The sequence below is a fragment of the Pelodiscus sinensis genome, chromosome 10 (assembly GCF_049634645.1).
Source record: "Pelodiscus sinensis isolate JC-2024 chromosome 10, ASM4963464v1, whole genome shotgun sequence".
In the NCBI taxonomy this organism is placed as follows: domain Eukaryota; kingdom Metazoa; phylum Chordata; order Testudines; family Trionychidae; genus Pelodiscus; species Pelodiscus sinensis.
This window is the reverse complement of record NC_134720.1, coordinates 44389976-44953627: the sequence shown is the minus strand read 5'-3', so window position 1 is coordinate 44953627 and position 563652 is coordinate 44389976. Positions and strand designations below refer to the sequence as shown.

The 563652-nt window shown below is 43.7% G+C and overlaps 10 protein-coding genes, 1 long non-coding RNA gene and 1 pseudogene across 28 annotated transcripts; 5 read left to right on the top strand and 7 right to left on the bottom strand.

The window, feature by feature from the left end:
* Positions 1-10310: 10310 nt before the first annotated feature.
* USP13 (ubiquitin specific peptidase 13) lies at positions 10311-109505 on the bottom strand. Its single transcript, XM_075938035.1, has 21 exons — positions 109183-109505; positions 89614-89739; positions 83739-83799; positions 68516-68637; positions 62123-62265; positions 61684-61868; positions 53363-53457; positions 50378-50565; positions 46900-46971; positions 46535-46628; positions 41100-41225; positions 39595-39748; positions 35781-35955; positions 33905-33993; positions 33418-33540; positions 29916-29942; positions 28602-28745; positions 27308-27474; positions 24617-24779; positions 18868-18952; positions 10311-17875 (listed from the first exon to the last, which is right to left on the bottom strand). The coding sequence occupies exons 1-21, from the start codon at positions 109336-109338 to the stop codon at positions 17782-17784; spliced, it is 2589 nt and encodes an 862-aa protein (XP_075794150.1). The 5' UTR covers positions 109339-109505; the 3' UTR covers positions 10311-17781.
* Positions 109506-119152: 9647 nt separating this feature from the next.
* Positions 119153-129911, bottom strand: NDUFB5 (NADH:ubiquinone oxidoreductase subunit B5). Its single transcript, XM_075938034.1, has 6 exons — positions 129752-129911; positions 125477-125562; positions 123831-123897; positions 122895-122956; positions 121245-121351; positions 119153-119379 (listed from the first exon to the last, which is right to left on the bottom strand). The coding sequence occupies exons 1-6, from the start codon at positions 129876-129878 to the stop codon at positions 119259-119261; spliced, it is 570 nt and encodes a 189-aa protein (XP_075794149.1). The 5' UTR covers positions 129879-129911; the 3' UTR covers positions 119153-119258.
* Positions 129912-130001: 90 nt separating this feature from the next.
* MRPL47 (mitochondrial ribosomal protein L47) lies at positions 130002-141798 on the top strand. Of its 3 annotated transcripts, none has more exons than XM_075938033.1 (7): positions 130002-130157; positions 133353-133498; positions 134518-134578; positions 135276-135372; positions 136402-136532; positions 139601-139696; positions 141437-141798. In XM_075938033.1, the coding sequence occupies exons 1-7, from the start codon at positions 130072-130074 to the stop codon at positions 141549-141551; spliced, it is 732 nt and encodes a 243-aa protein (XP_075794148.1). In that variant the 5' UTR covers positions 130002-130071; the 3' UTR covers positions 141552-141798. The 3 variants fall into 3 exon arrangements, with proteins under 3 accessions (XP_075794148.1, XP_006138559.1, XP_025034944.1); XM_006138497.4 differs by lacking the exon at positions 130002-130157 and adding an exon at positions 130433-130630; XM_025179159.2 differs by lacking the exon at positions 130002-130157 and adding an exon at positions 131780-131803.
* A 6234-nt stretch (positions 141799-148032) lies between these two features.
* On the bottom strand, positions 148033-162431 carry ACTL6A (actin like 6A). Its single transcript, XM_075938031.1, has 14 exons — positions 162273-162431; positions 160351-160427; positions 159997-160171; positions 159461-159561; positions 156772-156869; positions 154999-155093; positions 154668-154774; positions 154496-154585; positions 153803-153864; positions 153336-153450; positions 152667-152747; positions 151539-151634; positions 149554-149640; positions 148033-148556 (listed from the first exon to the last, which is right to left on the bottom strand). The coding sequence occupies exons 1-14, from the start codon at positions 162295-162297 to the stop codon at positions 148476-148478; spliced, it is 1290 nt and encodes a 429-aa protein (XP_075794146.1). The 5' UTR covers positions 162298-162431; the 3' UTR covers positions 148033-148475.
* LOC142830801 (uncharacterized) lies at positions 161854-165095 on the top strand. The gene is made up of 3 exons (XR_012906311.1): positions 161854-161949; positions 162438-162560; positions 163448-165095. It is a non-coding gene; the product is annotated as an uncharacterized LOC142830801 (long non-coding RNA).
* Positions 165096-252197: 87102 nt separating this feature from the next.
* On the top strand, positions 252198-328964 carry GNB4 (G protein subunit beta 4). The gene is made up of 10 exons (XM_075938030.1): positions 252198-252416; positions 305645-305750; positions 316076-316114; positions 316986-317092; positions 320582-320645; positions 321625-321787; positions 322215-322281; positions 322436-322637; positions 327503-327719; positions 328262-328964. Exons 2-10 carry the CDS (start codon positions 305694-305696, stop codon positions 328366-328368), a joined length of 1023 nt encoding a protein of 340 aa, XP_075794145.1. The 5' UTR covers positions 252198-252416; positions 305645-305693; the 3' UTR covers positions 328369-328964.
* A 6403-nt stretch (positions 328965-335367) lies between these two features.
* On the bottom strand, positions 335368-396513 carry MFN1 (mitofusin 1). Of its 4 annotated transcripts, none has more exons than XM_075938022.1 (18): positions 396399-396513; positions 394939-395060; positions 392536-392671; positions 384026-384188; positions 376679-376803; positions 373451-373559; positions 371999-372106; positions 371210-371363; positions 371027-371094; positions 364255-364376; positions 361091-361217; positions 348050-348154; positions 344787-344889; positions 343293-343522; positions 342132-342287; positions 340451-340647; positions 337160-337294; positions 335368-335710 (listed from the first exon to the last, which is right to left on the bottom strand). In XM_075938022.1, the coding sequence occupies exons 2-18, from the start codon at positions 395051-395053 to the stop codon at positions 335641-335643; spliced, it is 2223 nt and encodes a 740-aa protein (XP_075794137.1). In that variant the 5' UTR covers positions 395054-395060; positions 396399-396513; the 3' UTR covers positions 335368-335640. The 4 variants fall into 4 exon arrangements, with proteins under 4 accessions (XP_075794137.1, XP_075794134.1, XP_006138563.1 ...); XM_075938019.1 differs by having other exon boundaries at positions 396364-396477; XM_006138501.4 differs by lacking the exon at positions 396399-396513 and adding an exon at positions 395360-395977.
* Positions 396514-408988: 12475 nt separating this feature from the next.
* On the bottom strand, positions 408989-418280 carry ZNF639 (zinc finger protein 639). 10 transcript variants are annotated; one of them, XM_075938029.1, is made up of 6 exons: positions 418154-418275; positions 414696-414777; positions 413081-413149; positions 412383-412490; positions 410557-410688; positions 408989-410225 (listed from the first exon to the last, which is right to left on the bottom strand). In XM_075938029.1, exons 3-6 carry the CDS (start codon positions 413136-413138, stop codon positions 409078-409080), a joined length of 1446 nt encoding a protein of 481 aa, XP_075794144.1. In that variant the 5' UTR covers positions 413139-413149; positions 414696-414777; positions 418154-418275; the 3' UTR covers positions 408989-409077. The 10 variants fall into 10 exon arrangements, with proteins under 10 accessions (XP_075794144.1, XP_075794143.1, XP_075794140.1 ...); XM_075938028.1 differs by lacking the exon at positions 414696-414777 and having other exon boundaries at positions 418154-418280; XM_075938025.1 differs by having other exon boundaries at positions 413081-414777.
* LOC112543932 (U1 spliceosomal RNA) lies at positions 417387-417538 on the bottom strand (annotated as a pseudogene).
* Positions 418281-422187: 3907 nt separating the features above from the next.
* Positions 422188-433098, top strand: LOC112543928 (uncharacterized). 3 transcript variants are annotated; one of them, XR_003087223.2, is made up of 3 exons: positions 422188-423678; positions 430237-430316; positions 433041-433098. XR_003087223.2 is itself a non-coding variant. In XM_025179189.2 (2 exons), exon 1 carries the CDS (start codon positions 422298-422300, stop codon positions 423639-423641), a length of 1344 nt encoding a protein of 447 aa, XP_025034974.1. In that variant the 5' UTR covers positions 422188-422297; the 3' UTR covers positions 423642-423678; positions 433041-433098. The 3 variants fall into 3 exon arrangements, 1 of the variants encoding a protein (XP_025034974.1); XR_012906310.1 differs by lacking the exon at positions 430237-430316 and adding an exon at positions 425821-425910; XM_025179189.2 differs by lacking the exon at positions 430237-430316.
* Positions 433099-438139: 5041 nt separating this feature from the next.
* On the bottom strand, positions 438140-504939 carry PIK3CA (phosphatidylinositol-4,5-bisphosphate 3-kinase catalytic subunit alpha). 2 transcript variants are annotated; one of them, XM_075938017.1, is made up of 22 exons: positions 504554-504939; positions 479601-479650; positions 478704-479120; positions 474068-474277; positions 473098-473348; positions 471946-472191; positions 470513-470598; positions 467432-467537; positions 465947-466099; positions 465691-465825; positions 458117-458241; positions 457676-457757; positions 455032-455196; positions 454321-454424; positions 452463-452634; positions 452035-452141; positions 451450-451571; positions 449992-450070; positions 447855-448025; positions 446709-446826; positions 446348-446499; positions 438140-444987 (listed from the first exon to the last, which is right to left on the bottom strand). In XM_075938017.1, the coding sequence occupies exons 3-22, from the start codon at positions 479053-479055 to the stop codon at positions 444717-444719; spliced, it is 3207 nt and encodes a 1068-aa protein (XP_075794132.1). In that variant the 5' UTR covers positions 479056-479120; positions 479601-479650; positions 504554-504939; the 3' UTR covers positions 438140-444716. The 2 variants fall into 2 exon arrangements, with proteins under 2 accessions (XP_075794132.1, XP_075794133.1); XM_075938018.1 differs by lacking the exons at positions 478704-479120; positions 479601-479650; positions 504554-504939 and having other exon boundaries at positions 473098-473432; positions 474068-474206.
* Positions 504940-525410: 20471 nt separating this feature from the next.
* Positions 525411-555380, top strand: ZMAT3 (zinc finger matrin-type 3). The gene is made up of 6 exons (XM_006138508.4): positions 525411-525636; positions 538556-538887; positions 542738-542857; positions 544380-544546; positions 544670-544770; positions 549707-555380. Exons 2-6 carry the CDS (start codon positions 538612-538614, stop codon positions 549916-549918), a joined length of 876 nt encoding a protein of 291 aa, XP_006138570.2. The 5' UTR covers positions 525411-525636; positions 538556-538611; the 3' UTR covers positions 549919-555380.
* Positions 555381-563652: the final 8272 nt, after the last annotated feature.

Here is a 563652-nt window from a genome sequence, read left to right as displayed (position 1 = left end):
ATGAACAACAGCTAATCTGACAAAGATTTGAACTAGATGAAGCAGTCATACCTGAAGAACCTTCATCTCATGCAAGATATTCCTATATATATTCACACATAGAGAGAAAATATATTTAAGACAAAACATAATAATCATTGTTGCACATGAGAGTGGGAAACAGCACCTCCAAGGAACCTTATTGCTCATTGCACTAAATTGACACTGCATGCCCCTACAATGTGGAATCCCTATACCTTTTTTTAAGCCACTTCCTTTAAGGTCCTACTTCCACATGGCTTTGATAGGCAGTACATGTACAATAGACATATTTTGTGGTGATATATTAGCTGACAATCAATAATAGCTTTGTTTGTAAAGCTACCTTGATTCAGTTTTACTTTTGGACTCAATACATAGGCCCTCGGCAATGGAATTCAAATAGGGTTGCCAGGTGTCCGGTATTCACCCAGACAGTCCAGTATTCATGTCCCCCATCCGGTTAATTTTCTCCTGCCGCATCTGGCAAGGGAAGGGGAGTGAGGAGGTGAGAAGTGTGGGGCTATTTAAAGGCACAGCGCTTTGCTTTTGCTTTTTTTTTTTTCTTAACTTTGGTCTCCCTTTTTTTCCTCAACAGAATTTTTTCCCCGGTGATTTTTTTTTTTTTTTGTGGGGGAGGGGGCGTGTTCGGTTTTTGGTTAAACCATCTGGCAACCCTAAATTCAAGAGGAATTCTGCATATGGAGGGTTTACAATTCAGGGCTTTTGGTTTACTAGAGAGATGAGCTTTGTCAGCAGACGCAGTAATTTGCACTAGAATTTTTGTGGTTTGTACCAATTATGGCCCCAAACCTGTAAAGAGCAGGACTCTGCCTAGGTGAAAGGTCCTGGTAGGTTTAGGGCCTCTGCATGTGCATAAGCACTTTAATCTCTTTGTAAATGCACGCTGTGCTTTTATTTATTTATAAAGTAGGAATGTCAGATTTAAGGATCGATATATATAGCCATGTTGGCATAAAGGACCAAATATAACTTCTTGACACTAGAGAGCGAGCTTTCCACATCCTAGTGTTTAAAAATGCAAATAGGGGATCAGTCATAGCCTCAAGTGAATAAAATATTTATTACATGTATAGTGGTAGATTCACACACACACACATACACACACACACACACAAAATACAGATTAATTGGAAGCAAGTGTCATCTTAAAAAAAATAGTCTCTTCCTTCAGCTTTCCGTAGGAAGTAAAGAAGAATCTATTTAGGAGCAGATGTCTACAGACCATACTTACAGGAAAACTTCCACTGAAGTGAAAAGATTTGCCAGATTAAGGACTGTTAGGCAGAGGCTATAGAGATTGATCCTGCTCTGAAATCAATGGCAAAACTCTGATTGACCTCAACGGTTGCTGAATTGAGCCCTTAGTTTTCATTAGTGTTTAAAGCTCCTGAGATACAGCCTGAGTTGTCAAGATGAGCACCTTCAACTGAGTTCAGAATGAGTTAGGGCTTGGTGCAATGCACATATATAGCACAAAGGGGATTTGTCCATTAAAGAGTTGCACAGAGTTTATTTTTGAGATTTGGGGTTTGGCTTGGATGTTATGTTTAGTGCTGTCTCTGAATAGTGAAAAACATTTTTAACTTTAAAAATATATTGTGTTGATTTGTGTTCAAGAATGGCGAGAACAGGGTCACTGCTGTACAAAGGCAAACCCTAAGAACAGGCAAAAGCGGGGAAAATAGCACATTCCTTATAAATGACATTTTAACCACCCCCCAACTCAAAGAGCTGTATTAAAAAAACTGCCTAGATTGTAGGGAAAGGGGTCTTTGGGAGTTAAGTTCTTGCAGGTGTCTGTTATTCTGAGCAAACACTTAAAGGAAAACGCCTTGTCCAGCTATTCCAGAAAGAAGACAGGAGACACTGGATGTGGTTTAATTATGCCACAGTTTTATTCTTAAATGTCTGGGAATGCCTGGTAGATAAAAGTGTACAGTGCCGGTGATTCCACAGGAACTCCTACATATATCCTGGCAGCAGGGAGAGGTTCCCATCAGCCCTGCCCCTTATCCATCCTGGTGTCCAACCAACCTGCTACTCAGACTACACCATCCTTATGCCCCTCATATGAGGGTTAGAGGAGCTATGAAGGAGGGGTAGGTTAGTTCTTTGCAATACCAGGAATAGGAGCCCTGACCTTCCCCTCTCCCCCCATTTCAGCTCCTTTAAGAATTACGCCTTTTTAATTCCTGATCGATCCATTTTATCCAATCACTGTATCCCTTCCTTAAGGAGTATGAGCACTGAACATCTGCCCCACATTTACATAATGAGTTGCGACACCATTCTCCTTTCATGATTGCCCAACTAAAGCCCCTGAACCTGCAATGACAGGGGTCCCCAAATGTCCCCTTAGAAGGGCATGGAGGAACATCTGGGAGCTATGGGGGGCAAAGGGTGCCACTCAGCCATGCGGAGTTCCCAGTTCCACTTTGGCCCTGCCCCTGGCCTCAGCTCCGGCCATGGCGCTGCTCCTTGCTGGGAGAGCAGACACATCCCATTACTGGTAAGAGGGGGAGCAAGAGAAAAAGTTTGGGTACCACTGTGCTAAGGAAGCATGAAAATAAAAACAATTCACTTTGGCCAATCAGGCAGCGAGGGACAAATTCCTTCCCAGCTCCAATCCCTGTGGAAGCAGCAACTGGGACAGGGATGGGCAATAAGTGGCTCATGGGCCAGATGCAATTCCCCAGGGGTGAGCCCCTGGCTGGTCGCCAGATGCTTTATTTACCTGAGCATCCACAGGTAGTGCGGCTTGCAGCTCTCATGGACTGCAGTTCACTGTTCCCAGCCCATGGGAGCTGTGGGAAGTGGCGGCTACTTATTGTCCACGAGTAGCACAATGTCCACAACGGATCCTGACAAAACCGAGTATTTCACCACTTCTGTGGATGGGGGAGGCTAGGTGCTACTTTGCTTAGTTGGGCTTTTATTGTACCTCCATAAACTTATACACTCCCCCACCTCTTTGAGCACTAGGGGGAACAATAATAGATCAGCGTCCCCACATTGGCCTGATCTGCGGCAGCAGTCAAAAATAACTTGCTGACTTTCTAGCCCTTAAAGGGGCACACACCTTTTCCAACAAGCCAGACAACAGCCCCCACCGCTTCATGTGCGGTGAGGTCATTATACCATTTGTAATGACAAAGAATAAGTCGTTCACTGAAAAGCCTTAGTTAAGAAGATATCATTAAAATAACAGCCCCACACAGAGAGGCATCCCAAAAGAGAGAAATGCTGAAACAGTGGCAGGTATTTGTAAATAAATAAGGGTATAATAACTGACAACTGCAGTTGTCCTTTCAGCAGTGAATACCAAATGCTGGCTAGGAAATTTCATTTTAGCTGAAGCAAGCTCACTATATGCATATCAGCTGACAACAGATTGCTCTTTTGCTTTGACAGTGATGTATGATGACAATTCCCAGCTATCAATGAGGCAGAGCAGCAGGTGCCCTACAAGTGAAATCTGGAAAGTGTGTTTTTGGGTGGTAATAAAGGAAGAAGGCAGCTCTTGACGGAGGCAATAAAGGTGGCAATAAAGACATTCAGCTCTAGCTATTTTCCATCACACAAGTTATTTCAGAACATCTCTGTGCAGAAAGTTATTTTACTACACAACCAGCAAATCTAGCCATTCCAAATTTATTTTTATACCATCCAAATCAACAATTTAACTGCCTGCATTTTTGCAGACATAAAACGACAAGGATAATTTTCAAGACAGACAGTAGTTCACAAATACCTCTAGTTTTGGAACATCTATTGGAATGGCTACTTTGTTTTTATTGCAGGGTCCTGTTACACCCCGTGATCACTACCTCCAAAAAAGGAGGTGTGGGAAGCAGATGTCTAGTGATTCAACAGGAGAGACATAGCTCAAACCTGTATTCGCCTGGTCATATACCCACATATATAAGTGACACTGAAGAGACTTGCATGCACAAATTTAGAAAAAGCAAATCTACCTTCCATAGCCATGTAAGGCTCCAAATCTGAGGAAGCACTGTAGTTCTGTGGTACATGGGGGATATAGGCTACAGAGGGTATGTCTACACTACTGGACAAAGTCGAATTAAGATATGCAACTTCAGCTACATTATGAATGCACAGCTGAAATCGAAGTAGCTTAACTTGCCTTTGGTACAGTCTATACTGCAGGAAGTCGAAGGAAGAACATTTTTCCTATGACTTCCCTTACTCCTCGTGAAAGCAGGGTTACCGGCATGGACCAGAGTGCCCTTCTCACTTCAAATTTGCTGTCTTAACTAGACTGCTAATTTGAACCCTGGAAAATCAACAGCTGCAACTTTGATCTTCCTCTGTAGTATAGACGAACCCAGAGTGACCAGCATAGCTTACTGAGCTGCTCCTAAGCGGCTTAACCCCACGCATGCCCTCTGGTTGTGTATGGTCAGTGGCAGATTTCCCTGCAAGCTGAGCTCTTGGACAACTGTCCAGGAGAGATTTAAATACTGCCCAGCTGACTAGGAGGGCACCCATAGTCTCCCAAAACTGGCAGCATGTGTTTCTATCGGTGGTGTACATCTGCATATGCCTTGATGCACATAACAAAATTTATTCTGCACATGGGTGGAAAAAATTAGAAGACACATTGGTCAATGGAGGCCCAGCTACATAGATTCAAAACTCTGTATAGGTGTTACTGTTTACTCCTGCTTCAACCTGCCCCTATCACAGCACATGAATTGTAGAAGTAGCCACAGAACAGCAAAATTAGCACTCCATGCCCATGCAAGAGGGTTTTTGGGGAAGGGACAAATGACTATTCAGGCTGTATACTCGGGTTTTGCATTTGGGCTTTAATAGCACAGTACATGGTGAGTGGGAAAATGGAGAGGGTGAAATTGGAACAAGTGGAGAATAAATGGAAGATCCACAGAAAACGTAAGAGAACAAAGGAGTAAGAAAGGGAATAAGAAAAAAGATACACAGAAAGGGAGAGAGGGTGGAAGGAGGAGGGAACAGGCAGAAAGAAGGAGAAATTAGGATGATTATGGACAGAAAGCAGCAGCAGCAGATGTGGTGCAAAAGAATGGGGTTAGAGCGAAGGCCCCATCGGCTAACCTATCCTGCCCTAAGAGGCTTCCCACAAAACTCTGGTTTACATGGTATCGTGCTCTGCACCTGAGTGCATAATTCAGATCTCAAAGGAGAATCCTACAGGGTACATCTAACCTGCAGAGCTATTTTGGGATACCGGAAGTATCCCAGAATAGCTATTCCACATCTATTGAATCAGCCCATTATTTCGAAATAAATATCAAAATAACAGGTGGCTTATTCCAATGTCCCAGTAACCCTTGTTCCACAAGGGTTAAGGGGAATTTCGGAATAGCAAGTTATTTTGAAGTTTGGCACTGAGTAGTTAGCACCAAATTACAAAAAAAGCTATTTCAAAATACACTCAAAATAAGCTCTGCAATGTACGCAGCGCAAATAGTGTAGTTTATTTCGAACCAAGGGTTGCACCCACAGAGGCTTGTTCAACTGTAATAACCATGACAGGTATTTCTGTAGATGTCACTGTAAACTTCTTATTGCATGTCCAGTAACAGGCATGACTATTTGCCTTTAAAAGCATGGAAGGAACATGTGGGGAGGTTGCAGCAGCTTACAACTCAAAATAGGAGAATGCACTTCTAATAGGCTGTAAGGCAGGCTGAACTGGAGGGACGCTTAAAATGTAATCGATAGAACACTGGGCTGAGACAGGAGACCTGGCTGTATTCCAAGTGCTCTGTGTGAGTTTAGGCAAATTATAGTCTCCTTGGGTCCCTCATTTCCCCTTCCCCCACCCCACGTGTGAAGGGGGGGGGAATAATTCTCATCCACCTTTGTGATAACTCTAGATAAAAAGCACTAGAAGTGGTGCAAAGTATCCTGTTCTTATGCTGCCGATTTGTTCTGTTGTGGGGCAGGTCAACAGTCGAGAGAATTCTGAGGCCACGTCTACACTAAAAGGGAGGTCAAATTAAGATACGCAACTCCAGCTACATTAATTACCTAGCTGGAGTTGACATAGCTTAATTTGAGTTTCCACACCATTCCCACAGCAGGAAGTCGACGCAAGCAAATGCTCTCATTGGATTCCCTTACTTGTCACAGGAGCAGGAGTACTGGACACTGACAGGGCACCCTCTGAGTTCGATTTACTGGGACTTGACTAGACCTGCTCAATTGAACTCCGGAATAACAATCTGGAACCCACCAATCTTCTCTCTAGTGAAGACATGGCCTAAGAAAGTGAAAAATGTTGAGAGTGCAGTAAGCTCAGCTACAAGAGAAAACAGCAAGATGAAGAAGATAACCTGAGACACCGAGGGAGAAAGTCAAGAAACTGGTATCTGATCCAAAATGTCAGTGCTGCTTTAGTTTTTCCAAATTCCATCTTCCTGCTTTCCATTCTCATTATTCTCTTCTTTCTCCAGAAAAAAATTATCATCTAACTATGCAATTAATGTATTCCAAGGTTCAGAATCTTTCTTATGTAGTGTATATTTCCTGGCATTTAAACCACATGAATAGCCACTCTCCTGACTTGTATTTGTCCCTTTAGTTACAGAGTCTTTGAAGCTGGTTCTCAATCTTTCCAGACAATTCTACCTCCTTTCAGGAGGCTGGTTTGTCTTGTGTATCCCAAGTGTTACCTCCACTTAAAAACTACTTCCTTACAAAATTGGACATACAAATGTGCCACAGCACACTATTACTGAAAAATTGCCGACTCTCTCATTCTGTCTGTATATTTTAATTTGTATTTACTTTGTTAGTGCTTTTTAACTAGCATGTTATAAAACTAGGCAAATATCCAGATGAGCTGATGTATCCCTTAGAAGACCCTTGTGCACCCCAAAACATATGCATACCCCTCATTGAGAATCACTATTTTAGGTTACTTCACCAGAAATCTGCTCTGACAAGGCACTAAAGACCCTCAAATCCTATGGTCTACAATGGAAGTCAAGAGTGCTTAGCAATTCTTTAGGATCATGTCTGGGTACCAATCCAGAGCTGGATTGCAAAACCCACATTCATGCTGAATAGCATGTTATGCCATAAGTAGTTACTCTGGAGTCAAAAGGAATATTTGCAGAGTACAATTACATAGTGAAAGTAAAGGATTCCTTTTGCCTTTAAATTGCAGCAACTCCAAAACACTTTTTTATCCTCTTCCCCCAGTTAAGAGTCTATTTATGTCCAGTTACCCTCTTCCCCCAGTTAAGAGACTATTTATGTCCAGTTACAATTAAATTGAGGTTTCAAACTAGTATCTCTCTCTCCTTCACCTTCTCGCTCTCGCTCAATCAACGGTGTTTTCTTAATATGGGCTAAGATATAAGGTTTGTGAAAATGTGAATTTCTTTTCTTTTAAAGAAACATGTAGTCTCAGGTACAAAAATATTGCATGGAACAGTATTCACATATGAACATACTAAAATATTAACCCAAAGCATGCAAAATACACAATTGAATGTAAATTTACAGACTGCATGGGTGGTTTTTAACTGCTGATTTCTGCAATGGGCTATGTTGAATGGGATTTTTTCAAAAGTACTGATCCAGCTCTAAAATGGGAGATTTACATCAGTGGGAGCAGAATTAGACCAATGCTGACCATTTTTTAAAAATGCTATCCTTAAAGTTTACTTTGTACTGTATATTTCACATTTGCTTATAATTATATTAATTGCAGTAATCTTTGGTCCATGGTTTTTGCAGTCATGTTTTCAGGATCATTCTCAGCATGAATGCACAGCTTTCAGACTGAGGGATAACCAACCTCTCTCAAAAATGGGCTGTTTGGATTTTCAGCTTTTCTTGACAGACGCCACCAAACCAGAACATATTATTCCCAGAACCATATCAAAGAGGACAGTAGTCATCATCATGGCTTACTCCTATTGTGGCCACTTAGATCCATGGAAATTAATTTTCAGGAACCCAATTTGAGAGATATGGGCCCTGAATTTCAGAGATGCAGAGTCTCCCATTAACTTCAGCTAGAGTTGTGAGCACTCGGTATTACTGAAATCTCAGACCTAAGACTGGGCACTATGAAATAATGGCCTCTTTGGGAAAAAATGGCCTATATGTCACACAGATAGCGATTGACAACACTGACTCATTAGACAGGTGATTTCACTACCAATCATAGTACACAAAGATCTATAGCACAACACTACTGGCACTGACAGCCAGACTGGCAGCCCCAAAAGAGATGTCAATAAGTAAGGACCCAGTCCACTCTTCATTATAGCCAATAAAAACTCAATTGGACCATAAAGTAGCCCTGGAGCAGTGGTGGGCAACCTGTGGCCTGAGGGCCACATGCAATCCATTAGGGTTCTTATCTGTGGCCCACGAGACGTTTTGTTTACCGTTGCCCACGTGCAGGGTTGCCAGATTCCGTGTAGGTTTTTCCTACTGATTTTATTAAAATGACACACACATAAAGCAAGAGCACGTGACATTGGTGTGCATGCTCATTGCACACAACATTGATTATGAGAGCTGTGCACTCCCTCTGCATTCAATCAAAGTGCTGCTACAGTTCATTGGGCATAGCCCGCAAATTCTGGGTACACAAGCACAGTGGGCAAAATAACCCTAACCCAGGAGATTGTCTTGGTTAGGATGATCTTGTGGTCCACTGAGATGAAGGGAGCCACTCAAATGGCTCACCCCATAGCCTACGTCACCCATCCCTACCTTGGAGCAATCTCATTTCAGGTCCAATTTAAAAAATGATCATAAGATACAAATGAGTCACACATGATCATAAGACACAAATGAGATACAAATGATCATAAGATACAAATGTGATACTCAGTACAATAGTCACTATTGTTCCAGTAAATATAGGCTGGAAATAAAATACCTTATTATTGCCATCTTCTACTCTCATTGGAAAGGAAAAAAAATACAGGGGGCAGGGAATTACACACACTCAGAGAAAACATTCTGAAGAATTGCAAGTTAGTTACACTCTCAGTTAGCTGTACAACTATGGACAATATGAAAAAAGAACATACAACATTAACACGGAGGAAGGTTTCAGGGTCTGAACACAGAATAGCAATAACTGCTGGGGAAAAGGGGAATGGAAGAAGAATCAGAAGGAATCTGAAGGTAGGCCGATCCTGCAAAAAAAAAAAAAAAAAAAAAAAAACAACTCATGTGTAAGCTCGTCCCATTAAGCAAGCTTCCCAGGTGAGAACCTTTGTTTGCTTTGATCTCCCCTGTTCCCCACCTCTTTTGCAGAATTTGTAATTTACATTGGCAGAAAAATGTGCTTAAATTGGCAGCCTTTTTAATATCGGTACTCTATTGTAAATTTAGAAAAATGTTTATATACATATACATATATATTTTATATATCTAAGTATAACATATCTAGACTAAACTAAAAATATATTGTTTTGAAAGGCGTTCTGTGCTGTTTCTTCCATATTTTGCAAACTGTTTTAAAAAGTCCTTACATCTTGCACCAGTTTTTGGCTTTATTTTTAAGCCAATATACAGCAGACAGGAAAGAAGAGATTACAGGGTCTGTTCATAGCTACACCTGGACAACTACAGTGACTTCACAAATGCTCTGATTCAGCAAAGACTTGGGTGCATACTCAACTTTATACATTGTAGACTCAAAGTTAAGTGCACATATAAGCCTTACATGGATCGGGGGGCCTAAGGATGCAAAGGTGTGAACTAAGGATGAATTTAACCCTATTTTTGAATATTTACATTCTGTTTCAAATTGACCCAGACTGAGCAATCTGTGTCTATATATAATGATGGAGTGACAGCTTAGTCTCTCACAATAAGTAACTTTGCCTCTGTATACTCAGTGCGTTACTAGCCGTGAATAAATAAAACAGAGCTGCAGTTTACTGATGCTTCAGTTTGATGTTCTCTTGCACTGCTCTTTAAACTACTTCCTAAAAAATGAACTGTATATAGTTATTGGTGTGTTTAATTTATTAAGCTTATATATTTCAAGTCGCAGAGCACCAGTTAATGTAGTATTTTTGTACTGTATTGGAAGCATGCCTTCCTGTGATTCTTTTCCACATATTAAATTGTGCAATTTTTAAATATGTTTTAAAATAAATTTTGTCTGTGGCTTCAAATACTCACCAGATTTCTTGGACAGTTGAAAACGGGCTTTGGTTGTTACTGCTTAAAAATTAAATAGGGAATTTAATTCTCAGAGCAAATTCATAAATGTGGGGGGGGGGTTGTTTTTTTTAAAGATCTGAGGTTTTCATTCCTAGCTATTTGAAAGCAGAGTTGTGTTGTGTTTCTGGACTTAAAGTTCAGGCAAAAAAACCTGGTTTTGTTCATCACAGATCTGATTCCAAGTCCATTGAAATCAACGAGAATTTTTCCAACTGATTCAGTAGCCTTTTGATCAGCTCCCATATGGTTAGAAAAACAAAACACAAATGAACAGGTTAATGTAACTTATAACTAAGGGATATAAAAATATTCATAATTGTATAGTTTGGGGAATAAATCACCCAATAAGAGCTAGACTTTCAAGACTTCAGCAACCTGCAATTGAGGCCAGATTTTCAAAAATGCTCAGCTGGCAACATGCTGAGCTCTTGTAAAAATCTGGCCCTAAGTGATAGGGTTTTAAAAAGGAACTATCCTTAAGGAAAGGTTATTTCACAAATGCCTGCTATGAGTTCTTTGCATCTTGGTCTTAGGCATCTTATACCAGACATGGTCAAAAAAAGGACTTCAGTTCAGATGGAATTCTAATGTTGGACAACTTGGTGTTAGAATCCTAGAATACTAGGACTGGAAGGGACCTCGAGAGGTCATCGAGTCCAGTCCCCTGCCCTCACGTTCCTTCTTGTAACTCAGCTCTCTGGCTTTAAAGCCTCACCTCTTCCAGGGTAACAAGTCCATACAAAAACTCAGTAACCATGTACCAGACCTTCAGCCCCCCAGTCTGGGTTTATTTAGGGTTGCCAACTTTCTAATCACACAAAAGACACTTACCTCGGGTGGCTCCTGGAAGTGTCTGGCATATCTAGCTCTCAGTTGGAGGAGCCTTGTGTATACTGCCCATGCCTACAGGCACCGCCTCCGCAGCTCCCAATGGTTGTAATTCACAGCCAATGGAAGCTGCAGAGCTGGTGCTCAGGGGCGGGATGGGGGAGGAGGATACAGAGCTTCCTTAGCTTCCCTTGAGCCTAACTCCACTTCGGAGAGCCGCACAGAGCCAAGGCAGGCAGGGAGCCTTCATTAGCCCCACTGCACCGCTGACATGGGTCTAGACGTTCTGGTTGAAAACCGGATGCCTAGCAATCCTAGGTTCAATAGGCCTGGCCCCTTTGCTCTCAGGGCCTATACCTCCCCTCAAGCCTCCCACTCGTCAGTTTAGGGGCATTCTGATAAACTGCTAGGGCCTGTTTCTTATGATCCTTCACTCATTCCCTGGACTTCTTTCTACCTTTACCTGTTTGCAGGAGTCTGTCATGGAGCTGTGTCTCCACATCTTTCTCTCTGAAGTTTCATCTCTTCAGTCTCATGCTGAGCAGCTCTCTCAGGGTAGCTCCTAGCTGCAGCGGATAAGCTGCCTGAAACTCTCTTCACTCAGTTCCTATTGGCCCCACAGTTCTTTTTTTTCCTCTGCCTCCCCTTCAACCTGTCACTGCCAGGCTGGAGTATACACATCCCATCACAGGCCCAAATTTCAATTCTCACTAGGGCTCAGCATGGACCACTGCTGTTTATGTCAAACCTTTTCCTCTTTGTTAGCCAAGCTGCCAAAAAACCAAACTAAACCACAAGGCCTCTGTGTAGCAACTGTCTCCTCTTGACACCAAAACCCCACCAAAACAAAGGAATCAGTGCTTTATTTCTAGAGACTAACGTATCCTTGTGCCACCACCGCAGCAACTGCTGTATCATTTTTATGAAATGCTCAGGATGTATCCTTATCCCCTCAAATATTTTAACAGCATGGATCAAGATGGTCCTGTTTCAGCCTCTCTCACCTACTCAGATTTCTGATCCTAATCATTTCAGGATGTAGAATTTTTTCCTCTTAACTTAAATTGTCTTGACTAACAGAAAGTTTGTTTAAAATGAAGCAAAAGCTGATTTTTTAAAAAACTTTTTGAAGAGCCAAATTGTAAATCCCAGATTGGGTTTCACAACAGAAATTACTAGCAGTGAGCACTGAAGTAATGTCAACTTAATCCCCGGCATAGACACAGCTCAATTGACAAAAGAATTCTGAACCATCCTTCCTTTCATACCAGTATGGGGCATGCAGGCTGGTAGCTAGATTTGAAGGGCTATGGCTAGAGCCCTGCACAGATACAAAAACATGGATCCACAGATGATCCACATCCACCAGGCTCAACTCATTGTTCAATCCACAATCCAGATTTTACTTGCATCTGCACAGCAAACCGTCTGGAGGGGAGGGAGCACAGATGAGCGAGGAGGGGGCAGGATCATCCAGGGAAGAGGCAGGAAGCACAAAAGCAGGGACTGGGGATGAGGGACAGCAGGGACGCGGGCGGGGGCTCTGCTTGTCAGTGCTCACGAGGTGGAGGGAGTGGGAGGCCAGGCAGGACCAGAACTCATCTCCTCCTGCAGGGAGATTTAGGACAGAGCTTGTTGCATTCTTTCTCTGCCAGCAGTGCAGGGTTCTGCTCTGGCACTCTCCCCCCGGCCTGGCGCTGAGCAGAGGATGGGGCAGGAGTATCCACTCTAGTATCTGCTTCACTCTCCACAGATATCCGCATCCACGGAAGCGGATATCCGCAGATATACAGAGCTGTAGTTATGGTCGGTATGTCCACAAAATTATGGGCCCAACTTATCCCAAATTATGAATCCAACCTCAGTACTTCTGTGGAGAAAGCCACATCAAAGCCATGTTTGGAAGGTTACCTCCTCCAGGATCATCTCTCTTTTGCTGCACACTGAGCGGCAAAATCCCCAAACAAAGTCTTTGTACTTCCATGAAAAGCAGGCCAACAGACAAATATTTAGAAAGGCCTAACCTATAACACAGTAGAAACCTAGGTATGAATGCACAGAGCTTGCACAGATCAGTGTGCCAGTCCCAAGCATTCAGAAATTTGATTAGGACTTTAAAAATCATAAGAGCATCTTAAAAATCATGTGGTATTTTAAAACCTGTTATCCAGCATGCTCGGGGATTATAGCATTACAGTTATCTAAAAATTTTGGTTATCTGAGGGTTCCATCAACCTAGAAAAAAAACAATGGACAATAATAGTAAAACTCAAATTTTGGTTATCTAATAATGTAAACTGTATTGTAATCAACATAAACACAATGCTAAGGATGTATGGGACAACTGAACAAGTAAAATTTAGTCTTATGTTATTAAAAAGAAACAGTACTGTAATTATTATTACCTAATAGGAAATGTGCTGGTTTCTAAAGTTTTCCGTATAGTTAAGTGCCAGATAGCACAGGTTTTACTGTAATACATTTTAGGTTCTACTTGTTTGCTTTTTCATTCTTTAGGGAGTCCTGTGTTTTCAAGCTTCTTTCTGCAACTATCAAAGCTAGAAATTACTTTTTTTCTTTCTTTTAGTTGAGTGTGCAAAGTCTCATGTACCTCCTCTGCCCCTGTTGTTGGGGCTTCAAGGAAAACACTAGATCTTGCAAGATTCAGAACTGTGAGAACTGGCATCGTCAAAAGCAACTCAGTTAACTTGAGGTTTCAAAGACAAGAATGAGGCAAAAAGACAACATGATCCCCAAGATGTGAGAATATTTTTTAATTTAAAACAATTGCAGCAATATATCATTAATATCCCTTCTCATCTCAAACAAATACTCCCCGAAATGTTACCAGTGCTTCAAGCAAACAATGCTGTATGGTGCAAAATAAATGATTACAAACATTTCCAGGACACAATAGAAAACCTCAAAAGATGTGGCAGGAATCAGAAATTGATCTGATCCACAAATGGGAGACAAGGTAGGGAAATAAAAAGGCATTTCCAGTTACAGCATGTTTTGCACAGTCTTTCAGTGTATCTGAAGACAGCAGAGAAAATAGAGATGGCTGCCATTGGGATGGAAAACAAAAGATACGAGTTGGAGGTCTGTTTCTAAAAGCTACAATGAAGATCTAATACATCCATGTCACAAATTTGTACTGTACCCCCATGAGGTTGAAAGTTCTTAAGAAACAGGGCCTGAATTTGATTTCATTTACACCAGTGTAAATCAGGTCTAACTCAGCAGAGTTACTCCAGTGTGTAACTGGTAAAAAGGAAAGGAGAATCAGGTCCAAAGACTCCCAGACTGGCTGAAGGCTTTATTATTTTTCTTAATTAAGATTATACCCTAATTACATTTTAACCAGAAAGATAAAAGGATTTTATAAATCACATCCTACTTTTGCTTTGGAGAGAGGACCTGCACAGGGGATTCTATAGACTCCATTAGAAATAAAGCAATATTTAAAAGGATGGGGTGAGGAGGTTGTCAAACATTCTCCTTTTTTCTCCTTTTCTCCCTAAAGTTTCATAATTCAGAAATGTATGACCAACTCTAACAATAAAACAGCAGTTTGCTCTGTACCTCTTGATTCATGGTATTCAGCTGATTAAATAACTCGTCTTTTCAAGTTCATAGACCAACTGATATTGGTGAGAGTTGTGACCCCAAATGCCTTTGAGGATCTGGGCCAAAGTGATGACTCTTCTCAACCTTTACTCCAAAGAAGCTCACAAAACATTTTAAAGAAAAATAATTTGAAAAAGTTACTGGAATCCGTCTAATGTGCAGGTCCTCCTATTACCCATTGCTCAAGTCACCCTCTAGTGCCCTGATCCAGCAAGGTACTTATGCAAAAGGCATAGTGAATAGGACCACCCATATTCTTGAAACTGAGCATGCACTTAAGTGCTTTGATAGATCAGGGGTTAAATGGATGAAACAAGGGTACCTCTGACTCTATGTTCCAGAAATAGAGGATTGCATCCTAATGTACCAATGGCATTATTTGCCTTTAGTCATATATTTAAAGAAAAAGAGAGAGAGAGAGAGAGAGAGAGAGAGAGAGAGAGAGAGAGAGAGAGAAAAGAAAGGGCAGTACATTGATCGTTTGAAGGCAAAAACAGTGACAAGGGGACAAAATGCAGAAACACCTGAAGAATTTCAAAGTATTTTTCAATGCTAAATTTCCATGAAAGAAAATTCAGCCTCTCCCCTGGATTGCACCCTGCACTTTTGTCCACTGCACAAAGGCCTGAACTATACTTGCAATAAAAGAATTTCAGAAATGCAAACACTAAAAATGCACCAGCTAATTTTTTTCTTTTAAGTATCACTTCCCAGCTTCTCACCTGCTAGCTTTTGAAATGTGCCTGATATTAAATATATAATATCACACACATAGTTGTTCCAGTTAAGATAGCTCTATATACAAGTACATGGTCTGTAAGAGCTCATGCTCCATCCTTACTCCCATGTTTAGTAACAAGCATGGTAAGGACTCCAAGGTCTTTAAATAAAAAGGTTGTGCATACCAGACCTTTCCAGTTTATAAATAGCCCTTTAAGTTCATGAGGCAGAGGAGAAAGCTTTTGTTGCCCTTCTTTGAAATGTAACTGGGCACGAAAGGGATCTTTTCCTTTTTCTACTGTCAAAAGCACAAATAAAAAACCATCTTAAAGTTCAGCTCCTTCACTTTAAACATGGGATGCGCCACTGCAGACTTGGCTGATTCAATTTTCAGAACAGGCTTCTGCTAGTGAAAGACACAAACAGCCAAAATACTGTAGAAACAAGTAGATTTGCTGGCAATTTTTATTTCATCCATAATAAAACTACTTAATAATGATGAGGCAGATGGTTCTTATGAAAGCCATTTTCTATTGGGGTACAACACCACTCTAGTGTGTCTGGAAAGGTGTTCAAGAGAAGACACTTTCCCAGTGATTAGACATCACATACACTATTACAGATTTATTGCACCCTATTTGCTCTCTACATCTAGTACCACTTTTCAAATAAAAAACTGGCCAGGAAAACTAGGCTTATATTACCATGTTTAGTGAGCTATCCCAGACTTCTACATTAAGGGAACATTTTGTAGTCAGACATTAAAAAATGCCCTAGTTATAACCAGGTACCCTTTGGTTGTGTGCAGTTGCCTGCATTTTGCTACTGAACTTGCAGACATTAAATGCGGAGAAGACATAATCACAACTTCCTGCCTCTCCTGCACTCTGCATGGGTTCTTTTGACTATTTAAACTTACTTTGAGGGATCAGTAAAATGAGGAGGCAATTTTACCAACTGTCTCTCAGGAGTTGCAATATAATGTGAAGTTTTTTTGGTGGTAGTGGGGACATAAAAGATTACATTCACTGTTGTATTTTTCCCCCTAAAACAGAACTATTCAATAACAATTTAACACCCCCCCCACCCCCACCCTCAGGCCCTTCCTTGTCTAGGAATCAAATTGAAATAAAGAAACATGGAAAAAATGAGTAAAAAATGGCCAATCCCCCCCCCCCCCCCGGGAAACCCAGGAGAGGGGTGTTGTGCAGATCAGATTATCTGTGTGCTTGCAAGTTTCTAGACCATCGATACGTTATGAATTTTTAAAAAATCAATAAATCAGTAATTTTACCCACCAATTTCCTACACCCATAGAAGAGACTTAAATAATTAAACAACCTTTGGCAGAAAGCAGAATTGTGCTACAAGCACTTTGTCCTGGAGTCAGTTTTAGCTGGAGTGCTACCGGTCTGGGCACAACATTCTTTGCAACAGTTAAAGGAACATTGCTCCTCATTTCTAATGCCTTTGGAGGAAATCAGTGGTTGTTATTCCTGAGAGATGGAGTTTTATTTATCAAATCAGCATATCTATTTTCCTCAGCCACTTGCTATCGTGAATCTCTTGGGATAATTTAAAAAACAACAGGATTTCAAGAAGAGTTTTAAAAATCCACATTAAATACATAAAATAAAACTCACCATTTCTATTTGGCATAAATGTACTGTACAGGGCACTGGCAAAGGGGATTAATAGCTTCCAAATTTTGCATTAGTGTGTTTTGATTTCAAGCATCACGGAGGCAAAACAAAACATTCTGTATCTCTACATTCCAATATACGTAGTAGGTCTATTAGTCATTCCATATTGTACTGAAAATAATTTTGTGACCAAGGCATGTTCTGTGATGGAAAACAGTTTCTCCCCTTCCAACTATACATGAAGCAAAGGCAAATCTCTGACATCCATAACCAGTGTGGATTCTCCAGTTGGAAGAAGTGGGCAGCTACTACCATAAAAATGTACATTCCCCAAAAGTCTTCTAAGAACATAGCTGAACCACAAGGCAATAATTGGATTGTAGTTTAGTTATGGAACAAAAGCATTCTCCATGTGGTAGTTGCAAACTCCATTAGTAATCTGCATGGCCTTAAGGTATCTTTTCATGTATAGCCATTTAAAATATCCTACAGTACATCACCACCTAATAGAAATTTCTCTGCTAACACTTAAGAAGGCATCAAATAACTGTGTTTTAAATAAACTATAAATATCCCATGTTTTCCTTTGCTTTTTGGCAGTCCAAAGTTTGTTGTGGGTTTTTTTTTTTTAAATGAATACTTTTTTTTTTTTTTTTTGGCAAATTAAAAAGGCTTATGGCTTCCTAAGGCCAAATAACGTATGTGAGGCCTAACTTGGTATCCTATGGTAGAAGTAAATATATCCCAGGTCTCTGGGAGGTCGCTCTGAGGCACAGACTTTAAGGTCGTTGTAGATCACCCATCTGAAATGAAAATAGGAAAGTGAGTATCAAGAGGATTCAAGTGCTGTAATTAATTCTTTTAATACAGCACCAACAAGACATTAATGCAGGGCTACATTAACACAGGGCTACTCAACACATGGCCTGTGGGCAACATGTGGCCCGCGGACCATTTGTTTGTGGCCCATGGTGCAGTATGGGTTTAATGGGGCTCAACATGTGGCCCGTAGGTGGGATTCTTTGAACAAGGCCTCAACTGGAGGGAACACGCTCCACAACTGCGAGGTGTCTCTCAGGCAGGGTGAGCACTGAAAGACGCAAGCGGACAGGCTGGTTAGAATAGACTGGGTACAGGGTATCAGTGTTACTAGCCCTCAGGGACAAAGTGCTGGAAGCGCTGTGTGAAAAAAAACTCTTTGCATATATATCTGCATGTATATGCAACCACACTTAAGTTGCAGCCCTTGGCATGTACTGTGAGTATCACTGTGGCCCCCGGGCCTTCCAAAGTTGAGTAGCCCTGCATTAAGGATTTCTTATATCTCTACCCTAAAAAGCTTAAAATCTAATCAGAAAATGTACAGACAAAAACAATAATGAAAACAAAAGTGACTGGTACGGCAGACTTATTAATTAATAAATTACATAATCGGAGGGGCATGGAGGCAAACCAGAGATGGCTTCCTGTTGCCAGAAATTAAAGAGTGCTTGATGCAAAGGAAGGGAGGAGGAGGTTGGTGCAAACACAACAAAATCCAAGTTCTGCATCAGGCCAGTCCCTGGTACAGATTGGCGCTACCTTGGCATGTGCGCAAACACACACATCAATTACAAGGAAAACCAAGTGCACTTCTATGTAACATTTGTAGCCTTCACTCCACTGAATGAGCGAGATAACAGAAATGTATTGTGTGATAAGAAACACTCGCACATTTTTGTGAGGTGACGTACTATGCTGAAGCTGCCTACCATCCAAAAACCAAAGCTTCCCTTCCTTTCCCAAAGCCACTCACCTGCCCTCCTTTTTGAGATGGCAAACATAGTGGCCGCTCATTGTGGATGTTCCCATGTGGCTGATGAACCCAAAGAGCTCATATCCTGCATAAGAAACATCAGTGAATGATGAGCGGCAGTCCTCCGTTGCTGACACCACCTCACAGAGCCAAGAGACTTTTTTTTTTCAAAAACAGCGAGGCATTTTCATGATTCAGACTTCACATGCCCAAAAACACTTTCTATTAACCCTGCATAAGTGTCCCCTTTCACAGGTGGCACTTACCTTCACCAAACATGAATGCAGCACAAATCAACACCTCTGGGCACACACAACGTTGTCCGAGTTCAGCTTATACCTATAAATAAGGCTACCCCGAGAGCCAGATGCATTAGATGCTAATGGAGAATCCCTGGAGCCAGCTACCTGCGTGGTCCATGGGAGCATCTGAGCAGCGATCTCAGGGACTTCCCCAGAGCCAGCTGCACCAGCAGTCCTGGGGCAGCTGAAGCAACAGTCCCACAGGTACCCAGAGCCATCCGGAGAGCAGTCCCTGTACAATGGGTCGAGAGGCAGTCAAGCCTCAGCACTGGAGCAGAGCCCCCCAGAATAGGGGGCCACAGAAGCAGAGATTTAGTCAGGGGTATTATTGGTTCAAGTCATGTAGTGCTCATGCCCCATCCATGACTTCATAAAAATACTGTGACTAAATCTGAACCTTACCTATGACCAGATCTATGAAAGACAAAATGGATGGGGCAAGGGTTTGGATTTCAACCATGATGCAGACAAGACAGTAGTAGGACATGCTACTTAGATACAGCCCAGTGTAGGGTTGTGAAAATTGGCTCCATACACTAATTAGTTAAATTTATGGATGTGAATGTTTGAACTCTTCTTAATCAAATGCAAAAGACAGAGACTATATCCACGAGTCACTTTTGGTCTGAGGTCACACTGGGTTTGTCTAAACTATGTCCCTTTGTCGAAAGAGAAATGTAAATTAGGTAAATCTAAAGTGCAAATGAAGCAGGGATTTAAATATCCTGCGCTTCATTTGCATAATCACATCACAGCAGTCTTTTGAAAAAGGTTATTTCGAAAGTGAAACCACAGTTTAGATGCGGTTCTTTCGAAAAAGGTTTTGGTTTTTTTTCCCCCAAAAGAACTGTGGTTTCACTATTAAAATACCCTTTTTCGAAAGACCGCTGTGACGCGAGTATGCAAATGCAACATGGGATATTTAAATCACCGCTTCATTTGCACTTTCAATTTACCTAATTTACATCCCTCTTTCGACAGAGGGATGTAGTTTACACATACCCACTGAGTCCTTCTAGCCCCATTAATCTGACAAATATATATATAATCCTTGCAATGCTGGGAAAGCCCTTGAATATTAACTTCAACAGCTTCAGCACACTATCCAGGCATGGCTTCTCAACAGAAAGAAAACTGTAATGAGTTCATTGTTAGGTCAACTGAAAAAAAGGCTTTTCTGCACAGCAGGCATGGAAATCTTACTCTGTATTTGTTTATGCTGCACAGTATAGCCAGACTTGGAATTATTAGATTTTTATTGTTAAATACGGATTTCACCACTGACACACAAACTGAGAAAATATATTTATATTGAAGATCATTTAAATTTACAAAGTAGACAAAGAGAAGGAAAATGCTTTTGAGAACTTACTAGAGCAGGGGTGGGCAAAGGGCCTCCACGGGCCAGATCCGGGTCACAAAGCGGGTGGATCCAGCCTGTGGAGGCCCTGCTGCTCCCCCACCCCCAGGCCAATTAGGTTCTGGGGGAAGGAGAGCACGCAAAGCCCCCTCCCACCCTGCCAGGAGCACATGGCACTTTGAAACACCGCGCGTTGGTCGCAGGGTGGCGGGGAAGGGCGGAGGAGGCTTTGCATTCCCCCCCATCCCGTCCCTAGGCCAATCAGGGCATGAGAGCAGGAAATCTGCGTGAAGCTTCCTTCGCTCTGCCCCGCCCCTGCAAAGAGCCTGCGGCACTTCAAAGTGCCATGCGCTCAACAAAGGGCGGGAGGAGGCTTCCCGTGCTCTCCCGCCCCCAGGCTCTGGGTGCCTAATGGGAAGAGGGTCAAAAAGCCTTCCTGACCGCCCAGACCAATCATGGTCCGGGGGGCAGGTAGCTCCGCCCCTTCCTGTTTAGGCCCCGCCCCTTCCAGGGTGGCCCGGGGCTACTTCAAAAATTTCTGAAGTGGCCCCCAGTCAAAAATTATTGCCCACCCCTGTACTAGAGTTAAAATCCAATTATCTAGACTTTTGAATAAGGCTTGTTATGAGTGAACTTGCAAATCAATAGTAAAACAAGTATGATTTGTTAATTTAAGGATATTTACTTCCTATATTTTGACATGACCCTGACAATTTGTGTTTTAACTATTTAAGTTTTTGAATGTCAGCATCTACTGTCATTAAATAATTGTTTGACTTCACCCCCACCTCTTCCTCAAAAAGTCTTCCATCACTCTGAAAATTTAAATTGACAACAATCCAAGGGTGTGTGTGGGAGCTTAAAGATAGCTATCAATATTGACTATTCATTGAAATGAAATAAACTGAATTCTGCCAAGCCTAAGTATAGTCATGAACAAAATTAAATAGATTACACTCCTTCAAACAACTGGATAATGGGAATGACTTGGATTTTAACCCAGAGAGGGACTTCTGGGACCCTTATACTGCATCAAAGCATATAATCAGAACTTCAGACAGGATCACATCCTCCAAAGTCTGAATGCACAAATCTAATTCTCATGGTCTTTATTGTAAACCTCTATTCTTTAAATGTATTCACCGTCCCCAAGACATTGGGATAATCGAGGTTGACCTTTATTTATAATAGTTAGTGAAATATTATTAAAAAGTTATTAACAATTTATTAAAAAGCTACCAGAGAAACAAAATTAAATAATTATATGATGTGGCTTTTAGACTATTTTTGTAAGACTAGTATAGTAATGATAACTTTGGAGACAGACACAGGTGGATCAAGCATACACACTGCTGTTCCAGGATGGGAGTATTAAAGTTCATTACAAAGGCTACTCACTAGCCCAAGATTACAAATGTGCTGCAGTAACCCAGTGCATTTACATTTATGATCACTCTTTGCCTACTTTATATTCATAGAATCATAGAATCATAGAATAATAGGACTGGAAGGGACCTCGAGAGGTCATCGAGTCCAGCCCCCCGCCCTCAAGGCAGGACCAAGCTCCACCTACACCATCCCTGACAGATGTCTATCTAACCTGTTCTTAAATATCTCCAGAGAGGGAGATTCCACCACCTCCCTTGGCAATTTATTCCAATATTTGACCACCCTGACAGTTAGGAATTTTTTCCTAATGTCCAATCTAAACCTCCCCTGCTGCACTTTAAGCCCATTACTCCTTGTCCTGTCCTCAGAAACCAAGAGGAACAAATTTTCGCCTTCCTCCTTGTGACACCCTTTTAGATATTTGAAAACCGCTATCATGTCCCCCCTTAATCTTCTTTTTTCCAAACTAAACAAGCCCAGTTCATGAAGCCTGGCTTCATAGGTCATGTTCTCTAGACCTTTAATCATTCTTGTCGCTCTTCTCTGTACCCTTTCCAATTTCTCCACATCTTTCTTGAAATGTGGCGCCCAGAACTGGACACAGTACTCCAGCTGAGGCCTAACTAGTGCAGAGTAGAGCGGCAGAATGACTTCACGAGTTTTGCTTACAACACACCTGTTGATACAACCTAGAATCATATTTGCTTTTTTTGCAACAGCATCACACTGTTGACTCATATTCAACTTGTGGTCCACTATGACCCCTAGATCCCTTTCCGCCATGCTCCTTCCTAGACAGTCGCTTCCCATCTTGTATGTATGGAACTGATTGTTCCTTCCTAAGTGGAGCACTTTGCATTTCTCTTTATTAAACCTCATCCTGTTTACCTCTGACCATTTCTCTAACTTGCTAAGGTCATTTTGAATTATGTCCCTATCCTCCAAAGAAGTCGCAACCCCACCCAGTTTGGTATCATCTGCAAACTTAATAAGAGTACTCTCTATCCCAATATCTACATCATTGATGAAGATATTGAATAGTACGGGTCCCAAAACAGACCCTTGAGGAACTCCACTTGTTATCCCTTTCCAGCAGGATTTAGAACCGTTAACAACAACTCTCTGACTACGGTTATCCAGCCAATTATGCACCCACCTTATCGTGGCCCTATCTAAGTTATATTTGCCTAGTTTATCAATAAGAATATCATGCGAGACCGTATCAAATGCCTTACTAAAGTCTAGGTATATGACATCCACCGCTTCTCCCTTATCCACAAGGCTCGTTATCTTATCAAAGAAAGCTATCAGATTAGTTTGGCATGACTTGTTCTTCACAAACCCATGCTGGCTATTCCCTATCACTTTATTACTTTCCAAGTGTTTGCATACGATTTCCTTAATTACCTGCTCCATTATCTTCCCTGGGACAGACGTTAAACTGACCGGTCTATAATTTCCTGGGTTGTTCTTATTCCCCTTTTTATAGATGGGCACAATATTTGCCCTTTTCCAGTCTTCTGGAATCTCCCCTGTCTGCCATGATTTTTCAAAGATCATAGCTAAAGGCTCAGATACCTCCTCTATCAGCTCCTTGAGTATTCCTTGGCTGCTGTGCAATAGCCCCATCTTGTGGTTTACTTAGATCTATTACTTCTGGCAATGAGATCCTCCGAGCAAAACCATTAGCAAAATCAATGAAGTAATGCATGGGTATGTAGGATAATGATTCCTATTAAATGGATTATCAGATTACATGGCGACCAAAAGGCCTAGAGCCCAAATGGGTTTGTAACAACAGCAGAATCCTTAGGTTGATTAACTTTTAGAGACCTCCTCCCTCCAGGCTTAGACTTTTTCATATCTTTCCTCTTATAGTGAAAGGAAATTATATTTTATTTAGAGTAAGTGAGGGGAGTATTTTAACACTGTGAGACTGAATCAAAGTAACAAGGATACCGAATGATCCTGGATATAAAAAGATTTTCATCTGGTGATACACCATTAAAGCAGATGAATCAATGCCAACACAGGAGCATGAAGTTTACTGAACTGTAACACAGAATCATAAGGTTAGAGGGACTGCAAGAGTCATCTAGTCCAATTCCCTGCCAAGATACAGGTATGAGAGTGACAGGATTCTGGGAGGTTTTATCTGCATTTGCCTGCCCCTTTTGCTGGAAAAAAAATCAAGCCCCCTAATGCAGACTGGCTGCACTAGCACAGTTTAATCTGGTAATTTACCAAAGATTTTATGTAAATTCTGTTGTGTGCTAGTGTCTTGTGCCCATGTTAGGGCCACATACTAGACAGCTTATTAAATCCATTACATTTTCATAGTGGAAACAGGGTCTAAGAGCGATTTTTAGCTTCTGTAAGTGTGGCCAGGTATTCTCACAGAAGAAAGAAGTGGCATCTTAATTTTACATATGAGGGAAGCTGAGGCCCAAATAAGTCATGTGATTTACCAAGGGGTGTGTGTGTGTGTGTGTGTGTGTGTGTGTGTGTGTGTGCGTGTGTGTCACACACACACACACACACACACACACACACACAAATAAAAACAGGTTGCCTGGACTCCACTGCAAACCCTCAGTGAAGCTAACTTTTGCAAGAAAGAGAAGAGCTGTAGATATAACGTATCAGATATGCAACATTGCAGCATGACAGCTAAAACCACGACTCGAGGGGAACTTACTTCCAGACCCGTCTTTGATCCTGGGCCCTTCTGGCCCTGCCTCTGCAAGAATGTTGGCATTGGCATTATTTTCCATATCCATCACATCTGAAGCAGCTTCGCTTGACTCCTCGGGGTCCGGGTGGCTGAAGATCCAGTCCAGTGCACGCTCCAAATTATTATTCTGGCAGACATATGAGCAAAACACTAGCCATTAGCAATGTTCACCAACAGCGTAGCTCCCACGCAAACCCTGATCTCTAAGGCTATGTCTACACTGCACTCTAAACTCAAAATAAGATATGCAATTTGCATACACAAATTGCTTACTTATTTTGAGTTTATTTCAAAATAGGCTACTTTGAAATTTGGTGCCATCTACACAGTAACAAATTTCAAAATAAAGTGCTATTTCGAGACATCCCTTAACCCTCATGGAATGAAGGTTACCAGGATGCTGAAATAGCATGTGTGTTATTTAGAAAAACATTTCAAAATAACAAATGGCTTGTGAAGATGCGGGTGAATGGCTTGGGAAGAACCAGGACTGAGTTCAACAGTTTTCAGTACATTTGAGCTATACACACTGCCTTTATGAAAATGAGCATTCAGCTAATACTCTGCAAGTCTTTTAAACCAGGACTAGTACTAAATGATTTGCTGAAGCATTTTCAGCACCTCACAAACTGAAAGGTTCTTTGCTCAGTGTTCTACATGCTGTTGCCCATCATGAAACGACTGCTGCATTACACAGGATAACAATATTAATTTAAGCACAGAGGGTTTTAAAGTTATATTTGATGCAAAAAGTGGCTGCCTCCGTCCTTTAAATAATCCCAATTAGTTAGCTGAAGCCAGCATTAGGTATTTGGTTTCCAAAGCTGTAATTTTCAATTAATTGGAAAAAATGGCTGGAATTAATATTTTGATTCTAATAAATGGCTTAAAGTGAAGCCAATTTAGACTTTTCAACCTCTGTTAAATCAAAATCGTAGTTTACAATACATACCCAATTCAGAAATGGTGACATTTGTAATTTGATGCGCTTATCTCCTTGTGCAGCTAGCACAATGTCATTCTAGTCCACCACTAGAAACCATGGCAATGCAACCAATTGGTACTGGGAGGTCATATAGGAAAGCTTAAGTGATCTGGCTATGAAAGGCCTGAATTGCACTGTTCATCCACTGCTACTGTCAGCTACCAATGCTATGGCACTGTAGGTAGCATCAACAAGCATACAGGCTACTCAGATGTTCAGGAATAAGAGTGAAAACCAATGGCCCAGTCCTATGGTTTCCCCATTCAGATCACAAAAGCGTGCAAGCCACAGAATTACACGTGAACAGGTACCCCCAATTTGTGAATGCCTATGCTGCTTGGAGCACGATCCTACACATCATACTAACTAGATGGTAGCCAAGCAACATAGCTGGAAAGAGGCACTGCAGCCCACCAGTTGCTGTCACAGGAAGTATCAATATTAGTGGATAATGGGAAGTGACACCATAGAAAAGGCGGCAGAACAGCCCAATGTTAACCCCTTCTCCCTGGCTGTCATTCTACATGAAGGTGGGCTTTGGAGAGGCACAGAACAGATATGAAGAGAAACAAAGGTAAAGACTTCCTTCTCTCCAGCACCCAGAAAGAGACTTTCTCTTTCTTGGGGTGGGTGTCTCTTGGGGACACACCATAAGATTGCTATACCTGGAAAACTGTGGATGGCAAGTCAGAACACAGTCATGTAAGATGGGATTGCAACCCTTCAACACCCCAAAATAAAGAACTGAGGAACTCCTCATCCTCAGACATACTACTCTCATGCACCCAGAAAGCTTCAGAACAGGTAGACAGGGGAATCAAGTTCTTCTTATCTTGCCCTTCATGTCACATCCAACTGAACATTCACCTGAAATCTGTATACCCTTTCTCCTCACTAGGGATGTGAACAACTAATCGACTATCTGATAAGCATTTGCTTATCAGATATTCAAGTTGACTAGTTACTTCCCCCCCGCCCACCTGCTGCCTCTATCAGAAAGAGGCAGCAAGGTGGGGGAGGAAGGGATACTTCAAAGCGGCAGCGCTGTGTGGAGCCTGGGGCCAGGTGCCAGGCTCCACACAGTGCTGCCATTTTGAAACATTACGTGAAGCCCAGGGCCAGCTGGGGTGTTCCCAGGCTGCATGTGGCGTTTCAAAGTGGCAGTGCTGTGTGGAGCCAAGGGCCAGCAGGGGAGTCCCCAGCTCATCCCGGGCTCCAGGGGGCACTGTCACTTTGAAATGCCGCAAGGAGCCTGATGCTGGGCTCCCCACGGTGTTTCAAAGCAGCAGTGCTGCACCGAGCCCAAGGGCAGCGGCAGAGTCCCCAGCTGATCCAGGGCTCCACACGGTGCTGCTGCTTTGAAACGCTGTGGGGAGCATGAGGCCATTGGGGAACTGCCCCACTGGCCCCGCGCTCTGCAGCGCTTTCGCCTTTGAAGTGCATCGACTATTTGATTAGTCAGTTTCTTGAAATGTAACATTCCTACTCCTCACGCCTCTTACAACCTTCGAGGGCCAACCTTGCCTTAGGACCCCATTCTCCTTGCTTGCCCACATCCACCAGCAAGGTTTGAGTTCCTTCATGAGCACATTTCATGACTTTCCTTGCACATGTGTCTCTTCATTCTTGAAAAAAATCCAGAATTTCTCTTGACCACCCAGGAGACTTACTGTTGCTTTGAGGGATTGAAGAGCTACATTCCTCTGGAACCCCATGGAGGTGATGAGAGCTACCATCTCTTCTGGGGGCTGGTTATCTAGCCCAATCGCCCCTAGACCAGCTGCTCTGGCAGAAGCAACTCCTCCATAGCCAGGGATAGCTAGCGGCTCTGCAAAATCTAGAAGAGACAAAACACTCCATTTACACACTCCCTACCAACACATAACCAAGCAATGTATGGAAGTTCAAGAACAGCAACAATACCTATGTAAAGTTCATTTCTATAGGCTAAATCTGGACAGCAGGGGAATAGGAGGCCCCAAAAATCAGGTACTGGGTGTGGTTCATTGTCCCACGTAGTGGTACTTAGACCACTTACAGAGAGACAGAATGAGTTTGCTCTACAGCCTTAGCTGGCTTTTAGCTTATGCTCTAGAGGCTCATGCACTATGCTTCAGAGGTCCCAGGTTCAGTTGTACCTGTCAGTGTTACAAGTGGGGGCTAGTCCAGGATTTCAACTGGGGAGTCTCTGAAGCTCAGGAAGCGCTTCCTCAGTGATGGGAAGTATGTAACCCACACACTCACTGGGTGTAGTGTACTGTCCCGTGTAGTGGCAATTAGTGGGAGAAAGAATGAGTTTGCTCTATAGCCTTAGCTGAGAGCCAGCTGGCTTTTAGCTCAAGCTGTAGAGGCTCGTGCACTGAGCTTCAGAGGTCCCACATTCAGTTCCACCTGTCCACATTACAGAGGCACATGAGAAAGGCATGGATGGAGATTCTACCCCATTATGCTGCCTGGAACAGCTCAGTGTGCTACGGAGGTGAAGCCAATGCAGCAAGGCTACATAGACACAGCCAGAGGGTAAAGAAGCCAGATTTATCAGTCCAGGGCCCAACAGGAAATCCAAGTGCCAGACATCCCATACTTGGTAGGTATATACCCAACTCTACTCCTCAGGCCAGCAGCAAGGGGCTGTCGATCCTCTTTTGTTTTCTAGTGCAAGCTACTTTGTCATTGGGGACAAGTTACCTCTTCTAGTGCAACAGAGGTGTGCTGTGCTTTCTCCGGGCAATGGGTTTCCAGGGTATGTTCAGAGGGTTGAATTCTGTGTCAGGTTTATAGCAATGAGTACCAGTCCTAGTAACACTAGGGCACATTAGGAGAATGACAGATTTGTGTTTTCTAGTTTTCAGAGGGACAGGATAGGCTTGGCTTCATTTGCCCTGCATGGTGTAACAATCGATAATGACCCAACTAAGATGCACAGCAGAGCGAGATCTCATTCACACCCTTGAAACTACTGACCCGGTTCTTCCATGTGTGCAATGATCCAGTTGAAAGCCACTTCAGCACCCATGTTTCCAGTGTAGTATACAGCCTTCCGACATGCTTCCAAGGGAAAACCCATCTCTGCTAGCTGCATCACTGAAGATTCATCAATATCTGGGGCTACAAGAGAGGATATGCTGATATATAAAGTCAACATCAGTCCATTTGGGTGGTATTTGTTATTACATACCATGCTGCTTCCTATACATTGTATCACTGGGTTTGTTTTAACACTGCAGGGAACAAACATCCATTAATAAAAAGCAGCTTTATGCAAATTGCTACAGTGGGAACTATTGATGTATATATAGATTTAGATCTTAATGATTTACACTAAGGATCTTTCAGCCTTAGTAATCCCCAAAATGCTTTACAGGCAGCATTTATAGGAAACAATTCACATCCACTGCTGTTTTTAGCTGGAGCAGAGCTAGCATGGATGTCTGTATGAACTGGGACTCACTCCTCTCAGATTAACTGTAGGTGTACCCTTAGTGCTATAGCAAAGACCCAAGGTGTTGGGTGAGTTATAGATCATTTTTCAGGTCCGATCATGGCATATCAATTACAACTGTGAGTTATCAGGATTGGATACAACGTTATAACTGGGCTTGCCAATTCCCTTCTCCATTTACAATTTAGATGACTCTTGAGTGGGCAATATCAATGTTTAAAGAATACCAAGTGGCATTTCTCTGCAAAATATACCACAACCTGCTAAACTGGGGCCTCATCCAAAGCTCACTGACGTTAGCAGAAGCCTTTCCATTAACTTCCATGAACTCTGGATCAGGCCTGACATCCACTTTAAAAATGGGGCTTTTTAATCTAAAATGATCCTAAATAGCTACTTATAAAAACAGCAACAACAACAAAATCATACTTGTAATTTCAGAGCCCCTCTTCCAATCCAGTTAACTGGGTTTTAAATTAAACAATGACAACAAAATGCACCTGTGCTCAAATCTCTTACACCAAGAGTACGTCCAAAGTGAATTAACCCCAAATTATAAAAATGAGACTTCACACCAGAAATTACCATAGATTCAATGGCTGCTCATGTGTTGGGAATCACAGTGCTATGAGGGGTCTTTCAAGTACCCGAATGTGTGCGAGCCAATGCTGGAAAAAGTACCACACTGCAGTTTTACATCAATGCACATGGTGAGAGCAAAGCACCATGCATATCTGTGTAGGCAGAGCTACCATTCTTTGAACTAGAGCACGTGGATGAGTTTGAACAGCTAAAATGTCAGCACAATGCGCTGGGGAGAAAAATGAAATACGTACGCTCCATGAAATGGTTCATCATGCGATCTGGAAATTGAGAAAGAAAAAAGGAGAAGAAGTGAGTTTGAACGACAGTCAGCTGACCTCTACATTGGAAAGAAAAGAGGGCAAATTTTGTTAGTAATAAAAATGTGTGGTGCCTTAAGGGCAGCATGTGTTGTGCCGTCAGAAGGTCACAAAGATCATTTCAAGCTTAATAAAGTAGAGAACCACTGGTACTGTAATCCAACAACAAATGGGATAATTACTGGACCAACCCCATTGAAATGAGGCAGGCCATGATGCTGTGAATATCATACCACCAAATAGAATTATTTCTTTCCCCTCAAGACATAATCTGCGCACCCAGATATAACAGCATGGGTATAGTGAGCTGATTTCTTTGGCTACGTCTAGATTGCATCCCTTTTTCATAAAAGGGATGCAAATTAGACGTATCGCAATTGCTAATGAAGCGGGGATTTAAATCTCCCCCGCTTCATTAGCATAAAAATGGCTGCCGCTTTTTTCAGCATGGAGCTTTGCCGGAAAAAAGCGCCAGTCTAGACGCGGATCTTTCGGAAAATAAAGCCTTATCTGAAAGATCCGTTATCCCTTATTTTATTAATTTTAATCAATTGCTTCATTAACAATTGCGATACGTCTAATTTGCATCCTTTTTACGAAAAAGGGATGCAATCTAGACGTAGCCTTTATGTATAGGAAAAGGCTGGGAGAGAAAAGGCACAAGACTAACAAGATGAGGTAGTGGACACGCTGAGAAGTTTTACTTGCACCTGAGAATGTTAAAACCAGAAGTGAGTGATTAACAGTTCCTATGTTAGCACTTATCCCTTTCTTGAATTTAGCCATAAGAATAGTAACCCTTATCCCTTTCCTAGTCCTCTTCCAAGCCCATTTGTTCTTTGAGGGTTATGTGGCAGCCCACCATCTTGGCCGATACACTGGTAACAGAACTTACAGTTTATATTTACAAGAAATGTGCCAAATAGTGATAATTAATGTCAGTCCGGTATAGCTGAAGTACACGTTGCATATAGAAAGCCATATACAAACTGTCTGTTTAGACTGTGAGAACAACCCCCTCTCTCAGCACTTTTTGCAAGTTGCTTGTTTCATTAGAATTCAGTGTCTCTTGTAGCTGAATCTGTATGTAAACCACCTAGCAAGAAGCCATAATGCAGGAAGGCCAAAATGGATGAAGTCAGACAGCAGAAGCCGTCAGTTTTATTTTCACTTATAAAAGGTAAAGCTCCTAATTTAGCCTTTACAATGTCCATTTCAAGGAGACCCAGATGCCCAGAAAAACAGAGTAAATCACAGGGAGCATTCTGCAGAGGAGAAATAAAATTGAAATCACTATATGTCTGCGTATTCCTGTAGCTATTTACACCAAAATACAGATTAGAGATTGGCATTCTTCCATATTTGGAAAGCTTACTGCAGTAACAGCACTACTAGGACCCAAGTAAATTAAGGAACCAATCCCATAATGCGAGTAGCATCATCCCTTCTAATATAACATTAAATATTCAAACACCAAGACACAAGTCATCATAAAGCAAATTTCAATAGTCTGTGTCTAAGGTCATATAGGATAATAAAGTGAATTTACTAGCTACAAAATATTTCATTGTCAGGAGGAAGCAACTTCCAATATTGCTTTTACTGGACAGGCGTTTTCTAGATAAGGATTATTTCAAGAAAATGTCACATTTTGTTAGACATCTGGGCTGCGTCTAGACTGGCATGATTTTCCGCAAATGCTTTTAACGGAAAAGTTTTTCCGTTAAAAGCATTGCGGAAAAGAGCATCTAGATTGGCACGGACGCTTTTGCACAAAGGCACTTTTTGCGGAAAAGAGTCCGTGCCAATCTAGACGCGGTTTTGCGCAAGAAAGCCCTGATCGCCATTTTCTCCATCGGGGCTTTTTTACGCAAGACAGTTTTTAACCTGTCTACACTGGCCCTCTTGCACAAAAGCATTTGCGCAAGAGAGCTTATCCCTAAGTGGGAGCATCATAGTATATGCGCAAGAACACTGACAATCTTACATTAGATCGTCAGTGTTCTTGAGCAAATTCAAGCAGCCAGTGTAGACAGCTGGCAAGTTTTTCCGCAAAAGCGACCGCATTTGCGGAAAAACTTGCCAGTATAGACGCAGACCTGTCGTATTGTCTAACACAGAGGAGTCTGACCCATGACTGGGGCTCCTCAGTGTACTGTAAAACAAGTAATAAAAGATTAATTCTTGCAATGAGCAAGTGTCAGACTTTCAGTCCTACTGCGTGTATTATTAAGGAAGTCAAATTAGATTTTCATAATGGTACCGTCTAGTCTTAGATTCTGTAAATCTATATAACCCTTTGTGTGCTAAATGTAGTTGTGCTGTAAATTAATTATTCTGGTTGGAAGAAGTGCACTTTTCTCCTTCGAGTAGACCACCAATAAGCAATGTTTGGTCTAATACAAGATAACAGATGGTACTGGGACTGGATAAGATTATGCTGAGAGCCCAATACAAGAACGTTATTGACTGATTTAGGGATCCTGAAGGCAAGAACCTGTCCTTGTGCACCAGTGAACAAACATTGGATGATGATGATGATTATTCAGCCATAGTCATGACAAGATTAATTGATCATTGGCTTTTATGTGGCAGTTAGCATAAAAACTATTACTGGGGGTTAAATTTCTATCCTACCTTTGGCACCCACCACTGATTCTACATTAGGCATTCAAGCCAGAAATGCATTCCCTGTGGGCCGGAATGAGTGCTCATGGTGACTGTATGAGGCTAAAAGGGAACCAGGAGCATGCACTCAAAAGGTTGAATCTGGCCCTCTGTGACTACTACTACAAACCAATGAGTTTGAGCAGAGATCATCTTTTTATTACAGGTTTGTACAATGGGACCTCATCCTTGGTTGCTTCTAAGATGCTACTACAAAACAAACACCACCAATACTAATAGTGAGGGGCATTAGGGACTAGGTGCCTTCTGAGTGACACCTCTGAAAGTTCTAGAGTCAAGCCCTACAGATTTCCCTAAATGTAATTCAGTTCTAGACACTTGTGAAGGTTTTAGAGGGAATGAGAACAAGCAGCTGGTGACAGGGATGGAGTGGATGAAAAAGGGACACCCTCTTGTAGGGAACAGTGTGAATTAGGGAACAGTGTGAATTCCCTATGCTATCAACAGGATTAAGCTAATTCAATGCTTCTTAACAGGTATGACAGCAGCATTCATGGCCTGATTTTCAACCAACAGCAGCTGTGGATGCTCAGTACCTTTGAAAACACGTCAGGGCAGCAGTGCTTTATTATTGGTCTATCCACACCCTGTATTACAGAGTCATGTTCCTGTGCTTGCACTGCTGAAGCATGGCAGCGGAAAAGAGGGGCTATTCAGATGTATCAGCAGGGAGGTGAAGAAACAGACTAACAATCTGGGTAGAGGACGGCAAGGTGCAAGGAGAGATTTTGGAAGCAGAGGGCAGTACCTTTGGGGTCATCAGGAATGACAATGGGCGGAGCAATGTCAGGAAGTTCCTCTTCTCCCGGTTGTAGTCCCGTGGCACGGAGGTGATTGATATCTAGTAGGTCTGGCATGTCTACGGAAACATCTGCAAACCCAGAGAGGAAAAGATTATTGGTGCATTCTAGAACATATACATTGTATTGCAAATATACATGTTATAATGAGAGTGACTCAATACACACACTACAAACACGGCCACGATTCTCTGCCTTTAAACTGTTAGTCAGATTCACCGGTGAAAAGTTCAGGACATTTTTAAAGGGCACTTTTACAATGAAAAGGGACTATGTAAAATTGACTTCTCACTCCCCTGATCTAGAGTTCCGGTGTGGCCCTTTATGAAAACAGGGGCCCACTGGGTTTTGTTACAAACTCAAGACTCAGCAACGTACACAAGCCTTCTAAGGGAAGCTGGACTGAATGAGGAGGAAAGCATATAAGATACATACCAAGCTTTTGAGGTATCCAGTCGAGGCCAAAGGTGAACTTCTTTATCTGCACCACCAAGTACTCAGGAAACGAAGCAAAGCGAGATGTCCTGGGACACATAATGCACTGTTTTATTGACATAACTGTCTTTACTAGCTACAAAATATTTTGCGAAGGGTAAATTTTGGTAAATAGGTGTGGGAATTCATCCAAGTAGCTCCTAATAACAATATGCATCATGTGGCTAGAAATTTAGGGCATTAGGTTGAAAATACAGGGTAGACAGATAATCTACCTGGCTGAAGTGTCCCCTGCTCACAGTGTGGTACGGCAGGCTGGGTGGCGGGCTGCTCCAGCACAGCCAGACCACTAGTTAGCCAGTAAGCATCACCCTTATCAGGTTAACCAGATAACCACTGGCATCCCTAGCTTTTTTTTATGTGTATGTACAACCTAATCCTGGCTCTGTTTAGAAGAGCAGAACATTGTTTACTGCCTTGGGACATGCTCACACTTAATGTATGAAACCACTTTGGTTTTTTCTACATTATTTTCTTCCAACTGTATCTGTCTTCCTGTTTGCTATATGGTGCAGTCAGTGAAACTATACACTAATGAGTATGAATTACTGGCATTGCTAAAAATAGAAGGCATTCTAACAAAGCAGCACAGTCGCTGGGCCCAGTTTTCACCCATTCCTTGCTATTTTTGAAGACACGTCATATGTGGCATTACAGAGTTTTTGTGATACTCCAACTGTTTAGTTCTTTTTCTTGGCATAAATTATGCCCCCTATTGCTGCACCCCTCCTCCTATTCTCCTTTGACCTCCCAATATTTTCTGCATCCAAGCCCTTTTGGTTACATCTTTGGTCTGGTTTTTGATTGTATACTCCATGGAGGCAGGTTCCTCCTCTTTATATTTACCTGTCAATCATCATGCAAAGTGACACCATATAAGTAACAATAATGAATTATTACAAATGTATCCTAACTCAGCAGCACAGAGAGCCATGCTGGGGTATTTTGGCTGAAATTCAGACATACATATCAGAAACCAAATTTTAATACTGTCCCTCTTGCACTTTGAAATCTTCATCCCATCAACCTTAAACAAGGAAGAACTTTCACCTCCATTTGCTCCACCCTATTTTGTCTAGGGACTGCATGTGGTGCTTTGGAGCATCTTCAGACAAAGCTGGACCACAAGATTTAAGAGATGGAAATCCAAACTTGGTCTCTTGTGTGGTAACATAGATCTCTTATCACTAGCTACTGCATAACACCTGGGTTAAAGCTGCGCAGAAATTCATCAAGCCACTAAGTCTTACACTCCCTGTAAGCATCCACAAAGCTACCTCCCAATCCAACTTCAAACTCCCTCCCTAAAACTCTCCCTTCTCACAGTGCCCACAGAAACTTGACAACAGTTAGGCTGCTGGCACGCTGGGATCCCTTCCTTACACCAATATTATTCCTTGTATTCCCTCACCAGTCTGTCCCGGGTTCCTCCACTGTCTATACTTAGACCGTAAGCAATTTGGGGGAAGGAGTGATTTTCGTTGTTTGTACAGCACCAAGCACAAAGGTGTCCACCTCCATGAACAGAACTCAAAGTGCCATCGTAATACAAATAAATAGCCACCACCAAGCTTTGAACAGCCAAATGAAGATCATCGCTGATGTTCAACAAAAAGTGATTTATTTAATGCTCAGGGGGTCACTACAAGCTTTCGAAAGGTGAACTACACTTTTCGCTGGAGCACAAGTGAACTAATCTTCATGAGCCTCCTCACCAATCCAGATCGATGACTGAATCTGCTTCATTATCTAAGTCTTGCTGTATCACAGTCAAGAGGTAAATCAACCCGCTTTTAGTAGGGATTCACACACTTACTTAACTCCTGCTGATTTTGCTTGGAGAGCACTGCTCCAGAAATCGTCCACGTTTTCCGGTTCAGAAAAGGCCTGTAGACACGCACTAAATGGAATCTTGGCACGTACGAGCTCTGGCGGAGGTCTCCTAGCCGCTTCTGCTTCTCTCCTTTTCAGTTCATAGGCAATTAATTCGTCTGATCAGAAACAGACATGACACTGAAGGCTATGTGAACAATGCATCTGCCACACTATTTTATATGGATCTCGATACGTCCAGGAGACATAAGACCTTATCTGCATCATATGATAGGCTCACATCAGTCTCACTTAATGGAAAGCCCCCTCCTCTGTGTTGGTTACACCCATGAAAGGAGACTCAACCCTCTATAGAGCCAAGACATGGGATATTTCTTACAAGGGGTTACCGTGACACCAGGAGTCTGTGTTATGGGTTGACATTAGGAAATCCAGATCTCAGGGGTGTACTGAGTCACAAAAGTTCAATTTTGTCTCCTATTGTTCATCAGTCTCTTTTTACAGAAAAGAATTAAAGGCATCCTAGATTTATAAATGTTAAGGCCCAAAGGGACCATTAGGCTCATCCAGTGCAGGGGTTTCAAGCTCACAGCCCATCTATAGCTGGAGCATTTTCACAATATAGCCAGGGAGTGGATTTCCATACCTGTTCCCCAAGTCTCACTCCTTCCTGCCATCACTTTGCCCCCTCATCCTCCATTGCACCCTTCCCCCAAGGGACATGGCCTCAGGGATTACCAGGGGGGCCTTGCACGGGATGGCAGCATGGTTCGGTGAATGCGGGAGGCCCCTGGCCCCTACTGTTACCCCATGGCAAGCCTCCAGTAATCACCAAGGCCGAATCCCTTGGGGGATGGGATACAATGGGGGAGGAGGAAAGAGGACAGGCAGGGGTAGGGTTTGGGGAATGGGTATGGACACAGGGACTCCTGGGCTGGATTGCGAAAATCCTCCTGCTGTAGATGGCCCATAGACTGAGAGTTTGAGACCCTTATTCTAGTCTGATCTGCATATCACAGACCACAGAATCATACACCGTAATTTCTGTATCACACTGTGGCTCAACAAGAACATATCTATTAGAAGACACCCATGTTCCATGTGACACAGAATTTATCACCTCCAGAGGTAATCTGTTCCTAGGGTTAAATACTCTCATGGTTAAAAAAAAATTGCATTTTATCTCCCTAGGTGGCAGAGTAAAGCAGGACTGCACACAGCAAACTAAGCCAGGCATACCAGAGAATATAAGAACAAAAGAGAGGACATACTAGGTCAGATCAATGTCCATTGTGCTCAGTATCCTGTCTCTGAACTATATCAGAGCCTCAAGGAGTGAACAAAGCAGGACAATTATGGAGGTAAACTTCTGTCTGCCAGATGCAGGGAGTGTAAGTCCCTCTAAGCATGGGGCTGGGTCCCTGACAGTTGTGGCTAATGGCCATTGATGAACCTCTCCTCCATTAAATTATCCAGTCCTTTTTCAAACCCAGATATATTTCTGGCCATCACAACATCCCATGGCATCAAGTTCCACAAGTTGGTTGTGCACTGTGTGAAAAAGTACTACTATTTCTTTATATTAAGCCCACTACCTATTAATTTTATCAGGTGACCTCTGGTTGGTGTTTTTTTTTTGTACTGTGTGAAAGCATAAATAGCACTTCTCTATTTCTTTTTTCCACTCATTCATGATTTTATAGACCTCTATCATCTCTCTTCTTGGCTGTCCCTCTTCTAAGCCAACCTGCCTTAATCTCTGTAGTCTCTCCTCATATGGAAGCCATTCCATACTCCTTAATAGGGATGTCATTGTGTAGTCGACTACATGATTAACTGATAAGCGTGGGCTTATTGGTTAATCTTGTCAACTACACGCACTCTCCATCTGCCCTTGCTTCCTCGTATCAGAGGCAGCAAGGCGGGGAAGTGGGAGCCGGTGCTCATGACGAGCTGGCTTTAAGCAGGCTCCCCATGAACACCAGCTCCGCCTACTCCTCCACCGCTGTCTCTGATAGAGCCAGCAGCAGAGGGTGAGGACAGCAGGCTGGAGCAGATACACATGGGGAGTTGGCTTTCAAGCAGGCTCCCCGCACATGCCAGCTCCGCAAACCCGCCTCCCCACACTGTCTCCTGCAGTGAGGTAGGGCAGGCAGGAGCCGGTGCGGGGGTGAGCCGCTGCCTCTATCAGAGGCAGCAACATGAGAGAGAGGGCAAGGAAGGCTGCCACAGAGCAGCCTCTGTCCGCAGTGGCCCAGAGTTGCCATGGACAGAGGCTGGTCCACAGCAGCAGCCCCTGTCTGAGGGGGATGGGTCCAAGCTTCCCATGGACAGAGGCTGTTCCAGCATCCCACAGATCAACCTCTGTCCACAGTAAGCCAGGGCCTGCCACAAACAGAGGCTGGGGTCCATGGCAGCAGCCGCTGTCCGCAGGAGCTCTGAGCTCCCTGCACAGACAGGGGCTGCTGCCACCCCACACTGCTGCCTCTGTATCAGAGGCAGGAGTGCAGGGTAGCAGGCAGCCAGTTTTCACAGGAAGCTGGTTTTTAAACTGGTTCCCTTGGCAGACCAGCATGGGGCAGCAGGGGGCTCCCCAGGAGTGAGGTCGGGAGCACACTGGATGCTAGCCCCATCCCTGTGGACTATTGAATAGCTGTGTAATCGCTAAGATGTCATGTGGTTATATGACTTCAATTACATGATGGCTAACATCCCTACTCCTTAAATCATCTTTGTTATCCTTCTCTGTACCTATTCCAATTCTAATAGATCTTTTTTGAGATGGGGTGGCCAGAACTGCATGCAGTATTCAAGGTCTGGGCATATCATGTGGTTCTATATAGTGGCATTATGATATATTTTGTCTTATTATCTTCTTATCCCACAGTTTTTGACTGCCAATGCACAATGTGCAGATATTTTCAGAGAACTAAGTGGTAAAAGCTAATTTAAACCCTATACATTTGTCTGTATATTTGGGATTATGTTTTCCAATGTGCATTACTTTGAAGTTATCAACACTGAACTTCATCTGCCACTTTGTTGCCCCATCACTTAGTTCTTTGAAGTCCCTTTGTAACTCTTAGCAGTCAGCTTGGATTTGGCTATCTTGAATAATGTGGTATTGTCTGCAAATTTTACCTTCTCATTCTTCAACCCTTCTCCAGCTCATTTATAAATATGTTGAACGGTACTGGTCCCAGTAAAGATTCTTGGGGGACCATGCTATTTACCCATCTCCATTGTGGAAACAGACCATTTATTGCTATTCGTTGTTTCTTATCTTTTAACCAGTCTCTGATCTATGAGAGGACCTTCCTTCTTATCCCATAGATGCCTATTTTGTTTAACAGTCTTTGGTAGGGGACTTTCTTGAAGGCTTTCTGAAAGAGGAGTCCTCTTCATTTTGCAGCAATTTCCCCATGTTTTGGAAAAAGACAGATCCGGGAGCCCTGAGTCTATACATATGCATACCTTGTAGGCATGCGAGCCAATCTGAAATGTTGTGTTCTTGATCAGCTGCAACATAGACCACCACCAACTCAGTATGGAAAGGCCACTTATGAAGGTGACTGAGAGTGCTATCACCCTAGCTCACAGAACTGGGTCTTATAGATCAAGTACTAGATTTTCATGTTCCAAGATTTCAGAGATCTGAGACGCAATCTCAGCTACTACCAACCAACACAGGGACACAGCATTACATTAACCCTAGCCCATCTCCAATCAGCCTTCATTTATTGATTTTAGACAGACAGCACCGGCAAGTCCCTCCACCAGCACCCTTCTGACTTTACCTTTATTTGTTGCTGCCTCCATGGCCACAGGTAACTGCATGAGATAGTCCACCCTCTCTGTATATCGGACTTTTCTAGACTGGCAGCACTGTGTGCGTTCTTCCACCAGGAACCGGAAAACATCACTAGGGTTTTCTGTACCAATGCGGTTTCTCTGAAGGGAAGACCAGATCTGATCACCTGAGTAGCATTACAGAGCCTAGAGTATGCAAAGTGCTTTACAGACATCCAAAGACACCATCCTTATCCCAAGGAGCTCAGCCCCTAAGGAACACACATTAGTCCATGCTGGGGGACCCCTGCACAAGACGAAATTGCCATCCATGTCTCTGAGGAGAAACAGATGTCTGCCCATACAGTCTCAGAGGGGTAGCTGTGTTAGTTTGTAACTTTAAAAAAGTGCGTAGTCCTGTAGCACCTTAGAGACTAACAAATATGTATGTATGCATGTATGTAGTACCATGAGCTTTTGTGGGAAAAAACCACTTCCTCAGATGAGCAGAGTGCCTGGACAGTGTAACTTTCGGAATGGGGGCCTTAATGTAGATATGCTACTCAGAGTAAAAGGAACAATAAGGTGCAGGAAGGAGGCGGGTTACAGTCAAAGTGTTGGGTAGCATTAGCCACAATCCTTTCAGTAACCAGATTATTACTCTTATGCTCTGAGAACTGCATTGAAACAGAGCAAGCAACTTTTTGTTAATTATCCAGCTGAAATGCCACAAATAATACACCTCGTCTTTGTTGTGCAGGTTAATGTCTGTTATCAGGCACTCACAGGAAAATATCCAGTAACCACCCCCATAATGAGTGCATGGTTTGGGACATGGAACATTAGGCACACAGATCTGAATAACTCCACACGGAGCATAACACATGAACAAGCACCCAGAATCCCAGGAGGAAGGCGTATGCTTTAAACTGTAAGTGGTTGTCTCCTTTGTAAATTTCCTTTTCAACACCTTAGAGAAAGTATTAGCATTCACAGCACTGACTGTGTTGCATTGCAGCATTAAGCTGCAGCTTAATGGAAATAACATTTCGTACCACAGACACTTTGCTTTCAGTATGGGAATCCATCTTCTCCATAATGATTCAATAACATACAGCTAAAATTTGTAAGGAAGCTAGACAGGGTAATTTGTCTGCTCCAGAAAAGGATATAAATATGTGGGTAGTAATAATACCTGCTCCATTTAACATTCACAGCCTTTGTACTTATAAATATATGGACAAATTGTATTTGTATACCAGGCTACAAGGGACAATCATACTTGCTTATAGCACTTATAGCTTGTTTAATGGTGCTCAAATGGTACCAACTGAACTACACTGGTATTCAAACTGATTTAGTTAGATCAATGTAATTCTTATATAACAGGCCTTAAAGGGTTTGTTTTTAAAAAAAAAAAAAAAAAAAAGATGAGATAACATTACTACCCCATTTCTTATCTCCTGACCCGTCACACAGAGATAAAGAGAAGAAATAGTGAACCCTTTCTCACCTCTACTAGGTTTATAAGGTGCAGGAAAAACTCCTGTGCATCTTGCTGTCTATTGGAGGAGAATTCTGGGTGCCCTTTGCTTACAAAGGCCTTAAACATACGAGGAGAAATTCCATTGTGTTGAGGCTACAAAGAAATGAAGAGAAATATTTTTGAAAAGCATTCTGCGCATGTTGGCCTGAACTGCACACTGGCTCAAACCTTAAAAGTTAGGTTTCATGATCAAAATGCCACAGGAAATGAAGCCTAGCCATGGAATGTGATCCATAATCCGCTGCCTACAAGCTCTGTAAATGCAGACTTCAGACTGACAAGCAATGATTCGTATCCTGTAAGACTGGCAAATGCTTATCGGACTTCAATACTTAAATCCCTGAAAACCAGGAAACAAAGAACTATGGTATTCATCAGCCATGTGCCACTACTGTCTCCTAGAGCTGCCAAGAGCTTCAGCCAGGGCTGGCCTATAACAAAAAAACATGACTGAATAACTAAATAAATGTGCCATTTTGTGTGTTGTGGTGGACAGAATTCTCTCCTTTATCTGCACACTCCAACTGCCCTTCACTGTGCTCAAGACAGCTACATAGATTGGTGTGGGGAGTCCTCACACTTGTACTTACCGAAGCAAGTGCAGGTGGCATTCCAGAGGGAATCCTTAGGACCGGGGTCCAGAAGTGATAACAAGTGGCAATTTAGATGGTGGTTTGTGCAGAGTAAGCCAAGTACAGGACAGATGCAGCAAACTAGTATTCATTAAGCCTGCATGAAATGTGACTTCGCCTTAGTAAGAACATGATCTGACCATTTCTCCTGCAGTCCATGCGTGCTCTGTGCCTGCACATGTAACCCACATACCTATTGGATGTGGTGTACTGTCCCATGGAGTGGCACTTAGACTTCTTACAGAGAGAAAGAATGAGTGTGCTCTACAGTCTTAGCTGAGAACCAGCTGGCTTTTAGCACAGGCTGGAGTGCAGAGGTTCACACACTAAGCTCCAGAGGACCCAGGTTTGGTTCCATCTGTCAGTTTTACACGCACGTATCCTCTGGAAGGGAAAAGTGCTAAGATGTCTGAGTGAGGCCCTCAATTCCCCTTGTCAAAAATGGCAGCCTAAAGGATGCAGGCTGAGGTTGGTGCAACCCTTAATTCTGTAATCCCTGGTTCTCAGAGGTTTAAGCACAGGTGCATTCTGGAAGGGTATGAGGCACTGCTGATCAGCCCTAGCTGTGCTGAAGTTATTGGATCGTGAGGTTCCCTTGTTTTTTGAGCACGTGGTGGTATTTTGAGGAAATGATTATAAGGAATAGCACATGAGTGGGGAGCACCTGTAGGGAATGCACAACGAGGCTTCCTCTTTACCACTTGACCATTAATACCAGATTGGGCCCTCATGAGGCACGATAATTTTCAAGACAATACCAACAAGTGTTTGTATTTTAGAGCACCTGGAAAAACTGGCTAGTAAGGATAATGGTGCTACTGCCCATTATAATACAGGAGAAACAGCATGAAATATGATGCACATAAAATACATTATTAAAAGGAAACTTTCACTCATAGGACCCAATTCTGATCTTGGTGTCACTGGTATGAACAAGGACTAACCCATTCAGATCAACAGAAATCAGAACCAGGCCCTCAGTTTTCAATGCTGGCTCAGCTGCTGGCAGTACACCAGGGATAGGATTACACTAAGATGCGCTTTAAGAGCTTCTGTAAACATCTAGAGACGTAAGAGGGATTTCTGAATACCGAGCTGTGTATCGTATTGGTGTCCTCAACTACCCTATATCAAAGGAAGAAGGGATACAAAAGGAAACTCAGACAAAGCTTCCTTCTAAGAGAGAAGGATTTAGAAGCAAGCAAACTGTTGTCCGAGATTTTTGGTGAGCTGAATTTGAAATTCACCCCCATTGCCATTTAAATGCAACTTTTATTCAACCATCTGAGTAGCAAGAAGAAAAATGTGTTAATGTGCCATTTTCTCAAGGCTAGGATCTCACACACACAACAAAACTTGGTCAATGTAAACCAAAAAAACAAGATCAATAATAGCAAAGACCTGGGTAAAAAAATCAGTTCCTGATGACACCACAAACTTGGGGCCTCTTTTTATGTTGAAGTGGGCTCCAAGTAGCCCACTGCTCTTCCTAAACTGCTCTACAATAGTGGAAAGAAGATTTCAATACCACAGAACCAGGAATATTTACAGACTATGGGGCATACTTTCCTCATCAACAGTTGCAAAACCATTTAGCTAAATATAGCACAGATGGAACCACTCAAGATCTCATACAAATGCCTTCACAGGCAACACCCACTGACATCAGGTTATGGCTGCATTCCAAAAATCCAGGCTGTTAAAGGCTACTAGTGAATAAGATGTGAACTTCATGCCACGTACACGCAAAATGGAAGTCCAGGGCACTTTTGAACATGTTTGGCCAAAAATCCCTTCACCGTTATACTCATGCATTTCAAATGCCACAGCAAACACCTTGGAGGGCAGAACGTGCACTGGGTGGACAGTAGCATTTATCTACAAAATTCCCATCATTGCAATGCCGCCAGTGCAGCTCACCAGAGGGAGCAAGAGTGGGAAATGCCTACCCCTGAAATTTTCTAATACTACTATAGTAACAAAAAATTAAATCAGTAAAAACTGTTTCGCTCCCGACAGCATGTTAAAAACTGCTAAAACAGGAATCCATTTGAACCTACTAAATTATGAACAATGCATATACTTTTGTGCCCCTGGATGGCACTCTTTACATTTAATTAACTGGCAGAGACGAGTCCCAAATGTTATTCTGCAAAAAACTCTGGATAGTTTATTACAACATCCACAGTAGCAAATGCTGTAGCTAAAGTGGAGATGCAGTTTTCATTCTAACCCCCTTTGTCCCATTGAATGTGAGGCTTAGCATATTATTCTTTGTTTTGTTAAACACACATAGGATACGTCACAAGTTAGTTGCTGTTGACACCTTAACACTGCGGCGTTGCATTTCTGGAAAACTGTGCCTGGATTTCTCAGTGTTAACGTTAGCTCTTGCCTTTTAATAAATGAAAACACAAGCAAGATTCACCAAAGCTTCTGTTACCCGAGGAATAAAAACACTGGCAAAACAATTATTCAGAAGAAACTTTTGTTGAGATATAATTTCAGATTATGCAAACCAGAGTTGCAAATCAGAGATTCCACCTTTGTCCAAAATCCGTCTACTGACTAAATTCCCTTTTAAATAAGAATGATCAGGTAGAGTGAAATTTCTGTGTCATCAAAAAGGAAGTGGGGGTGGTGAAGCAGATAATATAAGTAACTACAGCAACTGTCACTCTGTTTCTGTTGACAAAAGCATGTCCAGCTTCTGTTATATCTAAAAATACATCTTGGAATTTATCATAGATGCTTCTTCCAAGAAAGAAAGTTCCTCTCCAGACACGGTATCGTCAGTATCTATTACAAGCTGACCTTTTGTTTCCAAACATCCCACCTCGGTGTGAGGAAAAGTTGATCGCTGGTTAAATTTCATGTTGTGTGGGGCTCAAAGTAACAAAGGTTGGCAGGGACACAAATACAAACTAGGTCCAAAATTTAACTGCCAAAATAGCATCAAAGTAAACTGAGGTGATACAGCGGCACAGATATCGACCTCTACAGAATGCACCTGGCAAGATAGCACTGTATTTTCATGGTAACTAAAGGACTTGCTTCTAGGATACACCAAAATCACCCCACCAAGAGGGTTGCCAGAGGAAAATAAGGAGAGCTTAGAAGCACTTTAATTAAAAGTGAGGGGAGAGAAACGTGGGTTAATGATTCTCCCTGCAGACAGAAAAAATGAACCGTGGTCCATGGTTTCATAAGGATGAAGGCCAAAAAGAATTACTAGATCAGTGGTTTTCCAGCTGCAGGTCAGGACCCCAAAGTTTTAGTGTGGTTTTCAGGACTGGCTTTTAGCCCCAGACCCCAGCCAATCTAAGAAGAAGTCCAAATCCAAGCCGCACCTGCTGAGACTCAGACTTTGACTTCATTCCTGGGTGATGAAGCTAAGGTTACAGTGTCCCCCACCCCCACCCCGGGGTGAAGCCCTTCAGTTTTGGTTCCTACCTCCCAGCACACGCTGGTGGGGCTCAGGCTTTGGGGAGCAGCAGGCCTCAGACAGGCTCAGCCTTTAACCTCCCCTCCCCTCCTTGAGGTTATATCATAATTGTTGTCAGAAAGGGTCCCAGTGCAATGAAATATATAAATCTCTGCCTTGGATCTTCTAAACCTGACCCGCATGATAACACGGGCCATTAAAATTCACCAAGTTCCCCCTACATTGAGCCCAAGGACTAGTTAGATTAAACTGTTGTAAGCCACAGGCTGAGAACAGGAGAGATTCAAAGTGCCACCAATGCGCGAAGTCCCTGTTGTGGCAGGGAACGGATTAAGTGAGGTACACCCAGATGATCCTAGCCCCAATCTATTGTGGAGAAGGGTTTTTTTTCCCAACTCCTGGAGGGAAGAGGGAACTTCTCTGCCCAGTGGTCAATTAAGGGCCCTAAAACCAGCGCTGCTGGTGCAGAACTCAAGAGAATGTGGCAGTTAATGTGGAATGGAGATGGAGCCTAACGCCCCCCTTCCACAATTTGGATTGACATGCCACAAATTATTTATGTCATAAAACAGACATGGACCACAATTGAACCTCCTTGAAACTCCAGTAGCCGTAGGATGGAGGGTTTAATTCATATCCCAGTATCGAAACCCATCTCTACTATTGTGTTTCCAGAGGAAAGCCAGCTGACATTTTGTGATCCCACAAGTTCTCCACACCATCAGATATAAACGACATCCATCCTAAATCCAGGATCAACAAGGATTAAAATACTACCTCCCAGGGTGGCCCATCACTCATCAGAAATGGTGAATTAGGAAACAGAGGCCATAAAAATTGTATTCTTTACCATAAAGTAGTCAGTCCTACAGAGACAAAAGTCTCCTGCACCATCAAATATTCTTCTGTTCGTTATGCCTATTCTTCTGCCATTGATATCAACAGAAGTTTTGCTCTGGATTTCACTGGTGATAGGATCAGGTTCTTTGAGTCATTATCCTTCACGCTCAGCTCTACCCAGACTGAGGAGTTCAATCCCAAATATTTAGGGCTCTGTAATTAGTTTTACATATGTACACAAGAGTTCAGGGCACTGCTGGAACAGCAGAATACCCTATTAGCAAAAACCCTGGTCCCTTTAAAACTTTGTACAAACAGCTGCTGACTAAGAGATTCCTCAGTGGAAATCTCACACATTACACCTTGCTAAACATGCCATGTGGGATCAACTGCAGCCTCACGCTCTCCAATAGCCAGCACCTGTTCCCTTTTTTCAGGGCATCACTTTTACCTACTTATCAAGCTACAAATGCTCAGTCAAATACCTTGTGTTCTTCCTTCATCACCTGTTCAATAAGCTCAGATTTCATTGGTGGTTTAGAGTACTGGCCCGAAAGGAGGCCATGTCCTAATTTAGTCCTGTAGGGAAAAGGGGAAGAAAAACAAAAAGAAAGACAAAGATTTTCCTGCAGATTTGGAGAAGAGAATCTGACAGTAACTTTTACTCCTCAAAATCTCTTTGCTATTCATAATTAGTTAAGCTGGAACATATATCTACCCATCCTCCTCCCCTGTCCTCCCCAAGCCCATCAAGATGCTCTCCTGCTACTTACAGCTATTTTGCCATAGCATCCTGGCTGCCGAATTATTCTGATTCTATTTGGCTTAATAGTAGGAACCTGGCACTTACATCTGTGTGTTGAAATCTTGTGTTGGATCTAGAGGGGAGTAGTCGAATATTCTCGGAAGATTTCCCACATACCTGGGCAGCGAGAACAAAGGAGAAATGGTCAAAAATTACATGTAGCTTTGCCTGGGTCCTATGCTAAAATGCCTGGATACCCTAGGAGGTTGTTCTGCAGAGATACTAAAGCAAGCTTAATATCTAGGGACAGTTCCATATTGACAAGCACAATGCAAACAAACCACCCCCCACTGCTTGTTTCAGTAATTCACACATGAACAATATTAAAAAACAAGTAGAAATTTACATTTTGCAATAGAAGCTCCTTGCTGGGGGAAAAAGATGGATCAATGGTTCGGGGCCTGGGACTTGAGAGACATAGAGTCCATTCCCTGCTCTGCCACTGACCTCCTGTGTGACACCTTGAGAGAGTCACTTAGTCTCTTTGTAGCTCAGGTCTCTATCTGTAAAATGGGGATTGTTACATTGCACTACGTCATAAGGTGCTGTGAGGATACATACATTAAAGTTTATGAGGCATTCAGATTAGGGATGTTAAATATCGGTTAACTGAATAATCAATTAACCTCATGAATTCTTATCGGCTACTCGACTATTCCATATGGTGTCCCTCGCCTCTGTTTCTCTGGAGATGGGTGACAGGGGAGGGATTACACGAGGATTACCTGTTATGTTCCCTCCCTTTGGGGCATCTGGTATTGGCCACTGTTGGCACAGAGAACACTGGGCTAGATGGACCTTTGGTTTGATCTAGTTTGTTCTTCTTATGTCCCTGGGGGCGAGGTCAGCAGCCAGTGAGCTCCGGCCCCACTACCAAGGAGCCCACTGCCATTCCACACTGCTGCCTCTGTATCAGGGCAGCAGCGTCGAGTGGAAGGCGGGAGCTAGTCCGCGAAGGGAGTCAGTTTAAAAACTAGCTCCCCTGGCAGACCGGCTGCCTGTTGCCCCATGCTGCTGCCTCGGATACAGAGGCAGCAGCATGAGGTGGCAGCAGTCCTTGTCCAGGGATGGGCTGAGCTCCTGAACCTGGCATGATACAGAACTGAGCCAGGCTGCCTGCCCACCTGGCTCCTAATACACTTTAAATGCAGAACGGCAGCGGGGGTAGGTCCCGGATCCGGCATGAGCCAGGACTGAGCCAGACTGCTAAAAAACGTACTGACGGGGAGGAGGGGAGGGTATGTGTAGTCTATAGCATTAACTGATAAGCTTTTGCTTATCGGTTAATCAACTACACTATTACATCCCTAATTCAGATACAGAGATAGGAGCCGAATAAGCACCATGGATAGGTAGACAGCAAACTGAAGAAGAGTAGAACTTACCCTCATAAGAGCACTGCACGGACACACACTAATTAAGCCTTACAACATCTCTAGGAGATAAGTAACCTCAATGAGACGGTGAACCATGCTCTACACGAGGGCATTATTTTGAAATAATTAGCAGAGCTCCATACTACCAAGCCTGTTATTTCAAAACAGGCTGGTTATTTCGAAATCTGTACGCCTGTTTTCTTTGGGGAATAACACTATTTCAATGTTGTTATTTTGGGAGTTACTTCAAATTCAGTTATTTCGAAATAATTTCCTAATGTAGAAATGCCCTAAAAGTGATTTGCCCAAGTACACAGAGTCAGGATTAGAACTAATGAGTTCCTAGCTCCTAATTAATGGCTCTTTAACCGAATTCTGAATATAATACAAATGGTAAGGTTTGCAGTCTGAAGACAAATTTCTGATGCCCAGTTTCAAACAGAGACAGACAGACACTAATTTGTGCCTTTTCAACAAGCACTGAAGGGTATGTTAGTCTATTCAGTGCTGCTGCAGCATGCAGTTTTCATCAGAGTGCCACAAAGATCTGCCATGTAGTTAGGGCCACATTGAAGGAAAATGTCCAAGTTATGCCTGATACATCTTTACTATCTCAGTGATGCCAAATACTCCAGACAGGTTCAAATATCATGCTACTGAAAGCAGCCACATGTGGCAAAGTCCATTTGAAGCACAAGGGTCCTATAGTGAAGGAGTTAATGAATTTGCAGACAGCACTCCATATGGCTGAGTAACGTCACGAAAACAAATTTGGCATTTCCCCCGCCTTCTTTTCCAGAAGGCAAGTGTTACCTGAAAATCTAGGAAGATGTCCCAAGATCTGGGAGCATCACTTTCAAGACATACACTACTCCTTTGGGATATAAAAGGACACTCTGAGTTTTATCGTGAGCTATGCACAATTCTCCACAAACAATTATAAGCAGCTGTTCACCTGGGAGTGCTAAGTGTTCAACTGTCAAGAAAACCTCCGAGATGTAAAATAAGAAAAAAAGAACTATTAAAAAAGCTGAAAACAGCAGCTTTTGTTTCTCACTCAGCAGAGGAAAATGACTAAACAACCAACCCATTTGCAAGGCTGAAATTTTTAACGAGAAACAAATTTGGCTGGTAAGAGATGTATCTATCTTTCAAGCCAGGGCTATACACAAAAGTTATACTGGTTTAACTATGGCATAGTAACACTGGTACAATATCCCAACTGTGGACACAGTGATACTAGTGTATATGTGCTTACATGTGCTTAAATGTGTATAACTTGTTCCCATGCAGGAAAGGGAGTAATACAAATAATACACCTTTTAGACTGATGCAACTGTTTTCATACTAGGGGTTTTACTGATATAACTTTAATGGGTGACAAAAAAAATCACATGCTTAACAGTCATGCTCATGTAGCTCTACAGAAGAAGGATGGTCCTGGGGAGCGTTCCCAGTAAGCTGTGAACTTGTGCAACCCTCTAGGAGAGAGTCAGATGCCGCCCATCTGATTAGCAGAGTGCTCACAGCTAGGTTTGTGTTTCTACTGGGGGTGTACATATGCACATGCCTCAGTGCACATCAAAATGTATTCCGCACATAGATGGAAAAGTTTAGTGAACATTAGTCCTGTGGTTAACACACTAGCATAGGATTTAGGAGACCAAGATTTAATTCCCTGCTTTGCCACAAACTTCCTCTGTGATCTTGAGCAAGTCGCTTAGTTCAGGAAAATCTTGTGTCTAAGCTCCCTCTCAGTAAAATGGGGATAATAGCACTTCCTTACCTCAAAAAGGTGTTGACAACATGAACACAATAAAATGGTAAAGCACTTTGGTAGTAGGCAGATGGGGCCCATAAAAGTACCACAGACAAGCAATGCCACTACAGAAATTGTGTGCAGACCAGGCGGAAGTTTATGAGCTAGAGACCAAACCTGCATCAATAAAGTCAAATGGGATATTGACTTCAAAAGCAGGAGGTCTGGACCTCCTCCCTTGTCTGCAAACACTCTCTGTCAGGCCACTGAATTGGCTGGAAGACAGCTGTTTGCAATAAGAGTTAGAAACTGAAATACTATGTGGATTGTATAAATAATAGATGTGTGACATCGGAGTCTGCGCAAAGCACTGCAGAGAATTACTTACGCTCGCTGAAACTCTGGGATGCTGAAAACGGCCTGCATGACAGTGCTGAGGTAGCAGCTATTTCCCAGGTTCTTCATGCCAGTGTATCCTGGGCCATACATGGGCTTTAGCTTCACGCCAGACTCCTGAATCACTTCCCACTCAGAGACTCTTGGTTTTATGTCATTATCTCTTAGGCCGTTCTCTGTCTGAATGCAAAGGAGTTTGGTTTTGGTTTCTTTTTGAAATAGATCTACAATTATGATGCATTAATTATAAATGGGCATAGCTGTCCATGTTGTAAAATGGAAGAACCTAACTCAAACTGAAAGGAAAAAAGTTCCAACCCAAGGGAAGAAAGTTCAGAATGAAAACCCCAACAGCTTCTTGCTATTGCAATATACTAAGTATGTGTGATCATCTCTTCTGCTAGCTAGATGCTGGTCTCCAGGAACACAGCTGCCTGCTACTCAGTTGCCGCTAAAAGTGCTCCTTTAGCTCAAGTGAGAGAGACATCAGTTGTTGGTACACTCACAGCTCGAGTGTATCTTCATTTGTAGCCACCATTCACAACACCATTATTTATTATTATCAGCAGATCACTAGTGTGTTGGGCATTTTACTGGCAGCTCTGAAAGCAAGGAGTGAAATTTTGAACCGATTAAATGGGAGTTTTGTCACTGGGTGAAATCCAGGTCTCACTGAAGTAAAAATGTTCATGCCTCCTCAATAAAATAAGCATTTTCCATCACTAAAAGTGAATGCTGTTTAAAATAAACTAGTTTCCGCACCAATATTATCATATTTGGATAAATAAAACAAAGAATCTTTTAAAAGTTAAATTATTTGTCCATTTTCCTGTTTCCTTTCTCTCCCAACTCAGGCAATAAAAACGGATGAACAAAAATGAAGCTGACTAGTCAACCTCAGACCCATTTCATTTTCAGGTTTTCATGAACTAGTATGAGACTGCAATGTTCAGTTTGCATCATCATCATCATCATACCACTTACCTCTTATATGTCACTTTTCATTCATAGAGTTTGAAGTGTTTTAAAAATTAGTTAGGTATCATTATACCCCTTTTACAGATGGGGGAAAGTGAGACACAGAGAAGGGGACTGACTTGCCCAAGGTCACCCAGAAGGTCAATAACAAAGCCAGGAATAACAGTTCTCCCTAGTCCCTATCCAGTGCGATGTCCTTTAGGCTGCACTGCCTCCAAGGCTGAAGGGAAATATATAGATCTTATAAATAGCCAGTTTCAACTGGGATTCTTTCCATATTTCTTGGAAACATTTCTCTTGGTCTTAGGTTTTCAACTGTTATTGGTAACAAAACATAAATTTGGGCAAATTTGACCCAACTGTCCCCTTAATTATCTTTTTATTTCGTTGTGAGCTACTTGCTTCAATTATCTTTGGTAGATTTCGACTTTTTATTCTTATATGTGCATGTGCAACGGGGTTTTTTTTATTTGTGAAGTAAAAAAAAATTACTTATAATTAAAAATGCTCTGTATTCCTCTCTCTCTATTATTGGCTGCAGATCCAAGTCAGAAGTACTGTGTAGTACAGCATGGTCACATTAGCATGGCTGAGAAGCCCATGTCCAGCAATGGTGAACACATATAAAATGGGAAATTACAGTCTAGGAAGGAATATAGCAGTGAAGGATCGGGGGTCATAGTGGATCCCAGGCTAAATATGAGTCAACAGTGTAGCACTGTTGCAAAAAAAAGCAAACATCATTCTGGGACGTATTAGCAGAAGTGCTACAAGCAAGACACAAGGAGTAATTCTTCCCCTCTACTCTGGGCTGATTAGGCCTCCACTGGAGCATTGTGCCCAGTTCTAGGTGCCACATTTCAGGAAAGAATAGACAAACTAGAGAAAATCCATAGAAAAGCAACAGAAATAATTAGAGCTCTAGAAAATGTGACCTATGATAGAAGATTGAAAAAATTGGAATTGTTTCATCTGGAGGAGAGAAGACCAAGAGGGGACAGGAGAACAGTTTTCAAATACATAAACAATTGTTTAAAGGAGGTGGGAGAAAAATTGTTGTCCTTAATGTCTGAGGATGGGATGAGAAGCAATGGGCTTAAATTGCAGCAAGGGCAGTTAAAGTTAGCCATTAGTGAAAACTTCCTAATTGTCAAGGTCGTTAAACACTGAAACAAATTGCCTAGGGAGATTGTGGAAGCTCCATAACTGGAGATTTTTAATAGAAGGATAGACAAAAACCTATCAGAGATGATCTAGACAATACTTAGTCCTGCTGTGAGAGCAGGGGACCGGACTAGATGAATTCTCAAGGTCCTTTCCAGGCTAGGGATGTGAAAGGTTAACCAATTAACCAGTGGGGGCTGGAGCAGCTCCCTGCCTGCTGAGGGTGGGTGCACTGCTCCAGCCCCACAGATAGTCCATCATGGACAGGGGCTGCAGGCATCGGCTGCTCCAGCAGGTTCTGGGAGCCAGAGCTGGTGGCAGCCCCAACCCTCACACAGGGCTGGGAACCGGCAGCCAGTCCCAATACAGGGCTGGGGGCTGCTCCAGGTGGGTTGAAGCGATTCCCATCCAGGGATCCCCACTTTAGTTGGTTAACCGGTTAAACATTAGGTCAACCTAACATTTAACCGATTATTAACTGACTCACCAGGATTTTACATCCTTACTCCAGTCCTACAATTCTATGGACATGTTGGCACGGCTGAGAGACCCAGGCGCTACAACTGAAACCCTTAGTTCAAATGCAGGCTTGGGAACACTGAGTCCCCGTACCTGAATTGCACAGACCAAGGTTAACAATGAAGTGTACATATACCCATACTGATTTAGAGCCCAGAGAACCACATATACGAACTTATAGTGTTCTTCACCAACTTAAACATGGCCATTAAAAACTCAAGCAGTTAGCTTGAGTTAGCTTTATTTTCCACTGATAAATTATTTTGTCCTACCTTGAAATATGTGAGAGGCTCTAAATAAAAGATGAGTTTCCTACCACATGCATCTGGAGCATATCAATTCCAAAGTGCGCCAAGTGTTTTGCTATATGTGGATCTAAAACTGCCTCCTCTTCATCAAAAGAATAGACATCTACAAAACAGAAAGAAGCAAATGTGATGATGCACAGAACGTTACCTGTTGGCTTTATTTAGAAATGGGAACAAAACATTCTAAGAATAGTACCACCTGTGCAGACTGCATTATTGATAGTACCATCGTATGACCTGCAAAAGTATATACAGAGTTATACATTTGGAAGGTATTTTACCCTCCACAATACAATCATCTTATTAAGTGTTCTTAAATCAGAATTTATATTTTCACAGAATTTAAAGTTTCCTAATTGAAAAAAAATTACTGTCATTTCAAAATAAAAGTAATGCAAACATATGGGGATGTGGGGCTAAATGCAAAAAGCAAAAGCATACACAAATATCAGTTATGCAGCAAGTCTACATTTTCAGCATGGAGATTATCTTCAAATTGTGTGATCATTGAAACTCTGTGAAACTGAATATATGAATGTGCAGACATTAAATACAGATGAAGGCATTAGAACTCTGGACGTAAACAGAGCTGACTGACTCCTAATGATATTACATCAGTCATCAGTTGCTGCTAAAGGCACAAGGAAAAAATTTTTGCCCTCGTTCCTGTTGAGATGCAGAAATGATCGAGGCGCACAGAGAAATCCATCCAATGACAAACAAGGTTAACTGTTTTATTAATAACCTAGGAGGGTCTCGGAAAATTACCATTGATACTTGATAAAGGAAAGTAAATTCAAATCCCGGGCTTCATTTGCAACTCCGGTTGACTGCATTACCACCCTAGTTTGAACTAGGGTGGTAGTGTAGACATACCCTTACATACATCCTGGTTTAGTGAGACCTACATTTCTGAACTGTGTGCCAACAGAATTCCTATCCTTAACTGCAGAGATCACATCTGGTTCATAAAATTTGTAACACATAAATCTATACCAATCTCCTATAACAGGTCCTTCCAACCTGCATTTCTGGGGTTATTGCCATTTCCCGGGGGAGGTCAGCTTTCAGACTGAAAGGACACACCTCAGGTATGCTATGCGATTATGGAAAGTCAGATTCATATAAACCCATATGCCACACTGGTGACAGTATCATGAGCCTTATCACAAGACTATGTTCATTCTCAAAAAAAATGGCTTGCAAGACACTGGTGTGAGAATGTGTAACAGAGAAATCGCATTTAAAATGCCAAAACGTGCTTTTTACACACATGGCAAGCAATCTTCATTTTACTTGCAGGGAGAATATTGGTTTTAATGTATAAAGATCCATCATCAAACCCTCTAAAGAACTGCTCACCAATGACTAAACCTCGACTGAATAGGATAACTACTAAAAATCTAGTGTAAACACTAGACCAAGAGTCCTTGATCAGACAAAACTTGAGAGGTGAGACATAGGTTCAAATTCCTGCTCTGCCACAGACGGGCCTGTGTGAGCTTGGGCAAGAATCACAAACTCTCTAGGTCTTGGGCCTATCTACACAGGGAAGTTTTATTAGTTAACTTGATTTACTTCTGCAGATATCACTTACACCATAGACATTTATGCTGGAATAAAAGTTATTCTGATGTAACAATATTGGTTTAAATTCAGATTTTAGCACATACCGATATAACTGTCCCATGTAAACAAGTCTCATTTCCCTAACAACAATCAGGTACATTACAGACCCCATTTCCGCAGTATATAAAGATAGAGAGCCCCGGACACTTTGTCTTGCTAGAAACTGTTTGGTCTTCCTGATCTCTGAACAGGATTTCACAGGAACCTCTTTTGCTGATCCTCTGGCCCCATACAAAAACAGGTGCAGCAGGGAAATCCATGGCCTGGGCTTGCTACCCTGGGTCACATGGGCTTGAGTCTGCCCTGGAAGCGTGAGAAAACTGTGATCATTTGTTATTTCAGGGCAGAACTCAAGCTGATGGGGGAAGCACTGTTTCTGCAGTGACAATATTTTCCCAAGGAAATGTAGTTTAATAAAGCTGAGGAGAGGACAGAAAGGAAGGGGAGGGTCCATTGTTCAGTATTTACCAGGCAAGTCCCATTATACAGTTCAATCCAGTTTAGATTTTGTTTTTCTGAACAAGTAAATGGTGTTTGTGGCCCTTATGTTGTGAAGGACACACTGAGGAGAGACACTTCAGGTAGCAGCTCCCGTATCATCTCTCTCTCCTGCCCCAAGCAAGAGACCTATTTACCATCTCCTGAGCTCTCCTCAGAACCTGACAGGACCCACTATGGTTCCCTGGCCCTTCTTTACACCCAACCACCAAAATACTCCCTGCCCCCACTGACATCCCTCCTGCTGTCTGCCCACCTCCCTGCACTTCTCCATGCCAGACTACCTACAGTGACTATTCCCCCACCCCCTCTTGCCAGGTTCCTGCCTGACAGAGGGGCAGGAACCAGCAGCAAAGAGAGCGAGAGTTCCTATTAGATGCACAGTTTAGGGGGGATGCAAGGGATATGCAAACAGAAGGGAAGGAAGTTCATGAGAGGTGTGCCCCTTCCCAAGAGTCCTCAGCTTGCCCCATCTCCTAGCATCTAGAGATCTTTTTCCTTCCTCAGCAAAGAGTCACCTAGCAACTTGAATGAAACCTTAGCAACTGGTCAGTCTCCCAAGAGCATAGATACCTGGGACCTGGTTTAGTGCTGACCTCGTTGCAACTTTTTCCTTCATGCGGAGGATGAGCAAGTATCCTAAGAGTTAATGCAGTTTTTAAAAGGGGCTAGTCACATTATTGGCCTGTAAAAAATTAAGCCTCTTGGAGCCAGGGCATGGCCCTTCAGTTACGCTGACTGATTAGCCCAGCAATCCCGCTGTTGGCATTAGTCATGGGTGACCCTGCTGGTATTTGTGTGGCTATAGCATGTCCCTCAGCCGGAATTCCATTGTGAGAGTGTTTGCGTCCTAGAAGACATTATGGTTTCATCCCTATACAGAGGCTCACGACAGTCCCATATTCTTATGGTGCGTCATGATCAGTCAAACAGACTGCAAAATTCAGAATGCTTCTCGGGGTGAAATTACACACATAGAGCTAGGGTGATTGCCTTTATCAACATGGAAGCTGGGAGTTTATTTTCCCTACTTCAGACCATTTTTTGTGTTCGACAGAGAGCAAGCGTCGTTACCTGAAACCACAAATCAACAGAATAGTAGAAAGGGAATGAGGATACGTGAGCCATTAATCTTTGCTCAAGCCCAGCTCTTGTTTCATGGGTTTCAACACCTTCAACTGTTCAGCTAATATCACAGTGACTTTTAGAGAAGTCAGAAAGAAGAGGAGAGGGAAGGAATTCACTTACTTAACACTGAGAGCAGCAAATCTCAGAATGGGGAGAAGACAGCCCCTGTGGCCACGTCTGACACATACTGATATAGTAGATCACACTTGATTCAGAATATAGATAGGTCAGAAAATAAATAATGGTGGCAAGGAAAAGTGAGTCCTAGAGCAGTGGAATATGGTGGAGGGGAGCAGGAGAAAAGATACCCTGATGATGCCCAACAGAATCAGCAAATGAGAACAATTTGGGGGAGGGGGAGATAATTAAAGGGAAGCAAAAGTTGAGGTGCTTGCAGGAAGAAATGGAAATATGAACACTGTGTGGAATGCCCAATCTCCCTTTTTGTTGGAACCGTAAGTTCCGGTGCTTTACTTAGCTGCAGGTGCAACACTCTGCTCCATGGTAAAGTGTAAGAGATGCAGGGTGCTGAACTCTGACCCTAGAGAGGTGGCGGCATAAGATGACTCTAGCTGTCTGTCATGCAGCTGTCTAACGTAAAGATTCATAATCTGTGACTATTCAAAACAGGGCATGCTACTTTCAACCATTCCCACCTCTAGCCCTGCAGCCCATTAAAAAGATACGGTAGCAAAGTGGAGAAAAATGGGACACAGCTATGTTGTCATGAGAGCTGAAGGAGGTGGCAGAATCTGTCCCACAGTACCGGAGTCTGAAAGGCATAGCCAAAGAGGGATTTGGGAAGATGTTGAATGTGAGGCCCGGGCTGGGAGTCAGAAGACTTGGGTTCAGTTCCTAGCTCAGCCACTGATCTGCCATCGGGCCGTGGAGTGAGATGATGCCACCTGCTGCCATGGGTGTCTCAGGCAAACCACTGCCATTTGTACAGTGCTTTGAAATCCCCAGCAGACAGTGTGGGTGCAGCTTTGAGACCTCCACACAGCAGAAGAACAACAGGGTGCAAAGATCTCCCATACTCCCCTGCCTGCATCATTGGAGCCTATAGGAAAGAGGGAAGGAACCAACTCTGGGCTAGTTCTCTCATCCTGGGGAGGTAGGCAGGGAGTCACCTGAGCCTTAGCACCCCTGAATTGCAGAGGGGAAGCGATCAGTGCCAGTAAAAGCACGGATACAGATTACACTCTCCCTGGAACAAGACAGGGCAATGTGACTAAATACTGCCCCTCACACAGGCTGGATTCTAGGGTTACAGTCCAGTCCTACAGAAAGGATTACATTTATCATTGTCATTTGGGTATAAAATGTTTTATTTCTAAGAAAGCAAGTAGGGAAGGAGAAAATCTTTTTCTGAAGAGAAGCAGTTGACTTCAGACAAAATAGGAACAAAGACCCATGCAGAACAGCTGCTGCTTCTCGTTCCGAGAGGAAGGATGACAGCCTGCCCTTTGTTACCAGAGAGGTGACAGAGAAGCAGTGGTTGTGAAGGCAAAGGCGGAAGAAAAATAGCAACAGGAAAGTAACATTGTTGCTTAAAGAGCACCTGGCATCCAGTGAGTATTTTGCAGGCACAGCAGAATCCTGCTATGGAGATAGGTTAAGACTAACCTCTACGCTGATGTTATTAGAAACACTGAACTTCTGAGATCAGACAGGCACAAAGAAGCCAACTCCATTTGCGAATCAGGGGAGTGAATTCTTACTAGGCATTCTAATGCAACAGCAGGTTGAATCAGGCTCTCCCATGAGCTGTAGTGTCCTTTTCCTGCAGCTCAGTGGTATTCAAACTTGGGACATTCTTCTCTCCTCCGATGGAATCAAGGAAAAACTGATCATTTAAATACAGGCAGTCCCCGGGTTACGTACAAGATAGGGACTGTAGGTTTGTTCTTAAGTTGAATCTGTATGTAAGTCGGAACTGGCGTCCAGATTCAGCCGCTGCTGAAACTGATCAGTTTCAACAGCGGCTGAATCTGGACGCCAGTTCCGACTTACATACAGATTCAACTTAAGAACCCCAGGCATCCCCAAGTCAGCTGCTGCTGAAACTGATCAGCGGCTGATTCCAGGAAGCCCGGGGCAGGGGCTTCCTGTAGTCAGCCACTGGTCAGTTTCAGCAGCGGCTGACTTGGGGACGCCTGGGGCAGAGCAGCTGGGGTGCTGCTGGGTTGGTCCAGTAGCGCCGCCGCTCCTCGGCGCTACTGGACCAACCCAGCGGCACCCAAGCTGCTCTGCCCCAGGCGTCCTGATTCAGCCGCTGCTGAATCTGACCAGCAGTGGCTGAATCAGGACACCTGGGGCAGAACAGCTGGGGTGCTGCCCGGTTGGTCCAGTAGCGCCCAGAGCGGCGCTACGGGACCAACTGGCAGCGCCCCAGCTGCTGTACCACAGGTGTCCAGAGCAAAGCCACGGAGCACGGGGGCAGCGGGACAGCCCAGACGCGCCGTGGCTGTCCTGCTGCCCTCGGGCTCCGTGGCTTTGCTCTGCTTTGCTCCCCGTCCCCCTGGTCTGCAGACCAGGGGGACGGGGAGCAAAGCGGCGGAACACGCGGTCAGCGGACAGCTCAGAGGCGTCTGGGCTGTCCGCTGCCCGCATGCTTCGCGGCTTTGCTCTGCTTTGCCCCCCCGTCCCCCTGGTCTGCAGACCAAGGGGGGGGGGGGGCAAAGCAGAGCCAAGCCGCGGAGCGCGCTGACAGCTGACAGCCCAGACGCGTCTGGGCTGTCAGCTGACCACGCACTCCGCGGCTTGGCTCTGCTTGGCTCTGCTTTGCCCCCCCCCCGTCCCCCCGGTCCCCCAGGGGGAGGGGGGGGCAAAGCAGAGCCAAGCTGCGGAGCGCGCTGCCAGCTGACAGACCAGGGAGAGGAAGCAAAGCGGCGGAACACGTGGGCAGCGGACAAGGCTGTCCGCTGCCCACGCGCTCCGAGGCTTGGCTCTGCTTTGCCCCCCCCCGTCCCCCTGGGGGACGGGGGGGGGGACGGGGGCAAAGCAGAGCCAAGCCTCGGAGCGCGTGGGCAGCGGACAGCCTTGTCCGCTGCCCACGTGTTCCGCCGCTTTGCTTCCTCTCCCTGGTCTGCTGGAGACCAGGGAGAGGAACGGCCCCGTTTGTAACTGCGGATCCGACATAAGTCGGATCCGCGTAACTCGGGGACTGCCTGTATAAGGTAAAATGTCTTACAACCAAGTCCTCACTTATTTGCATCAGCAAGGGGCAAATACATAAGCTGCATCAGGAAACGGTTTTTGGAAAGTCATTTTTCATTCATATAACCATGAGCACTAAAACACAAATTCTAGTGCGTATTATTTGTTCACACTTCCTCAATAGCTGTATGAAAACAGAATCTCTTTGCTTACAAATTTTGGTTCCTCATGCTTCTATACTGCCTAATCGCCACAGTCCAGAATCCTCTCCACAGCCACACAGTGAAATGTAAAGCAGAGGCTACTTGGACACCACCACTTACATAGTTCCTTTCCTGTGAGGATCTTGATGCACTTTACAAACATCACATCAGGCCTGAGGGCTATATCAGTATTTGTTAGTAGGAATAAAAATGTATGAATTCAATAGAGGAATCACCGGACAAAGTTCTGTTTATTCAGTTAGGCACGGGTCAGACTGATGAGCATAATGGTTCCTTCTGACCTTATAATCTACAGATTGAACCTCTCTAGTCTGGCACACTCTGGTCCAGCAACATCCATAGTCTGGCATGATTTTGGTTAGCTGGATATCCACTTATCATGGGTATGGCCAAGTTTCCCACGGTCCCATAAAGTTTGTGTACCAGCCCTGGCGCTCAGTGTTCTGTGCTGTTATTTAGCTCTAATTTACCCCGAAATGTCTTCTAAAAGGCCAGTAAGCAGTGGAAGTGTCTGTAAAGGTATGTCTAGACAGCGGCACTATTTCAGGATACTTCCAGTATCCCAAAATAGCTATTCCACATCTTTTAAACAAGCCTGTTATTTCAAAATATAACAGGCTCACTATTCCAATATCCCTGTAAACCTTGTTCCACAAGGATCAAGGGATATTTTGGAATAGCAGTTTATTTCAAAATTAACTCCAAATAAGCTACACAATTTAGCTTATTATTTAGCAATTTAGCAATAATAATATTTAGCGATTATTGACCTACGTTGGTTTGGCAGATTCTCTGGTTTGGCACCAGTCAGGTCCCACAGGTGCCAGACAAGAGAGGCTCAACCTGTAGTAAAATGCTAAAGAAAGATCCTATTTTCATTGTTTCCACAGCAGTAAAAATACAGCTAAGAAATGCAAGAAGAAATGCTGCAAAACCAGAATTTTTTTCCAAAACAGAAATTTTACCAAGGTTCACAGATTCTTAGGTTTTCCTTTTCATTTCAGACAATCCAGGTTTCCAGCATACTTAAATCATATGTATTATAAATCATTCCTGCATCTTAATGAGGTGCATTTACTAAGTTATACAATTTTTAAGGAACGGTAAAAAAAATTGTTCCTTAAATCTACTGCTATCCAGTATAGAAAAATTATATAGCAATACACTGTGTTCCTTTCATTCTTCAAGAGCGTATTTTCTTCTTCCCCAATACACACATATTTGAGTCTCAATTTAGTATGGATACGATACTAGGATATTTCCTACCCACATTTAGAATATATACAGGCTCTAAAGCATAAAGAGGCAAAGCCACACACCAACATAGATATGTGGGAACACATATCTATCCCATACATCGTAGGTCTGGTCCAATTTACATAAACTAACAGCTGAGCTAACGCTTTCTGTCAAGAAACAGAGGCACAGAAAAGGAATCAGGCATGGAAATCAGCTCTACATAAGATGTGGCTATTCCAGCTTGTGTAAATTGGTGATGCACCAATAATGCTATGCAGATTTACTCCAGTTGAGGACCTACCTCATGAAATCTGCATCTCTCACAGCTGCTCCAACATGTGCCATGTGTGCAGAGGTTTGTTAATCAATACAGTTGTTCTGAGCGATAAGAGGCTGTGATGTATGTTGTATATTTTGTTTTCTTTGCAAGCCGAAATCACCTGACAACTAACCTGCACCATCGGGAGTGATGGTTCCGAGCTTCACGGCTAAGGGATAGCCCATTTCTCTGTAGTGTTCCAAGGCATGTCCGTTTCCCCCACTGCCATCAAAGAACCATTTTCCACACAGCACCGAGCCGTCCGTCAGGTTCAGCCAGAGGTTCTCCCGCAGGTCACACTTTGCGCACTTCCAGCCACTGCCAAGCAGAGGGTTGAAAGCAGTGTCAAAGAAAGAGATCAGCGCTGGAACCCCAAATGCTGATGTTTGAGTCCATGAACAAAAGCCCATGGGAGTACAAGGGAGTCTCATGGCTGGGTCATTGGGCATAGGACCAGCTCCTTGAGTTGCCCCCATGAACCTCAAGTGCCACAACCCATGGGCGGCTCCTGCAACGAGCCTTTTTCTGAAGCGCGCTGCTCATCATACAACAAATAAACCCTGGTGTCCTACCTCGGGGGAATCCTAATACCATTGTCCATCTGTACAAGTGTTTTGGCATGTTTGGATACTTGTAGCTCTTCTTCCCAGGAGTCCGGGTCCTGCTTTCGGTAGGGAGATTTTGAAGTGAGGACTGCATCACAGGCTATTGTTACCTGTAAAAAGAAGCCAAATAAAGCAGCAGAATTAACCCCTCTGACAGCTCTGATAAGGCAAAACTAAAAAACTTCTCTCAAGGGGGTGCTATGTACCATTGGATGTCATGGGGAAATGGGTTCCCAGCTGCCTTTTGTACCTTTGAAAGTCTCCCCCTTTGTAAATAAACTTCCTTCACGTTCTCAAACCAGTAAACAGACCAAGGCACAACCTCAGTTATACCTGTGCAGTAAAGGCAGGAAGGACTGAAGGCAGAATCTAGCGTGGGTAGGACTGAAGGCAGAATCCAGACTTCTACATGCTGACTCAAAAAATGTCATTTGGAAAAATAAGCAAAAGTTTCCTTTAGTTTCCAAGGGGGAAAATACTGATGGTTCTGAGTGGGCCATTGTTGGGATGGGACTAAATGCTAGCTGGCTACTGGAGTTGGAAGGAAAAAAAGCTAAAGGAATTTGAAGTCAAGATTTATGGCCAATTCAAGTACAGTAAAACTCCAGTAGTGCCGGCCCATTGGATGCCGGACCATCTGGAACCCAGAAGTGCTCCAGGCAGCCAGACAATTGGAGCTGCTCTGCCCCCGGGTTCCCCAATTCAGCCGCTGCTGAAACTGACCAGCGGCTGACACAGGGAAGCCATGGGCAGAGCAGCTGTGGTGCTGCCGGGTGGTCCCATAGTGCCGAGGGGCGCATCCCCCCCACTCGACCTCAGACCCCTTATAGTCCCCCCTCCTGATGGTCCGGCATGTTTGATAATCCAGCACCCCCCTGGGTCCTAAAGGTGCTGGATTATCGAAAGTTTACTGTATATGGAAAGAATTAAGGATTTGAATCAGCAAGATATTTTAGCACATGTATAAGATGACGTCAACATGCACACAAGTTCTTTGCTGAATGAAAGCCATAAACATCAGAACTATAGCAAGGCAGGGACCATAACAAAATATGCTGCTTTAAAAACAAATAGCATGTTTTCCTTGAATTGTCTTAAAACAGGACTTTTTTTACACTATTTAAACTAGCTTAGGTGTTTGCAAGCTATCAACTCTTACCCTGTATACACAATATACCTATGTAGTGTGGGTTTTTTAATGAGTCTACATTGCATATCTTTTACCTGTAACTCCACGTGTTTCTCTGCAAAGACACACTATGAAATAGGTTAGAGCCCAAAAGCAGATTGTGTACCCTTTTCATGTTAAACACTCTAATATCAAGAGAAATGCTTTTACATTTTGCTTTTTTATTTTCAGACCAGTTTGCTTGGATTTTAAACATTTTCATATAGAGTTTATAATCCAACTATTGCAGCAGCATTGTGATAACTTAAAGGAACCAGAAAGTGAAACTCACAAGTATGTTTTCGTCGGCCCAGCACAGAAGTATACAAACAACCAACAGCATCAACTTGGAAGTTTAACTTAAATTATTATAACTGAAAGAACACCTAATACACTAGCTAAGGAATTATTATCAATAAGTGCGTTTTTTAAATAAATATTTAATGTTTTGCCTTAGGCAACCCTGGAGCTAAACTAATGAAACAGATTGTCTTCTAATCTGTGTGTTACATTCTTAGGCTTCAATCCAATAGACCTACTCGTGTGATTAAAGTTCAGCAAGTAGGTAAGTGTCTGTGGGTTTGTGGCTTTTCTTTGGCCTCTGATTTTGGGTACCCATCTTGAGACATTTTGTTCCTGATTTTCAGAAGTGCTGAGCACCCCCATTATAAGCAGAAGTGAATGGGAACTAGGGTTTCTCATTCTCTGAATATCATGGCCTTGGGAACCTCAGATAGCAAAACCAAGATTCGCCTTTGGAAAATAGGGGCCTTCTTTTGTAGATAGATAACAACAACAACAAAATCCAGGAATGTTTGCAGGAGATAATTCTACACGTGACTCAATACTTCTGTACAAAGCACTGCCAAGATTCATATCTGCTGAAGGAGAATTCCCAAGCCTTCAATCCCCATTGCCTGTTTATAGCTCCCTTAAACTCCCCAACCCTCTTCTCAGTCTATTTGGGATGGCCAGCTTCTCTCCCTCCCTAAACATCCTCCACCTTCTCCTCATCACTGGTGCCAATTTCTGTAGCATGTTCTTATCTCTCCACCTGCCTCAGCAACTCACTGCCGCATGCCTCCACTGATCCACACACACACACTCTCTCACTCCTCTTTTAATCGCAGGCCAGGTCTCCCCCTGCCTCAGATATCAGCGTCATGACCTCTCCAACTACCACGCCAACCCCCATTTCCTCCAAGATCACTGAATGCTTATCTGCACGTGCAGACTCCGTTGCTCCTCCAGCTTCATCCTGCTGCTTCTACTTTCCACACCATGCAACCTGCATTCTCTCAGCTCTCTAGTGACCACATCCTGGCCAGACCTCAGGGCAGGTATACTATACAGGGCAATGTCAATCTAAAGTATGCAAGTCCAACTACATGAATAGCAAGTTGCTGTGGGGGCGCCACTGAAGGAAGTCAATGGGAGAAACTTTCCTATTGACTTTGCTTATGCTTTTCGTTCTGGTGAAGTACTAGAGTCGACAAAAGAGCGATTGGCAGTCAATTAAATGGGTCTTTACTAGACCTGTTAAATCGACCCCCAAGGAATTGATTGCCATAGCACTGATCTTCAAGTAAGTGTAGACCTTAGGGTCTCACCACCAGCTTGATCCTCTGTTGCTTTGGACAGTCTGAAACATGCCTTTTCAATGTTTTTCCCCTCTCCAGTCCAACAAGGCAGCCATTAAGATCCTCTTCCTTGCCCATCACCACCTAACCTGGCCCATCATCACCTAACCTTACTAACTTCCTCGTCTCCATCTCATAAAGTGCAAGCTTCCTGCTCTTGCCTGAAAGACCCTGAGTAACTCTGTCATGTGTTCTTGACTGCACCGGTCTCTTTTTGTTTCATCCCTCCTCAACACTGTCAAAGAACTAGTCTCTACATTCCATGGGTCTACGTCTTCCAGCACAGTTTTTACCCTTTCTTCCACTGCCCAGAGGTAATCTGTAAGGTCACTATCTTCTCCCCATAGACTCATAGACTCATAGACTCATAGACTTTAAGGTCAGAAGGGACCATTATGATCATCTAGTCTGACCCCCTGCACAGTGCAGGCCACAGAATCTCGCCCACCCCTCTTAGAATAATCCTCTCACCTATGTCTCAGATATTGAAGCCTTCCAATACTTTGAAGGCCCCAACATGCAGAGAGTCCTTCAGCTGTGATCTGTGCCCAATGCTACAGAGGAAGGCGAAAAACCTCCAGGGCCTCTGCCAATCTACCCTGGAGGAAAATTCCTTCCTGACCCCAAATATGGCGATCAGCTAAACCCTGAGCATGTGGGCAAGACTCACCAGCCAGACACCCAGAAAGTTCCCTATAGCAACTCCTATCATCCCTCCATTGACCTATTTCCAACTGGAAATGAATGGTCAATTAGTTACCAAGATCATGTTATTTCATCCAACCATCCCCTTATCATAGAATCAGAACTGGAAGAGACCTCAGAAGGTCGTCAAGTCCAGCCCTCTGCTCTAGGCAGGACCAATCCCATCTAAATCAACCCGGCCAGGGCTTTGTCAAGCCGAGACTTAAACACCTCTAGGGATGGAGACTCCACTACTTCCCTAGGTAACCCATTCCAATGCTTCACTACCCTCCTAGTAAAATAGTTTTTCCTAATATCCAATCTGGACCTCTCCCACCACAACTTGAGACCATTGCTCCTTGTTCTGCCATCTGTCACTACTGAGAACAGCCTCTCTCCATCCTCTTTGGAACCTCCCTTCAGGAAGTTGAAGGCTGCTATCAAGTCCCCCCTCACTCTTCGCTTCTGCAGACTAAACAGACCCAAGTCCCTCAGCCTCTCCTCGTAGGTCATATGCTCCAGACCCCTAATCATTTTGGTTGCCCTCCGCTGGACCCTCTCCAATGCGTCCGCATCCTTTTTGTAGTGGGGGGCCCAGAACTGGACACAGTACTCCAGATGTGGCCTCACCAAAGCCGAATAAAGGGGAATAATGACATCTCTGGATCTGCTGGCAATGCTCCTCTTAATGCATCCTAATATGCCATTAGCTTTCTTGGCTACAAGGGCACACTGTTGACTCATATCTAGCTTCTCATCCACTGTAACCCCCAGGTCCTTTTCTGCAGAACTACTACTTAACTGGTTGGTCCCCAGCCTGTAACTATGCTTGGGATTCTTCCGTCCCAAGTGCAGGACTCTACACTTGTCTTTGTTGAATCTCATGAGATTTCTAGTGGCCCAATCCTCCAATTTGTCCAAGTCACTCTGGACCCTATCTCTGCCCTTAAGCGTATCTACCTCTCCCCCTAGCTTAGTGTCCCCATTGAGAACCCTCTAGTAGACTAGCTTTGGGGGAGAAGAAAGGAGACACACAGAGCGTACGGGGAAGTGATAGAGAATACAATAGATGGTGGTGTGTGGGAGAGGGTGGAGCAAAAGGAGAAGGATGGTCTAGTGCAAGGGTGGGCAGTAATTTTTGATGGGGGATGGCACTCCAAGAATTTGAAAAGTGGTCGAGGGCCACACTCTTCCATGATATTAATAGAGAACGTGCAGAGTCTGGGATGGAGGTGGCATGCAGAAAGGAGCTTGGGATAAGGGATTGGGGTGCAGAAGGGAGTGTGGGGTCTGGGAGGGAGTTGGATGAAGGAGGCAGTTGTGACCTGGAGGACTGAACTGGGGTGCAGGAGTTTGGGTTGTGACCTAGAGCAGGAGGGGACTGTGACTTAGGGCATGGGATTAGGATACAGGAGGGAGGGCAGAGATGTGTGTTGTGACCTAGGACACAAGGGGATTCTGATCTGGGACACTGCATTGGGGTGCCAGATCTGGGAGAGAATCTGGATGCAGGAGGAGGTAGAGGGTTTGGGTATATGGAGTCGGGAGGCAGGGGGGGGGGGGAGGGTCAGAGTGTTGGAGAAAAGAGGGGCTGAGGTGCCAGAGGCAGGCTCTGGCCAGGAAACTTCCCCGGGTAACTCCCAGCCAGCAGCCCAGCATGTCTCTGAAGCAGCCTCCCTGCCTGCCCTACCCCTGCACAGGCTGCAGGGCCATGTGCATGTATGAATAACTGTGAGCTGGAGGGGAGGGAATATGATGCTTTGCTTCATGGATGCCTGTTATTCAAACAGGTAGTTCCCACTGGCCGGTTTCTGACCAAAAACCAATCAATGAGATTGTGCTGGGTGTGGGGGCAACACCTGAAGCCCACACCGGGCTCAATTTTAAAAGAGAAATGGCCCGGCAGCCGCTTTTTTGTGGGGCATGCAGGTGAGATGAGGCAAGCAGGGAGCCTGCCTAGGGCTCCCTGCTGCATCCACAGGCCAGATCCAGAGGCTTGATGGGCCGGGTGCAGCCTGCAGGACATGTTTTTCCCAGACCTGGTCTAGTGGTTAAGGCACTAGCCTGGGACAGAGGAAACTTGAGTTAAATTCCTTACTCTACCATAACTTCCTGTGTGACTGTGGGCAAGTTACCATTCTAGTCACTCTGTGCCTCAGGTGTTGACCTGTAAAATAGGGTACTTCCCTACCAAACAGGGGTACCATTAGAATAAATATGTTAATTGTGAGGTTCTGAGATACAACAGTGATGAGAACCATGGAAGTGCCCAAGACAGGAATGGAGGGGTTAAAACCAAAAACAGATAGTCAAGACAGAGCTCGAAGACATGATAACAGTCTTCATGTATGTAAAAGGTTGTTATGAAGAGAAGAGTGATAAATTCTTCTCCTTAAACACAGGAAAAGTGCAATGGGCTGAAACTGTAGCAAGGAAAAATTAGGTAAAATGTTAGGAAAAACTTTCTAACTGTCAATGTGGTCAAACAAGTGAGCTAGGAAAGTTTTGGAATCTTGATCATTGGACATTTTTAAGAACAGCTTAGACAAACACCTGTCAGGGATGAGGTCTACATAATATTCAGTCCTGAATTTCCACGATTCTAAGAGACAAGACATTGGTCATAGAATACAACAGAATAAATAGAAGAGGAAGAGAAAGAAGGTAAAATAAAAGCAAGAGACTGATGGAGTAAGTCACATTTTTTTTTCAAATGTATTCTCTTCCCTTAATTTCCCCTGGCAGGGAAGGAGAGAGAACCTGATAGTGAAAATAATCAATATACACATTAGCAAGCAAACCCCTGTACCCATAAAAGTGAACTTGAGTCATCTCCTACTCTGCCACCAGTAGCACACACTCACTGACCAGTGCTGGCAATTCCTCTATATTTGGTAATGGAATTTCATAATGATCTGGAAATATAACGAGTTTGGCTTCATCTTCATATTCAAAATCATCATTGTTTAAATCGCCATTTGTTTCTAGATCTGCAAAAGAGAGAGAGAGAACGTAAGGAGATGATAAAACTGATAAGGAAACTGGAAAAAAAAATCTTCAGACAGAAATCTGACAATATCTTTAGGGAGGAACAATATCTTTAGGGAGGAAAAACTGAGGAACAAAGTAGCCATCTTGAGTTAATACTCACACACAATCACAGCAGCCATTGTGTTGTTAGGGACACTGCTCTTTGGGAAATAGATAAGATCCTGGTATGCGTTTGGGTTACTCATTAAGATGCATTCTGGTAGGAACTTTCATCTGGGTCTTGACTTTACAAACACTGAGGCTTTGTCTGTACTGAATCATAGAATCACAGAATACTAGGACTGGAAGGGACCTCGAGAGGTCATCGAGTCTAGTGCCCTACCCCCATGGCAGGACCAAATACTGTCTAAACCATCCCTGATAGACATTTATCTAACCTACTCTTAAATATCTCCAGAGATGGGGATTCCACAACCTCCCTGGGCAATTTATTCCAGTGTTTGACTACCCTGACAGTTAGGAACTTTTTCCTAATGTCCAACCTAAACCTCCCTTGCTGCAGTTTAAGCCCATTGCTTCTTGTTCTATCCTCAGAGGCCAAAATGAACAAGTTTTCTCCCTCCACCTTATGACACCCTTTTAGATACCTGAAAACGGCTATCATGTCCCCCCTCAGTCTTCTCTTTTCTAAACTAAACAAACCCAATTCTTTCAGCCGTCCTTCATAGGTCATGTTCTCTAGACCTTTAATCATTCTTCTCTGGACCCTCTCCAATTTCTCTACATCTTTCTTGAAATGCGGTGCTCAGAACTGGACACAATACTCCAACTGAGGCCTAACCAGCGCAGAGTAGAGCGGAAGAATGACTTCTCGTGTCTTGCTCACAACACACCTGTTAATGCATCCCAGAATCATGTTTGCTTTTTTTGCCACAGCATCACACTGCTGACTCATATTCAGCTTGTGGTCCACTATAATCCCTAGATCCCTTTCTGCAGTACTCCTTCCTAGACAGTCGCTTCCCATTCTGTATGTGTGAAACTGATTGTTCCTACCTAAGTGGAGCACTTTACATTTGTCTTTATTAAACTTCATCCTGTTTACCTCAGACCATTTCCAATTTGTCCAGATCATTTTAAATTATGACCCTATCCTCCAGAGCAGTTGCAAGCCCTTCCAGCTTGGTATCATCTGCAAACTTAATAAGCGTACTTTCTATGCCAATATCTAAATCGTTGATGAAGATATTGAACAAAGCCGGTCCCAAAACAGACCCCTGCGGAATCCCACTTGTTATACCTTTCCAGCAGGATTGAGAACCATTAATAACTACTCTCTGGCTGTGTCTACACTAGCCACTTTTTCCGGAAAATCAGCCGCTTTTCTGGAAAAACTTGCCAGCTGTCTATACTGGCCGCTTGAATTTCCACAAAAGCACTGACTTCCTACTGTAAGAAATCAGTGCTTCTTGCGGAAATACTATTCTGCTCCCGTTCGGGCAAAAGTCCCTTTTGCGCAAAGCTTTTGCGCAAAAGGGCCAGTGTAGACAGCTCAGATTTGTTTTCCGCAAAAAAGCCCCGATCGAAAAAATGGTGATTGGGACTTTTTTGTGGAAAAGCGCGTCTAGATTGGCGCTTTTCCGCAAAAAGCATCTGTGCCAATCTAGATGCTCTGTTCCGAAAATACTTTTAATGGAAAATCATGCCAATCATGAGTACTGTTATCCAGCTATTATGCACCCACCTTATAGTAGCCCCATCTAAGTTGTATTTGCCTAGTTTATTGATAAGAATATCATGCGAGCCCGTATCAAACACCTTACTAAAGTCTAGATATACCACATCCACCGCTTCTCCCTTATCCACAAGACTCGTTATCCTATCAAAGAAAGCTATCAGATTGGTCTGACATGATTTATTCTTTTCAAATCCACGCTGGCTGTTCCCTATCACCTTGCCACCTTCCAAGTGTTTACAGATGATTTCCTTAATTATTTGTTCCATTATCTTCCCTGGCACAGAAGTTAAACTAACTGGTCTGTAGTTTCCTGGATTGTTCTTATTTCCCTTTTTATAAATGGGCACCATATTTGCCCTCTTCCAGTCTTCTGGAATCTCTCCTGTCTCCCAAGATTTTCCAAAGAGGATAGCTAGAGGCTCAGATACCTTGAGTATTCTAGAATGCATTTCATCAGGTGACTTGCAGGCATCTAACTTTTCTAGGTGATTTTTAACTTGTTCTTTTTTTATTTTATCTTCTAAACCTACCCCCTTCCCACTAGCATTCACTGTGTTAGGCATTCCTACAGACTTCTCGATGAAGACCAGAACAAAGAAGTCATTAAGCATCTCTGCCATTTCCAAGTTTCCTGTTGCTGTTTCTTCCTCCTCACTGACCAGTGGGCCTACCCTGTCCTTGGTCTTCCTCTTGCTTCTAATGTATTTATAAAAAGTCTTCTTGTTTCCCCTTATTTGGTAGCTAGTTTGAGCTAATTTTGTGCCTTTGACTTTCTAATCTTGCCCCTGCATTCCTGTGTTGTTTGCCTATATTCCTCCTTTGTAATTTGTCCTACTTTCCATTTTTTATATGACTCCTTTTTTATTTTTAGATCATGCAAGATCTCGTGGTTAAGCCAACATGGTCTTTTGCCATATTTTCTATCTTTCTGGCACAGCAGAATAGCTTGCTTTTGGGCCCTTAACAATGTCCCTTAGAAAAACTGCCAACTCCCCTCAGTTGTTTTTCCCCTCAGTCTTGATTCCCATGGGACTCTCTGAGCTTACCAAAATCTGCCTTCCCGAAATCCATTGTCTCTATTTTGCTGTTCTCCCTTCTACCCTTCCTTAGAATTGTGAACTATGATTTCATGATCACTTTCACCCAAGCTGCCTTCCACTTCCAAATTCTCAACCAGTTCCTCCCTATTTGTTAGGATAAAATCTAGAACAGCTTCCCTCTTAGTACCTTTTTCAACCTTCTGAAATAAAAAATTGTTTCCAATGCAGTCCAAGAACTTATTGGATAGTCTGTGCCCCGCTGTGTTATTTTCCCAACATACTGGAAAGTTTCTTTCTATATAGTCATACTAATGTGACCTTCCATGTGGACACACTTATTCCACTAGAGAATGGCTGTCTTTGGTTTTGCTAAAACGTCTTTCCATGCAACAGGAACCAAACCAAAAAAGGTACTTATACTATAATAAGAGCATGACCACTGGCTTTATAGCTGTTCAGCTCTAGAATTTAATTTCACATCTTAGATTTCAGCAAGAACACTTTTCCCTAAAGACAAAATAATCAAAGTCTCACATTGCTCCTCTGTATGGTATAACAAACAAATGAGGAAGATGAAATATAGAGAAGCTGAGGCCAACATTTTCAAAAGTATTTTTTCAACTTTGATGCCTCATTTGGGGAGATCCCAACTCGAGCCACCCAGATTTTCAGAGGTACTGAGTAAGGATGTTAAATTTAGACTAATCAACTAATTGAATAGTCGATGCAAATTAGCCGATAAGGGCGCCTCCGCCTTTGAAATGTAGCAAGAGCCCTGATGACTCTTGTTACGTTTCAAAGAGAGAAGCGCTATGGGGAGTATGAGGCCAGCAGGGGACTGCTTGAGTCCCCCGCTTGCTCCATGCTCCCGTGGCACTTCTGCTTTTGAAATGTAGCAAGAGCCCCACTGAATCCTTGCCTCCCTCCTCCACGGAGATGGTGCAGATAGAGGCAGCAATGGGGGAAAGGGGAAGCGACTAGTCGACTATCCAATAAGCATATGCTTGTTGACTAGTCGCTTACACCCCAAGTGCTGAGAACTTGAATCTCCTATTCACTCCCATACCTCCCATTCTCTGCCCCTGGAGTTGTCATTGCTCAGCAGCTCTGAAAATCAAGACCCACATGTCTCACATGATGCCGCACGCCCCAAAATAGAAGTGTACAAAAGCAAAGGGCCTCTCGGGGAAATCTTGGCTGTGATTTGCTCATCCATATGTGGCCAACTTACTGACACAAAGCATTTTGGGTACAGTGAATTAACTTCCCTTCCTACCCAGTAACAGATGAATATAGAATGAAAGCAGCTGATGCGTGCTGCAGAGACTGTTTGCCTGCTCCCATGGAGCCTTCTCATACATGTACGAATACAGAAAATGATACAATGAGATCCAGCTGAAGTGTCCCGTGTATTATTATTATTATCCTCATCATCATCACTACAGGTTGGACCGCCCTCGTCTGGCACCCTTGGGACCCGACTGTCCCGAACAAGGGAATTTGCCAGACCTGTAGAGGTCCCTTTCAACATGGACTGTGCTGCCCTGGACTAGGGCTCTAACCCAGCCCTGCTGCTGCCTACCTGGCCGTGGCTCCCCAGGCCAGAGCTCTGTGGCCAGGACCAGAGCTCCCTAGCTGCTGCTGGGGTTGGAGCCAGAGCTCTCTGGCTGCCACTGTCGGTCCTTGCTACCACTTGGCCACAGGGGCCAGAACTCCCTGCTGTGCTGCCTGCCCCACGGTGCTCCCCTCCTCCAATACGGGGTTCCCGGGTGAGTCACCACGCTCCCCCTCCGCCGCTACACGGATGTTGCCAGACCAGAGAGTTGTGGTTAAGGGAAGTACAACTTGTGTTATTATTTATAAAGGAAACTCAATGCCCAAGAAAAACTGGGTTAACAAGCAATAGCATTTACAGGAGATTTGAGAGCTTTTTGTATCACCTTTTATTTCCCTTCCTTTATGCAGATTTTATAAGATGAAGCCACAAAAAGGAACAGCATAAGGAGAGTGACAAGTAAAACCATGGCTATGTTGCAGTTTTCATGGACATTAATGGCCATTTTTCCATCAACATGATGAAAGCAGGATCCATCTAGACATCATGTTTCTACAGGTCAGACACTACTATCACATGAAGAAGAAAATATCTGCCTGAGACAGTGGACAGGTGACCCAGGTTGGTCCTTATAGGTTCTCAAGGCAAATACATAAATGTAATTGATCTAGCGGAATGTTAAGCAAGCATTGGCAGCAACCACTGCACATGTGAAATATATGAAACCTGGGGAAGCAACCAAGGTTAAATTACACCTCTGCTTATTCACAGAACAGTCACAGGATAAACAGCATCACTATTAACTTCTCTTAAACTTTCATGCCAATACACTTCTATCGGACCTAGAGAGTTCACCTCTAAGAACTACAATAATCCAGGCTCCCCTGAGTCCTAGCAATTTGGGCTCGATTAAAACAGATGCTCCAGAGTGGAGAGACTAACCTATTACTAACTCCCCATCCATTCAATTCTCTCAATAATCCTTTTCCTTACAAATCACTTTCACAGCTGTAATATGGATCACCCAATAACTCCAGCACTTCTTTAACATTTCCTATTTCAACCCCAGATTTTGAAGAAATTCTATGGATCCAAACATAATGCTAAAGTTTTCCCAAAAAGCACCTAACAATAACTTATCTGTTCTTAAAGAGAAATTAAACCCAACAACTTCAATTCACTGAGGTGTGGCAGCAAACCATGCTGAAGTTCAGCAATGCCCAGCCACCTTCCATAAAGTTAAACAGTTTAAACACAAATTGCCTCAAGGTAACTCCAGAATTGTTACACTCCAGTTTCCCAAAGCAGCTAAAATATCCAGCATATACCTACATAGGTGTGGAGAAGACAATTCATCCCATTTGGAGCCTGAAATAACAAATTTCAATCAGCCACCAGAGGGCACTAAAGGATGGCTTATTCCGATGGTTCTCAACCAGAGCTACAACCAGAGGTACACATAACACTGGGGGTACGCAGAGGTCTTCCAGCAGGTACATCAGCTCACCTAGATATTTGCCTACTTTTACAATAGGCTACATAAAAAGCACTAGCAAAGTCAGTACAAGGTAAAATTGCATGCAGACTGTGACTTGTTTATACTGCTCCATATACTATACACTTTAATGTAAATATATTCATAGAGGTTGAACCTCTTTAATCCGAACTTCCCTAATTCAGCAATACCCCCGGTCCAGCATCATAGGCAACCCTATGGGTGCTCTGAAGCTGGAGTATTCACTGGGAAGAACCAGTGGGCTGCAACCAGGAGCACTGCCAGACCAGGGAAAAGATGGAGCCCCAGCAGCCTGAACCACAACACCCTGAAGATGAACAGCAGAGCTGTGGCACCCCCAGGGGCTGGTGACTGGAGTAGGGCAGCTGCAGCTTCCCTGCAGCTGGAACTAGGGAGCCCTGGGAGTGTAGGGGCCAGGAGGTCAGTGCATCAAATCCACTAATTTGGGACTGGTCAGTGGGGTTGCCATATGTCCGGTTTTGAACTGGATAGTCCAGTATTTGAGCTTTCTGTTCAGAAAACAAATTGAAAAAATATAAATGAGAACATATAAATGTCCGATATTTTCTAAATAAGACGTAATGTAGATTGTGATGTAATGTCAAGTGTGTCCGGTATTTTTGTTGAAACCATCTGGCAACCCTACTGATCAGGACCAGGGAGACTCAACCTGTATTTCAGTTCTCAATTAATGTATTTAATAATGATATGGTTAAAATGAGAACGTAAGCAATTTTCAGTGAAAGTATGTTGTGACATTTCTGTACCTTTGTCTGATTTTGTAAGGAAGTAGTTTTTAAGTGAGGTGAAAAACTTGGCGTACACAAGACCAATCAGACTCTGGCAAGGGATACAGAAATCTGGAAAGGCTGAGCACCACTGGCTTACCTTGACCATTTCCAATACCTTAAACATCTGTAAAGACTTTTTTAAAAATGTCTTCATTTTATAGATAATAAGGGTGATCAGTTGCTCTAGCATTAATGATCTGCCGTATACAAAACACAATGGCATGATTCTTCTCAGTGTAAGTACCAGACTGACACACACACTTCTCCTAGCTCATTAGGACAGTGTGCCCAATAACATTGACCTGACCTGGAGTTGAACCGGTGACCGAGAGGTGATAGGCTCTTTATCCCATTAGCAATCAATCCCTTGACAATGAGGGCAATGACGCTCTTAAGAGTATCCCACCATTTTAGCTATGGTGAACAAGAAAAGGAGAAGTTTAATATGCCTTTTAAGTCTTTATGTCATGCAGATTGCTACAAGAAATTACATTCTCTCAGTAATTGCCTCAGAAGCCTGACATACTGTCTTAAAAGGCAGCATGACAATAAAAGACAGACTATTCCCTCAGTGCTAGCGAAAGAATTGATTTGTGGTTCTTTGCAAAGAGATATGCAAAACCAGCACCTTCTCACGCAACACTTTTTCTCCCTGTGACTGAGCTCTGCCAAAGTGACTAACTATTCTGGGTGTCTGACTTTGGGTGAGCAACACCTAAAGGATCCCGATTTTCAGAGGGTGAGTTCTCAGTGCTTTAAATCAGATGTTTTTAAAAGTGTCCAATCGAGCACCTCAAAGTCACTAGTCACTTCAGAAAAATCTGGCCTGTACATGTTTGGAGTTGTTTATCTCAGTGACAAAAAACAACAACCTCTCCTTCCTTTTTATTTCCAGTAACCCTGAAGAGCCAACCAAGCAGAGAGATGACAAATCTGTGTGTAATCAACAGAACTATTAACTTTGGTCTATTATGAAAGAACGGGGCCACCCTAGAGTAACTGCAAACAGAATTTGCCTTCCTTAATCAATACTAGGGATTATGAATATGCAGGGAGGAATCCACTTGAATTTAAAACTCAGGTTAGGTTTGCTGAGCCAGCAGTTAAGGGGGGGGTCTACTTTTGTTTGTAAATTGAGCAAATTTGATTTAGAAATCAATGTGGCATAAGTGGCAAGGAATGCTGGGAAGCCATTTTCCCACACAATCTCTTCCCGGTGAAGACAGCACTTCAAGATGCCCAAATACCAGGAGCACAGAAACCTCAGTAAACAATGGGTTTACTTTAGATCTGAGATCTCCCACTCACAGCCGGCTTTACGCTGATTCGGCCGATTCCCTAGAATGGGGCCCCATGCCTAAGGGGGCCCCGTTTCCGGGCGCGCGACGCATGCGCAGTGCCCCCCCCCGGGCGTGCGACGCATGCGCAGTGCCCCCCCCGGGCGTGCGACGCATGCGCAGTGCCCCCCCCCGGGCGTGCGACGCATGCGCAGCCCTGCCCCCGGAATCGGGCCCCGCGCTTGTTAAAGCCAGCCCTGCTCGCACTGACTCCATGCTGTTTTATAGCTGTTCTGCAGAGCAAATACATTGGTGCTGAACCCACACAGGGCCATGTATTTCCCTTTTAAGGGACCAAGAGCATTGTGAGACTCAGTCATATACACAATTAAATACGGTGGTCATCAAAACAGAGCACTCACAAGTCACAAAGAGCATGCTGAGGAAGAAAACGACAAGGAAGGCAAAATAACCAATCCTCTAAGTGGAGGCTGGGCTGGGGTTGTTATTTTGGGCAAACAGTCAGCAGGGTAAATTTACCTCAGCTATCATCTGGCCCAGCTCATAAGCATCATTCTAGTGACAGCCAGACATGCACTGCCCCCGGCTGACTGAAAACAGCAGCTGAGTGGGCAGTTAGCGGCAGAGAAAGCTGTAAACTAAACCACTGGAGGGAAAAGAACAGAGGAACACTTGACTGAACATGCCCAGATTAGATTTAGATGAGTTTCCAACTGAATACACTTATAATAGTGATATAATTAGATCCCAGGCAGGACCCCCAAACAGGATGCTCACCATGCATGTGGTGATGCCTGGGTAAGAGAGAGACCGCTCCCTTGTAACACAGACCACTGAGCCTGCAACCAATACTAAGGCCCTACAAAGTGGTCTTAAAAAAAATCTCATTTAAGGCGCCATCCTGATTCCATTGCTTTGAATGGCATAGAATCAAGCCCTTGAACCTCAAATCATTCCTTCCAGCAGCTCCCAAAATATAATGAATAAAACATCTGTCTATTCAGATAGTGAGCCAATTGTCTTCAGACATGTCTGTAAAGCACCAAGCTCACTAGCAAAGCTATAAAAGACACAGATAAATACGCTTTGCAGATAGGATTGCCAGCTGTCCAGTATTCACCCGCATAGTCTGGTATTTTCGGCTCCTGTCTAGTAAAAAAATTCAGAGAATACCGGACACCTAAAGGGTCCAGTATTTTCTGAATTTTTCCTCGGCCAGGAGGCAAAAATGCTGGGCACCAGGCAACCCTACAAACACTGAGCACCTGGCCTCCTCCCCCCTGACCCCTCCTCTGGCCCCCAACGCCCCCAGCCCCCATGCTTACCTGGTTCCCCAAGGCTGCCAGCACAAAATGGCTTCCCCTGGGTCTTAGTGCTCAATCTCTCCCCTGTTCCCTGCACTCACTCTTAAAGGGGACATGCGGTTTTGGGGGGGGCTTTTTGGGGGGGGGCTTACTAAGTCCCTGGAGTCCTTTTTTTTGTCTCCCCCCTCCCTTTTTTCCCCCCCTTCAACAGATTTTTTTTCCCAGTGGTTTTTTTTTGGGGGGGGAAGGGAGTTCAGTATTTGTGTTTCAACCATCTGGCAACCCTATTTGCAGACATTTCACCCTGTTTGGTGAAAGGAAAGCAAATTGCAAACCAGCTGAGACTTTACAATACTGGATCATTAACTATAAATTGGATAATATTAGCATAGTGCTTTGAAGATGTAAAACACCAAGTACTATTTGTACTATAAGGTATGGATCCCAGATTCACACCATCATGGTTAATATAATCACTACATCCACTCCTGCATGATTCGTGGTGGCTAGGTTTTCTTCACCACACAACAAAATTACACCAATAAAATTAAAATCCCTAGCTATATTCCTAACAACATTAGAATTAGTTATACTGATTTAATCTAAGTATGGCCTTTAACATGTTTTGTACTCAGTGACCCTCCTTTCCAGTGGTTTTTTTTTTTTTTTTTGTAATCAAGGGCTGGCTGGGGGCTGTGCCTGAGGAAAGCGGTGAGTGCTCCCAAAAAAAGGTGACGGTACGCCAAACTGGTGCATACCGTCACAAAAAAAGCACTGCTCCTTTCTATTAAGGATGTTAAATTGTGGTTGTCTGGTTAATTGTGTCATCAATACAATTTGTATCGACGACACAATTAGTTGATAAGGGGCCACTCTGCAGAGCCTCAGCGGGGGTAGCTCCTGGAGCTGGTACTGAGTAGTCCCAGCTCACACCGGCTCCAGGAACCACCCACACTGTAGCTCTGCATTTTAAATGTAGTAAGAGCCGCTGGGGTTCTACTACATTTAAAATGCAGAGGCGCAGCATCCTGGACCAGTGCAAGCTGAGACTACCTCAGTCCCCGCTCGCACCGAGTCCAGCAGCCCCAGTTCACCGTGGGCAAGGGCTGCTGCCGTAGCAGCCCTAGCCATGGTCAGCCCTACCTGCTGCAAAGAGAGACTGTTCTGGCAGAAGCCTCCTCTATCCTCCTCAGCTGCCTCTGATATAGACAGTGTGAGGGCAGGCAGCATTGTGGAGACGGTGTTGGGGGAAGCCAGCTTTCAAGTCAGCTCTCCCTCCCACCCCCACCGCCTCTCACTAACATGCCTACTTTCTTTGGCTCTATATAAAGCAACAAATTATTAATACTGCAATATCTGTAAGCCATTATTTTCTTTTTGCTGTCTTTCTGAATTTCACTCAAGCCTGGGTAATGAAACTGGAAAGTGACAAATGTACTCACTTCTGAGCCCGCTTTACTTTTGGTTCTCATGGGCTAATACAACTTTATTGTACATAAGTTCACAGTGCAAGAGGGTAATGTTTAAAACCTCAAATCACCACTTCTATTAATAGGATGGTGTCTGTATTTTGTACAATCACACTTACATGAACACAAAATCTAAAGGCCGAGCTGCACGCTAGAGTACTGAAACCTTTTAAGATAGTGGTAACCTTGCAAAATAAATAGACAAGTTAAAGATCTCTTTTCTGAAAGCAGGATTCAAGCACATTTTGCCTGCAAGGTGCTTCTCTGGGAGACTGGCCATGCTGGCTTCAAATGAGTTCCCTGAAACAATTAACCAGGTGACATCAGGGAAAGTGTAAGAAGTTCACAAAAGGTCTTTTTGGGGGGGGGGGGGGGGGGGGGACCAAACTCACAAAAAGATTCTTTCTTCCTCTCTCAGGCTGATTTTTGTTTCTAACTCAGATAACGGTCAGGCCTTCTAGTATTCCATGATGAAGCTTGAGCACATTCTCTACCATGGCTCTTACAGTGTTTTGGGAAAGAAAATCGCATTGGGTATGTCTACACAGCAAAGTTATTTCGAAATAACAGCGGTTATTTGAAATAACTTTACTAGTGTCTACACAGCCAAACTGCTATTTCGAAATTAATTCAAAATAGCGGAGCGCTTATTTTGAATTTGGTAAACCTCATTCCATGAGGAATAATGCCAAAATCAAAATAGCTATTTCGAAATAAGTGCTGTGTAGACACACATATCGAAATAGGGGGACTCCAGCCTTCCCAGGGTGCGCTGGTGGCCACTACAGCCTCAACCAAGAACACTCCTCTCCCTCCCTCTCCCCAGAGCCCTTAAAGGGGTTGACTCTGGCCACACTGCCTGTGCCAGCTCCAAGCCTGCCAGCCCAGAGCCAGCAGTCACTGCCCCGACCCAGTGGCCCAGAAACGTAAGTCAGCAAGCCACTGGCAGCCAGCCCTCTACTGCTCCCCAGGAGAAGTCTGCCAGCTCCCAGGAGCCTGCCAGGGCCCAGAGAAGGTGAGCACCTTCCTGGTCCAGAGAGGAGATCATGGACCTTATTCAGGTTTGGGGGGGATGCCCCCAACGTCCACGATCTCCACACTAGATGGAAGAACGCGGCTGTCTATGGCAGGATAGCTGCCAGCCTGCCCACCAAAGGCCACATGTGAACCCAGGAGCAGGTTTTCATGAAAATCAAGTTGGTCTGGCGAGACCCCCAACCCTGAGCTTCCCCTCCCCCCTCTTCCCCTTGCTTCCCCCTTCCAGCTCCCTCCTTCCAGGTTTCCCCGTCCCCTCTCCCACCTTCTCTCCTTCCCTCTCCTGCCTCTTTTCCCCAGTCTCACCAGAATTTCATTTTCCCCCACCCAGTTTTGTTAAATAAAGAGAGTTCATGTTCATGAAAATACATGTATTTTATTTGACATCAGGAAGGGGGGTTAGGGAGGGTAAGTGGAAGGACGTGAGGGAGGAATGAGGCACAAGCCCCCAGTGGGGCAGACCAGGAGGCACTTAGTGCTCTTCAGGGTGGAAGCTCTCCTGCAGGACCTCCTGGATCCTGACTGCCCCCCAATGGACCTCCCGGATGGCAGCCTACAGAAAGTGCAGCCAGGCTCATGGCAATGTGTCCACGAGAAGCAACAGAATGCCATGGGGCAGCTCTGGCTCCATGCTGCAGAGTTCTGTGGTGTCCCGAGTGAGGGCAACCAGAGCACACAGAGACAAATGCTTTGCTGTCCCTCATCAAGGTAGGCAAGCAAGCAGGAAAACCTGAGAACCGGCTGTCCGGGGGGTTCCCTTTAAGCACAGGCCTCAGATAGCCTCAGGCAGCAGCCACACAAAGTAACTCCTGACCTGATGCCCTGCCGGACCTGGTTCCGGCCAGCCTTAAATGCGATTCAGCATCCACTCAGTGTGGACGTGCTATTTCAAAATAGCTAAATGCTATTTCAAAATGCATTTTGTGTGTAAACGTGTTATTTTGAAATAACTTATTTCGAATTAACTATTTTGAAATAAGATATTTCGAAATAACGCTGTAGTGTAGATATACCAATTATGATTTGATCCTACTAATTTTTCTGATTTCTTCATTTCTGTTCTTATGACACAGCAGTTCAAGTCGCTCTATGAGGATTTTAAATAGATGTTTCTAATACACACTAGAAGGGATTTAATATATTGAATAGCCTTATATCAAAGAGGGTTATAACTAACAGAGTAACAGGTGCCCAAACTAGATTGACTATATGCAAAGCCAGGTTCACTGGAGCTCCCTTGATCACTCAGATCAAGACACACAGAATCTATTTCGGCAGGTCACTTGATCATCCATTGCAGCCCCACTAGTTGTGAGAGCCCTGATTGGCTAGGTATGTGCACTGGCTGACAAATCACTGGCAGTTCTGTAAAAAAACAACACATGGTCTGATGTATGAGCCTCTACCAGAGAATTCTGGGTCCAGCTCAGCAAGGAAAAGGTGGAAAGTCTGGCAACTCAACACCACCTATGCAGACCAGACTTGGAGTCAGGAGGTCAGCTGACTACTAACTCACTGTGTAACCTCATGCAATTAATAATTTCTCAGTGATCTGGTTCTTCCATTTGTGAATGGGGGATGATATTTATTTACTCCCCTTTGCATCTCCAGATCTCCAAGCACTTTACAAAGGGCTAGACAAGTGCTAACCACCCCTGTAAAACACCACTTCAATGATTAAAATGAGACAATATCAAGGAAGTTTCAGTTTTAGCAGCAACAGCTATACAGAGGTCTATGAAAGAGCACACAACGCAGAGGAAAGCCAACTCTCCACAGATGCCTCAGATCCATAGGATCCTAGAGTAGACCGTGACAATTCAAAGGGCCAAATTAATCACTAGAGAAACTCCCCCGCATTCAAGGATTAACTGGAACTGAGACTGCTGGAATCTCTGTGGCAGCTCTAACAGGATGGGCACAGAACAGTCAGATGCAAGGACACAATTTAAAGAGAGAGCACGAGTCCTAGACCATTCAAGCCCCTCTTCTAGCAACAAATGGCAGAGGAGCAACAGTGCATCACTGACTCATTTTAAGCCTTATTAAATGCATGCCCAGAGGCCACAATGGGGGCCTCAAACCCATTCAGTAAATTGGCAATAACAAAACCTGGCCCAGTGTTCCTATGAGCCTTTTCTGTGTGCATCTCATTCACATGGGCATTACTAACACTGCAAGGCAGCCCTGCTTGGCAGTCTGCTTTCTTTCGGAAGCTTATGCCACCAATCTGTAAATGTTTGGTGTTAATTGGAAATTATTCTGAATATGAACTGCTAGCAACTAGCATTTAAACTAGCGCCTGCCAACTAACTGCTCATTAACAACCCCTTCCTCTTACCCGGAAGGGAACTTCACTTGTTTATGCTCCTCTACTAACTTTCCCTTTCTTTTCTTCAGGTGCCTTTTTCAGAACTTGCTCCTGACACAAAAATTACGGAATCAGTTACGATCCTCTCAGCAACACACTCCACAGACCAAAAAAAATCCAGCGGGAAGCCAAGCTTTTGTTCCTCCTTCCACTATGAGAGAGCTGGCTCTTGCTATGAAAATATTTAACTCCCTTCGCCATAGGAAAAATTACTTAGCTACTTTCAGTAGTCACTGTGGTTTCTATTCCCCCTCCCCCACACACACACCAGAAAAGCCCCAGAAGTAGGTAGAATAGACCTGATACCATACAGTCCCAATGCTTGAGTTTATGGGGTTCTAATGTTTCTTGGCTGATCCATAAATCAGGTGATATCTAGGAAAATTGGGGTTTGAAGGAAAGATGAATAGAGACAAAGGAAGAAAATTCACTGGAGATTGCCCTTTTTCCCCCTCCCTTCCTAGCTTTCTGGAGAGCAGGGAGATATGTTAGGCAGAGAGAATTGTGTAAGTTTTATTAAAAGAGGTTCAGTGTACAGTTCCACTTACTTTGCACAAGAATGGGAACTCCTCACTCATGAGTAGTTACAATCAGTTCCATTAATTTCTGTGGAACTACTTCTGAGAACACCAGCTCACAAGCATGAATCTGTGGTCCCCATACTGGCCTTATATAAGCAGCTAATTCAAATTAACATTTTATAAAAGCAATATACTGTGATGATGGCACATATGTAAATAGACAGACAAGTGTCTAGCAAGCCCTAAACAGTTTAAGAATACCCAAGAGGCTGTTTGGGGATGAACATTAATAAGATTTTTTTTTTAAAGGAAAACACTTGCAAGATTGAAATCTTTCTACTTTGAACAGTTTTAAAAACAAAACAAAACGAAATAAGCAAAGGCAGACATTCTGGCAGCTGTGCCCAAATGCTCATGCACAGGGAATAGACTCAAAGATGTGAGAGCAGCTATTTACAATACCTAAAAACAGCACTGCATTCCTCCTTTTTGGTAAAACTCCACCAGATGCCCCTGGTACCTTCTGGAAAGAAAGCAAGAAAAAAGACACCATTAAAAATCTAACCTGTGACAATGAAATAAGCAAACAACAGCCTCATGCCGGAGCTTCCCCTGACAGGTAGAGGAGCCAATGTGTGTTTGATGTGTTTTGGACTGGGATATAAAGTAGTGCTGCTAAAAGGTGCCAGACTTGATAACAAAGCCCTCTATATAATCACAGACTAGGTAGAGCAAGGGACCAGAAGCATAGGCTTCCTTATCCTTCACCAATAAACTCAACTCTGATTCAGCGGGAAGTCAGGGTAATTTATTCTATATGTGTACTTCTCTCTGCCAAGAAGAGTGAGCAATTGTGATAGCATTGATAAGGAGACACACACACCTTCAGAATTGGGATGGGACCATCATGCAATTTCATATACACTCCTCAACCATCAAATGTCAACAGTGCTTAACGGCGGGAGACAGACTGGACATCACAACCCAGAGGTGAAAGACTGCCTCCCATTACCAATCCAAGTGGGCCAGCAGAGCCCTTCTGGCAGTAACAACAGACGGCTACCTAAAGTAAATCTAAAATAAATCCCTCCCCAAAGAAGGCCTAAACCTGCTCCCACTGAAGTGAATGAAAACCATCACAATGGTCTGTAAGTGCTAGGTACAATGCAGAAAACCTATGCTGGGAGATGGGTTTAGTTTTAAGATGGTAAAAATCTATGAGTAGAGCACAGCTGTGGAGCAGGTATTCTAGTGACAGAGCTAATTTCAATTTCAAGGTAGGGCTTCTGCCAATTCAAAGTGCTTTATAAAGCAATAGGAAGTATACTGGCAGTGTAAAAGCAAGTGCAACCACAACTCTTTCTAAGCTATTCAGAACTAGGTACCGTTAAACTTCTTTCATGATTTGTTTTTTCTGGCTATTGTGTCACCAGCATGTCTTTTCTAGCATGTAACATAATGTCATGCTGCTTTAAGTGGGGTTTGTTTGTTGCTTCTTTTTTAAGCAGTAAAATTAGAATATAACAGGTGGAAAGAGCCAGGCCCAGAATCTGTCAACCTAGGAAGAATTCATGTGTTTGTCTATGCTGACAGCAAGGTCAAGAGTTCACATATTTTGTGTGACTCCTTCTGCCATGTAAATAAAGCTTCGGCCAAAGAGATTAGCCAGAATCATCAATAAGCTTTCGCACCCCACAGAAAAGTTTTCCATTATCAGAAAGAACAGATGCCAACTAATGTTTCTTGGCTACACTTAACAAAACAACAAAACCTACTGTTCAGATTTACCCGAGTGATATTTGATTTCTTTTCCCTGTAGGCGGGGGGAAATGGCCACTACCATTTAAAACTTGCTAATTTTTCTCAATGAAATGTAAACGACAAACAGAATTACTTTATGTAGCATCTTCTCTCACTCTCAAAAAAATCCCTGATCTACTATAAAAAGCAGCAACAGCAACAATATATCAAATAGACAGTGGCGCTGTCACACTATACACCCCAAATTATCCTAGTGATTCAACCCTGACACTGGAAAGTTGGGACTAAACCCCCACCACTGTGTGTGACCTAGAACAGGATGTTAAGACCAAAATTTTCAAGTGCGACCACTCACTTCGGGTACTTAACTTCAAATATCTCAGCCTGATTTTCAGAAGTGCCACAAACACCTGCCACGCTCAGAATTCCCCTGAAGTTGTGGGTGCTTGGTCCTTCTGGAAAAGCAAGCAATTTATGCCTGGCTTTCCCTATCTGCAAGCCAAGGGTGATACATTTTCTCTCATGGGATATTACAACTTTAATTAATATTTGTAAAGAATTTTAAGATCTTCCCACAAAAGGCAGAGTCACTGTGAAATGGTAATGTCAGTGCTACGTCAGTCTCTCCAAGTTACTTATACTAAGTGCCAGGAACCTTATTTAGACGCTTTATGAATCACAGATCTGTGTAATGAACCACCATACTATCTGTGTTCTCACAAGAGGGCCCATCACTAGCTAGTATCTGAGCACCTGCCATGTAGCAAATCTTATCCTTCTCTATGCCGTATGTACAATGGTTTCAAAAGTCATGGGGCCGAAGTAGGGATGTAATGATGTAGTCGATTAATGGATAAGCAAAAGCTTATCAGTTAATGCTATAAACTACACGCATTTCACTCCTCCCCACTCCCCCAGGTAAATTTTTTAGCAGGCTGGACTGCAGCCCAGTTCAGTCCCAGCTTGCACCGGGTCCAGGACCTATCCCTGCTGTGGCTCTGCATTTGAAGTGTATTAGGAGCCAGGTGGGCAGGCAGCCCAGCTTAGTTCTGGATGCTCAGACCCCCTCTGGCCAGGGGCTGCTGCCACCCCATGCTGCTGCCTCTATATCAGAGGCAGCAGTGTGGGACGACAGGCAGCCAGTCCGCGAGGGGAGCTGGTTTTTACCTGGGTCCCCTAGCAGGCCAGTTCCCGCCTGGCACCCCATGCTGCTGCCTCTGATACAGCGGCAGCAGCACGGAGTGGCAGGGGGCTCCTCGAGAGTGGAGCTGGAGCGCACTGGCTGCTGGCTCCATCCCCGGGGACTATAAAATAGTTGAGTAACCAATAAGAATTCATTAGGTTAATCAACTATTCAATTAACCAATATTTAACATCCCTAGGTTGAAGGCAAAGAGAGGACTAAAACTGGACACTGCCTGTGTTATACCCCCACTGCATAGAGTACTGGCAACACAGCCACTGACGTATGCTTCCCATTGATTCTATGGAAGAGAACCTAGGAACAGAACAGTGGTATAAGCTGCCATCACTCTACTGAAATCAATGGAACTAGACAATTTATACAAGTGGGCAACTTGGCCCTTGCTCTTTTGTAAAGCTGTGGCAGAACACAATATCACACAGCTGATAGTTATCCCAGACACTTCAAAATGTGACAAAGACTTCCGCTTTTTGCAAGGATGATACCAAGGCAATGACACAAAAATAGCAGCCTGGTCACCTGTATCCAAAGTCACTGCACCCAAAGCTTTATAGCTTCTCTACCTCATTCAGCCCTAGTGCTTAGTAAGCACTCAGGAACCTGTGCTGGGTCCTCCATGAAGCTGTCAAGCAGGTGAACTTCATTACAGGCAGTCTAATGGATTCGCAACACTTGGCATTGTTTTGCTATGACATGGGGTCCCATCACTACCAACTCCACATGGAGGAGCTGGCTTCCACCACTTAGGTAGCACTATCCCAACAAGCTGTTTTAAGAGCAGAAGTACAGGTCCTCAAAAGGATCACCAGTTTCTCCTTACTGATGCTTTCAATCATTCAGTATGGGCAGCAGGCTTAGCCAACCTTGCTGATATCTTTGGCTACGTGAATGAATGAGCTGAACTACTCATTCCAGGGGCAACACAGAAATGCTTGTTCATCTGCACCAGGGTATAAGCATTTATCAGAAAACAGGGATATTGGTCTTCCTGAGCACAAAGGAAATGTGGGATCATTTCAGACTTCGAGACAACACATCGGCAAACTAGCACGGATCAGTAGAATCCATTCAACTGTATTTTTATAGTTCCAATTAGCTAACTTAATTGATGTTAGTATCCTAATGCCAAACATCTAGTAAGGTAACATGGAGACATATATGAATTTATGATAACGTCTAGCAGAAGTGAAGCAGAGAAGTAGTTTTCATTTTCACCCCACTGTATCTAAACCTTTGGAGACATATCCAAACACAGGTACATACACACACAGCTAACATAGGGGCATTGTGCTAGACAACCCTTGTTTTCTCAGAGAAACAGTAATACTATTGTACTATGAGTTTATATATTCCCTCTCATTCAAAAGGATCCTAATGTGGATTACAAATGGTAGAATTTATGGACATTCAGCCACTGAAACGCTGCAGCTTTTAACATTACACATTAGGCTCTATTGCCATTATGTCACCCTCCAGCCATATACTGCGCCAAACTTGCTGAACCTGGCATGTGAGATCTGACAATATCCCGCCCAAGATGGTACAACTGCAACTTGCAAAGAAGCTTCAAAATTCCTCAATAGGGGGAGATTGTCTTTGCAGTAATCCAGCCATTTACATTTATTCTGACACCGAGATGAACATCAGGGTACTTGCTTTTCACCGCTAAAGATCTGGGTTCAAACTCTCACCAACTCTGCAAGGAAAGAGATTTTGAAAATCCCAGTTTAACCCCAATTTGGCTTTACACTGAAACCTCCCATCTACTTTGGCATGACTCTCTCATGGACAGAATAACAAGGACATTGGGGGCTAGGGATGAATAAGCCTGAATAGAATTTCTGCCCACCCAGCTCTAGCCAGTGCAATTACCTTTCCCAAGCACTAAATCCACTCTCCAAAAGAACATTTGCTAGAACCTGCCCAATCTACCACAAGAAGTTTACAGTAAGGCTGCATCTCCATTTACTGGAGGATCGATTCGCTAACGATTGATCTTCCTGGGTTCGATTCAGAGGGTCTAGTAAAGACCTGCTAAATTGAATGCTGAGAGTGCCCCCACGGACACTGAGGGTACTCTTCGCTGGTGGGAGCATTAAGGGAAGTCAATGGGAGCACTATGGAGACGGCACCATGCTTGGTTTAAGGTACATCAATTCCAGCTATGTTATTTATATGTTGCTGCAGTTGCGTACTTTAAGCTGACCTTCCCCCCCACAGTGTAGACCTGGCCTTAGAGTGTAATGGAAATGCAAACTATTTTCCAATTGTGTAGCGACATGGAATCTTCTGCCAGAGGATTTCCCTCATTTTTAGCATGCACCCACTCACCCCAATTTCTAGACGCCACTCGTCTGATAAAGAATGGACAGGACATTTTTCCAAGTTCAAGAGAGATCTTTGATCAGCAAAGAAATCACTGCTGTCAACCAACCCCACGTAACTATTTCAGTCCCAGAAATTAGCCCAAGGATTCAGAGCTATATTGCAAAGTAAATTGAGTGGCACATCAAACCAATCCATACCCAATCCTTTCTGTTCTGGGTCAGAGTTCATTAACAACCCCTTGTACTAGAATAGACACCAAACAAACACACGCATGTTCACACACACACATTTGGCCTTAACATTTGATATCAATAGCAAACCCAGTTACAGTAGGAAAGTATAATTAATAGGAAACTTGTCTTTATTATAAGAGATTGAGCGGGGAGGCAGAGGTTTGGATCATTTAGGATCCATTTCAGTCAACATATGGAGTTTGGATTACAGCCCAAATTAAGACAAAGGTTCACGTCTGGATTCAATGGCACTGAAATGTTTGAGTCTTCTGAGTACATTTCTGCCTTTGTTCTCAGAATATTTCGGATATATCAGAACCAGAGCCAGAGTGTAAGCCTCTTGGTCCAGATTTTTAAAGCTATTTAGGTGCCAAATGATGAACACAGGTGCCCAGTAAAAACAATGGGAATTAGACACCTGGGTGCTTCAGGGAGGTGAGGGGAGAATGTTAGGTAACTAAATACCTAGATCCCTGTGTGGATACAAAATGTGCTTCCACATCCGCATCTGTATCTGCAAAAATAAGCCACGGATGTCTGGATCCACATATGCAGATACCCGCGGATACAAAATGGGTATCCACACATTTTCAAGGCTCTATAAAAACTTTTAAAAGTCTGGCCCCTGTGGTTTGAATGAAAAATGCACAGTCAAAGTTGAAACCAAGAATCTGAATCTGACCTCTACCCATTTCAAAATTCAAAGGATTCAGATTTGACATTTCCAGTTTGGCCCATCTCCCGGATATTTTATCTGAACATGCTTATGAGGCCCCACTAAAAAAGTTGGTCTAGAAGCTAAAAAGCTCACCTCTCTCACATGTCGTTTTAGATGCATATATACACACTGTCCTGTTTTTCGATAATGACTTTCAACGTGTTCCCTTCCAAATCCCAGAAACGTGTTCATGCACACATAGAGACCTCCTTCTGAATCCTGAAAGGAATCACAGAAAACAGTTATGGTACAGAAGTAACTGAATAGGACAAAAAGACACGAGGAAGTAGAGACAATTAGGAATTGCAGACCTTTTGCACCCTCCTCTTATCACATAGTTTGCATCTCAGGTTATAAAGCACACAGAATTGCCTTCCTTTAAAGAATCTTCCACATCATGTGACAATGTATACCAGCAGCTGATTGGATCATAGTAACACTAAAGGTTAATAAACCTACGGCACCACTAGAGAATTTACAGTGGTGCAACTGCACTGATGCAGCTGTGTTGTTCTAAACTCTCAAGTGGAGTTGCTCTAAGTCTAAATGGACGAACTCTCCAATCAACTTAATCAATCCACCTCTAATGAGCAGCAGCAGCTATGTAGGCAGGAGAAGCTCTCCCATTGACATAGTGCTGTCCACACCAGTGGTTAGGTTGGTGTAAGTTTTGTCGCTCAGGAGGGTGGCTTATTTGCCGCACAAGCAGTTGTGTATACATAGCGTAAATGTGTCCAGTATTCCCTGTAAACTGTGCACTTGTGTGGCCACCCAGGAGAAATTCAAATGCTGCCCAGCTGATTTGCAGACCGACCACTGCTAGGTTGTGTGTTTCTACTGGTGGTGCACCGTCATACATTCCTCGGTGAACATAAAATTTTATTCTGCCCATGGATGGAAACAATCCATACATGGATGAAAAAGATTAGAGGGAACACTGGTCAAGACCTGATGAATAGTAGCAGGCCTTGAAAAATTCACTTGCCTATTCATCCTTTGCAAGAGGAAGATATCCCTTGGCGAATGTGACCACTTTGAGGGATGAGGGATGCTGCTAAGCCATCAATTCCAGCAGAGTCTAAGCTTTCATTTTAAATAATATAACCTGTCTAGCCCTGTGGTTACAAAGATAACTTTATGAATGGGAATCGGTGTACAGCTGTCCTCCTGAGGGTACAGCCAAGCTGACCACATCAGCGCCTCTTCTCTCACTCCTTGCTATCCCAAGCTGTACAGAATTACTAACAAGATTCTGGTCCATTTCACAACTCCTGTTTAGAACCCACTGGGCCACAGTGAAATTGTCAAGAATTATCTCAATTTGCTTTGCTTCTGTTTGGGGTATCTATGAGCAGAGACCCACCCTGTCCCTAATCACAGCAGCCTAAATAAAACAAGTATGCTAGAGGAGAAACATGACTTACTTCCTTTTGAGACTGATTAGAAAGAATGAAACCCTAAGGAAGGTGCAGATAAAGCAACTCAGCAGAAGTCCCAACACCTTTTCCCTTCCCAGTAGCTGGGTGTTGAGGTCAACTTGCTGACCAGGGAATTGCCTCAAAATCCCACTGCTACCAGGTCTCTCCCAAATCATTCAAACTGTGCTGCTAATGGGTCTGGTCACCTGGTTAGTGGGTGTCAGCCATATCTTTCAAGCTCTTTCTAGTAGTATATCTTTCCATGTAGGTGGCGCAGGATCTTTTTAAAAGCACTTTGACCTTGCTTGCATTCTGGGCTGTAGGATGACAAAACACCTCATTTCTGATACTTTGGAAACACCACTAGCTGAAGTCACCGGCACTTAACTTAGATATACTAGTGTATTAAGCAGCAAAAGTCACCAATGGCTTTGTATTGTTACACAAAAGAAGCTTATGCATCATTCTTGATCAGGTATTGTTACAGGAAGAGGTGTGTTCTTGTATCTCTTATAAGCGAAAAACTAAGACGTCATGCCTCTGGACAGGAAACAGGACTAAATGTACTCTTCCAATTTTGGAGTCATTGTTTTATCCAAGGTCACCTGGCATGCTGGAAGAACACTCTGAAGGGCTGATAGGGCTAAACCTCCCTGTGTTATTTAGTGCCTGACATCAGATCTGCTGTGTGCTGCCAATTCTCCCCCAAGCACTGAGCCTATTAATTCAGTTCACCTCAAACGTGCAAACTCCTAGGCTAAAAATAAAAAAAACTCAAACCCTGTTTCCTAGGCAAGCTCTCCAAAGTTGGAGAAGAACAAACAGATACAATATAAGAACTACACTATGGGTAAGTCTAGTCTACATGCCTCTGTCGCCAGAGGCATGTAGATTAGGCTACCCGACACAGTAAAATGAAGCGGCGATTTAAATAATTGCCGCTTCATTTAAATTTACATGGCTGCCGCGCTGAGCCGACAAACAGCTGATCAGCTGTTTGTCGGCTCAGCGCGATAGTCTGGACGCTCCCCTGCCGACATCAAAGGTATTTGTCGACCACCCAGGCAAACCGCTGAGGTTTGTCGGCTCAGCGCGGCAGCCATGTAAATTTAAATGAAGTGGCGATTATTTAAATCGCCGCTTCATTTTACTGTGTTGGGTAGCCTAATCTACATGCCTCTGGCGACAGAGGCATGCAGTCTAGACATACCCTTGATGAGTGTAGGAACTCCTTCAAGAGGAAAAAAAAAACATTGTGATGTCTGGTGTGTATCACAATTTAAGAAACTAGTGTTTATCAACCAAGCTCAGTTTTGCATTAATATGGTTTTCTACACTTGTCCCCCTCTTCCCAAACATTGCGGGTGGAATCCTAGAGAATTCAGTGACAGAACTTTCATTAATTTCCATGGGGCCAGGACTTCACCTTGCTTTTGCCTTCCTATGAGTATCTCTGCATCTTACAGTAAGTTGTGAATCCCATCCCCAGGTTTTGGGGTCTGCCCCCCAATTCCTGATTTTCTAAAGGGAAATTCATCAGACTAATACTCATAAAAATAATAGTTAAAAGACAAACCCATACATGACAAGCACTATCACAGTTAAGACTCCAGAAGTAGCATTGTCCTAACAGTGTCTAGAAGCTTCAACCAAGATCCGTTTTGCTAGGCACTCAAACACGTAAGAGATCATACCTGCTCCAAAGAAACTGCTGTCAAGACAAGATGGACAGATGGTGAGAGAAGAGGTACCTGCATTTTTATGTTACAGACAGGGAATTTATGCACGTTTATCTTAAGTGACTTGCCCAAAGTCACCTAAGGAGTCTGTAGCAGAGGCAGGAATCAGATCAAGGTCTCACAAGTCTCAGTACAGCGAAGTACAAGTTCACCCTTCCTCTCCAGGGAGCAACCCCTCAGGTAACCAAGTATCATTTATACATTTACTATTGCTGGCTTTGCACTACACAGATCACATTAGGTGCTCACTAACACAAGCCCTGTATCCACTGAGACAAAGTTTCTGTTGGGAAACAGCCTTTGTCTTCTGCATGGGAGTTTGTATATACTAAAAGAAAATACAGAGTCATGCCGAAACTACAGGGCACTCCTGCTAAATTAGAGAAAGATGGTAGGCACAGATAAACAGCCTGGGTCATTTATAATTTCACGCTGTCATCTCCGTGGCTTTGAGATGAACATTCCATGGTTACTGCTGTGAATTTGATGAATGCAAGATGAAGTTGGGCTAAAACAGATTTTAGTATCACAGAGCACAATCCTCACTATTTGCTGAAAGTCAGCTACTTCATATCCTCCCCTCTACAGTAGCTATACATTGCTCCACTACTTCCACAAATCCCTCTTCACAAGCTCCCAAAGCCGTCACAGTTTGATCAAGCAGCTCTCTTTCATACAAGTAATGCCATTTTACACATTTGATCCCATTCATGTCAACAGGACTACTTATGCAGGAACTGTATGCAAGCTTGGGAAAGGGCTGCAGGATTGGGTCTTAAATTCATACTACACCAGTGACATGCTGCTGCTCCTCTGACAGAGAACAGGAGGTCGGAAAAGTGTGGAATAGGACTCTACACAGTACCAACAGCGGAGATATGCATAAGAACGGCCATACTGGGTCAGACCAAAGGTCCATCTTGCCAGAGATCCTGTCTGCCGACAGTGGCCAATACCAGATGCCCCAGAAGGAGGGAACACAACATGGAATCGTCACGTGATCCCTCTCCTGTCATCTGTTTCCAGACAAACGGGCTAGGGACACCATTCCTACCCATCCTGGCTAATAGCCATTATGGACCTAACCTCCATGAATCTATTTAGCTCTTTTTTGAACCCTGTTAAAGTCCTAGTCTTCACAACATCCTCTGAGCAAGAGGAGGGCAAGAAAAGAGAGAAACATTTTATCTCAAGACTGTTAAGCAAACACTTTCCTCTCATGGAACGTCACATGGTTTCTTTAACATGAACTAAAACAGATGCAGCTTTGGTTTTTCATATTCACCTGAAAGATCCACATATACCAATCCTTGCAGTACTGCCCAGCTGTGTTGACCCTGTGGAGATCCGGCAGGACTGTGTGGAGGGCAGAAGTATGATTGTCTAGTTCAGGGATGGGGGAACCTTGTTTGGTCGGGGGCCACTGATCCACAGAAAAATCAGTCGGGGACTGCACAAGTGAGAAAACCCTGAATGAGGCGGCCCCTGATTGAGAAGGAAAGACATTCTCCACATTTCCATTGCATACCAGAGTATTCGGGGGTCCAGGCTAGAAGATTTTTTGTGCTCTAACCCCATGGAACACAAAAAGGGGGCTGGAGCACCAGCCTGGGGGGACCCCGATCTTTGGGGGCCAGATCCAGACAAGCTGGCGGACACATCTGGCCCCCAGACTTTAGGTTTGAAAGACCTTGACCAGGGTAAGGAATCTAAGATCAGCCCAATTACCTATTCAGAACTCCAGCCCCTAGACACTAGTGGGATGGGTGCGCTATAGCCAGAAGTCATGTCTTTAAACTATTCTGCTAACTCATCTCTATTTTATTCCTGAGCCACATGATAGGAGAAAAACAAGGGATCAAGAATTTGAAGCTAGGGTTACCTCCACCACTGGGAGCCACCAAGGACACCACCAATGCATCAAGTAGTAAATAATCCTTGTTTTAAAATCATCCCCAATATTTTTTTTATATATATATATATATTTCATAGATTCATACAGTTTAAAGTCAGACGCGGTCGTTATGATAGTCTTGTTTGACGACTAGTATAACAAAGACTGTAGATCTTTAATACGTGAAACATGGAAGCCACCTGACATATGCAGTCATTCCTTGTTCTTTCACATCCTTTATTACCTCCACGGTTACAGCCTTCTCTCAAAAAGTCAAGGCTATATCCAGTTAAAGAAGCCTGTGGATGTCAATGGATAGGTGCTTTGGGAACTTTGTTTACAATTCTGTATTCTCAGACATGCTTCATTCACTTTTTCTCCGGAACAACTCCATGAGAGTGCTCAGCTTCTTTGATAAGAAGATTATAGCAACTATCCGACATTTGCTAAATATGCTAAATATGGAAGCTGCGTTAAGTTAGCCAGAGGTTACTAACAGGACCATTATTTCTCCTGGAAAAAATAGGCAGGCTGTTCTCTCCATTAACTTGGACAGAAGAAGACAACACTGTGTTCAAAAGTCTATCACCGTCATGGTAAAACAGCACTAGTGGTCAGGATTAGAGCTCTCTGATGTATGAAATTCACCCCTACGCAGAGAGCCAGGCTCTTGCTCCACTTAACATCCATTCAAGCCTAATTTTAAGAGCCTAACTGGGGCCTTGGCCTGGTGAATTTCATCTAATGAGAATACCATGTGCTGGCAGGAGGCAATAGTCATCTCAGATTTTTACATGGCTATGGTGGAAAATCTTTTTCACTGATTATTTCGAAATGTGAGTGCATTTTTGTGTTGGTGAGAAGTATCAGACACGCAGTCCTAGAGACTCAGTTATTTTATTTAAATACAAACAAGAGCAATATACTGTTCCCAGCAAGTTTTACTGATCATGCCCATGCTACCTAAGTATCCACTCAGCCTGAAATAAACAGCCCAATCCTGCCCCAATATGCAGCGGGCTCAGAGATGGAAAATACTTTCTCCAGTTTTTCCCTTTCTTTTTCAAAGTCTTAATACAATGATAAGGTGGAGCCCTAGATCCTGACCTAGAAGGACCTTCTAATAAGACAGTGCAGCCTTCTTATTCATCCAATCGAGGCACACAAGCAGGGGGGGGATTTTAACAACGTGCTTCCTTGAAGTGGGAGTAAATGTAAGTTTTGCTTGCGACACTACTTACTGTTTTTCATCCTTTACATTGCAGTGGTGACCACAGACTGCTAAGTGCTTTCCACACACAGAGGAAGGAATGGTCCCCTGCTCCGAAAAGCAAATGGTCTAGAAAGATTACGTTGTATCATAATTTAGGCTGTACTTTGTGATAAAACAAAGGTTGGAGGAGGCTTTCGAAAAGGGGACTTCGCAGTGGTATAAAGTTAAAGCATGAAGGGGTTCACCTCCCTGCAAACCTTGGAGAGGGTGGAGGGAGATGGAGAAAAAATGCTGGGGAAAGGAGGATTGGGGAACACCATCACCAATCCACAAGGAACCAGCATGAGATCACCATCTCATTTCAAGCACACGGGACCTCAACAGCCATCAGAGGCTAATGGCTTTCAGTCCCTATCAACTTCATTTGGATTTGAACCAGTGACCCTTATCCTATTACCAATTCCTGAGCCACCCAGTGCCCCAGGGAAATCTACGCTTTAACATTCTCATTTCCTGACGTGGCTATGATAATAGTGTATAAGGACATCTGGCTGTTACAGAGCAACTAACATCGCAAATAGTCACAGATTTTGACATCTGATGTGCAAGAAAGGGTGTTATTAAATAGTAGTAAAACATGCCAGTAGGTATCACAGGAAAGAGGAGAAACGATACACTAACAGTCACAATCCTCAATAATTATTTCAGAGGTTAAGGGATAATAGTTACCAAGGGATTATCCACCAGCATCTCATAAATGAGATTTCTTGCACTGAGGGACAGATCCCAAAGCCAATGGAGTTAATAGAAATTTTGCCATCATCTGCAATGGAACTAAGATTTATCCCTACAGAAATGATGACCCAGTGGAACATTTTAGGGTCCTACTGAGAGAAGTAGATCATCTGTGATCACCATTACAAGCCTAGTTGTGGCCAAACCAAAAAATCTGTGGTAAAAAGAGTACAGCAGCATACAATCTTGATTATATTTGGAAGGATTAAAAGAGCATTTCTATAATATCCGCGAAGTAAAAACCTTACAATAGTTTAATGAAGTGACAAGCTTCTTATTTCATAAATGTTTAAAAGACAGCAGAAATGTCAGCATCTAATAATCATCTAAACAATACATAATAGCTTACAATGGGGAACAAAAAGAAAGCAGGTGTCTCACATACTCCATTGCTATTGACAGTGGGATAATAAAAGTAAATCATGTCAAAGCGAATGAGTACAATGGCACGTGAAGATTGCCCCTGATACAAATAAAAAAGCATGCATCCCTGCTCCCAATATACTAGAGAGAGTGTAACTTGCATTAATTTACCAGTATTTAAGCTGTGCATTGGGTGGCTGGCATCTAGTCACAGTGCTATTGGGCAGCATTAATCAAGATGCAAATACAAACAAACGAAGTAGTAAACACACAAATGAGGAATTAAAGGGAAAAAAACCCATATGGAGATGCAGGGTGGAGAGAATACCTGGAAACTACCAGAGTGGCAGGCAGGAAAAAGATCTAAAAATAAAAAGCAGGACAAGAGGTACACAAGAAGAAACGAGAGGGAAGAGGAAAATGAAAGACAGGAGAAGAATAAAAGCAAGATTACTAGCCACTAGATTAGTAATTAAAAGTCCAAAACTGGAACTTCCCAGCTACAGTTTTTTTAAACAGAGCCACTATTTTATTTTATCATCTCTCGTGATGAGTGTACACAAAATAACAAATGGTAGAGAGAACAGAGATCTGGAACTTCTATTCATCATGTCTCACAATAGGAAAGCAAGGAGGCATTCAACTCTGTTGAAAGATGGTAAATTTAAAGCTGTTAAACGGAAATATATTCCCACTAACTATACAGTTGGCCTGGGGAACTCATTGCCACAAAAATCTTCGAGACTAATCTTAGCAGGATTTAACAAAGGATCAAACATTTCTGTTGATAATAATATTAGGTACAGTGGCACATATTACTAATATAAACAAGAGTTTTGGAACCGGTATAGACCCTCTAGCTTCCATCTTAAATCAATGTCTTGATTGTGGGTTAGGAAGAAATTTTCCCTTGGGGCAAACTATCCTATAAATGCTTGCTAAGAGTTTCTTGCACCAACTCTGAATTACCTGGCACTGGCTACCACTGGAGACATGATACTGGGCTAAATGGACTGTTGGTCAGAACCAGTGTGGAAATCCCTATGTCCCATTTGATAGAGGGCGTCTACACAGAGACACTAAAATGATACCTCACCACCATTGTAAAGATCTCTGACATCTACAAGGAAAAACAGTTTATTTCATGGAGCTAGAGAACCCACCTTTCTGAAGCAATCTATTTAGGCATGTTCATAAGCAGGAGCGTAGCCTCTTACATTATTGGATAGCTCTGATAGCAAGACAAAGGAGGGTCTTGGAGCATTCATGACTTGTAACAGGAAGAGAAATTATATTCCGCCATGAGATCCAGCAGATATTAGTCCTCCATGTAACCACTTTGAGACCTCCTAAGGTGTTACAATCCTCAGTTTGAGAACCCCTGCTGTATATAAATAATACTGGTGCTCAATCATTTCCTCCCTTACCAGTAATGCATTATGTCCACACTCCCCTACTCACAGAACTGGGGTTGGGGGCCAGGAGCAGAGCCGGAGACTGAAGCCAGAGCTGGCGGTCAGGACTGGGGCTAGGGCCATTGCTGCAGCCAGGAGCTGAGGCAGGGCTGGACCAGAGCAGGGCTTGTTTGTGCTCCCTCTCCACCCCCATGTGGGGTTGGCCCATGCCCTGTCATACTCCCTAGGGCTCCACAGTTTGGGGACCACTGTCCTAAGGACATCTGAAGGCCTTTGATGAGCAACGTAATATGGGACGCTCACTTGCAATTCAATCAATAATAATAAGGGTGTGGATAGCTTGTAATACCCAGATTTACACCATTGCCTGTGTTTATAATGTCCTTGAGTAGCTCTGTAAGGAAAACACCAGCCCTGGTGGCTATCCAAAGCAGCAGGGCAGTTTCTCTTATGGGAGCCGCTGCATGCGTCATCCCTGCAAATTCTACTCATACCTGGCTATTTTAGAGACTTGGTGTAGCAGCAACCATCTAGTTAGCTTTAGTATCTAAGTGCAGTGCCAGGGAGCAAAGAATTCATCCATCAGTCAGTTGTAAGCTATAATATCTTCCGATAGTGCAATGAAAATAAAAATGTGGTCCCTGATGTGCCTCACTACCTAATTAAAAAGACCATCAGCCATACCAAAACAAGGATGTGTGTGTGTCAGAGTGCAATATGTAACAAGCAATGCATCCTACCAGTAATTCCAGAACAGGAAAAACTTGCCACTTTCCAACTCAGTCAAAATCATCTGTCTGGAGCAATGTTCAGATTTATTAAATTCTTGTCATCTTTTGCTCTGCTTTACTGCCCGCCATTAAAAAGACACAATGATTTTCATATTTGTGTCGAGATACTTTGACCTAAAAAAGCCAATGACAAGAACACAGTTATTGCTGGAAAGTTACATGCAACAGGAATCACTGATGCCAATTACACACACTCAAAGACTTCAGTCTGCATTATGCTGTCTGATAAATAGCAAAACATTAGGGCAGTCAAGCCCTCCGGGAATTCTCTGTAATGTAACCATTACCAAGTTCTCGACTCACAAAACAAAGTCAGCAAGATCTACACTAGGCACTGTCATTAGCAGCAAGATTTGCCAGCTGCAACCAGGCTGAGCTTTATGTTGCTAAAACAAATCCTTTTCTGCAATGTGTAGAAGTGAGCTATACCAGTGGTTCTCAACCCTGAGAGATACTTGAGAGAAGTCTGGGGAGTACATCAACACAACTGAAATTTGGAGAAAACTGAATTTTTGTTTTAAGTTTTACAGTCCTTTATTATTTTTGTACTTTTTACACCCAAAAATTTAATCGCCTGCCCAGCTATGATTAAGTTGTTTAAACAAATGTGTTGCAATGGTAGAAAAAAAATTGTGTCTGTCTGAAAACTGTAGGTACTGGGGGTACTTATAATTTTTTTAAAGGGGTACTTAATAAAAAAAAGGTTGAGAAACACTGAGCTATACAACCAAACTAAGAATCTGTGTCAGACCAGAAGCTTGAACTGCAGCTATAATATTACGCGGGCAAGATCTAATGTTCAGAGTAGATAAATCTAAGATATGCACACAAGACACTGATGCTTCAAATTCCACCCCTTTTTTGGATGTCATCTCTCCTGCATTTTGGGGTAGACCAGAACTCCACATTAACTTTGTTTGGTGCTCTCTAGGAAGGTTGGCCACTGTGACATTAGATTATAATCAATCAGGGCTGTTTCAAGGATGGGAAGCTAGAGGGATGAGGGAAAGGGAGAGATCGTGATCAGATATGGAGGCACGGCACACATACTCCCAGCCACAAATATCATAGCAAGCATAGGGTGACCCACCCACCTCTATAAATAGAGGCTAAGGATGTTAGATATCATGTAATTGAATAGTCGTGTAACTGCATAAAAGATTATCAGTTACACAACTATTCAATAGTCCCTGAGGGGGCAGGGCTGGCCCCACTCCTAGGGAGCCCTTTGACCCTGCGCTGCTGCCTCTCTATCAGAGGCAGCAGCAAGGGGTGACAGGAGAGCGCAGGTTCATGAGGGGAACGAGTTTAAACAACTCCTCTCGCACAGCGGCTACCTGCCACTCTGTGCAGCTGACTCGGATACAGAGGCAGCAGCGCTGGATGGCAGCAGCCCTTGTCTGCAGGAGGACCAAGTTCCCCACAGACAGAGGTTGCTCCACAGGATGCAGAGCAGCCTCTAACCATAGGGAACTCGGACCCCCCACAAACAGGGGTTGCTGCCGTGAAGCAGCCTCTGCCCACAGCAGGCCCCGGCTCGCTACCGATAGAGGCTACTCTATGGGATGCAGAGCAGCCTCTGCCTGTGGGGAGCTTGGACCCTCCCACAGACAGAGGCTGCTTTGCAGCAGCGTCCCTTGCCGCCCTTCAACCCCTCCCCCCCGCACTCCAGGCAGGAGGTCCACAGGAGCTCCTGCCTGTTCCCCCGTCCCGCCTCTGTAGGAGACAACAAGGTAGGGGGAGGCAGGACTGCAGAAACCCATACACACAGGGAGCTGGCTTGAAAGCCAGTTCCCTGCACATATGGGCTCCCGCCTGCCCCCCTCACCCTCTGCGCTGCTGCCTCTCTATCAAAGGGGCACCACTGGGTCTTAATGTCCACCCATCTGCTCTTCCTATCCCTGGTTTGTAACTCAGCTTCCTCTGGCCAGGATCTAGTTAATTAAAAACGGAAAAAGCCTGCCAGACCTATAGCAGAACATTGAACCTGGGAAAGAGCCATTCAAGTGGCAATGAATCCATTTCACAGGCATTTGCTAACCCCAGATATGTTTGTGTTTCTGAACTTTGGCTACATTTAGACTGCACTGTTATCTCGGAATTTACTTTTGAAAGAGGCTCTTTTGAAATGTGGCGCATCTACACTGCGCCAAATTGTGAAAGAAAGTGTTCTTTCGAGCCACCCCTTATTCCTCGTAGAATGAGGTTTACAGGATAGTGAAAGAGTACACCTGTTCTTTCAAAACAAAAATTCAAAAATGTGGACACGTTCCTTGGATGTGGCATTGCTATTTCGGGATACCGGAGGTATCTCAAAAAAGCAGTGCAGTCTAGACATAGCCTTACTGTGTTAGTCCATTTAAAATTTGCTTTATAACTATTTCATTAGTGTGTTGATGAAGATTATAAGAATCACATCTCTAAAAATTCATCATGCCTGATTGGGCTGTCTTTGAGGACAGGGGCACCCGTTTAATAGCACTGTATGGGGCCCCATAAATCCTAAGGATAGCCCTTCGGGGTCACAACCTCAAATTTGAGAAAACCTGCTCTATTAAAAAAAAAACCATGTTGCCCTTTTTGACCCGAATGACTAATCAAAGTTCAGGACACCGTGGGTGATCCGGTCAGGAACAGAAATTGGTGGCATCCAAGTACTTCTTTGATGCAGTCTTGTTTGTTTGCAAGGAATGTACAAAGTCCTGTGCCCTGAACACAGAAGGAACCAAGACAAAACAAAAAAAACAAAAACAAAAACAAAAAATCAGACTTTCCTTGCTTACAGGCCCTCACAAGCCCTTTTAGCCAACATCACAACCAACGACTCTCTCTAGCTTTTTTCCAGGATCACAGTTGTGCTCACTGGAAGAGGCTACTGATTGGCTTTCTTGCTTCTCCCTCCTCCTACCCCCCCCCCCCCAAAGTGATCTCTCCCAGTTTCTTTCTGTGTATTCTCTCACACATCTACATCCAGTCCCACCTGGTCACAATACCCGGTCGTATCTTCCACCCCCTCAGGCCCTAGCATTAGTTCCTGGGAAGACTGTTAGGCTTGCTCTACCCTAGCAACTTATGTCAGTGTAACTACATCAGTCAAGGATGTGGAAAATTCACGCACCTGAGCAACACAGTTATACCAGCCTAAACTCGAGGGCTACGTCTACATTGCAAATTCTTGCGCAAGAAGATATGCAAATGAGGTGTGGTGATAAATATCATTGCCCCTCAATTGCATACCTAATAAGCCACCATTTTTGCACAAGAAGGAGTAGTCTACACTGCTCCTTCTTGCGCCAAAACCTCCTCTTGCACAAGAGCTGTTCTGCCTGAAAATAAGTGGCAGAACGGCGCCTGCGCAAGAGGGGGTTTTTGCGCAAGAAGGAGCAGTGTAGACTGCCCCTTCTTGCGCAAAAGCCCCTTGCAGAAAAATGGTGGCTCATTAGGTATGCAAATGAGGCACTGCAATATTCATCGCTGTGCCTCATTTGCATATCTTCTTGTGCAAGAATGCAGACGTAGCCCTGATATGGACAGCACCAGATCGATGGAAGGGCTTTTCCTATTGACTCGTGTGGGGAAGGTGGAGTACCTACACTGATGGAAGAAGCCTTCCCCTCACTATACATATCACCTTCACCTAAGCACTATAGTGCCACAGCTGCATGGATACAGCCGTACCATTGCAGACTTTTCAGTGTAAACAAGCCCTTAGGTTTTGTTTATGTATGGTCCCTTAAATGTTTCTTATTGCTTTCTTAAATGGAGAACTTGTCCACACATCAGTCTGAACCAGCTTTTAACATAACCTATAACAAGGCTTCTTCCAGCCCATAATAATACTTATGAACAGAGAAAAAGTGAGCGATGTCGAATGATATCTTTTTTGGACCAACTTTTGTTGGTGAAAGAAACAAGCTTCTAAGCTTACACAGAGTCCTGCTTCTGGTCTGAGAAAGGTGCTCAAGGTATCACAGCTAAAGACAAGGCAGAACAGATTGCTAAATATAAAGAGTTAACACATGTTGCAAGAGACCATTCAAGGTTACCTGGGCAGTACTTCTGCAGGCATAGGGCAAAGAAGGTTTGTTGTAATGAGCCATAAATCCAGTGTCTTTGAGTCAAAGATTTTTAGAGTCTAGCAAAATTAGTCATTTAAACTCCCAGACATGCATTTGGAAGTAGTTGTTCAGGTTTCCTTTCAGGATGAACATAGAGAAGTCGAATATGGAGTGATCAACAACTCATGCTTCCCGATACTGGGTGGGGTGGGGGGGAAACAATGTAAAGGGGAGGACCCGTGACCCTTCCACATCTCTCTTCTGGGAAGAATTTCCAGCCCCACCACCCTGTGCCAAGGAAAAAAATCCTGCCAGCTTCTGGAGGAGGGGGCAGAGAGGGCGGGGGGCTGGGACCATAGGATCAATGAGCACATGCCTCGGGACCCACCCTGGCTGTGCGGAGCAGGAACCTCCCAGCACCTTCCCCGGCAATCCCCCATTCTGCATCAAGCTCGGGGACAGCTGTGCTCTCCCCACCCCACCAGTTATCTGTGGGGAGGGACGGGACTATATTCTTCTCCTGCTCCATCTCCCTCCCGCTCTGATATGCTCAGTCCCTGTCCCACGGCAGCCAGCTCCATATGGGAAAAGGGAAAAAACGACTTCTCACACAGCTGAAAGTAGTTGCTCAGGATCACTGCTGTTCAGCGTGGCAGTTGCCGGAAAGAGCCTGGCTAGGGAGTGGTGGCTTCCACTCCCAGGTGGGCCCAGTTAGGCCCGCCAACGGGGGAGTGCAAAGGAGGTAATTGCCCTGCGCCCTTTAAATTGCTGCTGGACCATGGCAGCACTAAGACCGGGGGGCTCGCTCCAGGATGCGAAGCTCCCACTCACACCTTGTTATGGGGTCTGGAGAGGCCATTTGGCCCAGCTCGGGCTGAGTGAGCCAGAAACATACCAGCATGAGGGGGGCTACAGGCCACGTAACCCCTGACCCCAGCAGCCAGGCCCAGGTGGGGAGTGAAAGTTGCTACCTCCCCAGCTGGGTTCTTGCTGGCAGCCATCACATTACGTAAAGCAAGGACTTTGAGCAGCCAGCATGAGAAGTGACTGGTCTCACCTCTTCCGCTCCCTATCTGGCTGCTAGGACAGATACCCAACATGACAGAGCTCCTGTAATGGGAGGAAGATAGAACCCTTCCCCCTCTCCCACAGCATGTGAGTTCATTTGAGCATGTATCGATTGTCTCCTCTCACCCACAGAGTACTTACTGGGGCATGAAGTGCATGGGATGAGATACACTACATGTTGTGATAAGCATGAGGACTCATAGATCAATATTATGGGGTATATTGATCATCATAAAAGTGGAGGTATGTCTGCAGGTTTTGAATCTTTTGCTATGGCAGGGTCTGGTGCCTCGTGCTGTGGAGAATTAAAGATTATTTAAATATAGTTTTCCCTACTCCCCTAAGTAGTGCAATATCAAGTTCAGATGTCAACAAAGGAAGAAGTTGCAACCGACAAACTGATGGAAGTAGGAAACCTAGCATAAGACACTTCAGCAGCACATATACCGAGACCACAGTCGTTAGAGTAGACTCACCATCAGAGTTTTGAGAATGAAAACTACAGGTTGTGACCACTGTTTGACCTATGAAAAAAGCAGTAGACTATTATACCTGACAGGGTCAGCCACTAGAGGGAGACATGTACTCAGCAAGTAGCATTTTGTAGTCAGTCTGCCTTTCCTTCAAAATTCCAGTGAAAAGAATGAAAGGCAAAGTATCGAGATGCATTTGCCCAAACATAGCAGATAAAAATTAGTTAAAAAAATAAGACATGACAAGGGCTATTTTTTCAGTTATCTTTAAAGCAGTCAGTAATTTCTTTTGCAGCTAACACACCAATAGACGGTCACCATGACAGTCAAGAACGTGAAAATGTTTCTTCAATTCTAACCTAGGTTTTGTTGGAATGGGAAAGGAAGAAGATTGTAAATTTCAGACCACAGAGCTGCTTAACAGAACCATTGAGGCTTATTTGATCACTGCCCCCCACCCTCGCCACAAAAATATCACCCTTATAACAAATTGTTTGATTAGGGTTAATACTGCATGGGAAAATATCTCAAACATTCCCTTGGATCTTTCATAAACCCACACCTCCGAAATCACTAAAGAAATGGCACTCTGTTAAAACACACACAGAACACAACAACAACGTCAGATTTTCACCACAGAAATAGTGGAAAAGAAAAGAAGGGTCCAGATTTCTTGAGGCAGTTAGCAAAATCTACTGCTGTTTGCAATAATTAGCCTGTGTTCTATATCCACTATAACAACAAAATTTTCTGCAGCATACAGTGCTTTGCAGACTTGAACAGATAACTCCTCGGACGACCCCCCCTAGGTAAAGATAAAGATATACCTTTCTCATAGAGCTGGAAGGGACCTTGAGATGTCATTGAATCCAGTCCCTTGCCCTCATGGCAGGACCAAGTACCATTCCTGACAGATTTTTGCCCCAGATCTCTAAATGGCCTCCTCAAGGATTGAACTCACAACCCTAGGTTTAACAGGCCAATGCTCAAGCCACTGAGCTACCCCTCCCCCCAATACAGTTTCAATTGTACAGCTGGGGAAACTGAGTCAGAGAGTCCTGTGACTTGCCCACTATCACACACAGCAAGTTTGTGGCAGAGGTAGTACTTCTGGGTCCCAGTCCTGAGCTTCAATCATTGTCCCAGTGACAAAAACCATGAATAATTTGACAGCAAGATAAGATCCCAAAATACCTAGGAAATTTACTTTATTGGGAAAGAGAAAAATCCAGGGTGAATTTATAGTTTTAACGAGACTAATGCGTGAAATAAAATCTTGTTTTGAAAAAAGTGCCAGAACAAGGGAACTTACAAAAGGCACAAAGGTTCCATATAGAATCTGTGTGAACAGTTGAACAGATACACATGGCGCAAATGGAGTTAGAAAATAAACACAAAGATGATGTGAGAGTATTAACTGGGATTGAAAATTATAGGAGAAAACAGTAGTCTCCCACGTTGAATATAACCAGTAGCAAAAATGCCAGCAGGTAACAAAACTGATAGGGGTATTTTGTTAATGTTTATCTTATTAATATTACAGAGGCAACCCTAAATTATTCTTTCTAAGCTAGATATACACAACAAAAAGCTGGCGGTCTGAAATTTATATACTCCCACACATAAAAATAACCTAATCAAACCAACCCAACAAAGCACACCATTGCAAATGTCCTCCATTAACCAAGACACTGAGTTACAATTACCGCCCACACTCCAACTTGGGCCTCTACCTCTGTTTCCAATGAAGTCAATGGCACTGGAGGGCTTTTGAAAATCCTCCACACAGGCTACAATTATTATTTTTTCTGTACAACATGAGGTTGTATGTGAATTTTTCATTTAATTTATGAATAATATTTGCCAGGTTTTCCTATTTAACAGAATTGTCTTATAAACACCACTAGTTAGGTACTAGCTCAAGCAGTAAATTACAAGGGGAGTAATGTGACACGAGTTTTGTCTCTCTCTTCTCCTCGCTCCATCCTGATGACCATATAATATTTAATGTCTTTGCTGTAGGTTCTGATCTGGTTCTTTTAAACAGTACACATCCCAGCCCAGGAAAGGCTACTGGGTGACACTTGAGATCTGAAGTATGTGAGTAAAAATAACCTGCCTTCCACTAGACATGATGAACACCAGACAGCTGAGTCACCTTTTAAGCCCCTTTTGATTTTCCAAATTAAAAAAAAATATCAGAGAGAGAAGAATTAAACATCCAAAAATTAGAGCAGCACAAACTGAAACCCTGAAGTTCATATTCTGTACTTCCTTTAGATTTCTATTCCTTTCTCTCCTTTAGATTTCTCTTCCTTTCATCAGACGCAGCAACTTTGTTTCAGTATCTAATGCTCACTCCAGCTATTAAAGGGAAATAGTTGACTTGAATTTGTTTTTTATATCAGTCAATGTTAAAAAAGTTTCATTTCCTACAGAGCGTGTATGGAGAAGAATTAAGGGATTTTCTGCTCCCCCATAAGAGTCTTTTTCAACAAGGAAGAAAGGCCTGGATCCTTAATAGGTGTTTCAGCATTTATTTATCATAGAAATAAGGGAAGTTGGGCCAAAATCTGGCCAAAATGACTAAGGATCCCATCCTGCAATGGAATAATTGCATCCTTGAGGGTCCAGTGTTCTACAAGGGCTCAAGTAATCATCTGCATGGATCCAATTTCAGGATCAGGATCTGACTAACACATGGTAAAGAGTGAAAGTGACCACAGTGTTCATTTGACACCAAACAAAACCATCTGGGGCTGGAAGCAGGAGGGACACCTTACCAATTTCTTTCAATTACACTGATTTTAGACTAATTGCAACTATTGGAGGTAAACAAGTTTCAGTCCAAATTATGATTTTCAAGTTGACCAGGACCTTTTACTGTAAGAGCTACTTAAAGATGCCCTAAACAATAGAATAGGTACACAGATTCAGCAGGAAAAAAAGCCATCCATGCGCACTTGCCAACTAATATATGTGAATGAGCCCATTTGCTGCCCCTTTCATTACCTGTGTGAAAGATAAAAACTCAGGAAAGAGCACATAGACCCTAAGAAATTGCAGAGGACCACTAGATCATCTAGTGTGACTTCCTGTATATCACAGGCCATCGACATCCCCAGTACCAACACTAAACCCAAAATCAAGCCCAGAGGAGACTAGACTACTATGTGCTACAGGCTATGAATAGAAAAGACGGAGGTGGAATAGCAGGGAATTGATTAAGTGAGATGTACTCAGATAACCCCGGAAAGAGACCTGCACTGGCTGGAGCACCCAGAAAATAGAAACCCTCAAAAAAAAAACCCACAACCCTGGGTCTAATCAATTACTTCAAATTCACTTTGGGGGGAAAGGGAAGGAAATTCTAGCATCACACACAATCTGCCACTGATTTTTGCTGAAGGATCTATTCAGCTGCAACAGACCAGTCATAAATCAGGATGTGCCTGTGATCAGAAAATAAAACAAACCCCAGCCTGGGAAGCATAATCGCCCTAGCTACTGCTGCTCTGGAAATAGAGACGGTTTACAATTAATTTTCTACTTAAATGACAACAGGCATCTCAAAGCACCTTGCAACGCCTCTGAAATCATGCAACAGGGAAATCCTCATGGCACCTGCCCACCTATTCCCCATCCACCCACAGAATTCAAATGTTGTTGAGCTAAGCAACTCTCAAGACAGACAATCCCATCCCTTCCCCCAACCAGCGGATTTGGCCTTGGGGATGAGGAGGAAGTTAACCTAAGGGGATGTTTGGAAGCCAGCACTGGGGAGGCAGTGGGAGCCTGGGGGCTACTCGAAGGGGATCCTGAGGGACTTTCAATCTAGAAGGGAAAATGCAGCAGGTGGAGCGGAAGAAGGAGAGAAAATCATGCAACAGCGGGAGGTTTGCTACCTGGGATTGGAGTGAGAGGAATAACAGTGAGGGGATTGCACTGGGAAGAGAATATGTTTCCACAGCCTAGAGGAAAATGAAGTAGAGGTTGGCACAGATTAGGGGGTGGGAAGCAATAGGGAGGTTGCAGCAGAAGGGAAATAAAGCAGGGAGAGTGTAAAGGAGGAGTGTGTTTAAGAAGGGAAATGGGGTAAGTTTGCTGCCTGCCTGGGAACCTGGGGGGAGGAGGGGGAGAAAGGAGATTTGCTGCCTGCCTCGGGAGGAGTAGGGAGGTTTGCTACCTTGGAGGGGGGAGCAGAGATGAAGGTTTGCTGCCTGCCTGGGGAGGAAGATGAGCTAGAGGGTAGGTTTGCTTCTCCTTGCGGGTGGGGGAGGGGGAATGGTGGGAGAGGGAGGTTAGCTGCCTGCCTGGGGAGGAGGCGGGAGGTTTGCTGCCCGCCGGGGCGGCGAGGGAAGAGAGAGGTTTGCCGCCTGCCTAGGGGGTGCTGCAGTGGAGCGGGTTTGCAGCCGGCGGAGGCTGCTGCACTCACCGGGGACTCGTAGGAGAAGGCACATTCCGTCTTGTAGACCCGGTCCCCTGACTTGGGCACGCGGATCGTGGGCATGTAGGGGACCAGCAGCTCCCCTAGGTCCCCCGCAGCCATCTGCGCCTCCCTGCCGCTCCCGAAGAGCGCGGCCCGCTGCATGTTCCCCCGCCGGCCGACCGCGAGCCAGGGGAAGGCAGAGCGACTGCAGCCGGGCCGGGGCGGCCTGAGCCGGGCCCGGGGGAGGAGCGGGGGAAGATGCTATTTTTAATCCAAGGGCGGCAGGAGCGGTCCCAGCTGCAGCCCCGGGGTCCTGGGGAGGGGGGAAGCCCTGGGGCGGGGGCGGCGGAGAGGAGGAGCCTCGGGGAAGATGGATGGAGGGCAGCGCCCAGAGAGGATGTGTGGGGAGGGGAGGGTGGACAGCAAGGAGGGGAGGGGCCTGGGAAGCAGGCTGGGGCAGGGGATTGGGAATCCCTCAGTTCCCTTCCCCGGAGCTGTAGCACCCTCCTCCTGCCCGGAGGGGAAGTTGGGGCCATTCTAATGGACAGACAAAACAGTCTGACTCCTTCCAGGCTCGTAGAAAAAGCGTCCCAGTGTCACTTCCCAGCCCTCCCCAGCAGCCGGACTGGCGGGTCCAGGGCATCTCTGCTTGAGCCTGGCTGAGGGAAGCGCTGAGTGGAAAGCGGTGGACTCTGGGGGCGTGTGCTGCAAGCGGTCAGACTACGGGCTCATGCTTCTGGTACCTTTTGGCTTTAAAAAAAAAATCCGTGAAAGACAAGGGGCTGTGTCACCCTGTAATCCCCGCTGGGAAACATCAGCCAACCCAAGCCCACAGCTTAAAGAACACAGCTGATCATTTTTTTCCGAGTTACCCCGACCTGCCGTTTGGGCCAAGCATCCTGCTTCCCCTAGGTCTGACTGTAAGCTCGGGGATGGTCTTCAGTTTGGGTCTTGTATCAAGCCCAGCACCCTGATCGGTGCATGGAGCAGTGATGAGGGAGACAGTTGCTGGAGCTGGCTTCAAATATCCTGATTTCTGATGTTGTCTTGTCACTTAGTAAGGAGCAGTTGACAACAACAGTGAGGAAATTGTCTATGCTATACTCCCAGAGCCATTCCTACTGGTGCTGGTACCCTATGCACCCCAGCCCTGATCCCTCCTCCCCCAGAAGTGTCTGCTGTACATGAGGGGAGAAGGGGGAGACACTGAAACAGTGGGAGAAAGGGGTCATCAGCTTACCCGGCCCAGAAGCCATTTACTGCAGTGATGTCTGATCTATCCATTCTGGAATAGTAAGCACCATGGAGCATGGTTGGGAGGGAGATGTGGGCCGGAGGACTCCACAGTAGCGACAGACAGCAGCTTAGCCTCCCAAAGGTTTTGTCTACACTGCAGGGTTTTTGTGGATGAAGCTTTTTGCGGAAGAGTTTGTCCACGAAAACTTCTTGCACAAAAGCGTGTCCACACCTCAAAAGTGCATCGCAAAAGCGATGTGCTTTTGCACAAGAGAGTGTCATGGATGCTCTCACGCAAGAAAGCTCTGATTGCCATTAACAGAATGGCCATCAGAGCACCTGTGCTTTTTCTGATAGGCTCTTTTTGTGCAAGAAACCCCTGCGGAGTGTCCACACATCTTTTTGCAGAAGAGCTGTAGTGTAAAAAGGAGTTATGCCTCGTGGAGAGAGGAATTACTACCAGCAAAGGCCCTCTGTGCTGTCGATTTACTGGGGGGGGTGTACATGCACGCACAGAAACATGCTTTAGGCGTGGATGCTCCTCTAGTTTTTGTGGTGTAGACATAGCCAAAGAGAAGTGGCACTTTTAAGGAGAAAGCACTGCTTTGCTCCAGCCACCTGCTGCATGGCTGCCCCCTGCTCCATCCCAGTACTCCAACACAGGACTGCCTACTGAGCAGGGCACCATGAAATTTGGGGCAATTTGGTGCCTCATTTCATGGTGCCCTACATGGCTGCATGTTTTGCATATGGGTACGGAGAGCCTTGTATACTCAGCCTAATTGAGTGCCCACATTTCACATCTGTACAACAGAGATAACTGGGTTTCTATGGATGTACTGCTTTGTAGCAAGCTTGATGCCCCTACCTCCTCCCAGGGGCTATTAAAAGAGACAAACAGCTGTTAATAGACATGTGCACATGTTTTTTCAAGTACCCTCCAGCACTGCCTATTATCATGCCCACATAGTTTATAGTTACCATCTGCTTGATATCACATCCACAGTTTAATAACTGAGCTGGCTGTAATGCAGAGCTGGAAGCTGCTTGATACTAACGTCTTGGTTTTATATGCTGCTTCTTGCCCCACCAGACTGACCTGCAATTGCAGTGGTTCATCATACTGAGCCAGCAAGATGACATTGCCGTCATATTTGAAATCTGAAAGAAGGATGGCATTCAGCTTAACCCCACTAACTGCTGACGCCTCAAGCCTACCCATCTAGTCAATGCTTGATATTTAGCATTGAGGGTGAAAGAACATGGCCTTGCTCAACTCACATGGAGACTGGAAACTACGTTGTGTATCTGCCATTGACTCCAATGTATTATTCGATTCTAGAGCTCTTCTATCAATGACATTGTTGTCCCAGGGGATGCCAGTTCACCTCACTGGATCCCACAAACGTGATGTCCTGAATCAGAGGCCTTATAGAAGTCTGTAGAAAGTGCTGTGGGGGGGCTTCTTAAATTCATCTATCTCTGAAAAAGCTGTCAAGATAAAAAGCTGGTTAACAGTGGACTGAGCAGGTCTGAGGCTGCCCTGAGTATCTTGGCCTTTGCCACAAAAGTTCACTGTTAAGACCTTAATGTGTAAGCAAAGACTTTCCCTAGAGTGGACAACAGCATCATACTGCTACAGTCGCTACATTCACCTTATCCTTTCTGAACAGAGTAATCCCCTTCTTCCAACCTTTGGGGATGACATTATTATGCCAAATGGCCTAGAAGAGTGTATGGTATGGCAATACTCTCTCCTGTCTTCAGCAACTCAGAGGGGATGTAACAAACCTTTGGCCTCAGTTCGTGGACTGCAATATGGATCCCTTCCTGGTTGAAGGAAATAGGCTGTAGTGGAACTTCTTGACTCTCTTGAGGGGACTTCCAGAGATCGACAACTGAGGAGCATCTTGAAATGACCTTCTCACTAATGCAGCTGATTTGGCAGGCTCTGATGCTGTCATCCTGACTCTTTACTGAACAAACTGGTGCCACCTACTCTGCAAACACTGCAATGTTGAATAAAGGGTGCTGAAATCAGGACTGGATTGTACCTATATATAGTAAGAAACAGGCTTATGTCAGCAGATCTTACCACAGACAAAGGGTGGGAAAGAGGAAGTAGTGTGATCTCTCGTTGACATAGAGGGAGATGAGATACTAAGAATTTAAATGATTTGCCTGAGGTTACACACATCTCCCTGAATACCATGCCAGGTCCTGAACCACAAGACTATCCTCCTCTTTCTCTTCATTTCTGCTCTTTTCATTTTGAAAGGGATATTGATAAGATACAGAAAGGCAGCAAGGATGCTATAGAAACTGAAGAACAGGAACAGAAAAATGAGTAGCAGCAAACTGCAAAATCTATTTGAAATATTTAGTTTTTTTAAGGTACACACAATAGGCTATTAAATAAACCCCCTCAACAGCAAGAGACAAGAAACCACTGAGCCACTACAAGTGAAATCACAGGCTGTGTCTAGACTGCAGAGTTTTTTCAAAAAAACTTCACCTGCGTCTAGATTACAGCCGCGTTCTTTCAAAATTAAATCGAAAGAACGCGGCTTTTCTTTCGATGGCGGTAATCCTCATTTCACAAGGAATAACGCCTTTTTTTGAAAGCGTTCTTTCAAAAAAAGGCATTCTTGAATGCAAACAGGACTTTTTCGAAACAGAGCATCCAGACTGCCTGGGTGCTCTCTTTCGAAAAAGCGACTCACTTTTTAGAAAGAAGAGGTTGCAGTCTAGACACTCTCTTTCGATAGAGGCTTTTTTGAAAGAGGCTTGTAGTCTAGATGTACCCACAGGCTGTGTCTACATTGGCACCCCTTTCCGTAAAAGGAATGCTAATGAGACCAGTCGGAATTGCAAATATTTAAATATCCCCCGCAGCATTTGCATGAACATGGCTGCCGCTTTTTTCCGGCTCGGGGTTTTGCCGGAGAAAAGCGCCAGTCTAGACGGGATCTTGCGGAAAATAAGCCCTTTTCCGGAAGATCCCTTATTCCTACTTGAAAGTGAAGTAGGGATCTTGAAAGTAGGAATAAGGGATCTTCCGGAAAATGGCTTATTTTCCACAAGGGTCTAGACTAGCGCTTTTTTCTGGCAAAACCCCAAGCCGGAAAAAAGTGGCAGCCATGTTCATGCAAATGCTGCAGGGGATATTTAAATCCCCTGCAGCATTTGCAATTCCGACTGGTCTCATTAGCATCCCTTTTATGGAAAGGGATGCCAATGTAGACACAGCCACAGTGTTTAGATCTAGGGATAAAGAAATAGAGCTGTGACAGTGGGCTAACTGTTATAGTTTGTATGGGGTCCTTATTCTAACAAACATTGGAAACAACACTGATGGCAAAATGTTGATAGAATAATTATTCCATCGAACTGTATACACAGGGACTTAAGTCAACTTAACTACATCACTCAGAGGTGTGGATTTTTCACACCCCTGACATAGTTAAAACAATGTCATTTTCTAACAGATGATGCCAGAGATCAGAATTTGTCTCAAACAATCTTGGAGTTAGAGCAGGAGTCTTAAACTCTCAGCCCGCAGGCCATCTACTGCCAGAGCATTTTCACAATCCAGTCCATGAGTCCTGGCAGCCCAGCATGTGTGTCCATCCTTGTCCTCCAAGTCCCGCCACCTTCTACCACCACCCTGCCCTCCCTCATCCATTGTTCCCTTTCGCTCCGAGGGATATGGCCTCAGGGATTAGTGTAGGGGTCTAGTGCAGGGTAGCAGCATGTGTCAGGCCCTCCTGCACTCCTTGCAGTGGCGGGAGATAATGGGGAAGCAGAGCAAATGCACTGCATTTCAGGGATTACCCAGGGGGCCCAACTCATGCTGCAGGCCTTGCACCAGGCCCCCCCAGGCCGTTTACCTTAGGGAAAGAGGTGCAATGGGGGGAGAGGGTAGAGTGGTGGCAGGAAGGGGCATGGCTGGGGGGGATGTATGGGGTTGGAGGGGTACAGACATACCCACACCTCCCATGTCGCCAGGACTACTGGGCCAGATCGCAAAAATTCACAGGCTGTAGATGGCCTGAGGACTGTGAGTATAAGACCCCTGAATTAGAGGAACTATTAATCTCATCTACACTGTAAAACTAGATTGGCATAGCTGTATTGCTCAGGGGCAGGAAAAATTCATACCCCTGAGCAGAATAGTTAAGCTAAACTAAGTCCCAATGTAGATAGTGCTAGGTTGACAGAAGAATTATTCTATTAATCAAGCTACTGGCGTAGGTAAATGTCCACACTCAGGTAGGTGTGCCAGTGTAGCATTCTGTGTGTAGTTAAGCTGTTGGTTGTTAGATAAATTTTTTTGTATTGAATATAATACAAAAAAGAAGTTGATTGAAGTTTCATTGACATACAGCTGCCGCGGAAATTAAATTACTTTTGCACGTCCACACCATATTCTTTATGTTGGTGATGCACAAAAAAAGTAAATGAACAGCTATGTCCCTGCAATCTCAAAGCAAAATGCGTACTTACCAGAGGTTCTTTCCCCCGCATCAGGCTCTTCCCAGGAGGGACTGTATAGACTAGCTCAAATGCTTTAGAGTCAAGAACATGTCATTCTTCACTGTGCAGATGTCTTGGTTTCCGGACCTCCATAATCCTCCTCTTCATTCAACACCTACTCCTCCGTGTTCACTTCAGGAGCCTATGACTCCAACTCCATCCAATGTATCCACAGGACTCTTGGGAGTGGCCACAGAGTCTCTGCACAGCTTTTATAAATGTGACTTGTCTGTGGCTCTGCACGAGCATGACTGTTAGGCTCCCTGGCTTTCTGGTATATCTGCCACAGCACTTGACTTTCACACAGCACTTCTGCACATTCCTCTTATAGCCCTTCTCTGCCATGCCACAAGTGATATGCTCATCAATATCAATGGCTGGATGAGACCCATGCCTGGACAGCCACCTCATCTGATGAACCCAAGAGATACACCATCTCCTGTGTTCTCTAGATGGGAGTCAGTTGTGTAGTTGCTAGGCATGCTTGAGAGCTGCTAGGTGAGTTCTCCATACCAAGCAAATAGGGAATAAAAATTCAAAAATTCAGAGGACTTTAAGAGTGAAGGAATGTATACCAGCATACTTGGCCACTGGGCAATGGAATTCAAAATACTGAGCAGAATAGTCACAGTGGAGCATTGTAGGACACCTCCTGGAGACCATTAAATTCAACATAAATAATGCAGTATCTTTACTGACACTGCATCACTAATTACAGCAACTTCGGATGGATATATTTCAAACTAAAAAAGGCTTATGAGCATAGTACTTCAGGGATCGGTATTAAGACTTTTTTTACTCATAATACTATCTAAGTGACGTGAATGAGATTAAGTCTTCTAACCTTTATAAAGCACTTTGAGAGTTACTGATGACAAGCACTACATTAGAGCTAGGTATCTGAATTATTATTTATTAATCTGAAGGCAAAAAATTGGCAAAGCAAGAAATGCCCAATCCAAAGGTCGCTAAAGTCAATTGGAGCCTGTTGAATATACACCAAGGAATGAAAATGGAAAACAAGGCTGTATTTAATTGGGATGTTCTATACAGTGTGGGTCAGAGTACAAACAAAGGTGTCTGTTGTCTCAGAAAGACTGTAGCAGAGGATATCAAAGATGTTCGTAGTATATACAAAAGCTTCAGAGTAGCAGAGTTAGTCTGTAACAGGAAAAACTTAAAACACAACAAATAGACTAGTAGCACCTTAAAGACTAACAAAACACGTAGATGGTATCATGAGCTTTCATGGCGCAACCCACTTCTTCAGATGATGGTAGTATGTAGTTATAAGAAAGGGCTAAAGGAGCTGGATTTATTCTGTCTAGAAAAGCAGAGACTCGAGAGCAGCTAATGGCAGATGGCTTCAAGATGCCAAAAGGGACTGATAAGAGGAGAAATACAGGCACTTAAAAAAAAGCACTGCTGATAAAGGGAGTTAAAAACTAGGGGCATATAAACTAAATTATGCCCACCTCTAATATCATTAACTCACTGGCATTCACCTTCCTTCCCCCGCCCCCCCCCCCCATCTCCCTTCTGTTCTGTAATGTGATTTGTCCTTTTCATGTGTGTTCATTTTTTTTTAAAAATTGTATCATTTGGTATATATGGTTGTGACTATTTTCTTCCATTATTTGATCTGAGGAAGTGGGTCTGGCCCACGAAAGCTCATCATCTAATAAACCATCTTGTTAGTCTTTAAAGTGCTACATAGTCCTGTATTTTGTTTCAGCTATACCAGACTAACACAGCTACATTTCTATCACTATGTCCATTGGAGTTTGAGGAAATACATCCCTCTAGTGGCAAGTAGAATAGGCGGCAGGTTTAAAACAAACATAAGGAAGTCTCAGACAGGATAGCAGTGTTAGTCTGTAACTTTAAAAACAATAAGTAGTCCTGTAGCACTTTAGAGTCTAACAGATATATACATAGTAGCATATACTCATGATAATATATATATTTGTTAGTCTCTAAGGTGCCACATGACTACTAGTTTTTATAAGGAAGTCTTTCACACAAATCATCATCTATACTTGTCGCTATTGTAAAGGCCAAAAATATAACTGATTCTCAAAAGAGAATTAGGTAAGTTCCTGGAGGATAGGTCCATCAACTGCTATTTAGCCAAGGTAGTCAGAAGCAGCTCCATGATCTGGTTCTCCCTAAATATGGCTGCTAGAATCTGGCACTGGATGACAGAGGATGAATAATTTGAGAAGTCCCCCTGTTCTGTTTTCTTCCTGTGAAGCATCTGGCACCAGCCTTTGTTGGAAGACTTGATACTGGTTTACATTGGCCATTGGTCTGACACAATATGGTCATTCTTATAGGTTGTTAAAGAAAACTGTTGTTCCTCTTCAGCAATTCCCATTTAATGTTTAAATGTACGCCCTCAAATAGCTACATAATCACACAGTTGAAGACAGTCTGTTACTTTTATCTTGTTTCTTGTTCTTCAGACATTTAAAAAGCTTTATTCATCTACTTTTCTCTTTTACCTACCAATATTTTATATGAACAGAATGTGTTTCCCTTTTGATTGCAAAACATTAAAACTTAACTTTTTCCATTAATAAATGCTGAATTATATATCAGTTGTGGAAAAACTTAAGTTTTTAATATTTGTCTGTTCAGGTCCCTCCCAAGCATGGGAAAAAAGGGTATAGTTTCATGATAGAGCAGAAGTTTGCCATCTGCAAACTTTTGAGATTTCCAAAAGCACACATGGGCTAGGAGTACAAGCCCAAGGATCTGTGGTCCTTAATCCTATGCTTTTGAAAGCCTTCCCTATTCAGTTCTGGACTCTCGACCTTACCCACATAAAAGTTAGGATTATTGAAAGAGGAGACAGAAATGATGATGTATATGTGATTAGTAATGAAGATACAGCATTGTACACAAGTTGTCATTCTTGGAAGTTTAATTTGTACCCACTGCCAACTCCATAATATGAAAGCAATAACTGGGAAAGTAAATGGAGCCTGAGAGTGACAAGTATCTGGAAAACATGATATTCACATACAAACCAAGATAAATTAAGACGTGATACCAATACTATTATATGCCTCTGAAACTTCACAAATGCTATAAAACCACAAGAGGAAACTTTAAAGCATTTCATCAGAGATGATTTCTGATTAATAGAAATAAATCAAACATCAGGAATGGTAACACACATAAACCTGTAGGCTGGGGAACATTTTAACCTCCCTGGACACTCAGTAATGGATTTAAAAGTAGCCATTTTTCTACAAAGGAATTTTATCATCTAATTACAGAGCGAGACTGCTGAACTGGAATTCATTTACAAATTCAACACTATGAACTTGGGCTTGACAAAGTATTAACTGGTTAGACTACCAAAGGCAATTTCCCCTGCCTTTGATATCTGCATTTGCACATCAAAAGCAGTGAATGGGACACATCGGATCTGACTCAATAAGTGTCATTATTACCGGCCTTACAATTGACGGGTAACTGCTTTTGCTGTTATATATACTCTGGATTCTGTAACTTCCAATCTAACTCATCTGATGAAATAGGTATTACCCAGGAAAGCTCACAATATAATATATTTGTTAGTCTCTACGGTGCCATAGGACTACTCGTGAATAAAAATAAAGTTATGATTTATTTTCTAATATTGTTCACTTAATGTTAGGTATGGGAATATGTAGGAGACAAATTATATGGTTTGATAACAGAATATAGTCTTTCACTTCTCAGATGCTTACTCCAATCTGTTTGACAGACTGTGTGCAATAAGCTGGTGGTAGGACCCTCCCTAGGAAGGTGTGGGACCTGGGACAACCCCCCTAGTGCCCCAGGTCCAGGGTCCAGGGCAAATCCACCACTGCAGAACCCAGCCCACCAGTCTAACCCTTCTTCCCCCAAACTCCTTCCCCTGAGCAACATGAGCCAGGAGATTACTGGGGGGCCTGGAGTCACACAGGTCTGCTCCACTCTGCCCCACTGCCCTCTCCCTGTTCATTGCACTCACTTGTCTGTGGTGGCTCTGGTTTGTGTTGAAATGTGTTAGACACATTACACCACCAGCCAGATCACCTACTGACACTCTTGGAAAACACAAACTATTAGGAACAGACATACCACACTTAGCCTCCATCAGTATACATTTAACATTTGTACAATATTAACAACAAACCTTTTAAAACTTATTAGAATCAACACTGCAAAATACTCAAATAAAAACTTTTATTTAAGTCAGCAAGTAACAACAGGATATACATTACATTATTCAGTCGTTATTCGTGGGTGCCCTTTTGAAACAGTAGATTAACTGCTTAATTGTCAGGAGTTGCTTTGGAAGAATAATCAATAAGATTTTTATCAGGGGTTTCAAACTGATACCAGGGTCCATCTCCCCTCGCTCTCATTAGTCGACGCGCTTCCTTCTCTTTCATCCTACAAAAAATGGAAAATGAAAGTCAAATTCAGCATATAATAAATCATTTTCCATGGTCCACATTCAGTCCTCTTCTACAGCTATCACAGGAACTTTATTTAAATAAAGAAAATACTATAAATATGAAGAGCTAGGAGGCTGCACCCCCTGCGCGCTATGCTCTCCAACCCCTTCTCTGGGGGTAGGCAGTCCTGGCTCTTCCCCCGCCGCTGGGGAGGGCCAGGAGAGGGTGTGGCAGCCCTATCCTACTCCCTCTTTCACACACCCTGCTGTCAGGAAGGGCAGAAGTTGGGCCAGCCCCAGTTCTTCCCCTCCCTGGCTGTCAGGGAGGGGCGAGGCTAGGCCAGCTCCAGCTCTCCCCAACAGCTGCTGGGTAGGGCAGAGGCTGCACCATCCCCTGCTCTTCACCCTCAACCACTGGGTGGGTCTGAGGCCGTGCCAGCCCCAGTTCTACTTGCTTCCCCCCTCCCCGCCTGCCCCAGCTTTATTCCCTTTCCCCCCAAGCCACGCCAGCCCCAGCTTTCCCCCATCCCTCCGACCATCAGGTAGGGCCGTGGCCCAGACAGCCCCGTCTCTTCTCCACCCCTCCCCTAGTCGTCGAGCAGGGCCGAGGCCATGCCAGCCCCGTCTCTACTCCCTTCCCTCCTTCAGCTGCACTAGCCCTGGCGCTCTCCTTCTGGCCGTGGGGGGGAGCCAAGCCAAAGCCTCACCATGCCCTATGCTCTCCCCTCAAGCATTGGGGAGGAGGGAAGCCACGGCATGGCAGCCCCAGCTCCCGAGCAATGGGAAAAGGGGAGGATGGGAGGAGGCAGGCAGGACGCAGAATGACATGATGATGTCACTCTGTCATCCTGCAGGAAAAATGTTTTTAATATTATACACACACACACACACACACACACACAGAATTAGTATTTTATTTCTCAAGAAAATATAGTGAAATGCAATGATTTTTTTCAATAAATTAACTGAATAATAAAACTGTAAAAAAAACTGATAGGATTTCTAACCACAAAGTGTAGTCATCTTCAGAATAGTGAACTAAAAACTTTCCTCTGACTTTTTCAGTCAGGCTGTGTCTAGACTACGGAGTTCAGGGAAGGCCGCTGCATCCAGGGAAGGCATCTGCTCTTGCGACATTTTTTGCGGAAGAGCACACGCGCTCTTTTGGAAGCCCAGTCTTCCTCATTTTACGAGGAAGAAGGGCTCTTCCGAAAGAGGGGTTTTATCCGAAATTTGGCCCAATGTAGACAGGCCAAATTTCAGAAAAGCCTCTTCCAAGAAAACAATTAGAAAAAGGTATGCAAATTACAGAGCGCAATTTACATACTTTTTTTCCGATAAAAAGCAGCAGTGTAGACATAGCCTCAGAAATAACAAGGAAAGATGAAGGTGGGAGAGACTCTTATCAAGAAAATCTAGAGGCAACATTCCAAGAAGTTTAGAATCTCTTCTGCTGGTGCTCAGTTTACTCAGACAACAATAGTATTACACTAATATGATACTGGGCAATATCACTGGTGTCCATAGATTTCTGGACAATGGCAACAAACCAGACCAAACTTGTAAGCATTAGCAGAGGCACAAGAATTGTCTGTCTCCTGACTCTGGAAGATAAAAACTCCACTGGCTTACACTTGGTTTGTTTTTGAAAAGTTATTGTTGCAACTATTTTTAAACTGAAGTTAAATTCTGCAAAAACTGATGACTTAGAACGAATATTTGCCAGGAAAAGCTTTTCACTCACCAGTGGCCAGAGGATTTTTCAAGCCCTGATGAGATGTCCTATTCTATCATAACCAAAATGGTTTAGGATAGTACATATTGGCTTTTAAAAGCTTCAGCAAATGCATCCTCTCTTTACCTTAGGTCAGATTTATTAGTTTCAATATCAATTAACGCCAACATTTTTTCATATTCCTTTTCAGGAGAGTCAAGGAGATAACGAGAAATCCACCTAGTTATAGGATGCTGGAAGACATGAAAATAAAAATATTAGATAATTTATATAATTTCCATAAAAGAACCCCACACAAAGAATAATGATAGGGAAATCTGATCATACTTTTAAATATTCTTTTTAGTACCATTTACCATGATAATGTGCAATTAAAAATTATGTTAGGCTGCATACCCTACTCTTGCAAACACTTATATGCTTAACTTTATTATCATTCATGGCACTAATTTAAGCAGGATTAGTCACAAGTTATAAAGGCCTATGAGAAAAGTTACCCATTTTCCATTTTTGACACTATCCAAAATATTGCACCATAAAATAGGTTGTTATGGAATTTTTAAAAAGGACAGTTAAAATAGAGGGAAATCTGCATTTTATATTTTAGTAACAGACAGTTGCTGAACTAGTTAATCAAAAACTGCTACCATAATTTCCATAAAATGGACCCCAAACCTATTACTGTAAAGATTCAGTAACCTTTATACTAAGCTTACACATGGAACCTTTTATTTAATCATTTAATCCCAGTGTAAATTGAACTAGTCAGATACAAGTCTGTATAGTGGTATATACAACCATTAGCCAGGTACTTGTTGTGCAATCCCTTTATCACTTTAACTTACAAATGTAGAATTACAGATATTATTATTATTTTATGTAATAGCACTAAAAATAAAACAATGTAAATCTTTAGACCCTACAAGTCCACTCAGTCCTTGTCATGCATATGGATAGATTTTACCTCAGGATTTTATCATTCAGTAGGGGAATTAATTATAAAGGAGGTATTTTCCCCCTGAAGCTGCTGGGTTAGCTTTTATGTATACTATTTTGCATGTGTCCCCTTTAGCAGAGTCTTGGCTCATTTTGAAGGGGTAAGTTTTATCTCAGAAAGTCAGTATTCTGGCGATCGGAGGAGTGTGAGTTGTGCAGGAGAAGGGTGAATTCTTGATGCTACTCCTGTTGGGTTGGGATTTTGAACTTGCCAGGCTCACCCCTTGTCCAAAGAGGGCTTCATTCAGTGTTGGAGGAGGATGGGTGAAGGGGGAAAACAAGCAATAACTTGTGCAGTGTACGGTCTGGGAGGACAGGAGGTGACGATGGGGGCCCAGGGAAATACAAGCAATGACTTGAGCAAGAAGTGGGTGAGGAAGGTGTCTTGCTGCTGCTTCTGGAAGGGTAGTTTCTGGTATTGAGCTCACCAGGCTCACATCCTTTTACTGAGCTAGGTAGGCTCCCTTCAGCTGAGTGAATCCTTGTTTGCAAGGGAGGGGGACTTTTACCTCAGGTGTTTGGCATGCAGCAGGGGAGGGGAGGCCGAGCTTGCCAGGCCCCTATTCTCTATGGGGTGCCATCCAGATTAAGGGGCCACTGGGAGCAATGGGGCATGGTGCAGGTGGCTTGCGGGGGAGAGGGGGAATGTCAGTTGCCAAAGGGGCATCTGCCCTCATTAATATATCCAACACACTTTAAATATTTTCCTCACAAGACTGATGTATAGTGAGGAGGAGTGTAACTGGAAATGCCATATCCCTTTCATATTTTTGTACTCACTTTGTAGTACTCCCAGTGATCAGGAATATAACCTTCTGGAATCTCTGCAAGTTCAGCTTCACCTAGCAAGAGAAAATGGAGAGATGTTCAATACAATTGACATTTCAGAAACTCACTTTGCTTTCCTTATACAAATAAGGACCAACCAAAGAGTATTTCAAACACAAAGTATTTAAAAAGACACTATCGATTTGATTCTATTCAGTTTAAAAAAAAAAAAGAGAGAGAGTTGGAAGTAGTTTCAGATGCTACACCAGCTTCTGAATTCTCCTACCAATTCTGTTGTACGGTTATAAACAAACACCTATATTTTAACCCACACAATGAAAAGGGAAAATGACTGACTTCACAGAGGAGAGTGAAACTGACTGTACCCAATATACCTTTGCAAAATAAACAAGTTGTAAAACATTAGTGAAATGCATTTTCTGACCATTCAATTAATGCAATCTAAGGTTAATTACATTGTTAGGTTAAAAAAGTCAGGAAGAATTTTGCTTTTAAATTGGCAGTGTCCTGTTAAATATATATAATCTGTATACTTATATTTGGAATATGCACAAATTATGCATTTAAATGCAGACAGGAAACGCTATGCTTTTCATTGCATAGGTAGCTCTGAGGTGCACAAACATAAACGTAACTGATGCAAATATGATTAGCACAAGAATATCAAATGGTGTACAGACACATGTAACTACTAATCAATTCTCCAAAGCTTCCCAATGTTTTATAAAACAGGTAGGAAAAAGAAGAGATGTTAGGTCAGCTACAGGATTTTCCTCGAGTATATGACAAATCATCGTTACCATAGATAAAAGTGTTCCAGCAATCTTGAAGACAATCAAGACATACTATCAGACCTACTTCATTTCATGTATCCAACTTTAACAATGTTCAATATGTAGTTTAGTTAAACGTCACAGAAATGCTTACCAATGAAGATGTTGACATACGTTATAAATATTGCTATTGGTATCCCAGGCAATAATATATAGAATCTCTGTTTAGCAGGGAGATAGAAAAAGATGCCAGATCAGTTTCACAGAAAAATATATCACTTCTTCTGCAAATCTCAGTTATTTTTACAATCATCTCTTCTGTACTACAACACCAAAATCTGACCTTTCACAATATATCTTCTGTATGCAGCCAAATAAAGTTTATTATTGCAACTAAAATACTTTGTATTTATAACTAAGGATCTCAAAACATTGCAAAAAAACCCAAACTTCTAAACATTCCTCATAACCCAGGTGATACATGTATTAATCACATTTTTACAATGAAGCAAACAGAGCAACAGGAAAAATAAGTGACTTGAGAAAGTTATAAAGTTGACTCCGTTTCTGAGTTAGGGATGTATCATCCCATTCTCTTGTTCTAACTAGAGGTTGAACCTCTCTAGTCCAGCATTCTGGTTTGGCAACATCTGTGGTCCGACATGATTTTAGTTAGCTGGATGTTTACTTTTCATGGGGGTGGCCAAGTTTCCCACAGTCCCATGAAGTTTGTTTACAGCCACCCGTCCTGGCTCTCAGTTTTTGTGCTGTTATTTAGCTCTAATTTACCCTTACATATCTTCTGGGAGCCCAGTAAGCAGTGGAATTGTTAGTAATGCTGCTAAACAATATTGACCTCCCATGGTCTGGCAAATTCTCTGGTTTGACACCAGTCCTAAGGGTACCAAACTAGAGATGTTCAACCTGTACTAGGCAATACTGTTTCTATGTAAACAATATTACTGAAAGCCTGGAGCAGATTAACTGTCATGAAGCATTAAAACTACAAGCCTAAAGTTTCTGTGACTGAATCTGAGTCAAAACACAAATTTAAAAAAAATCCACTTCAAGCTGGATTTAACATGTGATCTGTTAAAAAGAACAATTATCATTAACTGAAAAGTGTATGTTTGGCGATGCAGACCCTCTGGCCTCCATCAAGGAGTCCCATCTGGCTATTTTCCTCTTCATATTGGATCTGATCCAAACCTGACCTTGTCATTGACTTGAACACGGTTTGGATCAGGCCTACAGAGTTTATATATGTCTGGTGTGGATCAGCGAGATGGAAGCAGGATACACTTATTGTGGTATAGCAATAGGGGATCCTGGACTGGGAGAAGTTTTACAAGATTTAAACAGCCAAAAGCTTAAACCTGGAGAGAAGAGGACAGTTAAAATTAAAAAAGGACAACAAGCAAGGATTTAAAATAATAACAATAAAAATGTGGCAGTTAACTAACAATATCTTAAAATTAGGCAACTGAAAGGAGTGTGTGTGTGTGTATTATGTATTTATTTATTTATGTGACACACATGATTTTTAAAAGGCCACACAAAAATTAGAACCTTGACCACTTAGTTGGTATGATGTATTCCTTTGTCCTGTCTGTCTTTGTTTTTATAAACAAAGTTCTTCATGATAGAAAGTAGGAAATCTTGTTTGTGAGGCTAGTGCCTAGTAGTACTTTGGATGCTACTGTATTGTAAACAATAGGAACGAGCATATTAATGACTTAAATAACACAATCCTTCAATAAGTTACATTAAGAGTGGAAACAATAACAAAAATTAACTCACCAGCAAACTCAGAAATCGTTTGTCATAGAACTTTGTTGCAGTGATGGGAAACATTTTCTTCCCATGGCTTCCATGTCGAACTGGAGCTGCAAAATTAAACCATGGTATTATGTTCTTTTCCCATCTTTAGTGACTATGTACAGACTCTTCAATGCATGAAAAAAGTAGTAAAACACTGACTAACAGGGGTAACTGTGGAATGGGGAGTCCCAATTATACACTTTAGAAGTGGGGGTATCCAAAATAAAATTCTCTCCATGGAGCAAATCATGGAGGCAAAACTGATGAATTGGAGGAAATTTTGTTTGCCCAAGAATCCTCCCTGTAAAATTTCTACTGGTAGGTAAGCTCACACTCTAGCACGCTACTCAGTTTTGAGTAGCGGTGGCCAAAATTTTGACCCCCAACTCTATCGTGGAATACGTGTAAAGGTGACATATCAGCTCCTACATGGACACTTGTGCACAGGACTATAAACTCTTTCAGTTTTGCAAGATTATCAACAGGAATGAAATCAACAGTTAGAAGCAATGACTGAGATATTGAAAAGGAGGTTTATATCAGGCTGTACTACATATTTAGTGTGGGAGTCTGCTGAACATTTGGGTTCCAACCTTGCAACAAGCTCTGCATGAGCAGAGCTCTGCATTCTCAAAGCAGATTCAATATGGCTTAGTGCAAGAGTCTTCTCATACGATGTGCATTAAATGATCAAGGTAATGAGAAAATTCTCCATTTTCAAGTATCTTTAGGAGCTAGCTATTCCAAGAAAAAGTTTAACAGCTTGCAGTTCTCATCTACAGATCTCAAAGACCACCTCATTCTCTCCTTTTCACAAAGGGAAACCAAAAAATGAGTATTTTGGCTAAGGTCACTGTGGCCCTTTCTCAGGGTGACCAGGATTGTGTCACTTTATTTCCCCCCTCACAGAAGCAGGGGAAACATCACTCATCTGTGCTGATCCTAGCCCTCACTGTGCATTATAGGTTAAAAAGAGGTGCATCCCAGTCCTCTTTAGGTCAGCTCTTATATAACATAGCACTGAGATATATTTCTCATAAAAGGCTAAGATTTAAGAGATAACTAATAAGGACAAAGGGTTACATATAAAACAAAATCATAACACACTTTTTATATATTAAACTTAACAGACTATCCTTGTGTCTAAAGCTGTCTATTCTTAACCAAAGCCTTCTTTCAGCATCTCCAACTCACATAACTGGTATCCCTTTTTCATACATGCCAAAAGCACTGTATTTTTGCTTTCTCGGTAAAGTATCAAGGACAGGGATGTTAGTTTATAGTCGTTTAAACAATTAACCAATAAGACTGGTTTAAACAATTAACCAATAATCCAAACAATTACACACTCCCCCAACCCTGGCTGCCTCTGTATCAGAGGCAGTAAGGAAGGGAGCATGGGAGCCAGTGCCTGTACGGAGCCAACTTTTAAGCCAGCTCACCACAAGCACCGCATCCTGCAGAGCCACTCCCACGCCATTGCCTCTGACAAAAGCAGCAGCACAGAGGGTAAGGGGGGTAGGCGGGAGGTGGTACATACAGAAAGCCAGCTTTCAAGCCAGCACGTATCGGCTCCTGTAGAACTGCTTGTCCCCCCTGCACTGCAGGAAGGAGAAAATACACACGAGGAGTTGGCTTTTAAGCCATCTCTCCATATGTGCCAGCTCTATGGAGCTGCCCATTCCCCTTGCTGCCCCCCACGAGAACTGCCTTTGCAGAGCTGCCACCGCCCTCTATTCCCTCACCCCCGCACTGCTGCCTCTATATCAGACCAAGCTCACCATGGACAGAGGCTGATCCGTGGGGCTTTTCCCAGTGCCTTTTTTGTGACGGTACTGCCCAATATTCAGTACCGGCATCTCTGGTCAGAGCTCAACAAGTTTTCCCCTGGAGTACCGGCACTTTTTTTTTTTAAACAAAAAAAAAAAGCACTGGCTGTTCCTACCCAGTGCTGCTGCCTCTATATCAGAGGCAGCAGGGTGGGGTGGCAGGGGGCTCCCCAGGAGCAGGGCCACGAGCAGGGCTGGGAGCGCACTGGCTGCCGGCTCTGCTTCCGGGGACCATCAAATAATTGTGTAACTGATAAGATTTGGTGTGGTTACACAATTATTAAAATAAACTACATCTAATATCCCTAATCAAGGAGTGTCTTTTTGCCTTCTTCTCGTAGCCCCAAAGTTCACTTACTACTGGGAGAACTGTGCACCACTGTGTGCACAATTAACTAAGTGCATGTTGGTACGGTCACACCAATTTGGCACCATCCCAACAGTGCACATATTTTAAACTTTTTGTGCAGAAAAAAAGCTTCTGTGGAAATTCGCTGCAGTTCTGCCTTTTGCTCACCAGAGGCTGCTGTGGTGATAGAACAGAACAGCAGCTCCCAGCCAGATAAGGAAGAAAAAGAGGCATCTTCATAGCACCTATTGGACCAGGTCAGAAGACAGGGGCTATGAGGAGATAGACATTGTGGAGCTGCTATGGGGAGAGGGTCAGACAGAGGCTCATAAGGCTTATTGTGGGGGGACAGACTGGGCAAGGGGCTAAATGAGAGTGGAAGTGCAGGACCACATAGTGATGGGGGAAGCTAGGGACACATATGGATGGAGGGTGGCTGAGTGGGAACACAGAAACACATGGGTATATGGGCACGTGTGCACGGCCACATAGAGACAGGTGGGGGAAAGAGGAGGTGGTGGTGTAGGGCCACATGGGAATAGGAGGAATGGATGTCTGAGTGGAGGTGGAGGGACACATGGGGACAGCGGCAGATGTGCCTGACTGAATGGAAAATGCCAGGGTCTGCACGGAGGAAGCTCCTTAATCTCTCCTCACCCCCTCAAAAAGCCTGTTTCATACTTTCCCCACCCATGCCCAACAATCCTCCAAGTTCACACCTTGGCTCCTTAGTTCCTAGCACTTATTTCCCTCTGCCTCAGATCCTCCATTATCTCTGACTTCCCCCAACCATGCGCTATGTCTGAAGGGTGCAAGAAATAGTTTTGTATTGTAGTTTAACTGAATTATTATTCAGAGTTCAGTATTAATATGCCTAGTAAGGAATCTATTTAACAAAAAAGATTCAGGACATTTTTTTGACGTCTGTATAGTTACAGACATACTTGCTGCAATTTTTTGTTGCAGAATTTTTAAGCACAGACTTCCTTCAGATGTAGTTCACTAACTTTGCGTGAGGTCAAGCGAAGCCTTATAGCTAGATTTTCTTCCCCTACGTACACCTTTCCTATTGCCTTCATATGTAAATGGAGATTTCATTGTATTGTTTTCCAGCGCTTCACCTGCATGACCAGTGGAGAGTTGTGTGACTTGAGAGCCTTTGTCTGACCAAAACCTGTTTGTCAGCACTGCCTTGGACACAGACCTTAAATTAAAGTACAAATATTTACATAATGAAAATATCAGAGGCACTGGAAATGGCGGTGCCAGGGAAGCCATAGCCTTTCCACACACCCCAATAAAGTCAGGGAGCCCCACTGGGGAGTTTGGGCAGCTGTGTGGACCTTCCACCTGCCCATGATGCGGGGCAGCACTCTCTACTAGAAAAGTAACAGTGTAACTATTTAAATGGTTAACATAAGCATACGCTTATTTGTTACCATAGCAGGTTCCTGGACCCGCTCCTGGAGAGCTGGCTAACACCCCATGCTGTGGATGTATAAACCTTATACTGTAAAGCACACAACACAGCTGGCTCTCTAGGCATGGGGCCGGCAGCCCGAGCTCCCAGTGCACAGTGGCTGCTGGCCCTGCTCCCAGTGAGCCGGCTGCACCTGGGGCTCCGCTGTACAAGTTTTATACAGCAGAGCCCGCGGTGTGTGGTCGTGTAACCGCTCAGGCTTACAGCGGTTATACGGTTATCTAATTAACCGCTTTTTAACAGCCCTAGTGTCAGGTGCTGAGTGTTTCTCAGGCCTGAGTGTAACGGTCTCCGTGACAGAGCAGGAAACCCTTTGCCGGTTGGCCCCACGGGGTGTCACAATCACACGAGGAGCGTGTGAATCCCAGGGCCCGCACGGCGGTGCTCTGACCGCTAGAAAAAAAATCCCTCCTCCTTGTTGATAGAAGCCCCACCCCAAGGAGCCCCCCCCCCCACCAGTGAAACCCTCCCCCCAGAGGAGACCCAACCACCCCGCCTCAGAGCCACCGCTGCCCAAAGCCCCCGCGCCACTGTCCAAGGTCACCCCGCTAGCGCCACCGAGCATCCTCCCCCCCCCCCCACCCGGGGCTCCCTACCGAAGATGCCGGAGGACAGGATGCTCCTGTCCAGCAAGGAAACGCGCCCCCCGCCCGCAGCATGGATCGGGACCTTGCGAGCCCCCAAAGCAGCCGCTGCCCGGAGCAGGAGGCTCATAGCCGCCATGTCTGAAACTGGCAGCAGGCGGGGGGGGGGGGGGGGGGGCCCTGGCTATTTAACCCCAACGCTGTCGAAGCCGTAGTGCCACCATCTTGGAATCGGGCAGGTTGTCCTGGAGTTCGCCCCAGAGCCCTCTCCTTCCGGTCTCCCAGCCGGAAGTGGGCGCAAGGCCTGATGGGCGGGAGGGGGAGGAGGTATCATGGCGGCTGCTCTTTGCCGCCGCTTCTCCAGCCTTTTGAGGGTCTCAGGAGCGTTACAGGCGCCGCCAGCCGCCTGCCTTTCCGGGTAGGGCGCGTTGAGCGTGGATGGGGGGCTCGTTACCGGGGGTCTGGGGAAGGAGACGGGCGTGTGGGTGAGCCCCGGCCGTGGATAGGGGCTCTGGGTTCGACCCAGCCCAGACAGCGTGTGCTTGGGGCGGCTGAGGCCCGGGACGCTGGTGGCCGTTGAACGGCTGAGGAAGAGCCGTTGAACGGCTGTTGATAGGCTGAAGGGCCTGTTGGGCCGACGCGTGTTCATTGGCAGTAGCGTCGTTTTGAGGCGCACGTGGGGTCGTTCCCGTGGAACCTGCCGACCTTGTTGGGAAGCAGAACCCGCAGGGCCTGGGATTTCTGTCCTTACAAGGGGGGAGCAGTGGCGCCCAGCGCGAGGGTGATGGTTGTGCTTTGGTCTCCCTCAAATGAATTTGCAGCTACAGTCCAGCTCCTACCGGACCTCCTCCAAAACCCACTGTCACAGTTACAACAAAATCCTGAATTTGGGTGTGTTTGCAAAGAGCTTCGCTATGTTCTGTTCCACTCCTTAAATGATGCTTATCCCCATAATATTTCAACACCTATTTTATTAGCTATGTAATGAAATAGATTCAATCAGTGCTAATGCCATCCTTTTTCATCCCGGGGACAATCAAGTATGAAACTGCTGTTGGGCAAAGTCATCCTTTTAAATAATATCCACACACAGCAAGCAAGATTATTACAGCCCTGCATGGATACAAAATATGTATCTACATTCACAAAAGTGAGCCACAAATATCTCTAGATTTCATAGACTCATAGACTTTAAGGTCAGAAGGGACCATTATGATCATCTAGTCTGACCCCCTGCACAGCGCAGGCCACAGAATCTCGCCCACCCCTCTTAGAATAATCCTCTCACCTATGTCTCAGATATTGAAGCCTTCAAATACTTTGAAGGCCCCAACATGCAGAGAGTCCTTCAGCTGTGATCTGTGCCCAATGCTACAGAGGAAGGCGAAAAACCTCCAGGGCCTCTGCCAATCTACCCTGGAGGAAAATTCCTTCCTGACCCCAAATATGGCGATCAGCTAAACCCTGAGCATGTGGGTAAGACTCACCAGCCAGACACCCAGAAAGTTCCCTATAATGAATGGTCAATTAGTTACCAACATTTTATCCACATCTGCAAAAATGAACTGCAGATATTTGCATGAACATCTGCAGATACCTGTGTGTATAAAATGGATATCTGTGTGTTCTTTCACATAATTTATATTTCTTTAAGGATTAAGCCCTGACTAAACCCAGATTGGTACTTCATAAGACTTCTCATTGATTAATATCTGAGTAACATTAATCTGTTTCTCAAAACAATGTATTGAAATTTCAGATTTAGATTTTAATACAGCTGGTTGTCATGAAATTGAAGTTGTTACAGAAAACTGTGGAATATGTCTCAGCTGTACCTTCCCAGAAGGGATCACATTAATTTTTTGACCTACTCTTATTTCTGTCCCACACAAAATAGGTGTTCTCTTTGTTGTAAATTGACATCAGAAACAATGAATCTTGAAAATGGAGATATTAAAAAAAAAAAACAAGCTAAAGAAATTAATCCATCAGTATATAGGACTTGCAGATTTGATGATGGTGTCTGTCACTTTTAGGCATTACAGGCCTTTACAGCACTTTTGGGTATGTAAATTAAAAGCTTGTATTTCAAGATAATGATGTTTTAACAAACATTTGTCCACGCTAGTAGCCAGAGATGATATTTTGTTGCCTATAAAATCAGAAAGGTCTAGTTTCTTTGCCACAGTCACTGTTGAGATTGCTTTTAGTGACCAAATTCCATTAGAGCTAGCACTTCCATCAATTGTTGGCAGGCATATTACTAATAGGGGTGTGATAGTGTACACCAGTGGTCCCCAACCTTTAGAGGCGCCCGGGGGCGGGGCCACTCACGCGCCGGGCGCCCGGGGGCGGAGCCGCGCGTCCTGGGGCACGGATGCCCTTACACCTGGCGCCGGCATATGCGCCGGGGCCACCTGAGCGCCTTGTGCCCGCGCACCCGCATGTGCCCCGGGGCTGGGGCCGCCCGCGCGCCACGCACCAGGCGCCGGCCCAGGTTGTTGGCAGGCGCACACAAATGCCCTGGCGGGCGCCATGGCGCCCACAGGCACCGCGTTGGGGACCACTGGTGTACACATTTAACCTTCATGGTTACATTCAAGCCACCTCCCCCACACACTGCTGCCTCTAGATCAGAGGTAGCAGCATGGGTGAGCATGTGGGAATCAGTGGTCACTGGGAGTCGGCTTTTGAACAGGCTCCTTGCAAGCACTGGCTCCTGGGGAGTCACCTGCTTCTCCCCCCCACCACCACACAAACACACACAGTGCTGCCACTAATATGGGGGCGAGGAGAGAGCAGGCAGCTCTACTGGAAGTGCCTTCCCCTCTCCCCTCTAGTGTGTAACTGCTGATGGTTACATGTTTACCAAAAGAATCCTGTATTTTAATATCCCTAATTACCAGCTTGTTTCGCAAAGTATATTATGAAATGTAGTCACTATGAGAAGGACAATTTGTAATCTAAATGTTAGATTTGCCATTGCTATACTCCTTTGAAAAAGAGGTTCTTGACATGAAGTAGTTACATTTATTTCCAAACAACATTAGCATTTTCCCACAGGTAATACCTTAAAAACAGATGCACCCAGTGGATGTTAATGATCTTTTAACATTTTTTTTGTGTGACAACGCGGTCCTTCTGCACACAATATTACAATTTTTTGAAATGTACTTGGTTTCTGCATGTCATTCTTGGTTTTCACAAATGCTGTTTATACCAGTTATTTATTTATTTATTTCATAGTAGTGCCTAGAAGTCTCAGCCATGATCTTTGTGTTCAGCACTATTCAAACTCATGTTAAGAGAAAATTCCTTGTTCATCAAGTTTATAAACATCAAGCTTATAAACAAATGAGAGAGACACACGCAGTCTGAGGGGGAAAATGAAAACAGATGTCTTTAATTGACAGACCCAAGAATTGAACCAATGTCTTTTGAATGTTTCTTTGGTGGACTCTGCTACTTCTAGTGTTGAGAATCTGCAGATTGTAATAAGTTTTCTATCAGAATAAGAAGGTGTCTATGAGAGTGGAAACAAAAGTAAAGTTCATATTTACTAGATCTCCTTTTTTCCTAATCAAATATATATTTTTCTTTGCCTTTGTTGCAGATTAACCTTAAACCTGCTCCATAAGAACACTACAAAAGTAGAACCCCTATATCACTGTAAGTTTCTCCATACTACTTTGTCACAGAAAGGACTGGAGGAGTTCTTTGATAACCCACAGAATTGGGGAGAAACTGTTGTTAAATCTGGTAAGTTATTTTTAACCTTTTTAACCACTCCTGGGCCCCTCGCCCATCCACTATCCCACAGTTTAGGGGCCACAGTACAAGACTCACTCGCCTTGTTTTGGCATTTGGCCTTCTGTCCTGCAGCAAAACAACAGAGTAATAGGGCCAGTACCCTGGGTCAGTCTGGGCTGAGTAGGCAGTCCTCGTCTGGCCACTTGGGAAAAGGGAGTCTTCAAATACACTCCTCCACCCCCTCCAAGCCCTGACTATTCTGTTTGGCTCCTATGGTCTCCTTATCAGTTGTTTGTCTCACTCCAGCTCCTTCTCAACTCTCCCTCTCCTGCCTCCCTACGGAAGGTTTTTAAAGAGGCCCTATGGCAGCCTGATTCAGCTCACCTAGCCCTTGTTAATTTGTAGCCACCCTGTCTCAGCTACTCTACTTAGCCAGGGCTGTTGCTGTTCCTCTTGTAAGAGCTGCCTCTTTCCCTTTCTATCAAGCCTTTTAACCTTCCCTGTCACAGTATCTTTGATATACTTCTGCAGTTGAAAATGCACAAATTAATATGCAGGATTTTAAATATAAGTGGAATATTGAGCAGAGTCAAAATGTCTAAGCCCTATAGCCCAGTGTGTTGTCTTCAGCCATATTTTCATGTGGTGAGAGATCACGAAAAGGGTTGCATCTCCAATACTGAACAAGGACCTTTATTAGAATAAGGAAAACAGTATTATCCCTAAACCTACTTGTATATCTGTCTCCCTCTGTCTCTCTGGTTCTGCCTACAACTTTCCCTTGCTCTGAACGTCTGCTATAAGTACTTGGGGACAGTACATAATTACTTTTACATTTGAGCATGGTCTTGTTTTCTTGTGTCTGGTCACTATTTAATGTCACTTACAAGGAAAACTTGCAAAAATTGGTGTTTTGCAGTTTGACGTTCTTTCCAGGGAATCAATATGGTGTGGAATTTTTTTTTTTTTTTTCCAGAAAATGGATTATTCCATTGAAGTCACTTTTTTTGTTGCTGTTATTTTTACAGGAGATGAGTGGCATGCAAAACACTTAAGAAATAAAAGTAATGAAGATTTGCATAAACTTTGGTAAGTGTTTTTGTGTAGTGTTTCCTGTCCTTTTGGGATAGTTGTGCCAGTTTTCATAGAAGAGACATGGCTCACCTAGTGAACTCAATCTCCTACTCAGTTGTGCACGCTTTAAAAAGCATTGGGGTTGGAGCAGCCCAAATGCTAATTCTGTAAGAGTATGTACAGTGTATTTCAGGTAGCACTGGTGAATTGTGCTTCAGTGCAAGATTCCAACTTGATCTATCAGTTAATGTTTGTTTTTTTAAAAGGTTTATGTAAAAATGATATGTGGTCTTATGGACAGAGGATGGGTCTAGTGGGTTCTAATTTCTGCTGTAGGGTTTTATTTCCTGTCTTTGCCACTATGTGATCTTGGGATAAATTATTTTAGTCCTTTGTCCCTCCATTTCCTGTAAAACAGTAAATAATGGTGTTTACACATCCTGAGTAATGTGTTGTGCAATGATAAAGGAAAAAAGCCTGTTAAAAGTAAATTAGATTTTTTTAAATTCCTTGCCTGTGCTACTTAAGGTGTACTTTTAAGTATCTTACAATTCTAACAAACAGATTTGACGTTGGAAATCCAAGATATCAGACGGTCATGAAATCCCTGTGATTGAGAATCCCCATTTAAGTAAATAATTTATAAGAATGTTAACACTAAAACTTAAGTCTAATTTCTGACCTTATTGAGCTATTGTATTCTTTGACCCAGGTACGTCCTACTGAAAGAGAAAAACATGCTTTTAACTCTACAACAAGAAGCAAAGAGACAACATTTACCTATGCCAAGTCCAGAACGATTAGAAAAGGTAACTTTTTCATATTAACTAAAAACATTACTGCAGGTAAACTTTTGTGTGAGAGATGCAATGTTTGTAAAGCTTTAAAAGACAGTTCTCAGAATTATAGTCTTGATTCGTTTTGCTCTCACAGCAATATAAAAGTTAACTTATTCCAAAGCCTCTCTTATCTTGTTCAGTGTTAAATCATATAGAACAGGTCACCTCTTCATTCCACTGAAACTCCTTTCACAATCATTTCTGGTATCTTTTCCTGGCCCAAGTTGCAGCCCACCCATATTCTTATCCTTGAAGTTTCTGCTGCATTCAGCTCCTTCATTCTCTATCTTCCTTGGGCTTTTGTGAACCTGAGACTTCTTGGTTCTTTTTCCATCTCTCTGACACTTTTTCAGTGCCTCCTTCTCAAACATTTGCTGTCTGTTTTTTATGCTCCTGTTTGCTTACATGTTTCTTTCCCTACCTTTAACCTTTCAGACTTCATCTACTCAAACATAAATCGTTGTAATAGGGTTTCCTTTCTATTAGAAAAATGTTGAGAAGCTTCTGGTCATATATTAGTTTGGTCATTGCAGCTTTCTGGCCATCTAATAGGAGTTAAGTCTCTAACCAAACACACTGGTGGGCAACTGGTGAACAAACCATTCTCATGAACTCTGAATCAGAACTGCAGATAGAATCTGCATATTTCCAGTTATTTTCCACAACCTACTTGCGTCAACTTGTTATCTGGATTGAGTTTTAGCCAGCTAGTCCTTAACTAATACCATTAGTGCCTAATTCACATCCTACTGACAACCAATTAATGGGGATGACTGTACGGTGAATGTTTTGGATCACTTAAAACATTCATTTCTAAGATGTGCAATAAGATATGAGAAATAGTAAACTCATTCTCCTGCTTGTGAAGTTCCTACTTATGAAAACTCTTAATGTGCCCTTTTTTCTATAACGCTTTTCCTAAAAGATCTTCAGTTTCAGCACAGATCAGTCACCAGCATTGTGGATTCAGGGTCATGTTGAAACGGTTATTGTTTTCAGGTGGAAAAGTCTATGGGAAGAATAAACTTAGTTATTCAAGAAAGAGAAGTTGCTCTGCGGCTGTTACAGACAGGTCACGAAAAACCAAGACCTGGCGAGTGGAGAAATGACTTCTTAGGACGCACATACTGGTATGGGAAAAAGGATTGTTGTTCTAAATGTGCAGAGCTGTAGGAGATATCTGTACTAGAAAAACAAACATCTTTCAAAAAGAGCAGCAGATAATGTGTGTATTGTGACACTAGCATCTTTTTAACCTTATCAGGAACAAGATACACCTGTCATTTAGAAAGGAAAAGCAGTATTTACTAAATAATATTGATGTGTTTGATCACTGACAACTCTGCTAAGCAGTTAGCTGGGTTGGCACAGCGGTAACCACTGTCTTACAATTCCTTGGATAAATCACCATGTAAACAGCAAGTATAGCTTGGTCCCATATAGATTCCCAACTTTACTGTATTGGGGGAACTGGTGACAACAAGGTAGTCCTTTGTGTTTGAAATATGATTGTCTGGCTATGCCAATGAATTCAGTGTGTTTCCAAGTTGTGCTATATGAGCTTCATTGCAAAAGGATTGTATTGAGTAGCATTGCCAAGTCTGATATATTTAAAAAACAGAATCTCCCATCGGGAGTGTCGGAAACTTCCTTGCCCTGCCCTTCATTTGCTCCTCTTGTAGATTGCTCATCTGCTCCACCCTTTCTCTCCTCTCCCTCCACCGTCTGGATCAGGAGTAGGGATATTAGTGTATAGCCATGTAACTGATTAACCGATGAACCTGGGCTTATCGGTTAATCTGATCAACTACATGCACTCCTCCCACCCCCACTGCTTCTTTATCAGAGGCAGCAAGGAGGGAGGAAGTTGGGAGCTGGTTCCCATAGAGCTGCTCTCCCACCCACCTCCGCCACTCTGGGTCTGCTGCCTCTGATAGAAACGGGGGCAGGTGGGAGCCAGTACAAGCAGGGAACTGGCTCTGAAACCACCTGTCTCCTGCCTTGCTGCCTCCCACAGAGGGGGAGGTGGGAGCAAAAGCCAGCTACTCGTGAGTGCTGGTTTTGTGGAGCTGCCTTTCTCCCAGCTCCCCACATGAGAGGGGGTGGCAACAAGCTAGATGCTGGAGCATCCTCTGTCCATGGGAAGTTCAGGCCCCCTATGGACAGAGGCTGCTGCCAACCTGCGCTGCTGCCTTTATATCAGAGGCAGCAGCTCAGGGATGCAGGGGTCTCTCCAGGAATGGGGCTAGGAACACACTGGCAGCTGGCCCTGCCCCCGGGGACTATCAAATAATCGTGTAACCGCGAAGATTTTGTGTCATTACACAATTATTGAATTAAGTGATATCTGACACCCATAGTCAGGAGGGACTTCCCTGCAGAGCCAGGGCTGGGAGCTGCAGCCACCTGACATAGATAGGAGGTGGCACTGGCCGATTAGGTACTTCCCTCGCCCTTAGTAACTGGACACAATTGGGTCCCCTTTTTAACTGGACTTTTTGATCAAAAATTGGCACCTGGCCACCTTAGTGTTGAGGGGCAACCATGGAATCTGGTCTTCCAAAAACTATAGGATTTACACTGTCTATTGAACTACATGTAGATAGATTCAGGATCTCTTAGCATTGTTGACAGATATTTTAAATTGTTGTTTCTGATCTCTGTAAGTTAAAGCTAAGTATATCAATCAAATCCAGTATATTTAGATTGAGGGTGAAATCCTGGTCCTACTAAAGTCAGTGGCAAAACTCCCAGGAACTTTAACGGGACTGTGTTTTTATCTTCGGTGTAATAGCATTTTGAGGAACAGTTTCTTTATTTTTCATGGGAGTTGTAAGAGTGGAGATGGAAAAAGAAAGGGAAACTTGAGACGATATAGCTGTGAATGCTGGATTCCTTTATCATTTTTATGGCTGCTTGGTAGAATACTGACTACAATAATCATTGCGCTTACACTGGTATTGTACTAAGTATATGGAGTAAAATTCTCTTCCAGACCTGCAAACTGTATTGTATCTGATATATCACTCTGTAGCATTAGCATTTTTTTTGAAACTATAGTTGTGGTGTTTAGCCCTTTTTCTCTTGCTAGAGCTTTTTTTTTAAAGTGCTTGGACACCATCCTCCAAATTGAGAAGTGTGTGGGGAAGGGGGTGGTTTTTTTGTTTGTTTTTTAAATAACATTTTGAAACTTGAATATTTATTTGCATTTATGTTGACTTTCCATTCAATGGGCCCACAGCATGCATAGAAGTGGATAACTGTTACCCATGTCTTAGAGAGGGGCAAACTGAATGAGGTCAAGTGACTTGTCCAAGGTCACCCAACAAGCCAGTGGCATAGCTGGGAAGAAAACCCAAATCACCAGTCCTGTGGTCCATTGACTAGATCGGGTGTTCTCAATCTTCACAACCCTCTTTTGACAACAGAAATTACTACATGATCCTGGGAGGGGAAGCAATGCCTGAGCCTGCCCAAGCCCCATGACCCTGGACAGGGGGACCAAAGCCCAAGGGCTTCAGCCTCCTGCATAGGTTACAATCCCCAAGCTGCACTCTCAAGGGCTAAAGCCCTTGGTTTTTGGCTTTGGCCCTGTGTGTTGGGGTTCTGGCTTTCCCAGCACCTAATGCCATCTTTGGTGACCAGTTCCCTCTAACCTGTGCAGCAGCACAGCTTCACAGGTGATTAATCAGCCTGGCCCAGTCAGAGGCTCTGTGCTCGGAACTGGGCAGAGCTGATTAATCACCGGTGAAGCTGTGCTGCCGCACAGATTAGAGGGAACACTGTTGGTGACCTCATTAAAATGTGGTTATGACTAGACTAGCAGTTCTCAATAAGGGGTGCAGCCCCCTGGTGAACCGCAAGCTGGTTTCAGGGAGTTCAGGAGCTCCAGTCACCCCTTAGGATAGAAGCCTCAAGCCCGTGGGCAGAGTTGGAGGAGGCCACAAGGGGTTATTTTCTGCCCATCCCCCAACTGCAGAGCCTTAACCAGAGTGAGCCAGTCCCCATCTCCCTGCATCTTGGACTTTTTCCTAACATGTTGAAGGGGGCGGGGCTACAGAAAGAAAAATGTTGAAAACCCGTGGACTAGATTACAGTACTTGCCCACTTGAACAAAAAAGAGCATTTTAGTGACAATCTGAGATGCAAGAATCTAAATGTTAGATAATACTGTAACCAATTTGTATCTCATTGGCAGGTATAATTACAAAGAGTGGCCAATACCTTGGTACCTAAACAAAAAATACAACAGGAAGAGATTCTTCTACTTGCCATACGTGAAACATTTCATCAGGTAAAGTATTTGAAATGGAAAGGAAAATTCTTTGACCCTGTTTGTGTACTAGTGTAGCTCTTCCCACTCTTAAAGACTGTCTTATTGCTTTCTGTAGCTTGTGGATTTTCTTTTCCACTTACAGGATGGGGAAGAGGTGACACTGAACAAAAACCATTTAAGCAGGCACTTAAGCATGTGCTTAACTGTAGGCTTTTTGTATGGTCCCCTTGAAACCAATAAGATTACTTATCTTTTAAAGTCCATCTGTAAAAGGCCCCAGTTCTGTGAACAGGCATTGTCATATTACTAGTATATAATTGTTTCTGGGAACAGCTGAATAACTGTTGGAGATGACATGGTGGCTATGATGTCCTTACCATCCTTAGCTGGGATACTAGTCAATTTCTCCTTTCTCTCCCCTTCCTCCCTTTGCTTCCTCTATCAGATAGAGGCAGCAAAGGGGAGGGAAGAAGGAGTACTTCAAAGTGGCAGCGCTGCTCAGCTGAAACATCGGGCTCTTGTACATTTCAAAGCGCGTGGCGCCCGGCTTGCTGGCTTGGGCTGAATTCAGAGTTACAACTGTGAAATGCACAAGAGCCCCCATTGGGGCTCTTACACATTCCTCCTTTGAAATGTACAAGTGCCTATGGACTAGTCGTTGGAAATTCCATCGACTACTCGACTGATAAATTAAACTTACTGGCCAACCTAAACTGCCCTTGCTGCAATTTAAGTCCGTTGCTGCTTGTCCTTTTATTAGAGGTCAAGGAGAATTTCTCCCTCCTCTTTGTAACATCTTTTTAAGTACTTAAACTCTTATCAGTTCCCCTCTGTCTTCTCTTTTCCAAACTAAACAGACACAATTATTTTAACTGTTTCAACTTTAACTGCTAATCTATTTGGAGTATCAAGAACTTGTTTGAAATAAGTTATGTCCATTGTTTGATTATTAAATATCAGGGAATATATTCCTGTTGATCAAATTTACTAGCTTTCTCCCTCTAATCCATGCTGGTACTTCCCTTCATTTTGCATTGAAAAGTGCATCTAGCAAGATCCCAGTGCATGATGACAGAAACCTGGTGGTTTGCATGTTTAACTCTATTTCTGCTCGAGGACAAGTCAAAGGAGCTGTAAAAAAATTATTCATGCTTCTAAAATTCAAATGTAGGAATCAGTCATGCACCTTATTGTCCCTATACAGTCTTTCACTCAAGACCTGTTTACAATGGAAAACAAAATGTTGTCAGCAATAGCCCCCTGTATTTCTCTTAAATGGCTTACGTATTCGTGAAGGTGGGACAAAACTGGCTTGAGCTCTGTAACAGTGCTCATGATTAAGAGATGAGTTCTTCACTAGTCTTAAACTGGGGCCCCTGAACTGCTAGCAGAAGTAGAACAATTACTGAAAACCATTGGCACATCTAATATGTTTCCTACTGTAGAGGGTTGATTAACTGGAGAAACATTTTTGCTGTAAACTTAAAAACAATTTTGTGCATTTTTCCCATGGAAGCCTATTTTCTCATTTTTCATTTCTGATCTCAGTTTGTTCACTTTGGACATTTATACTACCCGTGTCATGCATCTTGTAACTTGTAGTTCTGTAAAGCATTTGATAGTAAAACTTGCATGGAATATACTTCTCATTTTGAAGCCATGGAGAACTGCCTTTTGTGTGTGTGAGAGAGATGGACTGAGAGAAGCTGGGGTTGGGCTATAATGAAACTTAACAATGGTTATTTTTCTTTATTTCAGACTAAGAATAGAGAAACACTTGAAAAAACAAGCAAGGATGAAAAACTTAGAAAAAAAGAAACAGCTCCTTTTACAAAAGAAATTCCCTCACCTTGCTGCACAGTCACAGAATTAATATTAAGGTGGAAGTGTGATGTAAATAATTTTTACTGCAGTAGTCATAAGATGCTACATGTGACTAGCATGTACTGCCAACATATTTTCCGTGGGCTGCAGATAGAGCCAGGCTAGGTGTGACTTTATTTTTACTTTATCTTTTTTCACCTTTTCCCTGCCCAAGTAAAGCTTCTCAAAACTAAAAATACTTAGAGATTAAGTGTAGGAGCTCTTTCCTGCTGATTAAACTGATTTTCAAAAACTTATTCTGTGAGTTATGAGTCTTATTTACCTTTTACCATTAAAGTTTCTCCTGCCTGCTGCTTAGCTTGAGTACAAACTAGCCTGACTGCCAGAACTATCACCCCTCTCTACAAACTTTACTGTCATTACACTCAGAGGCACTTGAATTGGATCCTGCCTTATTTTGAGAGAGGGTGGTGGAAGCAGCATTCTCTGACTACCCTGAGAATCTGGAACTTGGTCATTCCTTTGCTCCAAAATAGCCCAAACTGATGATCATCAAGGTATGCTGTGAAAGTCATTTAGTTGATGAGGTGTGTAGGGTGAGGGTAAAGGGCATGTTCCTAGGAGATGGAGCCTTTCAATTTTAAGTTAGAGGCTTGCAGTGTTATTTCCTTTGACTACCATATTGGTTTACCACAACTAGATTGTAAATCTAATTGTTAGGGTATTAAGAGCTTTTATAAGGCTATTTTGAATTGTTTATAGAACAGAGGGGCACAGTGCTTTTCTAAAAATTTTAAAATACAGACCCAGAATTTTATTATGGCAGGAGTAGAGTCTAAAGGCAGAATAGAGTCAGCTAGTTTTGAGTTGTAAACCAAGGTTTGACACACATTTCTTTTGTGGCTTTAGGCAGTCATTTGTTCTCTGCCTCAGTCTCTCCAATGAAGGTGATCGCATAGTGTTCAAGCTAAGTACATTTTCTCCTAACTCTGAAGGTGGAAAGCACTGTATATGCCTGTAACAGGGTGTATCTACCCTACACAGAGGAGCAGGGAGTTGCTGTGGCCCAGCTGGCTGGAAAAGCTGCCCTCAGCGCTCTGCTGGGCATGCTCACAAGAGAGGCAGGATATAAAAGCCTCTGGAGCTGCTCACTTGTGGCTGACCACCAGAGGGGAAGGAGTCAGGCCTGAGCTCCAGAGCAGCGACAGCAGCAGTCTCAGCCACAGCCAAAGCCAACACAGCTTGGCCATCAGCCTGGAAGATACATTTATTCCCTAGTCCATAGGTTCCCAAACTGGAGGGCACGCCCCTCCTGGCCAGACACTTACCCCCAGCTTGTTCCTGTAGCCTATTTTCCACCCAGACTCTGTACCCCATCCCTATCTTGCTGACTGGCAGCCCTGTCCTGCACACAGGATCCCTCATTTTTGGCCCCACCTCAGAGTGTAGAGGGTCCCACAAATTCCACTAACCCTCAAACCCCAGAAGAATTAATCTGACCTGAAGCCTTGCATGTCAGTCCTACCTACCCTCCCCACATGGGGCTGGGGTGCCATGGAAGGGAGGTGTCTCAGTTGTGGCTACATCAGTGGGATTTGGGGGGCCTAGGAGTGTTGGGGGGTTGCATCTCACTTGTGTGTTCCCTGATTGATTTTTCTGGGGGTCAGTGACCCCTGACCCAAAACAGTTTCCCCTGCTCTTCCCATGAATAAAGACAATGCTGAAACATTTGTGCTGGAAATATATTTTAAAATAAAGCCTGGCCCCCAAGGCCCGAAGTGGGTTCAAGGCCCCATCTGGCTACCACATAACACCCCTGCATCCTCTCACACACCTCAATCCTGAGCCTCTCATACACTGGAACCCCTTGTCCTGAGCATCTCACATCCTCAGTCTTCTGCCACAACACTACTGCACAATCCACACACTGCAAATCTGTGTCCTGAGCCCATCATACTCCCAACCCCCTGCCCTGAGCCCCTCATGCACCCCAACCTGAACTCTTGTACCCTCACATCAACAAGCCTGTGGTTTGCTCAGCACCTCAACACTCCACCTAACCCCAACATGCTCCAGCCTGGAGCCCCCTTCCCTGAGCCAGAAGCCTCCTCTTCATTTCTTCCTGCACCCAAATTCCCTCCCAGAGCTTGCACCTTTCACCCCTTTCCACACCCAAATCCTCATTCCTACCCCAGAGCCCACTCATCCTGTCTCCATCCAGTGAGACTGAGTAAGGGCTGGGGACAGCAAATGATGGAGAGGCAGGAAAGAGAGAGGACAGGGCCTCTAGAAAGGGGTGGGATCTTAGGGCTTGCCCTGACATTTAAAATGTAATCTTGGGTGTAAAAAGATTGGAGACACTACCATAAAAAAATTTTAATTTTCAAATTTTATACCATGAAATGTGAATATATATGTATTGCCTTTTGACATGTAGGGGTACTGGTTTGGTTGGTGGGGAGGCCAAAGAATGATGTAGAAGGCAATGGAACTTTTTCGAACTTTCTAGCATGCTTGCAGGAGTGTTTGGGACTGTTCTGCTGTGGGAACAGGTAGCCAGTCTTGCGTGGTTACTGGTGCTGGGGTGTATATATAAGGCAGCACGTGTCCATATGTAAGAGTAGTAGTAAATAAACATTTGCAATAATTTATCAAAGTAACTTACATCCATTAAATTTATTCTAATCAGGAAAATTATTTTTATAGATTTTTTTTTTTTTAAGTTTGCTATATTATGGCTGCGCTTAAGAAAACAAAGTATGATGAGGACTACATTAAGTATGGCTTCACTGTCATGGAAAAAAAACGGGATTGATCATCCTCAATGCGTAGTATGCCGCACAGTTCTTAGCAATGACTCGAGACCTAGTTGTCTTGAGTGACACTTGACCAAGAACCACAGCGCTTTGACAGAGAAACCAAGAGTTTTTTGCTGATAAACTTCAAAATTTGAAACACATGAAGCTGGACACTACTGGAGCTTTTCATCATGCGTCGACCAAAGCAGTAGAAGCATCTTATGAACTGTCATTGCTCATCATTAAAGCCAAGAAAGCGTATACAATCGGAGAAACTCTTGTGAAGTCTTGCTTGTTGAAAGCAGCTGATATTGTGCTTGGTGCTGAAAACAAGAAAAAACAGACTGTGTTCCAGCAGTTCTTGGCTTTCGCTCTGGATTTGTGACGTTGGTGAAAGAAAAAAACCCAGCCATAACCACAACTCACTGTGGTCAAACACAGACAAGTGCGGGCTGCTAAAACCCTTCCAGATGACTTGTGACTCAGTGAATTTGGCCATAAAAGTTGTCAATTTTGTGAAGAACAGTGCTTTAAATACGAGACTTTGATGCTCTTTGCACGGATTTGGGAGCGGATCATAAAACTCTCATTTCACACAAGAGGGTACGATGGCTGTCCAAAAGTAACATGCTTTCGAGATTATTTGAACTGAAAGATTAAGTGGAAATTTTCCTCAAGCAACAGAAGAAAGAGGAGTTATAGCATTCATTTACGGATCAGACGTTTCAAATTTCACTGGCATACCTAGTGGAGATTTTTTAATCTTTCAACAACTTCAGTTTGAAGCTGCAAGGAAACAACGCTGCAAACATTATAGCACACGATGATGCCATCAAAGGATTTACCGAAAAAGTCCAGCTTTGGAAACATCGAACAGAAGCTCAGATGTCTAACTTTTTGTCTTTTCCGACATTTTCATCACTCGCTGAAAATGAAGGTTTTCAAGATGTTTGTAAAGAGGATGTGAAGAACAAAATTGTGTTTCATCTGGACTGCCTTGCTGATGAATTCATCCACTATTTTCCAGATAACTTTTCTGGCAACCCCATTCATAAATACATATACAATCCATTCAATGTTGATGTTGATTCATTGCCAGAAGTATTGCAAATACAAGCACTCAAAATAAAATGATTCAAGTGCGAAAGAATTTCAAAAACACAAGGTTGGAGAAATTTTGAATAAAATATTTCCCAATGTACTCAAAAGTTGGAGAAGAAGTGTTACGTATTATTCTTCCATTTTCATCAACATACCTCTGTGAAAAAGGCTTTTCAAGTTTAGTCACATTAAAAACAAAGAAATAGACTGGATGTCAAACAATTTGCGTTGCGCACTTTCATCTTTCAAACCTAGGATTTCCCAACTCATGAAGAAAATGCATCATCATCCTTTACATTAAATTTGATTTGTTTCTGCTATTTCTTATGTTAAATTACATTTTTTATTGAATTTTTGTGCCAAGAAAAAAAATTGTGCCTATTTATAATTTAAAATAATTGTTTATAACAAGTTTGTGTTTATTTTTAATTTTAAATTACAAATTGAATTTTTTGTTAAAAGGGGGGTTGGATGATGGTAAAGAGGAGGTTGGGGGGATGAGGGTTTCTTAAAAATCAAAAGGGGGGGGGGAAGTGATGCTGAAAAGTTTGGGAACCACTGCCCTAGTCAGTCAAGATCTCTTTCGGTATCCTGACCCAACAAAACAACTTGAGCAGCTCTGACGCTATGGTGGGAGCAGTGGTATTCCATAACAGCATGGCTTCAGGGTACCTAGTCATGTAGTCTACCACAATTAGGACATATTGGGAGCCCGAGCTCGCTTTCTCTAAGGGCCCCACCAAGTCTAGGCCAATCCATTCGAAGGGGACCCCCACTAACAGGGCCTTTAGTATTCCCTTCAGGTTCACTGGCTTTCGGAAGTCACATACCTCACGGTGGATTCCCAGCCGAAGAATCTCTGGGCCACCCATTGCAGGGTCTCCTCCTGCCCCAGGTGTCCAGCCCAAGGGTTTGCATGGCCCAGTCACAGCATGCCTTTCCTGTATTGGGTAGGGACCAGGAGCTGCCACAACTCCCCCTTGGTTTGAGGGTCTCAGATCATCCGGTAGAGGCGGTCGGCACGTACCTGGAACCACAGCCCTTGGAGCCTAGGTGGGTCTCTTTCCCCCTCGGTCTCCGATTCTCTCACTTGCTCCCAGACCCGGCTCAGTCAGGTCAGGTCTTACCTTTGGTCTCTCATGAAGTCCCTACTAGTATCCAGCCACTCTATTTTACTCTCTTCAGTAGGTGTGGCTGTGGGCTCCTGCTGGCGGGATGTCCCCGCTATCCGGGTAGGTTCCCCTGCTGGTTTGGGCCTGTTCCCTTAGGCCACTAAACCCCAACTCCTCTGGTTCTTGCCAGCTCCATACCTGGAGTAACTTGTGGAAACCCCAACAATCTTAGCCCAGTATCACCGGGGAGGCCAACCTCAGGGCCAGCCTCACATTACAACCCCTTCCTCACGGGGGGTCGAATAGCCGCATCCAAGCCATCAGGTAAGACTATATGTCTCTGCGCGCACACTGCAACCAGATGGAACCTTCTGTCGGCTGAGGGGCTTCTATCAGGTCTGCCTGAACCAATGTCTGGATACACCTGGAGTCTACTAAGGCAGTGACCAGGGTCCCCTCCATCCTCAGTTTGGCTGGTACCATAGCGGGGCCCCTCTCCCTGGACCTCTATCAACACCTGTCCTTAGCTGTAGTCAATATATGGGCAATTGTGACAGAAGTGTCCCGCCTGTCCACACACATAGCATTGGGATGGTCTAGCTTTCCCTGCTGCCCCTGACATTTCTCCTTCCTCCTCCTGTGGACAGTGCGTCAAGTCTCCTATCTCACTGGAGGCCAGAGGTTGATAGCTTCCTCAGCCCCTGTCTAGTCCGTGCTGGCTGGGTATTATCCTTGGGGACCCATAGGGGCAGAAGGGAAAAAGTCCCCCCCAAGCCTTCTGAGTTGATGAGCCCCTGCTACTCTTGCCTCTCTTCCCGGAGTCCTCAGCCACCAAGTAGTCCTCCATCAGGGGGACAGCCTCACCCACCTTTGTCCCCCGGCGGGGAGGATTTGTACAAATCATTCTATAAGCATCTTTTTGGCCACATGCACCTCAGTTCGGCTCTCAGGTTCAACCCACTGCCTACAAAGCTTCTGAGCCATGGCCCATGGACTGGCCCCCAGAGAATATCACTCCTAGCAGAACTGCTGGAGGTACGTCTCCAGACGGATGCTCACCTGGTCTCGAATAGCCATCTTTACCTGGGGATAATCTAGGGCACTGTGGGGGGGTCTAAGTTCTGATCGTCACCCTATGTTCTCCTGGCCCCCTGGTGACTGTGGCAACCCGTTTGAAACTTCGGGCTCGTCGGGGGGGGGAGGGGGAGGGGGAGGGGCGCACTACCCCTCAACAATGCCAAATATTCACTGAAATGAAATCAATTCTATTTATAATTGTTTTAGAACCAAATTCATACTCAGCCTATACTCTGGGCCCACACTACTTCATAGTACAGCATAAAAGAGGAATAGATCAGAACATTTTCACTACAGGGGTAGTTCTTTTGCAACAGCTTCACAATTTATGTTGAAGGGGGCTGCCTAAGATATAAAGTATAAAAATAGTTTTCCATCCGGATTATTTATGAATGACAGAAGAGTAATTATGAGTGCTTGCTAAAAACAGTGTTGCTCTAAATGTGAAAACAACCATTTTTATTTTTTTTAAAAGACAAATTATAATAGTTTAAGGACAGCATATCAACAGGGAAGATTAATCTGTAAAAGTAGACAAGATTTTTTTAATAAATTTAATTCAAGGGCATTTCAAAGTATTGCATATACTAGCTAACCTGTAAAGCTACCCACAGGAAAAGATTTTTAGAGAAAATAGACATTTATACAAAATTATAAAATACTTAGAGTTACTGTGTTTCAAGGGATGAAACATCTATTTACTGTGACAGTACCAGTTAGGCCTTTTAAAACAGTATCTACGGTTTGCAAAATGGATCTTGAAGTATGCAAAAAACCAAAAACAGTATAAATTTTCTACAAAAGATTCCATCCCATTCCTGAGTACACTAAAGCTATGAAACACAAAGAGTCCTGGGAAGGCAGCAGTTTCTCACAGTGAGACATCTATGGGCATTTCCTTTCTACACACTGTTTTCCTCCTTCTTCATACTCTTGTTTAGAGATCCACATCTGCTGAAAGGTACCCTGCAAAAGGGGAAGAAAGCCTCAGTTACTGCACTGAGGGCATCATTAGCTCTGACAGCATTAAAAGCACACAAGACTTAACATTTTCAAAGTGTAGCAAAGGACCCTGGCTCAAGCTACCTAAATGTATCCTTAAACTGGGATGTACATGTTAAGCAACTAGGGAAGACTGTCACATCAATGGTTGATTCCATCTCCTCTCTGGGTACCTCCCTACTATCCTTGTCTCATGTGTGCTCATCAACTTGCAGAATCAGACCCAAAAATACATCTAAAGAGCAAATTTAGTACAGTAAAAGCTTTGTTATCAGCATGTTGGGGATAACAGGGGTGTCAGTAAGTCAAAAATTCTAATTAATTAAGAGGGAGTGAGTTTGGATGCAGAAAGGGGCCGGCAGGGGGTTAGGGCATGGGAAGGGTTTTGGGGTGCTGGATTTAGGTGGCACTCACCTTTGGCACATCCCTGCACATGACAACGTCTTTGCTGCTCCTAGGTGACGGCACAAGGGGCTTTGTGCACTGCCTCTGCCCGAAGGCACTATACCTGTAGCTTAGGATGAGGACAATGCATGAAGCGCCTATGGCCATTCCTCTGCCTACGGGCAGCAGGAACATGGTGTGGCTTCCAGGGAGTCACACAAAGCCAGGTAGGGAGCATGCCAATCCCATACTAACCAGACTCTATTGAAGCTTTTACTGTACTTTGAGAATGCTCCAGATGGCATGTAATTTTCTGAAGATCCAGCAAGAGAATACCTCAGGAGCCCCACCTACATCCCCTTTGGAGGCAGGGAAAGAAACTTAATGAAGTTTCTAGATTTATGCAAAGAGCATTAATTATTTTATTATCAGGTTTCTCCCACACCATGCTAAGCAGAGCTACTACAAAAGCATCAGCTGCTATCAAACTCAATCAGTAATAAGACTTCTGTGGAATCAGGTGTTAGATAATGAGACTGCTCAGCATCCCTTCCCAAAGCTATGTAGGTTTACTAACCAGAGAAGCCAAAATTGAACCACCAATCCAGGAACTGAACCTCCGCTCCACTGTTGTATTATTCGCTATCAACTTCAGCCGCATACTCTGAATAGAAAAAAAACCCATTAGTAAGTTTAAACTGAAGGTTCACGCTTTTTCCCTCTGAAGAGGATGGGGGAGGGAAGAGGTCTTAGCACAGCATTACAGACCAATACTCAAAGGCTACAGCTACATTGTAGCCTTCTTCCAGAAAAGCTTATGCAAATGAATATGCGTGGAATATCGCTGCACTTCATTTGCATAATTAATTAGCAGCCACTTTTGCGCAAGAGGCTTTTGCGCAAAAAAGAGCTGTGTAAACGGCTCCTTTCTGCGCAAAAACCCCCTCTTGCGCAAAAGCTATTCTTCCTCATTTTTTCAGGAATAACGGCTCTTGCACAAGAGGGGGTTTTTGCGCAAAAAGGATCCATCTACACAGCTCTTTTTTGTGCAAAAGCCTCTTGCGCAAAAGTGGCTGCTAATTAATTGTGCAAATGAAGCGCGGCGATATTCCACGCCATGTTTCATTTGCATAAGCTTTTCTGGAAGAAGGCTACAGTGTAACCGTAACCAAAGTGTTTAATTCATTTGTTAATACACAAGTCAGACACTAATTCTATTACATTTTCTGTAATGGGGAGCTTGTCTGATTTGAATTTTGGAGTCTAGTGCTCAAAAAAATTACAGGTTAAATAAAGTAGCAAATTGCTGTCCCTGGTAGTCCGCCTGACTTGTGTGTGCAACCCACAGAGAACAAAGTTGTATTTTGATATGAGCTCAAACTGAGCCAGTGAAGTTGCCTTGGAAATAGGTTAGCAGCAACACAACAGGAGAGATTATATGGGGAAATTATCACTATGGCTCACAAATTGTTATACAGCCCAGAATAGTTGTCTGAAAGTAGACAGATAACTAATTACCTATCTAATAACAAAACTAATGATCTATTGAAGCCTGCTTTATGCTGTTACTTGTTTCCAAATTGCACTGGATTTTTCTTTTAAATATGATAAATTTTTTCAATAGTATACAACATGTGACCTCATTTTAGTCAATAAAGCAAAAGAGGGGCTGGAAAAAGCACAATGGAGGTGCTAACACGTTAATGGTTTGGTGAATCTCTTCTACCTTTTACCAAAAAAAAAAGCAATGCAATTAAAGCCGTCACTGCTTGAATAGGCATGTATGACTGAGTGTGCATAACCCTATCTTGTCCAGTGTAGGGTAACATCACATTATGAGTAGTGGAAGTCCTGATCCTCAGGACCATACTGGGCATGCTGCAACTGCTGCCTACGTATAAAAGAGAGCACCCCAGTTCATTCTAGGTTGACCACAGAGAGCAGATGGTGGAGCTCCAGGCCAGGAGCTGCTACAGCCAGTGACTGTGGGAATCAGAAAACCCAAGAACCAAAGGGTAAACTGCAATCTCCAACAGACCACCAGGAGTTGGGCTCCCTGAACATTACTCCCAATAGGGAACTTGGAGACCTTGCCACTGTACGGCCCTCTACCCTTGGTGATATGGTATGAAAAGGCCCAGGGAGATGATGAAAGTGGTAGCTAATAACTGAGCAAGGTCACTATGTTGCAGTAGGATTCCCAGCTGATTAGGTGACAGCCACTCCTGTTGTCAATAGGGCCCAGGGGAGAACCGAGTCACCCTATCCAACTGCCACCCACCCTTAGGTGGTGGCCCTCTTCCCTGATTCCAGCCACTAAGCCATGCAGCCCTGACACCAAGGGCAATTGGATAGATTTTGACCATTAGCCTGCGCAGCTCCATACTCGAGGGCTGTCATGCTGACTCCAGCCTCTCAGCTGAAGGACTGTCTAATAGACTGTAACTGTAGTGTGATGACCCAACCTCCTTAGGATGGGCCATGTATACCACACACTATCATGTACAAGGTAAAACAAAGATAAAAAATAACTCAAAGCAGCAATTTAATAAGATGTCTTACTGGTGGAGTTTTCTGAGACAGCTCTCTATTCAGTCTGTCTGTAAAACTCTGTATTAAAGTGTTTCCTCCTGCTACGATCACACTGCCATACAGGCCCTGGAAAGAGAAAAACGTGACCCCCAGAGTTCAGTCAATGTATTTTGGAAATGTTTTCATACACTTAACACCTAGACAGTTACACCATTAGTACAATCATTTTTCTACCACATGAAAAATAATTTTAAGATATAAGGGTGGGGGGGAGGCATTTTGATGACTGGTTCTAAATAGCTTTTATTTACCATTTTAATGTTTAGTATGTCCAGAACAGCTTGCCTTCATGCTCCCCCAACCTGTCCTTCAGAGACACAGGAACCCACAACTCAAAGTACCATCCATAAAAAACACATGAAGGATTTTTTCCTCCATTAGAAAAAAAATATATATAGATGTCAATATTATATTTAAATTTACTAATATGACACTTGCCAAAGACAGAATGCAGCCTACCCAGCCAGCTTGACTTTGCAATTAAGGAAGTGCAATGAATGGATCAATCCATGTGCAACCAATATCAGAATTGCACACAGCCAAAATCATTGCATGCTCTTCAACAGATGGTGTTGATGGGAGCAAAAAAGGAGAATTTTAATTATATGCTTTCTTTTTCCACCTACACCATACAATAAATTAATGGCAGAAACTATTTAATCTTCATATATTTGAGGACAAATAGTTACAAAAAACTATTAACCTAAAATGACAGCATGAAGGTAACCCACTGCACATTGTTCAATCATCAAACTCTGGATTACAAACCATTTTATTTATTAGTTTAGTTAGACCAGCGTGAAACCAAAGTAACTCAGGATTTCAACAGAGTCTCTGTGCTTCTATCAATGCAACAGAGATCAAAATCCGACAGCTGTTCCCATGTTTGAGAAACACTGTCTTCAATGTCCCCTAATAATCACACAACACGTAGGTTATAACGAAAAGACACATCAGAATAACCTTGAGGTCAAAATCTCCATTTCAACTGATGGCAAAATATCCATTCCTCTTCAGTAACTCTCATAGCTAAAATATATTGTAACCACACACAAAAATATCTATGCTTTAAATAATACGTATCTGACTAATACTTACTGGTCTGATGTCTATATCACACATTCCAACGCTTGTGGTGACAACGTGGCTAACACCCAGCATTGTGTTGCCAGATAAACCCTGGTACAAAATTAGAAAAACACAAATTAGCACTTCAAAACAGCAAAGCACATTAAAGCAGTGAATGAATAAGGGCCTAAAAACTTTGCAGACACAAGTCTTTTAATTTATCTATAGTTTTATTCCACACCCATCAGCATTAACTCAGCATCACATGAGTTTTATTTAAAGAAAGTATCACATATATTGAGTTGCATTTCTCCTACTCCATCCCAAACATAGTCCCAGAGAGCACACAGTGTAAATACAAACATAGCTACATAGTTAGAACATAAGAATGGCCGTACTGGGTCAAACCAAAGGTCCATCTAGCCCAGTATCCTGTCTACCGACAGTGGCCAGCACCAGGTGCCCCAGACAGGGTGGACCGAAGACAATGATCAAGCGATTTGTCTCCTGCCATCGCTCTCCAGCCTCTGACAAACAGAGGCCAAGGACACCATTTTAATCCCCTGGTTAATAGGCTTTTATGGACCTAACCTCCATGAAATTATCTAGCTTCTCTTTAAACTCTATTATAGTCCTAGCCATCAGACTGTACCCACATATAAAGGAAAGGCTGCATAGAAGTACAAGGGCTTGTCTTACCTTTACATTAGAAGGGTCAAATAATCCTTCAGGAATTTTTAGACGTTCTGCACCAAAGTCACAATTGTAACCATTTGGGAATTCATAATGAACTGTTGGCATCTGTGCCGCTACCCTGAAGATTGATATTGATCAGAACATTAGGCAGAAAGTAAAGTTGATAAATCATGTTGCACAAAATGCAGTTAATACTCTAATCAGCATCATAAACTAAATTCTAAAGAACAAATTTTAATATGACCTGTGCTTTTGGCAATCTTTCTGATCATTATTAGAATTTATGTACATTAGAGATTACACTTGCCATGCCAATCCAACCATTCAAGGTATTTTTAACACAAAAGAGAATGATTTTGCACATCATACTTTTGCAATAAGCTTAACAACAAAAATCATGGACTCTGACTCCTATATATACATATTTAACATACATACACTGTTAGTTTTACAAAGATAAAACGACATACTGTTCATCATAGGTTGAATCTGACACTTGAAGAACAGAGGCTTGGAAATCCTGAATTACACACTAAGAAGAGAAGAAAAAAAAAAGAAAAGGTGTGTTATAAAGATTTCAGTTCAGAAGTTCACATAAATGTGAAACTTAGACAAAAATCTTAAACCATAAGCGAGTATATTTGGAATTACAACACCAAGAGCACAAAATATTTGCAAAGCTTCTTTAAAAAGCTCTGAAGTCATAGAATTTAGCACTTGCTAAGGTAATTTCTTGCTTAGGTAATTAGCAAATTACCTTAGAAAATAAAGATTGTGAACAACTAGAAGAGGTATTGTTCCAAGCACCACAGGATTTAAAGAGATCAGAAGCTAAGACACCTCCCCTAAGGATATGACTATTTCCCCTCAGGAATCTTAAGGCTGGATTCAGTCAACTACAAACTTATCTGGGAAGTAATACTATAATCCCCTAAAATTTTCAGTATTTACAAATTTTAAACTGGAGATAAAAATAAGATTATCCGATGGAATTATATTCTAAAAATGAAAGAGCAGATAAACTGATTTTAAAAAGCCACTCCTCTCTAAACCCCAAAAAGAAGAAAATCCCCTCTCCTACTGTTATACTGAAAAATTTCTAATTTAGTATATTAGCAAATGGGATTTCGTTGTGGGTCAGGGGAGAAGAAATATTTACTTACATTACACATATAGTTGTGCCAAGATCTTGTGACCTGAGGTAACTTCTCTTTTCTTTTCCAGTTTGCCGGCGATCCTTCGCGAACTGCTTCCTGCAATTTTAGAAAAGTACAGTCAGTTAACAGTCTACACTCCGGAAAATGAACACTTTTTAAATCCAGTTAACCTTCCCACCTTTGATGCAATCATATATGGAGGGATTAGCTCTATGTTCATTTCCTGAAACAGTTCTCTGCACTGCATAGTAATAAAGTCTCCAGCAAGGGGTGATTTTACAATGCCTACAAAATATAAAAAACATTTTGGACTACATTCAAATCCTCACAGAATAAAATCTCGGCAATAAATTGTTCATTTGAAACAAAGAAGCCCATCCCCCCCACTTTCAACAAACATACGCTTCTTTCTATTCAAAGATACCACATTCTTTTAATATTAATAATAAAACTCATTTCTTGATGCGACAAACACAGCATATAAATTACACGTCTTTGAAATGTTTTACCTTGTTGAAGTACATATCCATCATGCACTGGAATAGCAGTGGTGTGAGTTGCTCCACTATCCAAAATCAGGCCTGTGGACCGACCATTAGCAAAGCTAATCAGAAGGGTTAGGAAGAATGGGAGAGAATTTTGACAAATAGCTAGAGCACAACTAGCAGTGAGGATCTTAAGAGTTCTATTCCAATTCTCACAAGGGACTTGCTACGTTTATCCAATTACCTTTATGTAGAGTAGGGATATCAATGGTTAACCGGTTAACCATAGGCCTGGCTGGGCTGGAGAAGCGCCCCATCTGTGGTGGGCCTTTAGTCTGGCTGGATCAGCCTCCCATTTGCCCCATTTAAGTGGTTAACCAGTTAACTGATTAAATGGGATTTTACACCCTAATGTAGAGGGGTAAAAAGTACCAACCTTGCATACATGTTAGGCTTTATTTATATTTGCAAACTGCTTTGAGCAATGCCATAAAATCAAAGTAACGCTCTGCAATCTCTAAAATTATTTTCCATTTATTTACGTTCTGAACTGCCTATCAAAATGTATACGTTAGTTTAAAATATTGACAGAATGCAGTATAAGGCTTACTCAGTGATCTCATAAGATTTCTGTTGCAAAAGACATTGTAGTAATCTGTGAAAAGTCATTTTAGCCATGCTGAGCTCTAACCTATAGCATATATGATTCTGGGATGCATTAACAGGAGTGTTGTGAGCAAGACATGAGAAGTCATTCTTCCATTCTACTCTGCACTGATTAGGCCTCAATTGGAGTAGTGTGTCCAGTTCTGTGTACCACATTTCAAAAACAGATGTGGAGAAATTGGGGATGGTCCAAAGAAGAACAACAAGAATGATTAATGGTCTAGAGAGCATAAGCTATGAGGGAAGACTGAAAGAATTGGGCTTGTTTAGTTTAGAAAAGAGAAGACTGAGAGGGGACATGATAGCAGTTTTCAAGTACCTAAAAGAGTGTTACAAGGAGGAGGGAGAAAAATTGTTATCCTTGGCCTCTGAGAATAGGACAAGAAGCAATAGGCTTTAACTGAAGCAAGGGAGGTTTAGGTTGGACATTAACCACCCTGACAGTTAGGAAGTTTTTCCTAAACACTGGAATAAATTGCCTAGGGAGGTTGTGGAATCTCCATCCCTGGAGATATTTAAGAGCAGATTAGACAGACATCTATCAGGGATGGTCTAGACAGTGCTTGGTCCTGTTGTGAGGGCAGGGGATTGGACTTGATGATCTTTTGAGGTCCCTTCCAGTTCTATGAGTCTATGTTCAGTGATTCTATATGGTCTTAATACTAGGAATGTAAAATCCTGATTAATCAGTTAACCAGTCAAACGTTAGGTTAACCAAACATTTAACTGGCTAACCGACTAAGTGGGATGCCAGGCCCTGCAGCTGGGGCTGCTGCTGCTGCTGCTGCCAGCAGACTCTCGGCCCCGGGATGGGGCCTGGATCACTGCTGGTGGCACAAAGTTCCCAGGGCTGAAGTGATGCTTACCAGGTAACTAGTTACCTATTCACATCCCTAATAAATACACATGGGAAAAAGATGCCTCATAGGACAGGACTCACACCAAGAAGTTTTCAGAGCTGAATACTAGGGAGAAAGCACAGAAGTAGAAGCTGTTCTATTTACATCAGCCATATTGAGGGCTACAGAAATATTAATTTTGGTTAGGAAAAACAAAAAAGCTTCTAATGCCATTTTAAAAAAGCTTGCTTTATGTCTTGGAAATATATATGGATCAACATTTCAAGGATACGCTGTAAGAACTGCCGTTTTACACAAGAAAAAAGCAGGGATATTGTAATGTTCAAACATCAGTTCTGTCAATTTCTCACGCTTTGCTCTGGTATTCCACTACAAAAAAGAAAAAAAATACATAAACAGCCAAAACAGAAATATTATGCTTACCTCAAAATCCATTATATTCATTCCTGTATGCTCACAGGATGCCAGCAAGAAAATTAGGATTATTGAAATAGTAGTTTAAGAGCAGTTGCTAAATTCCATAAAACAAAACGTATTATAGAATATATTTATACTTGGAATTGTATTGCCTGAGATAGTATTCATTTTTTGTGGTATAAGCATTTCATTCCAGGTTCATACACAAAACACAGGAGGACTTTCTGAAAACTAAATGGATGTTTACATGCATTTCCACTTTAAGCGATTCAAATAATAAATTATTTCTGTAACTACTGTACACTTTCAGAATCCTTTCCACATTGGAATTCTCAAAGTTCTTTACAAAAGAGCCCAAAACGCTCCTGTGAAATAAGTGTTACAGGAGGAAATGTACAAGTGATTTGGCCAAGGAAGAATTCAGATTTCCTAGCTCTCCAAGAATTTTATCAGATTTCCTAGCTCTCCAAGTATTTTATCACATCTTTACTTAAGCAAAGTTGTGCTAAGACACATCTGTGGATTGGAAGTCCCATTTTATTAGGAACTTTTTATAAATCAATTGTTTAATTACTAAATGAGGTTAGCACTCACATAAGGAGTCAGACTGAAGACCTTCATTTAGCCACTGAATAGTCCCCAGTGCAGACTATTCCATACTCCATCATTGTACCTCAATCCTTCTCACAGGGATCATGTTTAGGAGTGGAAGGGTCGCAGAGTCTCCCTATACATTTAATAGCTGCCTTCTTGACAGTTTCAGGTAGATTAACTGTGATGGTATACTCTGTTATGTGGCCATCTATACATAGAGAACTACAATGAAACCAAGAACTCATTTCACAGCCATCAAACACCAACAACTTGAATTTAGTACTAGGCTTGTGTGGATTTATTTTTGTTTATATATACTTCCATAGCATATATTTTCAATAATATCCAAGTACCTCTGCTAACTGAAAAGCGAGAGACATCCATTCTCAATTCAGTCCCTCATTCCTTTCCCTTCCTGAACCTATGTATACACTTAGGGTGTGTCTAGTCTACAGGGTTTTGTCGACAAAAGTGGACTTTTGTCGACAAAACTATACCTGCGTCCACACTGCCTTTGAGTTATGTCGACAAAACTCAGCAGTTTTGTCGACATATGTAAACCTCATTCTACGCGGAATAACGCCTTTTGTTGACAGAGTTCTGTCAATAGAAGGCATTACTGCATCTACACTGTCCTTTGTGTCCACACTGTTATGTCGACAAAGCGGCTTGCTTTGTCGACAGAACTGGATGTAGTCTAGACGCTCTTTGTCGACAGAAGCTTTGTCGACAGTATCTGTCGACAAAACTTCTGTCGACAAAACCCTGTAGTCTAGACGTACCCTTACAGTCACTGCTTTCAATACACTAATGTGGAAATTTTTTTTTACAATAATTGTATTAAAGGAGGCTCATCTTCATTATATATACCCTCCATGGTTGCTATTCAGATTCCTATATTGTGCCTTCTAATATAGAGCACAGTAAGGTGGGGAACTATAGTCTATAGTTCTATTTAAATTCTGACTTTTACATTTTCATTTGCTCTATGAGGCCATTGAGTAATCCAGGGAACAAAATTAAAGCTTTGCCATTATACATATTAATCTCCCTGACCCTGTTTTAGAATGGCTTGTTGTAATGAATGATTTTAAAAACATCTCTATTTTTAGTTAACATAATATGAGTTCACCTACAATTTTACACTTCCACCACTCTCCCCAAGAAGAGAAGCTTATTACAAAACAAAGGCTCTAAGAAGAAATCCATCTTGAAATTTGTGATCTCCATTTGAGAGGAGAGTGTGCACTTTGTGCTGTATCACAAAAGTAACCATCATTTCAAGTTACTGACAAAAAATAAAATGCAGAGAATAATCCAGCAGAGTATTTTTAAACTGTAAACTCTCAAGACTGGCAAATCTGCACATAGCCACTTTATATTTGTGCGCCATGTTTGTGGCTTAGATTCAAATGCAAATTTTTTATCTGTGCAAGGTAGGGATGTTAAAAAGGGGTTTTCAGCATTTACACATTGGGTGGGGTGGGGGGAAGGCAGTTCCGCGGGATAAGGGACGCGCCAGGAGCTGGCTTTTAAGCTGCCTGCCCCTCTCCATTTTCTCCCTTCCCCATACTGCTGCCTCTATATCAGCACAAGGAGGGGAGGCAGAAGCCAGTGCTTGCAGAGAGTTGGCTTCCTGCGAGCACCTGCTCCCATGGAGCTACCTGACCCAGATACAGAGGCAGCATCAGGGGAAGGGACAGAACCTTGCATGTAACTGTGAGGGTTAACTGATGAGCCCAGGCTCATCAGTTAAACATTTAAAGAGATATACTAACACATCCTTAGAGCAAGCCTCTAGGTATTACCTCTTACTTTTCTAAAAATTTCAGAATTCCTAACTTACAATTCTGTAAAAAATTTGTAAAAACAAGATTAAAAGAGTTCTAAAGCCCAATGACAATCTATTCATTATAAAATTTCAAAGAAGGAAATATGCTTTTACTCACTGGTGCTTCTGACATTAGGACCGGGTGCAAACTTGCTTCAGATTTAATGTGCATCTTGTATGTGTGATCCAAAATTGCCTGGAAACTGTCCCAGTCCTCAACTGTAACAATGACGTTTAGACAATATTATTCCATTTTCAAAAAGAGACATAGTTAATTGAGTCATCTAAAAACATAACTTTAAAACACATAGATCAACCATCTCCTGAACAACAGTCTTAAAAATTCACACACTTCAGCAGCTCCATAAAGTTCTATGCTGCTTACCAATTACATTCGTCCCCTTCTTTTTCCCCCACCACCGTTATCAGGTGGGACCCATTCCAGCTCATTACATGGAGGAAAGTCTCTATAGTTCTTCCTCAGATCAGACCTCATAATTAAAACCATTTTAAATACAACATTTCATTTTTGGACCAAGAGTATTAATGAAAATTGAATATATTTTTTTGCCCGTGACAGATAAAACTTTGCAGCTGAATATAAAGTTAGTGATCAGATTTTAAGAACAAGAAGAAAAAGACAGAGCACCATACTCATTCCATTTTTTAAGGGTGAAATAGCCTCCATGTTTTCCCTTGGAACTCGCAGTGCATTGGTGTCTATATAGTAAGTAGGACCTCCTTGTTTTCCTTTGTCACCATCTATTTCCATCAAGGTGCTGCCATCATCCCTTTCCAGTACCACACCAATAGCAGTGGGAAAGTCAACCTGCAATGTAAAATATGGACCAGGTATGGCAACTGCAGAGTGGGCATTTGTTTATTCACTTATAACAAAGTACTGTTTTCATTTCAGCTATACATTTAAAAAAAATGTCTACAAATTCAAAACTTGTTCAGTGGTTCGTAGAATACGTAAAAAAACCATTTAATCACAATGACTCTTACCTTTGGACAATCCTCACCAGCATAGCCAGCTCTCACTGTATAGGAACCAATATCGAAAACAAGAGCCCCAACTTCATCTGTAAGGATTAGAAGTAAATAGGCAGGCAATAAAATCTCTGTGCTTATCAGCAAAAACATACAAGCCAACACACTTTTTGTTAAACGTGAGTGCAAACCACCATCGCAACTTTTAACCAGGATTTAAAGCTGGCAAAGAACAAAATATTTTCAATTGAAAATATTAATTGCAGAAAAATTACCCCAAAAAAGCCATTGTATTTTAAGTAAATAACCAATAAAACAGTACTTTCATTCAAAATTAGGGATGCAAAATCCCTGTTAAGCAGGCAGGGGACTGCACCAGTCCACCAGTTAACCATAACTGGTAAAGTGATTTTCAGAATGTGTTATGATTTACTCACAAAGTTATACTTCCCCCTACACTTCCCTGGATTATTAGAAATTAAACAGGAAAATAATTAGAATTAGATGTGACAGTCTATAACACAGATGTTTAAGAAATACATCCATTCCCTTAAGTACTGATCTGTAAAGAGACTCCATATGGGCTCAACGGGGTCAGGACCCTAGCAAAATTATTAATAATACTAATTATTATTATTATTTTGGTAGCACTGTTTACAGGAGATGCTCTGGTGCAAGATCTTGGCTTCCAAATATATCTTTCGATGGCGTGCTAACCTGAATTTCCCACCAAAGTAACAGCACCAAATGTTGCCTTACACCATTAATCTGCCTTACAGATCTAACAAACGGAAAAGGCCACAATGAAATTTACCAAAGACAGAAACTAAGAAAATACAGGACTATGTAGTTGAAGCAAAATGCAGGACAATGTAGCACTTTAAAGACTAACAAGATGGTTTATTAGATGATGAGCTTTCATGGGCCAGACCCACTTCCTCAGATCAAATAGTGGAAGAAAGTAGTCACAACCATATATACCAAAGGATACAATTAAAAAAATGAACAAATATGAAAAGGACAAATCACATTGCAGAACAGGAGGGGGATGCGGGGGGGGGGGGGGAGGAAGGAAGGTAAGTGTCTGTGAATTGATGATATTAGAGGTAGGGAGAGCGGGATGTTTGTGGACTATGTAGCACTTTAAAGACTAACAAGATGGTTTATTAGATGATGAGCTTTCGTGGTCTAATCATCATCTAATAAACCATCTTGTTAGTCTTTAAAGTGCTACAAAGTCCTGTATTTTGTTTCAGCTACACCAGACTAACACGGCTACATTTCTATCACTATTCTAGAAACTAAGACGACCTTCAAACTAGTTAGACCTTCCACTTTAATGAAAACTTGCAAGGTATACTGAAGGGAAGCACTGTGTGTTTCCGACCGCAGCTGAGTGGAGTTGTTAGCTTTGATGGGAAGAACGATGCTGGTGGTGTTCATGGGTGGAGCATTACAGCTGTATCTTAGCAACGCTGTCACTTTATGGACCAGAAGAGCAGCAAATAACTGGGGAGGGGAAGAAGCGCAGGGAGCGGCAGCAAATCGATTGCAAGGAAGCTCAAGGCTTGGGAACGTGGCCGGATTACGCGGGGCTGCATGGGAAGCTCCTGGGTAGGGGGAAGCGGCATCAGCACACGCACAAATAATGGACAGACTAGAGCACATGCCTGTAGGGGGAGGGGGTGGGAGATGCAGCAGGCCTGTGGGGGCTCGGAGGAGGAGGGGGGGCAGCTAGGGGAAGCCTCGTGTGGAACAGCCCTGGGCGAGGCGGGGGCTGGGGGAGGCCCGTGAGGGGCAGCAGGGGCTCGGAGGTGCTGGGGGGCAGCAGGCAGGCGCTGGGGGGGGGGGGGGCAGAGAGGCCCGTGGGGAACGGTCGTGGGGGGCAGCAGGCAGGGGCTGGGGGGGGTTCACAGGCGGGGGGGGCGGGCACTCACCTCCCCCGTACACCCCGCCGCTCATGGCTGCCGCCGGGCCTGTCTCGCGCCCCGCTCCCGGCAGCCCCCGCTAACTACTTTCGCTGACAATAGCGAGCGCGAGTCTCCGGCCCGCGCTCACTCGCCCCGCCGGCTCAACCGAACTTGCTGCTGCTTTCCCCTCAGACCAACAGAGCGCGCCGGCCGGCCCCCGCAACCCCGAGAGCGGGCGGCCAATCGTGGCCAGCAGGGGGCGGGCCGAGACAGCGGGAAACCTATCCCTGTCAAGAAAAAGAGTGAAGGAAGCAAGTATGGTTGCAGTGTGCAGGGTCAGCGGAGGTTGGGGTTGGGGGACGGGGCAAGGAATTGATTGACATGGGGGTAGGTGGGGCTGAGGGTGTGGAGGCTGGGTCTAGGGAGGGATGTTTGGGGGCCGGGGAAGGGTGTTATGGGGCTGGCTGGGGGTTAGGAAGGAACTTGGGGGGCTGGTTAGGGTGCTATGGGGTTGGCTGCTGTTGGGGGTTAGGGAGAGACTTGGGGGGAGGCTGGGGCTTGTGGGCCAGCAAGGGATGCTTTGAGACTGTAGTTAGGGAGACAAAAAACAGGCCTATGCAGCACTTTAAAGACTAACAAGATGGTTTATTAGGTGATGAGCTTTCATGGGCCAGACCCACTTCCTCAGATCAAATAGTGGAAGAAAATTGTCACAACCATATATACCAAAGGATACAATTAAAAAAATGAACACATATGAAAAGGACAAATTAAACAATCTTGTTAGTCTTTAAAGTGCTACATAGTCCTGTTTTTTGTTTCAGCTACACTAGACTAACACGGCTACATTTCTATCACTAGTTAGGGAGAGGCATTTTAGGGTGGGAAGTTAGGTGGGGTATTTTGGGGCAGGATGGTGCAGGGAGCCTAGAAAAAGGTATTTTGGGATTGCCTTAAGTAAGGGGTTGAGAACTGGCCAAACCTGATCTTCATCAGGGTAACAAAAGGCCCGAGGGGAAAAATGCAAAAAAGAAAGTGTTTTTGCAGTGTTGGGATGCTCTTGGGATACCCTGAACAGTAAGCTGCTGAGTTACCTCTCTGCCTCAGCAAAAGAACGTCACTGGAGTTCAAAGGACATGAGTTAGGTCTTTGCCACACCAGGTGTCACCAGTAACACTGCTTACCTTTCCTTTATCTTGCAGGTAACCTTGAAAACCAGTTCTCAAGTTCCCCCAAGCTGTTTTTCTGTAGTGTCCATTCTCTATTCACAGAAATTACTAAATTTGCTTTCTCCAAAGAGACAGAATGCATACCAGCCTGTTAATGCAGCTGAAGATATATGCCTGTAACAGCACAGAGATGTAAGTGATAGTAACTATGAAAAAGAGAGATTAAGAAGAGATGTAAGTGATAGTAACTAGGAAAAGAGAGACTAGTATGTTACAGATACAAACAAAACAAAATAATGTGCTAGTGATTAAAGTCTAACTTTAGCAAGTTACAAACTTTGCCTAAGCAGCTCACTTGAATCAAACTTCTGAGTACCTTTCCTAGGCCTGGAAATTAGTTCTGTGTAGACTTGAAAAAAGTCTTTCATCATCTCCAGCTGGCTTAATAAAACCCACCTTGTCACTCTAATAAAACATGCATGACATTTTACAGAGTTCAGTGCTTGCTACTCTACCATCAATATCCCTTTCTCAAGTACCCCTCCCAATCCAGTTTACCTCCCTTCCTGAGTCTTCTTTCTTCTGTTGCTCCCTGTTCTCCTTTTCCAATGGAATAAAATCTGTATAAGCCCCTGTCAATTTTGTACCTTCCCACCACCCCCTATATCCTCCCAACCCAGTGATGGTCCCTTGGCATCTCAAACTTCCTGCCTCAAAATCTGGATATTGGGCTGAGCTCATCTGATTCCCTCCTTTCCCCTGCTTGTTACTAAACTGCCATCCTCACTGGATTGTTCTGGCAGAGAAAGAAGGGGTGGGAGATGTTAGTATCTGCCCTGGCATTTGGCCAGTAAAGCCATAGAACACAGCACAGAGAGCTAGAAAACAAAGTTAGGAAGGACTAAGTAGTGAGCAGGGAAGTGGAATGGGGTGGAGGAGGGAAAACAGGAAATTGATGAAAAGGAAAAGGGACTTGGAGAGTTCAGGAGCCAGAGAACTAGATAGGTAGATCTGCCTAAAATTCCAAGTGTCCAATCCCATGATTTGCATAATATTGACCATTGAGAAATCTTAAACTGGTTGATTAGGGCCTTTGTAGAATAATTAATGCCATTTTTCAAAGTTACATAGAGCACATAGCTAATTTTTGCATCCTAATACAAAGATCAGATACTGGCTAACCACAGATCATATGTAAAATACATAAGGCTGAATACTCTTTTCACATACGTGTGCACTGTTCTTATTGATTTTGGTGGAAGTTCTGATTTTGGTGGAAAAGTATGTGAGGGTGATATGTCTCATATTTAAATCTCTCCTTTAAAATCACTTCCTTGGCTATCCTTCATTGAGTGATATTTAATTCATTCATACATTTAGAAACAATAGTATGAAAGTAAGAGATCCAAGAAAACTGTAAGCTTCATTTTGTAGAGGAAACTGAGCCTCAAAGGATGCTGTTAGCTCTTCTTTTGCTAACCCCACCTTTTCAAAGTACACTGCCATTTGATTATATTTTCTGCCTGATTCTAGATTGTAAGTGCCTTGAGGCAAGGATCTTGGACCTTGTTCAGATCTCATTTATACTAGGGTAAATTCAGAGTAACTTCACTTTGTTTGTAGAGTTATTTAAAAATTACACCAGTGTAACTGAGAGCAGGACTTAGTCCATTCTCTTTATATTTCCCTGTAAAGTGCTTTTTTATATTTCTTGCACTGTATAAATAAAACATAGTTTATTTATGTAGAAATATAACTTTTTAAATGTTTTAATATGCGTCTCTTGACCTTTTGCCCTGAGGAAAACATTAGAGCTGTGGTGGGCAATATGTGGCCTGTGGGCTGTACCTGGCACATCAGAATACTCCACTAGGGGCTGCGAGACATGTTGCTGATGTAGCCCCTCCTGTCCGCTATCCCAGTATGAGGTTATTCAACATAGGGGAAGCTGTGTGACTTTTTACACAACTCTGGGAGACTAGGCCTGAGGCTCCTTTGTGCATTCTCCATCACGTGTCAGTGTGTGTGCTCTTCAGACCAGACCCACTCAGACAAACCACCAGGAACAGGCTTAATTCTGTAAAGTACGAAGAACAGGATTACAGTACAGCAGCCTCTTCTCTGCTTGCAGCTTACGTGTTGCCAGCTCAGTCAGTGCTGAGGCCCTGCTGGGAGGCAGAGGGTACATCATGGCAGGAACCAGGAAGTTCTCCAACATGTCATAGTTTATAGTCTACAGCTTTTAGTTCCAAGGGCTGCTCCTGAAGCACACTGGACCTTGGGCTACACCAGTGTTGACTATCTGCATGCACAGGCTCCCCAACCCCGTGTGGCCATGGTTTGCTGTTCCTGGCCAATGGGAGCTGCGGGATGCAGGGACATGCTGGCCACTGCTTCTTGCAGGTACCATTGGCCAGGAATGACAAACTGTGGCCATTGGGAGCTTCGAGGGACTGTGCCTGCAAAGGGTCAAATCAACAAAATGTCTCGTGTGCTGCCAGTGAATAATGCTGATTGACCATGTGTAGATCACAGGCCGCAGGTTGCCCACTACTGCATTAGAGGGTACATGTGCACAAACATAGAAGATCTATAGCACAGCTGTGGCTGGCCCAGGTCAGCTGTCTTGTGCTTGTGGGGCTCAGGTTATGAGATGAAAAATTGTTGCATGAATGTTCGAGCTGGAGCCTAATCCCTGGGAATCTGAGCCCCAACATCTACATAGTGATTTTGACCCCTACAGCCAAGGTCAGTTGACCTAGGCCAGCCACTGATGTTTTTTCCTGTACAGACTTACCCAGAGTGGCATGAAACTTAATTATCATAAACTACTTAGTACTAACGCTGTCCATCAAAATACATAAGTTATGCATTTTTTTCAAGTGGACACCTGTAAAAACTTTCCCTTAAATCCTTTAATACAATAAAAATTCCAGATAAAGGATCTGTGGCCCCGGAACTATATTTGGGATGGGGGTGCTGAGCTGCCCCTTCCCTTGCCCCTTTTGGCCTGTTGAGATTGGGTTGCCAACTAATGATGTGAATGGCAGGGAGTTGCTCTAGCTTTGCGAGGCCTGCCTTGGGCAAGAGGTGCTGAAGCATCCCCAGTCCCAGCTGGACTGAAGTGCCTTCCCACCCATTCACCCGTTTAATTGGTTAAGCGGTTAACTACTTACATAGGATTTTACATCCCTATTGCCAATTCTTCTGGACCAGATGGACTGGATTCCATTGCTGCAAATGGCATCTGGTCCATCAAGTCTGGGAAAGTTGACAATCCTCACCGTTGGAGCCACAGTTGGGAGCAGTTGCAGAGTCCTGGGCCAGTGGTGGGACCCTGTGGCTGGCGGGGCCAGCGGTCTGTGGAGACTGTGGCAGGGCCAGCAGGCAGTGGAATCCCGAGGGCTGGAGGAGCTCATGAGGCCAGTGGGTGACGGGACCCTGAGAGCCGGTGGGACCCTGGGGGGTTGGAAAAGCCTGTGGTAACAGAATCCCAAGGGACTGGCAAAGTTCATGGGGCCAGCAGGACCCCATGGGGGCTTCCCAAAGGCTGGGACCGAGAGCTGGAGGAGCTGGCAGCAGGGCTGGCCTCTAAGTGCAGGGAAGACAAATGCAAAACCCGAGGGGTGCTGTAGCATTCCCTGCACCTATGTGAAAGATGTTCTAATTCAACAAAATGTTGTTTGTAATCAGTGAAGCAAGAAAAGGAACAAAGAGAATCTAACTGTAATGTGCCAGATTCTTCTTTCACTAGAATTACTCCCAATTTATACTAGTGTAAGTCTGAAAATATGTAAGCTGTATGTTTGTGGTTTTGGACTACAATTCCCAGCCTGCTGCACACTAAGGGTGGGCTGGTGATTGATAGCTTCAATTTAAGTCTCCTCCTACACCAACGACACTGAATTGCAGAGGAAATATTAAAACCGAGCAATAGGAGACAACTCGGACGAAAAACAACAACCCCAGTGTTGCAAGGGAACCAGGAGATGGTTGGATGTGCTAGCGCTTAAGGGTAAGTTATTCCTTTGATTTCATTTAACATGTATTCTCGTTCTCTTTCTCTGTTTCTTTAGTAGGGAAAATTCTTTCAGAATTTCAGCTTATCCTGCTGTCATTGAGAAGAAATACATAGTTATATGTACCACTGTTTAGATTAACAAAAGTGTGTAAACTAGCAAATCGTACAAGATACTGAAATGAGGAAGATCAGTGTAAATCCTGTTTTGTATTAAATGCAGGATGAAAAATCAGGTTACCTGGCACCCTTTGTAGGTCTTACGAAACCTTTTGTTGATGGTGTATTATCACAATTTCCAGCATGTGGCACTAGTACACAAGAGAGGGTTGTTGGAGGAGGAAGAGATTATTGCAAGAAAGAGACTAATTCAGAAAATGTGAAATTGTAATGGCAAAGGATTTATCCTTAGATGTTTTATCTTTCAAGGTTATTACTGAAATAATGCTTTGTGGAAAGTATACCGTTCTTTGAGCAGATCCTGGACTGCACAGCAGCTGCTTGCGCTGCTAGTGCTGAGCAACTATAAAGCCAGTTTAGCGATTCCCAGATTATTGCTCCATCATAAGGGAATCCTTGGATGGTGAAGAGCCACCAAAATGGCTCCTATGTCATTCTGTCTCATACCAGCAAGCCAGAGAGGTGTGGCAGGAGGAAAAGGCATGTGTCTTTGCGGGGAGGGGGGGGAATGTCCAGCTGGTCCCTGGCTGCAGAAATGGCCACTGATAATACATATTAAACACTGCTTTTATTTGCCTGGGAGTTGAGGCTAGTCTTTGGCAGCCCTAGGATTGGGGGAACACAGATAAAAAGCCTGCAATTTTGGATCTGAATTGAGTGCTCTGCAGCCAGTTTGGATAATCCAGTTCTGTATGTGGGTATTTAGATTTTAAATTCTTTTGGCCAGAGTCATAGAGTCTAATTCTACATTGCCTAGCATTTTGTGTAGTCATTTACACTATGGAAAGAGGGTGTCTTTCTGATATGGTAGATTTTTTTCCCAGTTTTGCACTCACTTTACGTAATTGTAAATGGCTACACAAATTACAAAGCAGCTGAGAATCAGGCCATAGCATCTTATTTGGACAACTTCTGATCTTATGCTGGAGTGAACCTGGAGTAACTTCGGTAAATTCACTGGAGTTACTATATGTTTTCACCAGGATTATTAAGAATTAATCTTTCCCACTATGACCTGTAAATCGCAGAGACCTTGATCATTATCTTGAGTTTTTATTAGCCAGTTTTTTAAAACCTCCAACAAGATGCTGTTTTTCTAGATAAGTGGATTTAGCATTCTACTAAAACAAAAGAGTATAGCAAAAACTACACTTTAAATCTGAACAGCGTGAAGAGCTGTTGTTTTGTTTTGCTGTTCAGCAAACTGCTTTGCCTTCCTCACTGGGTCAGTGGTCTTCTGGTCTCCTTGCAACACTACACTAGCGCCAGTAATGTCACTCCACTTCCTCCCCTCAGCCAGCAGTGCCAGCTTCAAAAACATGGCAGCAGACCAACAGTGACAATGAGTCATTGATAATATCTCTCCTCTTCCTCCATCCCAGCTTCCTTCACCAGTTTGGCTAGATCTACACACTATAGCCTTTTTTTGGAAAAGCTATGCAAATTGCACTTCACAGTTTGCTTAGCTTTTTCCGATTGCTTTTCCGGAAGAGGCTTTTCCACCATTCGGGGCCAAATGGCAAAAAAGTCTCCTCTTTTGGAGGAGCCCTTATTCCTTGTAGAATGAGGTATACAGGGCTCCCTGAAAGAGCACATTTGCTCTTCTGCAAAAAAAAAGCGGAAGAGCAAACATGTTCCCTGGACATGGCGGAGTTTTTCTGGGATACCTCCGATATTCTGGAAATCCCCCACAGTCTAGACGTAACCTTTGTGATATTCAGAAAAGGATTTAGATGTTTGCGTGAATCAAAATAGCATCTCTGGTTACACTAGCCAATCTAAGTCCTTAGTGTATATGTAATGCTAACTCTCTATGTAAGGCATTTGTACGGACCCCATCAGCGTAGTCTGTAAGCACCTCATACTCTAAAGCAGCGGTGGGGAACCTAAGGCCCAGGAGCCGGATGCATTCCCCAGCTTGCCTGGATCCAGTTCCCCAGGCTCGGGGATCTCATTCCAGGGCCACATCAATGAAGATTTCAAATGTTATTTATTTATTTATTTATTTATTTATTTATTTATTTATTTATTTGCTTCTCACTTGTGTGTAGCCCCCAACTGATTTTTCTGTGGGTCAGCAGCCCCGCCCCTCAAAAAGGTTTCCCACCCCCACTCTAAAGCATCCTCACAGCAGCCTTGGATGATAACAGAATACTGTTATCTCCATTTTGCAAATGGGGAGCTGAGGCAGAATGGCAAGCGACTTGTCCAAGATCATAGGAAGTCTGTGGCAGAGATGGGATTTGGACACAGGTATCTTAAACCATAGGCTATTGCCCCAACCACTCGACAATCCTGCCATTCAGCTGTACGTTTTCAGTGCACTTGTACAAACATTCACCTTCACAAATGCACTATGAAATTTTGTTATGTCTATTTTACAAAGATACTAAAAATAAGTGATTTGCCCAAGGTCACACAGCAAACTATTAACAAAATAGGGATTACAGCTCAGTAGTTCTGGTACTTGGTTTTGTGCTCTCTCCTATGAACTGTTTTAGGTCTCAGGTAGAGCAAAGGTTCCCAAATTATGGGTCACGATACCCAGTCCTGGGTGGGCCACCGGTGCAGCCAGGAGTGGAGTTTGCAAATAGTATGGGGTGTGGCTGTGGCATTAGAAGTGGACAGTGATGGAGTGGTAGCTGGTGATGGGCCCAGCCCAGAGCTAGAGGAGCCTAGCACCCGTAGTGGGTGGCAGAGGGAAAAGTGGAGGCAATGGGTGAGGAGAAGGGGCTAGACCGGAAAGGCTGTGGTTCCCAGGGCGACTGGAGGGTTCACAGCCATTCTGGCTCTGAACTGCTATACCTTTAATCCATAATAGTTGGATCCTCTGGAGTATTGGCCTCACAGACCCTGGAGAGATTGGGGCTCAGTGATGCTGCTCTGTTTCTTGCTGGACAATACCCTGATTGGGACTGTTCTAGGTAATGGTCATGGCTTGCTTCTGCCTAGCACTGGCAGCCCCATAGCCCTTCCGTTGTTCCTGGGCAAAGGTTGCCTGGGAGATGTGCCAGGTGTTGGATGGGTGACTGGGGCAGAACTATCAGGTGACAAGCTCAAGGTACTCAGTTTGTTAGCAGGGATTGGCTGTGCCACCTGCCTAGGCCATTTGTGATTATACTGGCCCGTGTCTCTTCTGAGGCAGGGGACTGTGCCCTGTGGTGGCTCCTTCCAGGACAAATGTGCGGCAGCTCAGGAAGGCCAGGATACATGTTCAGCCATCCCTTGGCTGATTTCCCATTTGATCAACCTAATAGAATGACCGCTCACCTGCCTGATTGACAAGATGGGAGGAGGCACTCTCAAACTGTATATATTGACATTGGGAAGCACAATTTAAAGGCTCAGCCATTCCACCACACAGCTTGAGTCACGACCCCTTCTTGAGTAGCCTTTCCCCTTGCCTTCAGTTTCTCCCTCCAGAAAGCAGCGGGAAGTGTTAATAGGCAAGGCCAGATCTTTGGTCTCCTTTAGGGCACTTTGTACTGTGGAAAGCTGCCTTAATTGGTCTTCTAACGTTTTTCTTGGGTAGGGGAATTTCTTGCTTTTACAGAGCTAGCTATGGTCTACATTAACCTGGCAAAGACTCAGGTGAGTGAGTAAGCATGGTCCATTCTTGTGACCAACATCAATGTAAGAATTCTGTGGGATGCTAATTAGAGTAGCACCTTTTCTCTTATGTTTCAAGATAAAAAGTCTTCAACATTGGCTTCAGTGTCCAGTAACGTAAGTTTTCTTGTGCCCATGTGGGAAAAGCTATGCCCTTCTGTGACGTAGTGGGGGTGCTTGCTGGGCTGTGGTGACCTCTGCTGTCTGGAGCAAGACCCAGCAGGGAAAACCTCACTATGCAAAGGTGATGCCAAACTTGTTGAACCAGACACCCCCCATGGAGAGGAACAAAGGAAGGTGGAGGCTTCCCTGGCTGGGGGGCAGGGCTGGAAGAGGGTGAGTTTAGTTGCGGGCTGGGAGCATGGAGGAGACAGCCTAGGGAAAGGGGCTGAAGTTTAGGGGCCCAGTCTCCCCCATCTCAAGGGGGCCTGAGGCATCCTAGCCCAGCTCTGTGACCAGATTACATCTGTGCTGTGCTGTACCCTGGAGAGGCAATAAACTTCCTCTATTCCACCGGCTGGTGCAGTCTGTTTGTGCCATTTCGGGGTGCAGGAGACGGGGGACCCCCAACGCGCCGTCACACCTTCTCCACCAGAAGAGAAAACCTCCATCATTTTTCTGTCATCTCCATTTATAGAAGAGAAAGAACCAGAGAACCAGATCATCACTTCTATCTCCACCTGTTTTATGCCATAATATTGACAGAAAAGTAGCTGTAAATCTGCCAGATATGCCCAGATAAGACTTCCTCTTGCATGAGAAAAATACCTGGGTGACAAAGCGCTGATGTAGCTGTATCTTTGCCACACCTCACATCCTGGCCCCAGTGTAGAAGACATTTCTGGGAGGAAGGAGTGTAGCTGGAGTTTCCCAGCAATCCTCATCTGTTGGGAAAAATAATCTTGATACTGTGGACAGCCTATTGGCTGTTTTAAATTATGCCAGGGAATGGGCTGACCTTAAGGATATGGGTGGTTTAAAGCCAGCTTTCCCCACACATACACCTTAGCTACACCAAGCATATCCACAGCTATGTCTGAGGAGCTAGTGCACATTATAAACATAAGAACATAAGAATGGCCTTACTGGGTCAGACCAAAGGTCCATCTAGCCCAGTAGCCTGTCTGCTGACAGTGGCCAGCACCAGGTGCCGCAGAGAGGGTGGACCGAAGACAATGATCAGTGAATTGTCTCCTGCCATCCTTCTCCAGCCTCTGACAAACAGAGGCCAGGGACACCACTTCTGTCCCCTGGCTAATAGCCTTTTATGGACCTAACCTCCATGAAATTATCTAGCTTCTCTTTAAATTATCTAGCTTCTCTTCTTGGATAGATATTATCTGCATAAAGATCAATCAATGAATATCATTAAGGTATTGTCTATAAGTACATAACAATGGAAAGATTTTTACGAACTTAATAATAAAACAATGGGTTAGTCAGGTACAAAGAATGGTAAATTTGGCCATCTGTGCCTTTTATCAAAATGGTTGAGAAAAATGAGCCAAATTGTACAATCTTGGTTGATTTTTATCACATTTCAATTAAGGGTACTTTTCTAGTGACCACCATATCCTCCTCTTCACAGTACCAGTTTTCCATTGTGATTATGCAGTATTACCTCATTGGGCTGCAACAAAAACAGGACAAACTTCTCTTGTTGGATAGATATTATCTGCACCAAATAAAGATGGAGACGTTAATTTATATAGGGAAACACAGAATCAAGCTTCACTCTGAATATTGGCACTTCGAAAAATCTGTATTCTAGATCTATTCCTCTACTAGCATTCAAAAGTGCCAGCTGCTAAATTATAGTGATAGGGTAGATCAGTATGCACCCTTTTAAAAGTCTTTGGGATGTTAGATAAGATCTGCACATTATTTGATACTGCTTATTAAGATAGTTGGTACAAAGAAATTCAGGAGTTTTGTTAATGGCTATGATGAGAATCTTGATTTTCTTGCTTATTTAAATTCTTAGTCAGATGGTCAGTCTGAGTCTATGTTCAGAATCTTGATTATGTAAATTCTTAGTTTTTTCCAATGCATAGATGTGTTTAAAGAATGTCTGATTCTCTTCACACATCAGTTACATAGTTTTGAATTCAACAGAGCTATTCCTGATTTTCATCAGAATAAATGATAAGTGCACTAGGCCCACTAAGTTCTGATAATTTCCTCTGAAAGCGAAATTGACAAAAGTCAGTGCTTCCAAATACTGCCAAGGGGCTATATGGTATAAAGGAGAAGCTGAAAGGATCTGCAGATGGTTCCTTTTGAGCCACTAACATCAACTTGTGCCTATGGGGAAACTTCAGTATGTACTCAGTGCACTGAGATATAAGTTATGATGAAAATTAGATGTGACACAGGCTTGCTGGCTAAAAATAGGAAGGTGGTGTTGGATGTTATTTCTGTAAATATAAACAAAATATAAAAGGCACCAGGTCACAATAGTCCTGTTTTTCCTGTTTGTTTATTTTTAGAAACTAGCTTTTTTGTTTGTTTGTTTTAACTATAGAAGAGCAAAGAGAAACAGTTCATTGCCATCACTGATCTTTATTTTCCTCAGCCAGCCAAGAAGCTATTTAGAAATGGCAGCTGTGTCTAGTACTGGTGCTAGCACTAGTACAGGCAGAGGATCAGAACTTTTTGCCATCATGTCATCTAGATCTGCTTTGGGCAGTGTGGTAAAAATATCCACTTGTGATCTATACAGGCTTTCCCATGGTTCCTAGCACAAGTTGGGAGCTGCCCTGGTGAGAAACCAAAGGTGAAGGGAAAATTACAAGGTTAAAAATTAACTTGTCTTTTTTAGGTGCATATATGTCTGAAAGGAGAATCTGCCCCTAAAAATTCAACTAAGAATTGATTTAGGATATACTGAATAGAAATGCTAGAATTGTACAAATGATAGAACGTTTTGTCCTATTCTTTCCTTGCTTCAGCATCTTTCCCACTTGGAAGCTAAAACATGGGAAAGCAGAAGAATGCTAAAAAGCTAATAGTTTATGATTCTGAGGAATGTTATTGTTCCTCATCACCAGTGTCCTTGGCATCAGCCAATCCAGCTGTAATATTGCTAACAGAGAAGTACAAGGACACTAATGATGGGTTTAGATTCATCTGGCCAGCTGAATATCTGTCCTCAAGAAGGACAGAAAGGGAGAAGGGTTTTTTCTCACACTTATTCAACAAAATATTCCCCAGAATCACATTTATAGTTGGTGAAAGGAAAATTGGCATTTTCCCCTTTCTGTGTTTAAATGAGTGATCAGTCTAATGGCCTACATAGAAAGAGTAATATGCTCTGATAGGTTTCTAAAGTCTACTTCCTGCCATCCTCTGGCACAAAGTGCACTGGGGATGCAAAACCTCTTGATACTAGCCCTAGGATTTTCTCCTCCAAATAGAAATCACGTCAAGACAGAAAAGCAGAAGATGAAAGACTGAACGTCAAAGGCATGACAAACCCTACATGACCTTTACACCAGTGAGCACCAGCATGTGTTAAGGCTGTTTGGATTTTGCAACATGAAATACTTTTCAGATCCTGGAAGGTACTGAATACCTTTAACTGTCAGAGACTGCCACAGGAACTGATCAAGCTCATCATCTCTTGGTATCAGGCCTTTAGTTAATTTTTTCAGTGGCCAATTTTAAATTTGTTTTTCATCCCCAATGACCCAAGAAGCATCATTCACCTGCAAGAATGAACATATTCCTTTTCAGCTGGAGTTGTCTAAGACCTGGTCTACCTACATGAAAATGCCTAAGAGGAGTCATAGAGCAGTGGTTCTCAATCAGGGGGTTGCAGAGATCTTCCTGAGGATACATCAACTTATCTAGATATTTGCCTACTTTTAAAACAGGCTACATAAAAGCACTAATGAATTCAGTACAAACCTGTTTCATAAAGATAAAATGAGAAAGTAAGAGATATTTTCAGCAATAGTCTATTGTGACACTTTTTTATTTTTCTGTCTGATTTTGTAAGCAAATAGTTTTTAAAATCAGTGAAACTTGGTGTATGCAAGACAAATCAGTCCTTTTCAATGCAGTACAGGAGTGCAGCATGAAGTAGTCCAGAAAGGCTGCGAACCACCAGCATAGAGGAGAGATGGCTGGAGTCATCCACAAGGATGTAGTTCATATAAAAATGATCAGCCTTTGCTGAATGCTGCTATCCCAAAAAGAAAGCTTTTTCTATATTGAATAATACACATTCATTATAAATACACATTTATTCTTAAAAGAACCAGAGAATAACAAAATAAGAAAATGGTCAGACCAAGGTCAAACCAATGTTCCATCTAGTGCCAGGCTTGGGGAGGTTGCCCCTGGATGGGACAGCTCTGCTGGCCCCTTTCCCCTCTCTTTCCCACAGCATTTGGCTTGTGACCTTTTGTGCTTCCCCCACAAGTCGCCCTTGAAATATAATACAGAAAGAATTCCTCATTTTGCTAAACACCATATTATTGCTACAAAATACATTGCACTAGAACAATTTGGTTAGTGTATGTTGTCAATATACAAAGTACAACTAGTGATATATTATCTTTTCTTGTATATTATGTTTATTATTACTTGCTAAATTGCAAAATTCAGTAATTTGCAAAGACTCAGAGAAGTGAAAATTAGCCTCATTCAAGTGTTATTTTATTGTGTCATTGACTGGAGGGTTCATAGATCTTGTGGATGGCAATGATTATAGTAATAATAATATGTAGCCCTTTTCATCCAGAGATCTCAAAGCACTTTCTAAAGGAGATAAGTATTATTTAATCCATTTTATAGATGGGAAAGAGAGGCACTAAGAGGGGAAGAAACTTGCCTGAGAAACAAGTGACAGAACTAGTTGTTAAATGAGATCTTCTGTATCTAAGCCCAGTGCCCTATCCACTAGACCAGTTATGGGCAACCTAGGTTAGTGAGTGCTGTAGGAGTGGCCCTCCGCCTTCTCAGTGGGCCACAAGATTGTTGTAACCAAAACGGTCTCCTGAGACAAGGTAGTTTTGCTAACTGCACTTGCATACCAAGAATTTGCGGGTTATGCCAATTAAACCTTATCAGCAGTTTGATTGGATGCAGCGGAAGTGCATGAGTCTCACAGTCAATGTTGTGTGCAATCAGTGTGCACCTCATTTCACGGCCTTTGCTTTACATGCATGTCAGTTTAGTAATACTGGTAAACTATCGATGGAAACCAGCAGAAGCTAGCAACGGTAAACAAAATGTCTTGTGAGCCACACATAGAATCCCGATGAGCTACATTTGGCCCATGGGCTACAGGTTGCCCATCACTGCACTAGACCACACTGCTTCATTGTCTCTTGTTTAATCATGCTGTATTTCTTTAGGATGCATGCAATAGACTTTCTATGCTGCTGGCACTGGTTTTAGATTAGAATGATTGACTAGAGGAGAAGTAAAAGTGTTTGTATTCTATCTCTGCGTCCTTGTCCCCCATCCTTCCCCCCAATTATGCAGCGGGCCAGGTACAGTCTAGCCTACAGGCTAACATAGAGTAGCCAAACAGTTGCATTTATGCTCAGGAGCAATGGACTGTTTTTGCAGCCAAGAATAGTTGAAGGTGAAACAGTACCATGCCCCTGCCACAGCCTGACAGCAGAGCCTACAAGAAGGGTTCTGTATAGGGATGAAAGTGACTAGTTGACTACCCAATAAGCATATGCTTCTTGGGTAGTTGAGTAGTCACTCAACTAGTTGCTTCCCCTCCCCTTGCTGCCTCTATCAGAGAGAGGCAGGAAAGGATGGGGGAGCAGGAACTGGTGCTAGAGGCAGCCAGCTTAAAAGCTGGTTCTCCCCAGCACCATCTCCACAGAGAGTAGGGGAGCCAGAGGCATCTCTGCTGCTGCACCTCTCTCTTTGAAATGTACAAGAGCCGCCCACTCTTGTACATTTCAAAGGCAGTGGTGCAGCAGGATAGCATCAACTACTCAATTCCATCAACTACTCAATTAGTTGATTAATTGAAATTTAACATCCCTAGTTCTGTGTCACCCAGGAAAGCCTCCTGTGTGAGGAGCAGTCATTCTCTCTTGGCTGGCTAAGCAGGCTTGCCTCTTTCTTTGCTTCACCAAGTGGGGAAGTAATGTGTGATAGTCTAGGTAAAGGTAGCAGGTCAAATTCAGGCTTCAGATACCTCAGTTGATAATGATTTAATCATGGAATTGGATAAATGAACATGAGGTCAAGACTTAGCTTAGTATGTTTAACATGCTGATTCCTTCAGAACCAAAGCTGGACACACAGGGCATGATTTTCCTTTGCCTCCTACCCTGCATAATTTTCTCTTGTACAAAGTGGGTGTTGGAATCCTTTGCTTTGTACACCAGGGGTAATATTTAATACTTACTTTGCACTTGTGCACAATATTAAATCACTTTACAAAGTGTTGTATCTTCAGTGGAGCTATGGATCTTGGGGAGTTGCCATATTAAATCTTATGGGTTAAGTTAGTGGACCTTATGAAGAAATGCATGCCTTTCTAGCTAGTTTTTTTTTAAAACAATAAATATGGTAATGAACAAATAGCAAACTGAGATACTTTCTGCTTCGTAGGTCTGGACTAACAAACAAAAATGTTTTCAAAGACATATAGATATTGGTGCTCAAAAATATCAGAAACAATTTATTCTATTCCAGTTTGCTTCCTCTACTTATGTAAACTATTTATGTCTGAATTTCACTAATTCTGAATCATGTGAAATGTGGTCGGAAGTAAGTTTACTGTGGTAATTCTCTACCTCAGCAACAAAGTGTGTGAGTGTGTGTGTGTGTGGTCATTCTGTACCTCAGCAACAAAATGTGTGTGTGAGAGAGAGAGAGAGAGAGAGAGACACCGTGTCTAAGTATAAATAAATAAAAGCCCTAAGTTAGTGGAGCTTTTATGTTTTTCACAATTCTCTCATCAGGGTCAGAATTGGACATTTTCTAGGCACATCACACATGATTGCTAGTGGTTTTGTTTGCAAGGACATAAATACATCATCCTTTGTCCACCTGGCCCCAGATGTATTAGTGATGGGTAAAAAAAAGAATTTGGAATGAGAGTTGATATGAATAGGCATGTAGCAATAAATAATATTCAATAAAAAGGAACAATGGGAAAAATGCCAGCTCTTTTGTCTGAATTTCAGTTTGAACAATTGTAATGGTGTTCTTTGACAGAACTGAGAGAGGAAAGCACAACAGACATAGTTTCCTGAATTATTAATTGAAATCCACTAAGCCCAAATTGCTGCAATTAAACCCTCAAAGATCCTTCCCAGTATCCATTTTAAAAAGTTTCTTATTCACCTCTTCAGGCATTTTTTGTAAAATAGAAGCTCCCTTGTACTCTTTTGAAACCAGTTATTGCATACAGAAGTGTGGATTCTCAGAATGATCTATAATGCATGGTGCTTTCCGCATTAAGTGGCATTTTTCCGACTTTCTTTACGTCACTTGCCATTTGTTGAGGTTGCCAGGGTAATGACAGATCATCTTGGGAGAAGTGCCTGGTAGTGAGGACAAAATAGGTTTTTTTCTTTTCTGTATTCTGCAGTACGTATTTGAGAGTTGTTATAGAATCAGGATTGCAGATTTCTATTTAGTTAGCTGAGGTGAAACCTTACAGAATATGAAATAGCAGCCTCCAAGCACTGAAGGTAAGTTTTTATTTGTTTTGTTTTATTCAAACATTGAGCCAAATTCAGCCCTGTAGTAAGACAGTCCAATTCCAGTGAGATTTCTCCTTTCTTTGATATTTAGAACTTGATATTTACTTATTATCATACATGCATAACTGATCACAAACTAAGTAACCAACAATAAGGAGGCTGTAATATCTTGAACAAAGATGTACTCTATAAACATCAACATGTCACTCAGATGCCATTCTGTCTGTGGTTATGAATCTATATCTCTTTTCCCACCAACACACATGCACCAAGTATGGCTACTCATCCCAAACATATTTTCAGAGCAGTGGATCAAAACCAAAAACCCACAATGTGTTGAAATTCAGGTTATGCTGCACAACATCAAGATTGCCTCTCAGGTGACTGGGAATTTTTTAATAGTCTTCAATGTACTGTATGTGAACAATGGGCCATATGTGGAAAACCATAGGATGTCCAAAATTGAGCCCCATCCTGTGAGATGTTGAGCATTCTCAACTCTACGTCAGCAGGGCAGAATTTGGCCTACCTCGTACAATAAACTTTTTCAAAGGGCTAAATCTCTGCTCCATTGAGAGGATGATGTGATGGAAACACGTCTTTTTCCAAGTCTAAGGACATTTGAATTTTCTGTGCTATCCTGTAAGATACTGAGTGCCCTCAACTCTCTTGAAAACCAATGGAAGTAGAGAGTGCTCAAAGCCTCAGGGAATGGGACCCAACCTTAGACCCCTGATGGCTTTTCACATGGGAAGGCATTATCTGGCTAATGTATGCAAAAATGTAATGAAAGCTATTCAGAAGTTCCCAGTTATCTCAGAGGCCGCCATAAATTATTTCTGCATAAGCAGCATTGTGACATGGGTTGTTGGATTTTTTTTACTCCTTTGAAAATGTGTGTGTGTGTGTGTGTGTGTGTGTGTGTGTGTGTGTGTGTGTGTTGGTAGAAAAGTCTGTGTGTGTTCAGTGGGAATGGGTATATCATATGGACTCATAGCTATACACAAAATGGAATGCTGATATAGTGCAGTGGCTCTGTAAAATTACTACGGTTTCATAGTTGAAATTAGTAACTGACTCATCAACGTTGGTTATTTATTGCTTAATGTTTTTTGTGCCCACACAGTCTCCAAGTGCATTGGATTACAACCACCTTGCACAACATACAGGCTTCCAGGGTAAAGGTTTTTAAGCACATAGAGAGATATGTTACACTTCTAGTTTCAGCTGAGAATAGGTCAGAAATATAAATGGGTTTTATTCAGTTTTTTCTGAAACAAATATCTGTGGTCAGAACATTTTATTTTGTATAACAGGTTCCACTTCACAAATTTCTGGATGCTACTCTATATATTAAGTACATTTATGGTTGTTTTGCATTGTCAGAGCCACATAAAACAATTAGAGCACACTGGTGAGTCTGGTGAAATGCACATGCGCGCATCTGTACTTTAGTCTGAGGATTTGCTTTTTTTTTTAATCATGCTTCAAGGAAAATTTGTTTTACACTAAACAGATGTGTTTCTATGCTTTTAGCAGCTGATAATGACATTTTGCTTCTTTTTTCCTGATGTCACATGAATGGTTTTGTATATGCTTACTGGATCAATCATGGCATTTGGGAAAGAAAAGTAGTGATTACAAAGAACGGTTAGGCTGTGCTCAGTTTCTCTGTAGGCTTTGGCCTTCTCTGTACTGGCATGTTTTGTTAAGAAAAACTGCCTTTGGACGAAAAAAACCTCCCTTTTGTTGGTACTTCAGGAAACAGGGAAGAGAGTGGATTATTTTGAATTATTTTAGGCGTGACCCTTACGACAGAAAAAAATAATATGGTGATAACTAGGGTTGCCAGATCGTTGAAACAAAGTTGCCAATCTCCCCCCCCCCCCCCACACACACACACCAAAAAAAAAAAAAAAAAAAAAAAAACGGAAAAAATTCTGTTGAAGGGGGGAAAAAAGGGGAGGGAGACCAAAGTTGTTGAGCATTGCTTCCCCTAGGTCTTTTGGCCGTCAGCCATTTTGTGCCGTTAGCCTTGGGGAACCAGGTAAGCATGGGGGCTGGGGTCGGGGGGCTGGAGGTGTTGGGAGCTGGGGGGGGGGCTCGGGTGGGGGAGAGGCCGGGCGCTGAGTGTTTGTAGAGTTGTCAGGTGCCTGGCATTTTCGTCTCCTGGCCAAGGAGAAATTCAGAGAATACCGGACATCTCAGGTGTCCGGCAGTCTTTGAATTTTTTTTACTGGACAGGAGGCGAAAATACCAGACTGTCCGGGTGACTACCAGACACCTGGCAACCCTAGTGATAACTGGATAAGGAATATCAATTAGTATAGGGAAAGTCCAAATAATCATCTCTGAGATTCTTTCAGTCCCTCAAGTGAGAAGTCAACAGAAAATACCAGAGGTATTGGCTATATGATTGGGGTGAAGCAGAAGGCTTGGTGGATTTTGGAACATTGGGCCACACTCTAGTGGGAAAGGGTTGTGTACAAATAGCACTGATTAATGAGCAGTAGGGAGATGATTCTACCTCTCAGGACATTGGTGAGACTAGCATCAGAATACTGCATCTACTTTTGGTGTCAACATTTTGGAAATTTGAGGAGGGTGCAAAAAAGCCATACAAAAAATTCAAAGGCTGTAGAAAATGCCTTCTAGTGAGAAACTTAAACTCTGACTGTTTATTATCAAACAGAAGACTAAGAGGTGACTTAATTACAATGTATAAATAACTTCATGTGGAGGAAATACCAAGTACTAAAGGACTCTGATATAGTGAAGCTCATCTGAAGAAGTGGGTTTTGCCCATGAGAGCTCATGATGATATATAAATTAAATAAAAGTCTCTAAGGCTATGCCTACACTACCAGGTTATTTTGAAATAAGTTATTTTTTCCCCAAAATAACTATTTCAAAATAACCTAGTAGTGTAGACATAGCCAGAGTGATTAACTATTGGAACAAATTTCCAAGGAAAGTAGTAGATTTTCCATCTCTTGATGTCTCCCAACTAAGATTTGGGTGGCTTTCTGCAAGGCATGCTTTAGTTAAATTTAAATTATTAAGCTTAATACAGAGGTAACTGTGTGCAATTTAGTGGCCTGTGATATATCATATGCCATATTAGATGTTCTGGCCTTAATACTTATGTATCTAAGATACCAGCTGCAAAAATACATACTCCTGAGTGAATATAATTTTGAAATAGTCCAAAACTGAACCCTCATTTTAAAACCTATCCAAATTGACAAGGAAAATGGTGGGACCAGATTTGAAGCCCCAAATCCAAACCTGTGCCTTAACAAAAAAGTCCTTTTTCATTATCATGAATGATGGAGTTATATCATGTAAACTGCTCCTCTCACAAAATCTCCTGTAATCAAATCGACAATAAAAAGTAGGTCCCTTTTAGGCCAGGTTCTGATACAAAAAGCTGGTGTCAGGACAGGGAAGGAGGGCTTTTGGATGTGGCCCTGGCCTCCAGTAGTCCCCACCCTCCTTGCAGCTGGTCCAGGGGAGCAGGCTCTTGGGCCAGCCCCAGCCTGCAGCTGGTTCTGGGCCGGGCCTCGGTACTCAGCCCCGGTGTGTCCTCGGGAGGGCCTCTCCTTGCAGGAAGAGGGAGCCAGACTGTGGCTCCCAGCCTCTCCTCTGGGGGGGGATATCTCCTCCAGAGGAGGTGGAGGAGAGTGGGCTGCAGTTCCTGATTCTGGCCTCTCTTTGTGGGGGTATACTGCATGGTAGCTGGTTTGCACTGCCTGGCTCCTGGGGGTGGTTCTGAGGGGGGTTATGATGATGGGTCTGGCTCCCCCCGACCTACTGTTTGAGGCAGGGGGCCACTTACCTGGTCCAGTGGCCGGAAACATGGGAAGTCCTGTCCCTAGCTGGCCACTCTCCTGCTGGTGTGGCTGCCCTCAGTGATCACTCTGCAGTATAGCTGCCCTCTACGTATACTGCCCACAGTGGTGACTCTTCAGAATTAGTCTCCCTCTGATCAGCCCCCCTCTCTTTCCATGCATTTCCCATTTCCCTGCACAACCAAACCCTGACCTTGCTTTAAGTTAAGATAAGGGGAAACTGCATACCAAATTTGGTGCTCTTAGCTCTTACCATTTAGGAGGAGTTCTTAAACAAATGAACTCACAGACAGACAGCTGGATGGACTCTTAGACAGACAGATGCACTCTAAAATATATATATAGATTTAAGTTGGTACATGAGATTGGCAAGTCTCAATTCTTATCCTGATTTATCTCAAGCACAAGCCTAAATGAATTCTGATTAGAATTCTATCTCATCAGATATTATTTTGTATACTTGAAAAGTTAAGTATTCTATTTTGCTTATGATTTGAGTAAGAGTTCCATGGATTTTGTAGGTCAATTTCAGTGTGAAAAATTCTCCTCAGATGGTGCATTTTTCTATACAATCAATCTTTGATATTTTTGTGAATATACTGTTGGATTCTTCATGACACTGTGTAAAACATAGTAAGTTGGTTACAGGTTTCTATCACATTGGAGGCTGCTGAAAAAAAAGTAATTAATGAATTAGCATTAGCAGGGAGTGTTGTCTAGTGGTTAGAATAACACATGACAGTTTCAGGATTCCTGAGTTCTACTCCAGACTTTGCCATTGACTTGCTGTGTGACCTTGATATTTATAATTCACGGTTCCCAGCATCTCTTTTAGGGAGATGTTTACGATATTTAATGTTTTACTATCTCATTTTACTCATCTGTTTAAAAAATGGACATTAATAATGTCTTTCACACAGGCATTAGTGAGGATTAATTAATGTCTGTACAGATCATTGATATCATCTGATGAAAGGCTTTCTAAATTATTTTGTTACCAAATCCAGTCTTCATTATTCAGGTACATAGGCCAAGGAGGTATTTATTTTGTTTTAGAACTCAAGCTGTACTTGCATTTGATGAGCCTGATCTTTAGCTGACATACATCAAGGTAGGGCCACTGTTTTCAGAATCTGGCCCCATGACTGCAAAGTCTCTTTTGCAAAATCATGGAATTTCTGTCCTTGGGCAGTCCGTGAAGTCAGGTGATTGAGTGAGTTGAATTAAGGCAGCGCTGAAAAGTGCAGGAATGATTAAAGAAAATGTTGCTATCTGATTTTAAGGTGTCATTTTCAGGGGGCTGTGAACGTGACTGTAATTATTTGTTCTTGACTGAAATGTATCATACAAAAGCACAGTGCAGGCACATGGCTTTAAACCCTCATAGTAAAGGCATGTATAAATACTGAATGTAGCAATGGACAATATCATTCTTACCATGAAATATGAAGTTAGGAATGTGCTTAATAAGGTATATTACACTATTTTTGAAATCCCTTACAAATCAAATATTAAGATACAATTAAGGAAAGGGGGATGAATAGTGAGGTGGCACAGTTTGCAGATGACACAAAATTATTCAAAGATAGTTATGTCCAAAGCAGACTGTAAGAAAGTACAGGGACTCTCACAAAACTGGATGATTTGGCAACAAAATGGCAGGTTAAATTCATTCTTGATCAGCACAAGGGAATGCTCACTGGGAAAACTAATCTCAACTATACATACATAGTGATGGGTTCTCAATTAGCTGTTATCACTCAAGAAAGAGATTTTGGAGTTACTATCAGTAGTTCTGAAAACTTCTACTAAGGTCATAGCAGCAGTCAAAAAGGCTAACAGTATGTTAGAAACTATTAGGAAAGGGATAAAAACTAAGAAAAATACTATAATGCCATCTGTATACACCTTGAAATATATAGTGGAATTGGAAAAGGTTCAGAAAAGGGCAATAAACATATGGAATAGCTTCCATATTAGGAGAGACCAAAAAGATTCAGGTTTCAGCATAGAAAAGGGATGGCCAAGGGGAGATATGATAGAGGTCTATAAATCATGAATGGTGTGGAAAAAGTAAATGGAGAAGTGTTATTTATGCATTCACAGAATACAAAAAAACAGAGGTCACCTGCTAGAATTAATGGGCAGCAGGTTTACTATCAAGAAGAATAAATACCTTTCCTCGTAATGGACAAGTAACCAGTGGAACTCACTGCCATTTGATGTTGTAATGGCCCAAAGCATATACAACTGGGTTTTAAAAAGAACTGGGTAAGTTTATAGAGTAGAGGTTCATCAATGGCTATTAGCCAAGATGGTCAGGGATGCTGCCCAAAGCTTGGGGCGTCCCTAAACCTCTGACCAGCAGATTTCGGGAGTGGAAGAAGGCATTGATCATTCCATAATTTTCCTCTTCTATATATTTTATGAACTTCAGGTAGAGGGCATTGTCAGGCACAAGATACTGGTTAAGATGGACCATTGCCTTACCCAGCCCTAATGTATATTGTTCTAATATAAAAGTTCTAATTTATACTTGGGTGGGTAATTTAGAAAGACTATGGTCTTGTGATTTAAAATGCATGTCTTGAATTCAGGAGATATGTGCTTTGGAAAATATTGCCCCAAATCTCTTAACTGTCTGCACTAGCACTTTTGTTGATCAATTGTAGGGGGAGAAAAACAAACCAATTGGGAGAGGTTCAATTATGTGGACAGGAGAGCTCTCTCCTGTTGCCATCAAGTAGCTATGCAAGCGACCTTACAGAGGTGCAACTGTGCTGCTGTAAAGTCTGTAGTGTAGACAGTGACTTAGTAGCCTTAGTCCCATTTTCAAAAGTGACTTATAAACCTGTCAATGGGATTTAGTGTCCTAAGATACTTAGGTGCTCTGAAAACTTTACACCAGTGGTCACCAACTAGTAGATTGGGATGTATTCATAGGTCCTGGACCTTCTGACACATGATCATGACTGGCGTGGCCAGAAGGCTATCAAGTGCTGGCACTTCAGCTGCCCCTCCCTCTGTGCAGGACAGGAGAAAGAAAAGCGGGGGTGCTGATGTCTCCCACCTCTGTACCCCATCTCTACGGAGTAAGGACGGAGGCAGCTGCTCTTAAAGGGGCTATGCGCATCTCTGTCACTCACACACTCGTGTGTATGTATGTCTGTCTCTCGCACGCGCACTCTCTGTCTTTCACACTCACCTCCTGACTCAACACACGCTAGTTGTTGTTACTTCTTTTACTTTTTTCAAAGTGTCTTATTTTAAGTTTTTGATTGGTCTCTGCATTTCATAATTTGTATTGTTCTCATGGTTAAATTAGGGCTGTCAAGCGATGAAAAAATGTAATTGCAATTAATCGCATGTGCTGTCCTTTTGAAATGCCGAGGAGTGAAGCCCATTGGGCTGCCTCTTTGAAATGCTGCAGTGGCATTTCCAAAGAACAGTGCCGCACGGAGCCTGGGATCAGCTGGAGCTTCAAAGGCAGTGCAGCACAGCTGATCCAGGTGCTGCCCCTTTGAAACGCAGTAGTGGCATTTCAAAGGGGCAGCGCTGCCCGGAGCCCGGGGTCAGCAGGGGACTCCAGCTAATCCTAGGCTCCTCCTGCGCTGCCCCTATAAAAAGCCCTGGCAGCGTTTCAAAGGGGCGGCACCACAGAAACACTTGCGATTAACGTGTTAAAAATATTAACACATTAAAAGATTAATGCATTAATTGTGCTCTGTGTTAATTGCAGGTGTTAACATGCGTTAATTGACAGCCCTAGTTTGAATTGAATTCTCTGAATAGTGAGCTCTAAAATGCCTAACCTATCATGTCTGGAGTAATTATCCCTATGGTAATTTTTTTTAAATATCATATCTAGGTTTTTGGTTTCTACTGGAAGAGCACATCTGTATATTACCTCAATAACAAAATGCAGGTTGAACCTCCCAGATCTGGTACCCTCTGGTCCAGCAACATCTGTGGTCCTCTGTACCAAAAAGTCCTGGAGGCTGGTGGGAGCCCAGCCCTGGGGCACCTCAACGCAGTGAGCCCCATGCCTGGCAGTGGCCGGGGAGCACCATTCCTAGCCAGGAACTCTTGGCAGCAGTGGGGCCAGTGAGAGTGACCCAGCCTGGGAATCCCTAGTGGAAGCGGGACTAGCAGTGGTTGGGGAAGCCCTCTTCAGGAATGGAGCCAGTGGCAGGGCAGGGAACCCCAGGCTGAAGAGCCCCACAGCCTGGAGAGGAGCCCGGGAGTGGGCTGGTAACCAGCAGGGGAGCATTAACTTCCCCTGGTCCAGCAGATTCCCTGGTTCGGGTCCTGAGGGTGCCGGACCAGGAAGGTTCAACCTATACATACAAATTCATTCCACACATGGATGGAAAAAATTAGAGGGAACACTGGCAAGGAGTCTCCTGCAACTAAACTGGGGGTATGTCTACACAACAAAGTTAATTCGAACTAACAGACGTTAGTTCGAATTAACTTTGATATGCGCTACACTAGCGCTCCGCTAGTTCGAACTTAATTCGAACTAGCAGAGCGCTTAGTTCGAACTAGGTAAACCTCATTTTACGAGGACTAAGCCTAGTTCGAACTTACTAGTTCGAATTAAGGGCTGTGTAGCCCCTTAATTCGAACTAGTGGGAGGCTAGCCCTCCCCAGGTTTCCCTGGTGGCCACTCTGGCCAACACCAGGGAAACTCTATTGCCCCACTCCCGGCCCCGGACCCCTTAAAGGGGCACGGGCTGGCTACGGTGCCCATGCCAGGTGCAAGCCTGCCAGCACCCAGCCAGCAGACCCTGCACCTGGCATGGCTCGAGCCAGCCACCCGATGCCCCCCAGCCCTCCCCCTCTTCCCGGGACCAGGCTGGCGGCTCCTGGGAGCTTGCCCAGGACCGCAAGAGGGGGGCACCCGCCTGGTCCAGTGCAGACATCGTGGACCTCGTCCACGACCTCCGCACTAGGCACAGGAAAGCAGCCGTCTAGGGCAGGAGAGCTGCCAGCCTGGCCACCCAGGAGCAGGTTTCAATGAAAATCAAGGTTGTCAACTGAGACCCCCGACCCTGAGCTCTGAGCTTAGAATGGCCGTACTGGGTCAGACCAAAGGTCCATCTAGCCCAGTAGCCTGTCTGCCAACAGCGGCCAACCCTAGGGACCCTGGAGGGGATGGACCAAAGACAGTGACCAAGCCATTTGTCTCGTGCCATCCCTCTCCAGCCTTCCACAAACTTCGGGCAGGGACACCACTCCTATCCCCTGGCTAATAGCACTCCATGGACCCAACCTCCATGACTTGATCTCACTTCTCTCTAAACTCTGTTCTAGTTCTAGCCTTCACAGCCTCCTGCAGCAAAGAGTTCCACAGGTTGACTATTTGCTTTTTGAAGAACAACTTTCTGTTATTAGTTTGAAGCCTGCTACCCATTGCTTTCCTTTGGTGTCCTCAAGTCCTTCTATTATGGGAACTAATGAAGAACTTTTCTGTATGCACCCTCTCCACCCCACTCATGCTTTTATAGACCTCTATCATATCCCCCCTCCATCTCCTCTTTTCTAAGCTGAAAAGTCCCAGTCTCTTTACCTCTCTTCATATGGGACCTGTTCCAAACCCCTCATCATTGTAATTGCCCTCCCCTCTCCCACTGTCTCTCTTCCCCTCTCCCACCTCCTTTTCCCAGTCTCCCCCAGTTTTCTTCAATAAAGACAGATTCCATTTTTGACCACAATTGTCCTTTATTTTGTACATCAAGAAAAGGGGCTAGGGAAGGGTAAGTGGAAGGAGGTGAGGGAGGAATGGGGTACGAGCCCCCGATGGGGAGGACTGGGCTGGCTCTGCAGGCTTCTGGGGGTGGAACCTCTCCTGCAGCCCCCCAATTGCCCCTTCTCCCTAGATGGCAGCCTGCGGCAAGTGCAGCCGGGCTGATGGCCGAGTGCTGTGATGTGCCCAGTGTGGGTACTCCGGGCAATCCAAGCCAGGACTTCTTTGCAAGCAGGGCACCCCTGAGAACTGTCTGTCCGGGGTGAGGGTCGGGTCCCTTTAAGCACAGCCCTCGGCTAGCCTGAGACAGCAGCTCCACACTCTAAGTCCTCATCTGATGCCCTGCCGGCACTGCTTCTGGACAGCCTTAACTTCGGTTCAGGGTCCACTCTGTGTGGACATGCTAGTTCGAATTAGCAAAACGCTAATTCGAACTAGTTTTTTAGTCTGGATGCGTTAGTTTGAATTAGCTTAGTTCGAATTAACTAATTTGAACTAAGTTAGTTCGAATTAGCACTGTAGTGTAGACATACCCTGGGAGACTGGCCACACTAGCAGTTTGGCAGCACAGAGGGGCTAAGGCAGGCTCTCGCCTGCCCTGGCCCTGTGCCATTCCTGGAAGTGCATGTTGCAGCCCCTGAGAAGATTGCCCACACTCTACCTTTGCCTGCAGGCACCGCCCCTGCAGCTCCCAGTTGGCTGAAAATGGGGAATCACAACCAGTGGGAGCTGCAGGGGCGATGACTGTGGATGGAGGGTAGCGCAAGGAACCACTTTCCCCTCCAACCTCAGGAGCCACTGCTGGATATTCCAGCCACTTTTTGGGAGGGGCACAGGGCCATGGTGGGAGTGAGGCTGCCTTAGCCCTGCTGCACCACTGCCTGGGAGCCACTGGAGATGAGCAGTGCCCGGCTAGAGCCAGCATTCCAAACCCTTGCCTGCAGAGGCAACTCAGAGGGGTGCGCACGGGGTCACATGCACCCCCAAAGGTGAGAAGGGCAGGAATCTCTGCCATGTGGTGGGAGAGGTACAAACCAGGCAGCTCCAGCCCACATAGTGCCACTCCCCAGCTGTGCCATTCCAGGGAGTTCTGGGAAGAGAGAGGAGTGAAGCAAGTGAAGGGGCAGCAAGGGGACAGGGAAAGGGGGATCTGGTGTTCCCCCTCCTTCCCCTGTCACTAGTTGCTACTGCTAGCCCCAGTCCTGAACACCCTCTTTCACCTGTCAACACTCTGCCCCAGTCCTAAGCCCCTCCTGCACCCAAATCCTTCCCAGAGTCTGCACTCCCTCCTACACCCCAACCCCTTTCCCCGGCTCATCACAGAGCCCCTCCCCCACTCTGAACCCTTTGGCCCTAAGCCTGAGACCAGAACCTGCAATCCTCTGCACCCCAACCCCTGCCCTAGCCTGGTGAAAGTGAGTGAGGATGGGGAGGGAGGTTAGATTGAACAGTGGGGGGGGGGGGGGCTCTCAAAGAAGAGGTGGTCAGGGTTGGGACCTCAGAGAAGAGGCAGGGCAAGGGTGTTTGGATCTGAGGTAGATCCTGGATTGCGCTTAAATTCAAAAAGCGATCTTGTGCTTAAAAAGATCCCTTGAAGACCCCTGCTTTCCATACTGTTCCTAGCTAAAGATTTGCAGTGTGGCTTTGGACAACTCAGTTAACCTCTTTGTGTCGCAGTTCTCCCTGTGTGTGCAGGGCTGGCCTTACCATGAGGTGAACTGAGGCGGCCATCTCAGGTGCCAGACTGTGTGGGGGGGGCACCACTAGGACCCAGAGTGTAGAAAATTGTGTCTGCTGCTGGTGCAGCGAGGGGGCATGGGGCCCCATTTGAGCTCCCTGCCTCAGGTGCCAAAATGTTGTGGGCCCGCCCTGTGTGTGTGAAGTGGGAATTAGTAATATTTACCTCACAAAGGTGTTAGTAGGCTTTACTTAGTCCTTTTTGTGTGTGTTTGAGAATGTACAATGTCACTTGAATTCTGACTACTACTGATGTAATTTCAAGCAACCCACAGAGATACCCCAGTTCATCTTGTTTTCCATTATGGTAACAAGGTCATGATGAAATCTTCCATATGATTATGAAAGCTCATATAAAGAAGTTTCCTGGAGAGCAACATCTGTTATCTGGTGATAATAATGATTCAAACAAAGGGGTGTCTTCCTGAAAATAAACCATAGTCAACCTCATTGAGTGAATCACATGACCCAGCAAACTCATTTGGAAATAGAAACAATATTAAGAAGGTGCAACCAACAGTGTTGGAGACTCACAATCTACTTTATTACGTGGAGTTGTGAACAGATGAACAATTTCAGGCCTCCAGGCAACAGAGAAGATTGGCTCTCATTTCCTCTCCCATTCCCCAAATTACTGCTATCTATATCAAGCTTTTCTGCTTGGCAGTGAAACTGAGGCAGAGGTGGATGCCACAATTATAATGGTCCCCTAGGACCAGTATGCCCTGTCACAGATGCAGTTTAATTAACTACTTCTAGAGTATGGGATGTGACCCACACAGATGAACTCAATTGTCCACTAACCTCTAACAGCTAGAGTTGCTGCTCAGGCAGATCTCTCCAGAGGGATAATATTTATTGTTTTATATTAATTAGTTCGACAGCTTATGGACCATATTCATGGACCATGTCAGCTGACTTTCACCAGAGATTAATTTTGTTTTACTGTGTTTTATTGCATAAACACTTTGTGCCGCATTCAGTGTTGGTATAACATCCTTTGTGTTAGTGTATCAAGCCCGGAAGTCATCTTAGTCATACTGCTTCACCTGTAGGTGCCAACTGGCTTCCTGTTGTTCTTTATATGAGGATAGAAATAGATCTTATTAGGGGGATTCTAGCATGTTGGAAATATAACAGCTGATTTTATTAAGAATAGGAGATAAACCCAACTGAGTTTACCTAAAACTGCAAAATCAAGCTGAAGATGGAGAATTCCAACTCTGTCCATTTCCACAGACATTTATATATCAAATTACAATCATTGCTACATACATACAAATCCCTTTTTGGGTGTTATGGACACTAGAATAATACCAAGCTAAATTCTACAGTGCTTAATTTACAGCACTGCCATTTCAGTGGGAGTTTCATAGAATTAGGGACTGCAGACCTTAGCTCGTTGTCTCTGGTTTACACGGCTGCAAATGTTAATGATGGTTATGAAGCTTTCAGTGAATTTTCATGCATTTAATCCACAAATTGACTGCCATAGGAAGTCTTGCTTTGCAAAAAAGGACTTATGCCGATCTTATCTTTCCTTTATTTTTATGAATACTGCTATAGTCAAGCAGAGTGCCCCAGAGGTTGATTCTGGGGCCGGTTTTGTTCAACATATTTATTAATGACATTAATGACATGGATGAGGGGATGAATTGCACCCTCAGCAAATTTGCAGATGACACTAAGCTAAGGGAAGAGGTAGATATGTTGGAGGGTAGGGGTAAGGTCCAGAGCAGGGTTGGGCAATAATTTTTCATTGGGTGCAACTCCAAGATTTAGTAAGTGGTCAAGGATCACACTTCTGGGGGGACTGTGGGGTCTGGAATGGTGGGTGCGGTTTAGAAGGGAGCTTGGGATAGAGGACTGGAGTGCAGGAGAGAGTGTGGGATCTGAGAGGGATTTTTGGTGAAGGAGGGGGTTGTGATCTAAGACAGGAGCTTGGGGGGCAGGGTCCAGGAGGGGTTATGGGCTCAGGAGAGGATTCTGGCCTGGGGAAGGAGTACAGGAGGGGGTGCATGGTCTGGGATGGGTTACCTAGGGAGGTGGTGGAATCTCCATCCCTAGAAGTTTTTAAATCCTGGCTTGACAAAGCCCTGGCTGGGAGGATTTAGTTGGGGTTGGTCCTACTTTGGGCAAGGGGTTGGTCTCAATGACCTCCTGAGGTCTCTTTCAGCCCTATGATTTCTATGATTCTATAGCAATCGTCTGAGGGTATTTATATAATAATAATAATAATAATTAATAATATAATCAGTACAATGCATAAGAGGAAAAGATTATTTGTCTCAGCAGAGACAGACTTTAGGTTAAATGTCTGCAGATTAAAATATTTCTTCCTGCCTTTCTTTTCTAAATGAGGAAATGAATTTGATTAATTTAAGGGCTCACAAGCCTGATTAGGATGAAATTAAGAAAAGGTAACTTTATAGGGTGACCAGATGTTCCTTTTTTAAAGGGACAGTCCCATTTTTAAGCCTGCAGACCTACAGCCTACAATCTTGCAGGTGTCTGTACTTTTTCTTAAAAACAAAAATTGTCCCATATTTTCTATCTCCTCCTGCTGCTGGCCAGATCCCTGCTTGCCAGCTGTTCTCCTACCAGCAGTGAGTGGAGGAAGAGGAGTCCAGTGGCTGATGATGATTGTGGGTGTGCCAGGCTGGTGATGGGGCAAAGATGCAGCATGTGGGGCTAGCTGCTCCCCTTGCTGGTCCATCAGCACAGCCCCCACTGCATGCTAGCTCTTGGCCAACAGGGCCTTGCCCTCTGTCCCATTTCCAGTCAGGATTGTCTGCATTCTGTGGTGGCTGTTAAGCACCAGGCAGTACACAATTACATGTTGCCTCTATTGCTCATCCATCCTTTACGTGCTCTCCCTCTCACTGTCCTCTTCCTGGTTTGCCCTGAGTTCTGCTGCTCCTCCATATCCTCCCCCATGAGTGCATCCCACTCCCAGCGCTGTGTGGTGAATCAGTCGCTCGTCAGAGCACTCAGCGCATTACCAGCCTGACCACCAGGCTCCTTCCTTCCTGCCTCTGGCCAGCCAGGCATCCCGGAAAAGACCAAGCCCCTCTGGCACAAGGTGCTGTCCAGGAGGGGCTGAGACCTGCATGTGCCAAAAGCCCCCCACAGCACTGATATGATATGGGGGAGCTTCTCCACCCCTCAGCTAAGCTGTGGAATGGAGGAGGAGAGATTTCCAGCCTGTTCACATCCCAAATCTGAAGACTGCACAACAGCCCATGGGGCAATGCCTTAGCACCCTCTTCACCCTCCAGTTTCCTGCTCTGGGTCCTGCCCCCAGGAAGCGTGGGGCTGCTCCATCCCCTATGCACACTATTCTGCTGAGCCACCTCTCTGGCCAGGTTCACTGACGGCCCTGCAGACAGGTTCCATGGGCCCTGGTGCACAAGGCATCCTTAGGATGTAACCTCTTCCTGCACATGCTGTAGCCAGGGGGACAGGAGGCAGCTGGGTGATGTTGGTGGCCAGCAGCAGCTTGGAAGTGTTAGCTGCTTTTTGGCACGGTATGGACAGGAAGGAACGAGCTGCTTCCAGTCATGGGCGGGTGGTAACAGGGGTGCAGAGGAGATGGAGGTCTGCCAGATCATCCTCCCTACCCTCCACTGTGACTGGAAGCAGCTCCCATCCCTTCCCTCCTGCACAGTGCCAAAAGGCTGCTGCTAGTCATATTCTGATAGAAATCAGGGGTGTGATCCTGGGTGTCCATCCATGTGTTGCCTCAGGAAAATGCATTGCCAGGTACCAGGAGAGATGGGTCCATCCTAGGGGCCAAGCCAGGAATGAAGGACTGAGAGTGTTGAGCAGGGCGGTCAGTTGGTTGCATACCCCTTCCCCATGTAAGAGAAGTGTGCCATAGTGTGTGCGTCACTCCTTCCCACGAGTGGGTGTGGGTGTGGGTAGGTATGTATGTGTGTCCCCCCTCTCTGTGCAAACCCTAAAGCCTTCAAGATAAGAAGATAAATAAAAAGAATCCAACTATGCAATATTTCTTTTTAGCGGGGGCTCAAGTTGAACTTTGGTACTGTGTAGTTCTGATTGACCGCTGTTGAACTTGTTTGAATATAAGTAGTTTTATCAGGTGTCCCATATTCAGCATAGGGACATATGATTACCCTATAAATTTAGAATGACTATCGGGGAGGGAGGGGGGGTGAATAGTTTCCCTTCCAAAGGGTAGGAGTAGAAGCCCTATTGTTTCAGACATTCGAAGCTAGACTGGATAAAACACTAGAAAATTTACTATGGAGAATTATCCTGCATGGGCAGGAGGATAAGCTTGGTGACCTAACAGAGGGACTGTTTCTGTAACTTGCATAATATTATCATTGAGAGCACCAGCTCAAGCAAACTTCTGCATACAGCCAGCCAGTCTTTTGTTTTCCCTGGCCCCGCCCTTACACAAGAAGCAGAGATGAGAGTAAGATGCAGGTTCTGCATCACTAGAGAATCTCCTCCTCTCTCCCCTCACAATAGCACAGAGCAAAATCTAGTTCATTGTCTGTAGTTTCGATTGTCTTTTCAAAAAACACTGAATAAAATCATCCCAGAATATTTGTGTGCGAACAGGTGGAATTTCTAATTTGAAAATCAACCCACCATACGTGCTCAGAAATATAAGGAAAGAATCTTTAAAAAAACAGAGAAAAAAGAGGATGGAAGGCATAGGCTCTAGCATCTAGGAGATTTGCTAAAGTAAAGGCAGTTGTATTCTAGTTAATATGTTTTCAGACAATATAGATCATTAAACACCAGGAATATCTACAGACAGAATAAGGAAAAATACCCCCCAATGTGTAGTTCTAGCTATCAAAATGCCAGAAATGTATTCCTAAATTGGACAAGTGATGTGTGCAGTGGCTAAAACACTTATATTTATTTAATTTTGTCATCTTTAACTAGAAAAAAATTTAACTTTGAAAAAATTAGCCATTTTTCACAAAGCAGGTTGGGGTTTTTTTTCTGCAGAGTGCACAGTATATGGTATCTCTCAGAGAAAGAAACAGGCCATTTAAATTCAGGCAGTGTAGCATCTCCAGGCTGAAAAGCTATTTTTATCTTCACTTGTAGCTTAATTTAGAAACTGAGCCGTTGAGGTCCTTTTTTCCCCTGACAGACTGGATTTTTCTTTTATAATGATTTTAGATATCCATGTGTGAGCCTACTGAATAGAATAAAAGTGGTGTATCCTGAGCTTCAAGGTCATGAATGTACAGTTAAATAAAGCAGATTTATAGAGATATAGACAGACATACACACATAAATTAAATTATATTGATGTATAATGTTTTGAACACTAAGGGCTAATTTGCCACGATCTTACAGTGCTTCCAGGAGAAGGAATACTTAAGAGAAGTGCACTGATTTTCTGAATCAGCTTCTCAATATTTGACATTGTTTATGAGGTGGTAATAGACACCCAGAAGCTCAACTCTTTAGAGAGGAAGCTCAACACCAAGACATACAAATTTGAAACTGTTCGATGATTGCAATGAAAAATATCTCCCAGCTCTACTTCTGAATGCAGTAGCAATGATTCCTCTAATCTTTCCCATCCATTTGTGTATTTTTCCCTCTATGTGCAGAATAAATTTTTATGTGCACCGAGGCATGTGCAATTATAAACCATCAATAGAAACAAAAAACCTGGGTATGGTCCTCTGCTAATCAGCTGGGCCACATCTGAGTCTCACCAAGTTTACAGGAAACACTGGTGGTGAATAAAACTTTCAACATTATTTCCTCCCATTCCTTGCAGCACACACACAAAAATCTCTTTATAAACTCTTTGAAGTTTTAACTAATTATTTTTTAATCCTTTGCTCCATTCAATATAGTGCTGAGTTTCACACGTACTTCTTGAGACTGCTTGAGTATTTGCTGGAAAGTGGGGAAGGTAATTTTGCTGAAGCTGTCTATGAAAAACCTTACAATTGCAAGTGGAGGCTTCTGCTTCCCTTCACTATTTCACTATTATGACAGCTGAAAGTAAAGGCTTCCACTCCACTACTTTTAAACTTGGGATGAGGAAAGATTAAAAAAAACCAAACTGGGCATGTTTAGTCTTGAGAAAAGAAGACTAAAGACAAACCTAGTAAGTCCTCTAATATTTTAAAGGCTGTTATGCGGATGACGGTGATCAGGTCTCCACATTCACTAAAGGTAAGACAAGAAAAATCAGCTTATCTGCAGCAGAGGAGATTTAGGGTTAGATATTAGGGACAGTCTTCCTGGACACTCATTAATGGATCTCTAAGTTGCTGTTTTGTTTCAGACCAATTCCACAAACCAAATACACAGAGAAGGGTTGGAACTTAACTTCATTCACAAGTTTAATTCTTATGCAAATGGTATGAATCGAGATATTGGCTGGTTCACACATTATCTTCCACATCTTAATGACTTAACCAACCACCAAACAATAAACTTAAAAAACAACAAATGGTCTGGTAGCACTTTATAGACTAACAAAACATGTAGATGGTATCATGAGCATTTGTGGGCACAGATGACCGGAAAAGAAGTGGGCTGTGCCCCTGAAAGCTCATGATACCATCTACATGTTTTCTTAGTTTATAAAGTGCTACCAGACCTTTTGTTGTTTTTTTAAGTTTATCCTGTACAGACTAACTCGGCTACCCCCTGAAGCAACCAAGCAATGAAGGTGCTAATCGTTCTTATCAGCCTCTTGTAATTATTTAGTCTTTAAGGTGCTACTAGAGATTATTAGTTGTTTTTTAAGTTTTTCCAGTTACAGACTAACTCTGCTACCCCTCTGAAGCTTATCTACTCACTCTCTCTCTCTCTTTTTTCTTCCTCCCTACCCCTTTTTTGTCTTTTTTTCCCTTCTTGCCCCCTTCCTCCTTCCCTTATTTATTCTGGACTTCTTACACTCCTGTCAGCTAAAGAAATGGGTTGTGCCCACGAAAGCTCATGATACCATCTACATGTTTTGTTAGTCTTTAAGGTGCTACTAAACTATTTGTTGTTTTTTAAGTTTTTCCTATTAGGGCAGTGTTTCTCAAAGTGGGCCACTGACCCACCTTGGAAAAGTCACTAGAAGGTCTGTGCCACATTGTTACCACTAAGCTCTATAGTCATGGAGCCTCACAACTCCCATTGGTTCCAGTTCATTGTTTCCAGTCAAGGGGGGTCACGAGAAGTGGCATGGCCTGTTTCCCACAGTTCCTCTAGGCCAGAAACAGCTAACTGCAGCCAATGGGAGCTGTGAAGCTTCGTGGCTACAGAGTCTTTAGGTAAACAAAGTGGTGCGGGCCCACTCGTGGCTTTCCCAAAGCAGCCCATGGCCCACTTTGAAAAATATTGTATTAGGGGAAAGTTTCTAGATACAAGGAGAATTAAGTCTTGTAGTAGGTTACTGAGGGTACGTCTACACTACAGCGCTAATTCGAACTAACTTAGTTCGAATTAGTTAATTCAAACTAAGCTAATTCGAACTAACGCATCTAGAACTAAAAATTAGTTCGAATTAACGTTTTGCTAATTCGAACTAGCGCGTCCACATTAAGTGGACCCTGAAGTGGGGTTAAGGATGGCCGGAAGCAGTGCCGGCAGGGCATCAGAGGAGGACTTAGAGCGTGGAGATGCTGTCTCAGGCTAGCCGAGGGCTGTGCTTAAAGGGTCCCGACCCCCACCCCGGACAGACAGTTCTCAGGGGTGCCCCGCTTGCAAAGCAGTCCTGGCTTGGAGTGCCCTGAGTGCCCACACTGGGCACATCACAGCACTCGGCCATCAGACCGGCTGCACTTGCCACAGGCTGCCATCTGGGGAGAGGGAGCAATTGGGGGGCTGCAGGAGAGCTTCCACCCCTAGAAGCCCACAGAGCCAGCCCAGTCCTCCCCATCGGGGGCTCGTGCCCTATTCCTCCCTCACCTCCTTCCACTTACCCTTCCCTAGCCCCTCTTCTTGATGTACAAAATAAAGATAACGTGTCTTCCAAAATGGAATCTGTCTTTATTGAACAAAACTGGGGGAGACTGGGAAAAGGAGGTGGGAGAGGGGAAGAGAGAGGCTGGGAGAGGGGAGAGCAACTACAATGATCAGGGGTTGGGAACAGGTCCCATATGAAGATAGGCTAAAGAGACTGGGACTTTTCAGCTTAGAAAAGAGGAGACAGAGGGGGGACAGGATAGAGGTCTCTAAAAGCAGGAGTTGGATGGAGAGGGTGCATACAGAAAAGTTCTTCATTAGTTCCCATAAAGAAGGACTAGAGGACACCAAAGGAAATGAATGGGTAGCAGGCTTCAAACTAGTAACAGAAAGTTGTTCTTCACAAAGCAAAGAGTCAAGCTGTGGAACTCCTTGCTGCAGGAGGCTGTGAAGGCTAGAACTGGAACAGAGTTTAAAGGGAAGTGAGATCAAGTCATGGAGGTTGGGTCCATGGAGTGCTATTAGCCAGGGGATAGGAGTGGTGTCCCTGCCCAAGGTTTGTGGAAGGCTGGAGAGGGATGGCACGAGACAAATGGCTTGGTCACTGTCTTCGGTCCATCCCCTCCAGGGTTCCTAGGGTTGGCCGCTGTCAGCAGACAGGCTACTGGGATAGATGGACCTTTGGTCTGACCCAGGAAGGCCATTGTAAGCTCAGGGCTCGGGGTCGGGGGTCTCAGTGGACCCCCTTGATTCTCTTGCACACCTGCTCCTGGGTGGCCAGGCTGGCAGCTATCCTGCCCAAGCCAGCCACTTTCCTGTGCCTAGTGCGGAGATCATGGACGAGGTCCACGTTGTCTGCACTAGCCCAGGCGGGTGCCCGCCTCTTGCGGTCCCGGGCAAGCTCCCGGGAGCCGCCAGCCTAGTCCCGGGAAGAGGGGGAGGGCTGGGGGGCATCAGGTGGCTGGCTCGATCCGTGCCAGGTGCAGAGTCTGCTGGCTGGGTGCTGGCAGGCTTGCACCTGGCACAGGCACCGTAGCCAGCTCGTGCCCCTTTAACGGGTCTGGGGCCAGGAGGGGGGCAGACGAGTTTCCCTGGTGTTGGCCAGAGTGGCCACCAGGGAAACCTGGGGAGGGCTAGCCTCCCACTAGTTCGAATTAAGGGGCTACACACCCCTTAATTCGAACTAGCTAGTTCGAACTAGGCTTAATCCTCGTGGAATGAGGTTTACCTAGTTCGAACTAAGCGCTCCGTTAGTTCGAATTAAATTCGAACTAACGGATCGCTAGTGTAGCGCCTATGAAAGTTAGTTCGAACTAACATCCATTAGTTCGAACTAATTATGTCGTGTAGACATACCCTGAGGGAGGCTGTGCAGTCCCTGCCACCAGTGATTTTAAAGGACAAGTTAGACAAACATCTATCAGGTATGGTCTGTATATACTTGTTCATTCCTCAGCCCAGGGGGATAGACCTAGGGTTGCCAGATGGTTTCAACAAAAATACCGGACACATTTGACATTACATCACTATCTACATTACATCTTATTTAAAAAATACCGGACATTTATATTTTCTCATTTATATTTTCTCAATTTGTTTCCCAAACAGAAGGCTCAAATACTGGACTGTCTGGTTCTAAACCAGACACCTGGCAACCCTGGATGGACCAATTGAGAACATCATCATAATAGTGGCATTAGATACAGAGATATCAGATCTAACTCATTCAGTGTGAGAATCACTCATTAACATGCTAGTTCGCTCTCACATGCTTATCTCAATCATTTTTAATAAATGTATAGATTTAAAATATTTTTACTCGGGTACTGCAAGAGGCAACTACATATCCAGTTCCTCAGGTACAAGGCCTAGATCTTGAAAAGTGCTTTCCAAGCTTGTGTACTGTAGTAATCATGGAGACTACAGACCTACATTCTATACACACTAACGAGAAGAAAGAAGGCTGTGCGAGGGGAAGGGAAGGGTCAAAACCAACCCCATGTATTCACCCAAAAAATGAGCAGAATTTGTTTGAAAGTTTGTGAGGTCTGAAAAATACTGTTCAAAGTTTAAACCACTTATTCATGTCTTTGGGGATCTCCAAACATCCAGGTTTTTGTTCCAATCAACAAATAATAATTATTAAAATCACTAATTTGCATTGCATATATAATTCTCAGGTGCCCTAGACTTTAGTATGAATTAGGACATTTAGGCAATATTAAGCAGTGTACATTTTATAAGAAACTACTAAGTGCTGGGTAGATTAAGAACTTGGACTATTGGATGTTGTCAAGGACCAAAGGCTAAGAAATGACTCAATAAGACAACTGGGAAAGTCTCATTCTTTGGGGCTGTAAATCTCACTTTTAAGGGTGACCAACCCATGGCATCTCTGTGGGTAGGTTTAAAAAAGTGATATAAGCCTTTTTTATTTTCTTTCAGTGTGCAAGTCAACCACTACCTGACAGAGTTCAGAAAGAAACTTCCCTTGTGGCCAAGTTATGCAAAAATTGACCACTGCGGGTGGGTGGGGATTCTTGCATTTTCCTCTGAAGCAATTGACACTCTGGCTATGCTCCTTTCCTTGTTCACTCACCTCATGCTTATAGTTCAGAGGACAGGGTTCCCATAGGAGCTATTATAGCAGTCTTACACTGTCAAAGGATTTCCTTAGGTGTGGGAAATTCTCCATTGATGACTTACTTGTCAGTGTAAAATGTTCCATGCCTAAGGAAAACAGATTTAAGGCTGCTTTTTTACCCTTACTGGACCAGAGCATCCAATCCCGGAAGTTGAGATTGTGACCCAAGATTTGGATCTGGAATTTTAGTTGATGTCCTTTTCTAAAAAGAGATTTTTCTTATTTTAAACCAGATATGCTGCACCAATGCTTTGTTAAAAGAGCTGTTTCAGAGATAACATTTCTCTCATCTAAGGCTTTATCTGAAGCCAAGGGAGCTGACAGCTTCTGTGGGCCCCCGGACAAGATGGGCAGGAGCTCTGCTTCGTTCTCCTAAAAGGGGTGGGGTCTCAGGTGGAAAGGGTGGGGCTGGGGCAGAGTGCAGCATCCCCCTTCCTCAGCCCTCAAATGGAGCGCATGGTGTGGTGCTTCAACAGGGATGCATCTGTGGCCAGGAACTCTGAGCCCCTTTGAATCAGTGGGCTCTGGGGCAACTGCCCTCTTTGGTCTCCCTCCCCCCATCACCGGGCCTGTCTGAAACTGATAGTAGAAGAAATCTTCATGCTTATTATGCCTTATCATTTTAGGAATGTTGGTATGCCCTTAGGAGGCAGGATTCTATTTATTTGTCTTTTAAAAAAACAGGTTAAAAGTCATCCCAGGCGTGCTGCAAACGTGTCAAGAGAGAGGTGAAATCTTGTGGAACTGATGATGATATTTCCTTTTTTAGAGAAACACGGGAGATATTTTAAACAATTGGCTGAATAACTGTAGAGCTTTTCACCTTAAAATGGTAACTGATCCATTTGGAATTTGACAGTCACATAGAGATTGAGTTCAGGCTAGTCTTTGAGGTTTGGGTTTGGGGTTGAACCAGGAGAGAGGTTTTGATTCAACAGCACCAAAATATTTTGAGTATCAGAGGGGTAGCCGTGTTAGTCTGAATCTGCAAAAGGGGCGAGGAGTCCTGTGGCACCTTATAGACTAACTGAAGTGGGTCTGACGAAGTGGGTCTTTGCCCACGAAAGCTTATGCTCCTACACTTCAGTTAGTCTATAAGGTGCCACAGGACTCCTCGCCGCTTTTGAAAATATTTTGAATTATTCTTTTGTCATTTGAGGCCAAACTTGTCTCTTAAAGTTGGGATTACATCCAAATCTGAACCTGAACTCAGTAAGAGGCTCCTTCTGGTTTTGATCCACTCTAGAACCTAGAACGATAAAGTGAGTTTGGATTTGGGGAATTGAAATCAAAGCATAGATTTGAATTGGCATTGACTCGCATAGTGCCATTTGTAATACATATGAAGGCATTTTTAAAAATACATTGGGACCAAATCTGTTTCATTTCTCTGTTTCACAATGTTAATCTGCCCTTATTCTGTCTAAGGATTTCTGCAAAACCCCTGCACAGCCACCCACGCAGAATACTTGTCCCAGAAGCATGAGTAATCAGAGTGGGCGCTCAGGTACCACACTGATGAGCACGGTATAATACCTAAATAAGAAGATGGATGGATAGATATTCCAGAGGTTTCTAAAACAGCCTGTCAGAACCTATTTAGCACACACAGGACTTCTCTGCTCTCCTTCCTACCTCGAACAAGACTTGAGACTTGGTTATGTCTGAATGTGTGTGTGTGTGTGTGTGTGTATCTACTACGTTGGCTGTTGTGAGTAACCTGCCCTGAGTATCTTTGCCATAGGTGTTTGTGTCTTCAGGCTGATACATATGTATATGCTCAGTCTGATAGACTCCCTGCCTCTGCCGTCTCCTGCATAGGCTGTCTGCTATGGAGATGGGAATTGTTTCCACAGCTGCTTGCATCTTTTTGACCTCTCTGTCAGATACTGACATTGGTTCCATAGCAGTGGAAGCCTGGTTACTTGATGTTTGTGTCTTTTCCCCACTGGGTTGCTACCAGCTGTCATGTATAGGGTCACTCTTGTGACCTTTCTCTCCCTTTCTTCTACCCGTATATGGTTATTGTAGTGGACTGTGACTTTAAGAGACTTGGTAGCAGTCCACACAAGGAAGTGCAGGCTGGAGCCGGATAAGATTCATCCAATGTAATCTCTGAGTAACCTGCCATAAAGGTCTGTTTGTTGGGATCTCTTGGATAGTGTGTGTTTGTCTGAGTCCAGATTGGGGGATTTACGCCCATGGTGCTTTCTACTCACCTCCACCCTCTGCTGCCTGTGCCCCTTGCCAGTGTTGCCATTTCAAAAGGAAGGGCTCACACAGTGCATTCAGCCTCCCCCATGCATTTTTAGGATGGTTTTCATGCTTAAAGGTTTCAAGATTTACTGTATTTACTTCACTATGCACCGCAGATAAACCTTGAAAATCCTTTACAATAATTCTTATTCAAAATACTTTTGAGAAAGATTTTGAAGTCCATGTTGTTTCTGAACCTGTATCTCAGAAATACTTTCCCAATCTAGAAGTGGTAGGAGGACTCCCAGCTCTGGTCTACACTAGGGAGTTATTTCAAACTAACTCCACTTATTTTGAAATAGCAAGCGGAGCGTCCACACTACCAAGCCCTTTATTTTGAAATATCAGGCTGGTTATTCTGAAATAATAATGCCTGCTTTCCACAAGGAATAATGCTAATTCAGAAATAGTTATTTTGAAATAGCAGTAGTGTGGACGCACTGTTGCTGCTATTTTGAAGTAACTACTCCCCAGAGTCATTCAGACGAATTACTCCCCAGGTCTCTATGTTGAGGTAGCATGTCCACATTATCAGAGCCTGCCTCAGACTAATTTTGAGGCTTCCCCATAGTGCGGACACACTATTTCAAAATTATTATTTCGGGAGTCTATGCATGGTCCACGAGATATTTTGTTTACCGTTGCCTATGTGCAGGGTTGCCAGATTCTACTGGTTTCCATCCACGGAGGGTTTTTTTCTTCCAATATTACTAAAGTGACACACATGTAAAGCAAGGGCATGTGAAGGGTGGTGTGTGCTGATTGCACACATTGACTGAAAGAGCTATGCACTCCCTCTGCATCCTATTAAAGAACTTATAAAGCCCAATTGGCGTGCACACACAAATTGTAAGCACGCAAGTGCAATTAGCAAAACTATCCTATCTCAGGAGATTGTCTTGGTTATGATAATCTTGCAGCCCACTGAGATGAAGGGGGGCCCACTCATGCGGTCCACTCACTGACTCAGGTTGCCCATCGCTGTGCTAGAGGCACTTGGAAAACTTTAGGTTCAGATGGAGCCTTCCCAGATGAAGCACTCAAAGAGCTGTGGGATTTAAGAGAACTTATTTTGTGGAAAGGATGATGCTCTAAACCAGCAGTTTTCAAACTTTTTTTCTCATGACGCAGTTGAAGAAAAATGTTGACGCCCATGACCCAACATAATTTGAGTAGAGTGTGGGCTCTGGGCTTGGACTGAGTATGAGAGCTTTGTGGTGTAGGAGGGGTCTCTGTTTTTAGGGGGTTCAAGGCTGGGGCAGGACAGGTGTACTCTAAGACAATCCTGGTCAGAGGTGCAGCAGGGTGCTGGGGCGGGCTTCCTGCTTCTCCTGGCACCATGGACCATGCCGCGCTCCAGAGATGTCCAGCAGCAGGTTCCCAGCCAATGGGAATGCAGAGCTAGTGCTCAGGCAGGGGCAGTGCATGGAGCCCTGTGCACTTTTCCCCCCATACAGACCTAGGCTCTAGGTCTCTTGCTGTCTGCTTCTGGGGTGCAGTGTGGTCTGCATTGCTGGGCCAGGTGGGTGACCTGCCTTGGCACCCTCCACTGGTCACCTGGTCACCCTACAGCAATGAGACCCAGTGCCTGACATTCCCCAACTTGGTACTGGGTCACGACTTATAATTTGAAAACTACTACTCTAAAACAGACTGAAATGCTGTTGAAAAACCACAAAAAAACCGGGAATGGAGGGGAGGAGAGAGGTGGAAGAAGTGTGCAGAATGTGCAGTGATAAAAATGTGATACTTCTGACTTAAGCAAAACTGTGGTAAACCATAGTAATAGGGTGCAGAAACCCAAGGAAAGAGATGTTGCATGTACAGTGAATACATGCTGTGTCACTGCACAGGCAACTCCCTAGCTTGTGTTGTAAGCCTAATTTTGAAATGACTGTCTCTTTCCACCCCAGCATTCCTATAAGATATCTATTCTCCCTCAGATTTCCCATATGTTCCATCAGCTCATTTCTCTTCCACAGGCATTAGGCATTTGCTATATGTTAGGAAGTCCAGAGCTCTATGGCCGTAACACACTTTGTATTTGTGACAAAATATCAACAGTGACACAAGTTCCAGAATCTCTTCCTTCATTACATCTTCTCGGTGCTAGAAGGATAGTGCCCTGTTTTAGATTGATCTGTATTACAGATCCAGATAATAGTATAAACCCACCTTCCTTGTAGTACAACAAAATGTATTAAAACATCAGAAGAGGTTAAAATGGAAAGAAATCATATGTGCATGTATCTGTGAAAGCCTGTAAAATGTTTTAGTTGCTGAAAACCATTTCAATGAAAAATGGCATTTTATAAAAATGGATGAAATGTTATTTTTTTTCAACAAAAAACGAAGAACATTTTTGAGTAAAATGTTTAGGTTTTAGTTTAAAATGTTTTTTTTTTATTTACTGAAAACAGATTTCACAACCTGAACATTGTTCTCTTTTTTGTTTCTTCATTGACATGCCCCCAATTACAGAAAATGTTAGGAAAAACAAAAAAAATCTACATCTTTCATGAAAAATAATGACATTTTTCATCCAGTTATAATGTCTAACCTCCAGATTGGTTCGTTGAAGTGCAAAAACACGCACTGCATCTTGTATTTCCAGGCAGCTTCTCCCTGGCTCATCCTTTTGACTAGGAAGCATGTCTGAAATCCAGCCTGATTTCCAGGCACTTATCATGTCCCTATGGTATCATTGTCTTAGGTCATCCATCCTCTACTGTTATACTTATGTTTCTTTGCTGTGCCTGGTTTGTTATAGCATCAGACTCCCTATTGTCGCCCAACACAGTATCTCTAGAGAGGGATATGTTAATTTGACTCTCACATCCCTTGTATGTTTTTCAAAATAATTCACTCTTGCAACAGGGATTTGGATAAAAAATTAGATTCCGTTTTTTTCTGTACCCCTTTTATATCTTATGTCTACAACTGAGTATTTCCCCACCACCTCCTCAGGACTAGTGCTCTCTTTCCAAACAGCACTATGCTTCTGCATGGTAATTGTCCTGGAGGGAAGTGTCAATCTGAACCAAATTCCTTGTGTGACGTGCTTTCGAGCTGAAGGAGAGGAGATTTATATCGTCTTATATTTCTCTCAAAATTAATTCTGCCCTTTGTCAAATATGAATTACTAGAAGATTTACCCAGTGTTGCTTGGGTCCTTAACTCAATTAATTTTTGTGGGGTTTTTGGAAAATAAAATGAAAATGTACATGCTTCATTTAAATCATTGCTCTGGGGTGTGGCTGGGGATGAGGGGTTCAGTATGCAGGCTGATCCAGAGAGAGAGAGGACTATCCCGGCCCTCTCTCCCTACAGCAGCTTGGGGCCAGGTGAGAAGCACCTTTATGTGGCTACTGCAGCTCCAGAGGGCACATCCAAGGGAGGGGTGCATGTCCCCTGGCTGGGGCAGGTTCGAGTTTGTCAGCCCCTTACAGTCCCCAGCCAAAGTGAGGAATGCAGCAAACTGCACTTTCCCCTCACTTCCTGACAAAGGGGAACAGCCAGCCATGTCCCCGTACAAACTGGGGGTGAGCTTCAGTCCCCCACTCTCCCTAAAGGGCATCTAGGGGGTGAGAGGCTTGGCCTGGGGCAGTCCCAGATGGGTGGGAGGATGCACCCCCAGCCAGTTCCTTTCACTTGCCCTGGTGATTATCTCTCTTTTCTGTATGGTTTTCTGAGAAGCAATCCCATTTCAAGCATATCCCATTTTCCTGGCACAACCAAACCCTTACCTTGCTTTGAGTTATGATAAAAGGAAGATGTATAACAAATTTGGTGGTCCTACCTCTTAGCCTTTATGAGGAGTTCTTAGACAGACAAACAGACAAACAAACTCCCTCAAATATATTGTAGAGACACATTAATGTTGGCCTGTCTCAGATGAGATTGTATTGCTGTAAAAAATTTGAGGTAATCAGACAAGGCATTCTTGAAATATGAGATGCAAACATGCACACTCAGAACTTGATTATATGAACCGAGCACTCCTGTCTCCCTCTCCATCTCCCCCACATGCACACACACACAAATCTTTAGGTGCAATCTATTCCTGCAAAGACAAATATTCTATGCAGAGAGTTTTTGTAATACCTGTTTATCCCACGGTACGCACGGACGCCATAGCCTCCTATATAAAAGTGTAATTATAACTCATTACTATTTATCATATTTTAGTGAATTTAAACTTCAGCAAAAATCTGTTCACTAGAATTTACCTTATATGTATTTTTCACCTTCCCAGCCTTGACCCAACTTCTACTATCCATTAAAGTGACCCATGCAAAATGGGTCCCCATTTGGTGTTACTTGGTATCAATGAGAAAACTGTTCTTTGGCTGAAACGGGAAGAGAGGCAATATCATTAGTTCATTTCACAGTGAAAGGGACAGCATTACTTCCTTTGAGAGCCTTTCTGGTAATTTTAAGCTATACTCTTCCTAATTTTATCCATATTTGCAGTAGTTAAGTAAGGATATTTTTTAAAACGGTCCTTCTAGTGAGTGATTCAGCATATGTATGACTAGATTCAGCCTGTAGTATCAGTAGGCAAATAAAAATGAGCTGGTTATGTTATGTGCAAAATTTAAAATCTGGGTGATAGTTTAACTAATGTGGCTGAAGGGAAAACAGACAACTAGATCTGCAGCTGTCATAGTGCCACTCAGGTTGGTCTCATGCTAGAATTCGCACCAGAGCTGTTGCTCCATCACAGAAGTTATATTTTATCATCCAAAAATGTGATTAGGATCAATGGCATGAAATGTAAATAAGGAAAATTTAGGCAGAATATCAGGAAAAAGCCTCCTGATGCAGAGAACTGTTAGACTTATTTAATCTCTCAAGAAAGAATGTGCTTGGGACATTTTAAACTAGTTTGGACAAAGTACATAATATACTATAAGGAACAATTGGCAGGAGGATGGGCTGGATGGCATATTGGCTGTCATTTACTTCTTTGGTTCAAATTAAGCTCTGTTATAGGCCAGCTCTGTTTCACTGGCAACCTCAGTGGAAAGACTGAGCGTATAAGCTTGTCAGCAGGACAATCTCTCACTCCTATGTATTGACTAGAGCAGAGCAAATAATTTCACATTATTTTTTTTTAAATGAAGAAGCTACTAAAAATGACCCTGGAAAGATAAACGAGGAAATTTAAATCCTTAGAGTCAACAATTTAAGCCTGGCATAACTGAGTCACATTATGTACATATACCCATGGACAGGAGAAGAAACAGGAAGGCAAGACAAAAATCAGTATGGTTAAATGGAAAGAGTCAAGAGGTTATTCAAGCCAAAGAAGCATCTTTTCAGTATGAAAACAGAAAAACAGGAAAATATAAGATGAGAATCAGGAGGGCTAAGACAGATTTTGAGGAGCAATTCTCTAAGGAGATATCAACTAATAACAAAAAATTCTTTAAATGCATAAAGGAATTACTGGGTGCACTGGACCACTCAAATATTTGCAGAAAGTGATTATGAAATAATAGTAGAATGAAAATGCATGTTCAAATCCAAATAAATATTCACAGATTTCCCACACACACATGCTGTACTCTCAGGTGTATTCTTCAGGCACATTGGCAGGTCAGTTGAAGGAAGGATGGATGTCCTGGCCTGGCCAACGTGTGCCTATCCTATGGACCAAGGACTATAGTCTGTCATAAATACTTAATCTATATGTTTTTAAAAAAAGCTAAATTCTCCTTTTATGGCAAAAAAATTAAATTCTAATAAATACACTATATTTGAGCATTTACTTTGTACTTTATTCATGCCCTTCCAGCCATTTTGATTTCCTTGTGGCCTGTGAAGAGAGCATAGGCTATAATAATTCCAAACATGTTCCCTAAGCAAAAGCATTGGTAAGTACCATCCTTCCACACCCTTTCACCTACTACTGTGTTCTTCCCTTTATTTTTGGTGCCAACTATTCCTCTGTACTTGTCTGATGTGGGTGCTCCTACGTCGTGGCTTGTTAGCAAACCTTTCAGCTATGCTAGACAGACCCTTTAAAATTTGTTCTTTGACGTCAATTCAGCTTTGGGGAGTATTTGTTATTTTTCATGTGACCGATAACAGGAAGTTTCCTGATATAGCTTCTCAAAGGAGTGGGCAAGAGAAACACAGCATGATTCTCTAGGGGACATCACCTTTGATAGTTGAAAGGAATCTTTTCATCCTGAAATTGGCCTTAGAGGGATTGTGCACCATTTTAAGCCTCGAGATACTAAGTAGATACATAAAACCCCTCTGTTGCTCGTTGCCTGGGGAGTTTACTTTCTGAAAGCTTAGAATGAACAAAATACAAGATCTCATGTGAACTAAAAATGTAGATTTTATTTGAACTCAACTGATTCCCCATGAAATAGTTCAGCTCAGCCATTTGTACAAGTTTCCAGGTCTTCCTCAAGGCAATAATATTTTTTTTGAAAATATAGAGAGACTAGGTTGTCAATATATGAGTATTTGTGTCTTTTTCACATTTCTATTAATTAGGTATGGAAGATTATTTACTGTGGAATCAATATCTCCTTTTTCATACAGCATGTATGATAATGTAAACATGGATCTGCATGCTTAAATATATCTGAATCATATATACTCTATATTCAAACAAACCTGAACATACCTACAATCATATATGCTTTCTTTATTATTTAAAAAAAGACCCCAGTGCACATTAAAAGTGACAGATTGACACCCTAGAGATTGAAGTCTTCTGTTTATCTAACTGTGACGGCGCATTGGGGGTCCCCCGTCTCCTGCAGCCCGAAATGGCACAAACAGACTCCACCAGCCAGTAGAATTGAGGGTGGTTTATTGCTCCTCCAGGATACAGCATAGCACAGATGTAATCTGGTTACAGGAACTGGGGCTAAGAGGTCTCAGTGCCCCCTTGAGATGGGGGGATCCCAGCCCCCTCCCCAGTTCCTTCTTCCCTGCTTTCCAGCCAGGAACTAACTCACTCTCCTCCAGCCCCGCCCCCCAGCCAGGGCAGCATCCACCTTCCTTTGTTCCTCTCCATGGGGGTCAGCTGGCCAAACCAGTTGGGATACCCTCTTTGCATAGTGACTCATCACTTGTCTGCTTGGTGGTGCTACAGACAGCAGCCAGAGAGTAAGCAGGTTACCCCCCACTACGTCACACTAACATAGTTCAGGAACATGACAGAGAGCCAGGCCATAACCTTCCCTAAACCACTGCAGCTATTTCCAAAGACCACATGTGAAATTCAGATCTCACGGAAAAGAATGGCAAAACTCCTATTGACTTCAATGGGGCCAGGATGTCACTCCATATTTGTGGGAGGACAAGTAGCTCAGTTTCCTGTTCAATCCCTGAGCTTCTCTGAGTCTGCTAGGAAGGATGACATTGCCATTTGTGTCAACTTTTGTTTCTAAATGTGATATATACGCCTCGCAACTGGATTTGAGATCCATTAACTTATTTCAGATGCCCTCATGTGACAGTGACTTTATCACAGAATCATAGAATCTTTCAGTCACTTACCTGCTAAACTAAATTTGGACCAATGACCCAGAGTTTAAAAGCCTATATGTTCAATATCCTTCTCCTTCCTTCTTCATCTCCTATTTTTTCTCTTTTCATGGACCAAATATGATCATCATGGGTAAGGTAATATCATGGAAATAATTTTTCCTCTGAAGTTAAAATAATGATCTAAGACTATTCTTAATCCCCCAAATTCACAATTCTGAAAATATTCTCCATATTTTCTTTACAGAATTTCCTTGTATTTTCCTTTACATTTAGTCATCCTTGACATTTATCAAAAGTAGCGGAGGCAAAAGATCGCTACATGCTTGGTTTGAACATCACAGAAGACATGGGGTTGCATTGTTTCACTGAATCTATTCACAACTTTAGATTAGAGATGAGTCCAAATCAAAATCTCCAATCTGCAAACTTTCAAACATTGAAAGAGTTCAGATCTGGACCTAAACTTTGCAGCTTGAGTCAATCCCTGCAGAAGTAGCAATAGAAGGGATGGGCAATAATTTTTAATGGGGGACCATTAGAATGAGGGACCATTAAAAATTTTGGCAAGGGGACATGGACCGCATTTCTACCAAGGGGGCCTGCAACTTCAGCTACTCAATTAACGTAGCTGATGTTGTGTATCTTAATTCGACCATATCCCGTAGTGTAGACATACCCCAGTATAGCTGTAACAGCTGAACTCTCAAGGCAGCAGACAAGAATTAAAATATTTTAAAATGTGAAGTTGACTGCTACATACCAAGCCTATGATGGACAGAGATGTAATTAGATAAGCAGTGCAATAGAAGTAGCTGCTGTTGGAGAAGAGCAACAAAATGAGGGAAATAGACAGACTATCATAGAGAGGAGGAGGCTACTCTTAGGCTACATCTAAACTGCATGCCTTTTTCGACAGAGGCTTTGTTGACAGATACTGTTGACAAAGCCTCTGTCGAAAAAGAGCGTCTAGACTACGATCAGTATTGTTGACAAAGCAAGCCGCTTTTTCAAAAGAGAGTCGAGACGCTCTCTTTTGAAAAAGCACAGTTGCATGCAATAGCGCCTTTTTTCGAAAGAGTGCTTTCAAAAAAAGGCGTTATTCCTCGTAAGATGAGGTTTACCGCTGTCGACAAAACTGCTGCATTCTGTCGACTTACTGTCAACAGAATGCAGCAGTAGTGTAGAGGCAGGTATAGTTTTGTCGACAAAAAACAACTTTTGTTGACAAAACACTGTAGTCTGGACACACCCTTAGAGAAGACTACTCGAAAAAGAAGTAGGACAGAAAAGGAAATGGGGGCTGGGCTAGACTGGGTGATCGGGCAGCACAGGATGAATGGAATTCAGTGTTGATAAATGCAAAGTAATGCACCTGGAAAAATATAATCCCAACTATACACACAAAAATGATGGGTAGTTGCCTGAAAACATATGCTCAGAGTGCAGTGGCAGTCTAAAAACTAAAAAGCTAACAGAATATCGGTAATCTTTAGGAAAGGAATTGATAATTATATAGAGGCAATGTGATATTTTCTGTTTTAAGTCATTGTATGCCCACATCTTGAATACTGCATGCAGATGTGTTCACCCTTTCTAAAAAAAGATATATTGTATTTGAAAAAGGTACAGAAAGGGCAACAGAAATTATTAGAGTTAAGGAACAGCTTCCATAGGAAGAGAAATTAACAAGACTGGGACTTTTCAGTTTGGATAAGAAATTACTAAAGTGTGTGGGGATATGTTACATGTCTAGAAAACCATGAATGGTGTAGAAAAATAGAATAAGGAAATGTTATTTATTCCTTCACTAACAAAACACAGGAAGCCAACCCAATTAAATGTACAGGCAGCAGATTTAAAACAAACAAACAAATTATTTCTTCACAGTCAGCCTCTGGAACTTTTTGCCAGGAGACAAGGGTTCCAATAAGAACAAAATAAGTTTAAGGAGGATAGGTCCATCAATAGCTACTAGGCAGAATGGGGAGGGATGGTGTCCCTAGCTTCTGTTTGCCAGAAGGTGGGAATGAGCAACAGGGAATGGATCATTTGATGAATGCCTTTTCTGTTCATGCCTTCTGAAGCACCTGGTATTGGCCACTGTTGGGAGACAGGACACTGGGCTAGATGGACCTTATATAGAGCCCAAATGTATCTGCCCCTGCTGTAACCCACTAGATTCCATGCCACTTCCAGAGCTGAGATAGAGCCGAAGAGTCCACACACACACACACACACACACACACACACACACACACACACACACACACACACACACACTCTCCCTCTTTCCCCACAGAGTTAATAACAAAGTAAGAAAGTAAGAATATACATTAAAATTTTAAAGCTAACCAGTGTCCCTTAAGTGACTTGCCACAAGATGTCAGAACATGTTAATATTAGAGCTGAGTGGGTCTAATATTTATTTCATTTTCTTTCTTTTATATGGGAATTATATATATTACTCTTGTCAGAAAATCACTAAGTTGTCTGTCAAAAAACCTAGAGTTTTCCAGTGCCTTAGTATCCCTAGAAAGAGGTGATATGTGTGTGTGGTGGGGAGATGAATGGGATTGGTTCCTCCCTCCCCATTTGCTGCTTGGCTTTTACTGAGCATGCTTAGTAACACTGCTGAAACTGCTGTTCTCAGTCTACCCCCCCATGCTCTCACTCTCTTCCCGCCCTCCAACACGGCATGCACAGGTCGCCCCCCCCCCCCCCCAACCAAAATCTGAAATGGCATCTCTGCTGCAAAACCACAAAGCAAAAACTTGAGCTAAAAGCAAATATCCATTAGCTGTTAGCAATTCAGGGGTGATAATACACAGTTGAACGGTTCTGATACTGTCTATTAAAAGGAAATGACACACAAGCCCCATCATCCAGGTCACTACAGAACTGTGTGTTTGGAAGCTTTATTTATTGTAAGTTAAAAGTGAGAAGAGGCTTTCAAGGCTGAGAATGCCTGGGTGGGAAGAAAATTAAAGGTGGCAGGTGCACCAAGCTTTAAAGCGTTTTAGGAGATTGTGATTGCCAATGGAATTGAAAAGTTGTAATGCAAGCAGTAAGTGATGCTACATGTAGACAAATTACTGTCTCAGACAACATTACCTTAATGAGGGAAGATCCATAAATGTATCAGATTGTCCTGTAAGGAGAAATTTGTGTTTATATTCCAGGTTTTTGGTTTGTAAACCCCACCTAGCTGTCAAAACTAATTTGTATCCAAATTCTTGAGGAATCAACAAATTAATAATGCTAATTGGTTTAGTTTCACTTTAGCATTTCAAATTGATGGACCAGGAGGTTGTAGTCTCCTATTCACACAGCAGGTGCTGGAATAACTGCATAGGCTTTAGCAGAGCAAGTTTATAGACATTGCCTCTTGGCTATTACCCAAATGCCTGGACCAAGCCCTGAAGAAACTCTGCATCTAAAGTGTGAGGGCAGGTAGGCTTCAGGCCTTGGACTCTCTGCTGAGACCACCAAGAAAGACATCAGTAGGGGCAGGCCAGTTGTGGTGATGGGTTTATTTTGTAATGTAGTCTCTTGTCCAAGGGGAATTCAACTTTTCCCATTTCACATAGGACACTGAACAGCCAAAAGGATCATTAGGATTGTTGTTAATTTTGTACACAGATTTAGCCGCCAGAATGGCCAGTTACGATTTTGCAGAACTTGGCTGCAGATAACTTAAAATAAAAGAAATTCTTGTGATTTATTTAGTATCTTATAGATTATCCTCTAATTCAGTCTTTTGAACTCCGCGGTAGCACTGTTGCACCTTAATACTGTGATAATGAGCAGCCCCATTATGGTGACAGCTGCTTCTGTCTGGTTCTGACTTTCTAGAGCTATATAAGTATGAAGTGCAGTGACATCACGCTCCCTATGGTGTTAATTATTAGCTGCTAAAATAGTAGCAAACAGAATAGAAAAATCAAATGTCTGTTTAAATCACTGATAAAATTGGAAGGTAAAGAGACAGAGGTGAGCAGAGGGCTTTTGGTTTAAATGCAAATGCAGCAACATCAGGATGCAATTATGACAAACAGTTTTGTTGGATGCATGTGTTGGAAAAAATATTAGGGCCAAATTCATCTTTGGAGTAAGTTCTGAATGTTAATGGTATGTGAATCGTGTGTGTGTTGCCAACTGCGTAGGCTGTGGGATCAGAATAGTCTGCTTTATGGTTTTGTTTATGAAGTTCTATGGGATTTATAGAATTATAAATGTTTCAGTGTTAATGCCAATATAATAGTGATTCTATGCAAAAAGAACTAAAAATAATTCATTATCAGTGCTATGGAATCATGTATTCAAATGTGAGGAAATTAGAAATTTAAAATTAAGCAATAGAGTACAAATTGATGCTTTTTATGCAGCTGTAAATAGAAGAAGATACAGCACATATAGTCTAAGGCCATGATGCCTAAGCTTGTTCCCAGGTGCTTTGCTGAAAAAGAGCTGTAGACATATTGGCTGTGTTTAGACTGGCAAGTTTTTCCGCAAAAGAATGTGCTTTTGCGAAAAAACTAGCCAGCTGTCTACAATGGCCGCTTGAATTTCCGCAAGAACACTGACTTCCTACTGTCTGAAATCAGTGCTTCTTACGGAAATACTATACTGCTCCCATTCGGGCAAAAGTCCTTTTGCGCAAAGCTTTTGTGCAAAAGGGCCAGTGTAGACAGCTCAGATTTGTTTTGCGCAAAAAAGCCCCGATCGCGAAAATGGCAATCGGGGCTTTTTTGCGGAAAAGCAAGTCTAGATTGGCACGGACACTTTTCCGCAAAAAGTGCTTTTGTGGAAAAGCGTCGTGCCAATCTACACGCTCTTTTCTGCAAATACTTTTAATGGAAAACTTTTCCGTTAAAAGCATTTGCAGAAAATCATGCCAGTCTAGACGTAGCCATTATGATTTTTAAGTCTCATGGAGAGAGATACAAGTTTGAAGAAAATAAAATGAGTAGTGTTTACTTGAAATAGCTGAGGATTTGAAACAGTTTCAAGTGTTACCTTCTCAAGTGTTTTTGTAATGGCCCATTCTGATTTTGTAATGGCCCAAACTAAAGCAACATCAGGTTTGATATGGCCTTGTGGAAGTCAAAACTTTCTGATGGCTCAATGCTCTAAATTGTTCCAACATCAATTTATCTGATAAAATAGTATTTCAGCTTGCATAGTCTAAGGGCATGTCTACACTTACAGCAATTCAGTGGCGCAGCTGTGCCAGTGCAGCAGCATGTGTAGTGAAGACACTATGTTGGCAGGAAAAGTTCTCCCACCAACATAGTGCTGTGCACTCCAGCACTTACACTGGCACAATGTATGTTGCTCAGGAAGGAGGATATTCAGGATCAACTGACTCAGGCATTTGGGCTAAGAATAGCAGTGTAGAAGTTTGGACTCAGGCTGGAAACTGGGCTCTGAGACCCTCTCCTGAAGTTGCTGGGTTTCTCCAGCTTGAGCAGGAACATCTACTGGGTTATTTTTAGCTCTGTAGTGCAAGCCTAAATCAGTGAATCTGGGGTCTGAGTTTTCTTGCCGTGGTGGCTTCTCTTATTTTGTGATGTAGACCTGTCCTTAGTCTCCATCTGAAAAACCAAGTAATATTGTAAGTAACCCCACTGCAAATTGTGGCTCTTTGTGCTGTGGGACAGCAGTCTCTAGATGTTTGGCAGCATGTTGGGCGTACCACACAGGCAGAGGGAAAAGTAAGTGCTAGGCTTCCCTTGAGGAGAAGGAAGATGTCCTTCAATCACGCAGGGTACGGCTAAACTGTGGGAGAGTGGGAGGGGGTCAGGATATCCCCCCCAAAAAATCTGCCGCGTCCAGGGAACATGTTTGCTCTTCCACTTTTTTTTGTCGAAGAGCAAATACGCTCTTTTGGGACCCCCTGTATTCCTCCTTCTACAAGGAAGAAGGGGGTTTCTGAAAGAGGGTCTTTTTCTGACATTTGGCCCAGTCTAGATGGGTCAAATGTTGGAAAATCCTCTTCTGACAAAAGAAAGAAAGAAAGAAAGAAAGAAAGAAAGAAAGAAAGAAAGAAAGAAAGAAAGAAAGAAAGAAAGAAAGAAAGATCAAAGTTGTACTCAAGTCATTGAAGAGGGTAGGGTGCTAAGCACATATTTAATATGGGATTTCCTATTCCTCCCTTTTGTGTTTAGGGTTGGATATTTAGTTTAGATGAGGTGGCATTCTGGAAGATGTTTTTTTCCATCCCATTGGCTAGAGAGAACTATGATAATAAGAAAGGAAAGCATCAGAGAAACATTTTGCAAAATAAAACACTCTTGGAGCATGTAGCTGGTAAGCTGGTTATTTTTTTTAGAAAGCATCCATCATATGATGTTTTTTTCCAGCTGCATCTTCTAGCACACAGCACTGCAGCCAATGCTCCACGCCCTTATTCTGTACTAGGCAAAGATTTTTTTATTACTTGACAACATTACAATGACATCATTCACAAGCTGCAAAAATTCCACAGCATCTCATATATTTATCCTCCTTTCAATAAAGGAAATCCTTTTTCACAGTTTAGGATACTTTATAAGGGATTAGAGCATGTGCAGTTACGCAAACACAGGTGGGATTTGGGACTGATTTCTTTTGGTCTGCTGAACACTTTCACTGATGCTTTCTACTCCTAATGCTGATGATGGTAATACTGGTGATAATGATAGTAGAACACCAATAGAAGCATCCCTATTTCATTGGAACTCTGGTATAGTGTACTAGTGTAAACTTATAGCATCACTGGTGATGCATTTTGCCCCTGGTGCCAGGAATGTTAATGAAAAGCTGTGCAAAATGCACACAACAGGAAATAGAACTATCTGAAACTCAGGCTTTCCTTTTTTTTAACACTTGGCACTTTCCCAGCTTTTTGTGTGAGAGCGGGCCCATTTATCAGTGAAAGTGAACTCAATTCTAAGCAGAAATGATGTAGAAATGTTTAAGTTTGAAATCTAGATACGACTGCTTGTGACCTTAGTGCTTTTGCTGAAATCTGTAGAAACGCTAAACCTGAGAGGCACTAATCACCTAAACCAAATGCCCAAAAAACTTGAGTTAAATGTTTGTGGAAGAAGAACATTCAGTGGTTTCACACTGAACTAGTGAGACTATAGTGAAGTTATTAACAAAGCAACTGAGCATCTTCCTGTAGCACAAGAAGGTCTCATGGCTGGAAGTTGAAGCTACACAAACTCAATAAGTCATAAATATTTAACAATGAGGGCAATGAATCATTGGAACATCTTTCGAAGGAATGTGGAAGATTCTCCATTGCATATAATCTTTATATCTAAGATTGTATAGCTTTCTAAAAGATATTGTTTGGTTCTGCAACAAGTTATTTGGCTTGTTTCTGGAACCCCATCGTGAAAATCTTGTCATTGCTGCTTTTCATATGATTTTTCAATGTGTTGTAGATATTAGTCAAGTCTTGGCTCCTTTGCTGATACTAGCTGAAACAAAGATTTGACAGGATGAGAAATGTCACTTTAAAAAAAGCTTGATTCCTGGGCTCATAACCAGTGATTTGTGGATCAGGATTCTGAAAACCTGAAGTAGTTCTGCGGTAGTCAGTCAGTCTTTGCACGTGAGTAATGACCCTAGGGTTGTATCTACTGCCATGTGTTGTATCTAGCTTTTGTATCAGATGTAAATTGAGTACATAAAATTCCCTAGAATGCAAGGCTAAAATTTTCAAACTATGATACAAAAGCTAAAGTGAATGGGAGCAGCTGGCATTCCACATCTCTTAAGATTGGGCAGCTAGCTATGTTAGGTGCCCTAAATATAGACGTATGTGCCTAACTTCAGAGACTTATATTTGAAACGTTGGCCCAAATGTATCCATACAGATCTATATCATTCTGGTGTTAACTTTGCCAGAGTCAGCAGTTATTAATGACAGTATGCCAACACAGCAAAGAAATTGACAATTCTCATATTCTCATACATTTGCAAGAGACATTTTCATTCAGTGTTCTCTGTAAAAGTGTTGACAGCCACAACTACCAGCCTGGCAGGAAAGGATATTGCTTTTTTTTTTCTCATCAAGTTAACTTTGCAGTCTTCTGCCTTCCTTCCTCTCTAAACTTCCTTTTTTATAGATGAAACGTAAGAATGGAGTGTTTGTCTATAGTCCTCCTCTTTCCTGTAAGCCTGGAGAACCCTGTTAAACAAATAAACTTGTAAGATGCTGATCTTCCAGTTCACCACTTCAGTGGAAGTGTAAGGACCAGAGAATCAGGCTCTAAGAGATTGTGATGCACATTTGGACTATCAAAGCATTTTTTGCTTTCCAAGTTGTCATGTTTAAGAACACTGGGAAATGTGCATGAGTTTGACAGACTATAGAAGTAATAGCTCTGACTCAAACCATAATCTGGCAAAGAGCAGTCTTGATCCAAGTAAAGACTTCCTGGAAGCTGCCAGTTCTCTTGCCTGCCTAGGAGAGGACACTTCTCTCTAGAACAAATTGAGTCCTTCATTTTTCATTTATAAACATTAAATAAACTCCTGAAAAACAACCCTGTGAATGAATTCTTTCCCCTGATTTCAGAGAGGAAACTGAAACACATACATTAAGAAACTGTGAGTAATCCTGTGGCACTTTAGAGCAGGGGTGGAGAACCACATGGCCTCCTGCTTGCCTGAATCCAGCCCCTAAGGCTCAGGGCTCCCCCCTAGCATTGGGGAGCCCGCGCTGGTGTTCCAGCCTCCTGCCATTCCCCTGCAGGGCTGGAGCACACAAAAACTACTAGCCTGGGCCTTCCAAGGCTCTGGTGTGTGAGGAGAATATGGAGAATGTCTTTCTTTTTCTCAGTCAGAGGCCACCTAAGTGAGGGAGTTTTTTCTTCTTACTTGTGTGTGGCCCTGGACTGATTGTTCTATGGATCAGCATTCCTCCCCCCAACAGATTTTTCTGTGGGTCAGTGGCCCCCGACCCAAAAAAGGTTCTCTACCCCTTAGAAACTAACAAAAATATATAGGATCATGAGCTCTCATGGGTAAAACCCACTTCATCCGATGGGGTTTTACCTGTGAAAACTCATGATTCTATATATATTTTTTTAATTTCTAAGGTGCCACAAGATTACTCATTTTTTTTACATTTGCATACTAACACGGCTACCCCTCTGAGACATTAAGAAATTCATCATAGGTCACAGAGAGGTATCAGTTTCTGGTTGCCAACCTAGAGAGAGAATCAGATATGAGTTTGTGCTTCGAATAAACTGAAAGCAAGAGTATAGGGAAACTCTCTGCAGAGAATCTCTATATCTTATGAATTTACAGTAGTGGGCAGAGGAAAAAGAATGCTGTGTAGTAAGAGTGCCATGTTAAAAGACAGCTCAGAACTGCTGGCTGAAGACCTTATTGGGGTTTTTTGTTTGTTTGTTTGTATTGAGTGACATCAATGTCATCAGTCACATAATTTACTATTTATAGCATAAAGGACTTAACTGAACTTCTCAAGCACTATGGAAAAAAGTTTTTCTCCTTATACTAAGAATATTTTTATTCAGCTCATCTGACCATCTATACTATGAGATTGCTTGTAGGACTGGCTTCTCCAAAATTGTGTTGCTGTTTTCAATGCAATTTGATATTTTGCCAGTCATGTGCCATGAAGGACCATTCTCCCATAATTTAAATCAATCTGACCATGAAAGAAGACAAACAATAAGTGCACTGTATCCTGCAAGAGACAGAAACTAACTAGCAGGGATATTTTCCTTGAACAGTGCAGCAATGCCTCAGCCACCAGTTACATCACAGATAAATTATTTCATAGGCCTTGCAAGCAAAATGTAATTAGGACTGTAAAACAGCGGAACTCTACAGAAAACTTAATTGATGTTTGTTATAATTTGTTGATGTCAGACATGTAGCAGGATGTTAAGTGGGAGCATCCTGTAAAAAAATTGATACCCAGTATCAATTCAGCAATCAGTTTGGCAAATTATTAATTTGATTCTTTGTCAGATGCCTATGAACAAATTATCTTTCTGGGGCTTTTGTCGATTATGGGTTGTATTGGGAGTAATTATGTTAAGGTATAATTATTTTAAAACACAGCAACAAAAATCCACGTATTAATGGATATTTTTAGGATGCTCCATGACAGAAAATACTGTAACTTGCCATCCATTCTCCAGGGTTAAAATCTAGGGGTAATTAGTTCCAGAGGCCCAGCTGATAACATCTGTCTGCAAAGTGCACAGGGGGACAGGCAGTCTCCTGCACAGATAGGTCCCACCCAATGTTCCCTTTATTTTTTCCATTCATATGCAGAATAAATTTTGTTGTGTGCATCAAAGCATGTGCAAATGTGCATCACCAGTAGAAATACATGCTGGCAGCTGTGGGTGCTCTACTAATCAGCTGTGTAGCATTTGAATGTCTCTTGGGTGACTGCCCAAGTGCACAGTGGTTCCCCCCACCCTATGTAACTCTTTATTGAACTACCCTGATTAACAACAAGAGGTGGATGGGAAACTACTATTGCATATAGTTCAAACAATGTAAAATAATCGGTATATAATTAAGCCACAAAAAGCTATGAGAGCTATGAGGAGGAGAGCTATGGCCTACAGGTGCTAAGAAAGGGGAAAAGGAAGATGTTTGCTTCCCATCATTTCACTGAGGAAAGGGTAAAAAGAATGCTATTTTTTGTAGAATTAGGGTTGCCTATTAAGTAGGTGGAAGAGACCATCAGTGCAGCTGTCTCGGTCTGGGTGCAAGGGGGTGGGACAACACCTGGTCACCCCGATGTAACGGAAATGTAAGAGAACAACCAGCAGGAGATGCTATCCAAGGACACTGGAAAACCTCACAGCAAAACCAGCTCTTGCCAAAGACAACTCTGAAAACCCTAAGCTAGATCTGATAAGAAAATGGATGGAAAGCAAAAATGACACTTGAGAAAAGAGGGGAATGGAACTAATTGGAGAATGTAGGGAAGGGAGGAGTGGGAAAAATAAGTAATGTTGCCTGAGCTGAGATTTCTTATGTATTTCCAGTTACCACTGTTACAGTTGACGGGTCCTTTGTCCCAGGTACAGACCCAGTATTCAATTTATTCTATGGTTGGGAATCCTGATGTGCATAGATGCAACACCCACACTATAGGAACGCTTGTATATTAGCAAATATAGTTTATTAATACATTTAGCACAGTCTCAAACACCCCAGTTTCATAAGATAAATAGGGAATGTACATCCATATTTCCATACTATCAACTCACACCATTCCTTCAAGCACAACCTGAGATGTTAGCCATCTTCTTCCTCATCACCTGCACCTTCCCCATCATCACTAGTGGCAATCTTTCTTGCACTTCCCAAGGACTATATCGCCTTCTTCTACTGCCCCTAGGCTAGGATGTCACTTTTCTCTTCTGTTATGCTGACAGTGTTATGTTTGATGCATATTCAGTAGGGGTTGTTTCCTTTTCTCCTTATTTGTATTTCCTCACTGGACTAATGGTGAAGTGTCTTTTTCTAAGTTACACTTATTATCATATGTGTCAATTCGTTACCGTGGGCCTTTTGTGGTTGTCTATCACATTTATTATTTCTGTCCAACTGGTTATTTGGTTTGGTCTCAACCAGTTATTTCGGGTTTTTCTAAGTAATGATGTACCTGCTAAGCTTGACGATATTCTTGGAAGCACCTATACCATGGAAAGTCCCTCAATCTTACCACAATGTATCTAGGTGAAAGGTCCCAAACATATGTGAGCTAACTGGTCTACCTGCGTGAAAGGTCCCAGACAAAAATACTAATTTTGCTTAAGCTCAAAGTACAGCACATGACCTGTAAGTCTTTTGTGTTACAGCTAAACTGCCAATATAAACCTACTGTAACTTATTAGAATAAACATACAATCAAAACCATACGGAAAGAATACATTTATACATATATAAATAAAGTCACAAAAATCAATCTATATATATTTATAGAATCAAATAACCAGCCCTCAGCTCTGGAGCTCAGTTGCAGCAACCCTGTCCAACCCACTTTGGAAATTCCCCTTTTCCAGAAATGCCCCTTACTGGAGTCCAGGGATGGGCAGAGAGCCTCTCTGTGCTGGATCCGGCCCGCCAAGCAGGTTGATCTGGCCTGTGGATACCCTGTCTCTCCCCTGCTCCCAGGCCAATCAGGGCCTGGGGATGGGGGAGTGTGTGAAGTTCCCTCTCCTGCTAGGGGTGCACAGCGCTTAGAGTGAACCACCAGCTCTAAGTGCTGTGCACCCCTTGCAGGGAGCCGTCAGGGAGCAAGAGACTGCGTGCTCCCTGGCCCCCAGACCCTAATTGGCCTGGAGGCAGAGGGAGCATGCAAAGTCTCCTCCTGCCACCAGGGATATGGGAGCCTAGAGGGAATCACCAGCTGGTGGTTCTTTCTAGGCGGAGAGTGGGGGCAAAGGCTTCACATGCTCCCCCACCCCAGGCCAATCAGGGTCTGTGGGCAGGGGAGCATGGAAGTGTCTTAGCCCTGCCCCTTCCACTTAAAACTTAAAACATTTGTGAAGTGGCCCCCCCTTCTAAAATTATTGCCCACTCCTGCTGTAGCTTATAAGGCTAGTGAGCAGGTTCACTCTATAGGCTACAATAAAGGGCACTTCTGGAAAAGAGCAATCTCCAAAGCAGGGCAGCAACTGAACACCAGAGCTGAGAGTTGGTGACTTGATTCTTGTTTTAGGGCCTGAATCTCCTCATACCAATCTTGTACTGGAGTAAACACCACTGACTTAAATGAAACAAAAGGAAAAACTATGTAGCACTTTAAAGACTAACAAGATGCACTTTAAAGACTAACCACCTTGTTAGTCTATAAAGTGCTACATAGTTTTTCCTTTTGTTTTAGCAAGATCAGACTAACACGGCTACCTCTCTCTGACTTAAATTAAGTTACTCTAGATTAGCATTGGGGTGAGAGAAGAATCTAGTTCACAAGGCCTACCTGTGTAAGCAAAATTATTATGTCTGGTGACTGTTTTAGCATAACACGCTGTTATAATGCCACATTTACCATCCTTTATTTCATGATATTTGTATAGATTTCTAGCTCTCTGGTATATGTCGCTCACCACAATGGACTAAGAAGAATATAAAATAGGGCCATTATCTCAGATGCCAAGGGAATGACTAAGGGTGGTGTGGTGAGGAGTACATAAACCGATGCTCTTTGTCTCTGACTTTCGTCGCTCTTATTATTAATTTTTATAGCTGGAATGAGAGTTTTCTGTCTGGGCTACTGCTTAACTTCCCAGCTTCCTGCTTGGATCAGAACACACAACAAATCTGTGCAGTGGCCAAATACTCACTGTCAAAGGGCCAACCTATGGTTATAACTGGAAGGTGAGCAGGTTTCAGCCTTGGAAGTTTAAATATAATTTTTTTTCTCTAACATAATCCCAGTCCCACTGACATCAATGGCAATGCTCCTATTAGCACGGATGAGGTAGGATCAATAGCTAACCAAACCCTGCACTCGGAGGAGTTGTTTTGGATTTAAACTAATGTAACGGAGTCAAATTTTTTTTGAATTTTTTTCAGACCTAAAACAATACAGTAATCATATTAGCAGTTCCAAGAGGAAAATATGCTGTTGTATTGACCTCAGAAATGTCATGAAATATGGTAAATATTAAGTTTCCCCGCTAAATGGAAAAATTAGAAGTGCTGTCCTTTAGTGCTTCATATGGTAATCAAGTTGTCAGGAAAAAACATTTTTAACATAGCTGTCAGGCTGATGGGATTTAAAAGGAAAAGATTTTCAGCTACTCAGAATTTAAGAGATTAAGAAGCTCCAGTTTCAGTTGCTCACCATAGATGAAGACTCCATATTTCCAGTTCACCTCTCCTCTGACTCTCTGCACCCATGGCCATATATGCCTAGTCACTGCTGCTTCTGCTGCCTAATAGTTAACATCCAAGGCAGTTATGTGCCCCCCGTGACACTGAATATTGAATCTGTGTTAATTTCTGGTGTCTGTTTTCAACAGAGGGTATTGCTGCTTCTCATAGGTGCAGGAAATAGGGATGCAGTGGGTTCTGCAGTACCCCTAGGTTTTGTGCCTGGATTCCCCACACCTGGGGGCCAGGTTCTACAGTCTTGGGTCCTGGCCACCAGGTGGGCCCCACAGGGTCCTACGGGCCCCACACACTTTATATTTTATCAGCCTTGTAGCCCTCAGGGTCTTGTCATCCACTGGCCCCACAGGCTCTGCCACACCGTGGGGTCCTGCTGCCTGCTGGCCCTGCCACAGGCTTCACAGCCTGCCATCCCCCTAATCCCCAAGGTTCAGCCACCAGCCCAGGGTTCTGCAGATGTCCCCAGCTGTGGTACCAGCCTGGGACAGTGAGGGTTGCCAGCTCTCCCAGACTGGATGGCCCAGATGCCATTTGTGGCAATAGAGTTTAGTCCATCCAGTTCGGAAGAATTGGCAACTCTATCTCAATAGGTCTAAAGGAGAGGTGCAGCCCAGCACCTCAACCCCAAAAATAGTTGCAGCACCACTGCTGCTTCTGTGAATGTTTGGGTATATTAAAAATACTTCAGCTTAAAACATTCTTATGTTTATAGTACCCACTAAGTGAAGAGAGCAACTGATTCTGGCAATTTATCAATTGGAATTTTTTCAACGGGCATCAGTGAATGCTTCTGGAAACAGATTATGCATGTGCTGGCAGAATCATTAGGCTTTGCCATAAAATATGTACACAGCATGTACCTCACTTTAGACAACATTGTATAACGTCTTTGGTTTCTGATCACTCATTTTTGTCACTCACTCTCCATCAAGAAGCTTTCATTTTGAATTGGGCTTTTCTCCTTCTTGGAAATCTTGGTTTTCTTATTGCATCTGCCAAGATTATTTGGACTGCTGTGCACAGGCATCACTGCTGTGTTTAGTGAATTGGCTGCAACAAGCCAAAAAGTCAGAAAAATCAAACTTCTTTGTGCTTGTGGTTTTAAATGCCCTTGAATCAGAACCTGGATCCCTCTCAGTGATCGAGGAAATGCAGATTCAGCACAAGTAGGGTGAAGGGTGGGCAGGTGCTCCCATGGCAACTAAGAGAAATCTCAGTGAAAAATTCCTCTACTTTGTCAACATTATGGGGATTTGAATGGTGCAGGGGCATTGGTAATGATTTATAGAACCCTCCTCCTCTCTGACATGATGCTGATTCAGATCCAGCTCAGGCTGTTAATGTTTGTTATTCTAGGGATGTCAAAGTGATACCCTTCACCAGCACTGTACTCCCAAACCTTCTTTTCCACGAAACAAATTATTTTAGGGAAAGATCTGGAGATGACCACAAATGATTCCATCTATAGTTTTTTTCTCATGGACATAGGGCCTATCAAGGCACAGTTGGCAGTATTATATTTCAAATGTCTTCTCTGAAACCAGTAACCGTGTAACCAGTCACGATTCTATCAGTTATACAGTTAACTATTGGGCTTGGCTGCCTGGGCCAGATGGGGCTGCCGGCTGCTGACGCATGGTGTGGCACAGTGGGCTGGGTTGGGCTGCTTCGGGCGCCAGTTAACTGGTTACCGGTAAGCATCACCCATTTACATCCCTACCTGAAACAGTGCATTTGTGGAATTGGAAATCAGATTTGTCTCTGTGAGGTTGCTTTTCTATGGCAATAAAAATATACACCATAAGTCTGATGGTTTCCTGTTTATGACACATGCTGAACATGTGAAAGATAAGAAAGGGTGCAGTATTTTTGCTTGCATTTCACACCCTGCACTCATGCAATTCATTGACTAGAACAGCAGTCCCCAAACTTTTGAGGGTCATGCCCTTTTGTTCCTCTAGGGTCAGTATGGAACTGCAATTAGGAGTGGGGGTGGCTATAGATAAAGGTAAGGGGGCCGGCTGCAGCGGGATTGGGAGCAAGAGCAGAGCTGCAGTCTGCATTGGGGGCTTCCAGCCAGATGTGATTCCATTCCCCACCTCTCCTCTAGGCTCAGCCCCAGGCCAGGAATGGAGCCATGGTCAGTGGCTGAGGCTGGGGGCTGGTGCAGGGCCAGGAGCGGAGCCCCGCCAATCTGGGAACAGGGACAGGCATGAGGCCAGGAGCCAGGGATGCATCTGGGGGCAGGACCAGAGCAGAGCTGGACATGGAGAGAGGCTGCATGATACTTCCTCCCTGCTCCCATGGGGACTAGCTTAGGCCCACTCCCCCCCCCCAACAGTTTTCCACTAAAAGCTAGGAAGTGTTGGTCAGAAGAAAACCAAACACTAATAAAACTTCTTTTCAGATTTAGTATTGTTGCTTATTAAAATGGAAAGATTTGTTTTTTAATAAGCAATATTTTTGCATGTCATTCATTCAAAGACTGAACTAAACGGGTCATTTTCACTTTTCTCATACTCGGTTTCAAATTTATTTCTCATGTATGACTAGTGTAAAGCTGATATGTTATGTATTTAGTTTAAAGAGCAGCAGAGGTAGGTGACGTGGATTCACTGGATCACATTTGACAAGTCACTTATAGCTCTCTGTGCCTCACTTTCCCTTGTGTAAAATGTAGATAGTGGAAGGTGTTCACCATGATAAAGCAGTCTGAAATCTTTAAATAAATGGCACTGTGTATGTGCAAGTATTATTTATGTTCAAACCTATTTTACAATTAGGTTCTATAAACGATTTCATTTGTTCTTTAAATCATATATCATTTGACTAGAATACATTGCCCTTTCGTCCCTCTTGTAAAAAATCTCTAAGGGCATGTCTACACTAGGAATTATTTCAAAATAAGTAAAATCAAAATAATAACTCCCAAAATAACAAAATCAAAATAGCATCTCCCCCTCACTACGGGGGAGCAACGAAATTACTCAGAATTATATCAAAATAGCACGTCCACACTGATTGGAGCCTGCCTAAGACTTAGAGCCCTTGGAAGCACTCTGAGGAGGGCGGATAAGTCTTGTGGCTGCTTGGTCAGGCAAGCTGTGATGCGTGCTTTCAGGGGCCCCTCTCTACTAAGGATGTTAAGGACTACTTGACTAGTCGACTATTCGATAAGCAAATGCTTACCGGATAGTTGAGTCGACTAGTTGATTCCTCCCCACACACTCAGATAGAGGCAGCAAGCAGGGGGGAGGGTATTTCAAAGCGGCAGCGCCACACAGCTGATCCTGGGCCCTGTGCGGCGCTGCCCCTTTGAAATGCTGCTCGGAAGTGCCTATGTGGAAATGCCTTCAAAGGAGGAATGCGGAAATTCCATCAGCTTCTCGACGAGTAAATTACTCATTAGTTAACATCCTTACTCTCTATGGTTGCATCTTACATGCCACTCCTCCACTGCCTCCCCCCTCGCGGGACACAAAATAGACACAGTGTGCTCTGGTTGCCCTGGCGGATGCCACAGCACTCACAGCATGGAGCTAGAGCTGCTGCAAAGCAGTGACAGGCTTATGGGTGCTACACCTTTGGTGCAGTACTTCCAAACTGCCCACATGCTGGTCCAGCAGGATGAGGACCAGCCCGGACCACAGGCCCTCATCATCCAGATCCTGATGTGCCTGTACTACAAATGCCCCTCAATCCCCTGGACACTGTGGAATGCTGTTTCTGGCGCTGGAGACCCCTTCGGAATGGAGGGACTGCATCGTCCTGCAGTGATGGGAGGACCCGCAGTGGCTGCAGAACTTCTTTGAACTCTGCAAGTGGCTCACCCCTGCCCGCAGGAAACTGGACACCCGACTGAGAACCACCATCCCTGTGCAGAAGCACGTCATCATCGCCCTGTGGAAACTCACCACGCCGGACAGCTACTGCTCCATCGGGAACCAGTTTGATGTGGGGAAATCCACAGTTGGGGCCATGCTCCTGCAGGTATCCAAGGCCATCAACCAGGTGCTACTACAGAGGGTTGTCACTCTGGGGAATATGGACAGCATTGTCAATGGCTTTGCTGCCACGCGTTTCCCCAACTGTGGGAGGGCCACAGATGGCCCTTAACCACCATGTTTCAGACTACATAAACAGGGGTACTTCTCCAGGGTGCTGCAGGCCCGCGTAGATCACAAGCGATACTTCATTGACATCAACATCAGCCAGTCAGGGAAGGTGCACGACGCCCGCATCTTCTGGAACTCCTGCCTGTTCTGAAAGATGCAGGCTGGCACTTATTTCCCCTGACCACACCATCAGAGTCATGGACATGCCTATCTGCATCCTGGGTGATGCAACTTACCCCTTGTTCCCTTGAATCATGAAGCCCTACCAGACAGCCTGGGCCCTACGAAGGAGCACTTCAGTGCCAGACTGAACAAATGCAGCATGGTGGTGGAGTGCATATTCATCTGCTTAACGGGGAGGTGCAGGAATCTCTTCACTTGCCTGGACCTCAGTGAGTGCAACATCCCCTTTGTGCAAACGGTCTGCAGTGTGCTCCATGACCTGTATGAGAGCAAGGCGGGCGGGGGAGAGAGGAGGGACTTTCCTGCAAGGGTGGAAGCTGGCCAAGACATATGAGCAGCCTGACACCAGTGCAATTCGGAGAGCACATCAAGGGGCTGTGCTCATGAGAGAGGACTTGATGGAGAGTTTCGTGCAAGGACAGCTGTGAGATTCTCCCCTGTGCCTCTCCACAAGGAGACCCTGCATTCCCTCTGTGTGCCTTTCCTCCCCCACCCTTCCCTTACCCTGCCTTCCCTTCCCATCTTCTCCCCACCCCTGCAAAGCAAATAAAAAAACCTCTTTATTGAGGGGATATACAACAGGGGAGGGACTGGGGAAAGAACCCGGAATGGGGGAGGGGACTCAGGGATGGGGCTGGGACTGATGCCTGCTTCAGGTTGTTTGAGAGACTTTGACTAATCCAGAGGACCCACTGCCCCATGTTCTGGGGCCCCAGTAGCCCCTGGAGTGGGGGATTAGAAGGGAAAGCCATGGGGGAGAGCAGAGAGCTGGTGGCCCGCTCCATGCACGAGGTCATGCACTCCATCACCAAGGTGAGGGAAAAGCACATGACTTCTTGCTGGCACGCTAGCTGATCCCAGTTGGCCTTCTGCTGCTCCCGGTCAGGGGCTCCTTTTCAACCCCCCAGATGAGAGACTGCAGGCAGGTTCTCTTTTGCCTGCAGATCCCACAGAGTCATGCAGATGGCATGGGAGGTGGTGTACGTGCCAAGATTGCCACTGGCCCAGCCGTGAAGAAAAGTTACAAAGGCAGCCATTGCAGGAGACACTGCGTATGAAGCCTAGCCCTAATCTCTGAGCCAACACTGAAGGTCTCAGTTCAGATGATGGAGATGTGCTTCAAGCAAGGCTATATGTTGCCTAGACAGCAGGCACTTTCCTGCGGGTGCACAGACTTCCCAAGGGAGTATTGCTTCACCCATGACCTGGGGACAAGCAGCATGGGAAGGTGCCGGCCAGGCCAGGAACCTGTGGGCGGGAGAGGGAGACGGTGCAGATCGGCTTTGTTCTGTGTCCTGCACATGCCAGATCCAGCAGTCACGGCGTCCCGCAGAGAGAGAACTTGTATCTCTGCCCACTGTGGGGAGGGGTGTTGAGGGAGGTGTGTGTGAGCTGCAGAGATTGCTTGCCAGAGATGGTGCTACTGGGTTTGCCTCTTCCTCCTTCCCATTCACAGGATCAGTATCCTCTGCATCACCACGCTTGATTCGGAGACGATGCTTCCCGAGTGCGGGCGTGAGCCTGTGCCACGTGCGGCACTGCTGTGTGTTTTCGTGACCCAGCCTCCTTTGTGGTGGCTTGTCATCAGAAGGTGTTCCAACATAGAGGCTGAAGTAAGGCAGGCCTCTCCAGGAACCTTGTGAGAAGGACCGAGTAGTTTCTGTGTCAGAGCGTCGTGGGGCTAAGTGTTCCAGACTGGTGCTCCATATGCATCCATGTGCACAGGCTGTCGTGTGACCCTCCCTCCCCAAAGCTGAGTAGGCCGAGCAACGAGTGTGCAACCCTGTGCAGCCCATCACCTGCCCCTGCGTGTAGATAGGAAAAGTTAAATAACTCACCTGAAGTACCTTACCTGGGATCGTCTGAGGCCTGGGAGACATCCTGGGAGGGGAGGACTTTCTCCAGAGTGAGGAGCAGGTCCTGGCTGGTGGGCATTGTCAACTGGCTGTCCTCTTCCTCCTCTTCCCCATCTTCAACCCTCCCCCCATGGAGCATGTCCTGGCTGGACTCCATGATGACAGGAGGCAGGTGACCGTCCCCCCTACCCAGTTGGCATCCAGTAGCGGCATGTGTGTGGTCCACCCCAGAGCATCTGCTCTGCTCCCTGGCTTGTTGTAGGCCTGTCAGAGCTCTTTTATTTTCAGCCGGCACTGATCAAGTGCCCGGACGTGCACTTTGTTGGCCAGGCTGGTGGTGATCTAGCCATAGGCCTCGGCATTCCTCTTCTTGGTGCAGAGATCCTGGAGGTTGATCTCAATGAGGTGTAGGCCAGAGCTCTTCTGTGTCTCTGGCCAGTGGCAGCCAAGGGAATAGTAGGAGTTGTGGCAGCCAGAGGAGGCTCTGAGGGAGCACTGGGGTCTGCCATGGCTCCTGGGATGCTGTTGTGTGTCATGGGGCTAGCAAAGCTCACCACATGGCACAAGCACCGTGGAGTTTTAAGTTCCTCAGGAGAAGGGGAACAGTGGAGATGGCAGGTATGGCCAGAGCGGTCACAAGTGCAGCTGTGAGAAGCTTCTGGAGGCCAGTTATTTCAAATTAGCAGCACAAGATCATCCACAATAACGAAGTAACAATTGCGAAGTAACAATTTTGAAATTTTGAAACAATTTTGAAATAAGCGTTATTCCCCAAGGAAAGCAGGAGTACAGATTTCGAAATAACCAGTCTGTTTCAAAATAACAGGCTTGGTAGTGTGGACGCTCCGCTTATTATTTCAAAATAAGGGGGGTTATTTTGAAATAACTCCATAATGTAGACCGGGGCTACATGTCAGGTTCTATCTGTTGTACTAGTCTAGGCCTCTTTTAGGAGGTCTGAACCTCTGGTTCCTCAGAGTTTCAAAAAGATCTGTCTCATCCATCCCTTTTAATGGACACAATATGCTTTTACATTGGTTAGAAAAGCTAAAGAGAAACCATGAAGAGGTGAACTGTAAGATGAGTGGCACCCCCATATCCTTTTCCCAGATGACTCCGTGTAAAGGACATCATCACATAATTGAGGTCACAGTAGTGAATTCACTTTAATTGCTCACAACCTCCTTTTAAGTCTGTCTCGGATCACATTTGAAATGCTGTGTTAGCTCAGTCTAGGCCACAATGTCATTTCTAACATCCCTAATTCATTGTGACTATCGTCTTCCCCTCAGGAAAGACCAAGGCCATAGTCACAAGGTTGATGGAGGTCAAGGCTGAGTGTCAGTGACAGAGGCATATTGTAAAGTTTGCTAAGAGCAGTCTTTGTTCCTCTTTAGCCTTGGAGAAATTAACCTCTGGCACTGGACCATTTCATTTGTGAATCCTAAAATTCAACCCAGGTACCAAAAATCCTTAAATGTGAGAATTGCTATGAACCCTATAGTCTAATATCCTGTCTCTTACACTTACTAATAACTGTATACCTCAGAGGGATCAAAATACTTCTATAAGACCAAGAGGCCAAGGACACCATTTTATCCCCTGGCTAACAGCCTTTTATGGACCTAACCTCCATGAAATTATCTAGCTTCTCTTTAAACTCTATTATAGTCCTAGCCTTCACAGCCTCCTCTGGCAAGGAGTTCCACAGGTTGACTACACGCTGTGTGAAGAAGAACTTTCTTTTATTAGTTTTAAACCTGCTCCCCATAAATTTCATTTGGTGTCCTCTAGTTCTTCTATTTAGGGAACTAATAAATAACTTTTCTTTATCGGCCCTCTCCACACCACTCATGATTTTATAGCCCTCTATCATATCCCCCCTCAGTCTCCTCTTTTCTAAACTGAAAAGTCCCAGTCACTTTAACTTCTCCTCATATGGGACCCGTTCCAAACCCCTAATCATTTTAGTTGCCCTTTTCTGAATCCTTTCCAAGGCCAAAATATCTTTTTTGAGGTGAAGAGACCACATCTGTACACAGTATTCAAGATGTGGGCGTACCATAGTTTTATACAGGGGCAGTAAGATATTCTGGGTCTTATTTTCTATCCCTTTCCTAATAATTCCTAGCATCCTATTTGCCTTTTTGACCGCCGCTGCACACTGTGTGGAAGTTTTCAGAGAACTGTCCACAATAACTCCAAGATCTCTTTCCTGATTTGTCGTAGCCAAATTAGCCCCCATCATACTGTACGTATGGGCAGTAAGTTCAATGGCCGTCCCTCTCCCAGCCCCGGGCCCTCCCTGCCGTGAACAGCGTTCAGTCAGCTCCCCCTTGCCTGTGCACGCTGCGCATGGCAGGGACTGTCCGAGGCCGGGGGCGGGGGAGACGGCCATAGAACTTGCCGCCCGTGCCAGCGTACAGTCAGCTTCCCCTTGCCTGCGCATGCTGTGCAGCGTTTGCAAGTGACTGGGGAGATGCCTAGGCGTGATGTGACGTCACGGCCCGGGACTTTAAAAGTGGTTGGTGCCGCGTGGTGCCAGCCTAGCTTCCGGTTCGGAGTCCAGGGACTTCTGGGGCCCAAGCGCAGACTCCGGCCCCACAAGTGGAAGGCAGAAGGGAAGGGAAGGGGAAAACTAGGGGGAAAGGGTGGGAGAGGAAGGGATTTGGGAGGAGGGGAGAAGCTTGTGCGGAGGTGGAAGGGAGAGAGAAGATACAAATGGCAGGGGGCCAAGTGCAGACAATGAGGAAAAGGGCAGGAGGGGAGGTATCAGTGGGAGTGGGGACAGAGTGATGCTGGGAGAGGACAGGAGAGGGGAAGGGCATTAGGGTCTGGAGTGGGGAGGGGGAAGTGCTAGGAGAAGGCTTGAAAGGAGGGGTGGGCATGAGGAAGGTGGGGATGGAGCAAGTCATGTGTGAGGGCACAAGGGCATGAGGCGAATGGGGGCAGAGAGTGGTAAGGGGGTGGACATCAGGGAAAAATAGGGTGAAGGGGGCAGGGGCAGTGAGGGAAGGGGGGCACCAAAAGGGTGCAGGGCATAGGTAAGGTGCAGGTGCCAGGGGATTCTGGGGTGAAGCAGAAGGGCAGATACCTGCAGGGGAGGGACCAGCACCAGAGGAGAGAGGCAGGGCAGGTGTGTAGAGGGAGGTGTTAGGAGAGGGGATGAGGAGGGGTAGCTCACCTGATCAGAGTGGGGCTACTGGAGGAGTGAGCACAGAAGGGAGAGAAGGGCTGGTGGAGGGGGACAGGTTGCAGGAGGACTGAGGGCAGTGAAAAGGGCAGGAGTCAGAACAGCAGAGGAGGGTGAGGAGTTGGGGGGCAGCAGGCACCAGGGGAGATGATGGAGCAAGGAGAGGAGACATGGCAGCAGAAAGAAAAGGTAAAGGTTTAAAAATATGTATTAATAACTTGGTATGCTGCCCACAGCCAGTTTGTTTATGCCACGCGGTGCAGTTTGGGTTTATGTGGGGATCAACAGGTGGCCAGCGAGTGGGAGCCAAAACAAAAAAGTAGTCAGTGTAATGATCTTCTGTTGATATGTATTTTAGTAGTTAAATTCTTGGACTGTCATTGCTCATGAAAAGTGCTGTCACATGGGTAGAAATCAGGTAAATATTGCGTTTTATTTATATCAGCAGAACTGACTTAAATGGGGCCTGTATGTTGTATAGTCTTGCCTTAATCTTTGTATTCATGCCTATCAGTGTGAGAGAAGCTATTTGTATATATTTGCTTGCATATGCAACCACACTTAAGTTGAGGCCCTCAGCATATTCTGGAAGTATCAGTGTGGCCCCTGGGGCTTCCAAAGTTGAGTTGCCCTAGCTCATCCCTGACAGGTGTCTGTCTAACCTGCTCTTAAATATCTCCAGTGATGGAGATTCTGCAATCTCCCTAAGCAATTTATTCCAGTGTTTAACCACCCTGACAGGCAGGAAGTTTTTCCTAATGTCCAACCTAAACCTTCCTTGCTGCAATTTAAGCCCATTGCTTCTCATCCTAACCTCAGAGGCCAAGGAGAACAATTTTTCTTCCTCCTCCTTATGATAATCTTTTAGATACTTGAAAGCTGCTCTCATGTCCCTTTTCGGTCTTCTCTTTTCCAAGGTAAACAAGGCCAATTCCTTCAGCCTTGCCTCATATCTCATGTTCTCTAGACCTTTCATCATTTGTGTTGATCTTCTCTGGACTTTCTACAGTTTCTCCATGTTTCCTGAAATGTGGCGCCCAGAACTGAACATGATACTCCAGCTGGGGCCTAATGTAGATGGCTCAGTCCCTGCCTAGGGGATGTGACACTGGGCAGGTTAATTTCCAATCCTTCTGTTTATTCTTTTCCTAAACCAGGAGGGCACAGTTCTTCTGATGGGGGGCTCTGAAGGAAGGCAGCCTGCACTGCTCCTTGCCTGAAACCTTGTGCAGGTGTTAAACAGCTGTCCAGCCCACCCTAGAGGTGACTGCATTTCAGCATGCCTGAAGCAACACAGCACCAGCAATGGACAAGAGAATGGCTTCCAGGCATGGCTTGCTCATGACTGCTTCAGTCCCATTGGATGGGCCTCAGCCTCTTTTCTTCCCCTCCCCCACTTTGCAATGGGGCTGTAGACTCTGTGGGGAGAGGGGTGGAGGCAGGTAGAGGTGTCTTACTGCAGCAGATGTAGACACGTCTCTGTATTAATCATTCTCTCATTGAAGTTTTTAGCTTTGTATTGAGTCCTTTTACATGGAAACTTTGTATTAAGTCTTGGTAGAATAGTCCCTAGGACAAGTGAGTCAGAGACTGTCCCTGTGGGGTGAATGAGGTGGGAATGGATATGGCGGAAGGTGAGCACCTCTGAGCAGTTGCAAAGATTGGAGAGGGGATGGAAGCCAGACCAAAGATCAATGAACCCTGGGAAATGGGCCCATTGAAAGGAGACTGGACCTGTGGATGCTTTGGGGGTCAGCAGCAAGGGCCTGCTTTGGGAAGCCCCCTCTTTGGAGGTGACTGTGGCAGCATTGAGACAACACCCAGAAGCCGGCGCCACAGACACTAACTGCAGATTCATGGGGCGGCTCTCACAGATCTTGCACATGCATAAGAGGATAGATCTGCAGGAGGAGGGGCAGTGGCATAGCGAGGGCGCTGGAGGGGTCAGTTGCCCCTGGGCACTATGCTAGGGAGGCTCCAATTTAATCCCATTCTGCTCCCCCCATCATCCCTTCAGCTCACGTGCTCCTACTCCGCCTGCCACCAGCAGCTGGAGTCTCCTCCCTGCCTCTCTGCTCCAAGCCCGACCCTGATCCAAGCCGAACCCTGCTTCATCTTCACTGGAGGGTTAGTGCATGCGGGAGCCTGGCTCCAAACTGTAAGGGGTGGGGGAAGATGCTGTACAAGTTCCCTTCAGCTGTGCACCAGGTTCAGGGCCGTGCCACATGGCGGGGGGGGGGGGGGGGGGCGCAAATTTTTCCTTTACCCCCGGGCACATAACACCCTCGCTACACCTCTGGAGGCAGGCTCCATGCGCTTTCTGCTGGGCTGGCTGCTCTACAGGGCTCTGATCCAGCACAGGGAGGAGGGAGGAAGGCCCCTGCCTCCAGCAAAATTTCTCAGCTCCTCTTGGCTGGAAACTGGCCAATGGGAGTCGAGGGATTTTGCTGGGGGTGGAGCCAGCGAATGAATTCTTCTGTCCCTCCCCAGCTTGCAGAGCAATTAGCAGCCAGTTGTTTAAAACAGCATGAGCTGCTGTATAGTAAGGGTGCCAGCAAGGTGACCACAGGCTGGATCCAGCAACTTGGCAGGCTGGATCCAGTCTGCTAGCCACCTCTTGCCCACCCCTGGCCTATAGTAACATGACATGTGTGCCCAAAGCAATACAAAGAAATTGGAATTAATTGGAAATAGATTTGCAAGCCTGAAAAAATGTGGGAGGCTTTTGGAACCATCCTCACTTTGACTTTGAGTCTTTTCATTCTTTTCTGCCACTTCAGTCTGCTCTATCTCTCTCAGCTGAAAATGAGGAGGAAAGAAATCATAACATTTTTGCATTGTAAGCTTGCATAACACTTTCACAATCTTTGTGTGTGGAACTTAATTTCCCCCTTTAAGGGCAGTCACGGAGCAGCTGTTGCCAGGGATCAAGGGGTCAGAGTTACTGTGGGGCCTCTGTGTGGTATCCCAATATCCCTGGGAGCATCTTCAGGTTTCAAAGGCCAAACTCTCATAATTCCATGTGTGCATTAAACCAAAGCTCCCAGTCCTGAGACAAGAAACCAGAGGAAACTCCACAAAGAGAACTTCAGAATTATTTTTGTGAACTAGTAAATTATATTCAAAATGGGAAACCCAGTAATAATCCTTGTGTACTGGTGCTCCTCACTTTCTGTGAAGAAAGCAAAGTTAGTCAAATGACTTTTTTGGTTCACTTGATTTTTGTAGTTGTTGCTGCTGCTCATTTATGATGAACATTTTTCCATATATGCACCACTCCTAAATCTTTATGCCACACAGAATTATCTGCAGAACAAAGTTTTTATAATATTCTCACCCCTTCCTTTGTATCAAGTGGCACTGCAGAGGTTACTCGGTTGGTTCTCATGCAGTGAGTCATCTGTCTCTCTCCAGAGAGTCTGGAGTCCAGATTCCAAGACATAACTGTAAAGTGATCAGTGCATGATCAGTGATTACACTGGACCTCAAAACACAATCCATCTGTCATTTTCCATTTCAGCCATTTATCCTTCAGATTCCCAGTGATTTTTCCTTGTTTTATTATTTTATTTGTATTACATTTTCTCTGCATTGATTTTTCTATTTTAAATCGTTTGACTTTAAAAGTGCCTGAAAGATGCAGGAAACCAAAGTCTGGTGTTTCTTGTCAGAACAGGGACAGCTGATAAAGCACAAAAAATGCATTCGTCCCCTACCAACCAGACTAAACCCTGACTGAGAGAATTCCCATAGAAGTGAGGGGATAATGTAGTCCGCAGAGCCGTTCCATCTTTGACTTCTGCTGAGGCTGACAACAAAGGGGGCAGTTAACAGTCCCTGGTAATGTTCCTTGTGATGTGTTGGACCCTTGTCTGTTAAGAATTAGACTGAGACCACAGGTAGGTTTCATGGAAGACACCACCTCGGTTGGTGGAAGATCACCATTACTGAGTAATGTGAAAAGTCACGTATATATTAGCAGAGCTGCTGACAGAATAATAAAAGCTCTGTCTTGCTTCAGTTGCACTGCTGAACCAGTGAAGTGTTCTGGAAATAAATCCAGGTGAGACAGAAGCAAGAATGAAAATCAGCACTCAAGGATAAAAAGAGAGCATGTTTAGGGCTACCTGAAGGTGTGGCAGGTGCTTTCCTACGGTAGCAATGATGGTATATATAATCCTATGTAGTAGACAGATTATGGTGTAACAGTACAGCAAGGTTTTAACAATGACAGTTGCTTCACAATTTCTGGATAACCAGAGCAAGAGCTGGATGACTTACCAGGAAGGGGTTAATCTGAATTTTAATTATTAAATTCACATATCTAATGGGGGGAAATGTTAATATGAAGGCAAGCAGATGTGTGAATTGAAGTTTTTCACCATAATAACTGTCTAGATTGCAATAGTAAGAAGATTTGTCCAGTCATGCAAGTAGAATTTATTTTTTACCAGTAAGCTGCCCTCTGGGAAGGGAAACAAAGAGCAGGTGACCTCCCCGTATGACTCCGCCCTGCCCCCAGGCTGAGTCCCTGTGCTCTCCCTATCCCTTCCCCATGATCCATCCATTGTTACCTAGAGCCCTCTGTCCTCCTCCCACTGTGCTGGAGATTTGAAGTGGCCCCAGGTTGCCCCAGAAGGGGCGGAGCCTTAGGCGGAAGAGCAGGACCAGGACACTTCCGTGCTTCCCCACCTGCAAACCCTGATTGCCCTGGGGCTGGGGGAGTGTGTGAAGTCTTTGTCCCCGTCCCCTCCCCCAAGAGAACCCCCAGCTGTTCTGAACAGCTGGCAGTTCCCTCTGAGTGCAACGCCCCTGGCAGTGGGAGGAGATTTTGCACTCTCCCCCCTCCCGCCACCAGGTCAATCAGGGCCTAGGGGTGGAGCGGAGCATGCAAATTCTGCCCCCTGCCCTGCAAGGGAGCGCTGCGCTTAGAGTCATCCGCCAACTGAGCAGCAGCTGGCGATTGACTCTAAGTGCTGACCCCTTTGCAGAGCGGGAAGAGACTTCACGAGCTCCTCTTGGCCCCAGGTCAATCAAGGCTTGAGCGTGAGGAGAGCACATGAAGTCTCCTCCCAACCTAACCCCATCCTGCAAGGAGCGCACGGTGCTCCCCAGGCCCTGATTAGCCTGAGGGTGGGGGAATTGCGAAGTCTCTTGCGCCTTGTCCTCCGGCACACAGCGCTTAGATCAATCACTGGGGTTGGCTCTAAGTGCTGTGCACTCCCTCATCCCTAGGCCTTGATTGGCCTTGGGGCAGGGGAGTGGCAGGACCTCTGTGGGCCAGATCCAGCCCGTGGAGGCCCTTTTGTCCATCCCTGAGTTAGACAATAGCCTTAGGTTCATCACAATGGAGCTGGTCAAATAGCAAGCAGTTTAGAAATATGGAAAATACCATGCTACCAATGAACTATACATTACTTAGGAAATGAGGCAAGAATTTGCAGAGACTTAACTGATATTTTTAGATTTTCTGAAGATGGTTAGATTAGCTGTCTCATACCTTGTCCAGATTAGGGAAATTCTCAAAACTCTCCCACCACTGCTAACACCAGTTCAATTCAGAATAGGTCTAATTGACATAGGCCCACAGATGGAGGGGGTAGGGAGCAAAGAGGGAATTGCCTCTGGACCTGGTTATTCAAAAGGGTGGCAGCAATTGTGCTGGAGCGCTGGGCCCTTTAAATCACCGCTGGAGCCCAGGTGGCATGCTCCAGAAGCTTTGAGGGCTGGGATGGGGTGCACCACAGTCTGGAGGTGCTCAGAGCTGGTTGCCCACAACCCCGCCTTTTCTGCCTGAGACTCCACCCCTTCCGGGAGCATGGAGTTGGCCCAGTTCCCCTACCTTCCACTGGGTCCCAGAGAAGCTCTCAGCTCCCATGAATTGACATGACCTTCCACTGAGTTTCCATCCAGGGAGGATGAAGGCAGCTTTAAAAATTACTGGAGTTGTCACAGAGACCTCCTGAATCACCTGCTTCTCAACCGTTAATTAGTATTATTTATTTGTATTAGACCAGGATCCCATTGTGCTATGCTCTGCACAAACACAAAATCAAGGGGCTTGAAATCTCGGTAAAGGACAAGACAAATGGGTGAATACTAGAAAACAATGAGAGTATTGGTCAGCATAAGGCACCCCTATATTGAAATAACATCCACGCAAGCAGGTTGCGCTGATTTTACAAAATTGCTTCTAAATCCCTCAGTTCCTTTTGATCATTAGCAGCCTAAGTGTAGTCAAGTATTTTCTAGGCATGATAGCTAAGAAAAGCTTTGAGGAGGGATTTGAAGGTGAATGATGAGGTAAATTTGCAGAGATTATAGGGATTGTTTCCCAGGAGTGTAGGACAGCATGGAAGGTGTTTGAAAATGTACAAGGTGGCAGTGGAGTTTGAAGACAAGCATGGCTAACTCGATAGCGACTGAGGTGATTGGTAAGGTGGGGACAGAATGTGAAGGGCCTTGAAAATGAAGGCAAGCAGCTTGTGACAGAAAGGGGGGGCCCGTGGGGAGAATGCAAAGTGATGGGAGATACAGGCAAATGACAGGCTAGGATAATGACCTTCGTAGCATCATTGTGAATGGATGTGAGCAAAGCAAGATTGTCAAGGCTGGGGAAAAGGGCGGTGCAGTAATCAGAGCATGAGATGATGAAAGCCTGGAGGATAGTTTTAGTTGTGGCAAATGGATAGCAAAGGCTGCATCTCAGAGATGTTATGCAGAAACAAAGATATCCAGGTTGTGGGCCTGAGTGACAGCCAAAAGGGTGGTATTGTCCACAGTACTGAGAAAGGAAATAGCATGCCCCTGCACGCCTCCCCTGCTGTTTTGGAATCCCAGGCAGAGGTCACACCACTGGGGACATCATTAGGGCAGGGATCTGCAAACTTTTCAAACCAAAGAGCCAAACGACATCAAAATTCAGAACAAGTGGTCAACCAAGAGCCGTATCAGAATGCCCATTGGCATGATTGAAAATACACAACTTAATATTATTGATAATTGATGGAATGATTAATAACAGCATAAATGAAACATCGTACTCACAGACTTTATTTAATGGGACTTCTGCTGCATCTTTTCACACATTTATTTGAAGCTCAAATCCAGCTTCATGCATGCATTTAGGCTGTCTTCTGTCAGACAGAAGGTAGAGGGTTGGGGATGTGGGGGTGCAGGAGTTTGATGATGTGGGGGTAAGAGGGGATCAGGGTAGAGGTTTCAGGTGCATGATGGGCTCAGGATTCGGGTGTATGGGGGGTGCAGGAGTGTTATGACACTGCAACCAAATGGGGGATGGGCCACAATTGGGGGCTTGTTGGCGAGTCTTCATTTTTAAATAAAGTATAATATTATGTCCAAAACAAAAGGTTTCAGCATTGTCTTTATTTAAGGCTGGAATAAATGTATGGGGTTCCGGGGCTAGGGGATTTTGTGGTCTGCCCTAGGCTCTGGGGTGGGGCCAAAAATGAGGGGTTAAGTGTGTGGAAGATGACTGCCAGTGAATGGGATAGGGATAGAAGTGCAGGATCTGGGCAAGAGGTGGAGTGTAGGAGGAAATGAAGGTGCTGAGTCTGGGGAGGGTTGGGTACAGGAGCAGGCTGGGAGTAGGGTGTCTGGCTGGGGAGAGGGGACAGGAGCAAGAAAGGGGGCAGGCTGTCTGGCCGGGGGTGGTGGGGGAGGCAGAAGCAGGCGGGAGCAAGATATCTGGCTGGGGTCAGGGTTGTCTGGCCACTGGGCAGAGTGGGTTGGTGACAGGCTTTCTGGCCAGGAAGCAGGGTGTCTGGTCAGGGGCAGGAGTGGGCTGGGGGCAGGCTGTTGGGAAAGATCTGGTGGGGATGCTTGTGGCTTTCTCCTCCCGCAGGAAGCCGGAGCTGGTGTTCCAATCTTGTGGGGGGGCTGCGAGGCTGTAGCACCAGCTCTGGCTCCCTGTGGTGGAAGGAGCTAGGAGAGGGGCTGAGTTGGAGCTCCAGAAGAGCCATATCTGGCTCCCTAGTGAGCCATATTTGGCTCGTGCGCCATAGGTTGTCAATCCCTGCATTAGGGTTTATGTTAATGTGAGTCAATGCAGTAGAGCTGGCTAAGACTTCTAAGTCAAGGCCTTGACTACATGAGAAAATGATAGTAATTTAAATAAATTGATCTAGAACTCATTGTATAAAAACAGTGCAATTTCCTGTGTGGTCATTATTTCAGTTTAGGAATGCCTTCTGTCAATTCAGAATACATTTATTTCTTTAAATGCTTGCTCATGTCTATTCCATTCTAAGTGTGAGTGTGCCAGTGTGCACCGTTGCTGGAATTTTTTGCCTTAGCTGTATCTGTAGGGCCTACTCTGGAGTCCCGCACTCATGCACCAGTATGTAAGGCATTGCTGGCCCTACGCCCTCTCAGTTCTTTCTTACCTCCTATTGCAGTTCCTCCCTCTTGCTTTGCAAGTATGATAATGGTTTATTAGCTACTGGCTGTTCTCTTTGTATATAAGCTTCAGGGGGTAGTGGAATTAGTCTGTACAGGATAAATTTAAAAAACAACAAATGGTCTGGTAGCACTTTATAGACTAACAAAACATGTCGATGGTATCATGAGCTTTTGTAGGAGTGACACAGCCCACTCCGGTCATCTGAAGAAGTGGGCTGTGCCCACAAAAGCTCATGATACCATCGACATGTTTTGTTAGTCTATAAAGTGCTACCAGACCATTTGTTCTTTTTTAAGTTTATCTTTGTATATAGTTGATGATAGTTAGTAATTAAGTATTATGCGTTAAGTGTTAAGATAATTAGTTAACGTTCCAGTGAGCACTTTGTCCCACAGCCAGCCTGGTCCCGGGGCTTCAAACTGTGGTCAGTTTGTGTAAGCCTATGCCAGTTAGCAATTCCCTCAACAGATGACTAAAGTGTTTGGGGGAGTTGCATGTGAAACAAAAGTGCAGGATCTGCAAAAATTTTAGGCCAAGGACCCGAAGACCAAGCATTTCTGTAAGTAGACACAGCTCTTCATTGCAGTGGCAGACAGAATGAAGGACCTTCCTGTGTCTGCTCAGAGAATTTCCTCATAGATCACTGCCTGCATCAGGTTTTGCTATGAACAAACAAAGGTGCCACTGCATTTAGAAATCACTGTGGCAGCAAGAAGCGGAGCGCTCCCATCCCAGGGAGCTCTGCTTCCTGCTGCTGTGGTGAAGAGCAGCACAGTGGGTCAGAGCAGAGCAGGCTGCTGCGTCACTCCAACTCCCACTATGAGTGTGGAAGGAGGGGCAACCCCTCCTGCCGCCCCATGCCAAGCCCCCCAGTAATCCCTCTGGGGGAAGAGTAGGGTGAGAAGGGGGCAGAGCAGGGATAGTAATTGGGGGAGAGTTAGAGTGAAGGCGGTGGTGGAGCAGAGGCAGGGGCGGGGCCTGCGGCTAGGGGTTGCCTCAGCCCCATGCCTGGGTCACTGGGGTGCGGGAGTTGCCCCAGATCTTGTGGGCCCCTGGGGATGGTCCTGTGCCCACGTGCCATTATGTGATCAAACAGCAGGCCTGGGACAATGCTTGCTTTGGGAGAGCAGTATTGCTTTGGTGAACTCTGAACCCAGCTTCAGGATACTGCTTGTGAGTCACTAATAATAGAATCGACATAAGCAAGCACTCAAAGAAGAAAAATGGTTACCTACCTTTCATAACTGTTGTTCTCTGAGATGTGTTGTTTGTGTCCATTCTGTTCTAAGTGTGTGTGCACCCACGTGCACCACTTTTGGAATATTTTGCCTTAGCAATAGCCATGGTGCCAACTCTGGTGCCTTCTGGAATCCCATGCTCATGCACAGATTTACAAGGCATCACTGGCCCTATGCCCTTTGAGTTCCTTCTTGCCAGTAACTCCAACAGAGGAGTATTAGGGCAGATAATAGAATGGACATGAGTAACACATCTTGAAAAACAACAGTTACAAAAGGTAGGTAATCATTTTTACTTACTGACATGCTAAACCAATCTAAGGCGTTCTTACTCTGAAGTTCGAGTGGCTGTACAAGTTGAACTAAATCAAATTTCTAAACCTATTGAATTAAATCTGCAATTTTCTTGTGTAGACCATGCCTGAGTGTCTGAAACTACTGATCTTATGTGGAGTTGGAGTTAGTAGTACTTCATCTTTTTGCATGGAACCCAATGACTACTATACAAACTATAGGTAACAGAGAGTCAAGCTCTATGTGTTTCACTTTCTCCGTATGTAAATGAAGATACTTCCCTGACTTGCAAGGGAGTTGTCGGGATAAATTCATTATTTTACTGGTAATATATTTTGAGATTCTTAGGTGAAAGGACAAAGAATAATTAGGCACCTAATTACCTTTGAGGATATGAAACATATGATATAATCAGTAAACATGAAAATTAATTTTTCCAGGGCTCTATCCATGTTGGAGCTTTCATACAGTTTTTATATGCTAACATGCTAGTTTGTGTTCCACCAAGCTTATTTGGAAAGAGGATAAAAAAGCTGCGTACATTTGAGGCCCATATCCTGTTAGTGATTCCCACCCACAACTGAAGTTTACCATCAGGAGGTGGAGTTGAGAGAAACTTTAAGGGAACCAGCTTGGGTGAGTAGAGTTGCCTTATCTGCAGTAATTTTTACATCCACATGACGATTTCCCCCCTTTATGAAAGGTGATTAAGCAACTTCTGCAGCCGTCTAGTGACTCTGAACAAGGTTTTTTCTTTTCTGGTGAAGTAAAACAATGTGGAATCCAGTCCTGATCTGTTACCTTTGAAGTCTGTAATAGGATCACTCATTCAATGCCAGGTAAACATGTGCCTGAAAGACACCTCTCCATTGAATAAATGAAGGACAGATGTCTTGCACTGAGAGCACAAGTGTATTCTTTGCAACCCGAACAAAGTTATTAAAAATATCAGACTGGTTAGCTGAGTCAGTTGGTGAAGTAAGGGATGTGCATAAACATTTCCGCTGTTATGACTCAATGCAATGTAAGCAATGACCTGTTGTTTTTTTTATAGCGTATACTGTGTTATATCAAATCATTTATCAATACTATAGTAGTAGTAGTAAACATGAGGGTTGCCTAACCCCAAAGCCTGAACAAGATACTATGACTCTGTGAAATCTTATTAAAGACTCAATTATGCCTAGTATGAAGCAAAACTGTGCTTGAAAAGGGAAGGAGGTAGGTTCATTACCCCAAGGGTTATGATCCGGTTCAGGATTGCCCTGTAATTACTTTGTATTAGCTATATACGTTCTGTGTATTCCACAGAAGAATTAGGTATGTCAGCATAATGGGGCAACAGAGTAGGAGGATATTTTGGAAAAAAATTGGAGAATGTTGGGGATAACTTCTTGGTACAAGTGCTGAAGGAACCAACCAGGGGCCACGCACAGCTTGACCTGCTGTTCACAAACAGGGAGGAACTAGCAGGGGAAGTAGATGTGAGTGGCAACCTGGGTAGCAGTAATCATGAGATGGTAGATTTCAGGATCCTGACAAAAGGAAGAAAGGAGCACAGCAAAATACACACCCTGGATTTCAGAAAAGCAGACTTTGACTCCCTCAGAGAACTGATGGGCAAGATCCTCTGGGATGCTAACATGAAGGTGAAAGGAATCCAGGAGAGCTGGCAGTATTTTAAAGAAGCTTTATTGAAGGCACAGAAACAAACCATCCTGATGCGCAGTAAGAAAAGCAAATATGGTAGGCGACCTTGGTGAGCTTAAACACAAAAAGGAAGCTTACAAGAAGTGGAAACTTGGACAGATGACTGGGGAGAGGTATAAATATATTGCTTGAGAATGCAGGGGAATAATCAGAAAGGCGAAAGCACAATTGGAATTGCAGCTAGCAAGGGATGTGAAGGGTACCAAGAAAGGTTTCTACCGGCATGTTAGCAATAAGAGGGTGATCAGCGACGGTGTAGGGCCATTACTAGATGAGGGTATGTCTACACTACAGCGCTAATTCGAACTAACTTAGTTCGAATTAGTTAATTCGAACTAAGCTAATTCAAACTAACGCATCCAGATTAAAAAACTAGTTCGAATTAGCCTTTTGCTAATTCGAACTAGCATGTCCACATTAAGTGGACCCTGAACCGGGGTTAAGGATGGCCGGAAACAGTGCCGGCAGGGCATCAGAGTAGGACTTAGAGCGTGGAGCTGCTGTCTCAGGCTAGCCGAGGGCTGTGCTTAAAGGGACCCGACCCCCACCCCGAACAGACAGTTCTCAGGGGTGCCCAGCTTGCAAAGCGGTCCTGGCTTGGAGTGCCCAGAGTACCCACACTGGGCACATCACAGCACTCGGCCATCAGACTGGCTGCACTTGCCGCAGGCTGCCATCTGGTGAGAGAGGGCAATTGGGGGGCTGCAGGAGAGCTTCCACCCCCAGAAGCCCGCAGAGCCAGCCCAGTCCTCCCCATCGGGGGCTCGTACCCCATTCCTCCCTCACCTCCTTCCACTTACCCCTCCCTAGCCCCCCTTCCTGATGTACAAAATAAAGAAAACGTGTGGTCAAAAATAGAATCTCTCTTTACTGAACAAAACTCAGGGAGACTGGGAAAAGGAGGTGGGAGAGGGGAAGAGAGAGGCTGGGAGGGGGAGGGCAACTAAAATGATCAGGGGTTGGGAACAGGTCCCATATGAAGCGAGGCTAAAGAGACTGGGACTTCTCAGCTTAGAAAAGAGGAGATGGAGCGGGGACAGGATAGAGGTGTCTAAAAGCAGGAGTTGGGTGGAGAGGGTGCATACAGAAAAGTTCTTCATTAGTTCCCATAAAGAAGGACTAGAGGACACCAAAGGAAAGGAATGGGTAGCAGGCTTCAAACTAGTAACAGAAAGTTGTTCTTCACAAAGCAAAGAGTCAAGCTGTGGAACTCCTTGCTGCAGGAGGCTGTGAAGGCTACAACTAGAACAGAGTTTAAAGAGAAGTGAGATAAAGTGATGGAGGTTGGGTCCATGGAGTGGTATTAACCAGGGGGTAGGAGTGGTGTCCCTGCCTAAAGTTTGTGGAAGGCTGGAGAGGGATGGCACGAGACAAATGGCTTGGTCACTGTCTTCGGTCCATCCCCTCCAGGGTCCCTAGGGTTGGCCGCTGTCAGCAGACAGGCTACTGGGCTAGATGGACCTTTGATCTGACCCAGGACGGCCATTGTAAGCTCAGGGCTCAGGGTCGGGGGTCTCAGTGGACCCCCTTGATTTTCATGCACACCTGCTCCTGGGTGGGCAGCTCTCCTGCCCTAGACGGCCACTTTCCTGTGCCTAGTACGGAGGTCCTGGATGAGGTCCACGATCTCGGCACTAGACCAGGCGGGCGCCCGCCTCTTGTGGCCCCGGACAGGCTCCTGGGAGCCGCCTGCCTGGTCCCGGGAAGAGGCGGAGGGCTGGTTGGCAGCAGGTGGCTGGTTCGTGCCGTGCCAGGTGCAGGGTCTGCTGGCTGGGTGCTGGCAGGCTTGCACCTGGCACGGGCACCGTAGCCAGCCCGTGCCCCTTTAAGGGCTCCTGGGCCCGGAGGGGGGCAGAAGAGTTTCCCTGGTGGTGCCCAGAGTGGCCACCAGGGAAAGCTGGGGAGGTCTAGCCTCCCACTAGTTCGAATTAAGTGGCTACACAGCCCTTAATTCGAACCACTTAATTCGAACTAGGCGTTAGTCCTCGTAGAATGAGGTTTACCTAGTTCGAATTAAGCGCTCCGCTAGTTCGAATTAAGTTCGAACTAGCGGTTTGTATGTGTAGCGCCTATCAAAGTTAATTTGAACTAACGGCTGTTAGTTTGAATTAACTTTGTAGTGTAGACATACCCTTAGAGAGGGCACTTGGGAGTGGACTGTCATTTGCCCGCAGGCATTCAGGAAGGCAAAGGCTTTGTAGTCTATATTGGTTTCATTTGGCTTGCTGTGAGAAACGTTGGCTTCTATGCTGAGTTTCAAAGAGGGTGCCAAATAGGAGTCCTTGTTATGGCACTTGTCCATTAGGAATTACACTAAGATCATACATGTCATATCACAGAATCTTCACTCTTCCTTCCCCCTCCTTTTTGTTTCCTTCGTACTCTGTGACTCTCCGGAATTTCTGTTAATGCCTGTGCTAGGGACACAAAATAATAACCAGTGTACAAGATCATAATTTAAATATATTAAATGAAGTGTCATGTGTTTAGGAAATTTATTCCTGTCAGAAATTCTGGGTGGAGGAGTGGATTTTTACCTGGAGGGAAGTGTAAGAGGGAGTCTGGGAGGGAGCTGTGACGTGGGGCAGAGGGTTTGTGTGGTGGTGACCTGGGGCAGGGAGTTGGGGAGCAGGATGGGGTGGGATGACAGAGGAAGGCTCTGGCCAGGAGGTGCTTACATTAGGTGGCTTCCAGCCAGCAGCCCAATGGGGCTCCAAGGCAGTCAGTGACAGCACCCCTCCCCCACTCCCTACAGAGGCAGGAGCCAGGAGAGGTGAAGTGCACTGGGTGGGTGCATTCACTCTGCTTCCGCTGCAGCTCCTGCCACTGTGAGAAGTGTATGTGGGGAGGTGCAACCACTGCAGCTGCATGGTACCAGCCCCCACCAGTGATCATCAAAGCCATGAAATCCAGGAGATGAGATGCAATGGGGAGGAGAGGCTGGGGCAATGGTGGCAAGTGGTGGGATTTGGGGCCTGGTAACGCACAGCAACCCCCCACACTGTGGCTGGGAGTCCTGAGCCAAATTGTGCAATCACTCCCGCTAGGGCTGGCCTACAGGCCAGGAGTTTGAGAGCCCTGCTTTATGCCAAAAGAATATGCAAACATCGTTTTAGAAACTGATTGGCTGCGTCTGGATTGGCATGATTTTCGGGAAATGCTTTTAACGGAAAAGTTTTCCGTTAAAAGCATTTTCGGAACAGAGCGTCTAGATTGGCATGGACGCTTTTCCGCAAAAGCACTTTTTGCGGAAAAGTGTCCGTGCCAATCTAGATGTGCTTTTCCGCAGAAAAGCCCCAATCGCCATTTTCACGATCGGGGCTTTTTTGTGGAAAACAAATCTGAGCTGTCTACACTGGCCCTTTTGCGCAAAAGCTTTGCGCAAAAGGGACTTTTGCCTGAACGTGAGCAGAATAGTATTTCCACAAGAAGCACTGATTTCTTACAGTAGGAAGTCAGTGCTTTTGCGGAAATTCAAGCGGCCAGTGTAGACAGCTGGCAAGTTTTTCCGGAAAAGCGGTTGATTTTCTGGAAAAACTGGCCAGTCTAGACACAGCCGTTGAGTTGATTGCTGAGCATTATTTTCCCTCTGATAGTACTACTGGCAACAAAACACTGCTCCCCCTTTTTTAAAGGAGATGGAGATCCAGCTAAACCTAAGTGACTTTTTAAAAGAGAATATAAATTGGAGTTGGCTATAACACTAGCACATGTGAACATCTGACAGGCACAAAACTATTCAGCAATGTTTTTTGCTCTCTCTGGACAGTTATTAAGTTTCTGAATCTGTTCTTTATGCTGTACTAGACGACTTACCTAGCATTGCTAAAGTCATTCTAGACAGGTGGCTGGGAGTGTGGTGGGTGCAGGAATCAGGGTTGGGAGTGAGAAGAGGCTGAGTGTGCAAAAGTCAGGGGAGAGTGTTGAGGGGACTCAGAGCAGAGTGTGGGAGCAGACAGTGTTCCCTCTAAGCTGAGCAACAGCACAGCTTCACAGGTGATTAATCACCCTCACCCAGTCAGAGGCTCAGGGCTCTGTGCACAGAACTCACTTACTGGGCGGGGCTGATTAATCACCCGTGAAACTGTGCTGCCCTGCAACTTAGAGGGAACACTGAAACTGCCAGTGGCTACTTCCCAGAATGGCAAGTAGGGACTGTTCCCTGGGGCTGGCATAGGAGGAGCTAGCTAGTGGGCTGGCAGCTGCTATCTGGGGGGTGGGATGCTAACTCTCCCTGCTATCACTCCTCCCTGTTTGATGAGAAACAGTCCCTTTCCATGTACATCCCATTGTCCTGGCACAACCAAACCCTTACCTTGCTTTAAGTTATGATAAGAGGAAGCTGCATACTAAATTTGGTGGTCATAGCTTTTACCGTTTCAGAGACTCATAGACAGACACATAGACATTTATAGTAGATTTCAAATATATAATAGATTTCAAATTCTCCTGAAGTTTATTGGGATAAATAACAGGTGGCCACATTTGTCTCATATGGCCACATTTATTTGCTCAGAATTTGTGTGAACTTCATGCAGACATGTATGTACCTATCTTTGCCTATGACTTTATGCAAAATTCAACCATGCCAAAGTGCTTTACAATCTTGAGGGCCTGCAAACCCATAACAGCTAGTTCTGAAGCAAAACAATATCTAATCTTTGTAGAACTGGCCATAGAAAAGATTGCTCAATTTCAGCTGTAAATTGACAGGGTATGAAAAAGGATGCGAAACCTATTCTAGTCACATCCTTTTCTCAAATCCCATCCTCAATCATGCTCCTTTTCTGGAGTTATCCCAAGAGCTCTTTCTCTTTAAATCTTCTGACGTCAGAAATGTGAATCCATAGCAACTGTCTGTCACGTTGGATCAGTCCATGAGGGAAGTGGAAAGTGGGAAAGAAATTGCTCCTGTGCAATCAAGGCTTAAGTGTGAGTAAATATAAAGCATGCTTTTTTTTGTGACATTCTGGATGGATTTTTAAAGTAGTATCAGCAACAGCAAAAGGAAACTGCAAGTATTAAATCTCTTGTTTAATGTGCATATTTTATTTGGTGGCAGCATTTAATAAGACAGGTCAGTGACTGCTGCAACTGCTATTCAGGGGGAATATTTTAAAGGCAAGAGGGAAGCTCAGATTATATGCTGATATGATGCATCAGAAACCCATACTGGAGACATAGTCTCAGTGCTTGCCAAGTCTTCTTCATAATGTTAAATGGCATAGTCAGTGTTAGCAAACTATCTACAAACCCAGCCAATATGTAAATACTTCTTTTGTACAGAGTTTTCTTAACTATTTATATAGAGATTTAGGGAGGCAGCCTCCAGTTTGATAATGACCCTTAGAAAATTGTCATACCCACTGAAATAAAAGCATGCAACCATTATAAGATATGCACCACACTTAACATGCATGTAGGTGCAGTGTGCTCAGGGCTGAAACAGGAGATGCCTTCTGTGCCAATGCAAAGGCCAAAACAGCTTTAAACAGATTTGCTACAGGCAAAACCTGTGTAAAATCTGTATAGGGCTACTCCACTGCCTCCTGGAGGGCGCCATGGGATGTTTCAGTGGTGGGTCTCTGCAGACCAGTGCAGAGAAACGTGGGAGTGACAGTAGTATACTTTGCTGTGCCTTGCACTAGCCAGCAGTAGATAGATATGGTTGGGGTGTGAAGATGCCTGTACCTCACTTCCTGGTTGAAGACGATTCTACCTGTTTTCTCAGTCCCCCCAGAATATACTGTTTACTTGGAGGTCTTGTGTTGTATTAGAACGGTGTCCAAAATTACATATGAATACACGTGTTCTATATTTAACTGGACATGTCTACAGATGCCAGATAAAAAATGAAATTTATATATGGGCGCTGCGCAAGAAATTAATTTACTTACAGGTTCACGTGCATGTATGTTTACAGCTCAGTGTTAGACACTCAACCTGAATGTAAAGTTATGCCTCAGATGAGCAGTGGTGTACTAAATTAAGCCTTAAGAGAGGTTCCATACTATATATACTCAATGTGTATTCATGGATAGGGCACCTTTCCCTAATCTGAAGAGCACGGTGTGTCTCAAAAAGTGTACCTCTTACCAACAGAAAGTAGCTGACTAAAAGCTACTATCTAGTTCTGCCTCACCTTGTCATTTTAAAACCTTGGGCATGGCATTTCTATCACTAGGCTGCATCTAGAGGAACGGAATCTTAAAGGAGATGCAGGGGCGTCATGCCTCACAGTGAACATGCACAGGACGTGCTTGGGAAATCATGCACCTTGGGACTGCAGCTAGAGACCACCTTTCAGACACGCAGTGGTAAAACGCCTTCAATGGCGACCTCGGTGCCCTGCATTAAATAAACGTGGCCGGTAGCTTCGCTGTAGGGCCGATCGAAAGGCGCCCGCAGCTCCTCGGGGGCGATACTCTGCGCTCGTGGAGCCCCCGAGAGGCCACACGCCGGCAGGGACACGCGCCACAGCCAAGGGGCCGCGGGCGGGTGGGGCGCTCCGGCTGGAACACGCAGCGCAGGGACCGGACCCTGCGACACGCGCCTGCAGCAGCGCCGCCCGCCACATGGCGCAGCGTCCCGCGCGCAAGGCCGAGCCACGCGGCGGCGACTCTTCGGCGAGCGCCCGAAGCCTGCGCCCCGCCCCTTGGACCGTACCATTCCGCATTGGGCCGTACCATCCTGAGGCAACGGCGTGGGGGAGGGGCGGAGCTGGGCGGCCCCGGGGAGGGCGGGACAGAGCTGTTGCAGCCGCCGAGCCGGAATTTGCGGAGGCAGCAGCGGGCGCTCGCTGGTTTGTCGGCGTCCTGCTCGACGAGGCGCGGCTCTCCCTGCCTCTCTTCTTCCTTCTCCCGCTGGGCCATGCGCGGTCCCGCCCGGCGTTAGGAGCGGCCCGGAGCGCGGTTGACTTGGCAGGCACCTCCCTCAGGTAAGAGGCCCCCGCGATCCCCGCCGCCGGGCTTGGGCAACGGCTCTCTCCGCGCGAGGACCCGCGGGGGGAGGGGAGGGGAGGGGGAGGAGGAAGCGCGCCTGGTGCGATGCGCGCGCAGAGGTTTGCGGAGGGGCTGCGGCGCCTCGAGCTGAGGGGGCGGGGGGCTGATGTGGCGGCCCCTGGGAGCGGGAGGATGCTTGGGCGTGGCCCCTAGGCGGGGAGGGGGCGAGAATCCCCCAGGGGCGGGGCGGGATGCGGGGCCTGCGGGCTGCTCCCGGGAGGAAGAATATGGAGGAGGTGGGCGGCGGGCGGAGGGAGAGCGGCCTCCCTCCATGGCTGGGCCGGGAGTCTCCTTGTCTCGGGAGAGGCAGGCGTGGCGCCCTCCTGCCTTGTGACCGGCAGGCCCCGGGCCCGGCGGAGCTTGGGGGCTGCAGTGCTGGCCGCCTCCGGAGGCCGTGGAGGATGCGGTGGTATTGAGCTACTCCTTTTCCGGAGGGGCGAAGTGGATCCGTGGCGCAGGGGAAGCCTAGCCCGGGGGGGGGGAGGGGAGGTGCTGCAGCTTTTTTTTTTTTTTTTTAAACGGAGGATCTGCAGTCCCTGGGGGTCTCCCGCGAAATGCCACTAAAGCAGCTGACCCTTTTCAAGAACGGGGATACTCCAGCCCCAACAATGTGAGAGACGTTCCCTCTTCCCCAGTGCTCTACATCTTCCCTCTGCATGTATTGAGGGGTCGGAAGTGTTGAACTGTAAAAAGGTCGCTTCCTTCTCTTCAGAACAGGCAGCCCTGAACCTCCTGTCACAGCATACACAAAGCATAAACCGAGGGTTTCATGCTCCTTACAATACCTGGCTTGCTGTTGCCATTCCTGGGATGCAAAGGTTTCAGAGCGGAAGACCTGACGTGTTATAATGTGTTTTTTGTAATATACGATTATGTAAATCAGAGAAACACATAAGATTAAAGGAACAAAATAGCCTCTGGCTTCCAGGCCCATTCTATATTAGGAAGTTGTTGCCTGTGGGCAGTGGTTATCCATAGTTGGTTCAGTATTGAAAATGTGACTACTTCAGTGGGGGAAGCTGTTATAGTCTGATTCAACAAAACCTGATGAAGTGGGCTCCAAACCACAAGAGCTTTTGGTCTGATAAATATTAGTGTTTAAGGGCCACAGGACTCCTCTTTGGCTTTGATGTGACTGCTGATACAAGTGGGCTATTACCGTTTGAGTAGTGGTACTGAAAATGGCTTGTCGTGTCAACACTAGCAGTTAAACCTACTTCATTGTCAGTAGAAGATCAATTTACTATTACCCGATTTCAGTTTTTAGGTGAGGGACTAATTTGGCTACAACTACTCAAGAGAAATATCTTGGGAGTCATTGTGGATAGTTCTCTGAAAACATCCACTCGGTGTGCAGTGGCAGTCAAAAAAAGCAAATAGAATAATAGGAGTCATAAAAAAGGGATAGAAAATAGGACAGAAAATATCTTATTGTCTCTATATAAAACAATAGTACGCCCACATCTTGAATATTGCATACAGATGTGGTCGCCTCATCTCAAAAAAGATATATTGGCATTGGAAAAGGTTCAGAAAAGGGCAATGAAAATTATTAGGAGTTTGGAATGGGTCCCATATGTAGACAGATTAAAAAGACTTGGACTTTTCATCTTAGGAAAGAGGAGACTAAGGAGGGAATTGATAGAGATCTCTAAGATCATGACTGGCATGGAAAAAATAAGGAAAAGTTATTTATTCGCACAATTAAAGAACTAGGGGTCACTAAATGAAATTAATAGACAGTAGGTTTAAAACAAAAGGCAGTTTTCTTCACTCAGTGCATAGTCAACCTGTGGTGGTACTTGCCAGAGGATACAGTGAAGGCTAGAACTTTTAACAGGATTCAAAAAAGAGTTAGATAGATTCAAGGAGGTCCATCAATGGCTTTTAACCAGGGTGGGTATGAATGGTATCTCTCGCCTCTGGTTTTTCTGGAGGTGGGTGACAGGGGAGGGATCATGTGAGGATTGCCTGTTGAGATCCCACCCTCTGGGGCATCTGGTATTGGCCACTGTCGGCAGACAGGATACTGGAGTAGATGGACCTTTGGTCTTACCCAGTATGGCTGCTGTTATTATCTTATGTATGGAATATATAGGGAAATGTTCTTCCTGAAATGTAAGACAGTCACTTATATTTGTATTCTGGCAATTGGCGAAAGCAATCTTGTGATGGAACCCTATACATTTTTCTGTGGAGGGATTATAATAGAAGGCTGCATCTGAAAATATCACTTCATGTCTTCAAGAAAAGTGCTTGTGGTTCCTTTCTGTTAATTAAATGGCATATATGTTGGTACTTTCCAACTCTATTGAGATATGTTACTAACTTGAACAAATTTCTTTCTCCAACAAATTTGTTATCCCGTGGATAAAAGTAAATATTGGCATCCAAGATTTTGAATCTTGTAAATAGTCATAGGAAATTTTGGCTTGATCTAAATTGGGGATAAAACACCTGTCATGCGTTGAGCATCAGCAAATTGAGAGTTATGATACTTCAGTGTAAGTCTAAAGAGGTTTCTTGCCTGCCCTCCTGTGCTATAGGGTGAGCTCCCATAGAGTTATTTAGGTTCATAGTGGGAGAGTGAAAGAAGGGAAGTTTGCTCATAGAACTCCATTAGATATGTTGAGAGTGATGCAAAAAGATTCAGCAATATGTTAGTGGAGAGAGGTATTAGTTAATGCTGGTGTGCCCAGGAGGGATAATAAAAAACATTTTAAAATGTGTAACTGCCGCCTCTGATACAGAGACAGCATGGGGAGCGCACTCTAAGCGCCGTACACTCTCTGCAGGACAGGAGTAGGGTGGAAGGAGTCTTTGCATGCTCCCCACCCCTAAGTCCTGATTGACCTTGGGAGGGGAGCGCACAAAATTTCTCGCTCTCCTGTCCTCAAGTGCATGGGACTTAGTCAACCACCAGAGTTCACTTTAAGTGCAGCACACTCCCCAGTCCTTAGGCTTGGGGTGGGGGTATGGCAGGGCCTCAGCAGGCCGGATCAATCCACTTGGAGGCCCTTTATCCCACCGCTGGTCTAGATCATCCCTGATAGATGTCTATCCAATCTGCTCTTAAATATCTCCAGTGATGGAGATTCTACAACTTTCCTAGGCAACTTATTCCAGTGTTTAACCACCCTGACAGGAAGCTTTTCCTCATGTCCAACCTAAATCTCCCTTGCTGAAATTTAAGCCCATTGCTGCTTGTCTTATTGTCAGAGGCCAACAGGCCATGAGACTAACAATATAACAAAACTAAATTTAAGTTGAAAAAAGCATTAAAAGGTGTACAGTATATTATTTTTAAATCAGTGAGGGCATTGTTCTATTTCTCATTAAGGATTATTCCAGTTCTCATTAAATGTAGGGCTGTTGCTACATTTCAAAGGCGAAAGTGCCTTATGGAGCCCAAGGTCAGCTGGGGACTCCCCTGCTGACCCTGTGCACTGCTCCCTCTTTGAAATGCCATGAGTAGCCTGATGCCAGTCCCCAGCTGATCCTGGGCTCTACGTGGTGCTTCCACTTTGAAATGCCACAAGGAACCTGATCTGATGCTGTACCCCTTGCGACGTTTCAAAGCAGCAGCACTGTGTGGAGCTTAGGATCTGGCCCCAGGCTTCAAGCGGCGCTGCTGCTTTGAAGTTGCCCCTCTTTTTCTCTCCCCTCTCCTTGCTGCCTCTATCTGATCAGGTAATTTAATACTAGATCATTGGCCACAGTGTTTGTCAATTTAACTTAGTTGTAACCTGTTCTTCATCCAAACTGTCTTCATGGTCTTTGGGTAGCTTTGTCTGCTGTTAAATGTGATTATCACATTCTCCTGGATTCTTAAAAACTGGGATTGTTTTTGGGATACTTAGAAGTCTCCCTGGAAAAACTCAAAATATTTTTGGTTTGTAGAACTGTGTGCATTGGATAGCACTCTTGTAAAAACGATTGTTACATCTTTGCAACATTAATTAAAGATGTATGACTGTGTAAACATTTTAAAGGTGATATTGAAAATAAATATAAGACTTGTATAGACTATTGTAAATTTTACTCAGTCTTCTCTGCTAAAATGGTAAATCAGGCCCTTAAATAAGTCCTAAAGCAGGGTCAGTTGATTTGCTGCCTCTAATTTTAGAAGTCAGTCAAAAAAGCGTTCTTAAATTGCTAAAAATCCAGTCTCTGTGATGAAGTGACATCCGAAGCTTTTATTATTGTGTAGCATAAACACTTACCTGGAGAGGTACGGTGCTTATGCAGAACATTTTTTTTCTTCTGAACACTTAATCTTGTTAATATCAATGGATAGGTTAATACAGTCCTGTAACAAATTTAATTGTTTTTATAAATCATAGATACTACTACAGTAATCTTGGACAATTTAGAAAATCTTTCTCTAGAAACCATCAAAAATGCATCACCCTTCTTTATATGGAAGATTAGGTTTGAGTCACTTATTTAATATTTTTCAAATCTATAGCTTAGTATACTTATCTGTCTTTGTTGCATGAGAAATTTCTGTTTTGCAACCTGGTATTTTGTAATAGGATTTGTGTGAGATGCTAAACAGAGAACTAATTGAATAATCACAAACACTTAAATGTATACAGTTTAAGGCAAAAGGAAACTATTCGCTATTTAGTATGGTAGAGAGCATAACAATACTTTCCAGATTGCATTCAACAGTGCTATTCTATAAAGTCTAATTTTTCATTTAAAAAAAAAAAATCTCTCCTATTGTGGAGACTTTTCAAAAGATCCCTGAACGTAAACTATGCTGCAATGTCTAAGTTTGCAGAGAGCCTGAAACAAATGCTCAGAAGTTTCAACTGCCCCCATTCATTTCATTGTATGGTAAATCGAATGTCAGTGATACTTTAAATATCAACAGTATTTCACGGCTTGTCAGAGATGGTAAGCAAAGAGGCAAAATATCACATTATGAAGATCTACACCTAATGTTTGCCATCTGGATGTGGAGGTGTAAGAACAGAACTAAAAATTAATATGGGTAGGCCTTTGACAACAGATGTTGGGATTTTTGGCGCAAGGAAAAGGATTCATTTGAGTTTCCTGAAGCTGGGTTTGAATTGTAGGATTGGAAGGGTCTTTAAGAGGCCATTTAATCCTGTCCCTGGCATTCGTGGCAGGACAGGTATTACTCATGGTCCAATTAAAATATTGAACTTTTTGCCCTATGTAGAACATACATGTAGTCTCTTAAAGGCAATTTTTGTTCACCAGTTTGTAAAGGTCATTGTTCCCTCCACTCCTTTCTTTAGATGTTGGATCTCAGACAAATCTTAATCAGAAACTTTTAGCACAAGCCAACTACTTCAGACTAAGTATGGACAGAGTTGAGCACTGATATTCTAAAGTGACATTATAAGAACTATACTTTTAAGTTAAAATTTCCATTTAATAAGATGCTGAACAAATAAAAATTGAGGTTTGCTTTTAACATACTTCTTAAATAAGATTGAGGAAGCAGGAGACACTCCTGATGGTCACCTTCTACTTCTGAACCTTCACTGGCCAAATTGGCCCTTCATTGTAAGATGAAGATGCCACTGAATGCTCTTCCTTATCATCTCCCAAAGAGGAGGAAGATTAAGGATCCTCAGAGGACAGAGAACAGTTTTTACTAAATAGCTGGTAGCATGCAAATCTTTTTCCTCTTGCCAGGTGCCCATAGTAGTGTGTAAAATTACAGGAAACCTAATTTGAGGACGCAGAGTAATATTTACTTTCACAGCTTGCCCCTTACAAATTACCAACCAAGACATGAAACTATAAATGATGTAATTTGTGTTATATAACTGGTTTGGGACTAAAAATGCAAAAATTGAATGCTGTGCTCTTAAACCTGCTGCACTAAAAACTCTGAATTGTGATATGAAAGATTAGTATCTGTGCAGCTAGATATGTTGCCCCAAGTCTTGAGCCAATAATGAAAAGAATGCATTGGAGAACTTTAAAATAGTTCACAATTGAGTGTGCGTGTGTGTGTGTATATATGCAGGGCTCGACGATCACAGTGAAAACCACTCGCCAGCCCCACATTGCGCATGCGCAAGACCCACACTGCGCTTGCGCGAACTGCCGGTAAACGGGGCGACCGGCTGAAATCTACTTGCCACAGGCGAGTAGATAAGCGAATTTGTGGAACCCTGTATCACTTCTGTTTTCCAGTGCCTTGTGACATTCTAACTAAAAGAATCCTGTTGTCCTAACTTTCAGGTGTTTAAGGCCAAGTTGTACACCTCGGTTTATATGCAACCAAGACCATAGGTGCTGACTTTGTCTCTAGTTCCTCTCTCCTCAGGCTCACCACTCCTCCAGCCATTCCACCAACTCTCTGCCTTTCCCCACTTTGCCTCTTTCCTGCCTCTTACCCTGAATGTCCCCTGTGCTTGCTGCTTGTCCTCTGTCTGGGAACGTCCTGAAAACAGCAAAGTAGCTGTTTGTGATGCTCTGGAAGTGCTGTGAGGAAGAGGGAGGGCAGGAGTTGGTCAGCAGATCCTCTAGTGTCTGAGCAGTGTTGGGGGGGGAGGAGGAAAGCAGAGGAGAGCTTGGCTTTTCTCCATGGGTGCTCCAGTCCCAAGGCATCTGTGGAGTCGGCATCTATTATCTATTGGCAGGATCCTCTGCATACTGATCCTTCTTTTCCTATCCAGAAAGGAGTGTCAGCTGCCTCTACAGCAGCATTTCCCCACCACTCCACTCACCATCTTTGGATCCTGTGGATGATTCTCTTGTGCTTCGTACAAGAACAGTGAGAGGAGGGTCTGGGGGGGCTATGCATTATCTTGCCCCCTCATCCCCCCATTTATACCAGTTCTGTAGAGTTCCCATTGGAAAATCACAAATCTGGAGGCTGTATTACTTTTCCATGTAGATCCTCCATATTGGAGCATGGTCTGCCAGTGCAGTTCATATTGAGCTCTGCTTTCATGAATTGTGGTAAAGTGTCATAGCCTGCACATTTCTACTATATTTGGGCAGGGGGTTGGACTTGGTGACCTCCTAAGGTCTCCTCCAGCCCTATGATTCTGTGATTCTATATTAATGGGAGGGGGAGGTGCAGGCTTTGAGTGCAGAAAGGAGCTCCAGGCTGGTGCAGTGTGTTAAGATGCAGGAGAGGATGAGGGGTATGGGATGGAGTTTGGGTGTAGGAGTAGATTCTGATCTGGGGCAGGGGGTTGGGATGCAGGAACAGATTCTCACCTGGGAAGTGATTTACGGTGCAGGATGGGTTAGGCTCTGGGAGGGAGTTGGGATGTGACTTGAAGCAGGTGCTTGGGGTATGGATTGGGTTCAAGGTGCAAGCTCTGTCTGGGATGTGCTTACCAGAGGCAGCTTCTGGTGGTGCAGCGGGGTGCTTAGACAGGTTGCCTACTTGCCTCCTGTGGCTCCACACTGCTTGCAGAAGTGGCCAGCTATTGCTGGCACATCTCTACGTGCCTTTTGGGGGAAGAGAATAGTGAGTCTTCATGTGCTGCCTATGCCCGCAAACACTTCCCTCACAGATCCCATTGGCAAGTTTCTGGCCAATAGGAGTGGTGAGAACAGTGCTGGGGATGGGGACAGTGTGCAGAGGCCCTCTCCCCTGCCAGGGATGAGCAGATATGTCAGCAGCAGCCAACTGCTTCTCGGAGTGGCATGGGATGTGAGTCTTCTGTTATGCTGCAGGATTTTTAGTGGCCTAGAGAGTCATGGTGGGCCAGACACAAATGTTAGAAAGGATCTGGCCTGCAGGCGACTTAGCTACTGTAATGTGCTCTATGGGTATGTCTGCACTTCAATTAAAAACAAATGGCTAGCCTGTACCAGCTGGTTGGGCTAAAAGGCTGTTCCATTGTGGTGTAGATTAGGGATGTACAATTATATTTAGTTTGCCACAGGCAGGGGGGCTGCTCCTGCCTGGCTGCTTCGAGCTCTGTGCTGGACTGTCTGCTCCCAGCCCTCTGCTTCCCCAGATGCTGCTTCCAGCCGGGTGCAAGGCTCTGACTCCTCTCCAGTGTTCCCTCTTAAGTTTTTCTACCCATCTGCAGAATAAATTTTATGTGCACCAAGCCTGTGCAGATGTGTACCACCAATAGAATCACATACTGCTGGGTGTAGCTAGTTATGGGTGTTAATGAGCTGGGTGGTGCCTGAATCTCTCCTGAGCGGTGCTCAGCTTACAGGGAGCACTGCTCCTAGCCCATGGGGGCTGGATCAGCCCTCTGCCTGCGGTGGGCCGCAGGTTGGGGTTGCTACAAAGTAATGGTTAACAAGTGATGCTTACCAGATAACAGTTAAGTATGATGCCTACCTGATAACCAGTTACCTGTTCACATTCCTAATGTGGATGTTGAGGCTACAGCCTGAGGTCTAGGACTTTCACAACTTGCATGGTTCTAGATTCTGGGCCCAGACATCTACACTGCAATTAAACAGCCCCTTAGCTCAAGCCTAAATTAGGTAGTATGGGTTGGCTGCAGGCTTTTAATTGAAGTGTAGACCTATGCTATAAGTAGGGCCCGAACAAATTGAGTTGGTTGCTTTGGGTTAATGTAATGCTCAGAGGATTTTAAAAATAGTCAATTCCACAGTTTCAGAAGTTTATATTGGGGAGGGAAGAAATGCTCCAAAAAGGAGCGGTAGGGGATTGCAAGGCTATTTTAGGGGGAGTCATGGGATTGCCCCCCTCACTTCTGCAATGTGGCTGGTGAGGATGCTGCCTTCAGAGCTGAACACTGCCCAACTCTGAAGCCAGTGCGAACGCCAGCAGAAGTGAGGGTCACAAGGAGTATGGGAGTGTCACTTTGGGGGGCAGGGTTGACATTGGGAGTGGATGAAGACCCAGGATCCCATGGTCAGGAAGCACCATGGTTCCTTCCCCTAGCCAGCCTCATGCCCATTTAGTACCTGAGTAAGATCCTAAAGCTGGGAGGGATGGGACTTCCTCTCCCCCTGAATGGGGCGTGTCTGGGACAAATGCACCTCTAGGATAAAGCCAGATTAACTTTTTGTGGACTTGGTGCCAAACATATTTGTAGGCCCCCCCATGGTGGCAATGGAGCACAACCGGGAAAGTCGGTATTTGGAGTGAGGGGCTGGCCAGTTTCTCTACTCAGCCCTGTGTATGGGCACTATTTACAAACTGACAGCTGCCAGATGCACATTGGCCCACCTGGCACTATGATGCCCGTATTCCCTTTCCCTGTGGAGGCGAACCCATGTTGATCACCACAGATGCTCCCAGAGCACCCCACTTGGGCACCCCACTAACAAATGAACAGCACCCTCCACACCACAGCCACACTGTAACTGCCTAGTACCATACACAGAACGCCCACTCCCTACCACTCCAGCATACACAGCTCTCCCCCACTGCCCAATGTTCTTCCCTAAAGCTTCATCACCCCATTACACACTGTCCCACACAGATCTCGAGTGCCCACCAACAGATCCTCCCATCCCAAAACACAAACTTCCCTCACTGCGCCCTCTAACAGCCCATCACCTTCCCTCCAAGACCAATCAGAAACACCCCACCCCTCCCTCATGCCTTGGCTGCACTCATCTGCCCTGTGACTCTATCTGCTGGGCTGAGCTGGCAGCACAGCTGGGGCTAGTCCTAAGGCAGGTGGTCACTCCAGTCTGACCCATTGGGAGCCGTTCGATTAGCCAGGCAGCAGAGGAGGAGCAGGGTCTGTCTGGGTTGAGTTCCCTCACGATCCACTGGCCCGGAGGGAGCCTGCTAATACCCCTCGCCACATTGTACCCCCTCTCCCTCGCAGCCAAGACTGGCTCGGCTTCTGTACCAGTCCCAAATGGCGTGGCCCTGGGGAGGCAGGTGGGGACCCGACAGGTGGTGGGAACCAGAAACTGCTGGGATTTTAGAGCTGTACTGGGGGCAGGCCGGGAAGTGAGAAGAGACAGAAGGGGGACAGGCATGGAGAGGAGCTCTTCGCTGACTACTCGATTAGTCGATAAGGGGGGCACTAGTTATCCCACTGTGCATCTGCCTTTGAAATGTACAAGAGCTGCAGCAGGAAGAGGCGGGTTCCCCCACTGTGCCTTTTCCTTTGAAATGTACAAGAGCTACAGGCAGGGGATGCCTCTGCCTCCCCTGCCATCCCATGGAGGCGGTGCTGGGGGGAGCCAGCTTTTCAGTTGGCTCCCCCAACACTGGCTCCTGGCCCCCCCTTGTTGCCTTTCTCTAATAGAGGCAGCAAGGGGGAGGGAAGAAACGACTAGTTGAGTGATTGCTCGACTTCCCAATAAGCATAGTCGCTTACATCCTTAAGAGAGAGTGGAAAATCAAGAGCTATTGTTCTTTTGCAGAACAAGAAGGAAGAGTGGTTTTTATCAGAGATGTGAAAGGTTAATCAGTTATCATCAGCCTTAATGGGTGGTGCTTACTGGTTCCAAGTAACTAATAGTGCTCGTGGGCAGGGTGCTGCTTCAGCAGGGAGGAAGGGGGGTACTCGCTTGGCCATGGTGGGTATAGGGATGGGGAATGTCCAGCCCCCCCCCCCCCTTAATTGGTTAACCAGTTAAACATTACATTTAATTGATTAATCAATTAACCTGGTTTTACATCCCTAGTTCTGATGTGGCATCTCCCTGGGAGAGGAGATGATGAGGGAAGACTAGAGAAGTGGAGACCTTAATGCCTTTCTTGTAGAAGAGGGAAAGGCAATGGGTTCTGTGGGAGGAGTGTTGCTGGGAGACTGAGTTCACCCTGCATGTCTTAGAGCTCTGCAAAGAGGCAGGAGGTCTTAGTATTCATTTGATGGGTAGGTTTATTGTATCTGAAGGAGGGGGAATCTCAAATTCATTAATGGGATGTGAGTAAAAATACCAGAACTAATGAATTTAGGCTTCTTCATTGTAGAGGTAATCTTGTTTTAAACTGATTGTGGAGTATACTATGTTATTTAAGCACAATTGTGATGTCAAAGGCAGAATCTTTGGAGTTTACAGTCTTTAAGTATCAGGTCTGGTGACCTTTATGAATTCTTTTGTAATTAAAGGTTTGCAGGATCAGCCCCAAAAGGTATCCTTTATAATGTAATAGTAATCATACCTGTAATGTGACTCTTTTCTGAAACAAGAAATCAAAAGACTTCCCAAGAGTTGTTGGTCTACTGAAACTATGAATATCATCTCAGTGGTTTTTATTTTTTTCTCCTAGATGACCGTTAACCATTCAGATGTTTAAAATTGCATGTAACATTGCTATGTCCATTCATACTTTTTTTTAGTTTGTGAGGAATGTTATTAAAAGACTTTTTTTCTGCAGCCTTTTCTCAAAATATTTCTAATTTAGCTTTTTAGTAAACTCATCACCATAGGACCTAAGGATAGCTTACATCTTACCAAATTTAATTTCCTAAAGTAGTCCCTTGTGATAGGCAATTGAGGCCACAGATTAAATAATTTGCCCAAGATTACACCAAAAATCTTTGGTACATCTAAAATACATCAATCTGAGACTCAGGATTCTATCTTAACCACACAACCATCCTTCCTGTCATAGCCAAGCAATCATGAGTTATTTGTGCATAATTGTTGAGGGGAAACTATAGCAAAACCTGGATGTTGCCCACAATCTCAGTGAAATAGTAGCCCACTTATTTTAGAGAAAGTTAGGCCAATGGCTATTTTTCTGCAGTTGAAAGTGTTTAGATGCAGAGTTAGAATAAATTAAATTTTATATAATTTTTACAGATACATACTGTCCAAAGGTAGAATTCGAGATGAGGTGAGGGATAATATCAAATTCTAAGGGGAATTCCAGGAGAGGGAGCCCCACCCTAACAGCTTGGAAGCTGTAGGAAATTACTAGAATCTGCTTGAGGTCTTATTGTTCCATAACAGTATCTGTCTAGTAAGTGTCTGACAGATCTGAAGCTTCAGTTTTCTTCAGCCACTGAAAAGTAAAAGAAACTATCTCCTTTCCTTCTGCTATCCAACTTCATGAATATTGTAGGGAGAAGCAAGAACTATTCATGAGTATTGTAGGGAGAAGAAAGAACTTCTGCGCTGTCCATTAGACCTGTGGTTCCCAACCTGCGATCTGTGACGGTACTGTAGGGGTTCCATGGAAAGTTTAAAATAGAAATTAAAATAAATGTACAGTTTAGAAAAACACACATGTATTTTAATTAATAATCATATACAGCTATACTGCTTGGAGGGGGTCTGTAAAATGTTAATAGATTGAAAAGGGGTTTATATACTCAAAAAGGTTGGAGGCAACTGCCTACCTGGCTGCTGCAAAGATAAAGGGAAGAAAGATTTCTCTGCTATTCCATTTGTTTCCAGCCTCTGTTTTTTTGGGTCATCCTCCTCTGTTAATAAATTCATTCTTATTCTCCCATGTGAATAAGTTGGCTCCTAGTTTTCCCAAACAGCAGCAGCATAAAACTGAACATCTGCAGAAACTGATGTCACTAGTTCTTATGCTCACTAGAGAACTTCCCACTTGAGTGTGGGTCAATGAGTTTTAGGAGCCCTGCATGTTGACATATCTAGAACAAGAAGAGAGAATAACCTATTTAAATCTAAAAATTGCACAGTGAAATCTCGTTAACATTCCCTAACCTATAAATCTTAATCAGTAAAATACTATACAAAATATATAAATTAGAGGATAAACAGTAATCATAATCTTATAGATCAAGCCTGTGTCTATGTTAATTTTTTTCTAACATTTCCTTTTGTTGCTACCATTGATTGAGTTCTACCACAGTAGCACTAAAAGAGAATCTGGAGCAGTTTTAGGTTTGTTTGGATGAGAGAAGGGTTAAAACTAGTTGGTTTGTGTTATCACTGCCACACATGTAAGCAATATTTGACAGATATAGGCAGAGAAAAGGCTAGCATAGACACAACCTGGAAGTCTGGAGTGATGTTTCTGAAATAAATCCTCAGTTAAGTTGTCCTGTTCATCAGCAGTGGCAAGCCTAGCTATAAAGCAACGCTCTTCTCATGGCAGGAATACTTTTCGTGTGTCAGGTCCCATTTTTTAAAACTCTGTTTAAATAAATCAGACCTTTAAGTTGCCCTTTGCAAGGAATGAGCACTTTCTTCACAGGCAAAAGTTATAGAGGTATCAAATAAGATTAACAGGAACACAGAAAAATTGACTAATAATTGACTAATATTAAGGGTAGGCTAATTTCTAAGTCACAGTAGTCTTACATAGTTAATAAAATTTATCTGTGCCACCTTGGAGCCAAATACTTGTGTTTAAGCTTTTACTTATTTTTTTGTTTCCTACAACGTGGAATATTCTTGTATCCAAACTCACAAGCCATGTTTTTGAACTATATATAGTTCAGAGAAAGATTTTCCAGGTCTTTTCTTTAGAGGCTTTAATTTCAACCTTTGTCTCTACCTTTGTGTAAGTCTGTTTGAATTTTTAATGTATGAGGCTGCCTAAAGGACAGATGCCCAAGGAGATTTCATTTTTTTTCCTAATGACCCTTTCAAAAGATGGAGCAGGATTACATTAGCCCTCCTTCTGAGTACAGTTTGAATCTCTCTAGCCCGGCACTCTCTGGTCTGGCAACATCTGGCCAGGAATTGTGGCCAGTGGCATTTACAGAGGGGGAAGGGGGATGCCTGCAGGTAAGTGTGGTACAGCATAGAGTCATCCAATACCCCACAACCAAATGGGAGATGCTCCAGGTAAGTGTTAGGGATGTAAAATTGTGGTTAACCAGTTAAATGAAATGTTTTAGCTGGTTAACAGTAATCCCATAGTGGGAGGCTGTTCCAGCCCGACTGTGCCCACCGTGCTGCAGGCTGCTCTGGCCAGGCTAGGCTGAGCCCGCCTTACTGCACTGCAGCGGTGGGCTGCTCTGGCTGGGCTGAAATGGCCCCTGCCTGTGGTGGGGTTGGTGCGGCCAGTGCCGAAGGGGCCGGAGCTGCTGCTGCAGTATGGCTCAGCCAGGGTCCCAACTGCTCACGGCCAGCCTGCTGGTGCAGTCAGGGCTGCAGTTCCACTTGCTCCATTTTGGGGCTGGGGCTGCAGATGCAGCTGGGGTTCCATCTGCCCCCACATGGTGAGGCTGAAGCTGCTGCAGCACAGGACTGCCACTTGGGCTGCTGCAGCACAGGACTGCCACTTGGGCTGCTGCAGCACAGGACTGCCACTTGGGCTGCTGCAGCCCCATCTGTTGCCCTGTCCGGATTCCCACCAACTAGCCTAGTTATCCAATTAGCTATCCGGTAAGCCTAATGCTTATCAGGTAACTGATTAACTGGGTAACCATTTACATCCCTAGTAAGTACCCATACCCCAACTCCCTGCCTAAGCCCCTCCACCACCCTAGCTCTCTCCTAGACCCAACACCCCATCCTAACTTCTTCCCTGGCCCCAGATTCCTGACCTGAGCCTGCTCCCACACTCCAAACCTTTTGGCCCCAGTCTGAAGCCCTTTCCTACATCCCAAATACCTTTTCCTCAACCTCATCCCAAAGCCCACATCCTGAAACAGAGCTCTCATCCCTCTCACCTCTGAGCTGCCTCCCACACTGATCCCCTCAGCTTCACCCCCACCAGAGACTGTCTTATCTGCCGAATGAATTTTGTTCAGGTGCACCAATATGGAAGTGATGGGTCACACAGCAACTCCATACATAACAAAAGTCATTTTGCACATGACAAAAAATTAGAAGGGTTACTGATTCAGAGCAGGAGATATTTTTTCCCTGGTCATTTTACTTCGTGCTTTGTGGGCTGATATTTGTTTTAATAAACCAAGGAATTCAGAAAAAGCAGACAAATTCTTGCCACAGATTTCTATGTGCCATCTGGGAAAAGTATGAGAGTAATACTCAGCACTGACAACTTTACACATCAGCCCTCAAATACTAATACAGGTTGAACCTAGAGATGTAAGTGACTAAGCCTGGGCTTACAAGATAGTGGAGTCACTACTCCACTACTTGCTTTTTTCACCCCTTGCTGCGGTGGGGGGAGCAGGAGCCGGTGCTGAGGGGAGCCTGCTTAAAAGCTCGTTTTCCCTAGCACCACCTCCACAGTGTGGCAGGGTGAGGAGCAGGAGAGGCTGATGTGCTGGGTCCCAGACCTACCTGAGAATATGCCCAGCCCTGGGAGATCAATATTGTCTAGCAGCATTACCAACATTTCCAGTGCTTACTGGGCACTTAGAAGACCTTTAGGAGTAAATTAAAGCTAAATAACAGCACAGAACACTCAGATCCAGGACTGGCATCTGTAAATAAACTTTATGGTACTGTTGGGAACTTGGCCACACCCATGACAATAGACCTCTGACTGACTAAAGTCCTGCCACAGATGCTGCTGGACTTCGAGTGTGGTGGGAAAGTAATGGCAGTATGTGGAGCTGCTTTACCCCACCAGGAAGGGCTTGTCCAATCCGAGGAACTTTATGGGCTGAAGCCCCTCAGCCTGAGCTATGAGCTGCAGTCCTTAAAGCCCCTTTTTTTTATCCAGCCCTGCTGCTGTGCTGGAGAAGTGTGCCTTTCCCTTTTTCACAGCAGCTCCCACCTGGAGCCAGAGAAGTGTACCTCTCCCCTGGCCACAGTAGCTCTGAGCCCCTGCTCAGGGCTTATTAGTCAGCTGTGCAGCTTAGAGGGATCCTTGCTTTGAATCCAAAAATATAAAATCTGGGTCACAACAATATTAGTAGCAAGACATGGGCAGGACTGGAGGAGATGAAATTTATGCCCATGGTAGGGATGTAAGCGAGTAGCTAACTAGTCGACTATCTGATAAGCAAAAGCTTGTTGGATAGTCGACTAGTCCCTCGATTAATTGCTTCTCCCTTCTTGCTACCTCTATCAGAGACAGCAAGGGGGAGGATGAGCTGGTGCTGAGGGGAGCCAGCTTAAAAGCAGGTTCCCCCAGGCACCATCTCTGTGGGGGGCAGAGGGTATTTGGGACCAGGCACAAGCTGGGAATCAGCTGATTCCTACCTCCTGCCCAGACACTGTGCCTCTGCCTTTTAAATGTATTAAGAGCCTACCATCTCTTCATACATTTAAAGGGCTAAAGCGCAGCTGGAGGGACCCAGCATGATCGGGACAGCTGATTCCTGGCTTAAGCAGGGTCCCCTCCATTGCACATCAGCCTTTTAAATGTCAGTTCTTAATACATTTTAAAGGCTAGTGTGCAGTGGGGGGACCCTGCAAGCTGGAAATCACCTGTCCCGATCATGCTGGGTCCCTCCTGCTGCGCTTTAGCCTTTTAAAATGTATTAAGAGCCGGGCTGGGAGGTAACCCTGCTGCAGTTCCTCCACTTATCAACTAGTTGATGGAAAATCCATTGTCTAGTCGATCAGCTGATTAAATGAAATTTAAAATCTCTAGCCTGTGCTATAGCATGTAATTGGGGTGGAGGAATATTGCATTATATCTTCTCCTACTTTGTAGTGATCAGCAAAAGTTAAAATTAGCACATTTCCTCCTTACTTGGGGGCCAGGTCATTGATGGTTTTTTTTTTGTTTTCATTTTGTTTCACACTTGTGTAGCACCCAGCTGAGTCTTTTATGGATCAGTGGCTCCCAACGCAAAAAGGGTTCCTCATCCCTGTCTAGGAAATGCTTACACCAACCATAAGTTTCGGGAGGCTGGATTATTTGACCTTTCAAGGTCCCTTTCAGTTCTACAATTCTATGATTTCTAACCAGGTATAGCAAGCTATGTAAATGGAAAAAAAAATCTATATAAATTTTAAAAAAACCACACAAATTGCAAGTTTTCTGATAACGCTGTTCATGTAAGGCAGGGGTAGGGAATGGCCTCCAGCTTAATTTCGTCTGGCCTATGGCATGGAGTTGCTGTGGGCCAGAAGCCCTGGGTTTCATTCTCCCACACTCCCCACAGGGCTGGAGCTCCAAGTATTGGCTTGAAGCAATGTGGGAAACTCCGTGTGCTGTACTTACCTGTGAGTGCCATCCCCACAGCTCCCAATGGCTGGAAACCATAGAGAATGAGAGCTGTTTTGGTGGCATCTGCCGGTGTGGGCAGTGCACAGAGTAGCCACGAGGATATGTGCTGGTCCCTTTCTTGCCAGAGATAAGTGTCCTGCACACCCCCAACTCCAGCCCTGAGCCCCCTCCCACACTCAAATTCACTCTGAGTCTGCACCTCTACCCCATGAGCCTGTTCCAGCACCTAACTCCCACCTAGCCCATGGCTGATATTTTTTGTCCTGTAGATCAGTGGTCCCTAATAAGAACATGGTTCCCCATCCCTGATCTAAGAGTTTGAACAAATTTTGATTCCCATAAACTGTAGGGAGAAACTGCATGCCAGTATTTAAGCTAAGGTGGTAAAACTTTTTAAAAGATTGCAGTGGAAAGTCCATAATTCCAAACAAATATATAAATTAATCAAGGAATTTCCATTTGTAGTGTTGCCAACTCTCCATTTTATCATGAGTTGTGCAATATTTTGTTGTGCATTAAAGCCCTAGTTGCTGGAATTGTGAGATTGTGAGTTTTACCCTAATGGTTATGAAGAGAAGCTGAAAAATCCAAAGCAAATGTAGCTTAAAAACTCAAAATAGAAAAAAATTAATATTTTTAAACCAATTTCATTATTTTTTGAACACTTGAGGTTGGCAGTACTGTATTGTCTTCCATCCATGATTCAATCATAATTCATCTTAGGGATGTAAAATCCCATTTAATCAGTGAACCGCCTAATGGAGATCTTGCGGGTGGAGGGCCTACTTGCCAGGTGATGCTGACCAGTGACACGGTTACATCTCTAGCTTGTCTCAATCTGTTTTGATTTTAATTTATAAATTAATTTAGCACAAAACATTATTCCTTAGAAACAGTACCCATGATGTATTTTGAATCTTGATGCATGAAGAAATACCTTTTGTGCTCACAAATAGAAAAAGCCAGGTGGTAAAAGCTGAAATAATACAGAAGTACCTTCACTTGCATCATAAAGTTATAGGCCATCAGGGACCTGGACATATTTTGCAGCTCTGTCTAAATGCCTGTGTTGCGTATACTGGAATTAATTAATATTTTTGTAGCATGTAAATAAATATTTTTTCTTTCATAGTCTCAATTTAGCTAAAATTTATGAGTGTGTTTTTTAAGTACACACAGTGAATTTCTCTTTTGTAGATGGTATGAAATACATCTGGAGGGGAAAAGTATTCTTTAAGAAATATGCTGTGCTCCTATTTTATTTTCCCTGTTTTGTGATTAGTACTTGATTTGAGGAATAAAGGGTCCGGAAGTTTAGATGTGTAACTGTAGGGGAGGGTAGTTTTAATGGGTTACACAACAGCAAGGAAATACCTGCTTTCAAAAGGAGAGACTAAATATCTGAGTCACTATTCAGGTCTTCAACTCTCAAATTAACTTTTAAAATGGCATCAGATTCTCCCTCTCAAACTGGTACTTTTGCTTGTCATAGAGCTCCTTAACCATCCTCAATGCCTGGCTCTTGAAATCCTCCTGACACTCAAACAACTGGGTAGCTAACCGTAAATCCTCCTGATTCTCAAACAACTGGGTAGCTAACCTTATCTCCTTTGCACAGGCTAAGATTAGCCTATGGTGAACTGTGCCTGCCTCTTATTGAGATTAGGATGTGACACCTTTAAAAACATTTAGGGGTATGTGCACTAGTTTAACTTCTATCTCTTTCCTTTTTTCATTTATCTACACTTCTCAGAATGAAAAACAGTGCACAGATGATTTTTTTTAAATAGTCTGTTGTGCCACTGTGGATCCTTCACTTGGGATAGAAACTACAGAGGGTGGCCACAGATGTAGTCACACTGTCATCTCTCCCTTTCCTGCTCATATGATAGGCTATGATTCACAGTTTAATAAAGAGAAGAGATCCGACATATGTGTCTCTTTCAAAATGCAAATAGCAAATTTATGGTTGTTACTTGTCTCATGCTGCAACTGAAGAACTAAGTCACGTTATGTTTTTTTTAATAACAATGAAATGTTTTCTCAACTTTTTTATATATACGTGATTCAATTCAGTATGACTTGCAGATGTTTAGAACAAGAATCTAGATCCTCTCTTTTTGCATTCGTTGTGACATTTGAAATAGGCTGAAACACTCTTACTGTCTGATCACAAGGTTGAACTTTTAGGCCTTGTTTATATAGGAGAGTTTTACATAGGAGAGTTTCACCTGTAAAATCTAACATGAATTTAAACTGATTTAATTAAATTATTGCAAATCTGTTCGGATGACACTCCTGCTTGGGTTTAAAAATGGCTTTTCCTTACCTTTAGTTTAAACCAGTTCCCAGTCAATTTAAGTTAAGACAGGAAAATAAAAAGCCAGAGTTGATCAGGAATAGGGCTAAACTTGAAAACAGGAAAAGCCATTTTAAAACCTAAATAAAAGCATCACCCATATAGGGCTTTGTATACATTAGTAAAGATAAAAACTACTGTAACTTTTTCATATAATCAAGGCCTTGGATGAAAGTGAATGCATTATTTAAATTGAATAAAGATTTTGAAGGAATGAAAGATGTACAGATTTTTTTAACCTGCTGCCACCCCAAAAAATTGTAAATAGATTCTCTTTTCTTCCCTGACTAGGCAAGTAATGCTAAAATAGAATTTGAATAACTATTTCAGATGTTAAACAGGAGTACATTTAAAATGACACCTTTTTATGTCTGGAGTTTTATCAATACATGTAAAATAAATAAGTACTAAGAAAGCTTCAATTAAAACTTCCTTTTAACATAATGCCAGCTTTATCCAGGGAATTTCTGTAAGGAAAACAGACTCCTTATTTTTCATCAAGAAGATTGCACTTCAGGCTCTTAATTGACAGTACAGGCAGTCCCCGGGTTACATGGATCCGACTTACATCGGATCCCTACTTACAAACAGGGTGAGGCAACCCCGCACTAGCTGCTTCCCCCCCGCAGACCAGGAAGATGCGAAGCTAGCCCCCCCCCCCCCCCCCCCCCAGCAGACCAGGGAGACGTGGAGCAGTTTTTCTCAGCAGACACCTCAGCTTGAGAATAAAGGACTGAGGTGTGGAAGAATAAAACTGAGCTCTGGAGAAATGTTTGGCTAGAGTTTCCCCTACAATATGTACCAGTTCCGACTTATACAAATTCAACTTAAGAACAAACCTACAGTCCCTATCTTGTACGTAACCCGGGGACTGCCTGTAGTGTACAGATTCTTCTTATATAAACATAACCTTTATTTTCAGAACTCTCTGCCAGTGCCATGTTAGTTCTGGAATATAGTGTAATATCTTGCTTTAAGGGATTTTGCTACTTTATTTTAGTAGAGGTGGATACTGCAGTATTTTGTGCAAACCACTGAAAATTCTTTATCCTTAGGAAAAGCTTTTCTTAATTTGTCTGTTAAGTGACCTTTTGAAAAGGATGCAATGCTATTTGAGAGAACTTCTCATCTGTCTTCTAGAATTATAAATAATGTTATCAGAATGCTGTATAATCATAAATCATAGTTATATCATATATTCTTAGTAATGCTTTGCATAAACAGACAATGAAAAATATGTAGGAAAAACTACTTGTTAAAACAAAAAACCCTAATGTCTAATTTAAGAAATGCTTTTGAAGGAATTGAACTTGAAAATAATTGACCAAAATATTTTTAATGTTGTAAACAATTACAAAAGCAGCATTTGTACTTAGGGGAATATCTCTGGGCAATCAGTAACATGTAAAAAAAACAAATGATTATATTCCCTTGTTTCAAAGAGATGGTACAGCTGTATAGTAAAATTCACAGCTGCATAATTATGCAAACTGCATAATGCCTCACTTTAACAGCAGTACCATAGAAGTGCGGGTGCGGGGTGTGGGTGTTGCAGAAGACTACTTGTGTTGCACATCTAATTCTTTTTTGTAAATGACTGTATAATAGTACATTGCTTTCCGTGAAATGAATGTAACTGGTATGGCTGGGCTATGTTATATTTGCCCTTTGAGTAAAAAAATAATACCACTCTTGAAAATTAAATTGTCATATTAGAAATTGCATAGTCACTTTATTTCCTGAAATGCTTAGAGTGTACAGTATGTTAAAAATGTAGAAACTGTCTTCCAGCTTTAAGTTGCGTATTTGTTTCCAGGTTTGCTTTACACTCGTACTATAGTGCATGATCATGCATGTATAGTAAAATTACTTTTGGCTGGCTGTGTAGGCATGCAAATCCCAGACTTGCTTGAGAATATCTCCTATCAAAACATTTTTCAGTAATATAAAATAAGAAGGCAATAAACCAGTTTAAGAAATATATCAGGATTGGGTGTTTTTTAACCTCAGAACCCAATTTAAGTTATTAGAAAATTCATTAAAACCAAAATGGTTTTTTACATAATAATTTGTGTCACTTCAGATGCAATTCTCTGTTTTGGTAAGTAGCATACATTTGTTGGAGTCTCTTCCATCTCTATCTCAATGTTGTATGCAAGTAGTTAAATATTATGTGGCTTCTAATTGTGGTTTTGCTTAGAAAAGTGACTGAATAGCACTACCTTTATCAGCATCTGCTCTGTCTTCAGTGTTGTGCTTGCTAACATTTTTTCTGCCTTTTACTAAACTGCAGAATCAGTCTAGTTCTTGTGAATTGAGTTGTTTTGCTATCACGAACAGTATTGTTAAATTCCACTGGAGAATCATTATTACTTGTGGTGATGGGCAAACACAAAAGAATGGTTGAATTTTAGATCACAATTTGAGTTTGAGATGGTAGGAAAAAATATTTTTACTTAAATGAGCTGTTTTCCTCTGGAAATGGACACAGTCCACACAGTGCTAAAATGCCAGTCTTAAAGACACTTTTCCTACTACAAAAAGTTAATACCTTTATATAGGACTCTAATATTGAAATTGTTACCATTTTCTATAATTCTTTCCAGAATTACATCTAAATAAGCAAATAGATTAGAAGCACAGCCTGCTTTAGACATTAATTTCGAAGACTCTTCTTATGCATGTATTTGTTTTAGACAGAGAACTTTATTTCAGAAGTAAACTCAAATATCCCTTCTTTTGTGCATAAAATGTTAAATTGAGATACTAATTTTTCTATTAAATATATTTTCATTCGAGAGATATCTATCTATCTATCTGCCTAATGTTTGACTGCTGTTTAGTCACTATTTTTATGTCATATTTAATTTGCCTTCAATGGAAGATCCTTTTCCCAACCAAATTCCACTCTTAGAAACTAATGCAGTATTCCTCTAAAATTGGATCAAACCAGGAGGTTATCTATACATATGCTATCTTGTACGTCTCAAGTTGCACTTATATATCTGGAAAGTTGCTAAATCATGTTTGTTTTGTTTATATTTATGTTGAGTTTTGAGTCTGATTAACTATTTAGTTGAGTGGCCTTTACGAGCTACAGTTTCTTAGTCACCTAAGCATCTGTCTGGTGTGTTCATGAAAAGCATATTGAGGATTCTTAGACATACATATAATACCTGAGAACTGGGTACTTTTAATCTCTTGTTGGGGATCTGGTTCAAATTACAGTCTTAGTACCTCCACATAGCTATTGCAACAGAAAATAAACTTTCCTATGTCTAGCTGTTTCAGCGTTGTATTTTGGATACAAATTACAAAACCAGAGCCTTTTCCTCATGATTAGAGTATTTTATAAAATATATCTCAAGATTTTGTAGCTTTAAATAAAATGAAGCAGGATTATTGGGGGGAAAATCATTATTTAGTGACTTACCAGAGTCCCTCTGAATCTGTTCCAAACTCTCGTGGGGTTGTGTGGTAGTAACAATACAGTACATGCTGGAGTTGTGTTTGTGTTGCTTCCCACTGTGAAGGGGTGGATGTTGTGGGACCTGAAAATTAAGTAAAACTGGTCTTGGTTTTTTTTTCTCCTTCTGAGTACATATTACATGTAATAAACTTTTTGTGCAGAATACTTTCTTTCTGCTCCTCTTCAAAATATTTTAAAAATATCACATCTACATAAAATATTGATATTAATTTTAAATAAGTTCTGCTAATATCCTTCCTCTTAAGAGGCGTTGGTTAATTGTTTCCTGTTTTTGTACCAGAGCTAGAATGGAAGCACATTATTTTAAAACAGTTCCAAAATGTACAGAAGTGCAACAATAGCTGTGACCTTAGAGAACAAGGTCACACCCAAGCCCATTTCCTGTTTTGTTCTTGGGGAAACTAAAGGTTTCACTGAATACTGGATCACACTAAGGAACCATCTATTCAGCAAATGTTGGCTGGGGGAAGAGGAAGTTATATATTGTAAATACTATTTAGGATTTGAAGTTTTTTCTTCTAAACTTGTTTTTTTTTTACCTGTTAATTCTTTTCAGAGTGTATACAGTGCTTGAGTAAACCCTGGGTTTCCTTTATTTGTGGATAAATCTGTCAGGAATTTCCAATAATGAGAGAGAATAAAATCAAAACTGCAATACAAATAAAATTAGAAATACCAATGCCCCCCATGTTAATCCTTGTTAGTGCCTTGAGAGTGACAATCTTGTTTCCCAAAAGTCTCTGGGGCAGTGGAAGTATATCAATGCAGTGTAACTGTGAGGTGGCATGATTTCATTTTAGCACAGAAATCAAAATGTGTATGTGTGGCTCAGGTATGGTGATAGAAGGTAGCAGACATCTGATCCTTTTTAATACAGGATATTGTGCTCTGACGTTTTAGAGAGCTGGACTGGGGAAAACTGTTTTTAAAATTGAAGACGATTACTTTGTAGTATGAATTTGTATAGCTACTCCTATATATCAGAATATTTAGTTTAAACAGTTCCTTAACCCAGCCAAAGATTTAGGTTTCTGTAGGCTTTGATTATTCATTTGTCATGCATAAATTGCTTCCCAAATAAAACCAGGAAAGTTCACTAGTCTTATTTTTTTAATGGTTTGTTGAATTTGCTAGCCATATTAATCTGTTTTTTAGCATGTTAAATCCATTCATTGAAAGAGGATCAAGGTATAGATACGGATTCTTGAGTGGCAACTGAATTTTTCAATATTTGATTTTTTTTTTTAAAGAGTTAAAAACACTATGCCAACACAGCTTAGGTCATGCGTAGTTTCACTAAGCTAGAAAGTATTTCACCATTGTGCTGCAGCACATCCTGAATGCGTAAACAACTTCACTATTCATTCGGAGTTACTGCTTTGCAGTAGCAACTTTCTTTTCCTTTACTTTTAATCCATTCTCAGAGAATAGAAACATGCTTGCCTTGTTCAGTTTAAATAAGTTTGATTAAAGATGACCATGTAAACTTATCACTTTACTATAACACTAATCTTATCAAAATCAAACTGATATGAAATGTATAGTACAGTGATAATTTTAATGTACAATGAACCTGTTTGCACACAAAGGCATGGCTCAGTCATCCATATATTTAGACACATATTTACTCATGTGAGCCACCTCTAGTGGCTTAAATGGAACTACTTATGCGAGTAAATATATACATGCAGGATTCAAATTTGAATTTTTGTAAGTGAATCATCAATCCTATCAGTTTTGAAAAATATTAATTAAAGTATCTAGTACAAATTGACATTAAAATAATCACTGTTTTAATCAAATGGTATTCTGTCATTGTTTTATCATTACGTATTGGATGTTCTGTATATTTTCAAACAGTGACTTCAGTTACAACTAGGGATGTAAACAATGAACTGTTAAGCCTAGGTTTATAGGTTAATCTTCTCAACTATTCGCATTCCTTCCCCCTCCCCCTGCGCTGCCTCTGTATCAAAGACAGTAAGGGGGGGGGTGGAAGTTGGTGCTGGGGGGAGCCAGCTTAAAAGCTGGTTTCCCCCCAGCACCGGCTCCGCGGTGCCATTCCCCCCTTTCCTGCCCTCAGCTGCTGCCTCTATTCAGAGGCAGCAGCAGAGGGGCAGGGGAGGCTGCCATGTAGCAGCCTCTGCCTGTGATGGGCACAGGCTTGCCGCAGACAGAGGCCTCTCTGTTGGAGGCAGAGCAGTCTCTGTGTGCGGGGAGTTGGTATGTCCCACAGATATAGGGCTACTGCCAGACCAGCCTCTGTTTGCAATTGCCCAGGCTGCTGCAGACAGAGGCTGCTTCTCAGTATCCTCCCCTCCCCCACCATCTTATCTCTGTGGGCAGCTCAGATTCCCCACAGACAGGGACTGCTGCCACTCCACGCTGCTGCCTCTGTATCAGAGGCAGCAGCCTGGGGCAGCAGGCAGCCGGTCTGTTCGGGGAGCTTTTTTTTTTAAGTTGTCTCCCTGGGATCAACTCCTGCCTGGCACCCTGCGCTACTGCCTCTGATACAGAGGAGGCGGTGTGGGATGGCAGCGGGCTCCCCGGGAGTGGGGCCGGATTGCACTGGCTGCCAGCCCCGCTCCTGGGGACTATGGAATAGTCAAGTAACCGCTAAGAATTGATGTGGTTACTCGACTATTCAGTTACCCACTATCTAACATCTCTAATTACAACAGAGAATGTTGTGATGATGTGCTCACTTGCTACTATATTTTATTACAAATATCTGTGCTGTAAAAAAGGTAAAAGAAATAGTATTTTTCAATTCACCTCATACAAATACCATAGTGCAATCTCTTTATAGTGAAATGCAGCTTCCCAATGTAGAAATTTTTTTTAGATAACTGCACTTAAAACCAAAACATTGTAAAACTTTAGAACCAACTATTTCTTGTTTAATTGCTAAAACAAGTTTGTTTACATTTGCAGAACAAATTTTTATAATAAAAAATTCGAAGTCAGTCCTGTAGGCTTCATATTCTCTGTGCTAACTGAATCAATGTATTTGAAAATGTAAAAAAATCCAAAATATTTATAATAAGTGTCAATTGGTTTCTATTATTATCAGTGCAATTAAAATTACAATGAATCGTGATTAACTTTTGTAATTGAGTTAATTTGTTTTAAATTAACTGTGATTGACAACCCTAATCTTATTATACTTATAAAAAAGTTTTTCTTGCAGGACAACAGTGTGATGTCATTGTGTCACTCTGTGTCCCGCAGTCCCTCTCCCCTCAGCCACCCAGCCTTCTCTCTCTCTCCTCCCTGCTGCTAACCCCATAATGGGGTTGGCAACCTATGGCTCACGAGCGTAATCTAAATAAAATATGGCTTTTTGACGACTCCAACAGCAGCACTCACTTTCCTTGCACCTTGAAGGTAAGCTGCTGCTGGGCTTGTGAGGGAAGGGGTGGGGCAGGACTGCATGGCGGGGAGGTTGTGACTGGGGTACACCTCAGGTCCCTGAACCCCCGCACAGCGGCTGGCTGAAGCTCCGGCAGTCACCACATGGCAGGTGGCTGCAGGTGTTTTAAAAACAGTTGATCCATTGAGCTGGCAGAAGGACCCCCACTGTGGGGGGGGGGGGGGAGTTGGAGAAGGAGAGCAAGTACTGGCTGGAGGAGGAAGAGGGCCCTTGCTGGCTGCGGGGAGGGAGAGAAAGGGCCATCTGTTGGAGGCAGGAAGGGAGAAGGGGCCTGAGCTGGTGGAAGGCCTCTCCAGTGGCTGCAGGGAGAGCCTGGGTTGCTTACCCTTCCGCAACGGGGGTTGGCGAATGTAGCAAGCAAGGGGCCCAGCCCCCTAGTATTTATTCACTTCTAAACCTCTTAATTGGAGCAGGCAAAATATGGCCAAACATTTGGATCCAGCCTGCCACAATACTCTGGGCCACCTATGTTCTGTGCTCTACTGGGATGGGACCCTTATAGGGGTGTCAGCATGTAGATGACTACATAATTAACCAATAAGCCTGGGTTTACTAGTTAATCTTGTCAACTACACACACGCTCCACCAAACTCTGTTGCTTCTGTATCAGAGGCACCAAAGTGGGGGAGCAGGAGCCAGTGCCCATGAGCAGCTATTTTAAAAGCCAGCTTCCCATGAGCACAATCTGCTTGTCTCTCCAACCCCATGCTGCTGCTTCTGATAGAGAGGCATCAGCGTGGAAGATGAGGGGGGTAGATGTTAATGATATGTGCGGGGAGCCATCTTTCAAGCAGGCTCCCCGCTCATGTTGGCTTTGTGTATCTGCCTCCCCCCTTGTTGCCTCCAATGCGTCTATTTCTATCAGAGGGAGCAGCGTGGGAGGACAAGGGGAGGCTTCTGCCAAACAGCCTCTGTTCACAATGGCTGGGCTCACCATGGACAGTGTCTGCTCCACAGTAGCAGCCTCTGTCCACAGGCAGCTCAAACCCCAACAGACAGGGGCTGCTGCTGTGGAGCAGCCTCTGTCCACAGGGAGTTTGGACCCCACATGGACTGGGGACTGGTGCCACAAAGCAGCCTCTATTCACAGGACACTTGGACACTCCACAGTCAGGGACTGCTGTCACCCTGTGCTGCTGCCTCTTATACAGGAAGCCGTTTTTTAAACTGGCTCCCTTCATGGACCAGCTTCTGCCTGCCTCCCTGTGCTGCTGCCTCTGATGGAGAGGCAGGAGGTTTCTGGGGAGTGGGACTGGAAGTGCACTGGATGCCAGCCTCACCTCCAGGGACTATTAAATAGTTGTGTAACTGCTAAAATTTCATGCAGTTAGCGTGCAATGAAGTAGTTCTGTATCTAACATCCCTAAACCTTTAGGCAGACTCCGTGGCTACCATGGACCCTCACACTGCTCATAGTGGCTGGTTGCTGGAGTCAGTTTGTGCTTCTCTGCATGGTGTACACTTTTGCAGTGTGTGTTGGGGGGGGAAGGGTGTCTTTGCACGCTGCCCCTGTTCCTGTCCCCAGCACAGTCCTCGCAGCTCCTATTGGCTGGGAGCTGTTGGCTCATATTTGAAGGTGTGTGCAGCATGCAGAGACCCACTGCCCCCTCCCCTCAAGGAGTATGCCACACAGATAGACACATGCCGCCCCAGCAGCTGGCTGCCTTGAGTGGCTGTGCCAACCAGGGAACCTGCTCAAGGATCTTGCTGGGCTGCTGGCTGGAAGCCAGCAAAGGTAAGTGTCTCCAGGCCAGAGCCTTCACCTGGCAGTCCACCCCCTGCTACAGGCTTAACTCTCTGTTCCAGGTCACAACCCAAATCTTCTGCATTTCCTTCAGCACCCCTACCCCAAGTCATAATACCCTCCTGCACCCAGACTCTGTACCACCATCTGCACTTTAATCCCCTGCCCCAGATCACAACCAGTGTTCCCTCTAACATTTTTCTATCTTTGGGCAGGTTGAATTTTCTTTTGCGTGGGTTGAAATTTCTTGTGTGCAACAGCAATATTGAGGTAGTGTGTGGATGTGCACCACCACTACAAACAAAACACACACCCACACACATATTTTAAGCAGCCCATATGTGTGGAAGAAAATATATTAAAACAACATTTGTGTCTAATTGCCGTGAGGTAGTCTTAGTGACTACAAAGGTGCTCTACAAAGGTAGGGAATTAGCCTTCTTCCACTTGAGGAAGAGAAGAAGTCCCAGAACAAATTAACACATAGTTTCAGGGTTTGTAGATAGATGCATGTTTCAAAGAGCTTGCCAATAAGGCTTCATCCTACAAAACTAGCATCACACCTGGTACTTGCTACTTCTGACTCATCAGAGCCTGAACTCCACCACAGAGCAAAGATCTGGCCTTAATGCAATACAGTTTACCATGTATTAAGTAGTGACGTGGGATTTAAAAAAAAACATTGCGTTCAGAGTTTAATATCTGCAACACCAAAAAAATTGTTAAAATAATATTTTTCTTTCTTAAGCCGTTAACACCTATGTAAACTTTGTTCTGAAATTTTCAGAGGGATAGATAGCCGTGTTAGTCTGTAACCGAATAAACTTTAAAAACAACAAATAGGAAAAAATGTAGATGGTGGTATGAGATTTCATGGGCACAACCCACTTCTTTGGATGAATGGAGTTAAGGGGTCTAGGAGACAAATAAATAGCAGAGAAAGAGAGGGGATAGGGAGGGAAAGAGAAGGGAATAAATATATTGTCAGTGTCCATGGTAAATGAGGCTGATAGTGGGTTCTAAATACTCTTAAATACCCGCTGCGTGGCTTTTTATGTCATTAGGGTGCGGAATGTAGCAGGCCATCCAGTTAAGATCTTTGTTTAAACCTCTATTGCATGGGTCAAACTTATAAATGAAATAAAGTTCTGCAGCTTCTCTCTCCAGCTAGTTTTCGAAATTGTCTTGTAATAATATTGTCACTTTTAAATCCATTAGTGAATTCCTGGGTAAGTTAAAAATGTTCCCCAACAGGTTTCTGTGTGTTAACATTTTGCATATCTGACTTGTGTCCATTAATCCTTTGTCGTAGGGATTGTCCAGTTTGACCAATATATGTGACAAAAGGGCGTTGCTGGCATAGATCACATTGGTGGATGTGCAGTTATATGAGCCTTTGATGTGGTGGCTTATGTGGTTGGGTCCTGTGATTAACATTTTGTTGGAAATGCAATCATGCAAATGTCCTCCTAGCACATGTGCACATACCCCATGCAGCCTGCTTCCCTCCCATCCCCCAACTCAGCCTAACAGAGAGGACTGCAGCAAGTGAGTCAGGACACTACAAACTGCCCCCTGTCTCCACCTCACTGCACAGATGCCAGCGCCTCCCGCCCCTTTCCCTTATTTACCCCCCATGCAGTCAACCTCTTACCTCCCCCTTCCCAGCCCAGGAGAGTCGAAGAGACTCCTGGGTTTCTGCCTCTCTTTCTCTTTCCCTCTCCCTCCCCCTCCTCCAGCAGATGCCAAATTCTCCTCACCTCTGACTTTCCCTCAAGCCAGTTAATTAATGACTCTCTCGTTCCCTTCCCGTAGCCACTTATTCCCTGCTTATCTTGGCTGCTTAGCTGCTCTGGGAGATCTTCAGTTCATCACAGCAGCATTTAGCTGCTTTTTACAGATGCCCCACCCCTCGCCGGTGAGCTGAGCTCCCTGCCTGTGCAAGGAGCTTTGAACCTTTTGAGGAGGGCTCAGAAAGTAACTGCATGGTTGTACAGAGAGACAGCTTAGAGTGAACTTTGTTCACAACCCCCTCCTGCACCACAATCCCCTACCCAGAGCTCCCTCCTGTAGCCAACTTCTGTTCCAGCCCCCCTCTCCTCCAGCTTCTCTTACTGTCATAAAAAAGTGTGGTCCTTGTCCACTTTCCAAATTCTTAGTGCCCCCCATTAAAAATTGTCCACCCCTTTTAGCAAATTAATACTTATATTCCTAGTAGAGATGTTAACAGGTAACCCGAGAAGCAGTTCTTCGCCCACAGCTCACCGTGGATGGAGGATTGCTCCAGTCCCACTGGACTCCTGTGGAGGGCTGCTGGCTCCCAGCCCATGCAGACTGGAAGAAGCAGCCCCATATGGAAACAGCCCCGAAAGCAGCAGCATTTCTACTGACCCCACGTGGGCTCAGAAGCAGCTGAGATGCCATGACCTGGGGAGGGAGAAGTGCTGCAGCCCACACTTGTTTAATTAACTGGTTAAGTTTAATGTTTAACCAATTAATTAATTAAATGGGATTTTACATCCCTAGTTCTTTGTGTGCTGTGTGAGTCGTGATAGAGATATAGAAAAATTAATGTTCTGCGCAGAATTTCCTTCCCCCCACCAAACAAAAGTGAACTGCAGAGCTGTTGCCTGCCACTATGTGGCGTGGGACCTGCAGAAGACACTGCAGCAGTGAGGAGGGAGAAGGGAGCTGGAATGTTCCAGGCAGCTGCAGTTCCCAGCACACCATAAAGTAAGGAGGCAGTGTGCATAGGGTTGCCAGGTGTCTGGTACTGACCCAGACAGTTCGGTATTTTCACCTCCTGACTGGTGTAAAAATTCAGAAGATACCGGACACTTAAAAGGTCTGGTATTTTTTGTTTTGTTTTTTTCCTCTGCCAGGAGGCGAAAATACCAGATACTTGGCAACCCTAGGGACACACTCAGCAACCAGGCCCAGCCTCCGGACCTCCCGCTGGGCCCCCTGGATGTCCCCCCTACTCCTCTGCTTACCTGTTTCCGCAGGGGCTTGTCTTATGGCTAGAACAGAAAAACAAGATGGATGCCAGCAAAAAAAGCCTCTTAAATGGGGCTATGCTGATTTTTTTGCTTAACTGCTGTTGGGGTCCTTCTTCTTTTTTTTTTTCTCTACAACTTTGGTCTCCCTCCCCCCTTTTTATTTCCTCAACAGAATTTTTTCCTCAGTGTTTTTTTTTGGGGGGGGGGGGGAGGGAATCGTAGAATCATAGGACTGGAAGGGACCTCGAGAGGTCATCGAGTCCAGCCCCCCGCCCGCAAGGCAGGACCAAGCTCCATCTACACCATCCCTGACAGATGTCTATCTAACCTGTTCTTAAATATCTCCAGAGAGGGAGATTCCACCACCTCCCTTGGCAATTTATTCCAATATTTGACCACCCTGACAGTTAGGAATTTTTTCCTAATGTCCAATCTAAACCTCCCTTGCTGCACTTTAAGCCCATTACTCCTTGTCCTCTCCTCAGAAACCAAGAGGAACAAATTTTCTCCTTCCTTCTTGTGACACCCTTTAAGATATTTGAAAACCGCTATCATGTCCCCCCTTAATCTTCTTTTTTCCAAACTAAACAAGCCCAGTTCATGAAGCCTGGCTTCATGGGTCATGTTCTTTAGACCTTTAATCATTCTTGTTGCTCTTCTCTGTACCTTTTCCAATTTCTCCACATCTTTCTTGAAATGTGGCGCCCAGAACTGGACACAGTACTCCAGCTGAGGCCTAACTAGTGCAGAGTAGAGCGGCAGAATGACTTCACAAGTTTTGCTTACAACACACCTGTTGATACAAGATGAAGATATTGAACAGTACGGGTCCCAAAACAGACCCTTGCGGAACTCCACTTGTTATCCCTTTCCAGCAGGATTTAGCACCATTAACAACAACTCTCTGACTACGGTTATCCAGCCAATTATGCACCCACCTTATTGTGGCCCTATCTAAGTTATATTTGCCTAGTTTGTCAATAATAATATCATGCATCAAATGCCTTATTAAAGTCTAGGTATATGACATCCACCGCTTCTCCCTTATCCACAAGGCTCGTTATCCTGTCAAAGAAAGCTATCAGATTAGTTTGGCGTGACTTGTTCTTCACAAACCCATGCTGGCTATTCCCTATCACTTTATTACCTTCCAAGTGTTTGCATATAATTTCCTTAATTACCTGCTCCATTATCTTCCCTGGGACAGACGTTAAACTGACCGGTCTGTAGTTTCCTGGGTTGTTCTTATTCCCCTTTTTATAGATGGACACAATATTTGCCCTTTTCCAGTTTTTTGGAATCTCCCCTGTCTTCCATGATTTTTCAAAGATCATAGCTAAAGGCTCAGATACCTCCTCTATCAGCTCCTTGAGTATCCTGGGATGCATTTCATCGGGACCTGGTGACTTGCTGACATCTAACTTTCCTAAGTGATTTTTAACTTGTTCTTTGTGTATCCTATCTTCTAAACTTACCCTCTCTCTGCTTGTATTCACTACGTTAGGCACACCTCCAGACTTCTCGGTGAAGACCGAAACAAAGAAGTCATTGAGCGTCTCTGCCATTTCCAAGTTTCCTGTTGCTGCTTCTCCTTCCTCACTAAGCAGTGGGCCTACCCTGTCCTTGGTCTTCCTCTTGCTTTTAATGTATTTTTAAAAGGTCGTCTTGTTTCCCTTTATGCCTTAGCTAGTTTGATCTCATTTTGTGCCTTTGCCTTTCTAATCTTGCCCCTGCATTCCCGTGTTGCTTGCCTATATTCATCCTTTGTTATTTGTCCTAGTGTTCGGTATTTTTGGTTTAACCATCTGGCAACCCTAAGTGTGCAGGAAACTCAACCCAAGCCATGCACCCAGAATCAGGTTGTTTTTCTCTTCTGTATCCCTGGGCTAGGGTTGTGCAGGTGTGTGGGCTGGGAGGCACCCTGCTGCTAGACCCAGGGAATGGTGCGGGGAGGCAGGAAGGGAAGTATGGACAGAGAAACGGGGAATGGACTGTTGTAATAATAAAGTTCAGCCAGTCTTAGAGTGAAATTTATTATATTGATACTATTTACAGTGAAATATTGATATGAATGGCACATGACAGGACAAAAACTGATTTCCTGCCCGAAAAAGCTTTCTTCCAATTACAGGACACAATGAACTTAAATCGATCTTTTCTGAAGTGTGTTAACCTATTCATAAAAGCAAGCACATAAGATTACGTTTAACTCAATTTTAAGCCAAATATCTTGTTTGGTTTCGTTGTGCATCTGACTGTAATTTGTATCTGTTTATGTATCTTTTCTTTTTCTTTTGTGTGAGTTCAGGATTCTGGGGCAGAGGAGGGTAAATATTTTTTAAATAGGAAAAATGTACACATTAGTGATGCCAATTTTTAATGCTTGATTTTGGTTATTTTCAGAAATTATGCACATCAAACTAGTGTTCACTATTTTTCAACACTTACTAATACTGTCTTCTGTAGTTCCTCCCAGTACACTGGAGAGTAAGGTAGGAAACTGATGGTAAATTCAAGTAATTGCCTGTGAGAGTTTCATAGTGCTTGTAATGTCTTAGAATTATGTCTTAGAATTATGACACAATTTATACATTTGAAAAAAGGAAAGTCAAATGTAAATGTAATGAGTGATATAGACATTAGTGTGATATTCAGTTGAAAACACTTCTTTAGCTTAACAGTCTTCCGGGTAAACATCAGATTCTTTGATTCTTAGAGAATGCAGCTATCGTTACTTCAATTGCAATCTTTATTTCAAGAATAAGTATCAAGTTATTAAAATATCAAGTTACTTCAATACCTATTGGAACTATGAGAAAATAAGTGTTGGAAAGATTAAATGGGCATTGATGGAGCTTCTAGTACATGTTCATTACTGGGTGGAGAAGTGGAAGAAGAATCTCATAACTACAGTAAAAACAATGAGGAGTCCTGTGGCACCTTAAACCTAACAAATGGGAAGTGACGGTCTAGAAAGGAGTACTGAAGAATGGGGTCTTTGGGTTACAGTGCACCACAAGCTAAATATGGGTCAACAGTATGTCACAGCTGCAAAAAAAAGCAAACATCATTCTGGGATGTGTATTAATAGTAGTGTTGTAAGCAAGACACTAGAAGTAATTCTTCTGCTCTACTCTGCGCTGATTAAGCCTTAAGTGGAGTATTGTGTCCAATTTTGGGTGCAACATTTCAGGAAAGATGTGAAGAAATTGGAGAAGGTCCAGAGAAGAGCAACAAAAATGATTAAAGGTCTAGAAAACGTGACCTATGAGAGAAGATTGGAGGAGTTGGGATTGTTTAGTTGGAAAAGGGAACACTGAGAGATGACTTAACAGCTTTTAAGTATCTAAAAGGTTGTTACAAGGAGGAGGGAGGAAAATTATTCTCCTTAGCCTCTGATGACCGAACAAGAAGCAATGAGCATAAATTGCAGCAAGGGAGACATTAGGGGAAAACTTCCTGTCTGCTGGATGGTTAAGCACTGGAATAAATTGCCTAGGAATGTTGTAGGATCTCCAACATTGGACACTTTTAAGAGCAGGTTAAACAAGCACCTATCATAGATGGTCTAGATCATTGGTTCCCAAAATGGGGGGGATGCCCCCCGGGGGGCATGAAAAAGTTCTAAGGGGGGCTCAAGGCGACCCAGTCCCCCGTGTCATGCCCCCTACTCTAAGAAAGAGCATGCACTGACGCAACTGCCTGCGAAAATGGAGGTAGCGCGGCTTCCTCTGGCATGGGGGGGGGGGGGGGGGGAGTCCCACAGCTGCACGCCAGAGCCGTTGTCTCACGAAGCACGTGCACTGCTTCCCCTCCCCCAAACAGCCAGCGCATTTCCTTAAACGTCGGGTCTGTCATGCTGCCGGGGAATTCCTTCCTCCTGTTGCCTTCCTGCATGTGTGTTGGGGGGGGGGGGGGGGGGAGAGGAGAGTAGGAGTCCTGGGACCGCGCCTGCTCTAACTGCTCAGGCAGCGTACACTGCCGTGGGGAGTGAAGGAGCGGGGTGTGCACTGCCTGAGCAGTTGGAGCTGGCATGGTCCTGGGACTCCTCCTCTCCTACCCCCTCTTTGCAGGAAGGCAGCAGGGGTAAGGAAATCCCCGGCGGCATGACAGCCGGCGTTTCAGGAAACACACCAACGGTTTGGGCAGGGGGAAAGCAGTGCACGTGCTTTCTGAGACCCAGACGTGGTGTGCAGCTGTGGGACCCCCCAGGTACCAGCCAAGCTGTCTCTGTCCCCTCTCCAGACCTCCATGAGTACCCTGCCCTCTGGCCAGATTCCCACCTGCCTCCTGTCCAGGGCCCCACCAGCACTCTGCCCCAGCCTCCTGGCCAGACACCACCAGCACTCTGTACCCTGCTCCTGTCTCCTCCTTCCTGGACGGATACCTACCCCCAGCTTGCTCCTGTACCCTCTTTTCCACCCAGATTTTGCACCCTTTCCCTATCCCACTCACTGTCACACTGGATTCCCTGTCTGCACACTGGATCCCTCATTTTTGGTCCCACCTCGGAGTATAGTGGGGCTCACAAATTCCACTAACCCTGGAACCCCGGAAGAGTTAATCTTTAAACCTCAATCCTACCTCCCCTCCCCCCATGGGGCTGGGTTATCAGGGGAGAGAGTTTTCTCAGTTGGGGCCACATCAGTGAGTCTTGGAGGGCTTGTTTTTTTGCATCTCACTTGTGTGGTCCCTGACTGATTTTTCTGTGGGTCAGTGACTCCTGACCTAAAATAGTTTCCCCACCCCTGCCATAATAAAGACAACAATGAAACGTTTGTGTTGGTCATATTTTATTTACAAACTAGCTGGAGTTACCCAGCATTGCTTGGGGTGGGCGGTGGGGTCCTGCCAAGGGTGCCCCGTGTGAGGTGCGGAAGGGGGCGCGCACGGGACCTAGGGTGGGCAGAGCGGCCCAGCTCATGCCCGGGGCTGCAGGTGCCGCAGGGGGCAACGACCCCACCGCCACGCTACCTGCTGCACCATAGGGCTGCGCCAGGTGCTCCCCTTTCCCGCGGGCTGCGGAGAGCTGGTGCCAGGCTCCCTGCCACACGACCAGAAAGCTGTGCCGGACCCTGGGCCACTCCCAGTGCCGCTGCCTCCCCACTTCTTCATCTCTTCCTGCATCCAAATTACCTCCCAGATCTTGCACCTTTCACCCCTTCCCACACCCAAATCCCTCATTTCAAACCTAGGATTTCCTAACTCGTGAAGAAAATGCAGCAGCGTCCTTCCCATTAAATTCATTTTGTTTCTGCTATTTCTTATGTTAATTTACATTTTTATTAATTTTTTGTGCCGAGAAAAACTGTGTGCTTATTTTTAATTTTAAATAATTTTTTATACCAAGTTTTTATGTTTATTTTTACTTTTAAATTACTAATTGATTTTTTTTTAAAGGAGTGTTGAATGATGGTAAAGAAGAGGTGGGGAGGCGTTAGGGTTTCTCAATAATCAAAAAGGGGGCGTGATGCCGAAACAGCCTCTGTTCACAATGGCTGGGCTCACCATGGACAGTGTCTGCTCCACAGTAGCAGCCTCTGTCCACAGGCAGCTCAAACCCCAACAGACAGGGGCTGCTGCTGTGGAGCAGCCTCTGTCCACAGGGAGTTTGGACCCCACATGGACTGGGGACTGGTGCCACAAAGCAGCCTCTATTCACAGGACACTTGGACACTCCACAGTCAGGGACTGCTGTCACCCTGTGCTGCTGCCTCTTATACAGGAAGCCGTTTTTTAAACTGGCTCCCTTCATGGACCAGCTTCTGCCTGCCTCCCTGTGCTGCTGCCTCTGATGGAGAGGCAGGAGGTTTCTGGGGAGTGGGACTGGAAGTGCACTGGATGCCAGCCTCACCTCCAGGGACTATTAAATAGTTGTGTAACTGCTAAAATTTCATGCAGTTAGCGTGCAATGAAGTAGTTCTGTATCTAACATCCCTAAACCTTTAGGCAGACTCCGTGGCTACCATGGACCCTCACACTGCTCATAGTGGCTGGTTGCTGGAGTCAGTTTGTGCTTCTCTGCATGGTGTACACTTTTGCAGTGTGTGTTGGGGGGGGAAGGGTGTCTTTGCACGCTGCCCCTGTTCCTGTCCCCAGCACAGTCCTCGCAGCTCCTATTGGCTGGGAGCTGTTGGCTCATATTTGAAGGTGTGTGCAGCATGCAGAGACCCACTGCCCCCTCCCCTCAAGGAGTATGCCACACAGATAGACACATGCCGCCCCAGCAGCTGGCTGCCTTGAGTGGCTGTGCCAACCAGGGAACCTGCTCAAGGATCTTGCTGGGCTGCTGGCTGGAAGCCAGCAAAGGTAAGTGTCTCCAGGCCAGAGCCTTCACCTGGCAGTCCACCCCCTGCTACAGGCTTAACTCTCTGTTCCAGGTCACAACCCAAATCTTCTGCATTTCCTTCAGCACCCCTACCCCAAGTCATAATACCCTCCTGCACCCAGACTCTGTACCACCATCTGCACTTTAATCCCCTGCCCCAGATCACAACCAGTGTTCCCTCTAACATTTTTCTATCTTTGGGCAGGTTGAATTTTCTTTTGCGTGGGTTGAAATTTCTTGTGTGCAACAGCAATATTGAGGTAGTGTGTGGATGTGCACCACCACTACAAACAAAACACACACCCACACACATATTTTAAGCAGCCCATATGTGTGGAAGAAAATATATTAAAACAACATTTGTGTCTAATTGCCGTGAGGTAGTCTTAGTGACTACAAAGGTGCTCTACAAAGGTAGGGAATTAGCCTTCTTCCACTTGAGGAAGAGAAGAAGTCCCAGAACAAATTAACACATAGTTTCAGGGTTTGTAGATAGATGCATGTTTCAAAGAGCTTGCCAATAAGGCTTCATCCTACAAAACTAGCATCACACCTGGTACTTGCTACTTCTGACTCATCAGAGCCTGAACTCCACCACAGAGCAAAGATCTGGCCTTAATGCAATACAGTTTACCATGTATTAAGTAGTGACGTGGGATTTAAAAAAAAACATTGCGTTCAGAGTTTAATATCTGCAACACCAAAAAAATTGTTAAAATAATATTTTTCTTTCTTAAGCCGTTAACACCTATGTAAACTTTGTTCTGAAATTTTCAGAGGGATAGATAGCCGTGTTAGTCTGTAACCGAATAAACTTTAAAAACAACAAATAGGAAAAAATGTAGATGGTGGTATGAGATTTCATGGGCACAACCCACTTCTTTGGATGAATGGAGTTAAGGGGTCTAGGAGACAAATAAATAGCAGAGAAAGAGAGGGGATAGGGAGGGAAAGAGAAGGGAATAAATATATTGTCAGTGTCCATGGTAAATGAGGCTGATAGTGGGTTCTAAATACTCTTAAATACCCGCTGCGTGGCTTTTTATGTCATTAGGGTGCGGAATGTAGCAGGCCATCCAGTTAAGATCTTTGTTTAAACCTCTATTGCATGGGTCAAACTTATAAATGAAATAAAGTTCTGCAGCTTCTCTCTCCAGCTAGTTTTCGAAATTGTCTTGTAATAATATTGTCACTTTTAAATCCATTAGTGAATTCCTGGGTAAGTTAAAAATGTTCCCCAACAGGTTTCTGTGTGTTAACATTTTGCATATCTGACTTGTGTCCATTAATCCTTTGTCGTAGGGATTGTCCAGTTTGACCAATATATGTGACAAAAGGGCGTTGCTGGCATAGATCACATTGGTGGATGTGCAGTTATATGAGCCTTTGATGTGGTGGCTTATGTGGTTGGGTCCTGTGATTAACATTTTGTTGGAAATGCAATCATGCAAATGTCCTCCTAGCACATGTGCACATACCCCATGCAGCCTGCTTCCCTCCCATCCCCCAACTCAGCCTAACAGAGAGGACTGCAGCAAGTGAGTCAGGACACTACAAACTGCCCCCTGTCTCCACCTCACTGCACAGATGCCAGCGCCTCCCGCCCCTTTCCCTTATTTACCCCCCATGCAGTCAACCTCTTACCTCCCCCTTCCCAGCCCAGGAGAGTCGAAGAGACTCCTGGGTTTCTGCCTCTCTTTCTCTTTCCCTCTCCCTCCCCCTCCTCCAGCAGATGCCAAATTCTCCTCACCTCTGACTTTCCCTCAAGCCAGTTAATTAATGACTCTCTCGTTCCCTTCCCGTAGCCACTTATTCCCTGCTTATCTTGGCTGCTTAGCTGCTCTGGGAGATCTTCAGTTCATCACAGCAGCATTTAGCTGCTTTTTACAGATGCCCCACCCCTCGCCGGTGAGCTGAGCTCCCTGCCTGTGCAAGGAGCTTTGAACCTTTTGAGGAGGGCTCAGAAAGTAACTGCATGGTTGTACAGAGAGACAGCTTAGAGTGAACTTTGTTCACAACCCCCTCCTGCACCACAATCCCCTACCCAGAGCTCCCTCCTGTAGCCAACTTCTGTTCCAGCCCCCCTCTCCTCCAGCTTCTCTTACTGTCATAAAAAAGTGTGGTCCTTGTCCACTTTCCAAATTCTTAGTGCCCCCCATTAAAAATTGTCCACCCCTTTTAGCAAATTAATACTTATATTCCTAGTAGAGATGTTAACAGGTAACCCGAGAAGCAGTTCTTCGCCCACAGCTCACCGTGGATGGAGGATTGCTCCAGTCCCACTGGACTCCTGTGGAGGGCTGCTGGCTCCCAGCCCATGCAGACTGGAAGAAGCAGCCCCATATGGAAACAGCCCCGAAAGCAGCAGCATTTCTACTGACCCCACGTGGGCTCAGAAGCAGCTGAGATGCCATGACCTGGGGAGGGAGAAGTGCTGCAGCCCACACTTGTTTAATTAACTGGTTAAGTTTAATGTTTAACCAATTAATTAATTAAATGGGATTTTACATCCCTAGTTCTTTGTGTGCTGTGTGAGTCGTGATAGAGATATAGAAAAATTAATGTTCTGCGCAGAATTTCCTTCCCCCCACCAAACAAAAGTGAACTGCAGAGCTGTTGCCTGCCACTATGTGGCGTGGGACCTGCAGAAGACACTGCAGCAGTGAGGAGGGAGAAGGGAGCTGGAATGTTCCAGGCAGCTGCAGTTCCCAGCACACCATAAAGTAAGGAGGCAGTGTGCATAGGGTTGCCAGGTGTCTGGTACTGACCCAGACAGTTCGGTATTTTCACCTCCTGACTGGTGTAAAAATTCAGAAGATACCGGACACTTAAAAGGTCTGGTATTTTTTGTTTTGTTTTTTTCCTCTGCCAGGAGGCGAAAATACCAGATACTTGGCAACCCTAGGGACACACTCAGCAACCAGGCCCAGCCTCCGGACCTCCCGCTGGGCCCCCTGGATGTCCCCCCTACTCCTCTGCTTACCTGTTTCCGCAGGGGCTTGTCTTATGGCTAGAACAGAAAAACAAGATGGATGCCAGCAAAAAAAGCCTCTTAAATGGGGCTATGCTGATTTTTTTGCTTAACTGCTGTTGGGGTCCTTCTTCTTTTTTTTTTTCTCTACAACTTTGGTCTCCCTCCCCCCTTTTTATTTCCTCAACAGAATTTTTTCCTCAGTGTTTTTTTTTGGGGGGGGGGGGGAGGGAATCGTAGAATCATAGGACTGGAAGGGACCTCGAGAGGTCATCGAGTCCAGCCCCCCGCCCGCAAGGCAGGACCAAGCTCCATCTACACCATCCCTGACAGATGTCTATCTAACCTGTTCTTAAATATCTCCAGAGAGGGAGATTCCACCACCTCCCTTGGCAATTTATTCCAATATTTGACCACCCTGACAGTTAGGAATTTTTTCCTAATGTCCAATCTAAACCTCCCTTGCTGCACTTTAAGCCCATTACTCCTTGTCCTCTCCTCAGAAACCAAGAGGAACAAATTTTCTCCTTCCTTCTTGTGACACCCTTTAAGATATTTGAAAACCGCTATCATGTCCCCCCTTAATCTTCTTTTTTCCAAACTAAACAAGCCCAGTTCATGAAGCCTGGCTTCATGGGTCATGTTCTTTAGACCTTTAATCATTCTTGTTGCTCTTCTCTGTACCTTTTCCAATTTCTCCACATCTTTCTTGAAATGTGGCGCCCAGAACTGGACACAGTACTCCAGCTGAGGCCTAACTAGTGCAGAGTAGAGCGGCAGAATGACTTCACAAGTTTTGCTTACAACACACCTGTTGATACAAGATGAAGATATTGAACAGTACGGGTCCCAAAACAGACCCTTGCGGAACTCCACTTGTTATCCCTTTCCAGCAGGATTTAGCACCATTAACAACAACTCTCTGACTACGGTTATCCAGCCAATTATGCACCCACCTTATTGTGGCCCTATCTAAGTTATATTTGCCTAGTTTGTCAATAATAATATCATGCATCAAATGCCTTATTAAAGTCTAGGTATATGACATCCACCGCTTCTCCCTTATCCACAAGGCTCGTTATCCTGTCAAAGAAAGCTATCAGATTAGTTTGGCGTGACTTGTTCTTCACAAACCCATGCTGGCTATTCCCTATCACTTTATTACCTTCCAAGTGTTTGCATATAATTTCCTTAATTACCTGCTCCATTATCTTCCCTGGGACAGACGTTAAACTGACCGGTCTGTAGTTTCCTGGGTTGTTCTTATTCCCCTTTTTATAGATGGACACAATATTTGCCCTTTTCCAGTTTTTTGGAATCTCCCCTGTCTTCCATGATTTTTCAAAGATCATAGCTAAAGGCTCAGATACCTCCTCTATCAGCTCCTTGAGTATCCTGGGATGCATTTCATCGGGACCTGGTGACTTGCTGACATCTAACTTTCCTAAGTGATTTTTAACTTGTTCTTTGTGTATCCTATCTTCTAAACTTACCCTCTCTCTGCTTGTATTCACTACGTTAGGCACACCTCCAGACTTCTCGGTGAAGACCGAAACAAAGAAGTCATTGAGCGTCTCTGCCATTTCCAAGTTTCCTGTTGCTGCTTCTCCTTCCTCACTAAGCAGTGGGCCTACCCTGTCCTTGGTCTTCCTCTTGCTTTTAATGTATTTTTAAAAGGTCGTCTTGTTTCCCTTTATGCCTTAGCTAGTTTGATCTCATTTTGTGCCTTTGCCTTTCTAATCTTGCCCCTGCATTCCCGTGTTGCTTGCCTATATTCATCCTTTGTTATTTGTCCTAGTGTTCGGTATTTTTGGTTTAACCATCTGGCAACCCTAAGTGTGCAGGAAACTCAACCCAAGCCATGCACCCAGAATCAGGTTGTTTTTCTCTTCTGTATCCCTGGGCTAGGGTTGTGCAGGTGTGTGGGCTGGGAGGCACCCTGCTGCTAGACCCAGGGAATGGTGCGGGGAGGCAGGAAGGGAAGTATGGACAGAGAAACGGGGAATGGACTGTTGTAATAATAAAGTTCAGCCAGTCTTAGAGTGAAATTTATTATATTGATACTATTTACAGTGAAATATTGATATGAATGGCACATGACAGGACAAAAACTGATTTCCTGCCCGAAAAAGCTTTCTTCCAATTACAGGACACAATGAACTTAAATCGATCTTTTCTGAAGTGTGTTAACCTATTCATAAAAGCAAGCACATAAGATTACGTTTAACTCAATTTTAAGCCAAATATCTTGTTTGGTTTCGTTGTGCATCTGACTGTAATTTGTATCTGTTTATGTATCTTTTCTTTTTCTTTTGTGTGAGTTCAGGATTCTGGGGCAGAGGAGGGTAAATATTTTTTAAATAGGAAAAATGTACACATTAGTGATGCCAATTTTTAATGCTTGATTTTGGTTATTTTCAGAAATTATGCACATCAAACTAGTGTTCACTATTTTTCAACACTTACTAATACTGTCTTCTGTAGTTCCTCCCAGTACACTGGAGAGTAAGGTAGGAAACTGATGGTAAATTCAAGTAATTGCCTGTGAGAGTTTCATAGTGCTTGTAATGTCTTAGAATTATGTCTTAGAATTATGACACAATTTATACATTTGAAAAAAGGAAAGTCAAATGTAAATGTAATGAGTGATATAGACATTAGTGTGATATTCAGTTGAAAACACTTCTTTAGCTTAACAGTCTTCCGGGTAAACATCAGATTCTTTGATTCTTAGAGAATGCAGCTATCGTTACTTCAATTGCAATCTTTATTTCAAGAATAAGTATCAAGTTATTAAAATATCAAGTTACTTCAATACCTATTGGAACCATGAGAAAATAAGTGTTGGAAAGATTAAATGGGCATTGATGGAGCTTCTAGTACATGTTCATTACTGGGTGGAGAAGTGGAAGAAGAATCTCATAACTACAGTAAAAACAATGAGGAGTCCTGTGGCACCTTAAACCTAACAAATGGGAAGTGACGGTCTAGAAAGGAGTACTGAAGAATGGGGTCTTTGGGTTACAGTGCACCACAAGCTAAATATGGGTCAACAGTATGTCACAGCTGCAAAAAAAAGCAAACATCATTCTGGGATGTGTATTAATAGTAGTGTTGTAAGCAAGACACTAGAAGTAATTCTTCTGCTCTACTCTGCGCTGATTAAGCCTTAAGTGGAGTATTGTGTCCAATTTTGGGTGCAACATTTCAGGAAAGATGTGAAGAAATTGGAGAAGGTCCAGAGAAGAGCAACAAAAATGATTAAAGGTCTAGAAAACGTGACCTATGAGAGAAGATTGGAGGAGTTGGGATTGTTTAGTTGGAAAAGGGAACACTGAGAGATGACTTAACAGCTTTTAAGTATCTAAAAGGTTGTTACAAGGAGGAGGGAGGAAAATTATTCTCCTTAGCCTCTGATGACCGAACAAGAAGCAATGAGCATAAATTGCAGCAAGGGAGACATTAGGGGAAAACTTCCTGTCTGCTGGATGGTTAAGCACTGGAATAAATTGCCTAGGAATGTTGTAGGATCTCCAACATTGGACACTTTTAAGAGCAGGTTAAACAAGCACCTATCATAGATGGTCTAGATCATTGGTTCCCAAAATGGGGGGGATGCCCCCCGGGGGGCATGAAAAAGTTCTAAGGGGGGCTCAAGGCGACCCAGTCCCCCGTGTCATGCCCCCTACTCTAAGAAAGAGCATGCACTGACGCAACTGCCTGCGAAAATGGAGGTAGCGCGGCTTCCTCTGGCATGGGGGGGGGGGGGGGGGGAGTCCCACAGCTGCACGCCAGAGCCGTTGTCTCACGAAGCACGTGCACTGCTTCCCCTCCCCCAAACAGCCAGCGCATTTCCTTAAACGTCGGGTCTGTCATGCTGCCGGGGAATTCCTTCCTCCTGTTGCCTTCCTGCATGTGTGTTGGGGGGGGGGGGGGGGGGAGAGGAGAGTAGGAGTCCTGGGACCGCGCCTGCTCTAACTGCTCAGGCAGCGTACACTGCCGTGGGGAGTGAAGGAGCGGGGTGTGCACTGCCTGAGCAGTTGGAGCTGGCATGGTCCTGGGACTCCTCCTCTCCTACCCCCTCTTTGCAGGAAGGCAGCAGGGGTAAGGAAATCCCCGGCGGCATGACAGCCGGCGTTTCAGGAAACACACCAACGGTTTGGGCAGGGGGAAAGCAGTGCACGTGCTTTCTGAGACCCAGACGTGGTGTGCAGCTGTGGGACCCCCCAGGTACCAGCCAAGCTGTCTCTGTCCCCTCTCCAGACCTCCATGAGTACCCTGCCCTCTGGCCAGATTCCCACCTGCCTCCTGTCCAGGGCCCCACCAGCACTCTGCCCCAGCCTCCTGGCCAGACACCACCAGCACTCTGTACCCTGCTCCTGTCTCCTCCTTCCTGGACGGATACCTACCCCCAGCTTGCTCCTGTACCCTCTTTTCCACCCAGATTTTGCACCCTTTCCCTATCCCACTCACTGTCACACTGGATTCCCTGTCTGCACACTGGATCCCTCATTTTTGGTCCCACCTCGGAGTATAGTGGGGCTCACAAATTCCACTAACCCTGGAACCCCGGAAGAGTTAATCTTTAAACCTCAATCCTACCTCCCCTCCCCCCATGGGGCTGGGTTATCAGGGGAGAGAGTTTTCTCAGTTGGGGCCACATCAGTGAGTCTTGGAGGGCTTGTTTTTTTGCATCTCACTTGTGTGGTCCCTGACTGATTTTTCTGTGGGTCAGTGACTCCTGACCTAAAATAGTTTCCCCACCCCTGCCATAATAAAGACAACAATGAAACGTTTGTGTTGGTCATATTTTATTTACAAACTAGCTGGAGTTACCCAGCATTGCTTGGGGTGGGCGGTGGGGTCCTGCCAAGGGTGCCCCGTGTGAGGTGCGGAAGGGGGCGCGCACGGGACCTAGGGTGGGCAGAGCGGCCCAGCTCATGCCCGGGGCTGCAGGTGCCGCAGGGGGCAACGACCCCACCGCCACGCTACCTGCTGCACCATAGGGCTGCGCCAGGTGCTCCCCTTTCCCGCGGGCTGCGGAGAGCTGGTGCCAGGCTCCCTGCCACACGACCAGAAAGCTGTGCCGGACCCTGGGCCACTCCCAGTGCCGCTGCCTCCCCACTTCTTCATCTCTTCCTGCATCCAAATTACCTCCCAGATCTTGCACCTTTCACCCCTTCCCACACCCAAATCCCTCATTTCAAACCTAGGATTTCCTAACTCGTGAAGAAAATGCAGCAGCGTCCTTCCCATTAAATTCATTTTGTTTCTGCTATTTCTTATGTTAATTTACATTTTTATTAATTTTTTGTGCCGAGAAAAACTGTGTGCTTATTTTTAATTTTAAATAATTTTTTATACCAAGTTTTTATGTTTATTTTTACTTTTAAATTACTAATTGATTTTTTTTTAAAGGAGTGTTGAATGATGGTAAAGAAGAGGTGGGGAGGCGTTAGGGTTTCTCAATAATCAAAAAGGGGGCGTGATGCCGAAAAGTTTGGGAACCACTGGTCTAGATCAAAGGTAGGCAATAAAATGATGGTAGTTCACCATGGTTAGCCCCTCGTGGACCGCCACTGCTATATTTACCCACGCCTCCACAGGTACAGGTGATTGCCTTTCCCGTTGGTTGCAGATCGCCATTCCTAGCTAATGAGAGCTTTGGGAAACAGTGCCGAGCAGGACACCACTTCCTGCAGATCCCATAGGCTAGAATGGTGATACACAGCCAACAGGAGCTGCAATCTCCCATACCTGAGGGGGCATAAGTAAATATAGCAGTGGCAGCCTGCGAGGGGCTAACTCTGGTGGACTGGATCTGACCTGCAGGCTGTTATATGCTCATCCCTGGCCTAGATGGTGCTTGGTCTTGTCATGGGTGCAGGGGACTGGACTTGATGACCTCCGAAGGCTCCTTTTCTGTTCTATGAGTCTATGAAATATAAGCTTTTGTCAGCTGGAACCCATTTTGTCAGATGCCTGGTTTCTGGTAGATGGTGCTGTTTGACCATTGCTTATTTGCACTGTAGGGAATTCAAGCCCATGAAAGCTTACACTCAAATAAATGTGTTAGTCTTTAAGGTGCCGCAAGACTCCTTGTTTTTGCTGAAACAGACTAACAAGGTAGCCCCTCTGAAACTTATAACTACAGTGGCTGCTTTAAACTTAACAAAGGACACTTTTATGTCCTTTCCTAAGGACACCCTGAGGTGATGCATTATTGGTTTGTAAATTATTTGGAGCCAGGACCTCCTAGTCTTAGGTTGTTTAGCACTCATAGAATCATAGAATCATAGGACAGGAAGGGACCTCGAGAGGTCATCGAGTCCAGCCCCCCGCCCTCAAGGCAGGACCAAGCTCCATCTACACCATCCCTGACAGATGTCTATCTAACCTGTTCTTAAATATCTCCAGAGAGGGAGATTCTACCACCTCCCTTGGCAATTTATTCTAATATTTGACCACCCTGACAGTTAGGAATTTTTTCCTAATGTCCAATCTAAACCTCCCCTGCTGCACTTTAAGCCCATTACTCCTTGTCCTGTCCTTAGAAACCAAGTGTAACAAATTTTCTCCTTCCTCCTTGTGACACCCTTTAAGATATTTGAAAACCGCTATCATGTCCCCCCTTAATCTTCTCTTTTCCAAACTAAACAAGCCCAATTCATGAAGCCTGGCTTCATAGGTCATGTTCTCTAGACCTTTAATCATTCTTGTCGCTCTTCTCTGTACCCTTTCCAATTTCTCCACATCTTTCTTGAAATGTGGCGTCCAGAACTGGACACAGTACTCCAGCTGAGGCCTAACTAGTGCAGAGTAGAGCGGCAGAATGACTTCACGAGTTTTGCTTACAACACACCTGTTGATACAACCTAGAATCATATTTGCTTTTTTTGCAACAGCATCACACTGTTGACTCATATTCAACTTGTGGTCCACAATGACCCCTAGATCTCTTTCCGCTATGCTCCATCCTAGACAGTCACTTCCCATCTTGTATGTATGGAACTGATTGTTCCTTCCTAAGTGGAGCACTTTGCATTTCTCTTTATTAAACCTCATCTTGTTTACCTCTGACCATTTCTCTAACTTGCTACGGTCATTTTGAATTATGTCCCTATCCTCCAAAGAAGTTGCAACCCACCCAGCAACCCACCCAGTTTGGTATCATCTGCAAACTTAATAAGCTTACTCTCTATCCCAATATCTAAGTCATTGATGAAGATATTGAACAGTACAGGTCCCAAAATAGACCCTTGAGGAACTCCACTTGTTATCCCTTTCCAGCAGGATTTAGAACCGTTAACAACAACTCTCTGACTACGGTTATCCAGCCAATTATGCATCCACCTTATCGTGGCCCTATCTAAGTTATATTTGCCTAGTTTATCAATAAGAATATCATGCGAGACCGTATCAAATGCCTTACTAAAGTCTAGGTATATGACATCCACCGCTTCTCCCTTATCCACAAGGCTCGTTATCCTATCAAAGAAAGCTTTCAGATTAGTTTGGCATGACTTGTTCTTCACAAACCCATGCTGGCTATTCCCTATCACTTTATTACCTTCCAAGTGTATGCATATGATTTCCTTAATTACTAGCTCCATTATCTTCCCTGGGACAGACGTTAAACTGACCGGTCTGTAGTTTCTTGGGTTGTTCTTACTCTCCTTTTTATAGATGGGCACAATATTTGCCCTTTTCCAGTCTTCTGGAATCTCCCCTGTCTGCCATGATTTTTCAAAAATCATAGCTAAAGGCTCAGATACCTCCTCTATCAGCTCCTTGAGTATCCTGGGATGCATTTCATCAGGACCTGGGGACTTGCTGACATCTAACTTTCCTAAGTGATTTTTAACTTGTTCTTTGTGTATCCTATCTTCTAAACTTACCCTCTCTCTGCTTGTATTCACTACGTTAGGCACACCTCCAGACTTCTCGGTGAAGACCGAAACAAAGAAGTCATTGAGCATCTCTGCCATTTCCAAGTTTCCTGTTACTGCTTCTCCCTCCTCACTAAGCAGTGGGCCTACCCTGTCCTTGGTCTTCCTCTTGCTTTTAATGTATTTATAAAAGGTCTTCTTGTTTCCCTTTATGCCTTAGCTAGTTTGATCTCATTTTGTGCCTTTGCCTTTCTAATCTTGCCCCTGCATTCCCGTGTTGCTTGCCTATATTCATCCTTTGTTATTTGTCCTAGTTTCCATTTTTTATAGGACTCCTTTTTTATTTTGAGATCATGCAAGATCTCTTTGTTAAGCCAAGCTGGTCTTTTGCCGTATTTTCTATCTTTCCTACACAGCGGAATTGTTTGCTTTTGTGCCCTTAACAACGTCCCTTTGAAATACTTCCAACTCTCCTCAGTTGTTTTTCCCTTCAGTCTTGCTTCCCATGGGACCTTACCTACAAGTTCTCTGAGCTTATCAAAGTCTGCTTTCCTGAAATCCATTACCTCAATTGTGCTGGTCTCCCTTCTACCTTTCCTTAAGATCATGAACTCTATTATTTCATGATCACTGTCCCCTATACTGTCTTCCACTTTCAAGTTCTCAACTAGTTCCTCCCTATTTGTTAAAACCAAATCCAGAACAGCTTCTCCTCTGGTAGCTTTTTCAACCTTCTGAAACAGAAAGTTGTCTCCAATGCAGTCCAGAAACTTATTGGATAGCCTGTGCCCCGCTGTGTTAGTTTCCCAACATATGTCTGGATAGTTGAATTCCCCCATCACCACCAAATCTTGGGCTTTGGATAGTTTTGTTAATTGTTTAAAAAAGGCCTCATCCACCTCTTCCACCTGGCTAGGTGGCCTGTAGTAGACTCCTAGCATGATATCACCCTCGTTTTTTACCCCTTTTAGCTTAACCCAGAGACTCTCTACACAGCTATCTCCTACGTTCATCTCCACTTCAGTCCAAGTGTGTACATTTTTAATATACAAGGCAACCCCTCCTCCCTTTTTTCCCTGTCTGTCCTTCCTGAGCAAGCCGTACCCTTCCATACCAACATTCCAATCATGCGTCCCATCCCACCAGGTTTCTGTAATACCAATGATATCATAGTTGTATTTATTGGTTAGCAATTCCAGTTCTTTCTGCTTATTACCCATACTTCTTGCATTTGTATATAGGCATCTAAGATACTGATTTGATCTTGCCTCCCTGTTGTGCCCTGACCCTCCTTTCTCCTTACTATTATAGGCCATAGTCCCCCCCATTTCCAACCCATCTCACTCTTCTGGATTTGTCTACGCTGTCACTTTTTGTTAAAATGTTTGTTGCTCAGGGTGTGAAAAAACACTATTCTGAAGAACAAAAGTGGTAGTGGACAAAAAGTGCTGGTGTGGACAGCCATCGTGGGCAGGTAGACTCCTGTCTGAAGCTACCTCCATTCATTAAAGTGATTTTATTTTGTCTCCAGGAGAGCTCTTTCCTCATGATAAAGAGTAGCTACACAGTGCACCTTACAATGCTGCACTTTTGTAAGGTGCACAGTATAGGCATAACCTTACGTTGTAACTCCAGTTGTTATCCCTAGCTCTCCCCTCTTCCTCCTCCCCCTCCGCCCCCCATGCAATTTGTAGCTCAAATTAAGTAGTGCTTTAAGATCACTAGCTGTTCTGCGTGTGCGGTGTGGATGAGTTGGGGATGGGAGACAGGTTGCTTAAAGCTCAGGTAGTCAAATGCTGATGTAGCAGATCAAAATACCGGTTCATCAGCAGCTCATGAAATCACTTTGTAACCCCATTGTTGTCTTTTGAGTTGTGGTTGCTTACTGCAGTTTTGACTGCAACAGTTGAGTTACAAATTCTCCAAGGCCATATGAAATGCCCAGTTTCTTTCTAGTACCACGGTAACCAACCAGTTCTGAAACAGTAGCCATTATAGTGTCTACTGCTATAGTGAACTAGCCTCATTATTCTGAAAATGTAAATAATATAGTGTCTACTGCTATAGCCAACTAGCCACACTCAACCAGCCAAATAGCCACATGTGGCTAGTGGTTAATATGTTGGACACCATGGATCTAGTTGAACAGATGTATCATCAGGTGAGATTGAAAGACATGGTAGCTAGAACAAATTACAGGACTAACAAGATAGTTTATTAGATGAGCTTCCGTGGGCCTGACCACCTTCCTCAGATCAAATGGTGGAAGAAAATAGTCACAACCATATATACCAAAGGATACAGTTAAAAAAATAAACACACATGAAAAGGACAAATCACATTTCAGAACAGAAGGGGGATGCGGGGCGGGGGGAGGTAAATGTCTGTGAGCTAATGGTATTAGAGGTGATAATTGGGGAAGTTATCTTTGTAATGGGTAAGATAGTTAGCGTCTTTATTGAGACTGACGCGTAGAGTGTCGAATTTTAGCATGAATGACAGTTCAGAAGATTCCCTTTCAAGTGCAGATTTAAAAGGCTTCTGAAGCAGGATGCAGGTAATTAAGTCGTTGAGACAGTGTCCTTTCTGGTTGAAATGGCAAGAAACTGTTTTTTCTTTGTGATCCTGTCTAATATCTGTTTTGTGCATCAAATGCCCACACCAGACTAACACGGCTACATTTCTATCACCATGGTAGCTAGAATCAGCATTGAATGCAGTGTCTTTACACAGAATTGGGGGTGAGGGATGTAGGATGGTAGCCAGATTTTCTTCTTTATCAGATTATTTTGCAACAAAACTTTCTCATATTTATGGCTGACTTTTTTAAGGTTTAAATATAATACACTGGGTGAATAAATATTTCTTAATCTTCTATTTTTAAATGAAATGCTTATAGTAATCATGTGTAGCTAATTTTAGTCAGGAAAATGTTGGCTGTTTCTTCCCAGTAAAAATTAGAGGCTCCAAATCTAGGTGTTTTAGATAAGATACTTGATAAGTTTCCTTAACTGGCTACATCTTTATCTTTAATGTTTGGAGCCATCTAAATGTGCCCTTCCATGGTGGCAATACTCTTACCTAATGCTTCAGAAACCCAATCTCATCCTAAAAATCATTCGGCTGTCAGCAGATCTGTGCTCATTTTGTCTTTGTTGGGGGGGGCTTGTTTCTCAGTGAGCAGGATAGATTGAGACTTAAATCAGCAACACAGTGTCACTGTCTGGGGCTGGGTAGAGAAATGATTTTGGAAAACTAGTAAACAAAAATACTAGAAACAAAATGTTAAAAGTGCTTGTTATTGTTCATGTCATTTACTACTATTTGTATTCATTGTCTGTTTAGATTGTAGTCTCTCAACGGCAGGACCACTTCATACACTCTGGTTATACAGCGCTTAGCATAGAGGGACCCTCATCCTGATAAAACCCTTTATATGCTATTACAATACAAATAACTTTTCTGGTGAAAGGAGACACACATTGAAGTGACTTAAACAAGAACATTCAGCTTCAGTGGAAAATCAGATATCTGATCTTGAGTTACTGACATCGTATTCTGTGCATTGACAATTAGACAATTCTCACCTTTAATCAAATTCCTATGAATTTGTCTTGCACAGACTTTTGCATTATAGCAATGTTTAGTGTACAAATAGAATCTAGAATAGTGTCAGGAAGTTTCTGCAAAATTTCTATATATACATTTTTGTTTTTGACAGATAACAGAATGACATTATCATGCCAGCATCAACAGGCTGAGGAGGGGGGTGTAGGTGAGAGAGAGAGATTTCCCCAGTGATGCGGCAATGCTGGGGGAGGAGGTGTTGGTGAGGCAGGGACCTGGCTAGTTCGGGTCAGCTGGTTACAGTGAGCACTGGCTGGGGTGTGCGGTGCCCCGATGCTAAGTGCTGCAGATAGGAGGCCACAGCCCATGCTGTCGGTGAGCACAGAGAGGAAAAGCCCTGCGTGCAGGCCAGTGGCCATACCACAGAGGGCTCTTTGTGCGCCACCTGCCTCACTTGCAGGCGAAGCTGGAGCAGAGGAACCTCCATGGGCAGCATAGTCTGCAGCAGCTCCCTGCTTGCCCTGCTGGCCACTTCCTTGCTCCTGCCCCTCCACCCAGCCACCTCACTCACCAGCTCCAGTTCAGCCCTCTTTCTACACCTGTAGTAGGAAGCATGTGCTGATGCTTCAGCCTTCCCCCCTTCCCACACACACACACACATGAGGTTGAAGCGTCAGTTTCCTGCAGGGGGGAGAGAAGAGAAAGCCCTATGGCTCTCTGCCGCTTCCCTTTCCCCTTCCCGCTTGAGGGAAGAGCAGCACAGGGACATGCTTCAAGAAGGCTTTTCCTGCTGCTCAACAAGGCAGTGAGTGAACAGGCTGGGATGGCAGTGAGTGAGGGGGATAGAGGTGCGGGGTCTCACCTGGGGAGGATGAGGCTGGAGTGCTAGCATGGCCTCCCAGCGCACTCCCAGCCCCCTTGCTCATAGCCCCTCAAGCCGAGACCTCAGCTCCTTTGCTCACCACCTTGCCGAGATCCTGCATCCCCAGCAGGGATGTAATAGTGTAGTTGATTAAGCGATAAGCAAAAGCTTAGAGGCTAATGCTATAAACTACATGCATTCTCCCCTTCCTTCCTCCCCTGGCCAGTAAACTTTTTAGCAGGCTAGCCAGCAACCCGCTCAGTCCTGGCTTGCTCTGGATCCAGGACCTTTCCCTGCTGCAGCTCTACGTTTAAAGTAGAGGGGATTGGCGAGCATAGTTCTCATTTTCTTTGGCCGTGAAAGCCGCCAGAGAGGGGGTTGGCAAGTGTAGTGATCAAGGGGACGCAGCCCATTAGTATCTTATAATACCTAGTTTTGGGACTGTCTAGCAGTAGGAAGTTCTCTTAGACAAACTAGTTATGAAGAAGAGTTAACTTATGAACAGTGTTTGGTTTGAAATGGAAATAATAGAGTCCAGACAATAGAAATTAATCTCCCCCCTCTTTCTTTTTTTCTTTTTTTCAATTGGCAGATTTTCTTTGCCTGCACTGTAACCGTGAGAGAGGAACAGCATCAAGAGGATGAGTGAACTGGAACAGTTGCGGCAAGAAGCAGAACAACTGCGGAATCAAATCAGAGTAAGAGTTACTATATCCCAGCTCTTAACTATCTTGGAGGAAAAACCTGGTGGGCAAAACAGAAAAAATGAAGTGCATGTGGCGCTGATATTTAAATCATGAAACACTTCCATTTTTGTTTTTTTTAACAGAGGATTAAGTCAATAAAAGGTTCAAGAAGCTTGTAATTCCATCTGTAATTTTTTTACAGGTTATGTCTAGCATTGTAATGTAGTATAATCACCCAATTTTTTGGAGTCCTATGGTAAAAAATTATATAGCTTCCAATACCCAGAAACAAAAAGAACAAATTAAGGACATTGATAATGAAAATTGAACATTTTCGAATCTCTACTGGCCTTTTCAGTAGTATTGTTTTTGATTGATAGGTAAAATGCCTGAGCACACTGACTGAGAGGAGATATCTAGGGTCAGGAATTATGCCTATGATTCTTTTTCTTCTCTTGCCATGGAAATTATTTTTCAAAAGTGCATCTTAGCTTTTTTCTGATCTATTTAATGCTAATTATTCACCACTAAAACTGTTTAAGTGCTTGCTCATATCCATTCCAGTTAGGTGTTCATGCGCTGCGTGCAAGCATTCCTGAGTTTTTCCCTTAGCATTATCTGTTGGGCCAGCCAGGGAGCCCCCTGGAGTGGCACCAGCATATTGGTGCATATATACTCCTGCATGCCCTCTGCACCCTCAGTTCCTTCTTACTGCTGCCCCCTGTCAGTAGCTGGAGCATTTGGCTAGGCAGTTAGAGTATCCCTTATGTTATGGTGTAAATACAGTGCTAAGTAGTTATAGATTACGTAAGTAGTGCAAATAGTTTTAAGTTGACTATCCCTAGTTCGTGGAACGAGGTGTACAGCTAGTTCAGATTAGGAAGCCTAATCCGAACTAGCTAGTCCGTGCCGCGTGTAGCCGCGCGGCACGGAGTCCGACCTAGCTGGCATTTAAAAATGGCGCTGTCCAGCTTTATGCAAATGAAGCCCGGGAAATTCAAATCCCGGGCTTCATTTGCAACTCCGTATGACTACATTACCCCCCCTAGTTCGAACTAGGGGGGTAGTGTAGACATACCCTCAGATTGTTGGGTACTTGGCCTGGTGTAAAATGTGTGCTATCCCTTTCCTTTCCTGCCCACTCTCCCATCCCCCTTCTCTGTCCCTTTTCAGGAATCCTATTCACAAGCTAATATTAAAGCGGGAGATATCCGTGCTTCTGCTCCTGGGAATGGTCAAACCTGTCTCAGAGGAGTTCAAGGGGAAAGTGAAATTCCTAGGTTCACAGTAGGCCAAGACCACTTTCAGTTTGCAGTTCTCCTGTTTGGCCTCTCCACAGCACCAAGGGTTTTCACCAAATACATGGTTGCTTTAGCAGCCTTCTTGAGAAGGCACAAGACCCAGGTGTTCCCTTACCTTGACAACTGGCTAATCAGGGGGTCATCCAGGGATGAGGTCCTTGGCCACATGCTTTGTCAAGGCACTGTTTCACAGATTGGGTCTCCTTATAAATGCGGAGAAGTCCACTCTCAATCCAACCCACATAATAGACTTTGTTGGGGCTCACCAAGATTCCATACTGGTGAGGGCGTCCCTCCCCAGGGCCCGGTTTTTAGCCATCAAGGTGATAATTGAGGGCCTCACCTCTTAGGGGCATGCACTTTCATGAGACTGCTGGGCCACATGACAGCCTGCAACTTTGTGGTCCAACATGCTAGACTGCAGCTTCGACCCCTGCAGGCATGGTTGGCAACAGTATACGAGTGGTCCATCAACAGGGCTCAACAAATCCGTTTATCTACTCACCCGTGGCGAGTAGATTTCAGCCGGTCATTGGTGGTGCGCACATGCGCAGTGCAGGTCTGGCGCATGCACGGTGTGGGGCTGGCAAGTGGATTTTGCCGCAGTTTGTCGAGCCCTATCCATCAAGATGGACATCGTGTTCCAGAGGTGGGGTTATCCCTCTCTCGACCTGTTCGCTTCCCAGGAAAACTTCAAGTGTCCAAGCTACTGTTTGTATCTGGAGCAGGGGAATGGGTCAGTAGGGGACACACGTCTGGTGCAGTGCACCTTCCACCTTCTCTTCACATTCTCTCTCTCTCTCTTCCCCTTACTGCACAAGGCCCTCCTGATGATCAGGATGTGCGCAGCATCGGTCATATTGATAGCCAACACTGGTATCCTATGCTCCTGGACCTAGCAGTGGAGGATCCCCTTGTGCTTCCATTGGTTCCAGACTTAATCACTCAAGACCTGGGGGAAGGGCAGCTATGCACCTGAGCCCATCATCCCTCCACCTGGTGGCCTGGGGCCTTCGTGGTTAACCAGACCAGAACGCCTCTGCTCTGAGGCAGTCAGGAGGGTCCTTGTGGAGAACAGAAAACCCTTTTACGAAGTTGACATATGAAGCTAAATGGAAGCGCGTTTCGCTTTAGTCTGATGGGACAGGAGGGGATCTAATGGAGGCTCCTATCCCCCTCATCCTGGACTACCTCCTTCACCTTTGGCAGCAAGGCCTATCAACTTCATCCTTACGGGTCCACCTACCTGCCATTGCGGAGTTCCATCTGGGTGAAGAGGACAGAGTGGTATTTGCGAACACGCTGATTAAGGAATTCCTCAAGGTCATAGATAGGCTATAGCCATGTGCGCACCAACCCTTACCCTTGCGGGCCTTTAATTTGGCCCTTATGAAACTCACAAGCCCTCTGTTCAAACCCTTAGCTTACTTGCTCCCTGAAACATCTCTTGTGGAAGGTAGTTTTCCTGATAGCCATTATATCATCCAGGAGAATGTCAGAGCTGAGGACCCTCCCGTCAGAGCCCCCCATGCTGTTTCTTTAAGGACAGGGTTAGGCTTTGTCCCCGCTCGTCATTCCTGCCCAAGGTCATGTCACATTTCCACATGTCCTAGGACATCTACTTCCCTGTTTTCTTCCCTAAACCCCATGCAACATCTAGAGAGCAGTCCCTGCATTCTCTAGACTTGAGGAGGTTGTTAGCTTTCTATAGCAGAAAGAATGAGGGATCTCCCGGTGTAGGCCCAGTGCTTGACTTTATGGATCACCTCCTGCATCAGGGCCTGTTACGAACTTGTGGGACAGACAGCTCCCCCACTTGTGGCCCACACCAAGAGGGTGCAGGCCTTGCGGACTGCATTTGTTGCACAAGTGTCAATCCTCGAGATCAGTAGGGCGACCATTCGGTCCTTCATTCACACGTTTATTACACCATTGAACAGCAGGCCAGGGATGATGCAGCCTGTGGTAGGGCTGTGTTGCAATCCATTGCAAAGTATGGTTCTGACCCTACCCCCTATGGTACTGCAAAGGAGTCACCTAACTGGAATGGACATGAGCAAGTACCCAAAGAAGAAAAAATGGTTGCTCCCTAGCTGGCCCAATGGATACTGCTAAGGGAAAAAGTTCTGGAATCCATGCATGCAGCTCATGTATGCCTAACTGGAATGGTCATGAGCAACATATCTTCAAGAACAACAGTTACAAGGGAAGTAACCGTTTTACATATTACACAGCATCTTGTTATCTATCAAGAAGCCATTGTAACATACATCTAAAATTCAGTGACTTGTTTCCAGTGAAAAATATGTAGGATGTATCAGTCTTCCCTGTGTTTCTAAGCATGCAGTATCTACAGACTACATCTATGTAGGAATGCTTTATTTGCAGATACACAGTAAAATTGACGAGAACTAAAACTTCCTTTAGATGCTGATTCCACATATAATGATTTTCAGCCTGGCATGTCCTGTGATAGTCTGCTGCCTGCTCAGTGTTTTGGACATTGAACTACTGTGGAAAATATTGACCATGTACTGTGCATTTGCTATGCATTAGTTGTCTTTGGGGTGGGGCGGAAGCAGGGGGGAGGGGAGAGAGAAGACTTGTGGTAACACAGTTATGGCTTTTCTGAAACTAGTTGGTCAGTGTTAACTGGGAGGCTGGGGTCTGTTTCACATGTCCTTTAACTTTCAGTTTGTATTCAAAAGTAAGATTAAAGCCAGTTAATATTTTGCAGTAGTACTCTCGCGTACTATGTGCTGCACACATTCTGATGTAAATAGGTTTTCGTTTCTTCCCTAAATGACATGTCTTGGAATTGTCTGCTACATTGCAATTTGACTTGATGTAATTAGTCTTGTCTTACAAAAAATGGCATTGGGATGGTGCAGAATAGCTGCTGACCAGTTACGTGGTCAGTGAAACGAGTAGACCTCTCAAGAACGTCATTTGGAGCCAGAAAGCCAGCAGCATTTTTTTTTATATGGAGACTACTGAATTGGATAAAATTGATTTAGTAGCACACAATCAAATGACCTCTTTTGAGCCCTACATCTGTAATTGGAGCCTTGCAGACATACCTTTGCAACCATGACCAGCACCTCTGAAGTCAGAAGGGCTCTATATTGGCATTGGTGTTGGCTTTCATGGATCAAATTACAGTATTGGGAGCCTTTATAAAATAAATCACAATATATTGCTATCTGCTGTTGCTTGTCCTTCAATTTTGATGATGAATATAACATCACTGATTGGTTTGGTTTCTATGAACACAAATGGCTGATGGGCTGGTTTAAGCATTGAACTGTCTGTGGCACTTTAAACAAGATGCCATTATGGGTTACTTAATGAACAGCAGACATGCTGCTGTTGCAAGATTTATGCTGCTGGCGCTTCTGCTTTGCCGCAGTTCTCTTCTGCTCATGGATTGTAGTTCTAGTATGGATGAGACTTCATCAAGTAGAACGATCCTGAGTGATTTTCCCAAAACTCTGGGTCAGTGTAGAAATGCCTGAAGGATGACTTGGATACCTTGAAATGTTTCTGCTGGCCAAGCTAGTAGCTTACAACAGAATCAGTTTAGGTCACATTGTGCAATCTGGTCAGTTTTTAAGAAAATGATTAGACAGACTAGTATTTCAGTTAGGTGAGAGGGTCAGTCTTGCTTGCTTGTTACGTCAGTGCAGATTTTTCTTTACAATATCTTGCTCTGTTGTAGGCTCGGGAGAATAGGACACTAGTTCTTATTTTGATGTATTGCGGACAGTAAACAAGATGTCCTAATTCTAAATGACCATTTTTGATTGCTCATATTGTTTGTGTTTCTGGTTAAGAAAATAGCAATACACATTTTCAGTAGTTATTTTTCTGCCTTCTCCAAACAAACCAAAATACAGGTATAGATTTTTGTGGAGAGTGGCATTGTTTCAAACATGAGGCTATTACATGCTCACAGATTCTTTTTAATTATGGAAAATGCTAAACCTCCTCTCTCAAAAAACGGTTTCAAAGGATGTACATGACTGTTGGAAAAAAGGGGGGTTTTCTGTGTACAGCTGTAGTGTGGGCTTCTTGAACATCACATTTATTTTACATATAAACATTATAGATATGTAAATATTGGTGGTACTTTTTTCTCTAAATCTTTTGTAGCTTTCATTGATTTAATAGATGCCAGTTACAAGAGTTAAAACAAGATGGCTAAGTAGCTTACTTTAGTTGACTGTTCTCTCTCAATTCTTTCTTTGAAAAATAAAACTAAACCTAATCAAAATGTCAGTCTTCACCAATGGATTAACACATATGAGGAAGAGAGGATGAATCAAATAATAAAATGTACAAGAAGCAGGAATTCATTGTTTTGAGTACTCCTTTTCCCCCCAACATTTTGTTTGAATTTCCTCAGACTTCCTAAATATTTTAGCCTAGTGTAAGTTTTACTGTAAAATTGCAGGTAGGTTAATATACTTCTGGCAAAATTGTGTGATGGAACAGGGTTGTGATGAGACTTGCTTAGTCCTCTAGAGAGTAAATAGATAATGTAGATATAATGAAAATGGTCTTGGAAAATTTCTAAAGTGTTCTAACTATTCCAAATCTTCTTCTCTTTCTTGATAACTGCTGGTTGTCTTGGTTACTTGCAACTTTATGTTTTGGGATGTCTGAGTTTCTTTAAAAATGTTATACTGGAGTTCTAAATTAGTGAATTAAAGATACCTTAACTAAGTGGTATCTTAACTAAAATAAATTGCAGAACTTAGGGTTTAACCCCTTGATGTTAAATCTATGATGAGGTTTTGGTGCTAATTGTGGCCTTGGGGAACTTCCAAATGAAAATATTTGCACATACAAAAAACAGTGTTAGGGTTTTAAAGTCTAGCAATCAATCCCAGCTTGGCTGTGTGGAGCAAGAGACCCAGCCCTAACCCTGGCTGCACTGGCAGCCCTGGCAGCCCCAGCCTCAAATCCTGGGCAAGGGACAGGAGGCACCTGCCCTGCAGCGTGAAGAGGCAGCTCTGGCGGGGAGAGGGTGGGAACAGGCCTCCCTCTCCAGCTGGTTCATGGTTAACTGGTCAACCATTTAGTTTAACTGGTTAACTGTGTCAACCATTATTTTACATCCCTAATGTCACATGAGCAAAACTTGAAATTTTTCCTTAACCTTATTAAGGATGTAAGCGACTAGTCAACTATCCAATAAACATAAACTTATCAGATAGTTGAGTCGACTAGTAGCTTCCCACCCCTTGCTCCTCTATCATAGGCAACAAGGTCGGGGGCAGGAGACGGTGCTGGGGGGAGCTGGCTTATGAGCTGCCGGGGGCAGGGGAGGCAGAGGCACAGTAGTGAAATGGGGTGCATGGGGACTGAAGCGGTCCCCATGTGCCCCAATTCCCACTGTAGCGCTTCACCTTTTGAAATGTAGCAAGAGCCCCACGGGTGCGCTGCTTCTGCCTCGCGTGAGCCTGCTGACTTCCAGCCCATGACCTCACGTGGGCTGGCAGCCAGCAGCCCCATAGGACTGCATCCAGGTACTGGTTAATTGGTTACACATTCACATCGGTGTTTATAACTATAGGGTGTGTTGCCAGCTTTTCTATTACATTAATAACTAGGGGCCTATCCCCCCTGCTTGCTGCGCTCCCTGGGGGTAGGCAAGCCTGGCTTACCTCCTGGATGCCAGGGAGGGCCAGGGCTGCCCCACTGGGGCACACCAATCCTGGCCTCTCAGCTCACCTCCCTCCTCCAGCCAGCCCCAGCCTCCCCACCCCATCTCTGGTCACAACCCTCACCTCTTGCCCCTCCTCCCCACCTCCTCCTCCATAGCCGCAGCTATCCCCGTCCTCTCCTCATCCCCCATCCCCGCCAGTCTCTCAGGGGCTCCTATCTGGCTCCCGGAGGAGGGCCAGGCCCAAGCCAAGAAGTAGCGACAGTGGCTCCTTGTTGTGCTCAGGGCCTCGAAGCTCTGGAACCCAGCAGGGAACCACTGCTTCCGGCTGCCTCGGGCCAGGCGCACAAGCCTCATGCCTTCTCCCCCTCTTTCCCCCAAGAGTAGCGTGCCAGCTTCCTGTGGGGAGAGGAGGAAACTCTGAGACTCCGCACCAAACTTGCAGGGAAGTATGCATGCTGCTCCTCCCTTCCCCCACAGCCTTGGGGTTTCCTCCTCTCTCCCCTGCCCTGTAGGAAACCAGTGCTGGCATGCTAATCTTGGGGGAGGAGAGTGGAGGCAAGGCTGGAGTGCCAGGCAAGCCATGGCCTGAGTGCTTGGCCCTAGGCAGCTGGAAGCAGCGGTTCCCCACTGGGTCCCAGAGCGTCGGAACCCCCAAACACAGAGAGGAGCTGCTACAGCCACCCCCTAACCCTCCTGCAGCGGAACCAGGGGAGTGAGAAGGAGAAGAAGAGGGAGAGGGAGGGAGATAGAGATAGATATATGAATATTTACCCAGCAGTGTTCGGTTCCTTACCTCAATTTTTGTTTTCTGGAAAATAAAACGAAAATGTACATGCCTCACTTAAATCGTTGCTCTAGTATGGAGCTGAGGATGAGGGGTTCAATATGCAAGCTGCCCCCGGTTCTCTATCCCAGTTCTCTCTCCTCGCAGTAGCTTGGCCCAGGTGAGAGAAACCTCTTTGACAGCTGCAGCTCTAGTGAGTGGGCAAAACTGAGGGAGTGGGGGTATGTTCCCCGGTTCATTGCCCCCCTGCACCTCCCAGCCAGTGTGAAGAATGCAGCAAACTAAATTTCTCTTAGCTCTCTGTTGAAGGGGAACAACCAGCAATGGTCTGTATGAATCAGGAAGCCCCTGCCTTCCCTAAAGAGCATCTGGTAGGTGGGACGCTCAGAGTGGGGGCAGTCCCAGACAAAGGGGGCGTGTTCCCCTAGCCAGCCCCTTTCATCTGCCTGGTGAGTCTGCCTCTTTCTCTGTGGTTTTATAAGAAGCAATCCAATTTGCACAGCCCATTTAGTCCTGGCACAACAAATCCTTACCTTGTGGCCGCCTCCTACAGTATAGCTGTCCCTCCGATCAGCCCCTTCTCTTTCCATGTGATGGAAAACAACTGAAAACCTAAAAATGACATCATAGAGGTTGCCTTCTGTGTAGGCAATGATAAGTCTATGATTACATTAGCGCTTTTTTCCCCTCATTCAGTCCAGCCTGTCCTGGAGAGAAGCAGGGTTATGTAGAGAAAACAACTGTCAGTATTTTACCCACTTGATTCATTGTGGAAGCTGGAAGGTATCTAGTGAATAATGCAGGAGATTGCAGGAAAAGAGAGGGTGCTTAATGCAGTTGCATGCTGGTTTGGAGAACTGTATTCTATCCCTGCCATTGCCTCAAAGTTCCTAGCTAATGCTGGACTAGTCACATAAATCAGACTTTTCACAAGTGGTCACTAATTGTACTCCTCATTTTCTGAGTTTGTAAAATAAGACCTTGTGGTTGAATTTGCAGGTGGGCTGGGTACTCTCACCTGCAACTGAAGTCTGTGGGAGATGTGCTTTGAACATACAAAATGCTATATAATTCTAAGTTCTCTGAAAGATCTGATCTTTGCCTCTCAAATTGGAGACCCCAAAACAGTGGCTACTTTTACCTTAATATCTCTGCCTCAGCTCCCCATGTGCAAAATGGGTAATGCCCTCTCACCTCATTGGATTTTGTAAAAATAAATTCATTATAATGATGAGCTCCATAGGAAGAACCCACAAGGAAATTAATCATTATGTCTTCAGGTAAAGGTTTGAATAGTGTGCCGTAAATAAGACATGGGGCCACAGGTAAAACATTAAGAAAACAAAATATTGATTAGTTTTCATGTTTGTTTTGCACTGAATAGGGTGGACTGCTGTGGAGAAAGTAATTTGAAGACTATCATAATGAGTACACACATAGAGTACTTTTTCACCAGTACAAGCTGCATTTGCACTAGGAATGCTTTGTCAGTATAGCTATTCTAGCCTATTGCACTAGTAAAATGCTTCTAGTTCAGATCCAGCTTATCCTGGTAAGATTGTTTTTTGCAATGTCTCTTATTCCAGGCTCCCACTTCCCCTGCCTCCCCACCCCAAATGAAATAAGTTTATACCAGCAGAACTGTTTTGCTAGTTTAAGGCTTCTATCGGCACAGCTATGTTGGTTAGGGGTGCAGTGAGATGTGATCATTGACTGACACATCTGTGCTAACACTAGTTGCCAGCATTATGTCTTCTCCCCTTTTCTTACTCAACCCACATATTGTATCCCTACCCAAATCCTACATAATGCAGGGGTGGAGAAACTATGGCCCAGGGGCTGGGGCTGGTCCCCGGCTTGCCTGGCTCTGACTTACAAGGCTTAGTACTCCCCCCTAGCATCAGGAGCTCACACAGTACTCCTCCCATCCAGAGCCTGCCTCCACTCCTGTACCCTCCTTCCTGTCCACTTCCTAGCAGCCTCCTCCCACACACTGAACCCCTCATTTTTGGCCCCACCCTAGAGTATAGGGGGGGCCCATAAAATTTACTATCCTGTGTGCCTCTAGGCTCTGGCGTATGAGGAGAATGTGGGGAGTGTCTTTCTGTTTCTAACTTGAGGGTGTTTCTTCTCATTTTTGTGCACCCCCTAACTGATTTTTCTGTGGGTCAGCAGCCCCCGACCCAAAAAAAGTTCCTCATCTCTGGCGTAAAGGAAGGACTACCCTGAAGTGTCTTTGGATTAACCATTTAGCACTTGACATGTAGGCAGAGCAGCACCCAAATAAGTGACTGTTCCATGAGATCACAAAGAAGTTGGCTTGGAACTTGTATAGGTATAAATTATATGTAAGCAAGCATGGCAGCTGTTTTCTCTTGCAGTACTTAAGACTTCTTGGGCACTGTAATTTGTTTACACGAATGGGGCGGGAATACTGAACATATGGAATGATGATTTGCTTTCCTTCAAAGATTTTGAAGAAATCTTGGTGTATTTTTTTCTCTCAGCAATTTTTTCAGTTGATATACACTGTTATTGTGTTCCAGATTCATATTATGTTAATTTCTTCTTTTTTTTCCAGGATGCCAGAAAAGCATGTAGTGATACAACTCTTGCTCAGGTATATCATTATTTTTTGTATTGGGTAGTAGCCCTTAAAAGGCAATAGATTTCTTGATTGATTATAGCATGCCTACTGTGGTGGCTGAAAGAGACAAAGGTCAGAAATCCTGGAAGTACATTGCTCACTGCATTATTTACAATTTTGAAATTTGAAGCAATAATTACGAAGGAGGAGGAGAGGGCTAAGTCCTTTACAGACACTATATACAGCCAATCTAAAAGCTCTAAAGCCATGAAACATACTTCAGTGATAGGTACTTCAAAAATACTGTGGAAAGGTTACTTATATATTAATATAAATATACATATTTTCCTTAATTCACCTTTTTAAACATTTAATGAAACTATATGGCATGATAATGTGGGCTTTGAGAGTTGCTCCCACATCACTGTGTGTAAGGCATCTATTTTATTTGGAAACTGAACTTTTTCATTTAAAATCCAGGTCTGGGCTTTTATGTAGCTTTTGTCAGACTTTTGAAAACAGACACTAGAATTAATACTAAATAATCATTTTATTCTGGATCTATTTTCAGGGTGTGATTTGTAAATTTCTATAAACCTTTAATGTACAAATAAAGTTCACGCCTGATGCATATAGAAGCTCCATCTAGAGAAGCCTGATGTAATCTGAAACATTTAGAGTAGTGACTATCATTAAGTTCACTGTCACAGATATCCTGATTTTCTTGCCAAATTTTTTGACTGTCTGTAATATCACATCATTGTGCACTGATTCTGTGGAAACAATAGGATCAAATTCTAGTGGTGCAAAATATTTGTGTTCCTGTCAGTTTGGGTGTTGTACATGTTTATGACCATCTCTGAAATCAGAATAATTGTTTGGTTTGTGTTTTTTTCCTGCTCAGATCACCACAAGTCTGGACTCAGTGGGTCGAATCCAAATGCGAACAAGACGTACACTGAGAGGTCACTTAGCTAAAATTTATGCTATGCACTGGGGATCTGATTCAAGGTTTGTAAAAATGATTCTTAAACTTGGAGGCAGAGGGACCTCTTTTCTAGCTCTTGAAATAATTGGAGGCTTAATAGAGAGCTAAGCTGGGTGAGGTAATCTTTTGTTGTGCCATCTTCTGTTGGTTAAAGAGACAAGCTTTTGAACTGACACAGAGCTCTTCTTTAGAGTTCTTGTCTTCATATGCAATGTTACAATGGTGCAGTTGCATCACTGTAGCACTTCCATGAAGATGCTGTTATTCCAATTGGAGAGCTTTCCCATCGGCATATTTAATCTACCTTTGGGAGAAGTGGTACGCATGTCCATGAGAAAAGCTCTTCGGTTGACATCACTGTCTATGCCAGGAATTAAGTCAGCAGTTTTACCAGTATAAATGTGTAGACCTGGCCAAAGTGTAACAGCTAAATTCAAAGTGGAACAGATTAAGTATAAGGAATTATCACGTTTATGGATGTTAAAATGTACGTATTTAATTAATCGAGTAGTCGATAGAATTTTTACCTACTCCATTAGTCGATAGGTAGTCTGGCTAGTTCTTGGCTCATGCCGGGTATGAGACCAAACCCTGCTGTGGCTCTGCAATTTAAAAGGCAGTAGGAACCAGGCAGCCTGCCCCCTGGTTCCTACTGCGTTTTAAATTGCAGAGCTGCAGCAGAGTTTTGTCCTGCACCCCAAGTGAGCCAGAACTGACCTGGGCTGCATGCCCAGCCAACAGCAGCCTCTGTGCACAGGGGTCCCAGCAGGAATTTGGGACCTCCTATGCATAGGAACTGCTGCTACAAAGCAGCTCCTGCCCCCCTCCCCACCACCACTTCCACCTCTGAAAGAGGCAGCAGCGCAGGGAAAGGGGACGGAAGGATGGGCTGCACTGTGTAGATGGTGCTGGGGGAACTGGTTTTTAAGTAGCTTATCGGGTAGTCAACTACTCCTTTATATCCCTAATCACATTGTAAGAGACCACAGTGAAGTTGGCAGTTGACACATCTGCAGTTGTAGGACAAAGAAGGGTTATTCGGTTACAGATAATTGTAATGAGCCATTAATCCAGAGCAGTGTTTCCTAATTTTATTTGGCTAAGGAACCCTTTTCAGCTTTTCAGAATTTCAAGGAACCCCCTAGGTTTGTCGAGCAAGAAAAAAAAGGGGGGGAAGGGGGAGGAGAGGGACCCACCAATGCATGAAAATCACATTCCTTCCCCAAGACCCCCCACCCTCCTTCCTTGAGGCCTCATCTGCTCTGTTCCCCTCTTCTCCACCACTTGCTATTCCCAGCCCTTATACATTCTCACTAGGTTGAGACAGGAGGTGTGGGGTGGGAATGAGGGATTTGGGTGTGGGAAGGAGTGAGAAGTACAAGCTCTGGGAGGGAATTTGGATGCAGGAGAAGGGGATGTTGGCTTGGGGAGGGGGCTCTAGGCTCAGGAGTGTTGGGCTCAAGTGGAAGGTTGGGGTGCTGAGCAAGCCATGGGCTTGTGGATGTGAGGGTGTAGGAGTTTGGGCTGGATCTGTGAGGGACTCAGGGCAAGAAGGTTGAGTATGATGAGTTCAGGACATAGATTTGTAATGTGTGGAGGGTGCAGGACAGGAGTGTTGTGGCAGAAGACTGAGGATGTGGGGATGCAAGAGTTTGGGGATGTAAGACGCTCAGGACAGGGGGTTCCAGTGTATGATAGGCTCAGATTTGGGATCAGGTGGTGCAAGAATGTTATGATACTGCAGTGAGATGGGAGTTTGGCCCCAATGGGAGGCTTGTTGGCCAGGCTTCATTTTTAAATAAACGATTGTCAAACTCAAAAGGTTTTAGCATTGTCTTTATGAGAGGGGTGAGGAATCTGTTTTGAGTCAAGGGTCACTGACCCACAGAAAAGTCAGTTAGGGCCACACAAGTGAGATGCAAAAAAACAAACAAACAAACAAAAAAAAACCCACAACACCAACCCTCCAAAAAACCCCAAGCCTCACTAATGTGGTCCCAGATGTGCTGGTGGGGGCAGGGGACAGCGTGAAAGTGGGTGCTGGGGCTGGGGAGAGGGTGCTGGCTCAGGTGGCAGGGTACTGGGGTAGGCAGATGGCAGAGTGCTGGGGTCAGAGACATGGTCCTGCTAGGCACTAGGGCAGTGTTTCCCAATTTTATTTGGCCACGGAACCCTTTTCAGCTTAAAAGTATTTCAAGGAACCCGTAGGGTTGCCAGGGTAAAATTGGTCAAGCAGGGAGGGGAAAAAACCACCAGACTTGATCAACCAAAAAAAAAAGACTATCTCTTTAAGAGGGAGGCGGGGGAGTGGTTCTGCAGAGCACCAATTGAGAAACACTATTCTACACCATGGTTAAACAGCTCCTTAGTCTGAGACATTTGGCATGGGCCAGTTAATTGCAGTTTAGAGATACTTTCAGACTTAGATATCTTTGAGGGCCATAGATCAAAGAAAACTTTGAGAGAATTTTGTATTCTAGCCTGCCTATTTTAAAACAGTTATGATACAGAAATAATAAAGGAAATAATTCCATTGTAAGGATATGTGCTTTGTTCTTATTTTGCACAAGCATTTTGTCTGGTCTTTCAGATGGTTTGACAGATTCTTCAAATCTGAGAGCCTAGTGTATGATGGCACTTAACTTTAGAGTTCTTTGTACTGTATTTTCCCTTAAGCTATGAAAGGTCATAGTGTTGAAATGGTTGATTTAGTGCAAAAGTATTTTGTGTTAATAGAGCATTGTAGGACATGGAATAACAATATTTTTTCAGTGACTTAAAAGGTGTTTTGTAAATCACAACAATAAATGAGCCTATGCTGTGCTTCAGCTAATTCAGTATAATAATCCAGTTAATATTTAAATACATGCATAATGTTTTAGATTGATTCATTGAATGTTTTTATCAAAAATCTCCAAAATTTCTGGAAAACACTCACCATTGCCAAAAAGGTATAGTTAAATGAAGAAAACAGGTGTGAGTTGTTCATTAGTTCTGTTAGAAGAAAAGGGTGATACTGGAAGGCTTCTTAAATATAAAATAACTCCTTCCATAAGTTTTTTTGTTGTTGTTTTGGAATAGCTACTAGCCATCTCAGCATATGGTAGGGATTCCAGATGTTAATTGTACTTCATGATTCTATGTGCTTGTATAGATCAGGAATACTTACAGTACATTTGATACTGAAACACCGAATTGCAAGGATAGAAATCATTAGTAGGAAGAGGTTATGCAATTTGTAAATAGTGTGAGCAGTTTCAAATGTCAATTATTTTAGCTGGTTTCAATAGTGTTTGTCCATGGATTCAGGTAAGATTTTCCAGCATGCAATAGGATGTTCTTTGTAGCTGTACAACAATTTTTGGCCCTAGAAAGTTTAAAAATATATACAGTAAGAAAATGAAAAGGCTTTTCTGAATTATTTGACATTCATGCAACAATTTCTTCTATTTTGAAATTAAGTATGAGACAAGTTTAACATGTTCATATTTCTGTTTTGTGGTTATCTTTAGGCTACTAGTCAGCGCTTCCCAAGATGGAAAATTAATTATTTGGGATAGTTATACAACAAATAAGGTAGAGTTGTTTATAATCCATACTCATCCAAGTATGTACACAACTGATACTTTTTAGTTCCTTCTTTCTATAACGCTTTTCTTTTAGTTGGATTGGCCATAGCACTTTTCCTGTTGAAATTTTAAGTAGCTTGCTTTCATTTTTTTATAACCAGCTTTTATTAAAAGTGCATTTTAGCTTGAATAATGCTTATTTCTGTATGCTGAGCCTTTGCTTTTAGTATCTATTGTTTGCTTGTTTTTATTAACTGAATCGTATGCTTCAGAAGTAATGTTCCTAGCATGGGATCCCATGGAGAATTAGTAGTGCTCCTGATGTTCATTGGCCAGTGTGAGACAGAGGAGTGGGGGGAGAGATTTTTCTGAGGAACTATAATAGCTAACTCATTATTACGGTAGTTTTTGCATCTGTGCACCCTATTTGTGCTGTTGCTTCTATGACACATGCTCTGTATTCTGTTCTAGAAGCCCACAACCACAGAATTAATATAAATCCATTGCAATAGATGTTTTACTCCTTGGAACAGAGAAAGTGAGAACTTGATGAAATGAGGTCAGCCTGGGGTGCACATCCTCTGCTGATGGAAATTGCCATAGCTTCATTGGTGGAGCTATGTCAATCTTACACCAGCTGAAGTTCTGGCTCGGGAAGATAAACTAGAGGGAGGAATTTGAAAAGAATGTAACCTGTTGCATGTTAAACTATAATCCTTAATTTGATACTATAAAAATCATTGTACTGAATTTACACACATCTGACCAGGTAATTATTTTCCCATCCCCCAAGTGGATATTCAGCACAAATTGAAGTGTGTTTAAAATCAGATTCATTATTAGCTGGATGATGTTTGTTTGTATCTTTTGCAATGCTAAAGCAATATCACGGTTAACTAGACACAGGAAGTTGGACAAGAAATGACTGTGGTTCATTGTGACTTCCCAAATCTGGTATAGTTCTAATACGCCTCATCTCTCTGTAGATGCATGCCATTCCTTTGAGATCTTCCTGGGTGATGACCTGTGCATATGCTCCTTCTGGCAACTATGTCGCTTGTGGTGGATTGGACAATATCTGTTCCATATATAACTTGAAAACCAGAGAGGGCAATGTGAGAGTGAGCAGAGAGTTACCAGGGCATACAGGTTAGCTGCATTTTACTACCATTTATTTTTCTTTACTTATTAGTCAAAGTGAAACAGTCCCCACCCTGCACACTTTGCAACATGTCCTAAGGTGAAAACAAGTACTAACAATTTGCAAAATGGACTATAAATTGGTCTTGGTTTTGCTCTCTTTTAAGAATCACTTTGTGTGTTACTCATTTTGCCTTTAATAATCTTACTGCTAAATTCTGTGTTTATTTAGTTCTGCCAATGAGATACTACTGGTAGCTATTTGAGCAAATAGAGCAATACATACTCAAGGTGAATTTGGCTTCTGAACTATTATTTGTAAAATACAAGTAGTATCAAGTGGTGGTTATTGTGAGACATACTGAGAAGGCTTTTGGCTAATTTTCACTGCAGCAGTGGGATATGACACTTACATCTGCTATTATTCTGTTTCTAGGATACTTGTCCTGCTGTCGTTTTCTAGATGACAACCAAATTGTTACAAGTTCAGGGGACACGACCTGGTGAGTTTTGGAAGGGGGATATGGTTGATGGGATTTTTGGGGGGTTTCTTGGGGTGTGGGTTTTTTTTTTTTTTTTTTAGTGCTTTGATTGTTTTCAAGCTAAACTTGCAGAGACTCTTATTATATTGCTGAAATAAATCTGTTTTATCTGCAGTGCTCTTTGGGACATTGAAACTGGTCAACAGACCACCACCTTCACTGGGCATACCGGAGATGTGATGAGTTTATCCTTAAGTCCAGACATGAGGACTTTTGTTTCTGGTGCCTGTGATGCCTCATCCAAGCTTTGGGATATTCGAGATGGAATGTGCAGGCAGTCCTTCACGGGGCATGTGTCTGATATTAACGCAGTTTGTGTAAGTGAGCATTTCTGTGTACAAATGGAGAGTGAGGAGACAATATGAGTAGTTGTAAGATTTCAATTTGTAATCTAGCTTTCAAAGCAAGGTGGAGAGTTCTCCTGTCTCTGATCTGGCTACTTAAAATGAATGTAGTTTCTTAGATTATTAAGATCTTGTATTCTAAGACAAACCACCTGTAATCTAGTTCAGAACTATTAATCATACCTATACTCTATGATATGGTTAAGTGATCTTGGAACAATTCAGACTGTCCTCCATTAGTCTTAAGTTGCTATAACAGTTTGCTGCTCCATCCATCTTTGTGGGCTTGACTTTTTGCTTCATATTACTTACGTGTTTATCTTTGCATGATTGGCTATGTCCATTTACACTGCGTGTGTGTCTTCTGCATCAATGCCAGAGGTTTTTCCTTAGCGTCTGTAGAGGCGACCACTCCTGCGCTATGATGTCCCTCGTGTTTCAAGCTGAGTATAAAGTGGCAGAGCTGCTCTGCCCTCCATTCAATTCCTTATTACAGTTGGTCAGAGAATGCTGTCAGCTTTTTCCTTCTGCAGGTGAGCTGAAAGTGGTTTCCATTTTTTGATCTCTTGGACTCCTTTTACTTTTCATAATTGCTGTTTAGCCTGTCAATGGAATCTGGGCTCTGCCTGATACTGGGGAGGAAGTGGGGAAGGGACATCAGTGTCCCCTGACTTCAAGTGCTGCTCCAGGTGTCACAGATGATGCCCATGAGTGATCTTCAGTCTCACTGTTTGAAGTGTTTGGATGAGGTCATGTCAAGAAAGTATGTCCGATTTGCCTGGGTTTCAAGACAAGAACTAAGAAGCAAAGAGAGGAGTGTTTGAGGTACATTCTCATAGAGGCTGCCCTTACCCCAGCATTGGAACACCTGTGTGGATAAAGGGTTTCCCTTGATTACTTCATCCATGAGTGTTCCTATTCTTACCTGTGGACAGACACGAGGTGATCCCCCTCACCATGCAGTCCACAAAAGATAACTTGGAGTGCCCTCAACTCTGAAGTCAGAAAGGACAATTTCCATGTCAAAATACTTGGAACAGGATTCCTCAACCTCAGAAGCAAGCCGCTTCGGTATCAAAGGTAGAATATGTTCTTTGGCCCCCTAGCTTCCCACTGCCTCGTTCAAGTGATTCCCTCATTAGAACAGTTGTCTTCAGTGCATGTTCCTGAACTGGTGAGGGCAGCTGCTTCCTTGGCACAGATAGTGAAGCTATTGCCCCTGCTCACAAAACAAAGGTCCAGAGCTGCTGGTACTGAAATGGAGACCTACACAGCTTCAAACAATCTGCTGAGCCTCTCAATACTAACAAACAACACTTTGCTCGGGCTGTTGCATATGGTGCATCTGTTGGCTTTCACATTATAGGTCTGTTATGACACCAGTAGTCATGTTCATTCTGCTTCTGTTGATCCCAATGCCAGCGCTGAGGCCAATAGTAACTGCTTTGTCTCAGCACATCATCTGGATAGCCAGGAAGCCCCAAGATATCTGCTGGTACTGCTGGCTTGTCATAGATCACTTCCCCCATCTCTGACTCCAACAGTTATTGCTCCATGCTAGCATTTGGAGTACTCTTACTATCCTCAGTCTGAAGTGGGTTCTGATGTCTCCCACTTCAGGAAACCAGGGGGTGTTCCCATCCTCACAGGAGTCATCCTGACAAGAGTAGATCAAAGGAATAGAAGGGGCTAGTTTAGAAATAATTGACTTCTAGTACCATACTGGCACCCTCATTGGCCCTCCTGGGTACAGTGGGGGATGCCTGTGGCATTTAGATCTTTGTCTCTACTGCAGTACAAAAATTGATCCCAGAGGTGGGAAGTATCCCTGCCCAGTACTGACAGACCATCAGAAGTCAGTGCCTGGAAACCACTGCTCTATGGAAACAAATCCCTCGGGGGGAAGTATCTCCACATGAAAGTGAAAGGCTGTTTGATGGTGGTCTTCAGCTGCTTTGGTCCTTCTGTGTTGCAAGCTTAAAATCAGCCTCAGGAAGTTCTAACCTGCTGCGTCTGAATGCTTTGTCATCCTCTTTTCAGGGCTTCTACTAGAGAGAAGACATTTCTGGTACCAGATGATTTTAAATTCTACCATGAGATCCTGAAAAAGATGTTTACAGCCCTTGGGATATAGATAAAGCTTGTACAGGACAAACCCCTCAATTGCAAGACATTTTATACTAGGGATATAAAATCATGTTTAAAAAGTTAATTGGCCAGTCTGCTGGTGAACCTGTTACCTGGTAAGCATCACCCAGTAAGGGTGACACTGGGTAACTGGTAAACTCCTCTTTACATCCCTATTTTATACCCAAGTATGGTAGAGGAAGTTGCTCTCTCTATGAATAAAGCATTTATGAAGCCTATAAAAGCCTTGTGGCAGTCCCCAACATCCCTCATGCTATTAGCAAAGTGCGTGGTACTCAAGGAGTAATTCCCATTGCAGAGATACATGCAGTCTTAGTACCTTGTACTAGGTTTCTTGGTAGTGGCAGCAGTAATGGGAAGATGTTTGCAGGGTACAGAAAATACGACTTCTGTCGAAAAACCTCCTCGCCTCATCTGACCTTTTTGGTAAAAAGGTTTATTCAGCTATATATGGCAAATCATCATACCCTCTGGGCTTGCTATGGTTTTTCAGATTAGGATACCTAACTCATGATTCCTCAACAAGCTGCCTGATGATCCTGGGGAGTTCCAGTCCCTCCTGATGGAAGGTCATCTGTCACAAGGCCTTTCCTTCAGTTTACCCAGGTGCGGCCAACTAAGCTGCAAATCATGGTGATGACAGTAAGCATGCATCATTCATTGTGGATTCAGGCATGGGGGATTCCAGCAGAAGTGTAACAGACCACTGAAGGCTCTCCCATTAATTATGGGGTGTGGAGGAAGCTGTGCATACATTAAAAGATTCTAGGGGAGTGATGAAATCCTTGGACCTGTATGCCCAAGATCTGAAAGGAGCAACGTTTCTATCTTGTTTTCAACTGATGTAACAGTGATATATATGCATGCATAGGCAGATCAGTGTAACTGAAAGCACATGCAGCAGAAGAGGAGTCCCCATCATCACTGTTTCATCCAGGAAGCTGTATGCCTCACAGCAGTTTGGCATGCTGTCCTCAGTGGAGAAGTCAGTCTCAGAGAATCCTCCTTTGAGAGCAGCTAACCACAATACCAGAGTTCATTGGTCTGTTTTCATCTGGGGGCTTGTCTGCCCTTGAAATTATACAGTGGCACAGCTGCTACGCCTGTGGCGGGAGGTGTTCTCTAATCAGCATCGGTGATCCGTCTCTGAGAAGCAATAGTTAGGCTTCCCTTAAGCTAACATTGTCTATACTGGGGGTTAGGTTGGCTTAATTAAATTGCTTAGGGTTTTGCATTTTTTCACATCAGTGAGTGTTGTAGCTAGGTTGACTTCACTCTTTGTACACCAGATCAAAGAAAATGTAGTGTGAAGGTAAGCTGGGGTGGCTCTGTCCTGGTATACCCTCCGCGCTGGGTGCACAGAATACCAGGATGCAAGAGAGGCCATCCCTTTGGGTATTTCTAGTGAAAACTTTGTGGCACTGATGCATGAGACATTCACATCCCTCGTGTAATGGACATGTGCAACACCTTGTAACTGTTCTTTTGAGAGAAGGTAAGTAACTTTTTTTAAGTAGTAAAGAATAAAACTTCAAGATGGTCAATATATGTCAAGAGGGGGAGGGGGAGATCTTTTTGTGAACCAATGTGTATTTGGATTTCCTGAAGAAAAGGGCAGATTTAAAATACTCTAGACACCAAATGTGAAACTAGTGCTTTAAAATGCTGATTATACTTACCCTTGTAATGTTTATAAACTGGAGTGTAGCTTTTGGTCAGTATTGCAAGTGTTAAATGTTACCCCAAAAATTCCCATGGGAGAACCCCCCCCCCCCCGAGTTACACTAGCATGGGTTTATTGTTTGAGGAATTAGCACCCCATTATATGCACTACAAAAATAGAGCTGCCACCAAAGGTTTAAACTAAAGGGGGACCAGCTATCTCTCTCACACACAAACACCCCCCACCCCCATTAATTCGCACACATTCATTCCTGCCCTCGGGCACTCACACAGACATATGGGTTGTAGAAGGAGCCAAGGCATGTTGATTCTGGAGGGTCTGTCTGCTCATCATGGCTGGGGAGCTTGTCAGGGGAGACACTAGCTGTAGAGAGGAGCTTCTCAGGAGCAGGGAAAGAAAGAGAAGAGTTTCACGGGCTCCCTCTCCTTTTATTGTGTCTGAATGGCCCCTGTGACTCATCGACCTTGTCACCAGGGAGCAGGCCCAGACTTCCCTTTATCCAGCAAAACAGCAGTCTAATGACTCTTCACTATGTGCTCCAGCCTTGCAACTCCTAACACACTCACTCACTCTCCTCATCACTCAGGGAAGAATGCAGTTCAGAGCAAGTTACAGGCAAAGTGGCTGAGAGTTACAGAGTTGCAGCTTACAGTAAGTTTCAGCCACTTTGCTTTGTAAGTTCAGAGAGTTACAAAATTGCAAGGTTTGACAAAGATTACAATGAGTTGCACTTTAAAACCTTACAGTTAAGTGTATTTCCAGAAAATGCATATGAAAAATCAAGTAAGCTCAGATGGAGGCTTTTTTATGCAATCTTAAATATAATTGTGTGTATGCAGTGGTTGCATTTTATTTTGAAACTTCAGTCTATGTCCTTTTTTCTTTTTTATGAATTCTGTACAGTATCTGAATATCTCAGTAAAGAAGATCTCTACATGCTGTTTTTGAAACATTGCATATGCAACACTTTTCTCTTGTCAGACTCCTGCCTTGTTTTCATTTTCAGTTCTTCCCCAATGGACATGCATTTGCAACTGGTTCTGATGATGCTACCTGTCGACTCTTTGACTTGCGTGCAGATCAGGAGTTAATGATGTACTCCCATGACAATATCATCTGTGGAATCACTTCTGTAGCCTTTTCAAAAAGTGGTCGTCTCTTGTTAGCAGGCTATGATGACTTCAATTGCAATGTGTGGGATACTCTGAAAGGAGAGAGAGCAGGTTGGTAAATGGTATCTATAGTGAGATGCAGTTATTTTTCTTCAGTAGAATCTCAACATGGAATACATTCCACTTTCTCTAAATTTTAAACATAAAATTTGTTCATAGGTAGTACTTGTGGGTACTGCTGAATCATGAAATCTTCTCTGCTTCCTTTTAAAAGTCGGTTACGCAACTTTTTGTATCCCTGTCTTGCATTTTATTTTTTCATATTTTCAGATCTGGTAATAGTGATATTTAGGAAAGGGATATTAAGTTTTCTGTAGTATATAATAAGTGGGTTTGTGTCTGTTTTTGACATAGACCTTGCCAAGGACTGATTTATTTGGTTTGAGTGTTCAGGATTTCCCAAGGTAGGTGCTAACTCAGAATGTTGGGGAACTAATATTTCTTTAAGGTTGTTAAAACACCTATCACATTAAAAAAACAAAACAAAAAACTCCACCCTCTTTCAAGAGATCTTAAAATGAACATTAACCTGAAAAGTAATGTACAAAAATTTAAAAACTTCAGCTGTTAACCTACTCCATATTCTCTTCCAGGTGTCCTTGCTGGCCATGACAACCGTGTCAGCTGTTTAGGTGTTACTGATGATGGTATGGCTGTAGCTACAGGGTCTTGGGACAGTTTTCTCAGAATCTGGAATTAACCGGGAGACAAACATGTACATTCTCCATTGAGATCTGGAGAGATCAATGCTGCAGCCTATAGCTGTGAAATAACATTTCTACCTTGTATTTGCAGGTGAAGTTTTTCTATTCACTGATTATTACACAAAAAGGCTTTCTGTAAACTAGAAAAAAATCAAGTGAAGAAATAGGGGTGGGGGTGGAGAAATCACTGACTTTTAAAAAGGGGGCCAGGCCAGCACACATAATCATGGTGACTGAGAAACTAAGAGCCAGTCTTTTTTGTTTTTGGTGGTTTGGTTAGATTGTCCTCGAGGGATTTCTGCTTGTGCTAAAAGTCTGCTAATTCTGTACTTTTTTTGTACATAACAGAATATACACATTATAGCAGCCAATCATGTAACATTTGTCTGAATGTAAAGAAATATGTTTGCATTTTTTAAGGAACTACATTTATAGCTTTGCATTTAACCTGAGATGTCACTTCTGAGTTTCGTAGTGGATGAACTAGATCGCTGTTTTAAATGCTTTTGTGAATTTACTGTAGATAAAGTGAAGCCAATGGTATGTATGTGTTTTTATAATGGAAGGCATTTGAATTATTAGGTTTTTTTTTTTAAATAAAATAGGCCCTGATGACTCCGAGATAATACCTAGCGCCTTACTTATTCACTTCTAGACCTATTTGTCTGTTTAAGCATGGGGGTTGATCCTTCCAGCCAGTGGTTCCTGGTTCATCCATCCGCAACCATGGCCTCCAAGCACAAAGAGAATTTTAATGCCATTCTGAGTATACAAGTCAGTAACACATTAAGTCATTGATGCTTTTTCCTTTTAACAATTTAGCTGTAAATAAGAGGATTCCGATCCACTACAAACTGAAGCTGCCCAGTGAGGTGGCATTCTAGCATGGAGTTGACTGAATAGATTATTAAAAGTGTACACAAATTTGCTAGTCAACTACTACAGCAAATCAAGAAATTTAAGAGGGCTTCCTACAGATGGCTTAGGAAATACAGTGACTTCCTTACTAGAACTGCAAAGTTAGAGGTTTACCTTAATATTCCGCAACAGAACATGTATGTCTTGTGTAGTGGATGAAGCGTCCTCGTTATCTACAATAGCAAAAGGTTATTGTTCAGTCTCTTATGATCCTCTTAAAAAGTTTTCACTCTAAATTTTAAAATTCTGCAAGTTCATTTACAACTATGGTGGTCTGTGCTTAAGCATCTAATTAGATGCCAGTCTGCAAACTGACAGTAAGTAGCCATTTCCTTTTATATGCCTGATTTTGATAAGATATAAAAGGCTGAGTGAGAGCACTTGAGCTAGTAAGCATTTCCTTATTGTGTAGTTAATCACAAGTCATGTGACTCAAACCTATTTGAAACTACCCATGAGGATCACTTTAACTCTTTGGTGCTGGTGTCGTGTCCATGTTTCTGATGGATGTCCCTGGGGGGAATCGGAGTTGTTCCTGATACTTTCAGGAAAGGGCCATTCTCTGTTGGCTTCTCTTAAGTGATTTATTTTAAATGTGTGTATTTAAACAGATTACTATAAAGCTGAAAGTTAATCTGCTACCCCCATCTGAAGGTGCAACATGGCCAAATATTCCTGGGTCAATTTGTGAACATAAATGCCCAGCATTTTGTAACATGAAAAGAGATTTGTTGCTGAGACCACTGTTTGTGAAATTTCTACCACTTGTAATTCTAATTTCAGTACTTCTGGACTGTGCCTGTAAATATGCCATGTTTACAATGGTGGAGATGCCAATAAATGTGCCAACTGCAGTAAATTCAGTATCTATTGAAAGCACATCCTGTGCTGGAGCAGTATACACTTACTAAAGGCAGATTATGGTGTAGGACCAAAATCATGTTATGCTGTAGATCCCAGAAACTCATTTGCATTTTCTTTTCAGCAAGATTGTTTTATTTTACAGCCTGTTTGCATTAACAGAATTATTTATGGAATATTTTTATCTTTTTCAAGAGGGCAGCTCTTGAGGCCAGGCAGAACACTTGATATTTTTTAATGGTGCCTTTTGTTTTTAACTTGCAGCTGCTTCTGGGTTGAGTGAATCATTCTGAAAATTTGCTAGTAAAAGTCTTAGAGTAAAATAAATTACTAAACAGTTTCCCATTAAAGGTGCATCTTGAAGTGACTGCGTAGTTGCAAGTACAGGTTCAACCTCCCTGGTCTGGCACCCTTGGGACCTGAACTAGGGAATTTGCCAGACCAAGCAAGGGAAGTCAGGCCTTAGGCTCTCCTGGTACTCGCCACTGCGCTACTCCCAGCATGCCTGCTTGACTCCGCTGTCCGCAGTCCTCTGGTGGGGCTCCACTGTGGGCCACCAGCCCCCCTCTAGGCCATCAGCACAGATCCAGCTGGTAGAACTTCTCTCTGACCAATCTCACTCAAGCTGCAGCAGGGCTCCCTACCCCTGCTGGCCCTTCTCTGATGCATGGGGCTTCTCTCTGATTGGTCTCACTCCAGCTGTGGCAGGATGAGGGCTCCCTGACCTCAGTCCACTGGCCCTATAGGCTGCCAACCACTGGCAATATCTGTGTCTGGGGCTCTCTGCTGCTTTAACATCCGTGTCTTGCTGGATCACAGATGTTGCTGGACCATAGAGGTTCAACCTGTATTATAAAGAGAATTCCAATATCTGCAATTAAATATCATAAATTTCCCTCTGCTTCAGTACAGATGTAGGACAGAATTAGAAATTAATGAATGATGATCATTGTTCTGTTTAAACCCTTAGTAAGCAGGCTGGAATCTGAGTTGAATATTGCCCTTCTGGAAGCCATTCCACCTGCTTTTGGTTCTCAATTAAAAAAAGGTTTCTAAAAGGGTAAGACACATAAGCTACCAGATTTTGCCTTCAGCTACTGTAGTGTAGGTACAGGTCCCAGTATGTCTCCTCTCTGGTTACCTGTGTTGGATGTAAACATCCCAGATATTAAGAGGGAAGTATACACCTGAGGAAATGTTTACTCTTGGGAGTAATGTGCATGAAAATAGTGGTTACTGGTGGACTCCTGGATAAGTCTGTGTGGATTCTTTTGCTTTTTTTTAAATCATTTATAGTGGGACTTCTACATATAATGAGCCTACATGAGTTATTTCAGGTTTAAATATTTCTTTTGGGTGAATTTTCAAGATGGCACACTCATTAAGATGAAGTTTAATTGCAGCTTAATTTTAAAGCAAGCACCAAATCCCATCTTCTGTTACAAAGAGGTTAATAAACCACCATTTGCAGGTCTTACTTAAAAGCTTTCATCATGACTTCTGCATCTCAAAGAATGTGTCTCCGTGGGGATTTTTAGACTAAAAGATGTATACCTGTAGGCTAATACAAGTTCAGATGTGCAGGTTAGTATAGTTTTAACTGTTCACATGCTAGCGAACTAGTTTAATACAGGCAGTGGATTTTTCAGCACAATGGAGTACACATTAAACTGTTGTGAAAAGTTAGCTCTGCAGTTGTAGCAGCAATCTTCATGTCCAATAAATGATGTAATTTAAAGTTTTTGATTGAGTAATACTTAGTACTAAAAACAGTTTTGATCATTGTGCCAAAAAATTGTAATTGATAGGAAAGTAACTTTTTCCAGTCTTCATTTAAAAATTGATTTAATATTTGAACAAAGTGGTTTAGCAAATATGTAGTTGGTTGAAGCTGTAATTTAGGAAACTGGAAATATGTGCCTCCATATGAAATTACAGATTTCTTTAATTCAGGTACAGCTTCTGCCAACATTTTTAAGGCTGATTAGCTATATGGCGAAGAATACTGATCAAGCAAACTTCTAGTTTGAACGTGCTCCCATGTGTACTCAGACTTTATCAATCACTTTACTGGCAGAGATTCTAGAAACCACAAAAAGCTTTGACATGGTGTTGTGCTAATGTAGAGTCACTTAGTATGGCTAATGTGTGTGCTGTCTTTCAACCATCTCCAGGGTTTTTTTTTCCTAATTGTCAATACCATCTGCCTTGTTGAATGTCATAAACTATTAATTATTTAACAGAACTGCTGGTTCAAGATTATTTGGAGGAGAAAAACGCATTAAAACTGCTTTCTTCAGAGGAGAGCGGTTGACCCTCATTTGGCAGTGCTGAATTGACATGCCAGCTAGTTCTTGTGTGCTTACTGTAATGCATGGATTGGAAATAGGTAACTCTTTAATTCAGTTAATGTAACCACTTGTCCCATCATGAAGTTCACATTACTTCTGGGTGAAATTAAAATATTGTGAGAAACATTCCAAAAGTGCTTAGTCTTTGAGGACACTGTCACCTCCACTAGATTTAGTGCTGTGCTTTAAAATGTTGGTGAGAATAGATATTGGCTAATTCACATAGTTGGTATGAAATGGTTGTGTAGCAGAATGACAGATTTTGAGATAGCATTTCCTGTAAAGTAATTAAGCATGGGTTGATGGTGCACTTTGTATACAGTAATCTGGCATGCATGCTGGTAAAACTACTTCCGACACTTCAGAGGCACCACAAGCCTTTTTATCCAATTGCTGGTTGTGTAAAATACATGCAGAATGTTAATGCAGTGTTTTTATGGTAAATGTGTGAACAGTGTTACTAATTGATTATAACTGATAACAGATTAAATGTGCCTGACATTCTTATACCACACAGTATGTTTAGGTTTTGACTAATAGGGACTTCAGTGGAATAGTCTTAGATATTTCAAGCCTTTGTTTTACTTACACAATGGTGCTCTATTTGTGTTTTTTTTTTTAAGCATCTGAACACTTGTACAACAACATTACATCCAAAGGACTCCAAAACTAATCTGTTAAAACATGCTTGACTCTTAGTTTGGCGCTTAGCTCTGATTTCCCATCTAATGGCTTTAATTTTATTTTCACTTGTTGCTGACTACTTAGATGAAAAACCTTCAGTAATGTTACCAATTATGAAGTGATTCTGCACTGCCTTTGGATTGTGTATGTATTCAGAAACAGTCTTAAAGCTTTTATTTAACCTAATTAAAACAGGGACTTGTGCCACTTGTTCTATAGCAGGGCTGTTGTATAGACTTCCCCTGTTTAAAAAAAATCACTTGCTATGAACTCCGTTCATAGCGTCCTCCTAATGGGTCTTTTCTTTGTATTTGTACAGTGGCTCAGTGAAAGATGTTGCCATGAGTTGATATTGTAACCAATAAACAAGTGCTTTTAACCAGACTCACTGTGGTGTATTTATTTAACAATCTTCCTTCTATCATGGCTATCTTTCCAAGGCAAATGATGCATAGCGGCTAGTGCATGATCCTATAAGTGGCTGAAAAGAGACTTTCCAGCATACATAGAAAAGAATGGAAATATATTTAACTTATGTCTTTAGTCAAAGATGTGACACAAAATAGCACTGCCTCATCCAGGCAGTGAATGTACTCTGGACCTAGCTCAAGTCAATCTTTTTGAACAAAGATCCAATGGGCTGCAGTAGTGATTAGAGCATCTAGATTTCTGCCACTCTTAAAACTGACAGACAATATTGACTTCAGGTTCAATACTGGGCCAGTCCTAAGGGTGCTGTATTACAGCAGTTGAACCTGTACTACTACTTTTTGCTGAAGTATCAGGGGAAATGAAGGAGCTTTGCCATGCTCTTAAAAGATGAGAGCAGAATACATTTATGGGAAAGGCCAATTTCTAAAATAGCCCATGGAAGCACTTAATTTGTACAGAGCCCAACAGCATTCCTTTAGATAAAAGTAACATACGTTACAGTGAGAGAGACAGCTGCTCAGGAGTTAAATGTTCTTTCCTCTTCATTAAAAAATGCACAGTGAACTTGCTTGTTGGGAGCAGCCAGGATTTTTTTTTTTGTAAAGCTTAAAGTTAACAGGAAAACCACAACTCACTCATGCATACCCTTAAATGAATAGGACCTAAATCATGTGTAAGGAGCAGTTATGACATCAGGCAACAAAGGAGCCATACTTTTCTGAAGAACCACACACACACACACACTTTTCCTCCTGTAGATTTTTTAAATTTTATTTTCACTGCTACAATCAAGCCTTCAAGCTTGATGTCTTTTAGCAAAACTATAGGGAACAAGTAAACAGCACTCATGAAGTAAATCAATTTCCACAAAAATGAAGCCTTGAATTATACAGATCTCAAACACTGTAATAAGTCCGTCTGAGCTAAATACTACTGAAAGAACCTTGTACTTTAGGACATGGGTAAAAGATGCAAGGTAGCTGGTGTACTACTTATTAAGGAACCAACTAAACTATGTGTACATATGGATTGTAATAGTTAACATATTGAATTTAGTTTGGCAAGTTAAAGGAACAGTTTTTTCCCCTGCAAATTAAACCAGTTTTTAGTGCCCTAAATTACATTGAGTGAAATTGCCAGGTATTTGATATAGTGAGAAATCTTCATAAGCTAGGCTCCATCAGGGGCCCAAATAAATAGAAAACAGCAAGCCCTTCAGGCAGTGCTCAGACAAAAGCTTTATCCCAAATAATGCAAAAATTCAGCTGAGTCTAGAGCACCTTTATAGCAAGAAAAAGCCTGCTTTTTGTGAAGGCTTGCATACTGCACTTTATACATATTAATTTACTTTGGTTTTCAGTGTTTGATGACTCTGCCATTCTATCACTGAACTACACTTAAATGTTTAAAACTTTCTAAAATAACTAGAAAGAATCAAATTTCCTTAACTATCATTCATGCAAATAAAAATGGCAGATCTGTCTATAAATGAATAAAGGTAGGGTAACTGCAGCCCAGCCTAACTGGTTTTATTTGCATTCAGATAGTCTAAGGTAGCACTTTAGAGATGTTCACCTAGTACTTTGTCATATTTGTTTTATGAATGAAAACAGCATCTAGGCACTGGCTTATTTCTAAAGAACTGGGAACCATTGATACTGATGTGAGAGAGAAGGAAGAACAGATTCTCTCCTTACATAACTCCTGGATGCCAGGAATGTGAGATTTGCCACAAATACTAAAACAAAATACAGGGGATTTTTTTTATTTTAAATCTCCAGAAGAATAAATTCAGTACATCAGTAAATATAAATCACTTTGCTTTGCAAAATTTCTCTTTACCACAGCTTTTAGATCAGTTCATTGCAAAAATGTGAACTGGGCTTTACAGTATCTGACAAGTATAATCAAGGTAATTCTAAAAATCATTTCATCATGTGACTCCACAAGGGAGCAATGTGTCATTGTATGATTTTGTCCCATAGGCCATTACCCAAGGAAGCCATCAATAAAAGGACTCTCTTATTTATTCTGTTGAAGAAAATGCTTTGTAAAAACATCCAGCTCATTTTCAAGGTGAATGGCTTTGTTCCTGTAAAACAAATAAGAGAAGAGTGATCCATCCACCTGTAGTACCAAATAACACCATACTCCAGGCTTTATTTGCATATATCCAAATTCTCATAAGTGCCTTCAGCCTCTTGTTAGCAATGAAATGCAGGACATTCAAAATCTTAGGCAATAACAAGTGCTCTGTCTAGTCAGGGTCTGAGATTGCATTCAGACAAAACCAAAACTCCCCATGCAGCAGCACAAACCCAAAAATCCAGATTCAACTGATTTGGACTTGCATTACTGAGCCCAGTCAGGGGGAAAGAGGTCTCAGCTCAGACTCCAGCCTGAGCAGGAACATCTCCATTATTTTTAGCTCTGAGCCCTGTGTCAGGTGACTCAGGCTCTGAGACTTATTGCAGTTTTGTGGGGTTTGCTTTTTGCAGTGTAGTCACATCATTACCTCTCAGGACAGGCTAGTTCCTTAAGCATTTCACAAGGGCATATGGAATTACTGTGCTAGAAGGGAGTGTGGATTTCTTGTTGCTGGTAGCAAGAAAAAAAAAAAAACCTCACCGTCCTTCGTAGCTCTCACTCTTTTGCTATTGTAAACAGGATCTCACCATTGCTACCATCTTTTGGCAGCCCTGGGTAGATGCAGCATTTTCAATGCCATTCACTTGAGCAGCTCATGTACGGTTAAAAACCACCAACACTGTTTACTCTAGGGGTCCCATAGCTAATGTTGGTTTAGATGAACCTCTTTTAACAGAAGTTTTTAGAAAACAACCCTAGTGGAGCAATGGACTCAGCCTGAGGATGGCACACAGCAAGCCAAGCATTACCCCCAAATGGTTGCTAGGTGAGGAGGCTATAGGGTGCACGGTCAGCTGGCTGGCAGGAGTTGGGGGCCCACCCACCAGGAAGGAATTTACTCTGATCCCAGCAAGAATGTCTATGGTGGAAGCTTTGTACCAAGGATCTGGGAACTCAGGCTCCATTTCTAAGGGGAAAAAAACACTCAGGCAGGGCAATGATAGGCATTGTTGGAGCTTGATAAAATAAAAGAATTCTTGAGAAATCTCTTTTTCCTCGGCAGAGAAACCACCAGGCACATCAACATGAGGATTAAGGATGTTTTAAAAAAAGGATAAAAATAGTAACTCCATTTCTGTTACACAGTTAAACATGTTACCTGGGTGCATACGCTTATTGGTTCTCTGGTTAAACTCTTACACGCCTCATGAGGATGGGTGATATTCTTCTGGATTTCCCCCACATCTCCTCCAAAAACCACACTAGTTAACATAGCTCTAGGGGACAACTGCTGCCATTGCTGTGTGAGGCAAGGCAAGACAGATGTATTACCGTGCATCATCCTGTCCCACAATTTCAAGGCCCAACTCAAGCCAATGGCAAAACTTCCTTCACTGGAGTCAGGATTTTCTCTTTTAAGCAACTGGCTGAGTGGACACAAAAGGATCATTACCTTAGATTCTTTGAGTTACTCTGGATTTTCTCTAACTGATCTATTTCTTTGGACAGCCTAGCAATTTCTTCTTCCAGGTTTTTCTGAGTAATGTCGACTTGCTGGCACAGTCGAGCAAAGGTAGTGGCCATTTCTCTAAAGGAAAACAAGTTTGTAATCACAGTTGTTTACCATACTTTGCATCACACTGCACTTCAGAGTCCACAGGTAGAACAATGCAATCACAACTGCATGAAGAAGAATGAGTAAGGGGATTATCTCTCCCCTCCTCCCCCACCTCAAAAAAATCAACAGAATAAATCAGGCAGAGGAAGGATTCAAACTTGAATCTTCCATATTCCAAGTGAGTGCCTTAGCTGCCAAAGGGGTATCCTGGCAACACACACCAGCTATTGTGTGAGGCAGGCTCTGAGCATGCTTTCTGGATAAGAACAACAGGTGAGACAGGTATGAGAATATCTCACCTGAGAACCCACAGGACCTCTATGTAGCTAATTAGATGTGAGGCAGGATCAAACCTTTAGGTAGCTAAGTTCCTGCCACTAGGCATGTGCAAAGCTGCTGGACTTAAACTCATTCAGATGTTAAGGGCTAAATTCAGAAAGCTACTTAGGTGCTTATCATGGAACACAGAAGGAGAGCCACCAATATTCAAATTGAGCAAGCCAACAGCTTTGATCCTGTCTGCACTTATCTGAGGTTTCTCACTACTTCAAACCCTATTCACCATATTGAATGTTCCTTCCACTGACTCTGATAAAGAACAATTTCTGTTTGGCGCAGTACTACTGAACACACATTCCATAGTTATTAAAAATCAAAAACATTTTGATAGGACAGCACACAAAATTTCCACAACTGTCCCATTAGAACAGTCATGATCACTGAGTGAGGGAAGCAGTCCTTCCAGAACACTATATATAGTTAAACTGGTTTAGGTTCGAAAAGCCAAGCCATCCCGACCCAAGTCTTACAAGATCTTAGTGAAAAGAATATGGCTACAGCTGACCACAAGAACAGAGCCATATTTTCATATTAGTGCAACAAGCTGATGGGCTAAGAAACTGCCTATAGAGACTGAGAATCTAGATCTTCAGATGGATTCAAGTTAGGGGCAAAAATTACCCTGGCAAAACAATGTATAGGCAAAGCTATCAGGCATAAACTAACTATACGATTTCAAATACTAAATAATGAGGCTGTAATACCCTTTGAGTGGTCTCATTTCTTACTGTGTAAATCTCCCATTTATCCAAAAGAAAAATTAACATTTAGAAGTGCATCTTAAATGCAAGATGAAAGGCTTACACATTACACAGGCCAAGTTCAATTTTAGTATAACTTAATCAACTTCATTCCAAATTAGACAATTACACTAGCCGTGAATCTGTCCCACCATCTTTTTTCCATAAGTTTTTTTTATAGTCCAAATCAAACCATCTATGAATGATGGAAAGACAGGCAATGTTTTGATCTCCCAGCAACAGCAGCAAAAAAAAAAAAAAAAAAAAAAAAAAAAAAAAAAAAAAAAAGGACTGTACTAATGAAAATTGCATAATATAAAGTGCTTAGTCACCAGCAAGCTTCCTTAGTGCCTGTTCTTTAAACTAGTCCATTTCCTGCCCAGGATGAGTAAAGAGATTAAAACGGGTCTGGACAAAATGGGGGCCAAATCCGGCCCACCAACCCATCGGATCTGGCCCATGGATGCAATGGGGAGCCCCAGACAGACTTCCTGCTTACCTTGCACTCCTCCCTCTGCCCCCCACACCACTCAGAAAAGTGGCTGTGGCAAGCCTAGGGGAGGGGGAAGTGGTGCTTCATTCTCTGCTCCTGCCCCCAGTACAATCCCATTGGTGTGAATCACCATTCCCCCTCCCCTCAGGATCTTATTCACCAATGCACCTGGCCTCTGCAGGGGCACAGCAGGCAGAGAAACTGCCTGAGAAATGTGCTGGGCAGCTGGCCAGGAGTCACCCAGGTAAGTCTGCTGGCCAGAGCCTGTCTCTGGCATGCTAGCCCTTCCCCCCCCCCCCCAACCCATTGCCACCCCACACAACCCAAACCCTCTGCCCCCCTTCTGAACCCAGACCCCCTCCCAGACCCTACCCTCCAGTCCCGTCCCAGGTCACAATCACTTCCTTCGCCCAAACTCCCTCCCAGTCCTGCACTCCAATACCTTACCCAAAGCTCCCTACTGCACTCAACCTCCATCCCAGACTGCGCACCTCCTCCATCAATATCACGGAAGAGTGCAGCCCTTGACTACTTCCAAAATCTTGGCATACCCCCTCCCTCAAATTATTGCCCACCCCTGGATTAAAAGCACATGAATGAAAGTTAACAAAAGAGCTCAAGAAAAGTGATGATTTTTCTGTGAAACAATATCCATAACATTTCTGCCTCAAAAATAAGCCACACTTCTCAGAAGTTCCCCTCCCACTCCTTTTACAAACATTACCTAAGAATATTCCTTTTTCCCCATGGTGCATAGAATCATTTTCACTCTCTCCCCTACACCCAAAAGGTAATCATGGTGTGTGAGGTTTCAACACTAACAATAAAGTGCAAAACTACTGCAAAGTCATGATAAAAAATGAAAGGGGGATTCTTTGCCATAATAGAATTCGACCTACTTTAAATCTATTTGAAGTTAAGTAGAATTCAAGTGGACCTTTAAATCTTCATACTTAGGCATCCTTTCAATTCTTTATTGTATCTTTCATTGACAAATACATGCATATAAATGGTCACTAATGAATTTCTTGTACAGTAAACCTCCAATTGTTTGGCATGCAGTGGTCCGGCACCAACTGGAACCCGGAAGTGCTCCGGCCAGCCGGACAATTGGAGCTTCCGCATGGCTTCCCCAAGTCCACTGCTGAAACTGACCAGCTGCGGACTTGGGGAAGAGGCGCAAAGCAGAGCAGCTGGGATGCAGCCGGGCGCCAAGCAGGGGGGTGAGGGGCGGCGCTGCGGGACCAACCCGGCAGGACCCCAGCTGTTCTGCCCCAGGGCTTCCCCAAGTCTGCCGCTGGTCAGTTTCAGCAGCAGCAGACTTGGGGAAGCCGCCGGGTTGGTCCCGCAGCACCGCCCCTCCCCAGCATCCAGTTTGCCCCACACCGCGCCGTTCCCTGCCCGACTCCCCCCTCACTCCTGCCACAGCCCCCCTGCCGGAGTACCTCCTGATACTCTGGCATATCTGATAATCCAGCACCCCTGAGTCCCAAAGGTGCTGGATTATCGGAAGTCTGCTGTATTACTGACTACAATGAAAAATATAATACTTACTGTTGCACTTGATGGCTGCAATTTGCACTAGTAAAACTGACAATCATCTGCAATTTTTCAGTAGCATAGTTTACAAACTGCTGTTTAAAGGCTCTCTCTTTTGCTTTAGTTGTCCAGGTTAGTCTCTCATAGACATACAATAATCCATACATACTCAGGGAAAGACAGATGAGTTTCCAGCCTACAGTTCTCCAAACCTGAAAAAGGAGAATCTTTTCATGACCTGAACAAGGTTTGTGACAGTAGGTCTAATCTAGGGAATATATTTTGTCAGAGTATAGTCATAATTAGAAGAGGATAGAAAAGTGTTAGCTTCCCGCTCAAAGTATTTGCTCCCTTTGTATTTTTCTGTCTAACTAGATTACTAAAAACCATGTTTTTCATCCAGGTAGCATTGCAGTACAACACACCTAGCTAAGTAGCTAGATCCTCTTCTGCCTCAGCTTCAGAATAATAACTAGGTTCAGAATACAGAATCTTTATGGCTAGTGATGAAGTAGAAGGCAGAAAGCAAAACTCTCATCAATTCCAAATGGAGCCTGACAAAAATCAAATCATTTCATAATTAAACCAAGCACATTTATCTGGAATAAATATAGGTCCATGCTGTATCTAACCTATATGAGATTATACCAGGTGGGGAATAAGCGGCCCATGAACAAGACATGGTTTCCCAGGGATAGCCCCTGATAGGTCACCATCGCTTTATTTACCTGCATGTTCATAGGTACAACCTCTTGCAGCTCCCACTGGCCATGGATTGCGGTTCCCGGCCAATTCGTGGTGAACAGGATCTGCAAGCGGCCGTACCTGCAGATGCGCAAATAAGTCAAGTCCATGACCTGGCAGACTATATCTGGCTCATGGGCCGCTTAATGCCCATCCCCATGTGGAGTCATACAGGTTAGAGCACAGCAAGACTAATTCCTGGAGCCTTTGTCTATGGATTTAAAAAAAAATGGATATCAAAGATCTTTATTAAACTGATCACTCAGTGTAAATATTTTAAGTTCACAATTTTGTAGTTCCTTACAAAGAAATTCTGCCTCGACTGATTAGTATACAATTCTTTACCATGCTAACTACTAATTGTTGCATTTCACCTGTGACTGCCAGGACTTGTCAAGCTCATGAAAAGAAAGTGCACCTATTGCGCACCTCCTTTGCTCAATCCAACTGTAGGAGAGGATGAAGGTTTCATTAAACTGGTACTTTTGGAAAACAGTTATTTATGAGCCAAGCTGAGGAGGAAGTGTATGGAAGGGAGCATGTCAACTAACAGCCACAGCATGCTCAGATGAACAGGATAAGAAAGAAATTTTGTTCAAAAGCTAAAAAATAAATAAAAGCAGAATTTTCACACAACTGGGTTAAGCAAAACAGATGCAGTGTCCTATAAAGATGAAAATGTTTAAAGGAGAGGCTAGCAAACATTGTTCAGCTGTATCTGCTCAACAAGACTGACTTCACAGCTCTATTTAAATCATGAGTTGAATGGAGCTATGCTGAGTCATGCCATCTGAGGACTAGGCTCATTGCTAACTAGACTGATTCTAACAAGCACCCAGTCCTATGAAGTAGCAATAGCTTGCAGTACCCCCCAAAAAAACAAAACAAAAAAGCAATTGGAACAGTCTCTGCCATGCTTTCAATTATAGTGAAGGTTGCTAATGCTACTTGCCACTCCTCCAATGATGATGATGCTCATAGAGGTCCGTGATGTTAGTGAAGCTAAACTTGTTACCAAAGAAACCATGAGTTCCTCCTGTGATACGTTCTCTGGAGTGACAGCAGGAAAACAGGTGGCAGAGGGGGTGGAGGCTAAAGGACGAGGGATCTAGAAGAGCAGAATAAGGCAAACCGTGATAAGCACAATGGATCTGTAGAGCAAACTGCTTGGTTTTATTATTTATTTTGCTTTCCCATATGCAGGGTTAAAACCTGGACTTTTTTCAAGTAGATAAGACTGTTTGGGAGATTCAGAAACGCTCTTCATTTCTTTCATCCTCAACAGCAGTAATGGCAGCTTAGACAGTTGCTCAACAAATGGATTAGTGAGTTAACAGGAGATGGGCCGTTCCGGAAGATCTTCTCATCCACCCAGATGGGGTGGGACAAAAGGCAAACAACAGACCCAAGCATAATTAAAGATTCTAGTATGCACTGTAGTTAGTTGTTTCATTTCCATTATGCCTCAGCAATTTCTATCCACTCCCCACTATGCTAGCTGCCTCCCGCCCACCGTGCAGTTCTCCCAAGCCCAATCTCCCCTAAAAATAGGCCCATTTGCTCATTGATTTTTTTTTTTGTTAAACTTTGACGCTAGGGCAACATCTTTAGTGGATCCTGAATCCAGATTTCATGGTAACCTCATGATGGGCTGAACCAAAATCCCAGATCGGAACAGCCTCTCAAGCTTTGCAAGAGAGAAGGCGAGAGAGATAACATCTGGAGCTCTATTTTGCAGTTTTGGGGGTCATCGCTACATTTATCGTAACAGCAGGAAACCATAGTTTCTTTCCACTTGTTAGTGCTGATATTTAAAAACTCCATTGCCCCAACTAACTAGCAAATTCATATACTCTGCTTTAATTACGCACAAGCAGTAAATGAAGAGGAGTCCACAAAGTTAGTTACAGACAAACACAACTCAGAGTTCCCAAGAACATACAATAACTGCAGGAAGTACTAGAAAGTTGGTCTGGCGCCATTTCAGCCCTGAATATAACCCAGTAATGACAACCCTCACCCAAACAAGCTTCAGACAAAAGGAACATAAGGAGCAGAAATAAAACATCAAATATTGACCCAATCCATTCTGAAAGAGCCGAGAAGCACTCACCTGTGAGGCAGGATCTGCCAGCCCAAGGAGCACCCTATGAGCATGTTTTGGCCCAAGGAAGCGGTTTACAAGGGCGGTCCACCCCAGGGAGAAACGAAACATGATATCCTCTTGAAAATCGGAACACAGACTGTGACAGTTCAAATCATAACTGAGGTCAAATTTCTTGCATGGGATTAGCATCTGGAGCTGATTCTGGACACCAGAAGGTAATAGTGGCTTCAGATTTTCTAAAAACAAAGTGGATTAACAAAATGTAGTTACCATGCAAAAACTCTTTCATCTTGGGATGGTTAAATGTTGCACTCATTCTGTATTAGGCTTTTTAAATTTCAAATATATAAGCAACAGTATTAACTGAAGCCTAACCTACCAGAGTGTTTACTTAGTAATTTCCATTATAATTAGAGTGCTCAGCCTGTGAATGGCACAGTTTAAACATCATCTGTCTCATTAGGGTCAACTATTAAACACTTCAGCAAAACATCCATCCAGAAAGGTGGTGATAACAAAAAGGGGAAAAAATGATTGGAGATGAACCTCAGATCTTTCTGGTAGGTTCAGTTAAAGTCCTAAAGTCCTGGATGGACAAAGGACAACTTGGCCAACCCTACAAAGTGGGGTAAAAATAAGGAAGAGGGGGCTTCTCAAGATCTCAGGAATAAGTCAGTAAAGGCTTCATATATTTCCTTCATATATTTTCTCATGCCCTAGTAATGAAACTAGGACTCAGTTCAGACTGCAGGGACAGAGGCATTTAAAAAAAGAATCCTGAATTATTACCATAAAGGACAAAAGAGTACAGAAAGGAAACCACACCAAAATGTGAACTTCAGGATAGAATCCTAGTTTGCAGGGAGGGAACTAAGGTAAGGGTTCCATTGCAGTAATATCTGACAATCAAGGCACTGTTTATATTTTAACACAACCATTGCTAATTTGAGTTATTTTACTTATAGTTCCCTCCCTTAAGCTAGCTATACACAGGTTAAAAAGACACAGGACGGAAAGAAAGGTAGTAATCTAGCATGACTTGGGAAGCCCTGTGTTCTAATTTCAGCTCTACCACTAACTGAGTGTGGGACCTCATGCAAAAAACAAAAACAAAAACACTAAATCTCTATATTTCACAGCTTCTTCAACTTGGGATAATTACTCCTACCAAATCTCCCAAATCCCCAATGGGAAAGGACGGGTGCCCAGGAACTTGGAGCTGTAAAGAGTTATCAGATTAAAACCCAGTCAGGGTATGCAATTAGCTAGAGGAAAAAATAAAAGCATGAATTTACTTGGATTAAACACTGTTGGAGGGAAAATACTTCTCCAATATTCATGTGATCAGTGCTTAGCGGGTGAGCTATGACTGGGACTTCTTCAGGTTGCCCCATACAAGCAACAACTGTAAGCAAACAAAGTCCTTTTGGGATTCAGCTGGAGCATGCCCATGTTCAGACTCATATCTGTGCAAAAGTAATGTTACTCTGTAAATATTACCAATCATTTCCTGCTGTGATTGATGCATAGACTGATTGACTTCAGTGGAGCAACGGTCGGCCAGAATCCTTCCCAAACCATCTTCTATGTGCTTGTTGAGCTCCTAATGTTTCATGAAGAAAACATGTCAGCAAACCAGCTACGTTAGAACAATTTTGAGGTGTGGTGAACTCAAGAAATTCCTATAATCCTTGATCGTATTGTTATCCATGGTGGGGAGAAGAAGAGCATAAGATCTCATAAGGTATCCCTCGTCTGTCACCCATTCCCAGACTCTGACAAAAAGACTAGGGACGCCATTCCTACCATCCTGGCTAATAAGCATTGACGGACCCATCCTTTATGAATAGTAGCCCAAAGTCTGTGACTAACACTGAAATGCTGGCTGTTCCCTCTGGGCAGTGCTGTTGCCTGAGTCATGTCCTTCGCCTCCCGCCTTGGTGCTCAGCTGAGTTCTATGCAACTCAGCTGGGCGGCCACGTGAGAGCAAGTGGTGCAAGCAACCGTTTGGGCTCTGTGGTCCCCCGAGTGAGAGGCAGGAGCGGAGGAGAGCTGAGGGGGGGGGGGGGAGGCAGTAGGAGGAGGAGAGAGATATAAAGAGAGAGGGACACAGAGCGAGAGACTGGAGGCTCAGGAGAGAAGACTGACATGGAGGAGAGACCTGAAAATCCCATCTTATGATGGGCTAATTGGCTAGTCCTTTATGAATGCATCTAGTTTTTGAATTCTGTTAAAGTCCTGCTCTTCACAATGTCCTCTAGCAAGGAGTTCCACAGGTTGACCGCGCATTGCATGAAGAAATTCTTCCTTTTGCTTGTTTGTTTTAAACCTGCTACCTATTAATTTGGTGACCTCTAGTGCTTACACTACAAGAACAAGTAAATAAACTTTACCTTTTTCACTTTCTCCACCAGTTACGATTTTATAAACCTCTGTCATATCTCCCCCTCGTCTCCTCTTCCCTAAGCTGAAAATCTCAGATTGACAGACAATATTTCCCTCTAATCCTTTAAAGAATAGGATGAAATTCTCCACAATTTGCTCAAAATTTCTGCAAATTTTCTTTAATACCTGTGAAATGTGTGTGTGTGATGCTTAATAGATGCCCATACAGCTAAAGTTTCCCCAAATTATCAGGAGCCTGAGGATTGCAGTTGACCTCACTTTTAATACAGAGCTTTTTGGTGCAAAGTCTGCTGGTTTGTGCTGGGATTAGGGCAGAATAAATCATGTGGAGAGAGTCATTGTCTACACTAAGGATGTTAAGTTTAGTGTAATTCACTAATCAAACAGTCTGCATTTTTTGCATCAACTATTGGATTAGTCGATAGGGCGGCGCTGCCCCCTTAAAACGCTGCCGCAGCATGCCAAAGGGGGAAGTGCTGCACAGAGTCTGGGATCAGCTGGGGACTCCCCAGCTGACCCTGGGTCCATGCGGCGCTACCACCCTGAAACATCATGGTGACATTTCAAAGGGGCAGCACCGCACAGCTGATCCCAGGCTCTGTGCAGTGCTGCCCCTTTGAAATGCTGTGGCGGCATTTCAAAGCAGCAACACCACATGGAGCCTGGGGTCAGCTGGGGTCTCCGCGTTTCAAAGGGGCAGCACTGCACATTTCAAAGGGGCAGTGCCACCACAGCATTTCAAAGGGGCAGCGCCGCAAGGAGCCCGAGGCAAGCGTTGCACAGATGATCTGCACAGCATGGAGAAGGACCACGCACGCAAGTTCTCATTGTAAACTAACTAGAATTATAAAAGAGGTTGATCTCTGTAGCATTGCAATCATTAAGAAGGCAGCTATAAAACATGTTTCAGTTTTCAATACATCTATTTCAGGGAGCACAGTGCTACTATATTGCTCTGCAAAGTCAGAATTGTCTTGGTCTGACAGCAACCTGCTCACTGGCCTGAACAAAGATAAACCAAGTTCAACGGAGGACATTAAAGTATAAATGCCCTGGGAGCAGTGATGGTAGGTAGAGTGCTCATTCAATCCAAGAAGTGTAGATTATTTGCTCAACAGGAGACTGATCCTGCACTATCGAAGTCAATGGACATTTCAACATGCAGTTCAATGGAAGCATGACCATGGCCTGAGTACAAGACTCATGCTCTTTTTAAAAAGATAGTGTTGGTAGAAATTCCATCAACAAAACCTGGCCTTTTCAAAAATGAAAGTGTCCACGTCATGTTTACGTCAGTGAATGCAGGACTTCGGATAAAAAATTCAATTACAAAAAGTATTCTTAAAGTTGTTAGTAAAATGTTTCATGTACCAAAACCCAGTAAATATACACCAAACAGTAATTAAAAATGTCAGTGACCATTCTGATAAACATTTCAGTTAAAAAAAAATCCCCCTTCAAAATGCTGAAATGGAATCAATTTCAAAATCTTTTGCAACTTTCTCCCCATCATCTGTAGTTACTGTAATTTAATAGCAGAAATAGGGAGAGCAAATCTCCTAAGGAAGAACACCGCCTACACAAAGCATTATACTGTTACTCCTGGGAGAAATCTGTGCCAAAAAATTTAAAATTCTGTAAAATTCAGACATTTTATTTGTCAAAACACCACAATATAATCATATCAGCTTTAAGTATTTGGATAATTTATTTCAAATACCTATCAGCAAGTATGTATGTAACTATACAGACAACAAAAAAAGTTCCCTAGTTATAGAGTTAAAGAAAATCTTATGACAAGCCAGTTCCTGTTATGCTTTTGTCTGGGTATGTCACATATGCCACCTGGACACATTTTGGAATACTTCTGCCCCTCCTAACATTTGCAGCCCTTAACTCCTTCCAACCCAGCCCAGACATCCACACCCCCTACACTCCAGAGCCCAACTGTAAGGCGTCACCCCCAGCCCAGTTACCCACACTCCCTACCACTCTCCAGAGCCTAGCCACAGATTGCTCCTCTACCCCACCCCAGCACAGACACAAGCTCCTGGTACTAGCTTTTACTATGTTGGAATTCTGCACCACTGTGCAATGCAACATTTACAAGATAGAGAGTCAGGCTCTGCTAGGTCCAGCAGCCCCTAGCAGAGTCCAGCAGCACCAATTCTGTGGAGAAAAATTAAAATTTGTGCAGAACATTAGTTCTGCACAAATTCTGTATTGTAAAGTGAAATAGAATGCCCTCAGGAGTATATAGTTCATGAATTATTAAAACTGACATACTAAAAGGTAGAACAAGGAGCCAAGGTGAATGACAAAAATTATATTAATCAAACTACTCATGTACAACTTACACTTTTATACAACTTCAAAACTTGTGAAGAAGGGTGAAAATCAGAATAAAATTCATCAACCAAAACAGAGAGTCGACAAATCTCATCGGTCATTGCAGAAGAAACCTGAAAATGTTAAAATGTAGACACGGCAATAGAAGATTTTTCAGTTTAAAAAAAAAAAACAGTGCAAAGGAGGAAATTATTAAAATGTTAACTGCAACAACTAGATTCAGGTTAAAAACATTTTGCCCATTCTGATGATTAATCAAAAAATGCAAAACAGTTAGCAATCTGCTGTTAAAATCCCTCTTCACAGTAAAAACTTCATGAATTATCTAATTCTCATATAGAATAGGGGGTCACCAACAGTAGTCTCTGACCTTAACTACTTACCCTCCCCTACAGTAAATGTCATCCTTTGAAATGCACTGTCCACATGTATTCCACTTGTGATGCACTTCTGCCCCATGCATGGGAAATCAGAGTCTATGTCAATAGTAGTGGCCAATTGGGACTAGGGATGTTACATTTTGATTAATCAACTAATCGAGTAGCTGACAGAATTTCCATTGACTATTTGATTAATCGATAAGTGGGGGGAGGAACTGGGGCTCTTGCTATCGCTGCTGCTCTTCTGCCTTTTTAAATGCAGTAAGAGCCACCCGTGGTTCTTACTACATTTAAAAGGCAGAAGAGCAGCAGGGACTCAAGCAGTCCCCACTCACCTCCCATTTCGAAGGAAGAGGCACAACAGTTGCTTTAGTCCCCGCTCGTGCCATTTTCCCACTGCACCTCTACTTCCCCTACCCTCCCCACCTGCACCAGCTCCTGCTCTCTCTCCTTGCTGCCTCTCTCTGACAGAGGCAACAAGCGGGGGGAGCAACTAGTCAGGTCACTACTCAACTACCCGATAAGCATATGCTTATCAGATAGTCGACTAGTCACTTAAATCCCTAATTGGGACATTGTCTTCAGCTGTCAGGTGCCATAAGGCAAAGGTGAACTGAGTGAAACTTACTTTCAGTTCCTTCACTGAAACAGCATCCTGTTGACATAGGACTCCACAGTAACAGAAAAGTAGGAAGGTTATGGAAGACACGTGGACAACACATTGTGGAGAAGCTACACTACATTAAAAGCTATGCCTGTGATTCCCCTGCATGCACACATGTACTTATACTAGCTCTCTTCCACTGAGTGTGCATAAATGTAGCAGTGTAGCCGCACTACCACAGGGAGCATGGCAGCAGAGGCAGGGTTTAGACATGCTGAGGCTACATAGGACTGCACAGGTGAACCACCATCAGTTCCTTCTCTACCGTAAAGTCCCACAAAGGAAACTCCAAAGCAGAGGGGAAAGAGATACATCTTGAAGAGCTACAATTATTGTACAGGGTGAGTAACTTTTCCTCCTTCAAGTAGTTTCCCCGATCAGTGTTCCATTTCAGGTGACTTTGGAGCTGAGTCCAAAACTGAAGATAGAAGTGCACTGTTAACTGCTGCATCAGATCTAGCGGCACAGACCAAGGGACGTTGTTTGGGGAAAGCATATATTGAAGACAATGTAGTAGCTGTGGAAATCTCAATTACTGAAATATCCTTAAGTGGGGTCATCAACACTGATTATGACCTTGTACAGTGGGCGAATACCCTATGCGGGAAGTTGAGTATTGGCAGCATTGAGAAGAAACCCTGAAATCATCAATAGCTTTTGGATAGAAACAGTGGATCCTTTAGATCTGTCCACAATAGAGATGGGTTTCCTACCTAGATAGAAGACCAGTGTTCATCTGATGTCTAAGAACAGGTTTACACTACAAGGACAGGTCGATTTAAGCAACACAATTTGAGTTAATAGCGTAACTCAAATCGACATAGCTTAGATCGACTTACTGCAGGGGGGTCAAAACACACACACTCATTGATTCAGCTTACTCATCTCATTCTGCTGGAGTACCGAGTCAACAGGAAAGTGGTTGGCAATCGATTTAGTGGGTCTTTACTAGACGTGCTAAATTGACCACTGGTTGATGCTGCAGCAATCAATCCACCCCATAGCTCAGGGGTGGCCAACCCACTCCGGGCAAAGAGCCAAGATATCAGCGGATCCAGTGTGAAGAGCCAGGGCAAAGTTGGGGGAGGACTGCCCAGGGATGCAGGGGTGGCTTAGGAGCCGTGGGGGGAGAGGCTTCGTGAGCCGCATGCGGTTCATGAGCCACGGCTTGGTCACGGCTGCCATAGTGGATACAAGCGCTAAGGTATGGGCAGAAGCTACATGTCCTGAGTTACGCTGGTGGAGAGTTAAGTGGAATTTGTTTCAGATGAAACTCGAGTGACACCTTAGGTAAGAATTTAGAGCATGGGCATAGGGAAAACTTGTCCTTGAAGAATACAATAAAAGGAGGATCCACTATCAAAGCCCTGATTTCTCCAACTTTTCAAACTAACATAACGGCTATTAAAAACAGTTCATCTTCATGGTTCAGAAAGGAATAGGTCTCCACTGATGCAAATTGGAAGAGACTTCGTGAGACCTCCGAAAACTAGATTAAGATCTTGAACTGGAGTCAGGGCTTTTACTTGAGGAAAAAGTTCCCACAGTCCTTTAATGAACCATACAGTTATACTGTGAGAAAACACTGATAATCTTTTCAGTAAAGAAAAAAAGGCTGATTTCACAGCCAAATTAACTTTGATCATACAATCTGATACAACACTTTGAACAGGTAATCCAGGATAAGCAAAAATGAGGAAGATTCAGGTGCACATTGCTGGTTCTCACTAATAGCTAATTTTTTTCCGCTTCTGATGATAAATACTATGAGCAGATTCTTTTCTGCTGTTTAGCACCTCTACTATACCTTTACAGAATAGAGAAGGCTATCCCTGAGAGCCATCAAGGATCTACACCCAGTGGCTTAGAACTTCCAGGTTGCGATAAAACACTTGCCAGCATCTTGCAAGAGATGAGGGGCACACAGAAAACTGATTGCTAGAGAAGGAGATCAAAACAGGTAAGAGTACCATGCCTCTCTCAGACATGTTGGGACTATTAGGATAATCCCAGCTTCGTCCTACTCACAGGCATTGAAGGAAACCTGCAGTACAAGCCTTTCTTCCAACACCATAGTAATGTGTCTCCCAAGGAATGGAGGTCTACATCCCCTCTTGAACAAGTCAGACAATAACCCCTGTTTGCAAATAGGTCAGCTTCTGGATGTCCCCATGTTTGAAATATATCATCCTGTGTTCATGGGTTCAATTCCCATTCTTAATTCTGAGAGAAATGTCTGTTGAGGACACTGGCTGGTGGTGTTTCACATGTCATGAAGGTACATTGCTGAGATGGGAATGTGATGAACTATGCCCAATTTCCTAACTTTATGAATACACACAGAGTGTTATCTTATTCAGCCTTGCTAGATGATATAAAACCTGTAGGTTACATTGTCCATCACGACAGACCTCCCTCCAAGAGGAGGTAGAAAATGGAGATAGAATGAAAGGAGTCAGAAACGCCTAACAGGTTCATGTGCAGACTAATCTCTTGAGGTGATAGGTCTTGCATTGTAGCAACATCAAGATACACCCCGATCTCAGCAGCGATGCACCTGCCATTACTATGATCACTGGCATCACCTGAAGAAATGGAATGCCGGTGCCAAAACCGCAGTTTTCTTTCCACTAGCTTAAGGAATCTTTCACCTAACAGGGAATAGAAATGTGTCAGATTAAGCTGTGCCTCCTTGATCAGCAGACTGTCCTGAGCCACCCCTCAAAGCAATAAAGGTGTAACCTTACTTGATCTGTGACACAGCACATGCTATCATGGGACTCAGGAGCTGAAGACAGTTCACTTCACTAAGGTTTGAAAGCTCATTTGAACTGTTCTGATAAGGTCTGACAGGATTATGAATCTGTCCAGGGGAACATAGGCTCTGGTGGCCTATGTGGAGTTCACAGAGGACTTCTCAATTGGGGAGCTGGAGTCCTAATTGTAGAAACAAAGACATGGCTTTCTGGACAGATGACAGCACTTCATCAGAGATGAACCCTTGAATAGCTAATCATAGGAGTCTGGGAATACTACAATGGCATCCTGATGAAAATTTGAGACCATCACCAATAAAATTTGAGGACATACTTGAAGCTGAGGACAGTCCAACAGGAAACATCCAATACTGGAAGTGATATTGGCTGATCAAGAAACGCAAATACATTCAGTGAGACACACGTATCGCAATACTGAAATATCCATCTTTTAGAATGAGGGCTGAAAACCAATCCCATGAGATTAAGAGACTAATGAAGAAATTATTGTTGACAGTCATCATTCCAAAGTCTCAAATTTACAAACTTGCTTAGAAGTCTCAGATCTAAAAATCAGTCTCATCCCCCCCCTTTTTCTTTGACATGAGAAAATACCTCGTGTAGAAATCCTTCCCTTTGTTCTGAGCAGGGACAGACTGTGTCAGCCATATACAAAAAAGGAGTCTTATTTCTTGACTTAGTAAGAGCTCATACGAAGAGACCCCCAAAGAGGAGATGGGAAGGGGGGGCAGTATGTAAACTGCATGGGATAGCCTGATGTAAATCTCCCAAACTCATCTGTCTGTATAATTTGCTCCCCTGATTGTCAAAAATGGGAACGCATTTCCATTACCGAGTGGGGAACAGATGAACCCTCGACCACCTTGTCAAAACTGGGCTTTGATAATGAAGTTGCCTGTGCATGTGAATCAGAGGAATTTGTGGTTCTTTTCCTCAGGGACCTGTGGTTCTTTCTAAGAATTCTTGGAGACTACAGAGGGACTTGTCCATGTTCTCTAAAACCAACTTCAGACAAGGGCTGTCAATTAAAAAAAAATTAATTGTGATTAATCAGTTTTTATTGTAGTTTTTATATGGTTTCTAAATTTTCAAATACAGTAAACTTCCAATAATCCAGCACCTTTAGGACCCAGGGGGTGCCGGATTATCAAATATGCCGGACTATCGGAAGAGGGGGCTATGAAGGGTCTGGGGTGGGGTGGGGTGGGGTGGATGCCACCCCAGACCCCTCATAGCCCCCCTTCGATAGTTCAGCTCTGCCCCAGGCGTTCCTGATTCAGTCGCTGCTGGTCAGTTTCAGCAGCAGCTGAATCTGGGACGCCTGCTAGGGTGCTGCCAGGTTCGTCCAGTAGCACCAAACCTCAGCGCTGCGAGACCAACCCAGCAGCACCCCAGCTGGTCTTGGGGACGCCCGAGGCAGAGCAGCTGGGGTGCTGCCGGATTGGTCCCGCAGTGCCAAGGGGCGGCGCTACGGGACCAGCCTGGCAGCACCCCAGCTGCTCTGCCCCGGGCGTCCCCAATTCAACTGCTGCTGAAACTGACCAGAGGCTGATCAGAATCAGCCACTGGTTAGTTTCAGAAGCGGCTGAATCAGGACACCCGGGGCAGAGCAGCTGGGGTGCTTCCGGGTTGGTCCCGTAGCGCCGCCCCTCGGCGCTGCAGGACCAACCCGGCAGCACCCCAGCTGCTCTGCCCCGGGCGTCCAAATCAGCTGCTGCTGAAACAGACCAACGGCCGACTCCAGGAAGCCCGGAGCACAGCTGCTCTGCCCCGGGCTTCCCGGAATCAGCTGCTGGTCTGTTTCAGCTGTGGCTGAATCGGGGACGCCTGGGACAGAGCAGCTGGGGTGCTGACAGGTTGGTCCCGTAGCGCCGCCCCTCAGCGCTGTGGGACCAACCCAGCAGCACCCCTGCTGCTCTGCCCCTGGCTTCCCCGATTCAGCTGCTGGTCAGTTTCAGCAGCGGCTGAATTGGGGAAAGCCGGGCACAGAGCAGCTCCAATTGTCCAGCTGCCCGGAGCACTTCCAGGTTCCCGATGGTGCCGGACCATCATGAGTGCTAGAGCATTGGATGCCAGACCAATGGAGTTTTACTGCACATTGATTTTAATTAAGACCAAATAAAAAGTGTGCAGTACTTACTTTATATATTTAATAGATATCTATGCTGTAAAAAAAAAAAAAAAAAAAAAAAAACCATACTACAGTATTTCAATTCACTTCATACAAGCACTGCAGTGCAATTTCTTAGTCCCGAAGGAGCAACTTACAAATGTAGAATTTTTATATAGAACTGCACTCCAAAATACAACAATGTAAAATTTTAGTGCCTACAAGTCCATTCAGTCGTCCTACTTGTTCAGCCAATCACTAAGACAAACAAGTCTGTTTGTGTGTTTGGGAGATAATGCTGTACAATTATTGTTTAAAATTAAAAAAAAAACCTTGAACAACAGTCCTTTAGCTCCTTAGAGACTAACAAACGTAGCTGCTATACAAATATCTTTAAGACGAACTCTATGAAGGAAAGCCGTAGCGGGTGCCACAGCCCCGTAGAATGAGCTTTCAGTGTCTCTGGTAGTAGTTTGTTGTGTATAGCACAGCAACTTTTTAATGCAAGTAATAATAAGGTTTGAGATTCATTGTGATGAGATAGGTTGACCTCTGCCACATTCTGCAAGTGAGATTAGCAGGTGGTCTGGCTTGCAGAAGGTTTGAGTTCTCTCCAAGTAGAATGCAAGTGATCTTCGTACATCTAGTGAATGAAGCATGGCCTCGCGAGCACTCCGACGTGGCTTGGGGTAGAAAGATGGGAGTATGACTGGCTCGTTTATATGGAAGTTTGAACAAGCCTTTGGGAAGAAGGATGGGTGTGGACATGGCATGACTTTATCCTTGCTGAAGATGGTATATGGTGGAATTGCCATTAGGGCAGCTCTCTCCCCAACTCTGTGGGCCGAGGTGATGGTTAGCAGGAATGTAACTTTAAGCATCATCATTGAGAAAGGAGCAGTTGCTACTGGTTTGAAGGGAGCACAGGTTAGAGTGTCTAAAACTAGCTCCAAGTTCCACGCAGCTAGTGGCAACCTTCATGGAGGATACAAGTTGGAGACCTCTGAGGAACTTCCTTGTGGTAAGATGTGCAAATACTAAAGAACCATCCACTGAGCTATGGAATGCGGTGATCCCTGCTAGATGTACATTCAAACATGCTAGAGCAAACCCTGTTTCTTTTAATTGTAGGATGTAGTCCAAGATGGTGTGCAAAGGTGTAGTACCTGGGTCCAGTTTCTTGGCAGTGCACCAAGATAAGAATCTGTACCACTTTTGTAGGTAAGTGGATACAGTAGATTGCTTCCTAGTATGCAATAAAACATTTCTTACTTTATCCAAACATTAGAATTCATCTTCTTGGAACCAATTATAAGCCAGGCTGTCAACTGTAAAGTATGGGGTTGAGGATGAATTAGAGTCCCGTTTCTGGGTTCGGAGATGGGGATACATGGGACGGTAATAAGGTGATTGCGGAGACAGCTGATAAAGGTAGGGAAATCACATTTGTTGTGCCCAGAATGGGGCTACAAGAATAACTGTTCTCGAAGATCAACAGAGACAGCGCAACTCTGGGAATGATTGGTGTAAGAGGAAAAGCATAAGAGGGCCCCTTCCCCCAGTGGAGGAGAAAGGCATCCCCTAGAGATCCGTGACCTATTCTAGCCCTGGAACAATACTGCTGGCATTTTGTATTCTCATATGAGGCGAAGAGGTCTATGTGTGGACGATCCCAGTGATCGAAAAATGGCTGGAGGATGTGTCAGTGGAGCTCCCATTTGTGGTCTGGTGCAAAATGTCTGGTGAGTGAGTCCGCGAACACATTGTTGACTCCTGGTAAATAGGAAGCTGTCACAGTAATCACACTGCGGATGCACCAGTTCCATAGTCGAATTGCCTCAGCCCACAGGGAGCGAGAACGCTCCTGTCGATTTATATAATACATTGTGGAGATATTGTCGTTAAGGATCCTCACTAGGGTTCCTCGGATGTGCGGCAGAAAATGTTTGCATGCATTTGCCACTGCCGAGTTCCAATATGTTGATGTGCAATGTAGATTTCTCGGTCATCCATAGACCTTGTACAGATATGTCTCCCATACAAGCTCCCCATATGCCATGAGGGAGGCATCGGTAGTAATCAGTGTGGTACGTTGGTCCCGGTGGAATGGGATGCCTGCCAGTAAATTGTTTGGCTCGGTTCACCACTTCAGAGACGTTATGACATCGGTAGGTAGGGACACTTGTCTCCGTACGTCCTGTTTCCTGTGAGAGTAAATGGAGGCAAGCCAAAGTTAAAGACAGCGGAAGTAAAGCCTCGCAGGAGCAACCATGTAAGTTGTAGCTGCCATATGTCCCCTGAGCTGAAGACAGGTAAGTACTGACACACTGAGGCTGTTTGTGAGGGTAAAAACGAGGTCTTGGATTGCTCAGAATCATTGCACTGATAGGTACACCTTTGCTGTGGTTGAATCTAGATGGGCTCCAAGGAACTCTAAGGTTTTTGCAGGTAGAAGCATTGACTTCTGTTCGTTGAGAATGAGGCTTAAAAAAATAGAACGGGTGTCTGGTTATGGATATCATGTATAGAGCGTCAGTCTCTGATGGCCCTTTTATTAGGCAGTTGCCCAGATAAGGAAAAAATCATAATTCACTGGCGACGTAGGTATGCTGCTGCGACAGCGAGTGTCTTGGAAAACACTCTGGACGCCGATGACAGGCTGAAGGGCAGGATGCGGTGCTGATAATGCTCCAATCCAACCACAAAAAAACATAGAAACCGTCTGTGTGCCAGATGTATGGTAATATGAAAGTAGGTGTCCTGCAGGTTGTGGGTCATGAACCAATCTCCTTGTTCCAATGCTGGAATGATGGATGCTAGGGTCATCATCTTGAAGTGTTGCTTCCGTAGGTATCGATTCAATTTGTGAAGCTGTAGGCTAGGTCTCTATCCACTGTCTTTTTTGTTGTGAGAAAGTAGTGGGAATAGAAACCCCTGCCCTTGAACTCTTCTGACACCTTCGCTACTGCTCCGATGTCTAAGAGACAGAGGATTTCCGTTTTGAGTAGATCCTTGTGAGAAGGATGCCTGAAAAGGGACAGGGATGGTGAATAGTGTTAGGAAGGGTATGGTGTAGCCTGACGAGACAATCTCTAGGACCCAGCAATCTGATGTGATGGCAGCCCTTATGTGATGGCAGCATCTTATGATGGTCTCAGTGGATGATGGAAGATTGGAGTAGACTGAGCATGGTGACCGAATAAGGGAAGGTCTTGCAAGCCCTCCATCTGGAAGTCAAACCTGTTGTTTGTTCATGTGCTGGCTGGGGTTACGGTTGTTTGTTTGGTTGAGATCATTGCTTCTGTGGTTACTGCCTTGATCTGGATTGATCAAATCCCCTTTGCTGATATCTGGAATATGAAAAGCCTAGGTAGCGTTGACATGGTATGTATCATCTACATTGATACAGTGGGGTGTACATACCCTAGGTACAAAGGGTGGTTCTTGAATCCTTACTGGAATGTAAAACCTTGTCTGTCTTCCCTAACAATAATTTTTTTTTAATTGAACAGGAGGTCTTCCACTTTCGTCTGCAGTTCACGAGGAACTGCGGCAGCCTGAAGCCAGGAAGCTCTTCTCATGACCATGGAAGTTGCCATGGCCCGGGCTGCTGGGTCAACTATTTCCAGGGCTATCTGGAGAGAGGTTCTTGATGAAGCATATCCCTCTTGTACAACTGCTTTCAGTATCAGTCTTTTCGAATCTGGTAAGTGCTCAATGAGAGAAGTAAGTTTAGTATAATTATCGAAATTATGGTTGGAGTGTAACGCTGCATAATTAGCTATTCTAAGGAGCAGGGTTGATGACGAGTACATCTTACACCCGAAGATGTCCAGGTGTTTACTCTCCTTATCCGCTGAATTATTCTTATATTGCAGAAGCTTTGACCTCTGCTGAACTGCACCCACCACTAAAGAATTTGGTTGCGGGTGGGAGAAGAGAAATTCTGTGCCTTTGAGTGGTAAAAATACTTTTTATCCGCCCAATTGTTAGTTGGCATTATTGATGCCAGAGTCTGCCATATCTCATCAGCAGCCTCCATAATAGCCTCATCTACTGGGAGGGCTATTTTTGTGCACTGACAGGGCTGAAGATTTTTAAGATGACAATGGTGTTTCTCTAGGACCTCAGAGCCGTATTTCTTAGCTGGCAGCCACCCTCTTAAAAAGATCCTGAAGTTGTTTGAGGTCATCCAGTAGTGATTTGTCACCAGGGATAATTGCCTCATCCGGAGATGAGGAGGACTGATCTGTTGGCGAGACATCTGGCTGTTGTTCCTCCATCTCAGAAATCTGTCCCTCCCCGGGTTCAGAATACTGATGTACTGGTTGGGGTTTCGAAGAAGATGTTATAGGCTCTGGACCATGCGGTGCAGGAGAGGGTGGGTATCCTCGTGTGGGTGTTCCTGGCAGCAGGATGGATGGCACCCACTTCTAAGATGGTAATAGCGTGATGACCAATGAGAGATAACTGTAGCGGTGTGAATGGCTATAGTGTCGGTATTCTCATCTGTTGGGAGAGTGGTATCTTGGTGAACTGGCACTCAATCTGTGTACAAAACGGTAAGCATGAGGAGAAAGAGTTGGAGAGTGGAATGATCTAAAAGAACTCCTTGAGGATGGAGGAAGTGATAAGGTGGTGTATTTCTGGCATGGTTGATGCATACTCGGTGCCAGTGTTTGTAGAGTGTGGTGTGTAGAGCCGATGTCTGGACCGATTGGTCTGGTGCGGACTGGATTGTTATACCCAGTCCTAATGTTATTGATGAAAACAGTGCCACAGCTCAGGGTGCCAAGGTTGGCAGTGCCATGCATCTTGCCGGTGCCGTAGCTACCAGTGCTGCAGATGTTCTGTGCCGAATTTTCAGCTCTGAGGCCATTTTAAACCGCGGTTTCGCGGTGCCAGATGTTCCCGACTTCTCCCCAGTAATTATTCTACTTGTGGAGACTGGTGGTAGAGAACAGGCTGGTGAAGCTCTTTTATGAATGGGAGCAGCTATAGGAGGAGAAGCTCTCCGTTTCTCTGTCCTCGGTGAGTTTGAATCTGAGGGCTGGCAGGGCTTTATCAAATAAGAACATCCTGAGCCTGATTTTCTCTATCGTGCTGTGCTCTCGCTGTAAATTTTGCACAGTGTGTGCATTTTTGAGGCACGTGAGATTAACCCAGAGATTTAATACAGTCTGCATGGCTGTTGGAGACAGGCATGGGCTCTTGGCATGTGGCACTTTTTAAACCCAGGTGAACCCGCATGATTAAGGAGCCAGTCGCCACTGCCTTGATAGTGGATAATCAGACTGACTTTTGTGTTCTCTTTTGCCTTTTTCTTTTCTGTTGATTTATGTATTATTTTTTAAAAGAACAATTTACACGGAAAAACCTGTTTTTTGGGGGTTTTTTTAATATAACAAAGTAACAAAGTTTTTATATAACTAAGTAATTAGTTATATGATGACTAATAACGAAAAACTGACTGACCTATGTAAAGCAAAATTCCTTCTCTGACTAGAGTCGTTGAGGAGAGAGGTCTTGCTCCATCTGAAACCTGGGGTGGTGAAGCAGGATCTGGCAGGAGCCGGACACGCAAGAGATCAAAAGGCGCAAATGGTGTGAGGCGCATGCCATGCATGCACGGTCCAGCTGACCACTGCTCGTGAAAACTCCGATCTGCGGCACCAGGGATGATCTGACATAGGGTCCATAGGGACACTACCCAAAGAAGACAGCTAGGCTCCAAGCCCAGACTTAGAAAACTGCCATCAGTCAACAGCCCAGGATCTCATTATAACCATTTAGATTATCCATACAAGTGGGGCAGTGCTATTTAAATTTGTCCACGCCACTTGTAATGTTTTCCCTGGGTATCCTCATCTCTGAGACTATCATAGAAAAAAGTTCCTATAAAGATAGGTTAGGAGAGCTCAGTACTGAAAGCTGGTGGAAGAGTCACAGCTGAAAATGCTGGTGATATCACTTATAGATGAGCATGCAGAGACTAAGCAAGTTTTGGTATCAAGAGAAAATCAGCGTCCTTGATTAGCAGAAATTCTGATTCTTTGTCACAGATAAGTATTTCATATACTGAATAGAGAGTGTCAGAACCAACATGATGGTCTCTAAAAGTGGATGGTACAAAGGACTTATATTGCCCTGTTGACAAGGCCAACAGGGGTGGATGTTTTGATTTACATGGTATTAGAAGATTTCTTGAGGGATGTGTGTGTGCTAGTGGTGAAGTTGTTTCTGGAGGAACACTATTCCAGGCTCACTCAGAACAGTGAATGCTCACAGGACAGTCTAGGGTCTTCCCAGCCCTGGCAGTACTGAAGGAAACTAGCCTCTATGGGAACAGGCAGAGAGGTCCACGGTATCAGGCAGAGAGGTCCACGGTATCAGGCAGAGAGACTACTGACCTGGTGGGAGACCAAAATCTTTTAAGGAGCAAACCTCCTCTGGAGGTCTCTGGAGCCCTCCCTTTCTATGGGGTGTTGAGTCGAAGTCAAATGGGCACTAGATCTGCCCAGAGACAAAAGTACAAGGGGTTTTCCAAATATGGTTCAAAAGCAAGACAAAGAGCTTCATCTCCTAATTCTTTCTTGCTCTGAATCTAAGAGTTGAACAGAAGTTATATTCCACAGAAATTGTGAGACTCTCCTAGGCACCAAACACACTTGGAATGGCCATTGCTAACTGGGATGGCCTCCTAGCAAGTAAAGCAAAATTTGAAACCTAGTGAGATAGGTATACCCTCCCAAGGGAAGGAAAGCCTCCCCAGAGAGAAGAGGGGGAAAGAGGCACCCCTTTCACTAATAAATTCACTAAATTAGACTAAGAAAACAATTTTAATTGGATGAGGCACAGTGAAGAAGGACAAGCTAAGTGGCTCTCCTAGGCCAAGGAACTGAGGGCAGTTCACCTGTTCAGCCCTATATAGTCTCAGGGTGACGCATAAGAACATATAAGGATGTCTGCATGGGATGCACATACATCTGAACAGGAGCACCCAAAGGGACACTACTCAAAGAAAACCAGGGTCAGCCACCAAACTGTGAATTTAAAAATGGAAAATATGCAAATTCCTTATCTGGATCTAAGACATTTGCTCTTCATATACAACCCACCTTGTTCTCTACTTCCTCGGTAACCTGTTTGATTTTTTTCTTAATATCCTCTGTTAAAATGTTCAGCTGGTTTCGAATAAATTCCAACCTATCTTTCTGGTCTTCTCGCTTTTCCATGGAATTAACTCTAAAGTAGCAGAAAAAAAATCACCATCAGTAGTAGTTCTCCTAGAATACAAAGAAGTATAATAAATCCAGAATGAACAATTAATAAAAGAGGGTTTATTACTGTCAGAAGAATCCAGAAGTCATGTTAGGCCGACAAAGCTATCAACTGATATAAGCATTCTGACAAATAGGACAATGCAAGTAAGATTACAGCTATTTCTTTATGTAACTAATTAAAATTAGCTTTTGATACACAATTTCTGTTACCAAGAGCATGTTTGGAATTGGGGTACCAAATGTGGTATGAACAATTACTAAAGAAAAAGAAAGGAGGTAGGAAAGAAATCTTGATTGTGAAACTTGCTCCCTAAAGACTTGTCTCCACTAATTTGTAGAGATAATTCCTCTGACCAGACTGCCTATTACTGCTCACTAGCACCATTTGATTGCTGCTTAACAATTAAACTCTCTCATCTTGAAGACCATGAAAAATAAAAATACCAAAACCTCATCACACTGACCAGACTGCCTATTACTGCTCACTAGCACCATTTGATTGCTGCTTAACAATTAAACTCTCTCATCTTGAAGACCATGAAAAATAAAAATACCAAAACCTCATCACACAATACTCTCTCAAGAAGTGATGGGGCCATAGCTCACATGAGGATGGTTTAAAGGCAGAAATTTCACAAGATGAACAGCCAGTGGCTATACTACATGCAGATTCAAATGATCCAGAGGGGCAGAGGATAGGTTTTGATGGACAGATTTAGAGAACAAAGCAACAGATTCAAGAGGACTTCAAGAATGGCATACTTAGAATTAAACTAAGAGCTAACAAAATGTAGCAGATTAGGGATATAAATACACAACTAACAGAAGCTGGTACATTTAGGAAGGGTATGAGATTTGGTAGGGGATTGTGTAGGCCACTGGAGGGTACATTATGGAGGACAACAGATAGAAAGGAAGTAAACTGAAGAGGTTAATAAATAACAGCATGCGAACCGAAGGTAAGAAAAGACCAGGCATCAAGGACAGTTAGAGATTGTTACTCAAAGTACAAAGAGTATTGAGACTTGTCACAAAGAAAAAAAAATCATTACAACTGCAAAAGTATTAAATAAACCAAGAGAAATGAAATTTACCTGGGCAAAGGTAACAGACCATGTTGCTCACATGAGCTCCACCCATATAAAGTGATATTTTAATTATATGCAAGCTGCCTGGTTGTCCTCACTTTCCTACACACTCTCCTGATCATTCACTCTTCCCTTTACAGTACATCGGGGGTCAACAATCTATGGCACGTGCGCCACTTACGGCACTAAAGCCGATTTTCAGCAGCACACAGGAGGGAGTACATCCCCATCCCTCCTCCCCTGCACAGCTGCTGGAGAGCACTCCCTCCTCCCTGCAGCAAGTTAGGCTGCAGTGAGAAGAGGCAGCGCTGGGGGGTGAGACTCCTCAGCAGTGCCTCATCCAGGACTGAGGCACCACTATTGTGGTCATGCGGTCTGGGGCTGGCACCCCAGAGGTGCTGCTGCCACAGCCGTGTGGTCTGGTGACAGCAGCAGCAGCATCGCCGGCTTCCAGGGCTAACCCCTGCACTATGTGGGTCACAGCAGTGGGGCCTCCAGGGCTGGCCCCAGGCCACAGTGGCAGCAGGGCCTCTAGGTCCAGGCCTGGACCACATGGACCCTGGCAGTGGGGCCTCCCTCCGGGGTGGGCAAGAGAGTGTGGTTGCAGCCATTGCTGCAAGGGGGCATGAAGCCAGATAAGGTCTCCCCCTCATGCCCAGACCCCCACAATCTCCTCCCTCCCTCCCCTGAAGACCCAGCAACCCTCCAATATCCTCCCTTATTCCTGCACCCTCTCTCTTGGCCAGACACCCCACCCTGCTCCTTCATCCACGTTGCTCCAGCACCCTCTCTCCTGGCCACAAACTGCACCCTCCCTTGCTCCTGCTCCCTCCACCTGGCCAGACACCCACAGCCTGCTTCTGCACTCTATGCCCCCCCCAGACCTTGCAACTTCTCCCCCTTCTGCACCCCACCTCCCTCCCAGATCCTGCACCCCATCCTATCCTATCTGCTGGCAGCCCTGTCTTGCACACTGTACCCCTCATTTTTGTGCCTACCCCATAGCCTAAGGCAGTCGATACAATCCACTAACTCCAGAACCCCAGAAAACTAAATCTGGTCTATGGGAAACCCTGAACCTCAGTCTCCCTGCTTCCCTTCCCCTAACTCCATGAGGCTGGGGCACCAGAGGAGTGAGGTGTCTCAGCTGGGGCAACATCAACGAACGCTGCGGGTTTTTGGAGGAGTTTTTTTGCTTCTGACTTGGGTGGGCCCCAACTGATTTTTCTGTGAGTCAGCAACCCCGACCCAAAAAAGGTTCCCTAACCCTGCCATAACTAAAGAAAACTTTAAAATATGTCCATCACAAAAGGTTTCACTTAGTTTATCAAATTTCATTTTAAATATGAGTTAAAATGTTTATTCTGTTTCTTAATTTAAATTAAACCGTTCTCCCTAGCTGCAGCTGGTTCACAAAATAAGGTCACCGTGCCCAGCCTGCCTTTGCCTCCCCTCACCCCTCTTTCCCAGGCACACAGATCTGTGAATAAGTTAAATCTCAGTCCGCCACTTCTGAAAGGCTGCCGACCTCTGCAGTACATTATACACAAGATGGGCCTCATATTACTTCTAAAATGGTGGTTACAACAAGAAAGACTTCTTACGGTTCTAAAATGGAGACTCAAAACAAGCCCATGGGATCAACTAGCTACCTTCAGAATCTGTTAATAAAGTGACAACATGAATGTGGTGATTCTTGGCCACACCCCAAAGCTCTGTTTTGTTTCTCCACACAGAAAGCAAATGAATGAGGAAATGGTGCGAGTGAGCAGTATTAAAACTGATCCACCTCTTGTCAATAGGGACAAGTGAACTTTAGAAGTCTGGATTAGTACAGGGAAATTAATGCAATTGAAATGATTCTCTCTATATATATAATCTGGATATATCAAAAACAAAAAAGACTCCTACCTTTTTTCTGCTGCTGCCACATTTATGGCGTCCATTATGTTTTTCACAGTATCTATTATCTGTTTAGCTCTGATAGTGTGCTGTTCAAACTTGGTTTTCACGGCTGACTGCGAGATACACTCCTGCGAGGGGCCCAAGCCACAACACATTACTGTAATTCCATACCAACACTTTCAGGAATTTCAATGTCAGAAAGCACTTGCTGCTATTATCAAACTTAAACCCAAAGGAAAATAAAGAAAAGAGCAAGTGTACAAAAATCAAAGAGACAGAACTGAAAATTCAAATGGCTCTATAGCAGCAAGACTGTATCTTCATATCTATCCACAGTAATGTGAATTGTTTTTGTAAATTAATAGCATAAAAGAAATACCATAAAAACAAAATCTGATGTACAACTATGAAGATGAATCTGTTATTTTCCTCAATGGTATAATCATGTCAAAAAATTTTCACACTATCTTTTAGCAGTTCTGAATGTTTAGCACTGATTTTTACAGCATTAAAGTTTGTAGTGGTTTTAATTGTCAGATTAACTTTTTTTTGAAAGTTTCAGGGTTTAACTGTTTTTACCCCAACAAGATTTTGCACAATTGCAAGCTTACATTGATAAGGGCATGCCTAACAGACAAATACACAATTTGGCCAAGCACGGGGGCATTCCAAAACAAGTAATAACTTGAAAATGCAACAGCTGGCAAGGGTTCTTTAAAATATTTTCCCATCCTGCAGAACAGTCATGTGTTAAATCTAATGGTACTGAAATGGTAGGCCAGAAAGGACCACTGTGGTTATGTAATTTAATCTCCTGCTCTACTCAGGACACTTAAGTTTCTGGTATTAAATTTCTGTCTGAACTTGTGTGAATTTTAGAAAAAAACTTGATCTTGATTTAAAAACTGGCAGTGATGGAGAATCCACCACAATCATGAGCAAGTGTCCCAATGGTTAACCACCCTCCATACTAAACAATTGTATCTTGATTTTCAGTTTGAATCCAATCTAGCTTCAACTTTCAGCCACTTCATATTATACTTCAATTTTTTGTTCTCTAAGTAGTTTCTTATAAACTGCAACAAGTCGCTCCATAGCAATCTCTGTGTTATACTACACAGATTAATAGACTGGAGGTCCTAACTAGAAGGCATGTTTTCCAGTCCTTAATCATTCTTGTATCTCTTATATGAACCCTCTCCAATTCAGCAACATTCTTGAATTGTCGACCCCAGAACTGGACACTGTATTCCAATGGTGGTCACTCTAGTGCCAAACACAGACTTAATGTCCCTGCTAAAGATGTTTAACTATTGACTATTTTACTAGTTGAGTAGCCTCGGTGTTTCAAAGGGGCAGCGCCACACAGCTGATCCCAGACACAGCTGTGCGGCACCGCCACTTTGAAGTAGTCCCTCCCCCCCCTCCTTTGCTGCCTCTATCTGAGAGGCAGCAAGGGGGGGGGGGGGGGCAGAAGAGGTGAATCAGCAAGTCGACTGACTGCTTATCGGATAGTTGACCAGTCCTTAACATCCTTAGTCCCTGCTCTTATTTGTTATTACCCTCTTTGTGTGTCTCCCAAACACCAGTGCACTCATGTTCAGCTTATTATCCATTATGACCTCCCCTTTTCAAAGTCACTGTTTCTCACAGGACATACCGTATATTCCGGCGTACAAGACGACCTCTGATGTTAAAAAACATCCCCCAAAAATCGGGGGTCGTCTTGTACGCCGGATGCCCCGCCGCCGGAGCCCCTCCGCGGCTTTGAAAGCCTCGGGGGAAGCCGGCGGCGGGGCATCCCAGGCGCGCATGGGCTGCCCCGCCGCCGGAGCCCCTCCGCGGCTTTGAAAGCCTCGGGGGAAGCCGGCGGGGGGGGCATCCCAGGCGCGCATGGGCTGCCCCCCCGCCGGAGCCCCTCCGCGGCTTTGAAAGCCTCGGGGGAAGCCGGCGGGGGGGCAGCCCATGCGCGCCTGGGATGCCCCCCCGCCGGCTTCCCCCGAGGCTTTCAAAGCCGCGGAGGGGCTCCGGCGGGGGGGCAGCCCATGCGCGCCTGGGATGCCCCGCCGCCGGCTTCCCCCGAGGCTTTCAAAGCCGCGGAGGGGCTCCGGCGGGAGGGGGGGGGGGCAGCCCAGGCGCTCCTGGCGGCTTTGCTCCCGGTGCCTCTGGTCTGCTGGGGACCATCTCCAGCAGACCAGGGACACCGGGAGCAAAGGAGGCGGAGGGGCGCTGGGGTATAAGATGAAACCCTATCTTTTAATTAAAAAGATAGGGGGTCGTCTTATACACCCAGTCGCCCTATACGCCGGAAAATACGGTAATCCCCACCATTCTACACATAAGGCCTACAGCCTTGCTCATAGATATTTGACTCTACATTTGGCTCTATTCAAAATAGATTTTACTGAAACTAAAAGAAGATACAGATAAACGAGTTTTGGCTAACTATATTTATGGCCATAACTAAGTAATACTTTGAAATTAAGCCATTTCATACGTGCAAACCCGCCACTTAATTAACTGGTTTTAATTTTCAGACTGAGCAAACACTATCAGTATCCTACTGAGAAATATTATAATTATAGTTAAAACATATAGTTTCCTTTTATTGGAAATAGCTAATAGAGGACATTTTTAAAAGGTACAAATGCAGTTAAGTGCTTCATTCCTATTGACTTTCAATAGTAGTTGGATGTTTAATTGCCATGTACGACTTTGAAAATGTTGCCTTTACCTACCCCTTAATAATAGTTTGTGACAAGATGTAAACAGAACACCAAATGAAAAGAAATCAGAATGGGTAAAAGGTTTTGTTCCTCGATGAAGCAGATCTAGAAATCAGCAACGAAAAGCCAGTGTTTCATAGTTATCAGCACATTGTTAGAGCTAGACAGACATGTAGGAAAGACAAGAATCTTTCTAATATTAGTAGGTAGTTGATAAAGGGATTATAGTCGTTCACTACACAATCAGAAAATCCACAGTTAAAGCACTAGGAAAAACACAAGTATTAATTATATGGCTGGAAAGACAAGAAAGAGGAATAAGTTTGCTTTTAAAGTTTATGAACAAATGCAGTTATCAAAAGTAAGATAAAAGCTGCAATATTTCACTAATATAATTCTGAACTGCACTTCAAATTTTCCTTGGTTATTTTGCCTTAAACAGCTCAATACATTTGACATACATAGCATCAGAGAGGCACTCTGCAATAAAGGCATTCATTAAGGATGTGACAGTGTTTGCATTATAAACTCCCTCTGCCCTACCTACTTCATGAAGCAGCATGGGAAACAGTGACCTAGAAGCGCATTTCCCACTGAGTGTTTTTTCAAACAGCTCAGTGAGTGCTGATGCTCTGTCATGTCAAAAATACAATTCCCAAGTAACCCATTATAAAAATCCCAGGAAGAAAAACTTTTCCACATTCTTCGAGAGAAAACACACAATTCCCAATCCTACCCCTGCCCCACCCCCCAAAAAAACCATTGAAGGCTACATGGATTAAAGACCATATCAACTAGTTTTTCCACTTATATATACACACACACACAAAAATGACAAATCTCTTGTGTGCGCACATATATCTGAGACAGTGTGCAACCTTACACTTAAAATACAGTTTTAAAGACAGCTTTGTAGTATAAGGCTAAAATACAGGTACTGTAATAAGACAGTAGTGCAAGAAGCCTACAGACCCAAACCTGTAAAACATTAGCTTAAACATTTAGCTTATTAATTTTTAGAATTGGTAAGTTGACCAACCGAGTCCCTAATCACAAGATGACATACAATAGAATTTTTGCAATAAACACTTCTGCTGAAATTCTTAACAAAATGCTAACAGAAAACTGCAAGTTGTCAGTGGATGCCCATTTGGGTATTTAGGGTAGAAATACTGAGGTTTAACCACAGGATTGCTCTGGTAACGGATTGGCAGGGCCATTCATTTTCTGTTTTTATTTAATTTTTTTCCATGTATTTATTGATGTTCATTAGTACAACCCAAAAAGGTGAAAAGTGGTGGGAAAAAAAACTATTAATTTTTCTGGGCAAGTATCATGGTTTATTTTGGTTGGACTGAAGGACAGGGGGAGAAAAAATGTTTAATAGATTAGTGCTTTGATAAATGGAATTCAATGTGGTTTACTGCAGAACTAAAACAGAACTTGAAACACAATGCCACCTGAGTTTAACAATATCTCTCTCATCCCTCTGCATAATTTTTCCATTTGAATCACCAGTTTACTGTTGTACATTAAGAACTATTAGCCTATATTTACATGTAATAATTGGGCCACATTATTTTCAGCATATATCCTCAGTTTCATCACTTTCTCCTGGTTTTAAAAATTTTGAATATTTCTTGAGTTCTGAAACTTATTCTGATACATATTTTTGTTTTTTTTTCTCCATGTTAGTGTCCGATCTTTGAACTGTTATTTGCCAACAGCTAGAAATGTGTACCTTGAGGACATGAAATTCATCAGTTGGTTTAGATGTATGCACACTTCAGAGCTTGCATGTGTGACTATCTTCTAGACTAATACATATCCTTACTTCAAAAGGTAGCTTTGCACAGAAACAAACTAAAGTATTACCATAATTCGTCTCTCACAATATATTATTTTTCCTAATAAAACAAATTAATTTGTATGTATTTAATGATAAAAATTAAGGTGAAAAATCAGGAGAAAAACACTTTGTAAAACCTAGGATTTTCAGTAAAAATCAGCTGAAATTGAAAACATAGGCACTTACATTTATGCTAGTAATCTTGAGAGAATAAATAAAGCTACCTATAGAATAAGGACACAATATTAGGGTGACGGAGTTACAGACAAAGGAGGACAAACAATTATGAACATTCAAAGAAGCCATCAGATCCTATAGTAGGGCTAAATACAGCCCCCGAACCAGTTGTCTCCATCCTTTTTAAACATATTTTTGAATTTAAGTCAATCCAAGATCTACATCAAACCAAAATACCCTTGCCCCACCTCCTCTTCTTTCCCAAGGCCCCATCCTGCTCACTCTGTGGGGGAGGGAAACACCCTGAGATCTCAGAATCAACCTCTTCAATCTCTGCCACCCTACATAACAAGCAGCAGGCTCCCAGGAAGCAACTCCAAGGCAGAGTGCAGGACAAGGACAGCAGTGGGGGAGGGGCAGTTGATGTGCCAGCACTTGACAGCTTCCCAGCCAAACCAGTCAGGATCTCCTGTCAGAGGGTCTGGTCTAGGAGAAGAAAGCAGCTTCATCAGAATGAACAACAGATAAAAGCTGGATCTGGGGTTAGGGAGTCGAGTGAGACAAGGAGCCTGGGAGATGGAAGAACTGAACTGGCTGAGTAAAGAAACTGGAACAAAGAGCCTGAGAATCAATGGGGACAGGATATGTGGGCAGAATGCCTGGAAGACAGGGGAAGAGATGTAAGCAGATGACAAACCATGGGAATGGGGGCATAAGGAGGAATGCCTGGGAGCTAATGAGTGACTGGGATTGAGAATTCAGAACAGGAGACTAGAACTGATTGGGCAAGGAGACTGGATGAAAAGACTTGAGGTGTGGAGACTGGGGTGACAACATGAGGAGAATAGGACGGAAACAAGGAAAAGCCATGTGGAAAAGACAGAAGGGATGATACAGAAAAGCCTGTTGTCACTAAAGAATGTAATTTTAAAAGCCTGGAATGGAACACAAGATTCTCATTTCATTATTTATCAAAAAATATCTATGAAACACAATGGCAAACTGTAACATTCCCATCTAGATTCTGGTCCACAGAGCGGATGATAATCTACTACTGCTAGGAGTTACTCGATCCCTTCGCTCACGTAGAAGAGGTTTGAGCAATGGATGTAAAAGATTACACTATAATGCTTAAATAATGCGGGCCTAAGATGGAATTTATTTTTTCCAGCATGCTTTTTTCAAAAGCAAAGAAAACTACTGGAGTTCAGTAGACTAGATAGCTATTGTCATATTGGAACCAGCAAATGGTCCATCTAATCTGGAAACCTGCTTCTGAAGAAAGCATCAACCTTAGATATGGATAGAGGTGAATGGATGTTTTTTTTCCCTGTGGGAGCAGCAAGTACACAAAAAATATTGCTACTGCTAATTGTTTCAGTGTTGCGTTGTAGGTAGGTGTTGCAATTCCAGTGCCCAGCTTTAAGGATGTGATTAAGTGTCCAATGCTGCAGTCACTAAATTATTTCTGATACAAACAGCAAGAAGTCTTACAATAACTATGTACAACCAAGAGCTCAAAACTTCATAGAGGTCAGTCATTAGATTCAGAACAACTTCCTTTCCATACACCACCCTACTTTAAATGGAAAAAGGTCTGCAGTCACAAGAGACTAAATCTGGAATGTTAAGCTTGAAGACAAAAATCAGAAAATAGGGAATAGTGGGCTCTAAAATATTGGAAGCTTAACTACTGTTTGCATGTTTTCCCAGGTAATATTTTGGTACCATAATTGATGAGTAACACCTATTGGTGTCTTTACACATTACTGTTTGTACTGGTGTTAACTTCTTGTATAAAACCAAAAAGAGCAGATTGAGGAAGAGTGACAAAAAATGGTACCTTTTCAAGCAAGTACATACTACTAAAGAGCAAAGATGACTGGGATCATCCCAAGGTAGCACATAAATCTGCACATAGAATAATAGTTTATGATAGGCAATGAAACGAAGCCAAGAAAGGAGCAAAATCATTTTAGCACCACAAAGCTCTGAAAACATCGTTTAAAAAGTCCATGATATTTACCTCAAATATCTGCTCAAAAGTCTGAAATTCCTGAAATCGTGTCTGAAATCCTTCAGCAAGTGCACCACCTGCAAAGATTAAGGTAGATGATAAAAGTTTACAGTAAGTTACTGTATTTTAAACTCCTGAACTAAACTCAGACATTTAATATACACATGCAGGAAAGCAGAGTTCAATAGATACCACTCTCTGGCATCCCTTGGGCCTTCTGCTTTCTAGCACTAAGAACTTCCTTGGCCGAAACAAAAAAAATGCGGTTCTGTGCTTCTGAGGGATCAACGACTTTGAGCTCGTCAACAAGGAAGGTCAGACAACGCTCCATGTGCTGCCTGCGCACCTGTAAATGAGATGGACAGAAAAGCAATGTAAAAAGCCAGTCAAACTAAAAATAAACATTTCTGAGAAAAAGAAATCAAAAACCTTAGAGCAATAAATAAATCCCACTGACCCCAAAGCTTTGAAGAGCCCTCAAATATAAGAAGCTATTTAGAGAGGCAGCAGTTGTTCCTAATTGAGCATTTTGAATTTCCCCACTTGCCAGCAAGAATTTGAGTACTCAGTCAAAAGCTGATGCACTCAGAGGTACTGAAATAATTGCTTTTGTATCCCAAACAGTAGGATATACTGCATGTAAGTTACACTTGAAAATGAAGGTTTAAAAAACAAAGCAAAAAAACCTTCAATCGCTACCTGCTTCAAATGTAATTACCAAATTAAAACATTAATTCAGTGTAAAATGCTTTAGCATTCTTGATCACATTCTCCATATTGTCTTGTTTTTTTTACAACTCTGAACACACTCCATTCTCCAATTTATTTTACACATTATAATGTGTTCGTTACCACAGTATCTAGACACACAAGCACACATTTACATGCTTGGCAATATTTCCTCCTCCAGTTTAAACAAGCCATTGTTTCTGCTATGGTTATCTGACATTTGTTATTACCAAAGATGAAAGAGCAACTCACATCTTCCATATATTCAGGCTCAGATGCAGAGGCATCCCAGCGATTATTCAGGATGAAAATGTTTGGCTTGGAAAGTCGTTCATTTACTTTGTGAAAAAAGTGTTTTTCCTAAGAATTGAAAAGAAAAAAAAAAGAATAATGCCATCCTTTGAAGATAACAGATTCTGGATTAACAATGTGTAAGCTAAACTAAGAAAATAACAGTTGTAAAAAAAATACTTATGTTTTCCATTTTTTTAAATTTACCATTTTATATTAATCCAAAGATCATGAATTATATTTTGTTTAAATAAACTCTAAACCAAGAGTTTCACAGGCTATAAAGAGTGGCACTAATTCAAAAAAACAGACATAAGGTAAAAATACTTTATAATTTAAGAAAAGCAATGTCTCCCTTATTTGAACTGTACTTTTATTCTTGAACATCCAGCAGTATTTGGATGCTACATCCAGAATCACCATTCATTTCAAACTATACTCTCCAGTAAAATAATTTTAAATTAAAATTCAAGTAAGCAGTATTCTGTTCAGTGGGAAAGACCTGAACCACTGAAAAAGGGAGTAGAGACTCCTAAATAGCTACTGAATTTTCCATGGGAAACTGAATAATATGTGCACGTGCCTGCAAACATCTTGCAATCCCCTGCTACTAGGGATGTTAAAAAAAATCATGTAATGAGGATAACCATGTAATTGCTGCAAATCTAAGTGTTTACACGGTTACCCATGTTTAGCTTTATACTGCAGAGCCCAAAAGCGAAGCCTCCCCAGCAGCGAAAGCTCCTCCCCGGGAATGGGGCAGGAAGCCCAGGAAGAATGCTCCCGAGGAACTGGTTAACCATAACCAGGTAAGTATCACCCATTAAGGTTATCTATTAACATCCCTAAATATTTCTGAAGAACAGTGCTAAGAAAGTAAGACAGGATAAACCGATGACATGTATTAAGAGGGAAGTGTACCCCCTGTCTGGCACAAGAAATATACAGAAGAGCTGTACAGAGGTACCGATTTACTCCACCGATTGTTATCCCTTCTGTCCTTAAATATTACCACCTTGTATATCTTTCAGTTCTATGTAGAAAGTACTTTAATGCAGTCTGTTTCTTGGATAAATACTCTTATTGCTAGTCTTTTCATCAGAAGATCTTGAATCTCCTATAAAGCTGGGAAAGTATTACTGCCATTGGATAGATTGGAGAAATGGAAGCAGTAATGACTTTGCCTAAAGCAAATTTAGTAATAAAGCTGAGAACAGGATTCTGCTGCTTTAACGATTATACCACACTGTACCTTGACCCCTCCTTCCCAGTAATCATGGAAAATTCACCATACAAATTCTAGGAGGAAAGCAGAAGCTCCCACATATCAATGGACTGCAGGAAATGATCTTACTGGATATTCTTATGCATTTAAGCAAAGGCCTAACAATTTTAACTATGAGAATGTCCTACCGTATTCATGAGAGTTGATTCTGAATTAGCAACCAAAACAAAGACATCGGCATCTAAACAGAATTTGTCAATCCAGGTGTCTAGTTCTGTAGTGACATCTGTGCCAGGGCTGTTGGAGAAAGACATTTATGAACATCAAGAAAAATAAAATTGTTCCGTTTCTAAAAATGAAGAGTAGGACTGGATAGCTCTGGGGCTTGATAGTGGGATGTAAAGCACTGATGAAATGCAGCACAAGATGGTCATGACAGAAAGCAACTATCATCTGGCAGCTTATGTAAAACCAGTTGGTTGTGTCTACTCAGTTTATAAGGGAAAGACGTCCACATCATAAAAACCACCAGCACGAATGAAATACTGTTGGCAGTCTCAGCAGTAAAGCTAAGTGCTGAATGTGCTAGAAGCAACAATTATTCTTTCATCCTTATGAACCCTCAAAGAGCAAGCTGAAGTACTCTGATTAGAGAATATTGATACAGTCTTGTGAACAGAGTTGTCAAAAAGCTTTTTTTTTTAATTAGTATTAACCTCAGTTACAAATTTTAAAAAGTCATCTATATAAATTGCAGAACATAAAACATCCTGTCACTAGCATTTCTAGTTCCTAAGAAAATGTACTCTGCCATGATTATGGAGATACATTTGGAAGATAGTCTCTCTCTGCAGTTAAGATTGAAAGCAGCCATTGTAAATTTAATTTTTACTACCACATTCCAGTCAAAATTAAGCCCATCTGCTTGAAATTACAGAGGTATTATCTCAATGGTAGGGCTGTATTTATCTTGTAAGTGTAAAACTAAGTAAAACATTGTATTTGATGGAGGAAAATTAAAAAGTAGGTCAATCTTATTTTCTGAACATTTTCTGAGCATTGCTTTTTGGTTTATCAGAATTACTAACGATACTGGCCAAGAGAAATGGAAAGTTTCTCATTTACTGTAAAGTAATTATTTATAAGCACTTAACCTGTGATACTGCAGATCCCGCAATATTAGACTTCCACTACAGTTTTTATAATGGAAGTCCCTGCTCCAAGCCTTGTGGAAAACTGCAGAATAGTAATAATGGACTTGACCACCACAAATAAGGTCCAATATTACTTTTACCTGATTTTCCATGGCTTGTCTGCAATTCAACTGAAATTTTTAGACAATCATCCTGCGATTCAAGTAGGACCTTCATTATTTAATTATTAGAAGCAGCTTTTGCACACAGAAAGGGGCTCTGCAGAGGCTTTAACTTGACCTGATACAAATGATCCAGGGAGGGATGAGGAATTGTATGTATGTGTAGGATTCAGTATTGAGCAGTCTACAAACTCCGCCAGCATGGCTTGCAAGTAAAGCTGGTAAAAATCTCCCATATTTAATTATTTTTTAAAATTCCTTTAAAATTGATAACTAATTTTTTTTAAAAAAATCTTCTCTGTATAAAAATATATCACATTTTTCAAAAAGTTATGGAGCTGGTGAAAACTTCTAAAGTTTCAACAATAAAAATCTTAATACTTCAGATTTCAATGAAAAAGGGGACCTGTTTTATGCCAAATATCTTCCCACCTTTTCAACCAGCTTCACTTCCAAGTGTGGAATCTCTTTGTAGCTTGCAAATGTCACAGTGTCTTGTGTACAAGTATTCCTTCTCCTCCAGAAGGCAAACGAAACTAAAAAATTCCCAGGCCATTAAACACAAGTTAAGTGAGAGTCAATTTCTAGCCTTATCTTAAAAAGGAAGAATACATAATGTACAGTTCTATGGTACAAAATAACTGGAAAAAACATTGTGAAGTCTTACTTGTTTTCTGCCAATAATTATTTCTAGTTACAATTTGCTTCCCCCTCCTCATACAAATAGAAGCTTTGCAAATACAAACAGGAATCTGAAAAACAACCTAAGTTCTTACTTTCTCACTAGCAACATGGATTTTGATAGGCTACCCATAACTTAAATTACCACTGTGCAACCCTAATGTCTTCAGATTGTATCCTCAAAGACCACTGTGTATTCCCAGTGTGTTCAGTGGGGTTACAGAGGCATTAGTGAATTGCAACTTAATTGCAATTCCGTTCCTTGGATGTGCAAGAAAAACAGAAGCCACTCTTGACATCAGGGTTGGCTTTGTATTGCTTACAGGTAGACAGATCCGACATTCGAGGAAGAAAATAATGCTCCCACTGATTTCAAGGATACAAGATCAGAGGCACTATAAGTAGTAGTAGACTTTTTAACATGGTAGTGAGCAATGTGTACTGTGAATACACTCAAGCCTGGCCTGTACTAAAAAGTTAGGTCAACCCATCTCTACATCACAAGGGAACGGAGTGTGAAAAATCCACATCTAAGCAATATAGTTAAGATTACCTAATCTCCAGTGTAGACACTGTTAGGTTAGGTTAATAAAATAATTTTTCCATTGACCTATCCACCAACTCGAAGAAAGTGGATTACCTACACCAATGCGAGAACCTTCTGCCACAGCAGCTATGTTGCTGTAGCATTTCAAGTAGAGACAAGTTGTCAGCTACTGAGCAATAAGGTGCCTCTTTTACAAAAAGATTCATAAGACCAAAACCACAGGGTAGTTTCTATATATTACTTAAGAGCTGAAAAAAAAGCCATGCAGCTTATATGCAGAGGAATCTTTACATATTCAACATGTTTGTAGAAAATCAGAGCAATGCAGTCAAGAATTATTTTATTCTGCAAATAAACTACATAATATGAGTTTAACAGTTCCATAACCATAAGCTGGGACTTCTAAAAGCCTCTGTACTAGATATTTCTAGAAGGCCATCATCACCTTATCAAAAATGTTTTCCATCAAAAGCCCAGATTGTCTACATTTTACATTGTAACATAAGGAATTCACAGAATGATCAGGCTCCAGAAGAACAGGGAAGGAGGTACAGTTGATAGAATGACCTTAAGTTCATTACCACATTAGTCTGTTTTTAAAGTCTAAACTTAACTCAGCCAACTGGTAAGAGCCCGTCTGAGCACAATGATGGAACACTTGTTCCAACTGTGACTTGGCCAAAATACCTACAGTGTTTTTATGAGGACAGACTGAAGTGTCTACATCAAGGAACAAATTATAAAACACTTAAAATTGTTAACTTATTTATGACATGTCTAAAACCCACAACATTTAATTAACAATACATTTAAATTAGGTTTTAGTAACACAATGAGCGTGGGTCAGGTAATAAAATAAAATAACTCTTATACCTGTCCACCAATACCAAGTCATCTCTCAGGAGAGCACACTTTGCTTTGGGCCAAAAGACATGGACAAGGCAGCCAGCTTCCAAGTCTTTATCCATATGAAGTGCGTGGGCAAGTTGATTAACAGTCTGTGAAGCATCAGAAAAAGAAAGACACTTATATCTGCAATGTAAGAGCCTTAAAACAAAGTTACAGACATGAATTTTTTGAATAGGTCACTAATTCAAGGTTTCAACTTGCAGATTAAAATTTATTATGAATCACTTTTTTCAAATGCCTTCTTTCCATCCAGGGCCCTTCACATCGCTTAGGCTAGGTCTACACTGCAAATTACATATCTTTTTCTGATTTACTTTTGAAAGAAACTCTTTCAAAATTTGGAGCATCTACGTAGCGCCAAATGTCAAAAGAAAGTGCTTTTTCTACACATTCCTTATTCCTCGTAGAATGAGGTTTACAGGGTAAGTGAAAGAGCACGTCCGCTTTTTCGAAATTTTTTTCAAAAAAGTGGACGTGTTCCTTGGACAGGGCATTGCTTTTCTGGGATACTTCTGGTATCCTGAAAAAGCAATGCAGTCCAGACATAGCCTTAGTGTCTGAATAGTCATTTTTCTGCACTGAAAAAAAAAGACAGGACTCTCTCTGAAGTGGTGGTATTCCTTATATTGCTGGAGGGTTGCATTTAAATCTTCAAATACTAGGAGGTCAGAAGGCTACCTTTCACTGTAGCCAAACAGTAATTATTTTAAATACACGTCATGGATTAAAATGGGCATTTATGGACCTTGTGACAATCAAGACAGACATTTAAAAAAGACAAACAATAGTTGGTAAATAACTGAAGCATGGGAAACGAAAGCGAAGTTACTCACCTCCGGTGCAGTAACTGTCCTTCTTCAAGGTGGTGTCCCCGCGGGTGCTCCACTATGGATGCGGGGCTTGCCCTGGCGCCACAGATGGAAGCTTGTGATGAGCAGTGTTCGGCCGGACAGCGCATGTGCCGAGGGCTCGCGGCATTTGCACTCTTTTCTGTCTCGTACAGTCCGGCCCCCCGCCAGTTCCTCGAGACCGCCTCGGAGTCTGTAAGAGGTAAGAGATAAGAGCAGAGAGAGAGAGAGAGAGAGAGAGAGAGAGAGAGAGGACTCCGAAGCGGGGAGGAGGGCAGGTAGTGGAGCACCCGCGGGGATACCACCTCAAAGAACGACAGTTACCACACTGGAGGTGAGGAACTTTGCTTTCTTCTTTGGGGATGTCCCAGCGGGTGCTCCACAGCAGTGGTCGCCAGAATGGAAGGAGGGCAAAGGAGTCCCTATTTATCCGCTGTGGAGAGCGCCACAGTCACGACTGCCCCATCTGAGCAGGAGCCTAAAGAAATAGAATAGTGTTTGGCGAAGGTCTCATGTGAGGACCAGGTTGCCATCTTGCAGATATCCTTAAGGGATAACTCCTTTATGGAATGCTGTAGATGTGGCCATGGCCTTAGTGGAGTGGGCATGTGGTTGGGATGGGAGAGGTAAGCTTTTCGCTGCGTAAGATTGCGGTATGCATGAGGTTACGAGATTGGAAATCCTCTGGGAAGATAGGCGTTGACCCTTCAATCTCTGTGCCAAGGAGACGAATAAAGTGGTCCGTATGCCTGAAAGGTTTAGTGCGATCTATGTAGAATGCTAAGGCCCTCCAGGTGTCCAAGGAGTGTAGAGCTGCTTCTCGTGGTGAGGCATGGGGCTTCGGGGAAAAAGGTTGGCAGGATCACTGGTTTCCATGGTTGACATGGAAATGGGAGATGATTTTGGGTATGAATCTTGGGTGTAGTCTCAAGACTATTCCATCTTTACGAGAAATTGTATATGGTGGCATGGCCATCATGGCAGAAAGCTCGCTCACTCTGCGTGCTGATGTTATAGCAAGCAGGAAGACTGTTTTCAAAGCGAGGAAATGCAAGGAGACAGTCGCCAGAGGCTCGAAAGGCGGCCTCATTAGGGCGTCAAGGACTACATCCAGGCTCCACACCAATGGGACTGGGTCATGCGGTGGGGCCGTGTTGGTAAGGCCCTTGAGAAATCTCTTAGTAGTAGGACGGGCGAAGACAGAAACACCATCTATCGGTGATGTGAATGCTGATATTGCTGCGAGGTGTACCCTGATGGAGGCTAATGCGAGGCCTTTGGCCTTCAGGTGCAACGTGTAGTCCAGTATGGAGGGGATCGGACGTGTCGGTTCGAGGTACACCAGGAGGAGAATCTGCGCCACTTGTGAAGGTAAGTTTTTCTCGTGGTTTGTCTACTGTGTACTAGGACATGTTGGACTGGAACCGAGCAGAGGGATTCAAATGGAGTCAGCCAGTTAGGAACCATGCTGTTAGGTTCAGGGTTTGAATCTGGGGGTGTTTCAGGCATCCTCGGTCTTGTGTGAGGAGATTGTGGAGAGGTGGATCGGTGTCCACCCGGATAGACGGTGGAGGAAGGGAAACCAGTGCTGGCGAGGCAAGTCCGGGGCTATGAGGATTAACGTTGCCCAGTCCACCTTCAGCATCTGGAGGACTTTGGGGATCAGAGGTATGGGGGGGGGGGGGGGGAATGCATAGAGGAGGGGTCCGTGCCAAGTCATAAGGAAGGCATCCCCCAGGGATGCGCGGCCTAGGCCCGGCCTGGTGCAGTACTTGTGGCATTTTGTATTGGCGGGAGTTGCAAAGAGGTCCACTCGGGGAGTACCCCAACGTTGGAAGATCTCGCATAGGACGCCATTGTGCATTTCCCATTCGTGCTTCACATGGAAGTATCTGCTCAAGAACTGTGCCATCACGTTTGTGGTGCCATGTAAGTAGGATGCCGTAGGTGTTATTCCGTGGCGAATGCACCAGTTCCAAAAGCAGATGGCTTCTGTGCATAGGGAATAAGAGTGAGCGCCGCCCTGGCGATTCACGTACTACAAGGCTGTGATGTTGTCTGAGTATTCTCACCGTGGTGTTTTGAATGTAGATGAGGAAGGATTTGCACACGTTGAAAATGGCGCGTAGCTCTAGAAGGTTTATGTGTAGGCATGCTTCTTGTGGGGACCATTGGCCTTGGACTGAGAGGGAGCCCATGTGAGCCCCCCAGCCTAATAGGGAGGCATCCATTGTGATTTGGTGGAGTGGCTCCTGCCAACGGAAAGGTATACCTGACAGCAGGTTTCTGTGGCTGGTCTACCATAGGAGTGATTGGAAAACACCAGGTGGCTGCGTTACCGGCTTGTGGAGATCGTATCTGGTGTGGTCGTATACAATAGTCAGCGATTACTGAAGGGCGCGCAGATGTAGTCTGGCGTATTTCACCACATATGTTGCGGCAGTCATATGGCCCATCAGTCTGAGGCATGTGACAAGTGGAATGGTAGGGCTGATGGTGATGGTATGAATGAGGTCGTGGATGGCTTGAAACCTCTGTAAGAGTAGGAACGCTATGCCGGCAAGTGAGTCCACGTGGGCCCCAATGAACTGGATGTTCTGAGTGGGGTGCAAAACGGACTTTTGCTCATTGCAGAGGAGTCCAAGCGATTGAAAGACTTGCCTCGTGAGGTGAAAACACTCTGGGGGCTGACGATAGCCCAAAGGGGAGGACCTTGTATTGGAAGTGGTCCTTTGCCACGACGAAGCGTAAGAACCTCCTGTGAGCTGGATAGATAGGGACGTGGAAATAGATATCCTGGAGGTCGAGGGCGGCAAACCAGTCCTGTGGATCTAACGCTGGGATGGCGGCAGCTAAAGTCGTCATTTTGAATTGCTGTTTCTTGAGATATTTGTTCAAACAGCGGAGATCTAGGATGGGGCGCCAACCTTTGGACCTCTTCTGGGTGAGGAAAGAATGTGAGTAAAAGCCCCTGTTCCTGAAATCCTTTGAGACTGGCTCTATGGCACCTAGAGAGAAAAGGCAGTCGACTTCTACTCGGAGGACCTCGTGAGAGGGGTCCCTGAAGAGGGACGAGGTGGGAGGGGTGATTAGTGAGATGGCTATGAAATGGATAGGGTAGCCAGATTGAACAAATCTCGAGGCCCCAACTGTCCGTAGTGATTTTTGCCCATTGATATAGAAAGGGCCTCAACTGGTGGTGAAAGAGCTGGGTCATACGATTCATGGTGCTGCCTGTGACTGTCTGCTCGCCCCCAACCAACGCATCAAACCTGTTGCTTGTTGTTGGGAGGCATGTTCATCCTACAGTTTGGGTTTTAGTGTCGCTGAGGCCTCTGGCAAGAGCGTTGGTTGTCAAAGGGCCTCTGCTGCTGCTGCCACTGATGTAGGAGTAGTCATATCTGCGCTGGTATGGTGAGTACCAGCATCTCTTAAAGGGGGGAGTGTACATCCCCAGAGCTTGCAAGGTTGTTTGGGAGTCTTTAGAGGAGTGTAAGATTGAGTCTGTGGTCTCTGCAAAGAGCTTATCCTTGTCAAAGGGTAAGTCCTTGACTTTGCCCTGAAGTTCCTTCGGAACTCCCACTGCTTGAAGGAAAGAAGCTCTGCGCATAACGATGGCAATGGCAGTGGCAGTAGAGTGAGCAGCGGTGTCAGTGACGTCCATGGCTATTTGGAGGGACGTTCCCACTGATGTGTAGCCCTCTTGAATTACTGACCTCAGGATCGATTTCTTTGAATCAGGGAGATGATCCATGAGGGGGGTGAGGCATGAAAAGGTGTCAAATGTGTGGTTGGAGAGATGTGCCGAGTAATTGGCGATTCTGAGGAGTAGCATACCTGAAGTGTAGACCTTCCTGCCCAGGCGGTCAAGTCTCTTTACGTCCTTATCTGAGCCCTGTTATTTGAGGTGTGGGGCTCTAGCCCTCTGTTGAGCTGCGTCGACTACTAGCGAGTTAGATTGTGGATGGGCAAAGAGGAATTCCATGCCCTTCGGTGGTACGAAATATTTACTGTCGGCCCGTTTGTTTGTTGGAAGTGCCGACGCTGGGGCATGCCACACGTCATCAGCCAGTTCCAGGATGCATTCGTCAGGAGGACTGGCCAGGCATGACCTATGCTACAGTTGGAGATTCCTGAAAAGCTTGTGTTGCTTGTCCTTGAGTTCCAGCAGCGGGATCTCTTTTGTGATAGCTACTCACTTAAAACAACTCTTGGAACTGATGGAGGTCATCTGGTGGAGAGCTGTTGCCCAGTGTGATTGCCTCCTCTGGTGGGGACGAGTCTGGGATGGAAGTCTCCGGTAGGTGGTCCCCGAAGGCGATGTGATCCATCTCTGATGGAGGATGAGGTGGTGATGCTGAATGGTGCGGAGGGGTAAGGAGAGCCAGAGTTGGAGAGCGTCTGCATGATAGCTAATCGTAGGCAGAACGTGATCGATAAGAGTAGCCACTGTGGGAGTCTCGAGAGTGGCGGTTGCCGCAATGATATTTTTCATGTCATGGTGAGCGGTTGTCGTGATAGTTGGAACAGGCATAATATCGGTAACGGTAGGGAGAGCAGGGCGAACAGAAGTGGATGTCTGATGCCCTGGAAGAAGCAGGAGACGCAGAGAGCTGCCTGTAGTGGTGTCTGCGATGGGAAGGTGCAGCAGCCAGGAATGGTGAAGGCAGCCTGGAGGAGGCATGGGGGGATCCATGGCAGAGCGTATAGCGGCGCGGAGAACGAGACACAGGGAGAGGCAAGGACAGTGCCGACAAAAGGAGGCGGGAGCGAGAGCAGCTCCGGCACAGGGAGATCAAAGGAGCAGGACTCAGCGCTCCTGATCTGGCAGCGTACGCTGAAGAGCTAGCAGGCGCTCTGTTGATCGGTGCCGGCGGCTCAGGGGCAGCAGCAACTGGCGCCGTGCTGGTAGTGAGGCAGATCGGCGCCGTGTAGTCCGGCACCGCACGATGGCTTGGGAGCAGTGTGGGTGCCAGTGCCATGATGGTCAGTTCCGGGTCAGTTCTCGGAGCCGGCAGGGCACTGTGCAACCGAGGTAGAGGAAGGGGCTGAGGCAATGCTGCCTGGGGAGCCGGAGTATGAGAAGGCTCCCACGGGCGCTTTGGCTTTGGAGCCGCTGAGGCAGGGGGACGTGGCTTCACAGTGCCAGAGGTCCCAGGTCTGTCAGGCTGACTTTCCCTGCCATTTAAGGCAGCTGGTAGGGATCTTGTCAGGGAGACCCTACGCTTCTTCTGAAGCTCTATAGTCGGGGAGGAAGCCCGGCGCTTGAGGGGCTGCTGGTCAGAATCAGTTTGTTGCGGCTGCAGAGCTTTATCGAAGAGAAGCATTTGCAGACACCTCGCTCTCTTTCCTAGCCCTGGAGGTGAGTCTGGTGCGGTGGGTACACGAGATTCCCCCAGACAATGGATGCATTCCGAGTGGCTATCGGAGGCTGGTATTGCCTCCTGGCAAGAGCTGCATTTTTTGAAACCAGCAGTTGACATTTTGGCGGTTGCCATGAGGCAGTTGTTATTTGCAGCCGAGTTTTATCTCTGAGTAAATGGTAACGTGGTGATAATGTCTCTGTTCTGTTGTCTTTATCTGTTGTTTTTTTTTTTTTCTTTCTTTCTTTTTCTTCAGGGAACGCAACTAGATACAAGAAGCGAAAGGGAGAACAGCTGAGAGGCGGGAGGTAAGCATAGTAAGCGGTTTCTATTCTTACTCCCGTTCAATTCTTCTTGGTTTTTTTTTTCTTCCAAGAAAAAAGGAGAAAAAAAGAAGGGAAAACGAAGTAAGGGTGTATGTACAAGGAGGGAACTAGAAATAATCTAGTTCAGCGCGCTAAATGAAGAGCACGGTTCCAAGCATCTGCATCCTGACGCAGTGAAGAGGAACTGGCGGGGGGGGGGAGGGGGGAGGAGGGGAGACCACACGAAACAGAAAAGAGCACGAAAGCCGCAAGCCCACAGCACATGCGCGGTCCGGCCGAACACTGCTCATCACAAGCTTCCGTCTGCGGCGCTGGGGCAAGCCCAGCACCCATAGTGGAGCACCCACAGGGACATCCCCGAAGAAGCATGTAAGGTTACAATTAGCTCTCCTTCCTGCTTCAACAGGGCTTATCAAATCAAGATGAGTGTTAAATTCAGAAAAACAAGCTTCTTAATGTTTTAATTTTTGGAAGAAAGTAGTCCATGTGTACTTTTCAAATATGAACCTTCCAGAGTGTTGAAGTCCTACATACACAAAACATTTGATAGAATAAGGTACAAATGAGCCATTTACATGCAAGACCTAAGAAAATGCTATGGCCTTTTAGTTTTATTTAGTTATTTCAGTGCTGAAAGAATGGCTTTGAAATACTAAAATAAATTTGGCTTATGTTCCCCATACTCAAAAATGTTGTTAAATATTGCACCTAGCAAAATGGTCTGTTAATACTAGGTTTCCAAGCAGCTGCCTCTTAACCATTGAAAAACTATACCTTGACACTCTTTTTTTCATCTGATCCTTCAGTCATGAGATATGCCTTATCACCATCTGTTCCTTCTACACTGAGAAAGCAATTCGTTGTGTGGCCAATCCCACTAGGAAGGACCTTATCCCACAGCATTGCATTAATGACAGAACTCTTTCCACTGCTTGTTCTAGAGAGAGAGAATATAAAAGTATTTACATAAAGCAAGGCATACAGAAAATCAACTTCTGCTTTAGACTGCATCCTTCCTACTTAACTAAGACCAGATTCTTCATGTTGTTCCCGCTGGCATATCTGTGTGTCCATACACAAAGGACAGTTTGCAAGAGTAGAGCCTGGTTAGGTCTAGGGTTGCCAGGTTTTAAACCAGATCGCCCTGTTGAAAAGGGACCCTGGCGGCTCCAGTTGGCACCACCGACAGGGCTGTTAAAAGTCCTGTCAGTGGCACGCTGGAGGCCTGGGTTTAAGGCCCATAAGCTCAGGGATGGCCAGGAAGGCTCCACACACTTATTTTCCCCCCTGACAAAAGTCCCATTGTAGATACAGTTATATCAAAATAAACATGCTTTTAAAAATGGAGCTTATTTTGTGTGCCAAGCCAGTATATGCTATACCATCAAAAGGTCTTTTTTATGGGTATAAACTATATCTACACTAGAAGGGATTGCCAATAAATAAAACTATACTGAGAAACTCTTTTTTTTTTTAAAGTGTAGACCTGTCTAGAGTGGCCAACTTTTTAATTGCACAAAACTGAAGACCTCTGCTCCTGTCCATTACTTGCTCCATGCCCCCTCCCTCTGTCGCTCACTCTTTCCCACACTCACTTACTTTTTACCCGGCTGGAGGTAGGGGTGGCAGCCAGTGTTCCTTACATAATTTTCTATCCTTGTGTGGGTTGAATTTGCTTTTGGGTGGGTTGAAATTTCTTATGTGCAACACCAATACTGAGGTAGTGTGTGGATGTGCACCACCAATACAAACAAAAAAACTGCTTCCCTGCCCCCTCTTCAGCAAGGGGGAAGGGGAAATGCGAGTAGTTGACAAGATTAACTGATAAGCCTAGGCTTATCGGTTAATTAACTAGTCCACTACTCGTTGACATCCCTATCAGTGATCTGAGAGTCACTGCGGATAGTTCTCTGAAAACATCCACTCAGTGTGCTGCGACAGTCAAAAAAGCAAATAATGTTAGGAATCATTGAAAAAGGGATAGAGACTAAGACAGAGAACATCTTATTGCCTCTATATAAAACCATGGAACACCAACATCTTAAATACTGATCTTGGCACTAGAAAAAAATTCAGAAGAGCGCAACAAAAATGATTAGTGGAATGAAATGGTTGCTATTTGAGGAGAGAATTATAAAACTGGGCCTTCTCAGCTTGGAAAAGACACAATTAAGGTGGATATGATAAAGGTCTATATCATCATGAAGGTATGGGAAAAGTGAACAAGGAAGTTATTTAGTCCTTCCCATAGCACAATAACGGGTCACCAAATGAAATTAATACGTAACCATAGCAGATTTAAAACATACAAAAGGAAGTACTCTCTCACGCTACGCACAGTCAACTTGTGGAACTCCTTGCCAGAGGACATTGGGAAGTTCAAGACTATAACAGCATTCAAAAAAAGAGCTAAATAAGTTCACGGAGAATAGGCCACAAATCTGACCTTAGATGACAAATCAGGTGACAAATTTTAGGTGACAAACTTGAGGAATTGTCCCAGATTGAGGCATCCCTTAGAGGTGGTTTTGGAACAAACTGTTAACTTAACAGTAACAAGTCACCAGGACCAGATGGCAGTCACCCAAGAGTCATGAAAACTCAAATGTAAAATTGTGCAACTATTAACTGTGGTTTGTAACCTATCCTTTAAATTAGACTCTGTTACCTAATGACTGGAAGACAACGAATGTGATGCCAATATTTAAAAAGGGCTCTAGAGGTGATCCTGGCAATTACAGACCAGTAAGTCTAATGTCAGTACTTCGCAAATTAATTGAAACTATAGTAAAGAATAAAATTCTCAGATACATAGATGAACATAATTTGTTGAGGGAAAGTCAACATAGTTTCTGTAAAGGGAAATCATGCCTTACTAGAGTTCTTTGAGGATGTCAACAAACATGTGGAGGAGGAGGATCCAGTAGATATAGTATACTTAAGATTTCCAGAAAGCCTTTGACAAGGTCCCTCACCAAAGGCTCTTAAGTAAAGTAAGTTGTCATGGGATAAGAGGGAAGGTCCTTTCATGGATTGATAACTGGTTAAAAGACAGGAAACAAAGGGTAGGAATAAATACGTTTTCAGAGTGCAGAACGGTAACTAATGGGGTTCCCCACCCCAGGGTCCGTACTAGGACCAATCCTATTCAACGTATTTATAAATGATCTAGAGAAAGGGGTAAACAGTGAGGTGGCAAAATTTGCAGATGATACTAAACTGCTCAAGATAGTTAAGACCAAAGCAGACTGTGAATAGCTTCAAAAATATCTCACCAAACTAAGTGATTGGGCAACAAAATGGCAAATGAAATTTAATGTTGATAAATGTAAAACATACTGGAGAAAATAATCCCAACTATACATAATATATGATGGGGTTTAATTTAGCTACAACTACTCAAGAGAGATCTTGGAGTCATTATGGATAGTTCTCTGAAAACATCCACTTAAGGAACATCTACATTGCAACACTATTTCAAAATAACGAGCACTATTCCAAAATAACTTAGTCCGTATAAACAGAGCAGGCAGTTATTTCGAAATAGTGACAAAATACTGTCAAGCTGGAGGACTTCTTACTCTGACTCCTGTAACCCTCATTGTATGAGGAATAAGAGAAGTCAGAGGAAGAGTGCTCTATTTTGAAACAAGTATAGCGTAGACACTCCCTATTTTTAAATCAGCTATTTTGAAATAAGATATGCAATTATTATTTCGAATTAAGCCCTGCGGTGTAGACGCACCCTCAGTGTGCAGCAGCAGTCAAAAAAGCAAATAGAATGTTAGGAGTCATTAAAAAAGGGATAGAAAATAAGACCGAGAATATCTTATTGCCTCTATATAAAAGCATGGTACACCCACATCTTGAATACTGCATACAGACATGGTCGCCTCATCCCAAAAAAGATATATTGGCACTGGAAAAGATTCAGAAAAGGGCAACAAAAATGATTAGGGGTTTGGAACAAATCCCATATGAAGAGATATTTAAAAGACTTGGAATTTTCAGCTTAGAAAAGAAGAGACTAAGGGGGGATATGATAGAAGTCTATAAAATAATGGCTGGTGTGGAAAAAGTGAATAAGGAAAAGTTATTTACTTGTTCCTATAATGTAAGAACTAGGGGTCACCAAATGAAATGAATGGGCAGTAGGTTTAACACAAACAAAAGGACTTTTTTTCCCCATGAAGCACACAGTCAATCTGTGGAACTCTTTGCCACAAGAGGTTGTAAAGATTAGGACTTTAAGAAGGTTCAAAAACCAGCTATATAAATTCACGAAGGTTAGATCCATCAATGGCTATTAGCCACGATAGATAGGAATGGTGTCTCTAGCCTCTGTTTGTCTGGAAATGGATGACAGGAGAGGGAATCACATGATGATTCCCTGTTGTGTTCCCTCCCTCTGGGGTATCTGGTATTGGCCACTGTCTGCAGACAGGACACTGGGCTCAATGAACTTTTGGTCTGACCCAGTATGGCCGCTCTTATAGGTCCATCAATGGCTATTAGCCAGGATGAGCAGGAATGACATCCGTAGCTTCTGTTTTTCAGAAGTTGGGAATGAGCGACAGGGGATGGACCACTTAATGACCTGTTCTGTTCACTCCCTCTGAGGCACCTGTCAGAAAACAGGAAACTGGGATAGATGCACCTTTGGTCTGACCCATTATTGCCATTCTTACTTGTAATTAGAACTTTTCCAGATTAAGTAGGACTTAACTATGAATTTCACATGATCCTAAACATCTTCCAATATTTGTACTTGTCTGTGAATCACACAGCATAGTTGAGGTCATAAAAAGTAATCATGACTAACTTCACACTAGCTAGTCTGCCCTCTAGCTTGAAAAATATCACCAAAATCTGAAGTTGTAACCCAGTTTTCTGCTCTTTTTTTCCTCTCTTGCTTATGTACGGAAAAACAAGCAATCAAACATTTCTTTCTTTTTCTGGGTCATCGACATTCAACACAAACCAAAGTCCCTAAAAGTGTGAGGAAATTAAACAAAAGACCATCACAAAGTTAAAGCAAAACTATGGGATGAGGATTCTGGCAATCTCAAAATACTCTTCAGTTAACAATGGTTCTACGCAGCAGAATCACACTATGGAAAGTTTTGTAGAAATAATTAATCATTCCATTGAATTTTGCCAATGGAAAGCATGTGATGACACATACGTAATTAAGCTGCAGTCACGGAACAGGATGGCTTCAAAAGGAAGATTCAACAGTGAATAGACAAGTGTGAATGGGTCTTTATACTATATTAATGCCTATGTTAAATGCCTTTTTGCTTAGATTTCAGCAAAAAGATTAGTGCCCACTGCTCTAACAACTAACATAATAATGTTTAATGTAAACGGGACAGAATCTGACACCGTAAGAGGGAACAGATTAAGAATTGTTTAAGCTAGGACATTAGCACTTTTGTTGGTATAACTTGTGTCACTCGGGAGCATGAAAAAACAGCTCTCTGAGCAACGTAAGTAACTAACAAAAGAGTTGGTGTGGACTGGGGATGTTAACAACCCGGCAGCACCCCAGCTGCTCTGCTCCACCACTTGTCAGTTTCAGCAGTGACGGAGTTGGGGAAGCGGCGGAGCAGGGCAGCTGGGTGCTGCCGGGTTGGTCCCGCAGCACCATCCCTCACCCCCCCGGCACGGTGATAACTACTGCAGTCTGGGGGGTGGGGAGCTCGCTCCCCTCCTGGAAACTCTCGGCGGCGGTGCAGAGCTTCCCCCGCCTTCCTGCAAAACAGCGGAGGGTTTGCCCCTCACCGCGCCGTTCCCTGCCCACCCCCTACCCCCAGCCGGACGCAGTGCAGATCCCGGCAGACCCCGTCACAGGGGTATAATCCCCTTCCCCTCTTCTCCCCTTCCCTTCCCTTTATCAGCCGCGAGCGCCCATGGGGCTCTCAGCAGCTCCAATTGTCCAGCTGGCCAAAGCACTTCCGGGTTCCAGTTGGTGCCGGACTATCGGGAGTGCTGGACCACTGGATGCCGGACAATTGGAGTTTTACTGCATTAATCATTGACATTGATTAAAAATAGCATAAATGAAACATTATAAAAAGGACTATTTAATGGGACTTCTACTGCTGCATCTTTTTGCACATTTCTTTGAAGTTTACATTATAACTGGTCAAATTCAGTTTCATGCATGCATTCAGACGGTCTGTCAATCTTGAGCACAAATTATCTTTGATGTGATTCAAATGAGAGAAAGCCTGCTCACACATGTAAGTGCAGCCAAACATTGAAAGTAAAGCCAAACTGATATTCTGCATGGTGTTGTATGAGACACGAAGTTCTTTCCAAGATTGCAAAATCAGATCATCATGCTCCAATTTTGTGTCAGCCCTTTGTGCAATTCTGTCAATTCTGCATTTTTTGAGCAAGGCATTCTAAATCAAAATTCAGATTGATGGATTTTTCCACCCCAATATCTAACTCCTTGAAATTTGCTATTTTCATTTCCAAATTGCTTTAAACTATGGCTCTAGAGCCAAATATGGCTCAGTACTGAACCAAACATGGCTCGTCATTCTCAAAATACACACAGCTTTTTAAATTGAAATGAAAAATTAATTCAAAATTTTAAAAACACGTAATTACTCATGTCAAGATGGGTTTTTTCATTTATTTCACCTTTAACTGTTCATTTTAACAACCATCCATCCTCCTCGCTCATGAGGGTCATACATTCTCTTTGATTGGTCAAGAAATCTTTCCATCACCATGTGTGATAGTGATCTCTGTAACCCCCCAAACAGTAAAAATGGCGAAGAGAAAGAGAAATAACGAGTACTGAAATTTTCAAAAGGAGTGGACAAACTTGTATGCATTTGTGGACAGGGCTGGATGTTCACATTCACTACAAATGAGACAGACACTGTTCGCGAACAAAAAACAAAAACAACCCTACAAATGTTATGACAAAACATACATTTGCTACAAAATACCCTGAGGGTGATGCACCAAAAGCAGCCTACGAGGAGCTGCCGCAAAAAATGAACATTGCACAAAATAGTCTGGCACATGGGAGACTAAAATAAAGTGGGAGCTTAAACTCCACGTTTTGCTGGCTCATACAGCATTATGCGAGAAGGGAAGCCTTTCACTGATGGTGATTACATGAAGAGATGCATGCTAAAAATTGGTCATGAACTATTTGACGAGTTTCACAACAAGGATAAAATCTTACAGAAAATTCAAGACATGCCATTATTGGCAAAAACAATTCATGACAGAACTATGAAAATGGCCCATCAAATTGACAAGGAAAAATTGAGTACAGCTACTTATTTTTTGTTTGCTTGGACAAGACAACTGACGTGTGACATTAATCAGTTCTGTATTCTGGACAATATATCTGTGGAAATGCTTTTCACAAAGAAACGATTGATATATTGCCAATGAAAAAATCAAACAAGGGACAAAGACATCCTTAAAACTGATGTACTTTGTAAACAGAAGATTATTCAACAATATTTCTCTTATCTGTGTGTACAGACTGTGCACCTAGAATGGGCATGGAATGTGTGGGTACGGACTGTGCACCTAGAATACATGGAATTCCTTACTCTCGTCACAACAGCTGAATAGCCCGCTTTTGAACTTTCATTGCATCGTACATCAGGAAGCACTTTGTGTGCAATCTTGTGGAAATGAATTCAGAAATATAATGGACTGGTTGTTTGCATTGTCAATTGGGTTCCTGCCCAAGCCTTTAATCACCATCCATTTCAGCTGATTCCAAATTCCCTGATCTACTAATGTACAATCTTCGCTGGGTATCTTGTGGCAAAAGTTGTGTCTGCATTAAGCCTTTTTTGGATATGAAGGGTGGCAAACACATCAAACTTTCAGACCGTGACTGGTTGCTCCAGTTTTACGCTCTTGTCGACATTACTAGTCATTTGAACCTTAAGCAACACGGGCAAGGAAATATAGTCCTGACTCTGCAGCAGGCAGTGTTTGGATTTGAGTCAAAATTGACTGTCTTCATCAAAGATATTGAGACGGGAAGACTGGCACATTTTGAAAGATTACAAATATTTTGTGATTCGTATCAGAGAGAGAATCCAAGTAACAGCCTCTATTTGCAGCAGCTTGCCAGGTTTGTCTGAGCTCGTGATAGCATTCAAGTATCGTTTTGTTGACTTTTGCAAACACGGTGCTCTGTTTGTTTATGATTCGTCCACATGAAGTGTCCAATGAAGAACTAAATTTGACAGTCATCTCAGTCAGCGATTTGGAGCAACCTCTGTCCATTGGGAGCTTGGACACCTCCCCAACGACAGGAGCTGCTGCCATCCTGCACTGCTGCCTCTATATCAGAGGTAGCACCATAAGGTGGCAGGCAGCTGGTCCGTGAGGAGCTGATTTTTATATTGGCTCCCCTCACAGACTGACTCTGCCTGTCACCCTGCGCTGCTGCTTCTAATAGAGAGGCAGCATTGCGGGGTAGCAGAGGGCTCCCTGGGAGAGGGGCTGGGAGCACCCTGGTTCCCAGCCCCAACCTTAGGGACTTTTGAGTAGTCATGTAACCACTAAGATTTCACACAGCTACATGACTATTAAATTACACAATAGCTAACAACCCTAGTGAACAAATTAGAGTAAGTCCAGAGAAGAGAAACAGAAGTGATTAGAACTATAGAAAACATGATTTAGAAGGAAAGATTGGGGGGGAGGGCAAGAAGAACCCTGGAGAAGAAGAGAGAAGAGGGAGACATAACAGTCTTAAAATATTTAAAAGACTGTTAAAGAGTTGAGTGATAAATTGTTCTCCTTAACCAATAAGGGTAAGATGAGAAGTAAAGGAGATTTAGCTTAAACACCAGGAAAAAAATTCCTAACTGTAAAGATAGCTAAGCGCTGGAACAAAATTATTTAGGGAGGTTGTAGAATTTGTCACGTGAGATTTTTAAGAAAAGGTTACAGAAACAGCTGATAGGGATGATCTATATTATACTTAAGTCCTGCCTCAGGGTAGGGAACTCATCAGATGACCTATCAAGAGCGCCCTGCCTGGATACAAAACTGGTATCTGTATACCAATCTGCAAAAATGATCTGCAGATACCCGTGGATATAAAACTGATATCCACCAGTTTGTAGGGTTCTAGATATAAAATGTGTATCGCATCCATATCGATATTGGTAACAAATCATTACAAGGCATTATGGAAAATCCAAGCACATATAAAATTAAAGAGATAAACATTAAACCTTGAAAGAGAAAATCCAATTTAGTTAGGTAATAAAATTTATTACCTGCCAAAAAATGCAACTTTCATGTGTCTCCGAGAAAGCACCTCACCGATGACAGCCAATTTGTTTTTATATGCTTGTATTTTCAGTAGTTCTTCTTCAGTTGCTACATTTTCAAGTTCTGGGTTCCTGTATGTTGCTATATATAAGAAAAGATAATTATACAAGGAATAATGGGACCAACTTATGTTCCAAAGCATCAACACTAAGTTATTTAATACAAACAAAGAGCTGTGTACAAAATCTCTGATAGTAGCATTTTAAATCTACTCTCCCAACTAAAACATAAGAATTTAGGAACCGGAATAAGCCACAGCAGCACATTGAACTAAGTTTGCTAAGTCACTAATATCACTTTTCTGCTTTTTTGACCATTCTTTGTGATTCCCTCTCCTTCATAGGGGCAAGGGGAGGGGGAAGGGAAGAGCAGGGGAAGAAGAATAATCAATATCATCACGATTCCTATGCAGTGAAGACCTGATCTAAAATCTAGAGTTAACTTGGGTGGCTTAGCACCCAGAATAGTTTAGCCCAGTTATGAGTACATAAGAACTTAAGAACAGCCATACTAGGTCCATTAAACTCAGTATCCTGTCTTCTGACAGTGGCCAATGCCATGCGCCCCAGAGGTAATGAACAGAACAGATAATCATCAAGTGATCCCTTTCCTGTCACCCATTCCTAGATTCTGACACACAGAAGCTAGGGACACCATTCCTACTAGGGATGTAAAATCCTGTTTAATTGGCTAACCCATTAAACATACTGTTTAACCAGTTAAACGATTAAGGGAGGATAAACAGGAGGGCTGCTCTGCCATAGACATAGGCTGCACTGGCCAGGCTGTGTCAGTCCCTGTCTTCAGCAGGCCAGGCACCCTGCAAGCAGGAGCTGTTCTGGCAACCTGGTTGGAACAGCTGTTGCCTGCAGGGCGCTTGGGCCTGCTTTGGACAGAGGCTGCTCCAGCCATGCCGGAGGAGCCCCTGTCAGCAGCAGGCCCCCCCGCAGGGCTGAAGCAGCCCCCTACTTGTGGCAGGCAGGGAGCTGCTCCAGCCTCCACTGGTTAACATTAATCATAAGTTTCATCCCTAATTCCTACTCATCTTGGCTAATAGTCACTATCCTCCATAAAAGTATCTAGTTCTTGTCTGAACCCTGTTAAAATCCTAGTCTTCACAACATTCTCTGGCAAGGAGTTCCATGGGTTGACTGTATATACTGCATGAAGAAATAATTCTATTTGTTTGCTTTAGATCTGCTACCTATTAATTTTATTTGGTAAACCCTAGTTCTTGTGTTATGGGAGCAGGTAAATAATGTTTCCCTATTTAATTTCCTTACACTGGTCATGATTTTATAGACTTCCATGATCTTCTCCCCAGTTTCCTCTTTTCTAAGCTGAAAAGTCCCAGTTTTATTAATCTCTCCTCTTATGGCAGCCATTCCAAACTCCCATAGCCGCATTTGAGTTACTATGCCCACACTGGTGTTACATGCATGCTTATGTGTTGCTAGTAGTTTTAGGAAGGTATATCCAATGGTTCAGTGGTTCCCAACCTGTGGTCCGCAACAGTACTGCAAAGGGTCCATGGAAAGTTTAAAAAGAAGGATACTTTTTATTTTCTTTTTTCTCCCCCAGGGAGGGGAGTCAATGACATTTTAATAGACTGAAAAGAGGTCCATATGCTCAAAAAGGTTGGGAGCCACTGCAATAGTTCTTTGTGCTGTAGCAGGTTGAGTTGTCAAATGATTCTTTCCTAGTGAATTGTTGGAGAAGTGGTTTCTTTTTCTGGTCACAAGGAATAAACTGTTAGAACACCGGAAGTCTATCAGCATTCAAGTAGTTTACACTGTATCCTCACTGGCCACTCACTGGATACCAACCCCGGTGAAAGACTCTGGCTTTCGCCTAAGGTCCCAGAAGAGCCATTGAACTTGAACTGAAGGCATCACATAACTCTGCTCAGAAGCTTGTGTGTGGGGAGTGGCAGATGGTTAGAGGCAACACTTGAGTAAGAACACACATTAACTCTGCAGTTATGACATACTCTCAATGTTGCCTAGCACAAGTAGTTTAATTAAATCAAAGCTGCAGCTGCTTAGCACTTCTGAAAATCCACTTTTATTAAAGTGCCTGTCTTTAGGTATCCAAGTTTGAAAGTGTAGGTTTAAGTGACTTTCCTAAGGTTATACATTAAATCAAGCTAAGAAGAGAATAAACTCTAGATTTCCCAACTCACTGCACCATACTACCACCCCTTAAAATATCTGTATATACCCCAAGACTCTTATTGAAGAATGCATATGTTATCATTGTACCCAGAGACCCCATAAGGACCAGAAACCTGTTATGCTAATTTTTACACACAAAGATGCAAGGTCCCTGCCCCAAAAGTGAAAACTAACCTTCAACAAAACTTGCTCCTTCAGTGACATAGTCCAGCAGTTGGTTAAATATAGCAGTAATTGTCTTTTTAGCCAGCACAAAGTGTTTCAGGGGGGAGGCCATAGTTTCTGCCATTATGCAACTGAAAGAGAAATTACATCCAAATGACTGAAACACTTACTAGAAATAAGTAGAACACAACACATCAACTTCCCTTAATGAAGCAAGTAAAACATAAATTTTAAAAATGGATACACCAAGTTGAATGTTAGTTGAAATTAGTGTTACTGTTTTTTAAATTTTCTAATCTAGCAGCAACAGAAATGTCAAATTACAAAGGGATAAAATTGTAATTTCTAATATATTTTCTCTCCTGTCCTAGATAAAATACATAGATGAATTACTTTATCTGTTTACATAAAAACTCATATGCATACATACCAGAAAGCAAGTTATTAGATTTGGTTTGATACAGAATATTAAGTCAGCCCAGCAAATAATCATTTCAGGATGTTAGCGGAAACACTTTTTTAAACACCTTAGTTTGGTTCCACCTCACAGACCAGGTTATGTAGAAACAAGTTTAACTGGAACTGCATTTAAATACAGCATCTTAACTTTGTTCTGAGGCCTTGTAGCTACAGCCCAATAAATGAAAGACTAATTACATCACCAATCCAAGTCATCTAGCCTCCTAGACGCATGTATACCAGAACATTTTATATCCTTTTTTCCAACAAGAAAGAGATGAAAAAAAATCAGACCACATTTTCAAGGCATTTCCCCAGGTCCTTTTTCCCCTATGCTCAATAAATTAAATTTATTCATTGGCCAATTTATTCACAGGCCAGTTCACCTTGTCTCTCTAATGGGCCACTAAAAAAATAAAGTTCTAGGACTTAAAAATATAAAGGAGAAAGGTTTGACAAAGCTGCAAACTCAAGAGTCTCCTGCTTCGTTATTAACGAGGTGTAGAGTTAAACTTTTCTCGGCGGGGTTTGCCGCTCTGTGCAAAGGGCAGGATTGCCACACGATGAAAGTGACTAGCACAGCAAGGTAAGTGACTAGCTTCTCCCATGTGCCAGGGGAGGGGGGGGGGGGCGCGGCGGGACACGCCACCCCCCCCCGGGCCACGAACAATCTGCTTGCTGCTCACAGTAGCCCATCATGCCACCGGCCTCGAAAGAGGGTCGCTTCAGGAGCCGCCACCCTCCCTCAGCTGGGGGTGTTACACCAGGCTACGAGCCCGGGGCAGGGAGCCACGGACGCAGCCGCCCGCAACACCGGGACCGCAGAAAGGGGTGGGAGATGGAAGGGGTCCCTAGCGCCCCCCCCCCACAGGAAAATGACTGGTGGGGGGGGGGTCCTACGGCGCAGCCCCCGTGACCTCCCTGGCAGTTCGCCAGAGCCGCCCACAGCCTCTCTCTGCCCCGCGTCCCTATCACCTGCAGCGCCCCCGCCTCGTGCGCTCCCCCGTTACCCAGCAACTGCTGCGCGCTGCGGTTGGGGGAGGGGGGGGGCCGCCGCCGCCGCACCTCCTGCCTCTTCGCCCCGTTCGCGGGGGGGGAGGGGGAAGGAGGAGCTAGCAGCATCACTTCCGCTTCCTCTGCCCTTAGCGTACCCCCGCCGCAAGCAAGGTTCGCCATCTTTAACGAGGGCAGCCAAGCTGAAGACGACCGGAAATGAGCCCCCCCCCCCCCCCCCCGGGAGTCGCCATCTTTACTGAAGGAAAACTGCCTGCGAGAAAGTCTTACGCGCGACGCCATCTTCACTGAGGGCACGGAACAAGCCCGCCACAGCGGAATCTGGCTCTCAGCGCCATCTTTACTAAGGGCCCCAGGAGGCGATGGGAGCTCCCGTCTTTCTTTAAAATGGAGGCGAGTTACTCCACCACCGCTGCTTTTGTGGAAAAACTTTCCAGCTCTCTACACTGGCCGCTTGAATTTCCGCAAGAACACTGACGCTCTCATGTAAGATTGTCAGTGTTGTTGCGGAAATACTGGGCTGCTCCCGTTCACGCAAAAGCCCTCTTGGGCGAATGCTTTTGGGCAAGAGGGCCAGTGTAGACAACGGGTTATTGTTTTGTGCAAAAAAAGCCCCGATCGCAAAAATGGCAATCGGGGGTTTCTTGCGCAAAACCGCGTCTAGATTGGCACTAGTGCTTTTGCAGAAAAGCGTCTGTGCAGAATTCTGCTACAACGACCTTTTACATCTGCACTTGAAAGGGAATCCTCTGAACTGTCATTCATGTTAAAATTCGACACTTTCCAAAAAGGACTCAACAAACACTTGAACTATCTCACCCATTACCAAGATAGTTTCCCCAATTATCACCTCTAATACCATTAACTCACAAACATCCCACTCTCCCGACCTCTAATATCAATTCACAGACACTTACCTTCCTTCCTCCCCCCCCCCCCCCCGCATCCCCCTCCTGTTCTGCAATGTGATTTGTCCTTTTCATATTTGTTCATTTTTTTTAATTGTATCCTTTGGTATATATGGTTGTGACTACTTTCTTCCACTATTTGATCTGAGGAAGTGGGTCTGGCCCACGAAAGCTCATCATCTAATAAACCATCTTGTTAGTCTTTAAAGTGCTACATTGTCCTGCATTGTGCCAATGTAGACACTCTTTTCCGCAAATGCTTTTAGCAGAAAAACTTTTCCGTTAAAAGCATTTGGGAAAATCATGCCAGTCTAGACGTAGCCCTAGTGTTCTTTCTCCCTGCCTCCCCCAATGCCTGGAGAACAGCTGCAGCAGTATCCTTTTCTTACCCTTCATAGGCCTTTGGAGTAGGTGCACAGCTCTAGGGAGCTCTTCATGCCTTCTCCACTTCCCAGGCCTGGCACTGAAGAGATGGAGAGAGCAGAGTGAACCATTGCTCATGGAACCAAGAATGGGTGAAAAGAGGAAACATAGCTGCTCAGCCCTGGAGATACTAAGTACCCTCTCAAAGAATGGAGAAGAAAGGCAGCAGAAGGGTGGCAGTTGCTCCCTCTCTGTTCCCAAATATCTTCTTGGCTACTATAAGAGGTACATAAATGGGGTTTGGAGAAGACAGCCAGAGAAGTCTTCCTACAGGCAGAAATTAATTCCAGGAGAAGGTTAGACTTTCTGATGCCATCAGGAGATTGGTTTCAGCCCCAGAAGAAATAATTTTATCTGCAGAAATTATGGGAGCTGTTAACATTTGCACAGAGTTTAAGGCCAAAAGAGATTATTAGATGATCTACTCTGATCATCTGTATATCACGGGCCATTAAATTTCACCCAGTTACCCTTATACTGAGAAAGATAACTTGTCTGAATAAAGCATATCTTCAAGAATGTGATCTGAAGATATCAAGATGGCAAATCCACCATTTCTCTTTGTAATTTGTTTACATCATTAATCACCACCTCACTATTCCACAAGTGTAATTTATATGTCTGGCTTCAGCTTCAAGACATTGGTTCTTATGCTGCCTTCATCGGCTAGATTAAAGATCCTGTCACTATGTGCTATTTTCTCCCCCTGAAGATACTTATACCCTAATCAAATCACCTCAATCTTGTTTTTTGATAAATTAAACTGATTGAGCTCTCTACATCTCACTTATTTTTTCAAGCTTTTCAGTAATTTTGAGGCTCTCTTCTATTTTGTGCCTCTCCAATTTGTCAACATCTCTTTTAAAATATGGACACCAAAACTGGATTTGGTAATCCACTATCAACCATATCAGTGCCATATGTAGAGGTAAAATCTTCCTGCTCATTGCTCCCCTGATTTTACATGCAATGACCATATTGGCCCTTTTTGTCACTCTAGCTGATGAGGTGCTTGTTCACTATGATCCCTAAACCTTTCTCACTGTCTACAAAAATAGTCACCCATTCTGTAGGTATAGCCTGCATTCCTTGTTCCTAGGTGCTTAACTTTGTATTGAATGTATTTAAATGCATTTTCTCTGAATGAGTCTAAATTGCTATGCAATCCAAGCAACTGTGTTTGTAACAATGTTGCTGGAGGGTTGATTATAACACAAAAAGCAACAGGCAGCATTCAAAAATCTGTTGGTCAATTGAGACCATTGCCTATCATTAGGGTCCTATCAAATTCACAGTCTATTTTGGTTAATTTCAGTTGTAGGATTTTAAAATTTGTAAATTTCATGATTTCAGGTATTTAAATCTGAAAGGGCACAGTGGTTTAACAGTAGCGGCCCCAATCCAGATTTTTTTTTTTGAGGAAGTGATCTCAAGGTCATTATAGGGAGATTATATTACTTCTACACTGCTGCTGGTTACACCTCTGGACTTAGAGCTGGGTAGCTGGAGAGCAATGGCTACTGTCCTGGAGTGTAGCTCTGAAGGAAGCATCATCACTAGTAGCAGAGCAGAAGTAAGGGTGGCATGGTATGCGTGACAGCACAGTCGAGGTTCCCTTGGTCCTGCAGCCCCGTAGCAGCAAGAACAGACTCAACCAGCCAGTAGAATAGAGAGGGTTTATTGCTTCTCCAGGGTACAGCATTGCACAGATGTGATGTGGTTACAGGAGTCAAGGCCAGCATGCCTCAGATCCCTGAAGTTAGGGGGTCCATCTTTCCCCCCCCCCCCCAGACCCTCAGTCCTCAGCTTAGGTTGTTCCCTTAATGTTTTCCAGCCAGCAACTGACCCTTCCCCCGATACCTGATGATCATCTCTGCTTCCCTCCCTTTGTCTCTCCCCCTGGGAAGAGCTTTGCTAACTGCCCAGGCTGGTCCTAAGTGTCTGGGCCAATACACATGTGGGTGAGTCAGTGGAAATCACACATCACAGCGCAGGGGGGACACCAGGTTACAGAGCAGCCAGCACCCCCACGACATCACAGTATGGTATTGCCACAGTTACTTCTGAACTGCTGCTTGTGGGGTGCTGCTTTCAGAGCTGAGTGTCTGGCCAGAAGCCACTGCTCTATGACCACTCAACTCCAAAGGCAGTTCAAAAGTAAGGGTAACGATACCATGAGCCCCTTTTACAAGAATCTTGTGACCCTCCACAATTCCCTTTGGGTTGGGATCCCCAGTTTGAGAAACACTGAGGCTGTCTACACTGGTGGCATCTTGCACAAGGGTTCTTGTGCAAGAACTCTTGCGCAAGAAAATGTCCACACTGCCATGTGCAAGCTGTGCTTTTGCGCAAGAGTGCCCATGGCAGTGTGGACGCTCTTTTGCGCAAGAAAGCTCTGATGGCCATTTAAGCCATAGGGCTTTCTTGCGCAAGAAATCGCTGCTGAACGTCCACACTGCCCTCTTGCAAGAGCTCCTGCGCAAGAGGGCTTACACCTGTTAAAGAGCACAGCTCTTCTGCAAGAAGCCTTCTCTTACCACCCTGTACTGTAAATCTTCTTGCGTGAGAGCAGGCGGGCAATGTGGACTCTTTCCGGAAGAACGGCCATTATTGCGCAATAACCTGCCAGTGTAGACATAGCCTGACTTCCCCAATTAAATCTATATAGTATAGATTGAAATCTGTCTTTTGAGTAATTTTACAGTCCGTGATGTTTTTCACAGCCATGAATTTGATAGGGCCCTGCCTATCATATCATATATAATATTGTCTCTGAGTTTTTGTACTCCCCAGTCTGATTGTCTGTATCCACTTCTTGTCTCTCAATTAATACTCAGATTGTGAACACTTTGGGGTCATGAACCATCTTTTTGTTCTGTTTTTTACAGTGACATGGGGTACTGGTCCATGACACGGGTTCTTAGGAACTACGGTAATACAAGTAACTTTTTAAATAGAAAGTAAAAAGGAAAATGACTTGACAAATTATTTACTTCATGTATTTTCAATAACTGAAATTTATTGCCTACAGTTCTTAGATGACTGAAAGCTATATTTAAAATAGCTGTATGATATTATGTAATTTCTACACAAAAATAAATGTTCATAAGTCAGCCAAAGAATGTCAGAACTTCTTTTATAACTGAAATGCCTTTACCATGTGCTTTATTTTGCGTGGGAAACTAGTATAAAGCAATACAGGTTGAACCTCTGTGGTCTGGGACTCTTTGGTCTGGCAACATTCGTGGTTCTGCTGGACCACGGATATTGTTCAAAGAGCCTGAGCCACAGAGGTTGCCAGCGGCTGGGAGCTCACGCAGAAGGCAGCCTGGATAGCCAGTGGCCTGGGGGCAGGAAGCCCAGCCAGCAGCCCGGAGCAGGAGCGGGTGGGAGCTCTGCCAGCTGAGAGCGGAGCTGAGCCAGCAGGGATATGGAGCCCCTGCTAGCCAGGGGGCAGGGATCTCTTGCAGCTAGAGTCATTGCTGCCTGGGAAGCCCCCGCCAGGTGGGATGCAGAGCTGCTGGTAGCCAGGGAAAGGGAAGAGTCTACTGGCCAGGGGCAGGGAGCCACATCAGCCAGAGCGATGCAGAAGCCCCGCCACCACCTGATGATAGTGCATTGGTCAGACTGGTGGCTAGAAGCAGGGGGAGGGGAGAGGGGGAAGAGGAGAAGAGAGGTCCCCCACGCCTGACCTCCTCTGGTCCAGCAAACTCCTTCCTTTGGGATCACTTAGGTCCTAAGGGTGCCATACCAGGGAGGTCCAACCTGTACCAGAAAAAGCACTTTTACCTATATAAGTGCATCTACATTAGGAAGGTTTACCATTATAGACAGAATGGTATAGTTTTATCAGCAACACTTTTCTAATGTACACTAGGCCTCAATTTTTATACATGAGTATTACTATCCAACTAGTGTTAATTATTTTCAAAAAATTAAGTCACTATGCATCTTTCTTAGCATATTGTTTTCATTTGTTCTGTATCTGGTCCTGCTGACAAGATGATAAACCCTTTAAAACTGCTAATTTCTACCCTTCAAACTGACTTACAAACTGTTTACCCCCCAACAAGACGACTTCATTCAGGTATCACTATTTAGTGCAGTTCAGATGTCACTCTACCTACTCTGATCTTCCAAACTTCCAGTCCTTGAAATCAGAGAGAGAGAGAGAGTTAAAAGGAACCATACTGATACATGGAAAACAAGCCATTCCTTTGGAATTCTACATACTATCAACAGTAGTGCCAGTCATAATTTAATCAAAGTCAGCCATACATATGAATGACAAATGCCAAAACAATCTTCTCAAGGACTCAAGAACATTGACAAGTCTTTACATTTTATATATCACCTCAACTGTAATGCGAACAGACAGCACTGAGGGTGTTCATGAACAGCATATGCTACTTCCAATGTTGTCAGCACAAATGTTTTTATTGAAGGACTTGTAATAGTTATTGTTCTTCTTAAAGCTCCAGTTTTGGAGTTCTGAGCTTTCATTTAAAAAAAGTTTCTAGCTTTCATGGTTAAGGAGCTTCCATGACTCTCGTGTAACCATAAGCAAAGGAATAAGAACCTAATATATTATTTTAAAGCCAATCTCCACTTCCGAGAATTCAGATGAGGATTTTTAATGTTTTGGGTTAGCAAATACTCACAGCCATAAACACGTCCTGGAGGTTTTGCACCAACAGACAGATGACCACTTAAAAAAAAATCTGGTTTGCCATTTCAAAAGCACCAAAGACGAAGGGGAATATACTTTCCTTCTCACTCCCAGGGATGGTTTCTCTTGACCAGAGTTGAGATAAAGTGAGAGACCATTTGGTATCAGTCTCCAGGACCACTAAGCTAGCAGTTTTCATGGGAACTAAAGTCACTTAACACTCTCCTCCTCCAAAACAGTGGACTTTCACTTCTTAAAGCATTTCACATTTGATATAGCAAACAGCTCCTTTTAAATCTGTAACTGTCATAAACAATTCCAGGTAAGGATGCAAAATCCTTTTAAAAATGTTAACCAGTTAAATGATGTGTTTAACCAGTCAACTGGTCCACCATGTCATGCTGCAGGCAGGGGGATGCTCTGACCGGGACTAGGCTGAGGCTACCACAGTGTAGGCAGGAAGCTGCTCTGGCTGGGCCGGGCCTACTGGACTGCAAGCAGGGAGCTGCTCCAGCCAGGCACTGTTAATCCAGTAAACATGCCAGTAAGGCAAATGCTCATTGGGTAACTGGTTAACCCTTTTACCAGTTACCCAATAGGCATTCATGTTTACATCCCTAGTTACAGGTATATTATTCTCCTTCAGGAGAAACCAGAGTACTTTACTCAACAACTGCAAACATTGTTTAGCCTTCTGACTTCCCTGTAGATCCTACTCTATTCATCTCACTGTCTTCGGTGATCTTATTCTCCCTGCAGCCCAGTAATCCACGCACTTGTTTCTTCTTGCTGAGTCAGCAAGACATACCTATCCCAGTTTCTGCTCCTGTTGACATATTAGCATATCACCTGTTTGTGTTAACTTCCTTTCATTTTCTGAAAAATATTGACATCAGAGTCAATCTTTTACCTGTTTTATTCCCTTGTTGATAAATTTTTCACCCAATAGGAGCTTGCAGTATCATTGTAGTATCCAAGAGCTTTACGCCCATAACACCTCTGTAGGGCAGGTAAACATTATCCCCATTTTACAAATAGAAAACTGGTACACAGTAGGGATGTAAAAGCTGAAGCGTGCAAATGACTGACCAATAAGCTTGGGCTTATTGGTTAACGTTCATGGTTACACACAGGCTCCCACCCTGCACTGCGGGTGTGGATAACTGTGGGTAACCACTGAGTTTACCCAGTTACCCACTTTTTAACCTCCCTAATACAAAGAGCAGATCAGGTAAATTCCCAAAGGTTATGCAGGTGCCAGAAACAGAACGCAGATTTCCCATTTCCCAGTCCAATGCTTCATCCATTACATTATCTTTCCCAGGTGATACCAAGATGCTCTGTACAAATGCACCCTTTTCTCCCCCATCCCAGCAATCCTATGCACCTCCTGACAGCACATACTCACTTCTTCCCTCCAAGTTCCCACATCACAGGGGTTTCTCAAGAGTTTACCAATGCCATTCTTTGAGTCAGTAAGATGAAGTGAAAAAGACTGATAGGTATTTTTCCTTTCAGCTTCACCTCCAAGGATGAAACTAATTTCCTAAATCTGAACGCGGCATAAATTCTTATCTCCACTTTACACTAACACTAGTGTGCCACGTCAGCAAGGTGAGTGGTATTAAAAATATGGTAATAGTCAATAAAAATACCACTGTTGTATTGAACTGATTTAAGCAATCCCTTTAAAAAGTGAAATGGGATTTCTGTCATATACTCTAATAAAACCATGTTAATATGAGGCCAGGACAGGTCCAGTTTATTCTTAACAGAGACTGTAGGGGCAAGATAGGCACCTGCCTTTAAAATGAACAAATACAATGTATCTTGATTTAAAACTTGTTAAAAAATTTGATACAAAACATAAAGTTGTGCTAACAGATCACCCAGTGTTACAAACTACATGGACATCTTGACTCTTCATTAATGTCTATATCTAATTAAGTTACCTAGCACTTCACTTTTAGGTATGCCAAATCCCTGCCACTAGTAAGATATTTAAAAAGAAGTTGCATTCTCAAGCATATTTTGTAATTTATAGTTGAAACAACAGTATATAAGAGGAAATTTATAATGTACATAAGAACATAAATTGTCCCCAAATAAGGAGATATTTATTACAAAGGTCTTGTTTTTTCCCGGGTACCCAATCATAAATGTATAAGAGGACCACATTTTATCTTTTAACCATATAAACTCAGCACATAAATCTCACACAACTTTATGTAGACCTAATAACAAGGATCTCAGTCTTACCTCTGCAGAGAAATATTTTACACACGGACTGTATTTATACAAAGCTTACGCTTTATAATTTCTTACATTACAAATTTACTGTGAATAGAAATGGAAAAGTCCACCACTTAATTGCTTAAGGCTATTTCACCCTTATAGCTTTCATTGTCTAAGCTCTCTTTTCTCTCATGCAAGGTTTAAAAATTGTTCTGTCAGAAATAAAACTATGGACTTAAGGAAGATGATTTCTTAGGAAGGTAACATGAGGATGGGAGTAGGCAATCTGAAAAGGTTTGTGACAAGTTTTCTAATGTACCATAATAAAGATTCAGATGCACACATGGGAAAGGAATTTTAGAATTGCTGGAATTAGAGCACAATACCCCCTCAATCCTATAAGTAGTGTAAAGCTAACTATAAGTCTACGGCTCAACCTTGCTCTGAAATTAATAACATACCCCATTTCATTAAGAGCTTAATTAGTGCCACAGGGCCTCCAAACAAATTACTCCTTTGGGTATATTCTTAGGTGGTATCTAAGCAGTTTCCTTTGCCACTATCCTTAGAATGTGATTTAGTCTCCAGATGTGATATTTTTCAACTGGGTGAATCATGAAGAACAGAAAGATGGGATAGTGATAGAAATGTAGCCGTGTTAGTCTGGGGTAGTTGAAGCAAAATGCAGGACAATGTAGCACTTTAAAGACTAACAAGATGGTTTATTAGATGATGAGCTTTCGTGGGCCAGACCCACTTCCTCAGATCAAATAGTGGAAGAAAGTAGTCACAACCATATATACCAAAGGATACAATTTAAAAAAATGAACAAATATGAAAAGGACAAATCACATTGCAGAACAGGAGGGGGATGCGGGGGAGTGGGAAGGGGGAGGAAGGAAGGTAAGTGTCTGTGAATTGCTGATATTAAAGGTAGGGAGAGTGGGATGTTTGTGAGTTAATGGTATTACAGGTGATAATTGGGGAAACTGTCTTGGTAATGGGTGAGAAAGTTCAAAGTCTTGTTAAGTCCTTGTTGGCAAGTGTCGAATTTTAACAGGAATGACAGTTCAGAGGATTCCCTTTCAAGTGCAGATGTAAAAGGTCTTTGTAGCAGAATGCAGGTGGCTAAGTCATTTAGAGAGTGTCCTTTCTGGTTAAAGTGGCAAGAAACTGTTTTCTCTTTGTGATCTTGTCTGATATCTGTTTTGTGGGCATTAATCCTTTGGCGAAGTGTCTGAGATGTTTGTCCAATGTACATAGCAGACGGACACTTTCGGCACATGATAGCATAGATTATATTTCTGGATGCGCAGGAATATGTGTTCTTGATCTTATAACTCACTTGGTTAGGTCCAATAATGGTATCAGCAGAATGAATATGTGGACAAAGCTGGCAACGGGGTTTGTTGCAAGGGAAGGTACCAGGGTTGGTATTAGTGTGGTATGTCCTGTGGTGGTTGGTAAGAATCATCTTGAGGTTAGGTGGTTGTCTATAGGAGACTATAGGTCTGTCTCCCAGAGCCTCTTTGAGTATGGTATCCTGTTCCAATATAGGCTGTAGTTTATTGATAATGTGTTGGACAGGTTTAAGTTGGGGGTTGTAGGTGATGACAAGTGGTGTTCTATTGTTGGTTTTCTTGGGTCTGTCTTGAAGTAGATGGTTTCTAGGTATTCGTCTGGCTCTTTCAATTTGCTTTTTTATTTCTCTGGGTGGGTAGTTGAGATTTATAAATGCTTGGTAGAGATCCTGAAGCTTCTGGTCTCTGTCAGTGGGGTTAGAGCAGATGCGGTTGTATCGAAGGGCTTGGCTATAGACGATGGATCGTGTGGTGTGTTCTGGATGGGAGCTGGATGCATGTAGGTAACTGTATGAGTCGGTGGGTTTTCTGTAGAGAGTGGTGTCTAATTTTCCATTGTTGATTTGTACGGTGGTGTCCAGGAAGTGGATCTCTCGTGTAGAATGGTCCAGGCTGAGGTTGATGGTGGGGTGTAGGTTGTTGAAATCTCTGTGGAATATCTCCAGTGTTTCTTGGCCATGTGTCCAGATCATAAAGATGTCATCGATGTACCGTAGGTAGAGGAGGGGTGAAAGGGGACGGGAGTTGAGGAAACGTTGTTCTAGGTCAGCCATAAAGATGTTAGCATACTGTGGGGCCATGCGTGTACCCATGGCTGTGCCGCTGATCTGGAGGTATAAGTTATTCTCAAACTGGAAATAATTGTGGGTGAGAACAAAGTTACATAGGTCTGCTATCAGGTTGGCAGTAGTGTCCTCTGGGATAGTGTTTCTAATTGCTTGTAATCCGTCTTCATGTGGGATGTTGGTATATAGAGCTTCTACATCCATGGTGGCAAGGATGGTATTATTGGGGAGGTTATCGATGTTTTGTAGTTTCCTTAGGAAGTCAGTAGTGTCTCGGAGATAGCTGGGGGTATTGGTTACGAAGGGTTTGAGAAGAGTGTCTACATAGCTGGATAGACCAGTAGTGAGCGTGCCAATACCAGAGATGATGGGACGTCCGGGGTGCCCAGGTTTATGGATCTTGGGAAGTAGATAGAACAATCCTGGTCAGGGGTCAGAAGGTGATTCTGTGAGGATTTGTTCCCGAGTAGCTGTGGGGAGGCTTTTAAGGAGACAGTGTAGTTTCTTTTGGTAGTCCAAGGTGGGGTCAGAGGGGAGAGGTTTGTAAAATGTGGTGTTCGAGAGTTGTCTGGTTGCCTCCTGGTTATAGTCGGCCTTATTCATAATGACCACAGCACCCCCTTTGTCAGCTGGTTTGATTACAATGTCCAGGTTGTTTTTGAGACTCTGGATGGCATGGTGTTCAGCGCGGCTAAGATTGTGTGTCGCTTGTTGTCGTTTGCGAATAATGTCAGTCTGTGCGTTGTTGCGGAAGCTGTGTATATAGAAATCCAGATTGTAATTCCGACTGTCAGGGGGAGTCCATATAGAATTATTTTTCCTTTGGTGTTGGTAGGGGGGATCTGGTAGGTCAGATTGATGTTCAGTGGTGGTTTGGAAATATTCTCGGGAGACGGAGGCGGCGAAAAAAAGCCTCAAGGGACTGGATAGTGGCTGATAGATAGGAAAGAAACAGGAAAAAAGATGAATGGAGGTCTGTGGGGAAAATGTGTCACTTGTCAGGAGAAAGGGACGGCTGTGGGACAGCTACACAGCTAAAAGCAAAGCTGGGACCAAACAGTTGACTGGGGAAAGACAACAGTGTGAATTTGGAGCTGGGATAAGAGCACTGGCAAAGACTGACCAAATTTAGGAACCTGTCATGGGAGGGAAGTGGGAAGGCTTGTCATTATGACAGGAGGAATGTAGAGTTGGAGGCTTGTGAAGGCAAGTGCTTGATGGTGCTTGCAAAGATGCCACTTTTTAGAGCAGTGGTCCCCAACCATTAGAGGTTGCCGGGCGCCAGGGGGCGTGGCCGTTCGCCCGCCGGGTGCCAGGGGGCGGGGACACTTGCGCGCCTGGGGGCGCCCCCCCCCCATAGCCACATGCCCAGGGCCCCCCCATAGCCACATGCCCAGGGCCCCCCCATAGCCACGCGCCCGGGGCCCCCTCCAAGCACCGCGCGCCCGGGGCCGGAGCTCTCCCTCCGCCAAGCGCCGCACGCCCAGGGCCAGCGCCCCCTGCAAACGCCACGCGCCCAGTGCCGGCGCTCTCCCCCCCCCCCAAGCGCCGCGCGCCTGGCGCTCCCCCACCCAAGTGCTGCGCGCCCAGAACGCAGGCGGCCAATCCGCGGCGCTCCCGGGGCGGGTGCTCACTGTGCGCCATGTGCCTGGGGCCGGCTTCGGCACCGCGCATGCGCCACGTGCCCGGAGCCAGGCCAGCCCCGAGCACTTGGCGGGCACACACAAATGCCCCCGCTGGCGCCATGGCGCCCGTGGGCACCGTGTTGGGGACCACGGTTTTAGAGCATACATATCTTCAGTAGCCCAGCAAACTTTACTGAGGCTGTGGAGGTTAGTGTGAATTGGGAAATCCAGTAGAGAACAAACATCCCTGTTTGCTAAAGTGCAACAGTAAATTAAATACAGATTTAAAAGAGTAAAAATAGAAATTTGTTCTCTTTTCTATTTTTCTTACCGAGAAAGAGGTACCTTCTTGTTCTTCACACATCCAATTACATGTTAGCAGATGGAATGACTTCAAAAATGGCTACTATAATATGCCACTCCCTGCACATGACTGAACAATCACCTTTAAATATAGCTGTTCCCTGACCAGCCAAGCTGTAAAGCCAGGAAATTCCCCAAAACAAAATATACCAGTCATTAAATGTATTTTTTGATTTAAAAAAAAATCAGCCAACTGGCATTACAATTATCCACTGTAGACTGTTACAACTATATTTAATATTACCTTATGACACACTGGAAAAATACATTTTAATTCTAATAAATTGACTACAGAAAATAAAACCATCAAGTTGTCTCATGTATCTGAAGGTGACTGACAAGATCTTTTTCATTTCCAAATCTCATTAAACAATTAGTACACTTATGAGGCAAGTCTGCTGAATGCCTGAAATCCAAATGAGTTTTAAGGTCTTCAATTTGTCCTGTTGAATATTCACAATATTGACATAAATAAATCCCTTCGGATAAATGAGAATTTAAATGCTTGCAATATTCCAACATTCCTGAAAAGCCTTTTCCACAGTCATCACAAACATGAGGAAATATTTTGGTGTGTTCAATAGCTACATGTCTGTTGACGTTCGTATGCAACCTACTCCTAAAGCCACACACTTGGCATACAAAGAAGTTCTTGCATTTGTCAAAACTAATTTTGTTTATCAGGCTATACTGTCCTCGCTCCTTGTTGCTATAGCTATCACTTAACTCTATTAATCTACAGGCATGCTCATTTACCACATGGCTATGCAAGTCTTCTGGATCATTGGTTTCATGCTCACAAAACTGACATAAATACTGTTCATCACAGCTGTGTTCCTGGAAGTGCAGATAGAGCTCACTGCTCGAGGAAAATTGTACATCACACTGCTCACACCAATAAAGATGGTCATTGAAATGAGTATCTGCTATGTGCTGACTGAGGTTCTCAAATATCACGGTTTTGTAGTCACAGTATTTACAGATGTAGGGATCTTCCTCATGTATTTTTACATGTTCAATCAGCAGAACTTTGCTGGAGAAACTCTCTTTACATACTCTGCAGACATTGGTATCTGTACATGTCTTATGCTTCAGGATCATATGCTGCTTTAAATCAGAGAAGTACTTGCTATTAAACTCGCACAGCTCACACTTGTATAGGCCACTACTGTTGGCTCTCAGCAAAGGCCACTTCTGCTGAGCAGTGATATTCAAAGCATGGTTCTTCTCAAAAAGCTTACAACTTTCAACAGGTATTTCCTCAATGTCTTCAGCTTCTAGCTTTTCAGGTGAAACAGTTTGTGTCTCTATGTCATGAACTTCTACAGCATTAACTTCTGTAGTTGAAATTTCTATGGTTTGAATATCTATGGGTTTCTCCTCATCAATTGGACTGTCACCGAATACAGGTGACACACACATATCTTTATAAATTCCATTATTAGCACCTTTCTCTGCAAGAGAAAATGGAAGATACAAGACAATTAAAAAAAATGAAACTATGTTGCAGATGGGTCGATACATTGCTTTTCATTGGCTATAGCAGTTAACAAAAGTAAAAAGCTACTATTTTCCTCAAGCTACTGAAACCAAATTTCCTTTCAATAAGGACACTAGCTAAATGAAATAGCCTTACATACTTATATCAATCTAACATTTTTCTTCATGATCAACATTTTCCATCAGTTACATTAAAAGACAATACACAAATCCTTCCCCAACTACAAAGAACTTTTTTCAATACCCAACCATGCATGATTTCTGCAAATATACCTTTACAATTACCTTTCTTTTTTGTCTCTGCAAAGGGCAGCCCCATGACATTTGACTGTGTTCCAGTCCAATGAGATGTCCCGGCATGCACAGGGCTGCCATCATCATCAGTATCTGGGGTCTGTGCAGGAGCGTGGAATTTACCTATGAGGATAAGGCAAGTCTGTTTTTTTCCCCCCTCAACATCCCAATGTTCTCTAAAATGTCTTTGTAATAACCTCAAATATTACAGCACTGTGGTCACAATGTAATACACCAAATTCTACAATCAAAATACCCACATTATGGCCTTCATTTTCTATACAGACAGAGCGCCAGACATGCAATGCTTTACCCAGATTCTAATGCAAAGCCATCAAGATAGAGCATATTATACTGGGACCTGGTAATCTCTGTAGGCTGCCTCCTCACATTCAGGAGAAGGACAGCTAAATCAACTTTGTCAATCCTGAGCACTCCATTTTTGTTTTATGTCCAGCAGGGGGAGATCAGTCTTAAAATATAATACAACTGCACCCAGGATTAATATTATCCAATAATGAAAATAGCATGGAGTCCTCTAGATTTGAAAACTGAATCTTGATGAGCAACATAATTCAGAGAAGAAAACCAGACATTTTAAATATTTCTTATGTTTAACCTGCATTCACATTTCATACTGATTCACCTTAATGGAGGGGATACTATTTTTCACCCCAACAGGTAAAAACAGCACACCTGACTTCCCTTAAAAGTGCAAAATTAATTATTTTCTTCTAATAGGGTACCTTTTGTCAGCTGGTAAAAACACATGCTAAAATAGCTGGGTTCCAGAGAAGTTAAACTGTTTTATATTTTAAAGAATGCACTTCATGCTAAAAATAATTATTTCAACATTTTACTGTGCCATATACTGTAATATTTATAATCAGGATTGAGTTAAATACCCTTGATTCATAAATTTGTTGAAGTTTCCTTGTATTGTAGTATAAACTTAACTGATGGCTCTACATTACACAGCTCTCCACTAAATGTCTGCTAATTGAGTTTCTAATTTTTACTCCAGACCTCCAGTTTCTCTTTATATGTTAAATGTGTAAAAAGATCCATTTTAGAGCTCTAGCAAATATTTATGACCAGACTGAAAATGACCAGCAGATTCAAAAGCTGATAAGATGCTCTGTCTGTAAACAAGTTTTAGACAGCAAATAGCTAGAGCTGAATATGCTGAAAAATCTTTTACAATCCTTAAGAGGAAAAATTCAATTTTTAATGAGGCAGAATGGAAGCATTGATGATACAAATGTTAACAGCACAGTCTTTCCTATTCACAGTATTTTAATTATAATGTTCTGATGATACTTCTGGAGATTCATTGTTAATTCTATTGATGTAAGAGAGAAAGGAAGTCTATACTCACATTCACTCCATTCCATACTTCACAGGTAACACTAAACAGTCGGCACTTGTACACTGAAGTTGTTTTTTAGAAGCCCAAGTCAAACATTTAAAGGACATTTCTGATAAAACATCCCATGCCATCTAAATTCAGCCTTTGTTTATATTATTTTGACACCATTCAATACATTTTAAAATTGTGGAGTCTGATAGTTGTCCTAAAAACTGGGAACTGCTTGGCCTCCAATAGTTCCACATTTTATTACGTTATACTATGAGAAATATAATTTAATTACAATTATTTAATAGCTTTCTGCCAGTCTTGAAGTGGAAATTTAAATGCACTTACACAGTAAAGTTGCATTATTTTGTATTTTGTTGCTTCTTCTCTGGACCAAACTTTAATACATCTAGATAAGCGTTTGCTGGAAAAGATTAATGATATAGGAAAGTAATCTTACCTCTGTTTTCAGAAAGTCTTATGTCTGGCTGTTTCATAGAACAGACACTGTAACAGTGGTCAGAAAAGATTCCATTGTTGTCAATATATTTGCTTACACCTGAAGAATCTTGACAGAAAAAGAGGGGAAAAAGTATTTAAATCCCAAATTGATATAGCAACACATACCTTAGTGGAAACATCTTTGTTTCTTACAGCCTTCAAACTTAAAAGACTCTGATACTAAAAATATTCAGCATTTATATAATTTACATTTTCAAAGCACTATGCAGATATTGTTGGTTTTCAAAATCACTCAATCTTAGAAAATATTAGAAAACTCCCACAGACCACTGAGCACACATGATAATCTCCCCTAAACCTCAAAACATCTTTGTATGTTAGCAGCTTTAAGCATTTAAAGATTGGGAAACAGATGTTAAGTAGCTTTCCCAAAGCCACAGAGGAAATGGAGAAGAGCAAGCAATTAGAAAAACTTTAACAATGATTGGCTGACATGGAACAGTTTTTAAATTGTTTACAAGTGGAGCACTCAAAGTGGATAGTGTATGTTCATATGTATGTTTCAATTTGCCTCTTAGCTTATGAGTCCTTCATAAATCTTTGCATTTTAGTTTTCCAGGAAATGAGAGGCTTATTTTGAGGAAAGTTACAATAACTTACACATTGAATTGTCAACAGTTCAAGCTCTAGATTTACCTGAGTAACGTGAAGGATGTAAAGTCTTCCTTTTTCTTTTTTTAGGATGTTCATTCATTTTGCTTCAGCCTAAATCAATTAAAAATTACAACATCCAAGAACTGGTTACATCTGTTCTCTGCTGATTTGCAATCATGGATCAGTGCTTAAAGATTATTTATTAATATTAGTATGCCAGCAAAGCACAGAATTAGATTCCCCCAAAAGGTAAATTCCTTGCCACAAAAACGAAACTAATACCCAAATCTGCGCGCAATGACCTAATCTGAAAGATAAAAACTGGTGTTCTGCCCCTATTATTTTTGGTTTAATTTGAATGAGCATGGAGACAGAACTACCCTCTGATCTGTAGACACACATCCAATCCAGGCACAGACATATCAGTACAACAGAATGCTTCCCAAGCCATACCTGGGGCTCTGAGGTCAGAGCAGAGTTTACCATTTTGTGGGTTCAGACACTCAGGGTATGACCAGAGGGCTTGGCTTCAGTGAGGCACCATATGGGTACTGACATCTGCCCACAATGGTCAAGACCATCTTTTATCTTTTTAGATACAGTCACGAATACTATTATATGGTGTTGCCTTGTGTAATTGGCAGTTACAGATCAAGCTGATTACATTATATGTAATGGGTTTCAAAAGTGACACGGGCCATGTCTATACTAGTGATGTATGTGAATAGTCAAGTAGTTGACTACTTGCATTTCCTCCCCACCTTGCTGCCTCTGTATCAGTAGCACCCGGAGGGAGGCGGAAGGGCAGGGGCAGCCCCTGGCCATGGGGGGTCCAGCAGGGGTTGCTTTGCAGCAGCAGCCCCTGCCCAAGAACAGGGGCTGCTGGACCTGGTGTGAGCAGGGTCTGAGTGCCTTCCCTTATTGACTAATCAAGTAGTCAGTACAAATTGTATCAACTACACAATTAGCCAATTACCTAGCTGTTAACATCCTTAGTCTACTACACTATCAAGGTTACAGCAGCAAAACTGTACCAATGTGGGAGAGCTTTTGCATCAACATCATTAAACCACTACCATGAGTAGCAGTAGCTATTTTGGTGGGAGAAACTCTTCCACTGACAAAGCTCTGTCAACATTGGCATTTCTTTTAATGTAATCTATGTCACTCAGGAGTATCTTTATTCACACTCCTGAACAACATAATTTTTACCAATACCACTAGTAATGTAGACAAGTCTGAAGCACTAGTCCCATTGACTTGTGTTTCTAAGCGACTTCTGAAAACTCCAATGTCTTTTAAGTTACCATTTTCTGCCTCCCACCCTCCTGGAATAATTTCGTAGTATTGTGCTAGAAACAACTGCTAAGCACACAGAAACACTACTAGACTCTTGTTTCGTACCTCATTCCTTGGGAGAGAAGAGTTATGGAGTTCACCCCATAAGGAGGGACGATCAGCACTTTGAGTCACTGCCAAGTGGTCGACGTGACACAGGAAATGGCATTTCTACAGCCAAATACTGCCATCTTTTTTTTTTTTTGAGATTACCCCTGTAGTGGGCTTTTTGGGAGAGATTCTGGACAACTTCTCCCCAAAATGCAGAAAATGTTTACATGGTGAAAATATAGAAAGAGCCCTGGACTACCCAACTTACTAGAGGTAATCTTCAATATCAGCAAGAGGACTAATAACTAAGAAATTTATTGTTATACAACATCCAATAATGGAAAAAGTATCTGCAAGAAAAAAATGTAAGTTATATAGCAGTAACATTTTAAAATTCTGATAGCACTAAGTGCAAAATTTCAGGGTTGGTAGTATCACAAATACTGAAAAAAGGCATCTGGAGAAATCAGAGCACAATTCGAAATCAATAAAAAAGTTAATACCAGTTTAATTTTAAAATATTTGAAAGCCATACGATATCTGTTTATCAAAGATATTTATTTCAACTTCTGCATAAACTTGTTGGCTGCGTCTAGATTGGCAAGTTTTTCCGCAAAAGAAGCTGCTTTTGTGGAAAAACTTGCCAGCTGTCTACACTGGCCACTTGAATTTCCGCAAGAACACTGACGATCTCATGTAAGAAATCAGTGCATCTTGCGGAAATACTATGCTGCTCCCGTTCGGGCAAAAGTCCTTTTGCGCAAAAGGGCCAGTGTAGACAGCTCAGATTTGTTTTGCGCAAAAAAGCCCCGATCGCAAAAATGGCGATCGGGGCTTTTTTGCACAAAAGCGCGTCTAGATTAGCACACATGTTTATCCACAAAAAGTGCTTTTGTGGAAAAGCATCCATGCCAATCTAGACGCTCTTTTCTGAAAATGCTTTTAATGGAAAACTTTTCCGTTAAAAGCATTTGCGGAAAATCATGCCAATCTAGACGTAGCCGTTGCCTTTTTCTGCCCGTCATTAGCTTACAACAGCAGACAAATAGATTGAGATGATTCTAGAAACAGCTGGGACATATTGGTCATCAATAAAACAGGGCCTACTTTGAGATGAAATCTCAGAATGCATCATATTCTGACTCTCCGTCAGCTTCAACATACAAATACATAGAGCCCTGTGTGGATACAAAATTGGTATTTGCATCTGCAAAACTGATCCACGGATATCTACAACCACATCCATAGATGCAGGTATCTATGTTATTTGCAAATTTGCAGGGTTCTACATACAAAATTGGTATCCACAGCCCTAAAAGTGGGCCTTGGATATACCTGTGAATTTGTAGGACTCTACATATACAGGACCTGCCTTAAACCCCCAATCCTTCTCATCAGGGACACTATGACCTCAGTAGCCTGGAGAAAGAGAAGATCGTATAGAAGTTGGATTATGAGAATAGTTTAAGAACAGGGATGGGGAACCTAAAACCTGGGGGCTAGATCTGACCCCCAAGGCTCAGAGCTCCCACCCAAGCATTGGTGCTCCAGCTCTCCCTCAGCTCCCAGGGTCCTCCCAACTGGAGCACACAGAATCTCCTAGCCTGGGTCCCCTAGGCTGTGGTGTGCAAGGGAGATAAGGGAAATGTCATTCTCCTTCCAGTCAGGGGCCAGGTCAGGGAGACTGGTTTTAATTTGCTTCGCTTTTCACTTGTGTGAGAACCCTGACTGATTTTTCTGTGGGTGGGTGGCTCCGACCCAAAAAAGGTTCCCCCGCCCCTACTTAAGAAAGGAAAAAAACCCCAAACAGCGCCTCATATTCTGCCTCCAAAGTCTGGGCTCGCCAGCGCTAAGAGCTCCAGCTGTGAATGGGCCTATTTGAAATCATGGGAAGGTGGGCGGGCAAAGCCCGCCCACATTCTAAAAGCCCCTCCCCAACCTTGTGGGAGGGACACTGAACCCATGTTCAACTGAATCCAGGGGACAAAAAATGACAACAGGGTCAAGGAGTGCGGGTCACAGGTTTAAAATAAGGGAACTGGATGGGGACACCGAGCAGAGAACCCCGGACAGCGCCCACTGCTCCTCAAAGCTGTCGATGGAGCCAGTGGACACCGCCCAGAGGAACTCTGCTCGGATTTGTGACACTAGGGAAGAACGGAAATAGGCCCCACAGTCGCAGAGAACCCCCTCGTCTAACATCCTCCTTCTGCTATTATAGATGGCAGCTTTCGCCAAGGCCAGGAGGAGGTTGACGAGGAGGTCTCGCGACTTTGTGGGGCCACGGATTGGGTGTGCGTAAATAAAAAGGTGAGGGGAAAAGTGCAGCCAGAACCTCAATAATAGGTTCTGGAGGAGCCGGAATAGGGGCTGCAACCTGGCGCATTCAAGGTAGGCGTGCGCCAGATTCTCCCTCACGCCGCAAAAGGGGCAGGTGTCCGGGATTGGGGTAAACCGCGCTAAGTACACGCCCGTGCTCACGGCCCCGTGAAGGAGCTGCCAACTGATGTCCCCGACGGGCCGCGGAATTAAGGTGGAATAAACGCTGGCCCATCGGGGTTCCCCGCCCTCTATAGGTCTGAGATAGTCCCGCCACTTTGTATCGGGGCGGGACACGAGAGTGGGGAAATGCAAAGCGTGGAGCATGAGCGTGTACAGCCGTTCCCTGGGCGCGGTCCGGAAACAGACCGGCTGCAGATTTTGCAGCCGGCTGGGGATCCAAGGGTGGGGAGGCCGGGGGGGGGGGGCCCCCGCGGGACAGGGGCCCGATAATAAGGGACAGAGGCTTTGCAGGGAGGGGGGGCGGGGCGTCCCCTCTCGCAGGGCTCTCTGTAGGAGATCGCGAGTGGGCTTCACCTCCTGGAGTAGGCGCAGAGGGATTCGAGGGGTGGAGAGTCCCATGCGTTGAGCGAGCGCTCAGGGACCCACCCAATCCCCCCTGTCGTAGTCCAGGAGGTCCCCGACCATGGTGGTTTCTACCACAAATTATGCAGTCGAGTTTCCCGCATTTGGGGAAATCGCAGGGGTCAGCACACCCGCAGTGCAATGGATGAGCCTCACCCTGGGAAAACCACCTTCGGGATCATGGGATCTCCCCTGCCAGGTAAGTATGAGAGAGGACAGCCAGAAGGGTATTGAACATTTCGTGTGCGGATCCAGTCTGCTGGTCCGAGGCAACCATGGCCTCCAGGGGTGTATTTCTGCAGGCTTTTTTTGGGGGGGGGGGGGGGAGTGTCAAGGCTTCCGGGCCGGGGTGGGGGGCCCGTTTGGGTGTCTAAGCCCTAAGTGGCATGGTGCAGGCTGCCCGGGGGGTCACGCGATGGCAGGGAGCTCAGCTCAGAGCCTTTCCCCAGAGCTGCCGCCATGCCCCACAGCAAGCGGGGGTTTGGAGGCGGCAATGGCGGGAGAAGGGGAAACACGCTCGCCAAGGGGCTGCCACCCGGCAAACCCCATCCCGCCCGGCGCCTCCCAAGGGGCCCTGGAAGTCACCGAAGCGGGAGTCTCCCCCAGCCCGAGACTCTCTCCAGGGAGGCCGCCGGGGATGCAGGGCGCGCTGCCCGGGGCGGGCCAGCGGGGCCGCTGGAGCCAACGCGGCCTGGCGGCCCGGGGAAGGCGGGAAGCGGCGCTGGGGCCGGAGGAGGGGAGGGGCTGCACGCGCGGGGGAGCCCGCGCTGAGGGGGGGGGGGGAGGCCGCAGTCCCTCCCGGCAGCCCAGCCCCGCGCTCACCTTCCGCTCCGCGCCCCGTTACAGGGCCCAGGCCGCCGCCGGAACCGACAGAGCCCGCGGGGGAAGGGGCGGCGCGGGGCTGGCCCAGGCGCAGTCACCCAGGAGGCGAGCAGCCGGCGCCCCCTCGCGGCACCGAGGCCTTATGGCGCCCGGCGGGAGGAAAACCGGTCAGGGGCTGCTGAGGCGTGGAAGGACCCTCCCCCCCCCAGGTAACTCCCAGCCCGCCTTGCCAGGGTACAGCCCCCCGCCCTGTGGTCAGTCCCATAACCGTATCCCTCAGCCATTCCCCCCCCCCCCCCTGGAGCCCCACTCCCATAGTTATACTCCCCCCTTCCCTCTGAGATTTTCCATCCTGGGAGGGGGGGTTGAATTGTCCTGTATGCAACACCAATCTTGAGGTCGGGTGCGGATGTGCCCCCACCCCTACAACCAGAAACCAGCGCTACAACTATATATTTTAAAAGCGGAGTCTGGACTGTTAATACTCCAGTCATCTGAAACAGGGGGGCTTGCCCACGAAAGCTCATGCTACCTATTGTTAGTCCTTAAGGTGCTACTAGACCAGTGGTCCCCAACACGGTGCCCGCGGGCACCATGGCGCCCACGGGGACATTTGTGTGCGCCCGCCAAGTGCTCAGGGCTGGCCTGGCCCTGGACCCGTGGCACATGCGCTGTGCTGGAGCCGGCGTGGCGCACGGTGAGTGCTGGCCCCGGGAGTGCGGCAAAGTGGCTGCCCGCACTCCGGGTGCGCGGCTATGGGGGGGAGGGGCGCCAGCCCCAGGCATACGGCGAAGTGGCCGCCTGCACTCTGGGCACGCAGCACATGGGGAGCACCGGTCCCGGGCGCGCATCTACAGGAGGGGAAGGGTGCCGTCCCTGGGCACACGGCAAAGCAGCTGTCTGTGCTCCGGGCGCGCGGCACATGGGGAGTGCCAGCCCCTGGTGCGCGGCTCATGGGGGTGTGGCATATGCGCGGCCCCGCCCTCTGGTGCCCGGCAACGTCAAATGGTTGGGGACCACTGTACTAGACTTTTTGTTGTTTAAGTTTTTCTATATATTTCAAATAGTCCGTAGCTGTGGAAGAAAATATATTAAAACAATGGATAATTCACAAGGAGCAGTGCTTATGACTATTATTTACTATGAAATCAGATATTAATTTTCTTTGTATTACCCTTGTTTGAAGAAATAGGTTGTGTCCTTGAAAGCTCATGCTACTATTTATATATTTGTTAGTCTAAGGTGCTACAGGGCTATTTTTTTGTTTAGTTAGACTAACATGGCTACCCCTCCTAGGCCTTCGAGTACATGTATCATCCTTTCTAACAGACAGATGCATGTTTCAAAGATCTTGCCAAGAAGATTTCATTGTAAAAAAACAGCCAGCATCACACCTAGTATTTGCTGCTTCTGACTCATTAGAGCCAGAACTCTACCACATAACAAAAATCTGACCTTAATGCTATACAGTTTGCCATGTATTAATTAGTAACACAGGATTTTAAAAAAATCATTAAGATCAGAGTTTGGTATCTGCAACACTCAAAGTCTGTTAAAAATTTTTTTCTTTCTTACCGTAAGCCATTAAGACAGGGATGGGTAATCATTTTTTATGGAGGGGGGGGGGAGGAGGACTCCAATAATTTGGTAAGTGGTTGAGGGCCACACTCTTTCATTATATTAATGGAAGAGATGCGGGGGGTCTGGGTGTAGGTTGGGTGCAGAAGGAAGATTGGAGTAAGGGAATGGGATCTGGGAAGGAGTGTGGGTGAAGTAGAGGATCATGACTGGGGCACCAGACTGGGGTGAGGAGGAGATGCAAGGCCTGGGAGGGGTTGTAACCTGGTGCAGGAGGGGTGCAGGGATTTGGGCTGGGACCAGGGATAGCAGATTAGAGTGCAAGATCTGAGAGGGTATTGTGACTCGAGGAGTGGTGTAGGAGGGGATGCAGTGTCTGGGGAGGTGTATGGGCGCTGGAGTAGAAGATTTGGGTTACATGGGGTTGGTGGGCAGAGGGTTGGAGTGGGAGACCTTACCTGGCTCCCAGCCAGCAGCCCAGCAGTTTCCTTAGCCAGGGTCCATACCTTCCAGCCCCTGTATGTGCTATGGGGAGCTACAGGAACCATGTTTACAGCCCCTCCCCGAGTTTCAACCACCTCCACAAAGTGGTTGTAAATGCAGATCCGAGTTATGAACAGTGATCCACGCTTACGAACAGCACGGTCGCCATGTAACTCTATGGGATCCGAGTTACGAACACTTTGAGTTACAGACCAAGTGTTAGTCCATAACTTGTTCGTAACTTGGAGAGTGGCTATATTGCTCTAAACAGAATGCTGTGAGCCCAGGGAATGAGGGAGGAAGAGCACTTCATATGCTGCTTGTCCTGCACACAGACAGCTGTTATTGGTCAAAACTGGCCAATGGAAGCTACTGGGGGGGGGGGGGGGCGGAGGAAGCAGCATAAAAAGCTTATTTCTCCTCTCTCCAGGTTCAGAAACACACATGTGGCCCTGCACCCGGCTTTCCGGAGTGCTGAGTGGGTGTGAGGTAGGCAGAGAGCTGGCTGAGGCTCTGATGGCTGGAACCAGCCTGCAGATCATCTTTTGCCCAACACCTCAGTGGAGGCTGGAGACAGCTTCTCCATTTATAGCCGGCAGCGGTAGCTGCATCCCCTCCCCTTCCCCAGGTGATAGCTCTCTGAAGATATAGCCTTACAGAGGGATTCTATAATTGAGGAATTCAACCAAACTCACAGCTCCATGGATTTACTTTTCCTACTGAGGCTGTGTATTCTCTTGTTTAAATTTTCATCTTATTAATTTTTTTATCTAAAAAAACCCAACCTTTCCCCAAACCACTGCTTCTTAACGGTGCTGCAGGTGGTGTTGTGAGTAATGCAGGTGGTGCTACTCTTCCCTCTGGGTCAGTGCTTAGCCAACGCCCCATCATGACACTGAAGCTACTTTCATTTGACAGAATGGTGTATTTGTGTTCATTTGTATGAGCGTGCTTTTTATGTGTGCGCCAGGGTCAAGGAAAGGATTGTCTCTTTAATCGGTAGTGTTCCCACTGGAATGTCGCTAGCATTAGAATGTCACTATGGGAACTTACTTAGAACCAAACCAAGGTTTGTTGGGGTGGGTTCCAAGCTAGCAAGGCTTGTACCATCTGAAGAACATCTTGGAAACAGCAGCAACATAATCTTGACAGTGACTCTCAAGAAGACAACATGGAGATATATAAAAAAACCCTAATACCTAATCCCAGTGATTATGAATTACTAACTGTAGAGAGAATCTGCTATTTAAGAGCACATGAAATGAGAGCAGGAGGTGATGACAAACAGGACTAGTCAAAAAATATTTCTCAGTGACAGGAAACTGAGGGAAAACATCTGTCCTAGTCAAACCATTGCATTATCTGAGGAATTATTTTAGGACAATCTATTTGACATTCACATTGTGTCATTCCTACATTCTCTTTTGGGATGCAAGATAGGGTTCTGTTTACACACCCATTCCCATCATATTTTCCTTGAACACAGATAGCAGCTTCTGGTCAGGAAATGCTGATGAACATCAATGGCATTATTTATATGTGATGGTATAAAAGCATAGCCCAAAATCAATCAAGACAAGTTTTAGTCTATGTGTGTCCATTTTTTAATGCTGTCCAGTTCTGATTTGGCAAACAAGATAGAGGCCGATATTGTGAGGCTGTACTCTTTCCTTTCTCCAAAAGTAGTTTCCTTGTTTTCTTTTTTCCTATTCTCTCAGATATCACAGGTGCAGGACTGTAAATCAATGTAGATCCTGTGGTTCCTTTTTTGTAGAGTGGGCCTTTAAAAAAAAACCAAAAAACTGTAACATTTTCTCATTATCTACCTTTGCCTATTTATTTACCTGAAAAGGGTTTTAGTTAAAACCCTGTGAAATGCTATGAAGAAGAATGGGGATGTGTAACATCAGCCTCACTGTAGGAGTGAGTCAGGTGGGTGTGTATTGTGACACAAAAGGGTCCATTCACATGGCTAGCAACAAGAAACCAAGAGTCAGAGGTGGGGAGGACATGGAGAAATGAAGAAAGGAAAGAGGGAGCCAGAAGGAAACAGAACAAGAGGGAACAGTCCAAGTGGACATTAATGGAGATGAATGGAGAAACTCAGGAGAGGTGTATGGAGCAAGAAGAGGAAGCTTGGGAGGAGGTAGTGCAGCAGGCTGAGGGAACCCAAGGGAAGATCATGGAGCTGAATGGAAGACCACAGGAAGACATCACAGAGCAGGCTATGGGAGCCCAAGGGATCATGGATATGGAGGGAAGAGCTCAGGAGGAAGTAATGGAGCAGGCATGGGGAACTCGAAGGAAGATCATGGAGCTGGATGGAAAAGCCTGGGAAGTGGTCACAGAGCAGACTCTGGGAGCCCAAGGGAAGATGGAATTGAGTGGAAGGGACTGGGAGGAAATCACACAGCAGGCTGGTGGAGCACGGGGCAAGATCATGGAACTGGATGGAAGAGCCCAGAAAGAAGTCATGGAGCAGGTGGGGGGAGCCCAAGGGAAGATGGAATTGGGTGGAAGAGGCTGGGAGGAAGTCATGCAGCAGCCTGTGGGAGCTAAAGGGAAGATCATGGAGGTGGATGGAAGAGTCCGGCAAATGGTCACAGAACAGACTATGGGAGCCCAAAGAAAGGTGGAGTTGGATGGAAGAGCCTGGATGGAAGTCACAGAGCAGGCTGGAAGAGATAAAGGGAAGATAATGAAGCTGGATGGAAGAGCACAGGCAGAGGTCAAGGAGCAGGTTCAGGAAAACCAGGAAGTGGGTGTGAAACTGGTGAAGGACCTGTTAACAGTGGTTGCCACTTCTGCTCTTCCCCATGGCGAGAAAATGGAATTGGAGTTTGTGACCCTGCAGTTTATGATGGGAGGTAATGTACACCTGGTTGGGGAATTGCAGAGCCAACACATAGTGGAGGAGTTCCAACAGGAAATGTTTGCTAAGTTTCCTATACCAGCATTCTGTGCGACTAACATAGTGGCTTGTAATCAAGCAACCAGCAGCAGGACTGAAAGAGGCTTCTCATTTCATAAATTTGGCTGTTCCAGGCATCAGGACAGAATCTACTCACAGCTTATCTTCTTCCTGTGCAGAGCCTCCTCCTTGACATGCTGTGTGGGGCTAGACCGATTACTGGAGATGCTACAACAGCTGAAGAGCTGTATCTACTATATCCCAGTGGCTCTGGTTGGGGTGATTGTGCAAGCAGACCCAGATCCAGAAATGAACCTGGAACAAGAGGTGAAGGCACTGCGGTGGCTGAAGTGCCTACTGGATGGAGTCTTCTGTTGTGATTTGTTGTCAGGGCATGATGGGACAGAGGAAGAAGTGCAGGTTCAGGTGGCTGTCTACCAGTCAGGCTGGCCTCAGCGGGTTCTAGAGGTTAAGAGAGCAGCCTGCCAGGCAATACGAGCGGCCCTGAAGTTCTGAACAGGCAGCATGTGAAAGTGCTCCAGGATTACAATGGGTAAGTCTAATGCATGGAGCACATAAGGGCCTGGGTCACAGGAGATACATATGGGAATTGGCTGAAAAGGCAGGGGAGTAGAACAGAGCTGAAAGAATAGAAATATAGCATTGAGTCGGAGGGAGTGGCATGTAGTCACAATACAAAGGAGTTGAATTGGGGCAAATAGGAGACATAGGAACAGAGTATGGGCAGGTGGGGGAAGAGTAGAGTTCTTGCATTCCCTATGAATGGTGAAATTCATGACTACTAGGAACCTCAGCTTCCGGCCCCCACAGTGAGCTCCGTACAGCTGCTGGGAGCTGTGAGGAACTCATTGTGGCTCCTAGCCCCTACCAGGACAGGAGACTGGCAAATACATAGAACCACAGATAGCAATTCCACAAAGCACAAGGGTCTACTGTACTTAGGAACTGGAGTGGACAAGGCAGGCTGTGCAGGAGATGGAAGCATGAATGTTTGTGAAATCCTCCCTCCATGTTCCCTTCATCCAAGAGTTGGGTCTGATCACAAAGCATGTAATGGCTTTGCAGGCAAGTGTTCTTTTTGGCAGATTTTTCTTTGTCGAGAGGACAAATGTATGTTGTTATTCATAACTAGAGTACTTCAGGATGGCTTCCATATCTAATGTCTTTTGTGGTTAAGATGTAACTGCCTCAAGTCTGCAATTAACTCCTTTGTTTAGTTGCAAAGCACAAGTTGTCAGCTGAGGATTCACTTTGCCATCTTCTATATCTTTACTCATCTATTTTCACACCTTTCAGAAACAGCATAGAAAAGATCTGGCCAATTCAAACAGTTAATCCTGTTTTTTGCTGCTTTGTGGCTCATGACCCAATTGTGGTTTACCTGTGTCAGGGGCTTATGCTATTCTAAACATGCTTCTGTTAAGCTCTTTAAAAACAGTGAAAACTTAATATATTTCAATCAGTGTGTCCAATGTGAAATTCAATTTTATGGCCATGTATTGAACAGTACAATATTTGTTTAGCTAGTAAAAAAGGCCATACTATTATATGAGTGTAACTTGTCACATGTGACTGCTGGAAGAAAATATTAAATAGAGAAGGAATACAAAATCAAACATGCACATTGTCAAATTGCAGTGTATACTCATATGAGTTTTGACTTGTGCAAGGTAACTCAAACATGCTTGGGTCATCTCCTTCCCATTGGTAAAATTACTGGGACAAAACACGGAGTCTTGTGGCACCTTAAAGACTAACAAATTTATTAGGGCATAAGCTTTTGCAGGCTATTGCCCACTTCATCAGATGCATGAAGTGAAAGAATTGGATGGCAGGGATATTATATATTACACACACAAAAGTTGAATTAGCCTCATTAACACAGTGATATGTTAATGAGGCTAATTCAATCAGGGTGTTTGAGGCCCACTTCCAACTGTGATTAGAAGATAAGACTATCTAAAAGGGAAAATTACTTATTGTAATGAAAGCCATTTCCAGTCCCTAGTCAGACCCATTCTGATGGTGTCAAATTTGCATGGGAATTCCAGCTCAGCAGTTTCACACTGCATGGTGCCACACAGGTCCGCCTACAATAGCAGCGGCAGCAGGCACAGCTCCAGACCTCTTTGAATTGCTGCGAGAGCACAGCTCCGTGTGGCTTTGAGGGCTGCAGTACCATGGCATGGGCAGTGCTGAAGGCTGGCTGCCACAGCCCCACTCCTTCTGCTTGAGGCCCTGACTTTTCCAGGGGCATAGAGCTGCCCCTTCCCACACTTTGCCCTGGGGCCTGCAGTGGCTTTCAGCTCCATTGGCCCCACAGTATGCCAACATTGTCATAGCTGACTTCAGAAAACTCTTCCTCCGCTCTTATCCCCAAGTGCACCTTCCCTATTTGTGCTACACTGATGACATCATCCTCTGGACCCATGGGAAGGAGGCAACAGTTTCCACCTCACCAATAATCTCATCTTGGATCAGTCCACACAAGATATCCACTTCCTGGATACTATAGTGCAAATAGATAATGGTTGCATAACCACCACCCTAAACCGGAAACCCACTGACCACTATACTTACCGACACATGTCCAGCTTTCATCAAGAACACATCACACAATCCACTGTCTATTGCCAAGCCCTAAGATACAACCATATTTGTTCCAATCCCTCAGATAGAGATGAACAGCACAGGATCTCTACCAAGCATTCTTAAAACTACAATACCCATCTGGGAAAGTGAAGAAACAGATGGACAGAGCCAGGTGGGTATCTAACATCACTTACTACAGGACAGATATAACAAAGAACGCAACAGAACGTCACTGGCCATAACCTAAAGTCTCCAGCAAAAGCCTCTTCAACACATCATCTAGGATCTAAAACCAATCCTAGTTGATGATCCTCACTCACATACCCTTGGTAGGCAGGCTAGTCCTCACTTAGACAGTTCCTCCCAACCTGAAATGAATACTCACCATCAGCTCCCCTCACAGAAACACTAACCCAGGAACCAATCCTTGCAACAAACCCCGTTGCCAACTCCGTCCACAGATCTACTCTAGTGATACCATTATAGGACCTAACCACATCAGCCATTCCATCAAGGGCTTGGCTTGTACACATGTACATCTGCAATTGTAATATGTGCCAGCAATGCCCTTCTGCTATGTACATTGGATAAATTGGACTGTGTCTTAATAAAAAAATAAACAGACACAAATCAGACACCAAGAATGGTAACATACAAAAGCCAGTAGGATATCCACTGGAACTTGGACACACAGTTAGACTTGAAAGTTACCATACTTGAGAAAAAACAACCAAAAAGCACAACAGGCTTAAAGTGAAACTACTGAAATGGAATTCATATTGCAAATAGACACTGGGGCTACGTCTAGACTGGCCCCTTCTCCGGAAGAGGCATGCGAAGCAGGCAAGTCAGAATAGGGAAATCCCCGCGGGATTTAAATATCCCCCGCGGGATTTAAATAAACATGGCCGCCGCTTTTTTCCCAGCTTGGGGAAAAGTAGGAATAAGAGATCCTCCGGAAAAGGGCTTTATTCCGGAGGATCGTGCCAGTCTAGACGCTCTTTTCCGGCTTTTCCCCAAGCCGGAAAAAAGCGGCGGCCATGTTTATTTAAATCCCGCGGGGGATATTTAAATCCCCCGCGGATTTCCCTATTCTGACTTGCCTGCTTTGCATGCCTCTTCCGGAGAAGGGGCCAGTCTAGACGTAGCCTAACAGAATGGGTCCAAATAGGGAATGGCTCTCTCATTACAAGTAGCAATTTTCCCCTTTAGGTATTCTCACTTTCTTATCACTGTTGAAAGTGGACCACATAGGCTATGTCTAGACTGCAGGCTTCTTTCACAAGAAGCTTTTCCGGAAGAGATCTTCTGAAAAAAACTTCTTCAGAAAGAGACCATCTACAGAGCAAAAGCGCTTAAAAAAAATCTGCTTTTTCAAAAGATAGCATCTAATCAACGTGGATGCTATTTCACATCTAAGCTGTGATTACTATGGATGGAGTGGCCACCAGGGCACCTGTGCTTTTTCTCCTCTTTCAAAAGAACTCCCTCTTCCCCATCTACACATGCCTTTTCCCAAAAGAGCTCTTTCGGAAAAAGGCTTCTTCCTCTTAGAAAGAGGTTTACCAATGTCAGAAAGTCCTCTGTTCTTTTGATTTTCTTTCGAAAGAACACGATTGCAATGTGGATGTAATTCAAGTTTTTTCAAAAAAACCTCTGTAGTGTAGACATAGCCATACACCCAGACTCTGTTAACCTCATTAATACGGACATGTCACTCCCAACTGACAAAGTGAGCTGCAGCCCAGAAAAGCATATGCCCTAATCTATTTGTTAGTCTTTAAGGTACCACAGGACTCTGTTTTTACTGAAACAGACTGACACAGCTACCTCTCTAAAACTTCCTTAGGACATTTACCCATGGTTTTATAATATTTGAACCACATGTTTTGTAATTGTTGAAAACATGTAGCTATTTTCACTGTGTATCAGACAAATGCTTACTAATCTGAGTCTTATGCTGATTTGAATGTGAAGCTTATTACCCAGGTATATTTCAATCATTCTTGGAATATTACTTTCTCATTACCATGCTCATTACTGAAGTATATGTTAAGCATAGTCTGTCTTTAGACTTTTAAACTTCCGTTATTCATTTGTGAGCATGAGAGAATTTCAGGATGAAAAGTCAAGCTTTAATTCACACAAATGTACAAGTCTCCTTAGTTGTTCAGATCATCCCTAAGCTAGGACGTGAAAGGCAGCCCCCTAGTACTGTCTCAGCCCAGCAACAACATTCTTCTGTCTCCGGCTCTCCCCAGATTTCTGTGTTTGTGACCCAGCAGCATCACTTTCCTGACGACTCCTCCCTATTGCTCTGTGACCCTTCTTTTCTGTGCATTAAGGCCATCTGTCAGCACCCAGGCTCTCTCTCACAGCTTCCCCGTGTACATACTTGGAAAAAAGAATTACAGGATTGGAGAAGTTCCTCTTATGACAGCTCCTCCTGCAGCAAAAATCCTGTGACTTATTCATGAGAGTTTGGCAGGCGGACGTCATATCGCCTTGCAACCATCATCTGTCTCTTGTTCCATTCACTGCCCTGTTCCTCCTCTCACTCAGCTTCCATAGTCACTTTGCTGGTCCTCTCTGTTCCTATGTCCAGTCTAGCTCCTGGAACCATAGAGTCATGACTACTTTGCCTGAGGACATGGCTTTAACTCAATTGAAAATGGTAGGAAGTAGCATCCAATTGTAGTAAGGGCAGCCTAGCTTCCACCTACAAACTGACTTTAGGGAAATGGTGGCCATCTTGCAGACTTTAGGCCCAGTAATAGGAAATGGTGGCCATTTTGATTACAAGTTTAAAAATGGCCGATTGAGCCTTGTGATATGCTAAACAAAAAGAGCTATCAGCCAGGTTTGTCATGGTTTCCCTTGTGGTATACTGGTGTTACAGCTATTCTAGGCTTCCCAGCCGTAATCCTAAAATTTTATTATAAAGACACAAATGTTACAAGGTCACTGAGTAACTAAAAAGATAGACTGTAACCAGTCAAAAAACTGCTACAATATCTAATAGATAGAAAGAGTGGACTAAGGCCAGGTCTACACTAAAAGGGCAGGTCAAATTAAGATACACAACTCCAACTCTGTAAATTATGTAGCTGAAGTCAATGTACCTTGAGTTGAGTTTCCCCACTGTCCCCACAGTGGGAAGCTGATGGGAGCAAATGCTCTTTTCTGCTTCTCTTACTTCTCACAAGAGCAGGAATACCAGCCACCAATGGCCCTCTGAGTTCCATTTAGTGAGTCTTTGATAGACCTACTAAATCTAACTCCAGAAGATTGATCGCAGCAGCAATCTTCCCCAGAGTGAAGACATGGTCAAGGGTGGGAAAGTGTTCCTCCAAGGAGGAGAACTGCCATCCATACCAGGGAAAAGAGTAGCAGCTTGATAGTGTGAATGCTTGCCCTGTTATTTCAAAATAAGGGGAGTTATTTCGAAGAAACTCCCCTGTGTAGATGTGCCCCATGTTCTGTACAAATACATAGGGAAAAGCCATTCCCTGCTGAGAGAGCTTAGTCTGAGAAAAGTGGGAGGGGAAAATGGAGGCATTCAGAGGTGAAGTGATTTACATACAATCAGACAAAAGGTCAGAGGCAGAACCAGGAACAGAACTTAGGTCTGAGCCCAGTCTGGTGTCCCATCAATAGGCACATGTTGTCCTGTTGCACCTCCCTCTACTTTATCCTTTGGAAATAGTTCTTGTATTTCAATAATTGAATGTAGTAGTCATCAGCACCAACCTTATACATATAAAAGTATGTTTGTTCTCCCCCCCAAGGGCTGGGCACATGGAAAACTATGAGAGCCTGGATGGGGAGGAACACACTGAGGACATACTTGCTCTGCCTTGAGCTCTGACTTCATCTATAACTGCTACAGAGAGCATATCCTGGAGCACTGTGGATGCATAGTGTTAGGGGAAAATAGTGCTGCTGGGTTTCAGGAGGAGAAACTTGGGGGTTAGAGGATGCAGAGAAAAGTTTCTACAGGATCAAAATATGAAATAGAAGGTAGTTCTGTTTCTGTCTTAGAGGAGGACATGAAGAGATATGGACAGACACTCATTTTGTTGAGCAGGTACAAGGAGAACGATATTAAGTCTGTGCTATGATCTATGTTGTTGCTTAACAAAAAAATTTGGGCCTAATGACAGTTGAAAAAAATCTCAAGGTGAAATTTCAGTTTGTTGAAATCAATGAGAAAACTCCCAGCTTGCCAAGATCATAGATTTTCACCATGTTTCTGACAGGGTTTTTAAAAAAGCAAAGTAAACAATCCATCTAGGACAGGTCTGTTTTTCGTTTTAAGGAATTTTAAAATGTTAATGGTTTATTAGTATAGAACACACTTTGAACAAAGCAGTTTATTACTCTAGTTCATGACCTAGGCACTTTTATCTGCCATTTTACAAGGATATAATTTAGAATCCAGTTGTTTCAGGTGCAGTGCACCCTCTCTGAGTTGCTAAGTACTATCATCTCCCATTAGGTTGATACGAAGGGAAATTCAAGGTGCTCAACGCATCTCAGGATTAGCCCTCCAAAATGGACCTAAATGAGTTCTACAAGGTGTGTGCATGAAATCTAAGTCCTATATACATAAATAGGAGTTTTGCTACAGATTTCATTTTTTACTTTAGAATTTTAGAGCAAATATTGTTGTTCTTTCTGTATTAAGTCTAATTCATTACATAGTTCAGTTATAAACTTGTTACTTTCATTCCAATTCAGAAGACTGGAAAAGGGCAAACATAGTGCACATCTATAAAAAGGGAAATAAAAACAACCCACGAAACTACAGACCAGTCAGTTTAACTTCTGTAAGGAGCAAGTAATTAAGGAAATCATCTGCAAACACTTGGAAGATAATAAGGTGATAGGGAACAGGCAGCATGGATTTGTAAAGAACAAATCATGTCAAACCAATCCGATAGCTTTCTTTGATAGGATAACGAGTCTTGTAGATAAGGGAGATGCAGTTGACGTGATATACCTAGACTTTAGTAAGGCATTTTATACGGTCTCGCATGATATTCTTATCAATAAACTAGGCAAATACAACTTAGATGAGGCTACTATAAGGTGGGCACATAACTGGCTAGATAACCGTTCCCAGAGAGTAGTTATTAAACGGTTCACAATCCTGCTGCAAAGGTATAACAAGTGGGGTGCACAGGCAGGGGCAGATGACCATTTTGCGGGGCCTAGGGCAGCCCAATTTCACGGGGCCCCCCTTTGCCATGGCGCATGCGCGGGGCTTCTTGAAGTGCGGGACCCAGGGTGCCTGCCCCACTCGCCCTGCCCTATATCCGCCCCTGGCCACGGGTCTGTTTTGGGACTGGTTCTGTTCAATATCTTCATCAACGATTTAGATATCGGCTAGGGAGTACACTTAAGTTTGCAGATGATACCAAACTGGGAGGGGTTGCAACTGCTTTGGAAGATAGGGTCATAATTCAAAATGGTCTGGATAAATTGGAGAAATGGTTTGAGGTAAACAGGATGAAGTTTAATAAGGACAAATGCAAAGTGCTCCACTTATGAAGGAACACTCAGTTTCACACATACAGAGTGGGATGCAACTGTGTAGGAAGGAGTACGGCAGAAAGGGATCTAGGGGTTATAGTGGACCATAAGCTAAATATGAGTCAACAGTGTGATGCTGTTGCAAAAAAAAAGCAAACATGATTCTAGGATGCATTAACAGGTGTGTTGTGAGCAAGACACAAGAAGTCATTCTTCCACTCTACTCTGTGCTGATCAGGCCTCAGTTGGTGTATTGTGTCCAGTTCTGGGCACCACGTTTCCAGAAAAATGTGGAGAAATAGGAGAGGGTCTAGAGAAGAGCAACAAGAACGATTAAAGGTCTAGAGAACATGACCTATGAAGGAAGGCTGAAAGAATTGGGTTTGTTTAGTTTAGAAAAGAGAAGATTGAGGCGGGACGTGATAACAGTTTTCAGGTATCTAAAAGGATGTCACAAGGAGGAGGGAGAAAACTTGTTCTTTCTGATCTCTGAGGATAGAACAAGAAGCAATGGGCTTAAACTGCTGCAAGGGAGGTTTAGTTAGGAACTTTTTCCTAGTGTCCAAACTGTGAGGGTGGTTAAACACTGGAATAAATTACCTGGGGAGGTTGTGGAATCTCCATCTCTGGAGATATTTAAGAGCAAGTTAGATAAATGTCTATCAGGGATGGTCTAGACCAGGCATGTCCAAAGTCCGGCCCGCGGGCCAATTGCGGCCCGTGTTCCGGTTTAATACGGCCCCACAGGTAATTTGGCAATATCTATCTTTTATGGCCCCCAACTAATCCATATGTATTGAGACGAATACGTTGTAAAATCTCAGTTAATGTCAGTTGGTCTAAATCAGTTATAAATATATTTGGACACAACGGGCTCGTCTACACTGGCCCCTTTTCCAGAAGGGGCATGTTAATTTCAGCTATCGTAGTAGGGAAATCCGTGGGGGATTTAAATATCCCCCGCGGCATTTAAATAAAAATGTCCGCCGCTTTTTTCCGGCTTTTAGAAAAGCCGGAAAAGAGCGTCTACACTGGCCCCGATCCTCCGGAAAAAGCGCCCTTTTCCGGAGGCTCTTATTCCTACTTTGAAGTAGGAAAAAGGGCGCTTTTTCCAGAGGATCGGGGCCAGTGTAGACGCTCTTTTCCGGCTTTTCTAAAAGCCGGAAAAAAGCGGCGGATATTTTTATTTAAATGCCGCGGGGGATATTTAAATCCCCCACGGATTTCCCTACTACGATAGCTGAAATTAACATGCCCCTTCCGGAAAAGGGGCCAGTGTAGATGTAGCCAACATGTATACTTGGTGTTATGTTCCTGTTCATATTTTTTGAACTTAAAAATTGACAGACAACCTTTATTACCAATAATATGTAATGTACTTTACAATGTTCCTGACATATATTTCAGCTTCTTGGATTTTTTTTTTCATCTGGCCTTCAGATATGAAAGATTTAGATCTGTTTAGATTTGTCATCCATGTGACGAAATGAAAAGTATGCTGTTTGCAATAAACTTTGCATAAAATAGTTAATTTGCATTTAATTTTAATGGTTCAAAGAATGTCAGGCAAAATGGTCGGCCCTCACGCTTGTTCACTTCATCAAATCTGGCCCTCCTTGAAAAAAGTTTGGACACCCCTGGTCTAGACAGTACAGGATCCTCCCATGAGGGCAGGGGACTGGACTTGATGACCTCTTGAGGTCCCTTCCAGTCCTAGTATTCTATGATTAGAAATCTCCTTTAAGACATTGTCTCTTTTCTTTACAGCTCCTGTATGACTGAAGATCTCAATTATCACTGAAAAATCCATTCCGATTGTCCCAGGTGTCCGTGTGCATTTTTTAATTTTGAAAATAATCATTGCTTAATATTTTGTAAGCAAACAAGCCACACTCACTTTAGGTATTTGCACTTTGACATCACGTTACTAATGTTTAATAGGTAACTGAACTTCAGAGTCAAAGTGTGCTATAGAAATGTATGGAGAGTTGGATGGCTCAATGAATGAATGGACTACAGAATGCTGTGTTTTGATTTGTAGCTAGCGAGTGACATGTGGAAGATTTTCAAGTACCATAGCTTTCTACTGACCTGCAAATTGTGGAATAAACCCAAATTTGCAATATTTAAGTCTTAGATGAGTTTTTATCCCAGCAGCAATATCTATTTGTTGGACTTGCCTTTACACCTGAAATGGATTGTAGGCTCAGATCACTTTCACCTCTTTAGGATATAGTTGCCATGTTTCAAAAAAGCTTTATTCCATTCTTGTCTGCTTGATTTTTAGACACAAATTTCTTATGATGCAAATACCAAGCACTTGAATGAATGGAATATTTTCTTGTTTAGTTCAATTTTTAATGGGAATCTTCTTTTCAGAGCAGTGGTCCATCTAACCCAGTATTTCATCTTTCAACAAGCTCCTTCATAGGGAATGCAGAGAACAGTGCAGTTATTGAGTGATCTAACCCATCATTCACTCCCAGCTTCTGGCAGATAGAGGTTAGGGATGTCCATCTTGACTAATAGCTATTGTTGGACCTATCCACCCTCGACTGTATTTCACAGAGAAAGTAGTTGGGACTTACTATAATTGGCCTTTATAGAGGGTTAAATGGTACTGCTTCACTATTCCACAGAGTTAACAGGTTCTTGAGTGCCTGAGTAACTCATTTAATTTATGCACCCCTGCTTTGGACTGTATTCAGTTGCCACTGAAAGCAACAGAAAGATTTAACAGGGACCGGAGAAGACCCTTAGCAAGAATGGGAGTGTTTTTTCAAAGAAAACTGGAAAAAACACTATATAGAAAAAAATCTTTAAAAAAAAAAGAGGTTATCAGTTTTTCCTCAAGAGTATTAACATACTCACCTGCTCAGGTTAGTTACCAGACGCAACTGGATTGTCTTTCACTCTTTTGCTTGCTCAACTAGCAATTTAAATCAAGTGCCACTAATTTACATGTGTCAATGTCTCAGTACCTAAAAGCTTCCTTTCTTCCTTGGTATAAAACAAAAATTTTGGCCTTTTCAGCCCATACCAAAAAGCACATTTATAAATAATTCACAAGCCACTAGGCTTTACAAATGGGTGGAAGAGATGCTAGCAGGTAACTTACAAGGAGAGAAATTCCAGCTATCCAGTGGTAGCAATAATCTGATAATCTCATGCATCTAGCCACTCAGGCTGACAGAAAAGGTCTTCCTTTGTTTGTACCGTTGGCTGAACATTGCCCTTGCAAGCTTTGCTTAGTTTCCATTGTGCACACTAATTTATCAGAACATTATTATAAAGAGTGATCAAAGAAAGTTTTTAAATGGTTTATAAGGTGGAATACATTATTAATAGATGATGTATGTGTTCTAGGTGGTTATAAGTACAAATGTGGAAAATGGTATAGTGGTTAAAAATAGATATTGCAACTGCACACCATCTCTTTGGGATTACATTGTTTTAAATGTATGTATATCATTATGGGTCTAGGATTGTATGCAATTCTGGGAGGGGTTGGGGTCAGAGAATCAGTTTCTCCAGGGGCTAAAAAAAACAGAGGGATGTTTGACCAATAATGATTAACCCTTACAATTTAAAAATGGCACCTTACTAAGAAGTATGATTACTATTTGTATTTCAGTAGTCCCCAGGAGGTGCCAACCAAAATGGGCATCATCATGCCAAGCATTGTGTGATTGAAGTATTTTATGGATTTCTGTTTTAAGCTTTAGTTTGTTTCTCATGAACAGAACCTATAGCTGACAAGAGACAACCTCCGTCTCATGTAAAATGTCTTATGTATTTGGGGCTGAAAGAAAACCCAGTTGCACTTTTTACATGAGATATGATATTAACAGGATCCAGGCCAAATTCTTATTCTGATAAATGCATTTTAACTACCTACATTCCAGGAATTGATATTCTGCACTTCTCAGATATCACCTTTTTCAGATATAGTCACTCTGTTAGAAACAGCTGCCTAGTTTCAAACCACAGCTGGCTGTAGGTGGTTATACATGCTCCATATTTTAGCTACATGATAGGATGGGTTAAGTAATTTACACATTTTAAAAGTTGCATAATTTATGCATTTGGCTGAGATCTTCAAATACACTCTGTAGATTTGAACACATTAGCCCTATTAAATTTTAATAGGGAGTCAAACACCCAAATCACTTATGCAGCTTTGGAAAAAAATCTCCAGACAGCCTCCTTCCTCTGCAAGGCATGGCAAAAGCTATATATGGAAGAGAAGACATTCTCTGTAGGGCTAAGTTCTTTCTGAGCAACAAGACAAAAAGCTGAGAACATCATGTAATACAGACAAAAAAATTTGCTATTAGACTGGTGTATATATCACTGAAAGAATCACTATCTCTAACTCTGAACAAGGAACTAGAGGGGAAAAAAAGTTATACTGATAAAGCTATTCTGGGACTTTCCTAAGCCCTTCCTTCGTGTTTAGCTTTCTGCTATAGGGTAAAGAAAATAATCCATATTACATAGTTTGACATTTTTGCCCTCTTATTTTTCTTTATAAGATTTTTAAAATTAAACAAAAAATTATAGATCCAGGAGTCAGTGGGTTCACCACTTGTTTAAGTCTGTGATCTTGAGGGTCTTGTCCTATAGTTTTCATTTAGAGCAGGGGTCTCCAAACTTTTCAGCCCGAGGGCCGCATTAACTATCAAACAGCAGTTCGGGGGCCGCTTTCACGACGAGGAATTTCAGTTGCCTATTGCGCCCTCTGTCGCAGCGTGGCCGGTACTCTGACCATGCACTCCCTCCAGTTCTGAAGGGGAGGGAAAGGGGGGCCCAGGCCCACCCTCACTCAAGGGCCCCAGCCCAGGGCCCTAAGGACATGGAACCAGCTGGCTCCGGTCCGGCTGACGGGGCTCCTGCCGTAACTCGTCAGCCCGCCAACTCTAACGAGTTCTGCCCTGGGCTGCTTCCTTTCCCTCCTCGTGTGACCCTCTACCTCCCCCCACCGTGGGGCGGTCACCTTTGATTCGTCCGTCAGGCTGACGGTCGTATATCCAGACGCCCACCCCTCCCGCCGGGGCTGGTCCTGCCGTCTGGGTGGCCGTCGGGTCTGGACTCCTGAGAAGGGGGGGGGCTTTTCCCCCTGCTCTCCCCTTCCTCTGCACGCTGTCCTCCCCTCCTGCTTGCCACCGCTCACTCCTTCCCCCCCCGGGCGGAAGGGGTCACCTTTTTAAAGTTCCCGCCGGGGTTCACGTTCCCACGCACGTCGCCGGGCGGGCGTTACCACCACCGCCCATCCTGCCCCCTGATTGGCCGGCTGCCCTGTCAGTCTGGGCGGGGGAACGCCGCCCGTGCTAACCCCCGCCCCCTGCGCCGTTTGCCGCCGCGCGGCCGCTTGTCAGCGGAGCGGCCCGCTTCTCCTGCCCTGGCGCGGCGTGAGTACACGCCGCACACCCCTGACAGGGCCCCCCCCCGCGGCAAGAAGGGCCCGTTCGGCGGCGCCCCAGGGACGGGCGGGGGTCGCCTCATCACACTGGCACGCGGAAGGCGGGGCCAGACAAAAAGGTCTCCACGGGCCGGATGAGAGGGCCTCGCGGGCCGTAGTTTGGAGACCCCTGATTTAGAGCATCAAACCCCCCAAGGATATAGATTATAGGTCTGTCAATTTATCTGCATTAACGCCTGCGATTAACGCATGAATGGCAGGCATTAATGCTGTGCTGCCCCTTTGAAGTGCCGTTCCAGTGCTTCAAAGGGGCAGCACATTAGGAGCCTGGGATTAGCTGGAGTCCCCAGCTGACCTTGGGTTCCGGGCAGCGCTGCTCCTTTGAAGCACCGGAGCAGCACTTCAAAGGGGCAGCGAAACGTGGAGCTGGGGATCAGCTGGACACTCCAACTGATCCTGGGCTCCTGCGGTGCTGCCCCTTGGAAACACTGCTGCAGTGTTTCAAAGGGGCAGCACACAGGATTAAATTTTTTAATTGAGTGATTAATTGTGATTAATGTTTTTAATCACTTGATAGCCCTAATAGATTACCATTGAATAGGTTTAACATCTTAACAGAAAATTCCCTTTACCAAGGCCATGATGTGAGCACTTTGCTACTAGGGTCATGAAGCAACTGAAATATAGATCTAGCTAAGGATGCTATTTGTTTTCTTTGTACAGAATCCCTTAGTGAGCCTGAACCATGTCACATTCAGGTTAGGCTGTGATATACCCCCTTTAAAAAAATGCATTTGAGAGATCTCCCTTTGAAATATAAAACAGCTGCTATTTCCACAAAGAAAATACTTACTTAAAAAGATAACTCTACCTTTACAAGAGTCGTCAATAGGACTGGTGTTTAAAGAGCCATTTTGATGTTCTTATTTCAGCAATGAATAACCTCTCAAATTTGCTTTTCCTGTTTTCAAAATTAATCTTACAGACATCACCAAGTCTTTTCTAATAAACCTTACTCGATGTTGCTATGACATGCCTTTGTTTGCTTCAACTACAGCAAAAAAGCTTTAGGAGAATTTTCAGAACATAATCAACACCTAAACATTTAAATCCCTCTCATACTGCCTGGTTGAAACACCTCAAAATTTGGGCAAACATCATCGAACACCACACATTTAAAGCCCAAGTGACTTACAGGATAAAAATCACATATAAATGGGAATAGTCTCAACTTTAACTGGAGAGGTTACTGCCTCTTCCTAAATCTAAGCACAAAGTAATTATCTCTATTAATTTTTTTCCCCAACAGGTGTTACACGTTTTCTCTGTAGTGTCTTTCTTGTCTGTTTGGAATGCATCAGATATGAAACACCTAAAACATGCTCCAAATCAGCAGAAAGCTCATCACCAACTCTTATACAAATATGCATATTTCAAAATACAAAACTGTACCAACCATATCATTTTAATTTACTTTTAGTATATACATTGACACTCAAAAATGTGATAAAAACAAATACACATCATGATGAGATACAGACTGCAAAGTTAAATAAAAAGCAGACTTTACAGGTTTGGATGAACATAAACTACAATAAGTGCATAGGCCAAACGTTTCTTGCTATTTGAGTAGCACAGCAAAAAGGAAAAAATGAATGTTTAAAGTGATATTGCAAGACTATAATCTCAATACAACAACACATGCATCTTGCTGTGTCTTAAATACTTTTTTTGGACCATTACTAAGAGTCCCCCCCTTATGCTGAACAATGTGTTATACCACAGAACCTTTATCCATAGAATGACTAATTAATTACAGGGCAATATTTTTTCTCTAGTTAATAGTTACTTTAAAGGATAGGAATTTTCTACATTTTAAGAGATTTCAAGTAAATACTTGGAGCATTTATGTTCTCCTCTTGATACAGGCACATAATTTCCATTAGTTTTAAGGATAACATGTGGGCACTGAGTAGAATACACCCACTTGGACTCTATTTATCCAAAATTCTTGCAACTGTGAGTACCAATTATGCAGAAAACATGAAACAGGCTTTCAAAAGCACAAGAGCCTTGGAAGTCAGTTTGTGGTCAAGTGTTCCATTTTTTAAAGCAAAGATGGAGGCATAGATGTCTTCCCTTTGTTGATGGGTACATATAAAATATACATCTCAAGTCAGTGGGCTTTGTCAATATCCAGAGCATGACTGTCAGTTATCACTAGCAGAAAGAGGAAGGGGAAACTTTACAAGAAAATAAAAACAGTTTTGAGCCCATGGTGTCTGTAAGGCAGAAAGAGGATTAAACCTTTTCCATTAAAAAAGAAATTAAGACAGTTTTGGCCAGTTGATAATCTCAATGAGTCAAAGAAAATTAAATCAAACCAGATACTGATTAAATGTATTTGCAGGTAAGAAGAATCCGGTTTGGCCCTCATGAACTAGGAGAATAGGGTAGGCATATAAAGATTATTAAAGATAAAGTCTTGCTCAGTTTCGTCTCTCCGTAGCCTGAGATATTCAATAAAACTGGGTAACTGGGTATGACCACAGATTAGATAAGTTCAGATAGTGGGCCAGATCCTCAACTATTTACTGTATATGAGCACAGTTCCACTAAAATAAATGTTGCTACTATAATTTACATGTTGGGAGATTTAGTAGTATCCCATAAACCATATGACGTGAATTTTTTTTGTATTATTGCCTCTCACGAACATCACACCACACAGAGTGAAAGTAAGGACACACTGTACGGTATATGTATTTTGAAGCATGTTTCAGCATTAATTTTTGTAAGTATTTTCACAAGTGGTTGTGTTCTAAAAACAAAAAAGTGAAATATTCCAGGTTATATTCACCTGGAGGCACCTCTATCAAGATTTTGACTAACTCTCCTCATGCTGGTAGTATACTATGTCCCAGGATACCTGAAAAAAAAATTAAAAAAAATCCGAAGAATATTATGCTCCCAATGCCATATCAAGAACAATCATGTCTTCTGAAATCATATTTCATAAAGCACCCAACTGTGATCATGGAATAGGGAGAGAAACTCTTTTTTCTAGGATAGAGCTTTCTTTAAACGGGTCATCCTTGAAGTCTTAAAAACAGAAGTAAAAGGCTATTACACTCCTGAAATGTAAAAGTGCATGAAGCTGGTTAATAGAAAACAAATATTTAAAATTATAGGTGTTTTACCAGCCAGTGTCACCAACTTGCATCTGGAACATTCTCAGGGCTTGTCTACACTTGAAATGCTACAGATGCACAGTTATATCACTACAGAGCTTCAGTGTATCCGGAGAGGTGGTATCAAAGTTTTAAAAAAGTCCTTCCATTGACCTAACCCAGGATGGAAGGCACTAGAATGGCTTCACTATGCTGCTCAGGGGAGTGAATATTTCATACCCTTGAATGACACAGTCAAGCTTGCTCAATTTTCTAGAGCAGTCCAGGCCTGAGCAAAATAAATTTTCATGTGTCACATGGACAAGCAAACAAGGGCTGGAGAATCTCTCTCAGATGAAAGGCCCAATTCTGATTACTCAAATGCTGCTGTGAATCAAGAGTAACTCTATTCATCAGAATTTCACCAAAGTGACATGCGAGTTACTGGAAACCCAAAGTCTCTACTAGGTCTGGCTCTTGCATGCAAGTTTCTACACAGGCTCAATTTTTGATTAGTTTGTTTATCAACGGAGACCTAAAACCTTGACTATCTGCAGGATGGAATAGTGCAAAACATTTTGGACAGATAGAGCCTTACATAAACTGAGACAAATTTGACCAAAGAAAAAAATAAATAGAAATTCACTATTGGTATCAAGTATATTGCAACATTAACTGGGCTTCAAGAATTTACCACAAGTGTCCACAGCTGTATAGTATTTGTATAAAAAGGTGGTTCTTCACTCAAGTAAAACTTTAAAAAAAATGAAATATGGAAGTTGTATAAAAAAATTAGAAGCAGCATATCAAAATTCTGCCCGAACCACAGAGTTTTCTTTAAAAATGAAGCATTTTAAAGATGTCTGACTTCACACTATATCATAATTTCAAGTGGCTTTTTTGTTTTTAAACTGGTCCAGCCCAGGTCTGTAACCTGTACAGACATGAAAAACAGGAGGAAATCACAATTATTGTTCAGAGCAAACAGAGCATGTCAGTTATAAAATGACAATGCAAATGAAAATATCCCTAAAATTGTTAACATGGGCTACTGACCACTACAGGGTTTAGATGACTTTGCATTAAAAAAAGTTAGAGGTCAAATATGCAGTATGTAGAGAACTTGGTAATTCTGACAGTGCCCTTAATATCTAGGCTTTTCATATTTTTTCCCATAACATACCAAACCACTTACAAATTTGGTTTTGTTTATATGTTTTTCATAAAAGCAAATTATACTGATAGACTGTTTTACACCAGAAACTACTAATGCACTCTTTAAGAACAGAAAAGTGTGCATATGCAAGTCAGCACAAGAGTTTCTTCTGTAACTTTTTAGAAAAATGTATTTCAAGAAAAAAAAAGCAGCAGCATCCTGTTTTGTCAAAAAACAAATAGTTTCACAGTTGAAAAAAATTAGTTACATTGGTTTACAATTTAATACATATTCCTTAAGTCACTTTTTCTAATGGCTTTGTCATAAAAATGTAAAGACAAACCCTGGGCTCCTTGCTCTGATTAGACTCCTCTGCAATTGGCTTCTATGGGAGTTTTGCTGGAGCAAGATGCTTAGATTCAGTCCAAGCACAAAAATCAACTTCTTTAATGTTTGCACAGCTGGTATTCAGAGCAGAGGGAACATTTTCAAACCTCTATTCCGGTTAAATGTCAATTGTAAAAAAACTATTTAAAAAAATCAAATTCCAAACAATATCAAAGTCGCCTATATATTTATGGTCTGCAAAGCAAATATTTTCCTGTAGCTGAGATAGTGGGTTTGATTCCCCCCCACATACCAGTTTAAGATAAGAGTAACTCCATGGAAGTCCATGGCATATTCGGGGGAAAGAGGGTGTTATTTTTTGTTAACACGAACTACTGTTTCAAATCCCTTATCCCCATCCATTATCTTCCCATGCTTCCATTTTCTTTAATTATAAAGTTACCCCAAACCTTATTATACCTAGGTTAGCTAGTTAGTTTGCTTTCTTCTAGTATGCATATAAGAACTCTTTTATAGCTCATGCAGTATTGTTGACGCAGTCTCTTCGAGATATCGGGTCTAATTTTTCACAACACTGCAACATATGCAAAGTGGGTGCAAAACACTACCATTCTGAGATGGCAGCATTTAACATGAGGTGCAAAATATGAAGAATCAAGCCCATAAAAATCCAACAAACTCGAGCGGACCTTTTAGTTCAGGTCCTAAAAGGAATCTTTCTATAGGGTAATATGTTATCCTTATGATTCTTCTTGTATTGAGACAATTAATGTGGCACTTTAACACATCTCTCTGTTAAATCATGAATTACAGCACTCAGGGTTTCAGATCTGTATCCTGTAACTGAATTTCTTGCTGGAACTAATCCCCAATTAAAAAAAATAAAAACTAGAACATTAGCATGGATTGACTGTACATAAGGGTAGTTGTGTTCTAATAACATTCATATCCAAGCAAAGGGACAGAGGACTGCTGGATTCCTCTAAAATGTTCTACAGAGATAAGACTAGCCATATTTCCCACTCAAGTCTTAGTATTTCTTGGTATTTTTCATGAAAACTGTGGTTTTTTTTTTTTACCATATTATTTAGTCAAGTACCTGTGTGTTCAATAAGCAACTGTAGGAATCAAATGACTAGAAAAGTGTCTTAAAAGGCCAAATAAAAATCTTAGCTTTACTGCTATCCACACCTTCTATAATTACACATTTTTAACACATTATATTTTGCTAAATGAATCCAACCACTCAATACTTCATAGATACAGCCTGTACAAAGTACAGTTTGTTTATAAAGTTGGACTCTAATACCAACTCTCAGCATATATACATCTGGTATTGCACTTTTTTGAGTGGTACCTACACCTATATGTGTTGGTCTGCGTGCAAATAAACCCGTCCGCTTCAAACTCCTGGGCTTTTGGAATTCATTTCAAATGCCGTGAATCTAACAAGTTTAAAACACTGGAACAAATCTCACCTTCAGAATCCTGGGTTTAGCAAGTTGTCAAAAATATTTCAGAGTTTATAAAAAACGTTCTGCCTGCAGCTGTGCATAAGAACAATCTAAAAAACTCTAGTAGTCTTGATACTTGCAAAAGCTGTTGCCTAACAATTTGATTATTCTCTTACTCACATTCTCACACAGAGCATTCGAGAAAGACAGAGCACATGTATAAAAGTGTGCATGCTATAAAATGTTTGTTTGGCAGCATCACATGCTATGAGCTTTCCAAAGTATTTACTATAAGTAGCTGGTACTCATTTTGAAAATGCAAATTTACTTCTTATGTGTTGTTTATAGGGATTAAACAGCTACTTTTAAAGAAGCAGGAAAGAGAAGAGAGAAAGAGAAAAGATGGACCCAGAGGCTGAGCATTTAGCCATACTTTCCTTGAACAGCCAGCATATCACTTAGGCCATGTCTACATTTACCAGTAGATGGCACTACTGCAGCTGATGCTGCCGTTTTGATTTAGTGGGTCTGGTAAAGACTTGCTAAGTTGATGGTAGAGTGCACTCCTGTTGACTCCTGTACTCAACCTTCCCAAGAAGAATAGGGTAAGTTGGCAGGAGAGCACCTCCCACAGACACCGTAGTAAGTCAGCCTAAGGTAGAGCGACTCCAGTTATGTTGTTCATGTAACTGAAGTAGTGTAACATAGGCTGACTTACCGCAGTAGTGTAGACCAGTCCAAAGTAATGTTAAGAACATTGCCTGAGATTCTTTGAAGAGATCAGGGACAAGTTCAATGCCGGCACAAGTGAGTACATCTCCCACTGATTTCAGTGGTACTTGCATCCTTTTACACCAGGGTTGCATTTGGTCCTGTGAGTACAGCTGAACACCAGTGACATTATGGACAACAGGAGTCTTGACACAGAGAACTGTGTTACAAAATTAAATGAGTGAATATGGGACAAATCATGTAAATAAAGAATATATATATATTAATAGTTCCTATTATATAAATAGCCTTTATAAAAATAATCTTTCAATAATTTTAACAACTAACCTTTTTCTAGGCTCTGGAAAACATGTGAAAAAGTCTATTGTGTTCAAGTTAGATTAAATCAAATCCCAAAGTGAACACTACAATGGTTTGTTGCACTAAACCCTATCCTGCTCATTCAATTTCTAAGTCAGTCAGTTGGGATGCTGGGGACCAGAGTTTTTGTGAAGCTATAATTTTCTTCCTTACAAATACTGTCCAGGAGAATACCACATATAGAAGGCCTATTTCCTACTTCTTTCAAAATGGCGCAAATGACAGACCAGAAGTCAAAGGTTCAATTAAAACCAAAATATATTATGCCTCTGACTAAATTTAAAGGAACTGTCCCCTCACTTTAATATTTTAAATCTGAGTTGCAAAACTCCTTCAATTTCAACACTATACCTACTATTTAAATACCTATGAAAACACTATGTTTTCTTCCTTTTCAATACTTTGCAACCCAACATAATCTTTAAAGTGATACCAGACCTACTGTAATGTGTGATGAACTATTTTTGATGCTAGCATGATTTTCCTTCTCTCAAATTAAACAAAAAACTTCCTGCCAAACTTCCAAGTTTACCTTTTTGGGCTTAAGGCATAACATGAAGTTGCACATCACACAAAAGCTTAAGTTTGAAGTGTATAGTTTTAGTGCTATCTGAAACCCCACTTTTTACATTATTTTTGAAAAAATTCTGAGTATTTCATGTTTGCTCTTTCTGTATATTCTAATGCCATCTGTGGTTTGTGCAATTCCTATGCAACCAGTCTTTGCTGCTGACAAGTATTAACAGTGCAGTGTAGCACCCATAAAGTGGGCTATCAGTTTATCATCTCTTTACTTTCACTTCAGTTCAATGCATGTTGCTTTATTGTGTGGAAGATCCAGTCCATTTTTGTTGTCCAGCCACCATGATGAGCATCATTCATCTGTTTCATGAAATATTCTAGAGCTTCTTGTTCACTTTTGTCCAGTGCAAGCGTCTTTCGTATGTAGGCAATATCATCAAAAGATTGTAGTTCTGGCATTCCTGAGCCAAGCATCATGGAGAAGAGATTTATGAAGAGATTAGCATGCTGCCGAATTGCCAAGTAAGCCTTATAACACATCTCCTGAAACCTTAAAAAGACAGACAAGAGTGGTTCATTTAAGATAGGTAATATTGGATCCACAATAGCTTTAATTTTTGGATGCAACAGGTGGTGAGAGGCAGGTGTGCCACTAAAAAAGTTTGAGGACCACATTTAAAAAAAAATGTAAATGGCACAGGAAAAAAATTAATTGTACTATCTTCCTTCATTTCGTCCACTCAGAGGAGGTCTGTCTACCAGTTAAGTTGATCTAAGTAAATCACTCAGGGATGTGAAAAAGCACCTTCGCTTCCACCCCTTCAGCAAGGTAAATTTTGCACACTACTGTCCACACCAGTGCTATGTCAACACGGGAGTCCTTTCCCACCAATACTACTTATGCTTCTTGCTAAGGTGGAGTCATTATGCATATGAGAAAGTGCTCTTCCGTTGGTATAGCACATCCTCACCAAACACACTATTGTAGTGCATCTGTATCTGTGCAGCTATGCTGATGTAGCACTGTAGTGTGGATTTGCCCTTACATTAGCTTAATTTTTAAATGATTTTACAGTGCCTAATTCATACCAGATAAATTAGAGACAGACTTTCACTTTTAAATCCCTATTTTGAGTTCATAAACTCAAAATGTAAGAAGTGAAATATTTAAAGGAAATCCATCAAGCCACTTGAGTTACACAAGTCTAAGAAGATTAGATATTTTATGCATTAAATCAAAATGGATCATTACCAGTAAAATTTACCAAAGGTCAACTGTAGTTCTAAAAAAGTTACACTTAACATCCACCTTGGGCAGACAATGAGACACAGATGTGTGTCCCACAACTTGATGTAAAATTGGATGCCTGCATATGTTTCTGAGTTAAATGAAACTAATACCTATACAGGGCGTGGGGAACATTTTTTGGATTGGGAGCCACTGACCCACAGAAAAATCAGTCAGGGGCTGAACACAACTGAGAAGCCAAGTGAAAAGCCCCTGACAAAAGGAAGAAAGACACTTCGCACATTCCCCTTGCACACCAGATCCTAGTGGGAGCCCAGGCTAATAGATTTTATGTGCTCCAGCCCCACAGGTGGGTAGCGGGGGGGGAGGGGGGAAAGGAGGTGGAGTGCCAGCACAGGCTCTCCAGTGCTGAGCCTCAGGGGGCCAGATCCAGGCAAGCCAGGGGCTGCATCCCACCTCTGGGAAGGAGGGTCCCTACCCCTACTATACAGGGTCTTATGACACACGCATTTGATTCAGGTCAAAGACTAGAGTATTAAAGATCACTGGGTCTTTATTATATCTAAGATATTTTGCTACAAGATACATCAAAATATATAACAAAAACTGATTACATATTTTCATGTATGTGAAATAACTGCTTAATTAAAAGGTAGCTTACCTTTCAAATTCCCTTGTTTTGGTACATTCTTGGGCTCCTTTACTAATCACTATTAAGAAATCTTGTGTTAAGACAAATGGCACACGCTCTCGTTTGTAACCAAATTTTTTCTTCTTGTGATCAAGAAAGTGTCCAAAATCTATGTGAAACAGCTTCAAAGAAGGAGCAAATGGTTACACATTTAAAAATGAGTGTGCTCATTTAGCCAGCTTTCATAGTAATATAGGTTCATCTAGTCTTTGCATGAATTTGTGATCCAAATACTAGTATGCCATACAACTATTACTGTACATCAGAAAGAGGACATATTATATAAATGAATTTTTGTAGAGAGACATGTTTTGGAAAAATAGTATCTTACTTGTCCATCATCTTTCACCATGATATTACTATTGTGACGATCACCAATTCCCAGTATGAAGGTAGCAACACAATAGCCAGCACAAGAGCGTGTAAACAAATCAATAGCTGCATCATACCTGTTGAGAACAAACAAAAGAGGCATTATTCTTCTGAATTTCTAACACCACAACAGTAAAGAAATAGCATATGATGAAAGAAGTGTATACTAGTTTAATGAAGTCACTCAAATCAAGACTTACAGATTGAACCTCTGTGGTCTGGGACTCTCTAGTCTGGTAACATGTGGTTTGCTGAACGTGAGCACCCCAGCGGAGAGGTTACCAGTGGCTGGGGGCAAATCTGGTCAGCAGGGCATCAGACCCTACATCAGGAGGGGCCGGGAAACCAGCAGGGCCATCTGAGGCCATGGGGGAGCGGGGAAGAGTCCACAGGGCAGGAGTACTGCAAAACCCACAACTGGCAGAGCCAGCAAGCTGGCGGGCTGCAGGAGTCCACGGGGGAGATGTGTGTTCAAGAGTCCACGGTGTGGCTGGGAAACTGCCAAGACTGCAGCCATTGGGGGAGGGGGGGTGGAGAGAAGGGGGTAGGGGTAAGGGCAGCCAGGCCAGGTGGCTGGAGAAAGGAGCCCAGCAGAGAGGCCAGTGGTCCCCCCCGAAAAACTCCCTTGGCCAGGTCCCGAGGGTGCTGGACCAGGGAGGTCCAACCTGTACTTGGATTTTACCATTAACCAAATCAAAATATTAGGAAGCGATTCAATGTTTTTAGAATACACAATACATATAGTAAGATCAATAAATAATAAATTCACTGTTAGAGCAATTTTCTTAAAGACACAGAAATTTTCACTTTGGTAAGCTACCAATGGAAATTCAGATTCAAACCATACATTTGTTCAAGAGTATTTCTTAAATTGCCAATTTTTGGCCAAATGCTGCATTGTCACAATATTACACAATGCCTTAGTCTCAAGAAGAGAGCTATGGACAGCAAAAATACTAGGTGAGAAGTATCAATGTATGATTTAGTTGCCCGCTTCAAGAATGGAGGCATTAAATATTTCTGTTTTGCAGCTTCCATCAAAAACAATTCCACCCTCCAAAAACATGGAAATTAAAAGGAGAATAATTAAATATAAAAACCTCACATTTCTCCTTTGTTCTTGTCCTTGAGCCACTGATGTAATGTGTGGCTGTTGAATTGCAATGCACCTTTTAGACCACCTTTACACTGAATTTGCATAATTGTATGAGAGCTTCTCACCACCTCAATAAGTCCCACACAATCACCAATAGACAAACAGCCATAAGGCAACATCCTGGAAGAAAAAGAATTGTTTATAAAGAGCACGTTTTCAGACAGAAAGCATTTTAAACGGTACAAAATATGCACGTTCTGGTCAGTAACCTTAGTCAGTTTTTACTAGATTTAACTTCGCAGAGTTCTGCTGAAAATAATTTGGCTATAGGGTTTTCAAATGTATCAGAAGTGTTGAGAAAAGAGTGTGCAAGAACATTAGGTACAGTGCACTACTCTGTTGCCAATGCATCTGGTAATTTCCTAGTTTTATACTGAAAAAGATTTTAGCTAAAAGTGACAGTATAACATACAGAAGCATTAGTAACTTTTATCGCTTCAGATTATTCAAAATACTGCAGTCCATAAACTGATCAATGCCTTATGTGAAAATTTTGGTGGTCTCAGTCTATTTCCAGGGAACGACCATCAGTAAGACTACCTTAAAGCCAGCATTGCTGCAGATCATGAGTTTCCATTACAATTTTATAATATTGTCAGGTAATAGCTCTGGACATATATTTAATTTTTTCCCTGTAAGCATTTTTCTGTATTGTGTTCCTGGTAGCACTCAGGATGTTCCCTTAAAGCAGGGTTGAACAATAATTTTTAATGGGGGGAGGGGGGGGGGGGGGCTCTCCAAGATTTTGACAAGTGGTCAAGGGCTGCATTTCTCCTGATAGGGTGTGGGATCTGGGACAGAGATTGGTGCAGAAGGGAGCTTAGGGTAGGGGACTGGGGTGTAGGAGGTGGTATGGCATCTGATTGAAAGACTGTGGTCTGGGGCAGAGGCTTGGGGTACAGAGTTTGGAGGGATATGGGTGCAGGAGAGGCTTTCTGGCTCTTGGAGGGGGTGCAGGGTCTGGGAGGCAGTTGTGACCTGGGAGAAGGTTTTGGGTGGTGGCCTGGGGCAGGTAGTTGAGGGGAGAGGAGGGAAAGGGAGTGGATGCCAGAGGCAGGCTCTGGCTGGGAGGAGCTTAGCAAGGTGGCTCCCAGCCAGCAGCCCTGCAAGATCCTGAGCTGCAGTTGCAAGCTGCTCCACAGGGCTCTCCTCCAGGGAGGGTGGGAGGAAGGAGGCATCATTGGCTGGCCCTGCCTCCAGCAAAAATTCTCAGCTCCTTTTGGCTGGAAACTAGCCAATGGGAGCTGAGTGATTTTTCTGGGGGCGGGACGGGTGTGACAGCAGGTTGGGGTTTCCCCATCTCCTGCACCCCTGTAGTGGCACAAACAGACTCCACCAGCCAGTAGAATTGAGGGAGTTTACATCTGTGCTGTGCTGTATCCTGGAGAAGCAATAATCTGGTTACAGGGCTAGGCCTGTGATGCCTCAGCCCCCCTTAAGATGTGGGAGTCTGGGCCCTTAAATCCCAGCCCCCTTGCTCAGGCTACTTCCTCCTTGATTCCAGACAAACTAAAAAACGCTCTTCCAGCTCTGTCCCCCAGCCAGGTGTTGCTCTCTGCCCTCCTTCCTTTGTCTCCCTCCCTGGGAGGCTGAGCCTGGGTGTCTGTGTTAATACACATTTGGAAGAGTCAGTGAGAATCTCCCATCACAACACAAGGGGACCACGGATCACAGAGCAGACAGCACCCCTTATTACGTCACAGCAGGACAGAGCACAAAGCTTCCCTCCTTGCTCCCGAGCATCTAGAGCAGCCACATTTAGAACAGCTACAGCTGCATTGTGCTACGGGTCCCAGCAAGGCAGTCGTAGGCTGGATCCAGTGGCATGGCAATTCAGACCCAGCCTGTTAGCTGCCTCTTGCCCACCCCTGCCTTAAAGTCTGGACACTGTCCTGCCTCGAGTATTAAAGTGTGAAGATCTGACAAATACATCTTGTTAAATCTATCTACATTTTGAAAGTTTAATTATTCATAATATTCAGATACTGGGTATTCATTTTTCATGGAAAAGGAAAGGAACCATCTGTAGTAATTAGGTTAAACAGAAAACATTAAAGATGGCACTGAAGAACACTCTGTTGCTTACCGAAGATCAAGACCCTGATTTTGCCAGATATTTTCCATAATTCGAATGATTTGAAGTGTCAGCATGTCCTGACGTAAATCTGAAATATTCAAGTACATATATATGTTGTGGATTTTATAAGATCAGCATGAAAGCTTGTTACAAAGTTTTATTTCTTCCCCCCCCCCCCCAATATATTTTAGATTGGGATAGTATGTTGTGCCTTTCACTAAAGTTGCAGTCCCTAAAATGTATTATGCATAAGTCTAAAGCAACTTATGCATAATATTAAAAATTAATATAAAAGTTGCTGTGTTAATAAACTTAATCTTCCTGATTCATGAGCTAGACATCAAATATTGCTTTAAAAATGACAGCAAATATTCTAAAGCATTTAAAAATTAGAGTAGTATTACAGTTAAATAATACTATGATCCTATGAAAGTCAATTTTAATTAGGCAAATCAATTTTAATACTATGGAAAGTACAATGCATGCTAGGGATGTCAACTGATAGTCCACTAGATGATTAATCAATAAGCCTCCCCTCTCCTCTTGCTGCCTCTGTATCATAGGCAGTGGGAATGAGGGGGGGGAAACAGGGGCTGGTGACCATGAGGAGCTGGCTTGAAGCAGGAGCCCCACAAGGAGCAGATCTGCCTCCTCCACCTCTTGTGCCACTGCCTCTGATAGAGAGGTAGCAAGGTGGAGGGTGAGGGGGGCAGGCTGGAGCTGATATGCATAGGGAGCTGGCTTTTGGTTTTCTGCGTGTTCTGGCTCTATGGAACTGCCTCCTGCCTACTGCCTCCTACAGAGGACAAAACCTCCTTAAAAGCTGGTTCCTGCCTCCCCCCCAGCACCAGCTCTGTAGTGCCGTCTGCTGCCACCCCACACTGCTGCCGCCTCTGTATAAGAGGCAGCAGCGCAGGGCAGCAGCCAGATGGTCTGTGTGGGGAGCTGGTTTTTAAAGTAGCTCCCCTCACAGAACGCTCCCACCCGCCACACTACACTGCTGCTTCTTATACAGAGGCAGCAGTACAGGGTGACAGGGGGCTCCCCGGGAGTGGAGCCACGAGTGCACTGGCTGCCAGCCCCGCCCTCAGGGACTATTGAATAGTTGTATAACCGATAAGATTTCATGCGGTCACACGACTGCAATTACACAATTTCTAACATCCCTCATGCATAGACAAGTCATGTTCTAAAAGTTCAAAATATCATTATAAAAGAGAGTAAGTATTTGAGAAAGCACAGCCTAGAAGTAAAGCTACAAAAATACTGTGGTTTCTTCATTTTTATAGGCCTGTTTCTTTAGAAACTCAAAATTAGCAAAGCCAAACACAGTATGTTTACTGTTTTAACATGTAGTCCATAAATTTAGAAAAAAAACCTAGTGTATGAGAAGAAAAGCTTTATATATAAAACACATAACTCTCTGGAATATGTTGACCAGGATATATATGTATTTCGTTCCCTTACCATCTCCATTTTTAAAGATGATTTCATTGTTTTGAAACAACAGTTCAGACATAATATCTGGGTTTTCCCAGTTCAACCAGAGTGGCCTTTTTGCAGAGGACATAATCCTGCATTCCTCAAGCCTACAAAAAGATAAGATTTCTTCGAAATAAGTGTGTTGTTGACATTAATGAATGGTGTTTATAGTATTCCTCCTATCTCTACCTTTTCTTCCCCCAATGCTTACAGCTGATATAACATTATGATGGGCTGAGATGGACAGTTAACTGACAACCATTTTCATTCTTGAGTCTTACATTTCAAGCAAGAAGTGTGCTAGCTTGTGCTGCCTAAGGGAACTGGCTGTATATGATATTCAGGCAGCATCACTTCTGGCCAAATAATAAGACGACTCCTGACAAAAATTGCTAGCATTATTCTGTGATCATTTAACACTGTTTTATAAATGCTACTGGCTTAAGGTTAAAAAAACATCCACTATACGATTTTCTTAGTGCGCTTTAAAATTAAAATCTTTTCCAAGATTAATTTCAGAAAAATGGTCTATTTAAATATTTTGACAAGTTCCATAAGGGAAGAACATACCTGAGATTTCCCAGCTGATGAGCAGGGTTAAGAGGAGAAATAAAGCCTTGTAAGGCATCCATGAAATCTGGTCGCCTCATTTGCTCAACAAGAAACTTCATCTGCACCTGAAGGATAAACACATTTAATCTGAGAACTTGATTATGAGAAAAAAAATGTACATGTTAAGTTTTAATTTTGGCTTAAGATGTACTTGTGTAATGCAAGTGTTAAACACAAAAACAATTGCACAGTAGCCACATGTCAACAGAACTGCTGCATTATTTCTATATTACCTATGAATAGTTGTATGATGCAACATTTATTTAAATGACCTATTCAACTAGCCAACAACAATGGGTATTATCTACTGGAGTAAACATAATCATACTGTTTGTTTTAACTACTGTTATGCATACTTAATTCTTGCATTCTCATAGCAATAATACCTTTTGTGTCTCATCCTTCTTCTCCTGCTTGAGAATATCTGTGAGGTTTATCAGTTTCTCCATAGCTTCCACCTGCCTGCTCAAATGTTTTAGGTACATTCCACATGCTCGACAGTAGGACTCCAAAAGTAAGCCAAATCTCTGGCTTACATTTTTATTATGCATTTCGGATCTATCAAAAGAGAACATTTACAGATGTTACGTTTTGGGCTGATACTGTCCCTGTACCCTCTGACTCAGTCAGCACCATTATCAAGGGAAAGGCCTACATTTGCACTTCTCTCAGAGGAAGTCCATAATTCAGCCCACATTTAGACTGAACAGACCAGGCTACAGCACCTCCTGCTTACCACCTGTTATCTCTATAGCAGAGACCAAAACCACTCCAGGAGCTGATATACCCTAATTAATACAGTGACAGAACAGCTTGTTTGAAACAGAGTAGGATTTATTCATCCACAGTAACATAATACACAGAGAGAAAAAGGTTAAAAACAACAAAAAGCATTCAGACTTTCCCAAATATAGCATTTACCTTGTGCAACTAAGTAGGCCCAATTTAACCAGGATACCCTTCCATTTTTCCCAGGGACCAAGTTACTGCCTGCTTCTCTGCAGCAGACCCACCATCCCTGTGTCTCAGAAGCTCAACTTCTCAACTATATTCAATCTCTTGGTTTGAAAGTTCTTGTATTGAAACACTAAGCTTGCCAAGTAGAGTTACCCTTCAGCCAGCAGCACAAGTAACCTCAAAACCCTATGTTCATGTGGAATAGTAATAGAAACGTAGCCGTGTTAGTCTAGTCTAGCTGAAACAAAAAACAGGACTTTGTAGCACTTTAAAGACTAACAAGATGGTTTATTTTGATCTGAGGAAGTGGGTCTGGCACACGAAAGCTCATCACCTAATAAACCATCCTGTTAGTCTCTAAAGTGCTAACTAGTCCTGGGTTTTGTTTCAGCTATATTCACGTGGAATGTGTTGATAATCACACTGTATGTAGCCAGGTCCCAGCTACTCCAACTAACTACTCAAAAGCAATCTTAAATTTCAACATCATGCACCACCTATTTTGTAACTTTTCATTAACACTTTCAGCAGTGATTTAAGTAGAAAGACAAAGCACAATAATGATCATGACAAAGCTTCATAAGACTGGAAGGGACCTCGGGAGAGTCAAAATCCAGTCCCCTGCTCTCATTGCATTATAGCATACTTAGTCCTGCTATGACAAAGGTTTAACAATAGGAACAGAATAAGTATACGGAAGAGTCAAGAGTGATTGCTTCAATAAACATTAACTAGAGGATAAGAAAGAGTGAAAGAAAATAGAAGAGAGGCGAGGGAAGGAAGACAAATGAAGAATGGTCGTCTTGAAGAGGATTATACTTTCTTACTTAGTGGTATTAAATGCAATAAGGTACTGAAAAAAATAATCAGAAGTTACTGATCTTTGTATAAACATTACACTGAGAAAGGTGGAGGATCTATTTTGGACTGAGTAAGCATGGGGCCCCAAATTTATACTCTTAGCCCATCAGAGAAGGAATTCAGTTCTCATCAGTGACTGAGCATGATATTCCTACCTTACATACAACACTGGCTACTACAAAAAAATCTAAAATTAGGACAGTTCATTATCTTCTGTATTTTTCCAAAATAAATTGACTACAGATTTGAGAACTAATTGTTTAGGGAGTCATGCTGCTTACATAAAAAAAAACCAAACCAAACCAAAACAAAAAAACCCTTATAGTACATAATAGCTTAAGAAAAAAAGGTATTTTATTCTATTTCACACTTCTAACTACTATGGTATAGCTTGGTGGAACCCCACCATTACCCAAGCAAACTTACTTTAAGTGCCAAAAGAAAAAATGTCCTATCCTTTGATTGGTCAGTGCCTTCTTGAGTAAAAATCTCACCAGTAGATTATCCAAATACTGCTCATATTTCAGAACCTATTTATGGGTAAGAAGAAATGAGAATTTGGAACTGCAGCTTTCATTTTGCAAATATTCCAATGGGTAAAACACATCACATAAAAGAACCACAATTCTGGAAAATTTCTGGATTTTGTAATTCAATGTCTGGCCCTCATTTTAGAGTTTGAAATGTTAGCAGGTATTGTTCTAAACCTGCTAAATAGTACACACACTGGAGAAGGTCCAAACTTAACACCTATCTGACTGACATTTCTTCATTAACGGATACCAATCACATTTTAGCCTCATTTTGCTGAAGTTTCTAGAATTGTCTCTTCAGGGCATCTGCACATCATTCCATACTACAGAAGGACAAATGGTCTGGCTGCCAATGTGAATCAGCAAAACAGATCTGTATTTTCAAGCAAGGTCCTAACATCTCACATCCCATTACAGTACAAAAACCAGGTCTGATATTTCAAGGTTGTAACTACTATATTATCTATTCCCCAGAATCATTAAGGAATTACTGTCAAGATTTCTTCTTGCTACACCAGATTTAAGAAGCAACAATTAAAGAATCTGTCAACAATAAATAAATAAATATACATAATTCCTGATTTAACAGAATAAGATAGGATACCTGTACAAGCTGGATTAAGTACTGAGACAATTTATCATCTGTCAAATACTTCTCCAGACACCGAACTGCAAACGCTCGCACCAATGGATCAGGATAATTACAGTCCAAAAGCTCCATTGCCTGTTCTGGCTTGATTGGAGGCCAGTCTTTTACCAAGCAGTACATCTAAGTGGAACAAAACCAACAACCCAACATAACCCAGACATTTTAAGTGGTTGCATGAACAAAACAACAGTTGTGAAATTTCCTATTTAAAAACTGAATTTACTCTTTGATCTCACAAATGACTAACTTATTATATCTTACATCCAGCTAAATATTTTAATCCACCATTGAAAAGCTATAGTAAAAATTACAACCGCAGTCATTCCATAGTCAGTTATGTTAACCCAGTGTAACCCACTGGATAGCAGTACATCAGAGACTGAGCCAAGGACCTCTTGGAGGTAAGAGCAAAAGTCTTTCGAATTAAACACCAGGCTCTACAACTGTTAGCCGTTACAGACTCATATCATCTATACATTAGGCACAAAGTGGGACAGAACACACACCAAACAATGGGTTGCATTACCCCAGTGGTACTCAGTTATGTAACTTGAGACACATATGCAACCGCCATGACTATTATACACCTCCACCAAATGCACATACTATACTATTAAATATATAACCAAATACTAAAAAAATTTCAATAGAACAAAAACATTTAGCTAACTTTATTTACTGCATGCATTTGATTGCCTGTCAGTTTGACACGTGGCTCTCCCTTTGAGACAAGCTTGGTGAAGCTGGTTTCTATATTTAAGATGGCAATTCAAAGGGACTTTTGTATGCTGGAAAGTAAGATGATTTCACCTGTTGTTTTCAATCTTTGAAAGTGTGGAGAAGAATGCTTGACATCTATAAATTGAGGGGAACATTGAAATAAGCATCCTGGCTAATTTTGAAATTTTTGGAAGATGGCTTGCTAATTTCCAAAGTTCACATCTGTATTTTGACAGAATTAGTGTACCAATGCAGAGCTCTTCAATTCAATGAACCACATCACCCGATCCACATTTCTGAGCTGTGAGCAGATAGCTTCCGTTTCAGCCATCTCAATGAAAAATGGATTCCTCACCAGAAGCAAAAGTTTGTCATAATTGTTAAAAATCACTGTATCTGGCACCATAATTCTCATTTAGTTCATCCAGCACATTGCAAAGCTGCTTTTGACTCAAGGGAGCAACAATCTACAGCATCGGGGTTTTGCCTCATCACTTTCTCATGTTTGAAAAAGAAAAGATGGTAGTCACCTTTGCTGACACTGCTATGTAGTAACTGAAATTTGACAATGTTTTGACAGCTATGTACAGTTTGTACACAGTCTTATTCTTGCCTTGCATCTTCACATTGAACTCATTTAAGTGCTGAGTGACACTGCACAGAAATGCAATGGAGAGCAATCAGTCTGAATTGCCAAAAACCATAGATACCAAACAAAAAAAATATCTTTCATCCGTTTTTAGAGCTTGTTTCAGCAAAGCTACAGCCCCATTTTTCTCGCCAAGCATAGCAGAAGCACAGTCGTTACTGCTGCAATTTTTTTCTGGCTGTATGTTGAACTTTTTGAAGATATCCAATGCAGAGATTTTAATTTCCTCGCCAGTTGTTCTGTTTGTCAAGGGTACCAGGTCTAATAAATCTTCTGTCACGTCAAAAATCAGCAGTGGTAGCTCTGACAAGTAGCAGTAACTGTGGGATGTCATTGATATTCAGGCTATTCATCCATAGCAAGGCTAACACTGAAGACAGACAACTTTTCCCTGAGGATATTTTCAGTGTTCTGCAATATCTGATGCCCATCTCAACACCACTGAATCAGATACCGGTTTTCTCACCTCTCTCAAGCACTTTTTTGTAAGGGAACAGTGTTGATTAGACTATTAAAATGCAGTGTTTTATCATCTCACAATCAACATGAGGCTTCATCTTTCTCATTATTTCATGTGTGATTTTGTAGATGCAGACTTTTTCACTTGTGTTAATATGAAATATGTTTTGTTGTTTTATTCTTTGTTACATGAGGTTTAAGTCTCTCCTGAGTTCGCTTCCCAAGGGGGGGGGGGGGGGGAAATCAATGCTGAAGTTTGAATGAGTAGTAGTGTAATGTCTGATACAATTAGATTTTGTGACTTGGGCAACAGAATTGTGGCATATGAAAGCAGATCATTTACCTCCACTATTGGGCACAAAGAAATAATCATGTTCCCACTGCTCTCTCAAAGATCTGAACTCATCTTTGTACTTGTGGTTTTTTGTGTTGCTTTCGCCCTGTGTCGTTTCCTGCCCACAGAAGGGAGTAATGACATCCAGTGATTGTTCAAAGAATTCTAATTGTTTTTTAGCTGCACTGAGGAAGGGAAGGGAAGAGTGGGAGCTCCCTCCTGGAGCACTGCAAATCAGCAGTTCACAATGCTCAGGGAGGGAGCCTTGAAAAACTGTAAGCTACACCTCCAAGAGCCACATGCGACTCTCAAGTCGAAGACTGAGCATCACTGCACTAGCACATATTCTAACTCTATTGCTCACTTTCATGCCAGTTGAAGAAAATCATAATGATAAGTGATCGACTAATTCAAGAAACTTTATTAAAGTGTATTACCTGGGCTACTTCATCTCTAGAGTTCCACTTAACAGACAAAAGTAGTTTTGGTAGAATTTCTGGGGTATTTACACAATAGTGTCTGTAAAAGGAAAAAAAAAAAAGATAAATTATTGTTTACCTCTTTGAATATGCAAGTAAATTTACTTTGATCACTGCAGACTATAGCTCTCAATCCTGAAATATTATGTACCAGTGAGACTCTGCAGGCATAAAAAAGTCATATGGGACAGGCATATGTCTATGCAGGTAAGTTTGCAAAAAGTTTGAGGCATATAAAGGACTACATACATCACCTGCTTTCCTCTAAAGTCTTGTATTGTATACTTTCCTAAAATGCTAAAATGCTAACCACAGCAAGGCAGAACATAATGAACAGGACAATTATGTGTTTTATGAAATTAGAGAATTCCAGAACCCTATCTTTACGATTCTTTATACCTGTGGCTCCAAAGGAAGTCCTTCTCTTGCTCAGTGATTTCAGACAGAGGGTCTCGTGTACAAATTGCACGGAGTTGCTCTTTGTCACTTTCTCTTAATTCATTATCTCTAGCTATCCTGTTACTCTGTAAAATAAAATGGTTCGTTATCCTTCCACACTCTTTTCTGCTCTCAGACAAGTTATACACTTGATGTAAACAATATTTTTATATAATGTAGCATCATTTATAGTCTTTTAAAAATCCGTTAGTTTATTGTTTCTTTCAATCCAAGAGTGCAGCTCTATAGGATATTTTTAAAAAGATGGAGAAGTGCCAGCTTTATACTGCTTTGATTTTTGTAAACTGCTTACAATTGCCACAATGAGTGGGGAATTAGGGATGTTAAATTTAGATTAATTAATTAATTGAATAGTCCATTGGCTTTCCATCAACTATTTGATTAGTCGATAAGGGTGTCTCCGCCTTTGAACTGTAGCAAGATACTGGCAGAGCTCTTGCCACAGTTCAAAAGCGGAAGCCCAGCAGGGAACATGAGGTCAGTGGAGGACTGGCTCCGAGCTCCCTGCAGCGCCTGAGCCTTTGAAGTGTACAATAGCCCTGGCGGAACTCTTGTACATTAAAAAAAGAAGAAGCAGTCTTGCAGCAGAACCGGAGCAAGCAGAGACTGCTTCAGCACCCGCTCGTGCCGTTTCCCTCTGTGCCTCTACCTTCCCTGTCCCCCCATGGAGACAGTGCTGGGAGGTGGGGGGGGGGAAGAAAACCGGCTTTTAAGCCAGCTCCCCCCAACACTGGCTCCTGCTCCCTCGCCTTGCTTCCCCTCTTTGACAGAGGCAGCAAGGGAGGGGGGGGAAGCGACTAGTCGCATCACTAGTCAACTATCCAATAAGCTTATGATTATCAGACAGTCGACTAGTCACTTATCCCCACAAGGGATGTAATTCCAAAGAAATGAGATAGGAGAGACGATAGCATGCTACCATTGAATGAGATTCTAGTAAGAGCCCCATGAGCCACAAGATTAAAGTGAGAATCTCATCCACATTTATCAATTTATTCAGGAAATCTGCTGGAAAGGGGAAGAGAAAGTCAAGATTGGAGGATTATGGGGAAAAAAAATAAGTGAAAGGAAAAATGGAACATACCCAGAAAGCTTTAAAAACTAGGGGGAGAGTTTCAAATTGATTTCCAATGTGACTGTGAAGCCAGTGTGTGTTAATGCTAACTAGATTCCCTGAATGGATAGGGACACTCAGTGTAACCCTCAGGGAAACTATTTGCACACTGGAATTGAGTTCAGTTAGTTTCATTTTATGTGCTCAGAGCAAGTCACAGATGCATTTTATAGGATACAAAATCAAATAAACAAGCTTGGTCACGATTGACTCTTTTTGCCCTTTCTTTCTCCCATAATGCAATAACTTTTGAGTCTATGGTTATTGTAAAGCTTTGTTTTTGGCATGATGATAGAGCTTGATATTTTGTTTGTGGAACTGCCTGTACTGTAAAAAGACAAGTCCTAAGGGGTTTTAGTGACATAGGGTTTTAGCATGCACCACCATTCACAAATAGGGCATAGTGATTAATCTTAAAACATGTTTCCATCAAAAGATATAGATTTGCAACATTTAGACATTTTGCAAATTTGTGTTAATTTGCTGAATTGTTTCAGATGGAGAAATAAAAAGCCATCTTCTCTCCCCAAATTAAAAGTCTTTATTTTTAAAATGTCATAACCAAAAGGTTTTGATTTTTTTATTCAAATTGATTAAATAAACCCCAAAGAATTTAAAATTTTAAAGAACCTCCTCCCCCCACAAAAACCCATAAAGTCACACACCATAAAAAGTTCATTATGATTTGATTTGGAATTTTGTCTAAAATTAAGAAGTTTTTTGTTTTGCAATTTAATTATGTCAGAAGCTGAAATGCTCCAGAAACAATTTTATTCAGCAGCACACGTCTTTAAAAATTAATTCATGTTTTGAGATCTTCAGAATGCACAGTTATAAAGTATGGCAAAAAGAAAAGCAAAGAGAAAGCTTCTTTGCCATGTGAAATGTGCATTAAAAATGGAATTTTGTCTGAAGTTCCCATTTTGTTGGCAGAACCCCCCTTTTGGCTAGATTACTGAGTATCATAATTGTGGAGCTACCTAAAACATCTTGGTAGGAAGATTTTTTGTAAGTGTGTTTGGTTCTCATTTGAGAAACAAGCCAAACTAGAATCACCCAGATACCCTTTAAAAGACAAAAGAGCTATTATGCCTTAAAACATACATACAATATTTTAACACAGAAGGCACTGACAGATTATAGTCTACTGCTACCTATGGTCTGTTCAAAAAAACAGGCACATAACATATTTAAAGATGGGAAGTACTATGCTTTGCCTTCACTTTTAGTTATGTAATTCTCTTTTGTACTTATTATACTGTAGTTACTCACACAATGCAGCCATCATGGTGTTATACAGAGACATTTAAAATTGTTTAAATTAAGGGGAGTGAACAAACCATGCTCCCTCGCAGCTGATATGTAATGAAAATCCCTCCATAAACTTATTCCCCACGCATCTACCACCAGATTAGTACAGGCAGTCCCCGACTTATGTCAGATCCGCACTTACGAACGGGGCTTTTCTCGCCCCGGAGCTCATGGGCGGCGGGTTGCCACCCGTGTCCTCCGGGGCGAGAAAAGCGTTTCCCGGTCTCCCTGGTCTGCTGGGGGGGGGGGGGGGGTCCAGCAAAGCCGCTGGACCCCTCCCAGCAGACCAGGGACACCCGAGCAAAGCCGCCCAGGCGGAGGGAGTCCCTCTGCCTGGGCGGCTTTGCTCGTTTGCCCCGGAGCAAAGCCGCCCAGGCAGCGGGACTCCCGCCGCCTGGGCGGCTTTGCTCCTGTCCCCCTGGTCTGCTGGGGGGGGGGGGGGGGGGGGGCGGGTGCAGCTAGTGCCCCCCCCCCCCCCCCCCAGCAGACCAGGCTTTTCTTGCCTACCCCCGGGGTAGAGCAGCTGGGGGCTACCGGGTTGGTCCTGCAGCGCTGCTCCGGACCAACCCGGCAGCACCCCAGCTGCTCTGCCCCAGGCGTCCTGATTCCGCCGCTGCTGGTCAGTTTCAGCAGCAACTGAATCAGGACGCCTGGGGCAGAGCAGCTGGGGTGCTGCTGGGTTGCTCCAGTAGCGCCGAGGAGCCGCTACTGGAGCAACCCAGCAGCACCCCAGCTGCTCTGCCCCAGGCGTCCCCAAATCAGCCGCTGCTGAAACTGACCAGTGGCTGACTACAGGAAGCCCGAGGCAGAGTTGCTCTGCCCCAGGCTTCCTGGAATCAGCCGCTGATCAGTTTCAGCAGCAGCTGACTTGGGGACGCCTGGGTTTCTTAAGTTGAATCTGTATGTAAGTCAGAACTGGCATCCAGATTCAGCCGCGGTTGAAACTGATCAGTTTCAGCAGCGGCTGACGCCAGTTCCCACTTACATACAGATTCAACTTAAGAACAAACCTACAGTCCCTATCTTGTACGTAACCCGGGGACTGCCTGTAATCCAGCCACTTGGCTGTACACTTTACTGCATGCAGCTTCTGAAGCAAGTAAATTGATTCAGATATGGGAACAGGAAAATTTTTTAGGACTGCCACTAGTGGAACTATTTTTAAGAGAACATGCAATGGATGTAGCACAATGAAGTTTATTCTAAAGGTCTCACATTAAAAACTGGGATATATACTTGATGTTTTGGCAAGAGAGGCTATGAATTATGGGAGATGTTAGGATGGAGTATATGGCTTCCCCACTCCTGGAATAACTTACTATTAAAAAAAGTCACGTTCATGTACTATTCATAAATACAATTAAAAGCTTTTTAAAAACATTTATCTAGCTTCTGATAGAGTCATCACAAGTAGAACAAAGCCAAATTTTTAAAAAAATCTGAGTAAGGGAACAAAATTAGCACACTAGTGCTGTTCTCTACAGCTAAAGCATTAACTAAAAAGACAAAAATCAGTTCAGAAATTCCTTTTATAGCTGCAGCTGTTAGAAACAATGATGATTACTTTAACTGAAAGTGACTGTAAGAAAATGGTTTTTCAGTTAATTTCTTTAGCTCCCTTTTTCCCAATACAAGTTATTCAGTTTTCCCTCTTGTTTGTGTATTTGTTGTAAGCAATCAGGCAGAGAAAAATTAAATGTAAAAAGGAAATTTGTTTGCCGCATACTATACAAATTGGCAAGTGGATTTAGGAAACAAGAGTATCATCAGAAACTCCTTTTTTCACAACTGATCAGGCTTCAAGTTGACTGTTTCCCCTGTAAATCTGATGTGGTATAAAAGCTTCACAATGTGACTAGGAATAAGGAAGCTCAAGTTCAAATCTTGATTTTCTTTTAATTCACTATATGTTGGAGGGGTCACTACATTTTCTTGACCTTCACTTAATATTAATACAAGATTTAAAACTATTTGCACATGTTGGATCATAAGACAAAATGTACCTGTATATTATTAGGTCAGAAAACTCATGGTTTAGGTCAAGCCCAGTAGGAAAATGCATTTATCCTGTTGAGGTCAACATCAAAAACTTGCAATTCTATGAAGTATGGGACAGTAAAGTAGAGAATATATAAATTTAAATATTTAAGAAAGCTTCAATATTTGAGGTAACAATGGATCTATAAGTGTTCCATTAAAATATCTATACCTGATCTTAAATATTTCTACTAATTTATTGGATAAGAGGGCAGTGTAGTACATTTTTTAAAAATCCATATCTATTATTTTTTATGTTAAGAGAAGATGTTTTACAGAACAATACTATGGTAAAATGGCCTGGTGGCTTCCACAGCAATTGGGACTACAGTACCTTGTTTAGAAGTTTTGACAAGTAAACTCAAAGCCAGTTTCAGATCTTGAATGTTTAGCATGTATTATTGTCTTGTCCAAAGTTTTATTTTCAAGTTACTTGGCATTACTATTATACTGCCATGAACACATGTGGTACTTCACAGAACACATCGCTCCTGTCCCAAAGAGCTTACAAGTTAAAAACAGATATAATATAGGGGTATCAATAAAGATTAGAAATTTAGGAAGATTTTATAAAAGATGTTTTAAAGAGTGATTAGAGGAAGCAGCAAGAGGCTATTTGGCTGGCAAAGTAGAGTTTTAGTAAGGAGCTAAGGAGAAAAAAGGAGATAGTATCAATGAACATTATTGGATTGAAATGGAAACAGATGCTAACATAGCATTTAGAGGTGGAGAAAGGTATAATCTCACTTCTGAGTGTTATGGGGTTGAGCAAGCTGGTTCAATAGGAAATAAACACCGATCCAGTGTTCCCTGTAAACTGAGCACTTGGGTAGCTACCCAGGAGAGATTCAAATGCCGCCCAGCTGATTAGCAGAGTTCTGCACACAGCTGGCAGCATGTGTTTCTATTGGTGGTGCATATCCACACATACCTCAGCGCACAAAGTTTATTCCACATATGAATGGAAACAATTAGAGTGAATATTACACCCAGGTGACCCACCATGCTAACCTTGAAAAACCCTGAATATTTTTAAAATTAAAAATGTACTGCATCATCTTTGTTGTGCCTTTAAAAACCTAATAGAACTTTTTAGTTTCAGCCAAAGATAGATAAAAATGGCTATATTTGAGACACCAACGGTACCAAAAAGCCTACAAAAATTAAAAATCGTTTACTCTTTCAAGATTCACAATCAAGAAAATACAAACATACTTCAGATATGCACCCCAACTTCTAGACACTCACATGACCATTCTAAAGGTCTACCTTAAAGCAGCTTCTGAATTTGAGGTGAATAAGATTAGTAATTAATAGGCATATTTGTTTACATCTGTAATTATCAGAGGACCTCTGCTACTAATCTGTCCTGTAGGTTTGAGAAAATTACATCACTATGAAAGCATAACTCTAACTACACACTGTTACTTTCACATAGAAGAAATGGGGACATTCAGGAGAGTGATTTGTAATTTTTAAAAAGGTACCACAGTCATGGGCACAGAGTAAGAAATTAAACAGGTTTCAGTTATTGCAGAGATGAATATTTTAGAAGCCATTAATTTACAGACCTTCACTAATCATGGTTTACTGCCAATCCTAAGGATCATACTCATTCTCTTCAGTCTTTGCTACCTTTAATACTGTTGACCAACTGCTGTGCCCATATTACCATTTTCTCTCTTACTTGGGGCTGTGTTTTAAAGACAATTTATTCTTTATTTTTATGCCAAAACATGACACTCAAGTCCGAACCCTGTGCTTGTTTTAAAAGAATATGAAGTACACATTACTCTTGCACCTAACTTTGAAAACTTTGGCCAATACGAGCAATAGGAGGAGCCAGCAATATGTAGAGGACACACAGTCCTACTTATCACTCACCCACATGGCCACACTACCACCAGCATAGCAGCCCAGTGCTTTGATAAGATCAGCTAAAGGACAAAGAACAGCTGGCTGAAGCAGAACCCAAGCAAGACTGAGGTTGTGCTCATGAGCAGGGAAAGCATTTTGAAGAGTTTGCAGATAAAGTGCAGTCCATACTGACCAACATTTTCAAATTAATTTCAGGGACATCTGTGGAGGCAATCAGGCCAAGTTTGACTGAGTGGCATTGCAAGCTGGTTCTTGGGGGGGGGTAGTGCCACTCATGTTTCGCCCAACCAGAATAAAACAAATGTATAAAACAAAACAACCTGAATGGTTTGGAAAAGCATTTAATGTTAGTGTTCTAAGGTTATACCATATACTCATGGGATTCTGAAGTAAAGTGGACCTAAATTACTATTTTGGGAATACAGCACCAAAAGCATTTTGATGTGAATGAGTTTACATCGAAGACCTACTGTTTCAGGAAGAAAACACTGAACTGGTTTTCATATTTTTAAGGATTTATACTTACTCAGGGCTAGAGATATAATTTAAAAAAGAAAGCTCAGTGTTTGAAATAAAGTATAGATTTGGTGGTAAATTTCAAGGCCACTGAATCGCAGAATACATGGGGCTCAGCTTATATCAAGACTCTGTATCTCTGATTGCTAATGAAATTAACTTGTGGCAGTTTGATAGAATATGAAAATTAGAGATCAGCATTGCTAAAGCAGTTACAAGCATATTACAGACTATAAAAAAGATTTTCCAAAGACACAGCCTATATACAACAGACATGCAACTGTGGGAGGGAGCAGAGGAAATTAAAAGAAATAGGGTCACTAATGGAGAATCTAACCCTATTACATTTTTTGCAAAATTAACCTAACATTCTGACATCCAGACAAGTTATTTATAGTTCTGGACTTGTTTCCAGCTTATATTTGCACAGTAAGACACAGCTGACCCTTAAAAGATTCTGGTTGATTATTGAAGCATCAGTATGTTTTGCTGCAAGATACAGAACCTGTTGGCATTTTTCTGCCTAGTGTTTTTAAAAAATGAATTTGGTTTCATATATCTTAATATCAAATATATTTTCCCCACAAATGAAGCACTTCAAAATGTGCAAATATTTTAAAGTTTTAGTAACTAATCCTGGAAAGTAAATTCCCCTTACCAGTCCCGCATGGCTGTAGTTAAACCCTAGTTCTCGAGATATAGTCCAATTGGCATGTTCTTCAATCACTGTCATGTCTGGAAACTTTACAGGGCTGCTAAACCAATCAAATTCCAGCTCTAAACATGGAGTTTCCTGAGGAAAAAAGAATTTTCATGATTGTTCTGAAGCAAAATTATAAATCAGAAATCACTATAATATGAACAAGTAGACATGTGTTACTAAAGCTGAAGTTAGCATATAAGCATCAATTTACCTTATTCGGATTTGACCCTGTAACGCCAATAGGATTTAGCAGATCTTCCAGCCCATGAGGCACAGCCCACAGATTCAAAGCCATTTTCCCAGATACAAGAGTATGTGTGTAATCAAACATGTTTATATTTCCCCAAGCCAATGGACAGTGTTCCTTAAAAAGACCAAATGATTATTAACAAATGAGATGAAAGTGATCAAGTTACAGCATAGTATCAGATTTCAAAGACTAATGAGGAGGAAAAAGATTCATGAAAAACTGAAATATTGAATCAAAGTAAATAAAAATATTCTTATTTGTACTGTAGCACATTGACACTATGGAAAGGCAGAAATATAATATATTAAAAGCAAAGCCAACATAGGAAAAATACTGGCTGTTATCTATTTTTTTAATATGCTTGTTATATCTTGGTTTCTAAGTTTTCTAATCAAGAAAACAACATATGCCAATGAAAAGCAAGGGCATGCGGATTCGTGTCAATACTTTTTTCGTGTAATCGTGTTTGGATATCAGATGTCAGCTGGATTCAGGAAAATAGTGTAGTATAACCTTTGCTATTATGAATGAGTAATGTATTATTGTAATTAATCAATTTAAGTTAGCAAAAAGAGCAGAACAAACAATTAAAAAGCAAGAATTACATTGCACATTGTACTAGGTTTATTTTGACAAATCCAATTTAAATTAGTGATACTTCATTTAGAGAATACATGATAGAACAAGTTACCAGAGTTGTCATGAGATGACATTAGAGCACTCTGTCTCTGCTATGAAACCCTTACTAGCAAATGGGGAGAGACTGTGTGTGAAAGTATGGATTATCAAATATGTATATTAGCAGAGAGCAAATTATCAAAATTATAGCATATTTCCCTGTGAGACTTCGAACCTTTGTCTCATCAACAACCATGACAATCATTTCAAAACCACAAATCTAAAGAGTTATAGCTGCGTAGTAAGATTTTTTCCTCCAGCAAGTCTTTCAAAGATTTTAAATTAAAGTTTCTGTAAAGTCTTATACACTCACAAAAAATGAACCAATGTTTGAGTTTGAAAGTAGGATACAAACCCCACATTTTAGGCAATTCAGTAAAGCTTGTGATTTATTTCAAAATGCTTAGCAATCCCAACTCCCATTTAAGTCAAAAGGAGATGCAAGTGCTTGCTTTAGATACCTAAAAATGGATTAAGGAACCTAACTTTAGGCATCAATGTTTGAAAATTTTGGCCTAACTTTTTCTGTTCAACAATGCAGACCACAATTAATACTGCATGGATAATCTGTAACAAATATATTACTTTTAAAGTCAATCAAATTTAGAAGTTTCTACATCTTAGGTGATATTTTAAACAAAATAAAAATTCAAGAAAAACAGTGGTTTTGGTAAGACCAACTCATTAAAATGTTGACCAACTGCTCTTCACAAACCTGGCTGTCTGGAGTTTTATCTTACAATACATTGGAATTATTAAATACTGTACCTCCTTAGCACCCTTTCTGCCTTTAACAGAGCAGATGGAAAGGCAAAGCCGAGCAGCACGTGGGAGATCAGGAATGTACATGTCATACAATAGCCATTCATTCCATCTATGGGATTTTAAAAGTAAAATAACAAAAACAGATAAGACTCAGTACAGTTAGTCAAGAGGCACAAAATATAGAAAAAACAGAATTAGTTCCTCTTGGAAGGATATTAAACATTTTTACCGTAGAAAAAACACACACATCAAAATGGCATTTTCTGACTGAGCAGATCAGCTACCTACACTTATTCAGTCACATCTACTGCTTCTAGTCACCAATGTATGTCTTCGATTGATTTTTACTCTGGTTAGCCCTGCAGAATTAACATTGCTTGGAGAAAGTTTGCTGGATTTTATTCCTTCTTGGGCACCATCAACAAAACAGCTTACCAATACAAAGCACTTTTTGTGCAAAGTTCCTGAATAACTATCAATGTAGGTCTAGTCTGAAGACATTGGTTTGAATGGTTCTTAATGGCTTAATTTGGCATGAACATTTTTTTAACTATTCATGAAGATGCATATGAAATAAAGAACTTGGCTTGACTCTGAGACAAGTTTGAGTTGCAAGAGCTATTAGTTGGAAAAAATGTATTTCTACTTGTAAACTCAGTATTGGGATCATTAGAAGACAGATAATGCCATGTTTACCATTACATTACAATAGAGAGCCATACATTTTAAAGTAGTTTTGTAGGCTCAAATCAAGCAAAAAAACCAAAACACCCACCATAAGCACATCAGTATGTGATAACATGAATATATAAACAGCCACTCCCAGATAGGAGAGAAACCCACTCCTCAACCAAAGGCGTAGTGGAAGTACTGTGACAGGGTACGTCTAGACTACCGCGTTTTGTCGACAGAAGTTTTGTCAACAGATACTGTCGACAAAACTTCCGTCGACAAAGAGCGTCCAGACACATTGAGTTCTGTCGACAAAGCAAGCTGCTTTGTCGACAGAACCCCGTAGTCTGGACGCAACCCTACAGGCAATAACACCTTCTGTCGACAGAACTCTGTCGACAGAAGGTGTTATGCCTCGTAAAATGAGGTATACCAGCGTCAACAAAACTGCTGAGTTCTGTCGACGTTATGTCGACAGAACTCAGCGGTAGTGTAGACGCTGGTATAGTTTTGTCGACAAAACTCCACTTTTGTCGACAAAACTCGGTAGTCTAGACACACCCACAGATAAGTGGATGAAAAACTGAGGATATAAATCCTAAGAGGAAGTAAGTGAATGAAAAACTGTTGTAAAACTGACCAGTCGTATACATTTAGTACCAGTGTCTCATTTACCTTCTCCCAAATGTATACTTCCTTTTCCCAGGTGTAATAAATACTATGGTTTTTACTTAAAGTTAAATTTCACTACAAAATTTATTATTTGTATTTATTAAATGCCAACAATCTTCAGGAGTGGTTTTCAAACTGTGGTCTGTGGACCTCTGGAGTCTGCAGATCTTATCTAAGATTTTCAAAGAGGCCCTCATCTCTGTTTGAAATTTTGTAAGGATCCACAAACAAAAAGGTTGAAAGCCACTAATCTACAGCAATACTTCCTATACAAAGCATAGTAAGAAAGATTAATTTCCTAGCTAGCAAATGGATATTTTCCAAACATCTGTATAGCAATATCCATTAGGGTTCTGTTGAATTATACACTACGGCTACATCTACACTGGCATGATTTTCCGGAAATGCTTAAAACGGAACAGTTTTCCATTATAAGTATTTCCGGAAAAAGCGCGTCTACATTGGGAGGATGCTTTTCCAGAAAAGCACTTTTTCCGAAAAAGCGTCCGTGCCAATGTAGACAGCACAGATTTCTTTTCCGCAAAAAAGCCCCAATCGTCATTTTCGCGATCGGGGCTTTTTTGAGGAAAAGAAATCTGTGCTGTCTACACTGGCCCTTTTCCAGAACAGTTTTCCGGAAAAGGACTTTTGCCCGAACGGGAGCAGCATAGTTTTTCCGGAAAAGCACTGATGATTTTACAGTAGATCGTCAGTGCTTTTCTGGAAATTCAAGGGTCCAGTGTAGACAGCTAGCAAGTTATTCCGGAAAAGCGGCTGATTTTCCGGAATAAGTGGCCAGTGTAGACACAGCCTACAGGTTGAACCTCTATATACCGGGACTATCTGATCCGGCAACATGTTCCAGGATGAGAGAGTCCCAATGGAAAGCCCAGTGTGCTGTCCAATGGGACAACAAGCCCAGCACGCTGGGAGCTGGGCTGGAGGTGGGAAGCCTGGCATAGCTGGGGAGGGGGTGGGAGGACTGGCAGGGCAACAAGATTGTTTGTATTGTGGAACTCAATCATGTTCCCAGATTGTACTGTGAGATGAACAGAACAAGCGGCAGAAGACAATATGTTGTCAAGTGGCCAGCTCTGCAAACACACACTGGGATATGAAAGTCAAGCTATGTTTGTCTTTGTCATAGAGATAGGTTTCGCAGGACAAACACATATGCAACCTTGCTAAAGAGATCTGTTGCATGTTACAGGCAGAATTTGAATTTAGCAAAGCTCCAACTGCAAGTCACAAGCCAGAATAGAATGGATCACAAATTTCCAGTAGCTGTGCTGGTTCTCTCTTGTAAGCAAAAAAAGGGAAATGCTGCACATTTTTGGGCCATAGACAAAACTATGAATACACAGAACAGACTTGTTGAATAAAGGTTGCTGTTTTTATGTAACATTCTATAAACCAAAATGAAGATCTACATTGTTTAAATTAATCCAATTAAGCAAATTTGTAAATGAAAGTGAGTGATCAATTTAAAAGGAAAACTCCAATGATTAGTTATAATTCTTAGATAGCTACACATGTAAATGGTTTCCTTTTAAAATAAAGGATTTTCAGTATCTTTTTAGAAAATAAGGCTGTTTTTTTTTCCTTTCAGTGAGGCCTACTATCTTATTAATACTTCCCAGCCAGGAACCTTGGTACAAACTGGTATGGACAGAATCTATTTCCACTTAAGAAAGCTCTGGAAATCAGATTTCCCTGAAATATTACAGTAGCATTATTTACCTTGGATTGGAACAAGGTACCCTTTGAGTATTCACATTGTCGCATAAAGGTTCTCCTCCATGGTAGATACCAGTTCGAACATAGATCTGAAAACAACAATTTTAACCATCAGCATCCACTACAGCCCATTTGAATACTAGACCCAAGTCTGAAAAGGAGATTTTACTGTAAACAACAACACTATTAGATGCTGATTAGAACCACGTGTCACTCTAATTTCTATTCACTAGAGAAAAAGCAATAAGGCATAAATGAGTTCATATACTGTAAAGTATTCTTACTATGTGCTTACTACAATTTTTTACTTTATTATCTCTGCATCACCATTTCAAAGCTAGTTATGACTGCCTTTCAAATAAAGCAACACAACTGGAATTTATCCTTGAGTGCCAAGGCAAGCTATGTGGATGGAAGGTTAACAGGGCAACCTCCAAGCACACACAAGAGTTAGGGTTTGTAATAGTTTATGCTGAAAGCAATTATTTCTGATGTGTTTTCCTTATCTTTTTTCCCCCAAGTGAGAGTACCAAATTTGTCCATAGCATGTTTCAAAACTTGTCCCAGTTCTTACAGTAATGGCTCTTTAATCGTAGTATTTGTTGTTTTAAGAAAAAAACCTTTCGTTTTTCCTGCTCCTCTTCCAGTTTGTTTTAGATGAAATCACCAATTGCTAAGTATTCAACTCAGAACCTCAACATTTTGGGTTTCACAGATTAAAGCTACAATTTTTCCTTTTACATATTACTGTAAAAGTTTTATGATGCTTCTTGTTAAATGAATAAGACCAAAATTCTCAGATTGGTGTCTAAGAAAATTAGGCCACTTATAACAGGATGTGTAATCCCTAGTACCTCCTGAAATCGATGTCAGCTGAGGGTGTTAAAAACCTCTGAAAAAAAAATTAAGCTTGGATACCTAAAGCAAGGTTTAGATATTTGAGACAGCCAAAGCTGGGCCTAAATTTATATATGGATTTCTAGGTCTATCAAAAGGAAAAGATGGCAATGGAAGCAACAGTTGTGCATACCACTTTCAACTACTGACACACTTTAAAAAACAAAACAAAAAATTCAAAGAGATTATATGGATTTATCAAAAAACACTGCAGTCTAACCAAAGAAACAAAAAATTCAGATGAACTATCATGTAATTTTAATCAAGAAATTTAATTTGAAAATATACACTTTGCTAGTTGTCTGTGAGTTCTGTATGATCCTAGATCCTGTTAAACACTCACTGGTCGGTGGGAGTCTTTCCATTTACTTAAGTGTGAATTAGGTCCCTAATTAATGTTAGTAGCTGGTATGAATACAGTGTTGACCAGCTGATTCCCTAATTTTGTTAGAGAGGCCTATTGAGTTGTCTGTGGCTCAGTGTTTTCATTCTGATTCTAGCCAGTAATTTGACATGCATACATTCAGAATTTCAGTTACCTTATCAATGTCTCGAATGTTTACATTTACATAGGTGGCACAGAGAATTCTTATCCTGAGAGCACTGTTTATGGCCCAGAGAGATTTGGCTGAAGCTTCGCCATTCATGTATGGTGTAGCTGTAGAGATCCGCCTGGAATAAGATGGCATTGTAAAGGTATCCAGTGGCAGTTGTGTATAAAGGCTTTCCTTAGCCATCAGCATCAGGTTGGGCATTCGGCCAAGTATTATACAACTTCTTATGTACTGCAATAGTTGGAAGGGGAATGGGGGGAAGAGAGGGGAAAAAAAAAAGAATGTTTTGCTGCATTTTCTTTGTAATCAATACTTATAAGTATTAACTGGAAAGCATATATAAAACCTAAAAGGCTAAGAAAGCACTCGGCATTGGCCTATACTCCCATTAGAACAAATTTCCACTGACTTCAATGGGAGCATGGTTAGACCATGCTTCCAACTAGTGGTAAAGGGCTGACAGTGTCTTGTTACAGTTGTAGTCTATAAAGAGAAAGCAACACGACTCAGTCAGCCTCTGGTCACCAGGACCATCGAGTAACAATATATTCTGCTCCACTCATGAGCTCTTCCATCCAGTGGTTTCCTGTCAAAGTGATGGCTATTATTTAAGACAAAAAACATTAACATGGTTTAGCTATACTTTCTGCAGTGTAGGGATACTCCTTATTGATATTTCAGCAACCACAAGGCAAAAAGGAGTTAGAATATCTATTTCTAAATAAAAATGTCATTTATATTAGTAATGCCTATTTCACAATTTAGCACTGGATTACACTTTACTTAATGTAGTGCTCCTAAATTTAGATGGGATTTCCAAAAGTGCTCAGCACTGGCCTTCACTCCCATTAGAATAAATTCCAACTGACTTCAATGGGAGCATGGATAGGCCAAAAGCTGAGCACTTCTGCTGGATTTTTATTTATAATGCAATTATTTGCACATAGTAAGGTCAATTGAGCAAAAATTTGAGCTACTTGGCTAATAATATTAATTTCCATTTTCTGCTTTCTGAATTAGTTTAAGAAATGAAACTTACATTACAGAATCTTAATTCATCATCATCCCTCTTGCCACCCTCTCAATTTTAATTTGAGCGTATTTACAAGCAAATCCATTAATTTACAAGTAACTCACCTTATACTGGCTCAGTGGATATTTTTCTAGCAAGTATTCATCACAGCCACACACTTTTAAAATATACTTGCCCTGGTACTCTAAAACGCAGAGTTTTAGTTGTTCAGATGACAGCAACATACTTCGTGTTTTTTTCCTGATTGCTTCAGCAATAACTTGCTCAGGAACACAGTCATGGTTGATTTTTAAGGTATATTTCTGCTTGTCATTGTTCGGGGAGACTATTACCCATATCACCACTATTATTTGCCCTGGAATAATGTGAAATAACATCAGATTCTATTACTGCCCATATGTAGTCTTCTAAAGAAACTGGTCAGACTTGGAAGAGCTTCCTGAAAAGACATGCAGGCACAATTCACAGCCCAGTTTTCCAAAGTGCAGACAACCTTCTGCAAAAGCGCTAAATAGTCACCGTTTACAACTCAAAAAGCTATTCTGATCTCGCTGACTAAGAACGTGTAAGTTCAAACTGTTATTTAATTACAAAATTATTTCTAAACAATTAATACAGTACTTATTAAACCAGTCTTTTCCCACTGACAATTTGACTACTCTGAAGACTAGAAGATAGTTTGTATTCCCAGGATCATTTAATTCTACATGTTCTGATTAGAGACACTTCAGATCTTGAAAAAAATGCTGATAGCTGGCCCTGTCACAACCACTAAACAGTTACATAAATCCATGCAATAACTGGATTACTCAAGTTGTATAAAAGTTTTCCTAGAATATAGAATATCAACCTATATGCTTGATCAAATGTGACATTTATTCTGAATTCAGCTCCTACTAAGCTAGCTATCTGGACTGAAAACAAAGTGTGTAATCGAAGTATAAGATGTTGCTAATGTGTATTAAATATGCTATATAAATAATGATTTACCTGTCTGCCATCACCAACTTTACTAACTGAAATTTTTATTAATTAACATAAGTACCATTAAGTTGTTGTAAGAAACATTTTTACCTTTATCTAGTTTATTGTATATGTGCTTGGGCAGTTCAGGTGAAGATTCAACATTTGGAGGACAGACATATAATGCTCTACTATGGGGTGCATTCACATCTCGAAGGTCCACTGCTTCTTTACAAACATTAAGAATATTTCTCCTGAAGTCCTGCACTTCTGGATCCTTAACCATATCAAATTCACAGACAGGCATGCCTATAGCAAAACCTAAGATATTTGGGGGAAAAAAAGTTAAATTGTCAGTGATTAATATAACTGTATATTTTTCATAGAAATACTATTTTTCTATTGTTGATTAAGTGTCCTCTATCTTAAGCAGCTTATAAAAGCAATTCAAAATACTTGTTCACAATGTATCTACCTTTGCAACTATGCTGTATCATGAAATCAACCTTATAACATAACAGTGTGCCTGCTGTATTTGGCAGCAATGAATCCAGAAGCACACAAAAGGGATACTCACTGAAAACCTGGGGAATGTCTGGGTTGCTGCTGGATGCCTCCCTCTGTCCGCAACACAGCCAACATCCCCTCAGAGGAACAGGGCTAATGAGACTTCCTCTGAAGTTAGTCAGTGAAGCTCCCTAAATTAGCCAGAGGAGTTGCTGTTACATGATTCTCCCTGGATCTTGATTGGCTTTCACACAGAGTACAAAGAGCCTTCATCAGCTTCCTTCTAGATCTACTCTACATGCCAGTTTTTCAGTATTCTAGAATAGCTACAAGATTTAAGCGTTGACTGTCACAGTAGGCACTTAACTTTGCCCTTGGAGATTCAGCAAGAGATCAATCCTGTACATTCTTAATCATGTAGCCCCAGTCATCTCAGCTGGACTACCCTCAGGAGTAAATGTTTACAGGATGGAATGCTCAGATTCTAGACATGCCGAGTTCTATCATCATGCCTATTTCTGCCTCCTGGTGAGGCCACAGTGGCTTCTGAGGCATTAGCTGGTCAGTCCTGTCTGAAGATTTGGGGTGGAGAGGTGCTGCCTCCTCACTGATGGCTGGCCAAAGGCAGGTATTGAGCCGGATTTGCTCCAAACTCAGCTTTGGCTCAGGCTGCCGCTGTTGTTTTCTATCTAGATCACAGGAAGTAGCATTGACAATGTGGCCATTAGGAGCTCCAGCCTAACCCACAGTGCCCCACAGCTCCAAGGAAGACACTACAAAACGAGATGGTGAGGAATTATGAGAAGTCAGGGCAGAGGTCCAAACCAATTGCTCACCATCCCTGTAGCAAATGATGGCTCTGCTCAAATTGTATTGATAAGTGATTAAAAAACTATTCAGGACCACTACCGTGATTTTCAGCTTCCCTGAACTTGAAAAAGAGTCTGTACTATCTGGTTTATCCTATGTAACGTTTTGGAGCACTATGGGGAGAAAAAAAAAAACAGCCTTCTCACTTGAGATGTCCCTATGATGATAAATTTAAGATACATCTGTTAGAGACTAAGATGGGCTTGTAGAATTTATTTTTAGTATGAATATTTACTATAGTATCAAAAAAAAAAATCAAGTGAGCAGTAAAGTTGCAAACTCAAATACGGTGATAAAAATCTTATCTACAAGGGGTATGTTTGGTTTTTTCTTCTTACAAAATATAGTTCTGGTTTTTCAGAGACTGGAACAAGATAAGAACAAAAGCATGCTACCATAATTTGCATTATTAAACCACACACTACCACCCAGGGGTTGAAAAAGTTTGCCATGTATGTAGTGACCAAATAGGAAAGGAGGAGAACAGACTCATGATGCCAACCTCCTAAAACGATAGCTCCTGAGGTGAAAAAAATTAATTATTGTGAATGGAGTACTCTCACTGAAACTTAAACAAGTAAACAATGCATTTGTAAAAATGTATGTTACTATCTTTTTACCCCTTCTAAGCTTCTCTTTACTTTTCCCCTTCTCTCTCTGTCCTTTTCATGGTTAATCATTTTCAGTGGTATCTGCACTGTTTTTCCTTTTCTCTTTCCTTCCTTCCACTATTTTTCTTGTTAATCTCTTGCCTTTACTAGGGATTGTTTAATGTTCATTCTACCTGTCTCACTTTCCACAGAGAAAATGAGATAAGGGCCGGTTATTGGGGGGGAAGGGGGGAAATGGTTGAGCTCTAAACATTTTTAATAAAATTAAATCAAGACCATTTATAATCATTACAGGTTAGACCGCTATAAACTAGACTTCCATGGTCCAGCATTTGTGGATGCTCTGGGACTGGAGCGCTCATAGGGAAAAGCTGGGGACTCCGTGCTTCTAAATTTCTCCCCCACCCTCCGAGAGCTTCTGGAGCTCTGCAAATGCCTATTTGTGGCATTCAATCTCAGCAAGGGAGGGAGCTGGAGAAGCAGTGCTCAGAGGAAGAGGAAGAGGCAGGGCAGCCAGCCGCAAGGCTCCACAGCCTCTCTGACTCTTCCAAGTGCCCCTCTACCTCCCATTCGGTCAGTGCCAGCCCCACAGCTGGTGACAGAGGGGACAACATTGACCTCCCCTGGTCCAGCAAATTTTCTTGTTCAGGATCAGTCAGGTTCCGAGCATGCCAGACCAGTGAAGTTCAACCTGTATTTAAATCATTTTTTAAAAATTGATTTGAATCAGATTGAGGCTTTGTAAAACCAATTGGACACTCTGGGTATGTCTAGACTACAGGCTTTTGTCGACAGAAGTTTTGTCGACAGATATTGTCGACAAAGCTTCTGTCGACAAAGAGCGCCTAGACTACATTCAGTTCTGTCGACAAAGCAAGCTACTTTGTCGACATGGCAGTGTAGACGCAAAGGACAGTTTAGATGCAATAGCGCCTTCTGTTGACAGAACTCTGCCGACAAAAGGCATTATTCCTCATAAAATGAGGTTTACCAGCGTCGACAAAACTGCTGAGTTCTGTCGACGTTATGTCGACAGAACTCAGTGGTAGTGTAGACGCAGGTTTAGTTTTGTCGACAAAAGTCCACTTTTGTCAACAAAACCCTGTAGTCTAGACACACCCTCTATGTTAACACAACTGCATTAAAATTTATAAGGAACTTTCCAAAACTGCTATACATAAGCAAAAGAAAAATAGCTAAGCATGTGTATAAGGATTTGCAGCACTGGAGACTCAAATTGTGTTTTATTAATTTCTCAGGTCATATAAAAACTTTGTAATTTCAAAGCAAAACTGCTTCAGTGTTCACAGTGAAAACGTCAATACATTAAATTTTATATAAAATAAAAACCACCACTAAAAACCCTCAAAGTTTTCAGAAATAGGAACCTAAAAGTTAGGCTCCTAAGACACATGGTAAGGATGTTAAAATGAAAGACAAGTCCAGGATTTCATTAAGTGTGAAACTTAACAAAAAACAACTTCTAATAATCTGAAATTCTACTAACAAGTATGAAACTAAAACAAATGGAAAATATCCACTTTAACCAAGTAAATCTATCAGTATCCAGCTACAGTGGCATTTGGCAGAAGGATATCATTGCTCATTATTTGGGACTATATGGCAATAATACCCTTGAAATCAACTGAAAGGACCCAGGGCAGGATTTTCCAAAGCAATTAGTGTCGTGTCTACACACATAAGTTGTGCTGCTTTCACGATACTGAGAGAGATAAAACAGTGCAACCCTACACATGCAGCAGTTATACCGACATGGCTAATTCCCATACAAAAAAAATGGGGAAACTATACTGGTAAACATTACATTTATAACTGGGTCCACACTAGGGATTGTACGGCTATAACTATTTCATTTTTTAAAAGTTAACATCCCTAACATAAGAGTTACACAAGTACAAAAGCCATATATAAATTATGCAAAAAGATAGATATTTTCATCTCTCTGTTTACAGACTCAGAAAGATAGTAGCTTGTCATTACTGTACGGCCAGAAGTTTATCTTCCATCCTTCATGATTATAAAATTTTCCTTTTAAAAGGAAAGACTGCAAAAGTCTTTAGGGACAACTTCACATTCACCATAGCTAAATGAATTTTTCAAGTCCTGTCTCCACCTCACAGTCGGAAATATCAGTTTTCTATTTGGACATAGATACACCAAAAGTTCCCTACCATGCTACTTCTTGAAACAAATTGAGACAATCAATAGCAGGAACAACTATCAGATGAATGATTAGGATTCAGAATCAATCTGAGGTGAGTAATAAATAATATTGCACATCCATTTCTGGCAGACTAATAAAAGGCAAACAACAACAACAGCAAAAACCCCAAGCCACATCCATTCCCTTTTCCTAAACACTTTCCATGGACATTTTGCTTTAAAAATCTCTCTCCCTTCACCGCTAGTAAAAACCTACTAGCTCTCCAAAATGGAACCTGCAGCAGTTGAAATCCTAATTTATTTGCTTAATACAATAAGAGTGTGCTGGTTTTACTCATATATATTACACACACACACACACACACACACACACACCCCAACACACACCCATACTCATACCCTCCAATTTTTATAAGGTGGCCATGAATTATAATTGATGAGACTCACATGCCCATTTCAACTCCTTTTTCCTGTATTTTGAACAGGACAAGCTGATGAAGCGTATTATTAACTAGGTAAATCAGAAAGCTTTTAAAAAAAAACAAACACACACACACCACCACAGAACAGCTTACCAATTTCCCGATTAAGAATCTTTTCTTCTCTGTTGCCTACTGGTTCAATGACTTTTAGAAAAGGCTGAAAGAGTCGTAGGTCGCAAAGCCGCCGTGTTTCATCAAAAAATTCTTCTCTTTCTGCTTCTTGTGTAACACTTACAAAAATGTAAGAAGATTCATCTTGAAGCAGCTGGTAAAGAGGGTATTTTCTTGCTTCTTTGAAGAGTTCATGCTTGATATTCAGTAGTGTGGCCTCACGGAGGCATTCTAGAGTCACTATCATTCCGTTAGGTAGGAGACACTCTACAAGGATCCTCGGTGGCATTAAATGGATGCCCCATAGTTCACCAGATGATGGTCTTGGAGGCATTTTCTTAATTTTTTGGTTACCTTACAACAGAAACTGGCTTGAGCACGGATTCCTACAGGGGAAACCTAAATAAATATAAGGCATTAGAATTAGAGCAGCTTTAGTTAGTCTTACATAACCAAGTGACAGTATCAGAGCATTTATGATATACTAGAGGGTTGCGCCCCATGAGCGCTACGATCACCAACTCCCTTCCTCTCTGGGGGTAGACAGCGCCAGCTCTCCCCCCAACCACCACGGAGGTCTGGGCTGAGGCATGGCAGCCTCGGCCTGCTCTCTTCCCTCCTCCTGGCTGCTGGGCCGAGGCTGGGTCTGGATTGGCTCTCTTCCACCCCCCTGCTGCAGTGGAGGAAAGAGGGGGTGGGTTGAAGCTGTGGCACACCAGCCCCACCTCTCTCCCCCCAGCTGCTGGGGGAGAGGCAAAAGCTACAGTGCACCAGCCCCAGCTCCCTGGACGTGATGTCACTATCGTCCTACAGGAAACATTATTTTACACACGTAGAGAGATGAAACTCGGATAGAATAAAAATATTACTGAATTTTACCAGGGATGAGAGGAAGGAAGGCAACCCAAAGTCTGATGTCAAAGGAAGTTCTGGGGGAAAAAAAATCCACATTAATATGAATTAAATGGTAAAATTAAATAGCAACACCAATATATGTATGTGGGGCAAACTGACAATATGCACACAGTGATTTGCAAAAATAAAGGGGATTAATTTTTTCTATTAAACCATTTATGCTTGAAATATTTAAATAACGGCCTTCATTCCCCATTTCATTACAGCCCAATAATTAAATTATAGCCTAATTATAACTTACAGGTGACAATGCTTTACAGTTCCAATCTGTATTAAAAATAGTCCCCAACCCGAAGCCACCGCCTACATTCCAAACCCCTCATCCCCATCCCTACCCTAAAGCCAATCCCCCTGGTACAGGGCCTGTACCTTCTCCTGAACCCCAGCCCTAAGCCCCTTCCCAAACCTGGAGACTCCTCACTTCCAGGGCCACCCCAGAGCCCTTACACCTTCCTGCACCCCAAACTCCTGCCTCAACCCACAGCCCCATGCTGTATTCTGAACCCCTTGCTCCCAAACCCCAGCCAAGAGCCCCCTCCTGCACTCTAAACCCTTCATCCTCAGAACCCTTGTACTCCAACCCTTTGTCCTGGCCTCAACTACTAATCCCTGGTCTCACCACACATTACACCCCTTCTGCCCCAGGCCTGAGCCCCCTCCCACAAAAATAACGCTTGACCTCACTTCCATCATATGGTTTTTGTTATGTGCACCAATATGAAGGTGATGTGTTCTCTACACTGATGCACATTACAAAATTCATTCCACTCAGGGGTGGGAAAAAACTTGAGGGAACCCTGGTCACAACTGTGATTATTATAGCCATGCCCCCTTCTCCCATTCTCAAGGTCACAAGCCATTTTATAGAATGTATTTCAGTCTCTTATGACAAGAAATAATTGTGATGGGGTAAGGTCACAGATGACCTCTTGGGGGTGATGTCCAGGGTGCTGACAAGGCCACTGCCACTCGCCATGCTGCTCTCTGGAGCTTTTCACTGCTTTGTCTTGCTGGGCCAGCTCCCTGGTTTCCCACAGCCAAGGCACTGAGCTGAAATCTCTGCCCCCGCCCCAGAGAAGCAGTACAGACCTTCAGGTCCAAGAAAAATGGAGTTTTGGGCCCAGCCTCCTGGGATACCACTCCCCAAAAAGAGATCAAAACCCCAACTGAATTATTTAGGTAAGCCCCCTTTAACAATGGAATGGGAAACGTACACACTGATTGCTTTCCCCAGGTAGCAAGTAATTATTTTGGGTTAGATAGAAAATAAAAGAAAAAAAAAGCAGTAGGATTTAAGTGGTAATAAGCGATAACAGGCATAGCAAAGCATGAAGCAAACTCAAAATAACAGAAAATGCTTAGCTACTTCTATACTAAAACTTCAGTAAAAACTTACTACAAACTCACCCTAAAATGGTTTCTTTCCCAGCGAAGCCTACCAAACCAGGGAAGTCTCCTTTTCCTTGGGGTCTCTGGTTCCCTCCCTTGGGTGTGCCACACCAGTCAGCAAAAAGACAAGACTCCTACTTTCCTATTATGTTTAAAGATTCTCTTTTTGTATGGGAAGTCACCTGGCCAGTGAGGTGGACATGTGACTTCCCCAGACCAACCACTGCTAAGACTTAAAAAAGACAAGTGATCGTTTAACAGTTGGTCATCGGAACATTAAGGGTAACACTTGTGATGACTTTCATTCACACATTTAAAAACCATAAAGCACTCCACACTCCATCTGTCTAAATTTGCACTCAAGAATGATACATACACCAAAGATAAACAGATCCAGTGGATTAAGACATGAAGATTGATAGGTTACATGAACAATTTGTCCAAAGCACTTTTGAGTTACGTGCATTTGTGTTCATAAGTCCATTTCATAAAGCATGGGTGGGGGTGGGGGAAGTCCGTTACAATAACGATGCAAGAAATTCTCACGTTCCAAAGTGCAGTAGATAAATAGATTATGAAAAGTATAAAGCCAAAAAAGAAAGCAAGAAAGCAATTATACTCATTAAAAGAGTATGTCATACAACCAATGACGTGATAGGATGATTATATGTTTCCCCATGTCATTTTTTGTCCCTGGTCAATGAAGAGTAAGACTCCAGTCTACACTATCAAAATTATGGCTGTCTAACATGTACTCAGTTAAATCGAAACACAAAAGGTTTTTTGTTTTTTATTTACCAATAAGGTCAAAAGACAAATATTGGGGAAATAACATTACAACTAAACAGCCAATAGTATCGAAATTTGGGTCTCTAACATGTTCAGAGCATGTTTTCTGACCACATATGCTAACCAAGTGATAAACATGGATATGTCCAAATCATCCTATTCCCCCATGTTTACAGATGTTACTTTTTGTTGAACAGACTGATCTAGTTCTGTAAAAACATTAAAGTGCTGAAAAGTGTATGAGTTTTTAAAAATGCATTTTTATTACAATATAACAAAATTCAGCAAGTTTTGGAAGGCCCACAGTAATTTTTAAAAATAAAACAGACAATATTTACTAGAACAAATCTTAAAATAGTCAGTGTGATTGTTCTAAAATGGTGAGTTGCCCATTGACCTACTTGCTGTGCTCTCTCTCTGAAAACATTCATACTATAACAGCAGCTTGGTTTCATTTCTCTTCTGATCATAGGAGCCAGAAACCGATTGGCGGGACTGGTGCATACATTACTCCCATGAGCACATTCACTCCATCTGTGCATGCAAGCATATCATCATGCATTGTATTTGGACAGTAAAAAGGATTTCTGTTTACATTTTCAATGTATAATTAGCAGCTTGCATTTGTCCTGTTTTGGGAAAACTGGAAGGCTGCCTGGAACACAGGAAATCAATTTTGCTCTTAACTAGCTCAAGGAATAATACTCTAACCAATTATTTTGGAATATGTATTACATGACACAATTAAGGGCAGGGATAAGCACATCCAAATCATTACAATCACCCCTCCACCAGAATTTTGAGAAACTACAAGTAGCCCACAAACCAAACTCACAGCATCCCTCATTGACTAAACTACCTACCTGGAGATGGGTAACAGGGGAAGGATCACGTGAGGATTACCTGTTGTGATTCCTCCCTCTGGGACATCTGGTATTGGCCAATGTCGGCAGTCAGGATACTGGGCTAGATGGACTTTTGGTCTGACCCAGCATGGCCGTTCTTATGTTCTTACTCTTTGGGCTGGTTACATCTTCCTGGACCACAGTATAGTTTCATTCTTTCTCCCCACTAGCACCTGTTGCAATTATTTCTAAGGCACAGTTATATTTTAGGGTGTGCCCAAAATTATAACAGTAATGTGAGTATGCATTTAACTTCTATCTTTGTTCCTCTGCTTATTGAGTAGTTAAAAAAAAAGTCCCACACTTTTCTGTTTGATATATATACACACATTTTTCCAATTCTAGGAGATATGCTATACTTATAGTATTTTTCAAATTGATTATCTGTGTCATCTACTTTCCGGTGATCTAGAAATGACCATCAAGAAGACCCAAAATGCAGAGTGATGCATTCTAGCTTTTGTTATCTTATATGGTATAGCCTCAGAGTTAAAAACTGACTAGTCAACCATACACCTTTTTTGGAAATTGAAGCAAGCAATCAGGCAGTAGCAGAGGAGAAAAAAAGCAAATACAATACAGAACTACTAAAAAAGTAAAGAGAAAGTTAAGTTTTCTGTGCATGTTTCATTTAAATTAAGATGGTTTTAAAAACATTTTTCTTTTGCACAAAATTTCAAAGCAGTATTAAGTCACTGTTCAGTCAAGCTTTTAAAAGAACAATTATAATGTTTTGTTCAGTTATGAACAACCTCCATTCCCAAGGCATTTGTAACTCTGAGGTTCTACTATATCTATCCAGAACAGGATATTCTTATAAGATAGTCCCATTTTTCTCAGGACACTGCAATAAGGGCAGAATTAAAGTAGTTTGGCTATCTTAACTGTGAATTTGTATTCAATAAAATGTTTCATCATAAGGTTTAGCTGGATGAAATTTTCAGCTGAAATCTTTTTTGGTGAAAACGGAACATTTGGCAACACCAAAATATTTCGTTAATTCAAGTAAGTTTTGCTGATATGTTTTTATTAGGGAGGGAAGAACCTAACCTCCCAACCAGACTAAACATTCCATTTAGATATTTCTGATTTTTCCATTCTGAACTTTTCAAAGTGTACTTCAGTCTTGTTTAACGTTTTAAAATAGCTAAATGTGATATTTCATCTGACCAGAAAATAGATCTTTTAAACTTTTCAAAACCATCAGAAAATTGAAAAAACAGTCTTTTGCCCAGCTTTAGTCAAACTGTGGTATACTGTTAACCAAGACTCCTGGCCTAATTTTTGTCATGAACATTCATGTGAGGGCTTTGTAAAGTTTACTGTTATTCATTCCTTAGGCACTTCTTTCCTCAAAAGCAAGAATTCCTGTAGAAACTAAGTCTTTCAGTTGAGGTCCACAAGACAGAGATTCCAAAAGGATTACAGAATAGCAGGAACACATGGAACAGTTATATCCAAAGTGAACCTCAAGGATTATGAAACCCACTCAAACTCTCATCAGGCAGGAGAAGTGATCTGATCAAAGGAAACCACAACTTTCTGAAACTTGCAGGAATCTCTGCCAAAAGATAAGCAGCAGATAAAAGACTGTTTGTGACAGGCTACCCCGTTGCCATAGAACATTTAAACAAATAAGGGAGAAAAAGATCAATAGTGGAGCTATGTTGTCTAATTAAACTTTGTTTCAACAGAAAACACTGATTTGATGAAGAAAGACGTTTCAGTGAACCTATTACAGATTTGACTTAACTTTTGTCAATGGAAACATACCAGAGGGCCTGTGTTCTAGGACCGATAGCTCCACCATAATGAACCTACTAGGGTTCTCATTGCTAGGCTCCCCACTACATTGCAGCCACAGACCAGGAAGCCTAACACTCAGCCCAGGCTCTTGCTGGACCTCTTGGGAAGCCCAGCAACCTAAGGGCTTCTATAGCCCTTATTTCTAACTAACATCCTGAAAGATCTAGGTAGCTTGGTTCCACCAACTGCACTTCTGCTTTCAGACACAAAGCAGGGAACCTGGAAGCCCTGAAAATCCTAGCTCAAACAAGGGGTCTCAGCTATGAAGTTGAGAACCTGAATTCCTGGACCAGCTCCCAGAGTCTGCAGCTCTAGAACAGCCTCACCACCCAAATTGCACTGGGCTGAGAAGCGCTAATCAGAAAGTCTATCCAGAGATGATTTTTGCTTAAACCAACTGGTTAAAGTCTACCCACATAAAACAGGCCTTGAGTCTGATACAATACGACCATTCTTATTTTATATTCTTCACAACCCCAACTGCAATAAATGTGATGTTAATGTTAAAGCTAAAAATTCTATAGCAGAGTTCTATACAAGAGATTAAACCTTTGCTAAATCCCACAACTGCAAAAATCTAATACATGAGATCCTGCCCAGGATATAATAATGGACCACCCAAAAGCTTTTTTAACCGCTTGCAATAATTTCCATGTCTTCCCAGAAGTAAAGGTGGCTGTGGTTCAGATCTTTTAGTGCTTTCACCAAAACATTCTTTCAGGAAAGAGAAACTATTTCAGGAGCTAGTTAATAAATCAGAGTCAAGCAAGCTTAAGATTTGTTCTAATATCAGGTAGCTAAAGAGGCTAAAACAAAGTTACTAGATAAATCAATTGATTAGGTTCAAATTCAACTATTGGTGTGGGCAGAGACTAGCCCCAATCATGTTACAGCAACTCAAGCTGTAGAATTTCTTCAGGATGGTCTCTCTCGGTCTAAAAATATATAGTTTTTAAAGTTTATGCACTATCAAATCGGTCCTAGCAATAACAAAATGCAATAGCTGGCTGTCAGGACATCAAAACAGTCCTTACAGTGGCCCTCTAATGACTCTTCCATTACAGAGGGTTCACATCTTGGGACCTAAATTTAGTCATGGAAGCAATGACTAAATGAATCTGTGTTTTGGCTGTGCCACCAAAACCAAATGATTCTAAAGAATGGATGCAGCCTTAAACCCAAAGAGAAACATGCTCTTCCATGTTTCCAAGGTAGAAACATGCGCATGGTCTCAATGGCATATTTCCTTTTGCAGATGTGACAGAACCACAGATTCAATTTACCCAACATCAAGGCTACTCATGAAATTCTCATCTGCATGGTCTATGGTAAAAAAAAATTAAAATTGTCAGTGTTGGTAATCAAGGAATATAAGTTACAATTAACAGTTACATTAACTGGAATTTTTTCAACTCTGGATGTTATCGAAGTAATGGACTCTTCTTTGGGAGAAGCTAAACTTGTATCAAGAATCAACATATCTGTGTTTCCCCAAAAGCAGGCTGAAGATTCACTGTCCAAATCCACTGACCAGGTTTTGGGGGAAGAGGAAGGAGAAGACTACTTCCTTCCCATCACCTTTCCTTTATCCTGAAAGTTGCTTGTCACCAATGCAAAAAGTACCACTACAGTTCAGATTTTGCAAGGTGAAATCCTATAATATTCACTAACTAGCATACTACTTTGTAGGCCCAAAAGTTCACCCAACATCCTTCCTTTAAGAGCCTCTCTCTTGCAAAAGGAAGCAAGCAGTAGGACCTAACCAGGAAAGACAAAAGCAGCTCCATACATTAACTGTTGATGTGGTGATTTGCTAAATTAAAAACAGTGTTTCTGTTTGTAAAATAACATTACAGTTTAATAATTATGAATCAAACTGAACACATTTGCAACACTAAATGCATGCAATATTCCCTAATCCTTTGAAATCCAATATGCAAACTGTCACTCACACATTTCACTTCCATTATCTTATCCTTACAGATAAATGAACCATTCAGTAAAACATGTTACATTTCCAAATATTCAAATCAGCTAGCTTCTCTTATTGCAAGAAGAGAATTCATTAAATTGCTTTGATAACACAGGCTTGAACAGCTTCCTATAACAATTATTTTGTTTGATATGCATCCCACTATGACTTTTATACAGATTTCTTCCCAGTTACAAATTCATGCACACAATCCACAAAAACAAAAAAACCTCCTATAATCATAATTGACCAAACCCTTATTCCTCCATATGAAACATACGCCAAAAAACGTTTACGCCAGCGGCCACATACGGCCTCATCAGGGTTCTATGTGTGGCCCATAAGACATTTTTTCAACATTGCACATGCAGGGTTGCCAGATTCTGGTGGTTTCCGTCCATCCTTACTGGTTTTACTCGAGGGACAGGTATGTAAAGCAAGTGCATATGAACAAGGTGCCTGCTGCTTGCATGCAACTTTGACTGGATGCAGAGAGCACAAAGCTCTTACAATTGAAGGACTGCTATGGTTCAGGTGGCACACTTCACAAATTCTAGGTACACAAATTCTAAAGTAGCTATACTACTTTATCCTGGGAGACTGTCTTAGTTACGACAATCTTGTGGCCTACTGAGATGAAGTAGGGCTATTAGCTAGCCTTGGCTGCCCATCACTGGTTTACACTGTTCTCAGGATTAGACCACCATATAGACCACCATACAGACTTCATTATCCCACTCTCAACACTAACCAAAGTTTTTCAACAAAAGATTCCCCAAAAGCAAAATTCTGGGAGAAACAAGAGTTGCTTTCCCAAGGGAAAAATATTACTCGCTCTTCAGGATGTAAAGCTTTTATCCATTGGTGCCAGTATGTCAGGCCTCAGAAATTTCAAACTGCCCGGACTACAGAACAAAATGTTTTCTTCCCTTAAGTCACATCAGTCACTCCAAAACCTAGCACAATGAGAGTTGGCAGCATGGTCAGTGTCTGCTTTTGCTGCTATCCAAATCTGCTCTGTGGTGACAGTAAAACGGCCTTCAGTTTAGATATTTTCAGTGATACTCTTTGTTCTTCCGGCCTGGCTGCTGGTATTTTTCTAGAATACAAAGACTAAGCATCTAACAGAAAGACTTGAAGTTGTCCTCTGCTTTAACACTGTTGATGGTAAAATTATTTTTGTTGCACTACATTTAAAGAACTTCCTCATGTCTTTGTACTTTTCATTTCATCCATTTGACAAGTTATGCAAATAAAGTTTCCCATGCATTCTTGTATGGCTGCAAACAGCATACAGTAGTAAACGAGAGGGTTTGGGAGGTATAGGGACCCTGCTGAAATGGTTGTCTAGTCTTGCTCAGATCATTGTTTAAACAAAAACCACAACCTCCAAGCCTTCCACTATTGGTACTAGAGGTAAAGCTGCAACAACAGAGAATTAAAAGTCTCTTTTATGCCAATATATATGCAACAAAGGGATGTAAAATCCTGGTTTAAAAGTTGACTGGTTAAATGGAATATTTAACTTGTTAGCCACAATACCACAGAAGGGGGCCATACCATGCCACTTCCAGCTAACTCAGTAAGCATGCTGATAAAGTGCCTGCTTACCAAGTAACTGGTTAACCCTTTACATCCTGTATGTCAAAGCACAATATAAATCAGTTAAGCAAAAGACTATGTTTAAATTGATAAGAACAGTGTTCCTCAACTCTGTCTGAAGCCCAATGTCCCTGGAGCCTGAAACTGTGAAGATAGGTACAAAACAGCCAGTAAGATGAGGAAGTCTGAGGTTCTAGGGCAGTGAGGCCTGCTCATGTGTGGTGTGTGTTTTTTAAAGGCACTTACATTTGTCACTATACACACTCATTGTTTCAGGGACAGAAGGAAGAGGGTCCTAGGAAAGAGGCTCTTAGAATTTTAGATTACCTCTTTTCCCCACCTCTGTAACCGTGCTTTTCCTAAAAGGACTCCAAAGAGTAAGCAAAAGGTTGGAACTCCTGCTTTTTTCTCTCAGACATTTTCTTCTAGTTAGTTTCCCTTTCAAAGTTTAAGAGCCCTGCTCCATTGTGGCTGGGCTCTGGCTGACAGTGCTCTGCTATATCTATAAACATGTTAAGTGAGGTGAGCAAGCACTGGAGTTTTTTCAAGCTGTTAGGGCAAGTCTGCAGTGCTGAAGAAACAAAGGAAACAATAGCAAGCACCTTTGCAGATGTAAAAATAAAACTATCATGTTTCCTGCCTGCTTATGGGTCTGAGTTTTTACGCTTTTATAATGGGGACATGAACATTTAAATGAGAGCACAGAGGATAACGCAGTGATAAAGGCATGCTGGGACAGTACTGTAAAGTAGAGAGCTTAATTTTTTGTCTATGGAAAAAAAGGGGCAATTCTCTGCCCTTTTGGAAACAGTAAGGCATGGTGATGGGAATGAGGGTTTATTTCTGAGTTTGTTTTGTCTAAAACTAATTGGCATGGTTGCCAAAGAAGAAACTAAAATACAATCTATGGCTATGATGAAGTTGTTTGCTTATATTTTTCCCTTCTAAATTTTTTTTTACCCTTCCTGAGATTTTGGAACCCAGACAGTAAACACAGTCTTTCAAAGCAGAAAATGCTGGCACCCAGAGTGAAAAGAAAAAGAAAAGTGATTAGAAAGAAAGTTCAAGTTGTAAGTGTTTTGTGGATTTTATTTCACACAGCACTTTATGCAGTATCTACAAACAGAACTCAAAAATTAATTTGGGGGAAAAACATGAACCCAGGCATTTTTGTCCCACGTGTATACACTGTGTATACACAGTTAATCTAGTGGTAAGTAACTAAGCTAGCTTCACTTGGGCATAAATAGCCATACAACACAGCCAAGTTCCTGCCCTTTCTTGTGATGCACTAGTGTTCTCTGGACATCTGGGAGCATAGCCCTCGATTCTGAAGCAGCCAAGAGTGACTCTCCACAGCAGAGTGTTAGTAGTTACCACCACTTTACCTATTCACTGCAGCTGGGTTCAGTGTCAAGGGGAGTTCAGAAACAAAGACACTCAGAAGGCCCCTGCTCTGGAGAATACAACTAGAAGGGACTTCAAGAGGCCATCTAGTCCAGTCCCCTGCACTCAAGGCAGAGCTAAATATCAGGGTTGGTCTACTCTAGGTGATAGCAGGTTAGACAAATACCTCTTAAATAAAAATCTTGATTGAAATTTCACCTAGGCAATTTATTCCAGTACTTAACTACTTGGACACTAGGGAAAAACTTCCCAAGTGTCAAACCTAAGCCACCCTCACTGCAATTTAAGTCCATTGCTTCTTGTCCTATATTCAGAGGCTAAAGACAACAAATTTTCCTCCCTCCTTATAACAGCCTTTTATGTCCCCACAATCTTCTCTTCTCCAGAGTAAACAAACCTCCCCCTATCTCAATCTTCTCTCATAAATCATGTTTTCTAGACATGTAATCATTTTTGCTGTTCTTTTCTGGGCCTTCTCCAATTTGTCCACATCTTTTCTGGAATGTGGTACCCAGAACTGGACACAATACTTCAATTGATGCCTAATCAGTACAGAATAGAGCAGAAGAATTATTTTTCCTGGTAATACCAAGGATGTTAAATTGTGGGTAACTGACTAACTGAATAGTCAATGCATTTTGCATCAACTATTCGACAGGGCAATTCCACCTTTGAAGGTGAAAGGGCCATGTGGAGCCCAGCTAGCTTAGTTACTTATCACTGGATCAGCTGGGGACTCCCTGCTGAGACTGGGCTCCATGCAGTGCTAGTGCTGCTGCTGCTTTGAAATGCTGCGCAGCCCCGTGTCAGGCTTCCTCCCAGTGTTTCAAAGTGGCAGCCCTGCATGGAGCCCACGATCAGCTGGGGAGTTATTAGCTGATCCCAGGCTCCTGGCAATGCTCCCTCTTTGAAATGCTGCCACTTTAAAGTACCCTCTTCTTCCCCCCTTACCGCCTCTTTATGATTGAGGCAGAAAAGGGGGGAGGAGGAGAGGGAGTGACTAGTCAACAAGCTTGTTGACTATCTGATAAGTATTTGCTTATCGGATAGTCAACTAGTCCTTCACATCCCTAGGTAATACATCCTAGAATGAAGTTTGCTTCTCTTGCAAAAGTGGTGAAAGCGAAAGGATAAGACTTCTTGTACCCTCTCTTAACAAGGGTGATCCACAGTAAGTGAAAGACTATAAGAAACTGAAGCAACTAGCAGTTATTCCTTCTTCTATGCTTTCAGTCTCTTCATGATATTGTAGGTTCTCCTGAGGGAGTGTCCTTTGCCATGAATGGAAATGAAAGATGACAAGACTCAGCTGGGAATTTCAGAAGTGCTGTCAAGCAGTTCTAGCAAGTTATGAAACTTGCTGTGCACTCCTCAATGGGTCAGATAGCTCCCATAGTGTCAGGGGAGTGCCAGGCCCTCAAGGAATTCATATTTCTGAAGCAAAATGCAGGACAATGTAGCACTTTAAAGACTAACAAGATTTCTGAAGTAACTGTTACCTCAGTTTATGTTTATTGGTTGTGTTGATGGGAAATGGCGAAGTAGTGTGTTATGAGTCCTGATTAAATCAGACTAAGGCAGTTGGTTCGAACATCTATCTTAGTTCAAACTAAGGAAGTTTGCCAGTTGAAAGTTTCCCGCCTTTCTGAGTTGCACATGGTACTACTGCTTTGCACCCCATTCTAATCCTTTGCACTCAGTACCAAATGTTGTGCACACGACCCAAATTGCTCTGCACTTGGCTCAAAATAGTTGCACACGGTTCAAAATGTTATGCACCCCACCCGCAAAAGAGTGCACTCAGCACCTCTGGAATTTTCCCGCCAGAGAGTGCTTAAATACCCCGGTTCAATAGAGGTTCGGGTTCCCTTTTTCTTGTTGGGTTCCTGATTGCGTTTGGTTCTGTAGAATGTCTCTCTGTGGTAGTGTAAATGGTAGAATGAGTGAGAGAATGGGAGAGGGTGAGCTTAGTCAGTGTAGCGTTTGTGAGAGTGTGGTGGGTTCTATTTTTGGGTTTTTATGCCTGTGGAGAATTCCTGGGTGAAAACCATTTGGATCCCATTGGATTATTACCGGAGAGCGGAAGGCCTTCGACTTATAGTCCATATCCCATCCATCATCAAACCAGAGGGTCTGATCCTGAAGTTGAAACAAAATACAGGACTATGTAGTGACATTGAGGGATCTCCTCACTGTTCCTCTGCCACGGCTTGCAACTAGGCCAGGCATAGCGGTCATGAGCACCTCAGCTGTTCTAGGCCACGTGAATGTAATGTATAGTCCTATTGTTTAGGGGTCTTTACTATCTACTTTGTATTCGGGGTTAGAGAGGAGTACAGAGTTATTGTTATATGCTGTTCTGTCTTTTAAATTTATAATATATGGTTTGGCCCCAAATTGAGACTCGGAGTTTTATTTGGAAAACCACGCGCCAGTGATAGATAGGGCCACGAGTAATCAGCCTCAGGTGATCCCTTCTTCTGGGACTTGGGATATTTACCTGACTTCATTACAAGTCAGGGCGTGTCCAATTAGGTTTTAAATTAATCGTTACTGTGTCCCAGGGTAACATAACAGTCTTCCTGTGACTGGGTCCTCACCACACTGGCAGTGGAGTTTTGAGTAGCAGTCCCAAAAAAAAGAGGTAGATAAACAGTGGGCTAAACTAAATAGAATCTTAAATGGGGAGAAGATGTCAGACAGTAAAAGGTTCTTTAATTTATCAAATCATAATATGATCCAAAGGCTAAAAGATAAAGGTAGGTCATTTTTCACCTTATCTGTAGCATGAGTTTAACAGTAAGTGTAATTAACCATTGCAATAAATTTACCAATAGTTCAGGTGGATTCTCTATCACTTAAAAATCAAGACTGGAGGGCTTTCTAAAAAAAACAAAATAAATTGATGTGATGTACAGATTACTGGGTGAAATTCTACGGCTTGTGTTACACAAGAGGTCAAACTAGATAAAAAAAATGGAGTAAGCTGAGCCACTCTGATTCTTTCCTGGTGAGCTGGCTATCCTGGGAACATAAGAGGAAAGGTGAGAAGGCATCCAAGGACCATTAGAAGTCAAATTATTTAGCCTGCAAAGTGGGGAGATTAAAGTCATTACTGAAAGCCTCACTTTAGCTTTAATCTACAGATAAACCAGCCCCTGGCTGAAAGTGCCACTACCTTCAGATTAGAAGGTTGTACATGCGATGCAGAATGGGATAGAGTGGGATAATGTACAACACCTGAATAGGAGCCTACATTTAATTCTGCATGCATGATAAATCCTGAGCTCTTCTGTCTAACCACATAACCAAGCTAAAACCCTAATCAATATTTGAAGCTTTTGAATTGGATTTTATCTCCCTGCCTTGAATGCCATAAAATGAAAGTTGGAGACAGACAACTTTGGGATAAATTTATTTTTCACCTTATATATAGCAGTTTAATAGTAAATACATTAAGTATAAAGGCAAAAATAAGAAAATACTGACTATTCCCAACTTGGTGAAACTTAGCACAGAACACCTCACAAAACTATGAAAATGAAATTCAATCAGTTTTAGGGCTTTGAGTAAGAGGATTCTAATTGTAGACCAAGTTTCACTGCAAGACATTATTAAAAAAAACCCACAAAAACAACCGAACAAGGGGGCTGTGCCCCCTGCTTACCATGCTCATCAAACCCCTTCTTTGGGGGTAAGCAGTCCCGGATCTTCCCCCTCCCCCAGCCGCCTGATGAGAAAGGATTGCTACACCAGTACATTTCAACCCATGCTTAAGAAAAAAACAAAAATGTTGTTAGGATAATTTTACTACATTAGGACTAAGCAATTGTAATACAATGGTGGCATGATTAAGTTTTCACACCATATTCCCCTTCAATACACAGCCTGGGGAGGCTAATAATTCAACCAGCAGATCAAATGCAGTAATGAATCCTTGTCATGTGCCACCTGAGGCACATTGCGCATACCCTAGAAGTAGCTGCATTACAGGACAAGGTAATATTTATGCAAGCTATGACTACTCATTTACAGTTGTTTTTTGAAGCACTGCAGTGGAACTATTTTATGAAAGCCAAACCTATTTTCTTAAAAACAAATTCACTTAACAGCTTAGTTTTAGGAGCTGTGAACATGTGCGTCATTGGGTTCTTCGACCAATGCAAATATGTGTAACATCTCATTTCTAAATATTACTGGTTTATAACAATATGTACTGAAACATGACAAAATCTTTGTAATTATGCCATTGCAAGTGGCAGCAGAGCTCTCAGTTTTCACTTGAACATATGCCCTTTACAAGTTCCAGAATTAAATTTATGTGCAAGCCCAATAGCTGTAATTGACTGATACAAATGTTTTCCACAAATAGAATGGAACAGCATTTTCCTATTTTATTTCCTATTTACTTCCTCAATACAACAAGTAGTTTTATTAATACCTGAGCCATGCAAAGATGTTAGTGAAACCTGGTACTCAGTTAAAGTCTCTTTTAATGTCTCATTTAAAAGCTGACAGATTCAGAGGGAAACTTCCAACTTCACTTGCAGCCATTATTCCTTTCACGAGGACTACAGCTACTGAACTAGGAATTCACTTATAGAAACAGTTTATACACCAGAAATAGGATTGGGTGTTTTGCATGTTAACAATTTTATGACTTAAAAGTCTTAAGAGGGGTAGCCAAAGCAGATTTTTAAAAATCTGTATTTTCATCCTCCCACAGCTCTCTCAGCATCATGGAATTTCCACAGTCAGCAGTAATAGCACAAGTAGAAATCTGTTATAAAAAGTTTGTGGTCAAAAGTTAGGTTAGTGCTTTGCAAGCTAAACATTGTTAAATGATAACCAAAAACCACAAACACACTAATAACAGTACAGGCTCAAAGTTAAATGCTGATTTGCCTCACCACAAAAGCAAGCCTACACAATAATTTTCACAAGAACAATGATACCTTGCAAAAAAGCCTCCTCATCTCCAGGTATCTCCAAGAGAAGAGTGAGGGGGGATTTGATAGTAGCCTACTACCTGAAGGGTGCTTCCAAAGAGGATGAAAAGAGGCAGTTCTTGGTGGTGACAGATGACAGAATAAGGAGCAATGGGGGAGTTGCAGTGGGGCAGGTCTAGGTTGGATATTAGAAGAAAAACTATTTCACTAGGAGGATGAAGCACTGTAATGGGTGCTACCTAGGGAAATGGTGGAATTTCTATCCCTAGGAGGTTTTTAAGTCAAGGCTTGACAATGTCCTGGCTAATATGATTTAGTTAGGTTGGTCCTGCTTTTAGTAGGGGATTAGAATCAACCTCCTGAGGTCTCTTCCAACACTATGATTCTATAATCAGTATTTATCCACTATTTATTGCTGCCCTCCTTGTGCATAAAGTTTCATGTCCACACTCTTAAGTTCATTTGCATCTTTGTAGAAGATGGCCTCATTCTTGCAGCAAGGTGAATTTCTTTCAAAAAGCATTAAAAACAGCAGTGTTGTGACATGCCCGCATTTGGGATTTTACAATGCGTTTATTTTCGGAAATGTGTAATCACTAAAATTTTCAGAGATTTCACATTTACACGTGTGAGGGGGGAGGCAGGCAGGAGACCATGTTTGCAGGGAGTCAGCTTTCAAGGTAGCTCCCCATGCATATCAGCACCCGCCTCTGCACTACCGCCTCTGACACAGTGACACAAATTTACCACCACAAATCAGACACCAATTTAATTAGAACTTTTTAAAAAAAAACAATCAGCAGCATGGAAGCATGTCCTCTGGAATGGTGATTGAAGGATGAAGAGGTTTATGAATGCAGGGCATTTGTGCGCTGTATATGATAAACAATGACAGTTACAAAAAGTGCCATGCCAATGCCCTAGTCTCACTTTTCGATGACACTGAATAAGAAGTGGGCAGCTTCACTGGTAAGTATAAACAAATTTGTTCAGCCAATCACTAAGATAAACAAGAAGGAGGTCTAAGTGGACTTTGTTTTTCTAGACTTTAGAGCCTACAAAAAACAATCTACATTTTTAAGTTTCTCTTTATTGTGAAAGCATATGTACAATAGTACTTCTATGAAATTATTTGAAAAATACTATTTCTTTTGATTGTCATTTTCACAGTGGAAATTAAACATGTTAAGTATTGGGTAACTGACTAATTGAACAGTCAATAGGGCAACTCGCCTTTGAAGCATAGCAACAGACCTAGGGCTTCAAAGGCGATAGCGCCACATGGAGCCCAGGGTCAGTGGGGGACTCCCCGCTGACCCCGGGCTCTGTGCAGCCCTGCCACTTTGAAATGCCGCCAGGAGCCTGATGGTGGGCTTCCCATGGCATTTCAAAGCGACAGAGCCTCATGGAGCTGATCCTGGGCTCCACGTGACACTACCACTTTGAAAAGCCACATACAGCCCGGGAACTTTCCAGCTGGCCCCAAGTGCCACATGAATCCCAGGGTCTGGCCCCAGGCTTCAAGTGGCACTGCCACTTTGTAATACCCTCTCTTCTCCCCCCCCCTTCCCCTTGCTGCCTAGTCGACTATCCGATAAGCATTTGCTTGTTGACTAGTCCTTCATATCCCTAGTGGAAATATTTGTAATCCAAAGTAATGTAAAGTAAGCACTATACACTTTGTATTCTGTGTTCTAACTGAAATAAATATATTTGAAAGTGTAGAAATACACTCAAAATATTATTACATTTCAACATGTATTCAATTGTTGAACAGTATGATTGAAACTAATTGAGACAGATTTTAAAATAATTAAAATTTTTAGTTAGTCACTAGAAATATCAATGTTAAACGACTACACAATTAACTGACATGCGTAGGCTTATTGGTTAATTCTGTCAACTACACGCAGAACCAGCAAGCGGGGGGGGGGGGGGGGAGCTGGCTGCCCCTGATCTATGAAAGGCAGCAGAATAGAGGGTGAGGGGGGCACATGGGAGCCGATACTCACGAGGAGCCAGCTTTTAAGCTGGCTCTCCGCATACACTGGCTCTGCAGACCTGCCTGCCCCCTCTTGCTGCCTTCTACAGGGAGAAGGGGAGGCGGTAAGTAGCTGGTACTTGAGGGGAGCTGACTTAAAAGAGGGTTGGAGCGGGGCGGGGGATGTTGCCATGGAGCAGCAGTCCCTGTCTACAGGGGTCTGTGCCAGAGCGACCCTTGTCCATGGGGAGCTCAGGTGCCCTGCACTAGAGAGACTGAAGGTTGCAGGGGGCTCCCCGAAAGCATGACCAGAGCATACTGGCTGCCAGTCTTGCCCCTGAGGACTAAGGATGTTAAATTCAGATTAATCAACTAATCAAATAGTTGATGTAATTTGCATCGCCTATTCGAGTAGCTGATAAGGATTCCTCCGCCTTTGAAATGCAGCAAGAGCCCTGCTGGCTCTTGCTACATTTCAATGGCAGAAGCTCTGCTGGGAGCACAACCAATGAGGGATTGTTTGAGTCCCCTGCTCTCCTGGTGGCGCTTTGCTTTTAAAATGTATCAAGAGCTCTGCTTTTAAGCCAGCTCCCCTCTCTCCCCCCACTTGCTGCCTCTCTGATAGAGGAAACAAGGGGGGGGGGTAAGAGGGAGAGCGACTAGTCAAGTCACTAGTTGATAAGCATTTGCCTATCAGATAGTCAACTAGTCACTTAAATCCTTACCAGAGACTATCAAATAGCCATGTAACCATTAAAATTTGATGTGTTTACATGATTATTCGATTACACGCCAACATCCCTATTAATCACATTGAGTTACCTGTGACTAGTCAATGGCCCCACTTCCCACCCATGGCCATAGTTACCCTAAAACTATTATGCCAAACTTGCAGTGTTTCCATCTTCTCTCAGCTCTGCTAGTTGCTTCTTGATATTTTGCACAACCAACTGCTGAAAGAAGGAATCAAAGTTTAGTCTGAATTCACTTTTGTTCCTGGTTTGCAAAAAGGGTCCTCAGCTGCTCGGCCCAAGTCATAGCTGATCAAACATTCATCATGGCTATAAGTACTGATGCACAATTTGCCATTTATTGTAAAGAGCTAGTTCTTACACTGTGCTGATACCTGTGTTTTATGAACACAGTCCTAATTATGATAAACTAGTAGCTTTGCAGTGTAGTTTCAGGAAAAATGGAAGTTATGAAAACTAGCTAAATAGATAGCCTGAAATATGGCAGCACTTTCCATCCATTCTAGCAAGAAAAGTATACAATAAACTATTTTTTACCACCAATCTTTATCAATGCCTTAACATTGTCGTCAAGCTGAAAAGCCTGCGCATGGAGAAAACCTATTCTATTTGAAAGGAAGTCTGAATTAGATTAGTATTTTCTCCCAACCTCTCCTGTGTGGCAGGAGCAGCCCAGAGCTGTAAGCAACAGCTACAAGCTGTTTTAATTAAGACTTCTAAGGCATCTTAATGCTAGGACTGTTGCTAGTACCTCACTTGGACACTTAGATCAAGCAGATTGGCTTGGCTTGTCCAAACTGACAAAATAGTAAAAGGGACTATTAGGAACAATATGAAAAATTAGTTTTAAGATGTGTAAATATTAGAATGAGACACATAAAACACTCAATATTTCTACATGCCGGAAAGTGACAATGGAAACATCTGTTGGACATTACTCTGTTGATGAAATCATTCTTCTCCCAGGAAAAGAAGTCATTCTGTTGGCTAAATATTATGACCAAGTGGCTCAATGTTCCATGACATTTTACAGTAAATATTAGTCAATTCATCAAGCTTTCTGTATCTGAAAGAAGTGTTAACAAGAGCTGTGATTTTACAAAGCCACAGTGATAATTACAGCCCTTCATTAAAAGAACGCCTTCACACACAGAAAAGGAAAAATGCCAGAGTATGTTTTCTTGGGCAGATAAGTTGTCTTTAGACATCTGTTTCGTACAAGTGTCTGTTTTTCTATTTAAGCGCTTTGACACAGTATATTTCTGCTATATCTCAAAAGTAATTAAGCAGCTTAAAATGTGTGTTGTTCTTCTTGTCTGCACTGAGCTGGCTCCACCTTTATGGCAGCATACAGAAGGGAAAGATGAAAAAGCTGGATGAATCCAGTGTCATTTCTTGACTCGGCTGTTCTTAATTTCGATGTCTGAAGTAGACATTTCCCTTCTCTAGGTACTAAATCACCTCTGTGCAAAGGAGGCAGAATTAAGTTTTAAAGAGATGGGATCATGCCAAATAATAGTATTTCTAGAGAGCTTCCTAGGGAAGGTTACCTACAAAAGAGACCACCATGCCCCATCTTGAAATAGATATGACCACTCTCCTAGAACCTTGAAATACAGTAGACTTCGATAATCCGGAATCTTTGGGACCTAGGTGGTGCGGGATATACCAGACTTTCTTACACACACACACACACACACACACACTTTTTAACTCCTTTTATTGTAGCATAAATGCTGTCCAGCATCACACAATGCCAGTGGCCATCTGGTTTCGCTCAGTTCATCTGCTGCCTTGTGACTCGTTTTTTACCAAAGCTCACTCGATAGGCTCTTGCCATTTTGATGCCACACTATCGGGAGTGCCGTACAATTGGATGCCGGACTATTGGAGTTTTACTGTCCTATGTAGCCAAAACTTAGGATGCAGATATAAAGCCTATTAGTTGTTAGAAATGAAAGAAAGCCTTACGGTTAAGGTAGTGAACTAGACAAAGCATTTCTACATATCCTACCCAGCCCTCTCAAAGGACTTTGGGGGCTAGTCATTTCATCTCCTTGTGCCTCAGATGCCCATCTATGAAGTTGTGGTAATTATCCCTTCCTTTCAGCTGTATTGTGAAGATGTTGTTTTGAAAAAAAAAAATAGGTCTTTCATGCAAAGAACCAACCTAAATAATGTTGCCTGAGATGTATAAAACCTCTGAAAATAGGGTTTAAAACAAACATTAACAGACAACTACAGCAGTATTATTAGAAATTGTATTATTGCTACACATGTGCATTTGTGGAGAATTTAACATCAGGAAGGAAGTCCAATCCCTCTACCCTTCCCCAAAAAGGTAATTTTCTTCATTTAAGTGGAAAAACAAAAAGCTCATGGGCTGGACAATGCTGCAGGAGAAACATTGGATATGGACTGTCAACATTAAAATAGAGCTAAAATGGTTTCTATTCCTATGTTAGGCCTTCCAGCAACTGTTCAACATCATTTTAATCTAGAAGAGGCTGTCTCTCTTCAACACCTAGAAAATGGCAATGATTAATCTAGGCCTAAGTCATGGAGACAACTCTAACTTAAGACTTGATTTCTTTAAAATGTTAAGATTGTCTTCAATACAGCATAACTGAGCAATTTAAGAAGCAGACACAGCTTTCTCCCAGATACACTTCTCCTGACAGATTCAAATTCACAGGTCCACTATTAGATTCAGAAGAGAAGGAAAAAGTTAAATGAAATGACTGACACTTTTCCCATGACCCTAGACCAGTGTTTCCCAATTTTATTTGGCCACGGAACCCCTAGAGTTGCCTTAAAAAAAAAAAAGCCCTCACCATAGCTCTGTCTCTTTAACTGGGGGTGGGAGTGTGCTGGCTCTTCGCGGAACCCTTGCTTTTGCTTCATGGATCCCCAGGGTTCCCCGGAGCACCAATTGGGAAACACTGCCCTAGACAATGAATAGACATCCACAAAGGTAAAGATATATGCAACTTAATGCTACTGATTCCAATCAGAAAGAGTATGAAATGCTGCATATAAGTTGCTAAGAAGGCAAAGGTGAAGTGACCTTCGCAAATTGACAAACTAAAACAAAGACTAGAGAAAACCTCAGGTCCATCCATCTTGAACTTGTCATATAGTGTTCTGCACACTAAAGCCTTATTGAGAAAGCAAAATACCTAACAGTCCTAAGACATATTGCATAATTTCAAAAATTCTTCCATAGCTACCATTAGCTTCCATAGGTATAGTTGGTTGTACTAGGGCTTGTTCACACTGAGACATTGACATATCTTATTTAGCAATCCACATGCACAGCTCCCCATTGGGGTACTGTTCTCAAATAAAAAACATTCCAGAATTACCCCACTTTGGAAGAACCTTGATTAGTCTACAATATAGTCAGTTTCCCCGTGTAGATAAAGCACTGAGAGCTGATTGTCCCTAGAAAAGTGATCTGTCTGCGTACTCTCAGGAAGCGTACATCCAACTGATGAAATCTGCACTGAGTAGGAGGACTTTGATCAAAACACCATACTACATGCACAGTTTCTAAAAGGACACACTACATTTACAAAAGCAACTGAAAAAATTTCAGGTAAGTGGCTAGTAACAAATCATAGTCTCAGTGGAAATTCAGTTTGATCTGGTGAACAAACTAATGAAATGCAATTTTTCCATTATTTAGCCAGCATGGCTCTTTCTGTGGCAAGAGGTAGACTAAAGGTGTGTCTAGACTACAGGGTTTTGTCGACAAAAGTGGACTTTTGTCGACAAAACTAAACCTGTGTCTACACTACCGCTGAGTTCTGTAGACATAATGTCGACAGAACTCAGCAGTTTTGTCAACGCTGTTAAACCTAATTTGACGAGGCATAACGCCTTCTGTCGATAGAGTTCTGTCGACAGAAGGTGTTATTGCATCTAGGGTTGTGTCTAGACTACAGGGTTTTGTCGACAGAACTGAATGTAGTCTAGATGCTCTTTGTCGACAGAAGCTTGCTGTCGACAAAAGCCTGTAGTCTAGACGTACCCTTTGGTACACATCAAAATGGAGCGTATCAGGCTGCAGCCCCTTTCCTGTCTCCTTTGGGGCCTCCTGCTGAGGGTCTGACTTTATTTTTCATATTTGCACACCCCATCTGTGACCCCACAAAGTTGCAAGACTTCTCCTGGTCTCGCAGATGGTAATCATGGCTGGTGCCAGGAAGAAGGAAGCTCAACAGAGGTGCTCTTTGAGGCTATGGAACCTATTTTCACCCCTTGTTGATTCATGTCTTCAGACAGAGTTCTTCTGGACAGCATCCACAGATTCCTTTGAAGAAGTGTGGCACTGTCCAGGGCTCTTCACTCCGCGTCCCCATCTGGAAACCCAAGGCTATTTGGTTGAACCCAGAATAGGAATTTGAAAAGCAGCTAAAAGAATATGAACCAGAGTTAATACTCTTTGATTTTAAATGCTAAGAAATCCAGAGTTGTACCCAAATCTTTTTACAAAGGAACATGTATCAAAATAGTGGGAAAAAATGTGGAATTAAATTAAATCATAGCAGAGGGCAATTAATCCAGTGTCGTCTGTTTTAAGAGATCTGCATTTCCATTTAGACAGTTCAGAATGTTTTAAAGCTTATCTGGACTTTGTTTTGTCCAAGTTTTATAACAGTTGATAAAAAAACCGTAAGGACACTGGTCTCTAAAAGCAGAGACAACAGTGTTATCAGTAATAGATAGTTCTTATATACAGGCAGTCCCCGGGTTACGTACAAGATAGGGACTGTAGGTTTGTTCTTAAGTTGAATCTGTATGTAAGTGGGAACTGGCATCAGCTGCTGCTGAAACTGATCAGTTTCAACCGTGGCTGAATCTGGATGCCAGTTCTGACTTACATACAGATTCAACTTAAGAAACCCAGGCATCTCCAAGTCAGCCGCTGCTGAAACTGATCAGCGGCTGATTCCAGGAAGCCTGGGGCAGAGCAACTCTGCCTCGGGCTTCCTGTAGTCAGCCACTGGTCAGTTTCAGCAGCGGCTGACTTGGGGACGCCTGGGGCAGAGCAGCTGGGGTGCTGCTGGGTTGCTCCAGTAGAGGCTCCTCGGCGCTACTGGAGCAACCCAGCAGCACCCCAGCTGCTCTGCCCCAGGCGTCCTGATTCAGCCGCTGCTGAAACTGACCAGCAGCGGCTGAATCAGGACTCCTGGGGCAGAGCAGCTGCGGTGCTCCCGGGTTGGTCCAGAGCAGCGCTGCGGGACCAACCCGGCAGCCCCCAGCTGCTCTACCCCAGGGGTAGGCAAGAAATGCCTGGTCCGCTTGGGGGGGGGCACTAGCTCCACCCCTCCCCCCAGCAGACCAGGGGGACAGGAGCAAAGCCCCGTTTGCCCCGGAACAAAGCCGCCCAGGCAGTGGGACTCCCGCCACCTGGGCGGCTTTGCTCCTGTCCCCCTGGTCTGCTTGGGGGGTCCAGCAAAGCCTCTGGACCCCTTCCTCCAGCAGACCAGGGACACCCGAGCAAAGCCGCCATCTGGGCGGCTTTGCTCCCAGGCGGCGGCTTTGCTCCTGTCCCCCTGGTCTGCTGGGGGGGGGGGTCCAGCGGCTTTGCTGGACCCCCCCAGCAGACCAAGGGGACAGGAGCAAAGCCGCGGAGCACGCCCGCAGCGGGACAGCCCGGGAGCGCTTGGGTTGTCCCCCTGCGGGCGTGCTCAGCAGCTTTGCTCCTGTCGCCCTGGTCTGCTGGGGGGGTCCAGCAAAGCCGCTGGACCCCTCCAGTACACCAGGGACACCAGAGCAAAGCCGCCACGTGGGCAGCTTTGCTCGTTTGCCCGGGAGCAAAGCCGCCCAGATGGCGGCTTTGCTCGGGTGTCCCTGGTCTGCTGGAGGAAGGGGTCCAGCGGCTTTGCTTGACCCCCCCCCCCCCAGCAGACCAGGGAGACCGGGAGAAGCTTTTCTCGCCCCGGAGGACACGGGTGGCGACCCGCCGCCCGTGAGCTCCGGGGCGAGAAAAGCCCCGTTCGTAAGTGCGGATCCGACATAAGCTGGATCTGCGTAAGTCAGGGACTGCCTGTAATGCTTTTTCTCAGAAGTCATAAAAAACATGTTACAAATAAGATAAGTTTTGTTACCACAATTTTACAGATGGGGAAATGGAGGCTCCACTAATTAATAGCACTTAGGAGCCACTGTTACAAACCAGGAGCCCACTGCTAAACACCACAGATAACCAAAAGACACTTCCTGCCCAAGCAGGCTTAACAGAGAATTCAGCTGCACTAGATTACCAGAATATCATTGTTCATTTTTGTTTGAAGAAAACTTTTACTAAGCTAACACATTATGAGCTTTGTGTTTTATTTAATAAAATCTGTAGGTTCCCCCCCCCAAATTTCTTTCCTTCTCTGTTGAAAAGTCATTGCCACCTTGTTAGCCACCAACGTTCACCATGAGGTACATGAAAACATTATACATTAATCAGTGAATTAAGAGGACTATTAACCCTACAATTACACTATTTTCAATCCTGTGTGTATACCTGGAAAGCCATAGGATTTAAACTGAAAAAGTTGGTCGAGTGTATTGGGGTATAGTTCAGAAACACCACACAAGACTGTTTTAGATAGCGCACCTGAGCACACCACCGACTGAAGTGCCAACCACGGTAGCAACAGCCCGTGATAATGTTTTATTTCTCTATTTGCCTTTAAACCAAAAGGCCGTATTTCCCCACTGACACTTTTTCTTTCAAAGTTAGCTTATAAACGCTTCAGAACAGGGTCTGCGTTTTGCACTAGACTCCGGATGCCGAGTGAAAGCGCTGGGCACCACAGAACCGAAACCATCACCGCGGGAGCCGCCAGCGGGAATCAAGAGGCATGGTGCGGCGGCAGGGAAAACAGCCTGATTAGCAACGCTCAAAATTAGAAACCAATGACACTCCCCCGCCCCCCCATCTCCTAACTCGGGAGCCTGACACATTTACCAGCCCCGGCCCCCCCCCCCCCCCCATCTCCTAACTCGGGAGCCTGACACATTTACCAGCCCCGGCCCCCCCCCCCCCTCCATCTCCTAACTCGGGAGCCTGACACATTTACCAGCCCCGGCCCCCCCATCTCCTAACTCGGGAGCCTGACACATTTACCAGCCCCGGCCCCCCCCCCCCATCTCCTAACTCGGGAGCCTGACACATTTACCAGCCCCGGCCCCCCCCCATCTCCTAACTCGGGAGCCTGACACATTTACCAGCCCCGGGGCTGAGGCAGATCTCTCACCCTGTGGAGTTGGGGGCAAACAGGCGGGGCAGGGCAACAGGGGAAGCTGCGGGGGCTCCGGCAGGGCTTGGGCGCCCTTCTCCCCGACCCAGCCCCGGTGACTCACCTCTCGCTCCCCGCTTCCAGTGCCGAGGCCCGAGGCGGGGGGACGGGAAAGGCAGCGCCCACCGGCGGGAGGCGGCCAAGACCGGGAGCCGAGGGGGAACGAACAGCACGCGCGCCCCCCCCCCCCCCGCCCCGGCCCTGAAGCGCCCCCCGCCCGGAGCCTCCGCCTCCCCGAGGGGCAGCGCCCAGCGGGACCCGCAGCCCCCGCGGACGCCCCTTCCAGCCGCCAGAGCCCGGCGCCGGCTCTCCGCCGCCCAGCACGGCCTCAGAGCAGCGGAGAAGGAGCCGCTTGCCCCCGCTGGCGGAGCCCCTCAGCTCCTGGGAGAGCCGCTTCCCCACACAGGGAATAACAGGAAGGGAGCGGGGGTGACCCCGGGCGCGCACGGGGCGGCCCACCGGAAGTGAATAGAAAGAGCGCGGGGAGGAGAAGCGGGAGCGAGGAATGCTCAGCGCGCATGCGCCGAAGGGGCCGTGGGCTTGTAGTGTCTCTCGTCTCCTCCCCCTCCCCCACGCCTCTGGCCAAGGAATGAGCAGGCGCTGCCTTTGCATTGGCTTTGTGCCTGCCAGCATCTCCCTTTCCTGGAGGGGGAGACACACACGGGTACAAGAATCTCTAAAATACAAGTCCCACCTCACTGAATCATCAGTGATGTCATAGCTTGATGAGATCATCAGCAGAGGAAATGAGATTTGCTGTGGGGTAGATGGAGAGCCTGGCTACTCGTGGCTTTGCCCTGCTGTCTCTGTGGTCGTTGAGTGCCACATGCTAAATGGGTTGATCTGATAGACCTTTTCAGCCTCTGATCTATGTTGATAGATCGTATCGGTTTACCTAATGAGATTATTTTCATTATAGAAAAAGATTCTTTGCTGTCTCTGAGATGTATAGTCTTGACCACCTCAAAATAGTAGTGCCCTCATGATTCACTATTCCATATCCTGTTGATTTATAAAATGCCTGTGGGAAAATTACAAGGTCGTCACTGCTTAAAAGTCAGCTCTCCATAGTAATTTATAACAACTCACTTGTATTTTGCTTTTTAATTATAACTAACACAAAAAAAGTACATATATTTTGCTAAAAATGTTGTCAATCCACATATCTTTTCTGCCTCTGGAAAGAAATACTTCAAATTTGCTTTGATGTTTTGATGTTTCTTTGTTGTGATTCTGATTTCTTGCTGCCATCTAGTGCAATTGTGCTTATACTGTATGACTTTTTTTTTCATATTACAGGCATTTATGTTTTCTGTGTGAACTTTAGAAGAAATGGTACAGGAGAATGAAAACATAGAATACTGTTGGTTTGGTTTGTACACCAAACTATCTCAGTGAAGGCATATAAACCTTTAGTTACTGAAGTCACACTATGTTTTAATTCATGACAGACTTTGGTCTGTGATGTAGCCCCAGTGCTTTGTGAAAATTTGGAAATAAACAGTAGCATCCGCAGTAGGCGAACATTAGCAAATGTAGAACCCCTAATCCACTGCAGTTGGAGCAAACAATGGTGAAGTCTGTGGCATGCACAAAATTAAATTGTTTTTAACCACCACAGAATAAGTTAGACTACATAATGGTAAAAATACCCTGTGTAAAAATACAGTCTAGTCTCCCTGGTTGCTACCACCAAAGGTGAATCATGAAAGAAACACGGCATAGCTAAGCTTTCTAGTCAAAGAAAAATGGTCCTTGTTGCTATGATTCTGTCAGCGAAAAATGTTTCCTGTTTACTTGGTGATGGTTGCACTTAGGTAGTCTCATTGTAGGAGCCTGTACTTCTGAGTTTTTCTCCTCTAGGACAGGGCCCAAATCTCCTGCCCCAGAAAGTAAATCAACTGCAGTCAATGGAGTTACAGATATATGGCCAGGGTAAATGAGAGTAGAATTATTCTCCAGATTAAAATGATACATTCTCCTCAATAGCAAGCAAATTTAGGGTAGATAAGGGGAAGGATATCTACTAAAATTGATACAGAAGTTGCTACTTGGGCCTGCCAATCCTCCTTGCCTTTAGAGGACAACATTTATTTGAGACACTAGTTATAAGAACATTTATGAAGAATTAATAAAGGCTTTTGAATTTTCTGCCTCAAGAATAACTGTAGGTATCTGCTACTTCTACCTAAGCAGAGCCCTGCTCAAGTGAGTCATATAGAACCATAAGAAAGTGACTCTCATCAGGTACTTATTATTATTAATAATCACTTTTGAGAATCCAGATATAGTACTATTGGGATTTCTTTCAAGACCTTTTCTACTCAGCTTCTCCACAATACCGTGTCCAGTTATGAGAGAATACATTATGCAGTTCTCTGGGATCCAGTAAACTCAGTTTTGCTCCAGATTTTATAACTCAGCTTCTTTTTTATGGCATACGGCAAAACTATGCTGAATTGATCAGACAGGAGGTGGACACAGGATGTACCCTACATTCAAAGTTACACACAAATCTTCCTTCCTTCACATTTCTCATTGCAGGAACCAATCATTGTGCAGCATGCTCTGTCCATACTCAAGCTTTCCTTTGTAGTACATTGTTTCCTGCCTGTTTTCCTTCTTATCCTACCTGACTCAGACAGTCTTTTTCAAACACCTCTAAAAGGTGCACCACCATCCTCACTGCCATCTCGTGGTCACACTGGAAATAGTAAGACACCATTCCATTAGAAATTCAGTCCTGCCCTTGAGTGTTGCCCACCTGAAGGTTTTCCATTTCTCCCTTCCTGCACAGGAGTAGCAGAGGCTGAGTCTTTGAGTAGTCAAGGCTTATTCCAACAGGCCTCTTACTTTTAGTAAAGGCTCCTGTTGTACTGGCTTCTGGGAGTGGACATGGGAGCATAGGCCCACCCTCTCCTCTAAGCTCTGGTTCAGGACTCCACAGTGGGTAGTAGGGATGTAAAATCCTTATTAATCAGTAAATGGGTTAAACATTAGTGTTTAATGGTTAACCAAGTAAGTGGGATCCTGGTCCTGGGGCTGAGTCTTCTGCTGCCAGCTCTCAGTCCTGAGGCCGAGGCTGGGGCTGCTGCTAGCTCTCAGCACTGGTGTGGCAGACCCGTTCACATCTCTAGGGGGTGGCTACACTCAGACCTTTAGGGTGCTAAATCATCTGAGCCACTTCTTACTCCTATCTCTTTTAATTGCATTGAGTAAACTACTTCTCTCAAGTCTTTGATTTACAATGCTCAGTCATTCAGAATCATAGGCTTCAAAGGGGACTGCAAGAGTCATTTTGTGTAATCCTTTGCCAAGATGCAGGATTTGTTGTATATTTTCTTTCTTTTATAGGTTCTTCACTAGTCTGTACAGTGAGACCTCAGGCAAAGAGCTTCAGGGCAGTACTTTACCCTTAGGCTTTGTCTACACTGCCAGCTTTTGCCGGCAGAGAATATGCAAATGAAGCACTGATTAGCATTTTGTCACAGTTCATTTGCATAATCTATTCAAGCCGTTATTGTGCAAGGGGTTTTTGTGCAAAAACAAGCAGTGTGGCTATTTCCTTTTTGCTCAAAACCTCCTTTTTGCGCAAGATCCTTATGCCTCTCCAGGAGGCTCAAATAGATTATGCAAATGAAGCACAGCAAAATGCTAATCAGTGCTTCATTTGCATACTCTCTGCTGGCAAAAGCCAGCAGTGTAGACATAGTCTTAGAGTTCAGAGCAGCCATCTGCTTCCTTCCTCTACTTGACTCCCTCTGATTTGCTCTGCTGCCCTTTTAAATCCCAACCTCCAGGCTGTGCATCAAGGGCACTGTTTCAGCAGAGTGGGAGGAGAGGGGGACAGCAGCTGCAGCTTGCTTTTCTTCCCGTTCCCCTGACAATAAGGGAGCGAAGGGAATGTACTCAGATGCCGTGAATTCCTCCTTTTCCCTCTCCCTTCACCAGCCAGAAGTGAGAGGCATGCATGGAATCTAAGTATTTTCCCCTCACTCCCTTATTGTCAGGGGAACGGGAAGAAAAGCAAGCCATGTCCTGGTACACATGGCTGGTGCCTCCCACTGCTTTCCCGAGTGTCCTTTTTGTGCAGGAGTGGCTAGGCAGCCACAGCTGCTCAAAACTCATTGCTCTCCAGTGTGAGGTTTGTAAATCCCATCATACCTCCTTAATTCTATCTTCCAAGAAATGAGATCCCTCCAGGTGTTAATTTTTCTTATCAGGCCAGGCCTTAGGTGGAGTAGGCACAATTCACCAAACATCTAAGGAGATGATCCCTGCATTGACAGGTGTCAAATTCAGCATCATTGTCAAGTATTATTTTGCCACAGGTCTCGCGATATATGGAGTTTTTCTAGTTGCTAGAATCCAGCAATCTCATGAGAATCTCATCTTTAATTTTAAAAATAGTTTCTAGCCCTAATGATTGCCAAGAGAACATAAAAATACAAAGCGAGTGCACCCTGAATGCCAAGAAACCAGAAGACAAAGAATCCAGAATTTATTAGCTAAAACCCCACATATTTTAAATCCAATCTCTTGACTTTTGGCAGGGCCTGACTCATGACTTTTGAATGTGAAATGTTAGCAATACTGCCAACAAGATACAAGTGAGCAATATAAACTCACAAGAGTAAGATGAAGGGGACAGAAATATATCAGCTACATAAGGTATGTATGTTTACATCTTGATGAGTCACTTCTTTTTGTTGTTGATACCTTTCTTCCACTTCACAGGCAAGCCAGCAGAGAGAAGGTTTTAAAACTTTTAAGTGAGGTTTGAATATGGTGAGGCAGATACAAAAATTTCTCTCACCCTGGTAAAGCACCTTCCCCAGTTAGTTAAGTGTTTTATAAATACTGTGATCAGTGCACTACAAGATGAATCCCATCAAGAAGGCATGCATATCCGCTACAATGGCCAAATGAGTTCCAGCCACGGTTACAAGGATAGCACAAATTCCGCTATCAGTCTTCCCTTCTGCCCCCAAACCACTATCTTCTTTTCCATTGCCTCAAGGACCTCAGAAATGAGGAAATCTATTCCACTATTCACACTAAAAATCCACTGGAGCTGTGGGTCCTTAGACAGAAGGCTTTGCTTTGTCATCTGCAAAAGCTCTAAGGGAAATTAACCCACCTTGGATCTGCAGTGGTTTGAGTAAAGTAGATAAGTACATTTCTACATTTACAAAATCATCATAATTTCTACTGTTGGAAAAAAGGGGGAACAACTGTAAAACAGATGCAATTACCCAGTTTAGCATTAACTGGGGATGTGAATGAAAAGGTAAGTAAAAAGAATCAGTGTCAATTTAGAATAAAAGTTAGTAAAGAAAGAGAAGCTGAGTGTAATATTGTTAATAATAATAAAATACGAACACTAACACTAACACTAATAAATACAATAATAAAATAATAATCATAATAATTTTGGCAAGATCATAAAAAAACAGCTTGGAAAGTGATCACTTATTGGAGCCAGAGAGAAAATTCCCCTTATGGCACAGTATGGTACAATTAGGCATATTATAGGTATTTTATGTCTTCCTCTGAAGCAGCACAGCATTGGAGAGAGAGCTAAGTGCATTAGATGGACTATTGGCCTGTTTCAATATGTTCCTATAATTAACAGGAAAAACACTGAAAAGTTCAATGACCGATAATTTAATTTTGCTTTTAGCTATCTGAAGCTCTGATAGAAGAAGATAAGGTAAAAAGGAAGACATCTGTTAGGTAGAGAACGAGGCAAATAAGCCAAAGGAAAACAGAAGAATACTTAAGAGAGACTGAGATGTGAGCTGGAGAGCCATAGATAAGGGCAGCAGAAAACACAGTAGGAAAAGTTACTCGGGCTATGTCTACACTACAGAGTTTTTTTCAGAAAAACAGTTGTTTTTCCGAAAAACTTCACTTACATCCACACTGCAATTGCATTCTTTCGAAAAAACATTGAAAGAACAGAGAGGTTTTTCTAACATTGGTTAACCCCTTTCTGTGAGGATGAAGCCTTTTTCGAAAGAGCTCTTTCGGAAAAAGGCATATGTGGACGGGGAAGAGGGAGTTCTTTCGAAAGAAAAGAGGAAAAAGCACAGGTACCCTGGTGGCCACTCCGTCCATAGAAATCACAGCTTAAATGCAAGATAGCATCCATTCAGTATGGACGCTGTCTTTCAAAAAAGCAGATCACTTTTTCGATGCACTTAGCAGTATGGACGCTCTCTTTTGGAAGAAGTTTTTTCGGAAGATCTCTTCTGGAAAAGCTTCTTCCGAAAGACACCTGCAGTCTAGACGTAGCCTATGAGTTTTTTCTATGCACGGAAACAAGAAACTAATAAGTGATAATCAAGGTTGGATTCATGTTATCCGGGGTGTACATGGCTAATGAGAGGGAAGTGCCTAAGTAGGAATTACATATTGCAAAAAAATTATGAAGTCATCAAGCATCTATCTACATACATATTTACATATTATCTCTCTCTCTCTCTCTCTCTCTCAAATTTTCCTGTGGAACGACAGAATGATGTCATCACATCACTGGAGTCACCCTGCCCCCAGCTCTAGGCAGCTCCTCTGGCCCTTACATCACTCCCCCACAACGGGGAGTCATCTTAGGCTGCCACCACTAGCTCCTGCCCCCCAGCCCTGGCCCTGGTCACCTTCCGTCACTGACCAGCCTTTTCTCCTGCAGCCTGAAGATCCTCCTGGCGCCATGCTACCGTTGCTGCCGGCCAGACCAAGCCCAGAACGTGAACTCCCGCCTTTCATGCTGACCGGCCTCTTCCCCTGCAGCCCTATGACTGCAGCCCCTCTTCACACCACTCTACCTCACTGCTGCCCACCCAGGCCTACCCCCAGACCCTGGCCTCATGCCATGCTACCATCGCCACCAGCCACCCAGGCCTGTTCCCTGGCCCCAGTCACCTTTCCCACTGACCAACCTCTTCCCCCATAGCCATTCTGGCAGCAGCCCCTCCTTGCACCACGCCCAATCCCCTCACTCACCACCCGGATGAGACCATGCACTCCCAGCCTCCTCACACACTACAGTTCTATTGCCTTACCCCCCCCCCCCCCCCCCGCGAGGTTGAAGTGCCAGCGCCAGCTTTCTGCAGGGGTATGTGTGGGAGAAAGGCCCCAAGCTCCCTGTGCGCTGCCACTTCCCTTTCCCTTCCCCAGCTGGGGGAACAGCAACATAGGGGAGCACTTCAAGGAGGCTTTTCCCACTGCTGTTCCCCCAGCCAGGGGAAGGTGAAGGGAAGCTGCAGCAAGTGAGGAGCCTCAGGGCTTTTTCCAGCCACCCCCTGCAGTAAGCCGGTGCTGGCGCTTCAGCCGGGGGGGGGGGGGGGAGGCTGGAGTGCCAATGTGGGCTCCCTGCTGGCAGGGGAATGGGGGAAGGGTGCTGAACTGGAGCTGATGAGTGAGGGGCCTAGGGGTGTAGGGTCTCAGCAGGGGATAAGTGAGGGGGGTGGTGCGGGGTCTCGGCTTGAGGGGAGAGGCTGGAGCACCAGTGCAGGCTCCCAGCACAGCCTTAGCCCGCTCACTCGCTGCCCTGCTGAGAACCCACACCTCCAGCCCCCTCACTCATACCCCCCAAGCTGAGACCCTGCACCCCCAATCGCTTCACTCACTGCCGGGCCAAGACCCCACACCTCAGCCCCCTCACGCACCGTCTCCGCCAAGACCTTGCACCCCCAGCCCCTTCACTCACCCCTTCCGAGACCCTGCATCTCCAGCCCGCTCCTGCTCCCTCCCACCAGCCAGACACCTATCCCCAAGCTGCTCCTGCCCCCTCCTCCCTAGCCAGACACCCTGCCCCAGCCCACTCCTGCACTCTTTCCCTGACACTTATCCCCAGAGAGAGGGGGACTGGAGCATAGCTCTCACACTCTCTGGCTGCGAAAGCTGTCATGGCGAGCATAGCGAGCAGAGGGCACAGCCCCCTCCTTTATGTAAAATTAACAAGTTTTTTCTATCCTCTCTACATTCAGTTCTTCCAGCAGATACTTCAAGTAAGAGGTAGGATGAGGGATGCTACTTTGTCCTTATCTTAGGCATCCTTCCTCCTTGGCAATGGAGCACATCAGGCTGCCGCTGGAGTAGCCTCTGTTCATAGCGGCTGGGGCTAGGACTGAGTAAGCCCAGCTCTGTCCCAGCTTGTGTTGGGTCCAGGACCTACTCCCATAGAACCATAGAACCATAGAATCATAGGACTGGAAGGGACCTCGAGAGGTCATCGAGTCCAGGCCCCCGCCCTCAAGGCAGGACCAAGCTCCACCTACACCATCCCTGACAGATGTCTATCTAACCTGTTCTTAAATCTCTCCAGAGAGGGAGATTCCACCACCTCCCTTGGCAATTTATTCCAATGTTTGACCACCCTGACAGTTAGGATTTTTTTCCTAATGTCCAATCTAAACCTCCCCTGCTGCACTTTAAGCCCATTACTCCTTGTCCTGTCCTCAGAAACCAAGAGGAACAAATTTTCTCCTTCCTCCTTGTGACACCCTTTTAGATATTTGAAAACCGCTATCATGTCCCCCCTTAATCTTCTTTTTTCCAAACTAAACAAGCCCAGTTCATGAAGCCTGTCTTCATAGGTCATGTTCTCTAAACCTTTAATCATTCTTGTCGCTCTTCTCTGTACCCTTTCCAATTTCTCCACATCTTTCTTGAAATGTGGCGCCCAGAACTGGACACAGTACTCCAGCTGAGGCCTAACTAGTGCAGAGTAGAGCGGCAGAATGACTTCACAAGTTTTGCTTACAACACACCTGTTGATACAACCTAGAATCATATTTGCTTTTTTTGCAACAGGTCTGCAGTTTAAATGTAGTAAGAGCTGAGCTACCTGCCCACCCGGCTCTTATTACATTTAAACTGCAGAGGCTCAGCCAGGGGTAACTCCTGGAGGCTTCCTTCCTTATTGACTAATTATGTAGTTGATAGAAATTCTGTCGACTACACAATTATCTATTTACTCACTTCCTAACATCCCTAATGGAAATAAGACGGGACACTGAGAGGTCATCCAGTCTGGTCCCCCGCACTCATTGCAAGACTGTCTATTTTAGATTGTGTGATCAGCAGCTCTGACATAACACGAGGTTTAAGCATGAGTTCTGTGGGCAGTTCGCTAGCTCCGGTTTGCATATGTTTGTTTCAAGTTTTCTGTAAGAATAAGGTAACACCAATAAATGACACAGATCTTTAGATGGTTGACCAGGTCATAACATTTAGCAATTTTTACTATGTTAGCGCTTCAAAATCAGTGTACAAACATTTTTCCTAATGTGTGGGAATTAATTCCTAATACATGGGAAAGGGTTGGGGCAATAGTTCTGGCTGGAGTTGGATAGCGTGTCTGCAGGTTCAGTGAAAGCTTCTCACTCTACCACTCTGGTACTGCCTCTCCCGCCGCCATCCTCTTGCCCTGCTCCTCCCCTTCCCTTCCAGGCACTCACCATTTGCCCAGAAATGGAACCAGCACACATAGAAGATGAGAGGGATAGGCACTAGGACCCAGGAGGCAGTATCCTGGAGCTACCTGCCTGCCAGCCTCAGCAGAGAGGGACACAAGCAAGCAAGGGATCTTTGTCCCTCCAGGACAGCTAAGCAGAGCTCTGGAGAAATCAGGGGGGAATGCTTGCTCAAACTATATCCACAACTGGCACTGGTTCCCATAGTGACGGGTTTTTAGAGTCTGGGTCACCACTGTTAAGTCGATACCTGGCAATGTGTTCCTGCCGCAGCACGGGGAGACACAGACAGGGAAGGAACAGAAGCAACGGGCTGCCAGCTGAGCTCCTTCCAAGCCACAGGGGGCTGCTTTGTCTTTCCTGCTGGCAGGAGCACTCCCGGCTCCAGCAGGGCGAGGTGAGCAAACTTGCTCCCCCATCTCGCCTGGCCCAGCCACACCCTGCCTGACCAATAGGGCCTTATGCTATAGTCTTACTAGCCCAATGGTTAATCTGGCCCTGGCAATAATAGCAAAGGCAATGATGGGATACATACTCTGCAAACTAAGAACAGATTAGTTTTAACAGCAGCTGTACAAGAATTAATATGAAAATTGATCCTCATTCCTTAAGTAGTGTAAATCAAAATAACTCTTCACTTCAGTGGAACTCTGCCAGGTTACACTAGCTAAAGATCTAGACCTATGACATCTTATAAGTACATGGAAAAGAAGAGTCAATTCACTCCCCAGTCCCTAGAAAAAGGACAAGGTGAATTATCAGCAAGGTAAGGAAGAAGACATAAGGGAAAATGACATTGGGATTTACTTTACAAAGAATACACTGAGGAATCAAGAGAACTAGCAGAGGACAAATTAACACAAGAGTTGCCAAGGTGGGCAGAGATGGTGTTCCTGGCTCCATGTCAGGGCTGGGAATGGGCGAGAGGACATCACCTGTTATGTTCATTCCCTCTGGGGCACCTGGTATTGACCACTGTCAGAAGACAAGATGCTGTGCAATGTTCCCTCTATCCTTTTCCATCCACGTGCAGATTTTTCCATGTGCAAAATAAATATTTTTGTGTGCACCAAAGCATGTGCAAATGTGCACCACCAGTCGAAACAAAAAATCTGCTTGTGGGCTCTCTGCTAATCAGCTGGGCAGCATTTGAATCTCTGTGGAGTTTTGGCACAAGCACACAGCCTATAAGGAACATTAATGCTGGGCTAGACGGACCATTGGTCTGACCCAGTAGGAACGTTCTTAACACATAGTAAAGCACACAGAGCTCTCTTTGACGGTACTGAACAAAACAATTATCTTCTTGTAAAATCCAGATCTGCTCTACTACACATCCTGTAATTGCACCACAAACTGACTTACTTGTTTGTCTCATTCACCTGATATGCCTTGCTTAGCTTGTAAGCTCTACAGGGCAGAGAGAGTTATTTACTATATGTTTATACAGAAAATAATATAATTATTAATAACCAGAAGCTTTACGCAGCATTACTCGGGTCCTTACCTCAAATAAATGTTTTCTTCATTTAAATCATTGCTCTGGGGTGAGGCTGGGGATGGGGGAGTTCAGTATGCAGACTGCTCCAGGGAAAGAGATGGGATGTTAAATTTAGATTAATTAACTAATCGAATAGTCGATGGGATTTCCATTGACTATTTGATTAGTATATAAGGGCGCCTCCACGTTTGAAATGTAGAAAGAGCCTGTGATGGGGTACCGAGACCCCGCACCCCAAACCTGGGAGTCTGCGCCCTCTCAGAGGGGCCGCGAAGCACGTACCGGCTGTGCGCCGGTTGCTCCCGAGCCGCGGCTCAGCTGATTGGTGCCGTGGCTCAGCTGGAGTGAGGCCGCGGCGCAGCTGAGACTCCCTTAGCCCTGCCGGTGGGACGGGGGCGGGGAGGAGGAGCGACGCAAAGCGCCGGATGGCGTGGGGGCGGGGCACCTAACTCCTCTCGGTGTGGCGGGAACTTTAAAACCCCACCAGCCGCCGGAGGTAGCAGGGAGAGGAAGAGACTGCCCGGACCCGCTGGAGAGTGGAGGGATCCGGACGCTCCCGTGAACGTCTCCCCCGGGACGCTCAGACGCCGTGAGTGCCGATACCCCTGAGAGGGGGTGGGGGAAGAAGGAAGTAGCCCAGGGCAGGGTGGCGAAGAAGCCTGTGGGCTGGCGCGTTTAGGGGCACAACCCCGCCAGCCGGACGGAGACTGGTACTTAGTCTCAGTCCTTAGGGCCCTGGGCTGGGGCCCGTGAGTGAGGGCAGGCCCGGGACCACCTTCTTTCCCCCATCCGAGGAAAAAGCAAATATTGTAAACCCCAACGCGAGGAGACTAACCAACAGGCTTGGAGAGACAGCTGACTAGATCCTCCCCGTACTAGATCGAAAGGTGGTGGACACGGTCACAAGATGGTGGAGAATGTGGGTACTTTATGACTACCCCATGTCCCTGGATCAAAAAGGGGGGGGGGCAGGAGGCCCTCAGGGGTAGGTGAGGAACTAATTCCCGCAACGTCCCCACAACGGGGACGCCTTTTCCTTTTTTTTTTTTTTTTTGGTGTTTGTCTTCATTTTTTAACCCAAGGCACCAGTTGGTGACGTCTGGCACCTGAAGGACCGGCAGTGCGCTACCGCAGAAGAAGGACATGGAGCCGGGAAAGATTTTAGCTTGGCTCATGGAGCATCAGTGGCAGAATCAGCAGCAACAAACGCTACTCATCCAGCAGCTCTCGGCCCAACACCAGGAGCAACAAAGACAACTGGTGAGGGAGCTGGCGGAACAATTTCAAACCCAGCAGGAGCGGTGGGCCCGGCAGTATGGAGCCTCTGCCAGGGGTATGGCCGGTCCGCCACGGGATGAAGAGGAGGGGGAATACTCCCCGTCCGTGAACATTCGCCTTACCAAGATGGGGTCGACGGACGACCCAGAAGCGTATCTAACCACCTTTGAAAGGGTGGCAACGGCTGCCCGATGGCCAGTTGAACAATTGGCCACGATCCTCGCCCCTTACTTAACGGGGCAGGCCCAGTTGGCATATCAGGGTCTAAGCACCCGCGACGCCCTACATTATCACAAAGTCAAAGAGGCGATATTAGACCAAATGGGTATTACCCCAGAGACTTATTGCCAGAAGTTCCAGCAGTAATGATACCCGATGAAAACAAGGCCACGATTAGTAGTCCAGCGGCTGAAAGAAGCAGCATGGAGATGGCTCGAACCTGAGCAGAAGAACGGCGGGCAAGTCGCTGAAATGGTGGTGTTAGAACAGTTTATGAACATACTCCCTGCCGGGGGCCAACGCTGGGTGCGACGCCACCATCCCTCTACGATTGAGGAAGCTGTCGAGCTCATGAACGACTATGAGGCAGCGGAGGTGGTAGACACTCAACCGAAGGTAGGCAAATCTCCCCCTCCCCCGAGGCTGGAACCATCGCGTTTCAGGCGATCCCGAATAAACCCAGGGCCACAGCTGGGCCAGGGCGGAGGTCGGGGGGAAGGGCGGAGGTTAGCCCCGGCTTGGACGACTCCCCCAAGTGATAACCCCCAGGATAAGGTCCGCCCCGCCAACGAGGGGGATGCGACCAAAGCACGCCCCAGCCCCTCGGGAGGGGCTTGCTATCGGTGCGGACAGGAGGGACACTTCCAAAAAGACTGTCCGTACATGGACTGCACCTATGCGCACGCCCTAGCAGGGGAGCAGATCCACCAGAAAAAGGGTGGCGACAGGATTATGCGGAAGATCCACGTCAATGATTGCCTGGTAGTGGGACTAGTGGACTCCGGGTGCAGCCAAACAATCGTGCGGGAGGACCTAGTGGGAGAGTGAAGCCCCCGGGATCCCCCGGTACACGTACAGTGTGTGCATGGCGACGTACATTGGTATTCTACGACCTGGATGCGGATAGTTGACGAGAATGGTGATAGTTGGTGTTACGTGGTGGTGGCTCCAAAGCTGGTATACTCAGTCCTATTAGGAAGAGATTGGGCGGGCTTCGAGACAGCCTTAAGGGACTGGTGGCAGCAAGAGGATTCCGCGTTCTGCGAAGGGATGGTGGGCCAGATCAGAGCCCCCCGGAACCCCCACACGAGCCCGGCAAGGGAACCAGAGGAAGATCCAGGTGAAGGTACCTCGGAGGCCCCAGTGAACCAGCCAATGGAGAGCCCCCCACTAGGATTGTGGGAAGAGGGCTTCCTGCACGAACAGTGCAAGGATCCGGTCCTGCAGCATGCGTGGTCAGAAGCAAGAGAAGCCACCGAGGGGAGCGATGCAGAGGAACGACAGGCGAGCCCCCCATATTTCGAGGTACAAGGGGACCGGTTATATCGGGTAATGGTGGGAATGGATAATTGGGAGATAGTACGGCAGTTAGTGGTGCCCCGGAGTTATCGGCGCCAACTTATGGATGTGGCACATGCTAATCCGTGGGCCGGGCACTTAGGCTACGAGAAGACATTACAGCGGGTTTTACAGCGCTTTTATTGGTCCGGGGTGTACCGCGAAGTAAAAGAGTTCTGCGGGTCGTGCCCCGAATGCCAGAGGGCTGGGCCTAAGGCCGTCCCAAAGGCCCCTTTGGAGCCCCTCCCCGTGATAGAAATCCCATTCGAGCGTATCGCCCTAGATCTAGTAGGACCCCTTGAGAGGACAAAAACGGGATATAAATACATTTTGGTGGTAATTGATTATGCCACCCGTTACTCGGAGGCAGTCCCCCTGCGGAATACCACAGCTCCTACTTTGGCTATGGACTTAGCAAAGATCTTCTCCCGGGTGGGAATACCTAAGGAGATCCTAACGGATCAAGGCACAAACGTAACATCCCGCCTTATGGGGGAATTATGCCAGCTACTTCAAATAAAAGCGTTAAAAACCTCTGTCTACCACCCCCAGATGGATGGACTAGACGAGAGATTTAATAAGACCCTTAAGGGAATGTTACGTAAGTTCGTGGATCAAGACCCTGGGGAATGGGATCGGATGTTACCAGCATTATTATTCGTGATCCGGGAGGTCCCCCAGGCATCCACCGGCTTTTCACCTTTTGAACTATTGTTTGGACGCCGACCACGGGGGATACTAGACGTGGTCCGGGAAAACTGGGAGGAACAGACTAGTAGAGTGCAGGGGGCCGTCCAGTATATCCTTAACCTCTGACAGAAGCTACATGAGCTAGTAGAGTTCGCCAGAACAAATCTAAGGGCTGCCCAAGAAAAGCAGGCTAAATATTACAACGGAGGCACCCGCCTACGAACTTTTGAGCCCGGGGATAGGGTACTTTTATTATTACCCACGCAAAACTCGAAACTGTTGGCCAAGTGGCAGGGCCCCTTCGAGGTGGTGCGGAAAATAGGAGAAGTAGACTATGAAATAAGGCTGACACGGGGCCGAGAAGGTACTAAAATTTACCATGTCAATCTCCTTAAAGCATGGAAAGAACGGGAGGGCCTGCTGGTGAATTCCGCACCTACTGGCTCTGACTTAGGGCCGGAGGCAACAAGCGACCCCTTCCCAGCACCATTCCAGATGGAAGTTACCCTGACTATGACCCAGAAGAGGGAAATGGAAGATATCTTACGGAGATTTCCAGATGTAATGACGGACCAACCCGGACAGACGACCGAGATATACCACCATGTCGCAACAGAACCCGGAAAAAAGGTACGGGACCAGATCTGTCCACTACCCCGGAAAATGTGGGAGATGGTAAAGGAAGAGGTACAACGCATGCTCAGGTGGGGGGTAATAGAAGAATCCCGCAGCGACTGGCGGAGTCCAATAGTGTTGGTCCCGAAACCCGATAAATCCTGGAGGTTCTGCATCGAGTTCAGAAAAGTGAACAACATTTCACGATTCGATGCATACCCCATGCCTCGGGTGGATAAACTACTTGATCGGCTGGGGGAAGCCCAATATCTTTCCACCATTGATCTGACACGAGGATACTGGCAGATACCATTAATGAGGAATTCGCGAGAAAAGACGGCGTTCTCAACCCCTTTCGGGCTATACCATTTCGTACGCATGCCTTTCGGTCTTCACGGGGCAGCTGCAACCTTTCAACGTTTGATGGACAAGATCCTGAGAAACCATGGACGATATGCGGCAGCCTACATCGACGATATCGTCATATATAGTAAAACCTGGCCGGAACATTTGCAACGAGTGGAGGCCATACTCAAGATGTTACAGGAGGCAGGACTCACGGCGAACCCGGCCAAGTGCCAATTTGGAGCCCGGGAGGTAACATACTTGGGGTATACTGTCGGGAGGGGACAATTACGCCCGTTGATTGATAAGATCAGAGCACTGAGGGACTACCCACCCCGAGAACCAAGAGGCAAGTGCGCCAGTTCCTGGGCTTGGCCGGGTATTACCGACGCTTTGTCCCCAGTGTCGCGACACTCGCTACGCCCCTGACAAATCTAACCCGAGGAGCAATGCCACAAAAGGTAAGGTGGACACCAGAATGTGAGGAAGCTTTCCGGGCCTTAAAAAACCGATTAACCCATGCGCCGGTCCTCACCCAACCCAATTTCAACCAACCATTTACTTTGCAAACGGACGCCTCGGAGACAGGGATAGCAGCGGTATTATCGCAGGGGGAAGGACCGGGAGAACACCCAGTTGTTTATATCAGCCGAAAGTTATTCCCCCGGGAGTGTAAGTATTCCACAATAGAAAAAGAAGCCCTAGCCATAAAATGGGCTATTGAGATGTTACGCTATTACCTCCTAGGAATCCGGTTTCGGGTGGTGACGGACCACGCCCCGTTGCGCTGGTTACAGACAATGAAAGACACCAACGCACGACTAATGAGATGGTACTTAACGTTACAACCGTATTCATTTGAAGTGGCCCACAGGGCAGGAACGCAACACCAGAACGCGGACTTCTTTTCGAGGCAATACGAGGGGGAGGAAAACGAGGATACAGAGACAACAGTGTCCGAGACAGAACATCAGAAATGGCTGCCCGTCGCAGGGAGCCATAGCCTGTAATACCTCTAAGGCTGGTATAGGGGGCTCTGTCTGTGAGGTGGAGTGTTTTCCATATAAGGGCATGTAAATTAATAATCTTCCCCTGCTCACTCCACCCATTGCAGTGAAAGATCAGCCAATGGGCTGACTTGTGCTCAGGCCTGCTATTCCACCCACTGCAGCAAAAACCAACCTATGGGGTGATAAGTTCACAGGCAATAAAACAGGCAGGCAGCCCCTCTCTCACTGGGGATTTGCATCGAGTGAACGCCTGGCCTGATCACCCAGACGCCTTGCACCCCCCGCTCTCGAGTCTTACTGAGCATACTCCGAGTTGGTCGACCCGAGTGGAGACAGTTTATGAGCATGTGACCGGTACTTGTGTTCCTGCTGTCTCCAGAACTGGTATACCCCCCCCCCCCCGCTGCCATCATCCCTATCCTAATTGATTTTTTAGTTGTCCTAAATTGATTTTTTGCTTGTCAAGTGACAGTGGCTAAAAAGTTACTAAGTTAGTTTATAAATAGTTGTGGTTTAGATTTTTTACTGTTTCCTTGTATAAAGTTGTGTAAATAATCAGCCCTATGGACAATACCAGTGTTAATTCAACTGTTCCTAACCCCTGGGCAGTTATTGGGAATTATTGTGATTTAGAAAAGCCTCAGGGAATTGTTTTGTGTTGTCTGGCAATCTGTTTAATTTTTGTTCTGATGATTGTCTGGCGTCATCAAAATAAAATCAGTTTGTGCTTTTTGAAACCCCCAGTTGTGGTCTCATCCTTTCCGGCATCCCTTCGAACCTCGTGTATTACGGGGACTGACAAACAGGTGACTTAAAGGGGGAGGTGACGGGGTACGGAGACCCCGCACCCCAAACCTGGGAGTCTGTGCCCTCTCAGAGGGGCCGCGGAGCGCGCACCGGCTGTGCGCCGGTTGCTCCCGAGCCGCGGCTCAGCTGAGTGGCACCGCGGCTCAGCTGATTGGCGCCGCGGCTCAGCTGGAGCGAGGCCGCGGCTCAGCTGGAGCGAGGCCGCGGCTCAGCTGGAGCGAGGCCGCGGCGCAGCTGAGACTGCCTCAGCCCCGCCGGTGGGACGGGGGCGGGGAGGAGGAGCGACGCAACGCACCGGACAGCGTGGGGGCGGGGCACCTAACCCCTCCCGGTGCGGCGGGAACTTTAAAACCCCGCCAGCCGCCGGAGGTAGGGGGGAGAGGAGTAGACTGCCCAGACCCGCTGGAGAGTGGAGGGATTCGGACGCTCCCGTGAACGTCTCCCCTGGGACGCTCAGACGCCATGAGTGCCGATACCCCTGAGAGGGGGTGGGGGAAGAAGGAAGTAGCCCAGGGCAGGGCGGCGAAGAAGCCCGTGGGCTGGCGTGTTTAGGGGCACAACCCCACCAGCCGGACGGAGACTGGAGTCTCAGTCCTTAGGGCCCTGGGCTGGGGCCCGTGAGTGAGGGCGGGCCCAGGCCCCCCTTTTTCCCCCATCCAAGGAAAAAGCAAATATTGTAAAGCCCAACGCGAGGAGACTAACCGACGGGCTTGGAGAGACAGCTGACCGGACCCCGTACTAGATTGAAAGGGGGTGGACATGGTCACAGAGCCCTATCCAGCTCTTGCTAGTTCAAAAGTGGAAGGCGCACAGGGAGCGTGGGGCTTCCTTTTGAAATGTTCAAGATCCCCACACTCTTGGATCTTGTACATTTCAAAAGGAAGCCCTGCAGGAAGCATGGGACCAGTGGGAGATCCCACTAGCCCTGAGCTCTCTGCAGCGCCTCAGCTTTTGAAATGTATAAGAGTCTCACTGGGGCTCTTGTACATTTCAAAAATAGAATCGCAGCAGAAGCATCACAAGCAAAGACTGTGTCAGTCCCTGCTCACACCATTTCCACTGTGCCTCTACCTCCCCAGTCCCGTGGAAACGGTGCTGGGGGAACTGGCTTTTAAGCTGGCTCCCCCCAGCACTGACTCCTGCTCCCCCCCTTGCTGCCTCTCTCTGACAGAGGCAGCAAGGGGGGGAAGGGAAGGAAGTGGCTAATCATCACTAGTCGACTATCCGATAAGCTTCTAATTATCAGATAGTTGACTAGTCTCTTACATCCCTAGGAAAGAGAGCAACTCCAGCCTTTTCTCACCACAGCAGCTTGGGGCCAGGTGAAAAGTGCCTCTGCATGGCCACTGCAGCTGGCACAGCCGGGGAAGAGGTGCATGTCCCCCAGCTTGGGGATAGACAGACACACAGAAATAAACTCTCTGAAATATGCGTAGGTACATGTCCCTTTCTCCATCCCTGTTCCCTGCTGGCCCAATAGGGTTATAGCTGTCCCAGTCCCCCTGTCCCTTACTACTCCCCTGTGGTCATTCTACAGCAGTGGTCACCAACCAATAGCTCAGGATCTACTGATAGATCTTGAAGCCTCTGACAGGTGATCCTGACTGGTTTGGCCAAGAGGCTATCAAGTGCCAGCATTTCAGCTGCGCTTCCCCCCATTGCTGCTCATCTCCTGCCCTTTGCCTTGGAGCTGCCCCTCCTGCTGGGGAGCCTCCTGTTTGCTGTGCAGGGCAGGGGAGGAAAAGGAGAGGTGCTGATGTCAGGTTGCCTCCTCCCACTCTGTATCCTTTCTCCACAAAGCAGAGAGGGGGCACAACAGGACTTGGAATGGAGAGAGTTTGCTGGCTACTTTAGGGAGTGGTGGAGGGCCAGGGCAGGGGTGAGCCTGCCTTAGTCCCACTGCACCACCACCCGGAGCCACCTGAGATAAGCAGTGTCCAGCTGGAGCCCACATCCCAAACTCCTACCGCAGTTATGAACCCCCTCCTGCACCCCAAACTCCCTTGCATCCAAACACCATTCCAGAGGCGGCACCTAGAACCCACTCCTACATCCCAACTGCCTGCCCCAAGAGCAGCCCAGAGTCCCTCTCACACTCCAGATCCCTTAATCCAAGACCAGAGCCTGTACCCCAACCCTCTGCCCTAGTCTGATGAAAGGGAATGAGGATGGGCAAGAAAGGGAGGATGGAATGAGCAGGGGTGGGGCTTCAGAGAACAGGTGGGAAGGAGGCAGGGCAAGGGTGTTTTTATTTGAGGTAGATCTTGGATTGTACTCAAATTCAGAAAGTGATCTTGTGCTTAAAAAGGTTGGAGACCACTGTTCTACAGTATAATTGTCCCTCCTACTGGACCTTTTCCATTTTATGAGAAAGAAACAAATTCCAGATGCATCCCATTTGTCATGGCACACCTAAGTTATGATAAGAGGCAGCTGCATATCAAATGTGGTGCTCTACCTCTTACCAGTTAGGAGGGGTTCTTGAACAAATGGACTCATGGACGGACAGACACACAAAGTTTCTAAAACATATAGTGGATTATTAACATTATATTTTATTATTGTCATACTGGCTAGGAGCCCGTCATGGGTCAAGACCTCAATGTGCTGTACAAACACAGTAAAAAAACAATTCCTGCCTAAAACAGCTTACAACCTAAGCATAAGATGAGAGCGGAGCCTGACCAGGTCAGACTATAGGAGCTTCTGCAATAGAATTAGATAAGTTCATGGAGGATCAATGCCCATTAGTTTAGATGATCAGGGATGTAACCCCATGTTTGGAGAGTCCCGAAATCTCTTAATGGCAGGGGATGGATCACTCAATACATTTCCATGTTCTGTTCACTCCCTCTGAGGCATCTGGTGCTGTCTGTGGTTGGAAGACAGTATACTGGCTGGCTGGACCATTGGTCTGACCAAGTATGACGGTACCTGCAGCCTTGAGGCAAGTAAGAATGCTGTGAATGAAACAGGACTCAGCAGCAACCCCTAGCACGTGCCTATTCCAGTCCATACGGATTTCCCTGATTGTGACTGCGGAGAAAGCTTTACAATGACATGAAAGCCTTTGCTGTGTTTTCCGAGCAACAGCTCTGAGAGAGGTGAGCTGCCCAGTCCAGCTCACTGGAAAGCTGAAAGTGGCAATTAAAACAGCAGCTTCCCCCTCCCCCTCTATTTCACCATTGGGCATTTAGCAGACACCTCCCGCTCAATGCCCTTCACTCACAATTCCAAGCCCACCCCCACCTCCATGGCTGCGCTAATGACTCCCCCACATTAGGGGCTCCCCATTCAGCCCCTTCTCTTCATCTCCTCCCCTAGTGAACGGCCCCCCCTCCCGGTCTCTCCCTTATCATTTCCCCAGCCCCTCCTCTCTCCATTTACTCTCCTGCTAACTCCGTGCCAAGCCAGCGTGCTTTGCGGGCACCACAAGCTGTACAAATCCTGGCGAGGTCCTATTGCCTGGCGCAGATCTGCCCGCTCTGGTCCTGCCGGGGCGATCGGACGCCTCGCTTCGGACACTTGCAGCAGCTCTATTTACGCCTCTCCGGAGGGAAGCGCTGAGGCTCATGCGCCTTGGCAGAGATGCGAGAGGCAGTTTCCCCGAGTCTCCTCCCCTATTCCTCCCCCCGGTTCTGCAGTCACTTCCTGCAGCTGTTTCCATCTGTGTCCGGTTGTACTGACTTTTCCGAATGCCGGCCCCTCAGACCTGGTGTAACCCGACTTAAGTTGTCATGAAAAAGGAAGAAAGGACGAGGTGAAGATATCAGCTGGGGATGTGCAGGGCTGGACAACTCCAGGTACAAGGGATTGCCTGCAGATTGCTTCTCTGAACCCCTCTTCCCAGGATCAGGGGATTCTAGTAAGTGCATTAGACTTGTGTGGATGCATTTATTAGGGTACGGGCAACAATAGGGAGATAAATGAACCACAAGCAGTGTTATGTGCGTGTTCCACGTGTTAGTCTGTGGGATTTTACATGTCTGTTTTGCATGTGAGTATTTTACATTGCATGTATATTTACAATGTCTGACTATTGCATTCTTTTTTGGATGCTTTGTTTTTGCGTGTATGTTTCCCAAATCGCACCTTGACATCTTGAATTCTCTCTTGAAGACCATTAAAAGTAATTACAGATTCATGTGATTTTGATTATAATCTAAATCCTGGGGGTTGTAAAGCCTCCAATGTTGCATAAATAATTTTTCTACAATGTCAGTTTTTACATCAGGATGCATAGTGCTATAATAATGTATTAGGTAACTGTCCCCTTGCCCTTAGGGTTGCCTGTTTTGCATCTACAGTAGTCTAGTGTCAGTGATCACTGTAATGAAAGTTGCATGCAGTATGTTTCCATTCTAATGCCCTGTGTTCAGTCACTTAGTACTGTATGAAACCTTCATTTTCCAGGCTGAGATTTGTCAGGCTTGGTCTCTGACCAAAGGTGAAAGTATTGAGAAAGTTTCAAGTAAAGACAAGTGCAACACAGAGGCACTGAGAAAGGGAAAGTAAGGGTTACACAAGTACATTCATTCTGGAGTAGGAGGAGCCTGGAGAAAAAATACTTTCTAATTTTAAAAATGAATTAATAGTGACTACAATAATAAGTTTACTGGCACCTTAAGGACTAACAATTTTATTATGGCATAAGCTTTCATGAGTGTAACTCTCATTCTCCCTTGAATTAATGAAAGCTTGTGCCGTAATAAAATTATTAGTCTTTAAGGTGCCATTGGACTCCTTGTTGGTTTTGCTGAAACAGACTAACAGAGCTACCTCTGAAACCTAAATAGTGACTGTCTGAATAACTCCATCACTGAAGCAGCTGGACACAGTCAGGAAAACTTGGCACAGAAATTTGGTTTAGCTAAGCTATAGCCTTTATAAAAATTGCACTCTGTCTTTGCAGAGAACACTTCATAAGGAATTTTCCCACTATGATGATAACATTTGTAGTTAAAGAAAGCTGTGCTTGTATGTATGTGCTTGACAAACTTAACTTTGCAGCGAACAGCTTTAGGGCCTAGACTGTGCCTGAGATAGCAGGAGTGAACATGGCACAAACAAAGGCTAGGTACAGTTGTGATCCCTGTGTTCAGGGAAGTGCAGGGCCAGCTCCTACCATACTTTCAGGGGTCACAGCACTCTAGGTGGGCTTACCCCTCTACATTGTCCTGTGGCACATACAGGAGGAAGAATACTGCAGCCCATAATTATGTGTAGCAATGGGCATGACTGTGACCCATGAGGCATTCTGTCTTCCTGGGGACCTGCAGCTCCAAGCTTTCCACTCCAGGTTGTTTTCAAGGCTCAACTGAGCCCTTATTGAAATAGGGCAGAGTATGATTTTTCTTACAAGATCTAAAAATCAAAAAGGAGTTGTATAAAAAGTGTAATCTAGGTCAAATTACAAAAGATGCATGTAAGCAAGTAACACAAGTATGCAGGGGCAAGATTAGAAAGGCAAAGGCACAAAACGAGCTCAATCTAGCTAGAGACATAAAGGGTAACAAGAAAAGAGTCTACAAATATATTAGAAACAAGAAGAAGACCGAGGACAGGGTAGGTCCACTACTCAGGGAGGAGGGAAAAACAATAACAGTAAACTTGGAAATGGCAGAAGTGCTTAACAACTTCTTTATTTCAGTTTTTACCAGGAAGATTGATGGTGATGGGATGACTAACATAGTGAATGCTAGTGGAAATGGGGGTAGATTTAGTAGTTAAAAAAAAAGTTAAAAATTACTTAGAAAAGTTAGATGTCTTCAAGTAACCAGAGCCTGATGTAATGCATCCTAGAATACTCAAGGAATTGATGGAGGAGGTATCTGAGCCTTTAGCTATCATCTTTGAAAAATCATAGAAGTCGAGAGAGATTTCAGAGGACTGGAAAAGGGCAAATATAGTGCCCATCTATACAAACTGAAATAAGAACAGTCCAGGAAACTACAGACCAGTCAGCTTAACTTCTGTGCCAGGAAAGAGAATGGAACAAATAATTAAGGAATTCACCTGCAAACATCTGGAAGATAATAAAGTGATAGGTAACAGCCAGCATGGATTTATAAAGAACAAATCATGTCAAACCAACCTGATAGCTTTCTTTGATAGGATAACAAGTCCTGTGGATAAGGGGAAAGCAGTGAATGTGGTATGCCTAGACTTTAGTAAGGCATTTGATACGGTCTCACATTATCTTCTTATCAATAAACTAGGGAAATACAACCTAGATGGGGCTACTATAAGGTGGGTGCATAACTGGCTGGATAACTGTTCTCAGAGAGTAGTTATTAATGATTTACAGTCATGCTGGAAGAGCATGACAAGTAGGGTTATGCAGGCATCACTTTGCATTGATTAGGCCTCAACTGAAGTATTAAGTCCAGTTCTGGGCACCACATTTCAAGAAAAACCTGGAGAAACTGGAGAAGGTCCAGAGAAGAGCAGCCAAAACGATATAGAAAACATGACCTACGAGGGAAGACTGAAAGAACTGGGTTTGTTTAGTTTGGAAAAGAGAAGACTGAGAGGGGTCATGATAGTAGTTTTCAAGTATCTAAAAGGAAAGTATCTATAAGGAGAAGGAAGAAAAATTATACTCCTTGAACTCTGGTGATAGGACAAGAAGCAATGGGCTTAAATTGATTCTATGATTCTATGATTCTATGAAATTAGAATCATGCTTAAAGTTAATTACATACTGTTTCTCAAATAAGGTCATGTCATATTTTTTCCTACACATTGTAATACTGTGTATGATAGCCAGAGTTCATGAAAGTAATAACACTTCTTTCACAAGACACAGCAGATAGGGCTTGCTTCTCATTTACTCTAAAGCTACTTTAGATTGTGCTTGCTATGTAAAGTAGGCTTAAAGTGAGGGTAAACTATATTTACATCTAATGTAAGGTCACTTTTCATTGCCAGAATGGTGTTAAGTGCTTTCACTGCAAATGAAAATCAGCCTATTATGTATAACAAAGTATTAATACAAATTTGTTGGCAGATCCAGGTACCTAAATGTGTAACTACATTAATTTATTGGTCCAAATTGTGATACCATTGATCACAAATGAATAACTCTTTGTTCCACCTGTCATTCCATTGAAATTAATGGGAATAACTGCTGAGTACAGTACTATTAAATATGAGCAAGGAGGGGCTGTATTTGTCCCAGAGTTAATATAATTAAACCCTGAGCTGAAACCATGGTAAACTATACTGGTGGTTAGAAAAAAATATAGTACATATTTTTTGACTCAATTATTAAGATATTTATAGAGAGAAGAATTTATTTATAAAATTAAAACCAGTGTGCAACACTTTGGCTATGTCTAGACTGCATTGCTTTTTTTGGGATACCAGAGGTATCCCGGAAAAGCAACGCTATGTCCAAGGAATGAAAAAGCAGACGTGCTCTTTTGTCATCCCTGTAAACCTCGTTCTACATGCAATAAGGGATGTGTCGAAAGAGCACTTTCTTTCAACATTTGGCGCTGTGAAGACGTGCCAAATTTCAAAAGAGCCTCTTTCAAAAGTAAATCAGAAAAAGATACACAATTTACATACCGCAAATTACATTTCTTTTTCCAATTTAACATTGCAGTGTAGACCTAGCCTTTGCAGGACTGTGCCCTCAAACAATAAGGATTGTTCTTATCATTGAGATAATGAAAAGAGTAAATATAAACAAATTTTAAAAATGAGAAGCAACACTCATGTGAGTAATAGCTGTGCATAAAGGGTCATAATCTACTCCTAAGACTGTACAGAACATTTTATGGTAGTATACTGTATTATTCTGAAACAAAATGTCATATAATTCAAGATTGTGCTGTAAAAGGATACAAACCAAAGGGCAATGTTAAGGCTGTAAGAGCAACCTTAATTGTGTAATTTCCTTACAGTTCTCTTAACATAGTTTTGGGTGCAATTATATTAAAATTCAGACACTGTGCTGAGAAGGGATGAAATGTTAATGAATCTTCAGTTCTGTGAGCTCTGAGCAATCTTTATTCCTGGAGCAAAACATTCCTGAGCCGAGACTTCAAAGCATGATGTATTTATCATTTTCATTGACTTAACAGTGATATGATTTTCTTCCATTTCCTGAAGTCATTGCTGTTACAGACATTTCATATGAGCGGATGTTATATTAAGGCATTGTACTGACATTGCACTGACTTGTACTGACATTGTTTTACCAATCACATTTTAACACTATAATTTGATTATTATTTGCTTGCAGTGTCAATATGATAATATAAAAATTGGTCTGTTTCTTAAGACAGTCCACGTTCAAATGCTCCTTTGAGTGGAAGTGACAGGACTCCCTGGGAGAAATTCTGATGTAATTAAAATTGATGGAAGTTTTGCCTTTGACTTTAATGAGGCAAGGATTTCACTTCCTGGGTTTTGCCTATAAGGTCAAAGAGCACACCCACAAATGGTAGACTACATCTTTATGTGTGGGTCATCTCTGTTGGGTAGTTCAACCATCATCTTATCTATACCAATACAGACGCTGTACCAGTGCTACAGATTCATGGCCTTGGAAGCTATTGAACCCTGTGGTTTTTCTGTGATCTCTCTATTGGTGCTGGGTGATACCCAGACTGCCTTTCCCCTTGCTGTAGCATCTCCGTTTCCTGAATATGGAGACCACTGTGGTTTAACGGTGCTTGCCAGGTGTCATATTCCACCTTTTCTGGGAACAAGTTTGAGAAAGCTGTGCTTAATATAAGTCCAGGAGTATTTGGACATTAGTGGAATCCTGGATAGTTCTCATTTTAGGTATTTTTCAGGCTCATGAATTACCTCCTACTGGTTTTAAACTACGGTCATGTAGCCCCCAAGGAGATTACCTAGATTCCTGGGGCTCTGTCTGCTGGCAGTTCAGGGAGAGGCACACTGTCCCTGGTAGGGAGGGGGAGCCAAGGCAAGCTCAGAGTTTGCCAGCAACCAATAGGAAGTGAGATGCCCCTCCTGGAGAGTTCAGGAGAGGGGAGAAGCCATTTTTTTGGAGGAAGTCTGCAGCCAGCCAGGGCAAGGGCAGGGCTGGCTGTGTGGGGAGCTGGTAAGCCCCAGGCCTGCATGCAGGGTTCCTCCTGAGAACTGGCCTCTAGGGACCCAAAAGCAAGATCCTTCAGCTGGGCTTTTCCTTTCTCCACTCCTGATTCCCAGTTTGCAGAATTTGATGGGAAACTTCCCCAGCCAGGCTGAGTTAGCCCCCAGCTCCCTAGGTGAGACCAGTCAGCACATGGTCAGCTCTGCTCTGTCTGCTAGTTCAGGTTTGTGGCCTGCTGTGTGTGTGTGTCTGGACGCTGGGCTAGGAGACTACAGTTTGGATTTTAGTACAGTTGTGTAATCTGCCCCTTGAGCCCTGCACCCCTTTGTGGTGAGGGGAAATCCTGGCACCGAAGCAGCCTGATTCCCATCTGAAGAGGATCCTTGCTAGCAGACATTAGCCCTCTGCAGTGACTGAGGAGTCCGGCGTCATCTCTGAACCTGAGGATCGTTCATGGAGTTTGTGAGTGCACCATCTTTTAGTCAGTCAGTTTGGAATTTGTTTTGGGGACTCCCGGAACTGTGTCCTCAAGCCAGGGAGTAAGGGTTTGGGGATTTTATAACCTGCTGCATATTAAACCTGTGGAGGGATTTACTACCTTTCCCGCTTGTGAGTCCTTTGGGCTGTACTGAACCCAGTCAGCCACACTGCTAAACCGCTGCAGAGAAGAATTTTGTGGTCATAGGTCAAGAGCTCCAACGAAGGACGCGTACCAACGGGACACTAATCTTACATTTGCTACATCAAGTCATGTGATGGGAGCAAGTCACAGGTATTAGTAGCATGGGCACCCGTGAACCTAAAAATAGTGTTTTACCCAGTTATGTTATATTTAACTCCTGTTTAATGTAATTATTGTGTTGAATATATTGTATGTGTTTGTGTTATTTCTTGGAAGTCTTCAACTATCTGGCAAGTAAGTGGGGATTACCCTGTGGTTAGAATTTTCCTCCCAAGCTGCCCTAGTGACCATGCCAGGAAGGAGTGAGGGGGGGTGTAGGCACCGCCAAATAAATTCATAGGGAAAAATAAAGAGGATACACCCTACTGAGTGGGTGGCAGGATCCAGAAGAACCCAGACCTGTCCATCAAAACCTGTAAGCAGATTGGCATTAAAGAAGGTAACCAGGTGGAAAGGGGGCGCTACAGTCAGTTTGTCATTTTCGTTGTGGTGGATTTCTTCACATCTTTTGATATGAGTGACCATGTTTGCTGCTTTGACAGCTAAGGAACATAGGCAGAATGTCTGGAGCTGCTCTGCAGAAAGGAGTCAGTCCATGGTGAAGAGATGAGATTTGAAATGCTTTGTCCTTCAAAGGCCTCTTTATCACCTATGTCAGGGGTTCCCAAACTTTTTGACATGGGGACCAGTAAATCCATTCACTAACTTTTGGAGGACTGGTAACGTTCATTTGCATATTTGCATATTCATTAATCAAATGATGAATATTCAAATAAATTGTTTCTGGTCCTCCCAAAACCCCCAGTGCCAGCTTTAGTAAAGCTTTTGATATGGTCATCCACAATATTCTTGCCAGCAAGTTAAGGAATATGGATTGGATATATGGACTGTAAGACAGCCAGAAAGCTGGTTAGACCAGGGTTTCCCAAACTTTTTACTTTTTTTTCAGTACTGTTTTTTGCAGCCCAAAAATATAAACACATAAAAACAAACTGAGAAAATACCAGACCTATAACATGTCTGGTATTTTCTCTTTAGGTAAGTTGTATTATTACTAGATGTATCAGTTTGTAGTTTCGAGCTGCCTGGCTGGTAAATTTGCTCAGGCTGCATGAGTGTGTCTACCAGCCAGACAGTTCGCAACTACTCGAGGGTGTGTGAGTGTGGGGGGGGGAGGAACAATAGAATCCCGGGGCCGGACTAACTCGTGCTTTGTGGGGAAGGGGGGCAGTGCCCCGAGATCTACGTAACATATGGCTGGGTCAGTCCTGCTCCCTGCAGGCCAATTCATTCCCCCCCCCCCCCGCTCCCTGCGCTGCGCCTCTGGCCAGCCCCACTTCCCCCAACCCCCTCCCGGGCAGCCAGTACTCCCCCGCTTCTCCTCCCAATCTCCCTTGGCCAGCCCCGCTTCCTACGTCCAGCCCTCCTTCCGGCGGCCGCTTCTCCCCCCCCATCTTCCCCAGCCAGCTCCCTGCCCCCGACTTTGCGCCCCCCAGCAACCCTGCTTCTACCAGCCTCCCAATCTCCCCAGCCTGCCCCGATTCCCCTGTCCAGTGCTGCTTCCGGTGGCCGGCTCTCCCCTCCTCCTCTTCCTCCCTTGAGGCATACCGGGGAGATCGACAAATGCCTTTGATGACAACCGCGGAGCGTCCAGACTACAGCGCTGAGCCGACAAACAGCTGATCAGCGCAGCGCAGCAGCCATTTTAATTTAAATGAAGCAGCGATTATTTAAATTGTGGCTTCATTTGGGTATGTCTAGTAAACTAATCTACATGGCTCTGGCGACAGAGCCATGTAGTCCAGACATATCCTCTGTGTTGCTCTGCTCACCCCAACTCTGAGCCTGGACCAGAGAGACCAGAGCTTCTGACCCAGCAGGACAGGAAGGCGAGGAGCCTTACAGGGCAGGAAGGCAGGCATCAGGGGCTTAGTCAGCATTTTGGGGGACAACCCCAAAGGGACTTCTGTGATCCAACCCATCACACTTCCCTCTTGGTGTCTTTTAGAACAACCTGTTCCCTCTAATTGCTACTTTTCCATCCATTCCCTTATTTCCTCTTTAGCATCTACATTGATCAATCTCAAATATGTTTCAGTTGTTAATTTTCGTGAAGTTCTTTGAGTTTGTTTAGATCTGCAGAACTAAAACATTCAAAGAACTTTATTTTCTACCCATTTCCAAAGAGGTGTATATGTGTGGTTCATTTATGTTTTTCCCTCCGTTAGTCCCTAGAACAGTGATCCCCAACCTTTTTGGGTAGCGGGTGCCATGCGGGGCTGCCGGACCGCCTGGGAGCAGGGACGGGGCCGTGCAAGCGCCACGCGCCCGGGGGGCTGTGCATGTGCTGCATGCCCAGGGGTCGCACATGCGCCGCGGCTGCGCATGCACTGTGCCCCCAGGGCCAGCACCGTGGATGTGCTGCGCGCCCGGGTTGGGGGCCGCACATGTGCTGGGTGCCCGGGGGTGGGGCTGCGCATGCGCCGTGCTCCTGGGGGTGGCGGTAGGCGGGCGCGCATAAATGCCCCGGCAGGTGCCATGGCGCCCACGGGCACCGCGTTGGGGACCACTGCCTAGAAATACTCAAAAAACTTTAAAGCAATATTGCTGAATGGAACTTGAGCTTTGGTTATACAGCTGGTTCCTTTATAGGCCCAGGGATCTTCTTACAAGAATCCTGTTGCAGGACTGAAGTCTGTGTGCAAAAGCAACAACAAAAATGCATAGGGATAACATTTTCAAAAGTGCCTTCATGGGTCAGGCGTCTAAATCCCATTTTCAAAAGCGACTTAGACTTCAGACCTAGGAACCATTCACTTTCCGTAAGACATAAGATTCCCACAGGCTAGAATTTGAAAAGTATTTAGGCTAGGGATGTGAAAGGTTAACTGTTGGGGGCTGGAGCAGCTCCCCGCCTGCTGCAGCAGGGGGCTGTTCTAGCTCCACTAGGCCCACTGTGGACAGGGGCTGCTCTGGCTGCCTGGAGCAGCCACTGTCCACGGCAAGCCTGGGGGAGCTGTAGGCATGGGCTGCTTCGGCTGGGCTGGAGCAACCCCTTCCTGAGGCAGCGGGAGTAGGAGACTGCTCCAGCCCTGCTGCGGTGGGCTGAAGGGTGGCTTCGGTCCAGCTGGGCCAGAGCGGCCCTCCTGCCTATCCCCTTTTTAATTGGTTCAACATCATGTTTAACCGGTTGACCAATTAAATGGGATTTTACATCCCTAATTTAGGCACCTACAGATGCAGATAGATGCCTCAGGGGATTTTCAGAAGTGTCTAAGCAGGTTAGATGCTGACTTTATATTGTTTTAAGCAGGAGGTCAGTACCTAATTTCCTTAGGTGCTTTTAGAAATCCTATGAGGCCTCCATGTGCATCATTAGGTGCCTAAATATCTTTGAAATCTGGTCTTCAGGATAGTATCCTCAAAGGTATTAATACCTCTCTGGTTCTTAAGCCCAGATCCTAAGTCATGTTTCAAAATGGGACTTAGGTACCTAGGATACTTTTGAAAATGTTATCAGCAAAATAAATTTAGGATTGTCTGTTTTGAAAAGTAAAGGTTAGTCCATGTACTAAATCACTTTTGCTTAAATGTAGCACAAATTTGGCACCCCAGAATGGAATTTTAGCTTGATACGATTTGCAATGGCCAAGATATCAAATTCTTTTTATTGTTAAGCGGGGTTATAATGAGAAGCTAATACAGGTTGAACCTTTCTAGTCCAGCACCCTCAGGACCTGACTGGTGCCAAACAGAGAATTTGCCAGACCATGGAAAATTTGCCATTGACCATAGGTCAATATTGTCTAGCAGCATTACCAACACTTCCACTGCTTACTGGACTCTTAGAAGACATTTATGGGTCAGTTAGTGTTCTGTGCTGTTATTTAGCTCTGAGAGCAAGGACTGGTGGCTGTGAACAAATTTTATGGGACCGCAAGAAACTTGGCTACACCCATGATAAGTGGACATCTGGCTAACTAAAATCATGACAAACCCCAGATATTGTCAGACCAGAGAGTGTCAGACTAGAGAAGTTCAACCTGTATAATCTTAACGAAAGTGGCTCTGCCTTGATTGACACTAGTACTTCTACTTTGCAGTAACCTAACAATGTTCATCCCAAGGTTTCAGCACGATTTGCAAACATCAATTAATTAAGCCACTTAAAGCTTCTCATTAGAAATTTGAGAGTGCTCCTAAGACTTGATTTGATTGAGAAATAAAACAGGTAAGAGCTAATAGGAGATAATCTCCCAAACCTAAGAAAATATGAAATAAATTTAATATTGCATTGTATTTTGTACAATCCAACAGAAGCAGAGACGATATCCAAATGCTTTCAAAAGCAAATGCCTCAGGAAAAGGATAGGTATTACATGGAATGAAATGATAACAATTGAGGATATTTGTCAAAGTTCCACAACTTTTTAAAGCCAAAGTTATCCAGGAGAGAAGATGGAAATATTTGGAACGTATTAAGAATGAAGCCAGAGCATCTGCAGTGGCAGGGGTATGATTGGACAGCTGGAAGAACACACAAGAGAGGCAGAAAGAATTTCTCCATCCAACACTAGAGAGAGGGATGACTTATGAGCTTTAACATAGGGGCATGCTAAGAGAAGCCCGGGATAGACGGAAGGCAGGGTCTTGTTCATGCGCTGATGTTCAAGAGTGTAAGATACTTGCTGTGGCAAAGCTCTGGCTGTGTCCCAGGGGTCCTGTGTTTCCTGGTGGTTAGTGTTTGCCTCAGAGGCTCACTGTGACCCTCCACACAGCCGCTGGCCCTTTAACTAGAGGCAAAGGTCACAGCCTACTGAGCTATCCTCATCATAGGTTAGTACATGGCTACTTAACATGCGGCCCGGGAGCCACATGTGGCCTGCGGCCCATTTGTTTTCAGCCCACAGTGCGGTTTGGGTTTACATGGGGCTCAAAACGCAGCCGACAGGTGAGATCCTTTGAACATGGCCTCCACTGGGAACATGCTCCACAAATTCCTGGACTGTCATTTCTCATTAAAAGTCCTGTCATATGGGTGGAAAATCGGGTAAATATTGCATTTTATTAATATCAGCAGAAATGACTTAAATGGGGCCTGCATGTTGTGTAGTCTTGCCTTAATCTTTGTATTCATGCTGGTCAGTATGAAATAAGCTATTTGCATATATTTGCATGTATATGCAACTTAAGTTGCGGCCCTTGGTATATTCTGTGAGTATCATTGTGGCCCCTAGGGCTTCCAAAGTTGAGTAGCCCTGGGCTAGTACATAGTTTGGGGTGAAACTCCTCCATAGTTCTGGTCCCTCCCTCACAGGGACAAACACTGTAGTGGTGTGGGGAGGGTTGGGAGGAACCCAGGCCTGCCCCCTATTCTGGATTCCAGCCCATGGATCCTAAGGGAGTGGCAACTAGCAGAGTTTTCTCCATTTCCAATCTTTGTAGCTTTTCCCTGGGCCACTTCCCCAAACAATCCCTCCGAGTACCTACTCCCTAATACCTGAGCAATCCTTTCTGTTCCTCCACAGCACTTTACCAAACTCACAGTCCTTATTCTCAGAGCACCTCCTCATTATCAGTCCTTGGCCTTTCTTCTACCCTTTCTGATGGGAAGCCATTTAAACTGGTCCCAGCAGGACTTAATTGTCTGCAGGTGCTCTGATTTAGGGATGTGAAGGAATAGTCGACTAGCCGCTTCCCCACCCCCTAGCTGCCTCTGTCAAAAGAGGCAGCAGGGGGAAGGGAGGAGAAGAAGAGGGGGTATTTCAAAATGGCAGCACCACATGGAGCCCGGGATCAGCTGGGGTCTCCCTAGCTGATTCCAGGCTCTGTGTGGTGCTGCTGCTTTGAAATGCTGCTGACCCCGGGCTGCAAGCGGAGCTTTTGCCTTTGAAGTGTAGCAACAGGCCTAGGGTGGAGGCACCCTATCAACTAATTGAATAGTCGATGCAAAATGCATCGACTATTCGATTAGTCAATTACCTGATATTTAACATCCTTGCTCTGATTAGCCTGCTGCTTCAGGCAAGCTCTTAATTGGCCCCAGGTGCCTTCCCGCCTTGATTATGGGGTAGCCGTGCCTGGCCAGTTCACTCAGGGTACAGAAACATATTCACCCAGTTTCCTATATATTTGCCCTCCACCAAGCTACTGTAGCCAGCTGCCCTGGGTCTGCCACATTAGTAAGTGAAGGCACAGAGAAATTGTCTAAGGTCATATCGCAAGACAGTGGCAGAGCTGGGAGTGGAATCCAGAAGAGATGACTCCTGGTAGCTTGTTCTAACCAGAAGTCACCAGAGTCTCCCTGAGTGTTTTCATTTACTGGAGAAAAGTTAATTTTGATGCATCGACATTCTATAAAGGTTTTGTCTGGGGTTTACTATTCACAACACACACAACCACTTCCAAATGATTGACAAGGTACTAAGTAACAAATATTGCAAAAATGTCTTTGACTGTGAACTCTTTGGCACTGGGCCCACCACTTCTTGGATTTTGGGAAAGGACCTAATATTGCACTCGTTTGCCCTTGGAAGCACTGTTTCAATGGGCTTCTGCATGAGCTCCATGGTGAGCCACTATGCAAACAAATGTAGGCTCAGAGCCTCCTACGGTAACACAAATATGGCAGAATGATATTTTCTTGCATCTGGAAGCCCATGCTTGATGAGTTCTCATTTAGTTTGCTGCTCAGATATTATGAGTTCTTAGTAGTCCACTTAAATTTCCAGGAGGCTGTCATTGCCTCTATTAACAGCGAAACCTCATATTCTAATCAATGTCGTCTGACCTATAAAATATCTGGGGCTAGATTTACAGGCTCACTGCAGCAGCTTTGCACCGCTCCAATGAAGCAGAGTCTATAAAGTCATCTTAACTGGCTAGTTAAACAGGGTTGATGGCTGCTTTGCATTGTTGGAGGGACACCAAGCAGCTGGAGTGAAACTGGCAAAGTTGGCACCGATCTTGGGCGTTCACACTGTGAAAAGGATGCCGTTTATTTGAGCCCATGTCTTTTTTTTTCTGGTTCAGAGCTGAAGAAGAGCCTTCCTCCTTCAACAGTAACATGCCCGCAGTCCTCTCAGCCAATGATTCTTTTGCAGCAGAAAGGACATCCTCCTCTTCCTCGCTCTGAGAAGCCTTCATCTCCTCCTATGTCAGTGGCCGCAAGGCCAAGAGCCAACTCACCACTGTCCCCGCAGAAACCTTTTGGACTGGGGCCGTCCTTGCAGCACTCACAAGAGGAGCAGTTTGCAAAGGGAGTGGAGCAGGATCCTGTGCTGGAGGAACTATGTAAGCCGCTGTGTTGTAAACTTTGCAATGTCACTCTGAATTCAGCACAGCAAGCCCAGGCTCATTACCAGGTGAGGAGACACACAGGAAGAAAGATATTTAGATTCATTGTTCCTGGGAGGCACCTCCCACATTTTCAGTATGAAACGAGATGTCGGGCAAGACTTACGAATCATGGGGCCTCACGCTGCCATAAGTGAGGGAGTCGTGCCCGGAGCTTCCTCCCCTGGTGGTCTCACTGCCAGAGGCAGGCAGGGTATGGAGGCAGATGAGGCTCCTCTTTTGGATCCCACCCTAGAAGGAGGGTTACTGACGCTACACAAGGTCTAAGAGTGGAGCTCTAATGAGTTACTTATCTTAGTTGTGCTTTAGGCTGGAGCTCATCATAGTTTTTTCATCAAAACTTAACCTCCCCCCGCATGAAGAATGTTGCCTTTTCGACTAAAATAACATTTTTAATGGAAAATTTTTATTTAAGTCGAAGTATTTCATCCCTCCCCCAGCAGAACCAGAAAGCAAAACCTGATTTCTTTTGTATAAATGCTTGATTTTCAAAATAGAAAATAATTTCACATGTTGTTTTTCAATTAAAAAAATACTGACCCTAGTGCTGACATTCCCTAACTTGCTTTACTCAAGGCCTTGAAAAGATGAAGGGTTAAAGAAGCCGTTTTAGGAGTTGAGGTTTGTTCTTTTTACCAAAATGTGTTGAATCATCTGCAATATTGCCAATTCCAAGTGTTCAGAAACCATACATCCTAGAATGTTAAAAAAAGGAAAGCTGAGATTCTCACATAATCGCCTAAATCAAGGAGCCAGGACTTTTAAGAAAAAACCCCAAATATCACGAGACTCATGATAAAATACTGAGAGTTGGAAGCCTTGCATCTTTTTCCACAAGTAGTCTTTGGCTACACAGGAAAGGTGGACAAATCTATTTAATAAACAAGTAGGGACGTATACAACAGTGGCCCTTGATCTTAATACAGTTTCACTCCTACTGCCATCATTTAATTTTCAGTTTAATCCTCTGCACTATAACCAAAAACCTTAGAGGCCAGGTTCTCCTCTACACTAGGCACATTTCCATTGTCCTAGCAGTGTAAAGAGGCTGTAAAACAGTCTGCCAATGTAATTTTCTCATCCTAGAACAGGGGTTCTCAATCTTTTTGGATTCACTCACTTGCTTTTTTAAACTTAGAGCCACTGCCTCCTTAAAAAACATGACTTTCCCAAGTAATCTAGATGGAACTGGGGCCATTAAATGTATTGATTCCAGTAAAAGGGATTTTACCGTGATTGATTACTGTCCATAAGCTAGGACTAGCCTAACATTTGAAAAGTATGTATTTTAGTTTCCACAATGCTTTCAGATCACCATTTCTCAATTTCAGCATCACAGAGTGCTAGTTGGCATTGTAACCCTGAGAACCAGGATGCAATACCATTCACTAGGCCTTGTTGCCCGTCCAGTAGATGGAGCAGCAACTGAGCTAAATCGGAGGGAATGGGATTGGAAGCCTGTGGGAGCACTATAAGGTGAATGAGAAGGCTCATCATACTCCGCCTCCCCCGCCCTGAAAGTCTGATTAGGTCCTAGTTGAGGAAGACTGTACTAGAAGTTTTCTTCAAACTGCCAGATTGGCATAAAGGGCCCTTAGTTAAAATGAGAAATCTGGTACTAGATTCCCCCTTTAAAATGGAGGGGAAGAGGCGATTCCTCAGTTCAGCTAAGGCCAGCTAGGGTTGCCAGATGTCCAGTTTTCACACGGACAGTCCGTTATTTCTGGCCCCTGTCTGATAAAAAAAAACCCAGAAAATACTGGACATGTAAAATGTCTGGTATTTTCTGTTTTTCTTGGATGGAAGAATGTGGGGACATTGTTACATTGTTTCCCTGGCTGGTCTGGTGTGGATGGGAGGAAGCAAAGAGCGTGTGGATTTTTAAAGGCACAGTGACCTTTTTGTCCGTCTCCCCCTGTTCCCCCCTCCTTTTTTTTTTGCTCAATCAAATTTTTTTCCTGCCGTTTTCGGGATTTTTGGTGAAAGCATCTGGCAAGCCTAAGGCCAGCAAAAAGTTCTGATTTTCCTTCCAGTTCTAATTTTAAAAGATATTTTTTAAAAAATACTAATTACGCATCTTTTCTCCCATCGTGGCTGCTTTTAGCAGTGGATGCCAGTTTAGCAGGTGTATATCCTTGGGGTGTGGGAGGTGGGGGAATTAATTGAGCAGGCTCTCTTGAGACTGAGGAGTGCGCTCTGTGAAACACAGACAGCAGGGGGCACTATAAGGAGAAATCATTCCCTTTGCTCTTAGACCATGCCATACATCTGGTTCATTTGGACTTTCCTGGTCTTTGAGTAGGACTTGACTACACAAACTGGGGTGTGGTATATGCCAGACACCATTGGATTAGCCAGCTTCTCTATCTGGCTGCATATTTCTTTTGTTATGGTTCATGCTATGGGTCCCCAGAGATCCTCGCTCCTTCTGTGCTTCAGACTGGTAAGAACACCATCATATTGGAGACACAACTTCCAACAACTTCTAGATATCATAATTTGGGGTGGCTGGTCTAATAGTATTGAATTCACTGCTGCTTCCCAAGCCAAAGAGAGTGCCAGTTTACTGACCTTCTGGGTATGTTGCAATAGTTTCCATTTAATTTTTTCTGGAGGAGTGTACTGCACAGGGAGCGCTGAGCATCTTTCTATATTATTGGGATGGATTTTCAAAAAAAGCTTCTAATTTTTGCAGGCAGAATTCTGTAGTTTCATCGCTTAGGTTTGCTGGCTGGCCTGGAAAGTAGGGATGTCATAGTGTAGCCGGTTAAATGATGAACTGAAGTGGATGCTTATCAGTTAATAATACTACTGGCTAAATACAACCTCCCCACAATCCATGGCTCTGCTCAGTAAAATTTATAGTGGGCTGGCTCAGTCCCAGCTTGCACTGGGACCGGGAGCTACCCCTGCTACAGCTGTGCATGCAAAGTAATTTAGGAGCTGGTGGGCAGGCAGCCTGGCTCGGTCCCAGCTCACGCCGGATCCCCGGAGCTACCCCCGCTGTGGCTCTGCAATAACATGCACATAGCTCTCAGGACTGAGCCAGCCTGTCTGCCAGCCGGCTCCTAAATTATTTTGCGTGCAGAGCCACAGCAGGGATAGCTCCCAGGACCTGGTGCAAGCTCCTAAATTCCTTGGCATGCAGAGCCGTGATGGCGGTAGCTCCCGGACCCAGCACGAGCCAGGTCTGAGTGCTTGCAGTGCTATTCCTCATCGATGAGTTGTGTCGTCGACACAATTTTTGTTGACTACACGATTAACGAATTACACGCTTCTTAACAACCCTACTGGAAAGCATGTCCCGTGCCATCTCAGGAGCCTCTCTGTTCCCAGGTCGTCTTCAGAAGTCTCCTCCCCCACGCTCCTGTCCCTTCAGGCATAGTTCCACGGTACAAGCTGCTTTCTGCAGGCTGCTCTGTGGTTTCTTTCCCAGAAAGGAAACACCCAACTACCTCTGTGCCAGGTCCCCTCTCCCTATTGCCTTGCTGCACTCTCTTGATGGAAGCCATCCAGGTTGGTTCTTCACAGCTGGATCTAATCATCACTTCAGGGGCCACAGTATGGCTTTTGGCTCCCCTCCATCCTTTCAGTGCTAGTGTGGGGTGCATGCCCCCATCACAGAACCAGGCCCTGCCAGGTACTGAGCAACTCCTGCAGAATGTCAAGCACTGTAATCTCTTATTGCAATCAATGGGAGTCGAGATTGCTCGGCCCCTCTCAGGATCAACGCCTGTCTCTGAGCTGCTAGTGTCATGAGTGCATTTAAATGTCCGCCTCTTAGCTGAGTCCCCTGGCTGCGAGATACAGGTGGGATGCTGCTGCCTGGATAGTGATTAATCCGAGTTCTATTTCCAGGGTAAAAACCATAGTAAGAAACTGCGGAATTACTATGCTGCAAATAGTTGCCCAGCTCCTGCCAGAATGAGCACTTCAGTGGAGCCTGCTGTGCCTCACATTGTCTCTCTTCCAGCTCAGGTAAGACCCCGGGGAGGTGGCTGAGGGCGTGCTGTGCCTGCTTTGACCAAGGTAACTAGCCTCATGCTCTGGGGTGGGATTGCACCAGGGGTCAGAGGAATTTTCCCCTCTGTGTCCAGCATGGTGCCATTAGCCCCGTGTATGTGCTTTTACCAGCAATGCTGGAACAATTTTCATAGAATCCTAGGGCTGGAAGAGACCTCAGGAGGTCATCGAGTCCAGCCCCCTGCCCAAAGCAGGACCAACCCCAATTAAATCATCTCAGCCAGGGCTTTGTCAAGCCGAGACTTAAAAACCTCTAGGGATGGAGATTCTGCTACCTCCCTAGGGAACCCATTCCAGTGCTTCACCACCCTCCTAGGCTGTGTCCAGACTCAGGGGTTTTTTCGGGAAAAGTAGCCTTTTCCCGAAAAAACTTCCCCTGCGTCCAGACTCAAGCCGCGTTCTTTCGAAATTATTTCGAAAGAACGCGGCTTTTCTTTCGATGGCGGTAAACCTCTTTTTACGAGGAAGAACGCCTTCTTTCGAAAGTTCCTCTTTCGAAAGAAGGCGTTCTTCAATGTAAATAGGGCTTCCTCGAAAGAGAGCATACAGACTCGCTGGGTGCTCTCTTTCGAAAAAGCGGATTGCTCTTTCGAAAGATCCGCCTGCAGTCTAGACGCGATCTTTCGAAAGAGGCTCTTTCGAAAGAAGCCTGCAGTCTAGACATAGCCCTAGTGAAATAGTTTTTCTTAATATCCAACCTAGACCTCCCCCACTGTAACTTGAGACCATTGCTCCTTGTTCTGCCATCTGTCACCGCTGAGAAATAAGGATGTTAGCGAGTAGTTGACTCACTACCCTTCCCCCCCCCATCTTGCTGCTTCTATAAGAGGCAGCAAGGGGTGGAGAGAAACAGGAGCTGGTGCTGGGGGCGAGCTGGCTTAAAAGCTGGTTCCTCCCAGCACCGTCTCCATGATACCGCCTGCCCACCTCCGCTGCATCTGTCAGAGGCATGGGGGCGGGGAGGAGAGGGGTGGAATAGGGGAGGCTTCTCTAGCAGCATCACTAAGAGTAGTAAGAGGGGCTGTAGTTTCTCAGCAGCCCACGGGAGGTTCTTTGCTGGATCGGAGTCCAGTTTGGGGGCAGATGGTCTGAAAGCATACCTCCCTCAGTGCTGTGGAATCACCTTTCAGGGGTAGGCAGAGGAATCAAGCCCGCGAGGTAGCTGGAGGGGGGAGCAGGAAATGCCAGAGCCATTGCAGAGGTACAGGATCTCTGCACAGAGAGCACCTGCTCTCCAGAGATCTGTGTGGATCTTAGGAGATGTACAGAGTCTGAGGGCCAGACTCCCAACTGGTGCCAAGGAGTGGCAAACCTTCCTTCCCCAAGGGGTAGAATTTAGGGAACCATGCAGAGAACCCCAAGTTCTAATCCCCAGTCTTCCACCAGCTTGCTGAGGGGTCAACTTCAGTGAGCCTGAATCAGTTATTTCCGTTACCCTCTGTTTGAATGTGAGCTTTTCCTTCCTTTTCGTTGCTAGATGGGTTCCTCCAAACCAGGAGGCCGGGTGATCATGGCCACCGAGAATGATTACTGCAAGCTTTGCGATGCCTCCTTTAGTTCCCCGGCAGTAGCTCAGGCCCACTACCAAGGAAAGAACCATGCCAAGAGGCTACGCCTGGCAGAAGCACAGAACAGCTCGTTCTCGTAGGTATTGTTCAACCTTTACAGTAAGGCTGGCCTGGATGTGTGCAGCCGTGGCTCTCGCAGTCTCTGTGGATGTGTCTCTGAGAATGTTAAACCTGAACTGTGTATTTATTTCCCCTTCAGGGATGCAGCAGAACTGGGCAAACGGAGGGCGCGGAAAGAAGGGAGCGACTATAAGATGACGCAGAATAGAAGAAATATGTATGCGGTTCAAAACAGTACAGGTACTGGAGTGCTCCTGTCACCACTTCCATGTTTTGTAGGTCTCACGGTGATTATTGCTTAATGGTAATAGAGATGTAGCCGTGTTAGTCTAGTCTAGCTAAAACAAAAAACAGGACTATGTTGTTTAATGGGTTCACTTCTCTCCTGGGTCCAAGCTCTGATTGACACAGACGGGAGCATTAGGGAGCTTTTTACAACTCTCTTGGGGTATGTCTATACTTGCACCCTCTTTTGAGAGAGGGATGCAAATGAAGACATTTGAAATTGCAAATGAAGCCGGGATTGAAATATCCTGTGCTTCATTTGCATATTTGCGTTATGGCGCTATTTCAAAATAGCACTATTTCGAAATAACAGACGCTATTAAGACGTGGTTATTTTGAGAGAAAACCCTTCTCAAAACCCTTCTCATTGTGTGAGGAATAAGGGGTATTTCGAGAGTAGGGTTTTCTCTCGAAATAACCATGTCTTAACAGTGTCTGAATAGCACTATAATGCAAATATGCAAATGAAGCACGGGATATTTAAATTCTCCCCAGACCTAGGGTTAGATAAGGCAGAGACCTAGTTAGGTCACATGAACTTTATTTTCCCCACCTGGAGAGATAAGCTAATTGTGTCACTGGGGAGATGGGGCCCATCTCTTAAAGTGGCTAGCCACACCGTGACAGGCACCACCTGCCAATGGAGGACTGATGCGGTGGCAACAGGAGTGTCAACAGCCTTGGGCCCTTTAGAATCGCCATGCGGTGCACTGCAGAGCCTGTGCTGCCTGGCTTTGAGGGCTGGTAGGTGATGGGGTGCTGTAAGTGAATGGAGATGCCTATCTCCTAGAACTGGAAGGGACCTTGAAAGGTCATTGAGTCCAGTCCCCTGCCTTCAAAGTAGGACCAAGTACCATCCCTAACAGATTTTGTCCCAGATCGCTAAATGGCCTCCTCAAGGATTGAGCTCAGAACCCTGGGTTTAGCAGGCCAATGATCAAACCACTGAACTATCGCCCTCCCTCCCAACATGCCAGATGGGTGATGCTGGGGGCTGGCTGCCCCAGCTCCGTCCCTTCTGCTTGAGGCCGCGTCCTTTCAGGCACCTGGATCTGCCCCCTCAACCACTGTCAGCTCCCCTGGTGCCCACTGCTCCTTGAAAGCGTCCAGGGAACCAGTGGACGCAGCTCAGAGGAATTCAGCTCAGAGATGTGACTGGAGGGAGGAGCAGAAATAGGCCCACCAGTCACCGAGCACCTCCCTTCCAGCATCCTTCGTATGGTGATGGCCACCGTGGCCAGCGCCGGAAGGTGGCTAATGAGGAGGTCCCATGACTCCATGAGGCCACAGCTGGGGTGAGTATGGATCAGGAGGTGCAGGGAAAAGTACAGCCAGAACCGAAGAATGGCCTGTAAACTGGTGCACTCGATATAAATGTATGTCCCAGCCTCCCTCACATGGCAAAAAGGGCACGTCAGGGAGGGGCTGAACTGTGCCCGGAGCTTCCAACTAATATCCCTGGTGGTAGGCCAGGGTCTAGGGTAGAATATAGACTGGCCCACCAGAGAGCCTCATCCTCCCCAGGTGGCAGCGCCCTTTGGTGTCAGGTTAGGACATGAGGGGGAGGAAGTGAAGAGTATGGAGTACGAGCAGGTACAATTGCTTCCTAGGCTTGATTCAGAAATGGACCGACTGCAGGTCATGCAGCCAGCTTAGGTGGGGCAGAGGGGACTTTAGGGGGTGGCTCGTTGGGCAGGGCCCTGTTGGGGAGGTCCATAGGAGCAGAGGTGGGGGTGGGTGGGGAGTACCCTCCAGAAGGGCCTGTTTGAGGAAGGCCCGAGATGCAGGTGATAAGGCTGCCATCGCCTCCTGGACTACACACCAGGAAACACGAAGGGTGGAGAGCCCATGTGCCAATCAAGTGCATTCACCTAGTCCTCCCAGTCGTAATTCAGGAGGTCTTCATTGAGCTGGGGATTGAAGTCAGTCATGGCAGCTGAGTGAGAGCCCTATCCTGGCTGACTGTTTACCTCACAGCCAATAGCTGCAGAGAGTCAAGTGTGTTTATGATTTTGCAGTCCCCCTGGCCAAAGCGTCTGTCCAGAGGCAACACAGCAAGCTGCGATACTGTGCCTCTATTGCTGCAGTTTTGGGGGCTGTGCATTAGTCCCCATCATAGTATTGTATAGTTGGGATTATTTTTTCCAATGTGCATTACTTTGCATTTATCAACATTAAAATTCACTTGCCATTTTGTTGCCCAGTCACTTAGTTTGGTGAGATCTTTTTGAAGCTCTTCCCTGTCTACTTTGGTCTTAACTATCTGGAGCAGTTTGGTATCATCTGCAAATTTTGCCACCTCACTGTTGAATCCTTTCTCTAGATCATTTAAAAATAAGTTGAATAGGATTGATCCTAGGACAGACCCTTGAGGAATCCCACTAGTTACCTCTCTTCACTCTGAAAACTTACCATCTATTCCGACCCTTTGTTTCCTGTCTTTTAACCAGTTATCAATCCATGAAAGAACCTTCCCTCTTATCCCATGACAACTTACTTTACTTAAGAGCTTTTGATGAGGGACCTTGTCAAAGGCTCTCTGGAAATCTAAGTACTCTATATCCACTGGATCCTCCTTGACCACATGTTTGTTGACCTCCTCAAAGAACTCTAGTAGATTAGTAATGAGGAGTTCAGAGTGTGGGAGGGTGCTTTGGGCTGGAATCGAGGAGTTTAGCTGGTGGGAGGTGGCTCTTGGCTGGCACATGGGGGAGTTGAGGTGTGTGGGATATGTGTGGTGCTTACCTGAAGTGGCTTCTGAAAGCAGCAGCCTGTCTTCCTACCAGATCCCACATGGTAGTGGGGACACATGGCTCTGCATGCTGCCCATCCACAGGAACCACCCCCATTGCTCCCATTGTCTGCGGTTCCTAGCCAATAGGATCTGCAGAGCCAGTGTTTCGGAGGGAGGGGTTAGCATGCAGCGCCCCCTGGATGCTCCTGCTTCCGGGAGGTACATGGAGGCATTGCACATTATAGAGCAGAGCAAGGCATGCCCCTCACTCTGCACCAGATTGTGCTCCCCGGTGAGGGCTTGAGGATCATATTACAAAGTCCAATGGGTTGGATGCAGTCTGTGGGTTGTAGTTTGCCCACCCCTGGTGTCGATACTGCACTGAAATGTAATATTGATAAAAGTGGAAGAGGGAAGGGTTGGATTGGGAGCAGCTCAGTGCTGATGCTGCATTTAAATTTAATGTTGATAAATGCAAAGTAATGCACATTAGAAAACACAGTCCCAACTATGACAGGGTGTAAATTAGCTGTTGCCACTCAAAAAAGAGATCTTGGAATCATAGTGGTTAGTTCTCTAATAGTTCAATGTGTATGTAGTGACAATCAAAAAAGCAAACAATGTTGGATATCATTAAGAAAGGGATAGATAATAAGCCAGAAAATATCAAATTGACTAAGAATAAATCCATGTTACGTCTACATCTTGAACACGGCATGCAGATGTGATTGCCTCCTCTCAAAAAAGATATATTGGAATTGGAAAAGATGCAGAAAAGGGCAAGAAAAATGATTAGGGATATGGGGAGAAATTAATAAGACTGGGACTTTTCAGCGTGGAAAAGACAACTAAAGGGGGATATGATAGAGGTCAATAACGTGGGGTGGAGAAAGTAAATAAGGAAGTACTATTTGCTCCTTATAACACAAGAACTTAGGTTCATCACATGAAATTAATAGGCAGCAGATTTAAAACAAACAACAGATTTAAAACAAACAAACAAACAAACAAATGGAAGTATTCTGTCACACAATGCATACTCAACTTGTAGAAATCTTTGCCAGAGGATGTTCTGAAGGCCATGCTATAGCAGGGTTCAAAAAGAATGAGATAAATTCATGGACGATAGGTCAAGTAGTGGCTATTAGCCAGGAGGGGAAAGAATGGTGTTTGCCAGAAGCTGGAAATGAGTGACGGAATGGGTAACTTGATGATTACCTGTTCTGTTCATTCACTATGGGGCACCTGGCATTAGCCAGTGTCAGAAGACAGGATAATGGATTAGACAGACCTTTGATCTGAACCAGTATGGCCATTTTTATGTTGCTTACATGGATGTTGCTGCCTTTCAGAAACTGTCCCATAATGCCCAATACTGGCAGTTAAATTGGTGCAAGTGCTTCTAATGAGGATGCACACCATCAACACAAGGAGCATGCATGTTAAACCGATTCAATCACGACAGTGGCTGTACATCAGTGTAACTCATGTTGGTTTAATTTTTTTAGTGTAGACTTGTCGTAGGTCCTGTTGACTTCAGAGAGAGTTAAGCACCAATGCAGGTTAGATGCCTTTGAAAAGTTTACTAGGTACCCACCTGTATCTGTAGGTGCCTACATATCTTTGTAAATCTTGGCCTACATGCTTAAGTCTCTGTTGAAAGTAGTCTCCCAAATCACATTTTACTCTATAGGTATGTCTATATTGCATTCCTCTTTCAAGAGAGGAATGCAAATGCAGCTGAGTGAAATTGCAAATGAAGCGTGGATTTGAATTTCCTGTGCTTCATTTGCATAATCGCGTCCGGTTGCTTTTTTGAAATACCCTATGTCGAAAAAAGAAACACTGTCTAAATGAGGTTTAAAGTAATTTCGAAAGAAGGGTTTTCTTTTGAAATAACTGCGTCTAGATAGCGTTTCTTTTTTCAAAATAGGGTATTTCGAAAAAGCGGCTGGATGCGATTATGCAGTGAAGCATGGGAAATTCAAATCTGCGCTTCATTTGCAATTTCGCTCTGCTGCATTTTCATTCCTCTCTCGAAAGAGGAATGCAGTGCAGACATACCCATAGACCTTAGCGACTGTGATGTGTGAGGCTTGAAACACTGCAGGGTTCCTTTTGCTTGCACATAAATGGACTCCTTTATTTTCTCTGCAGGACCCTACTTCAATCCACGCTCCCGCCAGCGAATTCCTCGCGACCTCGCCATGTGTGTCACCCCAAGTGGCCAGTACTACTGTTCGATGTGCAATGCTGGGGCTAGTGAAGAGATGGAGTTCCGACAACATTTAGAAAGCAAACAGCACAAAAGCAAGGTGTCCGAACAGCGGTATAGGAATGAGATGGAGAATCTTGGCTATGTACAATGACATGCTATCCCTTGGTAGTAGTTTGCTGATAGAGCAGCTTCTCTCGCCTGCTGTTTGCCACATGCCCTGCTTTGTGCTCCATTTGATAGGAGTATGCTCTCTAGCTATACATGTAACACCTGCAAACGTTAACAGTATGGTTAGGGGTTTTTTTATATCACTGTTGGCAGGAATGTGCTCTGCAGGACATGAAGTGGTTTTAATGTTTGTTTGCTCGTTATCTATAGCTCTTCATTGCATTTCTGGGGAGCCCTATCCTCCCCCATGCCCTGTTGCATGAGTGTGCAAGGCCCGAGAAGCAGTGGGACCACTACGGTTCTGCCACACAGGCAGGGTATGTGATGCAACAGCCATTTTGGCAGATCCTGGAGCTGTGCTCTGTAGCATCACTCTGCAACAGGAAGAGTTTATGGGCAGGCTGGAGAAGAGATGGGAACAGAACGCCAGCATTGCTGGACACACAGTGCTGGTTGCGAAAGAGGCGACAACCACAAATACAACTCTCAGCAGGTGTCTCTTGCCTTCCAAGTAGGTATGGCACAGAGGCCGTGTGCGTACCCTATGGGAGGAACCTATCTCCCTTACCATCATGTAGGCCACCCTCACTTCAGGGGGCTGATGAGGATTTCAACCTAACGACTGCAAAAGGAGAATAGCTGATCTGCCCCATAAGCAGATATTTTCCTTGGTCGAGAAGGCTAGATTCCGGTCTGCTCTTGGCAATGGGTTTTTACCACACTGGAGACATGGGTGAAATGCACCTATGGGAGGAGGGCTTGTTGAGGGCCCAGGGGTGAAAGGAACTCAAATTTGATAAGTATTGTCCTATTGCAACCCGCTCTTTAAGCCCTGCCAGCTCTTTAAATAGTTCCCTGCTGGCTTTTGCCACAGCTCAGCTAGTTCTTGCCAGAACTGTACAGCTGGGTGCACCCACTTCCTTTCACCTCTGGGGCCAGAGAGCAGAAGCTAAAATAATCAGCTGGAGGCTCTGTTCTGAGCTTTGGTCCTCCATAGGTCAGCATGGATGGGGAATGAGGGCAAGGAAGGAATTTTGGGCCCTAACACTCTATTGAACTGGTGGGGGGAGGGGGTTAGGTGCTGTTCTCCAGCTGGTAATAGTAGAGGAGGTGGGTCTGCGACATAGTGCAATTCTCTGGAACTTGAGGCTTATTGGATCGCACCTGCCTCAACCTCCTCTCCATTCAGCTGCATTGAACTTGACAAGCATTATGTGAGCAAAGTGAAATTCCCTCCAGCTTCCTTGAGAGGAATTGGGCATATTTCATCTCTTCCCTTTACTCTAAGACTCAGACTGGGCTTTCCTATATCTTTCCTCCCTCCGAATATCAGCCATTTAGGTCTTTTGTTTTAGGGAAGGGGTAACCAGCAGCATGAGTGTAACCTCCCAGTTGGGCTGTCATGTTCTCCCCTGTATTACCTCCAGGCTAGGGGGCTGTACTGTCCCTTTTGTACTCTCCGGGCTGGGCTGCTGTGTTCTCCCATGTTCTTTCTGGGCGAGGCTGCCATGTTGTTCCTGTGTGAGATTTGGGTTGAGCCGCTGTGCTGGGAGAGCTGGGCTGCTTTGTGCTCCCCTGGTCATTCATGTAGTTGTGATTAATTTAATGACCCTTATCATTTTTTTCATGTCCATAATAAATAAGGTCAGAGCCAGGCGGCTGCTGTGGCTATCTCCTTTCCAGACTTAGTTTACAGTTCTGGTTTTATGCTGATAGCTCCTTTGTTTTTTGAGGGGGAGGGTACTAGAAATGAAAAGGTGCTTTGTAGCATTTCCCCTCCTGCTAGAAGCAATGAGTTGATTTCTCCCTTGATGTAATCCTATTGACTTCAGTGGGGCGGCACCAAGGGTGATTATGGCTCGGTGCACGTTATGTTGCAGACAGCCCTGTTTTTCCGCATCCTTAATGTCCCGGCTCCCTAGTTTCTTGGATTCCACCAGCCTTTTTCAGCCTTAAAAAATGGAGTTTCTGTTCATCTTCTCAGTTCAGGGAAGCCACAGAAAGTCTTGCCTCACTTGCGTGCCCAAAAGTAAAAGCTGTTCTTCAGATTGCCACATCTTTTACATCACACTCCTGTACGCCATGAGGTTCAACGGTGATGGGGGACCTCAGAGCAACCATCACATGCTCCCTGCTGAGCCATGTTTATATGCATGGCAGCAAACGCCAGGGTCTATACTGCCTACTGCTGGTTCTCTGCCCAGGGGCTGAGTAAATAAGATTTGCATAGAGGAGCTCCATCAGGTAGAATGTGCGGGAGAACAGAAGCCCCTCTCGCAGAACACAAGCCACTTCTCCTGTGCTCTCACTGGCTGGCCCCAGGCTGTGCTTATTGATGTACTCCATTTTCAACCTCCCTGTGCTGCCATAGAGAGTGTGAACCCCTGGCATGACCTTCTCCCCATTCCAAACAGTGGAGCATTCCTCTTTCCCCCTGGCTGTGCACCCCCATGCAAGGATGGAAGAGGGTGGAGGATATTTGTCCTGTTGCGTCTCCCACACTGATTTCCGCATCCCGTTTAAATGTCCATTTGCCACAAACCACAGCATGTGTTCCCATTGCTTCCTGCAACACTGAATAAAATGGGAGATAGGAGAAACCCTGCTACATGTACAGTGTCTAGCGAGGGAGGAATGTTGATTCACAAAACAGTGTCTATGAAATGCCCCAGCAATAGGGCTCCCATGTTTTTTCTGGGGAAGCTGCTCAGCAGGTAGATAGACTCCCCCACCAACCAGCCTCAGTTTGAACATGGGGGATGAGGGTTGTCACCCCCAATATTCCATCTCTCCTCTGCCCTTGCTGTTTCCCTTTGTGAAGCAAGGAGTGGGACTCTGTGGTGCTTGTTGACAAGTCTCCTAGGCAGGAGAAAAGGCATCCCTGGCTAGAGAGATGTGGGATGTGCTGGGACCTGCTCTGTCCAGGAGTCCTGATGGGAGTACAAGGGAACCAAAGACTGCCTCTCTCCTCACAGCGTGCATAGCAGTTTCTGCTTGACCTAGAAAATGACAACTCATGAACGTGTGAAAAAAAACCACCTTAGAAATCACTAGTGTTACTGTGATAGCAGGGGACCAGTCAGTGACCTGGGAGGACCCCACCAATGCCATGCCCAGGCCTCCTGATGGTGGGGGAGCAAACAGGGCAGTTGCCTCAGGGCCGACATCGCAGCGGTGAGAGCCCTGGGTCCCTGTAAATTGTTTCCACGTGGCTTTGACAGCTTGGGGTTGAGGTGTGATGTGTTTCAGGTGGTGCTGAGATCTGGCTGTGCCTGCCCTGTCAGGCCCCATCCCTTCCAAGAGTGCAGGGAAGGCTGGTGGATCTCAACCCCACTGGCTATACCCTTATGTTTCAAGGGTTAAAGCCAACCCAAAGGCGCTTCAGCAAGAGGAGCAGGCCAGAATCTGACCACATTTCTATTAAAAGTAATTCTGTACACGAGGCTTCTGAATGCTTGGGTAAAACATATCCTGCTATACCTACATTCAGGAACAGGAGGGGCCTGGAGAGGTGCCATACTCAGCATGAATACAAGTATGGCACCTTTTAAAAGACCCCTATGAAACTTTGAATAGTTTATTTCTTGACTGGAAAAAAGGGGGGGGGGACTTTTGCAAAGCTGTCACATTGGCCAGTAGATTAATGACCTTTGCTGCTAAAAAAAATTGCATCCATATTTATTTTATTATGCTGACTACTGACATTTTAGTGAATATTTATGGCTTCCTCCTATAGGTTATTTTTGTTTAAATACAAAAAACTTCAGTACCCCTTTATTTCAGACTAGATATTTATTATTTGTGAAAATATGGCCCTTCCCCATATTCCCTGGTATATGTATTTTTTTCACATAAAATTGTTCCTTTTTGTTTTCATGGCAAACAAGTTCCAGATTTGCCTACAGCTTTTTGTTCAGTCAGACTTGCAACCTTTGTCTAAATGGTTTTCTCAGCACATTGAGCACATCTTAAAGATAACTTTAAACATAGACACATTTCATTCCAGCTGCAGCTTCTATTTTTAGGCAATGAGACCATACCAATACATGGGATCTATCATTTATATGGCATATGAAAGAGATACTGTTTTGTTTGTATTAATCATTAGATGTCATTATACATTACCTAACGTTGGGCTCAGTTCTGCTTATAGTTATTCCAGTGCTAATCTGAAGTAACCCTTCTAATTTCAGTGGAGTTACTCTGGATTTATACCAGAGTTACCAAGAGCAAAATTTAGTCCACAACAGTGTTCCCTGTGAGCTGGGCACTTGTGCAGCTGCTCAGGAGACATACTGTCCAGCTGATTAGCAGGGCGCCCACAACTAGGTTTTTTGTTTCTATGGGTGGTGTATATTCGCACATGCCTTGGTGCACACAAAAAAATTATTCCACACATGGATGGAAAACATCTGCACATGGATGGAAAAGATTAGAAGGAACATTGGTCCAGAAGTTTTTTTTCTTTACTAAATGCACATTACAAAGAGAATCAATCTGTAATCAATTAATATTTTCACCTACTAACCTGCTAACCTAACTAAAATCCTAAAATCACTCCCATAGACAGCAGGAAGGTTACTGGCCAAGTATAGCATGAATGACATGGCTATACTGGTACTTATGTTGGCCAGGCCAAAACAAAGCAGGGTGCTGAATGTTCTCAATCATTCCTTTTGTTACAACAATCTAGGCAGGCTTGGTGCTTCAAAGAATGTTTCTCTTGTTCTGTAAGGGCGTGATCTTGCTCCCACTGAAATTGGCAGTGAAGCAGGGTCAAGCCCTAAAATACTCCAGCAACTGTGTAGTGCTGATGCCTTGTCATGTACATGTTTTTATATGTCTATATGCACAAGGATGCTCTGGAAGAGGCAGAAATCTTTTGCCCCTTAAGAAGAGCAAATTTCAAGATGAATCCAAAAGGAACTATTATTACAATGGGCAAAGTCCATGCATTCCGAGGAATCAATTAGCATGTGAGACTGAACAATTGTGGTCCTGATTCTGCTTTTTTTTTTTTTTAAGTCACAGCAAACCTCCCATTGATTTCACTGGAGCAGGATCAATTGCCACCTGCATCCAAATGGAAGTAAATATAAAATCTGCTTTTAAATCAAGTGTGAGACAATAATAACTAGAGAAAAGGCCAGTGGTGTTATATAAAATGGGTGAGAGAGCTGCAGTGAAAGGGAGGATTATGGATGTTTCTGAAATGAAACCTGAAATAATGAATGTGGATAAAGAATCAGTTCAGTGCACTTTGTAAAGAATGGATTTAATTTGCATCCTGAATCTGTATAGTAGCATCACTTGCAAATGCTTTGAATGCTTCATCTAGAGCTTTCTTGTCAGGTTGGTTTTGTACACTTGTCCTTCTTTTTATTGCATTGAACTCTGTAGGGGAATAGTTGATGAAAATAAACCTTTTCTCCACTCTACAATAAATCATCTTGCTCTCACCATTCCACAACCTCAGTGTTTTGGGTTTGCTGCTGCTCTGGGATAGGCTGCTACAGTGAATGGCTCTGAACAGTCTTCTGCTTAGCAAAAGAGTGACAGGTAATTGAGACTAGCTGCCTAATATGCATGAGTGAACAGATATGGTGCTAACTGCCTCCAGCTCCTATTGAGGTCCATTTTAGTTCTGAATCTCCCCACAAGATTTCTTGGCTTTGCAAGAAGTTGAGAATGCTGAGCATCTTGTAGGATAGGCGCTGAAATCACTGTGAAGGGCTTTGCATCACATTGTATTTTCCTAAAGAACATAGCCCACAAGCTCACTTGCATCTCCAGATCAAAGAAAGGTAGAGTGAAAAATCATGTGAGCATTTAATTTTATAAAAAGGTTTTGAAAGAATCGAGAGGCTGGTGCATGCCAGGCCTTATTTCCGTGTATGCCCTGGCATAATTCCAGGGAGCCAGATTCCCTCTCATTTACATCAATTTGTGGCCCTGATTCATGAAAGCACTTATTAAAAGGTAAGCAGCGGTTTAACAGATTTCCTGAATAGGAATGCTTTCCTGAACAGGGGTGGCTACTAAAATTACTGGCACCTTTTGAATGCCTGGGTACTACAATTGAGAGGTCACTGCTAATAAATAATTAATATAGCTTGTACACTCTTCATCAGGAGGTTGGCTCATTTTGACTTTACTGTGTATACATACTTATGGATCAAATACTTCAACAAAGGAAAAAATAAACTTTTTTTTCTTGTTGCTACAGCAGGGTGGGGAACCTTTTTTTGGTCAGGGGGCCACTCACCTACAGAAAAATCAGTCGGGGGTCACACAAGTGAGAAGAAAAAAAACCCCCTCACTGTGGCCTCTGACTGAGGAGAAAGACACTCCCCACATTCCCCTTGCACACTAGAACCTAGGTGGGGCCCAACTTAGTAGATTTTGTGCGCTACAGTTCCCCAAGGGGGGCCACAGGGAGGCTGGAGCACCAGCATGGATTCCCCAATGCTGGGGGGGCCCTGAGTCTTGGGGGCCGGATCCAGGCAAGCCGAGGGCCATATTCGTTCCACAGGCCTGAGGCTTCCCCACTCCTGTGCTACATAATAAAAGCCCCCATATTGCCTATCTCACTGCCCCATCAGCATGTTGGGCAGTAACTTGTAAATGGCAAAAGTATTGAATTCTGGCTGGACTGTGAATTAACAGATAAGTGAGCTCTCTGGTGGAAGTTGCTGAGCACCCTCAACTGTTGTTGCAATTAATGGCACTCAGAACCTTGCGGGATTATGATAGCCTAGTGCAGTGTTTCCCAATTGGTGATCCGTGGAACCCCAGGGTTCCACAAAGCGAAAGTAAGGGTTCCATGAGAATGCGGCATTGTCCCGCCCCCTCTTAAAGAGACAGAGTATTTTGCAGGTGCTTTTGCTCAACCAATTCTGGTGGGGCTTTTTTTTTTTTTTTTTTTTTGCTTGCCAAATTTTACTCTGGGAACCCTAGGGGTTCCTTGAAATTATTTTAAGCTGAAAGGGTTCCATGGCCAAATAAAATCAGGAAACAAGTGTCAGAGGATGCAACACAACTCAGCTCAATGAGGCTGCACCCATTTATGCCAATTTTGAGTTTGGGCTCTTACATTCTGTTTACCTGATGCCTGTCACCTGGGTATCTAGACTTTCGGGTCTGGGCCTCTCACCTGCATGCTCTCCTTTGACTAACCTGTCAGTGTGCTTTGCAGGGGTTTACTTGTGCCTAAGGATTTCTTTTTTGCTTTACAGTAAAATTGGAAATGATCACATTGGCACTCGGATAAATGTAACTAGTAGGACAGCTTTTATGATTTTTTAACGTGGTATTTGACAGATGTAAAGTATGTTTGCTTTGGAAAAATGTAGGTTATTGTTCAGTTTAAAAACAAATCCTTTACAATGACTAGTATTGAAAATTATGAAGAACATGGACCAATTCTTTTTTTTAAAAGATGCTGAATGGTTTGTTCTTAGTCCCAGCTAATGAGAGAATAAATAAATAAATGCAAGTTCCACCCAGTCTGATGTGGGTATTTTGAATCCCAAAGCTAAATCCCCAAGTTAGACTTTGAAAATTTACTCTGAACACTCAGTCTTCATTTTTGACTCTCTTGCTATCATATTATTAATCTGCATGTGACCTTTTTATAGTCACTTTTCTTAAAAGTCTGTTTTATACAATGACCAGATTCTGCTCTGCCTTGCAGCTCATGACTGCACCAGAGCAAAGGGAGAATTTATTTCTAGGGACGGCCGCCTTCTGGGAGAGGATAGCCTTTCTCTCTCCAAAGGGATCCAGAGATGCCACAGTGGCTAAATCAGCACAAATCCCAGGTACCTGGAGCACACTCTTCAACAGGCCGGCACAACCCTCCTTTTGGGTAGAGCTGCTGGAAATGGGCATCTGGGAGTCTAGGAAGCATGGACCATTATCCCTTGGGAGGGCTTTCTGCCCCTGGGATCCCATCTCCGCAGGCAAAAGCCAGCACATTCCATAAAATAAAGTTGATCAAAAAGGAATCTGTAAGCACAATAGGTCCAATCCTGCATTCTTTGAACTTTTCAGACACCCATTAATTTTAATAGTTTTGGTGTCACAAGGGCTGTGTCTAGACTGGCAAGTTTTTCTGCAAAATCAGCTGCTTTTGCGGAAAAGTGTCCGTGCCAATCCAGATGCTCTTTTCCGCAAATGCTTTTAACGGAAAAACGTTTCCGTTAAAAGCATTTGCGGAAAATCATGCCAGTGTAGACGTAGCCCAGGAGTATAGGTCCATAGCTAGAGATTCTAAAGGCACATTGTTAGCCTTCCTTAGCAGTATTATCTCTAGCAGCCAGCTATCTTACATAGTTAGACCCAGCTCTTGCATTGAGCTCCACTTGGGCACAGAGGTCTGCAGTCTGAGTGGAGTTTATCATTGCAGACTCAAAATGTAGGTATATGTATGTACATGGCAGACACTTATTAAAATATAGCTAGGCCACAGGAACTCCTTAGATACATTATAATCTGAAGCAGAGAACACAATGTGGCAACTTTTTTTATAATATAGTAATGGTGTTGGCACTTCACATGCACGCTCCAAACCCCAGCTTCTGAACATAAAATCTAAGCTAGCTTTGCTTTGTGTTTTCTGCTTCCCACCAGATTCCAAGGCCTCTGCTAAATGAAACCATGCTCTCAAACTGTTTTGAAAAATTGAAACTGTGTTAGAGGGAGCTGTCATTGCTGTTCACCTGAGATCCTGACTGGTAAATGGATGAGGGACCAAGCTCACAGAAACAATTTGCAGGCAGCTACGGGTCACATAAAATGCCAGCCAATATTTATTGACAGTAGCATACAAAATTCACAATATTACGAATGAGTCCAAAGCACAGGTCTCCAGAATATAAAGGACAATTCCCCATAACAATGGAACCCAGAGAGAGGTCCTGGGTCTGAATCCAAAGCCAAAACACTTGGAAGAGAAAATAATCTACATGTCTTAGAGGCAGAATTGGCAGCTTCTCTAGCCCTCTGCCTTTATTACATTGCTTTAGTATCTTAGCTATAGTAGTTTTTTATCAGAAGGGTTTGCTGCCTCATTGCATGAACATATTATATTAGAAGCAGGAAGTCTCTAGCATTGTTTTGGGTACAATAGAAATAAGGCAGATTCCCACCCTGAAAACCTTACACCATCTAAAAACAGACACCAAAGAGTGGGAGACGGCAAGGATCAACATAGAATGATTACTGACTGCAGAAAAGAGCCAGAGTGAAGGGATCTGACATTGCCTTTCGTTTCCACCATCACCCACAGTCTTCATGCTCCTAAACAGCCTCAGAAAGATTTCCTTGCACCTTGAGAATAACATGAGCCTTTCTGTAGTACCTTTCCCAGAAGCTCACTCAGTCCAAGCCAAAGGGGTGGGGGGAGAAAAGAAAAAAGAAAAACAAGAGAGAGGAAAAATAAGTCAGCTGGAAATCAATTTAATGAATCAGTTTAGAGTTTATGTCCTTGCACATCCCCATGCCAGTATGGAGAGTCTCCAGTTGTCTTGCAACCACCAATTTTACAGCATCTACAGGGAGAACAGCAGCATCCCAGCTCGACTTCTTCATGTATGAACAATTATTACACATGGCTAAACTGAGGTACAGAGAGGCTAAGTCTAGATCTATATATCAACCCTATACCTCCGCCTGGGATTGGCCTCGATTAGGGACATAATGTTAAATCCAAGTGGAGACAAGTGATTGTAGTTTTACCACTAAGGTAGATATATTGAGTTAGCCATTTCAATCTAAAAACATACTGCTTTTTTTTTTGTAAAGAAGACAGAGCCATAAATTGTAAATAGCTGGGGCAGTGCTTGCTTTTTTAAAGGTCATTCTCACTTGCTGTTTAAATGAATATGGGATTGTAGCTGACTGAAACATGTCCCAGGCCTAGGAGATAATTTAGATTTACCTCAGTTATGAGGCTGTATCATACATGGGAATCATTTAGGTTTGACATTTTCTGATAAAACAATTATAGGTTTAGATTTCTTTCTTGCTGACAGCAGTTCTGCCAGACAAACACAGTATGTCTCTCTTACTGGGCTTTGATTTTTAATCTTTTTTTTTTCCTGGAGGCTGCGGGATTTTCCAATTCTTGTTTGACTTGTCTTCTGCCAATATATCTAGTGTCAGTGCCACCTAGTGCATCATAGAAGCATCACAACTGTTACCTTTGTGAATTTACTGTATGTTTGAAATAGACCAGTGGTTCCCAAACTTTTCGGCATCACACCCCCTTTTTGATTTTTGAAAAACCCTCACGTCCCTCTCCCCCAAAGTAGCAGCAAAACTTGTTGAGCAAACAAACAAACAAACAAACAAAAAGGAGCTGACCAGGGCAGCAAAACTTGGGGGGAGGCTGGGTCACCTCGCCTGGAATTTCTTCACCTGCCCCCCCCCCCCCACCCCCGGAATTTCTTCACCTGCCCCTCCCCCCCCGGAATTTCTTCACAAACCCCCAGTTTGGGAACCCATGAAATAGACTGTTTCCTTAAAGAAATCTAACCTCTGAAGGGCTAAACTTAGTTTATTCTTTTATCCACCTTGTCTCTAAGGTGGCCCTTTCCAAACTGTGTCCTTTCCATACCCCTCAAAGCGTTTAAATCCATCCCTGAGACTGCAAAACAGGTGTTGAAAGAGTCCAACCATCACAAACTGAATAACTCAACAGGAATCGACAATTTTGATGCAGTTGCGAAAAAGGCTAATATCATTCTAGTATTAACAGGACTGTCACAAGTAAGGCTTGGGAAGCAAACTGCCCCATTCTATTTGGCACTGGTGAGGTCAAAGCTGGAGTATTGTGTCCTGTTCTGGACATCACATTTTAGGATATATGTGAATAAACTGGAGAACGTCCCAAGAAGAGCAACAAAATGATGACCTCCGAGGAAAGGTTAACAAAAATGGGTCTGTTTAGTCTTGAGAAAAGACAATTTAGTGGTGATGGTGAATCTGATAATCTTTAAAGATGTAGAAGGCGGGATGAGATGTAATGAGGCTTATCTGCTGCAAGGAAGATTTAGGTTAGATATCAGGAAAAAACTTTGTAGCTGTAAGCATAGTTAAGCTCTGGAATAGGCTTCCAAAGGTGTTTGTCAAATCCCCATCTTGGACAGTTCACATATACACTTACCAGGGAGGGTCCAGATTTGCTCCATCCTGACTCAGTGCAATGGGCTGGATTTGGCGACCTCTTGAAGGCCCTTCCAGCCCTACAGTTCTATCATACTATCCTCACATAGAACTTGATGAAAAAAAAAAAAGCCTCAGAAAGCTGTAAAATGTTAGAAAGTTACATTGTCAGGCTGAGGCACAATACAGCTTCTTGCTGACTTATGAACCAGTTATGGACCAAGCAATTGGTCATAACTTGGTTTGTTCGTAAGTCGGACCGCATAGAGTTACACGGGACCGTGCTGTTGGTAAGCGCGGATCACGTTCGTAACTCGGGGTCTGCCATTTACGACAGCTTCGGTCGTAACTGCGAACGGTCGTAAGTCGGCCGTTCGCAACTCAGGGACTGGCTGTACTTTGAGTGTGCCACAAGTTAAAGTTTAAAGTTAACAAGAGGAGCCCAGCTAAAGAGCTGCTGCTGGAGATGGAAAAACGCCTCATGTCTCCATTCCGCCTTGCCCAGCATGTTAGGTGTTAGGTGTTAGGTGTTTCATATTGTGAAAGGTGGAAGTTAACTCCCATTGAAATCTATGGGCCTGTGCACATTCAACTCCTACTGAGGGCAGGGGAATTGAGGGCACTCAGCTTCTCACTGGAACAGGCTCAGAGTCTCAGGTTTTCCAAAGAACTCAGTTCCCATTTACACACCAAAATAAAGGCCAGATTTAAAAACATTCAGCACTTGCCATTGGGGCTTGGTGTTCAAAAGAGCTCAGCTCCCTGCAGCTCCCATTGGGACACTTATGACCCAATTTGTAAACAACTCAGCAGGAGCCATTCTGAAAATCTGGCCTCTTTGTTGTCCAAATTGGAGTTAAGACGTTTTGAAAATTGGGCCCTTCATTAGAAGTCTAGATGGGAGAGGACTTTTGAGTGACACACAACTGATGCTTTTCTCTGTAGATAGGCCTATGCTTGCATGCTGGATGTGTCAGGGTGGCACAGGGGCCAACAGGTGCAATACAATATTCAAGCCTTTTATGGAGCCTTTGAAAATGGTGGCTTCTCTGTGACTGTTCTACATTTCCCCCACTCCCATCCTCCAGTCCAATATGGCCTGGTTTCAGACAGCTGCTATGTGTTTCCACCTTGGCTAGGAACAGGGGACCATGAAGCAAATCTAATCCAGATGGCACCTGACAAGCACGTACATACTTTGGTCAGCATTTGTGTATGTGAACATGAGGTGTGCAAGGTGGGCCATAGTGGGTGGGGGAGCAATGCCTTCAATTCTCCATGGATGAGGAGTCCTATGACAGTGTGTGCTGCTTTTTTTTTTTTGTACAAAATTATTGCCTGTCACGTAGCCCATGGAACTGTCAATCGATGTGCTCCAGCGTGATCCCAGGATTTTCCTTCACCAATGCATTTCCTTCACCAGGGCCTGTACAGGTGGAGCTATCAGAGGGGGAACAGTGGAACTACGTGGAAATCATCAGCTGGCGGGAAAAAGCCCCTCAACATCCTTGTAGTAGATGTCCGGGGTGAGGAAGGATCTTTGTAAGTGAATACATGAATGTAGCAGTAGTAGAGCCTTTGGGAGAACTATAGTGTTGTCAGGTGTTCGGTATTTTCACCTGCTGTCTGGGAAAAATATTCAGAAAATACTGGACACCTAAAATGTCTGGTATTTTCTGATTTTTTTCCTGGCCAGGAGACGAAAATCCCAGGTGTAAGCCCAGGAGACGAAAATCCCTGGTTTCACAAGGGAGCTGTCTGGCCTGGAGCAGGAAGACAAAATGATGGACGGCCGCTGGCAGCCTCTTAGGGTCAAAAAGCCTCAAAAGCATTTCTTAAATGGGCCATGCTGTTTTTTAAAAATTTTTTTAGCTTAACAACTCTTGGGATCCCCCTTTTTTTTTGCTCAACAATTTTGGTCTCCCCCCCTTTTTTTTTTCTCAACAATTTTTTTTTTTGGGGAGGGGAGGGGAGATGTTCGGTATTTTTGGTTAAACCATCTGGCATCCCTAACTATATAGTAGCTGTGACATGGGAATCAGATTTCTCAAACGGCAATTTTTCCTCTGCAGATTTACTCAGCATTTAATATACAGGGACTGCTTGTCCCTATTCTCACATACTTACAACTATTGTGGTGTTTTACACATTCCTGAAGGAGCAGTGACCTGATAAGCATGGTGAAGACAAGGAAATGAACTGAGGGGATTGATTGTGTAGCTACATGTCTTTGTTACACAAAGCAGAGCCTGTCTGCATTAATGCACTTCAGGAGTGTGTAACTTTAGTCAACGACACCAGAATTACCTGCCTGGGAGCTGCAGCATTTACTTCGCACATACATCCTAGGCTATGTCTACACGACAGAGTTTTTTTCAGAAAAACAGCTGTTTTTCTGAAAAAACTTCATTTATGTCCACACTGCAATTGCATCCTTCTGAAAAAAAATTCAAAAGACCAGAGGGGTTTTTCCAATATTGGTAAACCTCTTTCTACAAGGAAGAAGCCTTTTCCTGAAAGAGCTTTTTCAGAAAAAGGTGTGTGTGGTCGG

What these genes read in the sequence shown, in the direction of transcription:
- NDUFB5 (XM_075938034.1), bottom strand. Translation starts at nt 129,878, where the DNA reads ATGGCGGCTATGAGCCTCCTGCTCCGGGCAGCGGCTGCTTTGGGGGCT. An exon ending in CCTGTCCTCCGGCATCTTCG is followed by an intron (nt 125,563 to 129,751) that starts GTAGGGAGCCCC and finishes TTAATTTTGCAG; the next exon opens with CTCCAGTTCGACATGGAAGC. An exon ending in GTATGTCAACATCTTCATTG is followed by an intron (nt 122,957 to 123,830) that starts GTAAGCATTTCT and finishes TTCTCTTGCTAG; the next exon opens with GTGAAGCTGAACTTGCAGAG.
- ZNF639 (XM_075938028.1), bottom strand. Translation starts at nt 413,138, where the DNA reads ATGAATGAACATCCTAAAAAAAGAAAAAGGAAGACTTTACATCCTTCA. An exon ending in ACATCCTTCACGTTACTCAG is followed by an intron (nt 412,491 to 413,080) that starts GTAAATCTAGAG and finishes TTTTCTGTCAAG; the next exon opens with ATTCTTCAGGTGTAAGCAAA. An exon ending in TGCAGAGACAAAAAAGAAAG is followed by an intron (nt 410,226 to 410,556) that starts GTAATTGTAAAG and finishes TTTCTCTTGCAG; the next exon opens with AGAAAGGTGCTAATAATGGA.
- MRPL47 (XM_006138497.4), top strand. Translation starts at nt 130,524, where the DNA reads ATGGTTGTGCTTTGGTCTCCCTCAAATGAATTTGCAGCTACAGTCCAG. An exon ending in CAACAAAATCCTGAATTTGG is followed by an intron (nt 130,631 to 133,352) that starts GTGTGTTTGCAA and finishes CCTTTGTTGCAG; the next exon opens with ATTAACCTTAAACCTGCTCC. An exon ending in AGAAACTGTTGTTAAATCTG is followed by an intron (nt 133,499 to 134,517) that starts GTAAGTTATTTT and finishes TTATTTTTACAG; the next exon opens with GAGATGAGTGGCATGCAAAA.
- LOC112543928 (XM_025179189.2), top strand. Translation starts at nt 422,298, where the DNA reads ATGGAGATGAATGGAGAAACTCAGGAGAGGTGTATGGAGCAAGAAGAG.
- GNB4 (XM_075938030.1), top strand. Translation starts at nt 305,694, where the DNA reads ATGAGTGAACTGGAACAGTTGCGGCAAGAAGCAGAACAACTGCGGAAT. An exon ending in AGAGTTACCAGGGCATACAG is followed by an intron (nt 321,788 to 322,214) that starts GTTAGCTGCATT and finishes TTCTGTTTCTAG; the next exon opens with GATACTTGTCCTGCTGTCGT. An exon ending in TCTGAAAGGAGAGAGAGCAG is followed by an intron (nt 327,720 to 328,261) that starts GTTGGTAAATGG and finishes ATTCTCTTCCAG; the next exon opens with GTGTCCTTGCTGGCCATGAC.
- ACTL6A (XM_075938031.1), bottom strand. Translation starts at nt 162,297, where the DNA reads ATGAGCGGCGGGGTGTACGGGGGAG. An exon ending in TCCTAATGTCAGAAGCACCA is followed by an intron (nt 156,870 to 159,460) that starts GTGAGTAAAAGC and finishes TCTTTTTTGTAG; the next exon opens with TGGAATACCAGAGCAAAGCG. An exon ending in AAAACGGCAGTTCTTACAGC is followed by an intron (nt 155,094 to 156,771) that starts GTATCCTTGAAA and finishes CCTTCTGATTAG; the next exon opens with CTTTGCTAATGGTCGGTCCA.
- ZMAT3 (XM_006138508.4), top strand. Translation starts at nt 538,612, where the DNA reads ATGATTCTTTTGCAGCAGAAAGGACATCCTCCTCTTCCTCGCTCTGAG. An exon ending in TTGTCTCTCTTCCAGCTCAG is followed by an intron (nt 542,858 to 544,379) that starts GTAAGACCCCGG and finishes TTTCGTTGCTAG; the next exon opens with ATGGGTTCCTCCAAACCAGG. An exon ending in GCACAGAACAGCTCGTTCTC is followed by an intron (nt 544,547 to 544,669) that starts GTAGGTATTGTT and finishes TTTCCCCTTCAG; the next exon opens with GGATGCAGCAGAACTGGGCA.
- MFN1 (XM_075938022.1), bottom strand. Translation starts at nt 395,053, where the DNA reads ATGGCAGAAACTATGGCCTCCCCCCTGAAACACTTTGTGCTGGCTAAA. An exon ending in CCGAGGAAGTAGAGAACAAG is followed by an intron (nt 348,155 to 361,090) that starts GTGGGTTGTATA and finishes TAACATTTTCAG; the next exon opens with GTTTCTTCTGCAATGACCGA. An exon ending in TGGCAGATCCTGCCTCACAG is followed by an intron (nt 342,288 to 343,292) that starts GTGAGTGCTTCT and finishes CTGCTCTTCTAG; the next exon opens with ATCCCTCGTCCTTTAGCCTC.
- PIK3CA (XM_075938017.1), bottom strand. Translation starts at nt 479,055, where the DNA reads ATGCCTCCAAGACCATCATCTGGTGAACTATGGGGCATCCATTTAATG. An exon ending in GACTTCCTTTGGAGCCACAG is followed by an intron (nt 457,758 to 458,116) that starts GTATAAAGAATC and finishes TTCCTTTTACAG; the next exon opens with ACACTATTGTGTAAATACCC. An exon ending in AATCAGGGTCTTGATCTTCG is followed by an intron (nt 448,026 to 449,991) that starts GTAAGCAACAGA and finishes TTTTTCTTCCAG; the next exon opens with GATGTTGCCTTATGGCTGTT.
- USP13 (XM_075938035.1), bottom strand. Translation starts at nt 109,338, where the DNA reads ATGCAGCGGGCCGCGCTCTTCGGGAGCGGCAGGGAGGCGCAGATGGCT. An exon ending in GGTATTAGGATTCCCCCGAG is followed by an intron (nt 61,869 to 62,122) that starts GTAGGACACCAG and finishes TCTGCTTGGCAG; the next exon opens with TGGCTGGAAGTGCGCAAAGT. An exon ending in TGATGAAGGAAGAACACAAG is followed by an intron (nt 41,226 to 46,534) that starts GTATTTGACTGA and finishes ATTTCTTTGTAG; the next exon opens with CCTCAACACAATGGAATTTC.